Here is a 427,972-nt window from a genome sequence, read left to right on the forward strand (position 1 = left end):
CCCGTTACTTCATGCTTAACTCATCCCAGTCTCATTAGTGAACTTTTCTGTAACTAGGTAGGCTCACCTATTCCTCGTTTGTTTATTGGTTTGAGTAAGATTTTTTTCCAGCTGTGTAAAGTTAAGAGGAATGTTTCTGTCGCAGGCTGTATATTGGGAATAAAAGACAAATTCAAGTCTATTTGCTCACAGTATATTAAACTCCAGAAGCCAAACTTACAAGGGCATCAAGTCTGCATCTGACACTTTAATAGCTGCTGTTTGGTTTCTATCAATCACGTCATTGCACATTAAAATGCACCGACAAAATAAGAGATCTGTCATTCCTTCGTTAAGAAACAGTAATCCAGTACAAGATTTATAGGTTTAAGACTCAACAGCGTGTGTTCACAATAAATCCCCATTCAGTGCTCAAACCAGAACAAGCCTCCCTGTCGTTCAGTGTTTTCTGCTCAAATGTCCCCAATATAAGATTATCAAAGCTTTTCTTACAGAACTACATATAAAATCCTTTTTGCCTGCAAAACCTTAATTTAGGTTGGCGGTTTCCCTTTTTGAGTAGTCTGAGACAAGATCTTGGTTATATCAGAAACACATAGGTACTGATGTATTATTAGCAGGCCTGGTGTTAATTAGGGAGAATTACCAGAAATAGTTTGCTTTGTGGGAATTTATTACAGAATCACACTTGACTGATGGCAGAATAGGAGTTGCTGAGAGAGAGCAGCTCCCACTCATAACCACTAATTAATAGGGTGCCAAAATTCCGCAGAGAAGGTTTCATCCCAAGTGTGGGAGCCTCACAGGGAAAATGGTTCCTTTGCAGTATTTAAAATTTAAAAGAGGAAAGGGCCTAGGACACATGGCTACCCAAAGGGACTCAGACTGATACAGTTTTGTGTTGTACTTATGAATGAGAGCATTTAACTCAGGAAGCACCAAGCGCAAAAGTTTGTGAAAGAACCCCTTTCCCCCCAAAAGTCAGTAGTGGGCTGTATATTTATCATACTCAGGAGAGAGATGCATAGTATTTTGAATGTGGCAAGTGTCTGATTCACTCACATGTTCATTTCATGAAGAGAATTTAGAACCCACTATTTGACTGTGGTATTATATTTCTGACCTTTTACTCTTTACTCTTTACTCCATGATTTAGAAGCTGTCTGAGTAGGTGGCAAGATTGCATCAATGATTAAAAAGAAAGGTGTGGCTTCCACACCTTGAGTGCCAAGTGGGGGGGAAGCAAGGTGTGTTTAGTGATCGGCACTAATGACAGGGCGCTGAGGGAGCCCTAGTAAATGAGTTTGCCAAGGAGGCAATTTTTCCTTGTGTTTGTAACTGTGTGTGATCACATACAATAAAGCTTGGAGCTGTTGCTTAGCATAGAAGAATAAAACATCTCCATGTCAGAAAACCACTGATCGCTGACCGCAGGGAGAAAAGTAAAACAATTTAGAATCCAAAGAGAATACAATTTTTCATTTTCTCTTTAGGCAAATATGGTTCCCATGGAAAATGACTTCGCTACCAGGTCTATGAATTGATTGACATGGTTGCTAATGCATCCATGCTTCAAGGCACAAAGTTCTTGTTTAATAATTGGTGTCTAAATTAGTTTTTCATCATGTTCTAAATGGTCACATTTGCTCTCTAGTTCAAATATACTTAGGTTTGTTTTCTCTTTTTTTTTTCACTTGTAAAGCACACACAGCTGGTGCTATTCTAAACACTTAGTCAAAAATGCCATTGTTTAAAGTATTTCAGTAGGCCATAGTGTCTTCAGAGGTGTCTTGGTTTTGTATTCCTACTGTATCACTGATATGCCAAATGGTTCCCTTGGTAAATAAGACAGTAAACTGAGTTCCAGTGACTTATCATACAAATATGAATTTTTATGTAAATAAAAGTCTTTGCTTAGGTGACTATATTGACGCCATCTGACCAGGAAGCTTGAGAATCCTGAGGATCTCAAGCCTCCTTAGTTAAATGAAACAGAGAGCAGAGAATCATGGAGCTTTTCAAGTATAAACTTCGAATTATAAATTAAATTAATTTTGGCTTTATAAACTGAAACCATTCATTTTGCTCTGTTAAATTATTATGCTACTGCTTAATAATGTGTTCTGGAACCATTATCAGTGCTTCAAATGAAACATGAATAAGCACTGAATCGAACCCACTCTTTCTGCCCCAAGAAAAGAAATAAATCAGTGATGTGTATCTATTACAGTCTGCTTATTCCTGAGTATCCAGGAAGTCTGAGATGATCTTTAACAACATTGATATGGTATAGCTGTTGAGAGGAAGTCAGAGCCTGGGGGAAACGTGTTTGTTTACTCCTGGCAGGTCAGACTTGGATCCAGTCAGGAGACAGAAATCACACAGTAACTTAACAATAGATGTTTAATGTAAAGAATTACTAGTTAAGCTATGATAAGAGAGTAACTGAAAATACAGAGTACTCAAAAAGGGTAACCTAGGGCTGAGAGAGGACCCGAGGAAGGACAACCTTAGATGAAGTACTCCTTCCGATGGCTAGAGGTCAGACTTTGTTGAAAAAAGTGTGGTCGTGGTTTACGGAACAACAGAGGAGTTCTCTGCTGAGGCCAGAGGTGATCCTCATTTGCCACAAGGATGCAGGTAAGCCAAGGTTGGTGGGTGGGTGTGCAAAGAAAGTTGGGGTGCTGCTATGGGTATGAGGCCTGGAATGCAGGTGCCTGCATGCAGAGGACTGCAGCAAGCTGGTGACGGAGCCTGGCTGGGCAGGTGAGTCAGGGCTGTGCACTCTGGATGCATAGCTGGGGCAGAGCGCCACCAGATGTCCCCACTCTCATGCTCCGTGGATGGACCAGCAGCTGGAGCAAGACAGAGCAAAATGCAGCACCTGAGTCCAGGAAGAGAAGCCCCTTACTTCTGAACTATTTCTTCAGTTCCCTGGGCCAATGGCAGACAAAGCTTAACACTGTGCTCACTCCAAAGGAGAAATGCTTAGAGTCTGTTCCTTACCACAGAGCGGGTAGTGAAGGCAAACTTGGAACTGAGAAATCAAAGTGACAATTGGCACATCTGGGTACAAAAAAAATGTTTAGATTTTCAATTATATTGAAACTTCACAAGCAGAACACCTATGCATATTCTTGGGGAACTGGTAAGTCAAACACTAGGTTTTTTTATTGTCAAAAATCCAGTGATAATTATGTCTTCAGTGTGAAAAGTAAACGTCTCATTTATTGTGCTTTTCAGAGTCCTCTAAACAGCCCATCAATTGAACAGTTCTAAATATTTAAGAGATTTAGTTGGACCTATACTCATAAATAACCTGGGTTTTTCGTGGGTTTATTTTATTACACTGCAATGCTTTTCCTACGATTAAAATGAATAAAACATTCTTAATTGAAGGTTTGTGTTAATTGGAACTTCAGAGGTTTTTCTTTATAAACCAAAACCACTATCATATAACAATGGATTTTTTCCTAAGATTTTATTATTTTTAACCCTGACTTGTGTGGCTCAGTTGGTTGGGCACGTCCCACAAGGCAGTGGGTCGCCGGTCCATCTCTGGTCAAAGCGCATGCCAGGCTTGGAGGGTCAGGCCCTGGTCTGGTGCCTGCGGGAGGCAGCTGGTCACCGTTTCCCACATCGATGTTTCTCTCCCTCCGCCTCTTTCTAAAAGTAAATAAATAAAATCTTTTTTAAGGTTTTTTAAAAGGAAGAGAGGAAGAGAAACATGGATGTGAGAGAGAAACATTGATGGGCTGCTTCCCGCACACCCCAACGGGATCAAACCAGCGACCTCTCATTTTGCAGAAGGCACGCAACCAGCGGAGCCACAATGGTCAGGGTTAAAACAGATTATTTTTATATTCAGTAATAGAAAGCAAGCAGATTAAAGTTTCCCTTTCACAATAAACTAAACCATGAAGGATAAAGCCCAGTGGGCCTATAATTATATTTGTTGTATAGCCTTTGTAAGTCATGTGGTATATTATCTGTTAAACTAGGAAACACTAGTACACCGCAAGGTTTTAATAATTGGAGAAACTCTGAAAGTCAAGTATTTTTAACCCATGTATTAGAGATGAGGAAATGAAAACTCAGAAATGATTCTCTGAAAACATAGTTATTATCTGGCAAATTTGAGACTTAAACTTTCTAATAGATTAGGGAAAAAAACATTCTATTGCATCCACATTATCTTAGGAGTCCCTCTTGTTACTAAGGGGCAATTCCCATATTTTCAGTTAGTAAAGGACAGGCTTAGGAATTACTTCCTTTCTCTCTGTATCTATCTTACTGATACAGTTGCCCGCCGCACAGATGTCAATATTCGAGGAGTTCGCAACTGGACCGTTTGTTCCACAAGGGTATTAGTGACGTGATAGGCCTCTCTGCAATGCACCATTTGCTGTTCTTTGTGCCTTTAATACATTTCAAAGAAGCACAGGAATAATAAGAGTAAGATCATTTAAAGCGCAGGTAACACCAAGTGTGATAACAAGCAAATGAGAAGGCTGTAGGAAATGCAATTAAAATGACTTCCACAAATAAGAAGGCTGTAGGAAATGCAATTAAAATGATTCGCACACACAGAGCTCAATAATACCCATTTATAAGATGTTGGGAAACAGGTCAGGATGGCTGACACTCAGTTCATTGTTTACTCTGCAGTGTGATAAAGATAGTTCCGGCCTGTGAGTCTGAGGAGTAGAAGATGGAAAAGGTGTGACCTCAGCATGAAACTGCATACCCGTCCAATTATACAGAGAAGGGTGCCTAAGATTCTTTGTGTTCAATTGAAAGAAAAATCTCTCTGCTGTTTGGTAATGGTAGGCACCACTGCTAAATCTGCTGAAACACAGCTGGAAAATCCAGCTGCCCCCACATCTGTTTTGCATGACCTTTCAGTCGTCAGCAAATACTTCTGCCACTAGGAGGGGAAGTCTAAGTAGGGTATGGCTGTGTGACTTTCTAAGCTACTACTATAGAAAACATACGGGAACAAAGTTCACGCATGCCATGCACTGCACCCAGAAATTACAGACTTGTCTGGGTGGTGCTAAGGTTTTGACCTATCAAGAGTGCTCACACCTGCTTCTTACATTCAAGTTGTTAATCCTTTGTTCAGAAAATGAGACATTATGAAATATGTGAATGGATCGCTATGGCTTACATCTTAAGTATTGAGGCTGTTAAACTGGTTCAAACTGAAATCACATTGATAAAACATTGTCCTTTAGACTTCTAACGATGACGTTTGTTATACATTAGAAACCTCTGTCACTTCACTTTACTCCCAGATTCTTTGAAAGCCATCACTTAGTTATACAGCATTTGCTTGAGTTCCAGGTTGTAGTGAAATGTTCCGAGACTACAAAAGGGCAAAGTCACTAAAGAGTCTCCTGAAAAGATTGTAATTAAGTGCACTCTCATACTAATAAATTTCATTCTCCCACTAATATGGGACACCTTGGAATATGTTCACGAACACAGTTTTGTTTATCTCAAGAGCAGCTTAAACTGTTGTGGAAGTAGAGCATTATAGTTATACTGCACATGGTAATTATATGTGAATATATGAGTCATGTGCTTAAAGAGAGAACACTTTGACTTGAAGGAACACATGCACTGATATTTGATAGACCTGAATGTGAATCTTGATTATACCCAGGTTGAATTTGTACATACGGTTGCCACAGCCGGGCTAGTAATTTGGATCACCTCTAAATCAATGGTGTCAGGGTTTTTTTGGTCTTCATTCAACATTTATGTAGAGGGAAGACTGAGTGCTTTGTTGAGAGAAAGGAAGAGGTGGGGGTCCCTGGAAGCAGAGCTAACCTAAAAAGCTCTGATACACTCAGCTCTGCCCCACACTTGCCCACCCCACTCGGCAAAGTGGCCCTCAGACAGGAGTTACCTGGGGTTGCTCCAGAATCTCCCTGGAGAGTCTCAGTCCCTGATTCTAAGGGGCTGCTTATCAGCCCCATCAAACCCCATGGAGTTCTCTTGCCAAGAATCACCCTAGGAAATTACAATTTTCTACATCTCATAAAGTTTCCAGGGATGTTTCAGAGCTTTTGGTGGATTGGCAGCCTGGGTAGTTGAGTAGTAGGCCAACTTCTTTAACTGGCGTTCCCTCACTCAGGAGCCTTCTGGCCTTGGGAAAGCTACAGAACTTTGTTGAGCCTTTGTTTTTGTCGTTGTTGTTGTTTGCTTTCATTGTTTCTGTTTTGTTTTTTACTAGAGGGTCCCCTCACCATCTTGAAGGATAATTTCCTAACATCTCGGAGAACTGTTGCAACACTTAAATGAGAGAGTGGGTGTAAACATACATGAGCCACAAAGAACCTATCAGGCCTTTTTTTTTTTGAGGTGACGGTAGGAGATACTAATCAAAACATAAATTTAAGTTGTTTAAACTTTGTTCATAGAATGAGACATACCATGTAATGTGTGAATGGATTGCTATAGCTTAAATCTTAAGTGTTGCCAAACAAATTTAGGAATTGCCATCAGCTATCTGAGAGACTTACAATACACATTTAAGCTGAATAGTTTTTTTTTTTCTTAAGATTTTATTTATTTTTAGAAAGAAGGGAAGGGACAGAGAAAGAGAGGGAGAGAAACATCAGTGTGAGAGAGAAACATCAATTGGTTGCCTTGTACATGCTCCAGCTGGGGACTGAACCTGCAACCCAGGCATGTGCCCCCTACTGGGAGTCAAACCTGCAACCCTTTCTTTTTGGGATGATGCCCAACCAACTGAGCCACACCAGCCAGGGCTAAGCTGAATCATCTTACTATGAAAAATATAAATAACAGATTTAAATAGGCATTTCCTTAATACATTTAACCACAACCCCCTTTATTTAAAGAACATCAGTTAATACCTTATTCTACATAATACAATTTGGGAAATACTGGCTTATCCTTTCCCTTCTTTGAGGGGGTTGAATGCCCTGGGTCATGTGTGTCTTCACATTTTAAACCAGTGGTCCTCAAGCTTTGTTGTACATCAGAATCTTCTGGAGAGTGTGTTAAGACTAGACTGTTGAGCCCCACTCCCAGAGTTTCTGATTTTGTAGGTCTGGAGCAGAGTGAGTATCTGCATTCTACCAAGTTCCCAGGTGATGCTGATCCTGCTGGTCTGGAGAACCCTCTGGGAAGCACCTGTTCTAGATTCAGACCAATGTATCCACTTGACTATGCAAATAACCTGGGCATCTTGCCAAGAGGCATTCCTGGGCCCACCCAAGAGATTCAGATTCTGTGGGAGTGGGATGGGACCAATAAATTGCCTTTCCGAGGAGCTCCCGGTGATGCTCCTGCTGGTCTACAGGCCACACTTGGACAAGGTGTTGTTCTCTTGCTCAGGTGTCCTGAACCAAAATGATGAGGGGCCTTCCGAGACTACAGGTAGAAACCAACATTTCCTCCCTTCCTCTTGTGTCTAAATATCAGAGACTCATGCTTGGATTTCCAAAAATTAGATACATAAAAAAATATGATCTACTCTGGGAATTCTGCAAGTTTCTTTCACACTTTTTTCTCCCCAAGACTTCTGTGGCTGTTGGAAAGCAGAGCACATATGGCAGGCCCCACAGACATGGCTACTGCCTGCCCTGAGCGGGAGCCCTCCCTGCCCGCAGGGCCTCTGCGGCCGGCCAACGGTAGGTTGTGTTCTGTCTTCATCATTCCAGATTAGGAGTGTTAATTTTCTTAACCTGTAAAGATAAGCTTTGTGGAGGGAGGTGGGGGGACAGTAAGTTACAGAAGAGCCAGGAGTAGTGGGTTTGGGTGTTTGGCCTGGGTACTCTCTCTCTGATCCTGGAAATGGTACTTGACCAATCTTGACCAGATCTTTTCTATAAAAATTAACTAGATCAGTGGTTTCTACACTTCATTTGTTCTAGTAACTTTTTTTTTAAAATCCTCACCTGAGGACATGTTTACAGATTTTACAGAGAGAAGAAGGGATAGAGAGAAACATTGATTAGTTGCTTCCTCTTGGCAAGATGGGTTGCTTCCCATACCCGTCCCTCCCGGGGATGGAACCCAGAATGGAAATCACACCCCCAACCTTCTGGTTTATGGGCTGACGCTCCAACCAACCGAGCCACCCAGACAGGGCAGTATCTCTTTTTTGAAATATCTTCAAAACATAACACAGAAGACAGTCAAGGGGTAAGAATTTGGCACTTTAATTTCTTAATTTTAGCAGAAGACAATGTGCAGAAAACATTAAAGAAACTGGATTCCTTGGGCCACCTAAACTTCTGCCCATTTCACATTAAACCACGGGTGGGGGTTGTGGGTGTGCACCAAGGAATACACGTGTGTTCACCTTCCCTGTGATGAGTTTGGCTTCTCCTAAGGAATAGTTTTGGGGGGGAAGGATTGTTTCTGTTTTTTATCATAATCCAGTTCTTCAGTGCTCTCCCCCCCTAAAACTAACAAGCAGGTGGTTTTCTTTTCTTTTTTGGTTTTCCCTTTTCAAACTATTGAAAATGACTTCAGTCTGGGAGGGGGAGGTAAGAAGAAAGGTTGTCTGCAGCCACACAGGGAGGTCTGGGAGTTGCTTTGTTTTCTTAGCTGTGCTGTGCAAATGAACTGAAGGTTTAACACTTAGGTGCTGTTTGAAGATATAATACAACAGAGCCTCCAGTCGGGAGCCCAGCAACGCCATTGCCTGCCTTGCCCAAGGCCCCTCAGTACAGCTGTTCTGAGAGCTGCAAAGCTAAAATTTGTTGCCATGGCTTAGACCTAAACAAACCCATGTCTGTTCTGGTATGTAGATTATGTTCTTCGAGGACAGTGCTGCTCACTCATTTTACGTCCATCTGTGGGACATGCGGGTTTCAATCATTTCTCTACCATTCCCATTCTCAAGCTGCAGTTTGTTATATGATATAGTGCCTTGTCACTTAGCAGCAGACGCCATGGGGTTGGAATCAGTCTATTTCCCGGCTATACTGCAACCTCCGTCCTCAGGGGCCTTGCTCTGGGACCACCTTGCAGGCGTTAATACTTTTCCCACTAAACCTGCTTGGACAGAGGCCAACGTGAGTGCTGTACTCAACAGAGTAATGGAGATTCCAGGGTACCTTCAGATTAGCTTGAAGGCGGCAGCGGAGCACAATATTCCTCCTCTTCCATCAGGGTCTCACGGTCATTCTCTTAATTCTCTCTCTCTCTCCCCACCTCCACCCTCCCCTTCTCCTCTCCAACTTCCGCAACACACACTCTAGGCTGTGATGCTCCTTTTGGTCTATTCTAGTACAATGATATTTGGCCTTATTTTTGAGTTTCCTCCATCTCAGAAGCAATTTCAAGGAATAGGAAGTCTCCTAAGAAACACTAAAATAACATTATTTCTAATTCCATGCAACATAGTAAGGGGGTAGAAAACACATATGCATTCTTGTATTAGCATAAAGCATAACCAATAAAGGAAAATCATAAAACAGACAAAAAGCGCAGATCACGTCAATGAGAACAGCCTCTTCTGTGTGTGCTCACACACACTTTCCGTGGATTAGTAACAACAGTGGTATTAGGTTCTGTTCCTGGCAGCCGAGACGAAGGCACAATGCGGTCTGCACAGTCAGGTTTAAAGGATGCAAACAAGCGTCATTCTGGGGAAACCTCCTGGCCTGGGATTCTTGAAGGAATTTGTTATGTTGATTCTTGCATGAGAGACCTTAAGTAACAAAATGGCTCATGTTTTCAGAGTCTGAATGGGTAGGAAAAACCATTCTTTACATGAAATCATGTTTTTACCAGCTGCTTCTAAGAGCAAAATATTAAATCTCATCTCAAAAAAACATTTTTGCAGGGGAGTTGAGAGGATATGGCCCACATATGCTGGGGTCTCATCTGGTCTTTTCACACACTCGTTCATTGAACAAATGTGTATGGGGCACCCAGAATCTACCATGTACCATTTCGGTCACTGGAGATTTAACACAAGTCTCTTCCCTACAAAAGTTTACATTCCAGTCAGAAGAGACACTATAAACAAGATAGCAACTGATTATTCTGCCTTCTAAAACTACTGCATAGCATGATACAGAATACCAGGTGGTAAAGGAAATGAAATAAAGAAGGAGGGGGCAAAGGGAACGTAAGAGGGGATAACCGAGAAGGAAAGGAAAGGAGGGAGGGAAACACATGGATGTTTGAAAGAAGGTTGATCCAGGCAAAGGAAAAATCTTGGCATGTTCAAGAAACTGCAAAGAGCCGTGAGTGGGAGAGAGAAAGGAGATTGGGGAAGGGGGAGGGATTGGGAAGGCCCCGCAGTGCCTGGGAGACCGACCATATTAAGGACTTTGGCTTCTACTTTAATGATAAATAGTTAACAAGTCCTTTAGGCTGGTAGATGTTATTCATTTTCTCTCTCTCAATCCCCACTTGTGAGGCAGGCCTTGGCAACTGGTGGACCACATTCCAATGTCTGAATGAATGAAGGCCTGAGTGTGTCTGTAGCATTACTAACCACCTTTGACTTTTACGGTGATTTGCTCACAGGGCAGGGCTTCCTGAATACTCTATTTTTGGGTTATAAGAGAAATTATGTAGTTCTCATCTTGATGAAATTTCACAAGTCTGGAATACATTTCTGTATTTCTCTCATGTCTGTAATATAAAATTTAGTAGTCTCCAATTTTTCTTTTCTTGTTTCTTGTTGTTTTGGGACCTGGAGGAAGCTCATCCTCAAAGGACCACCACATTCTGAGATGACCTTCGACCATGACCCTTATTCAAATCGGCAGCTACACCCTGGGAAGGGGCTTCCCATGGAATTCTTAAGGCCCAGGATGAGTGGGAAGTAGGCGAAGTGACCAGATGTTAAGTTGCTGGAAAGCCAGGAGGTTAAGCAGATGGACCTGCATCCACAGGTGCAGGAAAATACCTCTGCCTTCTTCCCGCGAACCCCTGGCAGAGCTGTTGTGGAATTTACTTGAAGTTAAAATGAGACCCTTACATTTTGTTTGTTTCATTGATTTGTGGTCTTAAATTGATTCTAACTCCTGTTCCAGGGACCTCCACAGCTTGGGGGAAATCACACTGTGATGGGGAAATCCCCACCCCAAACATTTTTGTCTAGGAAAAATAACCATTGGGAGCGCTTAAGAGGTAAAGGGGGTTCCCAAAACACAGCATGTTAAGAACAAGGTTTAATGACTTTGTCTTGGTGTCGAGATTTGCCCGGCGCTTGCCGGGTGCCTCCCACACTGTTGTGCTGTCAATCAAATGGCTTCCTCGGCCACCATCCCGCCTCCCATCCTGCGCTCATTTTCCGGAGTTACCATCCATCTGGACAACATTCACCTTGTTCTTCAAACTGCTTTCTGGCCACGTAACAAAGTTTTCAAAGCTTTCCACACGGTTGCCTCTAAGCACAGGTAGAATGTTTTATACTCACGACAGTATTTATTCCTGCTAGACTCCAAGTACACTATGAGCATTTGCCAATTTGTGTGGCTATTTTTTTATGAGATTCAGAAGGTTGTGAACAGTTGGCAGTTGATCTTTCATCCCACGGAAGAAGGACTCATGGGTACTGCGTCCTTCATGGCCACTGCCTTGCCCCGTCATTCATCAGAGTAATTCCCCCAAACGCGTTTCTCTAATTCTGCTTCCAGATCACCACTTCTATGTGACATCATGGAAACTTAGTGCAAACAAATCTCCAGAGAAATCTATGCTGGACAGATATTGAAATGGATTGCCTAAGGAGAGCATTACTTATCTCCTTTGAGAGTGGGGGTTTATCGCTGAAGCAAGGCTTTGATGGAAAACACTCCCGGGGCTTCCGCGTACCTCGGTGCATCCAAAGCATTTCACCAGCAAGTCTGGATGTAGCCTAGAGCAAAATTAAAGCAGGATCTTATTAGCAGCTCAGAACTAGGGCCATGTTTTGGGAGAGAAAAAGAAGCAGATGTGACAATACAGTTTAAGGATTTTTATTATTGATACTGCTATTGTCTTCTAACCAGCAAGGTAGAAGTTCCTGGGTTGTGGCTATTACAGCTGGCCCTTGTTGGTGTTGAGAAAGCATAGAATTATCATGCATGGAAGTTTTATGTTACTGTGGAGGGATTGTATGGCTTATGTATGGGATGATGCTTATGACTTATCAAAATTTGAAACCTACACAATTTATTAATATTTTCCTTTCAAGTAATTATAGTCTTTCTAACTGAGGTTAGAATTTGACAATGTGCATTGATCATTTGCAACACATTCTCTGAAACCCAGAGTGTGACAAGGAAATGACAGACAGATTTTCAGTGATGGCACAAACAAGTGCTCGTGGAGGATTTTGCAAGATAGCAAATGGCAGAACTAGAATTTTTCTTCAAAGCCCATGTCCTATGCCTTCATCTATAAATCAGGAGGGTTGGACTCCACTGCTGATTTCAAGAACACAATGAAAAGAAAAGGTATTTGGGGCCCTAAAATAAGTCAGGGCTACATGACAGACTTAGCAACTAGAATTTTTGTCTTTGGTCTCAGGAACTGGAAACGAGTAGAAACAAGTGACTGCCTACACACAGGCTGTAACCTTTATCTGGCCATCAGGTTTCAAATTTTTAAAGCATAGTTTCCAGCTTTCAAAATTCTGAAGACCGTATACCCAAAAAGTCAGATTTCCATTCTTATCTCAAAAAAAAAAAAAAAAAAAAGGGAGCTTGGCGCCTTCCTGGTTGACCCTGAGGTGGTGGAGCTGAGCAGCTGCTTTCTCTGTTCCTGGGCCTGACTTTTCGCTGTGTCTGCGTCGCTCAGGTGCTTCACTCGTCTCCACCACCTGGTGGCCCGGCAGGCACTGGAGTGTGAGTTCCCTGATTTCATATTGAACAGTCATGGAGGGCTCTCAGGAGAGTCACATGATTAAAGTTTTCAGAAGCAAGAAAGAGGACCCAGTGATACATAAAAGTACATCTTTCAATTGGCTGCATATTGCTCTTTATGAAACTGCTAGCAATCCTTAATATTCACTAACCTCTATTCAAATCTTCCCACTGAACACACTGTTCCAGGGAGTACAGTACTCTCTGTAAACTGAAGGGGCCAGTAAGTGTGCAGTGTTACTGTTGGAGGTACTTGAGCAACCGACTCTGACCCTGGTTCCTCTTATGGTTGAGGATGGAACGGACCACCTAGAAAAAGTGACTTTGCCCGAGGTTGCGTGATGTGACAACCGTTCTCTGTTGAACATGGGTGAGAAAGTTCATTCTTAATGGTATAGATGATGCAAAGTACCAAGTTTCAAGTAAAGGTCCTAATGGAACTATGTAGCGTAATGAGGCTGATTTTTAATCTTTTTCATGTTTTATAAATGAAAAATAATGTTCTGACTCCCCTCTGTAGATGACCAGGGTCCCCATGTGGGGGCTGTGCTGGACTGCAGCTCTCCGAGCACATCTGTGTGCCCTGGGATGGGGTGTGAGAACACGTGGAAGGTCTTGGTGCCCCATCCCCCCCACACTCTGCCCCCTCCTTTGACAGAAGGTAAAAGGGTCTGGTCTATCTCAGAACAAATTGGTTGCCTAGAAAATAAAGAAGAAATAGTCAATTTTTGGTCTGAGTCTTTGGAATTTTATGCAGCATTAACATTTCCAAAAACAACAAAATTCAGAGGCTGTAAATTTTTAGATTTTCCATAGATTGACAACTGTCATTTGCTATGGAAATTGTTACACAAAAAGGGAATATTTTAATATCAAAGAAGTTCTAAGGACATAATCTCAGCATAACTGGCAGCTGTTGCTGAGAAAGGACCGCTGTCACTCTGGTCCTGACACCCACGTGCGCATTTGTCGTCACGGGCACAGATTAGTCTGATCTTGCTCTGAATGACGGAATATTTTAGCATAATCTGGTATTTGGGAACATTTGTTCTTAACAGCACCCAACTACAAACTGAAATATTTTTATTGCCACTGGGACTGAATTTTGATTGTTGCTTGGTCTTCATGTGAACCATCTGCCAGGTCTTTTTTTTAAATTTCACATTAACCATCTGCCAAGTTCTTTTTCAATTTTTTATGACAAAAGCCATTATCACAACACATTCCTATGTTAGTAGAAATCAACTTACAAATATTTATAGTCTGAGTTCGGTGCCACTTCTGAGTACATTCCCAAAACCTTGCAGAATAGGGCCCATCTGTCTTGTGTCCTCGAATTTGCAGTTCTGTCTGTGGCTGTAGTTTGATTCCTTTTAATATAAGCTGTGCAGTGGAGGTGAGTTTTACTCGCTGGTGGTCATGGGTAAGGCAATTACGAAGTCTGACATTATTCTTGGAATGATTTTAAGCAAAATATCATAGTTCATCAAAACCTGTCTGCAAAACGCCAACAAGTTAATAGTCATTTATGTACAGAAGGAAAAAATTATGGCTGCCAGACCACCTTCATGTGGGAGATTTGGTCATAAATTTTAAATATCCATTGTGAGAATTATATTATGTGTAAGGAAATCAGCATCCTGCAGTTTTACAAGTGGGCCTAGAAGGGCATAATGCACAAAGAAAGATTTAACAAGAAATGTAAGCAGAACAGGCAAGTCAGCCACCTCTGAAACCTCTGGCGCTGCCTAGAAGGCTTTGGGAAAAGGGCAGAGTTCCTAATGCATTCTTTTTTCAAGACAAAAGCATGGCACAGTGTCCTAAGTGTAGTGCATTTTAAACACTCAAAGTTCCTACCAGTTTTGAACACATTCTATGTGCTAAGTGTCATATGTGGATCATCTAACATAAGTTTTGGAAGAGCCCCATGGGTGGTAGACAGTGAAGCAGCTCAGGTCTGCAGACAGGCTGGTAACTTGCCCAAGATCTCGACCTGGTAGGCCAGACTGTGCCTGGCTCTGGTACCAGATTTTTTCAAAGGCACTATCTAAGGGTAGGCAAGTGACGGGAATTGCCATATTAGACAAAGGAGTTATAGAAAAGCATCAGCCCTCTATGTCCATATAACCCCCCACCTCAAAGGGACTCGGCCAAAACATCTTGGGTGTAAGTATCATCTTTGTTACAAGGGAGACATGCCCCTTCCTCAGAGCAGGCCCAGCCCTGCACCGGGGCATAAGGCGTGGTGAGCGGTAAGTTGTTTTAACTCCAGTTCTTGCCTAACTGCCCTTGCAGCTTTGACGCATTACATCAACTGCCTCAGGCAGACCACGGAGCAAGCAGAGTGCTTGGGACCCAAACCCAGGCTGTGTGACCCTGGAGGTACATGCTTAGAGGTGATTCTCAGTAACCTCCCCTACTCCTCATTAATGCCTAGTTAAGCCCAATGGGCAGGTATCTCTGTCATCCGTGCAGGTGACCACAGAACTATTTCCTCTTTTCTTCTCCTTCCCACCACTGCTCCATTTACTTAAACTGTATTTGCCTTTATGTCCCGAGTGAGTGAGACTGCGTGGACCCCCAACTTCACAGAACTCATGTTCCAGAGACGTCACAATTTCACCAGCAATTAAATGAGCAGTCGGTTCCCATGCAGGTTAGTGCTGTTAGAGGGAACATGAAAGGAGCCCAAGAGGACAGAGAGGAGTGCCTGACCTAGACTTGGCATCAAAGGAGAATTCCAGGGGCAGCCGTGGCCAAGTTGGTTACTGCAGAAGGAAGGAGCTCACCATAACAAGAGTGTGGCATGAGATGTGCACTATGGAGGGAAACGGCACAGCTCAGGAAGGGCCTCACACCCCACGACAAGGAGTTCAGATGGTGTGTCTGAGGGAGACTGTTGAGTGGTTTTAAGCAGACACTTGTCTCTGAGTTTTGCCTACTCTACTCTCTGGACTGCATTCGGCCCACTGCTGGCCTCCAGCACAGCATTTAGCATGATTCTAGTGACACACCCGTTTCTGTGGTGCTTTATTTGCTGTTTCCCTCACCCGAATATAAGTTCTATGTTGTCAATGTAAGAAACTTCCAAACCTGTAAGAACTTTTTTGAGTTTATTTGAGCCAAACTGACAACAATTGCCGAGAAGCAAAATCTCAATAGATTAAGAAAATATTCCCAAGAATGGCAGTTTTGTACATTATTTTACATATAAGCATCAAATGAGGAGGCCTAACTGTGTTACCCAAAATTCACTGGTGATAGATTAGGGAGGCAGGAGAAAGCAAAGTATGGGAGGAATCTCTGGAATTGGATAAAAGGTAAAAAAAAAAAATAGACGCATACTTCTTTCACATAGGTGAGTACACAACCTGATAATGATAACTCCGAGTAGACTTTCTGTCTCTGCTCTGGTGCAGTGGTTCTACTTTGAGAAGTCTGGAAAAACAGCAACTACTTTGATTTTCCAAAGGTATGTTCTCTGGTATGTTATCAAAGATGGAAAAAAAAGACAAGAGACAATTAATGTGAAGCTTGACCTTTGTTAGGGAAAAATACCAGCCCAGGATGTGACTACTGGCCACGACCTGTTTTCAGTCAGGAGTTTTACGTTCAGACCATCCTGGGTGGTTACTTCAGGTGTCTGAGTTCATATGGCCACCATGCAGGCATGTGGCCTCTTCTCTGTCCACATGTGGACAGGGGGACTCAGCTGTCTTGTTCACTCACATAGCAAATGCTCAGCAAATATTTGTTTAAATAAACATCTAGCAGCTCCCCAACAGATGATCCTCAGGAGCTGGATCCCGAGGCCTGATTTGGAAACTCCCAGCCACTGACTGGGAGTTGAGAACAGGCTCTCGGATTTGTACACAGTTAAAATCCTGTTCCACATAGCTCTCCTTGTGTCGACATTACATCGTCATTGCACTTCCTCTTAGGGAGTCCATGCCCATTAGTGGTCTCATTGTGAATAGGCATAAATTATTAGAGACATTTGCCAGTCACTGAAAACTAAGGCTTTGACTGCTTTAGCAGAGGGCTGCCCAATATCTTCCTAAGTTTGGGAAGACTTTAGAACTGAGAAGTCTTCAAAAACCCCTGTCTTAGCACCTACTTATATGTCCTGTTTGGGGCTTCAAACCGAATGACACATTGGCCTTCATCGATTCAGTAAATGTTTGCTAAATACTTGTATCTCTAGACATTGAATCTGGTTCTAAATTAATCAGGAGCAGATAGTCATTTTCTTTGGCCACTCTATTAGTTTCTTATTTCTGCTCAAACAAATTATCACAAGCTTAGTTATTTAGAGCAGCACAATTTTATTATCTCACAGTTCTGGAGGTACAGAAGTTGTTATATTGTGATTTATAGTAAATGTATATTTAGTTTTTGTCCCATTCTTGTCACAGAGGTCCTAAATGCCTTGTAATTTCTTAAGTGATGAGAGCAACAAAGATGTCTTTTGTTATGTTAATGAAGCAATTCTTTGAAAGCACCTAAGGATGGCCCTGGTTGCCAGGGAATCAAGCCTGTCATTGAAGGGCTGGAACTTTCAATCCCACTCCCTGACCCCAATGGGCAATGATTTAATTTTGCCAGTGTGATGATGCCTCCAAAATACCCCAGAAGTCTGGGGTTAGGAGAGCTTCTGGGTTGCGAAACTGCAGAGGTGTTGGGAGAGTGGAGTGCATGGAGAGAGAGAGCATGCCCTTTCCCCAGACCCTGTGCATGTCTTCCCCCCGGCTTTTCCTGAGTTATATCCTTTCATATTACCTTGTAATCTGGTAAATACACTGTTTATCTGAGTTCTGTGAGCTGCTGTAGCAAATTAATCAAATCTAATGTGGGCATTTTGGAACCTCCAATCTGCAGTCGGTTGGTCAGAAGTACAGGTGACGACCTGGACTTGCCTTTGGCATCTGAAGCTTTGGGGGTGGGGAGAGGCGTGCAATTCCGTGGGACTGAGCCCTTAACTATCTCCAGGTAGATAGTATCAGAACTGAGTTGTAGGACACCCAGCTGGGGTCCCAGCATTCCGTGCTGTGAGAAAATAAATACACATTGGAACTGAAATGGTACCACAACTGGAGAGGTCTGAGATGGATCTCAGAGGGCTAAAAACAAAGGCATGGCAGGGCTCTGTTACACTCCTGGAGGTTCTAGGGACAAATGTCTTCCTTGCCTTTTCCAGCTCTCAGAGGTACCTGTGTTCCTTGGCTCTCAGTCCCTGCCAACAATTGCATCACTGTGACATCTGTTTCCAGACTCACACCTCCTTCTCTGACTCTCTCTTTCATATATCAGAACACTTGTGATTACCTCGGCACATTTAATCACATCTTCAGAGTCCCTTTGCCACGTAGACACAATGTTCCCAGGCTTGGAGGATTATGATGTGGATATCTTGGGAGCTATTACCTGCCTACCTCAGCTGCAATATGGGGCTTATATCCAATTGGTTTAGAAAAAATGGTGTGAGTTTCAGACTCAAATTAGACCTAATTCCCAGTTCATCCCCACTACTTCCTAGAAATACAACCTTAGGAATGTCATTTACCTAAGCCTCAATTTTCTAATCTGTCAAATGGGAAAATATTACCTTACCTCATAAAGTCATGAAGTTTATAGACAATAGTAAATGTCACTGCCTGCACCTAGTAAACACTTCAAAATATTACACATTGTCATTGTTAATTCCTTTTTCTTTTTAGAAATATGTCTATTGATTTCAGACAGAGATGTAGGGGGAGAGAGAGAAACATTGATGTATGAGCGAAACACTGATGTGTGGGAGAAACATCCATCGGTGGCTCCCCCACACCCCGACCTGGGATTGAGTCCACAAGCCAGGCGTGCGCCCTGTGCACAGGACAGTGTTCCAACCAACCGAGCCCACCGGCCAGGGTTAATTCCTTTTTCTCGAGCAGGTGCCCCTGATACTGCATGATGGTCTTCAATTTGGGTTTGCCATGATATTTCACTATTTTCTTAACTAAGATTTTGGTCAACTTAAAATTTTATAGTTTTCATAAAAAGCAGTTATAAAATACTCAATAAAAGTAAGTTCAGAAATAGTCACTGAGAGCAATACAAGTATTCAAAAACAACTTTTAATTCCAGAAAAAAAATTGTTTAATTTAGGGACTGGGTATGCCCTCAGAAATATTTTAAAAGTACATCACTGTAATTTCAGTGGGTTCCAGGATCCCCTCAGCCTTGGGTGCGTGTGGTCTTTCTCAGAGCCTACTTTCCTCTCTCTTCGAGACTTGCCACACATTGCTTCCGGACTCTTACTAGAAATCATCGTGACATATTTAGGGCTTGCATTGTAAATTAGACTATGCACACCCTACTCTCCTCTCTATAGCTAAATTCCCATAGAATAAGACTCATTTCCTGCTGCTTCTTTTCCAACTGACTTTTGGATAATCAATTTCTTATAAATTCAAAATGAGATGCCAGTTTGCCATAAAAAATTTAAAAAGATCCTCAACAGCTGCCTGAACTTGCCTGAAGGCAAGGTTCTATTATATCCTTTCATTTCCTCCCTCCTTGTCAGAGAGCAGCTTCCCTGCTGCAGTCAGACCTCTGTTCTCTGCTGACAGCTGGCACTGGGTGTCTCAACACTCAGGTCTGTGTACATGTTTGGAAAAAACTTGCCAGGACTAAAGGAACAGTGCCTTTGTCGGAGCCATTCCTGGAAGCTATGAGCTTTGACTAGGACAATTTTTGGCTTATGTACCTTTGTACAAGAATTATGAAACTAAAGTATGATTATAGAGTAATGAAATTGGTTTCTAAAAACATCCAGAAATTCTACATCCAATGCTTGTAGATCATCCATTCAGCCACTGACTTATGGGTGTTAAGTTCAACCAATATTGTTAAGTGACCAGTTTTTACCCATGAGCAGTACATGTTAAACCGTATGATCACACGGTAAATGTAGCTTATTACTTTTGTAGAATAGATGGTTTCTGAAATATTAAGAGTTAGTTTTTTATATTTAAGTTGTTATTCATGTCCTAAAGGATTTAATCATCTTTTAAGCCTTCCTTCAGTAAATCTTTTTATAGAAATAATACATTCTAAAACAGCAATTGGAGTAGTATTGACACAAACACAGACAAACGGAAGGTCCAGGTTTAAATCCATGAACGCATGAAAATCTGATCTACATCAGAGATGGCTTTGCACACCAGCCACAGAAAGTTGCCTTTTCAGTAAATGGTGTTGCAGTGACTGATTCCCTATATAGAGGGACTATTGGGCTTGTTCTTTAATTATACACAAAAACTTATTTCAAGTGTATAAAGATGGAACTGTGAAAAGTCAACCTTCAGAAGCACTAAAATACAATGCAGGAAAGTTTTTTATTACTTTGAGTAGTATAAAAGTTGTAAAATACCTCACACACACACCTAGGTTGTTTCCATATCTTGGGTATTGTAAGAAACAATACAATGAATGTGGTGAGTGTATGTCGTATCTTTGAGTTAGTGCTTTTGTTTTCTTTGGATAAATACCCAGAGTGGAACTGCTGGATCTTATGGTGTTTCTATTTTTAATTCTTTTAAGGAAACTCCATACTGTTTTCCAAAGTGGCTGCACCAATTTACACTCCCACCAACAGTGCAAAAGTTCCTTTTTGCACTGCTGTTTTGCAAAAACAGTGCTAAAGTTTTCCTTTTTTCTATATCCTTGCCAACATATTTTTTGTCTTTTTGGTAATAGTCATTCCAACAGGTGTGAGGTAATATCTCACTGTGATTTTGATTTGCATTTCCCTGAAAATTGTTGATACCTTTTCATGTACCTTTGTTGACCATCTGAATGTCTTCATTAGATGTCTATTTATTCTGCCCAGTTTTAAGTCAAGTTGTTTATTTTGTTGCTATTGAGTTGTATAAGTTCCTTCTACATTTTGGATATTAACCTCTTCACATACATGATTTGCAAATATCATCTCCCATTCAGTAAGCTGTCTTTTTATTTTGTTGATGGTTTCCTTTGCTGTGCAGAAGCTTTTAGTTTGATGTAGTCACATTTATTTGTTTTTGCTTTTGTTGCCTTTGCTTTCGGTGTTAAATTAAAAAAATCTTTGCCAAGACACCTTCCTACCGCCTATGTTTTCTTCTAGGAGATTTCTGATTTCAGGTCTTATGCTCAAGTCTTTACCCATTTTGAGTTTGTTTTTATGCATGGTGCAAGGTAGTGGTTAAATTTCATTATTTTGCATATGGCTGTCTAAGTTATCTTAGTACCATTTATTGAAAGGACTGTCCTTTCTCCATTGTATATTCTTGACTCCTTTGTCATAAATTTATTGACCATATATGACATGAGGGTTTATCTCTGTACTCTCTTTTCTGTTCCATTGATTCATCGTGTCTGTTTTTATGTCCATCCCATACTGCTTTGATTATTATAGCCTTGTAATATAGTTTGAAATCTGGGAGCATGATGCCTTCAGCTTTGTTTTTCATTTTCAAGATTTCTTTGGTTGTTTTGTGTTTGTTTTCATACAAATTTTAGGACTGCTTTATTTCTCTGAAAAATGTAATTGGAATTTATAGGGATTGCATTGAATTTGTAGATTACTTTAGGTAGTATGGATATTTCAACAATATTCTTCCAGTCCATGAATATGAGGTATCTTTCCATTTATTTGCATCATCTTGGATTTTTTTCAATGTCTTATAGTTTTCATTCCTTCACTTACTTGGTTAAATTTATTTCTAGGTGTTTTAATTTTTTTGATGACATTGTAAATTTCATTGTTGATTTGCCTTTCTGATGGTTCATTATTAGTAGATAGAAACACAACACATTTTTTTCATTTTGATTATGTATCCTGCAATGCTAGTGAATTTGTTTATTCTAAAAGTTTTTTGGTGGACTCTTTTAGAGTTTTCTATATATAATATGTCATCTACAAATAGTGATGGTTTTGTCTTTTCTTCTGATTTGAATGCCTTTTGTTTCTTTCTCTTACCTAATTGCTCTGGTGAGGTTTCCAGGACTATTTTGAATAAACATGGTGAGAGTGGGCATCATTGTTTTGTTCCTGATCTTCGAGGAAAAGCTTAAAGGTTTTCACCATTGCGTATGATGTGTTAGCTTGGGCTTGTCCTGTCTGACCTTTGTTATGTTGGGTTACTATCCCTCATTTTATGTACTTTGGGGCTATATTCTGAGGTGCATCCAATTTTAAAAATTTGTATCTTCTTGGTGAGTTAAATATTTTGTTTTCATTAAATTATTGTCTTTACTTCTAGTAATGCCCTTTTTTGTTTGCCTTAATGTGTAATACAGTCATACCATCTTGGGGACACTGCTAATATATGACCACTTTAATTTCCTTATACAACCCAGGTGCTGTGAACTTGGATGGCAAATCAAGGAAAGGGCTAGCTTACCTATGGTTCTCAACATTATCCTAAAGGTGTGGCTCATGTGCACCCCAACTTGTTGTGGGAGGATTTCCTATATATGATTGCTTACCCTGCATGAACCCAGGTCTCTGATTCATTTATCTGGCAAGGCAATTAAGGAAACATTTATCTGGTAAGGCAATTAGGGAAACATTTGCAGATACGAACATCTTAGAGGAAGCGGTATCAGCCACATTACTAAAACTATATAAATGTTGAGTGCTTTTTATGCCTCTGAAGTATTTAAATTGTGAATTTTATTTGGAAGCAGAAGAATAATGGACAAAAGCAATGAATATATTTCAGTGCTATGTTTCCCACTTACTGCTATAAAATAATCTTTTTATAAAAATATGATTACATGACTAGCCTGTGGTGAGTTCAGGATTCAAATCCAGACATTCCGACTCCAGAGCTTATGTAAATCAGGTGGATACAATAAAAAGTTAATCAAAGTAAGAGCCCCCCTCTTGACGGTGGAACCTGGCTGTATTTCTACCTATCACATGCCCTTCTAAAAACACATGTTGGAAAACCAAGATTTGATATCTGTTACAATAATAAAGTCCTCCTTAATTGAGTTTTCTTCTTTGAAATTCAACTAGTATGACTAAAACAACTCAGAAATATCGTTGGAGAAATCTTCCATATTGTCAGCTGATATGTGAACAAAATGGTGCTGTGTTCTCCTTAACATTACACAAATGTACCACAGTAATCAATATTGTTCTTTGATTCACAAAGTACTTTCATGTTATATATGACACTCTGTGTTTGGAAATGGTTTCATTTTCTTTGCTTCATTAAGAATATAATATATATTTCTCTTCTAATTTTGTGTAGAGCAAATAAATGGTGTGTCATATCCGCAGGTTAACATATCCCTAAGTGTCTGTTTAGGAATTCAAAGATATTCTCAGTCCTGAATTTTATTTGAAGTAAAACATTCTACCTTCAGCTCTCATTTTCTTGCAACAATTATTTTGCTTGTGGTGCACAATAACACGAGCAGGTAAAATGTTTATTTTCTTGTCTACAGCTAAGCCATTTTTGTCATTTTTTAGTAAGCCTGTCCTTTAGAATTTTCTCTTTTTTTGTTTAAATTGTGGAAACTTTGGTACTACTGGCTCTTGATCTAATGGTTACAAGAGAATATTTAATGGGTTGGTGGCAGTTTTATTGCCCCTTAAACATTTAATAGGTTTTCTGCGTAATTTCTCAATGTGTTCTTATTTGTTTACTTTTTTATATTTTTGGTGTAAAATTGAAAACTTATGGTATTGAATTTTATGACCCTGGCATGACTCCTTCTCCTCAGCTGTAATATGCACTTCCATTATGCTCTTGTTTCTAGGAGCTAAAGTACTAACTTAACAGTGAGACGTGGCCTTGACCCATGGTGTTTTATATTGGGATCACTACTACAAATTGAAAACTTTTTCTTTACTAAACTAATATGGTTATAGTTTCTTTTTATTTTCATTGTCATTTATTATAAGTATGCTGACAAAATCTGGAACTACATTTTATTATCATAAAAAAAATTAAACATCAGTTTGACCAACTCTGTTTAGGTTGTCTGAGTATGTTCTCATGGATGTGGCACCAGGGTGGAAACTCAGGAAACGCAGATTCTAGTCCTAACCCTGCTGCTCCTTCCGTGCTCTGTGACCCCGAGTCTCAGTTCGCCCTAGGTCACAGGCTTCAGAGTTTCTTCAGGCTTTCAGCAAAATTTTACTACATGAAAATCAGAACTTACCGTATGCAAAAGAGTGAAATATATTACTCTTATTAAGTTACTTTATAATTCCAGAATAGTACAGTTTACTCAGTGAAGCAAGTAAATCCTTACCAGAAACTGGAGAGAGACTTTTTGTTGTTTGAAATGACTATTTTGGTCTCCATGGCTATTTAATTTACAAGCATAGAAATGATAAGCTTAGAAGGTAATTTTGTTAACAACTTTTGCATATCAATTTATAAAAACTTTCTATCAGTCTGTGTACCACTGGTATTTCTATTGACATTTATTTAACAATTTAGTAAAAACAAAGGTTAAAGGGGCAGTTTTTAAAAGTCCGTACTTTCCATGGGAGTAACCCTAAATAATACTGTTTTTAATGTGGTATTTAGACTTTGTATAAAGTGAACAAATATAAACTTTTTTGTTCTTAAATTTCATACATGAGAAAGTTATTTACAGTTTCTTCTGTTGTCCTTTGGAAAAAGCTCTGAAGGAACCTGATTGCATTTCTCAGTCAGTTTCAGACAAACTGTGTATTGCTCAATTCAGAACCCACTGTTAGGAGACAGAATGAGATTCTGTCATGTTAAAGAAAAGCTGAGTGTGGATGTCCACTTTACCTTTTTGTTTGTAAGTCTGATCGGGAACAGTGCCCACGGATGTCTTCGGGCACTTCCCTTTCGGTGGCCGGGCCCCACCTTCATCTATGTCCCTGCAGCCACTGCCAGAGGGAGGGCCTTTCAGGCGCTGTCCTTCCTCTGGGAACAATGGCTCCCTCCACTCTTGCGGGTGGCCCTGGAAATCTACCCAGGCTCGAACTCATAAACCTGTTGATTTCCCTCTGTCATTCTCAGTTTCCTATCCAAACTTAAGGTTTCAGCGTGCACTCCTTCACGCTGGGTGTTTCATGTCCAATCTTGCCTCCTGCTTTGCTTTAAGCCATACCCTGCAGCCCAAGCCTCAGCCCAAGCCCTCCTCACCGAGCCCTGCCAGCCACTGTATTGCTCTTGACCCACCCAGGCAGACACAGCCTCCTGCCTGCCCTGTGGCCCTGCCCTACCCGGGAAGGGTGTCCCCACTGAAGAGCAGGGCCACTGAATCAGCACCACTTACAATTATAGTGTCATGCTTTTTTTAAGTTGAATCAATTCTAAATGAACAATGAATTTATATTTTAAAATCGTAGTCATTTAGACTGGAATTCCTCTTTTAGTCCAAAGAAGGAAAGAAGACACCTGCAAAATCATTTTCTTCTTTTTCCTTTGCTGGTCTCCAAATCAGCTGAGATCTTTTAAAAGCTTGCTCTGCCGGGACGTGTAACACAAGTCTTCTTTGGATGAACTGAACCAGTGCTCAGGTGATCATTTTGGACCCTGCTTGGTGTGTGCACTGAATTAATTTGTATTTGATTTAGTATTTTTTATTCCTGCTGCCTTAATGAATAATTCATACACAGTCATGGCATAGCAAGGATCTTTGGTTTCTGTAGGTGGGAAAACATCTGAAAATACTGAAGTAACTATTTTTTCTCCAGTAATTTATTCTTTCATTGTTTCATGAAACAACATTTATAAGGCATTAACATTCTACAAGATTCCATAAAGGAAAAGTTTGCAATCAGAGTAGGTCAAGATAATAAAAGTTCATAACAATGTGTATTTTCCCCCTCTGTTAAAAAACAAAATTCAACTGAGTAAATTTGAAGACCTGGTTGGTTTTAATTCAGGGATTCATGAATCAGGAGCGCTCTTACAGCTGCTGAACTGGAAGCTGCCTGGTTCACATGTGTTTTCTAGTGGGTTGAAGCCTTCTCCTGCCATGTGGCTGATACCTTCAGGGTGGCAAAGACGCTGTTAGAAATGTGTTTTCATGCCATAGAAGATAGTCACCATTAGACCAGTGTCTATTGGTAAATAACTTTCATTCCTTGTCTCATGCTAGTAAGACCAGCTACTATAAGTCCTAATTGTTTAATACTGAAGCCTGTCAATAACAGATGGAGGAAGATTTTGCAGACTCCAGTTCAAGGAAGCTTGTTGATGATAGTCTAGGGCCTTGGAACTGGGAGTTCTGGAAGCTTTGTCGGAGAAGCACAGCCTTCGTGCCCCACTGAAAGGCTCATCCCGAAGTACTGCTGACCACTAGCACTGTTGCAAACCCAGAAGGCACTGGACCTTGGGCACACATCTCACAGCTGAAGAAGCCTCCACCTTCTGATTCTTCACACCAGCTAGAGGCCCCCAAATCAAACTGACTAGAGAGAGAACTAGTTGACATCAGCGTAGACTGCTCCCACCCAAGATGCCAGCTCGAGACTTCCTACCTTAGCTAACCATAAAGCTTTCTTCTTTTCTTTTTTTCCTTTACTCTGGCGTTGGACTACAGACATAAAACCATCATCCATATCCCCCAGGCCATTGCTGAGGGAGGTAACCCCTGGAATTTAGAACAACCTTTTATTCCAGGCTGGGGGAAAACCTCATAGACCCCTGGCTCGAAGGGGCAACTGTACAAACATCTATCCTTGTCTGTAACAGTCACCACCCTCCTTGAGTCTGTAAGTGCCTAGATTGCTCTATACAGCTGAGAATGCCCTAATTTGCATAACTGCTCCTGTGATTATTCTAGAGAGGACGCACCTGGAGACTTTCCAGAATTTCAGGTTTTCTAACTTTGGCAAAGCCATGATTTCCTGTTTAGAAATAGAGATCTTTAGGAATATGATCAGAAACTTCTCCTTCACTCCTGGAGATGTTGCAGATTGCTTTGCGAAGGTGTTTGCTCTGTGGAACAAGAAGCTGTCTGTGCCGTGGCCAGCACCACCTGCTCTACCAGGACCAACACTGCTGCGGAAGTGGAAACCCAGTTACATAAAATCATTGAGAAAACCACTTGGCTTAAAAGGATGACTCCTACAATGGCACCTCTCTCTGATTAGTTTGGGTCTCGGGGCTATGGCTCTGAAGTTCACACCAAACATTGGCATGCTGTAATCTCTCAAAAACTTTAAATGTTCGCAGCGGCTAACTGCCAAGCAAATGGTCTCCCTAAGGCTGGAATGCCAAAGAGGGAACACAGAGAATGGCCCGTGCATGGGTAATGAACCTGGAACCATGGCCTGTGAATGTCACAAAAAGTAAGCAAAAGGGCCACATCACACCAAGGGTCAGCACAGCTGCAGCATGGTAGTCGAGAGTGACACTAATGCCTTAATTTTTGATCACATCTCTCAAGTGGATTAGTCCACTTTTTAAATTTCCTTGTCTTACCCTTGTTCTGCCTGTAAAAAACTCCCATTTTGTACAGCTCGTCGGAGTGTCCTTCTAGTTGCTGGGTGGTGTGTCACCCATTCATGGATTGCTTCATTAAAGCCAGTTAGATCTTTGCATTTGCTTGGTTGAATTTCTTTAATACTTCCTTAGATGTTTATCATGTATGTTCATTTGTCTTCTTGCAATAAGAACAGAATCTCTTTTAAATATACTGTTTTCACTAAATCATGTCATAATTCCACATAAAAGCTTCAGTCTTTATACTGTAAAGTACAGTATTGTACCTTAAATCCTAAATGTTCTTGCTTGTAAGCTGAAAATTAAGAATCAGGATCCAGTCAAACCCTCCCAATTGCTTTTGGAACAGGTGCTGGGGCCAAGCTGTGAAAACAGAAAGCCGAGCACCAAGAATTCCCATGGCCTTCGAGAATGGAGCAGACAAAACCAAGGGGCGGGCCAACATTCACTGCTGAATGACATAGCGTGCTCTAATCGCTGCATATTTTGAGAGCAAATGCACTGGAATAACAACTTTTTCCCTTTGTTTTTACACTTTGAAAAATAGGCACTATGATGGTTGTGAGAATTTTCTGTGTTGAAAAGAGAGATTATGGGGAGGGCTCTGAAGCAGTACGTTCTTTTCATCAGGGAAGCAAAAGAAAGACTCAGGTCCCCCTTCCTGTCCCCACTGAGTCTTCTGGGACTCAGGAGTCCGAGCGTCCTCCCAGCCAGGAGGGATTGTGGGAGCCCTCAGGCAGGGTGTGTCACTGTGTCCTACACACTCCTCCCCAGGTCTGCCACCACACTGGGGACTCGGGGCCCCCTCCTGGGGCCATGGCCCTCTGGGTCCTGCCTGCTATGCCGCTAGAGCCTTCTGGGTGGGAGGGCTGTAGGGACACGGCGTTCAGGCTGCCCAGAACTTGTTTTGCTCCGTTAACCAATCTGTAAGCATTTCTGGGACTCAATTTCCTCATTTGAACAGGGGATTAATAACCCAGACCTCTGTACTTCACAGGGTCAAGTAAAACAATGTATACGAATGTATTTTTAAAAGCAGAACTCTAAGGTGTGAAGGTAGGTATCTGAATTTGCTTTGAAAACTGCCTTTTCATGTGTGTTCTTAGAAGTGTGAGGGAGGGAGCCCATGTGCCCAAGAAAGGTACTGGATGGGAAGGAAGAACTATAGCACTGGGAGAGATGGAAGACCAAAGTAAAATAAAAGGAAGAGGAAATTAAGGGGGAAATGGACATGAAGTCAGAAATGTGAGATGACCTCTAACACCATCTACATATAGGTTGCTGGTTGCAATGCAAGCAATGAAGACAGATTCTGGAGGGCTGTGCCAGGGTATGGGCCAGCGAGGGGCCAGTGTGTGAGGGCGGAGTAGGAAGGAGAGAATTTGTAAGTGCTATGGGGACAGAAAGCACACTGCAAGCTCCTAAAACAGAGGCCGTTTTTATCTATTTACTTCACCTGGTGCAGATGGGTACTTAATCAGGTGCGATAATGATTTTTAAATTTATAAATAAAGTCTCAGATTTTTACAAAGTGAAAAGAAATATACCTCTGACAATCTTAAAAAGAGAAAACGGAATCATATGTTGGAAAGACACTGAACAGCTCACAGAGATCCTAGGAAAACCTAAAGGATCAGATCCGCTCATGGGAATGAATAGGGCCTTTCAGGGCTCCCACAGTGGCAACATAAGAGGCCTGATCAGCACTTTTACTTTTCTCCTGCCTAAAATAAGCAGAAAAGAAGAAACGACCCAGAGATCTTAAGTTGGACTTTCTTGATTTTGTTTAGCTTTTTATTTTGAAGTAATTTAGATTTACAGAAAAGTTGTGCAAATAGCACAGAGTTCCTGTCCCCCCTTCACCCAGCCCCCACCCTGTACTGGCATCATGTGTCACATAGTGCAGCGACTGAAACCAGGAACGGCCCCGATGCTATGCTATTGGATAAACTGCAGACCTTTTCCGGGTTTCCCCCATTTTCACACGATTGTGCATTGCTTGTATGGAATCGTATTCAGGACACCACACTACAGTCATTGTCATCTCCTAAGCCCCCTCCAGTCTGTGAGGTTCCTCACTCCTTCCTTGTCTTTCTTGACCTTGACACTCTTGAAGAGTACTGGTCAATTATTTGTAGAATGCCTCCCAATTTGGATGTGTCCCGTATTTTCAAGGGTTAGCCTTAGGTTGTGTATTTTTGGCAAAAACACCACAGAAGTGATGTTGTTCCCTTCTGAATGCATCACATGAGAGTTTACAGAATGGCAATTTGTCATCATCTTTTTTTTTATCCTCACGGAGGACATGCATATTGAGTTCAGAGAGAGAGGAAGGGAAGGAGAGAGAGAAAAAGAGAGAAGGACCCATGTGAGAGAGAAACATGCATCGGTTGCCTCTCAAACGCACCCTGACCAGGGATCAGACCCGCAAACATTTGGTCTTGGGATGTTGCTGCAACTGAGCCCCAGGGACCAGGGCTCCATTTGTCTTCTTACTGGTGATCTTAACTTTGCTCATTTGGTTACAGCAGTGTCTGCCAGGCTTCTCCACTATAAGGTTACTATTTTCTTCTTTGTTGTTAGAAAATACCATGTGAAGAGATACTTTCAGAGGATGGAATATACTCTTTCTCATTATACTTTTGTTCACTAAATTTGACATCCATTGATCATTTTTGCCTTAAAACAATGTTTGCCTAATGGTGATGTTTCTGCCTTTCTCACTCTTTTACTCCACTTATCAAGAATTCCATGATTTCTCTTTATTTTGGGAGGTTTTTTCCAAAAGATTTCATTTATTTTTATAGAGGATAAGGGAGGGAGAAAAAGAGGGAGAGAAACATCAATGTGTGGTTGCCTCTTGCACGCCCCCTACTGGGAACCTGGCCTGCACATATGCCCTCAACTGGGAATCCAACCAGTGACCCTTTGATTCACAAGCCATCACTGAACCCACAGAGCCACACCAGCCAGGACAGAATTCCAGGATTTCTTAATATTTGACTGAGTTATGATAATGATAACCATATTCAGGAAAACAATATTTTTTTACTAAAAGCAACAAAATTTGGTTATTGAAATTCAGGTTGATTTACTGAGGCCTCCTAGAGTTAATAGCTCCCAATTAGTGCCTAATCTATTAATTTACTGAATGTCTCTAACTATTGTAGCCTTATGAGATTCCTTTTAAAAAATTATGGAGAATGTGGAACAATGATAAAACTACTTTGTGGCAGTTAAATCTATACATAAACTTGTTATAAAGAGGATATACAGTCCCTTAAAAAAAAACAAGTGAAAATGTAGGAATAGTTCCAAAAAGAAGCAGCTCCCAGTAAGTGCGGGAGAGTTTTATGAAATAATTTGCCACCATTTTGATAAAAGCAGAAAGTGCACAGAGGCTCCAAGCCCTAGCCTCCAAGTCAGGAACAGCCCTGGGGGAGAAAAATTAAGAGCCTAGAGTAACCAGAAGGTGTTAAGGAGGCAATAAAACCTTTTCCTCTACATGGCAGCCAGGAACTGGCTGAAGGAGAAGGTGCCAGGGACCGTGAAAAGGTCCAATAACTTGAACCTGTGGCATTATTTCAGATCACAAAGTTTAGTTGGAATAACTGATAAACACTTTGCATAAAATGAAGTAAATGTTCCTAATTTATAAGGTCAAGGGGAAAATGAGATAAAATAAAGCATACTTAGCGATGGCTGGTATTCAGTAAACAGTGAATAAATAGTATTCATTTTCACAACAAACGACTATTGAGTTTTCACGTAGTTTTACACTCAGCCATTTTGGGCCTTCATCTTTTGTATTCAAACCGAGGACTCCTAAAGTGCCTTTGAACTCTGACATGCGATGACTACACTGTATAGATGGGGAACTTAAAACAAAAACTGCATGTTGGACTTGTGGAAAGGCCGACATAACTACCTTCAGTTATTCATTTCTTAAACACTGGCTATGAGGTGGGGCATTGTGCTAAAGGCCAGTAATTAGTACACTAAATAATAGTACTCATCCCCTGACTTGCTTCAGCCTCACATTCTATTTTGACAGATGACCATGCAAACAAACTACTGTGGAACATGGTAGAGTTGTGGGAGAAAGGGGTAGTCTTCCTGCATCAGTGAGGGCTGGTCCATGAAGAATAAAGAGAAATTTATTCAGTGGAGACCAGTACACATTAGGTGGAAGAGTTCATTTGAGTAAAGGCATGGACATATGGAAGTGCATGGTGGTTTAGGGATGAGTACTATACTTCGGTGTGTGGACAAAAAAGTGGCAGAGACCTGGACAGTGTGGCTCATCTGGTTGCGCATTGTCCTGCAAACCATGAGTCTCCAGTCTGACTCCCCGTGGGCACATATGCCTGGGTTGTGGGTCCAAAGTCTTAACAGATTTTACAGTGAACTAGGCAAATGATAACTGGAATTAAAAACTCAATAGGTAGCTTTAACTGCAACCACAGCTGAAGATGGAATTAGTGAAGTTAGAGAGGGGGTCTTATTAAGAACCAGAATTTGCAAAAATCTAGGGCAAGAGTATTTCAGACAGAAGTAATAGAGGAGCAAAGAACCTGAGAAGGGAAAATGCTTACATGCTAGTGGACAGAAAGAAGGCCACGGGTCTGCAGCATAGAAAATGAGACAGAAAAGGGTAGAAGTTGAGGTCGGAGGAAGAGGAGAAGGCCAGAACGTACAGGACTTCCTGTGTTCATAGGACTTCTTGCCATATCGAGTTGGATGTTATAAAAAGTGTGACTGGAGAAAAGATTTTAAGAAAAAATCTAAATTACATGTTAAGAGTCACATTCTGACTATATTTTATATAGAATAGATTCTAAGGCAATGATAGTGGAAACAGGAAGACCATTTAGAACCCTGTCAAAATAGTCACAGTGAGAGGTGACGGCAGTACTGATTAAGATAGAAGGAATTATAAATACTTGGGTATCTGGTTTATGGTGGGGGTATTGGGAGACAATTCTCTACGGTCCTCTGATATTTCTGTATATCTTGTAAAGAGGTGCTGATGGTTTTTGTTTGGACTATCTTTTCTGGTTTATCTCCCTCTGTGTAGGGAAGAAGCTTTGAGAACAGAGATAGTATCTTTCTATAGAGCAAAGAACAGCATGCTTACTGGCCATTATAAAAGATTTGAGTTCTTCAAGTTCAATGTTCCTTTCCTGGAAATCAATCCTCTATGTACACAAGTGTCACCTGGCCCTCTTTGCATTGCCCTGTGGGAACTGGGTCTTGAAGAATAGGTATAAGAAAATGCTGATACTCTGGCTCTAACTATTGGTTAATAAACCCCTTTGTCTCTAACTGAAAATCCTCGTGTCTTTGCTAGCATCCATGAAACAGAGGCAGGATAACTTGGTAGATTTCAAGTAGGGTAACATAGTTCTTGACAAAAGCTTGAGACTTAATAATGAACTGCACATTGAATAGCACAGTTCCAATAAGAATCAGATATTGTTAAGCAGTAAATTCCTGGTAACAGAGCACCCAAGACAAGGGTCCTTGGAAGTTCAGACAATTTATGTGAGAAAATCAACCATTAGAAGGAGAAATGAGATCCTGGCCAGGAGTGTAAGGACAGAATATCCTAGAAAATGTGAGTGATAAGATCAAGATAGGACTTCAGTGCGAGAAGTGTGCTAGAATAATACATTAGCATATCAGAGATACTTCAAAAGGGCAAACATCAGAAAACCCCATTTATATGAATGATGGCATGCAGAGGAAGGAAAACGCAGACAGGAAACCCAGACACAGAAATGAATGTAGGAACATGGGAGGTTGCACAGTGTAGTGTGGTAGAATATCAGACAAAGAAGGTAACATTTCTGGCATCTTCAGTTGGCAAACAGTAGTGGAAGCAGAGGGTCAAAGGGGCACAGTGGGCATGCTGTGGGAAGACTGTGGGGCACAGCTCTCACCCAGGGACACGGACCCTGCTTCCTGCAAAGAAGGGAAGCACCTCAGTACAGCTTCACCAGAAGGAGAGGCAGATCCTGGCTAAGGTTGTTTTAGTTACTGTCTGCTGCAAATCTGGACTGATTTCAGAACTAAGGGTGTGAAACGGGCAGAAGGCTTGTGGGGACCGAGAAGGTCAGAGGTATTGAAGTGAGAGAGTCAGGTGCTGACGTACGGACTTATGATACAAGCAAGTGCTGTCTAAGCAGATTCTCTCTTTGCTTCTTTCAAATAAGCCTTCATCTACTTAGTTTGTGAAGACTTGGCAACAAATGTAAACAGGTGGGAATTTATAAATCTGCTATATCGTCCTTAATGTTAATTGATTATTGAGAGAAAAGCCCCCTTCCTCACAGTTAACCCCTGTGGTAATTACAAACTCCATTTTACCCAGAGCACTTAAGGGCCTCCGTGAGTGTATGATATGGTGGAGCAGGTGCTGACATACCAGCTGACACGATGTTTCCCTAGCACCTTGGATGTTCATCACAGAGGTGGAGTATGTGGTAGCGCTGGAAAGGTATGGGGTCCACAGGACCTGCAGGGCACTGAAGCTGCACACATGTTTAACAGCTGAGGTCATGTAGAGCAGGGTGAATCCAGTGTGGTGGTGACCAGCTAGAGAAGATAAGGCTCCAGGGTGGTCCCCACAGCATGTGGGTGCTGGAAAGAAAATTCGGCGATACGCTTGTGTCTGGTCCCGGACACAGACTCTGTACCTAGAGGAGTTGACTTCTGAAATAAGTGGATTTTACATATGATTAAAATGCCTGGGCCCTGGCTGCTGTGGCTCCATTGGCTGGGCATTGGCCTGCAGACCAAGGGGTCACCAGTGGGTTCTGGTTGGGGCTTGTGCCTAGGTTGTGGTTCGGTTCATGTGCAGGAGGCAGCCAATGGATGTTTCTCTCCCCCTCTTTCTTCGTCCCTTCTCCTCTCTCTAGAATCAATAAAAGAAAAAAAGATTAAATGCCTGGAGTGCTAAAGTTAAGTAATAATAATTATGAACAGTTAGAAAACTGCATTGATGATTTCATTCTCTTGCATAAAGGCCTTCATGTTTCTTAGCACTGCATTCTGCAAATTTTTCAAATTTGCTTCTCATTTCTACCTTTTGCATGCTGTAAACACTTGATATATTCCAAGACATTTTTCCCTTAGAAATGGATTTCTTAAATAAGTTGTCAGTTATTTTGTTAGGAATGCTTTCAATAAGATGTAACAGAATACCCAGCTAGCTGTGGCTTAAGCAGTAAAGACTTGAATGTTTTACACAGCAAGAAAAGTGAAGGTAGGCGTTTGCAGGTTTCATGGAGAAACAGCAGTATCACCAAGGATGCTGGTTCTTTCTTCCTCTCTATTCTGTCATCTTTTGTCAGGGCAACAATTGGGCTGTCACTATTCTTCACTTCAGAGATGCAAAGCAGGAAGAGAGGGAGATAGGCAATGCTTTTGCCTCACAAGTCTCAGCCTTCACCTGGGAAGAAAACTTGTTTTCCAGAAGCAATGGCTTTCTCCAACATCCCTTTGGCTAGAACTGGGTCCTTACACATTAGTCCAAACTGGGTGCCATGCCTACCCTAGGCCAATCACTAGCAAAAGAAAGAGACTACCATGATTGACATAGGACAGCATGTTTCAAATTTTGTTACACAATGAAGTCACCTTCAGAGCTTTAAAAAATACTGATTCCTGAGTCTTACCTCCAGAGATCCTGATGAAATTGTTCTGGGCTGTGGTTCAGGCTTCAGAGCCGTTTATGTTTCCCAGGTGATTCCAATATGCAGCCAAGGTCGACAACTGCTACCTGAAATGCCAATCATGATTGCTAAGGCCTTTTTCAAGGGATCTCAGCCACCAACTGAATGAAATTGAGGTAGAAAAATGACTGTTGGTATTCTTAGATTCACATTTTCTTTTCAACCTAGCCAGTCCAGTGGAAAATTCTCTTTGCCAATATTTCCTGTAAAAGTCGAGCATTGAGTCTCTGTCTTTGGGTCTGCGCCATCCTTGAACCAATCGTTATGGCCAAAGGGCTAGAAAATACTAATGGACCAGTCCTGGGTCGTGTGCCAGGAAAGGAAATTACATGAACGGAACCAAGTGGACTGTGAGTGGGAAGGGGGAAACGGTTTTCCCCTCAAAGGAACATGTAGGTGCTGTTATTAGAAAAGGAGAGAAAACCCCTCGAGGCACACTAGTACTCAATATATATTCATTAAATGAATGAGTAGAATTTTATTTATTTCTCATCTTTTCCACTCCTAAATGAGCAAAGGGGGTCGTTAGCATACTTCAGTCTCATTTGATCTCAGTTCTATTCTTTAGAGGGACTCTATCGAGTCACATAATGTGTATCCTTGAGATACAATTTAGTTTCTCTTGTGTTTAGGATGGTTATTTCTATTCTCAGGCAGTGAAGAGTAAATTCCATTAAAGAGATAATGAGTACAGTTGTATGAAGGACATGCATTTAGAAAATAAAATTGAGGGTTTTCATTCAAGTTCAACTCTCCTATTATTGCAGTACCAATTGTTCATCTATAATCGCCAAATATTTAGTGTCAAAGAATAACATGCCACCTGATTACTAATTTTTAGTGAGCAAAAGTATTTTCACCAGAAAATAAATTGTAATTATCTTTACAACCAGTTTTTCTGCCCAATCCCTCCTGTCTCTGGCTAAGCCAGCACCACGGTCGTCTCCTTCCAGCAGCCATCAGTGTCATCTACTGGGACCACATCAGCCATGGCGCGATGTTCTCCAACATCTACAGGACCTGGGAGATGGCAGACAGGCTGTGCCTGGAGGTGGAGGGGAAGAGGGTTGGTACGACTCCGTCATTGGTGGAAATGCCTTCCTGAAGGCCCAAAGGGCGAAGGCACTAAAAGCACAGTCATCACTGGTGTTGATATTGTCATGAATTGTCACTGGCAGGAAACCAGCTGATGTGAAATCAAAAGGACACTGAACTCTTTTATGACAGGGCTACAGAACAAATCAAGCACATCCTCGCTAATTTCAAAACTGCCAGTTTTTTTTTTAAATCCTTACCCAAACATGTTTCCTTTGATTTTAGAAAGAGAGGAAAGGGGAGGGGACCTGAGGGGGGTGCGGGGAGGGAGAGAGAAGTTATAGACATCTATGTGAGAGAAGACGCACTGATCTCTTGACTTCCTTAGGCTACCAGCCACCAACTTGGGACGGAACCCGCAACCTAGGTATGTGCCCTAACCCAAGTGGAACTGGCAACATTTTTGAGCGTGCAGCCATGCTCTAACACACAAAAACTACCAGTTCCTGATTGGTAGAAACATGAATCCAGATGACATGATTGCTCTGCAGGACCACGGTGAGAATGGTGCCACACCATGTATGATTCTCCTTAAAGATGGTTTAGAAATAGAAAAGTGTTAAGAATCTGGAATTTGGATCAACCACCTGTCATAACTGGCTGCTGCTTTCCTTCCACACACCAGGGCTAGGACAAGTGGGACTGGTGTTATCTTGAGCTGTTTATTATTTTGACCTTAATTTATTTGAATTGGAGGCATCATTTTTAAGAAAAAAACATGTCATGTAGGTTGTCTAAACATAAAATGCATATACTCAAAAAACAAACAAAAAATGAAAATGAGAAACAAGTCAGTCCTATTGTGGCTTGTTATCCTGTCTTTGTTGTCTGTTTGAGTGTTAGCATGGCACCACGTTACAACCTCTGTGGGTACTGCAGGGGTATCAGAGGACACATAATGAACAGTCATGAAGAAGTAAATATTAGGAAGTCAGAAGCATGTCATTCAGCGTATATCCTGACATTGCAGCCCTCTACTATGTATTAACCATTCGCTTTAGGGTAATTGCTCTGCCTGCTGAGTTGTTTTTTTTTTTTTCAGGAGTTTTTCAAAAGATATAAAAACAATCATTTTCACAATGGCTTTTCACAAGAAGCAGTGAGTGGTGAGGTGTTTCTTACAAATCTCCAGGAAGGGAGAATAGAGGAAAAAATGTAGTCTTCTCAACATAATTTTGTGACTCTTAACTCAGGTCAAGCTGGGAAAGGAAAAATGCTGATGAATCTTAAGTTTCTTTGTTTTTGGTTTATGTATGTATTTGATTTTATTTATAATATAATAAATAAAACATGTTCTTGCCAGTTTGCATTGTTCTATTGACTCAGAGAAAACAGCAAAGGAATCGAGGGTTTCCTGGCTTATGTCACTCCAAGTACCTTGAAGGGAAGGATTCTGCGGAGGCAAATCTCTCACTCCTTTCTTGGGAAGTGGGCACGGGGGGCGGTGGGAGGTGGTGGCAGAAGCAGGCACTCATGTTCTGGGGGTTAGTGACAATGCACAAGACATAGGACACAGGGATTGAATTATGGCTTTAATCCCTGACACTCTAAAAATAACCAGTTAAGTTCATTCCAGTAAATTTTATACATAAGTCCTTTGATTTTGTGTCTATGTGAGAAACTTCACTCCTACCTACAGTTATACTCGCCTCTCCCCCCTTTTTTGTTTACTTTCATTGGAAGTTTAAGAAAGATGAATGCACACAAAGAAGAATATGTTGTTTCACATTTCTACCACTCAGTACTAACCAATCTTAACATACTTCCTTCCTTCATTCATTTCTATTTTTATCCCTTCAACTTAATCACTCTTCTGTTTTTTTAAAAAGATACATATTGTTATAAACAATCCAGAAAATGAACAAAAATACAAAAAAGAAAGAAAAAAAGCCAAAGTCTACACCCAGAAATGACCATCATTAACATTAGGTGAACATCAATCATAGTATTTTTTGACCTTTGTAGATACATAAACATTCCTTTATAAAACTGGAATCATACTATAGATGTTGCTTTTAATATAAAAGCATTAGTTAATTTTACTTGAGAAAAAGGAAAGCTAAAATGGAAAAGAATAAATAATTTAATACATACACATGAATGGTATACATACACATATACCTCAAAAGGTATTATTTTCTCAAAAATTATGCTAAGGCTTAAAAATAACTATGAATAACTCTTAAAGTTGGTATTGTCATGATTTTTAAAAAAATTTTTTAAACAGTAGAAATTCATCCTTGGTTATAAAAGCTAGAACATGCGAGCCCTCATAATACCTCATTTTCTCTTTCACATCCTGATTTTTTGTTATATTATTGTTTTTATATTGCCTAGGCTTATAATGTTATCATTCTATTCTGTAGAACACATGCCTGTTTTTATTACTTACTTCTATGCTTAGATTTACTTAGTGCTACTACCACTCAGCACAATATCCTTTTTGTACATTTAGTATTTTGAGTCAATTCTTAGTAGCTGGATTTATTGTCAAGTAATTGTTTTCAGAAGGACTCATAGGACTATATTCTTATGTTGCTTTTTAATTTTTTATTAAAATTGTTAAATTTATTTTTCTGGCTTGAGTTTTATTGTATTTTGGTCAATAAAATTATAAAGGTTTCAAATGTTCAATTCTATAATCATCTGCATGTTGCATTGGGGACCTACCACCCCAAGTCTAGTCTTTCTCTGTCACCATACACTTGAGCCCCTCTCTGCTTCTCTCTTCCCTTCTGGTAATCACCATACTGTTGTCTGTGTCTATTAGTGTCTGTCTTATTTGTTTGCTTGTTGCTTTCAGTTTTATATCCCACATATGATTGCCTTATTTCACTTAGCATGATAGTCCCAAGTTCATCCATGTTGTCACAAATGTATTTCTTTTTTTTTTAAGATTTTATTTATTTATTTTTAGAGAGGGAAGGGAGGGAGAAAGAGAGAGAGAGAGAAACATTAATGTGCGGTTGCTGGGGATCGTGGCCTGCAACCCAGGCACGTGCCCTGACTGGGAATTGAACCTGCGATGCTTTGGTTCGCAGCCCGCGCTCAATCCACTGAGCTACGCCAGCCAGGGCCACAAATGTATTTCATCTTTTCTTATAGCTAGTGTTCCATTGTATATATGTACCACAGCTTCTTTAGCCAATCATCTGTCAAAGACCAAGACATGGGAACTTATGCCCCTTTCTCAGATAACTGAGAATTCTGCCTGTTGCATTTATATTTGAACATCTTGGCTTGTGGTAATAACTATGGGCCATGCTTTTCCTTTCCTCAGAACGTGGCAAACATTGTTTCATTGACTTCTAGAGTCGAACTTTGCTCTAAAATAGATTGAAAGTCTAGACTGATGTTTCTTTCCAAGTAGAATTTTTTTCTTTTCTTTTTTCTTCTTGTTGTTCTGCAAACCGAAGCTCAATAACCTGTGTTTGTGTGTGGCAGGGGGGCTTAAGATTTCTGTATCAAATTTTTCTGAAATACAGTGTGTATCCTGCCAATATCATTTTTCCTTCACTTCAGGTAAACTTTCTTCTGTTATCTCTAAATGTGTCTTCTATTCTATTCATGCACTCTTTCCTTCAGAGAAGTCAGCTCTCCTTATTTTGGAATTGACTTTGTGACCAAGTTATTAACTTTGTTTCATTTTGACTGTAATATTTCTTTTTATCTCATTTTTTATATGACAAAGTGTCACATCTTTAAGCTCTTTTAAAATTGTTTTGGTATTCTTATTAAGATGAACAGTGCAACATACTTAAGAGGAATCTCCTTCTATGTTTTGAATTTTCTAGCTTGAGTTTTTGTTTGTGGATTTTGTTTTGTCTTTTGGATGATTTGTTCCAATTCTTTTGCTTCATTTTGTTGGTGGGTTCTTGTCATTTTAATGTTTGCACATTTCAGAGTTGCTGTGCTGTTTCTTTTTGTGTTGTTCATGCCGGGGTGACCCTCTCCACCCTATCTGCTCTGATCATGTATAAGTGATATTCTTTCCATAATATCTAAAGGGTTTTTGTTGTTGTTGTTATTGTTGTTTATTTGCTTGTTTTCTTGCTTCTCACCAACAGCTTCAGATTCTGTATGTTCTTACCCTTTCTGCTGTACCTGGAAGGAGTGCTGGAGCACAGGGTAGTGGCAGGCTGTGTTAGAGGACCAGGGTTTCTGCATTTTCTGGAGTTTCTTCCATATCCTGTACAAGAGTTCACTCCACCTATTGAGGACTCGATCCCAATCATACTGAGGAGATCTCTTGGGCTTTGGATGACTTTCTGTTTCACCCAATTTTCCCTTCTTTCCTTTCCCACTGTTTCTCAGAAGAGGAATTTGATAATAAATCCAACTAAATTTCCTTTTCTCCGTATTTGGAAGTTTTTGTAGGAATTCTCAGATTTTTGTGAACCCACCATTATGATTTCTGGAAAGTCCAGGACTGGATTCTGACCAAGCTATGTCTTTCTTCATCATTTCATTCTAATATTAGCTGTTTCTTATGACAATGGGTTATGCCTCTTTCCATATCTGATGATCTGATAAATTTTTCTTTGCACATGTTTTTAAACTGTCAAAGGCTGTTTCGGTAGAGCCGATAAAGGCATGAAATCTAGAGCACCTGCCTGGTTGCAGGTCTCTTGCCACTTGCTTGCTCTAACACCAGTAGCGGGATATTTAGTTTCCATGGTGTTAGTTTCCCTGTCGGTCAAGTACTTTTCTCAAAGGGCTGTTCTTAAGATTAAATCAGTTAATATATATAAAGCTTTTAGGACAATCTCCAGCATATAGTCAGCGCTTAATGAGTGCTAGATAATCTTTTTTATTTTTAATATGGCTAACTTTAAGTACTGTATTGAGCAGTAGAAAATTCTTTTTAATCTACTACTTAAACCAGCAGTGTCTGATTCTAGTCTTTAATTTCTTGATCTTTTTGAAAGGCATGATGCACACATAATCTAAATAAACATGCCCATTTTTCTCCTTTATCTTTCTTTTTCTCAAAAAAATTGTCAAATGCTAAGAGTGAGAAAATCTATGACTTTTTGAGGGGAGTTTATTAGTATTTGACAATAGCTGGTGTATAGTAGGTACCAATCCGTGTTTACTGACTAAAGATATTAAGAACTGCTTCACACCTGGGTGTTTATGCGCCTCTAAGGGTCACTTGGGAGTCCATGCCATTCTGTATGTACAGTGCATCCTGAGAAGAACCCATTTAACTGGTCACCTAGACATTATTTTCTTACTGTTGCGTAAGTTAACATGGTGTATTTCTAAATATTTATTTTGGCTTCATAATTCAAGACATCTGATCTCTACCAGTAATTCCTAAACAGCGGGCCCTCCAGGTGTGCCACCGACAGGCTGCACACAGGCGATGACACTGGTCCCTCTCTGCGGGTGGGCTGAGCCTGGAGAGTTGGAACTCCCTGTGCACTGGCCTTTTCTGCTTTGCACTACCGCAAATTGCCACTTTATATGTGTGATGCAATAGGGGATAGGTTGCAAAGAATGAATCTCCTGGAGAGTAGGAGCCCTCAGATAGACCCAGGCACCATCAGGCTAGAAAACAGATGATGGGTTCAAGAAGGTCCATGAAAGCCCTAAAACTGTTTGCAAAGTTTATGACTCTTTTTCTGAGATAAGGGTTTGTAACTTTTACAAAAACCTCAAAAACAGTGTTTTTCAAAGTATAATTTGAGATTCAGAATCATCTGAAATGAGTGTTATTAAAGTATAAATTCTTAGGACCCATCTTATTGAATATTAAATCCTTTTAAATTACTAAAATAAAATCTTCTACTTGTGCCCAAAGTATCTGAAATTTTTTTCTGTACAAATGTCAATTATTTTAATTAAATTGAGGTTGGGAGTAGTGCTTGTGGTAAAATTGGAAAAAAGAATTACTGGTTTGTATTTAACAGCAAGTCTGGATTTATTGATAATATAAAGAGGTGAGCAAAAGTTAGTAAGATCTTATGCCTCACTGATAAGAGTTAACATGTAAATAAGAGAGATGAAAATTTTCTTTAATTCTCCATAAATGATATTTCTGAGGCATGTTCCATCTCAGAAACTTTGAATAGAAGTGATAGAAAAACTAATTTTAGATCATAAAAAGAATAACTTTTGATCGAAGCTGCTTAACGATGGTGTGGGTCCTTTGGGGGAGCTGCAACTTTCCATCTCACTAGAGCAGTGGAACCTAAGGGGTGAGATCACTTCCGGGAACACTGTAGAGGGAATCCAAATATCAGGGGTATCGGGGTTCCATGGTGCTAATAATTTAACCAGTCCCTCCTTCCACTTTAAAAAATGTTATTATCTGGAAAAAGTAACACATGTTCATTTCAGAAAATTTAAAAATATATAGACTATCAGGGAAAGAAAGAAAAAAATATGACCCTATGTCATTCATAGATAATTGCTGCTAACACTTTATTTTAGAGCCTTTCAGTCTTTTTTATGGACACATAAATATGTAGAAATATTTTCATAGCATTATATTGTGCCTAATGGTTTCTAAATTACTTTTTCACCTAATATATTCTATGTTGATAAAATCTTACTTAGGATATAATTTTCTGTTTGTTTAATTTTATTTTTCAATTACAATTTACAATAAATATTATTTTGTATTTAGTTTCAGGTGTACATCATAGTGTTTAGACAATTAGAATATAATTTTTTAATGTATACTTTTTATTTAACCTTAGGGATAGTCATATAATAATATTCTTTTAATCACTCTCTGACACTGAATATTTAAATTTTTCTTACTCTTGGTTATTATAGATAACATTGCAATGCATACCCATGCAGTCAAAGCTTTGTGTGTGTCTGTATTAACCTGCACTAACAAATTACCCCATGCTTAATGGCTTCAAACAACAATAAACATTTATTATTTTTATATTTTCTATGGGCCAGTTTCAGAGAGGTGTAGCTGGGTGTTCTGTGTCAGAGTCTCTCATAGGTTGTCATGAAGATGTCAGCTGGGCCATAGTCACCTGAAGCCCCTTTTTCTTTAAGTATACAGTTCAGTGTTATTAACTATAAGCACTGTGCTGTATATTAGGTCCTCAGACCTTAAAATTATTTATTTTATAACTGGAAGTTTGTACTTTTGAGCAATATCTCCATTTTTCCTCCTGGCAAATCCAATTCTATAAGCTTGGTATTTTTAGATTTCACATATAAGTGAGATCGTATGGTATTTGTCTTTCTTTGTCTGACTTACTTCACTTGGCATAATTCTTCAAGGTCCATCCATGTTGTCACAAGTGGCAGGATGCCCTTTCTTATGGCTGAATAATATTCCATTATATAGAAAAAGTAAACAAATGTTCTCACATTTGCTTTATACACCACCCCTTGGCGAATACTTAAGTTGTTTGCATGTCTTGGCTATTGCGAATGTGCAGTGCAGAGTGTGCAACAAACGTTGCACATTTTGAAACTGCTTTTATTCCCTTTGGATATATACTCACAAGAGGGATTGCTGGATCATACAGTAGTTCTGTTTTTCATTTTTTGAGGAACCTCCACCCTGTTTACCGCAGTGTCTGCAGAAATTTACAACCTCACCAATAGTGCATGAGTGTTCCCTTTTCCCACGTCTTTACTCACACAATCTTGTCTTTTTGATGATAGGCATTTTAACGTGTAGCTGATAAGTCACCGTGACTTGGATTTACATTGCCCTGGTGGTCAGTGATGTTGAACACGTTTTATGTACTTGTTGGCCATCTGTAGGTCTTTGAAAAATGTCTACTCAGTTCCTCTGTCCATTGTTTATTTGGGATGTTTTGTTGTTTTGTTTTTGCTATTGAGTTGTATGAGTTCTTCATATATTTTGGATATTAACCCCTTAGCAGATATATAATTTGCAAATATTTTCTTTTATTTCAGAGGTTACCTTTTCATTTTGTTGATTGTTTCCTTTGCCATGCCGAACCTTTATAGTTTGATGGGATCATATTTGTTTATTTTTGCTTTTGGTAACAATCCAAAAGATCAATGAGCTGACCCCTGTTTTCTTCTAGGAGTTTAATGATTTCAGGCTTGACAATCAAGTATTGAGCTGATTTTTGTGTGTGCTGTCAGATAGAGGTCTAGTTTCCCCAACACCATTTATTGAAGAGTCATCTGAAGTCTTGCCGGAAGCCAAAGGCTTGACTGCATGACTCTCTCTCAGGGCCAGCAAATGTCTGGGAGAAGCCTCCATTTGTTCCGTGTGGGCTCCTCTGCAGGCTGCTGGAGTGTCCTTACAACATGGCAGCTGGCTTCCCAGAGAGAGTGATAGATCTGAGAGGGGGAAGGCCAGACAAAGCTGTACTTCCTATGATAGAGTTTTAGAATTCATACAGCAGCACATCTGTCATTTGTGTCTGCTAGAAGTGAGTCTTCACTAAACCTGGTCCACATTCAAGAGGAGATGAAGTAGCCTCCATCTTTTGAAGTGAGGAGAGCTAAAAATTTTGTGAGTTCACCTTAAAATCACCACAACAACCTTAAAATAAATTCCTGAAGATGAGCCTTGAAGGATCAGAGGAAATGGAATATGTTAAGGGTTTTACATATCCCTGAATTGCCCTTCAAATGATTTATACTGACTGAATTCCTATAGCAGTCCATGTGAGTTTCTGTTCTCCTGTGCCCCAGAAAACACTGAAAGGAGGGCCTCCTCTTGTCCAAAGGTGCCTTTGTAGGAGTAAGAGAAAGGCGGTCCTTCTCTGGGCTGACATAAGCCCCCCACCTGGGTGTATGGCATAGCAAGAAGGTGGCCTGCTGGCTTTCAGCAACCTGGGCCTCCTGGGCTGGGCGCCCTTGTGCAGGACACAGCCTAAACAGTTATAATCAGTGGGCCTGTTGAAAGATCATTTTTATCTGAACTAAACTACAAATTTCTCTTTTTCTACTTATTAAAGCAGATTTGACTTTTCTTCTCATTCTAGTGATTAAAAATGGCCCTAATTTTAAATTCATTATTATATATACCACCAGAAGATAATAAAAATTTATTTCCTTAACAGCCTATTTCTATACACATTTTGCTAAATTGAGCTGGGTGTCTTACCCCTGCCTGCCCTGTCTCTAACCACCATCCTAAATGAGGATAGTATGGGGTCACCATATCATGAAAAAATTGTCTGTAGAAGTGATTCTCAGTTTATTGCGATATGGGCAAGACTACAAAATGCTATCCAGGAAAGCTAAGTATGCACCTGTAAGCATCCATTGCCCTTGACCGTATGCACAGCTTTGGCATTTTTATTTTCTCCTTCCCTTCCCTTTCATTTCCTGTAAGGGGATGTGATAAACAACAGGGCTAGCCAGGAATCTTCTACCTGCTACACCTTGCCATTTGGATCCTGGCACTTACCTTTTATAAAACATCCAACCATTTTTATGTCAGTCGACATAAGAACATTCAGCCTGTTCACATGTTTTCTATTAGAAAAAATAAATTACAACTTTTATGCTGCTTCAACTAGGCTATCATTATCATCCAACATGATGTAGCCCTCTCTGTTCTTGTACAAGATCAATATCATTTCTTCGTAGGTTTTTACTGTTACCTGTACTTTCAACCATCACTCATGTCATGTGCTTCTTAGGGCTGAAAAATGTCATTATTAACTGGTAAAAGAAAGATTTTGTAACTAAAGTTTTGCAAACTTTGACTAATATAAATGTGGATGATATTGTTAAAGAGTTTGACTATTGTAACTGATCTGACCACAGCGGTGGTTTTCTTATTTTAAACTGACCATTCAGTTTAATCATAAACAGTAAAACTGTTTATGTGGTTAGTGTAATTGAAGCCAGAAACATAGCTGCCATTTTTCACCTCCAATATTTGGGTATGATATTATCATATTCATTTCTTCATTGAATCTGTTTGCTGGTAGGTGTTAAGAAGCAACAAAAGCTCAGATTTACTTCTACATGACTCATGGGAAGTATAATTGAAACATTACTTAAAATCTAATTTCTTTTCCATCAGAAAATTTAAAACCAAGAAATGTCTTTTCCAGGTGTCAAATAAGCAGTGATTTTTTTTTAAAGCAGCAGAGCCACTGACACTTATCAAATATATATTCTTCATATCAAACGAAACTGGGTTTCACTGGCTCAAAGGCACACAATTTCACCCATAAAAAATATCTGAATGGTGACTGCTCAGTAGATAGGAGTTAAGTAACTTTCATGAAGGTGGACAAATTCTAATATGACTAAAACAGAAAGCCCACTAATGCCTTAGAATTCATTCTGAAATAGTCCCATGTGACCATTAGATCAAACAAAACTATTTAAATTTTAATGGATATCTCAATTCTCAATAACATCTTTATTATATTGTAAGGAATATTTTTCCTCTAAATATTTCTGTCTTTTCTTAGTTGTCAACCTGAACTTTACAGCAGTAGAGGAAATAGTGTGAGAAAAAGCTTTAAGTGGGCCAAGAGTTTTGCTCAAATCAATTCCTGTTAAAGTGCTTTCTCATTTATCACCTCTGAAAGCACATTTAACAAAAGCCCTCTGAGGTAACTTTTGTCAGAGTACCAGGTAAACTGCTGCTTAAACATTAGCTTAGTCTAGAGACTGGGTCTTGGGGAAGGAGGGGGAACTTTTCAAACGTTAATCTATATGAGGAAATAAATTTATTTTGATAAGTAGTGAGCTTCTTTTTCTAAAATTAAATTCTGTCACTTGAGTCTTAAAAGTTTTGTGTCCAGGGTGAGAACTGCGGCGTGAAGCATTATCGGGGCAATTAAGATATTTTAAAGGTTAAAAAAAATAGAAGGGTGGGTCCCTGGAAATATCCTTTCCAATGCACCAGTATAAAAGGTTTTATGTGTACTGTGAACCTGGAATATTTGGATCTTGTGGGGGAAAGTTGACTTTGCTGGCAGAGCTTGCTGCCTTCTTTTCTCCTTGTTTTTATGTTGCGTTGGTTTGTGGCACTGGAACTAGACTTCAAAGTAAAGTGCCATTTTACATACGTGGAGAGTGAAGTCCTGTCTGCAAGGCTTTTCCCCAGGTTTGGTTTTATTTATGCATGTGATCATGGTGCAAGGGTAAAACGAGAAAATGTGATGTGGGATGCCACTTGGCTGCAATGGTCTTAGCATTTAGGATGAAGTCGTTTTGAGGGCACAATGTCTCTGGATTCTTCCCTTCATTCTCAACATCTCCCTTTTGGCAGGGACATTCTGAGGGCAGAGCAAATTAGAGGCAGGCAATAAATTGGAACACAAAAGGAAAGATTATGTCTCTACCAAACCTGGCCACACCACCAATGTTTATTGGAACTTTTTCTTTTTTTAATACCACTTGGAATTTGAAAGGAAAAAGAGAGAAATCTTTTCTGTTTTATCACTTATGCTGAATGTAGTCAGGAGAAAAAAAAAGCACCTGTGAGGATTTTAGTATTGATTTCTGTTCAAAAATGCCAACAGTAGAGCCAGGAAAACCTGCAGATATATGTGCATATGTGAGCGCACGTGCGCTCACGTGTGCGCGTGTTTGCACGGCCCGCCGCGCGGGAGTGGCTGTGACTCTGCTTGGGGGCCGTGTGCGATGGGATGTTGCAGAGAGGGAAACTGTGATTATAGACAGGGCAAAAACATTTTTTATTCTTGGTTTTCATTCTTGAAAATGCTCTTTGAAAAACATATAGCACATTAGATTCTCAGTAAATATTTTTTAATAAATGATGAGCCCAGCTCTTCTTGGCCTCCTGGCTGTTCAGCGGTGACTCCCTCTTTGCAGGTGAGCTGCCTTCCCTGGCGCCTTCCTGTCTCACGCAGGGGTTTCTGGGAGTTTGAAAGGAATGTCTTAGGTGAGCTGAATAGCAGGTTTATCACGGCCTCTCCTCCACTCTCTTGATTTCTGCTGATTAGAACTTGCTTGAGGGGCTCAACCTTGCCATGCTTCTATCTTTGCCTAGCTGCCGCCTTCTGATCTTCTGGACAGGGCTCCTGAAAGTCTGTAGGTCTGTATCGGACTATGAAGGCTACGCCCTACACAGCCTCGGGGAGAAACGTTTTCATGGACTTCAGTGAAAATGGCATTTCCTAGAATTGTGTTACTGGGAAACTTTGATTGCAGATCTTCTGGGTATCAAAAAATGCCACTGTGTTCTCTGGAGCCCATGGTATGCTGAGGGCGGGTTAATGAGAACGTGGGGAAAATGGTCTCTCCCTCTGCGCTACAGCTCAACACACCCAAGAGCACTGATGGGGCACTGGTTGTGTCCTGTGCCATCTGAACACAGCGGCTTCAACTCCTGGATACAGCCTCTCTATACACAAAGCCCAGCCAGAGGCAGGAGGACCAGGATTTGAGAAGGGGAGATTGCTGACCTCTTCTCCTAGTCATAACCCTGCATGCCCATGAAAATTTTTAGTGAACAATATTTAGAGACCCTAGCCTAACACATCTACGTATTAGGCAAGTTTGTCATGTTTGCTTTCCTGTTTTGAGATCAAACTTGGACCCTTGCTAGGTTTTGTGAATGAATGAGTGAATGGCTAGAGTTTGGTATCTATGTCTATCCCTATACCTCTCTCTGTAGCTGTGTTAGACGTGGTTCATGATGGGAAAAAATTAAGCCTATATGTGGAATTAGTTGCTGTAGTGGAGTTTAAACCTGAGATCTCTCATCAACGTCTGTTGGAAAGATAGGTTCATTATTCCTATGTTTTCTGTTTATTTAGACCCTCTAGCTATATGATTGAATGGAAAAAAACTAGGAGTTTGGTATAGAATCCTCACTAAACTTCCTAATAAACAGGCCATGAAATGAACATAAAAGACAGCCCAAGACATTCTCCGGAAGAATTCTAATCATTTCAGGGCACTGCTGGGCTTGCTTCAGGTGATGGATACCTAGTGGTCCCTAGGGCATCTTTAACAGAAGTAATTTTACTCCTAATTTTAAAACAAAGCCTTGGTGATCCATAAGCCACAGGGAGTATCGTGGTTTTCCATTCTGAGGGGGAATGCACAGTTCAAAGCACCCTGTTGCTTCCAGAGACTAGAGTCCCCTAACTGGAAGTGTTGGCACCTCCAGCCAGAATGCAGTGACCAATGCTCACACAAACACCAGCCTGAGGTCCTGCAGGGGAAAGTCTGCAGATGCAAGTTACAGAGGATAAAAAGGCATTTTGGTCCCTCATGTAGTTTCTTTTTTGCACCTAGTGGGTTTAACCAGGCTCTGGTTAGAAGCAGTGTGTCATACTGTTTCTTCCAGTTTACCAGGAATATGCTGATTGGATTGATTCAAAACTTTTGAAAAGCACTCCCTATTACTGATAGATAAAAGTCTAAACACCTTAACTTGCTAAAAAGACACTGAATGATGTGGCTCCCAGCCTACATTTCCCAGTGTTTTCTAACAACTCTGGCTGTTTAGGCTAGGCCCCAACCAACACTAAACAATGTCATTGGTCATATACATCTCATCAGCCATATATGTCACACATCCCACCTCTGTGACATTGTGTCTGCCACTCTTCTGTCTGGAGCAATCTGCACTCTCTTCTCCTTGTAACACAGTCACATGCATCCTTGATAACTGGTAATTTCTAGGGTTTACAAAGAATCAGTTTCCCCTGCTTTCAGGCAATTGCTCTGCCCCTATCCCACTTTAATTTAGACATGGACATATGATTTCCTCTTTCCAATATGCTGTGACAGGTAGAAGTCAAGGGGAATAAGAGTTCCTGAATTCCCTCCCCTTGCTGCCACTATTGACAAAGCATGTGTTGAGATGAAGTGTCTGCTGAGCAGCAGCTCCCTGCTAACCAGAACTGGATGTGTATTGAGAGTGAAAGATAAACTTTGGAGTCTGTGTGAAATCAACAGAATTTTGCTGGCATTTGTTACCATGGCTTAATCTTGCCTACCCTGACTAATGCAATAACTGAACCCAATTCAAATGTTAATTCATCAAAGCCTGTTCCATACTATTACCAGTTGAGATCCCTCAGGCCTCTACTGTGGGGACCAGCCCGCTCCCCCAAGGACCCTCTTCTTGTAAGGGTTCTTTCTCCATGCTGCATAGCTGAGCCAAAAACTAAACAGAAGCTGAGTGTTCAGCAGCATATGGTATATTCAATGGCCAGAGGACAGAGAAGCGGGAGTCAACTCAACAGATCAGCTTCTCGTAGTGAGTCTGGAGGGGAGGGGTTCTTATGGGGACAGCATAATTAGGGGAAGACATATGCATTACATTTCAGAGGAATGGGCCAGTCTCTTCCAGGAGCTGGAGCACCACCACTCTCTTCTCCTACATGGCCAGTGTAGGATCTGTCAAGGCTCAGGCGGGAGTGCCAGTTAGGCGACATTTTCTAATCAAGGTCTAACGACGTTCAAGGTCTCCTGGAGGTCAGACTCAGTGCCATCTTGGTTCAGGACGGCTCTATTGGTTTTTGTTGTTCTAGCCTTCTTCCTTTTTCCCTTAAACTGAAATGGAAAGATAAGTACACAAGGTTTCAATAGCCTGTGGCCTACGTCTATGGTGACAACACCTTTCTCTCAAAGGTACAGTGATCACAACACTCTGTGTAATGCTTTGTACATCACTGCATTGCTGTACTCACCACAGGACACAGTGATTGATTTTTACTGACATGACCAGCTCCCCTGTCACATGTCGAACACCCCAAGGAGAACATCACATCTTCATCACTGTGGTTACCTTCCTCAACGTTATCTCATCTTCTGGCACACTTTTTGGCACATGGTTGACCACTAATGACTATTTTGAAGTAAATTCAGAAAAAGACAGCAGAACACCCACTTTCCTCTTAAGATTAGAAGAGGCTTTTTCAACAGCTCCTTTTTCAAACAGAGAAAATAAACTCATTATGTTATCAGGCCAAGCTTTTTATTGTTGCTCATGTAAAGTCAAGAATGTATTAAATGTAAGTAACTATTTTTCCTAAAAGAATTCTATAGGGTGATAGTTAATCACTTTATTGATTGTGTTTAAGGTCACTGAAGTCTACCTGATAGAATCAAGCTATTTCTTACCTTACACATATTAAATAAGTAACAATAATGTGGTTGCTTATAAATATTTCCCTCATTCAGTAAATATTATTGACTGTCTGTGCTGTGTCTGGCAATGTGTGAAGCCCTGAGGACATGGAGATGAATAAAACACAGTTCCCAACATCAGGGAACTTACAGCTTAGTGGCACAGAGATATACTCTGTGCAGTGCAGTATGGGCCATGACTGAAGCACACACAGGCATTATTTATGCAGAAGTATTAATCCAACCTGAAGAGCCTATATCAGGAGGGGGATATGATCACATCCACAAGGTGAGGCAGAGAGGACACCCAGGTGCTAGCTTGTGTGACTGGGCGTATAGTAGTGCCAGAGATGAAGACCACAGAAATGAAGTACATTTAGATAAAAGTTAACAGAACGATTTGGACACACTAGTTTGTGGTATGGGTGGGATATCCAGGCTGTATATCCTGCAGAAAGTTGAAGATACAAGTCTGAGCTTGAGTGAGATCTATGCTGAAGATAAGGAGGTGGAGTTACTAGCATTCAGCTAATACCCCAAGGGGCCAGCGTGCAAAGAAAGGCAAAGGAGGGAGCAGAAACTCAGACAGATAGCAAAGTCATGATTCTCATTAAGGGAAAAGGGCAATACAGCCCCAAAGAGGGGCATTGCTGGCCATCACAATGATTGAAGTTGGAACTGTTATTGGGATTTGACATCCTATTTTGAAAGGACAGTTCTATGCAATAAACATTATCCTGCATTGCACATGAGTTTCGAGTATCCTGCTGGATGGTGATGTAGGTAAAAACATGTCCTGAGTCCAGAACTGACCATTTTATAAATAAATAAAGGGTATGTTTTTCATGGTTCTAATATACAATGATCCCCCCCCAGAAATGTAATTACCTGATAATTAATTGTATTTTTGTGTATGTGTGCTTAGAACTTTTCCAAGAGTTGCTTGCCATTTAAAAATATCATACAGTTGATGGCAACATCATTTATGGTATTTGAACAACACAACTGTATCAATCAACATTACAATTGTCACAACTGGTAATTAAGGATATAGGGTGAAGAAACTGATCACTTAACTATGGCTTTTTAGTGTAGTTGAATCAAAGTATTTACATATTGAAGTATGTAGAATACTAAGTTATTATTAATTATTCCCATCTTGTCTATGTTAATTAGCATATTTTACTGAATATTTTAAAACATCCATGTTGTGAAAATACACATTGTCAATCGATTTACTGTCAGGATCCTCAATAGGGTGCCAGAGGATGCACATTGTAAAGCAGGGCCATTGGAGCTGAGAGAGTTGGGTATGTTATCTCCAAAACCCGAAAAGGCCTGCAAAGCACTGGGCTTCTTTCACAGTGACGACAGATCTGAGATGAAGCAATTTGTCCTTTATTTTTGAAGGGATTTCCTTGCTTGCCCTTAAAAATGTCACTGATGCTGCCAACTCTGGAATCTTCATAGGGATTATCTCCCATCCTCTTGCAAGGCAGAGGTGTCTGCATCATCTTTCAGAAAGTTAGATACACTAGCCTTCAACAGAGAGGGTGGACCACTTCTACAGGCGCAATGAGTTCAGCAGAATCTAGAATTTCAAAGTTCCTGAGTGTGTTGACTGAGATGTTCCTCTCCCAAGTCTCAGTCCTTCCAAGTATGGGTGCTAAAGCCAAGCTGCCTTGTCAGATTTGAGAATGCAAGCTTTCTTTCTAATTAAGGTCAAAGCCTGAACCCTGCTGTTCCTGCCCTCCAGCAGTGAGAGAAGAACCTCTTTGCCAAGGAACGTCTACTATTCTCACTTTTTAAAACTAATGATTTCATCTTCATTATCTTCATTGTCTTTTGCTAATGCCTCAATAATATCCAACAGCAGCCACCTAATTCCCTGGTCCTTATAACCACTATTTCCCCCACACTGCTCAAGTTCCTGAGATAACAGCACCCCTCAGTGCATTCATTCCCCCATTATCTACTGCTCTTTCACTGCTGGTGAGCAGCTACATTGCAGCAGTATGCCAGGGGCTTTCATGCTCCATGTCTGATGCCCCCAAGGCCCCATCACAGAACTGTCCCTAGGACCACTTTCAATTCCAAGTCCTAGGCTGGATTTCCTGGAAATAGGCTCTGAAATGGAGGTTTAAATGGGGCAGGTGTATCGAGTAGTATGCCTGGAGTAGCACCTGTGAGGAAGGCGTGATGGGGGAGAAAAGTCAGTTGAAAGAGGGGCCTCCACTGAGGCCACAGGGAGCTCAAGTGGGAGTGTCCCAGATTGAAGCCAGGAGGTCTGGGGACTTTAAAATATCACAACAACCAGTGATTAAATGCAGGCCGTCCCTGAGGAGTGGACATGACCTTGGGACATTACCTTTGGCCAAAAGTAATTCCCAGAGAAGGATACAGCTATAACCCATAGCAGTGAAATTATTATTACTAAATTACTAACTCCAGCACTAGGGGGTGGGTGGGAAGGCACAGGTGCCTTGGTCCTAAGAGGGCAATCTGGGTGGTGCAGTTAGGAATCTCCACTGTAGAGGTACTGGGAGGGGAAAGGGCACTTTCTATTCAACCGAGGCAGAGTGGAAGAGCATGACGATGGGAGTCACATAGACCTGTTTTTAAATTACTGTCTGAAACTTGCTGGCTGTGTGACCTCACACATGGTATTTCAAGGTGTATGTCAGGGATTTTACCTTTAAAATGAGGCTAGAAATACATTCACATGGGGCTGTCATAATGATTAATGAACAGTTGGCATTTGATGAGTTTTTGCTGTACACCAAGAGCTCTTCTCAGTGCTTCACCCACCCAAGTTCATTTACATGGATTGACCCTGTCAGGGAGGAACCAGTACCAGTTGTTTCACAGATGAGGAAACTGAAATGCAAAGGCGTTCAATACCTTGCCCAGGATTTCAAAACCAGTGAGTGACAGAGGTGCAGGTTTGAACCTACATAGTCATTTTTGCAGCCCTGGCTTTTAAATATCATTCTGTATTATCTTGCTTTTTTAAGTAAAATATTTCATTGAAAGAACTCATGGATGTGGAGTGCCTGTCACAAAGTAGGCAGTCAATAAATTTTTTTTTCAGTGTCCTCTTGGATGGATTTCTGGAATTGTCTAGCATAGCTTTGTCTTCTGGCCTATCTCATGGGCCTCATATGACAATGTTACAATGAGCACTTGAGTCCAGGGCCTATGTGTTATTTCCATGTAATGCATTTATGTATTATTGTAAAATAGAGCTGAAAACATTTGTTAAATGAAAGAATAGATGAAAATTTTAAGAAGATGGTTTCTAGTAACATTCTGTAATGTAACTGTGGTGTTGGTTACACTACTATATACATTGTCAAAACTTATTACATTAAACACTTAAATGGGTCAATTTTATGTGAATTATTCCTCAATAAAGTTGATTCAAAATAGTTCCAACTCTTAGAGAAATAATAAAGAAGAATCCTGTAATACATTTAGTCACTATGGGATGCTTAGAAGATTTTTCTATCACTAGAAAGGGAATCTAGTAGCACAATTAGGTCATCCATTGCAGGAAGATTAAGTTTCTAGTTCAACCAAGATAATATAACAACTGGGGCTCAATGTTTCTTTAATTGATTTACTGTTTACTCTCAGCTGCTTCTGTTATTCTGAGAATACTTTGAGTAAATTTTAAGTTTAATTGTTAGCACGACTTACTAAATTTTCTAGGAAATTGCACCTCACTGGCACGGTCACGCTGGCCATGCCCATAAAGCCCAGTGAACAGGGGCAGCACATTGCTTTGCAGTCCCCGTAGTTGCATTTTGTCACCTCCATCAGCCACATCACCGTGGGAAAGCATTCCATGTCAGTGTTAGGAAGCCTGGAGTAAGAAGACTCCTTCAAATGCTATAATCTTATATTATCAGAGGGTTGACTATACAGTCGTTTCAATAAATAAATTTGTATGTTTATTTTCTTAAATTGTCAAAGCACAAGAATGTTATGGCTACAAATAATATCACTTAAAATTATGCCATTCATTTTAGAAATACAAGAAAGATATGTAGTTAAAATAATCAACTATAAGAATCAATATTGAAGTTTTTTATTGTGCAAGAGGAGCAACTTGGTTTTCTAGAGCATTAATTCCCTCAGGCATTGGTCTTATGCTAATAAGGTAAAATGCTATATTGGGTCCTTCAAAAATTTATGGTAATAGAATTATAAATACAACTTTGTTATAATTACATAGGGCAAAAAAAGGTGTATCATGTTGTACTTAACTCTTGGGTGGTTGGTATTTTCAACATTTCATTTCTTTTTAAATAATGAAATTACATGTTTTTCATCTTAGCTTTCCTAGCGTTATGATGGTGCTAACAATTCAGGCCTGCTCAGTGACTGAGTCTGAACAACACAGACTCGGCAGGTGTGTCAGGGACAGACATTGGACACTCGGAAGGCCACACAGGCAGCTCTTCCCAGTGGGGACAGGAGGCTATTGCTGGAGGAGGCTTTCACAATTGCAGTCCAAAGAGTACAGTTAATAGAAAACAAAACTGGAGTCCAAGGAGGTTGTGGGGATTTGTCCAAGGTTATCTAGCAGAACCAGATCTGGGATATAGGACTCTTATTTTCTAGTGCATTTTTCTCTCAAATACCTGATACTGGCCTGATGCATTTTTGAAGTAATCAAGTTTGCATTCTGTAAACAGATACTTACTGCATTCCTACTATATGTCAGGTACTATCCTAGACTTTGGGGATAGTGGGATAGTGAATGGTACATATACCCTACTTGAAAACTTTGAGTGGAATAACTGTAAATATGTAAATGGAATATGTACTACATTTTACTTTATTAAAATTATTATAGCAATTATTATTACTTACTAAATAATTATTACTTATTCAGTTAGTTACTTTACACTACAGGCTGTGCTAACATTCATTAACTGAATTTAGTCCCCACCAGAACTCTCTAAGTAGTTACTATTATTCCCATTTTAAGAGTGGGAAAGGGAAGTTCCTGAGGATGGGCACTCAGCTCTTCCAATGTCATGCCCAGCAGTTTCAGGCTTCAGGGCCAGCACCAGGAACCTGAGCAGCAAAGAGGACCAGGGCAGGGCTGGGGGCTGTCTTAGCCTCCAGAGTGTGAACACTTCCTTTAGGAACATTTGCTTAAGCCCCCAACTGTCCTGGGCCCTTAGACCAGAGCCCCTGAGTTTTTGCCCTTTCTAAAGAGCAAGCTTCCATTCTTGTTTTTTGGCACTGGTGAAGAGCAAACGGTCATCTAGATAAGCAGTATAGGGGTTGGGACTGGAGTCAGGCTGCTTCATAAACAGACTTTCAGCCAGTGCCAGAGATATTTCCTTGAAGATGTCATACCTAACCTGGGGGCATGAAGATACTCCCATTTTGTTTTTGCATAGCATCAAAGTTTCAGTCTCTCTGGATTTTTGTGGCAGAGCCAGTTTCTTCCTCATTTCTTTCTTTCTCCACTGTCCTCCTCCCCGCTTCCATCACTCTCAGTTTCTCATTCCTTCTTTCTTTTCGAAAGGATAATCTATGGTTTTAACAGCATTTACTGTAAAGTCCATAGTTTCCTCACCATTTTCAAAGCAAGTTCTATTGAAAATCGAGTTTCTATACATTCTTTTCCATAGGTTACTTTGTTTACATTTGCACCAACACCAGGCCAATTTAGTAACTGTAACTCTATACTAACACTATTTATCTGGTGGACCAACCCCTCCTCCTCCACTTGGTCTTTCTTCTTTGTAGTGACTTGGTGTTCTTCACCTCTATATAGATTTAAAAATAGCCTGTCAAGTTCTGTATACTTTTTATAATATTTTGAGATATTGAGTAGATTTTTAATTAATTTACTGATCGGTTTGGGAGAAATTAATGTCTTTATGATATTGATGCAATCCATAATCATGGTAATTTCCTCCATCTTCTTTAATATTGTACCAAAAAACTCTGAAGTGTTCTTTGTAAAGACCTTTCAAAGGCTTATTTCTAGGTTCATTATATATTTTTGATGGTATTGTGGAAGTCATCTGTAGGTAAAATACATTTCTGTTTGTTGCTGGCATATAGAAATATAATAGACTCTTATATGTTTCTTTTATACCTACCAGGCTTACTAATCTATCACTTTTAATAATCTGGAGATTCTTTTACATTTTTTCTATGTAGGCAATCTTAATATCTGTGAATAATCCCATATTCCTTTCTCCCTAATCTTATTCTTTGACTTTCTTTTCTTTCTTTATTCTGCTGTCTTGGACCTCCTCTAAGTATGCCAAAAGTACATTAAAAATGTAAAAATATCTAAGTTTTAGGGTATGATTACATGAACTCGCTAAACTAAGTACCACCTGTTTGATTCAGAGTTATCATATTTATTGGTGGTCCCTATGTAAAGAAAACATGGTAAATCAAATCAGACATAAGTTAATGAAAACCACATAAACTTTTATCTTTTCTGAATTTAGAAAGTGACATTATAATTTAAGATTAACTTTTTCTTTTAATGAAATTCATTTGACTAAAATGTCTATTTAATATACTTCTTAAAAATTAATATGCTTCTTGAATTATCCTGTCCTTTTCTACTTCTGGAATTTTTCAGTTGCTCTTTCTCCTTCCAAGAGTTCTCAACTCCTTTACTTCCCATTTCATACCTATTACTGTTCATCTAAGACTTCTATGTACAACCCAGGTAGGTATCTCTTAACTGTCACGTCATTAGGAGAACTTCCACTGGTCTCCAGACTATATACAGCCGTGGAAGTCTGTTCTTCAGAGTTTACTCAAATCTTTATTAAAGATTACTGTGTGCCTGGTGATATTCTAGACACAGGTGTTTTCAAGTAAATATCTGTTTGTATAATTCTTTACTGGTTGGCTTCCCCAGCAAACCATAAGCACATATGAGGAGTGGGGAGTCTATTCTGTTCATCATTGTCTCCTCCAGAGTCTTGCATTTATCCACTATACAATATCCTCTAATAAATATTCATTACTAAATAAATTAATGTGTGCAAGAAATCATTTTGAGTCTGATAATTAGATTTCACATCATGGCTACATGAAGGCCATAGATTTGTTCCACAGGAGATCTGGGGTGGAGCTTCAGATTTTGCTTTTCTGACAAGCTCCAAGATGATATTGGTATTGATGGCCCAGGGACCTCCTTTTGAGTAGCATGGATGAAGACAATCAGGGTGGAGATTTGAATGTACATTAGTGCGGGAGACCTTTCTCCTCATGTTGTCTGCTAGGTTACCTGATCTCGGATCCTTTCAGAAGTAATCTTTTTAGTCTGTGCCTGACTCTTTCTAAAAAGGGCTGAAAAATCATACATCCAGTTACTCTGCTGTCTCAAATACATGCCAAATGTCTTGGGAATTAAGTAAAAGCTATTATTTTCCTGCTCAAAGGGCAAGAATTTCCTTCAGGAGTACAGTCAGAGGCCTGAAAATTTTCCCATCTTATTTTCTATAGCAACAACAAAAACTGCAGGAAATATTTGGGAGACAGTGCATTCAAACCTGTCATGGACTCTGTGATACCGATCCTTTGTAATGCATTCAGATTTGCATTAAGTGGTAGAATGATGACAATCATTTTTTATGCTTGAAAATAATATATATGCTACATTCTTTGAGTGCAAATTTCCAAATGTATTGGGTTGGCCTAAAAGTTTGTTTGTTTTTTCCTTAAGATGTCTCTAGTAGTGCTTACTTGTCTTTAACTTCATTTGAAACAATTTTGTTAGATTGTATTGTGACAGCCATCATATCAATGTGCATTTAAAAATTATCAAAATTGGTGAATTTTTGTGTAGCCATTTTAATATTAAAGATGGAAGAAAATATGCAACATTTTCACCATATTATGCTTCATTATTTTCAAGAAGGTAAAAATGGAACTGAACCACAAAAAAAGATTTGTGCGGTGGATGGGAAAGGTGCTGTGAATGATCGAATGTGTCAAAAGTGGTTTATGAAATTTTGTGCTAGAGATTTCTTGCTTGACAATGCTCCAGAGTGGGGTAGACCAATTGAAATTGATAGCAATCAAATCAAAACATTGAGAACAATCAATGTTACACCACACAGCAGATAGCTGACATACTCAAAAATATCCAAATCAATAAAGTTATTGGTGAAAATGAAAAATGTGTCTTTTATTAAATGGACTTTTTAGCTAGCCCATTATTTATCAGATCATGCTTTCAATCTGTCACATACATATTCTAGGTGGAAGGAAAAAAGAGGACTTCTCCAAACTTATCTGCTTTTATGAAGCTTTTCTAGAAACCCCACATAACACTTGCACTTACATCTCAATGGCTAGGAATTAGTCACATAACAATACCTAGCTGGATGCGAGGCTGGACAATACATGATTGATTCCATGGTCAGTTAGGAATTGGTGTTTTCTTTCCAGCAAAGGATGGGAGAATAGATATTTTTAGGCAATTAATAGTACTTCCTGCATGTAGTACAGGAATTCCTTCATTTTATTAACATAAAATTTATGTTTCTGTTTCTTGCTAGCTGAAACTGGCTCTTCTAGAAATCACTGCTTCCCTAATAATTCTCTTGTATAAATGCTGCTTTCTCAGCCTGATATCACCCACTGAAAAAATGAAGGTGTGACCTGAATTGTTTTCTCCTCCCCAAACTATTGCAAGACCACTCCTTAATTCTCCTATTTCTTTTAATATCTGTGGCCCACTTGAACCATGTGAGCATCATAATTCAGCCTCTTATTTCCTCTCTGTCACTGTCAACTGTGAATCACCCAATCACTGCCCTTCACTCACCGAAGACTTAGGATTTCTGGGTCTTCCTCTCCAGTCCCACCCTATGCATCATCCCTTTTGACTCAATGGTCACAAAGAAGAGGGGTTTTCAAAGTGTGGTCCTGTGATCTCAGGGGTCTCTGGTATCTTTTCAGGGGATCCATGAAGTCAAAACTGTTTTATAATAGTTCTGAGAAGTTGTTTTCCCCTTTTGCTATGATTCTCTCACAAGTGTACTATAAAGCTGATATTAGAACAGATTGAATGTAGGGCCAAATATAAGATTCCAGCTATTTCCTGTTGTGCCCAATAGTAAAGAGATTCACAAAGTAAAACAGGGTTACTTTTATCTCTAATACTTTGTTTCAGAAAAATAATTATTTTTCATAAAAATGTTATTTATATTAAAATGTCATGGCTTATATTGAAATAATGTGTAATTTTTAATATAATTTAATTTCTGAGTTTAAATTTCTCATATAGTAAATATACATGAAAAAAGTTTTTCTGGGTCCTCAAAGTTTTTTAAGAGTATAAAGTTTTCCTGAGACCAATAAATTTAGCATTTAGAAATGCTAAAGTAGAGAAAAAAATCCAATATCTCAGTCTCTCAGTTCCTTGCCTTTATTAAAAGCATATTTACCTCCCAAATGTAACAGAAGAACAAGGGGCAAACATTCATGTCTGATCATGTCTGTCATTCATGTCTCCGCACTCAGCGTCCAACACAAGCCATTTCCTTCTTAGTGTCTGTAGTTAGGTGTCTCATGGACACCTCAGGCTCCTCATGTCAAAGCTAAACTTCACTTTCTCACAAAACATATTCTTCTTCTGTTTTAGCAAAATGGCATCATGATCCACCCAATATCTTAAACTAGAAGCCTGCAAGTAATCCTCCATGCCTTTCCTTCCTTCATTTCCATTTTTGATAATTTACCAAGTTCCCTCATTTCCAGTATCTTTTTTTGTGTTATCTTCTTTAATTTTAATTTTTAAACTTTTTTATTTTAAGTGGAACATATTTGACATATAACATTGTATAAGTTTAATGCATACAGTGTGTTGATTTGATACATTTACATATTGTAGCATGATTGCTCTGATAGCATTAGCTAACACCTGTAATACAACCCACAATTCCGTGTGTGTATGTGTGTGTGTGTTGGGAATAATTACGGTCTGATCACCTAGGAAGTTTGATGTTATGATACAATATTGTTGTCTATAATCACTGTACTTGTATTAGATCTCCTGGACTTATCTACTAGTTGCAACTTTGCATCCTTAAAGAATGTCTCTCCTGTTCTCCCCACACCACCCTCTGCCCCTGCTAATCACCATTTTACTCTCTGTTTTAACAAGTTCAGCTTTTTTAGAGTCCACATAAGTGATATCACACAATGGAAATCTTGCCATTTGTGACAACATGGATGGACCTTGAGGACATTATGCTCATGAGATTAGTTAGGGAAAGGCCTTTCTAGTTTATTAATGACTCTCAATTCATTCTACTAATCTCCAATCCCAGAGGCACTGTCTTAAGTTAGGACCACCCACGTCTGAAATTTTCTTTACTGTGACAGACTTCTAAGTGTGTCCTGGAAAGTCCCCTCAGACCTACATTCCATATCCTACTAGATTCATGGTCCGAAACAAGTCTGGTTGTGTCACTTTCTCATCAAAAATCTTCCCATTCACCTCGAGGTGAGTATAAGCTTCTCCTTCTTCCTTTTTTAAAAAGATGTTATTTATTTATTTTTATAGAGAGGGGAAGGGAGGGAGAAAGAGAGGGAGAGAAACATCAATGTGTGGTTGCCTCTCACATGGCCCCCCGCTGGGGACCTGACCTGCAACCCAGGCATGTGCCCTGACTGGGAATCAAACAGGCAACCCTTTGATTCACAGGCTGGCACTCAATCCACTGAACCTCACCATCCTGGGCAGCTTCTTAAGATAATGTATGCTCATTAAATGATAGTATTCACTTTCGGGATTGCCTTAAAGAAATAACTATTACAGCAAAGCTGTTATCGTCCTCTTTTAAGATACTGAAGAATTCTTTTAAAGAAACTGAAGCATAGCAAGTTTACATGACATGTCCAGTTTATCAGTTAAGAAAACAGATGCACTGTGAATTAAGCAGTAAGGAATCTATTGCCGTTTCAGTACAGTAGTATGAGCTATTGGAGAAGAAGGCTTAGAGGTGAAGGTAGAAGATAGGGGTGGGGGGGTCACCACCTATTCAATGAGAAAAGCGAAGCACAGTTAGCCACTGAAGTGGGACAGTGAGAGTGCTGGCAGAAAAGTCCAGGGCAGCTATTGTCCTGTGGGCCTGCCATTAGGTATCTAGCAATGCTCTTGGGCTGCTCTTGGTCAGAGGAGACAGTTGAGGAGAAGAGCTGGAATCTCCTCACCTAGACAGTGAAGACAAGCTGGAATTCTCTAGGTGCCTCCGGATCTTCCCATCTCCGTATCCAACCATGACGATATTCTCAGAGTAACGGCTGCAGATTCACTTGGAAGTAAATCTTCCAAAATCTTACACAAGTTCCTTATCTGGCCAATACTAACAGAGGGTTAACCAGGGAAAGAGAATATGATTATCAAGTTAACCAGGCCGTTAATAGCATGATTCATCTAGACACAGCATATAAGTGTTTGAAGCAGGATTTGAACCCAATCAGCCTGACTCAAGTTCTGTGATGGCCCACCTTCTTATGGCATTCCTGAGCTTGGTGCAGATTATTTTGCTTACCTCTGCTTTCACAGGTTCCTGTTGCACATCCTCAACATCAGCCATACCGAACCACCTCTAGCACTTTGAGTGTGGGCTGATCTCTCTGATGTTCCAGGAAGTGCATCAGGGTAGTTTGCCTTTCTTTGTCATTTGTCTGGCCAACTGTTTTCCTTTCAGGTATTGCTGAGCTATCACAGCCTCCAGAATGACTTCCTTATCTTTTAAAGGCTAGTTTAAGTACCCCCTGTGTGATAGGATCTAATGCTTAATGCTGTTAGGACTTAATATGTTCCCTCCACCAGGGCAGAGGCCCATGTGTCTTGCTCACTGTTGTTACCCAATACCTAGCACAATGGCAAACAAATCATGAATAACTAACCATACCGTTTAATAATCATTTATTTATTTAGCACCCTCTCTGAATGATAAACTCAACTGAGTCAGATTTTTGTCTTGCCTCATGTATCCTCAGCATCCAGCATGTCTGTTTATATAACATATGTTGGATTAATTAGGCCCCAAATAACTTTTAGGGAAAAGCTTAAAATTCAGATAATTAGTTGAATATGTTCTCTACCTGGTAAATTAGGTAGGCAAAGACCTTGTGAAAATTAACCTTGAATTGAACATTCTTCAGGTTAGGTCATTAGACTCATTAGTCACTCTCTTCTGTTCATCTTTTCGGGTGCAGATACTAAGGTAAATTTATACCATGAAATTCTACGTTATTCTCTTTCTGGCTTTTGGTAACACCACAGTGAAACTGCTTCTTAGAAGGTTCGTGGTAGTCAACAAGGATGTGAATAAATTATGCTTTTTAGGGAATGAGAAAAACTCATTTGAAAATTCTTGGTTATCTTGTTAGGCTTGTTTACCGGGAGAGCAGCGGGCAGCAGTTCTGCTTGCTCATGAATTCTGATAAAGTCCAGGGATGAAGTAATCATGGCACTCACTCACGAGGAGGCTGCAACGCAGATGTAGTACATAGAAAGGTTGACTTACTAATGTGTTTTCTATGAAAATACACTGGTTTAAATTGGAAAACCAAAGTGAAAGAATGTGGTGCACATTAAAGTGAATCCTAAATCTTATAAATCCCTCTGTGAGGAAAAAAAACATGGAGGAGGAAATTACATGAACTAGCATATGATCTAGGAAAAGATATGTAATATACTCTTAGTGGCTCTATTAGCATGCCACAGGTGAGGGAGACGAACGTTTTCAAACATAAAATCAATACTATCAAGCACCTCAACCAAACATTAGAGAAGATAAGCTCTTGAGAGATAAAGAAAAAAGTTTTAAATAAATGACTAGCATGTCATAAAGTTTTACTTCTTTTAACAAAAATGTTAGTTAAAAATGCAACTAGAAGTGTTAATTAGCAAGTTTATGAATCAAGGCACTGTTTACATTCTTTTATGAAGGGTAATTGTTTGTCAGTGGAAGGCTTTATTTCTTGATGATGAGTGTCAACAAATGTGAGCATTGGCTGAGCCCAGCCTGCTGAAAGACGAGACATTTAACACGGTTGTGGAAATTCAAAATCCGACTTTTTGTTTAAACAAATAATTATGGTTAAAGCAGAAGTGTAAACAGGGCTATAATTCGTGACACATCAATTCTTTTTTCTGCTGCAGTCCTTACTTTTTCACCTTCTTAGTAATACCTGTATGATTGCAACAAAATAGACCATCACTAAAGGATGTGGTGAGACCTTACTTTACAAGAAAACAAAAATAAAACCAGATAAGACACTAAGAAAAGTCCTGTGAATTGCTGTTCAGTGAATTCCCTGTACTTACAGAACTACATAGCTAGGCCACGTGAATTCAACTGAAAGATTCTAGGTGTACATTATATAAATTAGTCAGGTGCAAGACTTAAACAATTTCCTGGAAGTCAGTTTAAAGGAAATGCCAGTCTTGGTATCAGGGCTTTCTGTATGCTACTGTATGGAGACTTCTAATATATGTAAGAAATATGGTTGAATACAGTCAGCCTGGTCATGTTATATAGAAGTAAATGCTGCTTTTTCATTGTGGTAAATGTGTATACAAGATTATATATCTATATCTATATCTACACACATATAATATATATAGTCAGTCCAGAAAAAAGCCCAGTCATTGCTAATATAATAAGAACAGTTTGCACGACATCGATATAACCTGGCAGCCAAGGAGAGTGGACTGGAATATGCATGTGTGAACAATGACAACTTCATTGTACTAGTCAGTGTGGGTGGTAGATACCATGAAGTGAGCATTTGGCTGTCACATTCAAAATGACTGACTGAACAGAACAACAAAGCTGCATCAAATTTTGCATTAAGCTTGAACATTCCTGTGCAGAAACTATTCAGATGATTCAGAAGGCCACAGCTATGGGCAAATGGTGATTGGCAGCTTCATCACTACAATGTGCCCACTCATGCATCACATCTTGTGCAGAGTTTTTTTTGGCAAAACATCAAATCACCCAGGTGACTCAGCCCCACTACTATCCAGATGTGGTGCCCTGCAACTTCTGACTTTTCCCAAAGCTAAAATCACCTTTGAGAGCGAAGAGATTTCAGACTGTTCATGAGATTCAGTAAAATCCGATGGGACAGCTGATGGTGATTGGGAGAACTGTGTGAGGTCCCAAGGTGCCTACTTTGAAGGGGACTGAGGCATCCTTGCCCTATGTACAATGTTTCTTGTATCTTCTTCAATAAATGTCTCTATTTTTCATATTACATGGCTGGATACCTTCTGGACAGACTGTATAATGATTATAGAACCACTGCTAAATTAAAAAAAATTATACATATTTTAGGTATATGCATATGTATGTAACATGTATAATATTATAATTTATTATTTATATATACTACATAGTGAACACCACTGTAAGTCTAGTTACCAGCCATCACTGTGAATGCTGCTTTTTAATAACATAGTAAAACTTGGGAATCTTGAAATAAGAAGTCTATTCTCTCAGGGGTAAACTGAAATAATACATTCAAAATAATGTTTATTAATTGGAAAGTGAAGTGATAAGTGGAATGGCAAGGAATTCTCAGATAAATGTCTTTTTGGTATAATAGATAACAAGGCTTGTAGGTAACCGGATGCTAGTCTTGAGCATCGCACATCCACACTATTCCATCATACTTCCAAGGAGAAGCCGTCCTGGAGAGCAAAGGTCCTTGAAACAGTACAGCCACAAAAGTGATGTTGTGGTTAATACCTGGGCTACCTCTATGCTAATTCTATGTATATTACACACTTACCTTCAGAAATATTGTGTTCTATACATAAAATTGCTAAGTCGCTAAATGTAAATATATTGTCAGTAATTTTGAGGTTATGATGAGTTGCAGATACAGTAATAATTCATGTGGGATGTTCCGTTGAATGATTTAAAAGTCATTAGGAGCCCTCCTAGTCATTAACTTTTTGGGCAGTTGCCTCACTTGCTTTCTCCTCATAAAAGTATAGTGACTTGGGCATCATAAAGCTGCAACTTTATTTATTTGTGTTCAAAAGTAGAAGTAGTCTTTCTCGAAATGGATTTCTCACTGCCTAGAGGACATTCTTCATGCTTGTTCAGTGTCCTTTGGTTTGTTGGCACTATTCAAAACACTGTTTCTGTTCTCTGTATAATGTGCAGTAGCCTATCATCATCAATGTACCAAGCTTCTTGTCAGCTCTGAGAAATCTGTCCCCTTCTCTCTCCCCTTCTCTCTCCCCACCCCCCTTGAGGGGCTGATACTCAGAGTCCAAAGGGTGCTATGTCCCTATTTCAGGACTCATGTCAGAATATTAACATGGTATGACTGAACTTAAAAGTGATGTCATCTTTTAAAAAAGAGTATTAACATGGTTTAACTTCATTTATTCTTTAATTTTGATATTTCTCTCTGTCTTTCTTCCTTCTCTATATCTGTCTCATATATATAGTCAGGAAAAACATACTATGATTTCAAAATGAGATTAGAATTGCATGATTTCTATATTCAATAAACATGCACAATGCTGATTACTATGGTACAAAGTGTGCTGCCTGCCAGGGACACGGAAACACAAAGGCATAGTCTCAACCTCAAGAAGTTTAGCAGCTAGAAGAAGAAAAAGATGAAATAAGAACTTAAAATTCAATATAATTTCAATGGCTTAAAACCTTCAATAGCAGGAAAGGGAGATGCTAAGTTACAAATATTTTCTTACTACTTGTTAAATTTGAAATTTCGATGAAGCATACAAATGATATGGCTTTAATAGCAAATGATATGAAAAGTCCTCCTTGGTATCTATGGGGCAGCTCAGTCCTTACCATTGCACTGTCCGCGATGTCATGTTCATAGGTAAGAGCAGTGAAGTACCTTTAAGGGAGTGAAACAGATAATAAAGTATTTTCAATCATTGTTTCTTTATTTTTGTTTCAGAGTACAGCAATATTCTATGGTATGTCCATTGCTCTAGATAGATCTATTACTAACAGCAAAAGAATAAAATGATGTATTTTGTTAGAAGTGCATTAGCTTGTACTTTGAAGTGTGGATAAATGTGTAGCAACATGCAGATGTTCTGGTTAAGAATGTAAGCTCTATACCCTAAACAATTTGGGTTTAAATACTCACTTCATCATGTACTAGCTCTGAATGTTAGCAAGTTACTTAATTTCTAAAAACCTAATTTTCTTCCTCTATAAAGTGATGGTATTAATAGTATCAAGGAATAAACTAGAAACAAAGTAAGTGTACAGTACTTGGCACATTAACATGCAAAGAACACATGATAGCCATTATTTCTACCATATCAGTGTTCTTGTTATTTCAGTTCACCCCAAATATTATTTTATTTGATCTGTAATAGCAGTGTGTGTGTGAGAAGAATCAATCTGTCCTTATTCTTCTGTAAGAGCACTTGGTAGATGAAACAGTAATTCTATGAAATTTATATATATTGTCATTCTGTGCTATTCATTCACCCCTCATATATTTATCAAGTCCTTAATATGTGCCAGGTGTCAGATAACTTACTGTGTGTCTGTGTCTTCAAGGAGCTTTCATTTGCATCAGAAAACAACTTGGAACTCTTACGGCCACCTCCCTCCCCATTCAGATGTTGAAATTCTAACTGTTAATGGTAAGATCGAGCTTTTGTGAGAATAGAGCTCTCATGAATGGGATTGTAAGGGGATGCCCTTATAATGACCTTATAAAGAGATGAAGGGGCTACAGTCTTCTTCTGCCCTGTGAGGACACAGTGGCAAGCCCATACTCTGCATCCTGGAAGAGGCTGTTATCAGAAGGGGACCACGCTGGCACCTGATAGCAAACTCCCAGCCTCCAGAACTGTGAGAAATACATTTCTGTTGTTTAAGCCACCCAGTCTGTGGTATTTTTGCTACACCAACTGGAATGGACTAAGACAATAGTCTTTGAACTCGTGAATGAGAAATGAAGTAATTTCACCCCTGAGACAGTAACTCCTATGCCTGGCTGCACTTCCACCATCCAGGCCCTCCGCATGCTACACCCAATCCAAGTTGCCACGCAGGCTGGCCTGGCTGTTTTGTGCTGGGTCATTGCTTGCCCTGGCTGTACAGTAAATAAACCTATGTGGCTTTTTCCTTGACTGAAAAAAAATTTTCTATTTTAATTATTTTTAATAACCACCCCCCCCAAACTCCATGCATCTGTCTGCCTATATAGCCCATTTGTAGGGTGTTAATTGTTATTTCAAAAGATCCTTTTTGAGTGGTTAATACAGTTAGAAAGTTGCAGATGGCTCTAAAGTCCAAGCTGATGATTTTGACATAATCGTGAGGTTTTATAATTCTATCTCTGTCAACAGCAAACATACATGGAGCATCTTTTATGTCCTAGACACTGTGCTATGTGTCTAGGCTATAAAAAAGTATAATCTATGAGAATGGTAATGTAGAAGCATGAGGAGTGACTGATATGCATGGGGAAATGAAGAAATATTTTATGAAAGAAAAGACATTTGTCTGGGGTCTAGGAAGTGAATCTCAGGTGACAAGGGGATAGTGGTCAGGGGTCCAGATGGTGTATTATCCTGAAGAAATGGTGGGGAGTGTAAAGATGTTTGGCCAGTGGTGAGGCTGGAGTTTGGGGCAAGAGTTTTGGCTGGAAGGAGGGATACTGAGGCCAAATTGGGATATGCCCTCTGAAGGTCCTAGTGGGATACATGGACTTTTTTGTAGGCAAGTGAGAAACTTAAAATTTTTTTGAGCAGGAGAGTTATAGTCACATTTTCAACATTCCATGTATTCTGACCTACCCTGTAAATACCCAATTGAAATGAATACTGTTATATAACCAAATCACAAATATGATCTGTATGTTGAAACAGAATTCTTTCTTTCTTTTGTAAGGAAAAGATATATCTAGCAGATATACAAGTATTTGAGTAATTTACGTACATTCCCTCCTTGATCTTTGCTTCCTCATTCCTGGGTGGTTTTTGTTACTTGGAGAACTTGTTTTCTCTTTTGGTTCTTTCTTCCTTAGACTTCAGTTCTGTCATTTTTCTTTCCATTAATAGTGGCATGAAACATAGGATTTGTTGAATATTGCCAAGGCAGGTTGTGGTTTTGTTCTATAGTGTGCCCTGGAGATCATCAATTTAGCTAGTTTGTGGTATGGAAATCTGAATAGCTTTCAATTCTCTAGTGTGAATATCTTCCCAATAGATCATTTCAATGTATAAGATATTCTTATAATTAGAAATGTCAACAAGACTTTTCTGATTATAACCTAAAATGTCATCTTTGCAGTTATACACAGTATTATTTCTGACATTAACACTGTTAAATCTTTCTGAATATATGTAAGGCACAATCTCTCAATTCATGGAACAGAGGTCCATTTTTTTTTCTCCACTAACTTAAAACAAGTTTCAAATTTAAGAACATATGATGGAAAGAGTAGGCTTTTAGTGAGTAAGAGTCAAAATCCATTCTCTTCAGGCAGTTTCATGGGCAACTTTCTCCTCATGTGTTTTTGTTCTCTGACTTTTCTGTTCTTTTTTCCTAATACAAAAGGAAATAGTTGCTTATATTTCTTCCTGAGGCACACATTGTAAATATACTGTGAGTTGGGAAAACACTGAAAAGTTCCAGGGCTGGCAAATTATTTTAGAAAGAAAAAGTCATCAAGAACATGAGACTCCAAAGAAACAGATGTAAGAATAACTTTTTATAAATGTTGTTGCAAAAATTTTCCCCAATTTTCCACTTTTAGGAGTTATGTAGTGTATGTATCAGGATGATTCAGGAAAATGATGTTTGGAGTTTAGAAATTTAGAAAAAATTGACATTACACTCAAATTTGATTTCAAAAAGATTAATTTATGCCAGCTCTGGATAATTTAGCAGTGTATAAGCAGGTGGACATCATGCCTGCTTTTATTAAGAAAAATTAGAACAATGCTGACAGCAAAAGAAGTAAAATCATTTTAGCATTTCTATTTCAGATTTTTTTTCATGCCCTGTTTCTGTTTCAGTTGAAGAATTCTGTTTTTCTTAAACTTACCTACTGGACAAAATTAATTTGTTGTAGAACTAGAATCTGCGTGTTTTTTCCTGTGTGCAATCATAGTCACTTGATCTAAAATTAAATAAAAATAATAGCAAAAAATAGAAGTTTTAGGACATAAGCATGGGAGTAATTTGAGGTGTATTTTAATTGTGAGATAATCATTTACATGTTATGTACCAAGTCAATTTTCAGCAATAGTTATTCATATTAATATTAAAGTTATTTAATACCATATTAATACTAACATCTATATGAATTATTTAAAATTATATTTATGTTGTTATTTATATTAATATCTTAAATTATCCACATTAATGATATTAAATATATATTCACAATATAGAATAGGGTCTTAGAGATTTTGGTCAGCCAGCCCACCCACCATAGGGAACCCCTTGCATAGTGTCCCATCTATGCCTTTGCTTGAATGTTTGTGATGGTAATCTCCCTGCTTTATAATGTTGTTTGCTATGCAGCATGAAAAAAATCTGATTTTGACCTAAACTCACCCATTTCTATCTAGCTAAAGTGGTTAAAAAGTCGTGTTAAAAAATGTAATTAAGAGAATAGTAAAAGACAGGGAAGGGATCCTCAAGTAGTTTGCAGCTGGGCAAAGGACCTCACCAAAGACATTGAATTCTGACCCAGGGAGGGGAATTTTAAAAGCCACACCCCAATTGCCCCATGTTCCTAGCATTAACAGTTCCCTCCATCCCCACCAGTTGCTAGCTTTCCAAGAGCTCAGGAAACTGTTTAACAAACTATAAAGGACTCAAGTATTTTGACTTTTAAGGATTGGGGTCATATATTATCTTATGTTCAAGATTGTTATGGGTTTTTTTTTTTTTGGCTAGTGTCTGTTCATTAGATACTTAAAATGTTCTCACTGCTATGGAGTGGTTCAGTACACTGACCAAAGCTGAGGTGCTGTAGCCACACTGCCGAGGTTCATACCTGTCTCTTCCACTTTGTAGCATGGTCTTGAGCACGATGTTGTCTAACTTTTCTGTGCCTCAGTTTCCTGATCTGAAAAATTGAAATAAAATAATATCTACTCTACTATGAGGCTTCAATGTATTAGCATTTGCAAAATGCTTTGTAGTAGGCCTAGTGCGTGGTAATTACTCAGTAAATTTGGCTTCTATTAGAGAAGCTACACATTTCACTAGTACTTATACATTCTTAACTAGTGAAGATTTAAATACTTCAGTTATTGAGAGGTTTGATCTCTTACTTTATGTATGTAGAGTCAATGCATTAGCAGTGGGGAAACACCACAGCAGTATGAATTGGGGAGAAAGAGAAAAGATTTCTTCCTTCTACTGAAATATTTCCTTCCCCTGACTCCAGGAATATCTCAGAAAAAGACACTCTTTTATTCAACATTTACAGAGAATGATTTAAAAGCACATGGTCTAGAATGTTACTTAACAAAGTACACCTTGATTTATAATAAGATATTAATGGTTATCAGAACTTCTTTAGTTTTGCAAGAGGGATAGACACAAAAGGGGAAGACGTGGGAGTAAGGACAGCCATGGAGAAGAAACAGTGGGAGGAAAGGGGAAGCGGCAAGCACAGAAGCCAGCTCACCACACCATTACTTTGTTTCTCAGGTCACTTCATGTGAATTACCAAAATAGTCTGAGTCTAGCAGAGTTGGGCAAATATCTTCCTTGATAAGAAATACGCCTGTGAATGTACTCTTCAGTCTTTTCTGTTGCTGCCCAGGTGTCCTCTTCTGCAATGCTTTGAACTTTTAGCTGATTCACTTTTACAATTGGATAAAAAAAAGAAATTGTGCTTTTACCCCAATTTGTCAGGCCACAGAACTGAGCCCTTCTCTCTTCTCCTCCTCAGTAGCTCCTTCCCCAGTGGTCCTATTGCATTTAAAAGCACCACCATTCCAGGTTGCAAAGCAGGGAATCAGCTTCAACAACTCTGAAGTGGCTTTCAAGTCCCCTAGTGATCTTGATAGGCCTTATCACTACCTTGGTTCAGATTTTTACTCTTTACATGAAAGACTCCTAATGGGTCTTCCATTTCTCCCTCTCGAGGTACCTCAAAATGATGTTCTGAAAATCCCAATCCACCATTTAACTCCTTGCTTTAAAAATCTCTAATGCTCCCTGTCGCCTAACACTGAAAAATGAATTTCATTAGCACATCTGACAAGGTCACTCCCGAACCCTGCTTAGCCTGAGAGTCATCTGCTGTACTTGCTGTATGTGGCTCGGGAAGCAGCTCTGAGCCACCAGCTCTCCGTAACGTACTGTGTTGTCTCACACAACTCCTTCCACTTAGGCAGCTTGTTCTCTTTCTAATGGCCCTTGTTCTCTGAAGATCTTTCAGGACCCTGATAAAATGTGACCGCTCTGTATTTTTTCCTGACACTCTCAGGCAGAGCAGTTTTACTTTCCGTGCTCCAATCGTTGTGCGCTCATGTGTTGATTACTGTACTTCTCAGAAAGTTTTCTAATTAAAAAATGTGTGTGTGTGTGTGTATGTATGTATATATATATATATATATATATATATAGTCTCTATGTCTATGTATATAGACTATATAGTCTCTAGTCTATGTATATAGACTATATATATATATATATAGTCTATATACATATGTATAGTCTATATATATAGTCTATATATATATAGTCTATATACATAGTCTATATACATAGTCTATATACATAGTCTATATAGACTATATACATAGACTATATATATATATATAGTCTCTTTTCCTGAGAAGCAATGGACAGGGTTTGAATCTCAAGCATGAGTAAGTGGCATGCCATAGGTGATACATATTGATTGTTCAACGGCTTATTCCCCAGATTCCCTATCCCCACCTATTGAAATGCTGCTTTCTAAGGCCCAACTCAAACACAGTTTCATTAGTGGTGCCATCCCTGATTCTCTTCCACCCAAATGCTTAAAAAAAAATAAAAATCTATGGAAATTTCTTTCCTTTGATCTGGATTTCTTAAAATATCTTATCATTAAAAAAATCTTACATACTTTTTTTGTAAGTCAGTTGAAATGGAATCTCTGTGTCTTCCCTGGATCAGTGTCTCATGTGCCATAGATACTTGGGATATTTGATGAATAGAATTAAGACAAGGATAACTAATCTTTAGTACAGCTTCTAAAAAGATATGGGTAACTCAAATACTCTCTCTTCCAAAACTTTTTCCATAACATCAGATTTATTTCACTGAAGATTGTGAGGACTGAAATTCTAAGAGGAAAAAATACATAAAAATATAATATAAATTAAAGTTATCCGTAACTCATGCAATAGGAAGGGATCCATTTAATCAAGTTTCTGTTCTCTTTAAAGCTAGTTCATATTAGAGGATGGAAATGATAGAAAATTTTACTGAGGACCAGAACAAAGGTAAATAGGGAGCAGAGAGGACTTAGGGTGAGGGTAAAATGGGTGGATTCTTCCTTAGCATTCTTGGGACAGAAAGATGAGTGCTGGTACTAGGGACTAGAATGAAGGTTGTGCAAGGGTGGTAAGATGACACCAATGACAAATGGTACTTTTTGAAAATTTTCTAGTGTTAAGTTAAATAGAACTTTTTTGTTCCAGTCTGGCATCAGGAAGCAGCATGCAAATTAGTCTTAATAATACAGTTCAGATACATTATGGGGCAAATGAACTTTCATGGGGACCTTAACATTTCTTCGATGATAAAAAAGTGCCCACATTTCACTGACTCTTCATAAATGCCTGGACTACCACGTGCTTCTAAGTGGGAGCTGAGTGAAATAAATTTATACACAATTGACTTTATTTTCATATTTACAAGTTCCAAGGATTATATTTAATGTCTAATATAAAAAAGATTTAATGCAAATAGTCTAAGAAAAGGGAGGAGTTGAAAGAAAACGGTAGGCTAAGAAGTAAGTAGACAATAGAAATAAATGTGAAGAAAAATGGAAAAAAGCTATGTCAGAGTGAAATTGTATTATTTAAATCGCATGCTTGATGGTGACTAGAGAGGTTTATTAATATGGAAGATGGCAAAATTTTACAAAAGGAGGAAATTAATTCTGGAAGATAGGCGGCTGAGAGGCACTGGGAGGAAAAAATTATTTGAAAGTCATTAGTTCTCTCCCTGGGAGATAGCGTTGGCCAATGGCTGATTTTAAAAGGCGAGCTAGCTCTTCTTCCCAAGTTTTTTGAACGATTGCGGACTAGGTTAATTTATATTCACTTTCTTAGAAAATGTTTCAACACTTAGATTTAGCGAGGAGACCACAAAGTAAAGACGTTATATACTTTTCCAAAGTAAACATTACTAATTGTAAAATTTCATTAAATACAAGTGGAAGGAATTTTTTGTTTTTATTTGCTTGTATGTTTTTTTTAACAGTTTCAAGATATTTCAAGAAAGGAAATTCTCATTTTATGAAGAGCCCCAGCTATATATTTCAGGGTTCCTAAACTCCTCGTTCAGAACTGCAGACATAATTTGATGTACATAAGTATTTTTTTGAGGCGTGTCAACGTTTCATCAACTTCTCCGGTGTTAATGGCCATGAAAAGCTTCAGTCCCCTAACACGAGGTCATCTTTGGGACGCCCTTCCCGCTCTCATTGTGCAGTAGAATCTTTGTTCTTTAGACCCAGTTTTTAATAAAACCTTTTCCTGCACATTAACTTGAAGGGAGGATCTATGATGGAAATGGAGGTGGTGCTCTGTGAAGCTGACTACACTTGGAAAGTCTACCGCTGATCCAGGGCTGGGGACTGCGCAATGCCCTCAGGCCACCCCAGGTCTCTGCACCCTTTCTCACACAGACAACTCCGCTGGGCTGTCCAAGTACGTCGAGAAGTATAATCCCTCCTCTAAGTACTTGGCTCTCAGTCTCCAATCACTAGTGGGAGCTGGAGAGGGCAAGTTAAAAAAAAAAAAATTCCTGAGGCAGCCGAGTTGCAGAGGGAAAAAAAGTCCGGAGGCGGCGGCAGAGCGGCCACTGCAGCCAGAAGTTGATGGTCGCTGTGGTCGGAGCGGGGCGCTGAGTTGGCTCGGGGCCTGCGCGGGAGCCGGGTTCTGGACGGCGAGGTCTGCGGTGCTCGGAGGAGGACCACGGTGCCGGAGCGGAGCGCAGCGGAGGGTAAGGTGAGGCAGGCAAGGCTGCGGCAGTTCCCGCGTGCGGGAGCCGGTCTAGCTGCGGGAGCTGAGCGGGCAGAGGGGGCGGTGCAGGGTGCGAGCGGGCAGCGTGGGGCTCGGTGGCATTGCCCCTACAGGCGTGGGCGCTCAGGGGGCGGAGGAACTAGCAGCCACAGCCGGGTGGCTGCGTGGAGGGGTCGGGGGCGCCGCCGGGGCTTTGTGCGAAGGCAGCCCTGCCCGGACCCCGAGAGCTCGCGCCGGAGCGGGCGAAGAGCCGGCTGGGGGACACGTGCTCTGGAGTTGGGGAGTCGGCACTCGCTGGCCCGGAGATGGGGCGGGAGGGCCAGCGAAGCGCAGCCCGGGAATCGGAATCGGGGACACGGCAGGGAGCCCGCCTCCGGGGAGGCACCGAGCCCGCAGGCTCCCAGGTCCAGCGGAGCCACCTGCCTCGGAAGCCTCCGGGACCCAGCCTTGAAGGCGCAGAACGCGCACAGCGGGGTGGTCCGGGTCCGGGCTGGGCTCGCTTTCTGCTCCTGCAGCCTGTCCCTTCCCCTTCGTCTGTTTCTCTCTGTCACACTCCCAGTGTTTTTTTTTCTTTTCTTTTCTGTTTTTTTCCTCTGTTCTCTCTGTCTTTTCACCCCCGCCCCCACTCTGACCCGTTCTCCCTGGGTCCGTTTGTCTGTCTCCCGCTGGCTCACCGTCCCCCTCTCTCTGTGTATCCCCGTCTCCCACACTCTCGGACCCACTCGTTTAGACGCTGACTCTCTGCTTCTCGCCTCATTGTCTCTCTCCTGTCTCTAGCTTTCTGCCCCCTCAGTCTACTTGTACCCGTTTAGGTCTGTCTGTCCCTTGCAGTGTTAGGGTTTCAGACATTAAGAGACGATCCTCCGGAAGTTGTCTGGTGCCGTGTTTTACCCCTTTTGAGTCGCCACTCCAGGTGGATTTGGGGGCCTTCGTATTTGTTTTCTATAGAATGGGAATACCGTGGTTTCCTTGAGTTGTTAGGAATTGCTCTGGTCACTGATCTCCAAGGTGAGATCAGTGCCTGAGCAGCCACAAAGGTGTCAGTGAGAGAAAACAGAAAAGAGCTGCTTAATTGCCCCTAAACATGTAAAGAGAATGTACCAAGCCTACCTGCAGTGAAGCACAACCACCTGAGAAAAGATTCCCGAATTCCGGACAAAAGCACAAAAGGCACCAGCACTAATGAAGAGGACTAAGCTAGAAAGTATTTGAAAATAATTTTAAAAAGCACTTATGGAAATTTCTTGCTATATTAAACTGATGCCAACTCATATATATATATATATATATATATATATATATATATGAGTTGGCATCAGTATATATATATATATATACTGTCAGTCAGTATATATAAATAGTCAGTCTTTGTATTCTTACACCTCTTTACACTCTGGTGATCAAGAAGAATTATTCTAACTGCAAAGAAAATAGGAAAGGATTTGTCAGTAATTTTAAAACATGAGACATTCCAGAGATCAATACTTTCTTTGGAAAACTTTCACTATAAGGATGTTTTGAAGGATATTACATCTTAGTGAAATATGCACGTTATTATACACTTAGATCATTGTGCGATGCAAAAAATAGGGTTGTGTGCTGTAAGCAAATCATAGTACGGATGGTTTTTTTATGGGAAACATAACTGGGAAATTAATTGCTCTGATTTTCACTGTTTTCTTTAGTCATGCATAATGTACCTTTGTTTTTAGCCAAATATGGCCCAGGGCTGCAGAACTTGATACAGTGCGTTATTTGTCCAATCTGAATTACCATTTAGAAAACCACCTTTTCCCTTTGCTCACAAGATATAAGTTGATATGATCTCATTACTCATGTGCTGGGGTCCACTGATGAATTTTAATGGCACTGATTTGTGATTTTAAATCAAAATGTTAGTTTTGGGTGAGTTAAAATCTTGATTTATGTCACGTTAGTGAATCATCACCCTTTATGGGGGCTTTGCCACCTTGTCCGCCAGGTGCCGCGCAGCCCTTGGCCCAGGCAGGGCTGTCTGAAACTCCCTGTTCCATTGTGTCCCCGAGTGACGTGCTGCCTCTACTCATGGCATGTTCACATACAATAAGTCCCTCAAAATGTTCCAGTCATTAAATAACGTATAGTAAAAGATGATTGACTTAATATTTTTCACGTACACTTGGAACACTGTGTGTGAAATGGCCTGATAAATTATTTTTGTTAGAGTAAATGCTGATTTTATTATTTGTTTATAAGGCAACTTAAAATATGGTATCTTTTGGTACATAGAGCAACCTCCACTCTTCCTCAGCACTCAACCCATGTTTATCATCTGAATATAAAGTCAGTTGTCTCCTACTCCAACCTAACAAAGCCTTTCTTGGTTTTCATAAGCCCTCTTATGGCTGCCTGTTATCCTTCTGAACTCACCTCTCTCAGCATTCACCTCTCTACTGTGTAATTACTTGTGTGGTTCTTCCTCACTGCGGTATGTTTCTTGTTGAGCTGGGATAGTATTCCTTTTCTTTTTTTCTCTGAATTTAGGAGACCCAGCTGAGTACCTGGCATATGATACTCAAAAAACCTTTCAAGGATGATTTGTCCTCTTCCAATTTGTCTCTGACTTGTGATGTTAATTCTTTGTAGTTGTAGTAGCTTAAGGGAAATACTTTAGCATGGAGTAATCACAGATCACAGACCTCGGGATGAGAAGAGTCTTAGAAAGCACCTTATCACATACATTAATATTAAAGATGAAGTGGGTGAAGCCCAAAGAGTTTGAAAACCGTGCTCAGAAAGAGACTGAAGATACATGGGCTATGGAGCTGAGACCTTGTGCTGTTTTTTACTGGGCCACACTTCTTTTCACAGGATGCATATTTGCTTTCTTTCACTAGAGGTGGATAAATCTGTTATTAGAGGCTAACAATTATTATCTAAATGCTAAAGATTTCTTCTCATGCCAACCAGTAAAAGTCATTTATGAAATTTATCAATCTGCAATAACTGGTCATCATTCGTTATGTGTGTGTGGAGGTACTATGTCTTTTAGAACACTGATTTCTAAGTGCTTTTATGTTTGGAGTACTGTGTAATCTTGGGCAGACTAATTATTTCTACCTGCGAAGAAGATTTAAGTTCTTGAGACTTAATTTTTTCTCCTCTATAACTTTCTGCCTGTGTATTGAAGGGGGTGGGGAGAAAGGGAAGTTTGGACCAGATTAGGGGTTCGTTTTGAAGTTTTTCTTCAGAGACCACCGGTGTAACTCTGGGAACAACTGCAAATTCATCTGTTTTACATATCGGACTTCCCTGTGAGCTTTTAATTGAAAAAGGCTACCACAGTTTTAAAAAGTCTTGAAGACCACTTCACTTGATGTTTTCCAATCTTCCTTCCAGGTCTTGGGTTACATAATCAAGATAATTTCTAGCTTTTAAATCTGGGTGTCTGGAGGATATGTGAGAAAAGTATTAAGGATACAAGGAGAAACTGATTTTAAATGAGAGATACTCATTTCAGGTTTCCTATGCTAGATTTGACACAATGGCAGAAACTGAAGTAGAAGTGTTGCCATATATAAATGCAGGCCACAGTTCAGGGGAGAGAGGGGCCATGGCTAGAATTACAGACTTAACAGTCATTCCCATGGAATTAATGATTCAAGTTGAGGAAAACTAAAATTTTTTAGGAATCTGGAAAACAAAGTCAATGAAGATTTAGGGGTGGACAAGAGGAACATTTTGTGACACTTCTGAGTATTTTTTTTAAAAGACTTTATTTTTTTTTTTAAGAGGAGAAGGGAGGGAGAGAAACATCAGTGTGTAGTTGTCTCTTGTGTGCCCCCTGCTGGGGACCTGACTGCAACCCAGGCATGTGCCCTGACTGGGAATCCAATCTGTAACCGTTTGGTTCACAGGCTGGGGCTCAATCCCCTGAGCCACATCAGCCAGGGCTGGATATTTTTTTAAAGCTCCTCTATAGTATTGTGATAAAAAAGATAATACATAATTTATCTTTTTAATCAACAGACGATCATCTGTTCTCACAATTTTTAGAACATCCACTTATATGCTGGTTATCTTAATTACATTCATTTTTACTGAAATGTTCAAGTGCCTACTTTCTGCCTGTCATTATTGCGTACTTTGAGGACACTCAGAGACATTGAATTTACATTCTAGAGAGTGAAAACACAATGGATTATAAACAAGCACACCCATAAGATCACTTCCAGTAGTGACATTGTCATGAGAAAAACAAGATACGGTGATACGACAGCAAGTGACTGGGGCTACTTTACGTTGGATGGCCAAGGAAGGCCTCTCTAAGGATGTTCTGAACAAGAAGAAAGAGGCATCCCAGTGAAGGTCTGGAGAACTTCCTGGCAGAGGGAACATCAAGGCCATCTCGAAAGGAGCAGCAAGGTGGGTGCACGTTGCAGTCAGGCGTTCAGAGGAAATGGTGGGAATGGGGTCAGGGAGATAGCCAGGCCCATGTTATGACGTATGGGTTTGACTCAAAGTACGTTTTATTTAATTACCCTGGAGGATTTTAAACCGAAAAGTGAGCAGATCTGACTTAGCCTGTCTGTCTACAGTGTGAGCAAGAATGTCTGAGGGGAGATGATGTGGGAGGCTGCGAGAAGGATCAGCTGAAGTTTGGTGGTTTGGTCAGGGGTGGAACCGGGAGAGACTGATCCGACAGTGTTCTTATCACTGAATGAGTCACAGAGTTGAATCAGGCTCCCCCTCCCTTTCTTTTTTCTTTCTTTCTTTCTTTTTTTCTCTTTTGCCTTGATCTGCATTACAGCAACCCACTGGTTCAACAGTTGCTTTTACTTTTAAATTGCAGACCTCAGTACCTCGCAGTTCCCAGATGTCACACAAAGTTTGTGTTCTGGTTACAAAGGAAAGGAAGCAAATCAGAATTCTCTAATCAGGTTCGAGTGTCATTTTTCTCTTCCCTTTGGCTTTGAAAACTTCACATGTTTCTTGAAAGATTTCCCTGCAAAATCCTGTTGTTAGATCTGGAACTCACCCTCCATTGCATCCCAGTCCTTTGCAATGAGCTGGTGTATGGTAGGGATTCAGTAAATATTTGTGGAATGTTGTTGGATGTAGTCTGTTGAGACCCATAGTTTTGATTCAGCTGACTTTTATTTTTCCTTTCAACACATATATGGCTCCATGTGCCTTCAACTTTAGAAGATATTAAGTAGCAAGCTAAGAAAATGATTTTTCTGAAAGTTGTATTTATTTATTGGCTAAAGGAAAAAAGATACAATCCAATATATCCCTATAACATTTCTTGCCTGGCTGTCTTGAGATAAACAATTTTGTCATTTTTATAGCCGTTAGATAGATATGGACTTAAACAAGTACAGACACATCTGTCACTAGTTAATTTGTTGATTTATGAATCTAAAGCGATTCCAAGGAAGTCTGTAATGATGGTGCCTTTGTCTAAATTAATCTCTTGATAGAAATCAGTGAGTTTTATCTAACTAATACACTTTACAACCCTCTATAAAAGGTACTAAATTATCATTCGTCCTTTTTCTGGAACAAGCTGCTCTTCTGCTGTCATCCAATAACATTTAGCTGCAGTAGAACACGTACTGGGGGTGTACCCTCCTGGTCCTCATATTGCAGAATGCAGTGCCCTCCTCAAATGGGGTTGCAGACAACATGGTGTCACATTCTCGTGTATCTAGTAGTTATGTTTCATTATTTTTTTAGTTCCTTTTCAGTTAGTCGAGAGTCCCTTCTGTATTCGAATGTCTTCTCTACCTCTGTAACTCGATTTTGCTCAAACCTCACACATTCTTCCCATTGACCGCTGTGTCAGGTGTCTTCCACTTGCCTCTCCAGACCTGCTTCTCCCTTGTGCTCTCTGCCCACCAGGCTGCCTGGGGGAGCTGCTGATTTCCAGATGGCTCAGGGCATTGGGGAACCCCAGCAGGACATTAGAGGGAGGGTGGTGAGAGAGGACTCTCCTGGGTCCTTCCCTGCTATATCTATCTTGGCCACCTGTGTCCACTGTCCTCTTAAGAGAGCCTTTCCTGTATTACTCTTTCCTAGATTCCAGTAATCTCTCCAGTAGCTCTTCTTTTACTATCTTGATTTACTCCATTGTTGTTTAGGTTATTTTACACTCCTACCTATACTTACTAAATTGTTTGTTTGTAAATACATTCTCTTCTGCTTCTCAGAGGTTATAATAATTAAGGTCCCATTTTTGGTTGATGCAGCTTTTGAAAGCCTCTTCTTTCTGGAACTTTCTTGGACTGATAAGAGCAGTTGACCTCCTTACCTCTGTTGGTCATCTGCTTTCCACCCCAAATTACAAACGTAATCCTATCAACTCGAATGGAACCTGGAAAACCCAAGCTGTTATAGAAGTACTTTTCTGTCAATCAGTTTACTTCAACTTCTTACTTGATAGCCTGCATATCGTCTACATATGTAATTTGGTTGTTTCATTCACTCTTTTATTCATTCATTAATGCAGTGCCTATTTATGGAGTCACTTTTTACGGCCAGACACGCACGGTGCTGGCGTTCTGGATATAAAAAGGCAGACGTTTGCCCTTATTTGGGATGAGGAATAGGGAGCAGATAGGAAATAAAAAACTAAACTTAATATCTACAAATCAATAATGTGATTGGGGCTGTGAAAGATGTGAACAGGGTGCAGTGTGGGGGTAATAGCAAGGACCAGCATTTGCTTGAGATCACAAGCAACCAAAAGGCAGGGGCGTTTCTACGTGGCTTTTGTTGACCTGCATCTGTTATGTGGGCTCCTCACACGTGAATTTTAAAATCGTTTCCCAAGGATACATATAATAAATCTTCTTGATAGGAAAGTTAGAAATTGCAGGTAAGCCTACAGAAAGTAAATTGCCTTAAACCATTACCTAAAATTAATATTTTGATGTACATACACATACATATATGTGTATATATATACCCTTGAAGAATGTTCTTGTACATTTTTTAAACAAAAGTAAGATTATGTGCATTGTTTTGTTGCTTACATTTTCAAGTAACCATACATTGACAGTACTGTTCTATATTAATATATTCATTTTGAAATATAATATTTAGTGAATAATAACTTAATGTAAAATCTCAAGCTTCTTCAACTCCCTGATGTTTGTATTAGATTTTTTAAAATCCCTTACTCAAGGATATTTTATTGACTTTAGAGAGAGAGGAAGGCATAGAGAGGGAGACACACACATAAACATCGATGTGGATAACACTGCTCAGTTGCCTCCTGAATACACCCTAATGGGGTATTGAACCCACAGCCTAGGTATGTGCCTCGATGGGGAATCAAACCCATAACCTTTTGGTGTACTGGATGATGCTCCAACCAACTGAGCTACCTAGCCAGGGCTAGAATTTGTTAAAAATTAGGTAAGTATGAAGAAGAAATTGAAAATGACCAATAATCCCACTATAAAAATAATCTTTGGAAATTACGACGCATTTGGAATTTGAGAGTATGGTAATGGCCTAAGTCATAAATATATTTGTTTTATCATAACACCTCAGTGTTACGGTATCTGATAAAATTGATTGAACAACAGAGGGAAAATAATTTAACCAAACTTCTCTTGTTTAGTAATCACGTTCCAGGAATTTTTAGGCCTAATACCATTGTTAGTTCTTTTTGTCTTGTCACATATTGAATGAAAAATTAGGGTTTGAAGTAGTATGAGTTATTTGACAAATTCAATTCAGCAATTTACATATAACCATATGTTTGACTTGACTACATGTGTTTTCCCAATGTATTCCACAGTACAGTGGTTTTGTGGAATTTCAGGTGTGCCGGCAGGCCAAGAAGGAGCCCATAGACAGTAGTGTGGCCTACTGGGTGATTGTGGGGACTGTGGAGTTGGCCTGGCTTTGAATTGTGGCTTTATCACTTGTTAGCTGTGAGACCTTGGCCGAGTTACTGAACCTTCTGTGTCTCAGCATCATCATTTGTAAAATAGGGATAACAAAAATAGTGATTACTTTACAGGTTTGTTTTTTAAAAAGATTGTATTTATTTATTTTTAGAGGGGAAAGGAGGAAGAAAGAAAGGGAAACATCAATGTGTGGTTGCCATTAACGTGCACCCCCAACTGGGGACCTGGCCTGCATCCCAGGCATGTGCCCTGACTGTGAACCAAACCAGTGGCCCTTTGGTTTGAAGGCTGGCACTCAACCAACCCACCGAGCCACACCAGCCAGGGCATTTTATAGGTTTATATGAAGATTAGAATAGCAGATATTTGTAAAGTGTTTAGAACAATGCCAAGCACATAGAAAACACCACAGAAGCATTTGATAAGTACATAAATGATAAAAGCAATCTGGGAATTGCTGACATTTTAAAACTACAATCCTTCTCTGAGCCTTTATTATGTTAACATGCACTGTGACAATCCTGAAAAGGGGTATTTGACCACAGGACTTGTAGTTTCCCTTTCACATGTCACTGGACTAATAGTGTTTCTTAAACTCACTTTGGGAAAAGAAGGGTACAAATAATTAACTGAACCTGGCTCACCTATCATATAGTAGGAACCCAGTTCTTTGTTGTTTAAAAATTTTTCTTTTCTTTTCTTTTTAGAGGTAAAATGAATGTTTTTCTTCATTACCCAGGGAAAGGCTTTCTGCCAGTATAGATGTTAGTATCCTCTGGGGATCACTGAACTCACAGTTTACAGTGTATATTATTTTCTGAAAAGCTACTTATTGTTATTTTTTGTAATAATAAAGAGTACATACTCATTAGCATGAACTTGGGAATTATAGGGAACTGTAACAAATAAAATAAAAATCACTCACTCTTTTATTACCATACAGGAATAGCCACTGTTAACATTTTGGGTCCTTTTTTCTTTACAAAATTGAGAGTATAATATAATATGGTTTTGTGTCTTGCATTTTCTTTTCCCCTTGACTTTATTTATATAATATTCAGCCTTTCAGATGATTGGCAATCTGCATTTCAAAAGAGCTTCCTTCCTTACTTACCAAATTCTGTGGCCAGAGACAATATGAAAATAAAATGGTGTATCTAGAATGAGTTTCTCTCTTATTTTAAGTATTCTCGGAAATTGGAACCACCTGGTAAGCAGTTGGCAATTCTGTTTAAAAGACCTGGAGTAGGTGACCTCAGGTTGCTTCATTTTTATGAGTCATTCCAGTGTTCCAGCCAGCAGCCAGATGGACGCATAAGAATCCATGACCAGTCTGGTGTAGAGGCATTACTTACTCACCCTGAGTGACTGTGAGCGGACTTATATAATGTTGAGATTAACTAGGAAAAGTTATCCAGGGAAACCTGGGTTATTCCAAAACAAATACAAGTATTATTTTAAAAAATATTTTATTTATTTATTTTTAGGGAGGAGGGTGGGAGGGAGAGAGAGAGGGAGAGAAACACTGATGTTCAAGAGATATATTGATTGGTTGCCTCTTGCACGCCACCTACTGAGGACCTGGTGTGCAACCCAGGAATGTGCCCTGACTGGGTAAGGAGCTGACGACCTTTCCATTCACAGGCCAGCACTCAGTCCACTGATCCACACCATCCAGGGCAAATACAACTATTATTTAAGTTTTAAATGATGTGTCTGTTCCCTCCATTCCACGTTGGAGGTAGGGTTCTCATAATATACCGATATTGAGGACAGGCATAGTCTCTAAGTATTTTATCTTGTCCTATGTTTTGAATAGGGAATAATATTACATTTCTATGCAGTATATAAGTAAGGACTTTAAAAATACTAATTGTTGTAAGTTTTACTCTGTGTACTTCATAATGATATCTGCTCAGTAAGTCGCTTTTCATTCATAAGTCCTTTCCAACAATTTTGAATTCTCATCTCACTGAAGATTAAATGAATCACTCTTTAAAACACTTGCTTTTAACATCTGTTAGCAAATTAAAATATTTAAACTCTTTCTGAAGAGGAAAACCATGCTATGCTGTTTAATTGAATTAAATTAGCTTTTCATGGAAATTTACCTAGGAGCTGTTTCTGGAATCAATTTGGAAAATGATCTTTGTATTCTGTGGCATTTATGTTTGATTATGTTTTTCTTAGTAATTCTCAATGGACCTGATTCACTCCTCGCTTTAGTCATCAAACCCTTGCAATTTTTGTAGGCAAATTAGGCATTTCCTACCCTGTAATTATGCATATTTATGGAATAATGTATGCTGCCTCCTTGTATATAGATGGTATAAGAAAATTTCAATTCTATAACATAAAATCACCTATTTTATCATTTCAACATTCTGTGGAATACATTAAGGCTGAGATAAAAGTACTACATAAATTAACTTCTTCCAAAAAATGTTTTGTAGAATGTAAGTTTCGATATCTTCACCAGTAAAAGCAGATGCTGCTCTTTGTAAAAAGAATAAAATAAAGTGAAAAATGGCTGATAATGTAGAGCTTCTTTTAAATCTGTTGCCTGGGAGCAATCTGTATCTCAGGCACATCAAAGATTGTGCACACTTACATTTTTTGCATTCTCTCTTACCTTGTAATCTGTTGATTCCTAAAACCATGAAGTAATGGAAAATTGCTTACCCAAAACACAATTTTCAAGTTTTTTAACTGTAAAATTTAATCTTTGTGATCCACAGCATGGAAATATATTTTATATGCTCAGTACAAGGATTATAACTTAATGTTTTTATTTCTAGACTACTTCATATTTAGCAGTTTAAAGATCTTTAAAACATATTTAGCTTTTAAATAAAAACCTTTGCATTATCTGCCATAATCTGAATGTTAGAATTGTTGCTGTTTTCTCATTAGTGCTATGAATCATGAGTGTTCATTGCATTCTCTTTTACTCTCCACCTTCCCTATCCCTAGTGTTTTAACTGCCCTTTCCCTCTTCCTTCACTTTTTCTCTCTCACTTTTGCACTTGACTGTGTTTTCCTCTGACTAGTTTTTTTGAACTAAAGGTTTGGGAGGGGGGGCAGTTAAAACACTCATTTCTATGATCCCAAACCTCTGTAGTATTTCCAGAGTCCTTTCTAGCTTACCATCCTGTGATGGATTAGAGTTTTGGCTAAGTTAGCATAATGATGATTGGTATTCTAAAAACATGATCTTAAAATACTTTAAATTTAAAAAATCATAAATTATAACAGTAAGGTACATTTATATTTTGTTATGAAATCATTTATTTAATTACATAATTTCACTTAAAATATTTTTATGAAATGTCCATGTTTTGAACATTTAAACAGATGTGCACAGGTAAAAAAAAAAAAACCAAAAAGTGGCACAGACATATAGTGTATGAAATATATTGTAGATATTACTTGGGTCTAGACATTTTCATTCCTTTATGTAATCTTACATACAAAAATCTATAATTTTATTATATAGGGTTTCCACCACATACTCCCTAGCTCTTATTTGATTTGAAATTTCATGTATTTATAATTGTGTTTTGAAAGCTGTTATGCATTCTTGATCATTTTCCTTAAAAGTTAGTAACGTGTACCTTGACTTAGCATGAGACTAGAAACTGCATTTTTTGCTCACTTCTTCTAAACCTGGAAGGTATAATATAGTTTAGCAATAATATTTTACATCTTTAATTTGTGAATAATGTCTTTCTTACAAATGAGATTATTAAATATTTATGCAATATGAATGAACTTTATGCCATATATGTCAAAGAGATAGTCGTGTCTTGCTCTAAGGTGAAAGATGTTTAAAATCACAGATAATGCACTATCAAAAAATAAATGCAAAGCCCAGATAGACTGAATATGAGAAAAACAAAATAAGTTGATGAGAACATTTATGAAGTGCCAGTGCGATTCAGTCTATTATTCTGTCTTTAATGATGCCATCAGGGTGATACGTTAGGGATGGCTAAGATTGGCATTTCATGATTTCACTTAAAATTTAGTTCTATATCCTCTAAATATCTTAGTTTTCCTCTGTATAAACCACTGCTCTCTTTGGGAACTGATGAGAATTTCTTAGTTTTTTGGCTTTTGTGTTTCATTCCTCAATCAAGTTGTGCATTGTAGTTGAAGTATAGCAGCCATTTGCTAGCTTGGTATTTGTCTGGTCCGTATTTCCATTGTTGCCCAGTCTGTGAGTCTTGACACCTGTGACACTTCTGTGTACTCTTCCCCTTTCTAGACTCAAAGAACACTGATTTTTCTTGTTTTACTTCATAGGCCTGTTCTGTGGTCCACTTGATCATTTATTTTTGTTTGGTTGGATTTTCCTCAGTTTCTAAGTCTTTTTCCCTTTTTTGGAGTAGAGTTATAATTTTTTTTTAAACTTAGCAGCAGATATTTTTAGAACCCTAGGTTGTGTTAGACAAGAACTGTATGCAGTTTTTCAAGTAGAGGTGAACTGTGGTGTTAAGTAGGATGGGAGTCATGTTTTGCTCTTGAGTGATGCTGGTGCCATTGTTAGCCTTGTTGGCAATGGGAGCACATTAATTCAGTGACTCTTAAGCTCTTTTCTGTTATATCTAAGGCTTATTATCCCGAGAAGTACAGTCTATATATTTCCTCTCCTGCATGCATAACCCTATAGTTTTCCACTTTGAATCTTATTTGATGTTTTCCCCCTAGTAACTCATAAAATTTTGGAAATCATGTAGGTTATCCCACTGGCTTGGCATTCCATGTACTGGAAAAACTTAGTATCTTTCACAGACCTGGAAAATTTAATCTACATTTCCTCTCTACATCATTTATAAAGATGTTAAATAAGACCATTTCCAGCACCTTCCCTATTTATAGTTTTCCTGCCAAAGTCATGCCTTTTTTCACTGTCTTCTTTGTTTCTCCAGTAAAAGTTCACTTAATCCTATGGTGACTCAGTTCTTTTTAATAACTTTTGTGGTAGTACCTTGTCAAGGGCTTTTTTAAAAAATGGAGTAGATTACATCTGTTGATTTCTCCCTTGAGGTTCTACTCAACTTTTAATTTGGCAACACATGACTACCCTTGAAAAATAATCAGAGCTAGTCCTGCCCCATTGTTTGCTGAATTTTTCAGTGACCTTATGCTTTAGCATATATAGACCTCACAAATTTGTCAGCTGGCCAAGAAATAATTATAACACTAAACAGGAAATTTGAAAGGCTGTGGATAAAAGAGATGAAATTTAGCATTAATGTGGATGGTTGAACTGTATAAGCAAACAAATAACAAAGAGCTGACTTTATTGAGTCTTTCCTACATTCCAGGCAATGTGCTAAATAGTCCCATCTTCTCTGAGAAAGTAGTGGCTGTCATCCCATTTTACATATGAAGGAACTCAAGACCTGGTGAGGCTCCCCAGGTGGCAGTCCAGGATTCTAATATAGGACTGGCTGATTCTAAATCCATACTTAAACATTGGAGTGCTGTTAGAGCCAGACATTGTGTTAGTGACTGACGATACAAAGATGACTGGCACTTGGCCCTGATCGTTCAGGAGCTGGGAAAGACTCCAGGGGAAGGAAGGGACTTGGTGTAACACCTGGGTGACATGGGAAGCGCATGTGAGGGCCCGGAGAGCACAGACAAAGGTTGCTCATTCAAGAGTGCTCAAGAGAGAGGCTTGGGTTATCGATCATGTATCAAGAAGAGAGATGGGTAAAGAAAGAAAATGTTCTGAAACTTTGGAAAAATATATTTTAGAACCATAAGTAGTGTAATCTTTCCTCTTTTTCCCCGTTCAGTTCTGTCATGGATCATTTGTATGTAGAGAGTACTGGCACTGTTTTTTAGAGCGGATTTACCACATGTTTACTAAGATTGGACTCCATTTTATCCACGTGGTGTGTATGTGTGAGTGAAAGAGAGAGAATGGGCATTTAATATGGGTTAAACGTAATGACATATTTTAGTGAATTTTGGAAATCAAGTAGTTGATTTAATTTGCCAAGAAGATAGACATGCAAATGATGAAAAAAAGACCATTTAAAATGGACCAATTTATCTGAAATGACACTTTAAAATTTAAACAATTATTTTGAAGGAAGCCCCATAAGATATACCTAATATTTCAGTAGTAAACATTGAATTGTGGGGTTTGGCAAAAGTTCAATTGTTTCCAGGGAACGATAGGTATGTACTAAAAAGATAATAAAAATCTTCAAGGAGAGTTTGATCTTGAAGCTCTTGTAAACATTTTTGTTTCCTAATATTTAACACTCTAGAGATCATCATGTGTAAGAGAGATATCACCTGCATTCTATCTCCTCTGTTTTGATTTGCTATAGTGAAAGGAAATTTCTGCAGTGGTTTTCTAGGCTGGTTTGCCCCCTGCCCAACTGACTGCCTGCCCGTCAGACAGTTTGCTTTGTATCTTTTTCATGAGTCTCTTCTACAAAATGTCATGAGACCTCTTTTTTTGTTTGTTTGTTTTATGGTTAATGCTATTGTGTTTGCAGGGAAAAATGCAGTGGGGTCTGTTGGCTCTGGCCCTGGAGTTGAGCTAAGCTAGAGTTATTGAATTAAAAAAGAAACCTTTGATTTCCCAAATAACCAGATTAAATGTATATTTTGCATGGAACTAAAGTGTTATGGGGAAGGCAAAATTTAAAATAGATTTAGCCATTAAAGGTAGAATGGTAAATTAAAACAAATTAATATTAAAATAGTATATATGTTAAATCAACACATTTTTGCTAGCCCAATAATCACCATTTGATTTTCCAAAGGAATTCAAATATTGCAAGAACTAAGCTGTAGTATACTAAGCTGTAGTATAATTTGTAACAAATAGAAAGCTTCCTTGGAGTGACTTCTTATATTCCAAAATACAATTTTTCCATTATGGAAAATTGTATTTATGTTGAACATAAATAACCAGATATTTGCTTCACTAATGTTCCAGATTATTTTAAAATCATGTTACTGGATTTAACGATGCAACCTCTGTTCTGCAACCTTGTGTATACTGAAGGCTTGTTATGCATGTCAAGGGTATTTCCTTTTATTTGTTCTAATTTTACCTGCTATTTGTATCATTGAATGACCCTTCATAATTCTATTATGAAACCATATAATAAGGAAGGACTAGTTGATTATTTTTTACTTTAACTTTCATAATCTTATATAATTCAAGTCTTCTTTGTGTTCTCATTTCTCAGGTCAAATAATTCTTGTTTTGCAATTTTTCATCATGGTAATGAATGGCATAGAGTGATATGTTTCAGTACATTTATTGTTCCTATTTTAGCTTTTTGCATCTGTTCTCTCTTTCAGGGAAGGAGGGAGGCAAGTAGTGTGTTGAAAAGAGAGCGTAATTGGGAGGCAAGAGAGGCCATAATTAGTTTTGGAACCTCAGACTGATCGCTAAAATAAAAGATTGACAAAGCTCTCCAAGGTCTTTCTGGCTCTGAAATGCTATGACTCTGTAACCCAAATTGGCAAATCTTATCACAGTGAAAGAGGACTCACGGACCTGGACAACAGTGTGGTGATTGCCGGGGGAAGGGAGGTATAAAGGGACTGAATGGTAATGGGAAAACACAATAAAGACTAAATTAAAAAAAGAACTGTAGTGTGGATCTAGTTTCTTAGCACATGGCACTGTGACCGCTTCACAGTTTGTGTTTTTTCTCTTCAGGTGGCTGTGGAATTCCAGAGACAAAAGAGAGTATCCACCAGTTAAGCCCCCTCCAAATCTTATCACCTCTGCATTTTATAATTCTTTACAGGAAAGACTGGTACTTAGAAATCATACGATTGTATTATGTGCCATTTCACATCTTGTGTAAACTTTTTATTTGGAGGTTGCAAATAATTTTGGTTAGGAGGAAGTAATTCTGCCTCAATCAATACTGTACTTTTTTGGAATTATTTTCTAGGAACTTGAAGGCAGTTGCTGAAAAAGGTTTTGTTCAGAAAGCAGATTCACTTTCATGTTTGACTGTACTGGATTGTAATGCTGAAATGTTCAGTTAAACTGATTCTCTCTATGAGAAATTAATGTCTATTCTATCTTTTCCTAAACTATTCTTTTTCATATTGTTCTAGGACTGGATTAATATCCTCATTCCTTTAAAATATACAAGTCACTTATTATATTATTATTTTTTAGGTGATTCGTAATTTTCTTTTTTTTATATATTTTATTTATTTATTTTTTAGAGAAGGAAGGGAGGGAGAGAGAGAGAGAGAGAGAGAGAGAGAGAGAGAAACATCAATGTGCGGTTGCTGGGGGTTATGGCCTGCAACCCAGGAATGTACCCTGGCTGGGAATCGAACCTGGGACACTTTGGTTCCCAGCCCGCGCTCAATCCACTGAGCTACGCCAGCCAGGGCTGTAATTTTCTTTTAACAACTATATTTTTATATAGAACTCAATTCTTATTTTTGTATGTATGAAGATTTCAGTGGTATTTTCTAGATTATTCATAGAAAATTCTTTTTTTTTAAGATTTTATTATTTATTTTTAGAGAGAGGGGAAAGGAGGGAGAAAGAGAGGGAGAGAAACATCAGTGTGTGGTTGCCTCTTACACACTCTGTACTGGGGACCTGGACCACAACCTAGGTATATACCCTGACTGGGAATTGGACTGGAGGCCCTTTGGTTTGCAGACTGGAACTCAGTCCAGTCAGCCACACTGGCCAGGGCATATCCATAGAAAATTCTTAATCCCAGCATGCTTCTGGGCAACCTTTCCCTATAGTATGTCAGTATGTGTTGAAAGAATCTAGCCTAACAGTAAAATTGTACTTAATCAAACTAAGTTAAAATGGAATGGAGAAAACAGATTATCAGTGCCCCTAGAAATTTGTTGTGGAACATTTGCTATTAATGGGAATCAGGAAGCCTCTACTGAAAGCTACAGAGTTATTTGTCTTACATGACTTATTTGCTCTTACGAGATAAGGTAAACAAGGAAAAAAATTGAAGTCCTTAAGAAATGCTGAAAGTGTTCTTGCCCATAGTGAATGAATTAGGGCTCATGACACTAGAACTCTTGAATTGGAAACGAGAAGGAATGTGAAGCAAAGTAAAGCAAGCCACCCCTTCATATGGGCACTTTGGAAGTTGAATTGAAGATGGAAAAAATAATCTGATTACCTTTATGCCCAACATGTATCACTTTATTTATGAATTTCTCATCACAATACTATTCTTTTTACTAGTGCTTTTCTCTTCTTTTGAAATCTGGTTTGTATTTTACCTTGAGAAACTACTGTGTTAATCCCATTCCACTGGATTCATTTCTTCCTTTTTTCAACCTGCACCCTCTTCCATCCTTGTGCACTCTTCTGCACTCCATCAGTTTGCAGTGACCAGTTTCCTGAATCGTTAGTGTAATGATCAATTTTGTCATATTAACTGTATTGGGTGATAAAAACTATTCTGTTTCTCTAGTTTTCCACATATTTCACAATATGGATATGACAACCAACGATTCTCGGTCAGTGTTGACTGGCTTTCCTATCTTGTATGGTTTTAACCTTTATTTCCTTGTTATTGTGACAACTTTTGCAATTTTTGAAAATAGGTAAGGGGGCTTATGATTAAAAGATTTGACATTTGTTATATTTGTTTAAAAAATACATTCTGGGCCATGAAACAAACAAAAAAAATCCTCTTCTGGATTTGAACTAAAGCCAGTGCAGGTGTTCTACATTGGAATCTGGAGGCCGATGCCCGGGTGTGTGTCCCGGCTCTCCCACTCAGGGTCCTCCCCTGTGAGATGGGGGTGGTAAGAGGACTTCCACAGTAAGGGTATTATAGGACTTACATGGAACACCCAGAACTCTGCCTTAGACAATAATTGTTCAGTAAATGTTCTTTTTTGACCTTTAATTTAGGTGTCTTTAAGTGGCATTGGCTCTCAGCCTACTTTATCGGGTATTTGTATGAGAGCATTCTACTGAAATAAAATGAAGAAAATTTATAGTTAATGAATCAGTTTTAATGAGAAATACTTTTCTTACACCATGTTTCCAAATGCAAAATTTTTAGGATCCAAATATTCATATTAAAATGTTAAATGCCTAGTTAGAAACAAGAAGCTTTTAGAAACAGTTATTTCCTTCTCTTGTCTATTCAATTTGGGATCCTTCCATTTCTATTTCAAATGCTTGCTTAAAAATATTATATAATGAAATAAGAGCATAAATTATGTTCTTACTAATTTGAATGACATTTTTCCCTTGTATGAATTATGAAGAGTCTGGTTAGGTTGAACGTTAGTGGAGCTTGAAGAGATGTTAATATTAAGCATGTGTTTAGTTGCATGACATGATCAGTTTACACTATTGCAGAACCTTAATTAAAGTTTTATTAAACTGTGTAAACCGTGATCCAGTTTGGATTTGAAAGCAGATAGACATCTGTTTCAAATATTATTACTACAGTTAGATATTAATAGCTTTTCTCCTCTGAAAGTCCGGCAGTTTTCCTTTTGCAACTTTTGTTTCTATCTCCTCACTGTTTTCTCTGTATTGAAATTTTTGAAATGTTAAGGTTATTTTAAACATCACATTTGTAATCTGTACACTATGGAGTGTTTGGAAGTACTTTAAAGAAGAGGAATAAAACAACTCCTTTTGGTTTTATGTTAAAAGCAAATTTCTACAGTGATGCATTGGACACATTTAAGACAGTTTCCTTGATTGGGGACCCTTGTGCCCCCTTCCTTTCGTCCACCTTACCTTTTTATTTTCTTCCTCCCTCTCTGGCTTTTTTCATTATGAATTGAAGGCTAATTCTGGGCAAATTTTGGTGTCATTTTCCTCACTTCAGCAGTAAGCACAAAGTGCCCTAATTTTCTTATATTGTTTCTTTGCCTTAATGACATTAAAAAATTCTCCAGTGTATGTATGTATGTATGTGTGTATATACACACACATATATATGTGTATACATATACACCTATGGTATATATGTACACACATTTATATACCAGATTGTGTACATGTTTTATTCTTAGCTCTGGAAAGGAATCTTGATATATTTCATGCAGACAGAATACTGAATGCCATCTGTGTAAAAATACCAGAATTTAAACTTTCTATTAAACCATGCTCACTAAAATGGTAGAAAACATGACTTGGAGTCTGTTATTTGTCACCATTTTGCTTATATTTTCCTCATTTTCATGTATTAAATTTTAGATTAAAAAAAACTGGGAAGTTACCATCTTAATTTTATATTTTATTTGATTTTGCTTGAAATTATATTTGAATATTTTCTCTTGTCATTAAATTTGCTTCAAAACATTTAAATTAATAACTAAAATGTAATTCATTGTTTATATTTTAATTTTTATCATAAATAATGCTGTAGTGGATTTTTTAATGAATATATCTTTCTTTTCTATGCAAAGCTTTTATATATAACATCAACTTGCTTACCAGTGAAGTCATTCTAATTTATATTTTTACCAGCAGCATGTCTGCTTAATTTTACTCATATTTTTAGATGAGTTAATAAATATTTCAATTACATTCACAAAATCTTCATTAGGCTCAGAAAAGACAAAACAAAATGTGAAAGACCCAAACAATAAAGTAGTTCTGAATAAGTGGGAACATGCTTCATGTTATTTGTATTAAGAAAAGGAAAACCAGGAGTTTTTACTTCTTATAAATACTGTCCATTACCTTTGATATATAATTTCATAAATTTACAAAAGAAATGCAAATTAACTAATAATTTTGCATTATATGGTTCTAAGTTTAATTTTTATTTTTTAAATAGATTCTATTTATTTATTTTTAGAGAGAGGGGAAAGGAGGGAGAAAGAGGAGAGAAACATCAGTGTGTCGTTGCCCCTCATGCACCCCCTACTGGGGGGCCTGGCCCTCGACCCAGGCATGTGCCCTAATTGGGAATCAAACTGGTGACCCTTTGGTTCATAGGCTGGCTCTCAACCCACTGAACCACTCCAGCCTGGGCCTAAGTTTTAATTTGTAATAATAAGAATGATTTCAGGAAAAAGTTAATAATTCACACAAGAATCCTTGAAGTCAAAGGCAAACGTGACCCAAGGAAAAAAAATCTAATCCAAATTTTTATTTGATATGCAAATGAGATTTAAGATCATTTTATGCTGTGTGAAAATACCCTTGTATTGTGTAATTGCTTTAAGAGGGACTCATTCCTGCATCCACAGAGAGTACTATGCTGAGAACTAGGCCCAGGATATAGTCATAAGGGCAGCAGGGCTGCCCAGCAGATGCCCTGGACAGTTTGGACAGGTCACATATGTCAAACTCTGAACTTGGGTAGAGGCAGAGTAGAACTCTGAGATTGGGTATAAGAGACATTCGGGTGGATGTGCTTGACTGTATTGAAACCTCAAATTTCCCTGTATTTCTTGGCCTGGGGAAAATAGCCTTCCCTTCACTGGAGTCTATGCAGTAATGTTATCTGAAGTTAGTGCTTTATAAATTGATGCTAATGCTTTTTGAGACCTGTCACACTATCTCTCATTATTTTCAGGTTGAATAGTCTGAGTAGGGCCTCATCTTACCACAGGCTAACTGAGGGATCCCTGCCTCAAGAAGAAATATACTCTATGTCAAAACAATTGCAATATAATATGTACTTTCAGGGATTGTGTGAACATTGTGAGCTGTTAAAAGATGGTAAGACATGGAATGTAAGATGCTGTTGTGTGAAAAGTCATTATTGTGTGGGTACTTAACTGTGACTTGGGAGTAAAGTTTGTGGCTAGGACGTGTGGAAATGTCAGAATTTTCTTAGCATGTTATTGAGGAAAGGGTCATAAATTTTAGGGGGGGAGTATTAGAAAGGATTTGCTTTGTAAGACTTGAGAATCCACCACTTATATTTCCTAGGACATTCCCTTCACCATGAGCAATGCACTGCTGAACCTTCCGCTGAGTGCCTAACCTGCTATAGAGGTGGACACTGAGCCCTCGATAGTGCACAATCCAGCCAGTGCCTGCTGGCAGATGGATTATCTTGGACACTTTTGGCCTTGGAAGAGGTAGCACATTGTCCTTACCAGAATCGATATACATGCCATTGGAGATTTTTTACTCACCTGCTTGCAGAGACTTGGCAATATCATTATCACCTGCGTTTTCAATCCACTGACTGAATTCCTAATATATCAACACAATACCCCATGAGACATGTCCTCAGATTAAGAGCCTATTTTGCACTTGAGCCTTGATCAAGGATTCTTGCATCTTAATATCTTCCCCACCACCCAGAAGCATGTGAGTAGAAGGGTAGAGGGGCCTGTGGAGTAGAGGAAAGGTTCAGCAAAGGTAGCAACTTGTGGAGACCTCTGTAGGGTTGGGTGGACTGCACGAGGTGCTGATTCAGTAGCCGGTAGATAGTACTGAGTTGGTACAGATTACAAGAATCCAAAAATGAAGGGGCAAGAGTTGGATTTGCCTTTACCATCAGTCCCAGTGACCTACTTGCAGACTTTATACTTTCTGGCTTTGCAGTTTTAGGCTCTGCTGAGAAAGAGGCCCTGATTCCTGGAGGGTGGGACGAAGAACCCTGTAGCCAGAGGGTAACAGCAAGAATTCCATGGACTGGAAGCTGTCACTACCACCTGTTCACTTTGGGCTTATGACAGTGTACCAGAAGGCATAAAAGAAGTTTCATTTCTGCTAGTCAACCTTGAACACCAGGAGAAGTTAAGGGAACAGTGTCTCTGGCCATGGTCTGATGCTTTCCTGCCTGTGGTAACTGGAATAGACAACCATAGCCTGACAAAGGCAAGGCAATTGGAAGCTCAAGCCCCTTGGGAGTAAAAGTCTGAGTCACCCCTAAAGCAACACCCAGATTACCCAAAGCACTGGTCAAGAGTGAATGGAATCTGAAATGGGAGGTGGTGGAGGAGGGGATGGCAGACACAAATCGACTGACCCAGCTGTGCATGGCACACAAACTGTAGCTTGGTTTGCTGACTGACTGTCTTTTTCAGTGATTGCGAGTCACTGCCCTGCCCTGCACCTTCTCTCCCAGAGAAGACAGAGGGGCAGACTTCTCCTCACAGGGGGTCTGCATGTCTTAAGAGTGAAAGTCACCTGAGTGGCGCAAAGGGAGTGTTGTACTAAATCCAATTTATGTGTCTCTTGTAGGTCTTCTGGGTCCTGCCTGCCCATAATCTTAGCAGCTTCCTCTGCTTCTCTTTAGAGCAGCCCTGGGATATGTCCTGTTTTAACTATGCTGCCTGCTTCAGCCACCACCTCATCTTTATCCCTTTTGTCCCAGCCTCCTCAGAGGAGATGCAGGCCTGGCTTCTGCCCACCTCCACCACCCCCACTGGGACAGCAGTGTCAGTAGCTCCAGTGCTGGGGTACCTCCTGAAGAGAGAGGTTGTAGCTTCCTAGGAAGCTGCCCAGAAGCATAGCTTGGAAGAATGAAGGAGATAACACTCGGGCGTGGCAGGCTACCTAACAAGAGATAGAAGATGGGAAGGAGGCAAATAGTTGTTCACCTTCGCTTCAAGAGCTTGTTCTAAGATGCAGTGGTCCCCTCAGTCTTTCGGTGTTGTGAAGGATGAATATGACTTTAACAGGTAAACTGAGGCAGGGGGCGTGAGAGTTGTTCTAGAGAGAGAATGGCAGCTTCTGTGGCATTATTAAGATTGCAAAAGGCATCCTGTAATTGAGGAATTGAAATAGTTTGGTAAGTTGAGATCATAGGCGCAAAGGGAGTGTTGTACTAAATCCAATTTATATGTCTCTTGTAGGTCTTTTGGGTCCTGAAAAAAGGTGAGATTTGAGGGGCAGATAAAAGCCTGATCTTAAAGGTATAAGCTTTATGAGTCCTTGAGTCTAATAGTGATTTCCAAAGTAGTGAGCTTCTTCATTGGGGTATAAGAAAAAATAATAAACCTTCTATTAATACTTCTTTTTACTTTTATCCTTTATAAACTTCTATTTTATGTGTACAAATATATTAGTATAGTAGATTTTATAGATACATCTTATGAAGTATTTGATAGAAGCCAAAGAAAGCTAATATGAGTTGTTGCTGTTATTGTAACATAATGAGCTAACATAATCGGATACCATGTTTTAGAAAAATAACTCTACTGCGTGTCAGGGATAAATTTCAGGGTAGTGTATTGGGGTTCTGGAGGCAGGAAAACTGGTTAGGAAGTCTGTGACTTCCATATGCTGAGGATGCATCCTCACTGCCCTCTCCCTCTTTCTCTGTGTGCTCAGCCCTGGCTCCTGGCTCTTTCTGACTCGCTACAGAGTTGTTCATAAAGCAGGCACCTGGTGGCGCTCTCGAGACCATCCTCTGGTTTTCCATTGTTCATGTTTAGATTGTCCATTTTGATTGAAGTTCTCACTGTGTCTTCCTACAATTTGCTGAAGTAGAAGAATTTCTCGTGTATCACGGTAACTTTAAAAACCATTAATGCCCCTTATTTTTAGAGCAGTTTGAGGCTTACTCAAGGTAACTTTTGAGTGAAAAGAAAGGATGCCTTTTAATCTTTACCTCTTGTTACCTCCAGTATCTTCATTCTTCACCATGGTGCATGGCTCCACAGTAGGTTGTGGCAACTGTTTTGTAGAAGTTCTGTGTAGTCCTCCCGGATTTACATTCTTGCACTGCCTTTAGTAACTGCTTTGATAGTTTTATTGAGTTATGAAGTATAATTTTGAAATCCACTTTACCAAGTAAAACTTTTTATTATTTATTATTACCATGATTATTTTTATTTGGGGTAGAGCTAAGACTTTTACATCCATAAAGTTTAGAAATGAGTCATTCAGTTGTGTTTTAATTGTCCAGAAAGAACTAAAAAATATGTTCAAACTATTTAAATGCCTAAGGAAAAGTTTTGTCTTAATTGTGCTCTTGTTATATTTTAAAATATTTTTGTGGAAGTTTTGAGTTTTCTTATTACTTGCAAAAATATTGGTTATCTATTTTTTAATTTACTTGATTTAAAATATGGAATGATATACAATCAAATGCATGGAAGTAAAATGGACTTAGTTCTGCACCTTCTTTTCTTTATGGCCAACAGTTTTGTACTCTGAGTGAAGTTTATTCCAAAGTAAATGCTTTAGGAAAAGCTACTCAGCCAGAAAGAGGTCTTTCTCTGCCAGGTCTATTTTTTCTGAAATGAATAGCACTTACTTTATTTTATTTTCTAACCTTATCTTTACTGGTTATTTTAAAACTGTTCTTTCTTCCTTTGATCAGTAGCCTAAGTTTTTCATTACTTGGCACTATTTAATTTTTAATATTTTTTGAAAGGAGGCATAAATGTTGAAAAATCACTAAATAAACTAATTAATTATTTACCTGGCATATTTGAAGAGTGGATTTTTCAAATTAAGAGAATTTTTCAGATAACTAAGTTTTACATTTTTGAACATTAAAATATTTAAATTTTAATTACCGCTGAGAGGCAACTTTAAAAATGTGTACTTTCTTGCCACATAAAATAGGTTATGTTAACATCACTTAATCTCTTTTAGTTACCCACTCTAACCTTTGAGAAGAGGTTTGAAAAAGTGATTTTAAGGTTTAGATTGAGTAAGGATCAGGGCTGAATGAATAGAATGAAGCACATTGTTCAAGCACATCTCTGGATCGCTGTTCAGTCTTGTTACAGACAGACTTTAGGTAACAGATTTTCCCGGGAGAGGGTACTCTTTCTGAGCCTTCAGATCTTGCATGTTATGCATATGTCTTCATTGGGCTTCCTCAGGTTACATGGATTGCATAGTTCCAACAGTTATTTTACAGTGCTTCTGGAAATGATTGTGTGTGCCAAAAGGAGGCAATAACAAACAAATACCCTCCAAAGTAATTTTTGCTTATTTATCTTGTAATTGTTTATCTCGTTTATCTTGTAATCTGTAATTGTGCTCAGGTTTGGTAAGATTTACTCATTTATTAAATACTGACTGTGATATGGAAGTGTATAAAGTGTAAATAGTTTAGCCTGTGCTAGAGTACTCAGAGTTCATAAGAAATTAATATAATTTAGTTGGAACCATTATTTTTTAATTTCTAGAATACTTATTTTTAAAGTGCTAAAGGAAATATTTCAGAAATGTATATTGCTGAAGTATCTTTTCTGTGAGCTAAAGTGCAGTTACAAATTGTTGTACAGATGAAATGATACAACTAAATATTAGCTGTGAATTCAAAAGGTGTTGGGAGTTATTGAGGCAGAAATTGTGACGAACTTTGGGTTTGGTGATTAACAGTGAAATGGAATTCACACCCACCTGGGTTGGACTATGTAGTAGTTCCCAAACTGGCCGAAAGACAAGGCTTTTCTGGGTGGTGGGGGTGTGTGTCTGTCCGTGTGAATGTTTTACAAAACATTTCCAGGCCCTTTCTGGAGAGATTCTGATTGAGTAAAGTGGGGGTGGGGGTGGGGCCCATGAATTTGTATTTTTAACAAGTACTTTGTGATTCTTATTATAAAGCATGTTTGGCAAACACTTGAAGGGGTGAAAGAGTTAGATGAGCAAATAGTGTCCACTAACTGCAAGTGCCGAGCAAAGAGCAGACTTTGTGCTGTTTGCTGAGGACTGTTTGCCATGTTAGTTTAGTGGATGAATTTGTAATGGTGATGATGGGAAATAGTTCTGCCATATGTACTTACATTGTTTTCTCATCTTAACAGCTAGAGTTTATTTAGTGTTTAGGGTGTATCAGACATTGTGTTGGTTTACTACACATAGCATTTGTGATGATTATTTGTAGATCTCATCTAATTTCCATCTCGTTGCAGAGATGAGGAAACCAAGACTCTGAGAGTTGTGACTTACCTAGGGTCAAATGTAGTGAGTGGGAGAGGTAGGATTTCAACCCAGGCAGTCTGTGGCCTGAGTTAGCCCTCTTAACTGCAACCACAGACTTGCTGTACGCTTGATTCCCTGTTCCTTTGAAAAGGGTTTACAACTCCAGGGCCTTCGAAGTAAGAAAGTGATTGTGGTAAGAGTCACTGTTGGGAGTTTTGTGAAGGGGCTGTTAGCATTCCCAGCGAAATGTGTCCCGTAGCTCTCAAAGAGAGCTTTGGTGTAAAGAGAGACACCAGTAGCCTGACACAGTCCTAGTGCATCCCCTACTCTTAGTTGCGAGTCTCTGGATTTCAGCTGAGAGTTGCACATAAACAACTGAATCACTCCCCCACCCCCAAATATCCCATTATATCCAGTCTCCCTCCAACACATTTTCTTGAAGCCAGGAAGCATCCTTCACATGTGTTTTTACTTACTGCCAGGCCTTTGGCCGGTTTAGTTGTCTCAGTCCTGAGTGATAACTTTTATGGTGACATCTGCCTGTCAGTCAGAGCTGCAGAGTGGAGAGTTTGGTCAGGGTGCTGATAATCCGAGGTGTTGACCGCAGGGGAGGTCAGGAGTGGTTGTGTGTGATTTACCCTTTGAGTCCTCAGGATTATAAATACTGAAGGTTTCTCTTCTCCCACTCCTGCACTCTTCCTCCTGCCTTGCTTTAAAGCAGATTAATTAATCTCAGTGTTGAGATCTGTTCACTCATGTTGCTCTTCCAGAAAGCAGCATCCGGAGAGGAAGATAGAAGGCAGACAGTATCTTCAGCAAGATATTTGCTTTTTGTGAGTCACTGTGGTTTTCATCTAAAACCTCCCAGTGAGCATCCCAGGCGCGTTTTGGTGTAAATTCTCAGACTACCCCCATAAAGCTTTTCTCTCCAGTCAAGCTTGAAACAAAGAAAGAAAAAATGATAGCAGTCATAATGTACTTCCAGAATGTAATTTTTCAAGGCAGATTTCCCCTCATTCATGTTGGGTGAGAACTTGTTCTTGTGACGTCTGAACAAACTGTACCTTTGAGATGCCCTGCTGACTAGGATTCATAGTGACTACATCGTTCAGCGACACCACCCACCTTTCATCTCCAGGGAGAGAAGACATTGGGAAGTTTCTTCACACTTTTGAGATGAAGGGGAAACTGAAAGCCAAATTGAAAAAAAAAGATAATTTCACTCTTGTGTGATTTAAAAATGACTATATGTTTCTTAACTAATGATTTTTTTTCTTCTTTTGTTTTGTGTGCATTTGATCGAATGGTGTCACTTTTTCCAAGTGGAATTCAATCAGAATAGTGTAATATTAGTGATTGGAATACATGTCCTCTGGGCAGAGCTAGAAGACGATTCCAGATTTCTCTCATCATTTGCTTTATGCCCTGTTTAGCGAAAGACATTCTTTCACTGCTGTGTCTACGAAAGAAATTCCAGATGGGTGTCAGAAGCTCATTGGCTGTGGTAAGTCAGGAGTTGCTACTGTCTCTGGGTTTATGCATTTATAATCAGAGGTATCATTTATGTAGGAGGAGCTTTTGGATCCAGATATGAGATTTTTGTAGTAGCTTAAGGTTTTCATCTGAAGAGTGTGCAGGAGAATTATTTTTTGCCATTTCAGGGATTGAGAAATAGCCTGATATTAAAGTTTACTTTAAGGATTGTTTGGACATTTACTTATGGGAAGCAAAACTATTTTAAGGTTGTGTAGTTGTTCTACTATTTTCTTTGGTCAGCAAATGGCCCTTCACTGTACAAGACAAGGACTATCAAACACCTAGTGTGAGTGTAGCACCCTTCTAGGGCACAGGTGGGCTGCTGTGGAGGGGCGAGGTCAGCTGCCAGATTGTCCAGCTGGCCCCTGCCACTCATTTGCCCTGTGACTCCAGGCGAGTCCCTTCCCATCTTGGGACTTTGGTATCCTCAACTGTAAAATGGAGGTGTCATATCATGGACGCTGTTTCCCTTACTGATTGGATTATATTGAGGATCAGGGGAAGTTATGTCTTTTTCAACTATTAAATAATTACCTGAAAGTTCATTGGTACTGTTTTTTGATATAGTCACTATCCTTAAGGAATTTACAATTTACTTGTTTTTGTGGGCAGGGTTTATATAAAACAGATATTTAGTGTAAAATAGGATACCATCAGATGCCTTTCTTAGCAGTTCCTGTGTTTTGTAGGAGATCAGGGAAGGAGAGATGCATGTGGGTGGATTAGTTAGAGGAGGGTTCCGGGGATCGCAGCTGCAGATGTCAGTGGGCACAGGGCAGAGTGACCGTAGAAAGGAAGGTGGGTAAGCTGATTGACCTGGTCTCACCCAAGTGCCATGGTTTGAAATGTTCTGCCTTCCTGTGCCATTCAAAGGCCTTCTTAGCAGATCCCCGTGGGACCTGAGACTCAGCTTACTCCTTTGTGCACAGTATTTCTCTTCCTGGAATTTCTTTCCACCTCTGCTTCTCCTGCCAGGCCAGTGTCACAGATCTCATCAGTGGTGAAGTACCCTCACCCTGATGCCCTTGCCCCACCATTCAGCCTGCCCTCTTCTGCCTTCCCGCAGCACCTTCCAGGGTGCTCCATCAGTGCTGACACTTAGCCATCGTTAGATGGGTGCCGTGTGATTTACATATATCATTTCATTTCTTCATTACAATAGTTTCATAAGTTAGGTAGTAATATTACTCTTCGAATTTTATAAATAATAATAAATTCTTGAGGCTTTGAAAATGTAAAGTTGTGCAGAGTCCTCTAGCTAATAATAGGTGCCAGGACTTGAACCAAACATATGCACCTATTCTTCTAATGATGGGGAATTGGAAGATAATATTTTAAGTATTTGATTTTCAGAAGTTTGTACACATCAATGTGAAAGAAAAGATGAGATAAAAATAGACTTTGGAAACTTTTGGATTTTGCTGAGCAATAGATAAATTGAACTTTATGGTTAAATAAATGATAAGTAATATGTTGAGATACTTAAGAGTTAATTACAACTGCCTCAGGTTTTCAGGATTATATTTTCTCTTCTTTTCACTGGTGAGACTTTATATGACATTAAGTCCAAAGAATTCTTCATTCTGGTTATAGGATTCTTGTACTTCATATTTGTAAGATGAATTGAATACACACCAAAGCAAATTGATTTGTGTTTAAAAGTGATTTGGTTAATTTTTTTCTGGGAGGAATACTTTCCCTGAGGTCAAAGGATATTTTTGTGCAGAATAGTTACAGTGGTTGCCTCCTGTAATTGTGAGCAACAGGTGGGTAGACATTGAATTTATTGGATGTTGGACTTCCTGCTTTTTCCAGGTCATTGGTTCTGGCTGTAGCCCCAGCATTTGGGTTGAGATTGGTGTGGCCTGGGACTGTGACAGGGGGACTGTGTCCCATGGCAGCAGGTGCCAGGAGTTAGGTAAACTCTGCCACTCTGGGAGACTCCTCGGTGTTTTTTCTGAAGGTATCTTTGTCATCCCAGAAGTTCAAGCATCTAGCCTAAAATTATCTTTGAGGAAGGAGATGAGTAAGATGAAAATAGAAGACTTTGTGGTAAGTATGGAATTTGTGCTGAACTCTGGGGGCTGGTAGGGCTGACTGAGCTGTGTTGCATAGAGGACTTGAGTGTAGACCTAGGACTGACACTATGCTGACGGTCGTAGTGGAAGTTTTGCTATGATTAGAGAAAAATATTTCATGGGGCCATAAAATTCACTTTTATTAAAACTCAGTTGTTCAGAGAAGTATGTACTTTGTGTATAGTTGATCTTGGCTTTCTAGCAAGGTTCATTTACTCATTGCTTAAAGAGGGGGAAAAACTTTTGAGCCAATTTAGATTAAAAGTAGTTTGAATTTATAATTTAAATAATCTACTTGGGTAAGAATACTTCTCTCTAGGAAACACCACTCATCTCTTAGATTTCTCACCCTCTTCCTTCTCCAAAATGGCGAGATGCACGGGATAGTAGGTAGGGCAGAGTTATTGACCTTGTGCCCATGGCCCACTGTCCTGGTCTTTGGGGCGCCTTGTTTCCGTGTTTGCTAAATGCCCTACTGACCTCCTGCAACTGATGAACTCATGGTCTATTCTTTTTTGTTTCTTTTGAGAGTTCCCTGGCTGCTCCAGACTTCTCTTTGGCTCTTGGTGGACTGTGGAACCTTGGAGGTCTGGCTGTGAGACGCACTAGGTCATGCCTGAGCAGTGCACCTTGCAGGTGGTGTTCCAGCACTACCTCAGTTTATGGCCGTGATCTCCCTCTGAGACACTTCTTGGCCAGATTCTTAGCTATGTCTGGGTCTGGTCTGCTCCACACTGTATTCCAGCACAGTTCGGGAAAGTGAAACCTAAGTGGCTCCCTCTCTGCCAGTAAGCTGTGGTTATTTTGATATGGCCTCATTCCAGTTCGTTAAGAGTGGCCTAAGACTCTCCAGTGAGAGAGGAGCTTGTGAGCAGAGCGGGACTGTGAGAAGTATAGGAGAGCTAACGTGTGTCTACTCATCTCTGTTTCCTGCCCCTCTCCCCTCCTTTCCCACAATTCTTCCAATGTCACAAAATAGGCTGGATTCCTCCTTCCTCTTCCTCTCAGATCTTTCTTATGTAGCCTTCTGTAGTTCAGCTTAGCATAAATGGCCAAGGAAGGATAAAAGGGGCTTTATGCAATCTTCTGTCAAGATAATAACTTGATTTACACAGCTCTTGTTTTGCTGCAGTCTTATTTTCTGAATGTTACAAGTTGAATTTTTTTTCTGTCTTGGTCTTTGCATTTGCAAATATTCTATGATAAATCTTATTCTCTCTGCGATGGAAGTGTGGGGCAGATGTGGGGAAAGGTCATGTGCTCAAAAAGTCAAAAGGGAAAAAACATGTTAACATTTCAAAGTAGGTTTGTTAAAAGTGGTAAAAAGTGACTCAGAAAACTGACCCAGGATCTTTGAACCAGACTTTTGAAACAGTATTTTGTAGGATTAGTTAATATATGCTTGAAATGATTTCTTCCAAAAGGAATGTATGGCCGAACAGCATATCCACTTCTTGGAAAGAGGCATTAAAAATATATTAAATTTTGACCACGAGGCTTTGAAAATTGTTAAAAACCTACTGATTCTTAGAGCCTAAAATCAAACAGAAATCAGAGATTTGAATGGTTGTTTATACAACTTGTTTTGTCTTGCATTTTTGCCAAGGACCATTCCTGAGCCTTTCAAAGTAAATGTATAGTTCAAACCTGTTCACCTAATATTTACTTTGAACTACACCTCAGGTAGAAATCATTTTCTCTGGGAATTATTTTTTGGTAGAGTAGTTCATGTGATGTGGAAACCATTTTTGAGGGGGCGGGGAGGAAGGTGGAGGGATTAGCAAAAGAGAAAAAACTTCACGCACAGGGACCCCGGTGTGGTGGTTGCCTGGGGAGTGGGAGAGGAGGGGTCCGGGGGGGCGGGCAGTGGTGATGGACAGAGACTTGGCTGGGGGTAGCGAACGCACAGCACAGCACGTGCGCACATGCTGTGTCACAGAGTTGTGCCCCTCAAGTTGGTATAATTTTCTTAACCAGTGTTGCCCCAGTAAATTCAATAAAAAAGGAAAAAATAAATAAAATGAAACCATAACACATACACCTAAGCAAGTGAGCCTTCTGTTAGATCCAATTAGAATTTTATCCTCTGATTAAAAATGCAATTCTGAAATGTTGTTTCACTTGGCTATAGGCAAACAAATTCACTTGGGACTTTTTCTGCCTCAGCTTTCTGCAGACAAAGAGTGTAATATTAATAATATTTGTTTCCATAGTTCTGGAATTCATTATAGACAGAAATAGCCAGGATGTACACATGCTCAAGTAATAATGTACCAAGTAATAGCGCTTATTTGAGATTTCTTCTATTCTACAAAATGAGTGAATAGATATGGTACACCTGTTAAAAGGACAGACCAAGACTTAGAGTTACAGAACTAAGGACACACAGAATTTTGGAACTGGGAGAAACTAAGTCAGTGTTTCTTTACAGCATGTATTGAAGCAGAGCAATGAGGCCTAGAGAAGGTAAATAACAATTTTAAGATTCTGTAGTAAGCACTAAAATGTAATAAAATATAAAATGTGGCTTTATTCTAGAAAACCAATCTTTTATTATCTAAATGGGTCATTCTACTTATTGTGTCAGGTGGATCTTAAGCGGGATACAGGACTTAAACTCAGGTTGAATCAAGGCACTTTTAATAAGTCAGTGAATTCAGTCAGTGTCGACAGTGAGTTCTCTACACGTCAGGCCTGGAGTTAGCATCTTCTGCAGCCTGGCTGGGAGTGCGAACAGACTGACTTAGTTGGCGCATTCACTTTGACCCACTGCATGTAGCAGACTGTGAACTGCTGGACTGTAAACTATTTGCGTAAGCTCACAGAGACTTTGATTCCTCAATCAAAATGAGAGTAATATCTGTCTCACAGGGCTTTGGTGAGGATGCAGTAGATCATTTGATATGTCACAGTTTTTTACTTTTCCTCCTCTCTGTTATGTTACTATATTGCAGGTCAGAATATAAAGAACTGAGTTATGCTGCTTCCAGTGTTTTGGTATTTCTTTCATCACTTGTAGGGCTGCCAGATAGAATACAGGATACCCAGTTCAACTTGAATCTCAGATAAACAATGAATGCGTTTTAGTATGAATTTCTCCCAAATATTTCATGGAGCACAGTCATACTGAAAAAATTATTCATGTTCATCTGAAATTCAAATTTAACTATTTTTATTTGCCTAATCTGGCAACTATATTACTACATGCTGAATTTTACATTATTAACAATTGATATTTTTATTACATTAAAGATATTACTATTAAATAAATTCATAATAATAAATATATTGTTGTTAGTAATTTGTACATAACAATATTATATAATAAAAGTCATATATTAAAATAAGATTTGATATTAAAATTTGGTATGGTTTTTATTATAATTGCCTATGATAATTCTTGAATTAAGAAACCACTGAGGGAGAGAGATAGAGAGAGAAGGAGGGAGAGAGAATGAATCAATTCAGTAGACAGAAATTGTGAATGTGCTTTGGATTTTAAATCAATTAACTAATGAAATGTATCAGACTTGCATAAACAAGAACAATTTAACTTCAAGGAGTGAAATGTGGTAACAGCAGATCCCATGAATGTGTCTGCCACACCTCAGACTTGGTGACCGGAGACAATAACATACGATGTTTTTGTCTGTGGAGAGTAGAGAGAAATTCTGTCTGGACCCAGCATTATGTTTAATGGAACTTTGTTTTTTTATTGCTTCAGCATTTAAATAGCAAATAATTTGAACCCAACTCCAGATAGAAATAATTTTGGGAGGAACTATTATTTTTTTGTGAAATAGTTCAGAAATATTTAGAAATTTAGAATTCTTTTTAATTTTAAAATTAAAAACTTTAGACTTTTAAAATTGTAGCATTGTATTACTAATGTTTGCAATTTTCTACTTTGTAGTTATTTGTAAGTGGTACTTTGTAGCGTTTCTAAAATTAAATGAACATTTATTTGTTTCTAATGCTATTTTGAAGGTTTTTACATTTTCTTTGCTATATAGGCATTTTGTATACAATGTAAGAAAAACTGGAATTTAAGTAGACAAAAGACATTACTCATGGCTCCATTACCCAAAGACAACTACTGGCATCTTTTTGGTATTTTAATCTTCACCTTTGTCTCTATATGTATTTTAGATTGGTCATGATTATTGGGCTATTATTTTATAATATAATTTTAATGGCTACTTAATGCTATATCTGGCTAGGGTACAATAATTTACTCTGCTAGTGTAATGTTGTTAGACATTTAGTGTGGTTGCAGCTTTTTTTATTAGAAGTAATGTAGATAATGAATATTTTGGCATATGGCTTTTTATGTGGTCAAGATTTTGCTTCAGGCTAGTTACCAAAGGTAGAATTATAATGATTCAAAGAAACATACAAACATAAGGTTCCAGATTATACTTTCAAAATTATCTGAAAGGATTGTGCTTATTTTTGTCAGCACTGGCAGTGTGTCAGAGTTCATGGTTTTATCCCACTATTTCAACATTGGCCTCTCCTGTATCTTCAGTAGTCTTTGCTAATTTGATAATAAGTAAGATTTTTACATTTATTTGATTAATTTTACTGTGGTTGAACCTTTGTGTGTTTGACCACTGAGTTTTTCATTCACTTTACTCTCTATGATATTTTAATCAGACTTTGGAGTAGCACTGTACCATGGGCCCATGAGAGGAGCTGAATGGATGTCTGTTGCATGAGTATTGTATGTCGGTAGAACATTACAGAAAATTGTCCTCATTGGACACTTTCTAGTTTCACTTCTAGTTCACTTCTTTTATACCATTATAATTAAAAAACTACACAAGTTCACTTGAGATGAGGTTATTATTACTCTGTGGAATGTACAGCCCATCAGTGCTTTCATAATGTATGAGCCTCAGACGACATCACGGGCCAGTCACTGAGGACCATGCTGACTCTGAGTCAGAGAGCACAACCAACAAATACTTGGTACAGCTGTTTTCTTCATTAGTAACTAGTGTCATTAAGGCTTTTCCCCCATTCACGTATTTTCTCTCCCTTTTGTGTACACTGTGCAGTTACAGTTTCTCTGTGCCAACTTGGAGAAAAGAGAACCAGTATTTGCATGAACAATTTTTGTACTTCTCTTTCTAAAACACATTTGTTTTACTCTTCAGAAACAGTGGCCAAGAATCTGAAGGACTCAGAAATACCAGTCAGCTTTCTACTGTAGGAAAAAGTTTTTGCATAAAGCTAAATACCCATCTGGTCTCTGACAGTATCCAATATTTGAGGTAGAAGTACAGCCAAGTGTGAACCCATTGGGGGGGGCGGTCAGGTGACAGTTGTTATTGTAGTCTAGAACCCGAATTCTTGGAAGGAACGAAGTGTGTGTGTCAGTCCCACCTCTTAGTTGTTTTGCAGTTGTCTAAACCGCAGAGGAGCAGGTGAATTTACAGCTGTTTTGACCCTAAAACAGGCTGGCAATGGACTAAGATCCAAGTGGCATAGTGTTTTTTTTTTTTTTTCCTTACGAGCTTTCAACTGAAACTCTCAAGAAATAAGGAGAGTATTATGCAAGCAGTTCACTCTCTAGCTGTACTTTTTCAGGTGGTGTTCTCTTGTCATTCTATATGTTGTCATTTATTTACTTCCAAGCCAATTCAAGTATTTTTGCTGTTTTCTGTTAAAGACATGCTATAATTCGTTCATTACTTGTTGGGCATATACTGTCTTCAGTGAGTACCATAGAAACTTAATTAAACCCACAATGCTAAGCAGTATGTGGAGGTTTGAAAAACATGTGACCTACAACTCTATACATAGGTATAGAACCAAATACTGCCAGTAGTTGAAAAAGTCATTGTGTTGTTGTCTCTGAGAGTAATGTGTAGTCCTTTTCCAGGATTAGAAAATCGTGCAGTGGGAGAGATTGAAATGTAGTGTGTGCATGGGAACTAGCAGTAAATTTTGTTGTGTTATTGCCCAAGGTCAGAAATATGGCAAGACTGGGGTACAGTCAAATGTTCCATCACAGAGACAAAGCAAAGGCGATTTGATTTGTGTCTTGGGTGGTACAGAGAGCCAAATTAAAAAGTCTGTTTTCAAACTACATGAAATATATTTCATACCTAAATCTCTCATATTGTAAAGATAAAACTTATGCTGTGTTTCTTGAAGCTGTTTATTATGAGGAAAGCCAGAGAAGAAGTATCCCAAGTATGCAGTCCTACTGTGGTGCATGTGTTTTCAACCTGGTGTGTGGCTTGGCCACCTCAGCGCCAGGAACACATCCATAGCAGGGGAGTTAACAGAGGCTAATCAGATTAGTTAGGCACAATTGTTTAAAGCAGGGACCAAATATTAGTTATGTGTAATATGTTACATATATCACGTATATATAAAAGTCTCTTATAGTGCCTAACAGAGTGTTAGGAAGATTATGTAGAAGATTTACTGTTTAAAAGGCAAAATCAGATGTTTATATGATTTTTTTTATAAAATGAGAAAAAGGTAGTATAATAAAGGTGATTGAATATGTATTTAAATCCTCAAATTATTAATTTTTAGACTCAATGGATATATTTGGTTATAATGCTAACTGTTGCATAATGAGAATATCCCCAAATGTGTAGTGCTTAAAAGTTAGAACAGATGGAAGTTTACTTCTTGTTCACGTAAAGTCCAAATGGGTTTTCTGACCAGTCAGTGGTTCTCTGATTAGTGATTCAGAGACCCAGGCTGATCTTGATTATGTCTTTGTCCTTTTCCATGGATGACTTCCAGGGGCTTATGTCCCTCAAGCCAGCTGAAGGGAGAGAGCAGGGAAACTGCCCACCGGAGGCCAGGCCTGGAGAGCCTGCACAGGCTTCCTCCACTGGCATCCCATTGGTTAGAACTCAGGCATAGGCCCTCCCCTAACGGTGAATGTCTGTGAACATAGTCTGCTGCACTGGACTGTGGACAGTGAACTGCAACTCGGTCTGCTTAAATCACTGCTTCTTTTCACTGGTGAATAAAATGACTCCAGTATGATTATTATACTCCAGTCTAGGCTGATTATTAAGAGAATTAATGGTTCTTTTAAAAAATCAAGCTTATACTGAATGTTTGAGTACCAAATTCCTCATTTTAAGAACTGCTAAGCTTCGATACCTTGGTCATGACAACTTTCTGCAGTGCCAAGGAGGGAACATTTGAATCCAAATATTTTCTCTGCGCAAAAGGCCCACCCACAATACCATTCATTTGCAGAAGGAAATGATTTATTGCTCTCTGTGAATGAGTGCCAAAAAAAGTTTTCTACTGAAATATGGTGCCAGTATTTCCATATAAACACAATTTCACCATATTCAGAAATGTGGAAATTTATTTTTGTGCAGAATTTATAGGTTTTGAAATGTAAGGGGTTCTCATAAAGTCCTTGTACAGTTTGAAAACTTGAAAACATTTAACTTTTATAGTTCAAAAATTTATCTTCTAGAAATGATAGAAACAATATTTAGAGGACAATGAAAGCTTATTCCTTCAAAATAATGTGATCTCCTGACCAGAGGATATTATTTCATTGTTCTCATCCATTTAACAAACATTTATTAGGCACCAATTGTGTGTTGTGAAATGGGCATGTGCTTATTCCCCAGTCCTCCAGAATTTAAAGGCAGTTAGGGAAGAAAAGCTCTAATCTGTGAACTCGAACACAATATCCATCCTCATATAGAGGGAATGGGGAAAGAGGAAGAGACATGTTTTTGAGGAGAGTTTGTGACGTTTTCATAGAGAAGATAACACATCATCTTGTCCTTGAATAATCAGTCAGTATTGCCCTGGAATAGAAAGCGGGTAGAGTGTTCATGGTGATGAACAGGATGGGTAAAGTGGTGAGTATTTTGAAAATGCATGCCATGACTGGCATCTTGGAATTAATTCCAAAAGACTGGAAATTTGGCAATTTGGGGAGAGATTGTAGTATGTGAGCCTTTTCCAATAGGCTGAACTAGTTTTACACATCATACCGAGGCTTTTGCTGCTTCTTGTAAGCACTGGGTAGGTGTGTGAGTTTTTAACTTGGGCAATGAGATAGTCAAATCTGTATTTTAGAAAAATGGCTGTTAGCTCTGCAAATGATGTGTAAATGTTGACAGGATTAGAGGCAGGGAGAGAGGCTGAGAGGGCAGTCACTGAGAGTGGAGAGCCCATAGTGGTTAGCATCGTCTGCAGGTAGAATGGCTGAAAGTTTGTCATAGTTTCTGAAAGTGTTTTTCTGGTTTGTCACAACCCATTGCAGGGTAACAATAAGTAAAACTGAGTAGGCTATTTGGTCCACACTTAAATACATTTATTTTAATTACAGTTTGTAGACTTTGCATCATGTATCAAATCCAGGGAAATGAAAGTTAAAAATATACAAGAAGATTAAGACCACCTTTTTTTCTTTTTATTCTGAAAGTTTTTGATGTTTTACTCGAAGGCTTCTTTTCTCACTTTATCTCACATAGGGATTTCAACCATTGTACTAATTTTATTAACTGACATGTTACATAATTACATGAATGTTTAGAGACCAGCTGCATATGCTCAGAGATGATCTAGGTATGAAGAGAAATTATACCATTCTTGCCTGCATGAGGCTTAATATTTTCTTAAGGGAGGAAGATAGCATGTCACATACACAAGAAAATCTATGCAGTGGCAGTAGGTTTTAACAAAGAAGCAGGGGAAGCAAGAAGGCGACAGTTGAAGGGCCTGGTATTTGCAGAGAGATCAAGGAGAGTCACCCAGAGAATGCAACATGTGGGTCTGACTGAAGTTTCGAAGGACTGCATTGGCTGCTGTGTTGAGAGTACACTGTAGCTGGTGAGGTGGGAGGTGGTGAGGAGGTTACCTGGACAGTCCAGTTAAGAGACAAAATGGTGGCTTAGACCAGAGTGATGGTGGTGGAGGTGGGTGAAGTGGCCAAATTCAGACCATATATGTTGGCAGATTGCATACGTGGTCTGAGAGAGAGGAGTCAAGGAAGCCGCTGAGGTTTTGGCCAGTATAAGTGGCAGAATGGAGTTAGCAATATCAAGTGGGGAAAACAAGAATGTGGGGTGGACATATAAGGAGTTTAGTTTTGGGTGTCTTCAAGTTGCTGTGTCTGTAAGACATGCAGGTGGAAGTGCCAGGTGGGCCGTTGTCAGGTAGACTCCCTCAGAAGTCAGAATGTCAGAGTAGAAGTTTGAGTATGTTGTGATTAGATTTGGGGGCGTAGAGTTAATTTAAAACTGGTTGCAAATAACTCAAATATCATCTGTTCATAAATATTTTAAAAGATTATAACATTCACAAATGAATAAGGATATGCTATAATGACAATAAAAATAGATTGTTTCTGTAAAAATGTATTTCTCAGTGACCTCTTTCTGTTTTAATAATATATCCTAAAATTATTTTTTAACAGATTCTCATTTTTATAAATCTGGAATTTGGTGAAGGAGAATTTAAAAGATGACTTCTCTTTAATTTGAGTTCAGAAAGTAAGCTTTCTTAAATCCACAGCATGTTATTGCCATACATAAACATTATGCTTACTAATTGTTTACCTATGTCCTTATTCTGCTTTCCAGTAATAAGAGTTTTTGACAAGGTCACACGGTGAGTGCCAAAGAGCAGAATTGCTTGGTGGTTAGAGTGTGGGCTCTGGAACGCATCCTGGCCCTGCTGTTTATTAGCTGGCTGAACTTGGGCAAATTACTTACTATCCCTCTACCTCGTTTTCCTCGTTAGTAAACTCAACATAATATAAGTACAGGCTTGTTGTGAGGATCAGAGATGTTAATTCATAAAAAGTCCTTAGAAGAGTGCAGGGTTTTGAGTAAGTGCATAACTGTTAACTACTATTATCTGCTATTGATTAAATGGTTACCATATGCCAACATTTATACTGGGCACTTTGCATATATTATTATACTGTATAATTTTAAAACTATATTTCTGTGCAGAATATCTTGACTGTACAAAATAACTGCATTCATGGGAAAATAAATTTAAAAAATTATGTGATCTCTACCATCTAAAATTAATAAGGTGTTTTCATTTCTTTGTCTTTCTCAGACCCATTAACATTTATAACCCTAAGCATATTTAATGTATCTTTTTGTAATTTTCTATGTTGTAATACGGTCATAATGATTATACATTTTAAAGATTTTGTTATTTTTTAAAGATTTTATTTTTTTATATTTAGAGAAGAATAGGGAGGGAGAGATAGAGGGAGAGAAACATTGATGTGTGAGAGAAACATCAATCAGTTGCTTCTCGTACACCCCTAACTGGGGATCTGGCCCATAACCCAGGCATATGCCCTGATGGGGAATCAAACCAAGGACCTTTTGATTCGCAGGCCAGTGTCGTATCCACAGAGCCACATCAGTTAGGGCTGATAATACATTTTAACGTAACAAATCAGTTCTATTTCTGTTCATGGATGTAATTAGTGCTGTTATATAATATTATGAATTATGCTTATTGTCCAGCAAGTAATTCTCATTTATTTCACTTTATTTTACTTATTTCTCAAGACTATATCCCTAATAGTGGAATTCTTAGGAAAAGGAATATATACTTTCTTGCTCTGGAAACATTTTTTGCTAAATTTCTTCAAAACTGTACAACATATCCTCCTGTTAATGATGTATAGTTAACATTGGTAATTTTTTTATTTTGCTTATTTGGTGGTTTAGTAATAATGGTAAATTGATATCAGTAATATTGTTTTTTGTTTTGCTAATTTGAGGGGGGACATTGTGCTAAAGAACATGGGTGCTGGAATAGGCTGTCTGCATTCAAACCCCAGAATTACTCCTGACTAGATGTATGAGCTTGGGAAAGTTACTTATGTATTCTAAGCGTTGGTTTACGGGTCTGTAAAATGTGAAAATACCATAGCCTGCCTAATCTGGTTACTCTAAGGAGTAAATTAGATGATATGTATAGAAAGCGTAGTACCTGACTTTTTATAAGGTTATTATTTTAACAGCCAATTATTTTCTTTCTGTAGCTTTGGCTACTAGCATGATCTGCGATGTCGATTTCAAAACAATTTTGATATTTATTTGCATTTTTATTTGTTTTATGTGGATTGTCTTTTCAATTGCCTTGAACTATTTTATCCTAAGCAATTAGTATATTTTTCATAAGATGTAGTGTATATGTTGATATTTTATCTGTCATTTTGGCATTTATAATTTCTTTGGTATACTGGTTTTCCCTCCTTTTCTTATATTTTATTTAAAAATTTTACATCATTACAACCCCTTTTAATATATCTGATAAATAGTCTAGTTTGTGTTAGCATTTATATAGTTTGAACTGTTTTGATGTAACTCTTCATTCTATTTGGAATTTAGTATGAACTGTGAAGTGTGGTTCTAAATAGTCCTACATTGTTGACCATTATTCTTCACTTTGCCATCATTTTTCAATAGCTCAAGCTACTTTTTTATAAAAATAAAAAGATGATATAAAATATTTCTTAATAAAAGTCTAGCTGTTGCATTGTTTGCTACAGTTCATCTTTCCCAAAGTGAATTTTGCAGGAGCTACAGTCAGTCATGTGACCTAGAGGCACTGCCACTGAGGAAAACAGCAGTCCAGGTGCGTCCCACCCACAGTGTTTGGCTGGAAAGGCAAGGCGCGAGTGGTTTCCCCATGTGTCTGTCTGTGTGAAGGTAGTGATTTCACACCTGTAAAGTCTTCTGAGAATTCTTGGCCAGTGCAGAAGACAACAGTTTAATTCTGAGAAATATGTGTCATAAATTCCCTACATAATTTGTTGTCAAGCACTGAGCTGTTCAAATACTATGTGTCACTTTCCTTTCATAGTATCAGAAATTTACCCTTCGCAGTCTTTGATTAATTTTGGTCTGGCTCTACTGTTTCTTAGCTTTGTGGCCTTTGGCATATTAGCCCCAGGGCCTTACTTTCTCTTCTTGGTCTGCAAAATGGGAGTCCTCATGTATCCCTCATAGGCATGGCTAATAATCAACCATATCGTACTTTGTTGTTTTCAGCTGGTATCATTCTGATTGATCAATGCTTGTGTCTCATTGGTTGTTAAATATGTTTAAAATTTTCCCTGCATCCAGGGTTCCTGTGAGGATGAGAGACAGTTTCTACAGTTTGCTCCAGGGTCAGGGGCACTGGGATGGGAGACAGGTGTCCCCCGAGAGAAGGCATCTGCATCAGCATCGTGCAGACACACCTTTTCTGATGGCTCCATCCTTCTCCTCCTGCAGCGCCATTCACAGGGAGTTTTTCCTCCTGCTGGAATGTGTTATACACCTCAGATGCGTTGAGGTGGGTAAGAATGGAAACCATAATGATAACGGGGTGGTTGTTAACTGTTGCTTCTCAGTAGGATAACCTGGGGGAACTTTAAAAATTAATTTGGAAACTCTGAAATGCAGCCCAGGCAGGAGCTTTCTATGAAGCTCTGCTGATGATTCAGTTAATATAGGTTTGGGGACAAACACGTAGTCAGGGTTATTTTTCTGTAATAAAAGAAGTACTGCTCTTTCTATTCTCTTTGTATTTATGACTTTATTAGAACTCCTTTCTAGATGTCCCTGTGGTCAGTTCATTACAGTACCTTTGTCTTGTGCTTTTGTTTATACCCTTGCTATTTCACGTTAGCCTTCCAGGTCTCCTCCTTTATTCAACAAACAACAATAATAATACCCAATATTTATATACTGTTAATTTTGTGTCAGGAGCTGAAGACTCTCTCTATTTAACTCATTTAATTTCCATGACAGCTACATAGGATAGGTACTATTATCACCCCCATTTTTACACACGGGGAAACTGAGGCATGAAGAGGCTAAATGCCTTGCTTAGGGTTACACAGCTAATAATAGACACAGCTGGACCTCACTGGTAGAGTCTAAGCTTTTAGCTTCCAGGCTCTACTGTCCCTGTAGTAGGGCACCTGTTACATTCCCGGGACTGTTCTGGGTGCTGAGAGCAGTGAGCAGAACAGACAGGAAACCTACGCTTTGTGGAACATACAGAGTAGTGGTAGTTTTAAGTGTGCTCCTGATTTTCAGTCCGATCTTGTGTCTTAGCAAATGCTCTACCCATAAGCTATTCCCTCATCCCATGTGATTACTTATAATGGTGTATAATTGAAAATATATAGTATTCCTACTTCAAGAGATGTTTTATTAGTCTAGACTGATTTAGGGGTGGGGGAATGAATAAGTGGATATTTATAGAAAAAAATATCTCATACCCATCTTCTAGACTTTTCTAAGTCTGTTTAATTTTCTCTTATTGGATTAGCCTTGGGCTGGAGGGGAGTTAGAACTTGCTTTGTCCCCCTCAGAGAGAAGGGCCCTGATATATTTCTCCCTCTTTTTTCCCCTAACTAGAGAGAAGTCAAGTAAATAGACCTTTATTAACCTTCTTTTACCTTTATAACTCCTCTTTGTGGCATCTCATTCTCTAAGCCTTGTTAAATGATACAAGTGGCTGATAAACTAAACTAATTTGAGCTGAAATATTGGCTGATAATACCGTGGCATTTTAGCAGAAGGTCTTCTGTGAGCCCCAAAGCAGGGACGTGTGGGAATTTCAGGCACTGGCACAGCCAGTGCAAGAAGCACTTTCAGCCTCAGGCCTCCTCCACACTCCCTCTAGTCACACCACTTGAGCAGCTGCTTACTCTGTGTGTGTGTAAACAAGTTCTTCCCCTTCCTCCCCAAGGACCTCGATTTGAGACCCTTATTCAGTCTTTCACAAATATAGCATTGGTGGTGACCTTTTACTCTAATCTGGATGCTCTTGAGATTTTCAAGTACATGCTGACAGAGATTTTATGGGAATATGTAAGTATCTGTTTCTTGGTGAGAAGCAAGTGTTTTAACAGAGAGCTCACCCAGTACATTTAGACCCTGTTGGAGATACCTTAATAGTGGAACAGAATTTACTTAGGGACATTTTGTTTTATTAAAGGTTGGCTTGAAAACATTTTATTCAGCTGTAGTTAGAGGAGCTTTCCTGCCAAAAGGTGCAATTCCTGAAATAGGCTGTCGTCCTGAGCTTTCATTTCCTGCTCATTCTCCTTTGCTCCATCCATTTTGCCTCATGATTAGTAAGTAGCTAAACAAATCAAAATTGCCTGGATATATTATCATTGTTTACTGCAGAACCGTAAGGTCCTTGAAGCCTGGGAAGCACATGTCCAGAGGGTTATTCCCGCGCCTCCCGAGCGAGGCCCCCTGAGGCCTCGTCGTGGACCTCCATCCGCAAAGATGCGAGGGACGCAAGAGGACGTTTCCAGGGACACTAGACCTGGACAGTGTGGGGCAGGCACTTCAGTCAGGTGGTCTGATTCCAAAGTTTATGGCTCCACTTCGCCAAAAAATAAATTATTAAATGGATTTAAAAACCACGGGGACATATAATCTCACAACAAACCTTTGTTTTCTTGGAGAGCTTTACAGAGCTCACAATAGGTGAGTGGTTGCCAGTAGATGAAGCCCAGCTGCTGGTCAGCTGTTTCCGGGGCCCTGAGCTCCTCCAGGGTGGGGAGAGCGTGTTGTTCGTGGTGTGTTCCTGGACTACGCAGGCCGTTTTCATGAAAAAGTGTTTTAAATTACTAACGCCTTGTGATTAAAACATTTTTTTCATAATGTTACAGTAATGATTTGCACCAACAACAGAAGTCTTTTCTGAGTACTTGAAAGAGGTCAGAATGTTAAGGAGACTAACTTATTCTCAAAGCGCTGTTGTCCCTGAGATTCTTAACTCAGGCTATAAAATATCAATGACAGTCAGAAATGTAAATATATTTTCAATTCTTATAGGTACTAACAAAATCACATAGATACCTAATCTAATTATGTTCAGAAACTTCATGTATTAGAAGAGGTAAATTTAAACTGATTAGGAAAAAGAACCCTATTCATTCTACTTTTAGCACTAACTTCAACCAAATAATGTATGTTGCTAAAACTGGAGTTTTAAAAAATATGGTATTTGCAATAATTACAAGAATGGATTCTAAGAGAGACCATTAGAGCTCACAATGTGCCTTAACTCTTCCCAGCTGTGACAGGGCGCGCCATTGCTGTTCCTCAGATTTTGCCTAGAAGCTCTCAAAGAATCTGTTTATAAACTGGAACCAATACTTAAGTGTCACTGGATTAACACTTCTGAATTTCATGTTTACACATATATTTCACAACTCTCTTTAATATGCTTTAAAGCTGGCTGAGACTTATTTATGTGTTACTCAGCTATACTGGGTTCCATAATCTATAGCTACTTTCTTTTGAAATTAAATTTATTACCACAGAAAATTGTGGCGAAAATAAAGCCAAAAGGTGTTGCAACCTACTAATTGAAAACATGTATTCTGAAACTGGTAAGCATTAGTAAGCACTTAAGAAGTAAGTTTTATTTAGCATATTTGATGTTTAATAATAACAAAAAATAAAGACTTAAAATATTGCCAGCCAAATTTCTTAAAAAAATAATGTTAGCTAGATTATATACACATATCATAGTTTTTTAAAAAAACCTTAAAATAATCTAAACTGTAATCCCAAGTGGAATTCATGAAAAGTGTTAAGGTTTGGCTTAAGGTAATGTTGGAAGTGGTTCCTGCCTGTAAGGGCCTTGCAACAATTGAAATCAGTGAAAGTTCAGTAAAAAGCAGTACACATAAGTGGTCGATGTGATGGAGTGCCTACTGTTTGTGGGGCATTGTGCTAGGCAGGGTGGATGTAGAATGAACAAGATATAAGTGCTCAATTGTATGGAATTAATTATAAGAGTAATAAGGACAAGGCTCATGAATGTTTTCTTCTTGTGGCCTGGGCAGAGCCGTGTGTCAGCAGCTAATCTTAGAAAGAATGGGTTGCTTGTGGTCAGTGCATGCATTCAGGTGGCAGGTAAGTGAATCTGCCAACTCCCATCTTCCCTCTCCCACACTCCTTTCTATGGGCTGGTACCAAGCTTCACGGTGGCCCTGATTTTATTGTGTAGTGATTGTTTATCTGTCTAATTTTTTACTGGGCTGTGAGCTCCTAGAAAGCGGAAACCACCCTTAGGTTTACAGTCCAGAACTTCATAGCACATTGAGCATATTTAATGGTGGTTGGATTTATGGGTAGCAGAATAAGTTGAAAAGAAGGTGGGAAATCGAAAACGAAGAGGAGAAATAGTAAGGAAGAAGATGGACAGGGTAGAAGAGAAAGCAAGGAGGAAATATAAGTGAGAATAGGAGATGGCTTACCTTCTCTTTCCTGTCCTCTTCTTTTAACACTAACCAAACTTCTGTTCCTGGGGTGGGTAGAGCATCATAGTAACGGTTTTACAGCTGGGCTTGGGCTTAGGTGAGTCCCCAAAGCTCATGGAAAAGTCACTACCACACACGTGACACCTACATGACTAGCCTGGGTAGATTCCAGAAAGGCACTCTAAGCTGGGCAGTTGGGGGACCTGTTTACCTTGATTCGGTCTCCAGAATGGCAGCATTACCTCATCAGCTGCTGAGCCAGAGTGAAGGCTACACCAGCAGTTTTTTAGTGAAGTTCTCTCTAGCTCATTGTTCTTTCCACAATACTGTGGTCTTCCCTGTCAGATGAACTCTAAATGATGATTGTATTTGAATGGGAAATCACATTCCTAAGATGTGTCATTTAGGTAGAATAATATTTTTTTGCTTCCTAGTGTAAAAACATGTGAAAAAAATAAGTGTTTTTGCATTAATTTTTGGTATCAACATTTGGCAAATATTTCCACAGGCAGCCCCTGTCTGTGCCTTACTGTAAGCTTTCCCGTTAACCAGAAGCTCTTTGAAATGCTTATTTGAAACATTTTGAAGCCATCTGCCCCTGAGGGAGGTCGTGGTGCCTCTTCTCAGCTCACATCCTAAATTTGCCTCACTGTAGAGCAACATAAGGTTTTAAAGAATTCTGAGGCAAAGCTACTTTTTGAAATGTTGGTTAGAACTAGAGAGGTGTGGACAAAGGGAAGGGGTTCGTTGCTCTTGAGGGGTTGGTGGGAAAAACGACTTAATGGAAAATTAGCTTTGGTTCCCTTCCCTTCCCTGCTTCTCTCCTGGTGGGCTGCCAGCTTCCCTGGGTAGAGGTGCATGAGCTATGGGAAAAAGTTGGGGGCAAAGCTGTTTTTAGGTCTGTGCTTTGAGGAATGCTGCCCCCACTTTGGGGAACCGGTGGCTGGAAAGTGACTCTGAGAGATAGCTGGCAGAGGAGAAGGAAATAGTGGTTACGAGTTCTGAAGAAAAAAAACCCCTGAGATTACATACATTATACAGAGAGTCCTTTCCTGCACTAACCGGCCAGCCTCTCTGCATGCTGCCGTACTGACCCTGCGCTTGTTTCCCAGGGCTGGCTTCTGCCTGCAACACGAAATGGAGAAAAGGTTCGCTGTGCCTATCTGAGCGGTCTGCAGATGGAAGAGCATTCATCTAGGTGTCCTTTTAGTTTTCAGACTTGAGAGTCTCGTTTGGTGTTTACAGTTCTTTCAGAATTGTAGTGAAGTGAAAATCAAATGTATAGTTGAGCTACTAATTGAAGTGTTTAACAGTTGAAAGCACTTCTGTTTGGCTGTTGATCATTAACTTATCATACAACTCTAGTTAGCCTCCCCATGGCCAGCATTTCCCCAGGCATCTGACTGGGTAAGCTGAAGAAACCTTCCCATTGCCATACATTGTTCCTTCTTTGTGAACTCCCCAGTTAAAAGGTATCTTCCTGCAGGCTGGTACACAGCTCTGTGGTAGCACTCACTTTATTAAATGGCAGTTGCGCCCTGTCTGATTTCTTCCGTGTGCCATAAGCTTGTCAACACAGTGGGTATCTAATCACCTGTTCAGCTTCCATGCCTTTAACCACTCCAAGGTTTGGCCCCAAGTGCATCCATGTCACCTTGGAAGCTCTCCACTTTATTTTACTTGTTTTAGACAGAGAGAAAGGGAGGGAGAAATAGAGGGAGAGAAACATTGATCTGAGAAAGAAACATTGATCAGTTGCCTCTTGTATGCTCCCTGACTGGGAACTGAACCTGCAACCCAGGCCTGTGCCCTGAGGTTTTGCGGGAGGTGCCCAACCGAGCCACCCTGGCATGGCGGAAGTGACTCATTTTAAACGTCTTAGTTATTTCCCCCAATCTCACTAGATCCAATACATTATAAAATCACAACTCTTTTTTACATGTTGTTTAGAGACTTAATTTATTTGAGGGAATGAAAGCATTTAATTGTGAAAAGAAGAAAAATATGAACTCTATTCAAAATGTTTGAGTCAGAAAAAACTTTTCTGTTAAATGGGAAAATGAGTAGGGGGAATTTGGTGGTAGACGTTTGAGGAAAAACATTTTAATATTAGGAAAATTTCTATTTTGCTCTGTAAGTTTAAAATGATATAATGCTCAAATTACTGTCACTTTTGATTTTCTATAAAATTTTAGTTACTGAATGTCATAGATGTTAATGGAGTCCTTGAATCAGTTTAATCTAAGTGGACATTTTATTCCATTGGTGTATCAATTTTAGAATAATTTTGCGTACAAATAGAAAATTCTGATTCATCCTGACTTGAGCAGGAAAGGAGTTTATAATCTCTCCTAAGTGGATGTCAGGGTAGGGTGCTGCAGTGCCGATTGATGCAGACGAGATGCTCCATATTTTTATTAAAGACTTGGATGTTTTGGTGGTGGTCCATCTTTGCTTTCTGACATTCTGTGTTGGCCTCCTCCTCTGGCTTCTGGCATCGCACACCATCTTCAGATACAAGGACTTTAAGAGGGAGAACAGGTGTCATCTTTCTTTTCTGCCTTTTAGTGTGGAAGACACCTTTCCCAGAGCCCAGAGGAGACCTGTTCTCTCTTATCACTGGAAGGGTTGGGGCACTTGCCCGTTCCTAAGTCGTCATTGACAAGGGAATGGGTGACAATGACTGGCTTGCACTTTCCATGTGTGGAGAAATATATGTTGGGGAATAAACACGGTGGTTCCCATAGAAGGCAAACCTGCACTGCCTACGTGCCGGGTCAAAGTGCTTTGTCAAACATGGAAACAAAGTGCGTTTCATTGCACAGCTGTAAAAATAGTTATATGGGAAACTAACATCAAATCTGATAAATATGCATTATGTTGTGAAGAAATAAACATTTTCCTTTGTTGTAGTATTTTTTTAAAAATTTTTTTGACCTGTGGAGCCAAGCACGTGGTAATATTTTTTTTCTATGTCATGTCTTTGCATCAAGGGTGTTACTTCCCCCCATGCCATTGATTCTGGGACTGGATCTTGAAGTTTACTTTTATTTGTGTAAAAAACATTTTTCAATTTTTTTCTTTAAAACATATGCAATCATATTTTATTTCTTACCTTCTCTGATAATAGCCAGTCAGTAGACAGAGTGGTACTGGATGTAGAACTTAGATTTTTGAAGCCACATTGCTAAGCATAAATGAAAATTAGTTACTTACATATGAACTGGATAGAACTCTTACATGAGGCTTTTGGCTACAGTCTATTGGTGGTAGAGTTTGTAGCTGGTGAAGAATGCTAAGGTTAAGTAAGGGTTGAAGGGATACTGCAGATGTTATTCTTCTGTCAAGCGCAGCCATTCGAACACCTGCGTCACCGAGGCCTCCTTTCAGCTTGCGGGAGCAGCTCACCAGGGGCCGGACTGTTTCCAGATTTACTTCCTGCTCACTTTCTTCTCTTTCCCTCCCTGCTTTTCTGCTGTGCCTTCGCTCTCATTTGTTTAAGCCACTCTCATAAGGGATGTTATTCTTGTGCAGTTTAGATTTTCTTGTAATATAAAAGATGTGGTGTCTTTGAGATTCCTATTAAAAGTTTTTTTTTTATTCAATTACCCTTACCATTAGTAAGGTGATTATAGGGGGAGCCTAGTAAATGTATTCTTTGGGGAACACCAGTGAAGGAGGAACATCTGGAAAGTTCTGTACAATAATAAAAATGGAAACAGATGCATAATCGCTACCCTGCCTCCTGTCAGAGTCTCTGTTATTAGTAATTTAGGAAAAATTTTATTCTGCCTACCCACGAGGAAAGGTAAATATATAATCATACTATTAAATTGTTGAAACTGAACTCAATACTTTTATGTTAGTTTTAGAGATTTCAGTGAAAAAAATTTTACATTTCCAAGAGTAACAATTTTGCCAGTAAAATGTAGGAATTAAAAATAATAACTTTTGATATGACTTGCCAAAGAGATGTAAATTCTTTAACTAAAATATTTACATGATTAAAAAATGCAGTATATTACTACTTCTAAAATGATATAATTAGAAAAATAACCCCCCAAAACTGAGTTCTTAAAAAATCTATAGGTTTTTAGGAAGCAGTTTTTCTAATATGAAATATAATCTGATTTGGCCCATCAAATGAACACTTACCCTAAATGACAGCCTGTGTACTGGGTGTTCTATTTGCCACATTTCCGACCCCCGCTGTGCGGCTGTGGTTGTGTTGGTTGACACTCCAGCAGCAAAAGCGTCTCCTTTTGCAGGATGAGAGTTTTAAGTGGAGTTCCCCTGTCTGGACAGCAGTATGATTGTTATGTAAGGTCTGTATTGCCCTTTGGAAATCCAAATAATCCTTAAAAATAAAGTTTATATGAAGGACTAAATGCTGTCAAACATATTCTTGAAGTTTCTGTGCAGTTTTCAAATTACTGCCTCTCAATCGTTTATTCACAAACTCAATAAATATATGTGGAATACCAACAGTTTGCCAGGCACTGGATTGGTCACTGGAACTGACAATAATCTTCGTGCTGGGGTTACATACTTTGAATCCTAGTAAATATTCACTTAATACTTCACTAAGTATTAGGTATTATTTTTTTTAGTCCCTGAGAAATTTATCCTTGTTATCCTTAGGGTAGCCAGCAGTGCTTAGTTTAGCTTTATAATATAGTGCTATTCAAACATATCTGTCTTTTACTATAATGTGAAAGATTTTAAAGATGCATGTATTTTCACATGCAATTTTTGTGATTAAAAAGAATGAGAAAAAGAAAAAGGTAAAGTGCTAGGTAAAATTGACGAGATGAGTGAAAAGTTACCTCTGAGGCAGTGCAGTGTGATGGAGAAATGACTGGAACGTGAGTCAAAAAGACGTGTTATTACTTAGCTCCATAAATGCTTGACTCACTCTGCTGCTCCTTTTCCCATTGAATGGACTCGTGGTAACACACAGAGAAATGCCTGCCAGACAGCTTCACACCAGAGCTTTGTGAACAGGAGATAAGATCATGGGTGAGAAAATATTTTGACCTGAACATACTTAAGATCTTTTATTCCATTGCTTCAGGTATTTTATTACTAAATGTGAACAAATAATATAGATTTGTTGCTGTCAGTATTTCAAATTCAAAATGAAGTTAAATTATGCATAAGTTTTAATTAATTGATTGATGATTGAAGCATTGTGAGAACTTGGTGTTTACTTCACTCCAGAGGTACAAAAGTTAGCATTGTAAGAAAGGGTATACGTGATTAGATGAACCATGCCTGATTGGAAGTTGAGATGCTTTTATTTTATTTGGACAGGATTCATACATGGTAAGAACTTGGATTATTTCCAAGGATGGAATTATTTTCTGCTGAAATACATTTTAAGAAACAGTTCGAAAGAGTGAAATGTCAATTTTTCCAAAGTGTATTCCACAGAGCCTATTAAGATGTTAATAATTGCCCTTTGATGAAAGGATTTCAGGATTAAACAGTTTTGTTTGATAAACAACCTAAAACTGTTAATTCACTTCAGGACTTTTTAGAGCTTGGAATATGTTAATGTGCACAGTGACATTTTAAGAGGGCGTACAGAATATGTAGCATTCTCTGACAGTGTTCGAGAATGGATGTTTTCCTCTCACAGAACATCTGCTGCCCGGACACTGGGGTGTTAGTCCGCAGAGAGTGGTCCTGGGACTAGCAGCATCTGCTGTCCCCTGGGCCTCGTCCCCGAACTGACTGCGTTGGAACCTGAAGGTTGGACCCGCAGTCGTATGCGTGTGAGAACTGCTGCACTGGGCACCTGGAATACAGTTTGGAAAATAAAGATTTAATGAACTTAAAATACATATGCTTTTAAAATAAAGCTAGCATTCTATTCTGAGTAGTGATGTTTAGGTCTCAACTTTTCATGCAGGTGTGTCTGTGTGTGTATGTAAGAAAAAGTACATGTATTCTTGCCAAGTGGAGTAGGTGTGGTAGAATAAAAAAAAGGTGTTGAAAGTTTATGATTCAGGATTTGGTGAAAGTGAAGTTGGATTAGCCTAAGATTATGTATCTGACCTTATTATACACCACACCCTGACTACTTCAGATTTATACTTTCATAAATTGGGGAATTGCATACTTGCACACCACAGATTAGAAAGAATTTCTCAGGATTTAAATTTGCAGGAGGAGCTTTGCCTTTACCCTTTTTTTCTTAAAGCTTCTTGACTGTCTCATGTTATTCCAGCAGGTCATTATTTCCTTATGATGTTACTTCTAGGAAATTCTTTCAACAATTCCTTACTGGCTTACCGGCGGCTTGGTAGGCTCTGTGCTAAGTGCTGCACAGACTCTGGGAGATAGAGGACCGACCCTCACAGAGCTGGTTGTGTATGAGAAGGTAGAGGCCAGGACACAGTGGTGCCTAAGCAGTGATGTGCTCCAGTAAGGAAGGCCAAGATGCCAGGGGAGAAGGTGGAGGGCGCACGGCCTAGACCTTAGGCATTGTGGAAGGCTCCTCAGCAGACATGTAGAATAAAGTATTATGATGAGATTATGAAGTTATTTCTATTGCACAGTGGTTAACTTGAAAAACACTCCAGTACTGGAGTATTCTAATGCATTTCTAAATTCGGGAGGGAAAAGCAGTCCTTAGTTTGGGAGCACCTCTGAGAACAGGGGCATGGCATCATGTGAGATGAAAGTCAGTGCGTTTGCCTTCTGCAGGTTGACTTGTAGAAAAAACAAAGACTATAATAATCTTGAATTAAAAAAGTTTTCAAACTGAAATTTAATAAAAGAAGTATGTGATGATAGTTATATATTACTCATAAATAATATATTCAGGCTGTCATAAAAAGTATATTTATATTAAATAAATAACTCTTGCATATATTTGAGTTATTGTGAATTCCTCTGGAAACAAATAAGTTATTTATTCAGATATTTTCCACAAGGAAAACTCTAAACTTAGGAAAAATATTAGAAATATTTAATGACTTGAAACCTTTCTCTGGTCTGTTATTATGTAAACATGGTGTGTGATTGTAGAATTCTGTTTGTGTGTTTACATTTATGTGCTTCACTGTATTTAACTATCTGTGAACATAACTGTCTCTTTAGACAAATAAGCTGCACATACTGTGTGAATAAATCTAGTCTTAATATTAAAATTCCAGTATTTAAAATACATTTGTCACTCATCTTTATTAATTACCTGTTAGTTATCAATATCATATATAGGATTTAATTCTGTCTAGTTTGTAATTTTAGACTCTTTCTCTCTCCTCTTTTTACAACTTTTAGGTACTGTTGTTACTGGGGTTTCCTTTCGGGAAATTTACCTGTAGATACTGCCATCATGTCTGAAATAGTAGAGGTGGATTTTAATAATGGAAGTATGTACGTATTATTATTGTTACTATTATATGGTGTACTGCTACAGGTAAACACTTACCTATTTCAGACACTGTTATTCCTCCAGTTAACTAGAGTCCTAAGAGTTAACAGGGAAGGTTTATTGGCTCTGTGGAGCAGCTGGTTTACGTGTATGATCGGGTCTGTCTCCTTGAGAAAGGGGAGTAAAAAGTCACGCTGGGTAGGTCAGATCCCCACTCTGCACACACGTGAAGCATGTCATGGAACTTTTCTGTTCATCACAGAGTTTCTTCACTTTTAAATAAGAAGAACCTGCTTCATAGAGTCATTATGAAGATTAACATAATTAATTAGCATTAAGTCCTCAGAATGGTGATCAATAAATATTAGAAATTGTCATGCTTTCTTTGACCTTGAGTAACTTTTATTTTTCTGAGGGTAAAGAAAATACCCCTAACAAGGCCCGTGTAACAGCCTCGTTGTCTGGGCACTATCTGTTCCCCACCCTGGCCTTGTTTCCTCTGAACCTTCTAGTTCTTTTCTGTCTTTGGGGGATTTTTGTACCTGTTTGTTATTCTCTCTCCTAAAGTGCTCCTTCCTCATCCTCCGTTAGGCAACTGTTTTCTCTTGCTTCAGATTTTAGCTCAAAGGGTGCACACTTGCTTAGCCTAAAGGTTCCTGATATTCCCACTAGCACTCCATACCCACCAGCTACTGGCTGTGTTCCATATAGAAATTTCACAGTTTATAATAATGCAGTTGGTTGTTGTTTCTTCACACCTAGCATATTATGGACTCAGAACTGTTCTGAGCACAGAGTGGGCACAGAATAAGTCCTTGGTGAGTGTGTGAGTGAGGAAGGCAGTAAATTATGAATAAACAAATTGCCCTATGCATATTTGGGTATTACAAACACAGGTACCAGATAATCCTGATACATGAGATTAGACATTTTTGTTCTTGAAACTTGAGAAGCTAAATGCTTCCCTATATGCAGGTGTGTTTGAGAAGTAGCAACACAGAGTGTAATGTTTGGTTTCGTTGATGAAATGAAAACATTTTTTTGACATTTGCAAATTGGGCAAAGTAAAATATTATTGTGCTTGAAATATGCTAATCATAGTTTGACCAATGCCAATCATTTCCCATTTTACATGGGGATTTAAATATTGTCAGCTTTAACAGCTTTCCCAGGCTGCTGTGGGGATGCAGGAGGCTGCAGGAGGCTCAGGTGTATCCCTGGGGGTGTGTCTGCAGGTGATCACCCTGAGGCATTGCCTGCAGGAAGTCATTGAGAATCAGTGTAAGTGGATGCCAAGGCTACTGCATGTGCCTAACAAGTACAGATTTGTTTGGGGCACAGGCTACTTCCTTTAGGTTGCATTCATGATATCTTCCTTATTTTCTCCTATCCCTTTTTTCCCCTTAAACTTGTCCCACCACCTTCCCGACTTTTAGTATATTTCTCCTTCCTTTTTCCCTTTTTCCTCTAGCTTTGTACCCTTGAAAACTATGCCCCACCTTCTTCTTTAGTTTGAAATGCTGAGGGAGGCTTTTATTTCACTTTGAAATTCTTTTTTCCCCTTTGAATGATTTTCTTTTTAGTGAATCTGAAGTCTGCTACAGCTTTGACACAGGCAGTGAAAAACTGGTCAGAATTAAACCTGTTCAAAGACATTAAACTGCTGTTTCACTAGGAGATTAAGGTTTAGTGTAGGAAATGAAATTCTATAGTTTAGAACCTTATGAACCAGAACCAATAAAATGGTTCACCAGAAAGGGAGTGTTTTATACTTTCTGGATCACTGATTATTTAGTACAGAAAGTTCAGCATCACCAACACACAGCAGTTAGCAGCTCCTGTGTATCTTATTCGGAAAGGGAAGCAGCAGTGGCTACTTTAGATATTTTGATAATAAAGGGGACTAATTTTTCCCCACTGATTGAACCCAGCAGTTCTTAAGGAGGGCTGCCATTGAAATCTCAGAGGAATCTGAATATTGTACAGTTTATTTATTTTTCTTTGAAAATATCCTTTAAACATAGGGAATAGTCTTTTCTCCTCACCTTGATGAGTTGTTATCCATTTGACAAACATTTACTTTTGTGGTTTCCAAGCCCGTATTGGAAGACATAGAGATTTATTAGTTGTCTGAGTCATCATCTTTGGTTATGTAGACAGCTGTAAAATTTTTCTACAAGGTGTTTCGGTTTTCTGTAGAACACTGGGGCTTATCTTTACAGCAACTTTTAAAATGGTAAGACACGATTTGTTAACACTTCTGTGGGGGAGGGGCAGCAGTCTGCACACAAGCCCCTCAACTACAAAGTTATTCCCTGTACATGGTGATGCTGTCTGAAATTATTTTCTTAAAGAAATGCCTTAAAAAAATGGAACGACTTTCTAAAGTAAGCTTTAAAAGTTTTCAAAATTGCAACAAATTATATCAGTTGACAACACACTTTTACTTTGTCATAGGGGTGATCTTTTTGGTGATAAGCAAATATGACCAGAAAGGTGCAATAATACATTTTTTGGATGCCAGTTTATATTGAAAATATTTATTAAGTATAAGTTTTATAAAACTCACTATGTAAAGATTCTGTCTCCTAAAACCATGCTAATTTTTCTTAAAAAGTGAGATGACGAGCCACTTAAAAGCTGTCATGTATCCTGTTGATGGTGATGATGAAAATAACTGTACATGAAGTGGGTGTCAGTGGTGTTTCTTGATATGCATGCTTTCTTACTGTAGGGGAGTCTCCTAGAGAGCCACATCAAGGCAATGACTGCTGGAAAATCAAAGGATGCTACTTTAATGATAACTCATCTGACTCTGGCTCTTCAGCAGGGACACAGGTTTTACAGGCTTGGTGTGACAGGGTAAAGGGCTTAGAAATTTGCTTTTAAAAAGTGCATAATTTAATGTACTAGGTGAGTAGGTTTTCTTAGGCACATGGTACAAAACTCAAAAGCTATGAAAGTAAATCCTTCTGCTTCTGTCTGCCATCCACTTAGATGTCCTCTTCAGAGGCACTTGCTGTAACCAGCCTCATCCTTCTGGAGATGTTGTATATATGTGTACATACATATGCACATGCACATAATATAGTGTATACAGCATATATATTACACATAAATACATTTCTTGCTTTTAAGTACAAATTAGAGTAGCTACATATGCACTATTATGTATCTTGATTTCACTTAATATATGTTGTTTGTTATTCCATGTTAATGCATATAAACCTGTATCATTCTTTTAAATACAGCTTACATATCTTTTAAATGCTATGTGTGGATATCATGTAATGTTTGGTTTCCCAGTCATTTTCTATGCATTTATGTGAACACAGAGCTGCAGACACGCTTCCCAGCGCATAGTTGTGCACTGCCAAGCTTGCGCCAATTTCCAGGCCTGCCTGCAGTGTGTGAGCTGTCTGCTTCCCTGTGTGAACCAGCAGGTGTCTCGAGCACAGCAACTCTTGCAACACTGACAAAGTAAAACTATTATTTCTTTGGTTTTTTAGTCTGCATTTTCTTAATGTGAGAGAGGTTCAGTGTCTTTTCATATATTCAAAAACCACTTATGTTTGATTTTTTTGGTAAAACATTTCTTCACATTGATTATTTTTCATGAAGTGTTGGAGTTTATTCTTATTTATTTTTAGGCACTTATTATATATTAGGGAATAAATAGCCCTTTGTGCTGATTTGGAAATATTTACTTAATTTGTATTTTCACTTGATTTATGACTTTTTTGACCTAGAAGCATAAATAACTTTCTTTTTGCCATTTACTTAGAGTCAAGTGCTCTATAACACATTTTAATTTGTTGTCATAAACTTATTTCTCAAAAAATAAAAATAACTCTAAGGAGCTAGGGGACTTGGCTAAAATTGTACACTCAGTTGAACTCATGTAGTCTGAGCTCAAGGTCCATTATACTGCTTAAACCCATTTCTCTTAAACATTAAAATGAAATGTTTCTGAATTAAACATTTATAATTCACAAGATTATTTCTTCTTGATATGGGCAACTGATTATTAGCAGATATACATTTTAATAATTTTTTTTCAAACAGATATACAGGGATAGGTTTACTACTCATGTCAACATAAAATTAGCAGTCATTTGTTCTTGTGATTAGAGAAACATTTTTATACTCAAATTTTTACATTTGATGAAAGGAATTTTAGGCATGGAAGAAACCAGTAGCTGAAAGGTAATATTTACTTATAAATAGTAGTACATTTGGAGTTATCTTCTTTTGTCCAGAAAAAATAAGAATACTTATTTACTGTGATTAGATTTTAGATGAGACGTAAATGTTAGACTATTAGGAATTTGGGGGGCATTGCAGAACCCTATGGCAGGCAACACATAGATGTGGAATCAGGTTTTTATGGGATTCCCAACTTCAGAACAGTTGGCAACAAGCCAGAGGCCATCTAAACCTTTGCTAGCTCTCTATTACTCTTTCCTGGTTAAGCCTATTATTGAGCAAGACCTTTGGTAAACACACTAGTTGGTTGTTTTCTGCCTTAAATGTAAAAAAGCCTTATTTTAAAAAAGACACTTTTTTTTTACATGATTGCAAATTTTAAAATGTTGCTGCCTTTAGAAATGGTATAATTTAAGGGTGTATCTGCAGTCAAGTTTTATGGGTCTATGATAAAAATCAGTAAATTGTACACTGGGTCACAGAGGAGGAAGACAGTTTCACTAGGCAGAAAGGAGGGCAGGTAGATGAGGTGGCCCTGAACTAAATATTGAAAGAAGGGGCAACGGCAGCATTGCAAATCGGGAGCTGCCCCCTGGGGGTGTGGTACATCGTGAGCCTGAGGGCTGTGGGCTTTCAGTGTGGTCCAAGGGGAGAGAAGACACAAATTCAGTTCAGATTGGTGGCCTCCGGGACAGTGCAGGGCAACAAAAATGTCATATGAGCCATGTATGTAATTTAAAAATTTTAGTAGCTCATTACAACAAAAAATAAACAAGTAGAGTTAAAGACTTTCCTTTGTCTAAGTAGAAAAGTTAGATAGTATTTATTGGCAGGAAGGAGAACTTCTCCCTGAAACTAGAAGCAGGAATAGGAGGAAAGGACAAGTAAAAAATTGTTTATTGTTGGAGGTTTTGCAAGTCTAGGGAAAATGAAAGATTAATTCTGAAGTACAGATTTTCAGGAAGAAAAGGAAACATACAAAGTAAGTCAAGAACTTTGTTTCCTGCGTTGAGTACCATGGAATGTCAATGGCAAGAAGCATCATGAGAGAAACAAATGCAGCTCATTCAAAGTCTGGTTGGGTGACTCAGGGTGCCTGTGCTACAGGCAGGGATCTTGGACATTCTGAGCTCCATTATAAAGGAAGGAATGGATGTGGATTGATGGTCATCCTTGATGTCAATACATGGGAATAGTGAGGGAGGGGAGACTGTGGGGAGAGAAAAGGGGACTGACTTGGATAATAGAAAAGATAAGTAGCTAATAAAATCTTCGTTCTCTTGCTCTCTTAACCTTTTTTTACAAAAACATTTATTACATGTTACAGAAAATGGATCTCAAACCTCTTAAACAATGAAAGCAAGGTACTAGCTGTTGGAATCAAAAAGGTCTGGGTTTTCAGCCTTCAGGCAAGGCTTAGTCCAGAGGCTCAGGATGTCATAAGGATCCGGCTCTGTTTTCTGAGACACTCTGGACTCTGCTCTGCTCCACATGTTTTGACATCCTCAGGTGGGATGTCCTCATTACTTCACACCTTCATGCCATATTATCCAGAGTAAGAGCCAAGTGCATTTGCCCTGGAAATTTTAGTGTAAGTGCTGAGACTCTGATTAGATGGCAGCTAGGTTGGGAACTCCATCCTTGGGGCCAGAAGTAGAGTTAGGGTCCCTGGAGTTACCTTAGGGTCCCCAGTGGACACTGAGGCATGCTGGGGAGTGGGAAAATGGATGCTGGGAATACAACTGAGAGTCCCCATAGTACCAGTGGGAAGAGAGAGTGTAGACAGATCTGTGGATCTTGGACGAGTAGCCTGAAGCACCAACCTGAAAAAAACAAATCTCCTGGTTTATATTAAATATTAATTACAATTTTACATTATATTCCATAATACACTTAAGTAGAAATAAAAAAATTATTAATTCTTTAAGTAAAAAGAATGATCCAAAGCTATTTTTTAACTTAGGACTTGACACTTCCCTTGGTACCAATAAGTGTTTATTTGTAAACAAGTCTTACATAATCTTAATCTAATGGACTCTTTAAAATAGATGGTTATGTATAAAAGAGAACACTGAAAGATGTTTATTAAATGTTATATCCTAGATATGTTTTAACCATGGTTTTTAGAAGTTATTGTCCATTTTAAGGGGCAAATTATCTACAATTCACTTGTATTTATAGCTACATATAGTTTTAGGAGTTAATAATAATAACCACAGCAAACACATTAATAACCATGGCAAACACATCTGAGAACAGTTTTTTAACATGCTTTGTACCCTTGGCCATTATAAATTAGGCTGTGAATGTGTTTAGTAGCTCTAATTGTGGTCAGGACATTTTCAAAACTGGAATTGAACTCTTAACCCCAGGTTTCCTCTCAGATAATTACAGCATGAAAAATCACTAAGAGAAAGAAACTCTGTCTTCATTAATAAAAATGCCTCACTGAAGGCGCTGTTCAGTACATTTTAAATTTAATATTTTTATTTTATACATACATAAACACATACTCGTATCTGCCTGTTTTCAGTAAATAGAGTTCTCCCCTTACTCTGGTACCCAGATCTCAGATGGGACTTGGCGAGTAAAGAAAACTCTGAATTATTTCCACCAGGAGTAGGATATCTTATATGGCAGGCACTGTTTCAACTATAAAATACAATTACATTTAATTTTTATACCAACCCTGAAGAACTCAGGTTCCAGCATAGCTGATAAATAATCACATTTTGGAGTCCTGGCAGCTGGGCTCTGGTGTCCGTGGTCCGAACCACACGCTGTTTTAGCCCAGTTATTTTGTTCATAAGGAGAAAACCTTTGCTAGATAAATCTGTGGGAGTGTATTATGAAACCAGTTGGGGGTGAACTGTTCGTGGTCTCTTCTCATTTGAAAGTGGCACGCCATCCCTGTGTCAGAGCTCTGGCATCAGGGCAGGCCGGTTCCCAGAAGCTCGCATCTGTGCTGTACCTTTTGAAGTCATGCTTCACCGGGTCTTTGATGTGTTCCTTCTGCCCAGGTTCCTTTCAGGTGTCTGACTACAGATGAATGGTAATGGTGCCATTCTTCGCTGGTTACACAGTAGAACTGGGGCTCTTTCATCCTTGTGATGTTGGCCACAGCGTGCTGGATTATAGGAGAAGTTTATTTTCACTAATCAGAATACTGAGTTTAAGGTTTGCTTTTGGTTGTTATTTTATGTGTCTAGTCCATCCAATGACAAATTAAATTAGAAACTTAAAAAAAATTTATGGAAACATCAAATGCTCTTTTCAAAAGCAGTGTGGTGAATGAATTTTATTTCTGTTTTGGTAAGCAAGGCCTGGATAAAAAGTCTTAAGGATCGTTTCCTTTCTGGCCTTTATGGAGGTGCAGCTCATCTTCACCTCCTTTCTGTCCGGCACGCATCTCGTGCTCCTGTTAATTCTGTGCTGCATTTCCAGACTTATTGGAATAGTGAAGGATGAGCCATGGCTACAACCCTAAACTGAGAACTCTGAAGAAACAGTAACTGTGAATATACTTTTCTTTCTATTTTGAATCATCAATATGATTTTCATAATCATAACTTATTTGCATTATTTGAATAATTTCATTCTGGATTGTTTACTTTGACTCTTTTTCCATTGCAGCTTGCTTTTTCTTGTTCCCTGCTCCCATCCCACCCTGCCCCCCCCATTATAGTTACAGGAAACAAAGTTAAAGAAAATAAATTCATTGGGAAGATTCAGAGTGGCTTGAAGGATGCGTTGGACAACGAAGCTTTAGGATCAGAGCCAATTGCCTGTTGACTTGTGTCTAGATATTACTGAGTGTGGAGGACTTATCTCTGGTGACCTTCTCTGCTCAAGACTGCAGTATCTGGGAGAGTGTGTGGGAGGCCTCCAGTCAGTTCCCCATTGGAAGCCTCCTCTCGGCCTCAGGGGTCCAGTGCTCTGTGTAGCTGAGCTGCTGGAGAAGACTGTGGAGACGGGATGCAGGCCCGGTCTCTCCCTCTCTGCTGTCCTCTTTGTCTTTGTCTCTCTGGGTTCCACCCACACTCACAGAATAGGCAGTCTAATTGGATGCAGGATTTTGCTCAAGGGAGGAAAGACATGCTGAAAAAAGAAGTAATGGCTCTGAATCCCAAATCAATATTGATTGCTGGATAATTCTCAGTGAGCCATGTTTTTCATTAATCAGGAGTGCAAATTGATAAGATTAATGAATGTGGCTGAGAGGATAGTAGTGTGCCAGAACCTAGAAACCACATATTTTCCACCTGTGTTCTTCAGGGAAAATTCAGAGAGGAAGGAGGAGGAAGAATTAGATTAGTAGTTGCACTGGCTCTTCTGGTTTAGCTCCTTGGGAGACCTCTCTCCTGTCACCAACTAGGAGAGCAGAATACAGTGTTAACCCTAAAGGATGAGAAAAAGAAAATCATCAATATATCAAAGATGACACATATTATAGTTATTTACATAAAGAGTTAAGTGACTGGGTAAAAAGATACCCGAGGGAATATTTTTTGCTAGATAAAATTTATATTTTTTAAGTATTTTTAATTCAGTATCAGAAAGTTTTAAATTTTGAGGCAGTTCAGAATAAATTGTTAGGTTAGAAATGGTGAAACTGATAATAATCAGGACATTCTTGTTTTAAAAAAAGACTTTTCAAAACTAGAGAGACTCCTATTTGTTTCAGTTACAACCTAAAGTGTATCTCATATTTATATCCTCTATGAAAACCAATTTCTAATTAAAATGCTGTCTAGATATAAGCAAACATCTTGGGATGTAGTACATTTGCATGTAACCCTTTAAGAAGAAATGCTAAATCAGTGGGCATTATAATTTTGATTTAATAGATCAAGATACAGTGGGAAACTTAGGAAGAATTATCCCCCCCTGAATTTGTATTTAATCTTTGTTAATTTATCAAGTATATTAAAAGGTATGTTGCAAACTTCAGTGAAAGTAGCATCAAAATATCCAGCTTAATATTGTTGAAGGACTGGTAAATGAGTTCTGGCCTATGTGTTATAATCTTAGGGTTCAGTTAGGAATTCATAGAAAGGTTAAGCTAAATTTTAGTTAAGCCCTTTTATTAGGTCTATGCAAGTCATTTTGGAAGAGGAATTAAAATTCATTGAACTGCTATATATAACAATTCTCTGTAATCAATGCCCCAAAGTACACAAGGGGGACACCTTTCAGTAACAGAGGTATAAAAAGGAGAGGAATTATTTTATAGAATTAATCATGGCCTTGATTTTCATATATTAGGAGTGAGGTGAAATTCATTTGACACTGGCAGAGGGAGGAACAAGTGCATATAACCCAAGGCAGCGATGTGATGTGCCTGAGTGCTTGCAGACCAGCTCGGAGGCCAGCCTGCCTGGAGTGGCAGGATGCAGGTGGAGAGAACCGAGAGGGCACTCAGAGAGGTGACAGCAACAAGGTCATGTTTGGACTTGTAGACAAGTCTTAAGGATTTCAGCTTGTATTTTTAGTGTTATGGGAAGTCATTGGAATGTTTTAATCAAATGAGTAACATGAGTTGTCATTGGCTTTAAAAAGATCATCCTGACTGCCGCATGGTGAGTGATGTTCGGACAAGGGGTGGAGATGGAGAGACCTCTGGAGTCGACTGCAGCTGGCTCCGTGACCAGGGTGCCAGGCGTGGAGCTGAGGACAAAAGAAAGATCCAGTGCATCTTATCTTAAAAGAAAAATGGAAAGGATCTGGATGTGGGAAATAAATAATAGCAAAGCATCGAGAGCAAGTGTGAGGATTTTTCCAGATCCAAGGATGAGGTTCCCATTTATGGGGCTGAGGGAAAGGAGAGGTGAAGGGGTTCCTTTGGACGTACTGAGATGTTCACTAAATGGATGTGAGAGGCTGGAGCGCAGGGAGGAGCCTGGTGGAGACAGAGATTTGAGTTTCTGGAGCCAGTCAGTTTTGCCTAAAGTCACTAGACTGGATGAGACCATTTAAAGAGTGAGTGTAGATAGAAAATAAATTTGAAGACTGATCTTAGAGCACTCTGAGATTTGACAATTGGGGAGATGAGGAAGAACCAGCAAAGGAGGACAAGAGGAGTGAGGCAGAAGGTACTCAGGAGACTGTGTGAATCCAGGCAGCCATGTGAGGAAAGTATATTAAGGACAAGGAATTGATAACCTTAGTGAAATTCTGTTTAAAGTTGAGCACCTGGGAGGGTCAAATGGTGACCTTGATAAAAGCAGGCTGGAATTTGGAGAAAAAGCCTGATTAGGTTGTATTTTTTAAAAAATATTTTATTTATTTGCGTTTAGAGAGAGGGGAAGGGAGGGAGAAAGAGAGGGAGAGAAACATTGATATGTGAGAGGTAAATCAATCAGTTGTCTCTTGCACACCCCATGCTGGTGACCTGGCCTGCAACCGGGGCATGTGCCCTCACTGGGAATCGAACCAGAGACCTTTCAGTTTGCTGGCTGGTGCTCAATCCACTGAGCCACACCAGCCAAGGAATTATAGGCAGCAAGTGTAGACAGTTGTCTTGAACAGAAAAGGAACTGAGTATTTGGAGTAGGAAATGAATCAAGAGTTTTTGGATTTTCATTTTGTTTTTTGAAGCATGAGAGCAAAACCCCAGCATGGGGATGATCTAGTTGGGAGATACGAGGAACACGGAGTGTTGGGGTGATGTCTGCTGCACTGCTGTCCTTGAGTTAGCCAGATGGGATAGGACCCAGTGCAGAAAAGGCCCTGGGTGGGGTGCCGGTGGGGGCCTGGGACAGGCACGCACACTCTTTAGTCTGTCAGGGGGACCAACAGAGTGTATGGGCACGGATTCAGGTTGGTAATTAGATGTGATAAAATGGGAGGGTTCTGGGTGTTTATTTACTCATTTATTTAATTTGGTTTTTAGTTTTGGTGGGCTGTCCTAGAGAGAGGAATGAAGGGTGTGCAAATGAGAAGTAAGGGCTGGGGAGAGCAAGCAGTGCTAGAATGAAAGGAAGGCTAGTGGGTGATGGGTTTTTACTACAGCTGTTGCCTGCTATAGGGTCTATCGTATTCTCTCTCCATTCACCCCAGCTCTTCAGTCAAAACCTCCAGCACGTAGAGGATTTCCCCGACTTGCTACTTTCCCCTTCCCCATGCCTGTTGACACTGTCCCATCACATGGACATCAGGCCTCTTGTGCGCAGCACACTTTGACTAAGGAGCTGAGACAATGCAGGGAAATTACAACATAGCCCCTCCTGCCTTTATCTTTAAAAAATCCTTTCCCTCATGCTTCAGAGCAGTTGTTCCCCCTTCTGTGTGCCCTGGGGAAGCCCACAGACACCCTCGTCAAGATAAATTTTAAATGAAAAAAAGAGTCATAGTATTACAAAGGAAACCAGTTAATGGTAGACAGTTATCAAGATATAAAAACACACACGAATCTTTTTGTGCATTAAACAATAAGCTCTAGTGGCAGGTCTCACGACAGCCCTAATTTCGAAATAGTTGCTAAGTAAACAATGTGGTAAGATATTTGTAACAACTGAGATATGATAGGAAAATGTTTGTGATTTTCACTGGTGACAAGGTCATAGTGGATTAGCACTGAGATTTGTTGCCTATTTTGATAACTAAGAGAAATGCTCAATTTCAGCAAGTTCTACCCTGCATTCTGTGCATGAACCGTTTAGGAGTATATAGATTTCAGGTTAATCACTGTGAGTCCAGCCTCCTACCCCCATTTCTCTGAGACCTCCTCCAAGCAGATAACCCAGATTGCTTTTATACCTTGAACCTCTTTCTATCCATGGGCTTTTTTTCCTTTCTTCTTAGAAGGTGCTCGAGTTTCTTCTGCCTTCTGTTTCTCACAAGGGCAGTAAATAGCCTTACTTGCCTTGTGTGGTGAGCACAGTGATTGACCTGTGCTTTTTAAATGTTTACTGCTTATAGAAGATACCCATTGAATGTTTATTAAATACATAAATAGATGCTTCTCTTTCCAATGGAAATTCACAAACCTTGGTTTAAATTAGAGAATGTTACAGCTGTCTTCCTTATAGTGAAGGGAAAATCCTTGCAGGATTAATGAAATCATGCAAACCCCATTGGGGAACTCAGTACAGTATGTAAATTCATCAGTCACTCCATGAAAGTGAATATCCTCACAAAGGAATATGCTAGGTTTCCAAATTTAAGTAATAATGTTGAATGCTTTATGACTTATTGCTAAATTTAGAAATAAAAAGTATGGTTAACCTTAATATTGGGTTGGTCAAAAAGTCTGTTTAGTTGTTTTTTTCTGTAAAATAAACACATTTTTCATTTTCACAAATAACTCTATTGATTTGGATATTTTGAGTATATCAGATATTTCCCACTATTGAATTCTAGTGGGCAGAGGCTAGGGGTGCTGCTAAACACCTTCCAATGCATCAGACAGCCCCACAGCAAAGAATTATTTGGCCAAAATGCCAATAGCACCAAGAAACTTTGCAAATCACTTTTGACATGTTCAGTTGGTCACAGCACCTTCTCCATACACTGCACAAATCTTTTTTGTGTGTTTCAGTTGTGTTTTTACCTTTCCTTGAAATAATAAAGCATAATACACCAAAGTGTTGCTTATTTTCTTCCATCTTCAATATTAAAATGGCTGCACAAAAATTCACCAATTTTGATTTTTTTTAGTGCATTCTGATATGACAGCTGTCACAATGCAATCTAACAAAATTGTTTTGAATGAAGTTAAAGACAACTAAGCACTACTAGAGCCATCATATGAAAAAAAACTAAACAGACTTCTTGTCCAGACCAATATCTTTAAATTGCATGTTTAAAAATATACTTTTGATTTAAATTTTGCAGAAGATTAATGTAGACATGAACTATCTCAGATTAAAGGGATAGAATTCAATGGCAATAGAATTTAGTTTTGAGGCCCTGGCTGGTGTGGCTCAGTAGATTAAGTACTGGTCTCTGAATCACAGGGTTGCTGGTTCGGTTCCCAGTCAGGGCACAAACCTGGGTTGCAGGCCAGGTCCCCAGTAGGGGGCATGTGAGAGGCTGCTACACATTGATGTTTCCCTCCCTCTCTGTCTTCCTCCCTTCCTGTATCTCTACAAGTAAATAAATAAACTCTTTTTTTTTTTTAAAAGGAGTTTAGTTTTGGGAAGTAGTCATTATTAGTTGTTTTTTGCCCTTAATATGAAGTTACTTTTTTTTTTATCAATTTCCTGAATTAATTTTCTCACAGTCAAGGGACGGATATTCTTTGAATACATACCTCTAATTTATATAGCTATTAATTATATTTTATCTTACAATATTTCTGTTGTTATTTTCTGTGATTCTTTAATTATTGAATGGTTACTTGAATTTTTATGTTTGTATTTATGCCAACATGAATAAGTCATTTGAGGCGATTTAAAAACTGTTAGATCAGGGCATGGCATATAATAAGTATCACATAATAAAAATAAGGAACTATAAACATACATATACAGAAACATTTATTCTCTCCAACTAGATTATAAACTGTGTAAACTCTTTGAACATGAGACTTTGTGTTTTGTAATCTTTGTTTGTGTTGTATGTCTGCTTCTCCCAGACACACCTGGCACAGTGGCCCATAGTAGGTTATGAATAAATGCATGTTGTATGAATGACACCCTTAAGGAGGAGTGGTCATATAGAGTGGGAACAGATGGAGAAAATAGAGATTTTTCTGATTACTCCTGTTAAGAATGAACACAGTTCCCCTCTTACCTATTTGTATTCAGTGCAGTTAGTATTTCTCACACATACACAAAGAGTGTGGTTATTGCAGGTGGAAGAGGTGTGACAGGTACAGTATTAAGCCAGGACACTCTGGCATGGCTGTCTTGATTCTTTATGGCCAGCCTCTGTTCTCATTGGCTGTGTATAGGCCACAGCAGTTGGACAGCATTTTGAATATCATCTGTGGGCTTAAGTGAATATTTGGAAGAAACTATATACAATTACTCTGTATAGATAGAAAAAAATACATATACGCACACATACATGGATGTTTATATATGTATACACACATTCTTCTGATATGAAGCATTGATAGAAATGTTAGCATATAGTCAATATAAATTATTTATAAATTAAAGAATCTATATAAATTAGTAAGCTATATTTTAATATGACAAAAATATGGTATTTAACATTGAACATGTTGCCTTTTCTAATTCCAAAAGGCAGTCATAGTAATGAAAGTGCATGATTGGTTTGATTACATTTAGGTACTTGCCAGTTCAGTAGGAGGTTCAGTATTTTATTAGGTCATGAAAAGGAATAAGTAGTATTTTCTTCATGTAATGATAAGCACCCACATTAAAATTAACTCACTGCATGTACTTTATTTTTTGATCATCATTGTCTTATTTCTCCCCTTAAAAAAGGCAGAGCAACTACTGCAGTGTATATAAAGTAATTTTATACTTGCTAGTTGATCTTCCCTTGGGGGCTACTGTAGTTTTTATAAATAGCTTGCTGACTTCGAAGAAACGTAGTTCTGTTCTTAGGAACTCATCTGGAAAGGGGATTTCTTTGGGGATATGGAGACCATGTGTGGAATTTCAGCTGCAGGAAAAATTCTGGGATCTAGACAAAGAAATATTGGGTGGTTTCAAATTGAAAGTCCGTTTGTGAAAAATTGGTTTGCTCTTAATAGCCACATTTTGTTTTGAGAACCTAATATATTGTGGACTCATGTCCCCAGTCTGGAGTTTTCGGACTCCTAGGGACCTGCAAACACAGATTGGTATTGCTGGTCATATTATCCTTGTCAAACATACTGATTGGAAGTCGTATATTCTTGATTTATTAAAATGAGCAAATGCTATTTGTTACTTAAAATGAGCAATTTGTGTAGTTTACTAAATTTTTCATGACATGAAGTTCATGGAGTAAAAATAACAAAAAGGTCCCTTGGGAAAGACTCGTGATGGTTTGTAGCCTGACCTGTACAATTGTCATATTATGAGACTTTACCTCTAAAATTTTTTATTGACTGATTTAATATATTAATTTGTAAAAGTTAAGAGCATAAACTATTTAACTGAATTTAACCAGTTTTGAAAAATGAGCTGTAATTGACATGTTATATTGGTTTCAGGCATACAACAAAAATGATTGGGTATTTGCATGTATTGTGAAATGATCATCACAGAAAATCCAGTTAATATCCATTCACCATATGTAACTACAAATTCTTTCTTGTGATGAGCACTTTTAAGATTTACTTTCTTATTGTCAAGTACACAACACAGTATTATTAACTGTTGTCACCACGCTGTGCATCACACCCCAGACTTACATATTTTATAACTAGAAATTTGTACCTTTTAACTGCTCTCACCCATTTCTGAATGTTGCTCTATAGTGAATATCAAAGTTTGAACTACTTTTTAATTCTGCATTGAAATTTTTGATTAAAGATGGAAGTGGTTTTACAATATTTTTCTGGTGAGAGTATGTGTGAAGGCTGATACACCTTTTATATATTAATTTCCTAAATTTAATGGGTGTGTGATACTGAATTCATATTCCTCAAAGTAAGTTTTATTTTACTTGGCTTAAAAGATATCCAAAATAAGCTTTGCTATTTTCAGGGCCAGTATTACTTTTTCTTTCTTTGTTTCTTTTTACTTTTTTTTCCTTTTTTCCTTGAAGAGGCAAGAGGAGGTCATGGTTAAACTAGCAGCACATGCCACAATCTAGCTTTAAAATCTCTGAACATAAATTGCACTTCACCCTCAATTTCTCCACATCAGTTTAAAAACACTGAAGCTGTTATTGAAGACTGAATTTTATATGAATTCATTTTGAAACATTTTGAAATTTTAAAACAAACATTAAATGAATAATTGTAGAATTGCCCTGGTTTATAGTTCAATTTAATTTTAAGTAAGGTTTACTTATCACAAACTATTTATTTATTTATTTATTTATTTATTGTTGTTCAAATACAGTTGTCCTCATTTTCTCATCACCACTCCCCCGCCAACCCCAGCCATTCCCACTCCCCACCTTTGATCCTACCCTCTTACTTATCACAAACTTAAATAGCTTAAATATGCTGATAAATTTCTTGTTCTGGCAATTTATATTTCTTTTCTTGATAGTGTTTTTAAAATATGTAACATAAATTCTTCCTACTCAAGTTAAATTTACTCTTTCTTATTTAATCTGTAGTTGAAGGAAAAGTAACTGAGCTATTTGCATTTTCTCTGCTCTACCTTCCCTGCGCATGAAGGCTGCCATGAACTTGTCTAGCTCTCTTCCCTTCAAACCCCATGCTGCCTTGTCTAACAGCCTTAGTTAGCATCCTGAAATGACAAAAGTTAATATGATACTCTACTATAATCCTCTTGTATAAATAATGCAAAAAATTATATGAAAATAATTTACTTTTTATAAAAATTTTAACAAAAACATTTTAAAAAATGGCATGAATTTCTATATGGAAATGCTTGGGCATGACCATACCAGAAGTGATAAAAGAGTTGGAGTCTTGTGCATATGTGTAGCATCATTATGAAGACCATAGCTACAAGTGCAGGCTTAAAAAAATTTTGCTGTATCAGCGATGCAAAAACAAGTGGTGTTGAGGCGTGGATGCAAGTTTTTGATAGGGTGAATCACTTTTGACAAGGCTCTGAACAGAACAGATTCCTTAATTTACGTAGTTGTGTTCTTGAAAACTTCAACGTGTATTAAAAATCCTTAGTACTATGTGTTTCTATAAAATGGATTAAGGTTCTGTATTCAGATAATTATAAACATATTTTTCACTCTTATGAGTCTCGATTCATTCATTCAAAGTCTTGAGGGACTCAATAATAGTCTCTGTTTGAGGTTCTTCTTTGTGGTGCAGTAAACATGGCTGGACCCTTTTCAGCCCATGAAAAGCAAGTAGTATTTGCTAGCCATTGTGCAAGCCAAAAATGTAATCACTTATTTTCAAAAAGGCCAGCCCTAGGTGATTCTCTTGAGAACCTTAGCTCAAGGCTAAACTCTTCAAGTTAGGGTCTGTTTTCTAATTCATCAGGGTTTTTCCCGTCTCTGTAGACTAGCTACTTTTTCCTATTTCATACTTTAATATAATCAATAAGTATAAGGTATTCACATTCGCTTATTTCAGAAGAAGGTTAATACCCATTGAATGGTATAGACTCTAATAATCTCTGTGTAACAATACATTTTTAAGCAAATCACTAGTCGCTAATGAACTGTTGTGGGTGACTACCAAAGAGATTTCGTCTCCTTTGAAAGGAGTTTTACTTCATGTAAAGATTGAGCTTTTTATTTTCAAACATGTAGGAGTATGATAATACCACCAAACATTTGCAGAGCACTTACCTAACAGTTTTGTTGTTTGCCTTCTCTCTTATTTTTAAGATGGCTAACCCTCTGATGAAGCAGGCATTGGTAATATCTTCATTTTACAAAAGAGAAATAAGAGACAGAGCGAGGTTAATTACCTTGCTCAAGGCCACAGAACTATGAGGTAGTGGAGCCAGGATTTAAACTCAGGTTTCTCTGACTTTATGGCAATTGCTGATAAGTTGCAGTGGTGTTCAGATGAATTTTTTCAAAAGTGGATCATCACTGTTGAAATCTGTCTGGTACAGACCTTCAGAGAAGCATTCCTAATTTCCTTTCTGATAACATTTATCTGTAATTCCCTTTATTTCCCCTTCTTTCTAGTCAGGTAGATGTATGGGATATAAAAGTGAACTATACACAGAAATCTACTTGGTGTTATTTAAGTGTCAAAATAGCAATGAGAAATCAATGGGGCCTGAGCGCTTCAAGCTTGCCAACATCCGATGCCCATCAGTGATAAGCAAGTGAGCTTAATCAGCCTGTGTGGTCTAGAATGGTAGAAAATATGAAAACACTGCCATATTTTCTACCATTAACAAAACTATGAATAATAAAACCCAGAAGGCAAAAGACAATGCTTATTTTTTTTCTTAACCCTCGCATCTTCAACTGATGGGAAACCTGTAAATTTTTCATTTTTCTGATGCCCAGTACCAGCAAAGACGAGGAGTTTGCATTGCTACCACTAGTGATACCTTTGGAATTGCTACATAGACAGTGCCTCCTAGTCTCCTGTGTGTCGTCCTTTTCAGCATTTATAAAGTTATTTAAAATAAATTAAGTTATATGAACAGATCAAACGAGTTCTTATTCTTGACTAAAATAATCAGATTTTAACTTAATTTAAAATTTAGACAGGCTCCCCTTTAAAAATAATATTTGGTTGCAGTTGCTGAAGCAGCCTCATCCAGTTTTCTGCTAAATGACTAATGAAGACCTAGAAACAAACAAACACAGTAATGGAGGAACAAAGTCTGACACTAAATTGCTTGAAAATTTAATGCTTTTTTTCTGTCTACAAGAGGCTGGACTGGGAAACACAGGATTATTTCATGAAACAACTAGCCTAGCCAGTCTAACACTATGACTTTTTAACAGTGAGAAAATGGGGCAGCCCTTCCTCAGATGCATGGGTGATGTTTTTTCTGAGGATGCTGTTGTGGTTACCATCACTTATGCCTTCATTATCTCATGTCTTTTCACATCTGTCTAGCAGCTGCAAGAACATAGAAAGCAGCAAGTGCATGAAACAGTGGGAGAGTTGGAGGCACTAACTACTCTATCCAGAAGGGAACAGGTCACCTCAGGTAGAGGGATCGAGGTGGGAATGGAGAACTGAAGGGCAGGCATTTTAGTCTTCAGGTGATTCTTTCCAGACCAGCAGTAGTTAAGGAGGAGGTTCCTCTGCAATCCTGAAGGTCAGCTTTAAATTAACTGAAATCACTGAGAATAGGACCTGTAACACTTTATATTTAACTGTATTCCTGCTACAGGATTGAAAAGAGATTTCTTTTTTAAAGTATTTTATTTATTAGTTTTTATTGTATTTTTCCATTACCATTTATCCCCCTATACCCTTTTCTACCCCCAGCAACCCCACAAGCACCACATTGTTGTCCATGTCCATGAGTTTTTTCTCTTTCATTCACTTTTGCTCAATCCCTCCACCAATGACATATTTCACAGAATTAGAAGAAATATTTCAAAAATTTATATGGAACCACAAAAGGCCCCACATAGCAACAGAGATCCTAAGAAAGAAGAATGAAATTGGAGGAATCATGCTACCTAATATCAAACTATACTACAAGGCCATAGTAATCAAAACAGCATGGTACTGGCATAAAAACAGACACATAGATCAAGGGAATATAATAGAGAGCCCAGAAACAAACCCACACCTTTATAGTCAATTAATATTCGACAGAGGAAGCAAGCACATACAATGGGCTAAAGATAGTTTATTCAATAAATGGTGTTGGGAAAATTGGACAGATATGTACAGAAAAATGAAACTAGACCACCTTTGTAACCACACACAAGAATAAATTCAAAATGGATTAAGGACTTAAATGTTAGACATGAAACCGTAAAAATCCTAAAGGAAAACATAGGCAGCAAAATCTTAGACATTGCTCATAGCAATATTTTATCAGATATAAGTAACCAGGCAAATGGAAACAAAAGAAAAAATAAATCAGACTAAATCAAACTAAAAAGTTTTTGTACAGCAAAGGAAAACATCAACAAAATAAAAAGACAACCCACAGAATGGGAGAACATATTCACCTATACATCTAGTAAGGGGTTAATAACCAAAATTTATGAAGAATTTATAAAACTCAACACCAAAACCTGCCCAAACAACCCAATTAAAAATGGGCTAAAGACCTGAATAGACACTTCTCCAAAGAGGACATACAGGTGGTCAATAGATGTATGAAAAGAGGCTCAACATCACTAGTCATCAGAGAAATGCAAATTAAAACCACAGTGAGATGTCATCTCACACCTGCCAGAATGGCTATCATCAATAAATCAACAAACAACAGGTGCTGGTGAGGTTGTGGAGAAAGGGGAACCCTTTTGCACTGTTGGTGGGAATGCAGACTGGTGCAGCCACTATGGAAAGCAGTATGGAGATACCTGAACAATTAAATATGGATCTGCTTGACTCAGCAATCTCACTTCTGGGAATATATCCAAAGGAACCCAAATCACTAATTTGAAAGAACATAAGCTCCCCTATGTTCATTGGAGCATTATTTACAATCACCAAGACATGGAAGCGGCCCAAGTGTCCATCAGTAGATGAGTGGATAAAACAACTGTGGGACATTTACAAAGTGGAAGACTACTAGGACATAAAAAAAGAAGAAAATTTTATCCTTTTCAAAAATGTGGATGGAGCTGGAGAACATTATACTAAGTAAAATAAGGCTGTCAGAGAAAGACAAATACCATGATTTCACTCAACAAGAAAAATAGAGACAGACTCATAGATAAAGAGTGGGATATCAGCTAAGAGTTGGGGAAGTTTGCAGGGGTGGGGGATTGAGCAAAAAGGAAAAAGGACTCATGGACATGGACATGTCCAGTGTGGTGATTGCAGCAGAGAGGGGTATTAGGAGACTAAATGGTAATGGAAAAATATAATTAAAAATTAAACCTATAAATGTAAAAAAAAGATAAATACAAATGACTGATATTTTTAAAATCAAGTCTTATTGTTATGCAAATAAATGCACATGAAAATAAAAATGAGTTCTCACTTTGTGCTAGTCAAATTAACAAATATTATAAAGTGTACCCTTTTAACACAAGTTCAATGAAAAAGTGCTCTTTGAAATGTACATTTAGATAGTTTGGCAACATTCTCTTAAAAAGGTTAGCATCTTATCTAAAGGAATAATGCATATGTAATGAAACATGTATAAAGATAAGAGAAATTGAAAAAATTTAGTAAACTATGACAGACTTAAATGTAGTAATAACTTATAGCTCTAAAATTATAGTTTTGAAATTGTTTAATGAAATAGAAATGATCTCCCCATGTAATACAGATTCAGTGTTTCCTAAGCTGGATGCTAACACATGCACAGGAATAATGTATTAAGTGGAAAATAAATTTGGGAAGCTCCTTGCTACCCAAGTTTGTTATGGTTTGCCTCCTAAGACATTTATGATTTGAGAAGTCATAATGAATGTTAGCACTTTAGAGGCTCTGAGAAATCCTGTAATAAAGATATCTGCGAACTTTGCTTCAGCTGTTTTATAGCATTTTATATCACAGAACACTGTTTTTAGTGGAACAATATTAAGTGGAAACATATTAACATATTATTGTTTCCCAGAAGAATGTTCCTTTAATACCAGTTTGGGAAACAATATATTAGATTTAATAAAATAAATGGAATTAAATATACCAAACAACTTAAAATTATCTCTGAACAGTGGAATTGTTTTGTGCTTATATGTAACTCTTAAATTTTCCTTAATAAGAATTTATTCAACAATGTAATCCCTTTTTCAGTAAGAAAATACAGCAAATTTTTTTTGAAAACTAAGTTTGGGGAACTATAGCTGTAAAACTTTGTAGTCATTAGAGGATATAAAATGAGCCCATTATCTTGATGGGATTTCATGATGTTTTGTTGTTATAGAATCTTGGATTAGGTATTTGTTTTGAAATGTGGAGAGAGAGATTTTGACCTACTCTTTGATGCACACAGAGTTGCTTCCTCCTTAATTGTGTGAATGATGAGTTCCAATGGACCAAAAAACTGATAGTTATCCTCAGTCACAGCAGAGTGAACAGAGTTGTTTTCTATTGCATTATTTTGTCCTAATCATAGAACTGAGTACAATCCTTGTCTTATGTGTTATTAACCCCAAATATGAGAAATGGGACAGAAAGGTTAGCGTTGATGGTGAAGGGTGTGTATGTTTGTGTGCTCGTGCACACGTGTGTGCGTGCTGTGTCTGTTTAAGCTCTCTAACTTCTTCCTCATTTTCCTCACTTGTAATACATCAAAGTGAAAGACACTGTAAGCCTATCTCTTCGGAGTCTTTTCCACCCTTTCCAAATGAACTTCAATTCTTCTAATTATTCACAGGTGAGATTAAATCCAAAAGAATTTCTGTTCATGTTATTATTCTGTTTCTCTTCTTTCTTTTTCTTTTAGAGATGACTACCTTTCTTTTCACAGGCATGTTAATAGATAAGCATGTCAATATAGTTTACTATTGCCATATCATATTATTATATTAATATAAGAATTTTAGACTAAAAGGCAAATCTGGAAGTGATTTAGATCCTTGCCTTTTTGAAGAATTTGAATTGTGGTCCCATCAGACTGTCTAGAGCAAGTTAAATTGGGAGGTGAAAGAATTAAGCTTCAAGATGTTACACTTTCTGTTACAAAGGGTAGTATTCACTTGTAAATTCACTTGTAAGTTGTAAAGTGAAGTTGAAAGAAATGTATGTTCAAGTTAATAATTCTTAAAAAACCCAGTTTTTCATCTTTTCAGTTATTCAAGTTAATTTTTTCGTGATATAAACTGAGTACAGTAGCACACACAAACACCCTTCTCATGAGGGATGCTTTAATGCTGTGGAGCCGATGAGCCAGTCTTATTTTACGTACTGTAGCACACACAGGGTAAAAAGCATTTCTCCCCCCACGTTAATTAACTAGGTAAGACACTTTCAGAAGATCTTGTGCACATTTATTTTTAGAACATTCAAAGTCCTGGAATCCTCATATGGTCAGCTCCTGCATTCTTGATTTGGCGAGCACTTTGATCAGTGCAGTGTGGCAGTTTTGCAGCCAGATCCCAAACCAGGTGGCATAAAGATGATGAACCTTTAAACAGCAGGCTGCATTCAGTGACAAGGCTTTTTTAAAAGAGTTCATGTGTAGTAATATTAACAATAATTGAAAAATCTGTGAAAATAACAAATAAAACATTTTTGAGTTACTTTGGCCCAGAATGTGAGCAAATTACTTAATAATATGTAAATAAATGATTGGTAGTGTGGTTAGGATTTCAAAAGTAATTCATTTCCATTTTATCCAAGGACAAATCCCCCTCTTCCTGGTCCCCAGGAGCTCAGTTAATGATTTGCATTGTGATCAGTGTGGTTTTGGAGATCTTCATTTGTAACTTATTAGAACTTGTTTTTTTTGTTTGTTTGTTTGTTTGCTTTTATTTCTGGAATTTCTACCTCTTTGGTGAAACTCCCTAATTGGAATAAGAGAAGCTAATTTCTCTGCAGTGATTCTTCCTTCACAGATGGTTCCCTAACCCTTCCTAAACTGGGTGAAGTACTTCTGCTAAAGGGAGAAATTGAAGGTTGAAAGAATTAATGAGGCTGTTTATTTTATATACAGATTTCACTAATGAAAATTTTGTCACCTTTGGGTGAGGAGGAAATAAAGTAAGGTCTGAGAATTAGATGATACAGGCTGCAGACTTGAAGAGCAAAAATTGTGTATTTAGAAGCATTTAGAGACTCAGAACATCATTAAGATGCTGAGCAAGTATAATCCTGTTTTCAAAATAGTCATCAGATGTTGTGGACTGAGATAAACATAATCTCAAAGGGCAGTGCTTGAGGGCAAGGGCCACTTCCTGTTTATTTTTTAATTCCTAGGTCTTAAATAGCAGTTTTCATACAATAGGTTTGCCGAAGTATCCATCAAGAAAATTAAAAAACTGATGCATAAGGATTCAATATATGAATTAAACTGTTTGTATCTATCTTATTAAACTTCTGTTGGTCTCTGTAGCTAGGCATATTCCTTTTTTAAAAGATGTTCAGTACTTACAGGTACTCATTTTATTCAGTTTTTCTAGGAGTTTGTTCTTCTTCCTGTTAATAACCATTACGATCACAGTATAGTAAATTCTGTTTTACAAAGTTACCAACTAGCTTGGAGTTTTGGAGGCCTGAGTCATCTTGATTTTAGGCATTGCTGGTACTACTCCGTCTTTTAGAGTTAAGTCCACCTGGAAGTTCACTGTCATGTCTGTGTCTGTTTCGTGCACGGATTCCCATTTCACTCTGTGTCATCCCATCCCATTCTTTATTCCTTCATATGCGTGTATATATTTTTCACTTTTGTCTTAAGAGGTGTCTTACAGTGCAGTGATTAAGGGAAAGGATGATGTGGCTACACTGCATTCAGAATTCAGTTCTGCTACTTATTAGCTGGATGATCTAGGATAAATTATTTAACTCCTCTGTGCCTCAGTTTCCTGATCTGTAAAAATTCGGCCAACAGTATCACTTATTTCTCAGGGCTGTTGAAAGATTAAATGTGATGATAAATATAATGTGCTTAGAACAATGTGTGGTACATATCTAAATTCCTTGGCCTATGAAGGCTGATTAGAACTTGGTATTACATGTTTTATCAAAGAGGTTTCCTGACCTAGTTTGATGTTTGTATTTCACTTTGACCAAGTCTGAGCTCTGCCTTTGGTGTGCCCTGCATGTTCCCTGAGAGTTCCTACTCTCAGGAATAGGAACTGCTCCAGTCACCCGAATTTCATCTATCTTTAGAATTAGGAAGGTCCATGTCAAACGTTTCATCCTACCCCTTCTTTTACTACCAAAGTAAAGGGTTAGCATCAGTCCTTTTATCCTATCCTTTTCCAATGCCGAAGTAAAGAGTTGGTCCCTGAACTCACACAGCACATACACCAGAGGAGATGGCGGACTTTCAGAGTGTAAGTACAGAATCATGCTTTTTAGTATCCCTGTTCTTTATTGCAACACAGAGCAAGAAAGCTCCCTGAGAAACACATGCAGATTGTAAAATTGTGCTGGTTGCTAATCTCTTTTCCAAAAGAGAAATTTAGGAATGATATATAATGACCTGAGTCAGAATAGACTTACACTATGTACAATTTCAGTTGCGCACTTACTAATAGACTAGGGCTCATCAAAGGCTGTCTCCCATTTACAGTGTCTCTCATTTACAGTCTCTGTTTGAATAAAATAGAATCATCATAAGGCTGAATTTCATCTAGGTAGGTGAATAGTTTGTATTTACTGCTTATTAAAGTTTGTTTGTGAGGACATAATACATTTTAGTGGAAATAATAATAGCAGTAGCTAACTTCATGTGGTGCTATTATGTGTCATACAGTACCTGTCTACTGGCACCAAATCTTGATTGAAAAACCTTAAAAAAAAAGGCAAGATGACTTGGAAGATTCCAAATTTAATAAAAATTTCAAAACATTTTTTAATTCAAGATTTTCATTTAGAAGAGCTTTGTGTTTAATAGAAATGGCACTTCTAGGTGGCTCTCCAGGCTGTGTCTGGTTCTGGAAGATGTTGGCTGCTGGTTGTCCCCACATTAAGTACTGCCAGACAGTAGGGGCCCCTGGCCTTGGCAGTGTGGAGTGGAGAACAGCAGTACTGGGATGTTCCTTTCCACTAAAATCTCTCTAAGATCTTCAGGCTGTTCAAGCTGAAAGGTGAAGAAATTAGTAGCACTCGGTATTTATTTTGCAATTGCTATTTAGTTTCTAATTTGGGTTGTGTATTTTCCTTTAATGTTTCATTTTGACATAATGTATTTTAAAATGGACTTTTCCTGTGGATAAACATTTTATGATACGATTTTTCTCAAGTTCTAGGCGACAATGTGGCTGTGTTTTATTTACTTGAATCATTTGTGATGAGAACCAGACTCAAACTTATTTCAGAAATAGTGTTAATTATACAAATGAAAGAGGCAGATATCTTTTTGATTCATCTACACATTTCAAAGTTGCTCTGTAGTGCATTCCTGAAACCATAGCTAAATAATCACACAACATCTTTTAATGTTGGCAGATATTTTATACTTGCCCATTAGAAGTTATATTTATTTAGTGACTGCACAATATCGTGTGGTTTCAGCCAGAATGAGATTCGATACATGAGAGTAGGTGGTGTATGGTAATGAGGTTAAAGGTAATGGAAGATAGATTCAAATCTACATGAGGTGTTGTAGATTTAAATTGTTCCTTTAATTAATGCAGATGTTGGTTGATATCATATTAATATTTATAAAAACAAAAGAAAAGTGAACAAGATGGTAGGTCAGGCTTTGTTCTCAGGTATCAACATTTTGTGTAGGCCGAATTCAAGGAATATGTGCCGTAATAGCACTATTGGAAAGAAACAGTGGAAGTGGCTCGAGTGCCCCCCATTATAATGACTGGAATCCCGTCTCCAGAAGAGCCTGTCTCGGGCACAGCTCAGACTGGATTTCAGGCTGCCTCCCACTTTGCATCTCCTCACAGCAGGTGGGAAGTAGTGGTGGCAGGTGGGAGGATGTCATAATAAACCTTTGATTATTGAAAAATCACCACCAACATACTATTTAGAAGACTTTGGCAGGGACGAGTAGAGGTAGAGGGAGGATTGAGAAGTCATCCTGGGTATTAGGATGACCTGACTTCCATAGGAAGGAAATATTTGTTAGCTATTATTTCTGAGCCATGTAGTTTAGTCTTTTTGTTTTATATTTTATATTACACATAAAAGTATTTTTAATAGCTTAGTGGTATATATGGTGGTTTAGTTTATATTTTACAAATTATATACTTCAGTATAATAGTTTATAGAATTTTAAGGTTTATGAATATTTCAGAAAAATGTAGATTTAGTTATTTTTATTTATTAAAACTAATATAGAATGTAGTACATAGTTCAAAACAAATCTGTTCATACTGTTTCCTACTTAAAATCTTTCAACAGTTCCATCGCCTTCAAGATGGAATTCAGCACTGCTATCACAGAAGCCTCAAGTTTTTCAGTTCTTCTTTTGCAGAGCTGTGTTTGTCTCCAGTCAGCTCTTTCTGCCATTCCCAAGAGGGGCTGTGCCGTCCTGCATCTTCTTGCGCTCTCTCCACCAACATTTGTAGCTTTTCAGAGGATGACCACTTCGTTTCTCTGACCGAGAAGGTACAGGTCATGAGAGATGTCCACCAGCTTTATGCCTCGACCAGTAACCTCCTATATTCCCACATGTTCATACTGCTTTCCCGTCTTTCTAAAAACTATAAGGTTTTTCCCCATTTAGAACAATAGACTTATTCAGTCATTTTCTATTTCCTCTCCCTCCCATTTTCTTCTCTGCTGGCTCCTTCTTTGCCAACTCTTTTCCTTTCAAACTCTCCCCTGCCCAATGTCAACCGCTCACTGCTGCCCGCTGCTGTAACTCTCCCTCTAGAAAGTTGTCTGTGTTCCAGACCACCCGTTTGTGGTTGCCTCGTTGTCTGTAGCTGGAATTGCTTTTATCATGTCACTGATGACCATTGATTTGCCAAATCTCATAAATGCTTGTTTCAGGGCGTGGCATATCCCCTATATCCAGTGGTGTGACATATTGAGCACAATAAGTATTAGTTAAATGAATGACATTTTCCATTTATATTATCGTACTTCTCTTCCTCTTACTTATATGACTTCCCCTTCCCTAGATTCTTATATGGCTCTTAAATATCTATTTTCTCTAGGCTCTGAGAGACCACTTTGTCTCTTGCTCTAGCTTGATTTCCTTTTCTCTGGACACATGCCCCTTTCACAAGCATGCCTCCAAATTTATAGCATGTATCTCACCTCAAGTCTTGACCTTCGCTAAAAGACTGCACTCTTTTTGTATGTTTCATAAATACCTCAAACTCAGTATGTCCGAGTTCAGGCTCCTGATCAATCCCGTTAAGGGTAGTTCTTTTATCTTATTACCTGTAAGTGAGATCCCTATTAGTGACATCACCAGATACACAAACACTAAACCAGAAATCTAGGATCAACACTCTAATTCTTGATGCCTCTAGTTTATTAATAGAGTCTTTCTCTTCCCTTTATTCCTATATTTAGGGCCTTAGTTCAATGCCATCTGAATTCTCGGCTGAAATGGCCTTAGTTTAGTCTCCCTGCCTGCCTCTCTAGCTTTGGCTATCTATGTTTTGTTACTTTTAATTTTTTTAACCTAAAGAAAACTTTTTAGAGTTGTACTGGAATTCATGATTTTTTTTTTTGAGCAGATGGAAAATGCTTGTTTGTGAATGCTTGGGAAAACAGAATTTTTCAGAACCTTCAAAAAGTGATTGACACATTGCTCAATGTTTATAGTTTAAATTTAATTATGGTATTTTTGAAGATTGGTTGGTTTTAGCTGCATATTAAGATAATAATTTACTTCCTTATTTGGTACAAAAGAGGGCTCCCCACTGTCACTGGTTTTGGGCAAGGGGAGACTAATGGAATTATATTTCCCTAGAAGGGGACAGGAAGTGTCCCTTGTTTCCAATGTTGGAAGTTAAACATAGCTTTAACTGTTGTATCTGAGGGAAAGGCCTTGCTGGGTAGAGAAAAGACAAAAGCCAATCCTTAATGCCATAAAAAGAAGCAGAGTGAAAATATTCTTGGAACATGAAAATGTTTGAATTTATGCAAATGCATTTAACTTAGTAATCTGAAATATTGCATAAGAAGCTGAGTGTTTACGTTCAATTAGTCACTTTAATTCGTTTAAAAATATATTTCATCTCAGAGATTCCAAGTGTTGTAGAATAGATGTGATGGATTTAATTCTGCCTTTAATTTCTCCCTTAGCTCTAATTTCTTGTTAGCATTGCTTATTTACATAGTAGCACGAGTCCTCATGGAGTCATTTAAAAATTAAATGTTAGAATTAAAAAATCAAAGATTGCATCTTAAATTTCTATAAACCTATTTTTCAAAAAAATAAAGAAGTTGTGATTTGTCTAAAGTCTTACTATCTTGCCCATACATATAAGGGAGCAATGATGATTTGTTATGCTATGTGGTAGATAACTTGTGAATTTTGTTTTACTCTTTTCACCATATAAAAGATAAAAACTCCATAGCCTTCCTTTTAAAGTCTAGAATCATTATTCATATATTGTATGAAAACAATTTTACACTTTTTCCCCTTCAAACCTCTTTCGTTTATATTACTAAGTACCAGAAGAAAGTCAAATTTTTCCTGTGATGCTAAAATTTCTTCCAGATCATATGCTGAAGTACCCTTTCCTTTTTTCCTTTGAGGCCCTTCTTAAATGATCAAATGTAGACTTTTAAGTATATATGGCCAACTCTTTAATCTGAGTTATTTCTGTCTAAATTTATACTGTTCAGATAGCACGTATCTTCAATATTCAGCTTCGTAAGTGGGCTATGTGGTAATATTTTTTCTTTTAAATTTTACTGAAGTTACAGGTGTGTCCCATCTATATTGTGTAGGTTCAAAACACCTTCTTGGTTTTGAAATACTCTTATTCATTACAACATAAAATGTGGCTGTGTTTCTAAGTACAAATACTTTTCCTAATTAATAACATTTAAATTTATTTGCCTTGAGATCATGTAAACATTTCTTCTAAAAAATCAGTTTTTATAAAATAGTTTATGTTTCATATATGGTTGGCCTTCATTTTTTCTGAAAGTACGAGGATGAGTGCTTATAAAGAACAGTGGAGCACTTTCTGCATTGAGGTCTATTCAATATTTGTGTGAACCTTACAAATATCGTTCAGATTGAGTAAATCATTAGTATTCCTTTCAAGGCGATATTAGAATGTTTTAATGATAATAGAATTGAAAATGTATGTAGTCTATATGTTTTAAAAGTTATGTTAATAATGAAAGAAGTTTAGAGAAATTTAGATTTTAAGGACATTTATTTTATTGTCCTAAACAGCCTTGTAAAATTCTATTTTTATAAATTATGACCAATCCTGACAAAATTTTTCTTTTGAACTGTGGATAAAAATTCAGCCCATGTTGCATGGGTTCCTGCAGTGTGAACTTAATGCCGTATTTGGGCTTGTTTTTGTAATTTTCTTCTACTAAACTTGGAACGCAGTCTTGAAGAATAGGCTTTTGGCTCTTGTGGGCCATCACAGTCACACACTAAGTTCTCATTGCTGCGTCTGTAGAGTGTCTTGCTCTCAGTATATTGACTTCCCCTCCTCTCTATTTATAGTCAAGATTTTTTGAAATGTTTCTACCAAAAAAAATGAGAGAGAGAGTTGCAGTTTTACCACTTGTGATAGAGAACATCTTTACTTGGTTATACTATTTGCTGTATGATGATTATGGAATTACTGCTATAATAGAAACTGTCAACTTCAAGTTATCAGTGTGTGTTTTGGATTAATGGGATCCTTAGCTGTTGTTGCTCCTCAGTCCCTGTGCTTGTTTCATTATAACTTAGACAATAGAGAATTGGGAAGAAAAAGAAGTAATATAATGTTTCATCATTTAATTCAACTTTTCTTGAGTATGTGAGAGTAAATTAAATTTTTTTGATACAGTGAGGCTTTTGCATTATTTGTGGGACTGATATTTTTTTGTGCAAAAATTGTTCTTTGTTAGCACAGTAATTGATCATTACTCTAGCAATATTGGAAGTCTTGCATTGAATTCTGACCCTACTCTGGAAGCTTTTTCTCTAGAACTGAGATGATACCAAGTTTAACATAATTTAGCCTTTGGGATTTCCCATGTCAGTGCTGGAGGGGTTCCTGTGTATGCTCTTGATGAACAATTGTCGAGCAGAGGAAATAGCCTCAGCTGAGCAGCTGAATAATCTGAGTTCTCAAGTACACTCTTGTTTACTACAAATTTCAGACATTCATCTTTAAATAGTGATGATTGGGTTTTTTTTTGTGTGTGTATGAGAGGTATTATATTAAATGCTACATATGTATTGTTTTATTTAATTCTTACAGTAAATGTGAGCTAGCCATTCTTGTCCACGGTTTACAGATGAGAAAACCAAAGCTCAGGGAAGTTGAGTAGCTTGCCATGATCGATCACACAGCCGTGGAATTCATTCCCAGGGACTATCTGACCCTAAGACCTGGCTCTTCACTACTCTGCATTCTGCTCCTTGTGAAGTACCCTGTCCTTATTGTGAGGAGTAATATGCCAATGTATATACATCCTTTGTAGAGTAAGCTGTTAGTCTCAATATAGTAAAATATGAACATATTTGGAACTTGGAACTGTTGTTAATCCCTTTGGCTATTTTTAGGCTGCTGCATTTACTTCATGATTTTATATGTAAATATTTTACACCTTCATGATTGCTCATATTTTGCCAATGTATTTTTCTTGATTTTTTGAGGTATTTACATCTTATTTTTAAAACCTTTACTCAGAGGGAAGAAAATCTATGATTCCCAGCCCCCTCACTTTGTATCCATGGGTTTTTGTTCTGGAAAATGATTCAATAATTTTTTTTCCTCAGACTCTTCTTTAGGATTTTTTGGACTTCAGAATGTAATAATTTGTTATATTATGTACCTATAATTTTATGCTCAAGAACAGGATCTTTCACACTTCACTATTTTAAAAAATAATAAAAGGCAGATAAGTGATAATGGAAAAATACAATAAAAATAAATATTAAAATAAAAAATAATACAAGGTGTACACGTACAGAAAAAAATTAATGTCAGTTAATGTCCTTCAGTAAGGATACTGAATAGTCAAAAATTTTTAAACAACTTAGTTTACTACCTATATATAAAATTATTTTGACTGTTTTGTATTGCTGAGATACCTGAAGGGCTTATTTACTTAGTATACATTGCTGAAATACCCTAAGGTTTGATTTTAGAATGCTTGAAAATTTTTAAATTGCAGGAGGCAAACAAGTGAATGCTTACTCATGTTGTAACACTTTTCTGTAATTTCCCTCAATTTCTGAGGTTGTCCTCTGGTACCTTTTTTTATTTTCAGTTTAGGAATAGATTTTAAGTACTCTTGATTCCAAGTAATTTGTTTAATTGTCTTAATGCTATCTTTATAATGACTTTAAGCTGTGGCACTCTGCGAGCCAGTGCCCAGGGGCTGGATAATTGACATCCAGGCGGTGAGGTCTGCTTTCTCTTACTGGCCTCTTGGCAGCCTCCGTGACCTCACAAGGGCAGTTTTAAAAATCTTCTGACCTCTAATAGCTTTGAAGGCAAAGTTCTAGAATATGGTTTGGAAATTCAAAAATGATAATTTAATGTAAATATTTATAGACAGAGCCCTCAAGTCTTTACAGTAGTTTAAATATTCTCTAAAAGTATAAAATTTTTTTAATAGCTTTTTTTAAATTCAGGAGCAACATGGTATAAAAAGTCTCTATTAATATCACCTATTTAGTGATGCCTTCAAGTATTTGAAGTAAAAATTTTGAAATTCTATTTTTTTAATTAAGCAGAAGTACGTGAAATTATTAACCTTGCTTTTTGGATGGGAAATGTAGAAATTTCTCCATTGTCTTTTATTAAGAATCTATTTTTGGTATATTTAAGACATCTTTTATTAGCAATTTCAGGTGTTTAGAATAGCCCCATGTAAACATTCAGCAATAGAAGATGATCATTGGTTACCCATCTACTTATAAATGCTTTCTGTGAGTATAGATTGAAGGCTATGGAAATAATCTCTGCTTCTAAGAAGTCTGAAGTGAAGAAATTTCAATTTCATACAATTCAAATGGAAGTTCATACTGGCTTTAAAAGGTTTTATAGGATGTCTTCATTTATGATTGCCTTAAGGCAGACTTCCTGGGACAGCTAGAGGCAGTCTTGTAACAGGTGTTCCTGATGACATTCACTCACTTCTATGGTCTGTCTGATCTGAGGTGTTTTTTTTTTTTGTTTGTTTGCTTTGTTTTGTTGTTTGGTCATCTTAGAGATTCTTCCTTCAGTGCTGACCACCTTACCAGATGATCCTTAGTGTACTTTTCTAGTGTGAATTTAGCACTCTCCTCTTATTTGCCTGTTTGCCTGATATTTTGCTCTTCTCCTTCAAATATTTTTGCATAGGTTGGATCATCTGCCTGGTCTTTTCACTCCTTCTCTGCTTTTCTAAATCTTATCCATACTTTAAGCACATGAATCCTGACATTGTAACCTCATTCATGTTATGTATCACTTATGCCTTATTGCCTTTAAGAAATTGTGAGACAAAGCGGGAGGGGACAGTGGGGAGAAGGGTTTTCAGGAACTACTATAAAGGACACATGGATAAAACCAAGGGGGAGGGTGGAAGCAAAGGAAGGAAGTGGGTTTGGCTGGGGTGGAGGGGAGTGGTAGGGGGGAAAGGCAGACAACTGTTATTGAACAACAATAAAATAATTTAAATTAAAAAAATAAATAAACTGCAAATAAGGTAAAAAATTGTGAGATAAAGGGATTAAGAACTACTAACTGGGGGGGAAGGTACAGGGAATATGAAAGATAGGCACAAAATAGACAGGGGGAGATTAAAAATAGTATAGGAAATGGAGAAGCTAAAGAACTTATATATACAACCAATGGTCATGAAGTTTTTTTAAAAAAGCAAAAAGAAAAAAAACTACTAACTGGTAGTTAAGAAATAGTCATGGGAATGTAAAGCACAGCATAGAGAATATAGCCAATAATATTGTGGGTACTTGAAATATCGGGGGTGCACTGTATAAAATGTATGATTGTCTAACCAGTATATACTCCTAGAATTAATACAAAATAATATTGAAGGTAAATTGTAACAGAAAAATAAAATAAAAATTATTTCAAAAAAGGAAATGTGTAACGTACAATTTACCATCTTGATCATTTTTAAGTGTACAGTTCGGTAGTATTAAGTATACTTACATTTTTCTGCAACAGATCGTGACAACTTTTTATTTTGCAACACTAAACTCTGCGCTCATTACACAACTGCCCATTGCCCCCTCTCCCCAGCTTCTGGTGGCCACCATTCCACTTTCTGTTTATGTGAGTTTGACCTCTTTAGTTACCTCAGGTAAGTGGAATCATATTGTCTTTTTGTGACTGGCTTATGTCACTTTGCATAATGTCCTTAAGTTTCAACATGTGACGAGCTTCTTTTTAGGAGCTAAGTAATATTCCCCTGTTATGTATATAGCACATTTTGTTTATCCATTCATCTGCTGTGGCGCTTGGGTTGCTGTCACCTCTTGGCTATTGTGAATAGTGCTAACATGGGTGTGCAAATATTTCTTTGAGATCCTGCTTTTAATTCTTTTCAGTATATCTGGAAATGGGATTGCTAGATTATATGGTAGTTCTATCTATAATTTTAGAAAAATTGCCAGACTGTTTTCTAGAGTAGCTGTACCATTTTATATTCCTACCAACAGAGTACTGGGGTTCTAGCTTCTCCATGTCCTCCCCAACACTTGAGCGATTCTCCTTAAAAAGAAATAGTAGCATCCTAATGGGAATGAGGTGGTCTCTTCTTATAGTTTTGATTTGCATTTCCCTAAAGATTAGTGATGCTGAACATCTTTTCATGTGTTTATTGTACATTTGTATATTATCTTTGGAGAAATGTCTATTCAGGTCCTTTGTTAATTTTTACACTAGGTCATTTGTTTTTTTTTTGTTGTTGTTGGTATGTGGGAGTTCTTTATATGTTCAGCATATAGAACCCTTACCAACTATGTAACCTGCAGATATTTATCCCATTCCATAGTTTGCCTTTCCATTCTGTTGGTTGTGTCTGCTACTGTCAGGAGTTTTTAAAGTTTGGTATAGTCCCATTTGTTTATGTTTGCTTTTGTTACCGGTGCTTTTGGTATCATGTCCAAGAAGTCATTGCCAAATCCAGTGTCGTGGAGCTTTTCCTGTATGTTTTCTTTTAGGGATTTTAGTTTAAGTCTTAAATTTAGGTCTTTAATCCATTTTGAGTTTATTTTGTGTAAGGCAAGGTGCCAACTTCAACGTTTTTCAAGTGTGGATATCCATTTTTCCAACACCATTTGCTGAAGGGACTGTCTTTTCTCCATTGAGTGGTCTTGGAACCTTTGTGGAAGTACATTTGACCACACACGTGAGGGTTTATTTCTAAGCTCTTTATTCTGTCCGATTGGTCTATATGTCTGTCTTTCTACCTATACCACACTTTAAAAAAAATTACTGTAGCTATACTCCCTGCCCTGCCCCACCACACCGAATTGTTTGGCTCTTCAGGGTGTTGCCTATAAAAAAAAACTAACATCATTTGTAGCTTATTCATGTTTGTGTTGTCTGGACTTGTTGCGATGTCTGGCATACAATAGTCATTTAGAAAAAATTAGTTCGATTACTGCTGTAAGCCCCCTTTGCGCTGAACTTGTATGAGTTGGATTCTTTGCTAAAGGGCCAAGGAAGCATTCATTGTAAAGGTGTTCAGCTGCACACACAGTTCAGTTGCACACAATCCATGTTCTATCTGTGCTGGAATGAAAGGAATGCAGCTGCATATTGAAAATTAATTTTTGCTACAAAATAAGCAAGTGAAGGAAGATACAATGTCTGAATGCTTGTCATAACAAGAAAATACATAATTCTTAGAGATTTTTTTCTGAGAATATAAACAAAACTCCTTGAAGTAAGAGAATAAAAAGTATTCTGGTATGATGTGAACTAAGATCATTAACATATATCAACCGAGCTTTCTTTTGGTGAATTAAAACAAAATCAGTAAAGATCTAGATTTTTAAAAAGGAAGATTATAGCGCATTCAAAAGCCTTCCTCCACAAAGGATGTGTTTTCAACATTTATGAAGCTCTGGTGAATGAAAGGAAATGTGAATATTTAATTGCTTTTTGCTACCTTATGAATTCAGTCCCTTAAGTAAGGAAAATGTTGTATATTTAAAAATAATTCAACCCTGATAGGAAAGTTAGTGAATGAACAGCTGACATTTGCTTTTCTTCAGATTGGACCCCTGTGGTGCTCCTCCTCATCAGCTGATGTCAGACCCACAGGGTCAGTGCTGTAATGTGGTCTGAAATTCCTGAAATCAAATCAGCATTGCTTCCTCTTAGACATATTCTCTGTGCCATTGCCATAGAAATTCCTATAGGAATGCTCTGGAGACTTCTTTTTGTCCCAGTGTCTGCCACTGGGCCTTGGGCGTGCTCTGCCAGTGAGTCAAGGCAGGTTGCTGCCTGGGAGTAAGGCATGGGGTGACTCTGGAGCCTCCGTGTCCACAGCGAGAACTGTCGCCACAGCAGACTGTCCAACCTAGAAAGATCACTGGCATAAAGCGATTAGTCCTCAGCCTAGCAGGTGCATTTTACCAGCACTGCTCTCCTTTTAATTTCACTGTTAGACACCAAATTTTCACCTCCATGCTTTCATCAGCTTAAGTTTATAGGGACATGTCTGGAAGAGATGGGGGAGCTCACTCTAAGCCCTGTTTCTCATACTCCTCTTAATTTCAGAGAAAATTACTAGTTTCTCACAGTCAGAATTCATTTTTTAAAATTCTTTTTTTGGGGGGCAGAAAACCCCAGCATCATGTGATTTAAATATTTGTGCTGGATTTAAGGCTTTTACCAATTATCATGTGTTTGCGCCTTACCGTAGTCATGTGTCCCCCGTTCTTCAGGAAAAGAGATTATTACGGGGAGATGGATACAAAGAAATAATAAATATTTTGGTTTTTGAAAGTTGTAGTATTGGGTTGTCTACTCAGAATCAAAATTTCTGTCCTATAGTAGGCACTCAATATTTATTTGTTCAGTGAACACATAAAATTTTAATGTAATGATCTTCAAAATGATCTAATCCACCCCATTAATCATACTGAAGCTAACATTTATCACTGAGTGTTAGGCATTTTCAAAACACTGTGGCTTTTTATAGATGAGGGGATAGAAGCCCAAAGGAAATTCAGTAGCTTGCTTATGGCCAGGATGAGACGTGTGTATCAATTCATTAATTCCTACTTATTTATCAAATATCTACTGTGTACCGAGACTGTGTTCCTAAGTAAATTATTCTCATGTAGAACAATTATTTCAGGCAAGAACGTCTACTCAATGTAAGCATTTTAATCTGATGCTCTCTGTAGAGTGATGTGATTAGTGTTGATTGTGCCATTTAGTAATGCTTTTTGTATGTGATATGAATGCTTTTAAATTTGCAATAACTTTAAAACACAGGGTCAGTAAAAACTAATTTCATGTTTGGCATCATAATGCCATACAATTCTGTTTTGTAAACTATAGAAATGTTCTCTTTTGTGAATCCAAATCAAGGCCTCTCTTGATTTTGGGTTAAATACAGTTATATTTTAACAAAATTCTATGGTAACTTTGATTTAACTATATATGAAATGGATTTTATTTTGCTTTGAAATACTGGGAATTTTATTACACAAAATCTGGCAGTCAAATCACTTTGTTAGTCTAACTCACATATTAATTTGCTTACCGACTTTATCTGATACTGTTGTAAAGATAAAATTTGTTATAACCTAATTTTCAACTGTGTCTGACCACATAGGCATTTTGCTTTTAATCCTTGTCCTTATTTTATGCCTCTCTTATTTATATGTTTTAACTGAAAAGAACATATACCTAATTAAGATCTAATTATGGTTTATACAGATTTTATTGGAATGGAATATTGGTGATGTGACTATGAAAATAATCTTTCAAGACTATGAAAATTTGATTATTTTTCTTGCTTTCTATTTTTTAGGATTTAAAGTTCATTAGAAAATATTATAGATGAAATTCTATTTACTGTCAAAATTTGTGCCTATTCTGTTAAGTAAAATCTTTGCTTTAAAGAACATCCTCAAACTACAGTCCTACTTAAATTTAATATTTTGTTTTTTTGATAGATGTCAGTGAAACTTTATGCTGTGTGCCATTTTATTATATGCAGTGTACTGTATGTTTCTTATTAATAAGCTATTTATTTTTTATTAAAGCTCAAAAGTTAGAGCTTTATGATGCTCAGTACAAATAATACTTTAAAACATTTTAATTATTTATTAGACTGGCACTGCATTTGAATTGGTAGAACATCACCCATACTTTCCTTAGGCCGAGGGACTACCGCTAGTAGCAGCTCACTTCCCCTCTGCTGACAGGTGGGATTCAGTGTGCTCTTTCTCAGATGTGAAAGGAAGGGAAGGCCATTTCATGCTTTGTTGATAAAATTAAGGTCATAGTAATTATTAAAGAGTTTAGGGTGTTTATTAGGCATCACTTTTGCTTTTTGACATTTTGACTTTGTGGTATGCCTGAAGTCAATAGAAAGATAATATATTTTATACAATGAATAGAATGTACAGTTGTTCCTTTAATTATCAGGAAAAACACATAAGATAAGGAAACTGGTGTCAATCAGCATGACAAAGTGGATGTGGATATGTTGCGTGATGAGAAAGTAACTTGTGTCTTTCGTTTGAAATGTTAGCTTACATGCTTAGTCTGTTCATCAAACATTTACACACTTTGTAATAACCTATTCCAAAATACTGCTGATATCATCATGTCATGATAACATTTTTCAGGTTAATACAAACTAGATTACAAAATTATGCTGTTTTCAGGCAAATCCAATTCATCATGCTTTCTGGCTGATAGTTCTAGTTGGCTGCACTTGCTCAATGGGGCAAAAGTGAAGCAGGTGTGTGGACTTGCGGCCCTCCCTTGCAGACTTTCCCATGGACCTTGGTGACTGTTCTTCTGGAGTCTGCTTTGCCCCTGTGTAGCCACTTTTCATAGTGAGCTCTAACATTCAGACAGTGTTACAGCTCCTTCATGTGTATTCAATTTATTTTTTACGAGAACTCCCTGGGGACTAATCTGTTCATATTTTCCCATTTTATAGATGGTAAAGCTGAGCTTTGGAAGGTTTAACAACCTGCTCAAGATTACCTGGCTAGTAAGTGGTAGTGCTGGGATTAATCACAACCTCATGATCTTTATTGCTAATACTACACTGAAACCTGTCATGTCACTGACAATCACCCAACGGCCAACCCTTGGCTACCACATTCCACTGACAGCTTCAGCCACAAACTCACATTCTTGGCCAAATCCCACCTTTGGGTAAAATTCTGTATTTCACAAATATCTCTTAATTTTTGACCAAAGTTGCTTTCAGTCAAAAACAAATATATAAAAATTATTTCTGTGGGAATACCGATGTATTGGTTCTCTCCTAATTTAATAACCACTCTTCTGTCCATGTTTTTAAAAAGATTTAAATTGTTGAAATGAAAGGTAGGAATAAGATTAAATACAAGAGAACATAATTTTTGCCTTTTTGTTAGTGATTCATTGTATTTTCTAGTTTTTTTTTAAATTGTTCTGGAAAACATTTGCTTCATTATTTTATGTTTCCTGGGACATTTGCTCAATATTACATGATTAATGGCAAATTCTATGAGAGGAAATCACTGCATATTTTTTTGAAAATGAAATATTTAAGAACATGAATTCAAGACTTGTTGGAGTGAAGAAGTTCATTTTCAAAACATGATAGGTTACAGAGACAGGACAGGGACAGAAAATCTGATGAGCACAGAGCGTGGGAGACCAGGGAGAGCTGAAAACCTGTGTGCCAGGGCCGTATCACTTTCACACACATACTGCGGCATATTTCTATTGAAAGTCTTTTGGTTACCAGTAATTGTTTAGTTGCTGTATTTTTATGGTGTTCCACAAAATTTCTGAAATCATTCACCCTTTTTTATGCTCTTTCTGTAAAGAAAGGTAGTTCTATCCCCCTGGTAGCAGCCTCCTGAATGATACACTTAGTATAGAGAGAATATAAGAAGGTTCCAGAAGCCTTCAAAACCGAACCTGTTGATTCACAACCAAATACATCTAGGGTGAACAGATACCTCTTCAATGTGAGACAGAAAGTGTTAGATGAAGGAAAAGAGCAATGAATATGAATTAATAGCTGTTAAAGATCTGGATGTCAGATAATTTATGACAGTGTAGGTTCCTAATTTGCTTTTGGTAACTGGAGAGTGAGTGAAATATTGAAGCAACTTGAAACTAGAATGATTTTCACCAGGTGCTTCAGTGAGGTTGAGTCATTTCATATTCCATAAGAAGAAAATAAGATCATGCAAGACTTGACTGACACTTGTTCTGGGTGTATATTGCAGGGTGAGCTGGTTCACAATAATGATGGGAAGGTGTACTTTATTTTTCTTTTATCTTTTCTAATAATGTATGAGCAGTAGCAAGGATAGAAGTTACACTTCTTAATGTGTTTGACTTGAATTTACTACAGTGAAGTCTGTCAAAAATTTTATATCATTACTAAACATAATTAGTAAAGTTTTCAGAAAGTTACTCATTTCATATTTACAAAAGATTCCTTTGCTTGCTTTAAAATAATTATTTTAAAATATAACAGCATAATTTTAAGTAAGAATGAAGAAGAAATATACAACTTAGAAATATTATTACTATTACTGCTTTTGGGCTATCAAAGCAATGTAATTTTTCTCCCCCTGGGTTAAGGATTTTGAGGTTAAATTTTCAATGTGGTAAAGTCCAGAACCACTACATTATGCCATTAGACTGAAAACTCAGTGTTGACTTGGGTATCAGAATCATGGAATTTTCCTCAGTGGGAGAGATGGTAGGAGAACAAGCCAGAAACAATAGGTCTTGATCTGGCTGCTGTTTGTTTCCAAAGGGTAGCATCTGGGTCCTGGGACAGGTTCAAGTGCCAGGGTGAGGAGTCTGGAAAAGGTTTCATTCATTTATGAGTCATACTCGAAGTTGTTGATGGAATCAGGGGTTGGCTTCAGGGTTGGGATTTCTTGGTAGTCAGTGAACCAGAACAGATTAGAAAAGCAGGGGGAACCTCAGTCTGTGAAGCAGGCCTTCATCATTCTGCTGGGAGAGAGGGTTCCCACAGACTCCTTTCCCCAGGAATAAGAATCGGGATACATGGGGACTAAAGGATTAGTCTTCACCCTACTCCCCAGTAAGTAAGGCTTCTAACACTGCCTGGCTTTGAGAAGATATGCCAGCACAATGGGGCATACAATTAAACTCCTAACTATATTTATAAAACAGTGAGAACAAGGAAATTAGAAACTGAAATGCATATATATTTTTACAGAGCTGTCAGCTGTCAAATGTGTTGAATTTCATTTCATATATGTACTGGTCTAGAGATATAACACAAAATAATTTTTATTAGTGAAAATAATGCATATTTACTGTAGAGACAGCAGAGGTAGAAGGAATTCTACCACTTCAGTACTGGCATTTTTATATTCTTCTTTCATCTCTCTCTTTCTCTCTAAATCTCTTTCTGTATTTAAATTGGAATCATGCTTCCTGCATTGTTGAATGGTCTTCTAAATCACAATTTTAATGGCTGAAGAATCTCCCATTGTACTGTTTCAGATTATGTCTCCACAATATATTCCTGACAGTGGAATAATGAGACTAAGAAGTAGAACATTATTTAAGGGTCTTGAAACATATTGCAAAATTTCTTTCCAGAATGTTCTTTAATTTATATGTATTTCAAGAATATATGAGGGGACTGGTTTCAGTGAGCAGTATTATTAGGAAAATCTTCAATAGTTACATGGGGGAGATTTGTATTCCATTGTTTTAATATATAATTCTTTGATCTCTTCTGAGGTTCTGTATTTTTTTTTGCTTCTGATAGACATCTATGCCTCACTTTCTTTGTTTCCTGTTTATGAGCTTGCGAATTTGTTTATTACAGCTTTAGCTTATTACTCATTTATTTGATATTCTTATGTAATTTCTTAAAAGATTTTGTTTATTTTTAGACAGAGGGGAAGGGAGGGAGAAAGAGAGGGAGCAAAACATCAATGTGTGGTTGTTTCTTGCACACTCCCTATTGGGGACCTGGCCTGCAACCCAGACATGTGCCCTGACTGGGAACCAAACCAGTGACCCTTTGGTTCGCAGGCTGGCACTCAGTCCACTGAGCCATAGAAGCCATGGCAGATTTATATATAATTTAATTAAGATTACTGATTATTCAGCTGTTATATCAAGTATATTTAGTTTGTTGCTTACCTTCAGTTTTAATCAATTTATTGACATATAGATGTTTCACATTGGATATTCAGGTCTAATGAATTTCACCTAATAATTTCTCCTAGTTTCCAGATTTAGAAAGCCCCCCAAAATGACCATTTTGCTTGTAATAATAGTTAATGGATGGGCCACGTACTGTATTTCTTCACCTATTCTATCATTCACTCTTCGTAAGTCTTAGGAAGTAATTGCTGCTAGTACTTGTTTTGCAGATGGCAAAACTAAGAGATAACTGAGTAAATAACTGGTGGAGCTGGTATTTGAAGTGGTCATAAGAATGCAAGTGCCACCCTCTGCATCATGACTGCACACCTCCTGGTAGAACAGAGCAGACACAGACACGCAGAGTGATTCAGGTCTTAATGAAATGCATCATGAAAGATACTTCATTTACTATTGTAATTTGATTGGCATTTTTTCTAATGTTCAGAGATTCTTTTTATGATTATTCCAGAAGATCTTTCAAATGTTTTTTCTATTTGTATAGAATTAGAGCAGCATCACAGGAAAATATTTTGTCTAGCCACAGCGTGGTATGTTGTCAAGTCAGTGTGTACGACAGGACTTACTAGACAATGAACAATCACCTTTTAATGCAAAACACAGTATGTTTAAAAATTTCTATTCATTGAAAATGCTGTAGTTATACCAACCATATACATTATTCAGATTTCCTAGATTCAGTTTACATAATTATAGATTTGTTATTTGTGGCTTTCATCAAGTGTTTGAGAGAAGTGATTATCACATCAGCAAAATTTTTTATGGAACATCCTGTTATATAAAGCAGCAAAACAACACAAAAAATCCTTCAATTTACTAGTATTTTTTAAACATGTAAGAGGCTGTTTAAGTGTATGTGTGTGTTTGTAACTTACTCAGAAGTAGACTTTCCCCAGCAGGAGAGACCTCCTTTAAAGTGGCGGAACACTGCGTGCTGGTGTGGTTCTCATTCAAGACCTAGTGGAATTTCAGGTAGAACTTTCTAAGTCATGATTGTCTCTGTTGATTCAAGGCAAAACAGCTAATTTGTCCTCAATACAAGAAGTTAAAATATTTTAATTAACTTTTTTTAAACTTTTTTTTTAAAGATTTTATTTGTTTATTTTTAGAGGGGAAGGGAGGGAGATAGACAGAGAGAGAGAAACATCAATGTGCGGTTGCTGGGGGTTATGGCCTGCAACCCAGGCATGTACCCTGGCTGGGAATCGAACCTGGGACACTTTGGTTCCCAGTCTGCGCTCAATCCACTGAGCTACGCCAGCCAGGGCTAAAATATTTTAATTAACTTTTAAAGACAAGAATCCATGCTTTTTTTTCCCTCCAAATCTTGTGTGTGAAAAAGATGAAATGTAACAATTTTCAATGAAAGGAGCTGGGTTCAAGTTCCATGCTTATGCAAATATTTTAACTCTCTAGGTCTCCATTTCTTCACTGGTAAAATAAGGCCATTGGTTTCACCTTCATGGATGGATGGCTTTGGTCTCTTCTACCTCTAAAACAATCTTTGTAAAACAGGCCTGGATATCCTGGGGTAGTGTATAAGTGGAATGACTCTTAACAGTAAGTCAGTGTCCCAAGTTAGGCTGTGCACTTGACCAAATTTGTGAGGCTTTGAAAAATGCTCATACCCTTCTCTAAAAGGTAGTGATTCTGAATTTTGTCTTGCAGACTCAGGACTATTTACTTTTAAAAACTCTGTCTTGTGAACCTAATGGATAGCCAAGTTTGGAATTACTGTCATGAAAAAGGCTCCAATGTTGCTATCTGTTACTGTTCTTTCTCCATTTAAGGACTGGGGGAGAGGACATCTTTCCATGGATTGTTTAATTTTTGTGTGTTTCTTTCTATAGAGGAAGATTTTCTTCATAGCATGCAGATGGAAGTGTGATAGTTTTTGTGTCTTTCCTATTCCAGGGAGTAAGACTATTCTTCCACCAGATAAATGCTTTCATAGGGGAACACACATAGCTATGCCTTATCTTGGAAACAAGAGACAATAGTCCTCTCATCAGAGTTTAGCTTTGGGGATGAAAATTTAACTGGATACTTGGCATTTTGCCTTTTTCCTCCATTATTATTTTTTGTTAAAATTGGCTGCTCTTTGTCAGGTACTATGTAAATGATTCAGCTTGTATTTTTTCATTTTGTCTTGTCAAGAACTCTTTAAAAGAGAGGAGGTTATTATGATCTGTTCATTTTACAGAATAGGAAAATCAGAAGCAGGGACTTTATTTACCTGGTGCAGATAACCTGGCCAGAATTGGTAGAGTGGGCATTTGAATTTAGGCCAGTCTGACTCACACTTCTTTGAAAAGACAACAGTGTCTGTGGTTTTCAAATAGGGTTGTCAGACTTCTTCAAAGATCATGAGATAACAATGTGGTGGTTGCCAGAGGGTAGGGGGTCGGGGAGCTAATATATGGTGAGAGAAGATGGTTTAACTGTAGGCGGTGGGCAGCAGTGCAATATACAGATCTAGTATCATGGAAATGTACACTGGAAACCTCTATGACCCCATTAACCAATGTCACACCAATGAATTTAATAAAAATTTTAAAAAGATCATGAAATAGAGGTAAAATAAATTAGTTTTCATAAGGAACATATATCAGATACCATAATTATAAATGTAGGAATTAGTTTAAAAAGTGATCACTGCTCTGATTGGGTTGGCAATGCAAATTGTGGTCTGGATATGTATAAAATATAACATTTTAAGGTACAGAATATAGGATGCCTATTCAGCCTGCCCTTTTTTTTAAATTAATTTTGCCACATTGTCATGATTTATTTTCAAGTTTTAGTTAGACTGTTTTTCTAATCCCCAGACTGAAGCTTGAATGCCTTATGGGTTGATGGCAGTAAAGCGGGTGGGGGGCAGGGCAGTAGGGTATAGTGGGAACTGTGACAAACTAGGAAGTGACTGCTCTGTGAAAGCATTTTCATTTACACTGTAGGAAGTACACTGATAGCTTGACAAATAGGGGCAAGACCAGATATCTGTGAGCCCTGTTTTACTCCCTTTGTAGTCCTAACAAGAAGTGAACAAATTAGGTTTATTTACAATTAAGCAATTATGAGATAAAGCAAGTGATTTTTTAGTCATACTTTGAGGAGCATGTTGTTTTTTATTCATGCCTCTGTTCCTCATTGAGCTGAAAATTACATGAGTAGATGGACTGTTGAATCCCTCGAATTTATCAGAGTAACTGGCACATAGTAAGTGTGTTGGCAACATATTTAGCAGTATAGTCAGTTCCACCCACTGATTACCCAGCCAAGTCTGCCTACTCCTACACATCTGTTTTGTCTGTACCCTGATCTAAGATACTTCCTATCTTTTGCATAAACTACTGCTATTACTTACAATGTATTAAAACATTTTTTTTCACTCTAGTCTGGTCCATGTTGATCTACTTTCCACACAGAAGCTAAAATGATCCTTCAGGGTTTTAGAATTAGTGATATATTTCCCTCATTTAAAAGCCTTTAGTAGATTTCCAGTGAATCTTAGCTATTGCTGCTTACTTTTCTAGCCTCATATAAAAAACTCCTAACCTCAAGTCAGGTAATTGGAGAATCCCCTTAAATCAGATGACAGTTATGACCTTTAAAGGGAGGTATAAGAATATTTATATTTGGGTATTACAGAATTTTTAGACACTAATAAGATAACATCTCATGAAATAGCCACTGCAAACATCATTTCACATTTACAAATTGTGGCTTATTGATTGCAGAAATGGCCCCAGTTCTTTCCTTCTCCTTGTGTTTATGTCCTCCTAAAGTGATTTTACATTTCCCCCTGTTAAAAAGTGGAATGCATTTCCCCACACCTTGAATCTGGCTGGCCTTGTGATTTGCTTTAGCCAATAGAATATGGCAGAAGTAATGGTGTGCCAGTCCCCTTCCTAAGCCTCAGGAGCCCTTGCTTGCTTCTGTCCTCTTTGGGAACTCTGCCATTGCTGTGAGAGTAAGGACAGGCCAGCCCAGGGGAAGGGGACTGGCCATGTGGCACATGGCCAAGCATTCAAGGCTAGCCGTTCCAGGCTTGCCACCAGACAGTTGACCCTGGAATGTGTACGAGATCCCTGCTGAGGTGGACAGAGCTGCCTGCCCAAGCTGCACTGAGCTCATGTTCTTGAGTTAACTCAGTTGAGACCTGAAGAACATTCCAGCTGACCCATAGTAATTAACTTTTAGAGCCACTGAATTTTAGGGTAGATTATTTTTGTAGCAATAGCTAATAGATAACACAGGTATCAGTAACTTTTTAATGGAATTTATTGGAGTGATAGTTAATACAATTATATAGGTTTCAGGCATACAATTCTGTAATGAATCATCTGTATGTTGTATTGTGTTCACCAGCCCAAGTCAAGTCTTCTTCTATTACCATGTATCCCCCCTTTACCCTCCTCTACCTCTGCCACCCCCTTGCCTTTTCTAGTCACTGAAGACTCAGTAAAAATGAGTTTATTGAAAATCTTGAATCTTTATTTAGACAATCATTGCTGTTTAGAAAGATCTGACAGTTGCATCTGCCTATTCCCAAGAATTGGCATAGAATAGTAGCATGTAAACATTTTCCTATTCTGATTTATTTTAAAAATAATACAAAGGGAACACAGAGTATCTTTGTTTTCTTACTGGAGCCACTGGAAGCTAACAGAGAAGAAACTTGTACAAAAAGCATTTTACCAAAAGTCTGATTGTCCTGTGCTTTCCCAGGGAAATGTTGAATTTATATAGAAAAAGATCACTTGACATCCATTTCTGACATTTATGCAGAATAAACATTTGAAAAATATTTCAGGATTTAAAAATATGTAATCTAAAAGGCATAATATAATGTTAAATATACTTTTTAAGTGCATTGCTGAGCTGGCAAGTTTCTAAGGAAAATGTTCAGAGGCCGAAACGAGGAAAACATGGATCTGGAAAAATAGGAAAGCTCTGGGTCTCTCAGCCCTGGCGACCCAACTCCAGAAACGTAGTTTTCGTGCTGAAGGGATGCACAGGGACCAGCAATTATAAGTATAGGTGAGAAAATGAGATGATAAAAGTAAGTCCAAATATATCATCAATCACAATAAACGTAAATGTACTGCACCTTGTAGTCAAAGATAAAGACTGTTTCACCACATTGGAAAAGGATCCAGCTACATGCTGTTTACAAGTACCATGCCTAAAACAGAAGCTGAAAATGACTGAAACCAAAAAGTGAAAAATACATATTAACCAAGTAATAAAAAAATACAATAATCTTGATTAGCTATAACATAAGATGGAATAACACTTTAAGATGAAAAAGCATTATTACAGATAAAACAAGCTTCCTACATTTTGGTAAGAGATTCAAATATTCTGAAAGATAGAATAATTCTTGTTTGTATCTGAAGGGCACAGCTTATGTTTTTTAAAATAAAGCTAAAATTAACCGAGTTATAAGTAAGAGTTGACAAATGGACCTTTTCGGTAGGAGACTTGAATGTGATGGTGTTGTTACTGTTTGAGCAAGCAGGGCCCGAGTCAGTGTGCATTTAGAGGAGTGCAGCCACACAGACTCCACCTTCGATGTAATCTGCCCTTGTGTGCTGCACAACAGCATTGTGGAATTCCAAGTCATGGGAAATGTTTTTAAAAAATGCCTGTAGACCTTCCAGATAGCTAAAAACAGTAGAGGATAGTGTGTTAAGTAGCCTCCAAATGACATGAAATAAATTCATATCTACTACATTTCTATGCAAAAGTACACCTGCATTATTTGAAGAGAGAGAGTGTGAAATTGAAAATAACTAGGGGTCCTGTAATCCTGGCACACCACTGTTCCTCAGGAGGCAGGGCTTGCAGTACAGACACAGCCTCAGGGAAGCTCCCGGGGTGTACTTAGGAGAGGGCTGGGGCTAGGGCCCCTGAGGAAGACTTGGAGATACCACTGCAAGGACCAAATACAGCTCAAGTCTGAAAACAATAAAAAAGAAACTGGGAACTCAGAGCAAGACTTCAGGAAAAGAATTTTAAAGTGTGTGTTATTTAAACTACTAGACCCAAAATTTGATGTGAGGGTTTTACAAATGTGTAGCTTTTCAGGGAGGGGACAAAGGTAAAAAGGACAGAAGAGGGGTTCTTTGGCAATTGGACTGTGAAGTGAACAATAAAGAAAGGGGCTAAGTTTTGTATTTTATAGAACAAAAGAGTACCACTGTGATCTTTCAGGACTCACAGCCCTTTTCCCCCAACACCAACTCAAATAGAAAAGTGACCAAACAAACCAGCTAGTAGTCTCTTCACTTCACCAGGCTCACAGGAGAGAGCACTGAAAATATTCCAATGACACAAAATGAACACAGGGGAAATGAAATCTATATAGAGCTATTGAGGAAAATCAAGAAATGAATATTCTGTGTGAATCAACATACCAGAAACAAGCAAGCAAATGGGAAAAAAAAACCCCACAAAAAATCAAAACTGTGTCTACACTGCTAACAAAATGCAGTTTATTCTACAAGCATTTATGATAACCCACCTTTGGGGATTTTAAAAAACTAAAAACAATTTGGAAAAAAGTAAGGAAAATGAAAAATATTATTAAGTTTTGAACTCAGGAAATAAGTAGAAGTAAAGGCAAAATTATCTCAAAAGTAAAAGTAAATTACAGGGCAGCCAAGGGAGAAGAAAGTCAAATGAAAATTAATAAGGTATCAAAGAAAAACAAGAAAACTATTGAGAGAATACAAATGACATATAGCAGCAAAACAGATCAGAGAGAATGTAGTGAAAATGGAGGAGAGGCAATGCAAAAATACTGTTTGCATTATTTGACTCCCTGAAGAAGAAAACAAAATAATATATAGAATAGCATAATATTTAAAGCTACAGTACAAGAAAACTTCCAGAATAGAAAAAAAAAAAACAAACCAACCCTGAATATCTGTACATTGAAAGCGCTTGTAAGGGAAAATTAACCTCAAAAAATCAATTCTGAGATTTAGCCTGTTTCAAAGATAGTCATAAAATCCTCAAGGCTAATAGGTGAAAAGAACAAGTAATGTACAAAGATAAAATAATTAGACTAGTATCAGAGTTTTCAACATCTGCATACAAACAAAACAAGGCAACAATGGAATAATTTATTATCATTAAAACCAATGTAAGAAAACTTTAGTCCTTCCTAATGCTATCTCAAATCTTTTAATACAGCAAACATCAAATGTAATAAATTATACACAATTACACAAAATTATGATACAGTTTGGACTAAATGACAATAAGTGTAAATGGTGTTAACTTACCTAATTAAAAAGATTTTCATTTTGGCATCCAAAATAAAACCCAACTATATACAATTCTTTTAGAGATACACCTAAAACAAGGTTGTTTAAAGAGGTCAAAAATAAAGGGATGGACAAAAGTATATTAAGAAAGAGGGCAGGAGTCCTGATATCAGACAAATTAGAATTCAATCCTCAAAGCTTTAAGTGGCACTTTAGTTCTAAAAGCCACACTCTGCAGTGAAGCTGTAGTACTTCTGAGTATTCCTGTTCTGTATAACCCTGCAACAGTTTTTATGAAACAAAACCACAGGAGAAGCAAGAAGACAGAAACCCATGAATGGGTGACTTTGATACATGACACTGAACACAGAACAGACCAAGTGGTCAAAAGCTTAGGAAACCAAAGACCTGTCAGCATAGTCAGTAGGGCAGGCCTTATGGATGGGTTTGCATGTGCTCTACACCCTGACAGTGAGCACTCCACATTCTTCTCAGGGGTCTGTCCCATGTTCACAAACATCGGTCACATCTTAGTCACAAAGAAACAGCAGTTGCTTTCAGAAAGGAGAATATGGTAAATAGCATTCTATGATCACAGTGCATTAAAAGTAGAATTTCCTTTAAAAAGGAAAGCATGTTAGGAGCTTTGAGGGAAATGGAAATGACCAGTTTGTAGAGAGGAGACCAGGGGTGGATGTGCTGCGCTGGCAGAGTGGCAGGGGTATGGATCTTCATTGCTGTTGAGGTCACCATGTTGTTGGGTTTTGAAAAAAAAACAACTGTCATTATAGAATCAAATGCAAATTTTAATTGGCTAGAGCTAATGTTCAATTCAGTAAACTCTATTTTTCCTGCTATGTGCCAAACATTTCGTGTTCAGAGACGAAAAAGTAACTCCCGGCAGACATGGGTAATTGTAGTCCTCAGTACAGTAGCAGAATTGAGCAAGTACTGTGGGAAAACACCCAACATGTCTAATGGAGTATTTGTACAGTTTTGCTGCTTGTGGAGGAGCTGGATGCTCACATCAGCAGAGTCCTCAAACCCTGTATTGTTTTTCTCCTGTTCCTTGTAGCTTAGGTAATGGAAATCCTGTGTTATTGACTGCATGTAGTAGGCATTCAGTTCAATTGAAACCCAACTAATGATTTTTATTGATCTCACTTTTGCACTTTATAAGTTCTTTTGTATCTTTTTATTATTTATGCTTCATAACAATCCTTTAATTAAAAGAAGAGGTAGTAACCTCTCCTGGTAGATGAGAACCTTCTTCTAAACAGGTCTTTTCTGAGCTGCTTCCTGCTCGAGGGTCCTTTCCTTGACTCATTTTGGGGTTGCGGTGAGATGGCCACTTAAGTCTTGTTTTTATTGGTAAAAAGTAACTTTAACTTTTCAAATTACTTGCCATAGACTTGTTTTAGCCTAATTAGAGAGTACACATTGCAAAAAGAAAAAAAATATTCCCATTAATTCTGTCGCTCAGGTGAGCCCTTTTCATACTTCCATCTACATTCTTCCTGTCCTTTCCCCTCCCACTCCCCCCTCCCTCCTTAGCGCCTTTCTTTCCTCCTCTTTCATTTGCACCTCCCACATGTGTATGAGTTTTCACAATCGTATGAGGTAGGTGCTGTTATTAATCACGTTGCAGATAAGGAGAATAAAGCAAAGAGAGATTAAGTGGTAGTTTGGTTCAAATGACCCAAAATTTCTAGGCTCGTCCCAATTTCAAATTTCGTTAAAGGTTATTACATAGGTGTGAATTGTTTTATTAGATTTTATTGTTTGAAAACTTATTAATGATATATCTCTGAGGAAACCACCTAGTTTATTGTTTTTTTTACACTGAAAATCTGATATTGCCAGTATTAAAACATTCTTAATAAATGATTTTAAGTTTTTAAAAAGATTTTTAAATCTTCCAGTTTTTAGAGAGGGTGTCAGGAGGGAGAAAGAGAGGGAGAGAAACATCTATGTGTGACAGATATATCAGTTGGGTTGCTTCTTACATACTCCCAGCTGGGGACCTGACCCACAACCCAGGCATGTGCCCTGACTGGAAATTAAACCTGGGACCCTTCAGTTTGCAGGCTGGCACTCAATTCATTGAGCCACACCAGCCAGGGTGAGTTTTTAATTTTTTAAATATATTTAATTAATTTATTTTTAGAGAAAGGGGAAGAGAGGGGAAAAGAGAGGGAGAGAAACATTGATGTGAGAGAGAAGCATTATTCAGTTGTCTCTTGTATGCACCCCAAGTGGTGACTGAACCGCAATCTAGGCATGAGCCCTGATCAGGAATTGAACCAGTGACATTGCCCTTTGCTGGATGATGCCTAACCAACTGAGCCACACCGGTCAGGGCAGTATTAAAACATTCTAAATTTTATAGTACACAATACTAAATTAAAATGAGTAGTTTTTAAAGAATAAAATATAGGCTTCAGTAGTTTTATTTTTTCCTATTTTAAATGGATACTGGAGACTTAAAGAATGGGAAAGAGATTCATAGCAAAGTTCTTTAGTACACCAGTACCAGAAGCATCACGTGGGATCTAAGAAAGACCCCCATGTCAATGAATTTTTATTGTAAATAGTACAGTGGTGATGTTTCAAATGTGTTATCCAAAAGGGAACTTAGTAGAGTTTTAGTAAAGATATTTTATCCCTTGTCTTTTCTATTTGTATCATAATTTGTCTGTGGTTAAAGTTTTTCTGATAATAATACATCATAGTACACTAGATTTATCAAATACCTTAGAGCTGATGGATATCAACATTTTCTGAGCCAAACATATATAACCATGTTTGACGATGGTATTATCTCCATTTTCTAGATAAGGAAACCGAGGCTCAAATTAGCAAAATGCAAATAAGTTAAGATTGAAATTCGGGTTTGTGAAGCTCCAAAACTCATTCATATTCTACTTGGCAGTGCTAAAAGTTGGTTCCTTCAATTCAAAAAGGGTCACTAAAAAAATGAAAGGTTTTACTCTTTGTTCTGATATATTTGTACAGGGGAAATGCTTATTAGTCCCCCACCCCTTGCCCTCCTCCCCCCAGTTTGTTGGTTGATGCTGCTGTCTTGCAGGGAGCTTTCCCAGGCAGAATAAGCTTCAAGTCCTACAGCCTTCGTGTTCCCAAAAGGGAAACCTGAGAAGGAGCCACAGCCTTCCTGTAAGCAACAGATGGTTACTGTTTAAATGAGGGTACACTCTGGATCTCATCTGTGAAGTGATTTTAAGGCCTTGTGGGGTGGGTGGGTTTGGAGAGTTAGTCTAGGGAACAAGTTAGTAACAAGATTTAGGAGGAGGGGGAAGAAGAAATAAACAAACCAAATTTGTAGCTTTTTCGCTCTTATATACTCTTTAATCACAATCACATGGCAGGTTGTATTTTTCTGCCCCCTCCTCCACCCCGAAGAGAGGGGGAAGGGTGAAGGCAGGGCACTGCAGGCTGCTGAAATTTGTAGTGTGCTGGCACCCAGCAAGTGAGTTTTGCTGTGGGGTAAGTCCTGTGGCTTGTTTTCTGCCTTCGTGAATAGAGTCTTTCCATCTCTGCCAAGCCTACAGTTAATGCGGTCAAGGGATTTATTATGAAATGTACTAAATCTTGGCATGGAGCTAATTGCATATAACAAGAAGCGTGCTAGAGGCTTGGACCTGAGAAGTGACACATGCAAAAAGCATTCTCTTTCTGATGCTGCTGAAAGAGGTTTTGTGTAGGGGAATGTCTGCATGTCTGCGCTTATTGCTAATGAGGTAACCCCTCACCCATAGCGTGTTTCTGGGTTACTTGTTAAAGTAAGTGCAGAGTTAGTGCGCAAACACTCTCTCTCCTCCTGATATTTACAAACAATTGGCGATTCAAGAATTAATATTTATTTACTAACTCCAGCTCACATCTAAAACTCTGACTATATTATTAGAAAACACATTCATGGCAGTTTAAATTACAGAATTATAACCCAGAATAATTCTTGTGTAAATGTATAAAGGGTGACCAGATAAATTGTGTTAGCTCAGGCTGCCATAACAAAATACTATAGTGTGATGACTGAAACAACAGAAATTTGTTTTCTTGTGATACTGGAGGCTGGGAGTCTGAGAGCAGGGTGCCACGCGGTAGTTCTGGCGAGGGCTCTCTTGCTGGCTTGAAGACGGCTGATTTTTCGCTGTATCCTCACTTGGGGTGGGGGTGGGGTTGCGGTTGCTGGGGGTGTATAGGGCTGGTGGTGGAGGTGGGGGGAGAGGGAGAGAGAGGGAGCTCTGGTCTCTTCTAACAGCACTGCTCCCATCATAAGTCCCCACCCCCATCCCATGATCTCATCTAAACCTAATTACCTCCCAAAGGCTCCATCTCCAAAACTATCACATAGATTCAGGGCCTCAATATGTGAATATATATGCGGGGGTTGGGGAGGGGAGAGGTACATGATTCAGTTCACACCAGAAGTATTTAAAGGAGAAGACAAGTAATCCATCTTTAAGCCCAGTATATGTCCTTAAAATTTTATTCATTTGAAAATTTAATTTAAAAGTAATTGAATAAGTTAAAAATAATAAAAAAATAAACATTTTTTTCATCCTTTCCTGATGTTTTCACAAAGTTTCACTGGGTGAATTTTCTCAAAGCTCTATTGGGATATTTATCTTAATATTCCTCACATCACCCTGGTGGATGCGTTGTGTGTCTCAGGTCTCAGTATTTGTTTGCTGCATTAACAACTTAAACAGTTGTAGTGCTTTCCCACAATGCATAGCTCATATACCTTAATTTACTGAAATATACAGAGAAAAACCAATAAAACTTGGTTCAGCAAAATGGTTACGTCCTCTCTTGAACATTATGAGCAACATTCATCTGTATAACAAAACAAAAAGAAGTTACAAAAATATTTAAAAAGGCACATTGAAGAAATAAATATAAAGTTTTATTCATATCTTCCTGGATGAGCAGTTTTTGTGTGCATGCGAAGCTCGTGTCCTGACACTTAGAGGAAATGGTGAGAGAACGATTATGGTGTTTTCCATCCTATGGTTAACACCAGTCTTCTCGATACCAGCGGTTTTTGAAGTGGAAGTAATCCTGAGCTTAAAACAAAACAGCCATGGCCACAAATTTCAGCCCTGGAACAGCAAAAAGGAAATGTTGGGATGAAAATGTTTGACCCATTTGAAAAAAAAAGTAGCATTCAAAAATAGAATGGCCCAGGGATCATTTGTATCATCCCTGAAACATTGTAAATTCATTCATGTTTATAGCTTGCCATATCAGTTTGAATTTTTATCGACTGCCAGATAATTAGCATTGATCAGGATGAAAAAAACCCCTAATGATTTACAGCGAAGGAATGGTTTGTTTGCTTGTTCGTTCATTCATTCAACATTGATTTACTGAGGTTCCCCCGGGTGTGAGGCACCATGCCAAGCACTGTGACAGGGAGATAAACAAATCAGTGATAGCATTTACCCTTGAGTACTTAATTTTGTACTTACTCGACTAACGCTAAATTGAGTTCTTCCTACATACACAGTACTGTCCTGCCCCTTGTTACTGAAAATACAAACTTCATTGAGAATAGTCCTTTTCAAAAAAGCTTGTGTCTCATCTAGGGAAATACACATAAACACATAATTGCCCCTAGTTATTAAGTTTAATCACTTGAGATTTGGTGCCAGGTCTAAATGGAGGTTAACATTTAAGAAGAACATGTGGCTTTCCAAACCATTCACTAAGTCTGGTATGTGCTACCCCAGTATAGTTTAAATCTCTGCCACCCGAAGGGTGGTCTGAGAACCAGCAGCAATGCCATCGCTTGAGAGAGACACTGGGAATGCAGGATCTCAGGCCCTACTCTAGACCTACTGAATCTGAGCCTGTGTTTTAATGAGTTTTACATGACTCATATAGGTGTTGAAGTTGGGGAAGCTTTAATACGAGGTTTGACTTGTATTCATAATTATGTAAGAAGACATTTTATCTGATCTCATAGCTGAACTGTTTTATTTGCACATGTATTTTTTTAACAAGCATTTATTGAACATGCACTAGATATTGTACTGGGAGCTGAGGACCCAAAAAACTAATTGTTAGCTACTAACAGATTAACTAGCTAATTAATAGCTAAATAAATTTTACAACCTAATAAAGAAGTAATTATATCAGTCTACAAAGTTAGGATACCTGAACTGGACCTTAAAAGATCCGCAAGCATTTGTTCGGGGTGGGAGGGAGAAGTGTCTTAGATTTTTTTCTCAGATGCCATATATCGGTCACCTTTTGAATAGGGTAAATTGTTGAAGGTCTTTTAAAAATTAGATAAGCTCCCAAATGAATGTTTGTATATTTTGGTGCATTCTATTAGCAGGATGAGTATACTATTTCTTTTTTTTAAAGATTTTATTCATTTTTATTTTTAGAGAGGGAAGGGAGGGAGATAGAGAGAGAGAGAAACATCAATGTGTGGTTGCTGGGGGTCATTGCCTGCAACCCAGGCATGTACCCTGGCTGGGAATCGAATCTGCAACACTTTGGTTCACAGCCCACGCTCAATCCACTGAGCTATGCCAGCCAGGGCCCAGTATACTATTTCTTAAGGAAATATTATCTAAGAAGCATTGGAGTCCAGTGTGAGTAATTTTACATTCTAAGCCTCAGTTTCTTCATCTGTCAAGTGGGAATATCAGTTCTACAAGGTTTTAATGAAGATTACAAAGAATTTAGCACTCTGGAATCCAATAAATTATAACTGTTATTAATGATTTTAAGAGCAATTTCTTTTTTGTTAACATAAAGTTGCTAGTTTATATTAGAGAAAGGAAAATACAATGTGACACATATTTAAAATAAAAAATATTCCTCTACAATCCTGCGTAATCTAAGACGTGATAACACAAAAAATGAGAAATCATGAGTCATAATGCCCCAAAACTGAAAAAAATATTTCTGCCTTCTCAGAGAGGAAACTTGCACACTGGCCCGTCCTCCTGCGGCCCCAGGCTCTGCATGGCGGGGCTCACAGTCAGCCTGAGGACAGACCCTTGCTGTCAGTGGGAATGGGCCATTTGGGTCCTTCTTAATGAAGCTTCACCTCACTGCCTTTTAAATATTTGAATAGTAAATGTGTGTGAAATGGACTCTTCACCTTGTTGTGTGTGGGCTTCCCAAGAGGAAATACATGCACATGTTCTTGGAGAAAATACAACTTTACTTTTTCCTTTTTTTAAAAATTTCACAGATTTGGGAAACATGTAAGTACCAAGCTAATAAAGAACAGCTGAGTCTTTCTCATATAAACAGAAATTAAAATTGGTTTTCTCTAATCGGTGAGAAAGAAATGTTCTTTATTCAAGTTCACTCAGTGTTCCATAGTTGGAGTATCGTGACTTCATGCAAGATTTCTTGGTACCTTTCCATTCCTATAAAATGGCCATCTGAGAACCGCCAGTAGAAGGCAGAAGGTGAATGGAAGGTATTAACCTGAGGAAAGGTGAGAATGATGGAGAGAACCGACTGCTGTGTGGCAGAGTCAGAAATGGATAACACCATGAAGTGGGCTGAGGCACAAAATTTGAGGCCTGCAGTGAAATGTGCTACTCTAGGTAAACAGTCCGGTGTTGTTGTCTTTGGCAGTTCTTGAGAACCTTGTCATGTTAATGTAGTTATTGAAATTGAATTTGGAAATTGTAATGTTGCTCTCATGTTTCACTTAAAAACAGTGCTAACTCCCACCTTGAAAGGGATCACATATATCTCATAAGCAGGGCACTGCTAATATTTTAGTAACCCCACAAGAAGGATAATGAAATGAAATACTGTAAAAAGCACAACCAATCTGCATTTTCTTTTCCCAGTGTGCTTGCAATGAGATACATAATGTAAAAATAACCCACTACCATGTTCTCTTTGCAAACGCTCAAATGGTACCCATCGTGTGTCAGAGATCACCCAGGTCTGTGTGAGCTTGGCAGCATTTCAGGGGTCACATTTTCACTTGAATCAACTGTTCTTGAACAGTTTCTCCAGGGGATTGGCACAGACCCTGTTTTCTTAAACAGTGAGCATATATACCTGCTTTTCTCACCTATTTTCCCTCAGCAAACATAGCCATTATTTCCTTCATAAAAGAAAGGGGGTGGGTAGGGGGAGAGAGAGAAAAAGTAAGGAAAAGAGAGAGAGAGAGAGAGAGAGAGAGAGAGAGAGAGAGAGAGAGAAAGAGAGAGAGGAAGAAAGGAGCCCTTTATTACCATTTATGTAGAAATTTCCACCTAGTTGCAGAGCTGTGATGCTTGATCTTGGGTCACGTTTGTCCCTGTTTGTATTTCAAAGGATTTGCTATTTAAGAACTCTTTTATGAGAATATTTTGCTTATTGCCCCCAATAGAAAAGTTTAAAAGATATTTGTAAAACAAGACATGTTTTTGACATAACTTTTGATGATTTTTCTAATAGTAAGTTGTTGATTTGATGTTGCTTATTTTGTAATTATTTGAAGAACATAAACTTGTATTTTTTCAAACTGGGTAATCTTTAGTAAATACTAAAAGAGGCTGCTAATTCCTTTTCTTTTTCTTTCACATCTTAGCATTCCTCTCAGACTGGCTATATGAATAAGGTCAGTCCTTTGAACGTTATTGAATATAAAAAATACATTAAGTCTATGATGAAACTACTAACTTCTTTCTTTTGGTCCTCTGAGCACTAGGCAGAACAGTTATTCTGGAAGTACAGAAGAATAATAGTAGAAAAGAAAGATAGTTCATCAATGTCTGTGGTTCTTCAATGTAACTTCTCATTGGAGAGACTTGGTGATATCATGTCCAATTTTCAATGTAAACAAGGATCACAAAATTCTTTTTTTCTCTTGGTTTTACAGCTGTATAGCTGGTCCAAAGTTGAAAATGTGTTTGTTCTTGTAAGAAAAATAGCCCTCCTTGCCTAGATTAATGGTACTTCAAGACATGTTTATTCGAAGACGGCAGCAAAGAGGTGAATGGAGTGAGCGCTCTGCGTTAGAGATCATTGTGTCACACGTAACAGATGCAGTCAGAGGGCTGTTTACACAGCAGCCTTCGATTTCTCTTTGATTTATAATCTATGAAAAGTTGAAATGTTTTATCTTTATGTTTCCTTTTTTACTTAACAAAATAGGGCAATTTTAGATAAAACTCCACTCATTCTAAAAATTAATTCATGAAGAAGGCTTAGTTTGCTGCACTTCAGCTGTGATCTTAAATTATACATTCAGGTTCTTTCTAGAGTTGTTCCATCATGCAGTTGGATCCAGGAATATTATCTTGATTTTGATATCTTAAAGGCAGCTTATAGCTATATACATATAACCCATTGGTTCCATATAAACACTGTACGTCAAAGTGATCATTAAGAAATATGCTGGTGTTTATAAGGTATGTGACATTTGTCTTTTTTGAAAGGTATCGAAAATATGCTCTATGTATCACTTATTTTTTAAAAAACAATCAGAGCTTTTCCTAAACTTATGCTTCTTTTGTATTCAGTTACTGGAATTCATCATATGAGTGTTCTAAAATAGGCAAATATGACTACACTGTATGATTTATTTAATGCTAACATGTGATACAAGCATATCAATTATAAAAGGAAAAGAAACTAACTTCTCTGTGTTTATTTGTAAGCATTTCTCAAGGGAGCTTCTGGTTGGCATTTGAGTTCAATTCTTTTGGTGACATAAATATGTTTTTCTTTCTCTCTCTCTATTTTTGTGACCACTCTTACCTGTATTTCTTTCTAGATGCAACTTTTTGCAAGGATGGCAGCAAAGACTTTTTACTTGTAGATTTTATTTTTCATTTAATGATGTAGTTCTGCTTGAATGCTCTTTGGGGATTTATAAAAAAATAAAACTTATATTAACTCAAAGGATAAAATGAACACTATTTTTTAGAGATTTGAAAAACATCTTCTTATTCTGTTCAAGTTGATGTAACTTTTGAAGTTAGTGATGTACATGTCTGTGTATGTAGATATAGCTCCTGAGTACAGTATTTTTGACAGTTAAATCTAGGCTTAATGGTCAAAACATTTGTTCCAGTACAGAAAAAAGGTTGGGAATAGAGTTTTTAAATTGACATTTGATAGTTGGTTTTATTTGATTGAACTGATGTTCTGAACTTCCTGCATCCAAATATGAAAGTACAAAAGTAGCTCTAATTTGAGCATGATCTTTTTTCTTCCACCAATTATGAATATCATCTCTTTGATATTTCTTTGAGAACTTATCAAGTTCAAAATTAAAAAATAATAGAGCTCTTTAGGGTGTATTTACCAGTATAAAATGCCCATAAATTAATTATATAATCTAAATGAGAATGGGAAAAAATGAGTTACAATATATTCTTTGTGTATTTTAGGTGACATTAAGTTTCTAGAGTTTTCTAGCAGTCATTTTTTTTCATTTGTCCCAGTAGGTGAAATTACAGCTACAAACAAATATTTACCAAATATTGTTGGCTCTTAGATTATTAGAACGTGTTATAAAATGATTAAGCATCAAAACCAAGGCCCTATTGTATGGAGAGAGTTGGACCAATAAATTAAATGACAGATATCCTTAATCAGAGTAAGTGAAATGAAGAGATAATACTGAATTGAAAGATTTGTTATCTCCTACATATTTATGATTATGTATAGTAGCCAATATTCATGAAAGTCTGGTGTATAGATTTGTTGTCTTACTCACGAACCGGAAAGGGTTATAGGGAAACCTGAGATATTTTACCTGATAGGCTTTCCATACTCAAATAACAGCCAGTCAGAATGGGCTCGAGGCCTCAGCCTTGTTTTCCTAAAGCTTTCTGGTAAGAAGAAACACTGTATGGTCTCACCTATAAGAGGAATCTAATGAACAAAATAGAACCAGAGGCATGGAAACATGGAGCAGACTGACAGTGACCAGAGGTGGGGGGATGATGGAGGAAAGAAGGGGAAGGGACTAGTTAAAGAGAATGTGTGAATGACTCATGGACATGGGCAACCACAGTGTGGGAATTGACTGTGGGAGTGGGGGCTAGGATGGACAGACGAGGGCAAAAGGCAAAAAATTGGGACAACTGTAATAGAATAACAATGAAAAAATCTTTAAAAAAAAGAGCTACCCTTTCCCCTTGGCTGAACCTGGTTTTGTGCTGCTCCATCATCATGAAGGCGGGGACTCAGTCCCCAGTCTGAAATGACATGATGTGCTTTGTCACAGCTCTTCCTGCTTCTGTAGGATGACTTTGGGTAGACTCCAAAACTGCTCCCAGTGTAAATAAGTGATAGTGACATCTATTCTTGCGTGACTCATGGAGATTCAGTCATTGTAGACAGTGTGATACTTTGAAGGCATTTGGGAATTTTGCTTGGTAAGGAATTATTCTTATGTGTTCTAGTCACCGAGAAAATTGCAGCATTTGTACCTGCTAAGTACCCCTTTTTGAGTAACCACTCCCCTCCAGCTCTCAAAGTGTCTGGTATATTTTAGTAAAACCTAAAAAAAAACTGAAAAAAGGTAAAAGTCAGATATTGTCCTGTATATTTCTTCCCAGTCTTTTAAATAAGAATTAAAAGCAATCATGTATAAATTCTTCATGCTCTTTTTATGTGTAATACCATCCTATAAGTTCTTTTCCCTAAATTCTTCTTAAACATTATTTTAGGTGAGTGAATAAGGTGTTCAACAAAAGAAACATACTGTGGTTTACTTAATTCTTCTTCTGTACTTGGATGTTTAGATTGTTTCAAGTCCTTGATATTATAGTTAAGTGCCACTAGGAACATCTTCATCTATAAAATTTGACCTGATTTTGGCATGTATTGTTTTTTCTTGCTTGTTCTTAGCTGTGGAAATACTGAATTAAGGGGAAAGAGTGCTTTAATACTTCAGATAATTACTAAGAAATTATATTCTGGAAGGGTTTTTTTTTTAAGATTTTATTTATTTTTAGAGAGAGGGAGCGGGAGAAAGAAAGAGAAACTGACCGTTTGCCTCTCATATGTGCCCCGAACCCACAGCCCAGGTATGTGCCCAGACCAGGAATTGAACCAGTGACTTTTTACTTGATGGGACAATGGCCAGCCAGCTGAGCCACACCTGTAGGGCTATCCTAAAGGTTTTAACTGTGGTTTAAAATTGCTCCTTGTGCCAGGCATTCTTTTGACTTTTCACACATCAAATATTCTTTATGTTTCTAAGCCTCACTCTTTCAAAAACCCTTCCTAGACACTCCCCAGCACATTTGAAGAGGATTTCCCGTTTTTCCCAAGTGGTTGGGAAGCCCTCATTCCCAGATTTATTAATTTAATTGAGATTTCAATGTATTATCCTGAGATAATAGCAGTTATACTGGTATTAGTTTCCTGAGGCTGCTGCAAAAAAATTAGCATGTGTAGTGGTTTGAAACAATGGAAATTTATTCTTCCCAGTTTTTGAGGTCAGAACTCTGAAACCAGTTTCACCAAGGCTACCTGGAGGTGTCAGCAGGCCTTTGCTGCCCCTAGACTCCAGGGGAGAATCCATTCTGGATTTCTCCCAGCTTCTGGTGGCGGCTGGCATCCCTTGACTTAAGCCACACCACTCCAGTTTCTGCCTCCTGGTCACATGGTCACCCCCTTTTCTGTGTGTGTGGGATCTCCCTCAGCCTCCTTCTTACAAGGATACTTGTGTTGGCAGTTAGAGTCCACCTTGGGTAATTCCTTATGACAAGGTCCTTAATCACACCTGCAAAGATATTATCATATAAGATAACATTCACAGGTTCTAGGTAACAGGACCAATGGCTTTGGGGGCCACCATTCAGGTCCTTGTGATAATATATTACTAAGATGAATAACTGATTTAATAATTGAATAAGATTTAATTTCTTTAAATCTTATGTATTATTTCCTGTAAAATAACCAACTGCTGGGAAATAATATAGTTGAATATGAAGTGTGTATATGAATATAAAGATATGAAGAGCTCTAATTAGTAGTATCCCTTACTACTATTATGTGATCTGCTATTAATCATGATATACTTACACTTATTGAGATAAAACAAAAAAGTTAATATTTCATGATTGGCTTTTAACAATCTTTTTATTAGAAATGTGAAATTTTCTAATTCATGAAAAATTATTGAGAAAGTTAATAACAGTCACTGTCAAAATTAAGGAAGATATAAAATCTTTTTTGAAGTGGGAATGTTTCCAGTAGAATTAAATTGGGCATGTTTTTCTCCCTACAAATATGTTTGATGTCAATGAAGTTTCCTTGTTCACCCACACATTGTATAGTTATAGTTTCAGGTATATATTTCTGACAGTCTTATACCAGGCACAGAGGTTGCTATTCAAATTGCTACTGTACAGTTCCAGAAAATAGCAGGTTGTCACTTCTAGACTCCCAGTATGAGAGAAGAGCTCAGGGAAAGTGGGAGAAAAGGCAAGGGTTAGAAATAACCTGCCAGTTCTAATCTTCAGAACCTTTGCATAAACAAGATTGGAATGAAAACAGTTTTTTTTTAAATTTGGAAACCTGTAACTTATCCAATCATAACATTCCATGCTGAGTGCATGTACGCTTTTAGAAAGACACCACATTGTAATGTACTAGGTCCCCAATTCTGCTTCAGTACTGGCTTTGTGTAGAACATGAATTTCAGACATCAGTTGACTGGATGGTGTATTTTTATATTGCATTCAGTAAAATGGAAAGAAAAGATAAATAGCCAGAAAATTATACTTAGCATAGCAATAATAAGTTCTAAGAACATTTTACATATTAATCCACATGTTAGGCCCTTTATTTATAATTCAAAACTATAAAGGTACAATTTAAATTTTCATATGTATATACAAATATTTAGATATTTTCAGTGCTTAGGATCAGCTAAATACAATGCAAGGTGTTAAAAACAGGGCAGAGTTGTGACAAAAAGAAAAGTTAACAAAAAAGTGGTTTTAAATAAGCCCAACATCCTAAACCCAGTTATTGTTTTCAAGAACGCAGATGTGTGTGGTAGTATTTGGGGCCATAGTTGGGCCAGTAATGAATATGTCTGTGTAGCTGAATGGTAAGAATAGCAAGTAATACGTTCCTTGATAATTTCCTATGGGCATTGAAAACGATTTTGTTATTTTGTTATGGTAAACCTTGGGACTCAAATAACTTAAAAATTGAATATGCTTGCAGGCATATTCAACATATGCTCCTGGTGCACATCTATGGAAACTGAAAGATAATTTATCAAAAGGTCAAGCAAAACAAAGCAGTAAAACCCCAGAATAGTTAAAGTAGCCCTTAATAACATTCTCCAAGAACATCAGCTCTCTTCCGATCCTGCCCTCTACACATGCATGTGAAAAGGGGAGCCTGTAACACTCACGGGCTGAGACCCTAGAACCCATTGTGCAGAAGGCTGGTTATGATACTTTGAGGTTGAAGCTCACAAGATATTCTCTTCTTTCTAAGGAAATGGAACATAGAAAAGATCCAGTGGTTTTCACATGGAGTGTGGTGACCCATTAACGGGGTTATGGCATCAATTTAATGGGTTTCCACTAGCAATTATAAATAGATTAAAATAAAATAGAAAGTATCCAACTGGTTCATATGTAAGGCCATGGGTTGTATTGTGAATGTTTTGTTTAAAGTCTGTAACAAAATGTATGAGTCTTGTAATAAATTATTCTTAGGTCTCTCTCAGTAGTGGGGAAGGGTGCTAATATGCTGCTACACCTTTGGGTTCAGATCTTGGGAGGGGTGGAAACACCGCACGGCAGTTTATTATTGCTGGCAGGTAAATGGGTGGGAGCAGGTACAGAATGGTCTGAAGTGGTAAGCTGTATTTAACATGACTGAGAGATTTTCCCCTCTATTCCGGGTCAGCTCTTCACTCGCCTGAAGTTGTCAACTGAGCTCAAAAAGGTTGCATATCATCTAGGAAACAGGTACTAAAACAGCAATGAAATACCACTTTATACCCATTAAATTGGCAAAAAAAAAAAAACCCAAACTCCAAACAACAACCCACAAACTGATCTGTATCTCATTTCCCCAACATTGGCAAGAGAAGAATTATTTTCCATTACCTTGGAAAGCAACCTGACAGATCCTGGTGAAGCTGAAAATGTGTGTACCCTCTGACCCAGCACTTCGCTGGCCGTGTGTCTACTGAGAGTGAGGAACTCTCCTGCACATGCATGAGAAGACGCGCTGGAGGTGCAGTGCACCGCTAACAGAGGTATGTATCCATGTCTTGATACAGATACTATCAAGACATGGGAACATACATGACTACATATGATATAAATATAGGCATGTGATGTCTGCTATATTCTGCTTCATTTCAAACAGGATGGTTAAGAGGGTAACCCAATGCTTTGATTTTTTTTTCTTGTTTGTTCTCAGTACCTCTGCACAAACCACACATGAGTGTGTGTGTGTAAGAGAAATAACCTGACCATCCTTCTATTCAGGAACAAATAGCAAACTGAGGTTCATGTATCCTGTAAATAGTCTGTGCAGTTCAATCGATGAGTTCGATCTACCTGTGACAATGGGAAGATAGGAAAAAGCTGAAAACAATATATTTTAATTCTATTTATATAAAACTTTGACCCACAAAGTACTAGGTGTTTGTGTGTACTAAAACAGAAAGCCTCAATGGGGATAGTCTTCTGAAGACAGTCTGTCTTTGTAGAGCAAGAGAATGAGAAGGGATGGTGATACGCAGCGGTATTTGGTGATGGTATTTTAACTGTTATTGGTAACATTCTATTTTTGACAAAAAAATAAAGGTCCTGAAGCAAAAGGGCAAAATGTTATATTTGGTAAATATGGTTAATAAGCACATGGGTGTTATAATTTTTCTGGTTTTCTCTTTCTCTGAAATATTAAACAGCTTAAAATATAGTCTAACAGTTAAAAGTCAAATGCTTTAATCTTTGAGTTATAAAGTAATAAATTAGTTGGAATTTCCATATCTCTTTGAATATATTCACTGTAATTGAAGATTTTGAAGAAAAGACAAACTGTTTAAATCTCAACATTTGTATTTGCTGACCTGTGCTATTCTCGGCTTCCTTTCAGTGAAGGGAGTGTGCAAACAGCTGGATTTGGTTTCTGCCTCCTCAGTGTGTACTCACCAGGACCGCACTCTGTGAGGGCTGGGATGCGTCCTCGGTGTGTACTCACCAGGACCGCACTCTGCCAGGGCTGGGACGTTGGTCTGGCTCGCTTCTAGAGTAGGTATTCCCTGGCAGTAGTAGGGTTCAGTAACATTTGTTGCGTGAATGAATAAGGGATAAATAATGAATCTCCAGCTGTGACTGCTTTTTTACAGTCTGTTTATGCATGTAACATGACTGGTGCCTCTAACATGCCAAGTGAAATTACAGTAAAAGACATTCTGAGATGCTTCCATATTAATCCATTCCTTACTGGCTTCCTAGAACTTACTATCAAGGCAAAGTTTCTCTCTGGAAAAATTTGTAAGCTCCCTTTCCTTGAAAGCTAAGAACCTGGTTACTCCCATCTTTACCTGCTTTATATATTTAGTTTCTGATTAACTCAGATTAAATTCCGTGCCCAATTTGGCATCTTAGAGTGAGTGTGTGTGTATATGTATTTCCACAGTGTCAGGTGGTTTCCAGTCTCTGCTTACTTTTGTCCTTGTTACTGTTCTAGTTCATCATGTTCCACATAGTTTTAACAATGTACACTGCCTCACCTTTTTTTGAAAAAATTAAGATATTATTTCTGTGAAAAGTTATACTCCTATAGAGTTGTATATGCTTACTTTTTTTAAAAAAAATGCGATCATTTACAGTGTAATGGAGGTCCAGTGTTTTTTGTATAATTCCATTGTGAATTTTATAAAACAGATGCTTCTGTAGTATTATGCGCTGAGTTGTGTCCTCCAAATTTCATGTATTTAAGTCCTAACATCCAGTAACTCAGAACGTGACTGTTTTTGGAGATAGGTTCCTTAAAGGGGATAATTAAGTTAAAACGAGGTCATTGAGGTGGGCCTTCCACCCCAATTCATTATGACTGATGTCTCCGCAAGGTGAGGAGATTAGGGAACAGTGCAGAAGGGAGGCTGTAGTGCTGCAGAGAGGACAGTGGGCATCTGAGGAGAGGGGCCACAGGAGAAGCCGACTCTGCCAACACTTTGATATGAGCTTCCAGCTTCTAGAAGTGTGCGAAAATAATATTCTGTTGTTTTAATCAACCAGTATGTGGTATTTTTTTATGGCAGAAGGCTAGATAACTAATCACTTGCTAAAGTGAATAAATATGAGTATATATACACATTTATCTTTTATTTTGTAAACTAAATTTTAATAGGCAATAACCTGCCTCTTACATCTTACTGAAACATGGAATCCTTATATTAAGGAAATTAAAATATGTCAGGCATGCATTCTGTGTAATAATACTTTATGTTTATATAGTTCTTCATACTTTAAATGCAATGGCATACATCATTTAATTAGATAGCAAGCTGACACTAGTGATTTACTTTAAAATGCATTCCAGGGCATGGCAACATTTCAGTATATATTTGGCCATTTGATTTACAGATGTGCAGTTCTGTAATAAACATTAGTGCATGCAGTAGTGACTTAAAGTATTAGTACCTTCCAGGCCTTTTGCCTGCATTCTCGGATAGATTTAGTGTTAATTTTATTCTATTCTGAAAAGTGGTATACAACGTATATTAATATTATAGCAGAAGGAAGTCAGCATGTCAGATTTGCTCAGGTTGCTCATTCCTTGCTTTGGGTAATTGCTAAATAATATTTCCTGCTTTGGCTTTGCAGTAATTAGCTGTGCTGGTTTCAATTCAGCTACCCCAAGTGATTTGAGAATTACTAGTAAGAGAAATAAAAGATTATAAAATTGTGATCAGTGGTGAAGTATTATTTTGCTTCTAAAGTGAAAGATGTGACAACCAATAATGCAAAACGTTCCTTCCTCTGTTAGCAAGCATGGAGGTAAGTTGTCTGGGGTTTAAGATAGACTGTGAGACTTCAGTGTGGGAAGGATCAGTTTTGAACCTAGTCCCTTTTTCGCATTGCTTTGCTCTCGTCCTGCAACATGGCAAATATCAAGAAAAGCAAGCTTGGGTTATTGCATTCCTCTATTACTTGACTTTGTTCCCCATCCCTCAAAATTGTATATGTTTACTTCAAATGGTACAAGAAAATAAAAGTAGTATTTTATATGAAATAAACTGCCCTCGATTTTGAGTACTCTATTTTTAATAACACTGAGCTTTAAAAGTCTTGGAATCTTTAAATAATCCCTATTTTTGGCAGACTTCATGAGAATTGTTTTGGGTAAACTATTTTAAAATAGATTTCTTCACTTAACTCATGCACTATTTGTGAATTCCTCACAAATGTTGTCCAAAGATGGGGACATTTTCCATCTTGTTTAAGGTAGTAATGATAGAGTGTCATGAAATTCTCACCTGATCCAATAGCATGCATTAACTTAAATGACTTTTCTTATTTTTTATTCATTACATAGCAAATTATTTAATTTTTTCGTTTCCCAATTTTAATCATATTCCATATATATATATATTATATTACCACTTACTATTGCTTCTGTACTAAAGTCAAATAATTACTAACACAGAGGAGTTAATAGGTTAAAGACTATAGCTCTTATGGTCCTGGCTGGTGTGGTTCAGTGGATTGAATGCCAGGCTTGAGAACCAAAGGATTGGTGGTTCAATTCCCAGTCAGGGCACATGCCTAGGTTGCCGGCCAGGTCCCCAGCCGGGGGCACATGAGAGGCAACCACAGGTTGATGTTTCTCTCCCTCTCTATCTTCCTTCCTTCCCCTCTCTTTCAAAATAAATAAGTAAAATCTTTAAGAAAGACAGCTATAGCTCTTATAATCAGCTTATCACTTGAAAATGGCTATTAATAACTACAAATCTTGAATATACAGATTAATCAGTGAAAATGAATTATTCTGTATTTTCCATTGACTTGGATTTTATGAAGATCAGGCCTCTTTTTTTTAAGATTTTATTTATTTATTTTTAGAGAGGGAAGAGAGGGAGAAAGAGAAAGAGAGAGAGAGACATCAATGTGTGGTTGCTGGGGGCCGTGGCCTGCAACCCAGGCATGTGCCCTGACTGGGAATCGAACCTGCGACACTTTGGTTTGCAGCCCGTGCTCAATCCACAGAGCTACGCCAGCCAGGGCTAAGATCAGGCCTCTTTTGACTAACCAGATCTTATTGTTACGTAGCCTTCCCTCAATTTCCCCCTTTGATTAACTCTATTAAACAGGCACCCAAAGGTGGTCGGTGTGACCATGTTGCACGTTCTGCACTTCTCTGCATCACTGGCGGTGGTGCTGAGGGCTCTGCACACAGAGTGCTGCCTACCTCTGGCTGCCTCTGCTCACCTGTGTCTCAGCTGGGTGTGTGGAGGGCAGGGCCTTGCATCTCTCTCTCTGATTTTCTCTGAATTTACTTTTGTCTTGATGGAAAATTTGGAATTTTTACCTTTACCGAGAGAATAGTGATATATTTTACAATTTAAACAGTGGCATTAATCTGTTTTTTTACTGTTCATTCTGATTTTTCACTAATAGCAGATGTTTATTTTCTTCTGCGACACTGTTAAGCTACAAAGGAATAGTTAGAGGATAATAAAGTTAGCAAGGTAATTTTGGTGATTTGAAAGAAGTGTGTCACAACTAAGCTTTGTTCCTGTCAAGGAAACTCTTCATTTCTGCTCAGCCAAGATTCTTCCCTTCTGAAAGGTATTTGGATGTAATTCTTATTATCTCCAGTGACTCTGCTTTTTCCTGGCACTAAAGCTGAATAACCCTTCAGATTGATAATTTGTTTCTGTAGGTATTTTGATAAATCAATCTGTTTTTAGTCAAGTCTAGGGAACCCAAATGGGTAAATGCTTTGAAATTCTGGAGATGAAATTAATACTAAAACCTTTTTTCTTTTCTCGCTTTTTTTTGTGCTTGGTATTTAATATTTTTGTTATGTCAAAAAGCCCAGTTCAAATGCTAAGCATTTGAGTTTTAATACAGGCAAAAATCACACAAAATACTCATACTTGAAGGGCAACAGCCAAAAGCAAAAACATTTCATGACTCACTAGTGGTCTTCTTGATCGTTCACCCAAAACAGACACATCCCTTCATTTACATCACCTGGCCTGATCTATCAATGCCGAATTAAACACTTGAGGGCAATCATCTGCCTTTTATTTGCAATTTTTAGGAGAGAGCTCACATTTTAGCTCCTCAATACAAACAAGGTCTTTTGCTTTATATTTAGTCAGTGTATGGGTTTTGCAGAGCAACTTCTGGATTATAAACTCTGCCCAGATTATCCCACCCTTATCCAGGTGGATATCGCAGAATAAGGCAGGTACTCACGCCTGTTTCATGTTTGAGTACCTTCCAGCATCCTGTAAGCTGTAGCCCACAGATCAGATCAGGAACTCTGGGCTGTGTAATACAGTTGGTCACCTGGGGAAGTTCTGCAGACTGCCGATGGTGGTGCCCTCTTCTAGACCTACTGATTTAGAATTTGGGAGGTGGTAGCTGGGCACGTGCATTTTAGAGAAGCTCAGAGTACTGTGAAACACTCCTGTGGTGAAGAGACATTGACACTGCTGCATGACTATACCATAAACCCTGAAAATATGTCACTGGCAATACTGTTCAATGGCGATGAAGGCATCGCCTGTGGTTTCTAACTCAGAATGGCGTTGCCTATGGCAGGTAAAAGGGAATCAGACTATGAATGAGCAGGAAACAGTCATTCAGCCTTAAATCACTCACTCAGGATATACTTATTTAGGTGCCTATTATGTGTTACAAGCATTCAGGATCCACTACTCAGGACACAAACATACACTCAGTCATCTTTCTCCCAAATTCCTCTCTTCTCCATTCCCTTTTTTCCTAAGTAACTGACCTATGAAGACATAAATCAGGAAATGCTGTCTCATTTCAGGGAACCTCTAAGTGGAAATAAAGGCCACCTCTATAGAGCTCACCAGAATCCTTAGCCTATTGCTGTCATCTTTGTATCATACTGTATATAAATCTTCTCATTATTTATAGCTGACTCATGTGTGTCCCCCATTAGCCTGAGTATTCATTCATGGAAAGGGTGATGACTTACAGCCCGGGAAACCTTTGTGTCCCCATTGCTGAACATACAGATGGCTTGCTAGCATTTGCTGAATGACTCACTACTTTTTCTGTCTAGTCCTATAATGAATGGGAATGCACGCATGGCTGGCATCTTTACACGATGTAAGTTAAAGGGTCTTCAGGGAAGGTGGATTCCAAAGAAATAAGGGAGATTTTACCTGTTAATCTTGAACAAGAAGAATTGTAATTCTTGAACAGGAGACAAGCATTTTTCACCCAGTATTGCATTTTTTTAGACTGAATTAGATTTAAAAGTATATTGGAATTCAGAACTTTATAAGGGTAAATTTAACATGTTACTTAGTGTATATTATGTTTTACATATCACATTTGAATTTGGCTCTTTGGTCACTTGTTACTTCATTTAACAAGCCTTGTTCGAATTTCCCCCTAAAAACTTTATCTTTCAGTGTCGCAGGTTCTATTCCCAGTCAGGGTACATGCCTGGGTTGCAGGCCATGACCCCCAGCAACCACACATTGATGTTTCTCTCTCTCTCTTTCTCCCTCCCTTCCCTCTCTAAAAATAAATAAATAAAATCTTTAAAAAAAAAACTTTATCTTTCGTCTTCTGGGATACTCTTCTGGTATCTTTAAACTCTCAGCTTCTCAGTCTGTTTTGCTTGCTTCTCATCCTAACCCTCTAAGTGGTAGAGCTCCTTAAGGTTCTGTTCAGATCGACTTCCCTTATTTTTATACACCATTATCTGTAATAAGATTATCCTTTCTCAGGATTTTTCATGCCACCTATATGTCAGTGATCTCCAAATTTGTTTTAATCTTTAATCCTTTTCTAGGTAGTAGTTCCAAAAGCTCAGTCAAGAGTAAAGGGTAGACTGATGTGTATCTGCAGCTGAAGACAGGACCTTTCATTACGTCCAGTGGTGCCTCATTAATGTATCCATGTCATCTCTTACCTTTTTAAGAGAACTATGAAAAAACCTGTATTCTTTGCTTTATTAATTCCTCCATGATTACAGTTCTTATCTACTCCTCCTGATCTATCTCTTTGTATTAGTTTTCTAGGGCTGCTGAGAAACTACCATAAACTTGGTGGCTTAAACAACAAAAATTAATTTCCTCGGTGCTCTGGAGGCCAGAAGCCTGGAGGCCTTGCCTTTTCCGAGCTTCTGCTGGCTTCTGGCAGCCCTTGGCACTTCAGCCTCCTCTGTCTGTGTGTCATCTTTTCTTACAAGTATGCAAATCGCTGGATTTAGGGCCCACTAATCCTATATGACCTCATCTTAATTGTTTCTGCAAAAGACCCTATTTCCAGTGTTCTAGGTGGACATGAACTTCTGGAGGACACTGACCCACTGCATTACGCATGCAAATACCTACTAGGAGAGGCAGCGCTCCTGTGGAGCCAGAGGGCAGAGTCTGGGAGACGACTGCCGAATTCGACTACTTAGGGGATGGTGGCCTTGGGCAAGTGACTTCGTTGCTCTTTGCTTCAGCTTCCTCATGCATAAAATGGAGATATAATGATGCCTATCTTATGAAATTGTTATAAAGATTAAAGTATTTAACAATATATGCAAGATGTCTAGAATAATACCTAGCACAAAGTAAGAAAATTTTGGTGATAACTGCCACCATGGTCTTCTTGCTTAATAAACCTGTAAAAACTCTTTCCTGAAAACTTTCTCTCAATTTTATTTCTCCTTCTCCCTTTTCCTGATCTTACATATTAATTTTCCTTCTCACTGTTTTTCCTTCTTACTGTTTCCCCTTCTCACTGTAATTATTGGTGAGGTGGCCCAAAAGTTGCACTATGGTAGAGCAGCTGGCCTTTGCACACCTTCAAGGTTGGTTCTGAACCAGCCCATTCAGGAGCCTGTGCATGGCTGAGTGGCTGGGGATTGTGGGGCCATTGTGTCTCCAGATGGTGTGGTTGCAGGGCATCCCTGTGATGTTAATTACTTTTCACATTTCCCTCTAAGTTACTTCTGTAGCTGTGACAAAGAGTTTCTGAACTGGGTCCCAGAGTGGCATTCTCATTGGCTAACACCCTCACAGGAAACTCTATTTGAAGCTTTCTTGCCATTTTTAAGACTCTTAAAAGGCATCCTAGGTTTGCAGATCTAGTTTAAAATATGCTCTCAGGTGTAGCACTGGCACTTTTGGTGACACATTTACACTGAAGATGCTGGATCACTTTAGACTGTGCCTGACAGTAGACTGATGTAGATTTATGGCAGTGAGGAGCCCTAGGTAAGGGACAGTACTCTCTTCTTTCCTCTGAGCACCTTCTGGCTTTATTAGAAGTGATTTCACTTCAAAGAATGCATCATTTATATTATTCTCTGCAGTATTTTTTTCTCAAAATTAAATTTAAAAAATCAAGTATCTGAGGTGATAGTAGCACTCTGAGCTTACTTTGGGACTCCAGATGTATTCGTTGAAGTACATTCAAGTTTTGTGAATTCTTTCCTGCCAATACAGACCAATGGCAAAAAAAAGTACTCAGTAAAGCCAAGTAATTTTATATGTAAGTTTAGGTGTTCAATATAATTTGTAAATATGTATTTTTTAGATATAATTGCTTATTTCTACTATACTTTGAATTTGAACTATAAGTATTAAGTATTTCAGGTAATTCAGTTTGAAAATTCTTATTGATAAAAAAGAGACCTTATTGAACAAAATTGACCATCTAGTACTTAACATCAACTGCCTATACTATACTCTGCTTTACACCTCATTGACTTGGTTTTGGTATTGATAGATACTAATGTATTTAAAACAGACTAGTCTAGTTTTGTGTCTTTGTATAGTGGATGAGCTGAGAAAATTATTCATTCATCAATGTTATTTAGAGTATAAATTTTACTGACTTGGTGTCAGACTCGAAGGATATGGAGATGAACGAGATCCTACCTTTTGTTCAGGGAATCTGGAACAGAGAATGGATGTGTAAACCAATAAACTCCAATACAGTGTGAAAAGGCTGTAAATGGCAATGATTAACTCTCTCTAGGAATGAAGGTGGACAGAAGTGTGCTAAGAGGAGGTGATACCTGAGCTGTGCTTTGAAACAGAAGGAAATCTTGTTGGCTGATAGAAATAGAGAAGAGAGTGAGCAATGACTTCTCAGGTGCCATGCATCCATAAAAACAAAACAAAACAAAACAAAACACGATGATTTTGAGAACAATAAGCAACTTGGTTTTGCTTGAGTTTACAGTGCATGGTTGTTCTGTTTTTAAGTCTTAAGTCTAGTAGCTGTGGTCTTTGGTGTGATTTGTGGAAATGTAGGAAAGTTTATTGCCATTATGATACTTGCCAAATTATTTTGAAGAGATAGTATCAGTGAGATGTGTGATATTACACCCTGATAACTAAAGTCACAAAATTAGAGATTTGAGAAGTATTGGATAATCGTACTATTTTCAGTCTCCTTTCTGCTTCAATTTACTTGTGTATTGTAGTCCCATTGGTAACATTGGCTTACCATGGTAGTAACTTTTAAATTTGGCCAGTGGTATGGAAATATGGTCAAAGAGAGTAGTGTGTGTGTGAAGGTCAGTCTTGTTTCTGTAGATCAATCTTAAAATACAGATGGGTTAATACGCTAGATACTAATTTCCTGCCTAAGCAAAGTAGAGTAAGAGTTTTGACTAGTGATAGGGTATGAGGTGGGTGGAGGTTTGTTGAGAGGGAGTGGACTTAGCTCCATTTACTTGCCCAGGGATCTAGGCTGACAGATGCTCTGCCCTCTTCAACATAGAGCTTCCAAAGTTGCCTTGTATGCCCCCAGATGTGTGTTGTATTGGAGAAGAGAGAATATACAGAAGGCTCATTAGTTTTTTATCTACCCTTAAGCCTTGAGGTTATACACACATAACCTCTGCTTATGCTTCCTTGTTGAGAATCAGCCACAGGACCCCACCAAAATGCAATAAAGGTTGGCTATTTTGGTCCCCTGCTGGACCACTGCTTCTCAACAACTAAATGCTATAGAAGATGACCACCAATTTCTGATGTATAATCAGCTGCCCCTGCAACCATGATGTATTAGAATTTCTAGGGGGAGTAAGATCAGTTGGGAATAATACATAGTTTGAAAAAGGCTTGCAGTATGCCACTTTGGGGCATCTTCATTTGCTCAACTTATTAAAATTAGCCAAATGTCTTTCTTCCTGTGCAGGTATAGACCCTAAAATTCGGAAAGGGTACATTTTGGACAGAGTTAAATGTTACATTTTCATTTACTATTTCATGGACATAATTCTGATTTTGTTTGATTTTTCTCCTAGTCATAAGGTGATGGTGGTGCTGTTGCTGCTCCTCCCCCTCCTCTTTCTCTTCCTTTCCTTTCTCTTATTCCTTCTCCTCCTCTTTCTTGTTCTTATTGTTCTTATTATGCTTTTCCACCAATTTTTAAAGTGCATTTTCCTTAAAACTAGAATTCTTATAACTCTTGGAAAAATCACTTTTAAATACTTTCCTAAAATTATATTGCTTTGGAAGAGAATAAAAATCCTTAGATTCATGCAGACTTGATTTAATTTTTTATTTAAACATGATTTTAGTTACAGTTAGTAAAGATTCCCTTAGGAAACCATTTTCAAGTAGACAACATGTATGTACTGTTTAGCTCCAGCAGAGACTCAGTGTGCTTGCTTCTTCCGCCTCCAGTTCACCCACAGATGCTGTGACATTTACATTGTTAACTTACAAACTCACTTATCTAAGAGGCAGTAATGAGTCTTACGATTAACAACAACAAAACCTGGGAATAAGATACAGAATTGCTGCCACTGCTGATAACTACTTGATTTTGAAAAAAGCCACTTCCTTTTGTTAGCCCTCATAAGGAGTGGCACCAGAGCAATAATGCATTCTGTAGTGGGGCAGATTTGAACCACAAGTTTCCAGTCTTCTGAGAGAACCCTCTATTTAAGCATATACGAGTGTGCTCTGCTTTTTAAAGAGGTTCTTATAAAGAAAGTTAAAGAGATGTGCCAAACAACAGATAGTGTTTAGAAGACAATTTCTGGTCATTATTCCATTGTCTTATGTTCATTCTCACTAATTATTTCACTCTGTGCATAACAGTTAGACATGCTGGCTGGTGGCTGTCTTACCGGAGAGTGCAAGTCTAGGGGAAAATTATACATTAGTAAAATAATCACACCACAAAATGTAAAACCTCCAGACTGTAAGTGTTGTAGAAGAGACACATGTGCTGCTTTGAGCATGTGTAGAGGTTTATTTGACTTGTACAGGCAGGACATTAAAGGTCTGCTTTTGAGTGGCAGAGATGGAGAGAAGTGGACACGTTTGAAGGATCAACAGGGTATAAAATGGAAGGGATCTGGTGATTGCTTCAAAAAATTGGGTGAAAGTGGGTGAATTCAAAATGGCCTCTAGATTTCTTGTTTGTATAACTGAAAAGAAAGGCCTATTTACTGAGAGCGAAAACACTGAAAAAGGACCCAGCTTGCGAGTGAAGCAGATGAGCCTGTTTTTGTAATATTGGGTTGGAATACACAGAACAAGGCTTGAGATGGACATAGACATTTGATCGTGGAAGCTATGAGCTTCAATTTGTTTGAGAGTTCAGTGGAGTATTTTATTCTTTATTTAATTAAACATTTTGGCTATAATACATGAAAAAAGATAACTCATGTGACAGAGTACTGTAGTCTATGCTTTGGCGTAGCCTCCTTGTTTCTAAGATGAGCAGTTTTCCCAGTGGTTTCAGGATCTGACATCAATGCTCATCACAGGCCTTCAGTGGAAATTCACAAATCTTTCTTCAGATGCTGCACCATTTTCTTTCACCCCCCTTTCCCTCTGTTGTTTATAAAAACCCCACTCTAAAATCCAACCTCTGTTATAAAGTTAACAAAATCAGAAGTTAACGTATATATTTACCACAAAGATATGGGCAAGAATATGCTCATTGAGAATGAGAGTATTAATTGAGACAAGAGGCCCCAGGACTGGGTGAGGCACTCTAGTCTTTAGTGGGGGGTAAGCATATGAAGGAAGGAGAAAGATAATGGGTTCTGAGAGAACTGAGGTGTCCATGAACTTGAAGTTCCAGTGAAGCCACAGAATGGTCTTAATGGGTACAATTATACAATTGAGTGAGTAGACTTGGAGGAGAGAAGGTGATAGTTCCTTAAAGATACTTGAATTGAGTGAATTTTGAGATGGAACATTTGTGGAGGTCATGATAACATTCAGGATCTGTCTGTGGGAATTGATGACCGAAACAGAGAAGGTAGTCATGGAGGTTATGAAAAAGAGAGACCATACAAATTATTTAAAGTGAAAATATATTTAATCCCATTTTGACTAAAAGGCAGCCTAAAAGGAATCCAGAAAGTGAGATAGTGTCAGGAGCCTGAAATTCTCTTTTTAGAATTATAAGACATTAAAATATATCTATAACTTAAATATATATTTAAGTAATACTACATATATTTCATGCAACTTGGTATGTTACATAATAAAGCACATGATCACATAATATATTTTAGGGAGGTTTTAATCATTTAAAAAATGGAAAGTTTGCTATAGAATCTCATTTGAGAATGATGAAAGATGATTTACTTTGTTAAAAATTTATGTGAACTTTTCAACCTTGGCAGGTACCAATAAAAAAATGCCTTGAATATTGTATTTGTGGCTTTGAAGGTATATTGTGAATTAAATCACCTGTCCATGCTTTGAAATCTTTAAAACTGAGTATTTGTTCACTCATTTTTCATATTGGCATTGACTAATTTTTGGCTGCCCTTACATTTTTTCTTCCTTTTTTATAATTAACTAAAACCACAACCTGGAAAGAACACAAGTTATTTGAATGTTGTCCTGAAAAAGCCATTGAAGTTTTAATACCTGAAGGGAAATAGATAGTTATCACAAACATTTTAAATCACTCTCTCTGAACAAATTCTCACCCCTCCCTCCATCCTTGCAAAAATCACACATAAGTTGGCCTTTCTACTTAGGGCTCAGTTGTAAAATTTTCTAAAATTATATTAAAAATAATTTGAAGCCCTGGCTGGCATAGCTCAGTGGATTGAGCGCGGGCTGCGAACCAAAGTGTCGCAGGTTTGATTCCCAGTCAGGGCACATGCTTGGGTTGCAGGCCACGACCCCCAGCAACTGCACATTGATGTTTTTCTCTCTCTTTCTTCCTCCCTTCCTTCTCTAAAAATAAATAAGTAAAATCTTTTTAAAAAATAAATACAAATAATTTGAATAAAATTGTTCAGTTTGGCAAATGTTACATCTTCTCTTGCTTTACTTTAAATATTTTAGTATCAAGACAGTTAATGTAATGAAAATATTAATATAAAGAAATTATATTGATGGTAGTATAAAGGAAAATACCAATTTTAATTGTGATTTATTTGATTACTTTTATTACTTCCTAGTTGCCACTTATTTGTGTATTGTACAATTACCCTTGATTGTCTAATCAACAGCTCTACAAATAACAGCAACAGTTTTTTTCTGATTAAATTATTCTAGAATGAAAGATACTACTTTCTAATTTTACCCAGACTTAGATGTTGGGCAATTCCATTAAAATTGTACAAATATACATATATTATATTACATTAATGAAAAATTAAGTTCCTTATTCTCATGGGTAGCCTCATCTTAAATGGTAGATACAGCAAAAGAGTAGTTTTATTCATCACTATTGAAAAGAAATGCAACTTCTATCTATAATGAATATAAATGTCCTCATTAGCTCACTCTTTGCTGAGTACTTGGCTATTAAAAATGTAACTTTTTGCTGCTATTGATAATGGAGATAGAAAATATAAAAAATAGTCAGAAATGAAGAATACAGTAATTGAAATAAAGAATACATTACTGGGAATCAATAGTAGGGTAGATGAAGCAGATAATCAGATCAGCAATTTGGAAGACAAGAAAGCAGAAAACACTGAATCAGAACAGCAAAAAGAAATAAGAATCCAGAAAAGACAGATAGTATAAGGAGCTTTTGAGACAACTTCAAGCGTACCGACATTCACATTATAGGGTTGCTGGAAGGAGAAGAGGGAGATAAAGGAATGAAAAACCTCTTTGAAAGAAAAAGATGGGAACTTCCCTAACCTGGTGAGGGAAATAGACACAAAAGACCAGGGAGTACAGAGCCCCAAACAAGATGGCAATAACAACATACCTGTCACTTCCTCAAAGTGTAAAGGTATTAAATGCTCTAATCAAAACACGTGGGATGGCTGAATGGATAAGAAAAAAGATCCTTGCATACGCTGTCTTCAAGAGACTGGTATCAGATCAAAAGACACACACAAACTGAAAGTAAAGGGATGGAAAAATATATTTCATGAAAATGGAAATTCTAAAAAAGCTGGGGTAGCAATACTTATACCAGACAAAATAGACTTTAAAACAAAGGATATAAGAAAAGACAAAGAAAGACCCAGCAATTTCAATTTTGATTTTTTATTCAAGGATACCCAAACACTAAATCAAAAAGACATATAAATCCTTATGTTTATTGCAGCATTGTTTACAAAAACCAAGATATGGAAGCAACCTAAATGTCCATGAATAGCTGAGTAAATAAAGAAGTGGTGCAAACACACAGTGGAATATGACTCAGTCATTTAAAAAAGGATGAAAACTTGCCATCTGCAACAATGTGGTAGATAGACCTAGAGGGTATTATGCTGAGTGAATCAAGTCAGACAGAAAGAGACAATGTCATATTATTTCACTTATGTGTGGAATCTAAAAATCAAAATAAACAGACAAGCAGAATAGAAACAGACTCATAGATACAGAGAACATTTTGATAGTTGCCAGGTGGGAGGAGGGTTCGGGGAATGGGTGAAAAAGGTGAAAGTACAAGAAGTACAAATCAATAGTTACAGAATAGTCACAGTGCAGCATGGAGAATATAGACAATAATATAATTGCTCTGTATGCTGTCAGATGGGTAATGGATTTATTGGGGTGATCACTTCAAAAGTTATATAAATATCAAATCACTGGGTTGTACACCTAAAACTAATATAATATTGTAGTCAACTGTAATTGAAAAAATAAAAAATATATTAAGAAAAAAGAGAAAACATAGCTTTGCCAGGTAATAGTATTTTAGCCAATTCTGGTTAACAAATTCTGTTTGGTGTTAATATTTATCTTCTATTTTCTCTTAATCCTTCTGGTGTTATTCTGTAAGATAGCATCTAAAGTCATCTCGGGATCCCCCGTGGCCATGAGTCCGTTCAGTGTTCTCCTCATCATTGTGAACACTCTGCTATTGGAAACTTGGTTTGATCTGAGCCTAGATGTGTGTCTGTTGAGGGGTGACTTGTTCTTTTTGGTCTTCTGGGTCGACATGTAGGTATATACCAACGAAGCACATGATCTCAGATATTTACCCCCTCCATCCTGATCCTAGCACTCAGTCAGCCCACCAAGCCTCTCAGCCTGTGTGTACCTCTCAGTAGGACCTGCAGGAAGTTCTGAATCCTTCTCAAGGCATGTCTACACCATGGATACTCAGAAGCACTGCCCAGGGGTATTCATCACTCACCATCGCTGCATTAATATTCCTATGTCATGTAGGATATGGAGTTGAACTGATAATCTGTCTACTTCTAGGAGAATTACTGTTCTGCTGTGAACTATAATAAAAACAATAATGTAGCATGGAAACAAAAATTTTGGCAAGTACTTACCCTTGCTACTTGAGATACAACTGATATTTTATATAATAGTCCCTTGCATTTTTAAAAATGCTACTTGGGACCTGAGAAATTCATTTGTGATTTAAATCTTTACCACAAGTTCAATCAATGCTGTTTTAGAGGTCTGCAACCTGTCCAGGTTATACCTGAGCAGTGAGCCTAAGTCAGACAGTCTTTGGGTGCCTTCTGTCTACCTGGATGTTTTGACAGAGACACCTCATCACTCATTTTCCTCACAAAAGGTTCAGGCCAGACAGTCTGGTTTAGTAAAGTAACTTAAATCTGGTCTCCTTGCCCTCCGTCTGTCTTTCCTTCCCATACTGTCCCAGGGGCTGACCTTCCTCCTTCTGTATCTTGGGGAATTCCCTTATATGACAGGCTGAGCCTTTCTATGCTATGGGTAAACTGTATGATCCAGTCATTCCTTATATGTAAATGGGTTACTGATAAAAATGTTACTTGAATTTTCCAAAAATATCACCCCCAAACCATGATTAGGATCATGCTACTAGATTAGGAGGTACTTTGAATCATTCTTTTCTGTTCTGGAAAAATCTGATGAATGAAAATGGGGGCAGTGATGTTATTTTGCTACCATATTCTTTATTATTATAAAGTATTTATTCTTAGTCATTTATGAATATTAATAATTATGTAAATTTAGTGGGAAAAGTATGTTTTTCAAGTTTTCACTGTCTTTGGGTTAGGAATTTCCAGAGGATTCTTTAAATACAATCTTACATGAGTTTTAAAACCATATGTGGTGAACTTATTTATCTCATAACTAGAAGTTTGTGCCTTTTGACCACCTTCACCCATTGCACCTCCTCTCCACCCTGCTGCCCCTGGCCCTTGGCCATCTCCTGTTTGTTCTCTGAGTCCTCAGTACAGCATGGTGACTGTAGTAACAATGCTGTATGAACATGGAAGGGAGGAGACCTTAGTTTCTCATCACAAGAAAAAAGTTTGTACTTATGTGTGGTGATGGATGTTAACTCACTGTGGAAATCATTTTTTATTATAGACATATAGTAAATTATAATGTTGTATACATAAGACAAATACAATGCTGTATGTCATTATATATCAATAAAAAAATAAATGGTATCAGAAAAAGCAAAACCAAAGCAGATTTTCTGGTCACATTGAAAAAGGAAGAAAAGGGGCATTAGTGTGTTTTCTATGTTAGAAGACATCTGACAAATTCTTCTAAATGTAATAACAATCAAAATCACCTTAAGGGACACAAGGAAACCCCTCTGTCTAAAGAGCATCTTTTTCAGCTTTTTTACATATGTAAACTACTGCCTAGATTTCTTTTTTTATTGCTTTTTGATTATTTTTATTGAAATGCTTATTGTCTGTTGTTAAATAACTACATTAATTATACAGCTAAGGCCCAGCTTCTCAACCTTTTCCAGAAGAAGCCCCTAGTTTCCATTAAAGAGTTTTATGGGGGCTCCCCACACGTCAAATTTCACACAGCCGGCTACACTGACTTTTTATAAAGGTCTTTGAATGCAATGCCAAGGCCTCCCACTAATTGGTTTATGGGCTCAGTGTGGGATCTGTATCCCTGACTGGGGAAGCCCATGTTAAAGGGCTGTGGGAGTGAGGAGTTTGTCAAACATACCCAGAAAGAGCACTAAAAAATCCTGGTTAGCTGGACTGTTGTTGCCAAGGAGCATAAGCAGAGCACAAAACATGCCAAATGCTGACGGATTTTAAACAGTGACCCCTATTTCAGACTAGACTCACTTCATTACATTTTTGGGAGAAAATCAAATCACAAATAGCTCCATAGTGAATCTGAGCACTCATTTAGAAGTTTGGCACTGGTAGATTGTTGTTTTCCAAGTGGTAAAAAAGTACAACTAACTGGATATTTTTGTGTGTTCTTTCAAGGGGAGATAAATCATCACAGTTATCTGTGAACACTTGGTCTTGGAATAATGTGCTCAAAGTTGTGTGCTTTATCATCTTTTTTTCCTCTGAAAAGGTTAAAGAAGCATGTTTTTACCCTCTACTACCCATTAAGCTGCATGTGTCTACACTAAAAAACATAATTTCTAAACTTGAAGGAATTAGAGTGGCAGCATTAAAACTCCTACTCCACCTGTCTCTGGAATTTTTTCTGTCTCAAAAATCTGTTAGGCATTCCGAGCCTGCCTTTCTTGTAGAGAGTGCAACAAGGTATTTTTGAGGTGTGCAGTGTGACTGCAGAGAGTGCTTTTAGTTCGGTTCATGTTGACACGTGAATAGTGTGATGAGAGCATGATGAGTACTTCAGTAGGCTTAGAACAGAAGCACTGCATGTTGCAGGAAGATCAGTACAGCCTGTTTCCTTGCAGGTTGATAGTGTTGAGGTTAAATGACGTGGAGATTGTTGTGAATTTTAAAGCATCTTTTTGGAAGTTGGTGAAGAAGAAAATTAACTAGAGTCCTTTTTTTGTGATCTAAATATGCTCACTTTGAAAAAAGAGTTATACATTTCAAATAAATAATCTTGGATTAGCAATTTTTATGAAAAAGATATAATTAGTTTTTGTTTCTTATGTAAGAGAAACAAAAGAGAAACAAAGAGAAACTTTGTTTCTTTTGTTTCTTATGTAACATGAGTATTTCTTGTATAGTCATATTAATGCTTGCTATTCTGTTATACCATTAATATAATAGCAATATGTAATGTATAGCACAGACCATAAGTTAAACATTATATGAAGTGCAAAATTAGTTTGGTTCTGCAAACTACAAAAAGTAGTATCAATAATTAATACTCCTTTATACAGCTTGTTTTTCTTCATCAGACACTTTGCTTTATAATTGTTTTATTGAATATATTCCTGTGCATTTTTTATGTATGTATGTGATGGTGACTTTTTAAAATGAAAACAAAATTATGCCACCTCCATAATAGAATAAAATACATATTAATTGTTTGAATTATTTTCAATTAATACTGCCAGTTAACATATATTTGATATTTTCTCAGTTCTAAGTGTACTTCATATATTTTCTTCTCTTTTCATCCTTTAGAGGTAGCATTATGTTACATGTATGTCTTTTTGCAGATGAGTAAATTGAGGATTAAGAGAGTTAAGAATCTATTCTTCAGTTACAGAGCAAGGAAGCAGAGTTGGGACGTGAATGCAACATGCTCATATACTGTGAAATTTTATGTTTATGAAATGAAATATTGAAATTCAAGGGGTTGTTTAGATATTCTGATTCATTATTTTAGTGGTGATTGGTGTCTGGCTTATAGAGGCTGCTCTAGGTACATAGTCATAGTAGATGCATAATCATTGCTGAGTGAATTCTAGAGTCCAGGGTCCAGTTCTGGCATTTATACTGGATACTGAAAAATGATGGAAACTTCTTGGACTTAAGTTTCTCAGATTGAAAAATAATGAAGTTAGGTGTTGACAAATGGGACATCCATATGCAAGAAAGTGAAATTGGACCCCTATTTTACATTGTACACAAAAATTAGTGAAAACCAGCTCAAAATGGATTACATACTTAAACTGTAGCTGTATAACTCCTAGAAGAACACACAAGGGAATATCGTCATGACATTAACCTTGGCAGTGACTTCAAGGATACAACACAAAGAGCACATGCAGCAAAAACAAAAATAAACAAGTGGTACTCATCAAATTGCAAAGCTTCTGCACAGCAAAAGAAACAAACAACATTAAAAATGCAACCCACAGAATCCTGTAAGAGTTAATCTGATAAGATAAGAGCTAATCTGATAAGAGTTAATCTCCAGATTGTAGGAGAGTCTACTACAACTCAGTATCAGATAAACAAATAAGCTGATTTGAAAAAATGGGTTAAGAACTTGAATAGACATTTCTCCAAAGAAGCCACACCAGTGGCCAAGAGGTGTACTTAAAAAATGATCAGTATCACTAGTCGTTGGAGAAAAGCAAATCAACCCACAGTGAACTGTCCTCTCATGGCTATTATTAAAAAAAAAAAAGACAAGTGTTGTCATGGATGTGGAGAAATTGAAATCCTTGTAAACTGTTGGTGGGAATGCAAAATGCTGTAATTGCTACGGAAAACAATATGGAGGCTGTTAAAAAAATAAATGTGGAACTACCATATGACCCAGTCATCTCACTTTTGGATATTTATCCGAAGGATTGAAGTCAGTATCTCTAGAAGATATTAGCATACCCATGTTTATTGCAAAACTGTTCATAATAGCCAAGATGTGAAAAAACCTAAATGCTTATTAGCAGATGAATGGATAAAGAAAAAGTGCTATATAATATAATGGAATACCATTCAGCTTTAAAAAGAAGGAAGTTCTGTACCATGTGGTAACATGGTCCATATGATCTTGAGGTCATTATAGTATAAGTGAAATAAGCCAGTCAAAGAAAGACAAATACTATGTGATTTGCTGTATCTTATTACTTCATGGGGTAGCTAAAATAGTTAAATTCATAGAATCAAAGGGTGGAATGGAGGCTGCCAGGGGTTGAGTGAAGAGGGACATGGGGAATTACCAATCAACAGGCGTAAAGTTTCATGTAATCACGATGCAAATGCTCTCAAGATCTGCCGCATGGCACTGTGCGTGCCGTCAGCAACACTGTATCCGACACTTACTGCTTGTTAGGAGGTTAGATATGTTGTGTTTTTACCACAATAAAATAACATTAAAAAAAGTTTACATTAACTCTCCTTTCAGATACAATGCTCCTTGTTCAAATGAAAAGTCTTTTTCAGATGCTGTTTTTTGTAGAATAAATAAAATCAGTCATGTTCTTCCTGGAGATGCAGTAGTGGGGGGAGGGGGTGGTTATAAGCTTTCTTTGCTCGCTCCTACCCCTACACAGTTTGAAATGTACTGGATTAGATTATCTTTCAGCTCAATGATAATTTGAGTTCTAGATCTCCTTGACCATAATCTTCTGAAAGTCTGACTTGTACTTGGAGAGAGCTTTAGGAATATGTACAGTGTGGAGCTAAACAATAGCAGTGAAGTACTGTTGAGGGGGAGGGGTTCCTGCCATGCTCACTGGTTATGGGATTCAATTTAAGGATGTCGTCTTGACAAGCATTTGTTTTGTTGGGGACTGTGGTATTCTCTTTTGGGGGGAAGAAATTTCTCTTCCTTCTGAAAATACTTTTCCTTTTCCTCCCCGCCCTTAGGCATTTAAAACATTTACTTGACACATGTGTATTCTCCTTTTTTGGGGTACTTTAGTTACTTGTCTTCAGTTGTACTGGGACAAGCTAGGTAAAATTGGAGTTTTAGATTACAGAAATCCTTCTACCAGCTGAAATATTTCCTTGTATAGTGACTTCTTGCTCTTATACTTCTAGGCAAAACTTCCTGTACTCATAAACTGGAGAAAAAGATATTTTTCATTTTTCAAATATATAATCTTGAGAGAGCTTTACATTTTGCTTTCTCAAAATTAAAAAATCTTTTAGAATGGGAGCTATAAAAAAGAGCAGAGGCAGAAGTCTTCAGATGTAGGGTCAGAATATGTCCCCGACTTGATTGGTAGGGTGCACTCTTTGATGGCCTCCTCAGCATTTATTTGCCAATTTTGGGGAACCTGACTTCATGTCCTACAGTTTACATCAAGACAATCAGTGTATTTCATGGCTCTGGCCCTAGTGAGGTATGCAGGGCGAGTTATGTGACCTAAGCCAATTCAGTACAATGAATCACAGGGCTTTGGTTGACATTTCCGAACAACAGTGCTTTCTTCCTTGGTGAATTTAAGCAAAGGGACTAGTTAGCCTTAGGTATTGCTGGCCCTGTGTTGGAATGAGCTAAAATGGTACAGTGGAGAAAAGAAATGGAGCTGGATCTTTGGTTATTTCTTTGAATCATAGGATCAGGCTGTATCTGAACTCATACTTCTTATCTTTGCTGTTATGGGAGCCAATAAATCTCCTTTATGTGTAAGTTAGTTTGAATAAGTCATTGCCACTGAATGAATTTTGCTGGGTATATCAAAGCCTTTGGTACTTTTGCCTGGACCTTCCTAATTTACTTTAGTTTCCTAGGAAGTAAAATCTCCTGTCTGCTTAGACTTCAATTTCCTCACCTATTAAGTGGAGAGTTTGTATTGTGCTGTATAAAGAATATGTTGGATTACTTTCTCTCTCTGCTTCCAAGAGGTAGAACTCATGTCTGTTAGATCACAAATTTGTTGACCTCCCTCTGCTATTTAGAAAGACGCTAGGAATGTGGATTTCTCCCATACCATATGTAGAACAGCTATAATGTCAGATACTTTTAGTCAATTTTACAATCTATGATCAACTCTCTCCTTTTTTATCCCAGAAATAATAAAGAAGCTAAGATTAATGATACCAAAGATAAGCAGTCTGTCCCAATGTAATTCTGTTAATTTTACTGTTTTTTAGACATAACATACTGACTTTCTAACCTTAGCTAGCTGTATTCTAAATGTTGTCAGTAGTTAAAATAATTATTTGAGGATTTTGCTTTCTCAAAATTACAAATCTTTATAATTTTTTTCTTTTACAGTTTATTAATTTTCTTTTATAAAATTACAATTTTTTATTACAAATCTTTCAGTACAGATCTTTTACCTAGTGTTAGAATGGTAACTTAGAGCAGATGCCTCAAAGTCCATATCACATTCACACGTAAAGAAAAGCATAGAAGTGCTTTGAGACTTGGACATTGTTCTGGGGGAATTTTAATGAGAGTTTGGAAATTAAAGTAAGGACTTTAACATCTATTTATAAAGATAGCTAAGGAACCAAGTAGATTTTTAAAGCTGAATGGTTGGTGATGGTGGTGGTCGGGAGGTGTTGGTGGGAAATAACATTTATTGGGTTGTGCCAAACGGCGCCAGGCAGCAGTCAGGACTTTGCAAGAATTCAGTGAGTGGTAATTTGCAGCAATCCAATTTCATGTAGCGAAGATTACCTGCAAGGCATACATTTCTTTTACTTTTTGAAAAATGACAGCTTTGATATATGTGACTCAGTGATGAATGATTTTGCGAAATACTATTTATGAAAAGTAGATGTGCTCTTCCAAATTGCACTGCAGGACATTTAATGTTTTTTTTTTTTTCATGAACATACACTTTACAGATTTTGCAGATTTTGTATCAAACTGTTCGTGGTCTTATCTATGAAGAAAAACTACACGATCGTATTTAGGTCTTATATTGCTGTATTTTTTGTTATGCTTGCTAGCCAGACTTTAACAAAGAACTTTCCTGTGTTCTGAAGTATTACTTAAATTAAAAATGTTTAAACTTTACAATTTTAATTTAAAGCCAACCATAATATTAGCCTAGAGGAGTTTGCCCTAGAGTTCAGATGCATCTGCCATTTTGAATGGATGCTCCAGGGACCTGTCTTATTTTGTTTGTCTCAAGAACACCTTGTTAAATTTGGTGATCATGTCCAAAGTCAGCAATGCATGCTGAGTTTCATGAGTTATTTGGCTATACATTGGGTTGCATTTTTTAAAGCTGTCACTATTTTCATTGAATTCTATAGTGTTATATTGATTTATAGTTTGTGTGTATGTGTGATGGCTACATTGCTTTCTGCAGTTTAAAAATAGTTTAAAATAGTACCTTTTAATCATGTTCATAAGGTGAAAGTCTAGTAGATAAAATTTAGAAAACAGATGACCTCAAGTTAACTTATGTGTCGGCTTTTTAAAAATATGTTTAATTTAAAGCATTTCATTTTTTTTGAAAGTTATTTAAAGGGTACGTTTTCCTGTGGTAGAATAATAGGAGTTACTTTAAAGAAAGGTATTTCCTCTTTCAAAATTGGCCTAATATTTGCTTTCTCTGCTTGGAAGTTATTTGCATATAATCTTTTCACCCAAAGTCCCCACGTTTTACCGACAATAACTGGTAAACTCAGATGATCTGGTCGCAGCTAGCACCAGTCGCAGGCTTGGTTCACAAGCAAGGGGCAGCAGGACCTCTATTGGACAGAGCAGTTCATTCAGTCCTTGTGGGTCAGTGATGAATTGATCTACCTCCAAACCTGCATCGATGCATTCGTATTTCTATTAAATTTCTATTAAACTATTTTAATCCAGCCAGTTCTGATAGCATTATCATGACCAGATGCCTGAGTGTCTTGAGATGAGAAGTATCTGTGGCATGTCTCCTGTCCCCATGGAGAGGGTGGGTTCCTAGTGGCCAAAGGGAAAGCAGAGACACAACTGAAGACATGTGTAGGAAGCATGCACGGCGCAGGCACTCTGGGAGGGCTCGTAGATGGACAGGGTTGGAGGCAGATGGGGAAAATAAAATCGTTAGGGAAGAACCGACGTTTGAGATTCATTTTGAAGCATTAAACAACTTTTCTGGTGAGAGGAGATGGGGGGAGAGCATTCCGTTGGCAGAAGGGGCATGTGTAAAGACTGGGAGTTTCAGATTATTAAGCCTTAAATAGGCTGTTCATGAAGAAAACTGGCATGTAATTGTGTCTTAAGTGCCAGTTCCAGGAGTGTTCACGTACTTTGCTAGGCAGAGGGGAATCGCCCAAGGCTTGAAAAGCAGTAACTTGGAACTGGGCTTAATGGAGAGCAGTCGAAACTGCTTAGGAAGAGCTGGAATGCATTCGGAAGTCACTCAAAGAGTAAAGGGCCTGACTGCATTGCAGACGAAGTGGAAAGAAAGAGACAAATTCCTGGCAGGTTGAGTGTGTGGAATCCATTGTGTTTTGGCAATTCCTTGGATATGAAGGATGAGGGAGACGTGTTAAGAAAACTCCTAAGTTTTGAGGCTGTGTGTCTCTGGAATTTTGGTTATTTTATTAACAGAAATTGGGGGAATCAGAAGAATGAAGTTTCTGGAAAGAAAATACAGGAAGTAAGTAAAATAGATCCCCTATCATTCTAGACAGAAAATGTCTCATCTTATGATTAAATGTGTTTGTTTTTTAAATGTTAGTATCTACAAATCATCCTCATTGACATATGAACTTCTTTTATAAATTTCTCAGGCTTGGAGATATAGGAAAAAACCTGTATTACTGTGCGTGATGGCAGACCAGCTCCATTGTCATCTTGGTAAACTAGAAACAGTTCAGAGTGGAGATCTCATCTAATCTCTGATTGGTTCTTCTCAGACAACACTGGGTGTGCACCTGTTCCTGTAATGTCATGCAAATGTAGTCAAAGACTTGAATTTTTTTCTAGAAGTCTTGTATTAAGAAAAGAGGAAAATACTATTTGGTCAGGCACATTAAGTAGTCCCAGACAGCTGGCTGGAACTACTGACTTTTTGTCTTAGTTATCGAAATCTGTTTGAGATGACAGGTAACACAGGGTCCTCCCTTTGCCTTTTGGTCTTTGGTCCATATCCGATATTTTACAATAAGGTATTTTATCCTTTTAAGCACTTTTATGTACCAGTGTTCTTTACAAATGATAGAATGCAATTCTTTAGTACTTATAAGCTCCTAGAGTTCAATGTGCTATTTAATGGGTGATAAAAGAAGACAGGTGAATTCATAATAAATTGCTCCTATACTGCAATTAATATTTAATAGTAGTCAATCAAACAATGACTTGAGGTGATTTTACTAAGTCACACAAAATCCATGACATAATTTAGTGTGATGTTACATTTGTATTTTGTAAGTTTTAACTTGACATATTTTCGAAATATTTTAGATATTTTAAATATCTAAATTTTTTAAATATCTAAATATTTTAAATATTTTAGATATGGCTAAAGTGATTTTATTGATTACCTTAAGATTTACTTAAGCCCTGGCTGGCGTAGCTCAGTGGATTGAGCGCGGGCTGGGAACCAAAGTGTCCCAGGTTCGATTCCCAGCCAGGGTACATTCCTGGGTTGCAGGCCATAAACCCCAGCAACCGCACATCGATGTTTCTCTCTCTCTCTCTCTCTATCGCCCTCCCTTCCCTCTCTAAAAAAAATAAATAAATAAAATATTAAAAAAAAAGAAAAAAAAAGAAAAGTACATGACTTCTTAAAAAAAAAAGATTTACTTAAAAAAACAAATGAAATGATCTGTGGCATAGATATATGTGGCACATATATTTAAAACCAAACCAAAGCAACACCTCCTAACAATTTTAGCTTCTTTAGGCTGAGGAACTTGAAACTTGGCTAAGATAATAATGGTTTAAAGAATCCTAAGTGCTTAATACAATGAGTGTCCCAAGGCACTTCTCTTATTTCCCACTTATAGTTGTAGCTGTGATAAACATTTGTTTGGTAATGCTTCGGTGGGTTGTGGTGCATTTTTCAAACTTGGGTAGGGTGACATTAAGTAGAGAAATGTAAGATAGAAAGAGTTGGTTTTCTCAAGATCCATCCATGTTGTTGCAAATAGCTGAATTTCATTTTATGGCTGATTGGCATTCTATTGTACACCAGTGTATGTACCACATCTTCTTTATCCAGTTTTCTGTCAAGGGACGCTTTGCTTGTCTCCATGTCTTGGTCACTGTGAATAGTACCACAGTGAACATAGGGGTACATATATCTTTATGGATAAATGGGTCTTGAGAATATTGTGCTAAGCAAGATAAATTAGATGGAAAAAGTCAAGAATCATATGATCTCACTCATATGTAGGATATAAGACTGAAAGTGATAAACGATCAAAGAAGACAAGCAAATAAAACTCATAGACACAATGATAGTGTGGTGGTTACCAGAGGAAAGAAGGCTGGGGAAACAGTGAGTGGTAGAGGGGTCAAAGATAAGGTGACCGAAGGAGAATTGACTTTGGGTGGTAAATATACAATACAATAGATAGATGATGTATTATAGGTTTGTGCACTTGAAACCTATATAATTTTATTAACCAATGTCACCTGATAATTTAATTTTCAAAGGAAATAGTAGGAACCTTTAATATGTGCCGGTAGTTATACTAGAACTCTTTTCTCTCTGTTCTCACATCATATTTGCTCCTTGACAACTTTTGGATCTCTTCTGTATTCATCTCACTGCTGAAACTATTTTTGCAAAGGTCATGAGTTACCTCTTCTGTTGTAAAATCCACTGACTTCTTTTTAGTCCTTTTGCTATGTCAGGATCATTTGACACTTAGCTGTTCCCTTCTCAGAACTATTCTCTGTCCTCTCCTGACCCACTCCTTACTTACCGCCTGTGCTGATGCTTCTCTGTTTCCTTTGCGGCCTTCCCCACCTCATTCGCCCCCTGTAGGTGCTCTCATGAGTTCAGTCTGAGGCTTTCTTGCCTGGCCCTTTCCAGGCTCATTCCACTTTCATGATGACTTCATTTATCAGTACTCACTGCTGATGGCTCTTATATCTTTAATCCTAGAACAGGTTTCTCCCTCACAGAACAGACCCTTCCATACAATTTCTACACATCTTCACTTGGAATGTCAACGGGAATTTCAAGTTTGACATGCCCCATGTCCCAAACTAAAGTCATCTTCCTTCCCTTCCCCCACTGATTCGCTTCTCTTCCTGTGTCCTCTGTGTTGGTAAACTGCACTATTATTCTCCCTGCAGCCAAAACCAGAAACCTAGGAATTGGCCACAGTATCTTGACTGCTATCTATCTCTTCAAGTTTTTATATCCTTCCTGTTTTATTTCCTTAATACTTCTCCAGAATGACCACCAGTCTCTGTTTTGATTGCTACAGCCTTAGTTTGGGACTCCACCATTTCTCATGGTGAATCGTTTTTTGACTGGTCTCCCCACAGCCAGTTTCACTCCTTCCATTCTAGTATCTGTTTTATAGTCAAAGTGACTTTATTAAAACTAATTCTTAAATGAGTTCCTCAGAATAAAATGCAAAATACTCAGTGTGGCACATGAGATTCTTGAATACAAGGTACAGCTTAAGCCTTCGGATCTGGTATTTCGTCACAGGTTCTGTGGCTGGCTCCCAGTGGTCTTCAGCACCCAGCTGAAGCTTCTGCTGGGACTCAGTTCCGCCCAGTTCCCTGCTTCTCCAGTGAGCTCTCTGTCCTGTGTGCTCCTGTGGCATACTGTCTTGAATTCTGAGACAATGTATTGCAATAAGTTCTTTGTTATACTTTTAGTAAATACTTTTAGTATTTATGGATCAGGATCATGAAGTTTTTGCATATATACTAATTACTTGTAAAGTATTTAACACAAGGCCAGTAACTATATAATAGGAATATTAAATAAATTAATGGATAACTAAACTAAAACTAATAAAACCTATATTCTGTTCTGAAGTAGCTCACAGCCTAGTGAGATCTGTAAGGATTAATAATTTAAAAAAACATCAACAAACAATTGTGATAGAGTGTGGTATAAGCTATTGAAACTCATGTTTTCAAGTAGGAAATGATTACATGCTAAAATCTCAGGAGAATGTCTCTGGAAGATAGATAATAATAAATGACACCAATGTTCAGGGCATGGAACCATGTTTCTTAGAAAGGAGGTATTACTGTAACACTTAAGGTGTTCAGAATACTTAGAAAACCTTTTTATTGACTCTTTAAAATGTTACCTGTCTTTTTTTTTTGGATCAGTTTTAGGAGAAGTGAGCAAATGTGAGTCAGGGTGTCTTAAATTTATGGATGTTTATGTGGTCAGGTAGGAGGCATGGGGATCATTGCTTATTTTTCTTTTCCTTTCTGAAACTGCTGCAATAATTTCTATTACCTAATAAGATTTTACATGATTCTGGCCTATGACTATGTGCTTTATAATTAATTCACTAATTACAAGAAATATAGTTCTTTTTTTCTCTGTCGAAAGCATTTAAGAGGGCATAATGTATTTGGAAGAACTTTGGCCTGTTTGATAAACTCCCAGATTTAAAGATGCCATTGTGACATAGTTTTCCTCATTTAATAATGGGGCAGAATTGTGCTGAAAAAATTACCGACCTTTCTGATTTGTAAAGCTGTATATGACCGTGTGTCGTGGACTTTTATGTTCCTTCGAATAGTCAACACTGAATACTAACTCAGATTCCCAGGCCAGGATCTCTTCAGTTGGTTTTCTGATCACGATCCTGGGGCCCTGGAATTCTGAGGGCGTAAAGGAGCCTGTGAGGAAGCTGAGGAGCAGGTGGGCAGGTTGTTGCTGGAGCTCTGTGGCCCTTCCTTGCATGTACCCCTCTTCAGTCAGACCATCAGATGAGCTGTTTTGATGTTGTCTATTGGAGGTTTGTTTTTTTTAAAAAAAGATATAAGAGGGGAAGAAAAGGACTTCTAAAATAGTTTGAAAACCATTGGTTCACTTAATGAAAATATTCAATGAAATCATCTTGTTGACAATGGGGAAACCCACAAATATAGAAAATATACAACTTTTCTTTCACTAAGTACCCTTTCCACGAGTCCCTTCAGTGACATTGTGGGGAGCTGTATGTTTAAAAGTTCAAGGCCATCAAGGTGTCCTGCCTCATTTGTTTTCCATCAGAGACTTTCACTCACCACATGGTATTTCTGTGGTCTGGTCACTAGAACCTTTGGACCAGGGCCTGACTGTGTTTGGGGAGCATGGCAGGTGGAAATTCAGGGGATGGTGAAAAATAGAATTTTAATGCTTCTTAAGAGCAGGGGGAAGGGGGGCTGATTTTGCCATTGTCACAGTGTTCACAACATAATGCTGAGACTTCCACACATGGAAGCTGAAGGGTCAGGTCAGAGTTTTACAGATTTGGGCCAAAGGCTGTTCCAAGGGAAAAAGTAAATATTTAAAGGTGCTGACCATTGCCCTAATTTATTTTATTATTTTGGTCCCATACTTCTCTCTCCCACCCCAAATAGGGTTAACTTAGGTATAAAATTCAGGTCACTGCCATAGTAATCACAGAAAGATAGCACAAAGAAGTGCTATTTGTTTTAATTTCATAGTGATGGAAAGAAAACTACACATAGAGATGCTCGTAAGGGACACAGACGATGGTACAAAAACATTGTCTGTAAGAGATAGGTTGGAATAGACTTTGCCTATAAAATAATTTGTGTCATAGAGAAAGACAAATACCATATGATCTCACTTGTATGTGGAATCTAATGAACAAAATAAACTGATGAACAAAATAGAAGCAGAATCATGGATACATGGAACAGACAGCTGTCACGGGGGAGAGAGGAGGGGGACTGGATGAAAGAAGGTGAAGGGATTAACCAAAGAACATATGTGCATGGCCCGTGGACACAGCTAACAGTGTGGTGATGGCCACATGGAAGGGGGTCGGGGGCTGGGAGGAGGTGGGCAAAGGGTGGGGAATGGAGACATCTGTAATAGTGTCAATGGTAAAAATAAAAAATGTATCAGAGAAAAGGAAATTTGGATTTCTCTTCTTGTAGAATTGGAAAAATTATATGTGTCATTCCTTAAGAAATAATTTATATCTTAGAAGCAGAATCTGGGGAGTAACTGTATCTTTTTAAACACTTAAAAAGTTGGTAGTGTTGATTCAAAATGCAATTTTAAAAACTCACTTTCAAATTAGATTTTTTGGGAAAATTTTAACTGTCAATCAGAAGGATGGAATTCTTTGCAGCAAAGATAGTAAAATGTCCATTGCCATATTAAAGAAGGTTTAGGGTAGTTTATCACCAGTAGATGAGTTTGTCAAATACATCCACGCACACACATCCTTGTTTTGGCCTCAGAGGAGAAATTCCAGGGCCATAGATCAAGAAATACTGTGTATTTGTACAACGTATTTCTCAGGTAAGTGGTCATTTTATTAATGCACATATTAAGAGGAAACAGTTTAAGAATAGGAGTTAATCATAACTGGGGCAAAGATAGTATTGGAGGTTATCCCATTTGCTGGACTGAGCTAGAGTTGGGGGTCAACGCAAGTGGTTAAGTATGTCACTCAGAAGGTTCTGATTCACAAGGAGCATCACTGGACTCACAGTACTGTCATAGCTACAGTCACTTCATTTCTAACTGTAAAAGCTATGTGTTTATAATCTAAATTGTGTTTAGTTCTGCTTAAAGGAAACCTCTGTATATTTTGGTGTCTTTTTTCTTTTTTTGGTATGAGTGTGCATATTATATAGTACATTTTTATATAATGTAAATGTATTAAAATTTGAATCAAACACGCATATGGTTTTGTAAGCTGTATTTTAGTTTATTTAACAATTCTTCATTCTGTGCCTACCACAGCCCCTAGATTTTCTATCCCATTAGTTATTCTTTGAAAGCATGATTTTTAATGATTTCTTGATACTCTACTATACGAGCATTTATTTAACTATCTCCTTATTGTTGGACATGCACAGTGCTTTAGTTTTTAGCTATTAAAGGCATATTAAATTATCATTTTATCTCTTTCTAATTTTTTTCTATTTCAGTGTATTGGATTATTTCCTGAAGAAAAAGTCCAGTAAATGTAATAGAATTTTAATAATCCTCAATTTAATGGCACTGCATTTGGGGAAAATCAGATGACCTTAAGCTTTTATAGAGCCCAAACAATAGGATATTCAGGAGAAAATGTAAGACATAATTACTGTGGTTGCCTTGTCAGTGCCCAGCATTCTGGATGGAGTTTAAATGGCCTGGACTTGAACATGACTTTAGTGTGGGTGTATCAAGGTTGTAACATGGTGCGATTGCCTAATATGTACCAGATATCTGTTACAACAGTGTCATTGTACACTGAGTTAGTCATTTCTCATTACTGTTCTTGAGATAACCTCAACACCTGATTCTTACGCACAAAACAACTATTAGAGCCTACCAATCTCTACACTCTTCTGGGCCATTGATGCTAAGAAAGCGTTTCACTGTATCATGACTCCCTGAACAAAAGTACAGGAAAATTTTAAAGAGAAAATCCCTACCCAGTGTGTAGGTATTCTGTTGTTTTGTATGATAATCAACAAATTTTGCTTTTATTGAATTTTGAACTGTGAACGGTATGTGGTTCTTTTAGAAACACCCTGCAGTAACTAATGCCTGTAAGATAAAAGATAAGCCACAGTTCTCCCCCTCCCCTCCCTCTCTCTTCTCTCTGTGTGGGGGTGTGTGTGGGCATGTGTGTGCGAGTATGTGCATGCACACACATTCTCACATGTCTGTTTTTTCAAATAGGCGATTTGGTTCACTGCAGTCATTTGTAGCATCCACAAATATTTAGTCAAAAGTGTTTAATCTTCCCATGAAGTGCTTCAGAGATTCGTCATATGAGATCATTGGTTTCTCTCTAGTGCTAAGTCATAGCAAATTATCATCTTTTTTAAGTTTGATTTTGTAGAGTGTTAAATGCTATTTAAATTTCCCTTAGATATGAAGCCATTTATTTTTCTCCTAATCACTTAAAATAGCAAGAACTAATCAACTGGAGTTTTTCTCCTTTTTATGAATACACCGACCCACCCCTGACTCACGTGCATGTTTCGGCTTTTAGGTCAGTGGGAACTTTTCCCAGCCGTGTTTTCTTTTTTTCCCTTCATTCCTAATTTCTCTGAGGAACAAATGGCAGCATAGTTAAGCATTAGAAACTTGTTGCTGAAGGTGCTAACCTAAACATCAGTGCCAGGATACGACTGAGACTTAATAGACTAATTAATTTGTCTACTGCACCCCTGACCTGGGAATTTCATACAATGGGCTATACTTAAGGAACTGAGAGTCTGGTATCCAAAGTGGAGAAATGCAACTTTGTGTGCTTTATACATCAACATGCAATTAATACTGGGTTCTTTAAGAAAATAGATTTTGAAAATGGAACTTTATTCCATCACATGTTTTGAAAGTACGATACTGCAAGATTCTGTGTGCCTTTTTGTTTGAGTTTTCTTCTTTTCCATTTTATAGCAGTACTAAACAGAACCCTCACATTATTTGATCTGAACATGCAGCTGACCTCCAGAGGAGCCTAATTATATAGACTACCACAGTTTCTGTATTACCTACCCTAATGCAGCATGTTCTCATGACCACAGTAACTCTTAGGAAAAAATAGGAACTTGAAACTTGAATGACATTTTAAAAAGTGTTTGCGTTATGAATTCCTGACAGTGGTATTCATGTTTCTTTCAGTACGAAGATTAGTTTTATTTCCTCTTATATTCCTTTTCTTGTTTCTCCTTCATTTTGAAGACAGTTTAAATGTACTTCAAGGGCAGTTAACATTTCACTGCCACTGAATTCATGGCACTGGACAGAAGCTGAATTGAATAAATCTATTCATATAAGCTTGTCAGTGTGTGGGTTATACATCTTTCTGGATCTTGTGAACTCGCAACTACATAAATGCTTTCCTGTTAGGGTTTTATTTAGAACAGAGTTTTGACGTTTGGGTCGTTTGCTCATTTGGAAGCGCTTGAGAGACCACCCGATGCCCACTGTGCGAGGGCAGGCTCTGCAGATGAAGCGGCGCATGAGGCTGGCTGGTGGGCCCAGCCCCACTGAGTCTCGGAGTCCAGCTGTGGAGTTGCACAAAGCGCAGTAGTTATCCTTGTTTGAGATTTCGCTTTCCCTGATTTCACTTGTCTGCAGTCAACTGCAATTTAAAAATATTAAATGGAAAATACTAGAAATAAATAATTTATCATTTTGAATTGCGCACTGTTCTGAGTGTTGTGAGGAAATATCTTGCTGTCCCAGAATGGCCCTCCTGGGAGGTGAACCATTTCTTGCCCCAGGGTATTTGTGCTGTGTACACTGCCCACCCATTCATCAGAAGTAGCCATCCGAGTTATCAGAGAGACTACATTCATATAACTTTTATCCTGGTGTACTGCTATAGTTGTTCTATTTTATTACTAGTTATGGTTGTTATTCCCTTAACTGTGCCCAATTGGTAAATTTAACATTATCATGGGTATGTTTGTATAAAAAAACCATAGTATATTATATGTATTCTATGGCATCCACTGAGGGTTCTTGGGACATATGTCCTGTGGACAAGGAGTAATGAAGAGTAATGATACAACTCAAGACAAAGCTGCTTGTTACACACAAATGAAACAGGGCAAAGGGAGAGAAAAGTGACTGGAATTCAGTGAGATGTCTTATTAGCCAAAGTGTTTAGGGAATAGCGTTCTTGGAAGCTACGTTAGAGCTGAGAACTAGATGATGAGAGAGAGGCCTTCGGGTAGGTGCTGTTCTCATTCAGTTACTGGCAGCCGCTTCACTTGAAGGCCTGTGCAAGATTTCATATGCTTCTCAGAACAGGCACAGTGCGTCGACATAGAGGATGCTCAGAGGATGTTGGCACGGTGCACGAAATAAGTATTGGCTCATGATTTAAAGAGAAGTTGCCTTATCTTTCTAAAGCTATGTTACTTCCAGTAGCAGAGTGAAAGATTTAGGTTTTGTGTGTATTTTTTTTGTTTTTATTAAAATGTAATATGAGCCTTGCATTGAATTTTTTTGTATTTATTTATTGTTTCTTTTGTTTTACAGGTTTCAGCGTGGTCAAGAGAGTGACTCTGTCTGACGACAGAGTTGGATGTACCTTGTCTGAATCATCAAGAGCATCGTGTGCCACAAATATCTGCAGCATATTTATCTGGTTGGTATTCTGAATCAAGTCTGATTTGCCATGATGGTACACCTCGTGGAAATTAAATCACTGGTATTAGGGAAAAACCATAAAATGATTTTGTGTGTTAACGTATATTGAGGCAGCTCACCATAAGTCTAACTAGATCACATAAAAGCTAGTTAAGGTGTTAACTCAGCCATTTGAATTCTCGTGGGGGGTTGGGAGAAAAGGGTGGTACTCGTGAAGGCAAGATGTCAGGTGGCGTAGAGGCCAAACGGAGAGAGTGATTATAGACTTTATTTACTGCCTTCAAGTGAATTTTGTTTGTGCCCATTTTCAAAAGAAAACCTGATGAACAGGCATGTTGGCAGCCTTCGCTTTGACAGGTTGGGGGTGGGCAGGAGGGATGGAATTTTGTTACCTGGGAACACTTAGTGTTTGAAAGACAGTCCGAGATCAGTAGCTAGATAAACACAGCTTCCAGTTTAGACTTTAAAATATTATTCTTGACCTGTTTCTTCTTGTTTATACATTGGGAACCGGGGTTTTAAAGATAGAAAAAAAATTTAATTTATTCTCGAACTAAGCCTGGATCTGACTTTCAGTAAAGATTCATGTTAAATGTTGATGTTGCTCAGAGCCCTTTCTTTGCCTCTTCTCTCTACTCACTCAGTTTGATTGTGTTCGTCTACATCCATGCTTCCGATTATCATGATTCCATTCCTACATCTCTTAGATCAGATCTTTATCATTTCTCAGTTATGCTCTAAAATAGCTTCCAAACATCTGTTCATTTTCCCCCTTTCCAAACTGTCTCCCATCTTGTCAGCTGAGGGTATGTCTGATCTTACCACTCTATTTTCAGTGACCTTAGATGCCTCCAAGATTACGACCTGTGGTGTATAGGGCCTTTCAGCTTCATCAGATCTTTGCCTGCCATTCTAATCTTGTCAATACCCTTTCTACCCCTGTACTCACAGCCTATGAATAGTTTCTCAGTTCCGCTGCTTGCTCATTTATTCGTGGTTCTGTTCATTTGCACTTCCTGTTCCCTGTTTCCTGAATGCCATTTCTACCTCTTGTTTACTTGGGAAATTTTTATGTATCCTTCATGATTCTACTTAAGGTTTAATTATTTTTCTTTGATTTTTCCCTTGGCAGAGGTAGGTGCTTCTGTTCTCTCCTCCCATAAGCCTTGAATACACCGCTGATTTAATTGTCCATGCGCACCGTGAAGTGTTCCCGTGGCCCCCTTACAGTCCTCAGGAAACTCTTCATGGGGAGACACCGCCTTCTGTTTCCCTCTTCATCCCTAGCCCTCAGCATGCTACCTGGTAGGGATTCAATTGTCAGGAGCTGAATGAGTAAATTAATACCTATTTTGTGTTTAGCACCATGATATTTATAGTGGAAGGAAAAATCTAAGTATGTTTTACTTCCTCTGCTCAATAAGGTTGTGATTTTATTTGGTGGACAAGACTTAAACACATGAAATAATTAGGGAACACAAGATAAAGCATAGTATACAAATGAATTATTTATATCTTAAAAGTTTAGTAGATACACATACATATACACTCATATAGATACACACATACCTGCATGTGTCAGTGAAGGAAGAGCAAAGGTCAAGTTTAAGTGTGACAGAGGCTTCATGAGCTAGATAAGAATTTAATGGAATAGTGAGGGAGTATACCTTACTAAGTCTTAGATACAGGCTTATCATACAGGCAACATTGATCATTTTTATCTGTAAATGGCCAAAAATCAAGCAGGAAAAATTAGAACAATGAATAGAAGGTGAGGTTGATTCTGAGTAGATGTTGGAAAGAGATGAATCCATATACAGTGAAATCTGTATAATTAAGAATAATTATATTCTGAATAATTAAGTCCCATATGCATAAGTAGGAAGTGGAATGATGGACAATTAGAAGAATCTTGTAGTGACAGTAAGGTAAGACTTGTCTTTGGGCTTTAAACAGTAGTTGTAAACAGTATTTATTGGGATTCAAGATGTTATAACTGCAACACTGTTCACCCTTGTGGGGAAAGTGAAAAGAAAACCAGAAATAAAACAAAACAAGCCAGAGTCATGCTTGCAGTTGAACAGTGAGAAGAGTTTATATTGAATTGGGCATGATTCCCATGAAAAAGAAACTGTTTTCATGGGAGTCAAAAAGGAGAAAACCAGTTGGAGTGAGCAGAAAGTTCACAAACAGAGCAATGAATTAAGTATACAAAGGCTGAAATCTGTAGCCACAATATGCAACTGTACCTTTCTCATTTACATATTAGTTCCCAGGGTGCCTTGAACATAATGCTGACTCAGTCAAGGATATGTGAGGCAGAAGGAAAATTTAGGAAACTTATAACCCTGTTGTTCGCATCAGATCCCATGGGCCTGAGCTTGTCATCTCTTTTGCACTTCCCATAGTCTCCTTGTGTATGTTTTGTATGCAGTGTCCAGAAGTTTTAGCTGTACTAATGGGAGAAATAGAAATAAGTACTTATACTCCATCTCAGTCCAAATTACTTAGATTTAAAAAAAATTTTATTGTATTTTTTTCCATTACCATTTATCCCCCTTATACCCTCCTACTCCTTGCACTCACCACACTGTTGTCCATGTGCATGAGTCCTTTTTCCTTTTCAAAGTTCCTTTTTGGTCCCCAGAATTTAGGACTGCAGCATGTTCAAGCTTTGCAAACATGGGGAGATAGTAGTAGCTTCAAGATACTGTGGATTCTGTAGCATGACAGAAACTAACTAGATTAATAGTTACATCTGCCACATACCAAACCCACTTTAAAAGCACATTATAATTTTCACAATACTCTATTTCTATGACAACCCTATTTGGAAGGGAAACTAGGGCAAAGAGAGGTTTTTGAGCTTTGCCCAAGACCCCAGACAATCTGATTCTATAATCTGAATGTTTAATCACTGTGTCCTCTCTACCATTTGAGAAGTAAAAAATAAAAAATTTAGGGCTCTGACGTCCTAAATTGGGAATCACCAACTTTCAACAAATGATTAAGGAAATTGATGATGGAACCAGATGCTTAAAGTGATGGATTCTTAAAAGAATTCTGTATGTGAGCCAAAAAAGAACTATAACTACCAATTTAAATTTTCCCCACATTTCTTCTTTGCTCTAGAATTAATTTCACAGCTTCTATAATTAAGGGGTAATCCAATACTATGAGTTCAATACTAGGGTAATAACTAAACTCTTTAACATGAAATTAATAGTTCTTGACAAGATGGTGGTCTGTGATATTATTAGGTTGTCATGAAAATTTTAAAGTTATAATTTGAAAGTGGGCTTCAGTGCCTATTGTACTTGCATATTTGGAAATTTTCCTAGACAAATGCAGTATGAGTTTTTCTTGATTTTTGTCAAGTTTGTAAAATTCATGAACTTTGTTATTTAAAGTCAGGTCCAAAGGACACTCATAAGTAACATTTAATATCTAGCCATAGCTTTCTTATTTTCTCATAAATCCTTGATAAAAGCAATCAGGTGGAGGTGGTATATCACTAATACAATTTTATTATATGTGGCAAAACATTTCAGTTGTTATTTTACAGGTTTTCAGGTTTTCTGTTTTCTGATTTTCATTGGTTGGTGTAACTTTTTCCAGATACTGCCAAGGAACATGTCTTTCTTGTTCTGGTTTGAGACATTTTAAAGCAAAAGTCGTTTTAGGACACCTCTGCCACAACTGAAGGGAGCCAACATTCATGAAAGTACCTGGTGAATTTGAACAGTATCCTAGTTAGTGTGGTCAATGCTTTAACGTGAATTGTTTGTCTTGAATCAGATACTGTTTACAAGTTAATCTGATACTACTCCCTCCCCACTTTTTATTATTATTTTTTTTTGGTCTAGGAACTGGGCCAACAATACTAATGCATTTGTGGTATTATGATGATGATGTAAAAATCAAACATTTATGAAATAACAGGACAAGAATTGTTCAAGATACAATTAGACACTGGATCTGGTTATTTCTTCCATCTGAGTTCTTATAAATTGAGGCTTTTGCAATATTGCTTCTGAGATTTTCACCATGCCATAGTCTCTGCAGATAAAAATTTCTGTAGTTTTACGAGAGCTTTGTTTTTAAGGATTCTTTTTTGTTTCTATCACAATTATTGAACATGTGAAGAAATAGCATTTCCCAAGCTGCACAATACATACAGGCTGCCATAATAGGAGGCTGCTAGATTGCTAGTTAATTTAGATTATCATTCAGTTCGGCAGTTTTTTCTTCTTTTATTGAGTTGTCAGCTCTGCACTAAAGCTACTGTAATGACACTGAATTTGTTCCTCTCCTTTATGCTGAATTGACTATGTTTCTAAGCTCTGCTACTTTGTTCTCTGTTGATCTCCAGAATTCACCCCTCAAGTCCATTCTCACTTTCACAATCCTCTTCAAGTCTTCATCCTTGAGTGACCAGTGTGTGGCACAGACTTTTACCTGATTTCTGTTTCTGATCTTTCCAGCCCCTGCAAAAAATGTTGCTTTGAATTTTGAGGTACATGGTGTAGTTATATTATAATGATGCAGAAAATGCTTATTGATTGGTTTGAAGTGAATTTTCGGAGGTAGAAAGTCAGATACTTCATTTGACTGTTGGGTCTTCTAAGGGTGAAACCATATACATATATAATATATATAATATATATATATATATATATTTTTTTTTTGCTTGGTGACAGATCCTGTGAAATTCAGCTAGGTTCTTTCTTTATGTACCTTCTATGCTTTAGTTGTAAAATGTGAACCCTGGCTCTCCTGTAGGTGATAAAAGAGAAAAAAAAACTGGTAACTTACTCTGGGTGAGTAAACATGCAGTAGTTCAGAACTGTAAAGGCAAAATTAATATTTTCTCTATAGGTATTTTCTATGTTTATTTGTAAAATTAGACATTTAAAAAGATAAACATTATTATGAAAGCAGGTATATGGGCAACATAAATCAAAGTAAGAAAAGTTAGCATTTTTATAGAACTTTTTCACATGTCTGTGAGATTGTTGAATTGGTGACCATTCATTTTTGGGGGCTTATTTTCAATGGGCTGTTCTGTGTTTTCAAGAAGAAAAACAAAATACTATGCTAATTCTAGTTTGTTGCTTTTTCATCAGAGTCTTTCAATGAACTTAAAGTTGTTGATGCCAAAAGTGTGCCGTGAAGGCTGTGTGAGCAGCCCTGGCCTTCTATTGTTCTGTGTTTCAAATATCATTCATCCATTTCCAACAGGTGTTCTGCCAGCTGTGCCCAGAACGTTTCAAATGATTTAGAATCTATTTCCACACTTACCTTGTATTGTGGCTATTTACTGTAAAAGGAGTTCTCTGATTACATAGTTTTTTTTGGCGGAGCAAAAGACCAGCAGACAGAGAAGCGAGCCTAATTGGCGGTGTACCTGCATGTTGTTATTGCTTCCAAAGAAGGAAGAAGTGGGAGGACTGGGGTTGTTTGGTGTGTAGCTCTGGTGCTGATAAATAGGTTTTTCCTTTAATCTTGTATATTTTGGCACGCATATTTATGTTGTGGCAAGAAGGAATTTAAATGGAGTCAGGATAATTTTATTTTCACAGCTGCTTGAAGATACAATGTAAGTTTGAATTCTCTGAAATTTTAGAGGTAGGTGGCTTATTAAAATGGAAGGAAGGATCTCTTATGTTTTTCCTCCCCAATGAAAAGTGAAAAATCTATAAGGCTTTTCTATCTGTAAAATTAACTGGTTAGTAATCATGTGACTGACTGGGAACATATAAGAAGTTTTATTTCTATATCACATTTTGTCAAAATATTAAACAAACTTTAAAACTTGTGAATATTTACATGTTTCATGCTACTGAGATTAAACTATTCTTTGTTTACTTATTAATCATCCATCAAAAACAAACCCAGTCTCAATAGGCAGTAAATTAAACAAAGCCATTTCTCATGGTGATAAGTAGAGTTTACTTCGGCTATAAGTGATCATGGTCAAAACATCTCATTTCAAACTGTAGTTATTTGTAACAGATACCATGTTTAAATGTCATCTTATAGCTGATATCAAATTTAACTATTGCTGTTGCTTTATGGCATACCATTATTGGATTGAATTCTAGCCTCAGAACGCTGCTCCAAATATAAGCAGGTGTTAAGAAATGTTGCCTCAGAGTTGTAGGCATAAGATACAGTACGTCCATGCAGATGAAATGGTCTTATGTGCAACAGCGAAATTATGTTTACATTTTATGGACAGAATACAACTGATCAGGAACCCTAGGGAATTACCTAATACTTTCTCCACTTATGTATAGGACTCTATTGTAAAACTGCTGTGATCTAAGGCACCGCAATACCCTCAGTCATTAAACCTTCCACTATTAAATTCTGACTTTTCCTATTGACTAGAAAATTAAAACAACCAGACCTCTCCATTCCAAAAAATATGCTAGTATACGTAGCCTAGTAAGGTGGTGGAAAAAGATGGCCCCGGAGTTAGTCAGCCTGGACATGAATTCTCAATCTTCCATTCACTACTTGTGTGATGCTGGGTAAGCAACTTCACTTGTTTGCTCCTCCATGTCTTTACCTCTGAATGAAGATGACAGCAGTGCCTACTACACAGGGTTGCTTGAGGGCTAAATGAATTAATATGTACACAGTGCTTATGTGAGTGCCTTGCACTGAGCAAGTACAGTTTAGCTGTCATCACTCATATGCTTGGTCCTCCTGTCCCTCGCAACTGTAGGTTGAGCAATACTATGTGGAAAAGTGGAACTTCACATATCATCGTTTGTCATGATCTTCATATTAAGGTTAAGTAAACTCAAATTGAATGCCATTAAATGATTCTTTCAAGATTACACAATTAGTAGCAGATTTGGAACTAGAATTTAGGACTTTTTCAATGTCTTGCATCTGTTCTGTTTTTATCTTAAGCATTCAAATTATGTTAATAGGTATAATTTACATATTTGATGTTCAAAATTTCTTTTTCTCTAATTTGGAATTTCCCTGTGGTCCAAGGTACTGCAGTATCCTTAAAATGGTGCAAATGTGTAAAATGGAAACTTTGTAATATTCATGCTTTTCTAAAATCACGTTAAAAATTCTCACTTGGAAAATGGTCGGTGTGTTTTGTTGTAAGATAACACCAAAATAAGGAAACTAGACCCTCCTTCTTCATCTCCTCTTCAATCTCTGCCAGAGGGTGAAACTACTTAGCATTCTGTACCATTTTCAATATGTAGGTAAGCTCTTAAAATTAATTGCTTTGCATTTCTTTGAAGACCAGGATTCAATCTGTTATGCTTTCTATGTAAATGTATATGATGAGTAAAGGGAAATAGTTTTATTTGTTTAGATGAAATTGTACAGTTTCCATCAAGGGCCTAATGATTTATACTGTAATTTTTGAAGCTTTGTGGTTCACAATAGTGTATCAGACAGTGAGATGGTAATGTTGCCACTTCTTGTGTAGCTCCAGTGGTAAGTGAGGCTTCCTGAAGGCAGAACTAGGAAGAAGCCCTAATTACCTTCCCTCTGGGATTCATTTTAACGACTTTTTTGTCTTACTGTGATACTGCCACAATGTTTCTGGTGCAACCTGTATACCTGCATTGACTGGAGAGATTGAATAGCTTGTCTGTCTGGGACATGTAATACATTCCAGCCTTTTTCCGTGACATCATCATTATAGCAGACTTCTTTGAGAGTATGAACAGCAGCTGTGCACTTTTGTGAGTTTTACATTATGAACCCTAACAACTTTTTCAGGTCTATACAAGTGATAGAGCAGCTTGATGCTCAATAAGTGAAGCCAGACTCTGAGCTGTGAAACTGTTAACAGACCAAGCAGTGACACGGGCCCCGTGGGCGGAACATTTTGTAACCCAAGAAGGGACACAGGGGGACTGTCATTTAGCACATTGGCTAAAAGGTTTTCTATATCTCTTTTTTAGTATAACTTCAGAGAATCAATGTAGAATTACAGTTTTGTCAATAGATGTAGCATATCTTCAGTTGAATTTATTTTGAAATTTTACCAGATTTTCTAGGATATGAGTATTTTATTTTCCAGCCTTCAAATAGAAAACAAGAATAATTCTTCCTTAAAGATCAAAAGTATAAATGCTATATTTACATAAAAGTAAGAGTCTAATCTAATATAATGATGGGGAAAATTTCTTGATTAAGGATCTATGGATTATTTATGTGTAAGAAAAGATATATATCTATTTCTAATCTATGTAATAGTAAAGCAAACATAAATCATTATACCAGAGAAATTTATTTAACTGTTTAGGCCTACCTGAAAAGTTCTTTACATATTGTGACTCATTAGACATTTTCTTCTTCTTTTTTAAATCCTCACCCTAGAAATGTATTTATTGGTGAGAGACAGAGAGACAGAAAAGAGAGAGAGACAGACAGACAGATGAACAGAGGGACATCAACATGAGAGAGAAACATCAGTCAGTTGCCTTCTGTACTTGCTCTGACCGGGAATCAAATGCACCACCTTTTGGTGTATGGGATAACACTCTAACCCGCTAAGCTACCTGCCCAAGGCATACATTTTCTTCTTGAATAGTAATTTATTATTGTGACTTACAGTGACAAACTTTATGTGTTCCATGTGTCAGTTTTCTGTAGTTAACCCAGTAACTTTGAAATAATGTCTTTTCCTGAAATATTTAAAATTCTGCAGAGTGTTTTATTTTTTATCCTCATCCAAGACTTACTTTTTCATTGCTTTCAGAGAGAGAGGAAGAGGAAGAGAGAAACATCAGTGCAAGAGAGAAGCATCGATTGGTTGCCTCCCATGCTTACCTGGAGCGGGTATTATAGCATCCTGACCCAGATGGTGGATCAGGGATCAAATCCATGACCTAGGTATATGCCCTGACTGGGAATCGAACCTGCAACTTGTCAGTCACCAGGGATGCTTCAACCAGCTGAACCACATTAGCCCGGGTTCTGCAGAGTATTTTGAACAAGAAATCAAAATTCCTGAGATGGGAAAACTTTTTACAAGAATTTAAAAAATAATGTTCTATTTCCTTATAAATCTAGACTTTTAGAATATCAGCTATCTTACAAATATTTATGTACTATCCTTGCTAAAAGTAGTGAGTATTGCCATGAACCATTAGTGAGTATATTTATCACTGTGAATCTTAATACATTTTTAATACATAGATAGGCTCTTAAAATAAATAACATATTACTGATTTGCAGTAACAAGCTCTAATTTTTAAGATTTTTATTATGATTACTTTTTTGAATGAGGATTGTTTCCTGTTTAGCAATGTAAGAAGACAAAATGTTTATTTTCTTTTTTAGATTCCCAGTGAAAATAGAAATTGTTTGTAGTTCTAAAAAATATCAAATCTTGCCCTGAACCATGTGACTTGGTTGGGCCACATCCCATAAAGTGAAGGGTCTCTGGTTCAGTTCCTTGTCAGAGCACATACCTGACTTGTGGGTTCGGTCCCTGCTTGGGATGCATGCAAGAGGCAACCGGTCAATGTTTCTCTCCCTCTCCTTCTCCCTCCTTTCCCCATCTCTATAAATAAATAAAGCCTTTTAAAAAATATCAAACCCTGAATTCATCAGGGAATAGTAAGTCTAAACTTCTACAATTTTCCCATTGTAGAAGTTTAGACTTACATACATCCTATACATCACTTAGTTTGAAATGAGGGTTTATGGGTGAGGCATATAATGTTGTAGAGAAAAATGGCTCTGGGGAAACCCTTACAGAAGGCATAGGAACAACTCTAAAATACGCTATGTAAAACAAAGCTTTTAGTGGCAAGAATTGACCCAGTGTAGTACATGTTGTTAAGAATAGGCTAGAATTATGAATTATGAATAAATTGTGAGTTACAGTTTTTAGCTTCAATCACTAAATTACTTCATCCAGCCAAGCAAAAGGCCAATATTAAATAAATATGCTGTTTATTTCAAATGGTATATTTTGAGATTAGAGCTCGTAGTTTATATCATGATATTCAGAAGGGCATATTCAAGTGGAAGACCTGATATTAGAAAAGATGTGAAGTCATCATCTTTGTGTTCTTATCATTAAATTTAGATTGATTGTTATTAGTCAGAGTTGAGAGATTTAATGGTATATATTTGAATATGTCTGGGAAGAAATTCTAAACACAGCTATTTTGTTTACTCTTTTAAACAAGTGATGTTTTTTAGTTCATAAGATTTCAGCTGTACCTACAGATTGGCTTAACAGTGTTTACATGCTTATCTTGTGAAGGGAGCTTCATCTGACTGGATAAAGTGAGATTTGCTAATGCAGGACTGCTTATGAGTATTAGTATGGAATAAGCCCATCTTAAAAAATAGTCACAGTTCTTCCCAGATGCCTGCTTGTCTGCATCTTTGAGCTAATTAGTGACGGTCCTTCATGTGTATTAATCTTTTTTTTGTATTAGATTATAAAGTCCTTTAGAGTTGGAGCATTTCTTTACTAATAAACCCTGCCCCCTCACGATTGGTATCAGACTAGCTATTCAATACAAATGTGTTCACTGAAGCAATATGCTTTTTAGCTGGCTAGGATTTGGGAGTCAGGTTACATACCTTGTATGATAGGACCAGCTGGAGAAGTAGCCGAGGATGGTACAGCAGTGAGATTGCACTTTCTGGCTTGTCTGGGCTCCTTTAACACCGGTCTTTGTAATTTCATTTTATTCCCATGCAGAGGCCTCGTCCAACCTGAACCCTTTCCGGCTATTCATGGCTTTAGCCCTGAATGCCAATTTCCCTAACACTATTATTTTTCCACTACTCACAAATTCTGATGATACTGCAGTAGGCCCTTGAACAACATCATTTCATTCGACGATGCCATAGTATAACGTTGATCAGGAAAAAAAATCGATTTCTGACTGGGGACTCTGTCTGGATGGAGTTTCCATGTTCTCCCCATATCTACATGGGTTTTCTGTGGGAAATCCAGTTTCCTCCCACATCCCAAAGATGTGGGTGTGCAACATGAGTGACATGTCAACATTGTCCCAGTCTGAGTGTGTCTGGGTGTGAGTGTGCCCTGAGCTGTCAGGATAGACTCTGGCCACACTTGACCCTGAATTGGAATCAGTAGGTTGGAAAAGAATTATCTTACTTGTTTTTATTTACCTTTCTTAAATGTATGCATAGCTTACATTTACCCCAATGTATAATATTAAAAGTGTGTTTGGTCTTTATTCGGAAGTTTGGTGACAGTTTTGTGATCAGAAATAGGACGTAGGAACTTAACTCTTGTTTATATCAATTAACCTGTGGTAAAGTCGTCTTTGTCATGGGTTATTTTGCTTCTAGTCTCAGTTTCCAAGGACCTGTCAGTGACATTGAGGACATACTCCACTGGGTGTTCTATGACTGGCTGCAACTTGTAGACTGCCATTATGTGTTCAGTACTTCATTTTATATGAAGATTCATTTAATTCTCATGGTCCAGTGGGACAAGCATTTTACATGCAGAAACAGGTAACATGTCTAGTGCCGCACGCCAGCCAGGGTCCGGCCAGGACTTTCTGACTCCAGACCCTGGCCCTTAGCCTCTTCCTGGTCACATCCTATTTCTCCCATCAGACCTGGTCCCTTGCATTTCTTTAACTGTTTAAATCCTACGACAATGCCTTTGACCACACAGGGTGGTATTTCCTACAGCAGTACAACCAGAATCATTCTGAAAGGTCCTAGAAAACCAAGCATGTGGGAGAAATATGGAAGACATGCCAGAGGTAGCGCTAGAGAGAAAGCAGGAGAAATGTTTATTCACAGTGCCTTTGCTCTCTGACTGTAGGTTCTCAGGTATTTCAGCACAAAACCAGTATTTCTGCCTAAAACTAAACAACTAAGTAGGACTTTTGAGGTAACTGATCCTTCTCATTCAGATAGAAGCTAAACACAAAGAAACTGGTAATGAATGAGGAACCTAAGTAGATGTGGCTTTATAGTTCTTATTCTTGAGGAGTTCAGGACCTTATTTATTTATTTTTTAATGTCTTTTATTCATTTAAAAATATTTTATTGTTTTATTTTTAGACAGAGAGAAAGGGAGAGAGAAAGAGAGGGAGAGAGACATCAATGTGTGGTTGCCACTTGAGCACCCTGTGCCAGGGAACCTGGCCCACAACCCAGGCATGTGCCCTGACTAAGAATCGAACCAGTGACCCTTTGGTTCTCAGGCCGGTGCTCAATCCACTGAGCCACACCAGCCAGGACTACTTAAATTGTATTTGTATTAATTGATTTGAGAGAGGGAGGAAGAAGGGGGAAGACAGAGAAACATTGATTTGTTGTTCCATTTATTTATGTGTTCATTGGTTGATTCGTATGAGCCCTGACAGGGGATTGAACCTGCAACCTTGGCACACTGCGGCAACACTCGAACCCACTGTGTTACCCAGCCAGGGCTCAGGGCATTTACTTTAAGAGTTTATATAACTTGAGGTCCTCTTAGTCATCCATATGACCTTGGGCAACTTCTGAGCCTAAGTTTCATTATTTGTAAAATGGAGATTGTAATTCCATATTCATGCTATACAACAGAATCTTCTGCCCCTCCCCATATACATTTTTAAAAAACTACAGGTGTCTAGGTTTCTGCTTAAATTTGTTAAATTACAGTCTCTGCCTGGGCTTGTGTAGAGGTAGGGACATGAGGCTGGGGTGGGGAGGTAGTGAAGCATGCTTTGCTAAGGAGTGTGGGTGCTGATTTGTAGTGGGTAGGGAGGTAGTGAATGTTTTTAGGCAGTATTGATGTCCTCTGACAGCCATGGATGAAGGTAGGCAAAATGTATGCTATCGGAGAGGTACTTAAACATGTATTTTCTGAAATGTGTAACTTAGATGAAATGTATTTGTTAATACCTTCTCTGAAAAGAATAAAAGTTGAAGTCAGTTAAGAGACTAGCCTTTCTTTTTATGGATGGATTTATATTTCTAATTTGTTTGCAAATGAAAATTCATTCAGGAATGTTTATTGTGTGCCAGACATAAATTATGTTGCTCCCTCAGAGAAAATAATTTAATCTTACTGAATGGCTGTCTGCATGTGGAATAGTTGAAATAGTTATTTGGATCAGATGAAGAAGGCTAGCTTCTTAGGACCTTTTAATTGATAGAAAAGATATGTATTAACTTTCTCTGTCTCTCATTTATACATTTCTCTTACATATGAACATATAAATACAGTGGTAATTTTTAAAAATCACAATTGTATTAGCCTTTTAAAAGGAAAGACGTTTGGTTTCATTACCAGGTGCAGAATGTGCCACAGTCTGTGTGACATCCCTTCTGGAGGCATTCCTGGTCTAGTCTCCAGTTACTCTTGTGTGTGTTTGGAACCACTGTGTTTCTTTTCCAGAAATCTTACTATAGGTAGCAAACAAACCTCATGTAGACTTTGGTTGTCGTATTTGCCATTAAATTTCTTTCATCATTGCTATTAAAATATTAGTTGAGGTTCTCCTTATGAAACATTTTTATGGTCAGCTGGAGGCATCCGAAGCTATTTTGTGTTTGCTAGCAGGCCACAGGCAAGAGTCCCTGCTGTGGGCTTTCCGCGATTTCCTTTCTGAAGGGCTAGAGATCCCCAGGATAAACCTACTCACTCAGATTTATGAGGTTTTTACCGAACTGATTGATACCCAGAGCCTCGAGACAGGATGGTTTGTTTAGTGGAAAGAAAAGCAGTTCTGGATTTGTACTCACGTTTCTGAGAGGCTGCCAGGTTGCCGGACTTTCCCCTTCACAAGTTTCTTCAGCAGCTTTCTCAACCAGGACTCTCTTTTCTCATCTACAAAATGGCTGTATTTATTCCTATCAGATGGAGTTGCTGAAAAAATAGTGTCAAATTTAATAATCTTTTAACACTTTTAATTTTTTAATTACCATTGACATTTAATATTGTATTAGCTTTTAAGCATAGTAGACATTTGTATAACTTATAAAATGACCCCCTGATAAGTCTTATGCTCACTTGACACTGTACACAGTTATCACAATATTATTGACTGTGAATCTCAAATGTTCTAGTATGTTTGATTGATTGCTTTTTATTAACTTTATTTTTTTAAGAGTATTAAGACTTTTTTTAAAGAGAAGTTTTAAGTTAATAGTAAAACTGAGGAGAAGGATACTTCTCTCTACCCCTGCCCCCATATATGCACAGCTTCTCCCCCACCATCCACACCCCTCACCAGGATGTGCACCAGGCACCGGGGGGTGAACCTGCATTGACAGACACGTCATTGTCACCTGGAGTCCATGGTGAACATTACAGTTCACTCCTGGTGTCACACATTCTCTGGGTTTGAACAAATATATAATGACACGTGTCCATCCCTGTGGTATCATACAGAGTATTGTCATTGCATTCATTCCCTCCTCTCCCCAGTCCCTTAGATGCCTGGTGACCACTGATCTTTTTCAATCTCCATGATTTTGCCTTTTCTAGGATACCATATAGTAGGAATCATGCAGTTATGCAGCCTTTTCAAATTGGCTTCTTTTACATAGTAATATGCATTTAAGTTTCCTCCATGTCTTTTTATGACCTCTGAGCTCATTTCTTTTCATTGCTGAATGATATTCCATCGTCTGGGTGTACCACAATTATGTATTCACTCAGTTACTGAAGGACAGCTTGATTGCTTGTGTAATATTTTATATTCTCTTTCGATTCTTCCTAGTCATTTGAGAGAGATTTAAGTAGTACAAATGTACTAAATACAGTTGATTATATTTTACTTTGTAACTCATTGTTCTCACTTTTTTCAGGTAATTTACAGCATTGCAAGTGTAAAGTACAAATACAAAAATGGAACAACATTGTGTAGAATAGACTCCGAGTGATGGGGAAAACTACTGCCTTCCATTCCACCTGCATTCAATACAAGTTGCCTCCCCATTGTTATAGGCTAGAACATGTTGCATTTGTAAAAGTTGTCCTATTTCCAGAATATTTTTAATCCTTTAATAAATTTCATCCTATGGCAACTCTATTTTAAGCACTTTTGCATGTGGTTTAGAGTTTGTCCATTCTTGCCACCTTTCTGATAGAGAGTCTTTAGTTACTGTTCTTTTTGCTGCTGCTTTAAGTTTTCTTTCCTTAAAAAAGATGGGACATCTTACAATTTGTCTTGTAATATACTATTGATAGGCTCACCTCTTTGAAACAGTGCTTTGTACACTGTGATTTTCAGTAACATCCAATGGATTTTTCTTCCACCCAGTCCTTGGAGATCAGGTTAGTGAACTAAGATGAATTAAATGCCTTTATGCTTTCTCTTTATTCTTTCTCTGATCAAATCAAACTGGTTTATTCTTTGGATCCCAGAACAAATTTTGCTTATTATCATATCTTGGCTTTGCTGATTACATGTCTAAGTGAAAAGAGTGAGAGTGACTGTGTTTCCTATTTTGACTAGACAAACTATGCAGCTCTGGCTAAATTATGAAACCCTGTGCCCGACAATGCAGAGCATTCTGGCTGCCGTGGAGAGCTGCTCAGACTGGGCGCCGCACAACCCGGGGACTCTGTGCGTGTGGGTCACGTATGTTGAGTGCACGGCTTCCTGCGCAGGGCTGTTATGAGAATCCCATGAGCTCATAAAGAAAGTAGTTTAGCATAATAATAAAGAGTTTGGACTTCAAAGCCTGAGTTCCTTAGATTATAACTCATCTCTTGCACTTACTAGCTGTATGATCTCAGGCAAATCATTTAACCTTCACTGTGCTTCACCTTTGTTATGTTTAAAATGGAAACAACAGTACCCACCCCATAGGGATATTTTGAAGATCAAATGTGTTAATATTTATAAAGCACTTAAGATAGTTCTTGGCATATATTGAACACTCAATGTATTACTGAACACTCAATATATGTTAGCTATTTTTCTTATTGTATGAAAATTATTTACTGTGGTGTTGATGGTCTTTGGTGGTTCTTAGTATTATCATTATGTAAGACTCTTCACATTCATGGTCATTCTCCATTAGGTCTTTCCTAACCCCCTTTTACTTCAGTTACCTGTTTTTCTTTAGAATTCCATACAGCAGGAATTTTTGTAGGTAGGTGATTTAGCTTGGAATTGATGCTACTTTATAGTATGCATATTTCTCTCGTTAAAGTGGAAGATACCTGAAGGCCAGGTCCCTAATCTACAGCTTTAAGGGAGTCTGTACCACTAAGGTGTCCCACCTTGTCTATGTGAGTGTTAGTTGAAGACAACTCAGTGTCTGCCCTCTGCTCTGAATGGAGTTGTTCTCAGAAGTTGAAGTTTGACAACCAGAAAAAACAGCAGAGTGATGTACTCATGGTCTCTTCCTTGAAGGATTTTATAATTCCTTTGATTATATAAGATTAACATATACAACAGTGAACAATTGAACATGTAATTAAATTGTAGGCCATATGGTCAGATTAACAGCCCTCAGTAGGAGTTTAGATGAGAGCCCTCTCTGTAAGAGCTGGATTTAGCAAGAACAGCTTCCTGTGGGGTGCAATGGAGTTTTGTGTGAACAGACAAAACTGGACTGGCCTTCAGATAGTGCTGATAATGCTGTTGTTAATACTAGTAGCTAATACGAGTATTAATCCTAAGAACAAACACTAACATACGATGCTATGCCAAGCATTGTTCTTAGTGCTTAATACTTATTAACACATTTAATGCTTACAATAAATGTATGAGGCAGTGCTATTATTCACATTTTAAAAGTGAAGAATGTGGTGTTGCTAATAGATTTCATGTAGTTGAGATCATGATTGTAAGTTTTACTTTTTTCCCACAAATTCAAAATGAAATGAAAGCAATTCCATGAGATCCAACATTTTGAAATTATGTTTCATCATATTTTTTAAATCATGCCCATAATTTTTCTTTTTAAAGAAAAGTTATTTTTTATGATACTCTCAATCCCACAAAGACATAATATAATTATCAATAACAACACGAAAAGATAAAAGGCTTTCATGTTTTGGAATGTGGGGTAGCGTATTTTATAATTTCATAACTTCTTTTATAATTTAGATCAGCACATCAGATTTTAATGCTTCCTTATTTGTCTGATTAAAAACAACTGGTAAAGCTCATCTCTAGTGAGCAATAGGACAGAATGTTGAGTTTGCAAAATATTTATGGTGGTAGAGTTCTGGATTTAATTTCTAGTTTCTTGAGTGCATAACAGACTAGAATTTTCTTTTTAACAACTTTAATAGACACAGTGTGCTTTTGTCAAACTTCATAACATAAATTGGGTATCATTGGCAAATCCCATCAGTAGTTTTTTTTGTTTGTTTTTGGCAGCCTTTGGTGGAAATTGACTTTGATTTTTATTGTGTTGTTTAAAGCAAAAATAATTCAAATTAATCTATCATTTTTTCACTCATTAAAAAGTTGTTTCAGTTTCAATTTGATTTGATTGTACCTCTGTCTTTTTCCTAAAAAAATATTTTATTGATTTATTTTTAGAGAGAGGGGAAGGGAAAGAGAAAGAGAAGGAGAGAAACATCAGTGTGTGGTTGGCTCTCACCTGCCCCCTACTGGGTACCTGGCCTGCAACCCAGGCATGTACCCTGACTGGGAATTGAACTGGCAACTCTTTGGTTCACAGACCAGTACTTAATCCACTGATGCACACCAGCCAGGGCTGATTGTAACTGTTTTTTTCTAATTATATGTAGGCTGTATTCCTTGTGACATCAAGGAAAAATCCTTTAGTTTTTAACAAAAATAGAAATTATTTATGAGATAGCTAAAGATGAACAAACTGGCTTATGATAAAAAGTCCTTCATATTGTGGATTTCTGTGTTGAGCACACAGCATTCAATGATTATTATTGGTTTTTTCATTTGCCAAAATAACAGATAAATAATCAATAGGGCAAGTGTTGAGTCCTCTAATTGGGGCCATATTTCTTGTGGCTATTTACCTATCTTTATTTCTCATTCATGGATCTTGCTGTGGATTAGTGTTAACAATCCTGTGTTTGAGCATGGCTGTGAAACTTGATGCCTCACCTAGAAGGCCTGCCTTCCAAGGTGGTATATGAGGTGTGATCATAAAGTATGAGACTGGCTTCCACTTGATGGGTATGCTGTGCCCTTGGAGTTTGCCTCTGTTGGGTGGTTTTTCATTTTGCAGTGTGTGTGTGGTAGAGTGTGGTAGAGTGTGTGTAGGAATTCTTTGTGGCTCTTCCTTTTTGTCCTTCTTCTTACAAGACTGAATGATGTTTGAAATGAACTCTAGTACTTACCTTGCTAAGCTTGCTATTCATTGGCTCTTCTCGATGGTCTGTGCTGTAATTTTGGATGAGGAACATTTTTCGTTGGCTGGCTCACCTTTCCTGTATTTCTTTAGCTCATCACAGGGACGCTTCATAGATGCTTATGTTATCATTCATGTTTTTACTCACATCTAGGAGTAACATGTAACTTCAGGTAGTAAATTAAAATACATCATCAACTCTAAGATACATGTTCCAGTCTCAGAGGTGTAGCAGTGTGAAAACATGTTTATCATAAAAATGTTACTGATAGAACATGTATTTTTTCAAGGATATCAAAATAATTTTAAATATCCACTTATTTCACTACACTATTTTGACACATCAGTGAAATATGCTGGCTAATATGGCTTACACTGACTTTTGATATCTAGTATGAGGCATAATGGGGATAGAACCAAGGTAAACATGTGTGCCAAATTCCATTCTTTGAGCATTTCTGTAAACGACTCTTTTAAATAGGAAATTCTTGATTGTGAAACCTGACTGCTACATGTATTCTTAAAATTTTAGGAGGGTCGTAAATCATTTTTTACTCTACCAATCTCTGTGTATTTTTAATATGAAAAGTAAGTATGCATTCACATATTATTCATGTGATTAATAAATACATTGCCAAAACATTTGAAATGATCTGGTTAGCAATCCATGATAATGGCCAAATGGTTAGCAGCCTCATAAGACGGGTGGAGCACCCCAAAACTGTGTTCAAGCGCTCCCCTTCTCCCCCCATTGTGAGATCCAAGGATTCTTCCCAAACCAGGCAGGTTGGCTTCCTAGGTAATCCCTGAGAGAGTCAGTAAGCATTTTACAGAGATTCCTGAAAGTTGCATATTGCTTTAGATTATTCAAATATTTCTTACTTCTCACATTTCTGTTAAATATTTTCCCCATTATTACTGTCTGAGCCATATTGGCTATCTTTTTAAGGATAGCATTCTTTCTTGAAATGTAATATAAAATTTCATTACAAAATATGTAGCTGAGCTCCATTTCATAAAGTTAATTTACTTCCCAGAGCTTTGGAAATGCTTTGGCTAGTGAAGTTTTTGATCTTTGATTAAAATGTCAGGTAATAAAAATATTATGTGAGTTGAGATACATCTGAAAATCTAGGTTAGAGAGTATAACTTTGGTTACAACTTGGGAAGTTTTGTGCATTATTTATTATTTTCAAAATCCCTTTAAAAGTAAAAAATAAAAAGGCCAATATGAGAGATAATTTAAAAATTAGTTTCCAAAGATTTAAATGTTAATTGAATTATCTACATGTCTTCAGTGTCAAAGTAAAAGCTTAATAACTCTTGAATTATTGTTTAAATTGAAAGTTAGTGTCAACACAGGTTGAATCACTGCGTGATCCTAAGGATCAGTCCTCCCTTCACTTGTTAAAGTTGTCTGGGATGCTTAATTTTTATCTATTTGTGTAGTATGAAAGTTCAGAAAGTTAATGAATCTTTTGTTTTATGTTTTCAATTTTAGTCATAAATCATCTTTTAAGTAAAGTCAAATTATATCTCAATATAAAGAAATACTGCATCTGTGTTAGCAGTTCTAAGTGAAATAATCTTGTTGTAGTGTTAAGGCTCCTGCTTACTTTAAGCATAAATTCACATTGCAAATCTCCTGTATACTAGAATCTTTAAGAGATTGTTATCTTTGGACGTGATGGGTTTTTTCTACACGTTATGTCAATGAGCTGTATTCAGGGACAACCAGAGCGAATGGGTCAGTTTCTTTTGTGTCTGTGTGTTTTTGGAATAGGTGATAGTAATGTTAGAATACAACAAGAGAAAACTATTTGGCATTCTGAGGCAACTTAGGTACAAGGGTCTGCTTTAATTTTAAAAACAAAAGCTCTACTGTGTCTAGCCAGAAAACCAAATATCTTGGAGTTAAACATGGAAAATGTTTATAGTGTTGTATAGTTTTATTACTTCAGACAGAAGGAAAACAGTTTATTGAGTAACTTTCAGCCAATAAGAAATTTTATACAGGCCAACAAATAAGAGGTGAACCAAAAATATTTTCTGTTTTAAGGAGAATGAATGATAAAGGCTCAAAATACTTAGCCATTTATTTTGAAACAAGTGTGATTTTTATTTTTTTGGCTTTTGTGTCAGTGGATAGCTAGTCAAGTAGAAAGGTTTTGTGAGTTACAGAATTGCCCTTAAAGTGAAGGACCTTGCTTTTTTCTTTTTTAACCCTTCTTCTTATCTGCTTGCTAAAATGCTAATGCCATGGCTGCAACTCAAGCAAATATCTTGAACCAGCAGCTAGCAGTGACACGTTGAAGATGATGAAAAGAAGAAAGATATAGAAGGAGACTGGGTCTTTTAAAATTGTGGAGTTGCCATACCAAACCTGTCTGTTACCTGGGGATTTTGTTTATGAGAGAGAAATAATTTTTTTCTTGTTTGAACCCATTATTTTTGGAAACTGCGGTCTGCAGGTCAAATCCAGCCCATAAAGTTTCATTGGAACACAGCCCCACCCGCCTGTCTCCAGGTTGCCTGTGGTGGGGAGGCTGCTCTCCGGCACAGAGGGGAGCACTTACATTAGAGACTGTGTGGCCACAAACCTGGAACGTTTATGACCCGACGGACCGTTTATAGACAAAATCAGTCAATCGCTGATCTAGTCTACTGATCAACTTCATTTGTTTTTCTTTGAAAGTGTCTCTTTTATCCATCTTTTTTCTGTATTCATATGGGTCCTTTACCAGGTTAAACATTTTCATCTCATATCTGAATTACTTTAGATGTCTTGTTGTAAGTTTCCTTAATTCATTATAGTTTTATCATTTTATTCATTTCATTAGGTATACTATAACATACTAAGCTGTCTTAAATATACTTCACATTATGTCACTTGCTTGATCAAAAATTTCCTGTGACTTCCTATTTCCTATAGCATCAGGTCATAAAATTTTTACTCATCTTTTATGATGCTTTATATTCTTGCTGTACTCTAGCCTGCCAACATTATTTCCTGCTCATTTATTAATTAATCATTTAATATACTTTTTGAATACCAAATATGTACTAGAAATCTAAGAGATCCACAGTTCTAGTTATCCATGCTTGTGAAATAGTAGCAGCTTCTGACAGGACTCATTGCCACTAGCCTTCACGTTTCTGGTCTGTCTCCCACATTGCATTCTGGGTGCATTCTGATCATGTGACACTTGTGATCCCAGCCTTAGTTTCCCCACATTACCCCCATGGCAGGCTGTGCAGGTTGGACCTCAATTTGTGGCATAGTGTACAAGGCCCTGTCTGGTTTGGCCCTTGCATGGTTTTGTAACTTCATTCCTTTTTTGATACAACCACCTTTAATCTATCCTTGAGGATGGCTTGTCTTTATTTGCAGTTCTACCCAATTTCTGTTCCTTTGGCATATACAGTACCTCTTTCTGAGGCATCCTTCTTTCTCCCTTTTCCTATAAGAATGTGTCCTTAACCTGTGTCCTAGATGAAGCACAAATGCCACCTTCACTGTAAGGTGTCCCTTCCCCCTCTGGCTGAGTTCACAGGCCAGTCTGTGATATTAGAGGGTCTTGTGCTTACTTATTATTGAACAGTTATATTTGTAATAGTTATTGGTTCACACTGTCACTTCACCTCTACTAACACAGTGACTCTTCAGACTGATGTTGCCTGGTCATATGTTCTCCTTGCATCTTGCAACCTTCCCTCATTCCGGACATTACAATTGTGTTTTATATGTCTTTGCAGTGTTATGTGATTACTGTTCCTCTGGTTTACTACCTCCTGACGGCAGGCCAGACCTGCAGCTTTTTGTTTGTCATGGAATTTCCCAATGTATAGCTAAGCACCTGGTATACAACAAACACTCAATGCTTGATTGTAGAATGAATAAATCAATTGGTTGAGGGTAAAGGCTTTTTTTTCTTTAATATTTGTTTCTGCGTCACATAGCTCAGAACATAGCACTAATGAAGACTTGAAGAGTACTCTTTGTTTTAAACACAAAGGGACTCTTCAAGCATTGTCAGAAGCCTAATATGTAAAACAGATATAATAAAAGCAGAACTTCCATGTTTGAATACTCCTCCCCTGGCTCCCCACTGGACTCCTGAGGTGACTTTATAGACCCTCTGGCCTGGCCTTACTATTAGACAGTGGGTGGAAATTTCTTAGGCTGAGCAGAGTTTTTCATTAAGCTCTGGTGTAGCTGTGTGACTGGGCAATCCATTTAACTACTCTGGGACTTGATTTTCTTATCTTTGAAACGAGAGTTTCGTCCTAGTGTTCTTGCTGTTTCTTTCCAGCTATGAAAGTATGTTGAAAAGTTTCAGGTTTATCCCAGCCCTTGGTCCTCACTTAGATGTAATCTCTTATTGGAGTACCCTGGTCTCTCCCTTACACTAATATTAAATTTCTCTCAGGTCCATGCCAACTTCCAACTCATCTAAGAAGTCTTCTCAAGTGACTTCTTTCCTTATTGCATTCATCATATTCATTGTCCACTTTCCCAGTACAGAGTTTCCATGCAGGAGCATGTTTCAGCAAGTACATTGGCCAGACACCCATTTTGCTTACCTTCAACAAGTTAATATTATTTCAGCATATTAAGGTACTTTCCTTTTTTAAAAAATATTTTCTTTGTTTATTTTTAGAGAGAGGGCAAAGGAGGGAAATAGAGAGGGAGAGAAACATCAATGCATGGTTGCCTCTCACGTCCCCGCTATTGGGGACCTGGCCCGCAACCCATGCATGTGCCCTGACTGGGAATCAAACCAGCGACCCTTTGGTTTGCTGGGCAGGACTGGATCCACTGAGCCACACCAGCCCGGTCTCTATCTTTTTTAAAGGTACTTTCTTAATATGTATATTATTTACTTTCTGAAGTTATTATGTACATTTTATAGGAACACTGTGTAGAGTGTCTGCTTATTGCTCAGTTACCTCAGTTAGCTTAGTTTGATTAAATGCAGAGACCTCATCTTATATTTCTATGCATCACCTATCTATCATTTGCTATTTATTTCTTGATTGATCATTTGAAAATTAAATACCTGTTTAATTGCTCAAGTTAGGAGAAATAGATGAAAATGTGCTTTGGATGTTTTTTTCATGAGAGTGCAATTCCAATGAGATTGTATTTACTTATACAAGAGGGACAATCCATTAAACCCTTCTCTGTCCATTTTTTTATCAGATAGAAGAGAAGAGCAGAAGAGAGAAATGCTTTTGTAGTCAGACAGATTGGATTAGACTCAGAGCTCTGCACACTTAGTCAAATTGAAACCTCTCTGACTTTAGCTTTCTTATTTTTAAATGGGGCAAAGCCCACTTTCTCAGGATTGTCTTGAGGATTAGTTAAGCTGGAATATGTCTAAAGCTCTTCACATAGTAGGCACTCTACCAAGGCTAACTGTTTATGGTATTTCTTATCACTGTAGACATCTGAGCTGAGCTCTCTATAACCACAGAAAAGGATTCAGGTTTTTGAGAGAATTCGTGCAAATACGACTATTTTCTGGCCTGGGTTATGTAAGGTATTTCAAATTAAAGTTGTAAGTTTTTTTTATCCCTTTCTTCAGGCTAATTTTCTTCTAGTTTAAAAAATGCTGGAGAAAATCAGAGAAAATATGGGGAATTAATAACTTTGATTAAAATGTTTCAAATTTTGTGGGACTGATTGTTTTCTTTTGAGTTTATTTGGTGGTACAAGAAGAAGTGTTCTGCTTGATGAATGTTTCAAAGAAAATATAGTTTGATTTAGATTGAAAGAGTAAATTGTGTATGTTCCCAAGTTTACATATATGCACAGGAGTATTGATATGATGAATACATCTTTAGGCACTCAACAGCTCTGAACAATATTTAAAGTAACAGCCCTGTGATCCAACAATGGAACATTTGTGGAATTGGAAAAGACAAAGAAACATTGGAAAGCAAGGTCATTGGCACATAGGGAAAGCATTAGCCAGCAAAGCACTTAGAGTGAATGGACATGCGACCACACAGTTGTAGAAAAAAGACTTTGAATCTCTCAACACAAAGTTTTGGCTTTGGACTCCCTTAGTTTAAATATTGACTTTTGAAATGGGATGAAAGTTGATATATGCTGTGTTGCAATATCTTTCTCACCACATGTTAAGTGGAAGTAATGCAATCTTGTTGGATAACTAGTGCTGTGTTTTTCTGATTTACAGCCCTGGTAATTTTTCTGGTTCTGGGAACATATCGCATGAGAACACATGTGGCAGCTAAAATTAACTCCAAACCTACCTAAGTAAAAGTAAGACTTCTTTTCATTCAACCAACTTATAAATATCTAGATTTTAAATGCTGTTTAAATCTATATATTTAATTACCTTTTTCTGAAATTATCAAAAAATAAAAATATAAGCATAGAAACAAAAATAGCATCAGGAGTAATTATAATGAATGATAGTTCAGTTTTAGAAGAAAATAGAACACTTAAATACCCATAAAAAAAGTAAAAGTTTTGCTGTAAGGAAAACAGGTATATGAATGTACTGTAAAAAACTGCAAACTTTTGAGTTGGTTACAGTTTTTTTTTCAATAAGTAGTTCATTTTACAGTGGCTGTTAAGCCATGAAGTCTCTATACTGAGCTATATGAAAATTCTCCCAGTAATTGGGTACTTCAGAATTTTCACTTGGTGTATGTATATATGGCATAAATATTCTCAAGAGTTTATGATTTTATTGTTTTTCCCAAGAAATTTTAGGATTTTAATTAGCTTTAATTTAAAGTACACCTAGAGTTGAAAACCTGAAGTTTGACAACTAAATTCAGATTATATGCAATCACTGAAAAGTATTTTATATTGTATGTTTATACTGGAAAATTTTCATGAACACAGCCAGCTGTACCCTAAGAGATGGTGTGGGAAAGTGGAGCAGATTCTGGAAGTTTCATGAAGGGAATGAGGGCCCTTGGAGAAATATTAGTCTGTAATGGAACAATTATTTTATCTTGGGAGGTAACAAGAGGAGGCAGAAAACATAAGTATGTGAGATATTTTTATTTAATACTGACCTTCAGCAAGAATATAGGAATTTCAAAAATATCTCAAAATTGGGTTATATGCAACTTCTGTAAGTTTATGGAAAATAATACTATAGAATTAGGAGAGAGTTTTCTGTTATTATTTTTGCCCCAAACCAAGCCTTTTTAGATCTTTTGAGCTCTTTTCAACTCTCTTAAGTAAACACACAAATACCTTTAACATCCTTCTTGGGCGCAGCGAATACTGGTGGTGAATGGGGAAGGCTGCATAAAGCCAGGGCCTGGACTCTTACAAATGCACCCGCCCTGTTACAGATTATGCACATTGATCACATTTATCGTAATTTTCTAAAGTTGCATCTGTTTTCGTATTAATTTATATTAAAGAACAGGTAACTGTCATTTGCATGTAATTTTGTCCATGTGAGATTAATTTTCCTTTAACTATTTAATAAAATGGTAAGAATATTAAAAATTCTGGTTGTAATACTGTAAGAGCTCAAAATAAACCATACCCAGACATTTTTAGAGAACAGGAGACACCACACATAGTAGAAGAATGAACATATACTTTGTCTCACTTGGAAGGTATCTCCACAAATGTGGTGATAACAGCATGTTAGTAGTTTTATTAACTTTCCAGTTAGCTGTGTGAGTATCACTTTACATTCAGGGAGATTTTGTTTCTTTTCCTTTTTGTCATCTTTGGACTGTCCTGACAACTCTCTAGATGTCATTACTTAGTAATAGTTGCATGGTTTTATTAAGCTGTATATGGTCAGAAAGGAAGAGGTAGCTAGAGACCAAAGTGATTACAGTTTGCGAGTCACAGTGGCTCCCACCTGCCCAGTGTCTGTCCCCCTCACACTCAGGACCAGGTCTCTCCGAGCCTCCACTGGGAGGGAAGTTACAAGGCTACACTCTGGCACATGGTGAGTAATTACTTTTTATGAAAATAAAGGCATGTTTTAAAAAGCTATTTTTATGGGCTGCAGCTTAAAATGAAATAATGAGAATGCTGTATTGAGTTCTGGGCAAAATACATTTATTTAAAAATTAGATATCCTACTTTTATTGGACAAGGGAATATCGGAAAGAAAATTTTCATCGCCCTTTTAACCACTGAAATGTGAGCATGGGGGAATATTTGAGAAGTGGCCACCTCAAAGTCATGCTATACTCCCTCAGTTTGTTTTAGCTTTGATCCTTACTTGGAAACTTGAAGGAGGCTTGTGGTGCTGGGCAGGTGGGCAGGCCCACAGCCTGGGGGTCTCCGGGGTGCGAGAGAGCTCTAGAATCCATCCTGTGCTAGCTCAAGGAGAATTTAAGATCTTTTTTTTTTCTAGTTTAGCCTGACAAAACCCTGATTATTTAAAAACACTTTTGAGTCTTGTTTATTATTTGTCTGCTTTGTTCTCCTCTGTATCTTTATTTCTCTGAAGGGACAGTGGTTGGTACTCAGTATATATATGCTCAATAAATATTTGTAGACTGAAATTCTACATTTGTCAAATAATTTTGTCTTGATGTTTAGAAGTCTGGTAAAAAGAGTGAATCATCACTGTATTCTGATTGTTTTATGGTTCCTTATATGTAAAAAGAGTGTGACACCTTTGAGTTTTTAAAGGCATCCAATACTTTTAAATGTTTCAATATTTGCTACACTTAAGATTTAGAATTATAGATAAACTTTTTAGGTACTTGAAAGCCAGGATTATGTTTTATCATCTGTCTTGTTCTATTTTTCATAGCTCTTTCATGTTTATAGCTTATAAATACATTAATATCAATGATACCTTATTAATTGACCCTAAGACACACAGTTTTACCATGTTTTACATTTGGTGAATTTGGAATATACTTTAATATCTTCCTATGTCAAACATAGCATTTTTTTTTGCAGTGCTACATCAAATGGTGGTTGGGGCATCATACAAATAATGATATTTTTTATTCGAAATACTTTTCATTTATGTTTTGAAGTTTTCGATAGACTTTAAGAATCATTGAAGTTTAATATCTAGAGTTATTTGTTCCCATTTGAAGGATAAAACTACTGAGAACCCACCACAAAAACACTCGAGTGTCTTTTTTCATATACTTTGTTCACTTCAACTACTATAACAAAGGGCTTATTTTGGAGGGGAATTTGCTATCACTAAATGTTGACCTAGAAGGAGTGATTGATCGCCCCGCAGTGATTTCAAGGTATTCCTGATGTTGCAGGTAACAGAAGCCTATCAGATGGCACTTAGACAAATGAAACCAGCTCAACCATGGAGATTCAGAGTTTTAGAACTCTAGAAGGCAAGTTGCTTAACGTGGAGTTCCCTGAGGGCTGAGGGGCCCTGATGCCACCAGTGGAGACCCCGTGAACACAAACCCAGATGCTCCTAGTGTGCGCCCTGTTCTGTGCAGCACACTGTTCATCTCTGAAATACACCAGAGGTGCCCTCTGGAGGCCTACACAAATTCTGATAGCCTATTAGAGTCATATGTTAAACAAGCGTTTGTGAGAATCTAGGATATAGGCCGCACGTAGGGAGGCAGGGAACTAGTAGGAGTTGTCAGAGAGAAACTATGTAGCACTGTCAGGTTTTGAGAAGCTATTTGAAGCTTTTTATTCACTGATTGACTTTGTAGAAAGTCACCTGGGCTCTCTGGGTTTCAGTTTCAGTACTTACGACATGAGAGAACTGGATCATGGAATATGACAAAAATGACTGTTTTCCCTCTAGAAATTGATGTGTTTTAGAAAGGTTCATTGGATTTAAGTAAAACAATTATTTGAGCATCCACTGGTTGGAATAGAATGATCTCATTGGTGTTTGAACTCAGTACTAAAAACTAAATCTTACCCAGATAGTTTTTGTTCTACTTGTCACTGTAAGGAAAGACAATTTATTCTGACCTCTGTCACCCATATCAATTAACTGCAGTGTTTACTTTCATGTGACAATTAAAACCCGATTGATACGCATGTGCAATCTAATTTAATTCAGAGATGCCTCAACTGCAGGCAGCAGCTGCATATGTATTTCACTTCCTGAGTATAGTGAGCCTGGCAATGAAAACATCGGATTTAATCACTACTTTTCTTCTTGCTTATTTACTGATAGACTTACTGCTTTTAATATCTAGTGTTACAGAAGACCTCAGATTGGTTAATCCAGCAAAATCCAAGCTTTGTTGTGGGATACATGTAGTATGAATGTGCATGTGTACACACACCCCATTCCATCACCTCCGATAGCCACAGATAAAAAAGAGCATTTCCATGGAGCCCAGTTCACAGTAGCTGCTCAGTGTTGGCGGTGCAGTGATAATTAATAATCATTAATCTTTGATGACTATTCAGAATTTATGTACTGAACTCAAAATTTAGTCCTTGAATTTATTACTTGCTTTTGATACATTTCTCGGATGTGATTTACTAATAAAAATATTGAAGGTATTGACATTTTAAAGACTCTACTTATACATCCAAATTGCTTTCCAGAAAGTTCGTGTTTATTCACACTTCCACCATCGGGGTGCAGGTGCGCTGGCTGTCTCCACACCCTCACCAGGACCATTGAAACTTATGCTGATTTACTTTGCTGGAAGCTCTCATTGTTGTTTTAATTTTCCCTTGTTTTATCATCAATGAAGTTAAATTATTTTCATGGTTATGGCTTTCTTTTTTCAGTTATCTATGCTTTTGCTTAGTATTTTTGTTACCAATTTCTATGTGTTATATTAAGGCTATTAAACTGTCATATTTCTAAAGAGATATTATTTATAACTTGGTATTTATCCTTCATTTTATTTATAAAAATTTAATATGCAATTTCAATAGATTTTTTCAAATATTTCTTCTTCTATGTTGAATCTCTTCTTTAGCAGCCTTCACTGACTCTCATCAGCCCACCTTAGACTGGTCTGCAGGGGTCCCCATTTGGGGGTCTTCGACTGCACCCCTCTGCCCTTTCCCAGTTCTTTCCCCACATGGCTTATGCAATTAGAAAAACATACTCCGTCCTGGCTGGTGTAGCTCAGTGGATTGAGCACGGGCTGGGAACCAAAGTGTCCCAGGTTCGATTCCCAGCCAGGGTACATGCCTGGGTTGCAGGCCATAACCCCTAGCAACCACACATTGATGTTTCTCTCTCTCTCTCTCTCTCTATCTCCCTCCCTTCCCTCTCTAAAAATAAATAAATAAAATCTTTAAAAAAAAAAGAAAAGAAAAACATACTCCGTTAACATTCTTATCATGATGCCCTTACTGTACCCCTTAATTTTTCCTTTGTATATCTTCTGTGAAGCTTGAGCAAGGCTCTAATATCTAATATTATATCACAGTTTAGCATTTGATTATTTTATTTTATAAATTATTTTACTAATTAGATGTTTCCTCAGTTGCCTTAAAACTTACTTCCAAGTAGAATGCATGGTTGTCCTTTTATATGTCCCCAAATCTTGTAACACAGGCAAGGAGCATATGAGTCCACAGTGAGCACTGGTTAATTTATACAGCTACAGATACTTGCCTTTCTCCTCCACACCCACTTCCCCTCCCACCCCATTCCCTCTCTTCCCCATATATTATTTATTTTTACCTAGTGACAGAACTACTGAGATAAGTTAACTGTAAATTGTTTGGAATAGATATCTCATAGTTTGGTGCTTTATGTTTTCTCAGTTGTGCTGTGATTTATATTGATCCCACATAGCATCAGAAAAATAGACCATTTCACTTTGAAGAGCCAGCAGACTGCACCAGGAAGAAGCTTCCAGATTATTTTCAAGGGATCATAAAAGGTGCTGGGGCTACTGAAAACTCCAAGGTGTCCTCAGGATGTGGGTTTTGGCTGTTGGCCAGATGAGTTAAGTACCTGTCTTTGGCCAGCATTGCAAATAGGGTTCAGGATATTGCTTGGTTGTGAGAGTAAAGAACAACCAACTCTGTCCAACAAACATCCTCAGGCGTTCGCAGAGATCCAGATCCTTGTTTGGAGAGCTGGGTAGTTTGAAGACTAAATCTGAGCACCTTTTAATTTGCCTTTCTTTAATACCTTGAGGTTGTAATATCTGGCCACTTCCGGTTTTGTTTAATAATTTCACCTAAAGATCTCTATAGATCGTCTTTAAAATTTTTTGTTTTTCTTTGTAAAGTTTGATCAGAATATCAGTTTCTATTTTTAGTAATTTTTATGGCATTTCCTGTATGTTGCTTGAATGAGATGTAATAATTTGTTCTTTTTATCACTATTATCTCTAGCTGTATAATGAAATCACTGTAATCCATAGTGATTTACAGCCACAACTCACCTCCCACAATTTTTGCAGTTTGGAAATTTGTGCAGGGTTTTGCTGTTTGCTCTTTAACTCAGGGTCTCGTAAGCATTTGCAGTCAGACCATGACTAGAGTTGGGAAAGCAGGGAGCTGAAGCATCTGGGGGCTAGTCTGGCATCTCTCTCTTCTCCTGTAGTCACAGGACCTGTCCACCTGCTCCGTCACATGGCCTGACGTGGGCTTCTTCGCAGCATGACAGCTTCAAGACAATTAAACTACTAAGGTAGCAGCTGAAGGCTTCCCGAGTGAGCATTACTGTGAGCAAGATGAGAGCTATATTGCCCTTTTACGATCTAGTCTGCACATCACATAGCTTCACTTATGCTGTAGTAAAAACTTCAGGGTGAAGGAATATCAACTCCAGTACTTGGTGGGTGGAGTATTGGAGTTACAGTATGAGAAGAATGTGGTGGTACAGAAGATACTGTTGGGGTTTTTGGGGGGAAATATAATCTGCTACTGTCCATCCCACTTTGTTCCCTGCCCCCCAGTAAAATATGCTTGTTCTTGCTCTCAAAGCCCTTAAGTCTCCTTCTGTTACTGCATTAGCTTGAAAGCCAGAATCACACCCAACATTGAGTGGTGTTACAAGCATAAGAAGATTCTGCGATTCTTTCTGTTCAAAGAGGGAGAAATAAGAGACTATTATACTTCATTGCAAACCAGAAACCCAAATGTCCCTGCTGCCATTTGCTTGATTAGGGCTCCATCTAGGCCCTGGGAATTGTTTTTTGTGATTCTTGGCTTCTCCCACCGTGTCCTTGTTACTGTCCTCCAAATCATCATTCTTTTTCCAAAACCAACCAACGACCCAACCAACCAACCATGGCTTGTGTTTATAGCTGGCAAAATTTCTCAGCTGTTTTCCTATGTTATAGAAGTTTGGGGTCCAAAGGCCACTTTTATTTTGCATTGTCTGTTTCTTTTTAATTTCAAATGGATAATTCTTGAAGAATCTTAGGGTTTCTTATGTATAATTTATAATCTACCCTGTTAACAAAGCCACCCCCAGAAAATTTTGAGACAATCACTGCTTTACTAAGGCATTCCCTGTGAGGCTGCAGTGAAATGACACCCTTCAGATTCTTAGCTGTTCAGTTGTTCAGCAGAGAAAGTTCTATATGTGTGCCATTAAGACCCTTAGAAAGCCTTTTCTCTGTCCTAAAGGATGTCTGAGGCATTGCCTGAGTGAGTGTTCCTGAGGTGTTCAGAGAGAGAATTTATGGTAACATGCATACCTTTGTTTGTAGACCAGGTCTGTCCAACTTCACCTGGTGTATTACTCCCAGAGACTTCACTCCTATTTTGAGACCCTTTTGCTCTCTGAAAAGTAGTTTTATTTTCAAACCCAGCTGTTCTGTTTTATAGTTCCTCCAAATTTTGCTGAACACCAAACAGTTTCTTTTCAAACCCATGTATCTCTACTCACATCTTGTCATAAGCAGCAGAAGGAAGGTAGGTGTTCCTTTTGGTATTCTGCTTGTAATCTTCCTGAACTAGATCATTCGGTTTTGTCAGGTACATTTCCTATTTTCCACATCACAGTGGGCAACCGTGTTGCTAACTGCTCTGTCACTATGGAACAAGAGTCTTCTTTTCTTTTCCTTCTGAAAGCATAAGGCTTATTTTTCTGGAGCCCTCATAGTCCAACTCTTTGAGACTAGCAGGCTTCCACTAACAATCTCCTTCAGGCCTCTGTCTTGTGTCTGGTCCAGAGACTGATACCATTTGTCTTGAGTTAACTTTATTTTTTTATTGTACTGCTTCACTTCTAGTATCAAAGTATGTTCCAGTTATCTGTGTTTTTTTTTAAAAAGTCACTACAACATAGTGGCTTAAAACAGCCAAAACAAAGTTATCGCCTCTCGCGGTTTCTCTCGGACAGGATTTTGGGCAGAACTCGAATGGGCAGTGCTGGCTCACCATCTCACATGTGTTTGCTGTCAGATGGTGTCTAGAACTTGAACAGAAGGCGGCTGAAGCAGTTAGAAGCTGTCTGGGCTTATCTCTGTTCATGTGTTCTCAAGGCCTCTGATTTCTCACATTGGCTAGTTTGGTCTTTCTTACAACATCATGTCTCTACACAGTCAGACTGCTAATGTGGCAGCTAAAGGCTTCAGAAACACCGATTTGGATGAGTAAGGTGGGATTTAATCACATTTTGTTACCTGGCCTTGAAGCACACATGGTGTCACTTCATCATAGCCGTAAGCTCATCCAGATTCCCAGGGAAAGACTTTAGGCTCCACCTCTGTGTGGGATGTAAGAAGAGCATTGGGATGGGGGATAGTGTTATGATCTTTGGAAAATAAAACCTTCCATACTTTTTTGTATCCAGTCTTTATTGGTTCACACCAAGTTACACAACGTAGATATAGCTGTCGAAAGAGATCTAATCTAGATAGAGCCTTTTATTTTCAAATTTTATCGTTTAAACATTCAGTGAATTTCTAGTTACAGTATTTAATGGGAATCTAAATTGGATGTTTTTCCCTTGGCTAAGCCAAAATTCTGATTGTGGGTGGTGCATGTTTTAAGTTATATCAAGTTCTCAGACGTGCAGAATTTATGAATGGTAATAGTTTGAACTGGCCAGCTATTGAAACCTTGTGTTTTTGTAAGAAAAGAGGGAAAATGTTTCCTAAAAATGAAGAGAAATTACATCTCTTCCTAAAAATCTACCTCTGTATAAGTACTGACAGGTTGTCCCATTGATTCTTAAAATTAATCTTTGAAAATATCAAGAATCATTTGGTTGAACTTCATGATTATGAGCAGTGAAAACGTCATTAAAGGTGATGAATGTGCAGCTGCTAGCATCTCCTTTCCTCTGGGCCACACTGGCTCAGCTCGCCTCTGTCACTACAGAAACCTGTGCTTTGGAAAATGTTTGGCACTTTCAGATGTTTAGTCTGCATAAGCTGGACCCTGTTCACTGCATCTTATTACTTGGGTTTCCCTTCTGCTTTTAGCAACAATGCTCTCCAGCGAGTCCGTGTGGGCGAGCCAGGCAGGAAGTAGCCTATGAAAGCCAAAAAGCCAGAAAACTGTTACCTGTGTGAAACTTGACTGTATCTTCCCAGGGCTGTGGAGGCACTGGCTTCTCTTTAGCTCTCTTAACAAGATCAAAGGGGACAAGTAATGAATGGAAAATACCAGAATAAATCATCACAGTTCATGGCGATTATTGAACCTAGGAGAGCACACCACTCTCTGGCCATCAACCTGGCTGCCTGACTGAAATTTTGGGCATTGCTAGATTGAAGGTAGGGCTGCTTAGTGAATTAATAACTACAGTTTGTATAATCTTTTAAAATACATGCAAAGTGAAGTTAATATAATAACTTCTAACATAGGATTGCTTATTTCATGTCAGGGTCATAATTTGCCTCAATAGTTCTCCCTCAGGTAAAATTCTCTTTGATAAAATATGAACTTCAGCAAACAGCCTAGTGAAATATAGGTAAGTTTGTTCATTTAACTACAACCTTATTTTTGAAACCATTGGATTGTTTTTAAACACAGGAAGTTAGAGCATTAGGCAAATAGCAAACCTATAAAAGCAGCAAATTATAAAACAACATGAAATCATTGAAAACTGGATCATAAGTAACATGAGGTTACCATTAGAATGTCGAATTTTTATAAAAATATTTTCAGATCATTTCAATTTAGTTCATTTAGCATCTTAATTTACTACAAAAGTAGTAATAATTTAGTTCATTTAGTGTTATTAGTTATTCATGAAAATCGAACTGTTACTCATTTTCAGTAGGAGTTAAAATGTTCTGTGTATTAGTTTTCTACCCAAATCCTAAAACATATTTATTTTTAAGGAGGATATTAACTCATTAATTATCAAAGCAGTAATTATGTAAGTATGTGTGTGGCATTGTGTAGGATCAGATAACCTGAATTTTGTTAATGATTTTAAAACAATCTTTTTAGGCCTTTATACTTTTTTGCTTGCCTCCTCTTTCATACTCCCAGCCACTCTCCACACAGCTCCACAAATCTTAGCATGTGGCCCTGCTTTTCAGAACTACTCATTGGCTCCTCATTGCCTGGCAGATAAAAGTTTAAGGTACCTTTTCATGACACACCAGGCCATCCCTGATCAGGCTCCTTCCTCCCCGTCGCATCGTATCTCCTGCCTGTCCCTCCACTGGAGCCTCTGCTTCGTCACAGAGACTTACTTCTCATTCCTTGCACAGACTCTCCTATCCCTCCCAGCTATGCCTCTGCTCTGCCTTTTTCTGGAATGGATCCCCCTCTGCCTCATCTCCTTGACTAATCCCTGACCAACATGTTAAGACTTAGTTCCACGACCACCTTTCCTCTGCAGTGAATTAGCTCCTTATATTTTATCACCTATGTGTAGCCCTTGCATTGCTTTTCTTACTCTGCCTTATTACAAGTGCTTGTTACATATTAAATATTCAAAATTGTTTTCAGAACGATGGAATGATTTATGGCCGTATTTTATTTTTCATTTGAGTCTGCAGTCTTTAATCATTAAATCCTCTTTCTCCTTGATTCAGCTTTCTTATTGGGAGCATACATAGCAATACCTTTCACTTCATATTTTCAAGCATTTCTCACTTCTCTTTATGTTACCAAGCAGGAGACAGTAGGGTCAGAGCTCTAAAGTGGTAATGTGTGTTTGCAGAAGCTCCTACCAGCACTGTGCTGCTTTAATGTTTCTTACCTTCATCAGTGGAAGGGTAAATCTTCATTATACATTTATTCATCAGGTGTTTGTTTAACACCACAGGGAAAGGTACTGTGAATATGGAAAAATACATAAAATGTAGCTCCTGATTTCAATTAAGGTATGTACCAGGACAGGGAAACCAGATATCATACAAGTTGGGAATGCTGTGGGTTTCCTAAAGGTAGAGAAAGAATTCAAAGGCTGTTTTAAGATAGATTACCTTGGCTGGCTTTATCACACAGAGCTTTAAGAAGAAAGGTTTGAGTAGGCGTGGCCATTCATTTTTTACTCATCTGCTATGAATTCCATGACAAATGGACTGCAGAAACTGTGTCAGCTCTCAACTTCTTTGAAATACCTTTGAATAAAAATTGGTTGTAGTGTCATATTTATATATGCAATTTTGATAAAATGCTGTTTGGTATATGTAAATGAAGAATAAAAGTTTATGTTCTATGGAGTGGTTGAATTTTTAAGTAAAATTCCTTCAGGTATTTAGTGGATTTTAGTGTGCTATTAGACGCTGGGAGAGATGCTGTATCAGCAGAACTCTTAGGAATATGGCACCATGTAGCAGTTAAATTAATTTCTGGCTGATTGGTTGCTTTCCTGGAATGTGACCAGGAGTTGGTTGCTTTTGCTTTTCTTATAATTTAATTTTGGTTCCTCAGTTTGTGCATGATTATTAGCTATTAAAAAATAAGAACTTAAATGGACACTTACAGATGGAAAATGTAACCTCTACTACCCCTGGGAAACTTCATTCTCTACTAAATATACCCCAAGAAAAAGTATTCTAGCATATTTATTTGAACAATAGAAATGTCGTTTTTACCTAAAAATTGTATCTAAATATTTCATTCAGTGATGATTCTTGGGTTTTACCAGTCCTAGTAAATCAACCCCGTTTTCATCAAAGGTTATTTCCCAGTGAAGTTTTAGTGCTTTGAACTCTTATCAGAGTTACGCACCACAAAGTGATGAGCCATTTACAGCAGACAGGGAGTCCCTCGGTCAACGTTACAAATACAAAGAATAATGTAAGCAAAATTCAGTTACTTTCTCAAATGTTTTGTGTATACCTTTTTTTTCCTCAATATATAGAAAGTTAGTCACAAATGATAAGCAAATGTATTCCAGAATTTACAGGGAGAATACATAAAAGCAACGAATCAGAAACATGTAATTGCATTGGATATTTCCAGAAAAACTAATTTTTACCTAAATGATTTGAATTTTTAGAGGGAAGTATTTCAATAATTCCTTCCTTTTTTTGTTCTTAAGGAGAAAGTGCCTTAGAAACTAACATATTCCTAATGTGTATTGCTCCTTTTTACCAAATACCCAGATAGAAATTAAACACTTTAGTTGCCTGACAGAAATTTCAGATGAAATTTTAATCTTCCAATGGCTGTTTATGTAATTAGACCAAAATTTAAATTCCTTACCATAGCTTTAATTAGTGCTTCTTAACCAGAGCTGCAAGTCAGAATTACGTGGAGGGATTTAAAGAATATTGGCGATTCTGATTTACTTGATCTGGACTAAGGCCTGGACATCTGGGGGGGCGGGTTCTCAAAGCATCATAGGTGATTCTAATATATGGCACAGTTTAAAAACCACTGGCCAAAATCATTCAGTTACTGTCTCATGATTTTACTTCACCATGTGCCAACTTTTGCCTGCCTACCACTTTTTTTTGTCACGTGAATACTGAGGGTGGTTCTGACCCACAGATTTTTTATTAGCAATTCCTTCTTTCTGGCATGCTCTTCCCACACATCTTTGCACAGATGTTTCCCTCTCATCATTCAGGCCTCAGCTCTAAGAAAAGCTTTTCTTAATTTCACCTGTCTAAGCTTTCTTTACCCCAACATTATTACATTATTCTGTTTTAATTTTATTATTGCATGTTTTTTTTTGCTATGAGATGCTATTATAGTCACTGTTTAGTTTTCTTTTTACTCACCTCTAGAACGTGACATCCAGGAAGGCACGTCTGGCATGTTCAGTTCACCATCATATTCCCAGCACTTGAAACCAAGCCTGTCATATAGCAGTTGCTCAATAAATATTTTTTGAATAAGTGAATAAAAACGCTGATAGAAAAATGATTGTGGGAATACAGGTTATTAAATCCTCCCCCCCAAAACTGATCTTCCCAAAACATGGGATTCCATTTTAAAAATTAGAATAAATCATACGATGAAATGAATGAAAATATCAATAGGCAAAGAAGAAGTAAACTTAGAAATGTGGCAACTCCTGGCACCAAAACTGTAAGGGTGTGATATTAAGCCTGGACTAGTTACCACCACTTGAGGCTCTCACTCCACGGCCATACTTTGAGTCTTCTCATTATTCTAAAGTGCCACCCACCTGAAACCTTCATATACTTTATGGTTAACTTCTATTTTAATAAATCAATGATGACCCCCTTCTCCAAAAAGCCTTCCTGGAGTGCAGCATCCAGGCGGACTTAGGCTATCTGTGTGCCGCACCTCTGTGTCTCCCCAGTCTTCGGTCCCCTTCACTGGCCTCTCGTCTCCTGGAGAAGAGGCACTGTGTCTGTAGTGCTCAGCAAGTAAGTTCTTGAATAAGTAAATATGAAATTTTCCAGTAGAAGCATCACAGTCGCTACTGAAAATTATGAAATAGATTTGTCATGGATAGAAGTAAGTTGAAACAGTTTTTGGTAGACTAGAGCAATAGGTAAGCAGCCAGTGGGGGCAGGTACGCTGCTCTGCACATGTAGGAAATTCGGGCAACACTGGTGCCAAGAAGTCTGAGCGCTGCTTCCCGCTGACAGGTGGCTTGTCATCTGAACAAGTTTTCATCACTCACTGGGGATTTTTTATACATTATTTACCTGTTTTGATAAAGTTCTTTTCAATAGCTGCTTTTCAGATGGACTCATTTTCCAATAACACCTGATATGCATTTTAGAAGTAGAGCCTTTGATTGGTATTGATTCCTGGTAAACCCAATGATAACTTAGTTAGTGTGCTTTGAACTTTGATGTGCTGCCCGGAAGAAAATGTAGCGATCTCTGGCCATGTAAATACTTAAAAATTCTCTCTGTAGAGGCCTTGTCAGTTCCATGGGTACTCTTGGAATAATTGTAGCACTTAAATATTACTCAGGGCCACTCTTTCAGATTATATCCTGCTTCAAAATCTTGACAGCACTAGTATGTATAATTTTATCTGAAAGATGGATTAATAGATCTTTCAAAAGGAAAATTATGCAGTGGAAATGAACGTAGTTTTGTTATTGTTGTAGAATTACTTATTGCCTCATTTTCTGTCACAGAGATTATAGAACAGAGAAAGAAGAGTGGACACGTAGGACAGAAATGCTGGTCAGGTCCCCTAGGTCACCCTGAAACGCACGGTGTGAACCCTGCCCCGCTACTGTGGGTCTGGGGCCGGGGCTGTGTTTAGCGGGAAACACCACTAGTACAAATGAAACAGTTTGTCATATTTTTAACAAGGAGACATCAAACAAAGAGAGGAAGGAGTCTGGAGACACAGCATCCAAAGAAATTTTCCCCTTTTAAACTTGCAATTGCATCCCACAAAGTTGGAGCAAGTATGGCACCAGCTGCAGTGTTGTCCCATAGAAACAAAGGTTTATGGGAGGCCATTCTGTGAAGAGAAATGGAAGCGTGGAAGAGCTGCTGTACCAGCATTTCCAGTGAATGTAGGGATGGGTGTGGTAGGGAGTGCAATGTGGGACTTGTGTTGTAGGCCAAAGGGAAAGGAAACGGCCAGCGTGGGGCCAGGTCCAGACGGCCAGCAGGCCTGGATTCTGTGCTGAGAAGTTCACACCCTCTGTTGTCGGCAAGAGAAGGTGTTGAAAAAAACTCATTAGTGCAATGGCACTGTAGGAGATTGGTGAGGGGGAAAAAGGAGAGTGGCGACAGGAGGCTAGATTGTGATTTGCTCAGTGTTTAAGGTTATATAAAAGCTAAACCTGAATTTTGGTGGGAAAAGAGGGCAGGGAAAAGAGGGGGCAAACTCGAAGGATATTTCAAAGATAGACTCTTGAGTATATGCAAGGAGTAACTAACTGGAACTAGGAGAGAGCAGAAGTAGAACACTGAAATTTTTAACTTGGGTGACTAAGTAATGGCACTGGTGTTACGCAGGTTGTGTGTGTGTGTGTGTGTGTGTGTGTGTGTGTGGCCATTGTCACCAATAATATGCATACCTCAAATTGGAAGAATTCAGTCTGTCCTCTAGAAGTTATTATTTTTTCCAGAGAAAAATAATTTCTGCTAAGATCTGGCCCCTCTGATACTATTGAAAACTATAGTGGTGAGGGCCCAGGATTTAATGTGAAAAGACCTGAATTCAGCTTCTGTCTCCACTTTGAAACTTTTACACGTGGACTGTTCCCTTACCTTCTTTATTCATTTTCCTCACATGTAAAGTGGGAACACTTTCTCATTGGCTTGTCCTGATGGTCAAACAAGATAACATATGATAGAACACTTCTTAAAAATATAAAGTGCCATAGAGATGTGCATTTTTAGATGCATACATGTCATTAAGAATTGGACAATGAGAAGTTTTACCCCATCAACAGGGGTCCCTTGACCCTGAGGACATGTTCTGAGATTCCTGTACTTCCCAAGTATTCGTTCATATTCTCTACTGGTGACACTTAGGTGTCGAGAATGAGTAGTAGTTTGTATATGCTTTTCCAAACACAAGTATTCATGCAAAGCACTTATTTGGATTCAATGCTGAAGTTTAGTATAAATTATCTTCAAAATAAAATGAAACAAAAATATAAGCAAGTTGATTACCACATTGAGATGCCATTTGTTAACATTATTTCATCTCTTCATTGGATCATTAACAACAGTGTAGGGATATTCTTTATTCCTACCTTTTCCTTTTATCTCCTATGTATCCTCAGCCCACTTACAGCACTGTTCTTGGTCACTTTAGACCACTGACTTTTCAACCTTTGTCACCTCATGGCCCATTTAAACTCATTAGTGAAATTCTGCAGCATACCCCAAAATATATATATTTTTGCCAATCTGACAAAAAATAGGTATAATTTTGATTCATTCATGCCAGATTGCCTTTGTGTTAGCTGTTGTCATTTTTTAATTTAACCATCTGAGAGAAAAGAGGTCAGTGTCCCTGAATGAAAAGTCAGGTATTTCATGTTTTAGAAAGTCTTGTGGCACACCAGTTGGAAATTGCTGCTTTAGGCCAAATACCAGAATGAAGCAAATTAGAGGAGGGGGGAAAGCCTCAAAGTTCACTCCTGTTCACTTTTCACCTATGCAAAAGTAGCGAGATTTTTTTTTTCATTTTTAGTCTTTTTTTCTGCATTACCCCTTAGTTATATTTGATAGCACATTTTAAGAAAGTTTCAGGCCCTGTGAAGCAGAACAGCCATCAGAAACATTTTATATGTGAACCAAAAAAGATGAATGGTTAGCACATTTATTTGTTGTTAAAATTACTTTGCTATATTGTTCTATTCCTATTTCTCTTGCTTTTTTGAAATAGGTTCTGATTAGAAAAAGTGGCATTAAAATGAATAATTCTATTTCTCAGCTTTACAGTTTAAATTGCTCCCAGAAAAACAGATTCATCATAGAGCAGTGAAATAAACATGTTGTTTTATTTTATGAATTATTAGACTTAATGTACATTTCTGTTTCCACTGCCTGTTAAATTTAATCATTCATTGATATTTTTATGAGCTTCTGCCTTATAATTAATAGAAAGTAAAAAAGGTCAGCTTGAAGGTGGTGAACAGGTGTTTCCCTGCTCCATCATGTTGGTTTTGCTGGATGCTTCCTAGCTGGAATTTCTCCCTTTGCATCCTATGAAGTGTCTTGTTTAAGACACGGTGTAACTTGTTTTGGGGAATCCCCAGTCATCCCTGCTCTCCTTTTAGCTGACGTAAGTCTCTCTGATGAGGTGATTTCACGATGACTTTCCTGCCTTGGAGATGGCACCTACCACTTTCTCAAGATTCCAGGTCCACTGTTCAGCAAAGTATACTGTAATTTCTTCCTGGAAATAAATATTCCGTTAAATTAATATCACATTGCTTATCATGGGTATCTTGTCTATATGAATAAAAAGATCCTCAAATGAGTTATTCTTGAAAAAGTAACAAATATTAAAAGTTTAGCTACATCTTTAGAATAAAGGAAAACTATTCCAAGATTAATGGAATTAAAATTATCATCATAAAGATTCTTATTGTCCCATAGACTTAATTTAATTTCCATTTTGGGGTGATGAAAAAAATTAATTAGGATTAATTCCTTAATTTTAAGAAATGAATATTGAAGTTATATGATAATTTTAAGGACTGTATACTTTTTTAAAAGTAGGAAATGTTTGAAATTACATTGCAAGTAATTATTCACTATGTTAAAAACCACTCTTTGTTAAGGTCCTTAGTATTATATAAGTAAGTATATGTGTGGCTTTAAGAGAAAAATAAATGGCAATGCTGATACATAGCTAGGAAATCAGATATTATTATTAAGCATGAAGAGGCACTAGTATAGTTTAAATATAAGTCCATTTAGTAACAACTGTTGTATAAAAGCAACTTGATGTTCCTGATGCATTTCACGCTTTACGTTACCTTATTTTATTAAACATAATTGAGCTCTATTATTGACCCTGGTTATATGCATTCCATGCCCTATGAATTTCAGAGCAGTTCCTATTTATAAATGATAAAATGTTTTCCTTTAGTGTTAGTTGGTGAGAGGTCAAATGAAAATTTAAAAGGACACACATTATTTTTTTGTTTATATTTTTCTTCTTTTCAATGTATATTCATCATTGAATATAAACATTGTTCTAGTTGAAAAGAACAAATGACCTATTCACTCATTGTGCAGTCAATTCTTCTCAAACGAATCATGGATAAGTACAATAAACTGGCAGCAGAAAACATTAGTAGACTTTTGTATGATTTTCCTGTGGGTCCTGGGAGCCCAAAGTATTTACTTCTTTGGACAAAGAACCTTAGAGTTAAAGGTAAGAGACTCTGCACCTGATACAACCCGTAGTAGATCCACAGAGGTAACAAGAAGGAGAAAACAGCCCATGGTTTTCTTCTAACTAGACACACTGTAGAGTCCGTTTTCTTTCTTCTCAGTCATTTACCCTGAAAATCAAATTCTCTCAGGTTTTTCTGAAACATGACGACAAGCTGGAATTACTAATATTTTTCTTGTACCCATTTTCCCTTGAGAAGTGTATCATTTATATATAGTGCTGGGTAAATCTGTAACATTCGTGTCTTATTAAGTCGGTCAACAATAATTAAAAATCATTCACTACTTAATCAGTTTTGTGCTTTCTTCATCTCTGACTTCAGGGAAGCCTTAAATTATAAAGCATTACTGTAACTGGATTTTAAGTCCAGTTCCCTAACGTTGATCTGAGAGAGTACTTATTATTACCAAACTAAACATACTAATATAGATATTTATCATAATACTAAACAAATAATTAGCATATTGCCTTGGTAATTGTGTTTTTTAAAAGTTTTTTTCCTTTGAAACGTATCTTTCCTTTCTATTGAAATTGTAAAATAATTCAAATGACTAGTTTAAAAACTGAAACAACATAGTAATACATCAAGTATTTCTAATTTCTAATATTTTACTTGTTTATTAATTTATTCATTTACTGAGCTAACAAGTGAGTGGCTATATCTATGCCAGATACAACACACTGGATCCCTGAAAATACGTTTTAAGCTTTGTTTGGTCCTCGGATTTTCTGAAATTATGTTTAGTGGAAGTTGAAGAGTAAATAACCAAAAGGCCAGTAAGTAGGTGAAGAGATGCTCAACATTGTTAACCATTAGGGAAATACAAATTAAAACCACAGTGAGATTCTACTCTGTATTCACCAGTATTGCTGTATGAAAAATACAGATAATTTCAGGTATTAGGAGGATGTGGAGAAATTGGAGCCATCATACATTGCTGGTGGGGATATAAAATGGTGTAGCTACTTTGGAAAACAGTTTTACAGTTCTTTAAAATGTTAAGCATAAAATTCCTATAATACTTAGCAATTTTACTCCAGGCATTTATCCAAGAATAATGAAAACAAATGTTTGCATCAAAACTTGTATATGCAAGTTCATAGCAGCATTATTTATAATAGTTCAAAAGTAGAAACAACCCAAATATCTGTCAGCTGATGCATGGATAAGTACAATGTGGTATATCTATACAATAAAAAATATAGAAAAATAAAAAGGGTACTGATGCCCAGTGACACAGGAAGTAATATTAAACCCATTTTATTGATGATGAAACTAAGGCTATATTATTTATGTAACTGAAACAAGTGAAAACTCAAGTCAGCTGGGCTTCAAAATCATCTCTATACTGTAAGGAGTTGTTTTGTTTGTTGTTTTAAGTTGTTACTATTATCTTTCTGTTTTCTTCCTGGCCATACTTTGATGGAGAGATTTCATTCTACATCTCACTTCATTTGCCCGCCTCTCACCTTTTTTAATACTTGCCTTGTTGAAATATAATTTACGTACCCAGAAATTGGCCCCTTTAAAATATGCAGCTGCAATGTTCATTGTCACGGTGAACGGCGAGTGTTGTGTACAACGGTTCACTGTTTTCAGCCCCTTTCATGCTCGGTCTTTGCATGGCGTTCCTCAGTGGTGACCACTCATTCCTGAATATTCCATTCTCATTCATTTTCTCACTTTCTCCTCCTCCTGCACGTACAGTTGTTTTACAGTCTTTGTGGGCTTCTCTTTCCTGACCCACCTTCTAAATGTTGGGTTGGGGTTACTTCTCATACATGCTATTGCTGAGAGGCCCCATGTCTTCAGGAACTGCCTGCCTGGGTTGGAATAAGGCTCACAGATCTCTAAGTTATTTATACAACACATAGTTATTGTGCATTTATTATGTGCAAGGTTCAGTTTAGGCTGAAATCTGCGCTGTTATTGAACCTACATTCAATTGGGAAAGACAAGCAATACCAGTCAAGTCACAAACAAGGAAGTTTGTAATTTTACACAGCACGGTAGGGGTAGGTTTTGCTGAAGGGTGCCCTTTAAACAAGTCTTGAAGGAGGTGAAGGAGTCAGTCGTGAAGCTGTCTGCAAGAGAACACCCCAGTGCAGGAAAGGCAGATTGAAGGACAGACATTAGGGGAAGACTTCGAGGGTACGCTTAAGCGTAATAGGAGGACAGTTGGGCTGGAGCTGAGAAAACGAGGGGGCTGGAGTCCATGATGTCAGAGACATGCTGAGGGGCAGGCTGAGTAGGGCTTTATGTGTTGTCATGATAAGTTGAACTTTTACTCCGAACTAAATGGGGAAGCAGGTAGTGTTTTGAGTAAGAGGTGAACATTATCTGAGTTAAATTTTTAAGCCACTACTTTGGTTTCTGTGTTGGGAGGTAGCCTATATTAGTTTCAAGCCCCCAAACAAGAATAGAAGGCTACCGAATTGGTACAGTCTTCATCCCTCCTGTATTATGGATCAATAAATTTTAATACTTTTGGACAATATTCACTTGGATACAGCATATATTTCAAGTTCATCACCTTAAAGACTAATCTATCTTCCCTTCCAAGCTCCTAGTTCCCAAACTGCCATCTGTACAACCCCTGTCTTGGCAAAGACCCAGATACCAGAAGCATCAGCCCCCTTTGACTTTTTAAAGACTTTAGTTTGTTAGAGCAGTTTAAAGTTCACAGCACAATTGCAGGGAAGATGGAGAGATTCCCCCATACATTCTCTGCTCCCACACATGTGTAATCTGTGTTTTCTGTGTTCCCCACCAGAGTGGCACACTTGTTCCAGTTGGTGGGCTTACATGGACACATCGTTATCACCCAAAGACCATAGGTTAGGGTTCACTCTTGGTGGTATACATTCTGTGGGTCTGGGCACATGTAATGATCTGTATCCATTATTATGGTGTCAAACACAGTTTTTTTGTTGCCCTAACGATCATCTGTGCTTTGATCCCACCTCCCACAAATACTGATCTTTCCACTGTCCCCATAGTTTTGTCTTTTCCAGAATGTCAAATAGATGAAATTTTGTAGTATGTAACCTTTTCAGGTTGGCTTCTTTTACTTACTAATACACATTTAAGATTCCTCCATATCTTCATGGCTTGAGAGCTCATTTCTTCTTAGTGCTTAATAATGTTCCATTATTTGGATGTACCATAGTTTGTTTATCTACTCACCTATTGAAGGGTATCTTCGTTGCTTCCAAGTTTTGGTTAAAGTTAAGAATAAAGCTGCTGTAAACATTTATGTGTAGGTTTTGCATTGATGTAAGTTTTCAACTACTTTGTGTAAATACCAAGGAACATGACTGATGGATCACATGGTAATAAACTACTAAACTATCTTTCGAAGTGGCTGTATCATTTTGTATCACCACCAGCAGTGAGTGAAAGTTCCTGCTTCGCTGCATCCTCACCGGCATTTGGTGGTGTCAATATTTCAGATTTTGGCAGCTCCAATAGGTTTGTAGTAGTATCTCATTGTTTTAATTTGCATTTCCCTGATGATAATACAATTTGGAGCATCTTTTCACATACTTATTTGCTATCTGTATATTTCTTTGGTGAGGTGTTTGTTAAAGTCTTTGGCCCATTTTAACAATTGGTTAGTTTGTTTTCTTGTTGAGTTTTAAGAATTTTTTCTAAATTTTAGATAACAGTTCTTCATCAGATGTGTCTTTTGGAAATATTTTTCTCCCAGTCTGTGGCTTATCTTTTCATTTTCTTAACATTGTCTTCTGCATAGCAGAAGTTTTTAATTTCAGTGAAACCCAGCGTATCAATTATTTCTTTCATGGATTGTACCTTTGATGTTGTATCTAAAAAGTCATTGCCATACCCAAGGTCATCTAGGTTTTTTCCTATGTTACCTAAGAGTTTTATAGTTCTTCATTTTATATTTATGTTTTATAATCCATTTTGAGTTAGTTTTTGTGAGGGGCATACGATCTTTGTCTTGCTTCATTACTTTGCATGTGGATGGTCCAGTTGTTTAACACCATTTGTTGAAAAGATTATCTTTGTTCCTTTATATCATCTTTGCCCCTTTGTCAAAGCTCAGTTGACTATATTTATGTGAGTCTATTCCTAGGTCTCTTTTCTCTTCCATTCATCTATTTGTCTATTCTTTCTCCAGCACCACGTTTTCTTGATTACTCTAGCAAGTGTTTATATCTGATAGTATCAGCAGCCAACTTTTTTCTTCTCCTGCAATATTGCATTGGCTCTTCTGAGTTTTTTGCCTTTTTATACAAACTTTAGTATAGGCCTGCCCATTTCCATAAAATAACTTCCTGGAATTTTTATTTAGATTGCAATTAATCTACAGGTAATGTTGAGAAGAACTAACATTTTGACATTATAGGATCTTCACACCTTTGATTCTTGACATTTTCCTTTCTCTTCATTCAGATTAAATATAAAACCCTCTAAGTTCTTCTTAATAAGGCATATCAGTTATTTCAGTTTTGTCCACTGGTGTCTACTGATTAATTTGTTAGGCCCTTCCTTTTGCTGCCATTTAATACTCAGTATTAAAATTCTTGCAGTTCCTTGAAGAAATGCAGGAAGACTTTCATTCCTTTCTGATTTCATGAGAGTGCTGTTGAGTTCACTTCCCTGCCCAGCCTGGCCAGCCTCTACATCTCATTTCAATGACTAATGTAAAGGCAGTATGTGCTACTGCAGTGCAATCAGATTTGGGCTGAATTTCAAATTTATTTATTAGAGAAATGATTTCAGATAAGCCACTCAATAACTCTAAGCCTCACTTTCTCCATCTTAAAAAAGGCAAAAGTGTATCCATCTATCAGGGTTGCTTTTAGTGTTACAGAAAATATTTCTAAAGCCCCAATTAGATAGAATTTGCTCAATAAATAATGCTTCTCTCTCTAGACACATGCTTCAGAAAGACAAGGAAAAGGTGTAACTGAAGTCCATAGTTTTTATTAGGGCTTTCTGTTTGTGTGGTCCAGTTCTAAGGTTTTGCTAAAGGCACAATGTCATGTATCTACCATAACACTATCACACAGGATAGTTTCATTGCCCTAAAATATCCTTAAGAAGGAGAAAGGTGATGAAAAGTTTTATATACCAGGTTGAAAACTTGGGTTTTATACAGTAGGCTAATAGTCGTTAACTGTTTTTGTTCACATACCTTTGAAAGAATTTTGAATAACTCTGTAACCACTCGCACATTACCAAGTTAACATTCACAGGTTTCACCTGTGGTAAAATATGTACTTGCAAAGAATTTAACTTCTACCCTATTGGAAATATTGACATTTAAAAATAAAACTTATACCAACTATTTTAAGAATACTCAGTGGAATCTAAATCCACAGCAATTTAATAAAACCATTATCCATTTAAGTAATAATGAATAGACTCTTCTGTTAAAAGCTGAAAATTTTATATTACTATTTTATTTTCTTGACCTATATTTCCATCTCACTTCCTCATAGAATTTTTATGTGATATAGTTTACATTTAAAACTCTTTAACTCTTCACCCTGTCATACTTCTCTTTAACAAAACTTAAGACATTAATTGAAATTTTAAAATTGTTAAATTTTCTATGTCCCCAGGGCAATGTACCATAGTAATATTTGGGAAAGATGAGAGTGTGCCTTTCTTTCATGAAGTAGGAGAAGGATTGTTGTGAATAAAGCATTGCCATCAGCCAGGTCGATAGTAATGAAGAGTTTGTGTAGAAGAGAATTTGGACATTGACTCCATTAGAACTGTCCATTTAATTGTTAACTGAAAGAAACCAGTCTGAAGAGGCTATATCCTGTGTGATACCAACTGCATGGCATTCTGAACAAGGCAAAACCATAGAGACAGTAAAATGACCAGTGATTCCAGGCATTGTAAGGATGGGGGGGGGCATGAGTAAGGAAAGCATATACTTTTAAAATTTTTTAAAAATTATTTCCTGCTTTACATGCTATGCTGCAGTAAGAACCATTTTAAGTTCTATATCATGTTCTTTCCTGCTTGTTTGTCTTACTGTCTTATTCTTTCCCTTCTTTGCCTCACTGTCTTCTACTCGTTTTTTAAGATGCAGAAGTCTCCATTGAAGAAGTCTTGTTCCCTACCCTACCTTCGCTCTGTGCTGGCTCTGATGCCCGTGTTTCACACAATCCCTCACTGCTGTCCTGTGCTCTCTGTCATTCCATGAACACATGTTTATTGTAGATAACTTTTTTCCCCTTTGAAACTGGACTGTCAGATCTCTGAGAGTAGGAACTATGTATGATGTTTGTCTCCTCAGCCCTTGACTATGTACCTCTCCTAGTAAGATGTTAATTTGTTGAGCAAATATTAATTATTGAATGAAACAAGGCAAGGTGGATTTCAATTGTTAGAAAGTTAATTCTCATATATAACTTTTTGGGGGTCAATTAAACTGTAAAAGGCTATCTTTTTTATGCTAGTTACTTTTCTAGCTTATGGTAAGGTTTTCAGTAAGATTTCACATGAAGATAAGATTTCAGGCTTAAAAGTAAATTTGAGGCCCATTCTTGTGATAGAAGGAGCACACCACTGTGAGCAGTAGGGCGAGGGCTTTGGCTTGGGCCCTGCTGCACACTTGTGCTGTGACCACGGGTAAGTTAACCAGTCTTGGGGGCCATTGTCTTAACTCTGAAATGAATTAGGGACCAGGTTATTTCTAAAGTTTCCTTCATTGTTAATGTAATTGGGGTGGGGGGCATCTCAATAAAAGAAACATATGCTTATTCTTGGCAAAAAGAATAAAAAGCATGGCCTTCATTCACTGTCTAACAATTCCTACTGTGGACGTTGTGTGTGGTACATGTGTAATGCTGACCTTGCTCAGCATCACCTGCAAGCATCATGGGTCAGAGTTTATTCTTAATCTAAAAATAAAAAGTAAAGCAATTGTAATTGTCATCATCGAAAATCTAGTAGTAGTTAATATAATAGGCTGATTCATATAATTTAAGATTATGTTTTAGCTTTTTTCACCAAATAAAATTTGATCTATATTAATATTACACTTACTAGTGTGTTTCCATCTTTCTGAAAGAGAACGTATGTTGAAATATTTCTTTGCATCCAGTTACTCAGTCACTGCAGCCTTTTTCAATGAGAAGTAATATTAACAACAGTTACAGAAATGCTTTTCTATATCCTTTGGTCATTTATAATATGTAGAAATTATGGTAATTTTGTTTTATAAAGCTTGATTGAGTGATATTTAAGTATGACTTTCATAAAGGTTTTGAGATTATGTTGTTTGGCCAAAACAAAGGCAGTATTTCCTTTCTTGTCTTTCCCTACCCCTAGTCCCCCTTGTTTCCACCTGCTTGAGGAAAACTGTATTTCTTCAGAAAAACCTCATAATTGCTCTTCTGTGCCAGATTTGCACCTCAGGAAAGGCCCATAGCATCTGTAAAGCTGGCAGCAAAATAGTATTTCCAGGCAGGCACAGGGTTGCTGGGTAGTGAGCCAATCCACAGCTTTGTCTGAGCAGCTGAGAACTTTGCCGAGTATTACCACGGTGTTCAGTAACACGGACCTGTGCCATGAGCAAGTAAAGCCCTGAGCAAGTGTCAGGGTCAATATTTATAGACCACTACGTAGCTTGCCTTGCAAAGAGAGAAAACGAGAAACACACACAGAGGGCAAGGAAAGAAAGACTGCAGTGGAGGGGAACTTTAATTTCCAATATTTTTTTTATTTAAAAAGTTCTTTTTAGCTGTCAGATTTAGACTTCTGCTGAATCATAACCATTTGCTGCTGAGCTATGACAAGAGAGGAAACAAAAAGGTAGGCGAGCAAGCCTGCGATAAGTGAGAAGGTAAGTAATTAGCCAGTTCGGGCTCACTTTTACTTGTGAACTCCATCTCCCTGTTGGCTGCTCTGCGTCAGCACGCACAGGGCTGTGTGGCGTGTGAGAGCTGATAGGAGGGGCTGCCTGCTGTTTCGAAGTGTCCTTGGTGGCAGTGGAGTTCTGTGTGTGTTCTTAAGAGTGCCATGCACATTCACTGTACACTTAAATAACGTGGACGGCAGAAATGGCTTTTGACCCTAATTTCATGCTGTGTCCTATCAGCAAGTTTCTGTTTCTTTATTCTGTCAGACTTGAAGTCTTCCTATTGCTAAATTTCTATTTGCTTTTCCATCACAAATATTAGTAAGTTTATAGAAGTCTGTGGTCTAGAAATGAAATGGGGGAACATTCCGATGAGCATGTGAAGATGTAGTAGAACTTGTCAAAATGTACAAGCAATGTGGTCTTTTTAAAAGAAGGTTAATGTCCATTCGACAGTGCACTGAAGTGAAATAATGATCACTTGTGGGAACAGAGAGAACAGAAGGATGGAAATAGGAGCAGTCTTCTCAGTCTAAGGTGTGTGAGACTAGCATTTAGGAGAGATTCTCAGCTTGTCCAAATGAGTTGTGAGATTGGTTTGTTACAAAATGTGATTCTCTACTAAAGACGTTAACCAAACATCCCTTGCTGTGCGTTAGTGGTTTGCTTTTTCCATTCATCACCTACAGGTGATGTAGAGTGCTACTCACTTTACACACGAATCTGGTATGTTCAGTGTTGTAGTATGTTCATTGAACATCATTGCTTCACGTATTCCATTAAAAGTGGTGTTGCTTCACGTATTCCATTAAAAGTGGTGTTGCTGAAGGGGACAGCAAAGTTGTTTTCTATCTGTTTTCCAATTTAGAAAACCCATGGAATGTTTGAACATATGTTTTATATCTCCTACACATAGCTTGGAAAGGAGACATGCTGTTTCGCTGGAAGTATGGCATTAACTCAATGAGACCTATCTACTGACACTGGGAAAGCTTCCCTGTTCCTGTGGGTTTTTTAAATTGTGGAAGATAAGCTTTAGGATGATATTTAAATTTTTTAGGTTGGGTTTTAGATTATAGTTGATTATATAATTCCAAAGGGTTTGACTTTCGGTGGTGGGCACACACTGCAATATCCATGTCATGTATCATGAAAATATACACACCGTCTTACCAACCAGTGCCCCCAATAAATTAAAACAAAACAAAACAAAGGATTTTCTGTACTACATAGTCAAGTTAAGAGTAAAAATAACAGAGTTGCTGTAGAGCTTAAACTGTGGGCCAAAAGTGATACGGAGACGAGCTAATTCGCTGGCACAGGTTTGTGCTGGGGCTAACATGCAGGGGCCAGCTCATTCTGGGATAAACCATATCCAGAACAGCTGGAGTAGGTCTGCATGTACAGTAAGTATCTTAAAGTGAGGCCAACCATTGTAGTGTATCTTTTTGAAAATTATGTATAATTTTTAAATAATACAAAATGTTTTTTATTATATTTTTTCATTACCATCTAGCCCCTTATACTCCCTCCCCGCAACAATCACCACACAAAATGTTTTAAAATAAGTGTTATCAATTCAGAAATGCTTAGGGCTAACCTAATATCTACACATCCATTTAATTCTTGTTTTAGCCTCTGAACCAAGCTTTTCCTTTATACCTCTTAAAGGTCTGCATACCAGTTTATTAATGAGTTTGATTTAGATTTTTGACAACAATGTATTTATTTAGAAAATGCAGCCATGATTGATAAAAATGGGCATTTTTTAGTTAAAGTTTTCTTTCCTACTGCCTTTGGGTAATATATCATGATCAAGATGGTAATTTCAGTTTTTAATTCAATATCTTCTATTTATTCACTTTACATGTTGTATAATTATATGATACTGCTTTCTTATACTATTTTTATTGGTTTTATTTTTATTCTCCTGACTGTTGTTTCTGTGTGGAAATTTTGGGAAGAAAACAGGCCAAATAAAATTACTTCAATAAAAAGAAACTAAAGAAAGTTCTCCCTCTAATCAAGAGAAGAAATGGAAATTGTGATACTGGTTGACAGTGTCTAAAATAGGCTGCATTTTCATGGAAGGCTGGTTATGCAGCCAGGTCAAGAAGAAACTCGTTGTACCAAGTAGCCTGACCTTTATCCACAAACAAGAGATGGGAGGTCTCTAACAGAAAAGTGAAGTGTTCAGTGATGTGGGGACCAATCCCTCTCAGGGTCACAGAGCCTGTAATGTTATTTACAAACATGATAAGTGACCAATTTCAGATTAACACTAAAGGCAAAAATATACTAAGGTGGCCTTTCAAATTTTAATGCTACCCTCCTAATGGATCTCACTGTCCCTTGTCTCATTCTACCAGTCCATCTGCTCTGTGACCCTGAGAGGGATTGGTCCCCACATCACTGAACACTTCACTTTCCTGTTAGAGACCTCCCATCTCTTGTTTGTGGAAAAAGGTCAGGCTACTTGGTACAACAAGTTTCTTCTTGACCTGGCTGCTACTTTTATTGTGTAGTCATCTCGGCTTTTCTTTCTGGGCTGTTTTCTTTATCTCTCTTGCCCCCACCTCCCATGAGAGTATTACCCTTTCCTCTGCCTTATGCTCCAGTCGTGTTGAACATCTTTTTGTATTTCTCAAAACAATGCACATGGCTTCACTCTTTCCTGGAATATTTTATGTTGCTCCCTGTATCTTGAAAACCCTCTGCCTAGACTCCACATTTTATCCTGAATGAAGACTTCTGTCCCTGAATCCCTGTGGTCCACTGTCAGCCTCTGGGGTTCAGCCTCCTGTACAGACCTCTGTCACAGCACTTTGAAAAGTCTGACATGTTTTGTACTCTTTTTCCACATGAGACTGTAAGCTACTTGTAGCCAGGTTTTAAAATTTATTTTTTATGTTCCTCCAAAACCTAGCATTTAACAGATACTCAAGAACCTGAACTAAAAGAAAAACTTTATCATGTTTATCTTATACCCACTTTTCTTTATAGACATTTTATCTTAATATGTTTCAAACTTCGATTAAATGGATTGCAGGAAAGCCCCTGAAGTAGAGAGTAAATGCTTATGAAACAACAGCAAAGCTTTTAAAAACTTTGTCTCTCTTTCTACCACCAATCACAGGACATGTATGTGTGTGTTTAGTCATGTAAGGAGACATTTGTTGAACTCATAAAGTTACTTGAATAATAAAAATATGACATGATATTGCTTATACCTACAAATTCAGGATCTATAGCCCCAAATATTTAAAATTAATTTGTTTTTGCAGTCTGTCAACAAAATCCACCAGTTGTCTGTTCTCACATAGACAGCTCTGATAAGTTAAGTGATGCCCCAGTGAACTGGAGATGGTGTTACAACTTCCAAAAGGCCCAGAGAAAATTTCAAGAGAGCCCACGTTCCTCCTCATACACACTGCAGAGTTATAGCGCAGAATGGCTGCTGAATGGCTCACCGTGGTACTGGACTTTATTCACTATTTTAGAGATAGTAAGGGATTTTAAAGAAATAATAGATCATGGTTTAAATATTCTCAAACCTTAAAGGGAATATTTAATTTCATTTAGAAGAATTTGCTCCTCAAAATAGAAATGTTGAAAGAAAAGGATGTCAATGTTTAAGAAAGGAAATGAGAGCTAACATCTGTTTCTTTTAGTTCTGATATGCAATAAAAATAAAATTTATTTTGTCTTTAATTGTGTTTTATTTTCTTTCCTACCATACATGAAATACTTACTTTGAATATCAAATATTTTGTAAACCAGAAACAAATGTAAAGCTTCATGTACGATTTAGGGTAATTCACAACTTTTAATTTGATTATTTTTACTTCTTAGTGTATGCCACCTGCAGTTTCTACTACTGTTGGACCTTACAAACCTCTTCCAGACATTTAATATGACTCTTTTGTTTGTTTAACCTTGAATTGTATCTGTTTTAGGAATGAAAACAAGATATATTTTCATAGGAAAATGTAGTAGCCTTTTAATTTGCTTGGAATGGATCATAATTCAATACAGAATTCCTCGTCAGATATTTTTCACCCACTTAAGTATTCTGTAGTGAAATAGGTATGGAGAAGATGCCTCACCACAAAGAGTTATAGGCACAGAGTTTATATATCTCGCTCTTATATCAAATAATGTAAATATTGTAAAACTGGAAGAACAGGGTCTTTGGTCATGGACATAGAAACATGCCTAGCTCCCATCAGCCAGTGATAAAAGAAACCCAAAGTTGTCTCAGTAATAAAAGATTATTGTAAAAACAAAAACAATACCGTCAAGTAAAAACACCACCACCAAGAAGAAGTCAGTGACCTTTGTGGTTAGAATGAGGCAAAAAGGATTTTGGCAGAACAATAAAGTCTTATTTTAATATTGTTAGCAGCTTAGTCTGCCGCAGTTTTTCTATACTTACATGGCATGGGATTCACAACATTAGAGGAGAAGAAGGAATTAATCACGAACATGGAAAGTTAAACCTCTTCTACTTCCATTTTATAGCTATAGGCAATGTGGTAGGAAAAGTAATGCAGCTTGCCAAATATCAGCTTTTAAAGTTGGTAATTAAGATTTTGATTAAAAACAAATAATTGTAATTATATTTTATCACTGTGATTTTTTTCTGTTTGTGATTACCCTATTTTTATTCTGGATTATTGCATGTAAAGCTTAATTTGGCCTATGTCTGTGTTCTGTGTTGTATCAGAGTCCCTTAGATTATTTCGTAACTCCTGAAAGTTAAGGCTGATAACTACTGTCCCCAGCTGGGGCAGGGTGCTTTTCAACTCAACCCACAATGTCTATGTCCTTTCTGGCTTTCCTGACTTTCCCCTTTTTCTTTGGTGGTGCAGTCAGATTTGTGCCCCATAACTGGTCTCTGCTTTGGTAGAATGTGGCAGATAGCCTGAAGCAAGAGACAGAAACTGAAGAAAACTTTGATTATATCTAAGGGATTCTGATAGAGCATATAGGTTATGTTTTATTTTATAACTTTGTTTTTGAGATGATTCTTTGTTCTAACTAATGGTTGGAAAACTTTTCATTAAAACAAAAATCAAGGGGACAACTGTGCTTTTCCAGATCACATAGACTTTCATCTGGGGTTCTTTAAAAACTGTAAATAATTAAAAGGGTCAGGGGGGTCAAAAAAAGCTTGTTTTGTACCTGTCAACGTCTAGCAAATTTGGCTCTGTTATTTCTGTTCCCATCATTCCCCTCCTCCAAACTGGGGTTCTTTGGTTCCTTTTATTCTCATAGGTATTAAGATGCATGGAAAAAAAAAACCATGTGTATACCTAGGGATGAAAGAGTTTTTGAGCAAAAGCTGAAGATTGCTCTTAGCCTCAGGCTATAATTTCTGTGCCTCCTGTTTCCTCCTCCCTCAAGTCAAAATCAGAGTGACCGTTTCTACTTACCACCCCCATCAATGAAAAAAGGTCTGATTAACTCTTGGTGAACACTTTCCATTGGATTCGTACATTGCACTTCAAATATATATATGCCTATCTTTTGAAACTCTTCCCTGCTAAGAGATTGATCATTTTAGATCTTTTCTGACAAGATAGAGGAAACTGGTATTTATTCAATTACTTGTAAACTTGAATCTGAGGGGATTATTAGTTATTAATATTTTATTCTTAACAATTGCTCTGTTTATGCACTTGTTCTTTTTTTCTGAGCTCTTATTGGTTTAAAAGAGTGCTTTCTTTTTTTGTCAAATGAAGGATCTTAATTCTGTAAAGTTCTATTAGTTACACTTGTCACAAACTTTTGATTACTTTTTATGTTTGATCTATATGTTTAGAAAAATTAAGTTCTAAAATATCTTTATTAAATCTAATCAATATTTTCTTCATCTTCTTTGAAACTTAAAAAGTTCTTTTCTATCCAGAAATGGGATTTTTTTTTATTTCATCATTTAATTTATTTAACTGTTAAAGCTATGATTCACAGGGAGTTTATTAAACAAGTGTCTCAGTACTTTTCCTGGCTTATTATTCCCCTTCCATCCCTCTTTTTTTGTTGAAGTCACCTCTTTCTTGTATTCCTGTGCTGCAAATTTAAACCTTTGTCTTACTTCTCAAGTTGTATTGCATTTAAATTTTTATCTCTATGGAATAAAAGTTCATGTTTCTTGTTAAATGAAATTTAAACATTGGAACATGTTAGAGTGTTGTTGGATTTAACTTGGCATGCTCCTTGAAATTACTGTAGATGAGAGGCTGTGAATATTACTTATGCTAAAGCAGACCTAATAAGAGTATCATTCTGTGTGAGTGAGAAATTATACATTAATAATAGTCACCATTCATCAAGGATTTCTAGATATATATCTGGCATTATGCCAAGAACTTTATATGATTTCATTTAATCCTTGTAACAGACCTTTGAATGACTTATTCCTATTTCTTTTTTTCAAGATAATGAAACTGAGATTCCAAAATGTAAAGCAGCTTGATCAGGCTCACATAGTCAGTAAATGATAGGGTTATGATTTAAATTCAGATCTAGCCTGAGTCCATCTCTTAAGGAAGCGTTGCCAAATACAGAGATTATGTCTTTTGCCATAAGTGATAATAAGTACAGGTCAGATGGCAAAAGTCTTAACTGGGGTTCATCTGTGAAGAAAACAAACCCAGGGACAATGCCTTTCAAAGTATGTAGTCAAATCAGTGAAATCAGAGATATCAAGAAGCTTTTACTGTTTGGGATCAGCACCAAAGATATCAGAGTCTCAGAATGAGCATAAATAATTCTATACTTTACTCATTTTGGAAGATGCTGAAATAATCTTTTAACTTTTTTCCGATTTTAGTACCTCTATTGGATTTATCATTTTCTTCCATTTTGCGTCAACTTTACCTCAGTTCTGCCTCATATGATCAACACACAGCACCATTCCCCCCTCACACGCCTGCTCCTGACCTTAGCAGGAAAGTTGGCGAGGAGCTGCCAGGTCAGCAGGAGTGACCGTTCCGTCTGGGGCCCTGATTTTGTGACTGCAAGTTTCATTCAGGGGAGAAATGAGTCTACCTAACTGGCATCCCTCACTATCATCTCTATTTTAAGCTCCTCAGTTGAGAGATTCACAGTTGTTGCTGTGGTCTAAAGCTATGGTATTTAAAGCAGGAAAGGACATTCTAGATATATTGGTATCATTAGAACTCAGCACTTACATACTAATTGGTTATCTGGAATGATGTAAAGGAGAACTTAATCTGCTGTGAATGGATATACCTAATAAATAGTTTTTGTTTGTATATGTGTGTGTGCTATGGGGATCCATGTATAAAACTTTACACAAAGGCATAAACAATCTTGTTTGTTATACATTTGGCCACCATGAAGTCATCTGTCTTTTGTTTTTTTTTTTCCCTTTAATTCAAGGCTACCAATTTTACTTAAAGATAATACAGGATTTTTTCTTCTTGGGTCACTCTGCCCATTGTTGATACATTAGCATATCTGTGGTGAGATTTACAGTACAATACACTGGCTTTTTTAATAGCCCTGCTTTGGAACACTTGAAAGTAAATTATACCTTTTGATTAATAAGCAGGTTGTTCTTATGTTATTACTTAGAAAAGTATGCATCAGTCTGTTTCTGTACTGATTGACAATCTTAAGATTTAAATATACTCTTCACATTCTCCCTTTTCAATCATTTCTTTTTAGTTTGCTTTTTTACTATATAGATGAGTAGAACTGCACAGTGCTTAGTTGGAACATAATCCTATATATGATTTCATACATTAATTTCTCTGGTCAATGTTTGCTTTTCCTGTATGTAAAATTCACTTCGCTAAGACTCTCTCTTTTCCATTTCTCTCTATACCAGTTTTAACTTCAGTAAATCAATATCTCATTCACAGTAGTAGTTTAGCTTACTAACCTTGAAATTTATTTCTTTGTTTATTGTCACAGCTTGTTGGCAAATTGAACTTCTAGATAATAGGGAAGGAAAGCATGATGACCTAGGACATACTGTTCTACTGAAGTAATTCACAGTTCTTGGAAAGTGTAATTTTTTTATTTGTTTTAAATTAACATACAGTGAGTATAGTCTTTGGAGTTACTTATTAATATTCCCTTTGTAATCCTTTAAAATTATTATTGGTAGGAATAGACAATTATTTTGAATGTTTTTTTTTCTTGTACTGTTGCAGCCTAGAGAATATTGGTACTTTAAGCTTGTAAAGCACAATGTGAGTTTAAAGTGTATCTACTGAAATCATGTGTTCCTCACTAGAGGAGCTGATCTTGTGGTCAGTTTGAAGCTGTTCTTATATTTCATGTTCCCTCTAGTAGAAAATAAATGTGATACCGCCCTGGCTGGTGTGGCCAGTGGATTGAGCACTGGCCTGCAGACCAAAGGGTTGCCGGTTCGATTCTAGGGCACACACCTGGGTTGTAGCCAGGTCCTCAGTAGGGGGAGTGTGAGAGGCAACCACACATTGATGTTTCTCTCCCTCTCTTTCCCACTCCCTTCCCCTCTGTAAAAATAAATAAATAAAATCTTTTAAAAAATAAATGTGATATTTATGCTAACATTTCAACTCGTTGATAATCCAAACTGCATAGGGTATGCTCAGAGGTAGAGAATCAATTTTTTTAAATTTTGGTTAGATTTTTAATAATATATCTTCTGTGACATACACATGTTTGTGTTTACCAACTATATATTGTCAGTGGTATTCATTGATGCTTTTAGAGACCTGAAGCATACTGCCAATCAAACACTGCCTTACAAATATTATAAGGCATGCAGAACACATAGATGGCCAGTTGTCCTTTGTGCTTCAGGCCCACACTCACTCGAGGGCTGCTAGTTTCTCCACAGTGGACTGTTCAACAAACAGGATGACATGGGGACAGCCAAGAATCACCCCATCCATCCAGGAGCCAGTCAGGCTATCAAACCCCTCCCTTTTTCCATTTTCTTTTCCCACCCTCCAACCATCTTTCTTTATCCTCTCTTGTCTTCCTTGTTTCCTATCTTTTTAAAATCTTGTTCATAAGTGTCTGTTGCATCTCAGTTATATATCATACCAAGTTGTGTGATTGATTTTTAAAAAAGATTTTATTTATTTATTTTTAGAGAGAGGGGAAAAGAGGGAGAAAAAGAGGGAAAGAAACACAATGTGTGGTTGCCTCTCACACACCCCCTCCTGGGGACATGGCCCTCAACCCAGGCATGTTTCCCTGATTGGGAATCGAACCTGTGACCCTTTGTTTAGTAGGTTGGCACTCAGTCTACTGAGTCACACCAGATATAAACTTTAACATTTTATCTTTTTTCTTCCATTTGTCACCCAATTATATCAGAAAACCTTTGTGTAATTTGAGGAAAATCTTTTCAATTTTAACAGAAATATTAAATATCTAGAAGTAAGAGAAACTTGTATTGTAAACTGTTAAAGTATAGTTAGTATCTTTTATAATTTCCCTAAAGTCATTTGCTCTCTAATTTCATAATTAATGGTAACTTGGTCAAAATTATGCAATGGATATTTGTATATATGACAACAGTCTCATTTAACCCTAGAACCTTAGTAATTCTGTGAGGTGTTTAAAAAAATGTTATTATCCCTATTTTAAAGGTAAGGAAATGGAAATTCAGGGAGGTTAAATAAACATGCCTAAGGTCACACACCTTGGAAAGCAGGACATGTAGGATTGGAACCCAGTTCTTTATGACTCTAAAAACTTTACAGAATGGTGTATAGCATTTTTTTAAGTGAGTAATTTCACTTTCCCACTCCTGCACATTTCTAACCATTTTAAGACCTGCATGGCAGTGTGGGCCACTTCCCACTGTAGGAGAGGTCCTGGCCACAGGGCAGCGTCTCTACTCCCCACCGGGAAGACTAGGCTCTGTTGGTCCTTACAGACAGAGAAAGTACATCTCAATTTTAGTACTGTATTTTTCCCTTTTTGTTACTTTTCTCGCTTTTGTAACTCTGTCAAGGTTCCTTTATGCAAAGAGACAACAAAACAAATACTTAGAAAGAATATTCTTTCCAAATAAATCTATACTATACTCAAAAATGATTTTGAGGGAGGTTAATTTTCATCTGTAATTTATATACTTTTTGATTTGAGTTAGACTTAGTAGACTTTCTAATGTTATAAACCACACTGGGATGGCATGAAGTTTTAAATCATTCCATTATAAATGTAGATATTTTTTAGATTATTTAGAGATGAGTTATACCGCCTGTAGATTAACTTTTTTTTAAACTTTACCTTGCTCTATTTTTTAGGAACTTTATTAGAAATTTTATGAGGTAGTAAATAATATTTAAACAGATAAATTATATTTTTAGTCTAGTTAAGACATTTTTTAAAGCAGACAATATGGAAGAAATTAGAATGGTAGATGACACTGTTCTAGCCCTATATTTGTAATATATAATTTAAGGTTATTATAAATTATAACTGCTCTTTGTAAAATGTTTTATACCTAAGAGCATTTTCATATCCATGTTTCTTTTGACCTTTTGCTCACCAAATACTCTGAAGTAAGTATCTGTATTTTATGAATGGAAAAATTAACATGATGTGAGGGTGGGGTGAAAACCCAGACTGGAAAGCCAAGTGTTTTGACCTTACAAGAATATTTATAAAACTTGATGAGCTTAATTATAATATGTGCAAATGTAGAGAAATAAATATGTAATTATATGTTAACCCATACCAGACATTAATAGAATAATGAGTAGCAGGTGCAAGTCACTCAAGGAAGAAAATTATGAGAGTTTTAATATTGAGAAAGTTTTATGAATTTAATTTAGTTGTTTCTGTAACTGAGAAAACAATTTAGTGTGATTATAGTGGCAGAACACCTGTATGGAGCTTGTGGAATTACATGGGAGTCTAGTTTGAGAACCACTGAATTATCACATAAAAATTCTTAATCAGTAATGTAGTGTAATAGTAATATTTTCCTAAGGAGTTTCGTAAGCCATGTTGGTATGTTGATAAAGCACTTATAAGGAATACAAGCCAGTTTAAATATACTACTGAATGTCATCTCACACTGAATGGGGTGAGATGCTGACATTGTGATAATGAAGAGTTACATAAACTGTGTAAAAGTCATAAAAGTTTGAATGAAGTAAAATGATCAAGTTGGTTTTCTTTTTCTTTAATGCTCTCTTTCTTTTATTTCTTCTCTTTCCTATCATCTGTAATGGTATGTTGTGGGCTTCAAGCTTTCTGTGCATCCATCCATGGTGGATATCACCAGTTCATTGGTCCTCTCTCCTTTGGAGTCCCGGTTAGCCTTGAATCCGAGCTGCCACTACAGATTTCAGTGATTAGTCCTCACACTGAAAATGGAAGTCATTCCCTACTCACCTCATTCCAGAAGCAGAAGCAGATTCTGTATGAAAGACTTAATTATGAAAAACAATACTTTAACATATTTAGAAAAGGGATATATCAACTGTGCTTGAACAACAATAAAAAAATTGAAGGAAAAAAGAAATTGTTTAACTACATAAACAGAGAACACCGTAAGGAAAAGGATTAATACATCGAACAACATTAAAATGAAAAAAAAAGACGTGTTAATTAAAAGGCACTACAAAAGTACAAAAGGCTAAAAACTGAGTATATAGAATATATTAAAGATTCTAATAATCAATTAATAAAGTGAAATCAATTAATAAAGTGAAGCCAATATAAAAAAGGAACAGGAATTCCAAAAAGAGAAAATCCAAATAGTACTTGTATGAAAGCTTGCTGAGTGTCAATAATTAGAGAAATGTAAATTAAAACTAGAGTGATATACTATTTTATACCCTCCATGTTGTTAAATATAAAAGTCTGAAATATACTAAATGTTGGTGTTGATGGAAAGCCCCAGGAACTCGTATACATTGTTAAAGGGGATGTAAGTTGGTAAACTGAAATTGAATGTAAGTATACTCTTTTGCTCAGCAGTTCCCCCATAGAAATTCTTGCTCATAAGCTTGTATAACTATTGGTACAAGATTTTCTTTGTTGTAGCCTTATACACAGTAACAAATAATCACAAATCTGGAAACAACCCAGCAGAAAGCAGAACAGATAGGTTGGGGAATATTTGTATACATTGGAATTAGCATAATGAAATGTTAATGATGATGACAATTATAATAATGAAATTGCATGAACCTCAGTTACACTCATGAACCTATAGGAATCCCCAAAACATAAGCTTGAGTGAAAAAAGCAAGTCACAAAAAATATATAACATGAGTTCATTTGTACAGACTTTGATCAGAGACAGAACTGAGCAATATGTATTTATGGAACCACTACGTATGTGATCAAACCATACAGAAAACCAAGGGAAAGATAATAAAACAAAACTGTGGCTCTTTAGTGCCTCTAGCAGGATGAAGGAGTTGGGCTCAGGGGGAACCCAGAGAACTGGGGTGGTATGTGAGTGTGTGATCATATGAAATATTATTTAAAAACATCATTATTTATAATTATGTGTATTGTTATTGATATATTATTACAAACAATGGGTTATAACATTGTAATTATAATGATAATTATAGTATTAAAATACAATTATGTAGAATGTATGTATGAAATATTTTATAATACAGCAAAAACAATGAGAGGACAAGATTCCCCCCTTTTCCAAAAGACCTTTTAAGTTTCAAACTAATTTTTATCAAGTTATGATAATATTTTAAAAATTGAATTTATTGGGTTGGCATTAGTGAGATTATATAGGTTTCAAGTGTACGATTCTATGATACATCATCTGTGTGTCACATTGTGTGCCCACCATCCAAAGTCAAATCTTTTATCACCACATATTCAACCCCCTTGACCCATTACTATCCACCACTCCCTCTTTCTTTTACTAACCACCAAACTGTTGTCTGTTTCTATGAGTTTTTGTTTGTTTTTCTTATTTGTGCATGTGCTGCTTTCAGTTTTATATATCCATAGGAATGAAATGATATGGTTCTTATTTCTTCTGTCTGACTCATTTTGCTTGGCATGATTTCTCATGATCCATCCATGTTGTCACAAGTGGCAGTATTTCATCTTTTCTTATGGCTGAACAGTATCCCACTGTATGTATGTACCACATCTTCTTTCCCCAGTCATCAATCGAAGGACACTTTGGTTGTTTGGCCACTATGAATGTGGGCAAATAATTTTTGACAAAGGAGTCCAAAACACACAATGGAGAAAAGAAAGCCTTTTTATAAATAGTGCTGGAAAACTTGGATAGCTGCATGCAAAAGAATGAAACAAGATTCCTGTTTGTTCCCATATACAGAAGTTAACTCAAAATGGATCAGAGACCTAAATATAAGACCTGAATTCACTCTGGCCTTCCCCACAGCTGGCTTGCCTAACTGCAGGCTGCCATTTTCTAGAACCAGGTCCTCCTACTCCCGCTGAGCCAGGCCCGTTGATTTGGGAGCAGTTGCTACTTTATAGCATTACTGTTTATCACTGTGCTGTAGAGATTCTTCCTGCCACTGTTCATAATGGTGAGCTGTTCTCTACCACTGGTATTCTGCCTCTCATTAAATAACAGATTTTTCTGGATTTTTGATCTGTTCTTTCATTTGGGCCACATTTCTTTGTCTTGGTGCACCTGTTGAGTTGTAAGGGGTGGAGCCTTAGGTATTTGCCAGGGCAGGGCAACCCTAGTTGCTGCGCTGAAGAGCTGCCTGTGGGGGAGGGGCCAGAGGGAACAATGTTGCTCACTTGCTCTGCTCAAGCACCACTTTCCTATGATCTCTCATGTGAGACTGGGAGTTCCTCCCACTGTCATAACCCCCACAGTATTTCACAGTTAGAGGTTTTGAGTCTTTAGTTTCCTGTTCAGCCAGCCCTGCCTCACCTGTTTGGTCCGCTGCTTTGCCAAGCACCTGCTCTGATCTACTGCCTGTCTTCTGTCTCTGCCTCTCCTGCTGGTCTGGATGAATGTTTAACTCCTTGGTTGTCAGAGTTCCATGTGGTTTGATTTTCTGGCATGTCTTGTTGTTTGTTGTTTTTAAATTGGTTGTTTCCCTTCTTTTGGTTGTGTGAGGAAGCATAGCATTTCTATCTATGCCTCCATCTTGGCTGGACCCCCTAAAACATGATATTGAAGAAGATAAGTAAGTTATTAAAATACACATGAATGTATGATATCACTTATAAAAATGCTTAAATATGCCACAAAATAATATACATAGTTTATGGACACACACATGTATATAGATACATATGTATGTGACATATACACTGATGTACACACACAAGTGCACACATTAAAATATGCCTGATGGTGATGCACAGCAGAATCATTAGAATGATTACCTATAAACTAAGGAGGAGGACATGCGAGAGTGGGATTGGTTCATGGGAGTTGTAGTGGTAATATTTGCTTTCTTAGTTGTGATATCTGCGTGGGTGTTACTTACATTTTTCTATCCTTTTGACATTACTGACATTTCATCATAAAAATATCTAAGCAAATTTCAACTTTGGGATCCCATGGAAAAACCAATGTGTGCCTCAAAAAGGTTTTGATAGGGCACTTAATATTTAAAAATAAACTTATTTCCTTATTTTGTCAAAAAATGTAATAAAGAGAAGCCGAAAAAGGAGAAAGAGAAAAATGTGGACTGCATGCTTTCTTTTTTTCTTTTTATTACACTCCATTATATTGCTGCACACTGCACAAATTGTTTCTTGAATGTTATATTTCCTCAATTCTATAAACCCATTTATTATTGAATAAAGCAATTTGTTATTAGCTTTTTGGGCAGGAGAAATTCTACTCTATTAAATAAATATATATTACAGCTTGGAAGTCTACATATATGAATTTTAAGATTCAAAAATATGAACTGTTAATATTGTATGCATGGATAAAAATGAAGAAAGAATAAATGAGGATGTTTCCCCAAACTTTCCTGAACAATTGCCCAAAAGTCCAGCTTTTGTATAAGAACACACTATTGTACCTGCAGTGTTGTAGACACTGTTATCTACAGCTGCATTTTCTTTTCTTCTAAAGTCAGTGTTCTTACACGTTGACTATTTATCTTAAAATGCATATATGCATTTTCAATGAGGCACAATTTCTTCTTCCCAAAGGAGAGCTCATAGTAAATTGAAGTTGACTTCATGGAATTGAGGAAATACGGTATTTAAGCAACATTTATGAAGTATATGGGAAGTTCAAGCATCAAGTTTCAAGATAATTTTCATCCTTTACTTTGATAATTTATCTGATGGAGTCTTAAGGTTTGATGAGTGGTCGAAAGGGTAATCTCTGAAGTTAGAGAGCCTAAGCACTCAGCCTGTCTCTCCCACCAAGCAATTGCATGCAATTTAATAATTAGTTAACTTTCTAGGTCTTAGTTTCTTTATTTGTAAAGTGGTATTTTTCATTTGGGAAGAGTGTCTCGATTGGTGTGGAGAAAGGATGAACAGTTCGAGGACTAATGAAGACATGGACTTAAGACAGAGGCAGATGGCTGGAAGATAGGGAAAACTTTAAAGACTTTTTTAAATGCAAAAATCAAACAGATTTAAAGAACAGAGAAAAGGAATAGTGAAAGATAATCACATCTTGTCTGACCTGGCCAATTGGGTTGATGCTGGTATGGTTTATCAAGATAGAAAATATAGCTGGGGCCCATTTTAGAGGAAGGATGGGTATTTAACACCTTCATGTGTAAGTGCAGTCATCTCATAATTAGAATAATACTCATTATCTTTGTTCTGCTGATAATCTGTACTAGCCACTCTGTATCACTCCTGGTAATTGTTTACATGCATTCCAGTGGATGACTGTTCATCGGTGTGTTTTCACTCCTGTGGGAATAGGTCCTTGTGTGCCCCAAAGCAGCACCATTTCTGTTTTGGAGAAACGTCCTCAGTTATCCACTATCTTGGAACAAATTTTCTCTAACAACCCCATCATCCAGGACCTTGTTTTGAGGCTCCTCTCTTTCTTTTTAGTGTCTTGGTTTTCTGTGCTCTCAGAATCATCCCAGTTCAGAAAAAAATTTAACACTGTTGAATTTCACAAACAATGTTGTTGGGAGCCTCTGCTCCTCAGAAATCACTTGGTTCATATGAAGATTTATTTGGCTTTGAAATAATTGCTAAGCAGCCAAGAGTTCTATATCCCTGTAATCCAGGGCAATGGTGTATCTTTACCTTAGTTCTTCGAATAAGAAAACCAAATATTTAGTAATAACAAAGGAATATTTGCTTCAGAGTGAGTTTTGGTGTCCATGTCCATCAAAGATGTGTCAGGCCTGTAACATCTTATGTGATGGAAGTGCTGGGGTCCCTCATCAGGTATCAGGTACAGTATATATGTTTAATTTCTCATATTCTCTCTTTATTTTTTCTATCATTTGGGAACTGCACTTGGATACAACAGAAACTGGAAATAATGGTAGGAAAGCAGAAGTTTATTTCTCTTCCATATAAAGAAGTCTAGGGGCAGGCAGGCAGTCCAGGGAGAGTGTGGCAGTTCTGTAGACATCAGGAATCTAGATACTTTTTATTTTCTGCTCCACCAACCATCTTCAGAGACACATTATGGACCTAGGTGGCTAGAATTGCTCCAGCTGAAAGGGCCAGTTTTTAGATAGCAGGACAGGTGGACGTGAGGGACAGGTAATATGGACAAACCTCCTAGTCAAGTACCTTCTTGTAAGCAGTAATTCAAGATGTCCTACCTCTGGTTACATTTCATGTCCAGCTCTTAATCAAATGACCACAGAGTGGCCTTTTAGCTGGTTACATTGCTGCCTTGAAAAAGTATTTCACAGATGGTAGAACAATGGACACTGCTCTTGAGTCATTAATTTTATATGCAGGTGCCCTCCTCTGATATATCCCTGATAGCTTTCAAGTCCATTTAGCCACTTGAAAATGAAAAAGAAAATTCCTGCTCTTTGTTCTCCTTAACACATAAAGTTAAAAAGCATGGTTCTATGAAGAGCTATGAATAACTATTCCCATGAATATGTGAAATATTGAGGAACTAAGGAACCAACTAAAGAAGTGTATGTCTTGAGGTTCAGATGTGTTCAGGACCTTAGGTCTGTTGGGAGAAAGCTTATGTTTTAGGCAGGAGAAAGTGAGGCAGTAATTTGTCAAAGTCACAAGTGAATAAATTGTGAATTATTTCAATAATTTACAGTGTTTATTAATCAAAGAAAAATTGATTCTTGATAGATTTGATTCATTGTAGTCTTAAGTATAAACACTTAACCTAGCCTTTATGTACTTTAATATGACTATAGCTATGCTGCTTCTAATTAATATTGATTTTGAATTAATATTAGCTTGCGACAGTTATTTTTGGTACTTTTCCAGCTGTGTAAATACCCTTATTGCATAAATAGACTAAATTTAATCACAGAATTTACTGTGCTAGCAGTATTTATAACTTCATTGTGGACCCAATGTTTTAAACATCTGTCCTTCATTTACTAGATTTTTTATAGACTTTTATAACACAGGATGGATTATAAGTATTTACACAAAGACACTATAGCACAATAGTACTTGGAGGAAGGAACAAAATTTCTGAGAAAAGAGTTTCTTTATAATGAACACTGTTTAGGTTGGTAACACTGCCTGCCATAAAAACAAATAGGGACCTATTTGAAATAAGTAAGAAAGCATTTTTAAGAGAGCTCCTGGAAGACTAAACTTTATAATATAAAAAAAATGTTGAAATCAGTGTATTTAAAGGGAAAGTTATATTGTTGTTGTTGGTTGTTGTTTCTAAATGTCTTTGTTTTCTGTTAGGACCATCAGACAACTTTTCCATGAAATAATGGTTCTTCAAATGAAACAACATTGTCTGACCTTTAGGGTGAAGTAGGAAGATGCACAAAATAGAGAAACTGAGTTAGTGAATGTGACTTTCAAATGTTATTTTTCCCATCAAACAGTGACTCTATATTAGCCCAATTTGGTTATATAAAAGTTGTAGTACTTTATTTTTATAGTTAATTTTTGAGTTTGAGCCCTGCAAGTCTAGTTCCTCGTTTATTTCCTCCAACTGATTTTATTTTGGATAAAATTACTTTTATCTGATTTTCCTTTGAGAAAACATGGACATTTGCTCCCTTGGCTGGCTGACAGGTACGGGTGAGTACCAAAGGACCCACAGGAGCAGGCTCACGTAGACACAGCCCGCCCCATGCAGAGATGCCTCCCAGGCTGGCCGTTTGGCCTGTGAAAAGGCTGACTTGCAGGAGAAAACAAGCACTGAGACGGCCCTGACTCAGGATTTCAAACATGTTTTCTGTATGTATACGTGTGTATGAGAACAAACAGTGTTGTTAAGGATGACTAAAGAAATTCAGAAAATGTAAACTTCTAGAACAGTACTTCTGGTACATGGGAATCAAAACAAATAGTAAGGGCAGAGAGGTGATGAATTAGGAAGAGATATTGTTTGAAGTTATCAACCTATGTTGAAATTTAGATGTCTGTTCATAGTTTTTATTTTATATTATCAAATGAACATTTTATTAAACTGTTTATATTATGTATTTGCTTTATATATGTATATTTTATCTTCCCTAATTAGATTGTGTACTTCCTATGAAAATGACTATCTTTCACCTTTTGGGGATTTCCTGTAGAATCTAGCATCATCTCAATACTTTATTAGCCTAAAATAAACATATTTAAATGGATCTGAATGGCAAATTTGGTTAAGTTGTGGCTCTTTGATGCAGTGTTTGGAGGATTCTGAGGCTATGTCTCTGCCAGTAGAAAAAAATACAGTAATAACTTTGGTCAGGGATTCTTTGCTTTATACTGTTATATATCTGTATCTTCTAGTGCCAGACAGTATGCAAGTACTAAATAAATATTTGTCAAGTGAATGAATAAATGATTCTGTAATAATTGAGAAAGTAAGAATGGCACATATTTGCATTCTGTTACTAAATTAGCTTTAAAGTACCTTCTAATTCTTTTTTAAAAGATTTTATTTATTTACCCTCTCCCTAAAAATAGAATAAACAAAATCTTAAAAAAAAAAGAATGACTGACTGACAAACTATGACAACGTAGACTTGGGTATTTTGTGGATAGGTTCTTAAAAATGAATGAAGTGAGCCTGTGGAGGAAAAAAATGGACACTATTTGTCCTGGTGATAAAATCTGAGCTTTCATGTAAAAATTCAAATAACTCCAACTTTGGAAAACTTGTCACTTCCACCATGGACTTAAGAGTATCCAAATATGTAAAATCTTTTTTGATAATATTGGTGCTGATATTAACAGATGTGATCTTTCTGTGATTGCATAAGGAGATGTGATAACTTGTGTGAGTTCTGTGAGTCAGTGAACTGATATTTTCCAAATGATTGATGCATGATGTTACCATGGATAAAAGATGTAAGTTCAAGGTAGTAGAATGGATTTTTTAAAAAGATTTTATTTATTTATTTTTAGAGAGGGAAGGGAGGGAGATAGAGAGAGAGAGAGAGAGAAACATCAATGTGCAGTTGCTGGGGGTCATAGCCTGCAACCCAGGTATGTACCCTGACTGGGAATTGAAGTAGAATGGATTTTAATGTAACAGAATACACATTTTATTGTTATGGTTCAGATTCAACATAGCAATTCAACTCTAAGAAACTACTACATGTTGAGTTTTGGTGTAGTATTAAGGAAGAATATCCACAATATTTGAAAGGCTATTGGAATATTTCCTCCCTTTCCAATTCTCTTTATCTGTGGGAGACAGGATTGTTTTTACACTTCAACCAAAACAACTTCATTGCAACATATAGAATACAGAAGCAGAGTTGAGAATCTATCTTCTGTCAAGCCAGACACTTTTTACCAAATTATTTTTATTGGAGGGAACATGGTTATATTTCATAAAAATATTTATGCTAACATATACTAGATTTGTGTTATTTTAAATGAATGACTATTTTATAAATGTCTCAGTTTTAATTTGTAATGTTAAACAAAAAACAAAAACAAAAGAAACATAAACAAAAATAAACATAAAAGTTCTTTTAAGAATATAAAGGAATCCTGAGGCCAAAAGTCTGACACTTATCTAGACTCTAAATTAGAACCGGGGTCTCTGTGCCTAGCCTGCAGGAGTGTCAAACTCATTTTCACCAGGAGTCACATCAGCCTCACGGTTGCCTTTAATGGGCTGAATGTAATTTTAGGACTGTATAGATGTTAACTACTCCTTAACTAGGGGCAAGGAGCTTGGCACTACTGCTGGGTAGAAACAAGGTGCTGGGCTGGATAAAATGAGGTGGAGGGCTGGATTCAACCCATGGGGCTTGTGTTTGCCACTTGTAGTATAGAGAGATGCTGCCGAACATTAGTTTTGTTTCAGTATAATTGTTATTTTACTTCTTTTCATTTATTGATCAATTCAACAAATACTTATTTTGTACCTTTTGTCCTCCAGATGCCTTGTTAGGTGGTAAGAGTTGTTTCACACAAAGACTGTGTCCCCTGCTTATCTGTAAGCTCCTCTAATGCCAGTTTTATGTGTTATTTCTTTGTATTTACCCTATTATGTTGAAGTTGTTGACTCTCCTTTCAATTTTCTTCAACCTCATGGATGCAGAGGTGTAGCTTGCTATTCTCATGTTTTTGCCATTTGCTGCCATGCACAGATTGACTAATACTTGAACAAGTCTATCATGTTTTCACTCCCCTTTCTTCCTGGTATGTTTGAAAGTATGGAAGAGGTAGGTATCTTCGCAGCATATGTGGTATATGGATTGGAGGGAGAAGACACAAGAAGGGCATGGAAAAGGGATAGAAAATGTTAACAAGGTGTCTGCAATGTGTTTTCCATATCTACACCTAACTTTTTAAAAAATATTTTATTTATATATTTTTAGAGAGAGAGAAAGGGAAAGAGAAAGGGAAGCATCAATGTGTGAGAGAAACATCAACTGGTTGCTTTTCACAAGCCCCGAACTGGGGACCTGGCCCACCACTCAGGCATGTGCCCTGACCGGAAATAGATTTGGCAACCTTTCACTTTGTGAGACAACACCCAACCCACTAAGCCACACCAGTGAGGGTTACTCCTAACTTTTACAAGTCTCAGGGCAAGAGTACAAATAGAGAGCTACATACGATGTGTCGAAAAATTTTAAAGTTACAAATTAAGCTAACACTATTAAATATGAAATATGTTTATACTCCTGCCCTGACAAATATACCATCTAACCCACAATGAGAAAAATATATTTAAAGCAACAGTTTATGCCAAATAACTAGATAGCACAAATCCAGAATGATACCACATGTCAGAATATTTAAAAGTTACAAATTAAGCTAACACTATTAAATATAAAGTATGTTTATCCCCTTGCCCTGATAAATATACCATCTAACCCACAATGAGAAAAATATATTTAAAGCAACAGTTTATGCCAAATAAGTGGATAGCACAAATTCTGTAAGGATAATAATTGATCTAGGGAGACCTAGCAGCATTGACCAGACAACAGGTGTAGGGAAGAAGATTTATCCTCATTTTTTGTCATTCCAGCCTCTTCTTCCAAACATTTGACAAATCTCAGAAAACACCCACTTTTCTCCTCCTTTGTATAGGAGGGGGTTCTTTCTTCCCCCCTCAAGATGCAGCTGCTGTTGGAGTCTTCTGCTCTTCCCTTAACCTCTGTCTGAGATATAACGTGTAATGCCCAAGGGAGGGGCCAGCAAAGTTTCTCTCTTCAATTTCAGTAAGCCTTTCAGGCATCCCTCCTTCCTGGCAACTTGGCTCTGTTGAGGTCCCCAGATGAAACTGAAGTTGGAAGTCCAGGCTGTTCCAGTGGAAAGCTCCCAGATTTATCTGAGTTCTGGGCTGGACTATTGGTGGCTTGAGAAAGATCATCTGACCCTGGCCCGTGGCCCTTGTTCTTCCCCTCTGCCTTCTTACTCTATGACCAGGGACCTATCTTGCAAATGTGTGGACATCTCTGTCCTCTTATCCAACTTCTGCGTCACATGGCCATTAACTAGTTGCTCTCAGTTATCCTTTTGGTCTGGATTTGTCCCCTGTGGTTCTTTGGGAAGAGAACTGCAGGGTTGCAGGTATGCAGAGTAAGATCTGAAAGGAGGAATGGTAGGGTCCAGATAGGCACATCCCGTGGATTCCTAGTGGCTGGTAGGGCATGCAGCCAAAAGAGGGTGGGAGCCACGACCTCCAAAGTGCAGACTTCAAGGTGGTGACCCAGTTTTTCCATATCTAAGGGCAGTACTGCTGTGGGCCTTGTAGTACTTGTATTAGGATCACCAGGTGTGCTTTTATAAGAACGCAGATTCTTTGGCTCCATCGTGCCAGACCTAACGAAGAGAGAGCAGTGTGGCACAGGGGCAGGTGTTGGGCATGTTGCCTGTCACAGGTAATGTTGGAGGTGTTTCCTGGGCCAACGAATGAGGTTCCACTTAGTGTCTATATTTCTCTGTGGTCTTTTAAAGAACCTCTCAAATATGTAATCTAATTTAAGCAGCTCTTTGAGGTTATTATTCACATGCATCAGAATGTATGCTGTAATGTCATTGGGGAATTTGGGCCTTGAAATCGCCCTGGCTGTAGCTTTCTCTTAAGCCAAGGTTCTACATTTTTTAATCAGGATTTGAAAATATTATTGTTATAGAATATGTTCTCTATAGTTATGGTGACTCAAAAGATTAGGTAAACTTATACTTACATCAAAAAGAAAACATATTATTACTGCGAAATGGGGAACAGATATAGAAGGCCTTTGGTGGAGGAAACCCTCTGTACATTTTCAGGAAAACACTATCATTTTAATAAAGTCAAGTCACATGAAGTAAAGAAAATTTTATTATACAAGTGAAACTGGAATATTTAATGATGAAAATAGTTACTAAAGAATGGATGTTAGACACATATACATGTAACAATGTAATAATACTTGCATTTTAATTTTGTTTATAATTTGCATTTAAAGTGCTTTTTTATTTTGAGAAATAATTTTAGGTTTTCAGAATAATAATACTGTCCCACAGGGAAGTTATGTGTCAAGTTGGAAATTGTATGGAAATATCTGTATTGATTTTGGAAAGTATTTTTTAAAAAGAATGACTGGTCAAATGTAAAAGTAACTAATGATAGTTCCATAAAATCAATAATGAAGCCATTTACTCTACTCAGTTTTAAAAAGTTGCTGGTCTCCGGCCTGTAAAGTGTTGTTTAGTTGCCAGGGGTTGCAGAGAGTTGCTAGTTATCACCAACCACACAGTACTCTAGCTGTTCTTCCGAGCTAACACTGACCACCATGGATTTGTAATTCATAATGTACAAGTATTTCAGTCACTGGAGTTATCTGGACTACTTAGTATTCTGCATTTCTGTGAAATACTGAATGGCCACTTGTTCATGGGATGATATGAACTTTTTGGACAGCTACTTTGGAAATCATTTCACACAACTGATATGTATTTCTAATGATACTGTTTTCCTTTAAAAAAAAAATCTCCTAGGATTCAGTTTTGGCTTCCATAGACAAATCAACATAATAGGGTTAAGAAATGGGACTCAACTGGAAGAGTTAATCTTGAAGTTCTACTTGAGCTGTGTTTACTGACCCTTTTCTGTTTCTTGTTAATTGGCACCTCAGACTCTACTAATTAATGGGAGAGCAAGGGGCAGGTGGCGCCGTTTTATTTTGATAATCCTTGTCAGCAATGTCTGTGTAATCTTCTTGTTTAATTATAGTGAATGTGCATTTGGGGTGCATGAACTTTCAACAGCTTTTTTCACTGGAAGTTCCCTGGTCAAGGACAGTTTTGCAACTGTCAGCCGCTGCTGCATATTGCATACAAAACCACTTGCTTTACCACGTTAGTTGGGAAATCCCACAAATGAATGTTGCTGAGGTATAGTGTGCTTCTTCAAACTAGACAAGTATAACTCTAACCAGGGGAATGAAAGAGGTCTGCACTTCCTTTAATTGTAATTCTTCTTCTTTTTCTTTTTTTTTTTTTTGCAATGAGAGTAAGAAATTTTGTTGAAATAGGTACATTTAACTTTCGAGCACTTAATGGATGAAAATATTAGAGTAGTGTTTTCTCTGGAAGGAAGAGCCTAGGCAGGAAGTCAAAATAAATGGAACTGATTTACTTAAGAATTTGCAAGTTCAGTTGTGAAATGACTAGATAAATGATTCTGTTGGAAAGGAGGTACCTGTTAGAAGATGCATATTTTGCACATTTCCATTTTAAGGAAACTGTTATGCTTGCAAGTGTGAAGGGGGGTTTAGGTAAAATAAATTCATAACACTTTTGAAGTTTGGGGACCAGTCTCAAACTTGTGTTCTAAGAAATGCATTATTTATTTGGGGATAGCAAAAGAAAAGGAGGGAGAAAGAAGTCAAAAAACACCTCCTTGGCTGTTAATACCTTGAAACTTAGTGGAAAGGAAATAACACCCAATTTATAAGAACTCCAATGTAAACAAACAGGAGCTATGATAGGAAATAGCACTAGGGCCAATTTATAAGACTTGGTCCATGTTCATTTTTCAGATAAAACTTCCTGTACTTACTTCTAGCCATTTTGGGCCAGACCAAAACCAAAACAAATCTACCTCAAGTAGTGAAAGGAAGCATTTTAATTGGGTGATATTTTTGGAAAATCAGAAATAGCTACTTCTGCTATTGGTATTTTGATAAAATTTAATGTATTAAGATAAAAGCATAAATTTATATAAACTTGACAGTTAATTATATAATTATAGTTCAATGTAAAATAATGAAGTTTTATATTTTTGTGCCTAATCAGAGAATTTCACTTACTTTAAATTTACAATTTAAATGAAAATCCAAACCTGTCATTCTTATCTAAATCTATGGTTCTCAACCCAAAGGCAGCACCCTCCTTCCCTCCAGGTGACATTTGACAATGTCTTTAGACATTTTTTTATTTTTACCATTGGGAGGCGATGCTACTAGCTCTAGTGATTAGACATGGTGGATGTACCTGGCTGGTGTGGCTCAGTTGGTTGGAATGTAGTCCTGTAAACCAAAAGGTCACAGTTCGATTCCTGGTTAAGGCACATGCCGGAGTTGCAGGTTTGGTCCCCACTTGGTGTGTATGTGAGAGACAACCAATTGATGTTTCTCCGTCACATCGCTGTTTCTCTCCATCTGTCTCTTGATCCTGCCTTTCCCTCTCCCCAAAATCAATAAGCACATCCTTGGGTGAGGATTAAAAAAAAGGAAGAAAAAAAAAGACATGGTGGATGCTGCTAAAAATCCTAAAATGTACAGGACAGTCCCCCACAAAAAAAGAAGTATCTAGTCCCAAATGATGATTGATTCTGGGATTTAGAAACCTGCCCTGCTTAAATGATGCTTTCTTCTGGTGAAACACTACTTATTTGTAATCAAAGGACTGTGAAGATGCTGGACATTTCATGAAGAAGTGCTGTACATTAACAGAAACAATCATATGTGCATATGCAAGGATTGGGTTATATGGGATTATCTATTAATAACACATTCCTAATTTTTATTTTTTCTCCTTCAAATTATAAATTCTTATGCTGCAGGAATAAAAATAATTCACTATTGTGAGGTGATGGATGTTAACTAAAATAATAGTGAACTGAATGGTTAACTAAATGTGAAAATCATTTCACAGTTTGTGCATATATCAAATCATTATGTTGTGTATCTTAAACTAATACAATGTTACATGTCCATTGTCTCAGTAAAACTGGGGGGAAAGTGATTCAGGGGAAATAGCCTGAAATATGAGAAATAACAGTTACAGATTTTTTGTAGGTTTTTTACTCAATTTTACTATATTTATATTCAAAATGTAAGAAAGCACAGTATTACTTGGCTTACAAAGAATATAATGTGACCAGCTCAGGTGATAGGTGCTATTGTGTTTATAAAGCCCGCATTATTGCCTTGGTGTGGAGTAGCTATACATTAGAGATTTTCAAGAGGGTTCTAGCCAAGCAGCTAAATTCAGGACTCATTTCACTCAGCTTGTCAGTTTTGCTAACCTATGATCATAGATAAAACATAAACATGGCATTTAATTACTATGGAAATGATAGCTTGATTCCAAATTAAACAGTTTATATTTCATCTGCACATTTTTTTCATGACACTACTATAACTATATATACACAGGGCTTATCAAATACCCTTTTTTTGGCATCCTGGTATTCATCGTTAGTCTACCAGAAGTTGCTAAATCAGTTCTTACTGACTTCCTTATACAATAGTGCAGGCATACTATGTACAATTTAAAAATTATGTAATATTTTATACATACTTTAGAAGGCACATGTAAGTGATGCAGCACAAAAATGTGTCTGTGCTTCCGCGGCACTGCACCTCAGAGGTTTACAGTTTGCATTGTTAATGCTGTGTGAACCCTGACTGACGTTGAGACGTGGGGTTGCTTTTTGAACTGGTCTATGCTCAGGTATTTTTGCAAAGTGTGTTATATTTAAAGAGCTCAGCAGAAAATTAATATATACCAGAATATGTGAGAAGTGGGAAAGATTTCTATTAACATCAGTATTTCCTCCAAAATAGCTTTCTAAACTACTGAGAAGTAACTAGTTTGAAAAACAATTCAGTCATTTTTTTACGCTTTGTTTGCTGGCAGTGAAGACCTGGGACGGGCACCGTGGCCGGCGTGCTGCAGACCACTTGTGAGATAGCAGGAGGCTTTGTGCGCAGGAACACGAAGGCACATTCAGTTCAGGAACTGCAGTATATTTTATAAGGAAATCTGCATCTAAAAATAGATGCTGAATGAAACTTCTTTTAGAGCACAGGGCCATATGGTTGTAAAAGGGCCACTTTGTTTTATTGGAAAGAAAATATGAAAACTCATTTAGAAGCAGGTCTTAGTGGTGGCTATTAGAAAACACCTTTTTGTGCAGTTACTAGGTAGGCGTTCCAAAACAGATGTGTTTTCTAGCTACGTTGATTAATTAACTACCTTAATCAGCATTTCTCAAATTCTGTTATGTATGCTTCTTTTGGAATTAAAGTAGAAATCATATAGCATAGTTTATTTTTTTCTGTGAATTTTAGTAGGTTCAATATGTGAACCTACATATGAAATTGAAGAAAATTGTATTGAAGTTTTAGGTGGCCCTTGCTATTTGTTCTTTCAAAAGCCACATGATATGCCCCATCCAGAGTTTTAATGTTATCTTCTCTGGGAGGAAAGTATTTTTATATCTATGATGTTTATAAGTGCATGTTCCTACAAAGGCCTTTTTTGTAGCACTAATGCAATTTTTGAGATTTTAGTGCATAAAAAGACTGGGAATTAAGTTTTAAATGTGACTTTATTAAAGTGGTATTAAAATAGTATAGCCATAAAACTACTGCTGCTAATTGAAATGAATTAAAAAGATTTAATGTAGTCAATTTTCCTATAACAGAAGAAAGGAGAACAACCTGATTGGCTGCAGGACGGACTGTGTTATGGATTACCAATAATATGTTGGAGCCCCATTTAGATATAGTAAAGAAAACTCCCTTGTTAGCAGGATCACATTCTAAAGTTATATGAACACAACTTGAAATGTTTTATTTTCCTCTATGAACACAGTGTATCTTATTTATAGTAAATTGCCACTAATTTTACTCTCCTTAATGTGAGAGTATTTCCCATTTCCAGTGAAAAGCCCGTACTGTTCAAAGTAAATGAAACCTAACATGTTTCCAGTTTAAACAGCCCCCTCACCCAATGTTTCTTCATACCTTTGTTCCCTGTCCTCTGAGACCTCTGCCTTCTACACAGCACATGCCTGCCAACAAAACTTCTGGTATGGTAAAATGTTTTAAATTTATATGTTCTTTCCAACTCTGATGTGAAAGACCCTTGAACTTACTTCAGATCTAGAAGCAATGATGGCAAGCCTTCAACACTCACTTCTTTTAAAATGTGTTTATATGCGCTTGTGTAATACATTTTTTGGGTTCTCTGGTTTTTGAAGCTTATGGCTCAAGTGAAACAGACCTCTCACATGAAATATATTTTAAAATATGCATGTTTATACTACATGAATGAGAAAGTATATATTACAACATGTTCCAATGGGAGGACTTTAATTTTGTGCATTATCTTACAGGTTACAAGCTTTCACAAATGATATGTCATTTGTTTAGTGTGACAGTGCTGGGAGATATAAGGAGGTTTCTGTTTTCTAGCAAGAACTGATGCTGGCGGATTAATTGCAGTGGAGCTGGGATCTGTGACCCTGAGTCCAAGGCAGTTTCCATTAGACCACACTAAAAATTCTATTTTAAAATTCAGCAGGATGACACTGCTTGTTAATAGTCCTGTTGAATTCAGAATTGCTGAATCAGTCTGTAATTTAGCCCATGGTGTCAACATTCTTAGCTAGTCTTAGCTAGTAGAATAAAGATGATTCTAGTAGATAACTTATTAGAATCTCTAATAGATAACGTATTAGGATCTAGTAGATAACAGAATCTCATATTAGAAAAATTCACACACTGCATGTTTTTTGTGCATTAAAGAAAGAGTAACATTCATTTATCTGATCTTGCTGTTGGAAAGCTCCTTTTTTTCCTCTCTGATGATAAGTGATTGATTTGAAAATGGAAGAAATTTCATGCATTTTAGGTTAAAATTTTATCTGCCAGGTGAGTGTCTAAGCCTTTTGGAGTTTCCCAGGTAGTACTAGGGAAAACTTTCAGAAACATCACGGTATTGGGACAGGGGTGTTTGGTCCCAGTACCTTCCTCTATAACCCATTGCATCTGTGGCTGTGAGGGCTGCCTGCCTAGTTACTTGTCTGTGGTCCAAACCACTCCAGGATGCACTCGTCAAGGGTTTACTGCATCTGTAAATAGAGTAGGAATGCACAAAATCCCACTTACTTTATTCATTCATTCAAACAATGTCACCTGTGCCAGTTTTGTGCCAGGCACAGTTACAGATTCTTTGGACATCGTGGTAAACACGAAAAAGTACCTGCCTGCAAAGTGCTGCTGTTCAGGAGGAGACAGACAATACAGGTGTAAACAAAGATTATCAAGCCAGATAGAGATATGTGATTTGAAGAAAATAAAATAAGTTAGAAAAGTTGATGGTTACTTTTACTGGGATGGTCATAAAACTGAAATCTAAATAATGAAAATAAGAGCAAAACAAATTAAGGGGTCATGGAAGGAAATCAGTGTGGCCTGCTAGAGGGGTAGGCAGAAGACCAACATTCTTGGAACATTTTGGACAAAGGGGAAAGTGATAGGAAATAAGGTCAAAGCGGGAGGCAAAAGCCAAATCACGGAGGCCGCTGAACTGAGAATGCAGTGTTCTTTGCAATTCAGGTTTTAAGCAGGGAAGTAATAAGTGACTTAACACTTTGTGGATGTAACTTTGAGTGGAGAACTCAGTTGGTGGCAAGACATAGTAGAATCAATAGATGACAATGGAGAGACTATTACACAAGATTCTGCAAGATACGTGATAGTGCCTTGGGCTAGAGTTTTTAAGTGCAAGTAGTGAGAAGTGGTTCAATTTGGGATATATTTTTGCCTGTATCACTCCCAGGTCTTGATATCATGGGTTGGATATGAGACATAAGAGAAAGAGAGGAACTGTGAAAGACCCAGTGATTTGTAAACAGAAAATATCTCTTTTAGATTGTAAAATACTAACGAATTGGCTAGCTGGCTTGCTTGCGTTCTTTCATTCATTTTTGTAGAAATGTGATGCGTCTTAATCAGCTCAGCATTTTGCACCTGATTTGATTCTCAGAAGTTGCTGCTTCAGTAGGTTCTAATATACTTTCTTGGAAGGAGAGATGGGGAATTGGATGGATTTCGGAGTGAATTTTTAAATTTCAAAGTAATTTTCAGAAACATCATCTTTGTTAGAAATAATTTTTTGAATATCTGTTGTATAATTGTGACCAAAGTTTCAGTTTACTGGAACGTCTTGTTAATTTATTTATTTTTTTGTATTTCTGTTTACCATAGTTTAGTTTATTAACAGAAAGTGAAGGGCATTGCTCAGATGTGTGCTGTGAATTTGAAAGCCTTGATGCAGTCTTAACTTACTTTAAATTAGCGAATATAATTGTCAGACACCTCTAGGTTTCGTTACAGCTCACACAGATCTATGCTGGCATCTTGTGCATCACAGTGCACTTAACGGTGCATCGGCGCTGTCTGTGGAGTCGGTAAAATCAGTGTGTACAGTACATCTCTACCCATTTTACAGAACACAGCTTAATGTTTGATTAACATTAAAGAGGTTGATACTGGAATTTTTAATAAAATTTTTATCTCATATTGATCTATTCAATTCTGTAATCTTTTTTCTTTTTCTTTTTGATTTAATCTTTATTATATATTTTTTCTATTACCATCTAGTCCCTTTATACTTTCCTCCCCCGCCCCCACAGGCATCACCACACTGTTGTCCATGCCCATGAGTCCTTTTCCTTTTTGCTCACTCCCTCCACCCCTTACCTCCCTCCCCACTAGCTGCCATCTGCTCTCCATCTATGAGTTTGTCTCTATTTACATTTTTTGAACTATAAGATGTACTCTCCCCACCCAAATTTGGGAGGAATAATGGTTGTTAATGCTGCTGTTAAGTTCTGTTTACATTTACATTGGTGAAATATGTTATTTATGTTATTAAATATTTTACCACATTTTTGCTTCAAAATTGTTTTCCTATTTTCCTCCTCTAAAACCTAGGTGCATCTTATGGTTCAAAAAGTATGGTAGCTTATTAGATGAATGTTTTCATTAGATTTCACATGAGTGAAAGCATATGGTATTTACCTTTCTCTGGCTTATTTCTCTTAGCATAATATTCTCCAGGTCCATCCATGCTCTCACACACAGTAAAATTTTCTTCTTTTTTATGGCTGAGTAGAATTCCATTGTGTAAATGTCCCATAGTTGTTTTATCCACTCATCTACCGATGGACACTTGGGCTGTTTCTGTATTTTGGCAATTGTAAATAAACCAGCAATGAATATAGGGATACTTATGTTCTTTCAAATTAATGATTGGGTTCCTTCAGATATATTTCCAGTAGTGGGATTGCTGGGTCAAAAGGCAGATGCATTCTTAATTTTTTGAGGTATCTCCACACTGCCTTGTACAGTGGCTGCACCAGTCTGCATTCCCACTAACACTGCAAAAGGGCTCCCCTTTCTCCACATCCTCTCCAGCACTTGTTTGTTAATGTATTGATGACAGCCATTCTGACAGGTGTGCGATGGTATCTCATTGTGGCTTTAATTTGCATTTTTCTGATTAGTGATGTTGAGAATCTTTTCATATGTCTATTGGTCATCTGCATGTTCTTTTGAAGAAGTGTCTATTCAGGTCCTTTGCCCATTTTTAATGGTGTTGTTTGTTTTTTTGGTGTTGAGGTTTGTGAGTTCTTAAATTTAGGACATTAATCTCTTATTAGATGTATTGGCAAATAGTTCTCCCATTCTGTGGGCTCTCTTTTTATTCTGTTGATGTTTTCCTTTGCTGTGCAAAATCTTTTTAGTTGATGTAGTCCCACCTGTTTATTTTTTCTTTGTTTCCCTTGCTTGGAGAGAACCTGTTGCCCCATTTTTTTCCTTATGTGTTTTATTTTATTAAACAAATTAAAACTAAAATCAGAAGTAGACATACTAATTTATGGACTAATTTCTTGGAATCTGAAATGTTAAACCAGTTTTCTGAGATTATCTGATTAAAAACATGAATGAGAGAAAACCAAAATTTCTCCATTTCTCATGACCAAATCCCACATGCTTTTTCCTCATGTGATTCTGAGGAGCAAACCCATCTTGCTTTATCATTCATCTTTCCTTTTGAACTGGATGATAAAATGCTGAGCTATCATGTCAAGCCTGTTCCGAAGATATCCAGAGTGACAATAAAGGCTTTGTGATGACAATAACATAGGGTAGCTACTTATGAAGTTAAAAATTGTGAACTTCCTATTTATATTCCAGTTACTTTGTACCTCAGCAGTCATCGGCTTACTGATAGGGAAAACAAGAGTTAAAATATATTTTCTTAAGTAGACTATAAATGTTTTCACTTTCAGTGTTATACTTTAATCCTCGGACTGCTTAGATAATTATTGGTAGATGAGATGCCTGCTTTTGTGCACGTATATGGGTATGTTGTCTGATATGTTCTATATTTTGTGTTAAGGGTACGATCATTAATGGTCTTTTATCTGTGTATCATTAACTTCCCAATGCTTTGTGTTGTCAAATACTGTCTTGCAGAGCTAAACTTTCTGAATTAGAAGAGGCACCAGGGTATACTGTTGTTCATATAAATTAACTTAAATGAAGATCATTTCTTCAGTGCAGAGGCAAGAGGAAGGCAGTGCCAGAAGCATTTGCCCCAGGAGGCTTTATATAGGATGATTGGAGACATTCTTAAAGACAGTGAGGCACTAGCATTTGTTTAAGAGAGAGGCTATTTCACTCTGACAACTCATGCTGGAATTAACTGGTGTCATTTTGAAGGAAGGCTTTGCTAATTGGCGTCTCCCAATTGTATATAATGCCAACACCTTTTTCTGTTAATTATTTCCCATAAGCATAGCTCAGTAAAGCAAAAATTCGTGCAAACTTAAAAAGGTTTAAGAGAAATTGTTGCAATTTAATTAGTTTCCAAAAGCTCTATGTGAACTGTAACAGTTGGTTGGTATTATTCATACAATTATTTGTTGCTTGACGTTGGAAGCATTATGTTTGTGTACTGTGATGATGGCTTGCTGAGCAATTGCAAGGTTCATTATGCTACCAAGACTGTCAAGGAGCATTTACGGATATTCATGTGCAGTGAACCTTTGAACTTGAACTGGTCGTTCTTGTCTCCTGTGTCTGAATTTGTATTTACTCTAAATGGCAGGAGAAACTTTAATTATGAAACCAGAAAAGAGGCAAAATTACTGAAGTTTAAAATCATAAATGGACTATTAAGAAGTATGCCGGCAGTTTTTCCTTTCTATTTTAATAATGTTATCGGTGCTCTCAAGGAAACTCATCATAAATTTATTGGTTAACATTTTAAAAAATGCATTCTTGGTGGTAAATGTGTGCTTTTAAAATATTGTGTTTCTATGTAAAGGATATTAGAAATCCATTATTTCCAATGTAGGAAATCTATTTGTAGACCAAATGCAAATTAAAAATTAATTTGAAGTTTAAAAATGTGATCCAAGCATTATACATTAAAATGATAACTTATGAAAATATGAAAGACATTTCAAAGGCAAAATTCAAGACATATGCATATGCCCATTTATCAGAACATAATTATGGGTCAACACTAAAGTATATATCACAATAATTAGAATAATCTCTTTATGAGTGTCCTTCTATTAGACTTTTAAGTTCTTGAGAATGAAAGTGTTTTCTTAACTAATCCAGGTATACTAACTCATGGGGATCAATGCACAGGGCACGTTCAAAGAAGTTTTGTTGAACCAGTTGAAGTATGAGAGAATGTGGTATATTAGAGAAGACTACAATTGGAAATAAAAAGTTACTACTGGAACACGAATGCATGGAGATTGACAGCAGGAGACAGAATGAGAGGACTGGACAGGGCAGTTGCCTCTCATCTCAGTGGCTTGAGTTAGGTACAAAGGATGTGACGGAGCCATTGCAGCAATGTAAGCAGCGAATCCCTCTGACAGCCTTGTGGAGAATGGGGATGGGGCAGGAGTAAGACCCACACTCTGATTCATCCAGGCTGGGATATGCTAGCCCAGAAGCCTGGCTTGACCAAAAGTTCTTTTTGTTGTTGTTTATAAGAAAAATGAACAAAAAAATAAACGACTTAAAAATTTTTTTGTGGTAAAGTACACACAACAAAAATTACTCCTTAATAATTTTTACATGTTACATTTTGGTCATATTAAATATGTTCATATTGCTGGGCACCCCATCTCTAGAACTCTTTATCTTTGCAAAGTTGAAACTCTGTCTTAGTCTGCTCAGGAACCTATACCAGACTCCAGGAAATGGGGTGACTTAAACAACCAACATGTATTCTTCATAATTTTGGGGGCTGGGTCAATGTGCTGGAAGATTCACTTCCTAGTTCCTCTTCCTGGCTTGTAGTCTGCTGGCTTTACATGGCAGAGAGAGAGAGAGGGAGAGGGAGAGGGAGAGGGAGAGGGAGAGGGAGAGGGAGAGGGAGAGAGAGAACGCAAGAACACATGGGAACCAGCTCAGGTCTCTTTGTCCTCTTCCTAAAGGACAGTGATCCCAGCACGGCAGGCAGCCGTATTCCCCACCTCATCTAAATCCCAGCACCTCCCAAAGGCCCCACCCCCAGACGTCATCACATTGGGTGTTGTGGCTTCAACATGAGGCTACCATAACAAAGTAGTCTTTTAGTAACTGCTTTATTTCCCTTAGCAGAATGTCTTTAAGGTATACTGATGTTGTTGCTTGTGTCAGAATTTCCTTAAAATACTATTTTGTTGTATGTGTGTACAGCATTTTATTTATTTATTCAGCTATTGAAAGAAATTGAGTTGCTTCTCAGCTTTTGGCTATGTGAATGATGTTGCTGTGCACATGGATGCGTAACTATCTTTTCAAAACCCTACTTTCAGTTTATTTAGGTATATACTCAGAAGCAGAATTTCTGGGTTGCATGGTAGTTCTACTTTTAATTTTGGGGGGAGTCATTATACTGTTTTGCACAGCAGCTTCATGGTTTTACATTCCCGTCAACAGTACACAAGGATTCCAATGTCTCCACATTCTTGCTAGCGCTTGCTTTTGGGGTGGTGGGGACAGTAGCCATCCCATTGGATGTGAGGTGATAACTCACTGTGGTTTTGTTCTGCATTTCCCTAATGATTAGTGATGTTGAGTGTCTTCATGTATGTATCTCCTTTAGAGAAATGGCTGTTGAGCTCCTTTGCCCATTTTAAAAATTGGGTTTGTTTTTGTTGCTATTGACTTACAAGCATTCTTTATATATTTTGAATAATAACCCTTTATCAGATATGATTTGCATAGTTTTCCCTATTAAGTTGTTTTTTCAAGCTGTTTATTATATCTTTTGATGCACAAAAGTTTTAAATTTTGAAGGGTCCAACTTATCTATTTTTTATTGCTTCTGTTTTTGGTGTCATATTCAAGAAAGAATTGTCATAAATCTGTTCCCCTATTTTTTAAAAGAGTTTTATAGGTTTAGTTCTTAGAGTAAAGTCTTTAATTGATTTTGACTTAATTTCTTTGTAAGGTATAAAGTAAGGGTCTGATTTTCTTTTTTGCATGTGGATATCCAGTTTTCTGAGAACACTGTTTGTTGAATACTAGCCTTTGCTCATTGAATGGTCTTGGCAGCCTTGTTGATCCTCTTTATGTACTACTGGGGCAAAAGAAAAAAAAGGCCTTTGGTGCATGAAAATGAGGGAATTACTGAAGGCAGACTCTTGGGGAGACACTGGAGACTTTCTAAACAAGTCAGTCATAGAGATAATTCTGGGAATGGTGTGCTGAAACCTTGTCAGATCAAGAACGCAGAAGGAGGGACTTAGAGCATCTCCCTAAACCAGAAAAAAAATATACATACAATCTTTTTCTTGTTTCAGTGGGATTTCTGGAATAGAAGAAAATGTTAAAAGCATGAACAAAGATGACTGGCATGCACCACAGGAAATATAAACTGTAGTGGGGAAGGCAATGTGCATAAACAGTTACAATACAGGTAGATAGGATATGTTATAGAGATGATACTAATAAAGTGCTGTTGAAGTCTAGAAGAGGAAATAGTTACTTTTGCTTAGAGGGCTAATTGGGTCTTTCTGGATATGTCCATTTAAATTTCAAGATTGAAAGCAACAGGAACCAATCATGATTAATTTACCTAGAAAACAAAACTATTAAGAGGATATTTGCTAGCTCATAGAAATATGAGAGCCAAGCTTGGAAGGGGCACAGCCTAGAACAATACTTACAATTCCACCCCAGAGTTTATCTTGTAATAAGGACACCACTGTCAGCAGAGTTTCACTGAGACACTTCCACTCAGGTTGCCCACACCATCCCTACTACATCCGGGTGCTGCTGCCAGTACTGGTGCTGCTGCTGCCTTTAGCAGGTGAGTGTAGCTGCTACTGCTCCTGCCACCACTGGTCGAAGCGAGTGCCCTGAGATCCTCTCCTAACTTTCTGCAAAGTCTGGGACATGTGCACCTGATTTGGAGGGTTTTACTCAGTAACTCGTGTCCTAGCTATAGGAGAAGCAAACCAAGTATGTGGCATTTTGTGGCTTCTGTTTTGGTAGAGTTGTGTCTCAGAAAAATGGAAAATGCCCAACATATAGGAAGTTAGAAGAGCTTAAACCTAGGTGGATGCAAAGTATAAGAATGTCCACGGAATTGAGAGACACAGAAGAAATAATATTTAGGCATGCATTGGTAGATGGAATATGGAGTGGCAGTTCAGAGGAAGATTTACCCTGGTGGTCAAAGCGATGTTAGCTGAAGCCCTGACATTACAAGGGAACATGTTTGAGAATAAAATAAATCATTGGGAAAGAGCAGTGATCACCTATATTTATATGAATCTAAGAGGAAGAAACTTTGATGGCTAGGCCCTTATGATAAACAAAGAGCTTCTAGCAAAGGCCTTGAAAATTGAATTTGCTTAATTTACTATTAAATGAGTGATGCTCTTAAGAAAGAGAGGACTTGCAGTGTCCAGTATTGCTTAGGGATGAAAAGGATGGAAGACTAAGAAAAATTCATTGGATTTATGGACCTTGAAAGGAGGGTTTTATTAGAATGGTGGGAATAGAGGTCCGATAGTGTCAAGTAGGGATTTTGGAATGGTTTGTGATGGTACATAGAGCAATAGGGTGGGTTTTCCTGGGTGAGACTTGAGGGAGATGATGGAGGAAGCTAAGTTGTGATCTAATGGAAGAAAGAGGGCTTTACACAGAGGGGTAGCAGATGCAAAGCTCCAAGCAGGAGCAGGCATGGTGTGTTTGGGGGACAGGATGGGGAAGAGGGAGTTATAGGAGAGGAGCCACTGAGATCATTGCACCAGCTTTTATAGGACCTCGTAAGCCATTGTAAGGCATTGTAAACCATTTTAAGGACTTCAGAAAGACAGAAAAAGCATCTACTCTAGGATGGACAGCTCTTTGATTTTTTCTGTAGCCTAACACAAAGTCAATCTATAACTTTTAAACAATTCAGAAAAACTTCAAGCTTACTTTTCATAGGTTATTTCTATTCGCAACTACTTCCATAAGCAGATAACCAACACAAAGAGCTACCGTTATATAACCCATGCAAAGTGAGGCAAGAGTGTTTATTGACAAGGCTAGGTAAATGCTGATGAGTAATTTATAGTTCTTTCACCTGAATTCATAGAATGAAGTAACATTTTGTTGTATAATCTTAATAAAAAATGGAATAGTCTTTTAAAACAAGTGTTTCCAGAAGTGCAGCTACTTCTTTAGAGCTTTCTCCTTTTTTTTATGCATCCTTTGGTGGAGGTGCTAATGAGATATATTGAAGGCTTTGGGGTGCTTCCACTGTAAACTTTTGGGAGACCTCAGAGTGGAAATTATAATGGCTATTTAAATTGGATTGGTCATCTTAATGGGCCTTAAATCATTTGGATAAATAGGTTTTACTCATTTTGGTTAAGGTTGAATTCAAATGTTTTATTTGGCATAATCCTTAAGATAACTCACTGCTTGACTCATTTTTCACTTCCAGCGGGGTGTTTGGTAGCAGCAGGCATGGCCACAGAGAGGGCTGACTGTAACAGGAAATGCAGAGCAAGGTGGTCCTGTAGAGGCATGCCCACGTAACTGAGGCTTTTGTGTTGGACAAGCATAGTATTACAGTTTTATTTGTTTCCCTGGGAAAGGCAAAGACTTGTTTTTGTGTCTAAATATGTAATTTCTTTTATCTGGTAATTGCGATCACTGGAGCTCATCCTCTGGACTTCCAGAACTTAAGCATCACGCTGCCTTTGTTTCACGCACAGTCAGCATCTTCTGATTCCGCGGCTGCGCTCTAACAGAGCCCAGAGAGGAAGGGCTGCACTCACACTGAGGTCTGATTCCACTGTTCTGTGGCCTTCTCTGGTTGAGTAAGGTCTATACGTGGGTGTTCCATTTCATTTCTTTCTTTGTTTTTTTACTAACTAGTTGTTTAAACATTCAAACCGACCTCAGTCCTGTAAAACTTCCCCTTGTAATGGTGTCTGCTAGAAAGGCTTTAATGAGATTATCAAAAACTTACTTCTCATTACAAAAAATTCAAAACACTAAGCAGCTGTGCTTTATATCTGGGGACAGGTGAAGGAAGATAAGGGAATTATATTTATATATATTTGGGATACAGTGTGTTTCAGGCATCCTCTTGGTATCAACCATCTGTCAGTAGGAAACTATTTGAATGTACACAGTTGACTTCTGCTGGTAGAAGATATGAAAAGGCTTAGCATGTCATGAATCTGAACTGAAAATCATGGCAAGAAAATCTTTTCTTTTTATGAAAAGACTTTTTTATGTGCATGTAGATTTTAAATGTCACCTTACATGGAAAAAATAACTTTCTGTAATCTTTGTATTTCTCTTAGCAGCAATTTTTAAGACTACTAAGAAATGTGTTTGTAATACACCGGCAGCACTATTGTTGAGGCTTTCTGTGGAAAGGCTAGTATATGCTAAATAAAAACAAAATTTCTCTCTGTTATAAATGTCTTGTCTTGTACTTTAAGAAACTTTTTACCATGTAATTCCTTATATATATATTTAGGTATTTTCCAAAAAGTGAAAACTACACTTCCTAGGAGCTGTCTTCATATGGTGTTTGAACTTAAGCCTAGATTCTTTGTGTTTAAATAAGAGCTATACTTCATCTCCCTTTATGTTTCTTGTATGTGTGTACTAAAGTGTTCTTTCTTTGTTCCTAACATATAGTCAGAGGGAGTTAGGAGGGAACATACGAGAATAAAATTTTATTGATATTATGGTTTCTATTTAAAGTTTTATCTTTGGTTTACTTATTATTTAATATTAAAGTTGGATTTGCATGAATTTCATGCATAATTGACTTTAGGATGAAATAGAGTGATAATAATACTCTTTAAGGAATTGATATACATGTGAAACTATGTTCAGATTTTGATAATAGCTAACATGGATTCATGTAGGTACTTGAGATTCGATTTTCTGCTCAGGGATGCTTTAGTGCTAATTTGATAAAAAGACAATATACTTTCACTACCTCTGGAATAGAGCTTCAGGTAAGTCAAGTTAGTAGCTTGAGTGGTTCATGATTTTCATATTGTGTAGCTTGGACTCTAAGAAGTCTGGGACCAAAAGGTTAACAATTATGATACCAGGATGTGCCTATTGTTACTAAAACAAATAGCAAAAAACCTCTTTCTCACATAGTTCCCTATACTGGAGCAAAGTAGATCTAAAAATGCCTCCTCATGGGGTGAAGAAAGCCTCTATTGTTAAATCAAACTCGTCTGCTGAGGGGAGGACTACATTACACGGTTCTGGTGACTTCATTCATCCTCTTATTCTTCCCCCTAAGTGGCAGAGTTGCCTCGTTATACCTCCTAATGCACAGGTTACTCAAGGGAAGGAAACAACAACCTTTCCTCAGTTCCAGAGCACCTCACTCACCTTGGTTGCTTCACTTATAAAATGTGATAGATAATACCTGCATTGAAGAGGTGGGAAAGTTAAAAGGAATGTATACAAGACACTGCTTTAAATTAATGATATATATCTATTTTAATTGTTATTATCATAGTTTTTATAAAAAGTAATATACATGCTGTGGAGAGGAGGTCCATCTCTCCTTGAATCTGAAAGCACTGACCTCTGAATGCGCTACTGTGGCTTCGCAGTGTCTGGTGTCCCTCTTCTCTGAAATTGACAGGTTTGGGATTCAGGGTAAGAATTTCAGGCAGTCACCTTCCTTGAGTGAACTTCACCAGCCCCCAGAGTCTCCGAGTCCTCTTTCTACTGAATGGACTGATTCTGCCCCAGTTATTTCTCACAGAGCAAAAACATGCGGGTCACTAGGTGGTGAAGCACTGGAATCAGATCCTGTCAACTCTAACCAGTTCTGGGCCTTGTTGGCCTAGGCACTCGTGGTATTCTTGTCTGCAGATGAGGGTGAGGATGCTGCACAGGGAGGCAGTGAGGATTAAACGAGGTCTTATATTTTCGGTCCATAGCACAGTGCCTAACAAATAGAACAGGTTCACCAAGTGGCATGTGTTGTCATCATCATCCTATATTCTATCTAGAAATAACTTCCCTGGGTTCCTTGCTTCTCAGCTCCTGCCAAGACGTCTTCCTCCCACTCAGTTTTAGTTTTTGGTCTGGGTCATTGTCTTGACCAGGTTGTGGATTACTCTATAGTGATTAACATAAAAATCATCTCACATTTTATCTAACACCTAGTTCCCTATTACTAGGGTACAGGTTTGCCCGTGTTAGCCCTTAGCGGAATACCACTTAAATCAGGAAATACCCTAAACAGAATATGCATACATGGAGTTACGAGATCCTGGGGCAGTCTGGAGTTTTGTTTTAACTGTAGAGCTTATCTTAGCACATTCACCGAGTTAATTTTCACTGGTAGTTTAATCACATAAGTTGCCTTTATTTCTCTTCCTACTCTTTCATGTTAATTGCTTCTGAGTATATTCAGCTTATCTTGTGTGCAGGCTGGATATATCCTTGTTATAGTCATGGTCTAAATGAGCTTCTAAAAGGAACTCTGCAATCTCTAGGTAAGTGATATTGTCATAGATTTAAGATATTTTTATCATAAAATTCCATGAAGCATCTTGCTCTGATGGTTTTGGTTGCGCTGATGTTCATATTATGCCCTCCAAGTACACAGTGTTCCAGTGTTGTAGAAGAATACAGTTTGGGGTGTATTTGTTCACTGAGTTGTAGGGAGTAGCAAAGTTAAAAGACCAATATTGAAGGCCCATATCAGATGATGTTTTCATGTACATTCTATAATATTGGGGCTCAGGACTGTTAATAATAATAATATTTGTATTAGGAGAAAATGGTTTATTCTGCAGATTGGTGTTTAATTTATATTAAAATATATTCAGAGTATTTTGTAACAAATGCAATTTCCTCTGTTACTTTTATAAATTCTTCAGAAAAGATAACTTGGATGCATGGTTATTATAAAAATTACGTTTTTAGTTCTTGAAATTTATACTTAATGAACAGTTATTTAAAAAAAATCTTAAAGCCACTGAAACCTGGTTTATAGCAAAAGTTTTGAAATTCTAAAGCTTGGAGTGAAATCTGGATGTCTTTACATTTGTGTGTGAATTTTTTTTGTTGCCAGAGGTAACTGTAGAGAATTTTTTTTTCAAATAGCACCCTTTTAATAACAATGGTCTTCCCAAATATACTGTGGCATAGCTTTAAACTTGATTAAGTCTGTCTTGGACTCCCCCCTCCTCTCCCAGAGTAAATGGAAGAAAAGTTTGGCAGGCTCCATGCCGCGCACTTGATTGATGTCCAGAACATCTGAAGGACTTTTGTGTCCTGCCTGCTCTCCGTGAGTGCATAATGTGTGAATGCTTAAAGAAGGTCAGCCCTTATCACATGTAATCTCGGCCTGAAAGCAGATCAGCGGTGACAGTCATATCCCGTCAGAAAGAACACAAATCATCCTCTCCATGCCTCAGACAAGTTGTGGGATATTTTCTCTCTCTTCTTACCCCTTCCCACTCATGGAGACCTTGGCAGAGCCATGAAAGGCAGAGGGAAGACGTGCTCAGAATAATGTGTCACTCCTTGGAGGGAGGAAGGGATTGTTTGTTTGTAATGATGTGATGGTCTTTCACGGCAGCTAGAAGGGGACTTTGGGTTGTTAATGACCAGTGATGTGGAATGCTGCAAATTAGAGTGGGGTGGGGCGGCAGGGGGCAGCCTGGAAAAAGCCGGCTGACATTGTGGTCTTTATAAACTCCGAAGTCAGGAAAAACATTTCTGTGCAGTCGAGTTCTGTTGTTTGTTTTTTTCCTCCATAGTGGAGTAACTTTTAACATCGACCAGTGTATAGTGTACATGGAAGTGAATGGCTAAAATTCAGAATAATAAAAGGAAATCTCTAGTCCCTTCTGTGCTGCACGTACTTTCCTATTTTGGGCACACCAAGTATGCAAGTTTGAAAAATATTTTAGTGAAAAACTCAGTGGAGTGCTAGGGGTCTCAGATGCTCTGGCTTCCAGTGAGAAGCAGGGAATAGCTGTTGTTTTTAGGTCTCAGTGTGTTTGAACAGCAGTTTAATTAAAAAGTAGATGTTTATTAGCAGGGATGTTCAAGTAATAAAAAAACAACACCTTGCACTCATTAAGGATAATAAGGATATTGCTACATTTTCTTAGATAAAAAGGAAAATATTTTTTATCCTGTCTCAAAACTGTACCAGCTTCCTTTGAAATGTGATCAGCTGCAAGACATGGTTGCAGTCGGTTCACACCATGGGAAATAAACTGTGCAAATACCTCCTGAGAAATGAAGGCATCACTTCCCCTGTCTGTAGGGTCAAATCAAACCGAATGATGAGATGTAAGGTCCTGCCCAGCTTCTCCAAGTCCACGTGCGCCTGAGCTCGCCGCTCTCTGGGCATATCCAGTCTCAGACTCATGTTCTCTGCAAACACTGCTCTTTTTTGCTGCTCGTAAATGTCTGTACTATCTGTTCTCTTAGCTTAATATTCCTTGCCCTCCCTCCACCCGTGAACTCCTACTTATCTTTGAAGACCAAGTTCAGATGCCTGTTCTGCACAAGTCCACTCCCCACCCCCAGCCGGTAAATCTGTTTATTCACTGTGCTTCCCGTGTTCCTTCCCTACAGCAGGCAGTCACTGGGCTGTGCTGTCACTGTTTCTTTGTATGTTCGTCTTCACTCATTCCCGGGGCAGTTCTGCCCTGGAGGCAGGTACTTTTTTTTAATATACATCATTTTATTACAATTTTTAAGGTGTCTCTGTGTACAAATAGAAGTTTAATTAAAAAGCAGGTGTTCCAAATATAATATTAGCAGAAATGTTCAAGTAATAAAGAAACCAACATTCACCTTATTATTTAATACTGTAAAAAAAAATCCCCCAAATTTACAATTGATGCTATGTCCTATGAGTTTTGCTGTGCTACCATCCACAAGTCAAGAAATTAAAGAAACCATTAAATAGAAACATTTAACATCAAAACCTTACAATCTAAATGCATGTAGTAGCCCATTAAAAAGCTACAACTTCCATTTTTAAAAAAGTATTTTCTCTACAAGGAATCTTACCAGCCACACAGAAGTTTATATGCTTTTGTACTGAAGCTAATGTTGAGCTGTACTTGAATGCACACACTTAGCAAAACAACTGCCTGAACACAGGCGCACACTCTTCATACATCATTACTTAGTAAAGTTTTCATGTCCCATTCACAAGACTGTCCCCCAAATGCAGTTTAAACCTATATAAATACATGAAATCAGGAGATCGGGGGTTTTTTTTGTGAAGACAAGTCACAGATCAAATTGTTGAAAAGATACAATAATTTAAAACTTCTATGTAGTTCTGTTTTGATTACATGAATATTTAATGAATTATGTAAAAATAACTTGAGTAAATAAATATTTGCCTTTGCAGGTATAATTGAAAAATTTAAAACTTTGATTTAACATCAGATGTACTGTATTTTGCTGTGTATAATATTCACCAGATTTTTGAGGGAAAAACAAGGGTGTGCATTATACATGGGTATGATGATTACCAACTGTGGGTATAATAATGGCTATGATAATCCTGGGTATAATGCACACAAAACATGGGTGCATATTATACACAGGAGCACATTATACATGGCAAAATATGGTGCTTCGTACTTCCTATCCTTGTTTTCGCATTCACGTTGTTTGTGGCAGGAACTTGGTAAATGTTACATTAAAGAATACATTGTTAGTAAGGTGGGTTTGCCTTTTGTGTGTGTGTGTGTGTGTGTGAGAAGGCAGGAGAGTAGTGAGAATTTTCAGGAAATTGCTGACTGACCATTTTCTGATGTCCTCTTTTCTGGGTTCCATCATCAGTTGTTTGTATTTATTTTCCTGCCTAATCTATATAAAATCTTAACAGTTGGGTAATGAATAAACCACAGAACAGAGTCTCAGTAGTTCGCCCAAGGTTACGCAGACAGCACAGACAGGCGCGCTCTCTGCTCCACCGCCCCACAGACCTCGAGCGAGTGGGTCCATTCAGGAGTTCCGCAGTGACGTGTGCTGGTGGCACGTCCTGTTCGAGGTGGCAGCACAGTCTGTGCCCTTCTCTTCTATTTCCTTGTTCTTCTCTTGTGTGTATTTTCAAATTCAGAGTTTTCTTTGAAGCCTCATTTGGTGTGTACTTAAGATGAGTGTGCTGAATCATATGCAAATTAGGATTGTTTGCTAAACCAGATTTCTCATCTGCCTTCTAAGAGTTTTATTAGTTCATTTGAGCCTCGTTGTGTGGAACGTAATTATGCATTTTATAGAACATCTCCCTCTGTGTTGGCACCCCAAGTATGTTAACCATATAGAGAAAATGGAAGGAATTAATACGGATACATCTTGAATTTCTTAGTATCACAGATGAAAGAAAGAATTCTGTATTATTAACAAAACGTTTGACTAAGTGGAACTCTCTCTGCACACTTCTAATTTTCACTTCTCACGTAGTTGGAAGTATAGATTTAAAGAGTCATCCTCTATGCTGGAATCCCAAACCTTTTTTTAAATTTATCAATCCAGTTGCTCAAAAGCCTTTAGTTATTATATAGTATGTAGTCTAAACTTTGCAACCTGTATTCAGAGTCCTGCACAATCTGGTTCTACTCTAACTTTCTTCCTCTTTGCTAATAGGAGCACTCTGCTCCAGTAAGATTTTTTCTTTTCATGCTATTGCACAAGGGAAATACTTAATCTTAACTTTTGATTCTTGTTCTTCCCTTTCTATCTCCTCTATTGCTGTCTAAATAAATTCAATTAATATTTCAACCTCCAGCTGTTTCTTCAAAGTAGTATAATCCATCTCTGACTCGGATTTTCTGTCTTTATTTCACTTGAGGATACTTCATCCTAAAATATCTTACTTTTTAAAACTTAGTTCTCTCATATATATTGTATATAATGTAAGTTGCTTTTTCTGTGGTATTATAAATTTCTTGAGTGCATGTACTTCAGGTAGTGCATAGTACAAAATCAGAAATGATTGCTGATATGAATTGTTTTGAACTGAATTAGGATTCTAGGGAGAGAGCAACTATTCTCTATTCATGCTTTGAACCGTTTGTGGATGCCCATATTGGGGAAATGCAAGCGGTGGGAGCTGTCCCACATTTCAGCCATGTACTCCTCATCCCAAAGCACAAGGCTGGGTTCCAAATTGGCAGTGGAACCATGTTGAGATGTGGCTCTGAGCCCAATATAGAAGGTTTGAACAAGAGATTCTATTGCTTGATTTTGACTGCTTTTCCCACATGTAACCTCTCTGCTCCTAATCACTCTTACTCATATTAGTTATGCCTCAATCTCCCTTCTTAGTTGAAAGGGATGTGGATCAATGATACTGGAAGACTGCCTCATGCACCACCCCCAGCTTCCATTTTCCTGACAAGTTGGTTGCATGGCTTCTGAGAAATACAAAATGTGTAGTTTCTTAAGCCTAGTATACTCCTGGATTTCTGTTGAATTTGTCTCATGAAAGTGGGAATTGTAGGTGTTTGTAAAGCTGCAGACAGCAATTGTTTGGCTACCTTAAGCCAGAGAACAGACCAGAATGGCATGTCAGAGGGTCATGTTGGGAGGTGCTGGTGCCTGTGTGTAGGGGTGGGGTATCCCTTAAAAGTGAAGATGGCAGAGATTTTTTCCCAAGGTAATCTTAAAATGTCAAGCAAACACATCTGATAATGTCTTAGATGTAACCATCATAGTGAGCCTGTGCTCTCACACTTCTGAACCCTTAATAATGCCTCCCCTTTGTATCTGTCTGTGTCTGCACATACTGACAGTTCATTATATTCCCTGCTATTCCTTTATTGTCAATTCTCAGAGTGAAAGAAATGAAATAGCCTTTTAAAAGTTTTTTAGTGTCAAAAAAGATCACTCAGAATATCATGGGAAATCATTTTTCACAAAACATGCATTGTTTACATTGAGGCATAATTACATTTAAAATACTAAAAAATCTGAATAACTTACAGTGGTTTTATTTACATAGCAAGTGGTTAGGTTCATAGTACTTCTTATATTTTATACAGGAAACTTCAAACTATAGTCATTTAAAATTAACTGATTAATGACTGGCTTAACTGAAATATTTTAACTGAAATATTCATTCATCATCTAAAAATAATGCCTTTTACATCCTTTTCCATATCTGAGCACTTGATTCAAAGGCATTTGCTTCATTATTTACATGTGGATACACTGTGAGAAAACCATCAGAACATGACACTTGATGTGTTGCAGTATTTCCATCATGTCATCAAAGATAACATTGTATTTCTCCTTGTCTTTCTACAGTTCCCAAACAGTGACCAATTTTAGCCCAGAGAAAACCTTGAACGCAGAAATAGAGATAGCCTGTTTCATGACGGTGCCCTGTAGGTGTGTGTTGCCTTGGAATCCTGCAGAGCTGACGGGAGCTCTGGGGACATGGGCTTGGCCGTGCTGAGGGAGGCACCTGCCTGTGCTGTGTGGTCCCTGTGTGGGCAGCCGGGTCACACTCTCTTCTTAAGAAAACAGTCCTGCTCCGGGTCCTCACCGCCCTTTGTTGTCCTCCCCACGAGGTGATCAGTTGAAGTCTCTGTAGTGACAGCACCAGTTTGTAACAGGCTTGTCTTCCACGGCCCTGTCTCAGGCTTGCTGGCAGGCTTGCCTGAAGTTCTGACAAGAGTGGCAGCACAGGCGTCTCAGTGAAAGAAGGAGAGGCAAGAAACAGGAGGCTTCAGCTGGAAGGTCACACTCACTGCTGTCCCGCTGTAATGAGTTGGCTGGAAGAACTAAGCTGGCAGCTTTACATTTCCTTGCTCGTTCTCCTGCCTGTGCACACTCGGGGTAAGAAGATCAGTGCCCCACCGGACAGTGCCGAAGGGTGCTCCGTTAGTGTCTGGTTTTGTGGCTTTATCACAGAATGGAACGTTCAGGGCTCAACAGTTTCAAACCCCATCCTCCAGCTGCTCTGTAATTTTACTATTTTCTCTGTTAGGGCAGAGCTTCCTAGATAATGTATTAGAATGACTTTAAGGGGATTTAAAATTTCTGTTTTCTCTAGCAATTAAGAATTAAGTGCAGTCCAGTTTGGAACTTTGAGTTTAATAAAGTGGATTGTCAGCATTCTGTGACAGTTTGTTTGTGGAGAACTTAAGAAAATAACAGTTCTAATAAACTTTGTTTTGATCATTTTAAGTTGAATACTGTTAGATTTTTATAGATTAGCTAATTAACTTTGAAGTTTGTTTGAATTTTTATATGGATGTGTGGAGTAAATCTCTATTTTTATAATGGCAATAATTATAATTTGTGACTATGTCAGAAGTTTATCCACATCTAGGAACAGGGCTTACTTAGTGATCATGTTGTCCAGAAGAATTATTCTTGTATAAAGTTGATGAAAGGGTAACAAAAATTTTTTACGAAATAAGAGAGTAATTATAAGAGTAGGTGAAATATTTTTAAGTTAGAAGAAAGAAAATGAATATGAAATAACTTAATGAATAAGAAACTTAAGGAATATGAAGCAGCTGTCTGTGATGATAGTTTGCAGTGAGGGAGTCCTGAAGCTGGAAATAAAGAGAAAAAGGTTTTATAAAATTAAGCCAGGGGACAAAGAGAATATGTATGAGATCAAAATACACTTAGAGTTCAGCCTCATGTACTTGTGAATGCATTTTACAGAGCCAGTTTGACAATACTACTTATTTGAGATGTACGCATGATCATTTGTCATGCACTTTTGATTGGCACTCATGAGATGAATGTTTTCATAATCTCAGTGTACTCCATAACACTATTCAGATACTGCATTTTATGGCTTTGCTACATGAAAATGCTTTTAATTTTGGGTATAGATAAGTGTAACTCAAAGGAGTTTTGTGTATTGGTATGAAGGAACAATAGGTAGTTTTGTGTATTGATATGAAGGGACAATGGGTAATTTACCTGATTTGCTACTTTATTTTCCAAAAAAATTGTAATAATCTTGTAGCTTGTAGAACAGACTGGAAAGGCATCAGGGTAACTATTTCTTAAGGCCGTTTCAGGAAGCTCAAAGGCTGATACATGTGATGTGAGATTCTTGTTCCGGTATCCATGCTATAGTACTCCTTGATTGCCTGAGAGTAACTTCATTTTCTTTCAGCATTGTCCTTGAAATATATGAGTACCTAAATTCATTATTGATGTATATCAATAAAAAGCAGAGAGGCCATATGCTAAAGAGCAAATCTTTGAATCATAAATGTTCGGCTTAGAATATACATGAAAATAATGTAGAGCTGTCTTACTTTTCCAAAGAGGAAGTTGAAATTCAGAGACGTTCCTTGCTTTTTTTCTAGGTAACATAGCCTTTGACTCCCTGTCCAGGCCGTGTGTGTGTGTGTGTGTGTGTGTGTGTGTGTGTGTGTGTGTGTGTGTGTCTAATTTATTCTGTAACCTAATGGTTAGGAATCTGAACTCTGGACCCAGAATGACTGGGTTTGACTCTTAACTCTACTGCTTATTAGGTATGTAAACTCAAATGAGGTATCTTATTAGTTTCTCAATTTTTTCAACCATAAAATGAGGATAATAATAATAATACTGATGTTAGGGTTGATTTGATTACAAAATGAGTAAACACAAATAAAGCACTTAGAATGGTGTCTGATGCATAGTATTATCTGCAGGTGCGTTATGACTAATTTCATTATTAATAACATTGATTTATGTATTTATAAGACCTTAAATCCTTATTTAAAGTAAATATGTTTCAAAATGATAATTTGAGACATTTGGAGAGTATGAGGTTCAGGCTAATGAAAATATTTTTAAATTAACTCTATGGAAACCTGAAAACTCTATCTGGAAGGAATATGCACACTGTCGCAGTTGCACCTTCAATGGTACAATGCTCTGCGAAGTCTCCATGGGGGAGAGAACTCTTCCTGCTTGGAGCATGTAGCTAGGTTGGCTTGTGCAGAGGGTGATTCATCAGTCCAGATCTTACCACTGTGTAAATCTTATCTTAAATGTTTTAGTTGAGGAGGCACAGGCTTGGAAGAAAGGAAGCAAGGGTACATCTTGGTAGACATTTTGAACTTTGTGTTTTTTATATTGGCACATTGTGATCGCTTCAGAAATGCATTGTTTAAAACTAGGGATTGTGAAATGGAGGTTTGCCGCCTTGTAAAATTGAAAATGTGGACTGTAATGTGAAAATCTGTAGTGCTCATTTCTACTTGAAATGTATTATTTTAAGGATTGAGATATTTTTACTACCCTGCTTCTTACTCTTCAACACACAGTGCTGAATCACAGACAGTTATAACAAATATAGTATAATGTGCAAATAGTATTAACATATTGTTTTAGTCACTGCCAGTCTTAAGTCCTGCTAAAGGAATTTAGTGAGGCTATAGATGTGATGATAGGTTGATGGACCCCAAACTGATGGAGTCTTGCTGTTAGTTTTCTCGCACGTGGGCAGCAACAGCCTGCCCTTCCTGACAGGGATGGGCCTCGTGTTCTGGCATTTTAAAAAGGTGAGCTTTTTCTGCAGCTTCCTGTTAAATGTGTATGTGAAAATTTCTGCAGTGTTTTACTCACTTAAAATTGTGGTGATTAATTATTATAACAATCAGATTAAGATAAAAATTGGCAAGCACAACTTTTCATCTTCAGTTTAGCACTAATTCTACATCAATAAAAAGTTACAGGGAAACGGGTGAGATAGGAAGTAGGAATGAGATTTTTTAAAGAGAATATGGAATTTATTAGGAATCAGATCTTTTTAAATGGAGGAAAATCCCCAAATCCAATGAAAAAAAAAAAGGTCCCAATCTCTGTGGTTCTTAGAGTTTTCTATAACCCAGATTTTACATCCTACCTCCCTGCCAAGTCATATTCCATAGGTTTCCTATTGCAATATTTGTGCTTGACTTGGTTGATGCTAAATTAAAATTCATAAAAATCATTGTTATTAAATATTTTAAGTAGAATTAAGGCAAATAAGGAATGCAGTAACAGATGGATAACAACATGGCTGTGACTGTGTAGTTTCAAAATAAGAATGGCAATATTGCTGTAGGGCATCCGTTTTTGGTGATATTTTAAGTGAAAAATGATCCGTCGTACCATATGGCAAAATACAGTGAAAATCTGAACTGTTAGACCAACACAGCTGTTAAATGCATAAATGTGGTTCTGTGTTTAAAATATTTTCTACTACAGCTATTATGTGGCACTTTCAACAATTAATCTCGGCCTATTAATTGGCAATAACTGCAAGTTGTGGTGAGCATCACAGATGTAAGAAACATGATCTCTGTGATAATTTACCTACAAGTAAAGTGACTAAACTATAGTTCTCACATTCTGTGTGTGGATTTGGCTGTAGACATTCACATAACTATTCAATACAAACTCTGATTATTTGGTTGTACCTTTTCTGAGAAGTTAGTTATGTTTTTAGTAGTAGTGGAAACCATATAGGTTATCATGTATATGTATGTATGTATGTATAAATATGTGTGCTAGATCATTTTTATTTTTAATTTGAAAGTATGTGGGGGCTTCTGGATGAATAATAGTATAACAAAGATCAGAGGCATTCAAATTAAGAAAATTTGTAAGTCAGCTGAATCTAAAATAACATTTTATAAATATTTTATTGACTTAGAACTGCCAGGAACAAATTTATGAATATGTTTTTCCCTCAATTTTCTAATGCATATTTATTTTTAGAATTCACACAGGTCTTGATCAAATCTTTAAATAAGATAAAGTATTGACAATTATAGGAAAATGCATTAATCAACTAAATTTTCTATCACGTGTTCCCTATGCTACATTTCAGGTCCATATAGACTCTGTGATCTTTTCCCACTTTTTTAAATTAAGTTTAATGGTGGGGGGTGACACTGGGTAACAAAATTATTCAGGTTTCAGGGGCACAATTTTGTAACACATCATCTGTACACTCTCTTGTGTGTTCACCACACCAAGTCAGTGTCTCACCATCACCATTCATCTCCCCTACTCTCCTCCAACCACCCCCCGCAACCCCGGCAGTCAGCACACTGGTGCTGTGTCCATGAGGTCGTTTTCTGTTTTGTTTTGTTTTTCTCTTTATTGGTCAATCCCTCCACCCCCCAGCCTCCCTTACCCCCAGCTGTCAGCCTGCTCTCCCTGTTGGTCTTGATTATTATACTTTTAAAAAATCAGTAAAATAGTTACATTGGCTATCTTAATATATTTTCTGTGACATTTTAGTGTTAAAGTATCTAAGGGTGATTGTGTGACTGTGTGCTCAAAATAACCTAGTTCCTACTTTTAGGCCCTACTATTTTTCTTCCTACACTGGAGATGCTGTGACTTTTGGATTAACTGATTTTTCTGCTTAGATATCATCTCTTTTCACATTCCTTTGATAGTTAGCTTTTCATGTGAAATCACATTATTAGCATTAATATTTTTGTCATAAAGGACAGAAGTGTAAGGAGAAAAGGAAGTTGCATGGAGGTATCAAGACAAGCCCAAGGAAACATAGGTCCCATGGGACCCAGAGGCCCTGAGGACTGGAGCTTCCCTACAACTGTGTCTCTGACGGGCCTCAGGACAATCCCATCTTCTTTTCTGTGTGTGTTGCTTCCCTTATTTCTCTTTAAAATTCTTTAATGGATGCTGTTTGCATTGAAGATAAAATCCAGCTCTTTCTATGGTCCCCAACTCCCTTTGCAGGTCTTCTCACTACTCATCACTCACCGACCACATTGGCTTTTTGCTGTCTGGAATGATCCAAACCTTTTATCTCTCGGGTGTCACACACACTACCTCCACAACATCAAAGTTTTTTACTTATCCACTTTGCCTATCCATTTAAATGTCAGGTGAAAGTTTTTCCTACCAATTTAAATTAAATGAGATACCTTACGTTATCTTCATTGTTAGTCATATTTTTCCTCTATAGGACATGTCATGGTTTATCATTATACATGCCATTCTCCTACTGGAAGCAGGAGGAGGACACTGTCTGTTTTATTTGCTGCCATATCCCTAGTGTACACAGTGCTTGCTGCACAGAGGAGTCTGTCTCCCTGGATATACTCATTGCTATGCATGTGACCCAAAACAGTGCCTGTGTTCCCTGATTTCCCAAGACATTTTTGAGCTTGACTTTCTAGAGTTAACTGTTAAATGTTTCATTGTCTCTTATTTTGACTTTTTTGGAGATAGAATTTGATAGGCTGCTAACCCTTAAAGTAATCAGATGTAATCCCACTGGGATGCGTAGCCCCTCAATACTGAGATGGAAAGAACAGAGACACTGTGCTCAAGGGACGCTTTTCTGGAAGAGGTTCTGGATTGGGCTGACAATCAGAAATTTCTGAGACAGCTGCTGCTGTCATTCATCATAGAAGGATGAAGAATTCCAGGACTCCTTTGTTTACAGTGAATTCCTATTGCCTGCTAAGTGACTTGTTTATTAGCTATATGCTTAGAAAATTATAAAAAACACTTTAATACTTTTACATATTCTTTGCTATCCAGGAAATGTTACTAAAAATAATAATAATGCATTTCTGTAGTTTTTACATAATTATTTTAATAGTAATTGTGAAGGAGTATGAAATTACAGAAATTCAAGATATTAAGGTAGTGTCAAAAATAATATATGAAACAAGGTGTTCAATTACTTGGCAGACTTTAGTTCTGTCTGATTATTACATATACTTTTTACTCCTTTATTAAACCAGTAGTTGCAAACCTTATGTCTCACAAAGAACAACTCATAACTTTTGCATTAGGAAACTTAACAGGCCACAGGTTTGAGACTAGCTGTATACATCTTTCATTTGATCAGATACTGGGAAGTTAATATCTGAAACTATGCTTTTGACCTCTTTTGGAGTCCAGAGTAAAATTAATGTACATGTCTAACTTAGGTCTTAAAAAAACCTCATGAATATGTGCAAAAAATGGCTTTGAAGTTCATCATTTTTTACTGCCTGACTGTCCTGTGGTACATAGTGTTCCCAGCTTCATCTCAGTATCTTCGCAATTTTATGGGAATTTTACATGTAAAGAAATAGTGACTTAATGTCACTTTTGCCTCAGTTGTGGAAATTCTGTGTTGTGGGAACTGTACTGATGTGCTATCAGCCAACTGTGAGACAATTTAATGTGGCAAAGCATCTTAAAACTTTTCTGGCCATTTGTGTTTTCTTTCAAATGTAAGCTATGCCAAGGCCAATAGCATACAGCACCAGAAAATCTGAGGCTGGGTTTGTTTTTGCAAACTCTGCATGAAATTATCTTTCTGTTACTGTGTTTGTAGGAATATTTGTGTTCAAACTATGCCTTTGCTAAAGTATTTTGCTTTATTTTGGTTTCCCTTTAAAAGGGAAACCAAGACAATTCTTTTAAAATCTGAAAAAAATAATCTGCCAATTATAATTGTATATAATTTTAACGATTATGCACTTTTCAAGGGCTAAATTTCAACTGAATATTTTAATTGGTTCAAGTTAATATACTTAATTGAGTATTTTTTCAAAATGTGTTATAAAATCTTTTGTTGTTCCTTTTTTATTTTCAAACGTTAGTGTTATAGAAAGATATGTTCTATTTCCCCATGAACCCTCAGCTGTTTGAGTGAGAGAATGTGCGGCGGCTGTTCGGAGGAGTGTCTGAGTGATCCCGGGCTCACCTTAGGCTCTGGGATCAGCCAGGTGATTGAAGACTGTGCAGTGACCTGGAAAACAACACTTGAGGGGAGTTGTATCTGGGCACAGTCACAGAAGGGTAGATACTGCTTAATTGAGGTTCCTAAACAAATTGCCTTTTTACTTCCACACTTTCCTGTACATATTATACATAGCCATACACATATGTTTCTTATATGTATGTTTCCACAGAATTATTACAGCTTATTGAAATCAAGGAATATCACTAAATATTTCCTACTTAATTTCCTAGGCCCTGATTGAAAACTTGTTCAAATTGGGGGATGGGTATAAAGGAAAACACCCCTCATGCTATAAATCATGTGACTTCACAGACATACGGCATTTTTGTCAATGGAAATTTCTGGAGATTTGTTTTTGGCCTGGATGTTCTGAATGTACACCAAACCATTTATTTACAACAAGCATTCTAGTAGCTGCTATGAATATTATTAATCTACCCTACTTAACCTCTTATAGTGAAAAACACAATTTTCTGTTTTTTTGTTAAACAGACTTAATGACAAACATCTTGCAAATTTGATTTTTATACATTTCATCTCTTTCTTATGCTCAATTTAATCTATCAAAGCCACACATTGTAGAAGACATCTGGTATTGAGCTTAAGCAGCTGGGTTTCATTTGTAAAGGTTTTGAGCAAATTTTGGTGCTTGCCAACAGTAATATACCAGTTGGCCAATATGTTTTGTTTGTGGCAGCTTGGTGCAGTGCGGCAGAGGAGACCTGGATGCAGGGTCAGGCGACGTGAGGGCTCCTGCTGTTGTTGCAGTGGGCGCTGACTGCTGGTTGGCAGCACTGGCTGTGGAAAAGGGAGCAACCTGTGAGAGTGTGCTGTTGTTATTCATCCATCTGAGAAACAAGGAGTCTGCAGTTTTCCTCCCGTCATGGTTCAATGTATTTCCTACATCAGCATCACTGTAGGTCATTTTAAGGATGCGTTTCTCTTTACCCTACCCCAAATCTGCTAAACCAGATATTTGGGAGCTAAGCCCAGAAAGGTGTAATTGATTAAGATACCTCCCTCAAGGGATTTGATTCACCGTAGATTAAAGTTAAAACATTCCAGTTGATTCTTTACCTTCAGAGAGAACCTCTCCCCTTCCCCTTGGCCCCCTGCTTCTCTGACCAAGATAAAAACCTATTTCATTAAAATGTATTTAAAAGAAATAGTCAGGAATTGGTTTCAAGAGTAACTCACCCATATATCCAATTTAGATATTCTTTCATAAAATATTACATTAGTATGGCCTATTGTTTAATAAAACAGTTGTACTAGGACTATTAGTGTATTGCCCCTAATTGATGAAGAAAGGATAGTAATTCTTAATTAACTTGGAACAATCCAAGTATGAACTAAAGGATTTCTGGAAGAGTGAACCAGAAACGAGAATCCCAAATTTCCTCTCTTCCTAAGATATATTAAATAATCTATGTCTCCAAATAGTCACTGGACACCTGATAGGCTCCTGGGAAATTTTTGAGAGCTTGGCTCTGTGATACCTTTAGAAAGCACCGTATTGTTGTTTAGATGCTCTTCAGCCCTATGCACCCTTCCCCAGCTATATTCCAAGTGCTATTCCCAATGAGCAGTTTGTCTTTGTGGCCGTATATGCCATTTTAGGGACTTCTAGAAATAAACCAAGTTATAACTCTCTGCTTCTGCTGGACATGCCCTATGCCAGAATTCTTCCTATCCTAGATTAGTATTTCTGGTTTTGCTGGTTCGGAGTCCAGAATTGAGTTTTCCAGGTAAACATTGTGTGTTCCAGGGCTACATGGAAACGCATGCAGAGACTGTGTGGCTTCTGTGAGGATCATCTCTTTGGAAGCTAATATGTAGTGACCGTCTGTGGTTAAAATGTCGTTAAGTGGAAATGTACTTTTTACCTTATCTCACTTTGGAAATTAGCACTCAAGATAGTGACTTTGGAAAACTCCTGCATTCCCTTGGGGGCTTGATTTAAAATAAACACACGCACACACACACACTCTCTTAATGTAGGCAGGCAACACCCCGGAAAATATAACATTAAAAGAGGGTCAGAGGAGCGGCAACATAAACGCTTGGAATTGTCTTGTTCCGTGATCCGTGTCATACATGGGCTACATCTGCAGCTTTTTAAAGTTCTGGAGGAAGCTCAGCAATGCAGCTGTCTCTAATGTACTGTGAACCATGAAAAGGAATTTCTTTCAAGTAAAAACGGAAGTAGTTTGTGTGTGGGATGATGGAGCTGGAGGTTTCTTTCAACAGAAAATAAAGTGCTATTATATAAACAAACATCTACACAACCTAAAGTAAACCCAGTTGAAATACATGCTACAGGCACCCGCACTCTGATTTAAAAGACTGAGTTAATTTTAATGATCTATTTGTGTTTCCTCATTTTCACAATAAGGAAAATGATGCATACAGTTGTTAGGTGACTTCCTGAAGTCTCACTATTACTTGTAGAACCAGAACCAGAACTTGGGATTCTAGAGTTTTTGTTCTTAGATGAATGACATTTAAATTTGACTTCAGAATTGCTGTCAAAACAAAGTATTTGCCACATGAACATTTTATTTAAGAGACAGATTATAAGAACACACACCTTCACCACCGCAAATACATAATTCACTGTATGAATAAAGCTCAGAGCTGATAATGCCTGCTTTGATTTTCTTATTTATTCTAATATATACTAGTTTGTAGAATGTACTCTATATTTAACCACATTTAGGTTGTTGTAATTTAGTTCTCAAGGGAATGCAATTTATACACTTTTTTTTTCTGAGCCATTATCTTAGCATCTGAGGTGAGTAGAAGACAAAGTTAGGAACACATCTGTTTTCTGGGAAAAACTGTTTGCATTCTGCATTGAAGAGTGGAGCATACTTTCCTTTTTCCTCTTCCTAAGATTCTTGCAGATGTTAAGTTAAAGTGACCATTTGCAAAATATCCTGAGTTGCTATGACTGCAAATAAGAAATGTGATCTGCAGCTTTATACGTTGAGAGTGAAGGCTAACACCTCTACAGATTTATTTCTCAATGCTAAAATTACATGGTTTTTGTTCCTTTCCATTGTAGGATATCACTTATACTGAGATCCTTTAGATTTATACATTGGATTTTACGGTGTGGGGGGCATTTGCTGTAGAAGGTCTTAGAATAATTGATGGACTGTCTTTACCAGGTAAAATTTTTGTACTGTTGATCTTAATTTTTCTGCCTCTTCTTTGACTATTTCTTTAGTAACTTTGAGTCCAGACGATGGTTTTTGCGAACTGAATGAGAATACCTGATCTTTTGTTCTGTGACTTTGCTTCGGTTCTTGTGTTTGCTACTTAAAGGATGTTAAGATCTGTTAAGATTTCAAGTCATCTCTTTGTACCCGCATGATACTTGAGCAAAATTACCTCCTAAAAGTTCTTTAACATTTTACTTCTCGTTCTAGAGTCTTTGTTTATTATTCCTATGGCTTTTAGTGTATCATTACCTTATCATCTACAAAATAATTGAAAAGGTCTAGGGGTAAAAAAAGTATCATTCTTATAGTTACAGGTAGTTCCTATAACTCCTAATCATCTCATAGACAGTAACTGGAATATTTCATTTGTGATTTTATAATTCACAAATCCAAGGATACAAATGTCAGGATTCTTATCTTTTAATTTGTGAATGTCTTCATTTGTAGATGTTAAGCACAGAACAAGGTAGGGAAACCTCGTCTTCTTGATATAAAAACATATTATGGTTTTACAATTTTATAACTATAATAATTACAATAGTGTGGTTATGACCAAAGGTAGAGATAGAACAATGGAACATAGTAGAGAGTCATACACACACACACACACACACACACACACACACACACACAATACATGTCAAAGGGGACACTGGAGGTCATTGGGGACAGTAGACTATTTGAAAGACTCACCTCATACCATGTATCAAAATCAGCTCCAAGCATATCAGAAAGCTAAATGCAAAATCCAAAAATTGAAAATGTCAAGAAGTAATAATAGCTGATATTCCAAGTAGTAAACACTTCATGTACTTGAACTCATTCGAGTTCCACACATCATGAGATAGGTGCTTTTATTATTGCCACTGTTTAAATGAGGAAACAGGTTCAGAAAGGTTAAATAGTTTGTTTCAGGTTACATAGTTAATCCATGGGAGAGTCTAGATCCAAATCAAGATAGCTGGTTCTTGTGTCCATTCTGTTAGTGTCTAGTGTTGATACAATGCAACAGCTTTTAGAGGAGAAAATTTATATAACTCAAAGTTTAAAAAGATGTAGAAAACTCAAAGCAAAAAATATTTTGGAATTTCTTAATAACAAAATTCATACTAGTTCAACTAAGTAAATCACCAATAGGCAAAGAACAATCTGGACACCTGGAAAGCATATTGTAAGACATGTAACTGAGAAATATTAATTATTAGTTGCATGTAAAGAATGTCTTCAAAAACAAAAATATACAAAAACAGTGGCAGAAGACATGAACAGGCCATTTGCAGAGAGAAATATGGAAATATAGGGAGAAAAGCTAAATAGAGAAATACAAGTTAAAAATAATATAAACTACAGAGCTTTAGCCAACAGGCTGGCAAAATAATTAGCAGTCTGACATTATCAAGATTTGGCAAGGATGTGCAAAAATGAGAACCCTTAATGACTGTTAGCTGGAACATAAATTGTTTCAACCATGTTGAAGAGTGATATATCATTTATAAATTAGATAGTAATCATATGGAAATATTTATAAGGTTAAGCAATAGTTTCTTATATATGATACTAAAAGCACAAGCAACAATAAAAATAAAATGGGTTTCATCAATTAAAAAAATAAACTTTTATGCTTCAGGTACATCAACAAAAAAGTGAAAAAAGGCCCCATAGAGTAAGAAAATACACTTGCAAAAAATATATTTGATAACAAACATGAATGCAGATTGCATAAAGAACTCAAAATCAACAGTAATAAGACAAATAGTGCCATTTTAAATGGTGTTATTCATGGGAGTGATAAATAGCACATTTAGGATAATACAGAGAAGGGGCTGGTACTCATTTAGCTTTATTGTATAATTTGTTATTACTAATGAGAAAAAGTCTGTTCAGATTTTTAAAAAATGGGCAAGGATCTGGAAAGATATTTCTCCAGACAATATACACAAATAGCCAATAATCATAGGAAAGGATGTTTAACATCATTAGCTATTATCAGTGAAAATCAAAGCAAGACTCTAAAGAGACAGCACGTCACCCATGGGGGTGGCTGCAGTACCTCCTATCGGCAAGAATGGAGGAGCTGGAACCCTCGTACTCTACTTCAGGAACATAAAATGGTGCGGTCGTTTTGGCACATAGTCTGGCAGTTCCTCAAAATGTTAAATATTAAGTTACTGTGTGACCCATAAGTGTTACTTCTATGTATATACCCAAGAGAAATAACAACCTAATGTCCACAAAAAATTTGTACACAACTGTACAGAGCAGCACATCATCCTAATAGCCAAAAAGTAAACCAACCCAAAGGTCCAAATGTATGGATGAACAAAATGTTGTATATTTGTATAATGAATATTATTCAGTAGTAAAGAAGAAAGAAGTACCGATACATGCTATAATATGAATAAACTTTGACTTTACTTTTCACCATCCAAGCCAGCTTCTTTCACTGGCTTGGACAGTGAAAGAAGCCAGAGGCAAATATCATACTTTGTATTATTCTGTTTTTATGAAAAATCCAGAATAGGTAAAACTGTACTGTCAGAAAGTGGATAAGTTGCTCTGGGTTACCTGGGGTGAGGCATGCCAGGGGCAAAAATGGGGATTGATTGCTAAGGGGTATGGTGCTTGTTTTGGGGGGTGAAAAAAGTGTTGTAAAATTGGACTGTGATGTGGCTGTGCAACCCTGCATACATACTAAAAAGCATTGCATTGAACATGTTACATTGTTGGATTTTATGGCATGTGAATTATATTTCCATAAAGCTCCTGAAATATTCACAGGAGTGATAAATAGCACATTTAGTATAGTGGGCAGAAGGGGCTGTACTCACTTGACTTTGTCCTATAATATTTTTTTATTCATAATGATAAAAAATCTGTTAAGATTTTATAAAAGTGAGTTGTGAGAACCCAGTATGCTCAAAATTTTGTATAATTGTAGGAATTTATATAATTAAATGGATAACCAGAAACAAAATTAAATACATATTCACTCCCCCTTTTAGTTAGAAAACATTATGGGTTTTTCTTTTCCCCTAATAATTAAAACCTTTGGTTCCAGGAAATATTCTCTACAAATGAAATACTAAGTTAGGGCTGCTTCATTGCCTGTCTTTTGCTTTTTCTGACATCAATTATAATAAAACAGGGTCTGGCACAAATGGTGCCCCTTTATTATTACATAAAAATCTTTTATTACAAATCATAAGCATGTGATTCTGTAACATAACCATATCACACTCAAGCCCAGCACATGGCTCACACATTTTAGGTGAGATGTTCACACTGTCGTCCGTTCACATCCCCTACCCACCACACTCCATGGTGTTACTTCTGCTGGACCCTGTATTTTATCTCTGAAATCTGAATTTTAGTGAGGCAGTTTTATTTGCCATTTTATTAGTTGGTTTATGAGAAAAATTCTTTGTGATTAAGAGTCAACATTAGTTCTGGTTAAAATCAGATAATTGTTCCTTTGCTATAAACTTAGCAGAGTAGCCTACCTGCAATCCTGCCTGCTCAATTAAAAGGAAAATATATCTTCTGGGGACAGCTGCTATTCATAATTCTTAGTCCAGACCTTGTGGGCATCTGTTAGTTTGCCAATGGACCTTTATCATGAATTCTCCCTACACATATTAAGATCGTCTTGGGGATGGAGAGCGTGCCTGTAGGCCAGAGGGCTCATTCCTGAATCAGAGGTGCCCATTACTTTCCTACTTTCTAATGTAGCAGAAATGCCTTTCCTGTCACGGGGTAGAGTGGTTGGGGAAAATGCCCACAAAGTCATAACAAAACCATTTGTTTTCCAGAGTATCGTCTCATGCTTCTCCCTCTCAGGGCCTTGGCCATCGCTGGGGTGAGAAAATGACCTCAGGGCTTGACGTGTGTACATCAGAGTGTCAATAACAAGCAATGCTAAAGCTGAGTCAAGGTAAATCGGACTACAGTTGTGGCAGCATTCAAATACAGTTGAAATAAAGTTGCCCTGCATAGTCCAGGTTAAGTAAAAGTTCCTTAAACCCTAGAGTCTATAAGCATAAGAGCATCTCGAATAGTTCAGACAAAACGGAAGGATAGGAAATGTGCAGAGCCAGACATCTGTGTGGGAGAGTGGAAGTTGGGTCACAAATGGTAGACGGTGACTAGCTAGTGGCTTTCAAATTGTGGTCCCTGTGTCAGCATTACATGGGAACCTGCTGGGAATATAAACTCTTGGGTCCCAACCCAGATGTTCTAATCAGAAACCTCAGGGGATGGCTCCAGAAATCTGCGTTTTGACAAGCCATCCAGGTGATACTCACTTGCAGCTAAAGTTTGAGAACCACTGGACTAAATTATGTTGCTTTTTCAATGGCAGCTGAGTAAGCATGAACTTTATCCCATGGGTAATGGAAATTAATGAAAGATTTGTGAGCAGAGTTATGGAACGATTAGTGTTTTAGATAGCGGAGTCTTTTGCATTTTTTTCTAGTAAAGACATTTTAGTTTAGGAAAATATTAAAATGCCACAATATCTTATGATCTGATTTAATCCATACATTTCGGAAGGATGTATTAGTTTTTAGTTTCTTATAATTAAATCGGAGAGTTTTTAAATGACTTAATAGAACTTTGGAAGTTTCCAAATTAATTGATTTTTTCGCTATAAATTATAGTGATGTTTTGTTTTGTGTGCCATTTAACTCTGTAAACTTTAAACCTTTTGTAGAATTTATGGGATCTAGGTGTACTCTTAAATCCTAAAATATTGTCCGAATCCTTTTAGAAAAATGGCTGAGGGCATTGCACAGGTCACTTTGCTGTGAAATTTTTCCCAAGTATGTTTTGCATTTTAAATGTTTTCATTTTTCTTCTTAATCTTGTTATGTATCAGTAACACATGATGTGTTGGCATCTTCTGGAATAACACACTTGTTCCAAGGGAAAAGGACTAGGTTCAGAAAATCTAGCCAGCCAAGAAGTTTATCTGACAGAAACCTATATTGAGTCTAACACTAATGAGCTCACATTTTCCATCAGAATTAAAATGAAGTGGATCCAGGAACGCACTAGGAGAAGTTTGCCGGTCTCAGCCCCGGGAGAATTGTGTTCACTAACTGTGTCACGTAGCCCTGTAGATAACAGACAACACGTTGGAAAAGAGCTTTCACCTAGAAGTCTGAGAGGGGGCTGACTACACAAAATCTGATTATATTCTCACTCTCTTTAAGAGTCATGTAAGGTTTAAGATTCACTAGAAGGACTTTGTTTTATTACCTGATGGTCTTATTTTTATGTTTAAAAGTTGGTATTAAAATACAGTAGGCATATTTACTCTTTCCTGACTCAATCACACAAAATATCCCAGAGCACATCAGACTTAGATCTTGTCCAAGAATTAACTGAATTCTGGGGAAAGGCAGCACCTTTTCTCATGAGAATCAGAATTGAATTTTAATTATTGCTCCATTATTATTTATATGACTTTGGATGTAACCTTTGATGTCTCAGAGGATGAGGTGATTTAATAAAATGTTGGAATAGTTCATGTTGAAAGTTGGGTTGAGGCATGAATATTATATTTTTAAAATAAACATAAAATGACTTGAAGAAACCTTTATTTATTCCTTCATTTACCAAACGTTTATTATAGACCTACTATCTCCTAATGTTACAGTATGCTCTATGGGTTCAAGGAGAATGTTCCCTGCTCGCATTCTGAAGTGGAGGCAGACAGATAAAAGGAATGCATTGGGGGCAGATAATAACTGACCTAAAAGGAGGTATCATCAGAGTTGGCAACTGCAGTGGGTAAGGAGTCATCTGTGCAAAGGAAGGAAGTAAACAAGCTCCAGACAGAGGAACCAACATGAGCAAAAGCCCAGAGAGATCTGAGAGAGCATGGTGTGGCTGAGGACTGCAGAGTTTAGTGTGAGCGCAGAGCTGGAGGTGAGGGGTGGTGAGTGGCTAACTTAAGGTTGTAGGCAGGGGTCAGGAGATGAAGGCAGAAAGAGACACATACTTTTTCCAGTGGTTTGCATAGATCCATGACTCACTTTTAAGGAGGAAGTAACATAATTCTATTTCTCACTCTCGTTCCTTTCAGTTAATGGCATTTCCATCATTTTAATTGATTAGGACAAAACTCCTTAGCTGTTCTTTATCTGTTACATAGTACACATAGTCTATTAGAAAAATTGTTTCAGCACTCGCTATATTGGTCACCCACGTGCACCACTTCAGAATCCTCTTGGAACTACCCCTTCCTGCCACCAATGCTGCAGCAACCAGTTCCACAAAGGAAGTTTCACTGCTTTGTGAACGTGGAACTGGACTCTGTCCTACCTCTAGGCCTTCTGCCCTGCAGCCTCTTTGATGCAGCCAGTGGGACAGGACTCTGGCAGGAACCACTCTCTCCTTGTGCACATCGTGCAAGGAAGGAGCAAATAACCGCCAGGGGCCAGACATACCCGTGGGATGTAGGAGCTGAGGGATAACCCCTTCTTTTTCCCCAGGATAGATATCCCCAGACAGATGCCAAGTGCCTCTAGTGGATGGGTACTAGATAACTCAACCTGAATTGCCTTTTTTTTCTTCTCTGTTTCTCTTCCCTGGTCATGTACTCTTCCTTCCTGGGATGGCATTCTCAAATAAACTACTTTTGTTTATGCAGTTGCCTTAGGCCCTACTTTCCTGGGAAACTAAGGTGATAGCAGTAGCTTCAAAATATATCTTGAAACTGACTATGTCTCATCGCCACCACTACTACCACCCAAGTCCTAACTATAATCAGTGCTTGCCTTATTGACTCTCTGCTGTTGTTTTTGCCTTCTATTGTCTGTTCTCGGCACAGCAGCGAGAGTAAAAGTACCAGCGAGGCCCTCTAGGATCTGTCCCCTTTCTTCTCCAACCTCCTTTTGTCTTTCTGGACAGAGTGGCATCTATGGCTCCTTAAGGACACCAGGCACACTTCTGCCTCAGGGCTCTCGCTCTTTCTTCAGAACACTTCCATCCCATAGCTCTCTCATCACCTTCTCTCAAGAATGACTTCTACAGTGACGAAATTCTAGCCATCCTCTTTAAAACAAAAACCATTTCCAATATATTCTATTTCCCTTCCCTGCTTTATTTCTCCAAATAGCACTTATCACAATTAACATATTTTCATGGTTTTTGCTTACATCTATTTCTCTGCAATTACCACAACCTTTGTCAGGCAAGGAAATGTGTTTTGTTTTGTTTTTTTCCCCAGTGCTACATTCTTGGGCTTTGAATGGAGCCTGGTATCTGGTGGGTGCCAAGTAAATGATTGCCCAGTTAAACAAGCGAATGAATATATATTTTAGAGAATTGTTATTCTAGTTGTGTTGTGAAGTTGGTTACAGAAAGGTAGGGCTGGGGAGCAGGGATCAGCAGTCTGTTGCAGGCAACCAAGTAAGAAATGACGAGGGCCACATTTAGCATCCTTTTAACAGCATCGTGGAAAGTTGAGGAAAGATTACAGAAAAAATTTAGAAGATTAGAATGACTGAGTTGTTGATGGATTGGGTGTTTTGGATGTGAGAGAGGGAGATGCCTGGGAAGATTCTCAGGTTTCTGGCTTTGGCAGCTGAATGGATGGTGACCATGTTCATCAGAGAGACGCTGAAGGAGGAGCAGATCTAGAAAGGAAAGGAATAGGTGGAGAGGCTTCCAGGAAGAGGAAGGGGAACTACATGTCTAAATATGTGAGTTTGATCCATCAGCAAGACCCCTTAGCCTGAAATGGTAGTGACCCAATGGTCAGGTGAATTAGAACTAGCACTGGGAAAAGGACACTTGGGGATTCAAGAGTACCTTGTGAAGAGGTTGTGCCTGGGTGTGGGCTAGTGACCTTACAATGACAATCCAACCAGGAGAAGCCATATATTACTGTGTTCCTATATGAGCCTAGGAATTCTTAACTGTTTTTACTGTTTCTTTCCTAGACCATTTTTTAAGTTAGAAAGAGAAAGCCTCACAAAGGAGTAAATAAAAATCTCTGTGATTCATTTTTGTTGGTACATTTTCAAAGAATGGGAAGGCATTTATCTCAGAATAAGTGTCGGAATGCCCCTAGAGTGCACAGAATTTACCTTTAGCTTGTCTTGGCTAGCCTCAAACTCTGTATTTCTCTTTCACAGCTGTCTTCTTTTACTGAAAATACGTTGAAGTACTTTTTTCCCCTTTGTCCCCGGAAGTGAGTGATCTCTTTAGTAAAACATCCAGAATGCATGTAATGAAAAATGTCTAAATGTTTCAATTAAGATTTTTGACATATATGTACCTGCTTAGTTATGTAAATTTTAAATGGTATGCTTTTCACCAGTATATTTTTCATGTATTTTGAAGCTTAGTTTTTACCAATAGCTTTCATAGTTCTAGCTGATTTTTATTACCTTATTTAGCAAAAGATAGTCAAGCATCTTGAACTGGTCTTCAACCTAGAAATTTATTAAACAGTTTGATTTCTCAAGGGGGAAGCACTGTTGGAAAAGATTATTACATGAAGATTTCTAGGCCAATGGAGGATAGAGATGAAAACAATATTGCCCAATGAAATTTATAGAAACAAAAACAGAATCACTCTGTCTGATCTGTGATTATCTACTAGTTGATGAGTGCACCTTACTCGGGGTGAAATCTTTGACTTGTTATTTGGACTTAATCCTTGCTGTTTATTCTCATGTTGACACTTTGCATTACTCTAATAAGATGTTGATGATCTCAGAGTCTTAGGCTGCATTGGATACTCACAATGGCACAGAGGCGTCAGGAGCTACACTACTGGATTGCTATCAATAAAACATAGATTCCGAATACAATATGTGGGATCTAAACAGGATAGCTGACAGTGAAATTATAGTTCTTTATTAGATGGAAGAAATTCTGAGAACCCCAATTGAAGGGCCCAAGATAATTCAGATTTAATTACAAAGAACCTTTTGTATTTACTTAAAAGAAGCCTGGGGTCCTAGCTGGGTAGTTTGGTTGGTTGGAGCGTTGCTCCATACACCAAAAGGTTGCAAGTCTGATTCTCGGTCAGGGCACCTGCCTAGGTTGTGGGTTTGATCCCTGACTGAGGCACATATGGGAGGCGACTCAGGGTTTCTCTCCCTTTTTCTCTCTCCCTTCCTCACTGTCCAAAATCAATGAACATATCCTCAGGTGAGGATTAAAAAAAGTGATCTCATCATGAATAATAAAAAGCATCTAGTACTATTCCTTGTTCCTACTTGGTGCTCATCCTTTATTACATGTATTAATGTTTTTAAAAAAGGAGAAGAACAACCATGGGTATTTAAGGAAACTAAGAACTGTGTTAGATTTCTCCATAGAAACAGAAGAGGAAACATATATTAAGATTATAATATAATTTAATAAATATCCTAACTTAAACTTACATTATTGTGAGGAACAGGCTCGTGTGATTATGGAGGCTGAGGAGTCCCAGGATCTGCAGTCGGTGAGCTGGAGGTCAGGAGAGCCTGTGGTGCGGTTCTAGTGCCATAGCCGGCACCATGCTGGAGACCAGGAACAGCAGCTGTTTCTGTTTGAGTCTAGAGGCAGGAAAAACCCACGGTCCCAGTTTGAAGGCAGTCATGCAGGAGACATCCCCTCTTATTTGGGGGAGAGTCAGCTATTTGGTCTTTTGCAGGCCTTCAACTGATTGAATGAGGTACAGTCCCACTAGAGAGGCTAATCTACTTTACACAATCTATCAGTGTAAATGTTAAACTCATCCAAAAACACGCTGGTAGAAATGCCAGAAGATTATTTGATCAAGTATGTGGGTATCCTGCAACCCAGTCAAGTTGGCACATAAAATTAACCATTTTAAATAAACTATTTTAAATCTGTTTAAATCCCTTCAGTCATTGCATTTTACACATAGCTCTGTGGATTCATCCTAGGGTAAGACATTTTGGGTGTCTAAACAAGCAGAAGACAGATGTCAAGTGACCCTTAATAGACCAAAATAAACTAATATAAAATCAAGAAATAAATACAGATTTTTCATGTTTACATTCTTCACCAAGACATTTTCATGTATGTTGGAGCTAAATGCACAGACTAAAATTGACTTTCTTTTTCTGAATTGTAAGTTATTGAACAGACATTAATCATATACTTGTTTTTCTTTTTTATTTGCTTCTCTCACAATACATATTCATCTGGAGGGTGGTAGCATAATCATAAAATAATGAACTAATAAAAGCTAAGTCTTAAAAAAAAATAGTACTATATCTAGAGGATACTACCAAAATTTTTTTTTCTTCAGCACTTTTGGCCCCAGGTTGCATTATCCTATTTTTGTATCATATTTGTGTCGCCCTTTTTCTGCTGTGTGTTTCTGAATTCCAGCAGTGCAAAAAGTTTCTGTGTTTGCTGGACAAAGTAGGTAAACAAAATTTTGATTCATTTTTTTCTTTGAAAAACCATGAGAGTCCTTACAAACATAACATCTAGCTGCAGAGTGTAGCTTACTGAATGGCCATTACAGGTGTGCCCCTTGCTTGCCCACCTGCATACAGTCCTATCCAGACTTTATGAATTGAATTGAAAAGTACAAGGCAGTTGGGGGAACAATTTTAATAATTTGATCAGTGGTTTTTGATTATTTAGACATTTTACAGTCAAATATAAGAACAAAAATTACCTGATTATTTTCAATTAAAAAATTTTAAAACATTTAAACGGTTTAAGGGTTTTGAATTTGACTTATATTGGAAATTATAGAACTCGAGACTCCATTAAATAAGCACACTCATTTTCTTAATATTGATGTTTTAATTTCTCCAAATTTAAGTACTATAGTTCTTATTTCTGGTTACGTAATAATGACAAGGTGACTACTTTCACAATGCAGAGAATTTATGAAGATACCTTTATAAAATAGAAGTTTATCTCTCTTGATTGAGGAAACAAAAATTGTGAGAGAAAAGGGAAATAATCATTACTGTACATCTGGAAATAGCAAACATAACTTTTCTCCTTTTACTGGTGTACCTCTTTCAGCCCGATTCAGTGAATCAGACATGGTGGGTTTGGGAGAGATTTGTTCTCAGGGAGTTAATATTTGACTTGCCATGCAGGGTGGATTTCTTAGGCTGACCTTGTGAACACTGGCATTGTCATGCAACCTTGTGGGCATCCCTCATGCTCTGGGCAACTAGGAAATGATTGACCCTATGGTTTCATCGGGAGAAGTCTGTCTGTGTGATAATAGTCTCCGATCGCTGTGTGGGATTGATATGAACGCCACACTTTGGTGAATGCTTTATTTGAAGACTCAAATCCAGTGTGAAAACTTTTTTTATCATCTGTCTGAAAAAGTTTGTGGCACTTTTATAATAGCCGGTCTGCCCTGTTGATTTAGATCAAAATCATTTTCTCCCAACATCATAACCATTTTACTGTTCAGTGGTGCAGAAGGCATCATAAAGAGTTGGTGAAATGTTTTAGGTCATTTGGAAACGGATGAGTGATAAAAATGAAAATATCTCCGACAGAGGTGATACTGTGGAGAACTTATAAGGGCAGAAACAAGAGTATCTTCATACTAAGAATTTTCTTAAGTGGCAGAATGATAGAATGATTTGGATAAACATCTAATACAAAATCAAATGTTTACAGTCCCACTTAGTCTTTCTTTTGCCTACTCTGCATTTGCATCTGAGCTGTTTTCCCTTTCAGATTTTCAGGAAAGGATACACAGCTCCTCTTAACATTTAATGAATATTTATTAAGGACCATTTGACAATTAATGACTCATTAGAATTCACTTTAAAAGAAAAAGAGACAAAAGCACTTTAAGACTAAAGCAGAATGGAGTGGCAAGCACAAACTCACATCTTTTTCATCGTGAACTGCCGAGTCAGAAACACTGCAAAACAAAGATTCTATTAAAACAGATTCTAGATAGTAGTTAGAATGTAATACACATATTTGATTATTATATGGTGACTTTAACTCTGCATTGGATATTATCTTTGGTGAGTGGTTTTTTTTGGAGATCCTAGGAAAACCTGTTTTTATATGTCTGGCATGTCATAGGAGATCAGACGTTGGAGTCAGACTTTTTGTGTTTAAATCTCAGTTTCAACTCATTATAGCTCTGTGATATTGAGCAAGTTCTCAGTGCCTCAGTTCTGTGTTGTAATAGGGGGAAAATAATTATATACAAGTCACAAGCTTGTTGGAAGAAGCAACTGTGTAAACACATGAAAAACACATAGAATAGTGCCCAGCACACTGGTGTTTTCTGCCTCGAGAATCTTTGTTGCGTGGGTCCCCGGCCAGCAGTGACCACGGAACGCTGCAGATGGCTGGATGATAAACACGCGAGAAAAAAACATGCACAGAGACAAACTAGTTTCTGTGGGGAAGTAGGGACGAAATGGCCACCCCCCCTAGTGGTGAGCGCACCAATTTACAGTCCATACCTGCTTTTATTGGGCTCATTTTGCATAATAATTCAGGTAAAGTACAGTACTCATTAGGGGGAAGTAAGGAACCATAGAAAACAAGGAAATCTGAGGGTCTATTTTGAGTCGGGGTAAAAGAGCTGTAAGACTTTGAGGAACTAACTTCCTCCTAGGACCCTTCTCATTCAACTGAGAGCATTCTAAACAAAGAAGGTTTCACAGTAATTTACATATTCTTTCTTAGGCCTGATCACCCGGGGAATCCACCCTTTTCAGCGCAGAGCCACACCACCCTGTTATTGTTTCAGGCTTAGGTGGAGCATGGGAACCAAGGCAACCAAGAGATAAGAAGATTTTCTCCCAGATGATGAGAACTCAGGCTATGTCAAAGCCGAGGAGTGAGGGTCCATCACCCCCTTTTGCTGCAGCCCCTAAAGTCCTTCTTTTGGGGGGCCTCCCAAAGTGATCGTGCCTGTCTTAGGTCGTTCCCCCCTTGGGGAATCTTATCCGTCTTTGGCTAACCGACCAAACTTTTTGGGGTTCAGTTATGAATAAAGCAGCAGAAGCAGCATTCCTGCCAGGGAGATAAGCTTTTGTCTCTTTGCTGGCTTAAGGTTCCAAGGGCGTTCCCTTAGCCTTAGCCTAGGTGGGGGTTTCAGCTTCTGATTCCAGTCAGGTGGTTCCCAACAAATCTTTTCTGTCAATTTACATTTGTTAGGGCCCTTCTGAAAGGTCTTCATTTTCCCCTGGCTAAGGTGGTGGAAAGGAATAGTTAATGAATCCTTACTTCTTATGGGTAGCGTTTTAGCTTCCTGTTTCATTTCCATTTCCCTCCAGTCCTCTCAGGACACCAAGGCACTGTGTCCTGCCACTTCCAGCTACCTTAGACTGTGGCTGATCTCTTCATCCAAATATGACACAGAATATAGGAATGACTACATGGATATTTAGTTTCTTTCCAAAGCACAGTCTTTTATGAATGAGAAATAGCTAAAGTTCAACAAGCTATTTTGAAGGTGGAGTAGTTATACCATTTTGGTGTTACTCCATGTAAATCATTGCTTTTGGTAATGGAAATAAAGAAATACCTAGGCATGAAATAGGGTAATGAACTAGAAAGTTACTTGCCTGCTCACCATTATTTTAATTGTGAAAAAGAAGTATGTATGTATTGGGATGAGCAGAGAAGTACTAAGTACTAAGACATCCATCCACACATTTCTTTTTCTATGAGGCTTAATGCTTGCAGAAGTAAGTACTGGCCTGGAAACCAAAAATGTGTAGTTCTATTGATAAATGTATTCCTTTAAATAGCATCTCATTTATTCTTAAGTAATTTACTATTCTGCCTTACACATTGTAGGTCATACAATTACATTTGTCTTTGCAAAGTGCTGAGTCGCTGCTATTTAACTCAAACTTTATCTTTAAGACAAGCCTCATGAATTTAATAATAATTAGCCACAGTTCCCACTGGAATTTTTACTGCCCTCACCGTCTGTCCTCTTCAGCTTGCACACGAGGTATTGGGTCTTTCTCACAGCAGCTGAGGGAGTTTTCACTTCTGGTAGTTTTCTCTTGGAAAAGCGATTGCTCTATCTGTAATTCTTGAGAGATGATAGTGAATCCTCTCTGGTTTATTATTCAGTTTTTAGATTCATCACAAGAAGACTTTATTTCCATTTATCATGTGTGCATGATGTAGTATTAGTAATGACCTTGATGTTCAGACATAGTCCTTTTACCATTTAATGGCTATTGTGGACTTGGGTGTTTACTCCTACCTTTGATTGTTGTTAAATTTACCTTTATAATGCTTAGCCATCTAGTCTTCATTTTGAAATGGAAACTCATTAGTTTGGAGAACACAACTAGTTATTTCTACATTGTCCAAATAAACATTCAGCACATTAATACCGACCAGTCCACTTCCTGGTGTGTGCTCTGAGGCCACGGTTTCCCGGCCCAGTGTAGCCGTAGTTACCTTCCCCTGTCCAACTGCTATCAAACCCATCGTCCACTCCCTTTCTGGTTGTAGATGTCAAAGGCCAAGGATAAAAGTTGTTACATTGTCTAATGCAAAGAGATAAGGAAGAGAAGGTCAGATGTTGAACTAAAAATGTCCTGTAATTGTTAAACAGGCGTGTGTGTGTGTGGGTGTGTGTGTGTGTGTGTGGCAGAATGTTCAGAATGCAAAAAGAGTTCCTAAATTGTGTGCAGAAAGGAAAATGTTCAGCAAATAAGCTTATCTTTTCCCAAGAATCCTACCTTGATTTACAACTCTCATTTCACTGTATATATAGTAAAATTTAAAGATGAACTAGCTCTTTGCTTTGAAGGATGATCTTATTTTGTGCTCTGCAGAAATCCATTCAAAGTTTATTATTATTACATGCTAGGAAGGTCTTATAGTATAGTTGGCTTATCTTTTTTTCCATTATGATAATGGATATATTTGCTCATATAAAACTACCTTGAAAAGTTATAAACCAATCTAGCTTTTAATAATTGTTTTTTATTCTAAAAACTTAAATGTTTTTCAAAAATTTGCAGAAGCTAAAATCAGAGTTGGAAGCATATGCGAGCCAGTTATCATCAAACAATGAAATTATTTGATCACAAATTTCAACTAATAAGAATATATACATTGTTCATGCTTATATGGGGGAAACTAAGTTACTGTTATAAGCATTTTACATGTATGAATGAATAAATAATATCTTCATTTTGCAGATGAGGAAATAGAGGTTCATGGAGGTTAAGTAAGTAGTCTGAGGTCAACACAGCTAATTATTCAAATTAATAATCATTTGGGTAACCCAAATGGAAGTCAACTGTACTTATAATAAGAGGGTGGTAGTTAATAGGTTGGACTATATATGTGCAACTGTTGTTCAAGATATATATATATAGAGAGAGATAAAAAATATATATAAATGGTATTTACTATGGTAATGGGTAATGGTACCCATTATCATGGTGTGTATATATACATGATATATATACACAACATATGTATATTTATATATGTATATATACACAAATACATACCATGGTGTGTATATATAAACATACACCATATATGTATATATATACACAAACACACGTGCACCATAGTAAAGATGTATATAGGTATATCTCTATATATCTATATATCTCTATGTATCTTTATATAATCATGGCAAAGTTTCCTGGAAACATCAACAAAGATGCATATATATCTGATGGGAAATGTAACATAGATGGTGAAGGAGAGGGATCCTGTTGTAGGCTGAAAGAGTATGACCAAGGCATGGGGATGTAAAAAACACAGTGCATGGAATGAGAATAAGGTATGGACAGGGAGCAAATTTGGTAGGAGATGAAATTGGAAAGATAGGTTGACTCAGTTTATGAAGAGCCCTGAATGCCTTCATAAGAACTTCAGAACCATTAGAGCCTTTCATTTGTTATGCTTTAGGTTGTTGGTTTTGTGACTTTATACATGTGTGTTGTTACTTTTAGAAGGCAGTGGTGCACATGGTGGATGATAGAATCGGGAGGGACACCAGAGAATGCATCAGTGTACTGATTAGGGACAGGGATAGAAATGAGGAGCTCCAGTCATTAACTTGTATTTCGCCATCAGGAAACAGCAGATTTAGGAAAACCTATCTTAAAAAAAAATCAAAGCTCTGCACACCTGCTGATGATGACATTGTAGTCGTCATCATCATCATCATCATCATTCTCACTGGGTGACTTGATTAAAACAGTTATGTGCAGTAGTGAAAATCTCAGCTCAGCCTCATGACCTGCTTTATATCTGAGCCTCAGTCACTCATAAAAATGGGAATACTTGTATCTACCTTGCTGGGTTCTGATAAGCACTATATGAAAGCATGTGAAAGCTCTTAGAACTGTTTTACCTGTGGAGTCTACTCAGTAAAGTTTTCTTCCTTTTAGTTATGGATTATTCAGCAGTTATTTTCTTGCATGACATATACGCAGCACACTGTGATACAGCCTTGTAATACAGTGAAGGGTTGACTGACAAGCCACTTTCTAAATATAATTTTTTTGTTTTCTTTGGTTGTCTTCTTACATTTTAAGGTGAGTATCCATATACCTATATGTTCTTTTAAATCTCTTCCTATTAAAAATGGGACATTAGAGTCTAGTGAAGTTAAATAACTGGTGTTAAGTGATTTTACAGGGTGGGGCAAAAGTAGGTTTACAGTTGTGAGTATGCAAAAGAGAGCTTATTTTTTGCAAGCTCTGAATTTGTACCCAGTATTTACATATGGTCATTTATCATGCTCTAGAAAATAGACTTACGTAAACCTATTTTGTAACTGGTGTATATCTTTAATTTGGTTCTGGATTCTGGAAATGACTTTATACCTTATTTAGTTGGAGTGAAAAATGTATCCTTTTCAGTGTTACAAACCTTGCATAAAGTTAAAATAAATGAAAGGAAGTAACATCGATCAGGCATTTACTCTCAGTAACCGGGCGCTGTGCTAAGTTCTTCATGCAGTACTTCATTTAATCTTAGGAACAACCATGTGAGTAGTAGGACAGTATTGCTCCTGTTTTCAAGATGGAGAAATGGAGCTCCAGAAAAATGAATGAATTTGCCTGAAAGCACACAGCTACTTTGTCGGGCTGGGTGCCATCACCAATCTCCCTCCCTGTGCTCTCTTCTGTAAATGCTGTCCGGGCTGCATTGGCTTCAAAGACGAGGTCTAGGACCTTCCTTCATGCTCACGTTCCAATGTCCCACTTCTTAGTAACCAAAAATATAATTTAATTGAATTGACTGTCAAAATCTTTCTTGATTTTGAAAATTATATGGATAGGGAGCAGGGAGTGCCAGAAAAATTCAGCTCCATCTTTGGATAAAGTTAGAGAAAAGCTTGTCTCAATATGATTAACCTTTCAGTGTTCAGATATGAAAAACAACATGTGAAGGAAGCAAAAACATAATCTATGGTAGCTCACAACAAAACATTGAAGCAAACAGACAAACAAAAGTCAACTGGAGAATGCCATATTTGACTAACTCTTTTCTTCTTTTTAATTACTTTTCTGAGAACATGAACTTTCTGTGTCTATTACACTCTCACATTAATGGGTCATTTCTTCTTTTCTTAAGTGTGTGCCAATGTTTCATAACTGTCAGCATGTAAGTGGTGCTAACTTAATTAATGTTCTATACTTTGTCCATTTAAAGACCAATTCAAAATATTAAAGCATAAATTTACATCACTAATTGCTTTAACTTGTATTTGGCACACACAATACTTCGGTGAGTCATCTGGTGTTATTACACGAAAATCTCCTTTAAATCTTAAAAATGTTCAATAATTGTATTTATCTTCTTCATTTTTTCTTTCAAATACCATCTCCTATTTTCACTCCCTTTTATTTCACCATTGTAAAATCTCTTTACTTATCTTTAAAAATCTATAAATTTTAACCCTGGCTGGTATGGCTTAGTGGATTGAGTGCCTGCCTGCAAACTGAAAAGTCGCTGGTTCCAATTCCCCCAGTTGGGGGCGAGCAAGACTTGCACATCAATATTTCTCTCCCTCTCTTTCTCCTCTCTCCCTCTCTCTCTAAAAATAAATAAATAAAATCTTTAAAATATGTATATGTGTATATGAATTTTATATCTGTAATTCTAATGACCAATAGTCAGTCATCTCATGTGGCAGTTCTCAAAGTGTCATTTGCAAGCATCATCATATAATAAGATATACTATTAACATTTGCACTGATGATACAAAGGAAATAGTAGATAGAACTGCTGGGGGAACCTTATCACAAACGGAGACAGGGCCCCAAACTGTGCCGGTATCTTCATGGCTGTGTGCTCACAGCCACTGCCAACCCAACAACATCAGCTGCTTTATTTAATAACACCCTGCAGGAAGCACTGAAATTATTAATTTTAACTAAATACCAACCTCTGAATGGATGCGTTTTTAATACTCTGTGTGACAAAATGTGAAGTATCCATCACGAAGTTCTTCAGTATACTGAACATGAATGGTTACCTGAAGACCTTTTACATGAAACACAATTTTACTTGAAAGAATGAGTGACAAGCTATAGTTAGTCAGACATGGGTATGGCAGATGTGTTCTCAAAAACGAACAAAGTGAACCTGTCACTTCATGAAAAGCAGTTGACAGCATTTATTGCTAATGGTAATACTCAAACGGTCTGACAAAAGTTGGGATTTTGGAAAGTCAATCCACAGAACTGATCTTTGTTACTGAGTGAACCAAGATTCTTTCTCCCGATGACCAGTGCCCATTGTTTAATAATCATGCGTGTGTAGTGTAAAAACTCCATTTCAAACACATGATTGACAGTAGATTTTAATTTATCAGAAAAAGAAAATTTTATTGATAGGATTTCAGGTTCTACATTGTGTCCATCTTTTAAGAGAGTCTTACTTGTCTGGATTGTGCATAGTATCAAAAATGACCACTATTTTATGAAAAAGCTATTAAAATGTTCCCCCTTTTCCCACTGTGTGTTTCTGACCATCTGTTCCTCGTACATGTCAGCCACGGCAACGCAGTGCAGTAGATTTTATGCAGAAGCAGATACCCAATTTCTTCAATTAAGTTAGACAAACAGATTTGCAAAATGTAAAACAGTGTCACTTTATCACTATTATTTTTTGAAAATATATTAAGGTGGAATGTGTTTATTATTTTTTGTCAATTCATATTTAAAACAATTCAGTTTTAGTTTCTAATATGCTAAATATTGGTAACTATGATCTACACAAATAAAAAATTTGGTGTCATAAATGATTTTTATAGTGAAAATGTGTGCTGAGGATGAAACATTTGAGAACTGCTACCGGAGGACCCACAGAGGCAGCCCTGGCCAGTGTGGCTCAGCTCTCAGTTGGTTGGCGCTCCCTCCCTAACCAAAATGTTGCCCCTGGTTCCCGGTCAGGGCATTTACCTATGTTGCAGGTTCCATCCCCAGTCAGGGCTTATGCGGGCGGTAACCTGCTGCTGTTTTTCTTTTCCCCTGTCCCCACTCTCTTAAATGAAAATAAAATAAACTTTTGCAAAAAAAGTCACAGAGACCAGCGCTTGCATCCTTTTGCTTGCTGTTCAATTATTTCTTCTTAGGCAAATAATCTCTCCCAGCCCTAGTACCTTTGTCTATAAAATGAGTATTTTGAGGATTATATTGTGAGATTTGTTAATATATAATAGGGGTTAGATAATTGATTGCATGTTATATAATCATCTCAAAATCCCCTTGAATTGTGAACACTGTTACTATGAAGTGTTTGAGAACAAGGGAAATTAAGAACTTGCTCAAGGTCATGTGACTAATAAATTGCAGGACTGAGAACCTTATAGTTCATTAAGATAATAGTCAGTACCCTCTTTTCATGCTATAGATATGAAGAAAAGAATGTATATCAGCAACTTAGAAGTTATTGTAGAATCACTATGTATTTGAAGTAGAAGGGAGCATATCCTCCGACCGCTTTATTTTATGGTAGTTTGGGGTACTGTGTGACCCCTAAGTTGCTTTGAACCCGGCAGCATTTTAAACATGATGGTTCTCATCCTTCCTTAGCCCCCTCCTATTCTTCTTTGGTTGGCCAGGCTAAAGAACTCAAGTACCTTTGGCAAGAACTGTATTTACTCACACAGATGCCAATGGAAATAAAAACCACATAAAACAAATGAGAAACAAGACTGAAAGGCTATGGCAAATAGCCTTAACCTCCTATGATACTGGATGACTTTCATTGCTTCTCTTGGTAATGAAATTACTAATAGATTTTATTTTCGGGCCTTAGAATTCAGTACTTGTTAGAAAATCAGCTAAAGTGATTGAAAAAGGGAACAATGCTGTAATAAAAATAAGCAGCTGGCATAGTTTGAAACAGAAAAGTCCCCGGGGCAGTCATGGCCAAACAGCCGTCCCCTCAGTGCAGGCCGGTAGCCCATGGCGGGGCGGCACCGAGTCTGGTGGTTTCTCAACGGAGGGCAGAGGACCGTCCTCTGCCTGCTGACAGTCTGCTCTTCATGCACACTCTGAAGTACCGTCTGGAGGATGGAATTCAGGCTTTGTTTATATTCTTTGTTTCTTTGTGATTTGTTCCCATGTTACTATTAATTAGTAAGGAGAATTAAAAACATAAATGTAATCAATGGAGTTGATGTGCTATATCAGAGCAAAATTCACCCTTTATTTGACTATAGTTTATAGTTTTGTAGTTAATAATGTGCTCAAGGGAAAGGAAAGTTATTTCCAGACTACTCTGATATGTTAGTTTTACTTTGGAAATTTATAACTGCTGTTCATTTTTGGCCTTTTGTCCTGTCCTTGTTTTTCTTTTGCTCATTATGGTCTCTTTTCAGTCTTTTCAAATCTCTTTCTCAGTAAACTCATTAGTGCAACTCACAGTATAAACCATTTTATATGTGTGTAATATTCCCTAAATATGTCAATGTAGATGTCAGCCTTAAAGTCTGCCTGAAACTTGGTGGGTGAAGTCAGGGATATCCGTGTGTACATGCATATCTAACATACAGATTTATGGGCTTAATTGTGAAGGATTTCCTGTGTTTTCAGCCAGGCAGGCTTGGATTTATTTGTATTACCTCTGTCCATAGCTAGCTATGATTTTAGGCAATGGGAGGTTGGATGTTCTTTCCCCCCAAATTCTTTGTCAGGTAAAGGAAGTAGTTGGAAGTAGTCAGGGGTAGAACACGTTGCTGGGATTTGGAACGTTTGGTTACCGGAACAGCCACTGCTTTCTGCACAGGGTTCCTTTCTTTAGAAACACGCATCGTCACTGTCTTTGTTACCCATCCAGGGAGTGTCGTCATGGGAAAAGCAGTCACCGTGTGGCACTGTTACACTATGGTGTTGACTCGGGTCATTTCCTTCACACTGAACTTCTAATCTAGACAGGTATGTCTGGCTGAGTCTTTTCTAATGAGCTAATTCATTTCTCGGTGTTCTTCCACAAACACAGCCCAAGAACCTCTGTTTACTGCCTAAACCTTATTTGGTAAATCATCATCAAACAAAACATTCTGTACCTTCTGGAGATTTTCAAGTCAAGAGTGTAGTGAGGGCAAGAAATCATGGTTCAGCCTCTATTTTGAGTCTAGTTATCCTATTACACATGTGATTTGGCCTATTGAAAGAGCTGGTTCTTGGTTACCTGTTTTGTGTACAAGTGACTGCATTTTGGTATAAAGGCACAAGCATAAGCATCTCAGGTCTTTCTTTCAGAGTTCCTTTGCCCTTTCTTCCCAATCCACTCATTTATTTTCTCTTTGTCATAAAACCCTCTTTCAGGTGGGCTGATCTAGGCTGGGAAAGCTGCTCTTTGTTCACCACCCAGGAAGGGAAGTGTGAGGGCAAACCATCCTTTGTGAGAGAGACTGTGGTCCTGGGTGTGTGTGAAGAGATGGGAGCCAGCAGACACATGGCAGGTCAGCATCTGTGAGAGAAGAAACAAGGATAAGAGCTCACAGGCAGGAGGTGTATGCTGAATGGGGGTGGCGCGACAAGGATATTCCACATCTGGTGTTTCCTATCTTCTCGGTGAGATTGGGAGGGAAGAGAGGAGACAGCAGAGTCTTTAAGAATATTGAGGTTTTGGAGAAGCCATTGGGGATTGGCAACAAATGAAAAAGGAAGGCAGTGAAGGATCTCAGATCAAAATGGCATGCTCTGCACATACACCTGGGTAGAGAGAGCCTTTGCCACTGTGTTCCCTCCCCATGCATGATGGAATGTTGGTAGTGATGAACTCTGGGTTTGCTGCTTATGGACGAGAAAAGTGCAGCTGAGAAACTTGACGTGTGTAGTTATAAAACGTACGTAAACTCATCAGTCACCACCAGCACTGGCGTGCAGAGAACCGCCATGCGTCCTGCTTGGTGTTCGCTCTCATTCCAGGCACTGGATGATGGACTGAGAAAAAGAAAAAGGAAAACTATTTTTAAAGTTTCAGTTTTCTTATCGTTATCTGGGATGGAGGGTGTTGTTCAGTAGTGAGATATTTTTGAGGTTTAGAAAAACACTGGGAACATTTGGTGAAAGAGATAGGTTTTGTGAGAATTGTTACTTGTGGATCCTTGCTGGAGACACATTTGTAGGAGGATGTGAAAGGGAAGGATTATATAAATACTAAATCTTTTGAATGAATGTTATATGATTGATAGTAAGTTTTTTGTCTCAATATGATTATTCTGGATCATTAATGAACATAACCAGAAGCCTGTGACAATTATGTCATTTTACTAGTAGGCAGGCTTTTTCTAATCTTGATTGGGAACCCAGTCATTTAATGGCCAGACTTTCCTTCCAGGTACTATGAAAAAATATTAAGGACATGTCATGTTTAAGTTGCTGTTTGTGTTGAATGCTGGTCTTGAATGACTGAGTACACTATTTTTAGTGTGAGCCCTGGTAATTTAAGATTTGCTATACCTGCTGCCATCTTCCCGAGTCAGGCTTGTTACACGGGCACCCGAAATAAATAGTTTTCCCAAGACCAACTGACCATTATCCATAAGCATTTGTTACTGATATCCTGACATTTAGTTTTTTGTGTGGGTTGTCATGGTTTTCAACACTTATGCATGTTGGTATTGAATATTTTATTGTTCTTCAGCCTGTTATGTTATCAGTGAAACAGAACAGAAGAGGTGATATTGGAGAAGACACTGAAGGTTTACTGAGAGGCGGCAGTGAGTTTGATGTTACCTAGCAGAGATGCTTTTGAACAATACTGCTAAAAAGTAGATCTAATGAGATTTGGGATGTTTTTAAAAAGTAGTCAGCCTGAGTGTACTGTTCCTTCAGGGAGCGTTTGTAATGCCCGCAAGAATGTGTTGGGAGAGGGATCAGATTCCAGGCTAACCTTCCGTTGCTTTCAGTAGTTGACATAACACACACCTGTGTGTTCTCTTCTCTGACCTCAGATTGTTTTGAAAGGCTTCTGACATCTGGAGGTGTGAAAAAGAGCAGATTTTGATTTGTTCTCTGACAACTAGGAGAAATAAGTTCTAATGGTACTTGCAGTAAGGGCCATGATTTATCGCGTATCCTTCTAATCGACAGTGATAAAACCTCCAGCATTCCATGATAGATTTGTGTTTTTCTTGAAACATTTGACCATGCTAGAGATAGAAATATGTAAGTATATTGGCATGTAAAAAGCATGCATGTTGTGTTTCTTTTTCTTGGGAGGAATCGTTGAGAAATTCTCTCTCAAAATAGTTGAATTGTGAGTAGGGATAGCACTGATAAAGAAAACTGACCTGATTCAACCTCACCTTTTCATTGTGAGAGGCAAAGCTTTCCTTGATAACATCAATGTGACCGTAAATGTTGTCACTTAAGAGAAAATATCTATCAAGTATTGGTAAATTTCCTCTGAACTTGAACTATTCTGCAAGAACTTTGGTAACTGGATTAGTGGACTCATAAAATATAGGTTATGATATATATTCTAAGTATTATATTTTTACTTATATACAATGTATAATGTTTTTATATTTCAACATTCCTGGGATTCTAGACAGATTTTTATTAAATTCACAGATTTTTCTTTTCAAAATTAAGCTTCACTTGGTTTGCCATCAGCAACTTATTCTTTGCAATCTACTTAATTGAGTAGCTTCTGCTGTTTATCCTAAAATGCAGATAAATGGCTTTCAGCACAGTGTTTATAGTTTAATAGTTACTAAAGTGAGTCAACATTATCTGCTAGTGTGTACATGTCATTATTAATGATCTCTCTGCTTATACTTTCTTGCTAGTCAGGAGACACTGAACTCCACAAAGGCAAGAGCCTGGCACAGTTGAGGGTGGGTGGGCTGTTTGGGATGGCGCCTGTTTGCAATGCTTTTTCCCTCTTATTGGTATGAAATGGGAGGAGAAATATGTGCTTTGCCACAATCTTAGCATGCACAAAAGCTGTCACAAAGTGCCGTATTCTAAGAGCTGGGCTAAAAAAATTTTAGGAAGTAGCTATTGGAGTTATTTGTTTTATTCCAGATTGTCTAATTAATAATTAGCACAAGTTTAATACTTTTTTCATTACGTTATTTGATTTTCTGATGGCAAATGGGAAATACCAGGAAATTCTCATATTATTACCAAAAGCAACTACAGTTCTGATGATGAAAACACATTTGATTTTTTTGGCTGCCAAGAAAGATGGAGAGAAAATAAATAACTTTATTAATTAATCATTTATCATAAATTCTGCTTATTCATTTTAAAAGATCAATTTTCCTCTTTCGTTAGGGACAATAACACCAAAACAACTGTGAGACTTTGCTCCTCAGATCAACAGCCCCGATGACCATAAAAGTTAAAGCTGACACATTTTACCAATCTCTAATTCAGTAAACGGTGAGAGTCCTGGCCTCCCATCCAAACAGTTTTCTAGATGTTTAGGTAGAGAATGGCACATTCTTCGGTACACACGGACAATGGTTTCCTAATAGCCGAAGTACCAGCTATTACATCTTGGTAAAATATTTTGTTTGATCTAGGTTCTTTATAAATGTGGAAAACTTCCTAACTGAAATAGTGGCCACTGAAGATAGCATTGTTTTTGCTTCCACATTATTATTGTTGTTGTTGTTTGGGAGCATTTCAGTCATTTTAAATAAAACATGATTTAAGTATATATTTCTTACCTTCTTAATCTGATACTGAAATTTAAGATCATATACTCAATTTATCAAAATATTTCAGGGTAAAAAATATAACACACCCAGGTACATCTGCCTTGTGTTGGTATGGCTCAAAATACAAACATCTGAAGAAATTATGAGAGTTAATTATTTTTCACGTGGCATCTTAAATTCAGGTTTCCTGTTGTTCTTTTTCTTTCTCTTTTTTTGAAGAAGAGGAGAGATGAAACATTTTGACCTCAGAATATATTGTGTGGGCAGGTACATTATTGGCATAAATGAGGAGCTATGAACTGGATAAGGAAAATAAAGAAGGAAAATGTAAAGATAAGATCAATAAAGCTTTTTAGAGCCTGGGCCACTGAGTCCACTAGGCTTTATACAATTTAAAAAGTTAAAAAAATAAGATAGCTTTTGGAGAAAGTTTTGAAAACTGAAGCCATGTGTTTACCAAAAGCAGGACGGCCTGGGCAGCGTCAGGCTGGAGGGTCCCCAGGTGTGCTGGCTCAGATGTGAGATACACAGTCATTATAGCAGCACCATCTCGGTTCAGACTTCTCCTCCATGTTTCCACCCAGAGTCAGCAAGATTGTGCTTTGGCAGTCTTATTCCTGTAACTCAAAGAAACATGGATGATGGTTTAGGATCTCAGTACTGTCTTAATGGCCAATTAAGTATAATTTCAGAAAATATTTTTTTCTCTTAAAATATCAGGAGTCGTATTATATGGCTAGTCACATACATACCCAGGACCCAGTTCAACCATCCTATTTTATTTTGGATGCACAAATCAGATTATGGGCATATTAGGAGAATATTAATGTAACAATTTGTGGCCTACCTTCTAAGTCTTGGACCTCTGTTATTTGGTCTCAGAGTATTAGTTGGACTTTGAATGCAGAATTGTCTCTGACACTAATGTCTGCCTACATGGGAAAGCTCTGAGACTTTCCAAATTCTGATGACACAGAATGTTTTTAGGGACATAGGGATTTCTTGTGACTCTCTTGCTCCTAACATATATCATATGGAATTTGCCTAGTAACACTCTTTATAGACTGGTTGTCTTAGCAGGTAATTAGTACCTAAAGAATGAAAAAAATAAAATATTGAGCATTTTCATTAATATACACATTTAAATTATTTACATTTTGAAATCCGTATATTTTCTTTATTTTGGGTCTTCTGGTGTATATAAATGAACTTTTTTGTTTTTGTTTTTAAACCATCTGCTCTTAGGAAAGGGTGTCTGTGTTTCGGATAAGGTTTTAGATTATTTATTTAAAACAGCATGCATACTGGCCTGGGGGACAGATGGTTTTGTGTTTATGGAGAGTGTGAAAGGAAGCAGAGTGAAAGTTTTGGTGTGAGTCAGTTAGTGGTCAGCAGCCTTTTTATGACAAAAAAAAAACAATAAAAAAGGTAACTTCTATTCCACTCTCCCAGTTTGATTTTAAGGTTCATGGGCATAGTGGTCATTTCCTGTTCATCTTTATGAGATCAAAGTGGTGTGTAGAAAGCATTGTATATGACAAATAGTCCTCAAGCCAATTTGGACTTGCTAGCAATTTTATGCTAGGTCAAAATAAATATTTTTTGCTGATTTACCATACATAGTTAATAGGATAGTTGTGTTTGAAATAATAAATTTTGTATAGAAAGCTTTAATGAGTCAAGTCAAATGACATGGTGGATAATAAAGAGATAAAAATTAATGGTAATCATTTGGTTGTCAGTTTTTGTAACATTTTGTTTAGAAGGTCCCAAACTATAAAAGGAGTTTGACAATTAGTGTAAGTAAATCTCTTTAAGGAAAGATTTAAAAATGTTTATGTAGCTGACCAATTTGTGAAGTTGTGCTTATTTTCAAAATAAACTTAAGAATTGCATGTTGAAGTACCATTCTGAATGTCAAAGGAAAATATCAAAAAAATAGATTTCTAGATATTTAAATGTCATATATTTTTCTGCCTTGCATATAATCAGAAGCAGCTTTTTACCATCTGGAAATGTTACATAATACACTGTGGCCAGTGACCTTTTTTTTTCTTTTCTTTCTTTTTATTTATTTTTTTTGATTCTAAGGTTTCCTTTCCCTTTTACCTTTCCACTGTCATATGCCATGTATCCTGAACATAGCTCAGTGCCTGACCGGAATAATCTCTCTTGCCAGCTTATAATCAAAGGGCGTACCGAGCAAAGCAGCTGAGCTGTATTAGGCAACCGCAGTCTGGACTGCATTTCTTAACTGCTGAATAACACATCACAGGTGCAGGATTAGTGCTGTCTACGGTGCTGGTCTTTTTAGTGGAAACCCCTAGCAATTCTGTGCCTCCTCCTCATGTCTCATCCCAGGGAACCTGGCAGTGGTCTTTCAAACACACAGAAATCAAATGTGGGCAGTGGGAAAAGCTTTATATCTTACAGAGGCTGTTTTTCCCCTTCAGAAAATGTAAGCAAGATTGGTTAAGCCAATTCTGGCACACACACACACACAAGATGATAGAACTTAGTCTTTCTTGGCATAGAGGGTGAAATAGAAAAATTTGTGGGGGCTGGTGTCAGACATGCTAAGCACAAAAATCATATGGCCAGAAAATGTAGTTTAGCTTAGCTGTCCCAGCAGTGTATAATTGCTCACTTTTAAACTGCTAAAAAGTTTTTATATGGTATGTTAACTTTTGCCTTGTGTGTGTGCTGGAGTAGGTGTGTGTGTGCTTGCCTCTGCACATTTTCCAACACTGTTGTGGTTAAAATCGTGCTGTGCATATGTAAAATTCATTCGTAGTTTCCGACTTTGTGAATTCCTCTGCATATAACTCTAAATTCACAGATTATAAAAGTCAAGGTTGCTTTCATGCAGATATGGTATTTAAAAACTTTATTTGTTTTTAGAGAGGTGATGGGAGAGAGGGAAACATCAATGTGTAGTTGTCTCTTGTATGCATGCCCCCTACTGGGGACCTGGCCAGTACCCCAGGCAAGTGCCCTAGACTGGGAATTGAACTGGCGACCTTTTGGTTTGCAGGCCAGCACTCAGTCCACTGAGACACACCAGCCAGGGCTCATGCAGATATGGTATTTAAAGATGCAAAAATATTTTACAGTATACATTAATGATTTAAATATTAAAGTATAAATTAATGATTTGAATGTTTTGTAAGTAGTTATTAAGTCACTTACTTTTGGTCGAGAAGGTTAGAAAGTACTTTACTAAGGTCAAGTATATACTCGGAAAATGAAGGCAATTTTAGTATTTCATGTCATTTTTTGGTATCTAAGAAGATTTTTCTATGAAGCATGACACTTAAAGGTAAACAAAGCCATGTAGATAGTACTGCAGGTTGTGTACATCTGTTTATTTAGTTTACAGTTTTTTCTTAAAACTCTATGATGGCATTCTATAATATTCAGGGTTTTTAAACATTTATTTTGTTACTGGTTATCATTATTCCATATCATTTCATTGAGATAGAACTTTGAATTCATTGGTGATGGTAGTAGTTGATAACAGTGTATTTAAAAAATATGTGAACATTCTATGTATTTTATGCCTCAAATATTTAAACACTTGAAACAACACTGTATTTGTATTTTTAGGTCTGTATGCTCTGTAACTAAGGTACCCTTTAACAAACACTCTGAGAGGATAGAGAAAGGATCAGGAACAGAGAGATCCTAAATGCTTTCCAGGTTTCTCCTTTGGGGGAAAAGAATAGCAGGAACATGGTAATTTGGTCTTTGGTCTGTCTGGCTTCATTGTCACTTCTTTACGTAGATGAGTCTGTTCAAAGTAGTTTTACACACCACGCTGACTTGGGAGTGCTTCGCAAAGCTGCAGAGTAAGTTCTAGTGCAGGGGCAAGCTGAACATCTACTTTGATTAGCTTCAGAGCTTGGGAAGCAGAGCATTGATAGAAACGTCTCTGAATGGAACCACGGCTCCTGGCTTGGCAGTTTGCCAAGTCCTACTTTTTTCTTTGACATTATTGGCAAAGAGATCACGCTTCAGCTTCTTTTCCAACAGTGTGGATTTGAGCAGACACATAAAATATTTTAAAATACAGAACTGTTTTTAATTTTTTAATCGTTCTATCAGCTGTGATTATACTATTCGATGGATATAGATTGAATTTCATGTTAACTTATCTTTAAACATTGTGGCTACTTGCTCATCAAGTTCCTTATTTCTTATATTGATGCTTTTAGTAAACTACTTATATGTATGTTGTATTGAGTATTTTCAAATATTTTTAATTACGTAAACCTTTTGCTTGATTTTCTCCAAATCCAAAAGCATATTTAAACATGAGGAAGGGCTAACTGCTGTTTTAACTTTAAAGAGTGTATATATGATATCCAAAGAACTATAATCGCTATCATAATTGATTATTATGCATACTCAGACTCATAACTCTATTTGTTATCTATAAAACAAATGTAAACACATATATAGTCTGTTCTGATTTATGTGATATATTCTATCTTTTCATGATTTGCACGTCATAATGCAGTATACCATACAATAAGACACTTGAACAATTGAAGTTTTCACTTTTTATCCAGTTTCGGAGTCTCTTGGCAGGACCTTTATGACGTAAAATGTTTTCAACATGATTATCCTGTAGAACCTGGGTTAGGTGGTAATGTGAATGTGTATGGTGAAAAGAGAAACAGTTGCCATTAAATAGAAACACGTAGAAATATTTCATGATAAAAGCCCTAGTTTCTATAGACAACCAGCATATCTCCAGCATTTTGAAACTAAACATGTGTTTCCTAACCCACTCAATAGGGTTAACAGTAAACCACTGAAATGAAAATGGTCTGTGCGTCTCCCTGGCTTTGCTGCCTATGTTTCCATAAGAGATTATGGTTGATTACTGCCACCCGTAGTCATCTTTCCTCCTATGCACTCTGACCTAGGGCTGACTCATATTTGACAATTTTATGTGGCATTGTGACATCTATTTTATTGTTTTCATATACTACTTTTGGTTTTCCATATGTAGTTGATTTGTCTCAACAGCAAGATTATTATTTTATTGAGGGTTCTCCCCAGGCTCTGGGCCATTGTGTTATATAGATGGAATGGATTTTATGATTATTTGCTACATAAATGAAGGTGCCACTGGAAAAAATAAAATTAATGACAATGTATTAGTTAGCCCTGAATGAACTTTCAGTATTTCTGAAACCAAAGGGCTCTATATTTTTACAGACTTTTTGCTCACAGTAAAGAATCTAGAAAGAAAGGGACAGTAAAAACCAGTAAAATGCAGTGATGGAAAAGGGAATTGAAGAGAGAATGGGTATGGGGAGAGAAGAAAGGGAAGAAGAATAGAAACATATAGGATGTGAAGGAGTAGGGATCAAAGGAACAACAGAAAAACAAAGTAGGAAAAGAAAAAACTGAAGAATGAAAACAAAACAAAAAGTGAACAGTGAGCTTCTTGCACACAGAAAACAACAATGAATTACTGCTATTCACTTTACTACAAAGAAGGAACACAGTAGGTGCTTTACTGGGAATATATCATCCAGTTCTCACAGCAAACTCGAGTGCTGCCACTCCCCGCATGCTCTGGAAGGAAGGTTAATTGACTTGCTAAGGCCAGGAGCAAGGAAGTAGCTGAGCTGGGGCTTGCACTGTTTTGTCGGCTTCACGCTATGTCCTGGTCAAGTCTGTGTCCACTACCCCGTGACCATAACTGATACTGGTTTCTCACTTTCGTCCCCCTGCATAGAATGCCCAAGAACTACCAACAGCATCTTCCCTTCTCCCTCTCTTCTCTGACTCCTAAGATTCTTGAAGGAGAAAGAGTCCTGTGCAGGTAACATCACAGTTAAAAACAGAAAGTCTACTCTTCCCGTATTGATTTTGCTTTGATATTTTTGAATCAAAATTATATTTATGTTTTGTTACTTTTCAAAAGAATTTAAGCACGTATCTTAATTTTTATTAATCATTGGGTCTCATGTTTTTCATGTATATTTTTCTAAGTTTTTATTGCAAAGTAAATAGAAATATGTTTGAAAATGTGTTAGTAATATAAAAGAGGCTTAGGCAATGAAAATTGAGAAAGCTGAATTAATGGTAAATTAAATCGTTAAACTGAGTGAAGCAATTCAAGGTTTAGGTGATGAAAACAAAATTAATTATTTGTTTAAACCTACTACTTAAGATCACTAAAATTTATTTTTAAAATTAAAATTGTTTTAAAGCCCTGATTCAAGTTTTATTCCTGTGCATTACAGACTTTTACTTTTAACCAATGTATTCAAACCAGTTTTGGTTAAGAGAGGAAATAGGCATTGATTCGTGTTATTTGTTATCATAACAATATGGATTGAGGTAGAATGGATCATTTCCAAAACATTGCTGGCCAGTTCAGTACTTTCAAAATTTTCTTCCACTACTCTTTTTACCCAAAATACTTAATGCAAACTAGTGTGATAAGAATTTCAAGGCCTCTTTTTGCTCCTTGCCTGCCCTCTGGTGTAGAGGGGGTAGAACACTGAAGACACTGAAAATTTTGTTAATTTTTGATATATTCAGAGAGCTAAAAAAGAAGTAAAAAATAAAATGAAGGAAAACAATTACTGGTAGATCTTGTGGCACAAAATAATCCTGTCATCTTTCAATGAATTTTGAAGACTCAAAGTCATTTCTAAGCATACTATATACTGATAATTAATTTTCCTTGAATTATTGCTAATGATTGTTCATAAAGATTGTTCTCTATATTTTAATGTGGCAGTGGATTCTGATATTCTCTTCACTATGACATATAAAAAGTAAAAATATTTTATTTATAGCATTTTTGAAGTGACAAGAATGTTACTGAGAAAAAAATCAAAATTATATATAGCTGAAACATAATTTGAGATGTAATAGATGAATGTAGAAGTTTAAATTTTATGTGTTGCAGAGTTATAATAGTATTATAAATTTTTTTTACATTTTATTTTTGTCTTGTGTCTTCCGATTTTTCTGAAAGTACTCTTGTTCTCTTTTGTAAAAATCACATGGAAGGGTTCATAATAATATAAAAATTATAGCAGTATTTTTTAAATGAACTGATTTATTAAGTTTATGCATCAAAAAGTTATTCTGTTGTGTTTATACCAGGTTTTCAGCTAATAATTGCCCAATAATTCCAAATAAGTAGTTTAAAGAAACTCTGCCTTATTTCTTAACTTGTGCAAGAATAGATGCCATAGAAAATGTCTATATAATGGTATATAAATACATGTAAAATAGCTGAACATGTATATAACGGTAACATAGATCCAAGAAAAGATAGTCAAGATAATCAAGAAAAATAGCTTTTTATTTAACCTTTGTAAGTGAATGAGAGGCACATATTTGCATACTGATTGTTAAGTTCCTTCATTAAGCTTGATTAATTTGCCTATAAATCTATCTCATATATGAAAATCATAGGGAATATAATTTAGTCATGATTCATTAAGAGGATACACACACAAGCACACATGTCTGGAAGTGATTTTGTGGTTCATTTGTTCCCTAAAAATCTAGTGGTCCTTTGAAAAAGGAGAACGAATTTTAGATTGGCTTCCATATGCCCTACTTTGTATTATCTTGGTAATTTGGATGGTTAACTACCTGAGTTAACTACAATGTAACCCGCTAATATAACCAGGCAGCGTCTAAAGTGTTTGGATTCACTCTATTGAGCTCAAGATTGGTTCTGAGAGAGAGAGGCAGAGACAAGAGACAGAGACAGAGAGACAGACGGAGGAGGGAGGGTGGAAGACAGAAGGAAGCTGAAATATGCAATGGGCTTTCAAAGACTCATTTATTCAGTACAGTTTTATTCCCTAGAAATTTCTAGACAGTTTGACTTTTCTCAGTCATTTTTCCCTTACATTTTTCTGTCACGTTTATTTATAATTCTATTACTAAATATTTAAAAAGGCATACTTGCCCAGAATGCTGTTGGGAAGAAATAATCAATTTTGTTGAAATTCTGTTGAACATAATTAAATATAAACCATTCACGATTTAGTTTTACTTGGTGCAAAAATGTTTACTGATTTAGAAAATACAATGTACTAAATTATACTTAATGTTTCTTTAATGGTTAGTCATCTTCCAGTTGTTTTCAATGCTTAGCTTCTTTTATATAAAATTTAACTTAAAATCAAGTCACATGAGGTTTTAATTAATAAAGATCTTACATTATTTGAGTGAGCTGACTAAGTCAAACTTCATTATCTTGTAAAGCCTGCCTTTCTCGAATTTCAAATGGAAGGATACTAAAAATATAATAAGATGTGAAAAATACATTTTGATAATTATCTTAATCAGATATCCGACATTTGGGATATTATCTTCATTATTGTTACTCTACTCTTCATCTGGATGTTCACATTTGTCATAAATACATACCTTTGTTCTAGCTCTTACTTCAGTATCACTATTATCAGGCTAAATTCATGTCTTTATAAAATGATTATTTTTTGTATGTGCATTTAATTGCCTTTTTTCATGCCTTAGATAATGTGTTCTTTTTTTTTTTTAATCTAAAATGCTTTGCTTGTGTGTGTGAGACTGGCTGAAACTTGCCCAAATTCGGTATTACTATATGTGAAAGTGACCCTTTCATAAATCCCTTTGAATTTATAACAGTAGATAAAACAGTCCAGTTTCTCTTTGGCCCTTTTCCTCAAATATGGACTACCCCTTAAGAACATCTTATAATCTTTCATTTTAACAGTGTTCTTAGCTTGTAAGGTGAATCTGATCAGATTCTTGCATTCTACTGCTGTTTCTCTTTCCCTTTATTTTATTCATCTCCAAATTAACATTTGGTTATTTTAATTTTATCTGGTGATTGGGAATATTGTGAATTGTGTGATAATGATGTTCATTTCACAGGGAATTAAACACACATAAGTTAATTGATTCCCAAGTACAATTGCACACTTTTATTTAAGTTCCTCCCTGGATTTGATTATTTTGGCAAAAGCAAGTGCCTTCATGAGTTTTAGATTTGTATTTAACCATCCATTTACTTGTTAATGCTAATTAAGAGCACTCATCGTCTCATCTCACTGCTTGTACTTATTCAGATCACGGTGTGTGTGTAGGCAACCTTAACGCGCTCACTCGTGATGCTGTCTAACTCAGTGTACAGGTGTGCTGTCTCTGTTATCAGCGAGCATTGCTTGTCTTTCCTTTTTGTACTTTTGAATATGTTTTCAGTAAAATAGCATTAATTTCTACTATATGATGAAGTGTTAAGTAATATTAGAAAGGTTATGTACCAATATTTTATCTTCAGAATCTTTACAGAAAGGACGGTTCTTACTTGATTTGTTCAGTGTTTGAGAGCAAAGATTTGACTAATAAAGGTTGCTTGGAGATACCGGTTTAGATATCTTTTCTTAATAATAACTGAAGTAGTTAACTTAGAATATTCTACAGAATGCCAGGAAATAGATTGTTGATAACTTGCAGTATAGAATGAGGTATGTAGGTTTACCACAAACTGAAGTATATGCGCATATGAACATGTAAAACATGGATTTAGTATTACTACAGAACTCGGTTTATTGGTCCAGTAGTTAAGTCCCATAATGAAGATTGGCAAGGGAAGTTCCTTTTTCTTGGCTGGATACTCTTTTTTTACTTCCTAATTCTTCTTTGTTCACTGATATCCTTTATTCCATGCCAGTGTATAAGACTAATTACTTCTGTTTTAGACTGAAAAGCAGTTTTCAAATGTTCTTAAGTAGCTCCAACTGTTACCCGTTGCTACTCCATACATCCATGCTGATGTGAAAACAGGGATTAAGGCCCATATGGATGAAAACTGAACATTTCATGATGCAAAATTCAATGTTCCCTAGCAGAGATAATTATATTTTCCTACAAGAAGTAGAGTAGGCTCTCCATGTATTTTATAAACATCCATATAGATGTGAGTCCTTCCATAAATTTATCTCATACACATGTATACATAAGCTACAGTGGGATCATCATGTAAGATACACTATTTTAAAATCTGTTTTTTTTTGTTTTAACAGCTTAAACAGGCTTTATTTTTTTTAAAAAAAAGCATCCTCCCAACCTGTCTTTATCCAATAGTAACTGCAACTATGTCTCTTCACTTTCTTTCTTTTGGTATTTTATTGCATATCTCTGAACAAATAAATGTACTGCTACTTCTTGATAATTCAATGTTAGGCATTACTTTGGACTTCCAACTATTGAGGGGAAGGATTTAGCTGTCTTTTTCAACCCTCACCTCCACTACATACACACACATATTCTGTCTCCCATCCTGTATATATTAAGAATTAAAATGTTACTTGTTTCTATGGTTTCTTATGTTCCTATCACAAATTCATTTCTGAACTCTCAATCAGTTTCTATTTAAAATAAGTGAGTTATTCTATTAATTTCAACTTCTTGGAGATCTCTCTCCTAGAGTTTTCTGACCTACCTTCAATTAGGTCTCCTTGTTTCTTAGGTTCACTATATAGGTCACATCTTACTGATCCACTTACTGTTTCACCTTGCTCTTGAGTGGGGTCTTCTATTAGCAGGACCATATTCTGTTTTCTTATTTACACCTTCATTTGGGTGGAGCATCCGCTCCAATAACTTTTTGTGAAAGGTACATGTGAGGTAAATTAGAATGCTTTTTTTTCTTGCCCTCAGAGTTGATTTGTAATTTGCTCACATATTGATTTCTCTCTCACTCTTGCTCTCTCTCAAAACTTAGGATCTTCCTTTGCCTGCAGTGTTGTAAAATTTTGCATGACATACCTTGACTTGCCCCTGACTTGGGTCTATTTGTATACTCTGTGGGTCATTTCAAACTAAAAAATCATGATTTTCAATGATGGGAAACTTACACGATTCATTTATTTGATTATTTCCTCCCCTCTATTTTCTCAGGTCTCTTTCTAGAACTATTATTATTATGATATTGAACTTCCTGAGTTGATGCTTTAATTTAATTAACTTTTCCATCTCTGTCTTTTGCCTTATATTTGGGAGATTTCCTAATCTTTATCTTTCAACTCACCTACTGAGATTTTCATTTATGCAGTCATATTTTTAGAGTTTCTTATTTGTTATTCTTTTTTATAGCAACATGTTCTTGTTTCATCAATGTATTTTTATAAGCTGAAAGTATTTAAATATTTATCAATTTTTTATTTGCTTTCATATAATGTTTCTTTCACGTGACTTTTGTCTATGTATTTATTTTGTTCTCGGTCTTTGATGTTTGAGGCTTTCTTCATATAGCTAGTGACCTTGAATTAGTGGCTTATGAAAAAGAGAATGGAGCACTATGAAAGCTGATTAGCAGCTCTGTGCACAGGGGTAGATCTTATCACCCAAGGGCTTCACTGTAGGATAATATTGCAGTACTGTTTCACTGAGATGTCTCTTTCATATCCCTATCTTTAGGTGTTTTGCTTCTTCGTGACCTGGTCAGATTCCTGGAGGATAAAGAAGACATAAGCCAAGCTACACTGAGTTCTGTAAGCCATGTGGGATGGTGAGGGAGGGTGGGAACAATGGGAGGTGTCAACATCTCGTGTAAATGTTCCCTGAGTATTTGCAGTAAGTTTGTGCCCCTGCCTGCCTCTATGCTTGGTTTCCTGTAGTTCCCCACCTTGGTGCAAAATGGGGAAACAAGGCTTCCCGGTGGTGCATGCAGCAGACTGACCCTCCCATTCTTCTGTAGGACTGGGGAAGGAGGGCTGCTGCTAGCATGTGGAGACTAGGAAAGGATAGCTGAAGCTCTTACAACGTCTAAAGCAGATTTAAGCCTCCTTCTGTTTTGATATTCCCTTCTCTCTCATTTCTAAAAGTAACCTGTGGTACCACTCTGGAGCCTCTGAGGGCTGAGTGATAAAACTGTTTTGCCCCTTAGCTTCTCCCTGCCTTTGGCTTAGGATCTACATTTTTGGCTTTCTTATTAGTTTCTGCTTGTCCTTCCACTTTCCAGGTTTTTATTGCCAGTGTCTTCTCTTGATCTCTTTTATACTGTAGGTTCATTTTTAGTCCCTTTTTTTGTTATTAAAATATAATTTTTGAATCTGGCCTTTCCAACAGAAAATCATATTTTAATATTCTTTCTTGTGAATACTTCTATAGCAACATTTTAATGACTACATAGGAATCTCACTTTAGAGATCTAACTTATTTTCTGTTGTTTTAAAAATAGGTTATTATAAGCAATATTGCAAAAAATCTTCTAATAGATGCATTTTATATCATTCTTTAACTAAAATAAATTTTAAATGTAAAAAATTATGACCCCTTTAAAATATTTCTTATAAAATGACACTCATGAGGATATTTCCCTTCTAATGTAGGCCAATCTCTGTAAACATTTCATTAATGACTTTTCTCACCAAATGTTAAATTTTGTGTGTTTAGTTTATTCTATTTGCAGGCTCTGCCTGGAAGAGGATAAGTACTCAGTACATGTTTGCTAAGTAGACATATGCATAATAAATGAAATTTTATCATTTTGTTTCTAATTTCCAAGAGAAGCAGTACATAAGTTTCAAATATCCTATTTTCATCACTTCACACTACTTTGAGGCTATTTGGGCTATAACCTTAGTGATATTGAGAACCAGAACTCAACTAATTCCTTACGTACAGAAATACATACAGAAAATCAGGAAAAATCACTACTGATCTTCTTCTAAACCTTTGATTCTCTGATGTCACCAATGACTGGAGGCATTTATTTGCAGTTTTTAAAAGTAACAGTAACACATGCACACTGTACACATCTATTGTGTATATTGCACTTTGGCCTAGAATTTTATATTTGTAGTCCAACAGTCTTTTAGATAATATTTTTATTGAAGTTTGATTTAATTATAAGCCTGCCAATGTGTTGTGAGAGAGTTAAAATCAAACACTGCTCTCAGGGTGGCAGTTTGTGCGGTGACACACATGTGGGAGAACTTTACCACAATGCTCCAAAACATAGCACATGTCAATTAATGCATGCCCCCTTGTCCAACTGACATAATTACTTTCCAAAAGTGTGGTTGGAAAGAAGGGAAATTTGAAAACTGTGTTACATAATGAAACATTGTCTTACTATTTAAAATGTGAAAATTCATATATTATTTTAACAATACTAGTTGACATTGTATCCAGTATTACTGTGTGACATATATATTCTAAGTTCTTGACATGAGGCAGGTGCTTATAATTATCTCCATTTTAAGGGTAAGGAAATGAGACACGATGAGATTATTTATAAAGTTAGCCAAGGTCACGAACTGGTATGTAGCGAAACTTGGTGTTGAACCCAGGGAGTCTGTCTCTAGTGATCATGTGCAGTATAGTGTCTTCCGCCACAGATGCAGAACCATTGCTACTGACATGGGCAGGCACTTTGCGTGTAAAAGCTGATGGGGAAGATGTATCTTTTGAAATGAATCTTAACAGTAACTAAGTTTTCATCTTCCTACCCAGTTTTTCAGGTTAAATATTTCTAATAACTTGTTTAAAAATACATATTATAGCTAAAGTAAAGAGGCCCCTAAAGTAAAAAGACTGCTGGAAAGAGAGTTTTAAGGCTCAAATAATCTCGGTTTAAATGCTGGCTTCATGATTTATTATTTGTATGAAGATCACTTAAACTTTTAGCCTTAATTTTCTCATCTGAAAATGGGAATCATAATATTTACCCACAGTACGATAATACAGAGTGAAAATCCATAAAATAGTGTCTCACTGAGGTCCTCACACTCAAATAACAGTTATTATAATTTAATGAAAGGATTATGAGAATTTCTATATTTTATCTGAGACATATAGTTACATATGTTGCATATGTTATATATAACTTACCTCTTATTTTTAAAAAGTATAATTTTAGTGTCAAAAACATCAAAATACTTGTTTTCTGTTTAAACCTTTAAATATCTTGAAAATTTAATATTTTGTTTAGATATCACATGATTCTTTGAACAAAAGGCTTTGGACTGTCCCACAGGTGCTTCAATGTTCACTTTTTCTTCTTTTCAGCAGACTTCCTTGACAACATGCTTTTGCGAAGTTCAGGAAAATTAAACCTGGGCACCAAGAAAGGGGATGGTGAGAATACAGCTCCCACCCCTCGTCCAAAGCTCTTGCGATGTAGATGCCACCACCATTGTCCAGAAGATTCGGTCAACAATATTTGCAGGTTGGTCAAAAAATTTTTTAACGTTTTTAAATATATTTTTTTAAAGATTTTATTTATTTATTTTTAGACAGAAGTGAAAGGAGGGAGAAGGAGGGAGAGAAACATCAGTGTATGGTTGCCTCTCGTGCGCGCCCCAGTGAGGACTTGGCCCACAACCCAGGCATGTGCCCTGACTGGGAATCGAACTGGCGACCCTTTCGTTTGCAGGCTGGCACTCAATACCCTGAGTCACATCAACCAGGGCAGTCATATAAATTATTAAAACCTAGTTTTAACAGAAACTCATGACTAAAGAATTGTATGCTAGTGTTTCCAAGAACACATTTTGGGGAATAGCACCCAAGTCCACTGACTCTCAGAGCTGGGCCTGAGTTTCGGAAAGAACTGAGTTGCGTTTTCTCCTGAAATGGTGCTCTGAGATGCTTCTGCCTCCAAACATCACACATGCACAGTAAGGTAGAGCACATAGGCTCCTTAGTAAGCAGCAAAAGCCAATTATTAGTTTTTAAAAACCTGATCCCTTAAATCAATTCCACAGCAGGAAGTGTGGTTTTTTGTTTTGTTTTGTTTTAACCATTTGTCATGCTGCTGGTATGAGTATTTTGGAAAGAAAAACTATGCTGCTAGGATTGTTCATAAACTGACTCCAAGAAACAGAATAGTGATAGAGCTTCTAAGAGTCTACCAGAGGATAGGAATGACACTGTACTAGAGAATAAACTCCTTAGCAGATAATTATGTTTGTGTCAGTATTTTCTGATATGTGAAACTGGACTGTTTGCCTCTTTATTCCATATGCATCTTTAGGCAGCCACATAAAGATGTGTCACTATAGCTTCATTTACCCAACTCTGGGCGAGGACAACAGTGGGAAGAGAGACATAGCCTAGAGAGGCCCCGTGTGCCCAGGGAGAAGTGCTGAGTTAACCAGACAACTGCAGGACTCAGAAGTTAAAATGTCAGAGAAGTTTGCCTCCAGAAGGATAATGGACCCAAATAAGGAGGTGGGCTGCTAGGTTAGAAGTCCAAGCAGAAAATCTGGGCAGCCATTTGAGGGACTTCTTATCTGAAAAGGAGCATAAAGTTGAAAATATTCTTTTCTTCCTGAAACCTTTATTTAAAGTTCCTATGAAGTGGGATTTGATACAAGCTTACTCAAGAAACATGTATTAACAGTGATGCAGGGAGGAAAGTTGGGTATACTCATGAGTGTGTGTCTCGTTTAATCAGTGAAACAACTCAGCATGGTAGGGAATGCGTCTTTCTTACCATTAGACTTCAGGGATTTAGGATCCAGACAGGCCTGGGAGCTTGGCCCTCATATGATAGAACAGGGCTGGGATCACAGAGTCTTGAAGGATAAAATGATTCCAAAAGTCAGACAGTATTTCCTGGGAAACAGTATCTTTTTGTTGTAAATAGAAAAGTATCAGGAATTCTGTGATGTTTCCTGAAGAAAATTACCAAGAGGAAGCACATTAGGAGGATATGTTACTTTTTTTGTCTGAGTCTATAGTAATTAAGAATAAATCCGTGAGTGACGTTTAAGTCATAGTTCTGGTGATCATATGTTTAGGCTTTCTCAAATTATCCCCCTTTCAAATATTTTGTCTTGTTTTCCTTATAGGCCATTGAAGTGTCCTAAGTTGATTTGGAAGACAGTGTTCAGGCAGGGTTAACTGCAGTGCAGATTCTCCACGGTGGGAAGAAAAAACTTGGCAAGTTCAAAAATGGGTTTTCTTAGAGTATAAGGAGTAGGGGGTGTGGAAGTAGTTGAACTTGGTAACAGGAAGGACGACCAGTGGCCTGATGGGCTCTGTGCAAATGTTAGTCTCATTCCTGAGAGTGTGGGGAGCTGGTGGAGCAAATGGTTAAGCAGGAGTGGCAGTAGTGATTGATGTGATTTGATTTTCTTTTTTGAAAACTTTCTTCTCAAAAGAGTATTGGATGCATTAGAGGGAGACAAAAGCGAATTTGAGAATGACAGGTAAGAGAAATTGAAAGGTGGATTCAGGAAGGATGGTTCATGTGAGAGAAAATGATCTTGGATTAACAAGGTGGTGCTGGTGCAGGAGAGAGTGGACGTTTTGGAGAACTATTTAGAAGGAAACTTTCATGTGATGACTTGGATGTCAGAGGGGCTTCACAGTTGGCGGGTGCACATTGAGATGCATAGTATGAGCCTTCTAATGAAAGAGGACAGAGGAAACTAGTCAGGTTCCAATCTGGACATGTTGAGTTTAAGGTTTTTGACACATCCACGTGGAGCTATCAAAGGGTAGGAGTAGGAGCATTTGGAACTCAGCTAAGAGGTTGGTTAGAGATGAAAGCCACCTGGGAGTGGGTTGTGAACTGTATGGTTTCAACTTTGGATTTAGGATAATAGAGAAAAAGAGAACACCACCACCACCACCACAAAATACCCATCAACAATAACAGTGGGACCTATCCAAAAAAATGGTTACACTGTAACAGTCAACATGAATCAGTTAACTTATAGAATTCAACAGAAAGCTAGTCTTTATTGAGCTTTCTATAAATACTGGCATGTTTACTTTTGCTTATCTCGAATCATCACAGCATTCCTATAAAGAACATAATGATATTTTTCAGGTGAGAAATCTGAGGCTCTGAGGGGTTAAACATTTTTACTAGTCACTGTTCACACTGATATGTGAAAAAATTGTGGCTAACATTTCAGAGTCCTGAACCCTTGCCCAGTGGCCAACCCCTAACACTGGCTCTCAAAGGAGCATATATTAACTTTTGAGTAAAATGCACATCTGTTTTGCTAATAATGATGTGTTGACTCTAGCTGAATCTCCTGTATCCTGAAATCAATCTTGGAGAATTTGCAGGAGCTACTTCTGTTCCCATGCCTTACAACCTAGAAAAATCCAGGCCTTTCTGCTCCATTCCTGTAAGCCCACTCTCCACTCTTTGGCCTTCAAATCATACTTCTCACGCGATCTGTGTTGAAAGATAGCTTCCCCCCAATAAGTTGTGCACTGATACTTTTCTAAAGTATGATAAGAATGAATTACACCTGGCAGGTGTAGCTCAGTTGGTTGGGCGTTGTTCCACAAACTGAAATGTCACAGGTTCAGTTCCCGGTGAGGGCACATGCCCGGGTTGCGGGTCTGGTCCCTGATCGAGGCACATGCAGGATGTTTCTCTCCCTCTCTTTCTCCCTCCCGTCCCTTGCCCTCTCTCTGGAATCAATAAATGAAAAAAAAATAATGAAGTATAGATTAATTAGAAAAATAAATTTACAAATACAAATTATGTGTTCCTTGTTTTCTGTTTTCTATTATTTAGAGTCAACAGAACTAAATGTATTATTGCTCTACAAATTTCAATGTCTGTATTAACCTCCTCACAGACCAGTAACAAGCTGTTTGCTAACCTCCAAGGGAACATCCTTGAAGTAATACTGCACTGAATCTTTCATTCCTAGGTACAAACATTTCTAAAGTCAAGGATGTGCTTGCTTGAAGCTTAGCTAAGGGTTGGTCTACACTGTCTGGCCTATGACCTTGTACCAGGATGATCTTAGCCAAGCTGGGTGTCTAAGTAGATTTCGTGTTCACTGCCAGGCCCACTGTCCTGGAGAGAATAATCCAAAAAGTGGCCCAAATCAAGAGTACATCATACTTAAAAGAGATTCTGAAATCCCACATGGTAATTCAGAGGACATGTGAAAAGTTGAGAGGGACTTCCATCCCTTCCTGAGGACCATCAGTCACTTTACCAGCCAACACCAGGTCAAAGTCATTCTTGGCCTTATTTCCTCTCGGGTGCAGATGTGTTCACTTCCAAAATCCTTGACTTTGGAAGGATATCCATTGCTTAATGTTAGAGGATGTGGTGCAGATAAGTCATGCATTAGAGCCTTCTTCAATATCCATAAATCAGAGTAAGGTGTGAAGCCATTATCCTCTCTCCCTCACAACAGTGTCTGCCTCCTAAATGTATTTCCAAGTGTTATTTTGCATTGTTCGTCTTTTCCATTCTGTTTTGGGGTTCTACTCCCAGGACCTCAGACTATCACTGTATGCCTAGAAAGTGGCAAGGTTTCCTTGAATCACTCTTTTTACATGATTTTCACCACACCAATATTCTGTCTTGTTTTCCCATCCTTGACTTGTTTATTTCTGTATATATCTGGTCCCACTTTATGTGTTTTTCTTTGTTTTAGTTGATTTGGTCCACGGTAGTCATTTTTGTTCCTCTGTCATCACCTCTCTTGGGTTCCTCCACTCCCTCACACAAATTTATTAATTTCTCAGAATTATTTTTTACTCTTTTCCGTGATAACTTAAAATACTTCTTTATTTATCGTACTGAGTTCTGACCAGGAATTCTCTTTCCCGGGCAGTGCTCCAGCCTCACAGGTGTAATAAATCGCATCAGATGTTTGCACAGAGGATTTGTAAATGACACCAGCCAGCGTACCGAGGAGTTAGATAAGTCTCCAACGGAATCTGAAGAGTCACAAAGCACAGAGGGAAAAGCTTAGGGACTGTGAGCCTTTTTACAAAGTTTGTGTGAACCCAGGGCTGTTAAACTTGTTATTGAATGTGGTGGTGTGAGTTTTTAGACAGGTGCTCCTGACCCAACGTCTCAAAGAGTGTTTCAAGTGCACATTGTTCTCATTTGTTTACACTTCTTCCACTGCATTCAGTTTATGCACTGTTGTCGGGCCTTCTGAACACTGAGATTCAAGATCTTTTTTTTCTCTTTTTTCTTTTTTGTTAAAAGTTGTTCAATTCAAACCAATGCAGTTTTAAGAATGGTGCATCCTGCATCAGAACTTGTAATTTAGTTGGAAGAAGCTATGATTTCAAATTTTGCTCATGAAGCCTTTTACAAGGAATAACTCTTCTTTTGTGCTTCTCATTAGTCATAAATTAGAATGTTAAATGGGCCCATTTGTTGTTGGACTTTATAGAAAGCAGAGTGTGGGGCTCTTTAGAGTCATACATAGAGATTGATTGGATAATTTTGAACAGAGAAGGAAAATGTAAGATTTATCAGGCAAAATGGATAGAATCCAGAGAGTGGAGAGTCCTGCCAGAGAACTCCCAGAGCAGCCAGGGTGAGAGGCAGTGATCAAACCTGCCCAAGGTGGTGGGGATGAGAATATGTGGATGCTCTGTTACTAGAAAAATTGAAATATCTTGTACATCACTGAAAAAATAATGAACAGAATGCTAAGTCTCTTGGTATGGCTGCCAGAGGATATATGATAGGTACATGTCTTTGAGGATAAAGTAATAAAGAGGCATCTCTGACATTGGAACTTTATCACTAGTGTTGTAACTTCACCTTCCTCCAGGATTATGTCCCTTAGAGGAGGAGCCAGAGAGGGGAACAATAGTAGCCATGTATATTTTTACCTTCTTTTCTCCACCACTATGGGAATCCAACAATCTAAGATGATAAAGGGAAAAAACTCCACAAGCCTTAGGCTGCTATTACCACTCCCCAACATTCTTTTTTGCTTCCCCCCAATCACTAGAAGACATCTGACCAGGTTATGATTCCTTTCTCTGGTGCTTGAAGTTGAGTGACTTTGTCTCCCCAAGGATGAGTGGTGTTTGTTCAAGAGTAGAGCTTTCCCAAAGCAAAGGCTGTGTCTCTCTCACCCTCGCAATCTCGGCAGCCAACTCTGCCTCAATCATAGTGGGCTCAATAAATGTTTGTGGAATGAACTACTAAAAGCTCTAAGCAGCTTTCAGCTATTTTAGTCAACTGGCTAACATCTACATGATTTAAATAGCAACTCTGTAAGTTGTATGTATCTTTGAGTTTACCTGTGACCAAAAATCTGAAAACTTTCTGTATTCTTCTCAATGTGTATAGGTATTTTAGAAAACAGAATGTTTCCCAGGACCTATTTATAAATTACTTAAAATCAAGCAGTCTTTTCATATCAACTCTGATTGAAACTTAAAATAAAATGGAAAGGAATTAAAGATTCTAGTACCTCTCACATACTAAAAAAAATATTGATCAGTCAAGAGAAATATTAACCCTTGTAGGCACATGTACTTGAGAAGGTATCCATTTCTATAATTTTTGTCATGAGCAAAATTTCAAACCATTGATAATTAAAAAGTAATTTAAAGTATGTAACAATTTTAACGATGCTTTAAAATTTCATCACCTTTATTGAGCAGAAAAGATAAACTTTTTAACTCATACTTTTAAAAATTATTTTATAATGCAATTAATCTTTATAAAGGTCTCGGCTTAGTAGAAGAAAAGTTCTACAGTAGCTTCTCAACTGCGATGGTCATGTTTCCGAACAGCCTCCTGGGGTTTCCGATAGAGAAAAGTGAAACCTCAGTGGTGGAACAGAGTTAAAGGGACCTGGCTTGGGTAAACCTGATGCACACTGTACTCAGTAAAACAAAGCAATAGGTAGAGCACTTTCAATAAGGATGCTGTCAGTGCAATTTTAGACATACTGTGGAATTGGTTTTCAACCATCCTGTAAGACCTAATGAACAGTTTGGGCCCAAAAGGCTGCTTATAAATGCATTTGACTATTAATGAGAAGAGCCAAGCCTTGCAGGTTCTGAGCACACACCCACCTAAAAGGAGTATCACTTGGTTCCTCAGAACTTTGAGCCAGGTGTACCCATTTCTTACTTGCCAGTAAAGGTTCACTTGGGCATGCCAAAAATCTTTTGTGGCACTTAATTCCCTAATGGTCTTTCTAGATACTGCAGACACTCATTTGATTTTGGATATGGACAGATCCCAGGAGTTTGTATCTGTAGCACCATCCAAGGGTGTAACGAAAGTTTTATTTTCACCACTTTGACCTCATTTGGCTTTTAAATTCTTGAGTGCTTCGTTTTTTTCATGAATTAACATTATGTGAAGAGGCATTTCAGAGTTGATTACTGATCATCTTGGGATGCAGCTCTTGTTCCTTTTTGTCAGTTACTTTTCTTTGCCTATAATGTGGGGGCGGTGTTTGTGGACTGTTACATCAATTGCCTTTTTTAAAAAAATCACCATCTTTACTGGAATCAAATGATTGATCCTATATTCCTGTATACGTATCACCACTTTCAAGTTTGTCTAAATGATTTCTACTTTTGTTTCCTTCACGATTCTTCATCTCTTCTTATCACTTTCAACACTCTGGGAATAATAGGGTAATACTCTATATAATACTTATGAAAACTAAGCCTAGCATGGTAGCCAGGCGGTGGAATGTCCGCACAAGCCAATGGGAAAAGCTCATTGCCCCTTGTGCCATTCAGCAGCCCGCACTCAGTGGTGGGTGGAATTGTTCAGTGCTGACTCTGGAGCATAGCCTTGTTTACAGTTGTGCTTGCTTGAGAATTACTGCCAGTTTCCAGTAATGTTCCTTACTAGCTAGCAATTTCAATGAGAAGATTATAACATCTTTTTCCTTCACTACAGATGATATGCACTTGTCATAGTTCTCTCACCCTGTTACTCTTACCCAACTAATTTTTCACTTCTCTCTGAATTAATGACTTAGGGGAGGCCGACTCTTTTCTCTAGGGTCTCACTCCATCTCCATCCCCTACTTACAATTTTATCTCCACCCTTCTTTGCAGACAAGGGAGTATATTCTCAAAGCTTGAAATTACTCTCCCTGATGTTTCTTAGTATTTCCTAGGACATTGTAACTAACTTATGAACAGCTTCACCAGCTTTTTCTACTCTCAGGCTTGATCCTTATAAGTTGCTTAAAAGTGTATTTCTACAAGTATACACTCAGATTTTGAACAAAGGGAACTCATGATTAAGGAGAAATGAGTCTCTTCGTATTTAACATATTAAATCAAATTTCTAGCTCCTATAAATTCCTAATGCTAGAAAATAAAGATCACTTTATTTCTGATAATTCCTAGATTTTACTTTTGATGAGAAATGAAAGTTATACATATAGTGTAAATGATGAGGAAAAGTATAAAAAACCATAAAAAACTCACATGCTTATTGTTTGCTTATATTGTTTAAAGTAAATTTCTAAGAGATAACTCTTTTATTTATTGCCTTCAATGTCGATGCGCTTTAGATTGTCATAGCAATTTCAGTATGTCGGTTAAAAAGCCCCGAAGGATGCAGAGCATGACCTGTTGTTCAGAGGCAGCTTTTCTTCCACAAGAATATTCATGCGTTTGACCTTAGTCTCAAAGAGATTTGTCATTGGCCCTTCGCAGCCATTCATTAGTATGTTTGAACTTTGCTGTGCTGGTTCTTATAAACTGAGGTGTTTTGGATCACTTGAGGCTTATAAAACCAAGTAAACAGTTCTAAGGGTGTTGAGGATAACTGAAGGGCTAAGGGATGGCAGACGGGCTACCACTGATACAGAGCAGACCAACCCAGACTCCATGACTAATGCCAGGCTCATAGCCATCCTGCCTGCCCCTCCAGGACTGCATTGTCACACTTGCCTTGGACACTGAGCATGCTTATATGTGAGAAAGAGACGGAAATACAGTTTAGTACTTCATTTCTTAGCATATACAGTAGGGGGTTATGAGTTATATTGGGAATCTGCCGGCATTCATCACCCAAACTTGTGTGGAGAGTAATGTTTGTTTATATATAGTTCTGTACATGAGCGGAGAGCCCTCAAAAACCTGGAATTTTTTTTTTATAAAAAATGTGTATTTATTCTTGTATGTTTAAATTTCAGTGACCTTCAAAGTACTCTCCATTTGATGTAACACACTATTGAGACATTTTCCCACTGGTCAAAACAGTTTTGAACTTGTCGATTTTGATGCCTTTTAGTGCTTCTGCCATTTTTTTGTTTCACCTCGTTCACATTGGCAAAATGTTTCCCTTTGAGGACCTTTTTCATCTGGGCAAACAGAAAAGTCACTCAGGGTGAGATTGGGTGAATAGGGAGAGTGGGGCACAGAGGTCTCACCGGTTTTGGTCAAAAACTGCTGAACACTCAGCATGATGTGGTGTGGGCAGGTGCACTCATAAACCACCCATAATGAAATGGGCAAATGCATTAAAACAGTCTTCCCCCCAAAAAAATTCACTGAAGCGAAACTCAGCCTCTCACAACAACACCAGCTGGTACACTGATACAGATGGGTTCCTAGAACACTCACCTAGCAGGAGAAGCATTTATTATAAGGGGCCTGACCTCCAGAAGATAATTCCAGCTTTTTGGGGAGTTCCCCCCTTGTATAATAGTTCCTGTTTTTCATTTTTAGTCCCAGAAGGGAACATGTATGGGAAAGAAGTAAGAGGTCTTGATTCAAGGCCTGATTCTGTAACTGCTTGTTTATTAGACTCTCAGAAATTTAATTTTTTCATCAGTAAAATAGAAATAATATTGCTTCTCATTTTGTTGAGAGGATTAAATATGGTAGAATAAGTGGAAGTTCTTTTTAATCTAAAAACCCATACAGAAATTAAAAATATTGTTTCTTTACCTTGTAGGGTGGTGGTTTTCAATCAGTGAGCTACAAGAATTTTTAAAACTTGCACTACCTGACTATCTAGTCAGGGGCACTGACCTCTTCCCTTAGATTATCAAATAAAGAAATGACAACAGCCAACACAACAACAGCCATCTGGTTGAATGAACCAAATTATACCTATTTTTTTGTCGGATCAACAAAAATATAATTTTTGGTGTGCAGCAGGATTTTAATGACTAGTTTGTGTACCATGAGATGAAAAAAGTTGAAAATCACTGCTTTAGGGCATCATTAAAACCTCTTCTTTCTGTTGTCTATCTTTACCCCACCTCAAATTTAAGTCCAGACTGCCTAAAACCAAACATGATGTTCTTGTATGACAGGCCAGCCAGAAGCAGAAATATGAAAAGGCAGAATCTTAGTCAACTCACGTACTTTGTGCTGATCCTAACTCCCACCCCTCCTTAGCTTGAGTGCCTTCATAAGAGATAAGTTTATTTCGCAACCTCAGAGCATGTAGAACCATCATAGATAGCCATTCTGCTGCATGGATTGAAGCCCCTGCTATGCATCTCACTGGCTGTACGGCCTTTGAGAAATTCTTCATGTTCCCTGAGCCTCAGTTCCCTCATATACAAGGCAAGTATATTATGATGTTCCTCGGAGCTGTTTTTTTGGATTTATAAGAGATACCTGCAAAGGACCAAAGTAAGTGTTTAGTAATTGGTATAGATGGCTATTCATTATATGGAAATTCTGGATACTTCTTTCTCTCAAGTTTCTGGATAGAAGAGATATTACCAAATGTTTTATGATAATGAAGTCAACTTTCATAAAAGGAAGTTTTAGGATTCTTTCAACAGATTGTAACTGGTAATGATCATTGAACTTCTCCTTTGTAATGAAACAAATGATAAACATCTTCATTTCCTTTCTCCCAGATACACATGTATTCACGCACACACTCACTCTGCCCATTTGGTCTTTAGCACAGATGGATATTGTTTCACGATGATAGAAGAAGATGATTCTGGGACACCTGTGGTCACTTCTGGATGTCTGGGACTAGAAGGCTCAGATTTTCAGTGCCGGGTAAGGAAGAAACTTGATTCCACTCTGTAACATTTCCTTGGCTATTTCAAACAGTCAAGCTTCAAGTAAGATAAAACAATTGCTTTCTTTTCCTTTGGCTAACTTTTTTTTAGTAATTGGGAAAATAATTTGAACATTCTTACTGGGCCAATTCTCCCTTCATTTTGCAATTAAATATTTTTATTTTTGTAATTAACCTCTGGCTTAGTGTCCCATTAGATCTTCTTGCTCAAATTCCAATTTAGTTAATTGCATTAAACCAAGCTTTCGTCCTCGTTTTTTACTGTATGCACTGGTTATTGCAAATGCAGTAGTAATTTGGTAGAAATGCAGATATTACAATAAAATAATACATGATGGTTTGAAGAAATTACCTAATAGATAACAATATTTTCAACATGTTTGAGTAAGAATATTGAGTTATTTAAATAATGTTAATTTCTTAAGTTTTAGACTATGTGCCTGTGAAATTCAGGGAACACCCACTGATGGCTTTTTGGGTTCCCCTTTAGGACACTCCCATTCCTCATCAAAGAAGGTCAATTGAATGCTGCACAGAACGGAATGAATGTAACAAAGATCTACACCCTACACTGCCTCCACTGAAAAACAGAGGTAAGGAGCGAAAGGCTGCCAGGCTGGAAAAGCTCAGTTTATTTTCTTAAAGAAAATAAAAATGCACCCTGTCTGGTGTGACTCAGTTGGTTGGTTGTCTTCCTGCAAACCAAAAGGTTGCGGGTTTGATTCCTTGTCAGAGCACACGCCTAGTTTGTGGGTTCGGTCCCCAGCTGGGGCACGTGCAACAGGCAACCAATCGATGTTTCTCACATTGATGTTCCTTTCCCTCTTTTTCTCACTCCCTTCCCTTCTCTCTAGAATCAATAATAGGAAAAAAATTTAAGTAAAAATGTGAATTGTTTTCTCCTTTCTAAATGAATCTACCTGTACCATTCTTCACTGCTGGGACAGAGGACAAGGCAAGAGGACATAATGAAACTGTCTTTCAAAAACATGTGCAAATAGCTCTTGAGAAAGTGGTCTTACATGGCCGTCACTCTCATGAATCTTACTTCTTAATCTCTCCCCTCATCCCCTCAGAAAATACAGTTTCTAGAGCTTGGAGTGTGTTTCATGGGAGCAGAGAAAGGAGGCAGTGTTTTATGCTTACCTGTAAATATTATTCAGAGGTGTATTTCATTCAAAAACTGCTATTTGTCTACATTTATTTTAAAAATAAGGACCTTAAAAAGGACTGAATCATCTTATGCCCTGGATAGCATTTCCTTTCATCTATGCTAGAGTAACTACTTTTAACCAAATCACGTATCATATATTGATAAAACAGAGAAAACATCTACAGCATTTCATGTAAAGATTTATACATTTGAGTGTTTGTTAGTAAAAAAGAAAGATTAGCACCCCAATACTTCTTGTTAAAACCAGCTTTCGCATTTCCTTTCCCTTCCTTTTTTCTCACCACAGAATAAATTATTTGAAGTTGTCACAGAGTTCTAAGTCTTAAATAAGTAGTTTAAAATGATTCTTCATGTCTGATTTTATTTCTTGAGAAAACTTTTCACACAAAATATAATGATATTTCATGGTTTTCATGATAACATTTTATAACTCCTGTTTTTACTATAGCTTAGAAAGCTCTATAAGTTTGATTCATAATAATTCACATTTAAAAAATTTTGCCAGTCAACATGCTATGTGTTAAGGATACAGAAATAGATGAAAGAAATTCTTGCTCTCAAGATGTTTCAGTAGGATATGAAAGAGAAACATGTAAATAATTATATTCAGTCAGGAATATTTCAGCAGTAGAGTTAGATTATAAGTTGCAGAAGAGCAAGGGGCTCACTCTGTCTGAGGTGGGAGGATGTCAAAATAGCTTCAGAGGAGCTTATTCAAGTGATACTTGAACAAGACTTTAAGGGTGAACAGAATTTTGCCAAGCAGATAAAGCAAGAATAAAAATTAAATAATCAAAATGGCTAACATGCCAAACAGTATGATAAATTTGCATTAATTTACCCGTTTGAGCCTCATAACAATCCTATGAGGTACTTAGGATTCCTGTTCCTGTTTAAAGATGAGGATATTGCAGCACAGTGAGGTTAATTAACTTTTTTGAAGTTGCACAGCCTGTGAGTAGCAGTAACTGTAAATAGAGGCAGTGGTAGTGCAGAAGTTTGGTTTGTACAATCGGTGAAACATTCGCAAAATACAGGCACATGAAACAGCATGGCTGGTTGGAGAAAATCTCACTAAGTTGTTTGTTGCCTTTGAAGCCTCACTATGCAGAGTGGACTTGTGGGCCAGCAGCATCTTTATCTCGTGGAGCTCACTGGAAATGCAGAATCTCAGGCCACATCCCAGACTACTAACCTGCACTTTTGAACAAGGTTCCTCAAGCTATTTATGTACACGTTGAAGTCTAGGCAACACTATTGGTAGAAAAAGGCAGGACACATATTGTTCATTGAGAAGTTCACTGAAGTTGAATTGCAGTAAAGTTCTAAGTGCTGACTTTCAATTTTCATAGTTATTTCTTTTTGAGTCTGTTTCAAAAAGTAGGTGGTCTGTGGACAACATTTTGAATAACCCTGATATAAGGGTCTTATGTGTTGGGAGTAGGGGAAGGAGGAGGGTGAGGAATATCTGGAAATGAAGATAGAAATGCTAGGTTTTAGAATCTCTTTGTCAAGGTGATTAGGTTTTTCACAAGCAAGTGGAAGTGCCGCTGTGTCTTAGAAGTAACAATAGGGTTTAGGATAATTCTGACCTCTTTTCAGGTGCTGAAAGGGCTGCAGTGCATAAATTGTCCTGTAGATGGAGCCAAATTCTAAAGTCGACCAGGCAGGAGAAGGAGTACTCTTTGAGGTGGTTGAGGATGTAGGGACTGTTTAAAATAGTGGAATAAGTCTCTAGAGAACTGACTGAAAAGCTTGGAAAAGAAGGGCAGCAACACTGAGAAAACAAGTCCTTGGTTCAGGCATTGGGAAAAGGTTGCAGATGGATTATAGTGAGGACTATACCAAGTGATAGGCTTGGGTGGAGTTTAGTGGCGTTATGATTAACTGCTTTCATCTCTGAGGATGCCGGGGGTGCCTAGGTGAGGCCTCGCCAGATTCTACCTCACCCTTTGGCACACTCACTTCGGTGTGAGGTGAAAGTCTTGCAGACGGTCGTCTGAAGGCACTGACATTTTTTACATACTTGCACCATAGAGCTGCTGGAGGTTCCTTGTTTGTTTTGCCTCCATCATATATAAGGTTTTTACTGGAAGTGCACTGTATGTTTTTACTGGCTATCAGTGATGCTTCAAAGTTGCAGCCATATTAGTTATGTCCACATACGACACGTTAACCTAAACATAAAAGGCCAAAGTGAAAGGCAACAGGCGTTGATTTGAGATCCAAAAGAACAGCTGTTCGGGAAGCATCAGTTCAGGCAGAAATGCAAACTGCTTGCCTTGGGAGGTGAAGGTAAGAAGTACTGAAGAGAAAGGGACAGCGAACAATTATATGAATATAAGGAAGAAACTTCTGTAAGTGCAGATAAACTAACATAGTGATTCTAATTCTAAAGAGTGTCTTTAAGTTTCATATCTGCTTTCTTGCTAGCCTTGCAAACAGTTATTTATAACACACGCCCTGCTTTAGGCTCAGTGTTAACGTCCCCAAGGTCTGAGGAGGAAGACTTGAAAGCCTGTTCTTCTCGGATGGCAGCTCCGACTCCATTTTGAAATGGCTCCATTTATACTATTTTTCACAATTCCTATTAGAGATATGTGTTTATATGGTTCGTATAAAACCCAAAATAAAGAACAGGGATGGTGTTAAAGAGTTATAGAACCATCTGCTCTTTATATTTTTAATTTTCACTTTTTTTTAAACACTCAGGACTATCCCTAACGTGTGGGGTTGGGCAGGGGTATAAATGTAGGTCCACCTCGCATTTATCTGCATATTTAAAACATACGACCAAATATAGCAGACTGGTAAATAAAATACATTATATTCACTTAACAAATATATTTTTATAATGGGGAACACCAGCTTGGCATTTTGGATGCTGGAACTACTGAGACATCTCCTCCCCATCGGAGGAGTGTGAGTGATGAGGAGCCAGTCTCCGTTTCTCCTGCCCTTTGAGGGCCTCACATGCACGCACATGGACACCTGTTTTGTTTTGGTCTCAGCCTGTGGATGGTGATGCTGTCAGCTGGGAATGCCTGAGCACTCACCTGGGCGTCTCACTTGTGGCAAGGCCCCCATGGATGTTTCTGTCTGAAGCCAATGTTATGGCTGGACAGGGCCTTATGGTTCTTATTAGGATTATAGGACTCACCTCAGCAACAACCATCCAGGAACTTAGAAAAACAAAAGATTTATTATTCACAGGTTCTCCAGGGTATAGGGCATGCCTGAGGGCAACGCCAGGTCATGTGTAGAGAGAGGGTGGGAGGACTCTGCCTTTATGGGGGCTGATGGTAGGGTGCCTAGGATTTCACAGGTTCACTCTTCATTGGTAAATTAAAGCATAAAACAGGAATTAGGTTAGGGTTCAGTTAAGAATAATCAGGTTTCCTCAAGTGGTCCTGAGGTTATCTAGATTACCCAGGGCTTTCTGAAAGGGAACTTCCTGGGTAGTGTGGCCTGGTTTCTAATCTAGTTGGTTTACCAGTAGCTGTGTCTCGCAGCTGGCAACATGGTATTCAAGATGGGAGTCTTAGGATGGACGCCTTGGCAATTAAAGAGTTTGATACCAGGCACTTACACTTAAACACTTTAGCCCTCAGTTTACAATCCACTCACATGTGTCCCTCCAGCCACCACTGGGCACCCTTCAGGACTTGGGGTACACACACCTTCTGCTTAGTCCACTCTCAGGGGGACAGGGATAAAGAAGGGAGCCTCACAGTTCCTGGACACAGACACAGACATGAGGCCCTTCAGACAGGCCATTCCAGACATCTGGGCACTGGCCAGTGGTTTAAAGGGCTAATGGGATGGGACAGGGTCTGAGTGATGGCTTCCTCTGGGGCCTGCAGAGCCGTCCGTACACAGAAAGGGGCATGGTGGCAGAGAGCCCGAGCAGGGCCTTGTAGCTCAGAGCTTGGATGGACTTTCTTGCCTAAGGGCAATAGAAATTATATACTAATCATGATCATTTGCTTATGTGAATGGAATACATACATACTATGGCTTTTTTTAAAGTACTTTACGTATACTAACTCATTGGATCCTCATAACAACCTGAAGAAGGCACTGTTGTTATTATCCCTATTTCACAGATAGGAAAGCTGAGGAACGCTGAGGTTAAAGACTGTGTGAAGTTTACGTAGCTAGAATTAGTGGTGGATGTGGGAAACAGGCCAATGATGTCATCTCACAGAATCTGCTATAGGAAGCCCTGAATGATATTCTCAGAAAAAAGTGCTTTCACCCAAGTACCTTTTAAATTCCAAGTAAATGCTGGTTAGCCATTTCACATGACAGTTGATAAACGATCAATATGATTACTTTCACAGTAATCTGCTCTTTCTGTTTACCACACACAGTTAGAATGTCGTCAGGCACGCATTAATTGATAGTTTGAGAATATGGTGTTAGAGCGTTGCCACTCTGCTCCTTGCTCAACCCTGTGCTTATAGTCTCTCCCTCCCTCCTTCTCTTCCGTCTGATGTGACATTTATTGAGTCTCAGTTGTGTACAAAGCTTTCAAACTTGAGGTGCAGCCGAATCACCTGTAGGGCTTGTTAAAATAGACTACCGGTCTTCACCCAGTTTTTCACTCAGTAGGTGTAAGTGGGCCCTAGCAGTCTGCATTCCTGAGAAGCTCCCAGGGGACGCTGATGCTCCTCATCTGAGGCCATACTTGAGAACCTCGGTACTAGGCGTTGCCTCGTAGGTTGTTACACATCATTACAGATTTATTATAACGTGAAATTACTCATATATGTTACATATATACTTTATAGCAAATGTATCAGAAATAAGATTCTGTTTTGAAATATGGTAATTTCAATGTACATAAAGGCAAAATATAATACAGGATATAGGACTTCCACAAAGTTAAAATCAATCTTTTTTTTGCTCAATTAAAAATATATTCCAAGTTTATGGATTTTTTTAAATGCTATGGCATAGCTTAGATATTGCTGATCATGAAGTAAACTCTATAGGTGACAGGTAGTTAAGCAGTGAAATGTATCTCCTGTTCTCCACAACACAGGTAGAGCAAATATATGGTAGCATCCCAACTGCAAAGGTGAGTGCCAGGACTTTCCCTCTGATACCTGTGCTATGCCCTTGGCGATATAAAGCGATACATGAATCTGAGCTGAATTCCTTGCCAGGGAGTAGTTTAACATTTCTTGAAATGTTCACCTCATTTTGGGGGGATCTCTGGTTTACACTGTATTTGGGAAAGACAAAAGGAATTTAGAAATAGTCTTTTTATTTCTCATTGAACACAATAGCCTGGATGTAAAAATTCTGTCTTAACCTCCTTTGTTACCAGGAAATTTCTCATTAGATTTCCTGTTAACAATTCTTATTGCAATCATGAACCATCTTCTAGCCTTATAAAAACAGTCTTGTCATTTTAAGCTGTTACAATCCATCTACTTATCAAAGAGGGGGTTGGTAATGACAGAGGCTATTAGGAAAGCACTGGTGATTCCGACTTGCCCCTGGGGTGAGCCAGACTTCCCTGGGGGGCTGTCCGCTCCCTTTGCCGGAGCAGGGGGAGTGACCGCACAGGCAGGCAGAAATCTGCTGCCCTGGAGAGAACTGTGGGCCTGGTGCTCCCCTGATAGCTATCTGCAAGTGTTCGCTTTCCAAGACTCTGGCAGTGACTTGAATGTTTACATTGTTAATGCTCAGAGCACAGGTAATGGCAGATTAAAACACAAACAGCATGGCCAACAGAAACAAAGGTCTATTGATAAGGATCACGTCTTCATGACAGAAGACAAGGAGGCAGAGACGAGGCTGCAGGGGATAGAGTTATTGGGGCAAAGAAAAGGAAAATGGGAAGGGTAATGCGAGCCTCTAAAAAGTGCTCGATGGTAAGGAAAGAATCCCTCAGGTCCCTTCTCGTGGCAGTGCTCTCATAAATCAGAAGCGTAATCAGATGAAGAATAGATACCGTGTTCCTACAGTTCAGAGTGTCCTCTGCATTTACATGGAAAAGTAAAAGGCAGTGAGGCTGAGAGTTTTCGTGAAATTACATCTCTTGAATTAAAATGTATTCTGCAGTTGTATATTAATAACATGTTAGACTTACATAGTCAGTTCCTCTAGTTGTAATTAAGTACCCAGTGTTCTCTTTGGTTTGCGGCAAATTCAGGCTTTGTGCTTGGAAATGAATTTTAAGCTAAGTTTCCAGAGATAGCATTTGCACATGTATGTGCCACAGTATTTGCACACCCACATATGGGACCTTGTGAATTATGCTCTTACTGGCAGAGGTATTGTGCTCACCTTGGGTGTGTTGTTAACGTTGCCTGTAACCTAAGGGAAGGAGGAATAGAGGGAAAATTGACTAAGATGTTTCATTGTGTGAATCCTTAGCCTACCTAATTTTAAGAGCCTACAAATTATTTTCAAGATTTCCTAAGCAACACTTTTCAGCTGATACATGTGCTAATTATACCTGATTCCTAGTAGCACTCAAGCCCGGAAGGCTTTCAGATGTGCTCGGTGGTGAGTCGGGTCCCTGAACGTTTTTTCTGGACCGTTGGCAGGGTTTCTGTGTTTGTTCGTAGAAAACTGCTTATTTTTAACAGTCTCTGATTTATTTAGTCTTTTCAGATGCAGACTATTTCCAATATTTGGAAAGTAGTTCAGATCATAACTAATTGTTAAACATATTATTTTAGACTGATGGGTAAACCATAACATTAACCATCATAGTATTTGGATAAGAAATTAATAGGATGATATGTGGATTTTAATTTATTGTAAATAATCTGAACCTTCTCTGAAGTATTTCAAAGTAAGATTGATTTTTAACTTAGATGTTCATGTTAATTTCCCAATTTTTAAAATTATATTACCATTTGGGAAGACAGTGTCCTTGTTCCTAAGAAGTGTACTCAGAAGTGTTTAGGGGAGATACATTGTGTCTGTAATGTCAAATGACTTGCAAATTATACATACATACATATAAATTAACACGAACACAGAACTATCCAGCCACGCACCACTTCATGATGGGGACACATCCTGAGAAACGCATCATTAGGCGGTTTCACAACTGTGGGAACACTGTGGAGTGCACGTGCACAAACCAGAAGGTGCAGCCTGCTGCACCCTGGGCGATGTGGCATAGAGTCCGTTGTTCTGGGCCGCAAACCTGTGCAGCATGTCATGTACTGAGCACATAGGCAATTGTAACTCATTGCCCTGCGCTGTTAGGACAGCTGCAGTGACACTCGGCGACAGGAATTTTTCAGCTTCAGTACAGTCTTATGGGACCCTTGTCATGTATGCAGCCTTTGACCCCAAGTGTCGTGGAGCAGCACATATGTATACATGTTTATAATACATAGAGCCATACACAAACACACACACTAAGGAAACAAGGGAATTTTAAAGCAAATGTGGTAAAATTTTAAAAATGGTAAATCTCTGTGAAGGGTATACTGGAATTCTTTATCCTTATAGGTTTCCTGTAAGACTGAAATTATTTTGACATGATTAAAACATTTGTTCATATTGATGATGAAACAGAAACTGTTGCAATCTTTTCTAAAGGAAATGGGGACAATATGTATGAAAAGCCTTAAAATATATATCTTTCAAACTAGTAATTCTACTTCTGATTAAGGAAATAGATTAAGGAAATAATCATTGAAAGGTATAATGGTGGATATGTAAAGTGTTCATCACAGAAGTTTAGACATTAGAGCAAAGATGCATTATAGCCAAATCTCTACAGTCTCCTAAATCCACATTGTCAGAAGATTGACTTTCTAATTAGGGTGTGTCTGTATTTATAATCTGTAGTCTTTAAAACTAATGTTGCAGAAAAAAATTTTGTTTTGGAAAATGTTCACTGTATTAAAAAAGAAAACTATTTAATTATATAGCAATTATAATGATTTTTCCAACTTTTTATTGTAAAATACACATAACACAAATTTATCATCGTAACCATTTTTAAGTGCAGCTGAGTTCACTGGAGATGTTCATAATGCTGTACAGCCATCGCCACCATCTATCTCCACAGCTCTTCCATTTTGCAAAACTGAAACCCTTTACCCTTTAAATGCTGACTTTCCCAGGGCCACCCTTTCCCTGCCCGCCGTTGTACCTCTCCTTTTTTGGGTTTGATCACCCTGAGTATCTTCATTGTGGAATCCTGCCATGTTTCCCTTTGTGTGACCGGCTTGTTTCACTTACCCTAATGTCCTCAGGAGTTGTTCGTGTTGTAGTGTATGTCACAGTTTCCTTCCTTTTCAAGGCTGGATGATGTCCCCTGTATATGTATGCACATCTTTCTTACCCATTCATCTGTCAGTGGGTCCTCTGGTCTCCTTCATGTTTTAGTTGTCATGAAGAATGCTGCTGTGCACCTGGGTGTGTATGATACCTTCTTGTGAAATATTTGCTCATGAACGTGTTTTGTTCATTGAAATGACACTGCAGAGCTATGCAGTAAAATGTTAGTAGTAACTTTCCTAAGTACTAAGGTGGCAATGACTTTATTTATTTTAGTTTAGTTGGTAATTTCTTATTTTACTTCATGGACCATATAATACTTCTAATTGGGGGGAAAAGTGACATTGGGTGGAATAAGGTCCCCAGGCAGAGTGTTTGGGTAGCTATCCAGTTAAAGGTACACAGCACAGTGGAAAACCTCTGTAGTAACCAAAGTCACAACTTACAAAAACACTATTTAAAATTCAGTAATGGTAATTGTACTCTCAAGGGTATATGGTGCCCTTAATAAGAATGACGCTAATATTATTACTATATATGTGCACCAGAGTTTAGATGTGTTCTTAAAATGTTTACCGGAGACTACCTGCATATAAATCATTTGGATGATTGTAAGAAACAACAACAAACCCTCCGAATAGACATCTCTGGGGTTGAAGTCTGTAAATGTACTTCAGTATAAAGCTCTATAAGTCATTTATATGATGCTTGAAAAATCATGCTGTAGGTTAATCTGATTTGTGAAGAACTTGAGTTAAAACAACACGAACAATATTTAATAATTTATTCTGTAAAAGAATCACACAATAATTCTCTGAGTGGAATGTACCCATTCTTTTAAAATATAGTATGTTGAAAAATTCAGGTATGTATTTTTGAAGAACATCTTTGTTTAAAGGGATGCACATCCACATAGACTATATTTGGCAACATTTGAGGAATCCTATTCCTTTGTATCCATCAGAAGATGAGTGTGTTTTATGTACAATGAATATAGATTAGTGTTTCTATACAAAGACCTGGTGTGGGGCACATGAGAAAAACCTGTAAACCCATCAGCTGGATCTGAAATAAAGATGAACTATCTGCTTACATTATTACATTTTAGGGGCATTGATCCATATACACATTTGTTTATATTTTGTGCTTTATTCTCTGTCAAGCCCATTTCTTACAGCATGCTCTTGAATCAAGTGCCTAGATGAATGATGGTTCATGATAGTTGACATTATTTAATTTGGAGTGTGTGTGTGTGTATGTATATATATGTGTGTGTACGTTTTATTCAATTAGCATATAAAAAGTACCTCTCACATCTTACATATGGAACTTAGCAAACACTTTAGGGAAGAGTTGCTTCCTAATTTTTAGGTAAAAGTGTTCTGTTTTATGAATCTCTTTGCTTTCTTTTTAATTTCAGATTTTGTTGATTCACCTGCACACCACAAAGCCTTACTTATATCTGTGACTGTTTGTAGTTTGCTCTTGGTTTTTATCATTTTATTCTGTTACTTCAGGTAAGTTCCCAAAATGCAGATGTAGAATTTTGAGTTTGTAATGTCTTTCTCATACTACTATCCTACCCATTGACATTTCCCCCCACACCACTTCCTTTGACCTAATTAGATCTTAGATTTCACTGATAATATTAGTTACTATTGATAAATATTTGTCCTAATGAACCTATTAATAGATACCTATCTTATCTGTGTTTCAGGTATCCAAACCACCCAGATAGCTTTCACCCTTAGGGAAATTAGGGCGGTTAAGAAATTAAGGAACTAGTTGCTACTGAATTTGATTCTAAACAGAGAATGAGCATGTTTGTTGAACAACTTAGCATTGTTCTAGTAATTTATTTCCTGAGCTAACAATTTCCCCTAGTATTGAAAGATTTTTTAAATTAATTTATAGATTATTAAATTAAGTTTAGTTAGTATATGAAAGTTAAGTATAGTGGTTACAAATTACTTTTAGCCACCTAAAAACTTATTTTACAGTTTGTAAAATATCAAGAACCTTTAAATTCATGTCACTTGCCTCTTATGACACTCATTTATAAAACTATCTTGCAAATGGGAGTTGATTCAAATAAATTTATTCCTTAATCATAGATAAAAAGTTTTTGTTTAAAACTTTTAAACAAAAGTTTAAATTTATTTAACTTAACTAGATTATTGGTCTATATATTACCTTACATGAAAGAGTTAGCTGTAATGTCTTTTGCACACTGAAAACTTGTGTCTATATTAGTTAGGGAGACCTTAAAGGGAACGATTTTAGGGACTGAATATAGTGGAACTGTATAGAAACATTAACGGACTATAACCTGCTGGGAAAGAATTAGTTGAAAAGAGTAGAGAAAATTGGAGATGGTTGAGACTGAGTAAAAACATGTAGTTTACTTTAACAAAACCAGGGAGGAAAGCAATTATAATTTGTAGTTTGAAAACCGTAACTAAGGGTAATAAATATTGAGCACTATTCTTGCATTGTTTTTATGTGCTAAATTAAAACCAGCCATTATTAATGTTTTACCTGCAGGGTTATGCGGGTGTCATTGCTGTTCAGTGTCTAAAATGATCTTTCTCCATGTGTCTTTAGGTATAAAAGACAAGAAGCCAGACCTCGGTACAGCATCGGGTTAGCACAGGAGACTTTCATTCCTCCCGGAGAATCCCTGAAAGACCTAATTGAGCAGTCTCAGAGCTCAGGAAGTGGATCAGGCCTCCCTCTGCTGGTATGAAAAGAACATATATTGAATTTAAAGGAGTATTTTCTGAGAGGAAATGTCAATAAATACAGGGTTTCATTTTACTGAAACAGATAGGGCAGGACAAAGATGACGTTCTATGCAATCAGTTAGATATCAGATCTCAGATGCACGGCTTCCTGATAACATTTTGACATATTGGGGGTAAGGTGATTGTTTTTTAATGTCGGTGTACAGTTACAATCCAGACCCTCAGACATTCTGATAGAGAGCAGATTAGAAAACATTAAACGGGGGGCCATCTTCCCTCTGTTTTCAGTGAGGATAGTGTTACTGCACTTTGGCCTGGCTTTTGAAGGCAAAAGTATTAGAGCCCACTGGGATCTGAGTACTTTTACAAGGGAAGAAGGCTGCATTTCAGCCGGAGGGTTTATGTTTCAGGCTGAAGTCCTAGCTTTTCCATTCAGGAGAGGTTTAATTTTCTGATGGTCAGCACTGCCAGCCTTGAAGAAAATATATACTGAATCCAAGCACTTGCTTTAATGAGAAAAACATTTTGTTCCTTTATGGACCATGCAAAAAAATCATTGGGATTCGGGATGGAAATAGCAATTTTAATGAGAAATATTTTCCTTTATAAACTCTTGAGGTTGATTTTCATAATCTTTAATGTCTGGTTCTGTCTTTGGATATCTTGTTTACTTCATTTTTTAGGTGACCTTTTATTTAGTACTAAAGTATCCTAAAAAAATTCAAGCCATGACTCAATCTTATAACATTTTTTTGGACATACAAAAAGCTGTTTATATTTAATGTATACAACTTGAAGAGTTTGGTGATATATTCATGATACCACCACCACAATCCATGACATAAACATATCCATCACCTCCAAAAGTTTCCTTGTCCCCTCTTTACTTATTATTATTATTATTTTATGACAAGAACACTTGACATAAAATTTAATCCCTAGCAAATTTTAGAAGACAATACACTACTACTGTTAACTGCAGGCACCATAGACCCCCAGGACTCACTCATCCTGTTACAGAACAGACAAGGGGGGGGGCCTGGGACAATATGCTATTATTGAAAGAAGGTCCCGGGTCCGTTTTGTCCGCCGCCCTAGGAAAGACGTCTCTCAATGCCAGAGATTTGTGAAAAGGAAAGGAAATGTTTATTTAATGCTATACAGACTTCAAGTAGTGACCTAATGTCTTCATCAAAAATCCTAAAGTCCCTTAAAACACCCACAAACAGACACAGTCCTTCCTTCCTTCCCCCTTTGCCCAGTCCAGAGTACCGTATCTCAGGAAAGGAAATAGAAGTCCATGGCTCAGGCAGTCCTCTGGCTCTTCCCAGTTAGTCCTCCATCTCGACTGGGAGACCTCCCTGGGTTCCCGGCACCCTCAGCTGAGTCGCCAGGATCTCTGCTAAAACCAGGTTGTGGTTCCCCTTCTAAAGCTGTGGGGATCCCTGCTCTGTCCAGGCCTCATGGTTCTCCTCCTCAGGGCTGCGGGAAGGGGAGAGTCCCCACTCTGCCAAAGCCGCGTGGTTCTCTCCCTCTCAGGGCTGCGCATGACTCTCCTTCCTAAAGCAGCATGGTTCTCCTCCTCTCAATGGCCGAGGTCCTCCCCATTCTGCTAAAGCCACGTGGTTCTCTCTCAATGGCCGCCACATCTGGGTTTTAAATCCCCGCGGCCAATCTTCCTCTGCAGCCTCACTTCCGACTCCTCCCACACTCGGCTTCACATGCCAGAATTCGTATCCTTCCAGCTTTACTGGGCTGCCATCATGAGTCTGGGCAGGCGTGGCCCCGTGTCCTGAAGCCAATCTTCTCCGAGCTCCCACGCAGGCACTGTAGTTTGAGGGATCTGCCCCCAGTTACATCTTGGTGGGGAAGTTACTTCCATCCCCCCCCCTTCAGAGATGATCACAGCTATTTAACATATCTAAGCGACCAGCCAAAGGCTATAGATATGTTAAATGACCATGCCAGAGGGTAGCTGCAAGGCTGTTGCTATGCAAAACAGATCTCAATGGCCTTGCTCCATTTGTCCCTTCCCCCAACCCACACCCTGGGTGGGGGGGATGGAGACATCTTAAAATCTCCTGGACATCTTAAGCTCTGGACCCCATTTCAAATGTCCATTTGGGGTCCCCCCTCTTGGCTGCACCTTGTAACAATCCTGCACAGCTGAGCTCTGTCCTTGTTGACTGAGGCCTCCCCTGGAGGCACAGCCCGGTAAACCATTTGTGAAGGAGTCTCTAGGACCAAACTGGTGCTTCCTAGGATGTAAATGTTTCTTACATGAAAGTTCGTATCAAATTGCTTAATCTTTTACTTTTAGAATTAATATATGTCTAATACAATTCTTATATTTAAACATATTATTATTCATTTTTACAAGAAAAGTATAAACATTGAAATCCCCTTTGATAATAATGAATCAGTTACTCATGCTCTTGGACTTGAAAACTATTTGTTTTCCTCCTTCTTACCCATCTTTCTCATTACTGTGGAGTTATTGCCCTGAAACCTTTCACCTACTCTGTTACCTCCCTGGGTAAAACATTGTCATATCCAGTAGCATTCATGTGTCTCCTACTTTAGCTTGGTCTGCGTGGCATGCCTCCTGCACCCCCCCACCCCCCGTCCTGCACCTGCTCCCCGAGCACTAGCATCAGCCTCCTTTAGTGGTTTCTCAAATGCAGTACATCCTTACTTAACGTTCTTCAACTTGAAGTCAAATGACTTATATCAAAACCGATTTTACCATAGGCCAATTGACAAAAACAAGAGTTAAGTTCTTGCAGCATCTCACCAAGGTTATAATGAAATGACATTGAATGAAACAGTATCTTTATGGGGAGATCTTCAGAGGTCTGGCTCCTGGCCGACCTCACACTTATCTCTGTGCCCACTTACCCCAGACCCAGCCAGTCTGTCTGTCTTCTGTCACAACATTTTGCTTGTAGTTTCAATACAGCGGATTAAAATACTATAAAATTGATGTTAGTGTGTGTGTGTCTTTCGATGGACCCTCATCTCCTCAGGGGTGGAGACTATGTTTCATTCACTTTGTAGCCCACCAATTGACTAAATGGGCTGTTCAGTAATTTGTTTTAAAAGCTTTCAACTCCCAACTTTTACTATCTGTGAAAATACTCTTTTTTTCTATAATCCAGACACCAAAAAATAGCATTTGGCGTATATCAAAAAAAATGAGTAAGAACAGCCAGATTGCCAGACACTGGCCTTTATAAATATGATCTAATTTAATCCTCATAGCAACCCAGCGAGGCAGCTCTAAACATATATCTCTGCATTACGCATCAGACACATAGGCCTAGACAGGCCGACTGGATGGTATGTGGACAGGCCAGGATTCAGACCCAGGTGATCCGCCTCCAGAATCAGTGCTCTTAACGTTTGTGAGACATGAACCAAATGTGAGTTAATTCACACAAAGGACTGCAGTTGGTAGGGGCAGGCTGGGAAGAGGATCCTATCTACAAAACCAGTTTAGAAAAAAAATCTCAGTATTACAGATTTAAAATCTTCTTTTAGGGTAATGCAAATTGTGTAGTCCATTATTATGTGAGTGAGTATGTCACCTCGATACAAGTTTGTTATATACAAGAATTTTATTAACATAAGGGGAGAATTCATGCTTTATGTATATTTTAAATACCTTATATATATTTTATATACCTTTATATATAAATCCTTTAAGGAAGGAATATCAGAGGTTGCTGGTAAGAATTAAGATAGTTTATGTGTCTCCCCACCATATATATACAGATATATTTATTTGATACATAGTATGTATTCCGTAAATAGTGACATTACTTTTCTCATTCCCTATTTATCTGAACCTGTAAAGGAAAAGAAGGTGAAGTAAATTCTCTAATTGAACATTAAGCCTCATAAGTGAGGAATCTTTTGTGAAAAATCTTCCCAGCCTTATTAGGCAAAGTACTTTGAACTGCGTGTTTGTGTGGAGGGGTGTGTGTGGGTGTGTGCGTGTGTGCATGTGCGCACATTCAGGGCATGTTGGAGAGCACAGAGCATGGCTTAGAGCTAGCTGCACATCTGCCAGTGTCTCCCCGTGGACGGGGACTTCAACATTAAACACTGTCAGGGGTCACTAGATAAGATGACATTTCTGAAAGAGTGGTAACTCCTTGTATAATACACCCAGTTGTACCCATTTTACATGAAATACTTCTTTTCTTTCTGGAGTCACAATTATAGTGATTGTGTTTCACAGGCATTTTTTTTAATGCAGTCAAACCTTGAAACAGGTATCTGACATGTAATATAGAATCAAAGTTAAGGTAGAGAAAAACCAGAAACATTTGTTAAATCAAATAAAAACTCAAATAAATCAGTTTCAATTTTTTTCAAGCTATTTTTTAGGTCCTTAGATGTTATAATAACTCTCAAGCATACTTTTAATTTTTGAGTTTAATTTAATGACACTTTTTGAGACCAGTTGTTCCTATCCTTCCAAGCAGTGCCAATTCCACCAGTGCTTTTGTTGAAATATATGATATACTAGCATTAGAAAAGAAAAGGACAAAAAACCATTTCAGTTAGAAAATGTTCTCTGGATTTACTTAAGCAATGATTTGTAACATCTGTATATTAAATATAATATTTCTCTAATAAGTATGGGAAGTTTCCTCCCCAGTCAGTAATTTAACTACTTGTGGATTTGCCTCTCAAGTGCTCAGTGCTATGGATGCTCCTGTTCCCACATTTGGGAGCAGAAATATCCTGGACTCTGCTCATGCAGCACGTCTGACTCCAAAGGGAGAACAGCTGCTGAACATGCACACTCGGTTCCTTATTTCCTTTAGGCTGAATGACTTGATTTAATGGCAGCAATGCTTTTGTTTTTCAGTCCCATTTTCGAAAAAATTTTAAAAAATCTGCCCCCTCCTTTTCATCTGATATTACTACTGTTAATGGTTATGGCAACGGATAGCACTATCTCTTGAATCATCCGTTGTGCAAAAACAGAACCCATCCTCGCTGGTGGACACCTGTGGTAAGCACAATAATGCCCCCCACCCAGTGTCCATGCTCTCCTCTCCAGAATCTGTTGTTTAACATGATGAAGGGGACTTTAGGTTGCTGATCAACTGACCTTGAGATGAGATTATTCTGGATTATCTGGGTGGTCTCAGTGTAAGTACATGCATGGTCCATAAAATTGCAAAAACAAAAGGAAATACTTTAAGTTTACTTGATACAAAGCATATGTCTGCAAAGAATACATTTCTGTTTTCTGATCAGATCTTGTAAGAATTTTGTGCTGAGTTCTTTATGTATACGTCTCCCAACTTGTGTAAATTATCATTGATACTTGGCCATTTCAGTAATAGAGTTCTTAAAATATTTTATTGTAAGTGCAGAAGGGATAAGGTCATGTATAAAGGCATTTCACCTCTATGCCACTTAAATCTCTTATTTTCTTTTTCTTTGTCTCTGCCGTACTCTCTCTAATTCTTCAGAGTTCTCTTATTAGTTTAACTTTCTCTCCAGCTCTAATCTGTTGCTTTATACTTGTCCACTTTACATTTTGAAGTAATAATTACTTCATTTCAAAGTATACTTTTCATTAATTTCTTTCTGCTTATTTATTTTTCACCTCATCTTCTATTTCTTTACATATTTCATGTAGTGTTCCTTAGCTTTCTATATCTGAAAATTCCAGCATCTGTGATCTGAAGGGGTTAAATCTGTTTGGATTATTTCTCTTGACCTCAGGTAGAGTGGCTGTTTCCTTTTGTTTTAAGGAATTTATTCTGTGAGGTCTTCCCTTCCTTCCTCTCTTTCTGTCCCTCCCTCACCTTCCCACCAGCTTGGAGATTTCCTCCTGTCAGAGCTACATCCAAACCTGTAGAGAATGTTTATAAAAATTTATTTGAGCCAAACCAAGGAAACACCTAGAAGCAAGATCTTAACAAACTAAGAAAAATGTTTCTCAGAATGGCAGTTTGCAGCTTCTTTTATGCATTAGGGAGGAAAAGTACAGAAAACTACTTGAATGCGAAGGAGAACACAGGGCAGGGATTGGATACCAGGAGAGTTAACAAGATTATGTGCTCTCTGAGGGCAGTTTCCCTTCTGAGAGGTATGAAAGAGGCATTTCAAGGTGTGTTAACCTACATGCACAGAAACAGTAGACCAGGCTTGCTTGAGGCAACGATAAACCTTTCACTAAGGAAGTTACATGTCTAGGGCTTGACTGCTCGCCATGACCTGCACTGTTAGGAATTCACGAGCAGATCACCCTGTGAGGTTACTTGCCCTACTCCTTTTTGGTCCACACTTGTGAGCACAACAATACATTCACTTTTTATTTCTTATATTTTACCTCAGATCAACTTATATGATGACAAGATTTCCTTCAAAACACCTGATATCTCACCATAGTGGTGGGATGAATGGTATTCTGCAAATTATTTCCTCAAGAGAGGATATGTATTTGATTTTGCTGGGAGTTGTGGGTGTGCTGCCAATGTAGGACAGATTTAGTGCCATTCGGTGGCCCCATAAAATGATGAAACCCAGGTTCAGTTCTTCTAGTTTTAAAGGAATCAAAGTTTAGACTCTGGATCCCAGTGCTGCTATTATTCTTAGCCCAGGCAGCAGGCAACCTGGATTTTGAATATGTCTTTTTTTATTAAATATCATATTTTTGTTCTATTATAGTTGTCCCAATTCCCCCCCCCCCTTGCTTTCCTCTGCCCAGCCTACCCCTGACTCCCAGTCAATCCACCCTGTTGTCCAAGTCCATGGGTCATTCATTCGTGTTCCTTGACTAGTCCCTTCCGCTCCTTCCCACCCTTTTTCCCCTCCCGACTCCCTTCTGGGTATGCTTAATGCTTATTTTTCCCTGCACTCATCTCAGCTCATTCCGCCCTTTTTTCCTCCCTCTTTTTCCCTTTCTTCCCTCTTTTCTTTCCTTCTTCCTGTCTTTTTTTTTCTGCCTCCTTTCCTCCCTCCCTACTTGGAGATTTTCTTTATTTCTTTGTGTGCCCAACAGTAGAGAGTGGGGCAAAAAATTGTATGGAAAATAATACAATGATTAATAAATAAAAGTACATGAATAAATTCTGTGTTCCACATATTCACAAATGTAAAACTACTTTTGCCCCACATGTACATTTTGTTTTGTTGTATTTTATCCAAGTGTATAGTAGCATGAGTCCCTTCAGAGTGTCTGGTGTCCCACTACAATGGTGGAAATGAAAAGTATTCTATTCTAACCACTGTGAACCCATTGAGGTTTTTCTCACTGTGAAAGTTATAGATAGAATGAAGTAGTCAATAATTCTGAAGTAATATTACACACATTCAGAATTCACAACCAATTTCAAATCTCAAATTTGAAGAGAGGAGAGCATAAATTAATAAATAATTATAAATAACATGTCTGTATAAAAGGAAAACTGGCTTAATCTACTTTAGATGCAATAATTGTTTCTTCTCTGGAGAAAAAAATGATTAAACAAATCTGTAGTGCTGTGAATGTACTAACAGTGTGTTTGGGGATTTAACAGGTCCAAAGGACTATAGCTAAGCAGATTCAGATGGTGAAACAGATTGGAAAAGGTCGCTATGGGGAAGTTTGGATGGGGAAGTGGCGTGGCGAAAAGGTAGCTGTGAAAGTGTTCTTCACCACCGAGGAAGCCAGCTGGTTCCGAGAGACAGAAATATACCAGACTGTCTTGATGAGGCATGAAAACATTTTGGGTGAGTCTATACAGCAGTGTTCAGGGTTTTCTAGCTTTTCTCTATTTTTCTGTTAGCATACGTATATTAACTCATCCATCTAGATCTGTTATTAAATATATAGACATGTTCTTCTTGGTATGAGCCCAAGAATGTCACAGCTTCTAATGGGAGATGGCACAAGAGGAATGACTAAGGCACTTCCTTGAATGAACGGTGGGGTGGAAACGGAGTGCTCACCCGGTGTTTTTTTCTTGAAGGACAGGAAATGCAAATACAATAATACCAGCATTTCTTAAGGTTTCGTAGGGATTTAAAGGAGCTCATTTTTGTTTTAGTTTTGTGAAAAGTTGTAAAAATTTTATCTGCAGGATTATTTATATCCAGAGTTTATATGGATAATTGATTTCCTTTTTATTTTCCCCATTTAGAAATGGTCTAGGTGGGTGACTCAACTGCAAAGAGTTTAAGCTAATCTTAAGTGTCTGACTTAAGTCCCTATTTTGTAAATAGTATTTTATGTGTAACTATAATACCACGCACTATGTCCTATTAACTTAAAATTATTTAAATATCAACAACTGATTAGAAAGGAGTCACGTCTTCAGATCAAAGCTCTTTTTTTAATTCTTAAAAAGATTTTATTTATTTTTAGAGAGGGGGGAGGGAGAGAGAAAGAGAGGGGGAGAATCATCGATCAGTTACCTCTCTTAGGCGCCCCAGTCTGTGCTGAACCCACAACTCAGGCATAAGCTGTGACAGGGAATTCAACCAGTGACCTTTCAATTTCAGGGACAATGCCCAGCCAGCTGACCCATACCCACTAGGACCAGTGAAAAATTCTTAATGTTTCTCTACCCCTATTGTTTCCATTGGTATTAGTAATTTCATACTCTCATAGGCATGATCAGAAAACTGAATTAAATGCCGAAATAAAGACACCTGTGACAAAGAATGACAGCTGAACATATGACTTATTCCTGATAAGATCCATTCATAACACACTTAGCTACAAACCTTTTTGTTTTGTTTTCTTTTTTTTTTCTTTCTTTTTTTTAGGATTTATTGCTGCAGATATCAAAGGGACAGGATCCTGGACCCAGCTGTACCTGATCACAGACTATCATGAAAATGGCTCCCTCTATGATTACTTGAAGTCCACCACTCTAGATATTAAATCGATGCTGAAGTTAGCCTATTCTTCTGTCAGTGGCTTATGTCATTTACACACCGAAATCTTTAGTACTCAAGGCAAACCAGCAATTGCCCATCGAGATCTGAAAAGTAAAAACATCCTGGTGAAGAAAAATGGAACTTGCTGTATAGCTGACCTGGGCCTGGCTGTTAAATTTATTAGGTTAGTATCAAGGTGAACAAATATACTTTTTATGATTCTTTTCCATCACTTTTTATAGATTATACATTTCATAGTTCAGTGCTTCTAGGATATTTACTAGAGGACAAACTTCCACTAATTTTGACTTTTCTTGGGAGGGAAAAAGAAGAAATATTTTATTTGCAACACCAAGTGGTTCAGTTCTATTTCTGTGGCTTCAAAACAATGTCAATGTATTGGCTGTGTTTGTAGCTATTTAGAAAAGAGGTAGCTAATGTCTCAGATTATGTGATCAGAATCTGTGATCACATTATGTGATTCAGTGTAGGAAAAGGTTTCAGGAAAGATCCACAGATTATGTGGTGATAAAGGCAATGTTTTTTATATGATCGAAGAGAGATCACTTGCAGAAGTGTTTTGTGAGAAATGTTAGAAACTAATGAACGAAACACAGCCAGTATTCAGCACTATTATACTGCAGCTTAAGCAGTGACTATAACACCTGAAAACATGAATCAGCACGAGTTATAAACAGCCATGTTCGGACCCTGGGAGGGAGAAGGGGCAGCTCCCCGGGGCGATATCAGCTGCCTTTCCAGAATGGGGGGGAGGACCGCCCCCTGCTGCGGCTCCATCGTGCTTGCCCTCTCAATCCGAGCAGCCCCGTTCATCCTGCAGATGACTCAGAAGAAATGGTTCCTCTGCTTTGAAAATAAAACCACCAAACACAATGAATTTGCCAACCACTGGCTTAGAGGGATCATCATATAACTGCGTTTTTAAAAACTAAAAGGCTTAGCCTTTATTAAATTGTGGGACCTTCTCATGGATTTTTCCCAAGGGTGACTCTATAAGATATAGAAAAGGGCACAAAGAAAAAGTCATGGAGATGATTAAAAGTTTGGAAAAATGAAACTCACATGAAAAAACTAACGAATTCGTATTTTCAACCAGAAGAATAAGGAGTGGTTGAGTAATAAGGCCCAAATACAGGAAGGTCTTCACCGTTTAGAGGGTGGCAAGTTGAAGTTCTCGATATTTAAAACAGCGCAGTAGGGAATGACTTGTACTGTAGATTTAAGTTAGAAATGTGAACCTCCTGCCAAGAAAGATTATTAAATCCCTTCTCCCTTCTGAATTCTTTTCTTTTGTTGACCTATAACCCCTTTCAAGTCTTTTTTACCAAAAAAAATTTCCCACTTTGCTTCTCAAATTAATAGTCTCTCTCCTTTCTTTCCCTGTTAAATTTCTTGGTAGTTCCAAAGAATAATCTGCTTTCACAAGCCAGTAATTCATAATACCTTGTAATTTGACTTCTGCCTCATTCTCTCCTGAATCTCCTTTATTGAGGGACACCATTGATCTTTGTCACCACAAGGCTATTTTTTTTTTAATGTATTGATTTTTAGAGAGAAAGAAATTAAGAGAAGGAGGAGGAGGGAGAAATAGAGAAAAAGAGATAGATATGGAGAGAGAGAGACATCAATTTGTTGTTCCACTTACTTATGCATTCATTGGTTGATTCTTCTATGTGCCCTGACTGAGGATTAAATCTACAACTGTGGTGTATGGGGACAATGCTCTAACCAACTGAGCAACTGGGCCAGGGCCCCACAGGGCTTTCTGATTGCCATTTTACTCTCCACAGTGTGGTGCGTGAGCCTCTCTTCTTCCTGTTTTCATGATGTGCCTTTTCAGTCCTGGTTCCCCTTCCTTCTCTCTAGAGGTTCTGCTCTGTTTCCTTCTTAGGGTTTTCCCACTGCTAGGTTTCCTGCCGTATCTGCTTTTCCCTCCTGGTTTCCAGTTCTGTGTGACCTGTTCTCAGATGTGAGGTGCCTGACATTTCCTTTGTTCCTGAATTTTTTGGTTTGCTCTGTTGAATAAATTCTATCTCCATGATAGTCCCACTTGAACTGTGACAGTTTGGGTCCTCTTTACCATTTTTCCAGAGTCTGGAGTAAAACATTTTGTGGTTGCTTCTTATTTGCAACTTTTTCTATGTGCTGCTGCCAGATTTATTTTCATGAAGCATAATTTTGGTCATCATAATATTTTATAGGTTCTTACTGCTTTGGGATAAAATGTAGCTTTTATTCTTAACACTTTATACTTTCTTTCATCTCCAAGTGTTTTTAACATGCTTTTCTCTACCATTTAGGTAAAACCAACATCCCCTCTTCTCATTAGGTAACTACTGCTTACCTGCAGTTTCTTCCTTTGGGATGCCTGTTATCTGTCTCTTACAGTCTGACTTTGTTAACCTTCGTATGAGTGTGTCCTTCGTATGAGGGTGTGCCGTGTGACCCTGTGCACACCCTCATGACATTGCTCACGTTGGCGTACAGTAGTCACTGACTACTTACCTGTTGTTCACATTGGAGACTAAGCTCCATGAAGTTAAAAACCATATTTTTCTGAAGTTTGCATCCCTGGTGCCTTTACTTGGTGCCCATTACTTATGTATTGATTAAAATTTTTGCATAATGGATAAATGAATGATTTCATAGGGACTACAGGATGAAGGGGGTGAAAACACCTTTTCTTAGCCCCAGAGATCCTGCATACTCTGGATTAAATCTGCCTTTCTAGTTTTATATTACACAAAGTTTCCAACTTGTATGTTTTCTTCAGCAAAACTGTACTGCTTGCCTTTTCCCATGTATACTCCATATTGCTGTTGCCTTGTTTTTCATTGTGTGGTCTGTAATTGGGGACACCCTTACCTCTCCAGGTACCTTAGTCCAATCTCAGAGTTGCCTTTAGTCACTAGTCTCACCGCCAGCTCAGAATAACAACATCATCTCTCTACTCCTATAGCAATTCCTGGCCCTTGACTGTCTGGAATTATAATTATTTTAGTACATGCTCATCTTTTTACTCATCACTGGGCATCTTGAGAGCAGGATCCATGCCAACTTAATTAATGTGTCTCCCATTTGACGTGACATAGTGAGTTATTCATGATAGATATTCCAACATTGTTTTGAATTAGTAAATGTTGGCATATAAAAGTCATTTAGAACTCATTTTCTTTATAGACCTTAAAACAAACAGAAAGTATTATATTTCTAAAACTTAGTTCTGCTTAATGTAAGGGGAACAAACTGAAGGACCTCTTAAATTTCATGCAAGCCCTGATTCTAGGAAGTGGAGAGGAATATTTGAAGGGATAAGCCAACAATTTATTTGGCATGTATAGACTAGCTCATCAAGGGAGGGGAGATGTGAGGAGACTCACCCAGGCGGGCAGCTGTGAGGGCTGGGGGCACACAGATCTTACTTGGCCGAAGAGTAGCTGTGAGGCCATTTGCCATTCTGGGCCTGTTTCCTCTGCCGTTAAGTGGAGGTTGCTTTTGATAATTTCAGATGTCCTTTTCACATTTTTATTTTCTATATTTCAAAGGAACTTTGCTCTTCTCAGTTTTTGAGCCTCACCTTTAAACCTTGCTTTATATGTTTCTTTGGCTTCCACTCTTTTCCTGACTTTCCTATTTTAGGAGTGCACACACACAGGAATTTAAAGCGTTTTATTACAAGTGGGATCAAAACTAACCCAGGCTTGAGTTCTTGGTCCTCAGTTGTGAACTTCCTGTGTGAACTTACTCTTTACCCTGGTGTCTACGTGGTAAGTGCTCTCTCAGGCTTTTAAGTCATTTCTGGGAGGTTCCCAGGGAAGTTGAGAGCCACAGAGAGAATGGACTGTGCTTTAGTGACTTCCTGCATATAGAAATTTTTTTTTATCCTGAATTGGTTTCTTCATGCACTGTCTTAAAAATGATGTAAGTGCTGATGCATTTCCTGGCCAATAGAGATTTAATCCAGGTGATGCTGTGGCAGCCATCAATCACCCTGACCTCAGATCTCTCTTGGGAGGAGAAAACAAGGACGTCTGCAGTCCCTTGAAGGAACTTAACAGAGCTTTTCACTTTTCACTCTGGAGGATCAAGCAACCCTACTGGTACTTCAGTGTCAGAATACCATATATATATTTTAGGGGACAAGTAAATCCTGGCTTAGGGCTTTGCAGGTCTTAAATTTTAAATAGAAAACCTATCATGAAAATTGGGCTATAACACCCCATCTCCCAGTTGGTGCTTATCCATTTGTCCAAGCGCAAAGGAGACAGCCCAGCCCAGAGGGCAGGGCATTTCCTCAGTCGTTCTTATGTTGCTATTTTTAGCACTGTGCCTGGTTTGTTTACTTAGTGATTTTTGAAGAAAGTGACTGGCTAAATGATTTGCCAAAGTCCTGGAACTAAGCTAATGGGTGGCTGAGTCAGCTCTCACAGTCAGGGTCTCTGTAGCCGTACTTGCCTCCTACTGAAGAGTTTTTAGTTCTGAAGTTCTGTTTCTAAGAAGCCCTGAGATTTCTCAGGACTTCCCCATAGAAGCAGTGGATCCTGTTGAAAAATGTGATAGAAAATTCTCCCCTTTACTTAACACGACTGGGCGAAGCTCAGCGCAGCAAATCAGCCCCACAGCAGTTTTCGAGACACCCAGGAAACACAGAGAGGTGAGCACAGCCCCATCTTCTGAAGGCTCGTGAGAATCTTTCATGCTTTAGGAGGTCATTTCAGTCTCCCTAAGAAGTGATTTAATATTCTCTGGTGGTTAACATTTAATATCCATGTGTGGTTAATTTCAAACACCACTCGTCAGCCACCAGGAAAACCATGGCCTCCCTCACAGGTCTTTTGCCCTCACCCGTCTTTCACTGTTCTTAACAGTTCAGTTCTTATTTTTTTAAATGCTTTTAGATCATTAAAGATTGTTTCTTCTCTTTCTCTGTGACCTTTTTATCACCCTTCTCCCTCTGTCCTCCCTTTCCTGTCTGTTCCAGGCATCAGCGACACTTGGCTGAAGGCCCTGCATGTGCCCGAGGGCTCAGTACAGTGGAGTCACCTCCTTGAGCCCACAGCGCAGTTCCCGAGCTGCCTCTCCTGTCCACAGTGGGCTCTGTGTGAGGCTCTCCGGACACTTTCAGTGTCTCTTCCGTGTGTGATCCAGGGGGAGCGTGCATTGTGCTGAGCCAAGCAATGGCTTTTTCCTTTACATATCACTTCTTGGAAGAATTTCTGCTATGGATATATAATTAGGAGTGTCTTAGTTACCATGAAAAATATCTGACACAAAACAAGGTTAAGACAGATACTGTGTTTTCAAAAACTCCCTTTATTCCCTGCCACCAATATAAAAGTCCTTTGCCTGCCCTTCGCTTGTGTGTGACACCCGGGGTAAAAGGCATGGCCCGCTCCACTGAGTCCTGTGAGGTGCTCAGGTCCATTCCCCAGCCTGCTCAGGATCCTAGTTGGAGACTCCACTTTCAGCCTCGGTTGCTCAAACCCTGTGGTGCATACACACCACTCTAGACACCAGTGCTGGGCCAAGGAGGACACTGCAGGCAGCCTGCCCAGGTGTAGGCAGTAAGGTGGTGCCCTCTCTGTAGACATTGAAACTGGTCACAGCAATCACCTCGTGCCCAAGTTCTAAACAGTGTCGTATGATATGCATTTCCCAGCAGGGTGCACCATCCCCCCACCTCTTAGTAAGCCCCTCCCTGGCACCTGCAGAAGAGAAGAGAAGAGGAACATCTTAGTTTTGTATCTTTTCCTCCCCTTCTCTCCTTTCCTGTCTATTTTTCTTTGTGTCACAGAATCCATAAGTCCTTGTTCTCTCCCTCCTGCCTGAAGCAGTTGCCTTGCGAACTTTCACCTGTATGTCCTCCTGGGTGAGAAGTGCCACTCAAAGTGTGCACGTACTTGGAAGCCTTTTGGTCATCATTGTAAACCTCTTACTCCACCATCTGGCACTCGTTCTTTCTTTCTTTCTTTCTTTCTTTCTTTCTTTCTTTCTTTCTTTCTTTCTTTCTTTCTTTCTTTCTTTCTTCTTTCTTTTTCTTTCTGTCTGTCTTTTTTTTTTTAAATCATACCACTGTCAGGGGACTTTGGTCAGAAATAGGAAATTTATGCAATCTTAGCTGAAGACACTCTGCTTTTTAAGATTCAAATACAATTAGACTTATTATCATCACTGCCACCTAGTCCAGTAGGGAACTCAGTGTCATTCAAGGCAAATCTGGGGATCCTAAGGAGCTTGATTTCTGTTTTGCCATATGAGCCTTCTACCTCTGCAATACTTTTTATAGCATGATGTAGCTGCTGGTTCTTCCCAAACACCATCAGCTCAAGGTACATGTTATAAGTTATTACATAAAATGTAGTTTTAGTGTTCATGCTACCAGAATATTTTCCCTGATTATTTTTTCCTAAAGGGCGTTAATGCTTCATCACAACCCTAGGCAGGAGAGGACACCCCTCTTCTCCCTAGCTGACCTGTCCTTTATCCCCAACCTTCCAAACCACTGTTCGTTTCTTTAATTGTTTGACTCTTTTTTTAAAATCCTCAACTGAGGACATAGTTTTTGATTTTAGAGCAAGAGGGAGAGAGGAGAGGAGGAAGATGAGAGGGGAAAGAAAAACATCTACCCGTTGCCTCCCATTTGTGCCTCAATTGGGGATGGAAACTGTAATCTAGGTATGTGCCCTGAGTGGCGATCGAACCCACAACCTTTTGGAGTACACCGGATCACACTCCAACCAACTGAGCCCCTGGGCCAGGCCCCAGGTTACTGTTCATTTCTCACTCGGCAAATTTTAGGTGTTTTTATTTTGTCCTGTCCCAGCCCCACTGTCCCGAAAGTTCAGAAAGAAAAACCCCCTTTAAAGTGTGATTCAAAAAAGAAGAATTTATTTGACATTGTTTAATTTATTTTGTTCCAATTATGTCCTTATTTTTCCCCAATCTGGTTAAGCCCATATCACAGTGGCACTCACACTAACAGAGACAGAAGTTATGATGATGGCATTAACTAGAAAAACATAAATGGGAAGAATACCCCATGATTCTCTAAACCCACCACTTCACTTGTGACCCCTTTATGCAAATATTTTCAGTCCTTTTCCATGGGAAGGGAGAAGGGAGAACATGTTTCCTCTGCAGTGAATGCAGTGCCCATGGTTTGGATGGGATATTTTCGGTTCTCCCTGGTAGAAATGTGTCTCCTCTGTAATTTTGTTGTTTATTGAGATGATTTTTGTTGTTTTGGGTGTTATGCTTCTAACCCATGCCTTCATCCTTGAAATGTATGTTTTTCTTGTACCTGATCCTCTTGAGTTCTTTTTATTTAAAACATTTCATTACAATATACAGGGTGGGGCAAAAGTAAGTTTACAGTTGTGAGTATGCAAACCAGAGTTTATTCTTGCATTATTATTAACTTGTATTATTTTCCATATGAACAACTGTAAACCTAATTTTGCTCCACTTTGCATTTAAACATAAACAATTATAAAAATTTATGCTTGTAATTTAACATTAACAAATGTTACTAATTTGTTAATTTTATCCGGTCTTTTTTTTTTTTTCTGGTCAGGAAAGGGGAGAGAGGGAGAAATACCGATGTGTTGTTCCACTTATTTATGCATTCACTGTATGTGCCCTGAGTGGAAATTGAACATGTAACCTTGGCATATTGGGAAGATGCCGTAACCAACTGAGTACCCAGTTGGTCTTTCTTTTTAAAAGAAATACAGTGTTGCAGATAGCCCTGTTGCATTCTCTTCCCTTTTTTATTTCTCTTTATCCCTGGCAGGAGTGACCAGTGTCCTAAAGTTGGTATTTATCTTTCCTGCCTATGATTTTAAAATCTGACTCCATGTATGTGTAGCCACTGCAATACACAGGGTTATGTTGAGGGTTTGGAGTCCTTTTCTCCCACTCTGCTCCCCTTGTGAGTCTCCATCTCTTCCTGCCAACCTCTCATCTCACCCCTTCCCTCCCTCAGAGGAAAAGGAGAGGGTGGCACTGGAGCGCCCTGGCCTTTTCTGCTTTCCTCTTTACTACCCCCCGCCCCCACCGGGCCTTCTCCTTCGGTTACTCCCTCCATGTTCTGCACCATCGGACTCTCCTTCCTGTCTTTGTCTTCCTTTGTTCTTGGGGTCCATTGTTCAATCACTTTAATTTCTGTTTGTGGCCTTGAAGATTAACAAGCTCAGTTTTTCTCTGCCCTTATTTGGGACAGTTACAATGGTATTTCTGAAAACCAGAGAAAGAAATGCAGTTTAGTTACTGTCAAATATAGAAACAGTCCCAAGGGAAGAAGAAGCAGAGCTCTATATTTTGGAGAATCTGATACTTTATAACATAGATATAAATTACTTAAAATTGGCATGTTTGTTGTTTGAATGTAGCACTAAAGGCAAATTTGCCTTTGGGGTAATAGTAATTTTTTGCAGAATGTGCTTAACAAAATTCTACTCATCCTCCTAGATACCAGTAATGCCTCATTTTATGATCTATACATAATAGAGACTTTTATGTTTCTCTTTAAATTATCCCAAGTGAAGTTTACTGTAAACAGGAGCTTTCCTTCTTTCATTTAAAGTGTATTGTTCACCTACCTATGCAAAGCACTCTGAATGGAGGTGGGTCGGGCTGTGCTCTTAAGGGTCATAGCAGATGCTTACCTCAGGTATTTAGGGCTCAGAAGAGTTCACAGTCTTCAGTCAGGAGGCAAATATTTGTTCAGGTACTACAGAGTGAGAGTAGTTATTCAGGTACTGTGAGGAAAATCACCTATAGTGGGGAGAGCAAGGGGGAGGAGGGATGGTTATACTCGGCGTGTCATGGCCTCTGTGAGGAACTGGAGTTTGGGGGTTTGGTGGACGTACAAAATCCTTGGTTGCATGTTCTTCAGGTATAAGAGCTTAGAGGTGAATTATATAAAGTCTGGCCATCACAAATATCAATTCTATTATTAGATAGCAGTTACCTTTCTGTTTTCCCATAGATGTTTTGAAGTCACACATTCCATTAGCTCTTCCTGACCTTATAATCCAAATAAAACATTAAGGGGCTAAGAGTAAGAATGGAAGAGAATTGTCTAAAATCGTTACCAGCTGTAGTGAGGGTATATTGTTGACCTCAGTGCACTCTGGGTGGTGGCTTACCTAAGACTGTTCTTGGTTGACTTTCTCAGCGCACGTTCTGGAGGACCACACGCTCTCTGCTCTCTCCTGCCCATCGGCACACCCTCTCGTTTGTTTCTCTGCATGGAACTCGGAGTCCGCTCCCCAGGGCCATCACTGTCTTCCTCTAATGATTGGAAGTAATAAATCATGAACACACAGACTGCACATGAGTGAATACCTACTGTGTGCCCACAGGAGAGGGCTCCGCGGGTGGAAGGGGAGGAGCGAACTTACTTTATAATTGAAGATGGAGCTTTTGCAGCATCTTTTAAATCTGATGTTTTTCCAGTTTCTCTCATCCTCTTCTCAGCTCACCTGCCTTCTTACCATTTATGGTTTAGGTACATAGATAACATTTTGCTATTGTATCCTGCAGGTTAATACTAAGAATTAATGTTTTAACTTCTTTTCCCAGTCAGAAAAGAGCTCAGAACACTAAGACTTACAATTACAGATGGTAAGGAAGCAATACCAGCTGCATAGTCTTTTTCATTTAAAAAAATTCACACTTTAACTTTTATTTTAGGAAAATAGATCCCTTCAGAGTCATAACATCTGGAAGATCACAAGGGGCCTTCGGGTACACTTGTGCCACTTCTACTGCCATAGCTTCAGGTTAAGGATCTCAGTTGGAAGTGCATTTAAAAAGATTTTAAGAAAGAAGATTTAGGTTTATGAGGTCTAGTAACTATAGACAGTTTTGAGATATACCAAGGGATATTTGCCACCTTTTAAAGTTTCCCAGATGACACTATGTATTTTATGTTTTAGAAAATAGAGATTGAGGCAGTAAGATCAAATCAGGACTTTACTTCCCCCCAGAGCCACTCGTGTTCCAGTGAGCTGGGTATTGTCTGCTGCCCAGCCCGGTAAGGCAACACTCGGTGTCCCTAACTCTCGTCCGTGCTGAGGAGGAAAGACAAGTCAGTGCTGGAGAGTCAGTCAGGTGTGGTGAAAGGGAAAGAGAACGCTTTCTTGGGAATCGGGATAGGAAGACTTATCCAAGATTTTCCACAAACTTCAGGCTAATGAGTTTTTATACCTTTTCTGTTTTAAAGTTTCTTCACCCATCAGCACTGGGGTTTGCTGCTCTTCCTCCTACTGCCCCCCCTTCCTGTTGGGGTAGTTCTTGTTAAACCCGTACCATGTGCTTAGTCCTGTGCTGGCAATGGCACTTCACGTCTAACCTCATTTAATCGTCACCTTATCACGTGGTAGGAGCTCAGTCCCTTCTCAGCACAGGGCTTAAACTGCGGCTCCGGCTCCCGGCACGGAGGGGGTGGTTCTCCGGTGCCCACCTGTCCGTCATGCATTTCCTCCCAGTCTGTGGGAAGCCATAACAAATATTGTGAAATTTTCATAAAGCTAAAGATATATACAATTACTCTTTTCATCCTTTTACTAAAAATATGTTATTTGATTTATGAAATAATAGTGATAGTAGAAATCTTTTTCATAGGCCCTGCTTATCAAAGTAAAACATTTGTAAGTCTGCGTTGGTTCTCTTTCTCTCTTTCTCTCTGTTACTTGTTAGTTGATCTAAAGGCCTCACAACACTTGGCATAAAAAAAATTGCCTATAATAAACCAATTTGGCATGTTCCCAATCCAGTGTTAAGAGCAAAGTTATTAAAATATGAAGGGAGGGAATGTATCCTTTAGACATTTAATTGATGTTTAGCAATTATGTAGAGTCTATATTTGATCTAGTGGTAATGCAATTTTATATGCTGCAGCTTCATCCTGACTGTCATCTGAATTGGGTTTTTACCTGTGAATATTTAATATAACCGTTGACAAGAAATATTCTTCGAGGAAACGGTATTCCCTGACGGGATATATCCTTTTGCATCTTCCACGAAAGCCCTGGTTCAGAAATCTTGATTTGTTACCTGTGGGTCTTCTTCCATACTAATGGTGCTCTGCTTGCTTTTTCCTTAGTGATACCAATGAGGTGGACATCCCGCCCAACACTCGAGTTGGCACCAAACGCTACATGCCCCCAGAAGTGCTGGATGAGAGCTTGAACAGAAATCACTTCCAGTCGTACATCATGGCTGACATGTACAGTTTTGGGCTCATCCTTTGGGAGGTGACTAGGAGATGTGTATCCGGGGGTAAGTAACTGATACTGCTGGGCTACTACAAATCTGTTTTGCTGATCAGAAATCAAAGTTCTGTCTACTAAATGAAATTTTCTTTACTTTTTCTCTTTATTTCTGTTAATTCAGTCACAGTCTCTCAGGAAATGGTATTTCACATCAGAGAATTATCTTGGATTGCCTTGTTCCCTCTACCTATGTCTCAGAAATCTCTTCTAGACACAATGTCAACCTCCTCTGCCTTTGCAAAGATCACCTTGTTCTATTTTATGTGTTATCTCAAATCTCTCATGAGCCCTTCCCGCAGCAGTTGCTGTGTCATGGCAGTGCCCTCTGTACCCTGTCCAGCTTCTCCTTGAGGGTCTGCTGGGCCCCACCCCCCGACTCCAGTGCCCCACTTCCTCCGGCTTTCTCTACTCAGATAAGAGACAAAAATATGGGGTGGGAAGCTCATTATTTAACCTCCCCACTTTTTAGCTTTCTATCATACTTCCTCACAAAGCAATTTAAAAACATTAGTTTTTATTGAAAGGAAATTAAAGCCTAAGAATGCTATTATTGGTCATGGGAATTTATTTTGCAAACATCAGGTTTCCCTAGTAAGACTAACTGAATAAGAAGGCATCCTTAACTATTCTGAGATGTTGTTATTGCCTGTAGTATTTTGCTTATTGCTACATAATTTGTCTTTTAGTAGATTCCAACACCTTTCAGGTGAGGAGCTGAGTCTTAGGCTCTGTAGCACCCTAACTACCATGTTTATGGTTTTACTCGTGGTCGTGCATGTGAAGAAACCCCGGTGCTGCTGCTCTTCCTCACAGTGGCCGGAGAAACTCACCTGCCTGAGAGCCCGAGCTTGCCCAAGATTCGGAAAACCTGGCCTACCCTTAACGAACACTGGCATTTGTTCCTAGCCCTGCTGTTTGTTAGCTGTGAACCTTTGCCAAGTACTAAACTTTTCTTTGTTTCAGTTTTCTCATCTTAAGAAGGAGGTGAATTATTATTGCATTACCTCAGATAGTTGTGAGGTTTTAATGATTGTAAAGAGAATTAAAACTGCCTGACCCATAAGTAGTACTCAACACATGTTAGCTGTTATTTTAAATGTTCATTTCAGTTGGTAAAACCTCAACTTACATTTAGAATCCTATTTACATATAAAGGAGAAACAGTTAATCAATAAGCATTCATACTTTTGCAGAAAGGTCATCTTTGGTGATGCAGTCTCTTCTGTCCACTCTGGGAATTCTGAGCTTCTCACAGACTTATGTTCAAGTACAACAACACCGTCCCTCTAAAGTTGAGAGAACTCCTTTTGTCCCAAAGGAAAGTTAATGTAGGAAACGTTTCCTATTCAAATACTGAGTAAATCTCCTGTCATAATTATGAAGAAGAAAAGAAGTAACCAAAATACTGATTAACTGCCTATGCCTTGATTTCATGTTTTATAAAGAGTAAATGAGCATATTTTTGAATAACATATTGATACTTATTTAATATAGGTCTATAGAAGTTGAAGGAATTAGAGGACAAGGTTACATTTCTAGCTGTGTTGTCCTGAACATCTACAACAAATAGGCCTTGAGAGCCCTGTGTCTGAAGCCTGTGGGGCAGAATGTGGGAGACAGGATCCTTAGCTTAAAAACCAACTGGGGCAGTAATTGCTTCCTTAGGGCCATCTTGGCCTCTGGAGATGTGAGAGGCACTAAACTGATCGCTTATCTGTGCATGAGACTGACACATGGTTGTCAGAGGTGTGAGAGTTCCGGTTCTCCCCCATACTGACCTGGACTAGTTACTTGATCCCTCAGAACCAAGTTTCCTCATCTATGCAGTGTGGAAAATAATGCTGCCTCATAAACGTGTTTGTAAGAATTTAATATGGTATATAAATGTTGAATCCCTATGTGACACCTGAAAATAATATAATATTGTATGTCAACTGTACTTTAAATTTAAAAAAAGATATATAGCATACTTACCTTCGTGCCTGGTACATAATAGGCTCTCAACAAATGAGTTTCTTTTCCCAAAGGGGCAAAGCACACAAAATTCTATACTCCAACACTTTTTTAAAATGAAGATGTTAGAAGTTTTGGGATAGTCATTCTAGTCCGTGTAATTTTGGGTGAAGTAGACACATCAAGATATATGCCTTTCAAACTTTGGAAGGAAAAGAAAGAAAGTTTTGAGGTTTCAGATACAATTACATGGCAGCTAATATAGACATTTTGCTAACAATTGGATGCTAGAAATGATTAAGACCTATAGTTCAAAGATAAACTTTGATTAATTCATAATTTTATATGACTCGGCCTGTGTCTGTTGTTCTATATGCACCTCTCCCAGTGTGGAACACCAGCTGGCCAGGCAGCGGCACTGACATTGGGCGCTGAGAAAACACAAGATGAGTAAGACAGACCTTCTCTGCCCTAAAGACAATTCCTGAGCAGCTGTCTGGGGAATTAGAAAAGAAGGAAGGACTGGAGTGAAGTGATCATCTCCTGTGTATTAGACTCTGTGTTTTTATTATCTCCTGTAGAGAAAAAACACAATGGAAGGCAGTGTTATCATAGATAATATAAATAATTCTGTCCTTCGGTCTGAGCAGAGGACAGAGGAAGTGGTGGGTTGGAATGGTCGGAGAAAACCTTTGAACCTTCTGGTCCTTTATAGTTGTATATGAATTTGAGTTTGCTTTTTAAAGGGCATAATACAGACTCCAGATTTCGTTGTGTAAATCCCCAGTGAATTTAGTGATACAGCGGATAATCTGCCATCCCACTTGCTAGGGTAAAAAGCAATGACATTTCTATAAAAGATGATTTAGGATGGAGAATAGGGTGCTCCAAAAAGATTGTTCAGAGCAGCATCCTCTGAGGACAGAGGCTTCTGTAATTATTGTGAGGAGTTAATCAGATGGGTTTGGAAAGAAGCCACAAGTAGCCTGCTTTTTAAAGAACAAGAGGAAAAAGGTAGAAATTGTGTACTATGAAAAATAAGATAGCCTTTATAATGACAAGAGCAATTTCCCCAAAGATGATGTAGATTTGTGTTTCTTAACCTTTCTTTTAACAATACGCATTTTTTCCTACTTAGTAATGTATTCTTTGCAGATGGTTTGGATAACTACAGAAAATTTAAAGAAAAAAATCAAATAGTCTTTGCACTTAAAAAATCATGGTTAATGTTTTCAGGTGTGTACAATTCTCCAAGCTTTAAATGTGCAAAATTATATTCTTATGATTAAGCATAAAAAATGTAAATATGACTTTTTTCAAGTAGAATATACAGCCAAGTGTATTATATGATTCATAACCTCATACTGCCATAATAGAAACAATCACATATTATACAATATGAGCTTGGGATGAGCCTGCCAAATTTGCATGGAGATTTAATATAGATTTTTAAAAATTTGGCATACAGGAGCCTTTATAAAATTGGAAATAAATTTGAGATGCTTGTTTTATTTAGTTTTTGGAAATTAGAAAAATGTCTTGAAGACTTATACTATTATGTTTTGTTAGGTTTTCTATTCATTTTAAAAATTAAATTAAGTGTCATCTGGGCACATTTTTTCCCAAGATGTATTTTGCTGTTTTTCAACCTGAACTTCTCTTTAGTACTGATAGAACTTTTTTTTCTTTTTTGAGGACAGTTTGTATGCTAGGGTTTTATTTCTACTTCATAGAAAAAATAATAATAAAATCATGTTTTCAGGAGTAGTGGAAGAATACCAGCTTCCCTACTATGATCTGGTGCCCAGTGATCCCTCTTTTGAGGACATGAGAGAGGTTGTGTGCATCAAAAAGCTGCGTCCCTCGTTCCCCAGCCGGTGGAGTGGCGATGAGGTAAGCCTCGAGGAAACCACGTGCTATATAACTTTTCCTTTTTTGCCAAAATTCCAAATATTCATTTCAGGAATTCTTTTTTTAAAGGTTTTATTTATTTATTTATTTTTAGAGCGAGAGGAAGGGAGGGAGAAAGAGAGGGAGAGGAACATCAGTGTGTGGTTGCCTCTCATGTGGTCCCGCTGGGGACCTGGCCTACAACCCAGGCATGTGCCCTGACTGGGAACCAAACTGGCGACTCTTTCATTCATAGCTCAAGCTCAATCCACTGAGCAACACCAGCCAGAGCAGGAATTCTTTTTCTTTGTCTTGATGGTGACAGTAACAATACCACACTGCAATAATTTATATGGCTCTAAGTGTAATATGGTATATTATCTGTTTCTTTTTTTATTTCATTTTGCCACTTCCAAAATATATTGAGTGCGTTAACATTTGGCCAGCATAACAGATAACATTATTTCAGTTATTTTTAATGTCCTGTCATTTGCATAAAGACTATATTTCTGTGTGTGTGTGTGTATTTTCAAAGCATCATCAATTTTCTCCATGACAAATCCACGTACAACATTCTCTCATTTTGATGACAGAGAAGATAGGCATCTGAAAAATGCATTTTTTCTACACACAAAAGTTGTTCAAGTTGACCTAGTTTGTTAATAAAGATGAAGAGATGCAATTTCAGCAGGGCCACTGCAACTGGGCTGTAAGGATGTAGTGGTGAAAACTAACCCAGGTCTGTCTGCTCAAAAGCTGTTCCGAAGGAGGAAATGAGTGGGGCGGGCCTTGCCTTGCCTGACTCATGGGCTCTGCATCCTCTCTGTCCGTCCTCTGGCTTGTAAACTTACCCAGGTTCTGGATGTTGTGGCAGACGGCATTCGGAGATGTGTTTGAAGCATCAAATATGTACCGGAGCCAGTGCAAACACATGGGCAGGGCACTGTTTATAAAATAATTCTTCAGTGTTAAAAGGTATTTAAAAATAACCTTTGGCTCATTGGTTTTGTGTCTAGTTACTGAAACGCTAAATAATACATTGTTTTCCAGTGGACCATGCAGAAAGCTTTATGAGATGCTGGAGTTACATTACTTTGAAAGTGGTTATGGGCATTGGTATTTCCCCCGATTCCTTCACTGAGGATTTCTAATGAAGTGAAATTGTGCTTTTCAACAGGAAGATCAATAATTGATGTAGGAGAAAGTTTTAGCCAGACTCTGCACAGGTCATTAATCTTGTTAAATGCAACATTGTGATGCTATTATTGTAGCAGACAGCTGTGATTTAGGAATAGCCACGTTTGTTTGTATAGTATGGAATTAGAGAGAAGACTTAAGCTTATCAAGTGTTGAAAACAATCTGAGAGTGTGGAGTGGAATACAGATTCCCTGGGTATTTTTGTATTTATTTAATATTGACTTCAAAGGTACTATTTTTCAATCAGCAAAACCACCTGCTTGCTCCTATCACAAGGGAGACATGAAAACCTGTTTTAGTCATTTAAAATTTGCATGAAAAAATAATTTTTATGAAATTTTGTCTGCCTGGTTTTAAAAGTATCTTTCAAAATGTATTCAGAGTTTAGAAATGCAAGACTAAAAGCCAAATATGTATGACGGGCCAGCCTGGCACCTCATAAATGCACGTCTCTAATGCTGCTCTGCTCCCGGTTTCCCTCCCTCCCGCAGTGTCTCCGGCAGATGGGGAAGCTGATGACGGAGTGCTGGGCGCACAACCCTGCCTCAAGACTGACGGCCCTGCGTGTTAAGAAAACACTTGCCAAAATGTCGGAGTCCCAGGACATTAAACTTTGATCCGAGGGGTTGGGGGGCATTACTGGAGAAAGTCAGATCTTCTTCTCTTTGTGGGCAAAGCAAAAAATGTTCCAGACACATCCACAGTGCAAGCCTTGAACGCGGCCCTGCTTCCCAGCGGGTCCAGCCTCACCTCTCAGGGAGCAGCCTCCACGAAGAAGTTCCCAGAAACAAATTTATCGTGTCTGTAGGAGGTTGAAACTGCTTGGGTAACTTGTTCAAGAAATGATGCTTTTTGCTTTCTAAGAAAGCCCCATATTTTGAGATTGCCCCCTCTTTACCCCCAAAAGATGCTTTAATTTTGCCAAAATATAACAATTAATTTAGGTGTTTTAAGGTTTATACTAGTATAGTTTAAATAATAACAATGGAAGTTCTTGCCAGAAATTCTGCTGGAAAGTAAATTAAAATAGTTTTTCCATTGGTAAAATGTTATTGCACTCTACAAACCAAAAGACAGTCTGTGAAGTTGGAGAATGCAGAGTGGAACTCTCTGGAAAGCCCCTGCCCCACCCCTCAGACCACTTTGGCCAGCCCACTCTGGGCGCCACCTCAGCAATGTGAATGCACCTGGGTACAAACACCACCTGTCTGGGACCACCTGTGGGGGTTCCTGCAGGTGGCCTTTTGCAGCTTCAGAGGATATGGAACAAATGAAGATTTTATGTGATTCTAGTAGAAGTAGTAAGTGTCAGTGTTCTTCTTCAGAGCCATGTGGTGTTTCTGATTCTGTTGGGTATTTCTTTCATGGTCGAGTCCCTTCCTTTTCATTAAACACAAACAAAGCCTTTTTTTAAAAATAATGTGCAGAGAATTGACCCATGCATGCTTTTGATCTCTCATCAAAAAGTTCAATATTAAATAAAATTGCCATCAGTTGCGTTGAAGACCACACACTTTACAATAGAGATACTGGGCTCTTGTGTTGTAAGAAGACCATGTCAGTAGGGAAGAGGGTGGGGGTACACAGGGCTCCTTTCTCATATACGCAGAAGAGCCCATCTCAGAAGCACAAGGGGAAAGTTATGCGCACCTTACTTTGTATAGATAAAACCAGTTTCTTTTCGTTATTATCTGTCTCTTTTGTGTCTGAGTTAAGAGAAGAAGAAGCCTATGTCAGGTTAATTTAACTAAATTTTAATTTAAAAAAATAGATACGTATAACCTCCAAATGGGACAGCAGAGGAGAGCTAGTGGAGGCCACAAAAGAGTATGGCTGCTGTGACTTATTTTGCTAGAATAGACATGGACTGAGTATATACATTATAGGTGATCATTTCACATCTTAGGAATACTGACTCTATTTTATTTTATTTTCATGCTGTTCAGTTCACTTTTTAATTTATTAATTTTGTATTCTCTGTGGCAACTGTGCAAAACATCTCTTCACCTACCGGATTCTGCCCGGTTTTCACTTTGAGCAACAGGAGTCCGATCATAGATAGGGCCCATGTTCCTGAGCAACAGGACCATAAAGTCCAAAGTCGTATGCATCCCCCACACCTTTATTCATTTACATGTCCTTACTATGGCTTTCGTCTGCTGCTCAGAAATTCTGTAATTTAGTAAGGAATTGGGAAGTGCTTTCCCCTCAGCCTCTTAAAAAAAGGACGTTTCTTCCAGACTACTCCAGGGGGCAGTGTTTTATAACACATTTCCACCACTTGCTGACTGAAGGATGGAGATTTTTTGAAAATTTGACAGCTGCATGAAAAATGGGAAAATGTTTTTCTCACTTCTGAAGTCGGCTTGCAGCTGGTGGCTTGTTCATTGATGAAACATCCGAGAGCAAAGAGTGGCTGTGAGCGGTGCTGATTCGGGGCGGGTGCTGAGAGGAAACACAGTGTTCTGTACGCAGCCCTCACTTTCCAAGGCTTCAGAGCCACATTTTGTTTGTAACAAAGATTTTTTGATTCTTGAATATGAACAAAATCTGTTTTTTAAAAAAATTAGACACAGTTGGTTCCAAATATAATTTTAATCCAAATATTGCTTTTTTTTTTTGGTGATACTGAAATAACCTGACTGGCAATGTGATGATGGTTGCTTTCTCTTGTGTCAAATTGTGTTCTTTGTGATAGCTTAGAAGGAATGTGTGGCCTGAACTAGGTGTGATACTCATCTGAGCCATGGAGAGAGACGCCAGTGCCTCCGGTCAGATCGTCCACAGACAAACAAGTACACATTTATGCCAGTCGAGTGAGGACATGTTTTGGTTTCCTGATTTTTCCTAAATGTTAAGTGAGGTTGGACTTATTTTTTTAGACAAAAATGTGTGTTCTTTTTGGTAAGTTTTTATATATGATAACTTCAAATCAGAATATTTTGGGGGGAGGTGATGATTTGAAAGTTAACTAGTTTTCTAGGGAGGTGTTGGTTCTAATGAAAAATAGCAGGAAATTTCTTCTATATTACTTGATTAGTTGCTTTGCAAAAATCAATAGCTTCTTTTCTATTTCTCAACCTGATTTACTCACCATGAACATTTAAAAGTTATTTCTGAGATACTTCAAGACATCTATTTAGTTATTACAGTCTTTCAGTGCAACAAGAATTTATTTATGAATAGATGTTTCTGTCTTCCAAAAATTCAGCTTAGAGAATCCTAAAGTGTTCTTAAACAGACTACCTACTCACTTCCAAATAATTATTTTTCATTTTTAAATTTCTAGTAGCTCAGAAGTGAATTGTATTTTATTTTATTTTATTTCCTTTTTGTTTTACCTTTCTATATAATAAGTGGGAACCTGGAAATTAATAATGTAGTTGATTTCTTACTGTAAGGACTATTTCAAAGACTAAGATTTCCTCCTAGTCACTCTCCCAGAGGTGTCCTCAGATACTAGTTGCTAGCTAATATAAGTTTTGTATGCTAAGATGATCAGGTTTATAGTTTATTATGTGTGTATATTTTCTACAAATATATATGTATATATAAATATTATGTTCAATTTGGAGTCTGGCACAACTCCATTTTGTGGATTAGAGATTTAAATATTATGGATGATAAAGCACTAAATGAAACATAATATTTATTTATGAAAGTTGTGTAGATTGTTAACTCACAAGTAACAGTGCTATGAACATTGTATGTGAGGAGACAGGCTTGGACCTCCTGGAAAGCACCGCTCGAAACTCACTAGTGACCATTCTTTTTACTCTCAAAACATGAAGCTGCTTAGAAAACATGCTAAGACTTTATTTACAGGGAATTCCTTGCTTCACTTGTGTAGCCGGGTGTGGCAAGTACTAGAAACAACCGAATTTCATGTTTCTAGAGTCATGCATATTCATTAGAAGTTCCAGTGTTTTATGTCATTGGTCTGTCCTAGTTTTTCTCTGTAGGTGGAAAGGCACCGAAAGAAGTATAGTTTTTAAACTTGAATAGTTCTGTGGTTATAACTCCTTAGAAAACTCAGTCATGTAGCAGTGGAAATGAACAAAATGGCACCAAAAGTGTCATTATTTAGCAATTATGATTTAGCGATTATGATTGCTCTTATAAAACAAAACAAAACAAAAAAAACAATGCCATATTTTTTTGAGAAGAGTTGGCAATATATAAAGGGTTTTGTTGTCTGTTTCAAAAGAAGACTGATTTGTGTTCTTTTGGGGAACCAGTGCCTTATTGAATTTGTATATACTGTAATTATTCAGGACTAGGGAACAAACAATTGTATTGGTTACAAATTGTTTATGGCTTTGTTTGAACATTCCCCCAAATAAAATGGTTTCATTCTCCCCTTGGAAAGAATGTGTCTTTTATGTTACAGTTGTGCTTTTTTTCTGTCTTTGAAAATGCCGCATTGTTACAGGCGGGAAGGTGGTGGTGGAGGGGAGCCACGCAGGTGAGTTTATACACTTGGTTGCAGGAGAGCGAGAGCCACAGTCCGACAGCTTCTGTTATTCCTGTAATGAGGAGACACAGTCATTTTCTGAGAGACAGAGAAAAGATAGGGACGGCAATGGTTTAAAGAAGTGAGCATTGTACTGTGGAAAATCACAGCCTGTGGGCAACGCCGGGCCTGATTGAGATTGATGCTGCGTGACTTAGTGGGTGAGGGTGTGGCCTCTGGACTGGGGACAGCCCGCACGTGCCTCCAGGCTCACTCACTCCCTAGGCTGAGTGACAGTAGGCACGTTCTGACCTCTGAAAGACTCGGTTTCTTCCCCTTGAAGATGAGAATCACACTAATGTCTATTGCATGGAATGGTTCTGAAGTTGAAATGCAATCCACGTGACAATCCCCTTTTCTCTGTAGTTTTAGGATTTCATTTTTATACCAGCAACCCAAGTGTGGGCATGGACACTACAGTAATTGGATTCATTCAGAATGAGGTTTACCAGGCCTGTGGAGCAAAGGGCCATAGAAAATAAAGAATATCATCATCAAGGGCATGGCTGACATTGTACAGAGTGGGGACAGGATCAAAGGGGAGCCCACTGATGGGTCAAAGGGCAGGGGGCCCTGATGGGTTGAGGTAGCACACCGGCAGTTTTTGAGAAAGAGGCTGTGGTCAGAATGGAGATTCAGAGAGGAAGCAGCGAGACTAAGCACAAGGCTTTGGGTGTGATCGCCATCGTGGGTGGGTGTGGTGGGCAAGATCACCGGTGATGAAAGAGGGGCCCGAAAGCCAGACCTGTGGGTCTGTCTTGGTGGATTTTGAAGCTACCAGGATGGTGGCACAGAGGGACAGACACAGAGGGAGGCCAGATCTCAGAGCTCTCCCATGACCTCAGTATGCAGAGGCTTGAAATGGGTGGTGATTCTCATCGGGGTGGAAACCAAAAGCCGGGTGTCCTACTGGAGAAACACAGGGTGAATCCACATGGAGGGGTGCTCTGGTAGGAAGAAATGAGGGAGAGAGCATTCTCTGTTGCTTATAAATATAATTTATTACCTGTTTAAAAATTCTTTCTTACAATTTATACATGTTGGCTGACAGAATAAATGCAGGCAATTTACAAACCAAGGGGACTGCAGGAAAATGGGGAGAGGCATCAGAGAGAAAACAGAGACACACCTGGCGCCGGCACCCTCACCTCCGCCGCATGGCGCCTCGGTGGGCGAAGTGCCCAGGGAGCACTCCTCCTCCACCAGGGGTTTTCTAGAAAAGGAATTGCATAGAAGATAGAGCAAGAGGGAACTCCACAACAACAAAAGAAGTGTTCCATATCTGAAAGCCAAGGTTGTATTGTGTTTAAAAAAGGAAAAAAGACAAAGCACAAAACCTCCATCTGACATTTCTGCAGTTGAACAGTTCCAAAGGGAACGGCAGGTGGATGTCACAGGCTCTTCAGCACAGACTGCTGGGGCTCTTTCTCTGCCAAACATTGGTTGTCTTCTTTAGAAAGAGCAAAGAGAAAGGTTACCAATGTGCTACAGCTCGACATCAAACCCGATGGACACAGAGA

General features: G+C 37.8%; 1 protein-coding gene across 7 annotated transcripts; it reads left to right on the forward strand.

Annotated features, from left to right (window-relative positions):
• The first annotated feature begins 75,295 nt into the window (after window positions 1–75,295).
• Window positions 75,296–426,297, forward strand: BMPR1B (bone morphogenetic protein receptor type 1B). 7 transcript variants are annotated; one of them, XM_045820362.1, is made up of 13 exons: window positions 75,296–75,433; window positions 226,972–227,080; window positions 371,218–371,291; window positions 373,813–373,972; window positions 384,402–384,504; window positions 385,017–385,119; window positions 395,383–395,479; window positions 396,567–396,702; window positions 404,254–404,446; window positions 405,485–405,782; window positions 416,730–416,905; window positions 420,614–420,744; window positions 422,431–426,297. In XM_045820362.1, exons 4-13 carry the CDS (start codon window positions 373,830–373,832, stop codon window positions 422,554–422,556), a joined length of 1,506 nt encoding a protein of 501 aa, XP_045676318.1. In that variant the 5' UTR covers window positions 75,296–75,433; window positions 226,972–227,080; window positions 371,218–371,291; window positions 373,813–373,829; the 3' UTR covers window positions 422,557–426,297. The 7 variants fall into 7 exon arrangements, with proteins under 7 accessions (XP_045676318.1, XP_045676317.1, XP_045676319.1 ...); XM_045820361.1 differs by having other exon boundaries at window positions 373,816–373,972; XM_045820363.1 differs by having other exon boundaries at window positions 75,296–75,428; window positions 373,816–373,972.
• Window positions 426,298–427,972: the final 1,675 nt, after the last annotated feature.

This window comes from Phyllostomus hastatus, unplaced genomic scaffold (genome assembly GCF_019186645.2).
Source record: "Phyllostomus hastatus isolate PE091 unplaced genomic scaffold, TTU_PhHast_1.1 phas_scaffold_39, whole genome shotgun sequence".
NCBI lineage: Eukaryota > Metazoa > Chordata > Mammalia > Chiroptera > Phyllostomidae > Phyllostomus > Phyllostomus hastatus.

Excerpts from the sequence above, each read along its gene's own strand:
- BMPR1B (XM_045820362.1), top strand. The coding sequence starts at position 373,830 with ATGCTTTTGCGAAGTTCAGGAAAATTAAACCTGGGCACCAAGAAAGGG. Across the intron at positions 384,505-385,016 it reads GCTCAGATTTTCAGTGCCGG|GACACTCCCATTCCTCATCA; the intron begins GTAAGGAAGAAA and ends GTTCCCCTTTAG. Across the intron at positions 385,120-395,382 it reads GCCTCCACTGAAAAACAGAG|ATTTTGTTGATTCACCTGCA; the intron begins GTAAGGAGCGAA and ends TTTTAATTTCAG.